This window comes from Serinus canaria, chromosome 1 (genome assembly GCF_022539315.1).
Source record: "Serinus canaria isolate serCan28SL12 chromosome 1, serCan2020, whole genome shotgun sequence".
NCBI lineage: Eukaryota > Metazoa > Chordata > Aves > Passeriformes > Fringillidae > Serinus > Serinus canaria.
Genome location: NC_066313.1, coordinates 82,284,051 through 82,860,766, shown reverse-complemented (window position 1 = coordinate 82,860,766; position 576,716 = coordinate 82,284,051). Strand labels below are relative to the sequence as shown.

Genomic DNA, 576,716 nt, shown 5'->3' with positions numbered 1-576,716 from the left:
CTGTTTAAACATCTGGTTGGTATTCTATAAATAAAGAAAGGTGAAGGGAGAGCATAATTTCCCAGGAAGCAGGCTGGGACATCATTGTTAGTTCCACATTATTATAGGCAAGCAACATGCACTTGTTGCATAATAAAGCAAGGGCAAATATTAACAGCTGCTACCAGAAGGGTGTTATGCTTGCAGTAATCAGAAACAAGCTGCTGATGGGCTGTGTAATAGAATTACAAACCAGTAAAGAAAAACTAACACTCTCTCTGACAGGTTGGTGTAGGTAGAGATGAGATAATTATGACCAAATAAAAACCACAACAATAAAAACTCATAGGGAGGACAGCATCAGGCAGATGCAGCCTGCAGTGCAGAACTAATGAGCAAGTTGTTGGTAAAATTCTACTCTGTTTAGCTGCAAAATGGAGATTAATTTGCTTTGTTATAAGACACAGCTACGAAAAACCTCACAGGCCTACAGATGCAGTGCAGAGATAGTGGAAGGAAATTTCTATGTCAGATTTGTCCTCTTCAGTTATGAGTGAGGCTTTTGCATATTATTTGGGAATTTGAGATAATTAATGATCAAGAATTATTTATATAGACTTCTACATTACTTTCTTTCACAAAACTGATAAAGATGGGCTTGCTGCCTTCTTTTCTCCCTCTGGTATCCTTTTTTTTTATCCAGACATATGTCAATTAATGGATAAATATTCTTTCCTCTACTCATGACCCAATTGTGCTTTTTGGGAAAGTGTAAAAAATTATGTCAAAGTGCCAATATTTTGAGGTCCACTTGTTCTCTGACCAGATAACCTATGTTTTGTTGTTATCAGGTGTACAAAAGCTTTTCAGAAACATCAAAAGTACATAATGGCAAGAGAGTCAACTCCATAGCATCTGACAAATGAAGAGGGATTGTACCTACACCATGTCACCTGCCCCAGGCTTTGCCTGTCACAGACCAGGCTGGCAGACCTTACCAGGCAGGTTTCCAAAATCACAGGTTCATTTAGGCTGGAAGAGGTTTGTCAAGGCCATCAGGTCCAGCCTCCATTTGGAGAAGTCCTCCTTTGCACTTCAGCACAGGTGCTGCAGGCAGCAGTTAGTTACAAGATCGAGGAACTTCAAGCCAGCTGCCTCTGCACCTGGATGCTCTCTCCCTGCTTTGTCCTTGTTTCTAGCTGTTCTTCTTGGATTCTTGGAGGTTTTGTGTCCTCTTTCCTCATCCCTTTATTTTGCTGCATACCAGGAATGAGATCCCTTTTTACTCTATTAATATGAAGTCTACCTCTATGCTACTTTCTTTTTTTAAGCTTTTCTAGGTATACTGGCCACAGCTATTTTAAATGCTATATCTACTCCATTCCTTTGCCTTTCTTTGGTGTATTTCCTTTAGACTCTGTTTAGATAGGAAATAATTCAGGGCAGTGTGTGTCACACCTTAAAATCTCTGTAAAACGTGATAGGATACCATGCTGTCACCCAGTAAACCAATAATTATGAGGAGAATGATTTCTTTCACAGCTGTCAAATTACTTTGACTAGAATTCAATTTTTAAAGGTACAGAAAATGAAGTGTTTGTCTAAACTTTCTGTCAAAACCATAAAGTTTTAAGTGAATATTAACTCTATTTTTATCATTATTTTAACTCATTTATGTAATCAATCTGCAAAATCATTAGATATGCAAAAATATATTGTGATGCTGTCAGTTTCTAACTAGCTTCACACTGTTAAAATAGTGGTTTATACTGAGTCTGCTGCAGCTCTCACATTGTGTCTTACTAGCACCTGCACTTAACTGCAATGCCTTAATAACATTGCCTGCTGATCCAGGACTTACCTTTTTTCTCTTTAAAGGGTTTTTGTTTATATCAGTTTTTTAATATATATGTTTTTCAACTTAGCAATGTGTTTCTACTTATGTACTTCTTTTTCCCATAATCCACTGGGGGAATAACTGAGGGTCATTAAGTTAAAGCAATTTTCAGGAGCATTTAATTGTAGGACTATACTTTCAGAAATATGTCTTTGGTTTCATGTGTGTACTTTCATTGAACTTCATGAGTTGGTTCCTATATAATTGAGAAAATTATAAGGTCTATAATATATATATAAAGAAAATTAGCTTGAATTTATAAGTAAGGCTGTTTATTACTTGAGTTATCCATCAGTTTTATGGAATCATTTGAAAAGCTTGAAGAAAAAATTAGCAAAAGCTGAAGCACAAACATTTTGTTTCCCTTAAGGAGGATCCTGTATAAAAGCTGAACACATCTGCCTAATAATTAAACACTCATCATTGTACAAAACACTGAGGAATCATTTCAAACATACAGGAGCACAGGCTTATTCTAGCAGATGAAAGCATATTTTTCTGTTTTCACAAATCAGATCAGCCATAAATCATCTTACATAACAGAGCATAGGTACATTTCATTCTTTCTTCTTCTGTGGTTAGACACAGGATCATCTCATTATACAGCTGAGTGAAACCAGAAGAGGCTCTTCACTTTATTATAAAACTCACATTTGAAACCTTATTTTTTTCTCCTCTTTTTTCCAAAAATATATGTAAGCACAATATAGGGAACCTGGAAGACCTCAGTGCAGTACTCACGCCAAAATATCTGTGTGTGCATTAGTTACTTGATGACTTTGCAACCTGTGAGCACTGTTAGAGCTGTACATGGTATTTGTTCAAAGCCTTCAGCAAAGAGCATAAAAAGCAAACCCATTTCAGGATGACCAACTCATGGTCTTGTCTGGCCTTAAAATATTTATTTTGATTTCTGCATTGCTCAGGAGTTCTGTCCATCACAAGCATCCTGCTTTGCTAGCTCTGTTGGGTGGCTTGTCAAATTACTGAACTTGGTTCTGTCCTTTAAAAACATGGAGGTGTCTATTTCTAGGCAGAAGTCAACCCACTGCAACTTCAGAAAAATAAGCTTTCTATATCCAGGGTGAGGGAAAGGCTTTCTGGTGCCTCATTTGGTGAGAGGCTGAAACTGGAGATCCTGACCATTGGTGATGGAGTGATAGAGATGGGAATGGAGAGAAGACCTTTCCAAACAGTACACTCCCTTCTTTACTATCTTGGTTCTAGTTCTAAAACATCAAATTAATGACTGCCAGAAAGCCTTTCCAGGCTCTGGAATGAGTTTCCTTTTCCAGTCTGGAATGAGTAGTGACACAGTGTGGGCCAAATTCCTGAGCACAGCCCAGACAACAGCATGGGCAAATCATTACTCTTGAAGGGCAGTGTGCATGCAGCCACCGTGTTCTGGGGAGTGAGAGCATTATTGGTGTAACTGGGCTCTTCTGTGCCATTTGACCTCAATGCCTGAGGGTGGTCGTTGGAATATTTATTTACCAGTACTTGCACAGTCCAAATGAGATGCAATAAATGAATTAAGTAGTACCAGTTCCTCATCCTTAGCCTGTCTCTTTAATCAGTTAATGAAAATTGAGTAAGAGCTCACAACTTGTTTTTACACTATTGATCTCTAGGCAACATACCTAATTATTTTATTTAAATTTTCCTTAGCATATCAGCAGATTAGGTGTCCAAATCATTAATTTCTTAGATCATAAACCAATCCAGAGATTCCTGATAATACATTATTTAAAAATGAGATCTGATCGAAACTGTATTGTGAACTCATCTCTCCTAATACTGAGAAATTACTCACTGGAAGATCCTCTTTGATTTCAGTGAGGCTGGAAAGGGAACAGTGACATGTTAAAATAAAGAAATTTTCACTTTTAATATTCTTAATAAAACTTTTTACAGCTTCTGCATATTAATATGACCCAGTATTAAATTGGTATTTTAGATGCAATTGGTACTTTAATTAATACTATTTTTTTAAATGCTTATAGATAGCACATCATATAATCTCTGGAAAATTAACACTCTCTTCAAGAATTAAATCCAACAATGTTAGATCTCTACAGAAACTAAATAAAACCAGCAAAAGCCAGAACATTATGTGCCTTTTAAAAAATGGGCATGATACTGGAGCATTGCTGGATTACATTTGAAGTATAGCACTCTATATATAAGCAACCAGGTAGGCAATTTAATTATTTCATTTCCTGTATGTCTAGAAAAGCTTCCACCACTTATTTGTTAAGTTGAACAACTTTTTCAGTATTCCACATCCTTTTGAAACTGATTATGTGGAGCCCCATCAGTCAATATTGAGTCCTTTACCATTTATTGTGTTTACAAAAGCTGCTCTGGAAGCTGTTTTATGCTGTAGTAGAAGAGAGGCTTCAGCCTGTAAATCTCTTGTTAGTTCACTTTTCAGACTTACATATTAATACAATATGAATTATGCCTCTGGATGGCATCATGTATTGCTCTCCAGTTCAAAAAATAATTTATCACCTAGATGTAGCCACCTCCATAATCTTAACCCAGATGAGATCTGCAGTGTATTTATTTGTCTTATAACTCACTTGTAAACAGACAATCAATCTTTGTCCAGCATAAAATCTCAAAGGTACTCTAAAGGCAAAATGAAGATTCTACACATAATAATATTATATCCCCTTTTTGTCCTAGATGAGAACATTACCAAACAAAATATTTTTTAATATTTATTGCAGAATGGTTTCTTTTGCTCTTAGTATGTTCCAAATATTTGGATGTAACAAATCTGCATCCTTCCCAAAAATTTCTGTACTAGGGTGTGTCTGTATCTGCAAGAGATCTTTTTTACAGGAGTTTTTAATTAACATGTGACACCCACCCCACCTCATGCTCTACATGTCAAGCTGTATGATTCACTAAAAATTTCTATGTGATTTCTAAAGCCCCTTGCCTTGTACTTCGCCATCCAAATCCATCAAGGCCTTCAGTCTGGATTTGGGTTGTATTTTGGCTTCATTTTTGCTGAAGTATTCCAGTGCACCATACACATGTATATAGAAATTTGCACATATAAACCTAGAAAATTTGAACTTGTACACCAGCCATGGTTCTCTCTCATAACTCCAGTGAAGGTAAATCCATAAAACAGCTTCTTCAGTCCATGGAAGCTGCTTCTCTCTTTCTTTCCACTGCTTCCTCTTCCTCCCTTTCCTTCAAGCTTCTTTGTGCATTTGGGATCGATAGTTATTCAAAAGCAAGGAATAAGCACCTTCAGGAAATGTATCACCTTTTTTGGGAATTTTTTTTCATACACACTCTAACGCAATGTTTTCTAAACAGAAGACATGGTGCAACACAAAGGCATACAAAGTTTAATAACAAAGTTTAATTGCATTAGGTAGTGCCCAGCTGGACTGGTCCTGCTGTTGGCACAACATAGGCTAATATCTTTCCATAATCCTAGAGAAGCAACCAGTCTGCCTGCATTAGGAAATGGATCTCAATATTGTATTATAGATTTGACTCAGCTTCTTTGCAAATCTGCATTTCCTCCTTCAGTCACATCAGTGTAAGTAAGAGAAATGATAGACTGAGTGAGCAGCAGCTTTCCAGCACCTACTGAACTTCAGATTTTTTCCTTACTCTTCCATGTACATTTCTGTAAGGCCTGCACAGTCTCCACTGGAAAAGGGAAATTTTATATCAAATCTTTCTTAATATCCCTATTCTTGTATTTGCAGGGTTCCCAGATGAAGTAAGGAATGATGAATCTGACTCCATGTTCTTAGAAGGCTAATTTATTATTTTATGATACTATATTGTATTAAAGAATACTAAACTAAACTATACTAAAGAATAGAGAAAGAATACTTACAGAAGGCTACAAGATAATAAAGAAAACTCGTGACTCTTTCCTGAGCCCTGACAGAGCTTGACCCTGATTGGCCAATAAGTCAAAACAATTCACATGAAACCAATGAACCAATGACCTGTCAGATAAACAATCTCCAAACACATTCCACTTGTGAGCAGAACACAGGAGAAGCAAATGAGATAAGAATTTGTTTTCCTTTTTCTCTGAGGCTTCTCAGCTTCCCTGGAGAAAATCCTGGGCCAAGGGATTTTTCAGAAAATATGACTGCCACACCCTGTCTTATACAATTTTTGACTGTATTTAATAAGAGATGTGTGAAAATTATGAAAAACCTTGTGCATGTTTGGGTCAGAACTCATTCCTATGCACAAGTGTACACTGTTCCAATGTGCTGCTCCAAAGTTTTATTATTGTGGTAGAAAATGCTCTTGGAAGTAAAAGAATCAGATAAATAGAAGGTCAATAATATACAGAATTATTAAAGCAGATTGGGTTTCAACCTAACATTTTATAGCTGAAATGTATCCTAGAGTTATACCAGTAATGTTCTGTTATTATGACAGAGTCCTCTTGGCAGTACAGCACAGTACTTACTTGGGCAAAAAGCTCTTTTTCATTTTGTTCAACCAGAGGAACTGCATTAGAACCTCGTTTAAGTACCAGGATCAGCCAGAAACCAAGTGTGCTTGATGTTCTTTCCATTCCTGTGAACAAAGGCACAAGCAGCAGTACTGAGATATCATCAGTGCCAGAAGACCTTCTTCACCTCCATTCAAAATAAAAGCTTGCATTTGGAATTTCATCACCTGGATCAGGTTTTTCCTTGAGTTTAGTAATAAGAGACCAAAAAGATGAGTGGATAGTTTATGCACTTTTGATTTTAAGCATTTAAATACACTCATCACACTTGACTGAATAGAATCACTTTCCTCCATCATTAATCATGATGGAGGAAAAAGACCATTAATCATTATGCAGGTACATACAATATGCTGTTCTTTTATTTTAAAAGTAACAGAGCTGAATTCTCACATACAATAAGACAGGGCTGCAAAGAGGCCTAATACACATTCTCTGTGTAAATTAAGTGTCCATTGATGATTACATTGTTTTCTAAAACTATATGAATGTTAAATTTCCAGTATGAAAATATATTTTTAATGTTGAAAACTAAATTTAAATTTCCATCTCTGCTTGAAAATAAGAGATTGTGCTCCAAGTAAAGGGACAATAATCCCTGTTTAGAATTACCAAAATAGGAAAAGGAATTAATAAATGGGATATTAGTATTTTGGTTTAAAGTTTTATTACTTTTTTTTATTACTGACTGTCTCTCTAGAAAGAAGTTCAACTTCTTTGTGCACAGAAGACACATGTTTACCTCCCTTTTTCTTGATACCATATGGCTCCCTTATGAACATCATGTCTGCTGAGGGACTCAAAAATGGAACAGATGACTACTGGAAAATTAGAAGGTATTTGTAACTAATTCCTGAGCTGCTGGTGGAGATGTGCCACTGTAACATTCTCCCCACCCTCCATTTCATAAAAAAGAAGATACATTAACAGGAGCTATAAGGTTTATGGGAGACACATTTATTCTGTTTACCACGGGGTTGCTGTCTTAAGAGAAAACCGGTAGAAATGCATAACCATTGAGAGTGGCTTAAGAAGTATAAAAGGCTAAAAACATTATTTCATGGAACTGTATTCTCACATTTCTAAAGTTCATTTATAACTGCTTTTCAGAAATCTCATGGGGGCCTGACAATATTTTTTTCTTAAATTCAGGAAAAAGTAAATGGTTAATTGATTCAGTTGGTAGTTTTAATGTCATATGAGGAAGGCAAGCAGGCACATGTAAGTGTAAAAACATGATCCAATAGCAGTAACCAAGTGTAAAAATAAAAGTCATCTCTCTTGGACAGTGAGAATTGTGTAAAGATATTAAAATCAGCTTTGTTTTTTTATCTGCAGGTCTTGGAAAGCAGAGGGAAGAGACAACAATGGAATACCACTCAGAATTGTCCTTGGGGGCTCCTAACTGCCCCTGCCCTACAGCAACAGGCTATTGCACAGGGCAAGTCATTGAGTAAACTAAGCAAGGATATAGGACACAGCATTTTCTGGGGCACAGCTTACATTACGATCAGGGAGTTTATTTACAGAAGTAAAAGATGGTTTTCTCTCATCAGTTTCTGGCTCCTTGTCTGCAATCATAATAAATGGCGTACAAAATGTTCCTTCAGAAATAATTTTCTAAAACCAGACTATTACTGAATGAGTAAGTTCATGTGGGCAGTTCCAAGGGGACGAGGATTTTATCACCCCCCTCAAAAATGCTTGCAATCCAAGGAGTTTCTTAAGTCAGATCACAGAACCCTCATGAGCCTTTCCCCTGCTGTTGGCAGATGCAAGTTCTTCCAGAGAGCTGCACTGGAAAACACAGCATTAGGTAGAAGTAGTAGAGCTTGAGGACAATGCAAAGACTAACTGGAGGAGAGAGGATAGGCAGAACTACACATTGAAATCAATAGCTCTACAAAGGGAAAACAGATATCCAGCAGAGCTTTTAATTCTCAAAAAATTACAACTACTCTTATCAAGACTAAAACATTGTAGAAGGAAGACTGCAGCTATAAAAACAAAAGGTTTACTTACAGTGGTTTTTTTTTTTGGTTTTTTGCTAATTAATAATGCTACAATAAAATCATCAGGGAGATAAGGAGACCAAAAAAACCCAGCTTTAAAAGGTTAATGAGTTCAGTTTCTCACAGAGTAACAAAGACCTAAATAACATTCACACTTGATACTGAGTCAACATTGTGGGACAGCTTTTGTTTATACTGTGGGGAATTAATGCTTGACTCTATTATATTCTATATCGGTGGTATGTATATGGTTTGGATCTTTCAATGAGTAGAACTCTGTTCTGACATGCTTCAAGACATGCAGGCCATCAGTTCAGTGCTTTATAATTATTTTCTTTCCCCTTGGTTGTTTAGGACAGCCAAGTTTTATGGCCTATTGGAAGACTTATAATTTGGCTTTGGTCTTGGAAAAACAAAAGATAGATCATTTGAACAGATATTACTGCTTTTATTTGTGTCATTTCTTTGCTCTGAATGATAAATAGAAATGTTTTGAAATAGATCTTCATGCAGATATAGAATAAATGTTTGGCACCTCATCTTCTTCTTGTGTTATCAAGGGTCCTGAGCCTCTTCCTGGTGGGCTGTCAGTCTCTCTTCCCATCACACCTTGTCATGGTCAGAGGTAGCACAGCTCCTCACCTGTGGGGCAGCAGTACTCCAGCTTTCTTACACTGCTGAGGGTAGAGGATTTCTGAGTAGGACTTCAGGTGCATCCCATTCTCCTTCTTGGCAAAACCTGGAGAGCAGCCACTAGATATGGGTTCTCACCTCAAAGATAAGCTTGAGAAGTTCCCATCATGAAAAACAATATATTTAAGCCAACAGCTATTTCACAGCTTCAGAATGAGCTCAAAGATGAAATTCAGGCTGAACCATGACAGGGGAGAGACAATGAAAGAGGTGCAATGACACAGAGATACCCATTGTGCAGGAGGATCAGAGTGCATGGAGGAGCAGGAAAGAATTCTGATGACATGAGAGACTAATTACTGGATCCAGCCTCTGAAACAAGCTGTGTGATTTTAATCAGAGCAAGACTGGAAAGAGAAGGACATCATGCAGTTAAAAAAAATATAGATCTCTTTTAAAAAAGGAAAATACTGAAAAAAAACCCCATACGGTGGAGCAGAATTACAATAGAACTGAGTCACAATAGACCAAAAATGAAAAGAGTTTCTTGAAAGGATGTCTTAGTTGGTCTTTCCAAGGGGTTGATCACAAAGAGGATAGAAATAAATTGTACTATAAAGAGCTCCTGTAGCTAAATGGAAAATTTTCCAAAATAATTTAGAGGTCTTTTGTGTGCTTGATCTCAGAATGTGAGCACTATAAGGTGTGCAGTTTCATAGTAGGATATTCTTACACAGTCCTTCTCTTGGATTACTTCTTGGCCTCTCCTGAAAAGGTAACATAACAATGAAGGCCCTTTTTCAGTGCAATGAATTCACTTGTTTACCTATTGCTCCACATGCACTTCTCACTTCTAGCAGCAGATTTAGAAACCATCTTCATCCCTGGTCCTGCTCCATGATGGAGGTACCTGAGCTGCTTCAGCAGGAGCTGGTGTGCCTGTATTGTTCATCTGCCACAACACCAGTCAGATACTGGCTGGAAGCAGTGTGTTTGTGCTTACAGACAGTGTTATCCTGCTTGGATAATTAATCCAGATTCCCAGCAGTGCTGTGCATTTGCATTCTGAAGCCCATGCTTTTGAGGAAGAACAAGGTTCTATTTCTATGCAGAACAGTGGGCGCAGATATCTCTGACTCCTCTGAACTCTGATGTCTCCTCAGCTTGTAAGCATTGGGGAAGAGTCTGAGGTCTCCTGACCCAAACAAAATTCATCACACCAAATCTGAGTTGTCTAAAGTCGAGAGGTCTATTTCATAATAAGTAGCTCTTACTTATAAGTTGAAAGTAAAAGACATCTGGAGAGAGTGGTTCACCATCCAATATTAAGGATGAGATGGACTGCAATATGGAGGAGGTCTGTTTGTCTAGTGACCATAAAAGGATAGAGATCAGCTGTAGATTAGGCTTCAGATGCTTGAATTCAATGATGACTCATCTCAACATCCTATTCCTACGGTCAATGAGAAAAAACAGGCACATCCAGAAGGTAATTCTCCCACATCAACTTAGGAAGGTGCTTTTTTTCCCCCTATATGCTAAAACTGTGACCCCAAAACAAGGTTTAAAATGGAAGCTTACATGTTGGATAGCTAAAAGATGTTACATGACTTCAAGGGAAGGTGGACACATTATTTTTTTCTCTATATAGGTTTATAACAGGAATCTAAGACTTTGTGTTTTTCTCAGGATTTCTACATTTAAAAAATTTGCATGTTCAAATTAATAGTTTTACACTATTGCAAAACTTTACTAAATATGAAGTGATTGTTATTTTCTTTTATAGCCTACATGATTAATCACATGATAATAACATTGGATCTCTTTTCTTCATTCATATCTTCTTATTTACCCACACTTTAAAATGTAATGCTGAAATACAGTGAGTAGCATAACAATAAATTCCATCATAAACATTCTCTGTGTGAGAAAAGATGCTGGACTGCCCCAATGCTGAAAGATGGAAGGCAATAGTGAGCAGAGATTTACACTCATGATGGAATAAAAATCCAGCATATTATTGTGGACGGGTACCCAGAAAACTTGTGAAACAGGAAAGAAGTGGCCTTTATCTACTGCACCTTGACTGCTTTCTTACCAAATATAAAAAATTTCCAGACAAGTGTTGTCAGACTGGAGGGGTTTCAAAGAAAAAAGGCTACAAAAGAGTGCTAAGGAATTGAGTGCAGTGTGGAAAACTAGGGAAGACAACAGCAGCAATCTAAGGAAGAAAGGTGTCACAAGCTGCATGAGAGATCCATCTGGTCTAGCATTAAGTGCCCTAATATGCACATATTTCCCTGGGGCATTCCACTCCTGAAAATGAGCATGAACAGGCAATAAAATGGAAGAAACACTTTTCTATAAGTTAGGAGGACCCAAATCCTTCTCTGGGCTACCAGCTGCTGCTTTGTTATCTGCTGCCTAATGTGATTTCCTCCTCTCAAGAGGTAGCAGTTCTTATGACTTTCTTGTTTACTCCACTGGAATGGACTTTGGCCTTTCTGCCCATTTTGTTCCTCCTGTTTCTCTACCTATATGAGACATGCATCAGCCGCTGGCTAACTTCTTTCTTGCTAGAAAATGAATAGTACATTATCACCTTTTAGCATCACTGTGGTTAAAATCATAATCTTGCCCAAAAGGCACAAACATAGTCTGAACTATAATGGGCAGGGTGAAGTTTTGTTGTGTTTCCTGGAGGCAGACTAAGACTTCACCCAGTGAAGACCAGAAACCTTGAATGACTTGAGGATAAACTGCCTAACTTAGCAAGCTGAAGTCAATACAGTAGTCTGATGGTTTAATTTGAAACCCATGCTTTTATTGATGAACTAATATTATGATAATATCAATATTATTTTGTATTTTTACATCTGGGTTTGGTGAGGCTTTGGGGGGGGTAGGGAATGTTGTTTTGGTTTTTTGTTTTGTTTTGGTTTTGGTTTTGGTTTTGTTTGTTTTGGTTTTTTAGAGTTGAAGAAGCTGGAGTGTTCTCCAGGCTGAAAACCTGAGATTGACAACTGGGTGGGGTTGATAAGTAGTGAAAGAAGAGAGGAATAAACAACTGCTCGGGAAGAAAACTGAAAATCAAGTTTCTGAGAACAGTTTCTTGCATATTGCTACAGAACATAAATATTTCCCAAACAGTACCCATACTGGAAAAATGCCAGAAACACCGCCTGCAAATATTTACAAAAATGGGTAGGCATCTTAGCAATCTGAAGTCATTGACCTTTTTCTCAATACAGCAAATGGAGTGTCTATATAAGCATTTAAGACTTAAGTGTCTTGGAAGATATGCCTAGACTTAAAAATGATTATTAGTGTAAAGAATTACCAAATCATTATAATGCATTCATTTGTATAAATGTCACATAGTATGGTTTATGGTAAACTGTGAAAGGAAGTCACATAAAACATATGACCAGACAATCACTTCAAAAGTATTGCTAACACAGAACTGATGAATTGCACTGGTAAGAACAAGAAAAACTTGTTATAGAAAGGGAAGTCACAGCAACATAAGCATATAAGTGCTGGTGAATGAAAAGGACCAAGAGAAGAGGTGTCTTGGACTGGATTAATCTGGCTTAATTTTGCTGTCTAATTTTGATCTCCCTTAGTTCCTGTTAGTGCTGACAGAGATCTAGTAAACAAGCAGGTCTATACAGGGTGGTTTATAGAGTGGCTGTTTCAGACCACTGAGTTGCTCTTGCCTTTGATAGTTTGCCATTGACTAGCGTGGAGTAAGGCCAATTGTTCACATGCAGGCATTCACCTTGTAGCTCACCAGGTTAGGAGGAGATGAAAATAAAGAAGAAAGTAAAAGGTAGGGGCTGATAAACTTATAGTACACATATAGTTATACTATAAAAGTAGTTATAATATAAAAAAATTTTGAAAGAATCAAAATGTAAAAAGCATACCTGAAAATAACTATGCTGGTGGAAAATAAATGTGCCTCTCCATTTGACAACTGTCTGGAATGCCAAATGCATTTTACCCACCAATTTCAATAGAGATGTGATTATATGGCTAGCTTAGCCATTAATTTTTTAATACAATTTTACATTTATATAACGTGAACAATTACATTTTATATAACTATAATTAGATCATTTTATATTTCTTTTTTGTCATTGGCTATATTTTATTAAAATTGAAGTAGTACCACAGCTTCATAAATCTCAGGAACTGTTCTTTTTTTGATTTGATATTTTAGTATCCCAACACATTAAGACTTTATGCATTTTTTGTAGCTATTCAAAAAGGAAATAGGCTTTTGAATGACTTAATAAAATTAAATAAATCATAATTGCACTATTAGGTTGCAGAGCAGATGAGTATTAGGAAGGCAACTTATCTTCTAAAGATAACGCTTGCTTGTTATAACTTGAGATTTCATAAACCAAATTCAGACATCCCCAGGTGTCTGATTGATGACAAATCATTTTCCTGGAAATTCTGTGAATCATTGAATCATACAGTGGGTTGGAAGGGCCCTTAGAGATCACCTAGTTCCATCCACTAGACCAGGTCGCTCAAAGCCCGTTCAACCTGGCATTAAACTCTTCCAGGGATGAGTTATTCACAACTTCTCTGCAGACACCACAATTTAATCTGGTTAAGCTTAAAAAGATCCCATATTTTTAAAAATCATGTTGTAGCACAGTTTTAAATTTTTCTACTGTCCTGCCTGTTGACAGAGTGAATTGTGTGTCCATGTATCAAATGCTGTACCATAGGATGAGGACTACAGATGAATCAGGTCTGCCAGGTAAAGACCTCAGTATTCATCACCATTCCAAACTCTGTATAAGCTAGAAAATAGTGTGGTTGAGAAGGATCCAATTTGTAGAATGAGATAGGTGGTGTGGAGTATCTGATATCCATGCTGTGCACTTTCCTCCACAGAGTGGCTCTAGTCTCAGCCCAGACTCAGTGACCATCACCAGATGAAAAGCATTTGGTACGTTTTGGGAGTTCATGTCCTGTTTAAGCCATCTGAAAGGAATCTGTCTTCAGGCTCGTGAGGTTTGTCCATGGCACACAGTGAAAAGGACAGCCAGGAGATCAGCTTCCAAAGCGCACCCCTGAATGAGCTTATATGCTAATATAGATATTCCCAAAAAAGACAAGTGTTACACCAAGAACAAACTAGGCCAGTGAGTGCCTCAGCCTCTACAGATGTCAGAGAGGTTTGATGGGACTTTACAGATCACGGGTTTGAGCTCAGACACCTACCTGTTGTCAGAGTCTGCTTTAAGGAGCCTCCATTCCTCAGGAGTAAGGTGAATTTGTTGGTACACCTCCCTGTTCAAGGGAAATTGTGAAGATGAGGAAAAAGACTGTGAAGTACTTAAGAGGCTATGATGATGAAAAATAAAGTTAGACTATCTTTTCTAACAGTACAGAAAATGCTTCATTAATAATTTTTTTAAGCCTTTTCACTGAAACATTCCCGGACTAATAAGTCAGGGGGAAAAAAAGATTCAAGGGTAAATTACCTGAGGGGAAAGCCATATGCAAGGATGCAGAGCAAGGTTTGCTGTGTTGCAGATCACAGGGAAGAGCTGCACAAGGGACCAGCTTTGAGCAGCACCAATGTGAGGCCATGCTACTGTTCTGCTGTGAGATCTGCTGAGACCTCTGGGCCTGGCAGGTCTGGAAGTCCCCCATAGACACACTGATTATTGCCCATGGCAACAGCCATGAGACCATAGCCCAGAAAACTGCTTATTTAGGCATTGCAAGAAGGATGTTTTCTAAGGAAAAGGCTGAAAATTGTCAGTAAGGTCTAATTTGTGGAAAACAAATTTCCAGTTCACTTTCTTCCAAATGGCTGATGTACTTTCTCCTACATGGAAATATAGCAGCCAGCCCTCGCTAACAATTGCAACAGTTTGAATAGCTCACAGAGGAGCAAGGGACCAGACTTTTACAGGTTCTGTGAAAAATAAGACATTTAAGACAGTTCCTTGCAGGTGATAAATCAATAACAAGCAGGATTGAATTCCTTGATTTATCAAAGTTACATTTACAGATCATACAAGCAAAAAACTTAATTCTACTGGAATTGTTTCTCTCACGGAGATATTTTGGAAAAGCAATGTGCCCTTCACTCAGAGATTAAAACAGACAACCTCTCTGTTAATTTAAATTTACCATACTCATTTGCTAGGCTATCAGTTGTTTTCATTCTTCTAGACAAGCAGCTATTGTTCACCAGCCTGTGCACTTGAACTGCAGATTTTGTCTGCATGAAACTCATAATTCAAACCACAACAGAATGCAAGAGCCCATTTGGAAAATGATGCCCATCAGGAAGACATTCATTTCTCTGCATGAATTTTTGGCAACACACTATTCTTCATAATTTGTACTGCAACCGTTCTCATTTACTGGCACTACAGGTGTACCTTGGTGTTTTCATTTTTAACTGTAGGTGATTAAGGAAAGAAAAAATTCCCTCAGTGATACGTCGTCTATCCCATATTTGTCAGATTTCCTAGTGTTTGACTTACAGCTTTTTCAGCCTGAGCCAGCTTGACTATTGGATTGATGAGAAAATTAAGCATCACCAACCCTACGTCTTGAAAAGATCATCAGACTGCTATTTGAATGAGTGATTACTGTGATCTGCAGCTGAATGTGACCAAACCAAGAATGATACCATCACAGTATATAACCTGTAGGACAATAAAGCAAAAGCACATATTTGCAAGAGTAAGACTTCATTACCAAAAAACCTTGTCTGTCCCCCTGGTCTCTTTAAAAAAGGTTATTTGAAGATTCTGTGCAGGTTGATTTGGTCACATTTCTTCAGTGTTTGTACTCAAAGGTTCCATATTGAAAATAATGGACACGTGTCAGCAAGAATTTTCCTTGTGTTTTGTACCAAGGGAAAAAAAAGATATGGAACTAAGTAAATACTATTTAAAACTGATTCCTAGTAACTTATTCAAATGGTGTCAACGGCAATCAAAAAGCCAAATTCAAATGGCATACCTGCATGGGGGGAATTATCAAGTTACAAGCACTGAAATGAGGGGGCTCCACTGTTGAACGTATTTCTACAGGCTCTAGCAAAGACAGAGTCTCAGGATGATGAGAAAAAATGCAGGCCACTTTTTTCTCTGGAGCTCTTCTAATCAAAATTTAAACAGTTTAAACTTCTTTTGATTCACTCATTATGGGTGCTTACTGTAAGCAGCAAGTATCTCTCCATATATTCTCTTTGCAAAAATATTGAGCTCTTGAGACATACCAGTAGGAAAAAAAATTACAAGTGGACATGTATCAGCAAATGTGAATTGGCATCTTTATTAAATGCTGACACAGCTGTGTTGACTAATTGCAATCACCTGGGGGGCAGGGGGAACTCCTATCTTGTGAATAGATCATGTTCCTACCCACCTCAGATACCTCCTGCTGAAAATCTATGTTCTCTTAAAACAATTATCTCATTAAAAGGACAGATGTTCCAGATCAGTGCAATTACACAAGAGAAGGAAAACCATAAAAAGGAACTCAGTCTTCAGAGAAATGCAGGCTAGATATTGAGTAGGAAGAAAGATAGCTCAGACCTACATCCCAACCAAACTTTCTCAAAACTTATTTGGATATTTCATTTAAAGCAGAAGGTTCATTGAATCAAGTACAATTTGCATGTTCTCTTTGCATCTTTTTTGTAATCATATTTGCAGCTAAGTCACAGGTTATGTGAAGGAAGATTTGAGGGAAGCACGGGAAAATCCATCTGGATATGTGGCTTGACAATGGCTGGCTTGGAAGCACAGAGACATGCAAGTGCAGCCACACTGGACTGGGGAGTTGGGCTGACTCTTCTGCACAGCACTGTGCTGCACATCCTCCTGTCCTTGGGAAGGCTCAGAAATTAGGAGGAGATGCAGCAACACAGCTTTGACAGCTTTCTGTGCAGCCACAGCTGCAATTCCTGCCAGAGCTTTGAGCAAGTTCAAACCTGGCAACAGGTCTGGCAACATTAGAGAGTGAGATTTAGTTTTCTACCTGCCTTGTTATGCCTGGCCTCCAGCTGGCCCCTTTAGACACCCTGCTGTGGCTGGGCAGGGTTGGGAAATCTAACACCAGAGATGCTTTGCCTTTAGAGTGGCAGCTGGAGGACAAAGGGCTTCTTCAATGGCACCTCAGTGGCATTAAAGATCTAGGACCGGATCCTGGAACTCTTCCCAAAGTGTCAGGGTGCTTCAGAGTACTGACTTGCTTCAAAATAGATCTCAGAACTAGCAGAAGAATTGGAGAAATAAAAGCACCATTAGGGTGCACTTTTTATCTTGCAATTTTGTACTTCTATCATTATCATAATTCTGGGAAATGACAACTTTTAAGAACATGCTTATTAATCTTATCTTCTTTACTGAAACACAGGTTTTATTTTAAAATGTTGAGGAACAGAAAAACAACATTAATAAAGGCTGTTTTATAACGATTTTTGTTCTCTTTTGCCAACCTTCTCTCATTAATTTTGTACTATTCCCTTCATATTTACAAGTAATTCATGGAATATTTGAGAAATCTCATTGTATATTTTAGCCTGGGGCCCAGGGGACAGAACATGCTTGAGCAAGGCATTGAACTTGGCTTCAATGAATTCATAATGAATTGCTATAACTACTAAACTGTGGTAAGAAAGGGGATATGTAGCCCCTGCCATTTGAAGCAGTGTGTCTTACTCATTAAAAAACTGACTGTAGCATCTGGCTTTTAGGGAGAAATTCAGGCTCTGGACTCTATATGAAGACAGTTTAATGCTCCTTTTCTAGGGTCCAAAATATGAAGCTTAGGCAAATACGTGTGGTCAGAGGTTCTCCAGATGTTTTGCAGTCTCAAATGCTGAGCCCATCCCACCCACTCAGGCAGGACTGTTTGCTGACAGCACAGTCCAATAACAGGAGCTCAGGCAGTGAAGGCAATGTGCAGTTGTACCTCCCTTTCATCAGCTTATGGTCTTTACTGGTCTGACTCCAAATCCTCAGCAAGGGTCAGTCTTGTACCCATTAAAATGAATGGAAGTTTTCCCACTGAAATCAATATAATGAGAATCAAAGTCATTCTCATTAAGTACAATTCCCAGAGATTTAAGAGCCCATCATTTTATACTGACTGCTTATCAGTCAGTATAAGAAATGGACCTCATTATGGAAAAAAGCTGCATTGAGTTTGCATTTTCAAAGCATGGCTTAAATATGAACCAATTAACTTCAAAGTTTTCACCTGATGCAGTGACAAATCATGCTGACAAACATGTTAGTTCTAGTTATGAATCTCCCTAAGCCAGTCTCCATACCTAGGAGTTAAGTCTATAAAAAAGTTTTGAAAGAACCAAACTTCTACAGTCATGTTTTATAAGGGAACATGAATCACTTATACAGAGAAAAATAATGAAAGGGTTTTACTCAGAAAGGTATTTGCCTTTATGTACCTTGATGTTAAAGCAGCAGTAAGTTTATATGCTGCTAAGAGAAGTGAAGAGAATGGGCTGGTCTCTGAGGACATAAAAGAAGCTTTTTCTTGCTCTCCCATGGCTGCCAGAAATTTTGTGACTGATATTTTTTTAGATAAAAAAAGAAGGAGAAGTAGACTACAGTTATCTTCAGGATATTTTTTTCCATTTGATTTTTAAAATATTTCATGTGTAAAACATCTTGTGCACTGCTTTTAATGTTGAATCTCCTGACTTCTTTTTGCTTTGCATATGTCCTCAAAATGTCACCTTCTTTAATGTGGAATGAATCTCCCTGACCATTCCTTGTTTTCCTCAAAGTTATGGAAGATGGATTTGCAAGAAGTAACTTCAGTGAATTCAGAAAACCAAACTCTAATAACAAAGAGCAAAAAGACACTTTAGAAATCGAAACAAAACAACACTCTAAAAAAAACACTGGTCCAACTCCTTGCAGGACCACCTAAAACTAAAATTATATGACTAAGGCCCATGTGGTCCTTGAACTCTGACAGTCTAGGTGCTGTGACAACTTCTCTTGAGAGCCAGTGACCAACCATGCTGTGTGAAGAACCTTCTCCTAATGTCCTGTTTGAACATCCCCCTGCAGCTTCACACCATTTCCATGTGTCCTGTCATCATCCACAGAGAGAGGAGATCAGCACCTGCTCTCCACTGACCACCTGGGGGAAGCCACAGACTGTGATGAAGTCACCTCTCAGTCTTCTCTTCAAAGTTTAACAAACCAAGTGACCTCAGCTACTCCTCCAAAGGCTTGCCTTCGAGGACTTTCACCATCTTTGTTGCAGCCTAGATACACTCTGAGCTTTTTATTCCTGTCATACTGGGGAGCCCCAAGCTGCACATCACACACGAGCCTGGTGTCCCAGGGGCGCAGTGCTCTGAGCATGACCCCCTGCCTTGGCCACGCTGGGCTGCTCTGCTGTGCCACACGAAGGCTAACCACACCTGGGCTGTGGTAGCCACACAGTCAGGGAGGCAAGGGGTCCTTCACCTCTCTTCAGTACCTGTGAGAGCACTTCTGGAGACCTTTGTGCAGTTTGGGGCTTCACTGTGCAAGAAAGGCTCTTTCATACTGAGACTAGTGAGGGGAGGCCACCAGGATAGTGAGAGGCTGAGGCACACCACAAATGAGAAGAGACTGAGGAACCTGCTCATTGTGGGAAAGAGATTGTTTTATGAAACTTCTACTGGTTTTGCTGATTGATTAGGAAGGTGAAGAGATAAAATTTCCGAAAGAGGTTGTTGAATTTTCATCCCTGGTGACATTTAAACTGCAGCTGGAAGCGACCTTAAGCAATACAAGCTGACTGGATCTTCTTTGGTATTGACTAAAGGGCCACCAAGGTTTATCTCCACTCTAAATTATTCTGTGATGCTATGAAAAAAGGGCCTAAAAATAAAGATCTGGAGCACATCCTTCCCCTGAGAATAATACTGGATGGAGTAAGCTCTTGTTTCATTTTGCCTACTTCTGTGACAATTCAGATTCTCTGGTGAACAAGCAGTTTGAAATGAAAACTAGTTTCAGTGCTTCCTTCTGTGCTTCTAGCATCAATTCCTTTTATTTTTTCACTTTGCTTTATCTTGTTTTCTTTGTTTGCAGTTATTTTTACATTTCCATAAAAACAAGACTGCTTACCCAGGTATGACTTTCAGTTTTAGGCCTCTCTCACCCAGCATCTTAAAGACCCAAATAAGCTGCAAAGTGGCAAATGGACCTAGCAAAGAAAGGCTTATGTATAGAGAGATAAGGCAAATGAGAAGGAACACAGGTATTATTACATTGATAAGTTCTGAATGGCGTCCGCAAAAGCAGACTGAAAAAAACAGACCATGTTCTCATTCCCAGAAAAGGAACAATAATTTTATATTGAAGAGCAGAATAATCTGAAAAAATGAGTGGTCCCTTAATTTTACATTTCAATATGGCTCAAAAAAGGATGCGACATAGAAAACCTGGAGCCTTTTTTTGTTCCTGATATTTTAGCTTGCAAAGCCTTTACCATGAATGTCTTAATCTTTCTAAATGATCATTGTCTTCTTTATATTCCTTTTGTATAATACACCACCAAAATTTAAATTCAAGAGCAAAAGTTTTAGCAATGAAGCATTTTCCTGTTGGATGTCATCATCTGCAGTCTGTATACACATCATTTTCCAGCTTCTTTCTCTCTTGCAGATGTGTAGGTGAACTGTAGTAATTTTTTTAAAAGAGTTGCGTTTTTCTACTCTAAAAATCTTATTTTCTCGCCTCAGCCATCCCAAGAGAAGATGAAAACTGCAGATTAATATAATTTGACTTTGTAGCTTCAGAGATTTTAGACTCTGAGGTGCCACTGGGTTCACTTTGTCTTGGAGACAAGGCTCTTATATCACATTCTTGTGTCCCCAAATTAAATACTACAGTCTGTATTTAACTGAACTATTTCTTCCAAAGAGAAAGAGCTTGATCTTCAAGTCAATTTCTTTTGGTAATTTTGTCTTTCTATTAAAATTTGCACACCACTTCTTAAATATGTCTGATATGCTTCTGGATACTAGTATTTTCTACTCCCTGTTAGATTAAGCAATATTTTAATATATAACATTTTTCTTCCTGGGACAGGTCTTAAATATTACAATCAAATAATCTTTTGATCTCCTTTATAGCAAATTCTTTTCTATGTCATTACTTTGTACTCTTTTCTTTCTAAAATCTCACCCTAACAGGCCTCTTTTTCAGCCTCTTGAGCATTTTGTGTTTCGTATTCTTCATTTCCTCATTTTATTTGACACCAGAAAAGGAGATTTTCTTTTGGTCTTACATTAAATGCCAAGAAGAATGTTTCCATATTCTTCTTCATTTCTTTTTATGTATCCGTATGAAGATCACATAAATTCTTCACTCATAACATTACACAGCCTTTACTTTCCCTGGAGTCTTCTGAGAACACTTACCTTCTACAGTATATAATATATATATATAATAAACATATGTAAAATTATACTCATTCCCTCAACAGTCTACAACATCCACAGAATGCATTGGCAGTGATAATATACTTGCTTCCTGATGAAGCATGAAAACTCCAACATGTGGTGTTTAGCAGCTGGAACTGTCCTCTATTCCTACCAAATGTCAGCAGTTCAAGTACACCCATATCGAGTAGATACCAATCTCTACTGAAGTAGTGAATTTACCTTTACCCTTCAAAAGAAGGTCTGGAAGAGCTTTTGTTGTCTCCAATATGTTTTGGACATGAAATGTAATCTTTGTCTTTTAGAAATTGATATGAACTCCTGACTATACACAATTTTTGTCTTCATCTCCAAACTGAAGCTTCTGAGGAAGCCCATACAATTTCTTGGCATGTCATAAAAAAAGGACATTGAATCTTATCTCTGATTTATATTTATATAAATATATTAATATATTTCCTGTGCTCCTGTACCCTCCTACTATAAAACTAGAGCCTAATAACTTACAAACTCCACATCCCTAGGTAGGCAACAAAAATAACTGACTCTGTTTTAACGTTGAAGACTCTTTTTATGTTTAACCTAGTGATTGGTGTAAAACACACATCCTCTAGAAGACAGAGATAAAGAAATCCACAGTGGTAAATTTAGTGCTAGGAGAACACACTGCATCTTTCCCATCAAAGTCACTGAGATATCTGTGACTTATCTATGTGCTATCAAAGGACAGCAGTGGGTGGATTAATCTGAACATTGCTTACATTCCTCTGGTGTTCAAATTGACCTTGCTCACCTCTGGAGCACCACTGAGACTTACACTTGCTATCTGTTAAATCCTCCCTTCCATCCTTTCTGCCCTGGTGCTAATTTATGGGAACTGAAGTGGGTGGGCACCGTGGGCTGGAGTCACCTCGCCTCACTGTGTCAGTGCCCACACGTGACAGTGTCTTCCCAGGCTCAGTTTGGAGTCACTGGAACTTGGTTGCTCTGACTCATTTTAAACATCCATGATTAAATGGCACACAGAAAAGCCTGCCTCTCTCTGTGGATGGTAAGGCCAGGAGGTGAAAATCTACAGTGAAAATCTGGACATCTGCTCAGGTGAGCCCCACACAGCAGGTCTGGCTCTAATTGGTGCTGGCTGCAGGGCTCCAGACAGTCCCCTGCCCTTGGTGATAATGCAGGTGGCAGGAAGAAAAACACAGAAGTGGCTGCTTTGCTTTGAAAGACTAACTAAATACAGCACTGGGTCAAAACAAGCCAGCACTAATGCATTCTCAGTGGGAAATGAAAACTGTTGTAAGTCATAGCAAAAGTCCTCTCAGCTACTGAAACCAAAGGATGTTCAGTTTTCAGTTTCAATTTAGAGGCAGCATTTTCAGCTGCATGTTTTGTTTCAGGTAAAAGTGTGTGCTGGTTTTCTGTTCAGAATAAAAACCCCCAACTTTTGACTGATTTGCTTAAATGTTAACATTTAAAACACAAATTCTCTATCTGTGCAAGAAGGCTTTTATATATTTCCAAAATGTCTCTGAAATAATTCAGAAGGCAGCAACATAGCTAGAACAGATTATTCAAGCGTGAATTATTCAGTTTAGTTCTAGGCAAACTGTAAAACAATAGATATCAGTGAAAAGAGCACTTTGCCAGCATTTATTATTGCATACTCCTTGAATCTTCAAGAATTTGTATTGCTCAGAAGGAAAAGGTAAGTTATGCCATCAGTCTTGATCCTGCTCACCTGGGCCCTGTTTCCTGTGTCAAATGGTCTGGACAACATCAGCAGGTAAGACAGAAATGGGACAGTAAATGATGCATGTGGGTCTAACATCCTCACTGTGCAGAGGGACTAGTGCTGAGGAGGAAAATGACTGCTGGATTCAATTACAGCAGGGAGCTGCACAGACACTTTTGAAATTTGCTTGAAAATTAGCAAAAAAGAAGTATAAACTATTTGTATCTTAAGAGAGAGGGCATGGAGTGGGAAGAGAACACCAGTGTGGCTCCGGGGCTCCACAGTGCCTGCCCAGGCAGAATCCCTGGACACAGGGGATGGGAATTCAGAGAGCACCCAGAGGAGGTGAGCGTGTGGGTGGAGTGTAGGGGCACCCATTGTCCTGGGGGGACACCCCCCAGGATGTCCTGGTGGACCTGGGGGATCTTCCCCACTCTGGAGTGTTGGGAGCAGTTGGGAGACACGGAGCCAGAGCAGCCGCATCCCTCGTGTGCAAGCACATCTGAGATCAGAACTTCTTGGGATCAGCTGTAGAAGGGCAAATTTAGAAACCTGTAGGTTACATTGATATTTTGTAATTGTCTAGTATTTTTGCTTTTCTCTTAACAAAAAACAAAATCTTTACCAATATTGATTCTGCATAAATGGTTCATGGATTTTGAGTCAATGATCTGTCATTAATAAATCAATAAATGGGTTCAATGCTGAACTACTTCAAATCATGGGAAATTATGTTCACAGGTTTTCATTGTGGCATCAGGAAAGTCTGCAAGTAAACATTTCAGTCTATACTGCTATCCTTACAGTGTTTTTGTGAGCTGTTTAAAAATAAAACTCTTCAATTCACAGTGTGTGTGGTCCTTTAACAAAATACCAAAAAATCATTAGATTTCCAAGCTCACTAACCCTGCATCTGACACTGCCCACAGAGAAGAAGAGTGGGCTGCAGATCCTGGTAGTGCAAGCATTCAAGGGCATATTTACAAATGGCTGGAGGAAGGTAATGCTAATCCATCTTTTCTGCCCTCTGCTTCTCTGTTGGTTTGCCAAGGAATGTTTAGTACAATCAAGTATTGCCCAGATTCCTAAGGACTCCAAGAAGTACTTCTCCTCAAACATGCTTGGAATGACCCATTCCAGCAAGCCTGGTCTGCTATCACTATGCTCTTGTCATCTACAAAAGCAGCTGAAAGTGGGTGACCACAGCTTTTTTGCTAAATTGGAAGAATCTGGTTTGGAAGACTCATGAGCATTTGGGATAGGGAGGACCCAGGCACAGAAGATTTCTCGTGTTTCTGTACAGTTGCCACATTCTCCTGGGCTGAATAATTTCTGAGCAGAATTTCTCTCTTCCAGTAAAGCACCATTAACTGCCAGTGCTTTAACACTGTAGTTATATTTTTTCACATTTTCCTTTTTTCCCATTTCTTTTGTGACAGTAATTGATTTTGAAAGAAAAATTAATGACAGTAGGGCTTGCCTGTCCTCCAGGTATCTCTATAATGGACATAAGTGCACTGCCAGCAGTTACTTCAGCACCTTACAGATACATTAACTGGTAACAGCCTTTTCTAGGAAAAAGGTATGCTATCACTAATGGAATAAATATATGCATATATATGTGTCTGTGTGGAAATACAGGAAAATTATAGCAGAGAAGAAGCTCAGTACTACATAATTGCAATTTTCAGAGGGAAAGACTTGTGTCTTGTCTGGCATTATTCTGGCATATCTAAGCTGCAAGACTGTGGAAGAGCTGTTAAAAGAGATTCCTTAGAGACAATAAAACAGCCTCTCATGGCATCCCTCTTCTTCTAGTGAAGCCCTGAACAAAAACTCCAATCTTTCACAGCAGAGTAACTGGTGCACAGTCCTGTATAGACAATACCCACCAAACAAGAACAGTAATTAGTTAATTAGAACTAACTGCACAAATACAGTACAAATACCCACCAAACAAGCACAGTAATTAGTAACTGATCCCTGCATTTAGTCAGTCAAATATGAGCAGCTGCTTGCTTCTCTGTTCTGAGCAGGTTTCTTCATTCTTCTCCTATGAGCATTTCCATTAAAGCAAGACCATGGCTGCCTGCCTCCTTTCATACATGTAGCTATGCTGTTGCCAAACTCCTTACTCCTGGAGATTCCCAGGTTCATTTCAATCCCTATAAGAGAATGTCACCTGTAAGTTTGATTGCCATCATCCAGAGTAAAAATTTATGGCTTTGATTCTACGTGTTCCCTATGGGAAGAGGAGGCTCCCAGGTCTGGACAGCATGGTCTGTACAAGCACACCAGCCTCTGCTCTGATGGTGGAAATCAGCAAATTCTCTTGGTATCACTGGTGCAAAATTTGGCAGAAACACACTGCACAATTTATAGCAGTATTTTCTTTTGTGTCTACCTGGGTTTTCTGTTACAGGTTAATTTTGAAGATTAGGAAATCCTGACTGTCAGATTAAAAAGAAGAGATTGACTCTGGGGAAGGTTTTTGCTGCTAATCTACACCATGGAGAGCATGAAAGGGGCTAAGACAAGCAAACTGGACACTGATGCAAACTGGGGCTCAGCTGCAGGAGGGTTGTGAACCAAGAGATGTTTAGTATTCAGATGCTGAGTTACTAAGATGCAAGTCTCCTCATAGTGAGAAATTAGGATGTCAAAACCTGACAATCCAGACAATTAAAAGCCTCGGTACTGGAGCCCATGAAGTTAGAGGAAGGAGCAAATGAGGAGACAAAAGGGAGGAGAAAGATTTAATTATTCCTTCAGGGAAATTAGTATCCATTATAATTTTTCGTATTTTTGCCAATTTCTGGTTGACAAATGCATGCCCAGAAATCAGGAATTTTAAAAAATCTGTATGACAACATTCTTTTCAATGAATATGAATTTAATACTAACTCCTTGTGGGCCCTAGTAAAGGTTCTAAATAAATACCCTTCTGTAAGTCTGTAAGGTAAGATAGCTGCATCTGGAGTGGGAAGTAGAGTGTAATTCCTGATATAGGAGAGGAGTCACAGCACTGCCTCAATTATCACAGTGGCTGTCCAACAAACACTTGCAAAAGGTTTCACCTTGAGGCACATTTGCAAGTTCCTTAGAATGAGGTTTGAGTGTCTCCTAAAAGCCTTGTGAAAGAGAAGTCTCAGCTAATTTTCCTCACTCCCATAAAGCCCCCTGTGGTCTGACAAGTATTCCACTCTGAGGAATAATACTTAATACTTAATTAAATGAAGGCAAGGTATTACTGAGGAACTTCCCCACAGATTTACGGTGAAATGATTTCTTTTTCTTAGCATGGTTGGGTTTTTTTGTTTGGGTCTTTTTTGTTTTGTTTTTTTTTTTTTTTTTTTTGAGGGTTTTTGTTGTTGTTGTTGTTGTTGTTTTTGGGGGATTTTTGGGCTTTTTTAAGTGGGGGTGGGTGGGGTTTTTTTGGGTTTTTTTTTTTTGGTTTTGTTTTTTTTTGTCAAAACATACATTATTTTGCTCATCTAATGTCTGGTTGGTGTTCCTTTTTCCAAACAATTTAATCTGGATTTTGCTGTTAGACTTGATGCTTTTCCAGCATCCTCAGATCCTCCCTGCTGGGTGAGCAGGCTCAACATCATGGGGCAGTTTTCCACTTCCTCTCACCCTCTGATTGCAGCTTTTCCTCTCTGTTCAAAGGATTGAATATACCCAGGACCATCTTGAATATACCCAGGACTTGTATTATGGCAGATCTTCAGCTGGCTGCTTTGGCCAGGGGACACTGGGGACAGAGACCAGCTGGGTCTCAGTCTCAGTGCCCCTGAAGAGTTATACATTTTCCACATAGCTGAAGGGTTTCAGGAGAAGTGAAGAGCATGCTCTATTCTATGGAGCAAGCTGTCTGAGGATAAGGCTCTTTTCCTGGAGTGTGAGCACAGGAGAAAGGAAGATTTGTACTGTGGGGGTGAAGTTTCATCTGAGCTGAAGTTGTTCTCCTGGTTCCCTTTCCTCCTAGTGAATTATTTAGCCTTGTGGCTAATGAAAAATTCATTGCTTTTTGTTGATGTAACTAACAGTGGGGCCTGACTACTTCTTATTACCAGATTCAAAAGTTTTTAGTTTATTGGTTTTGTATTCAATTTCAGCCCTGTTTTTCTCTATTTCTCATGATTAAAAAAAGAAGAAATAATAGAATAAGGGCAAAAGACTCATACAGCAATAATTACCTTTCTCTGACAAACTTTGTCATGTACTAGCTATACTCACAGCAGACATTATGTAGGGAAAAAATTCCCAAACCAAATACAAATCTGGGAGCTGGAAAAAGACTGTTTATATATTCTTTTTATTTACATACTTATTTCAACACCATTACCCCCCAAAATGCCGCAGTCCATTCTCTGTGATGGGATTCTCAAAACAGAAAAGAGGAATTAAAGAAGAGGGATTCTGCAATGGAAATTAAAATTTTTCATTTAAAAATGGCCTTTATGGGCCATTATGGATCCCACTGCTTGGACTACATCCATACTAGGATTGCTGGTCCAGGTTAGGGTCATCCAGCTGGGTGACAGGACAGAATCAGGCATATGTATGCCCACTCACCTCATGATGTTGGTTCATACAAGGAGGGAAGCCTAGTGTGAGGGCTGATGTAGGTGCAAAAGGATGCTTCAGGAGATCCCTGCATGGTAGAACATATAGAAACTGCACAAATAAACTTTCTTGAATGGAGCAGAATATAACTACATGCTGTCAACAGTTAAATTCTAGCCTTGGAAGAAGTAGGTCAGTCCATTTTTAACTACGGACTCCTTCCCCAAAGTAAAAGTGGATTAGCTGAGTTAAGAACAAGTTTTGCTCTTTCATTCAAGTCACACACCAGCAAGAGATCTGTGTGCACTTGATTGATGCAGTGTCACAGCAGTGCTAAGTGAGGTGTTTGACTGTCAGTGGTGCTGCTGAGGTACAGATGGAAAGTAAGAGCTTGCAATGTGCCAGACAGTGAGGCAAAGGACATGAGAATGGAAGACTGGAGTGGAAATGTCAGTGGGTGTCTTGCTTGTACAAAGGCCTCAGCCCCACAGGAACCTTCATAGTAGTTGTGAAGAAAACAATTGGAGGAAAATTACCAGTGGCATAAAAACGCTGGCAGTAACAAAAGGAAGAAAGGAAAAAAGTAGTAAAATGCACAGCAAATACCCAGTTTTCTAACTTTGGTGTATAGAATACTGCTTTGGCCATCTTAGACCAGATACCATGGGAAGAAGAAATGTCAATGGAAAATGGCACAGACATTTTAATTGCTACAAGTTTTGACTTTTTGGCATGGTCATCACTCACTGGACCTTTTCAGGCAAAATAAGATCACATATGCTGCTTTGTTAACATCTCCCCCTTCCTAAATTTTTTTTCCGTGTCTAAGACATCAGAAGTTGTTCCATACCCTTGTGTGGTCACTAAAGTGAGACAGTGAGCAGCTGAAGCGAGTGGGACTGAATCCTCTGCTGGTCTCCTCACTTCTGGCATCCCACAGCTCTAATGGAGAAAGGCTCAGCTTGGCCTGTCCTACCTGAGCTTATACTGAATTCCTGCTTTGTTTTGGCAGAACCTTAAAAAACAAACAGATAACCACAGTTGGATGTCAAAGCAGATCTTTCCTAAATGGACATTTTTCTCCAGCCTGGTAGCCTGGAGAAGGTGCCATATTGCCATGGCACTGCTGAGCTCTGTGTTCAGCACTGACTGTGCCTGCTGAAGGAGGTGCTTCTCTTAACAAGTAGTTATTTTACACTCTCAAGGGTGTTATACCTAAGTCACGTGTACATAATTGTATTTCAGCTTTTACTGTAGCATATAAATCCCTTTTTTAAACTCCCTTGGGAGTTTAGGTGTAATTGACTTAAAAGTCTTAAGACTTAGGATCCTAAGTTGTTTAGCTGGCCTTGAAAATGTTACCATCAAATGTGTCTGGTGAAGTCAATAGAATCTGCCAAAGCAACATGTCAAAAATCAAATCAGAAACAAAAGTGTACATAGATTGTCACTTTTTGCTGTTTCACTTGTACTGTTTTAGTTTTTGCTTCCCTAAAGGGAAAAATAGCAAAGAAAAGTTGCTTGCAGCAGTTGTTGTATTATTTTTAATATTTTTTAACATTAAAATAGCACTAATTCAATCTTTTTCTTTTTATCAGTTCCTCACAGCTGTCCTTAAATGCTCATGGTGGACTCAGGCAGCTAAGGCCTCCTCACTGACTTACAGATATTGCCAGGTCCAGACAAAATTAAAGTTTTTATGGCAAAGAAATGCCTTTAGTACATATCTTCCTTATATCTGCTTAGGTACAGCTTCATTTAAAGTGTCAGGGTTAATTTTAACAGGCATCAGAGGGAAGGGAAGGGAAGGGAAGGGAAGGGAAGGGAAGGGAAGGGAAGGGAAGGGAAGGGAAGGGAAGGGAAGGGAAGGGAAGGGAAGGGAAGGGAAGGGAAGGGAAGGGAAGGGAAGGGAAGGGAAGGGAAGGGAAGGGAAGGGAAGGAAGGGAAGGGAAGGGAAGGGAAGGGAAGGGAAGGGAAGGGAAGGGAAGGGAAGGGAAGGGAAGGGAAGGGAAGGGAAGGGAAGGGAAGGGAAAGGGAAGGGAAGGGAAGGGAAGGGAAGGGAAGGGAAGGGAAGGGAAGGGAAGGGAAGGGAAGGGAAGGGAAGGGAAGGGAAGGGAAGGGAAGGAAGGGAAGGGAAGGGAAGGGAAGGGAAGGGAAGGGAAGGGAAGGGAAGGGAAGGGAAGGGAAGGGAAGGGAAGGGAAGGGAAGGGAAGGGAAGGGAAGGGAAGGGAAGGGAAGGGAAGGGAAGGGAAGGGAAGGGAAGGGAAGGGAAGGGAAGGGAAGATTCATAGTTTGCAAGCAATGAAGGAAATGCAGAAACATGGGTTACTTTTCATATTGCATCTTGCTGGTCAACCACATTGACTGAATATTTTTGCTTCCTGATGGAGAAAGTCTTTTTCTCAGCTTCTCTTTGAATGCACAACCACTCACCAGATTGCAGCTGAGAGTGTGCAACTGTCTATACCTCCACAGCTCCCAAAATATTATCCAGGAAGCAGCAGCTGGGAGGAATGCAAAAACCTTTACAAGGAGCTGAATTTCCTTGCCCTCAAAGTTCCAAGCCTGGCATGTGGTAAAGGCTGTGTGGCCAGAACTGGCTCTGCTGTCAAGTTAAAGCTTGCAGAATTTGCTCAGTGTTTTGCATTAATGAACAGGGTTTAATTTTACTGAAGAAAGTAGCAGTGCTACTTAGAGATCTTATGGGAGCAGTCATGTACAGTTCTTGGCAGAATTCCTTCATCATCTAGTTAATAACTTTAGTTTCCTGCACTGTTGACCCAGAGATATCTTTGAGGAGAGATGGATGATGAAAATAATTGTTCTTTTAATCTTTGATTAAACATGACAATGACATACTTAGACTGATATACATATTGTAAGAGCTGTTTCAAGGGAAGAGGCCATGGGAAAGGATGGACTATCTTTCATTAGCAAAGCATTTCTGTATATGTCCTGGTGAAACAAATTTCTCATTGTAGTAAGTGGTTACCACAGGCTCTTGTTCTAAACTGAATGTTAGCTTTGGGACCAAGTTTAATTTATTTTGTCAAAGAAGAAGATCACAGTTAATCTTCCTAAGTAGACTTTAGTAGTTTTCTGGCGTTGATACAACATAAGGAACTTCATGAAGTTACGTGGCAACAGGACCATTATCCTGTGTTCAGTCTCTCTTTTGAGATTTCCAGGAGCTAAGTTTGAAGGTGATGTGAATTCTGCTCTGTATGAAGTGGAGACAAAAGCAATTGGTTCTGGAGACAAATTTTTGATCAGTTATCAAGCTGAAAAATGTCTTTTACATGGCAAAAAACATTCATAATTTGGGTCATTTTACTTCCCTATATATATGAAAACATCCCAACATATCTGATGTACTAAGCAGGGCACTGTGCAAAAACTCAGCAATAGCTGAGTGCCACAGCTATAATAGTGCCAGCTATTCCCCATAGCTTACCCTGAAAATTCATGGAAACTGAAAAGTACAGAGATCCAGGTTTTGGATCCTGATTTTGTGTCTGCTGTGTTAGAGGTTACTGAATGCAGAAATATCTGTTTTTGATAAATAGACCATGCTGGCCTGTCAAACACACTGATCCAATAAATTTTTCATAGGAAAGAGCTAGAAAGGCTCTTCTTCTTGAGAAACTCTTGAGCAATTATTTTTTTTAATTTGAAAATACTGATTTTACTTTATTTATACTGTTTTTCTTTGCACCATGGAGAGGAACTGAAAGAATGCTGCAAAACATGTTCTCTTTATTGTAAATTAACAGTTTTCTGGGATGGGCATTGAGTGACCTGGTCTAGTGGAAGGTGTCCCTGCCCATAGCAGGGGGCTGGAACTAGGTGGTTTTTAAGGTCTCTTTCAACTTCCAAAAACTCTGTGATTTTAGAAGTGACCAACAGGATTTTAATAACTCTCCAAAATCCTGTCTGCTTAGCATTAAGGTTTGATTGCTCTCCATTAAATGTTGATTTGGCTTCCATAAGTCAGCATTTAAGTCAGCCACCTAAGCATTCTGAATTAAATTTCCCAAATACCCAAATTTTTCTAAGACTAAATAGAAGCAAATCTAAAAAAATGCTATGATTTCTGAAAGAAGAATGATTAAAAGTCTTTTAATAAGATTAGATCAATTTATTTATTGATCTTTTGTAAACTTAAAGAAATGTCTAAGAAAATGAAATTATTTTCTAAAAAAATGTTGTAAGTTGCATGAACATGCTTCCTTTTTTTTTAATTCCAGAAATAAAAATTCTCTCTTATGCTCCTCAACAAAATATTTGCTCTTTGAAAAGATTCACATAAAATATTTTGTGTTATATTATCAGGCCTTTTTATTGCACCTTCCAGCATATAAGATTAAATTAAAATAAGCAATTTATATCAATTAAAAATAGGGATAAGGATATGAAGAAAGAAATAAAAAAAATCAAATTGCTAAATTCTTAAAATGTATTATTTTTGTTTACAAATCATTGGCTGACACCTCCTGAGACAGACATGCAGTATTCTGTCAGAAAAGTCTATGTGAGATAACATTGGTACATGTCTGTATGGGATTTATGTTTTGTTTCATTTAAATCCTATTCTCTTCTCTGTTTCTAATTTGTGTAACTGTTGCAGATTTTTGGAAGCCAAAGAAATGATTAGTGATTAAGAATGCAATTTGTTGGATGAACTTTGTATTAAGTAGCAATTTACAACCTAGACAAACCCAGGGCTTATTGAATACTCAGTAGATGAAAGGCCAAGAGAATGAGGTAGCTGCATACACAAAAATTTGAGAACTATATGTTTTAATATGTATGATTAGCTCTTAGAACAAAACTGGAATCTAGGAGGAAGCTTGTGAAAAGCAGAAGTATTTCAGGCATAGGGAAAACGCGTGCAAACGGGAATGCTTTACATGAGCTCATCCACATGGCTGAGAAACCCATCTGTTTCTGTTTTCTTGCTCGCTTCCTTTCAGTCACACAGAGTTCTGTGATACCACCCAAATAAAATAAGCACCATCAAAGCAAATAAAGGCATTTCCCTTATCTGATAATTGTGGCCTTTCTCATCACCTGCTGTGTGTGCTTCTTAAAAAACCAGTGTCATTGACATCAGCAGCTCCCAGTACATGATGTCTCATTTGTACACCACAAGAAACAGAGCTGGTAAGAAATGTTCCCAAGAACTAGAAGGCCATTCATTGTCAATTAACAACACACTTTAATGGGTTTCTTAGCAACAACGTTTGCTTTAAGCATCAGCCCCTAAGGGACATGCTCCGTGTTGTCAGACAAACAGCAAATGAAGACAGCTATTGATCCTTACTCTGTGGTGTGCTGAATTGCAGCATACAAGGATAACCACTTCAAAATTACATTTGGAGTCAAAATGCTTATAGTACAAGATGTTTCCATTAAGAATGAACTGTTCCTTCCATTCCCCCGGTGGGATTTGCATCTAAAAATATGATTTGCTGGAGGAATTTCCATCAGGAATTGCCAAAAAGGATGTCAAATCTCCAGTCTTGAAGTTTCAGAAATGTGGTAAACTCCAAAACCAGTGGAGACCAAATCCAGGTGAAAACATTTAGTCAGAATATTTTAGGGAAGATACAGAACCAAGGCATTGAAAATCTTTCAAGAGGCCATCCAGTTCTAGAAGAAATTTCCAATCTGAGGTATGCACAGTTCCAGGGCATAACTTTACCTGATGACAGAATTTCTCTTAATGCTTCACTTCATTTTTCATCTAGTATCTAATTATTCATCCTTCTGTTATTCAACCACCTGGGCATTCGGGACTGCTCATTTCCCTCTCTTTTTTTGGCAAGCATTGTTTATGTGCGTAAGAATACTATTTTTCAGAACTGAAAAAAGGCCATTCATGGATTCATTCTTCATACAACAGCTTTTCTACACATCTGTTTACTTTTGCTTCTTACTGAGCATTTTTTCTCCTTTAATTTTTTTTTTTTGAAGGTGCTAATAGAATCATAGAATGATTTGAGTTGGAGGGGACCTTAAAGATCATCTATTTCCAGCCCTGCTGACATGGCATGGGACACCTTTCACTATCCCAGGTTGCTCAGAGTCCCGTCCAACCTGACCTTGAACACTTCCAGGGATGGGGATGGGGGATGTTGACCAAAGTAAGTCTAATACTCCCACTGAGCCCCAACTCCCCCTAAGAGGGAAAGCTTTGACTTAGAACTGTACCTTAGAGGGAAAGCTTTGACTTAGAACTGTCCCTTAGAGGGAAAGCTTTGACTTAGAACTGTCCCTTAGAGGGAAAGCTTTGACTTAGAACTGTACCTTAGAGTCAAAAACTCCTGTTAGCATAGACAGCTGTGGCTGTGCATCCTACAGGCTCTGTAACCACTTCCCCTTCCTTGGGGCCTGGCTACACATGCTCAGGCCAGCTTTGCTATGGCTTGGTTGAATAACCTGTGATCACATTGTTGTGAAAGAGCTGGCACAGAAAGAGCTCCTCTTTCCCTGGAGCTGCATTTGAACTCATGGTCTCTCTGCCTGACCTTGCTTGTTGCCTGCCTGACTGTTGGTTTAGGCATGGCCACACCGGGACAGGTACCTCACTGACCATCACCTACAGACCTGACCTGACTGGAGCTCAGCCCCTGTCCTGCCCTGGGACCATGCTGAGCACCCACATGGCTCTGGGTTTACCTGGTCACCATCCCCAGGTTTGCTGAATCCTATCAGACCCTGGCTGGTGAGGACAGGATCCCATAGCCACCCCAAGCACCCTCTACCTCGTGTGGCAGCTGGTCAGTGCTGTGCTCTGGCAGCAATTCAGGATGACCCACAGGTCCTTTTAGACCCAATCAGTGTCTAGAGATGTGTATTCCTATCCTGTACGATGCAGTTTGCTGTTCCAGGTGGAATGCTTTCCCTGTGGTTTACCTGACTAAACTCAAGATGGACTAGCTGATGGTTCTTCATTCTTTTAGGCCACTGAAGAAAAAGACAATTGTACAGATTTTGAGAGAGTTGTTTTAAAGGACAGCTGTTGTTATCTACAACCAAGGCATGCAATAGTCTTCAGTTAAATAAAATTTTCATTTTAGCTAGTTGATATTATTATTATTATTTGCTAGATGCTTTATCAGAGGGTGTTACTCATCTATGACCAGTGATACTTGCTGGATCTGCCTTGTTTTCTGGGCTCATTCACAGCTATCAACAATGTTAAGCCTCATTTCAAATATTTCTTAAAATAGCAGTAGTTGTTTGAGCACTATTTTTGTTATGTTTTTATTATCAATGCTAAAAGGTGGCTACCAAACAGTGGTGAAAATAACCCATATGTTAACTTTATGCAACTTCTAAATCAAAAGCAGTAGATTAACAACTAGCAACTTGTCTGTGGATAGGCACCCAGGAGAAGTCCTGGGTGGACTCTTTTTTCAAGGGCTATTTCTTAAAAATAAAAAAAAAAGTGCAATACAATTTGTACAAAACCTGTACAACACCATGCAATTTCCTTGAAAATATGGGCAAGGCATGTTATTTTAAAGACCTATTCATGTTTCTGTTCTTGTCAAGTAGACATTTTACCAAGGTAGAAAACTGAGGTTAAAAAACAATAATCAACATCTACCTTGGTTTCTTTAATCATTGCACTGCCTGGGCCACTGCCAGATGCCTGAGAGCCACCACTGTCCCTGGTGGCCTCCCAGTACTTCCCCTGCCCTGCCCATGGCCCAGGAGGGCACATCAGCCCACTGAGGCTGTCAGCCCCTGCCTCTGCCACACCTCAGCAGTGCTGGTCCCCAGCTCCTCGTAGCCCTTCCTTGCTCAGCCATGGGGCAGGGCATGCACAGCTGGCCAGGGCCCACCCATGGGACCATGACCCATTCCTGTCTCCAGGGAGGTACCAAAGCCCAGGGCTGGAGATGAGCCAGTGGCTACCAGGGCCTTGCTCCTGGCTGGGAGTGGGATGAACTTTGACTGCCAAGCATTCAGGGACCAAAATATTGTTTCCTGTTAACAATGGCTATTGTGCAGATATTTCTGCTGCCCTCATTAGTTCTGTCCCAGCCCTTGAGGTCAGGGACAAGCCATTGTTTTGCCTTCTAGAGGGTCTTTTTCTACAAAGACCTCCCAGTAGTTTTGAAATATTGAGTTCATGGTAGAGTTATCATGGTGTTTTTCCTCTGCTGTGCAATGTACATGACTCCAAGAGCACAGGCAGTCCCATGCTGGATGCACAGATGAGATGAAGGAGGCTGGCAACTCACATCCTACTGCCATCTGACCCAGGTGTCAGGGATTTTTTTCCTTTAGGGTGCCCAAGGCTACAAGCAAGTGGTGGATTTAGCTGCCCTTATCATAGGTCTTCAGACCTTCTGCTTTCCTGCTATGTCTTGGTAGCAAAGGAATGGTTGTGCCTGACTACATCCAGGAAGGGACCTAGGTATTTCATATCTAAGCCTACCAACAGAAGTGCAGGATTTGAAGCAGGCAATTAACTTGTATAATTTTTATTGAATAGTCAAAATTTTTCTACTTTATTCTTCTTTCTAAACCCTAGAAAATTTCTGTAATGTTTCTTCCTTGCCTTAACCACATACAGAAAAACAACACTGTAGGTGTTCAAGGCCTTGCAAAAAGTTCAAGACATGGAACTGTTCAGGAAATTGATTTCACTGCCCATCCCAAATCTAGCCTCTGAAGAGGTTTGTGGATAGACCAGACTGCAAAGGCAAAGTCATATCAGTCAGAAAAACATCTTAGGAGGCACTTTCTTCATCAGATATTCTATTGTACCTCTGTGTGTCTTGATCCCACTGCTCTTTTAAATAAGTTAAGGCTAAAACAGGGACAAGGAAATGACATTTGGAAAAGGTTTGTTTATTGGACTGCTTGTCTGCATTTTAGTTAAGGAAAATTATTCCATCAAAGCAAATAATTGAAAAGAATCTTTTAAAAGTTAAACATTTCAACACCACATGTAAAAATTCCAGGTTGTTCCTAAACATGTCTTGTAGGGTTCTTGTGACCTAAAATACAAAATTTATTTTTGTGATTTGGCAAAGATTGCACAGTGGATTTGTCACTATTTCTGTGCAAGGATGTTGACTTTATTTCAAGTATCCTGGATCATATTAGCAAGCATCAATACCCAAAGTATTTCTCTCTTCAGCCTATTTGATAGTCATTGCTTATGTCCCTTACCAACAGACTTCTCTTTTTTAATTCAGTCCCTCTGCTGTTCTTTTCTGCTAGCTAAGAACAATTTTGGGACTTGCCAGGGAGTTATTTTTTCTTTCCATTTAATGTGTAAACTTACCCAATTCTGCTACTGAGCTATGAAAGATAAAACAGGGTTAAAAATTCACAAGATTCTTTTTTTTTTTTTTTTTACTCTCTTGTTACAGGTCAGAAAATTTCATTTTGACCAAAAAAAATACCCTCTGTAACAAAAAACTGTTTCTGAACAATGTCTTCTAAACCTTGCATTTCAAGAATCTTCCTCAAGTTATGAACAATATTTTCTTTTCTATGAAGAGATGGAATGATCCACCCCCCAAAAGTTTGGTTTACAAAATGGCTCTGTTTCCTAGGTAAAGAAAGAAAAAACTTTTCAACATTCTGAAGAAAACTGGTCATGTTCTTTGGGTTATGAATAATTTCTTAAAGTCAGGAGCTCTTATAATTCTGGTTTCTGGCTCTTGTTCTGGATTGTATTGTTTCCAAAGTGAATCTATATTTCCCATTAATTTATTAATCCAGAAGTCCCTCTATTCTATGCCATGAAGTTTCAGAGGTAGCACATATCCTCAAGAGAAAAAAGTCAGCATAGATACAGGAATGTAATTCCTGCTCTACTGATTTATATTGGCTGAGGATGTGCTGGTTAATGTGATACAAACAGGGAATGTACTCTTTGAAGAACAGGACAATCCTGTAAGGAGACCAGTTGAAGCTGCTACTTGCCAAGACAGTTCTTTTCTATTGCATTGATAGATAAAAAGTATTTCAAAGACAAAGGAAATACCACCTGGGAGTAATAGAGTAAATACTTGTGTTACCCTTGGCTTGCCATATATATTTTCAAATATTTTTTAAATGGTCCTTTGTGCCATGTGTCTGATTAGTATGCCTCATTAGAAACATCTCAAAGGGTTTCTTTTCAGACAGATAATCTTATAGCTCTTGCCCCATCAAATTTTTAAAAAGTCAGAAAGATATTTCAAGGGCAACTCTAGATTAAATATCTGTCTTCAGAAAATCTTGGTCATGGACATCACCATCAAAAAATAGAAGTCTGTTGGCTCTATCCTTTTTTCTGTCTTGTGCCCCTGAGTTTAAGAGTTACAAGGCCATGGAAAAAGAATTTGTCAGTCTCCCTCTTTGCCACCAAATCTGAAGGGATTTCCTAACTCCTTAAGGCCTTCAGCATCAGTGAATACTTCTCACCAACTAACTGAAATGTCTGTGTTTGGCACTGTCCTAATACCTTCCCACAAGTTTCTGTGCTCAAAAAATACATGAGAGAAATGTCATTAGCAGGAAAATAAAGGCTGAGCACAGTACTGAGCCTCCCTTTCAAAGACAAATCTGTTTCATAAGCTATCTTGAGACAGTGAATACAGACATGAAGAGAACACGACAGAGCCTCCTGGTCATGGGATAAAAAAGATCATCTCGGTGTAAATCAAATGGGGACAAAGCAGTTTAATTGATGGCATGCATTTAACTGATCATCAGTGCATTCAGGACTGATAGCAACACAAATGTAAGATGATCCTACAACCGCCTATGATCATCAATGCAGTTGTTGTGTTCTAGGACAGGTAGAAGAGCAGCACCTCTTTCCAACAGGGAAAACCTCAGGAGTCCCTGAAGAAAGATCTTCTCCACAGTATTCTGCTTTGCCTTCTTTTCACATGCTGTTCTCTGCTGGGTTGCTCCTGGCTGCCTTACATGTTTTTCTCAGAAACAAGGAAAAACATCTGAAACTGCTCAGCATGTGGAAACAGAAGAGAGGGGGATGATAGAGTATGGGGGTGGAGTGTGGTGCCCTAAAAATAGGTATCCATGGGCTATTTAAGTGTTCCAAGTTATAAGACTGTCGCTTCAGATTGTCATGATTGTCTTTCAGGATGGAGAACCTAGGAAGGGGTTGTGTCAGCTGATAGCCCACAAGGATTTATTTCCCAAATGTCTCTGAATTCCTCACGGTTACCTGACAGCACCAAGCCCAGTTCAACACATTTAGTGGAGTTTGGAGACTCAGTCAGCTTTTCATGAAGTCAGTGTTACACTTGGAAACAGAGAATCATGGAAAAGGTTGGAAAACACCTTTGACATCTATGAGTCCAGCTGTTAACACTGACTAGTCCACCACAAAACCATGTCCTTAGGTACCACATCTACACATCTTTTACATTCCTCCAGGGATGGTGACTCAACCACTTCCCTGAGAAGCCTATTTCAATGCTTGACAACCTTTTCAGAGAAGAAATTTTTCTTATGAGTTTGGGAAGCAACCTCCTAGTAATGCTAAAATGAGGAAAATGAGTTTATTTTGAAATACCATAAGACAAAAAGTCAAAATAATGTCATGCATAATATATAGTAAGTGCCTTATGGTGTTAGAAACATAGCACTATAGTTCCACTTGGGAATCAAATTACTTTGGGGAAGAGGGTGAGTTTGGTAGTGCCTATTCAGTGTTCCTGGAAGGACTGTAGCTTCAAAGGCCCTCTTATTCCCTCCCCCAGTGTAAGGTAAGGGTGTCACCGACATGTTTTATGAAAAATCCTTCCCTTAGGATTTTTCTCCTCCTGAGAAGTTGAGAGGCCTCAGGAACAAACTGTAAACAATTCTTATCTGCTGCTGTGGAATGCAACAGGGGGAATCTGTGATTGGCCTCATCAGGCTGTTTCCAATTACGGGCCAATCACAGTTCACCTGTCCTGCCGGTCTCGGTCTGAGAGAGCCTTTGTTATTCATTCCTTTTCTATTCTTAGCTTAGCCTTCTAGTGAAATCCTTTCCTCTATTCTTTTAGTATAGCTTTAATATATTATCTATCATATAATAATAAATCAAGCCTTCTGAAACATGGAGTCAACTTTCTCATCTCTTCCTTCATCCTGTGACCCTTGTGGAAAATACCACATAAGGATTTCCCTTTGCTGGTGTTCTCAGCATCTTGGCTTAACAGGCAATTACTCCTGCTTGTAACAAACCTACTTTATCCTGATTTAATATCCTTATTACATGCTAGGACATTTGATTTAAGTGGGCTGAATCTACAATGATGTACACTGCATGAGTTACTGAGTAAGTTACTCTGCCCCAACTTTGGCAGTTAAAGGTCTAGGCTGAGTACCTGTAGTTGGTTGGTTTAAAGTTGGTTCAGAGGAAAAAAGTGCCTCCATAAATGACTCATCTTACCCTAAAACAGTTGTCCAAGACAGATGGAGTGAACTATCTCTGGAGGTGGCCATTTTTCCCTAATAGCTGTAAAAGGAGACTGTTGTGGCTAGCCCAAACTTAACCATCTAAAGTTCATACCTTTAGGATCCATTAGATGCTGTCTGCTTTGTGGCCTCCAAGGGTGTCAAGGCAATGTTGGAAAAATCAGGTTGCCAAGAAAAAAGGAGTGCCAGGTCCCTCGTTCCATTTTGTCAGAATTGTGAACAATACTACAGTCGTTGTTTTGCTGGGAATATTTCTATTTTGAAATCTGACTTTCTGTGAAATGTTGTTCACTTTCACATTTCTTTTTTCTTCACCAAATCATCAGGTGTCTCACACAAAAGTTCCTGTCTGACACTCCAGATTCACAGCACTGTGAAAGGAGAGGTATTCACTGCCCAGGCTTGTGTCTTGTAGTCCCAGGCAGCATATGCACCTCATCCACAAGAAAGCATTTATTCTTGCTTTGCTAATCCCAAAGAAAAGCAGCTCCTACTCTACTTTAGCTTTGGGGATTATAGCATTTAAACAGTCCAGAGAGTAGATACTCATAACTTGAATAGTTTTAAAAAGCAGAAATTCTTAGCTTCCTCTTAGAACAAGGTGCAGATTTGCCATTTTAGTTTTTCAGCAGAAAGGCTATGAAAGCAGTGAGGGGAACTGACTCCACACCATAAGCTATAGACTAGGGAAGTACAACAATACAGGGACAACTATGCAGAAAGTACACAGAAGCTTTTTATTTCCTTTTCTCAGTAGCAATACAGATTTGGTTTTGTTGTACAAGGTATTCATGTTCCTAGAGTCTGTTTTGTTTACAAAAAAAAAAAAAAAGATTTATTGTAAATAAAAAGGTATCTGTAACTTTTGCAGTCAGATGTCTAACTAAATCAATGAATCACATTAGAAGAAAAATGTCATAGTGTTTGGGCACAAAAATTTTCTAGAGGTTGTTATTGCTTCCAAATTACATAAACACAGAGACCAATACTGAAAAAGTCCCATTCAGTAAGAATCCCATGCTAAATGACAGAGACTCAGCAGAGAGACTTCTGCCATGAAAACTGATTTAACAATAAATCCACATCATAGGAAGTAGACAAGAAGTGTTTTTCAGAGCAAGCCTTTGCAGAGTCACATTCCAGGTTTCATTCAGCCTTTACCCCAGCTGTGTGCCCACTGTAAGGATATCCATGGGAGACTAAGAGGCAGGGTAGATTTGAAGAGAACATCCCCATATTTCAATATCTCCAAATCCAGCTTCCCTTTGCAGAGGGTCCTGCTGCTCTGGGAACTCTCCACAACTGTGCAGAAGAGACCAGATCCTGCCCACAACATCTACTCCCTTCAGAGACCATGCAGAGGACCAAACACAAAGCAAAGGTGTACAGAAGCTGAGTGCCTGTCTCCTGAGGGGAAAGACAGATCATGTACTCCAGAGAAGAGAGTGCAGGGGAAACTAGGAAGAAGTGGTTACTGCATAATGACTTTCTGCAGCTTGGAGATGACAAAGTATTTAACAGATCTCTGATTTTTTTACAATTACACCCGCAAAAATACCTTAGACCCTCTTTTATGGGAGTCAAAATGTGGCTTATACTTGAAGCAGTTTATAGACACATTAGAATGAAATGCATAGAAGGTTGTCCCCAATAAGGGTATATATATTTTATAATCAACACTGAAACATGATTTAAGATATCCTCAAAAAACTTGGAATCAAAGGTAATTCTGTGAGTGACAATTTGAAAGCTAATTTTTACATTTCCACCTCTTGACTGTTAGGAATTTTATGCTAAATGTCTATGTTTACAGCTTGCACAACTGTAATTGTGTTAATGATGAGTTTATGTTTGTAAGTTCAGGCTTAGCATGATTGATATTTCAAATAAATTCGTTGCACTGAATTTTAGCACTCATTACTTGCTTAGCATTCACTAAATTACAGGTTTTACTTCACAAGTCTATCAAAAAAATAAAACTGAGATAAGTTATTTACCTAAACTACAGGCTACAATCTGATTAAATTAAAATTTGAGTGCTTTGATTCCTATCAGTGTTTAATAATACTTTTAGACTTTTCCTTTTGCTTTTTCTTTTGTTTGTTTATGGAAATACCTCAGAGCTAAATGGTAAGGAAAATCCTAGCCATTGAATTCAGCATCATCCCTTAGAAAAGATTTTCGAGGCTCAGTGCAATCTATTGAAAAGGCTGTTCCACCAAAATAAAGGTAAAATTGAATGAAAATAGCTATTTCCACTTCTTTGGAATGATAGCAGAGCAGAGAATCTCATCAATTCATACTCATCTGAGCATAGCAGTTCTTGTTCTCCTCTACAGATGTAATCTGTAAATGTGAATTTTTTGTCTCCACCTGCCGTTTACCTCCTTGGATGAATTAGGAAAGTGTCAAGCCTGAAGAGCTGCATGTCCTGAGGCCATTTTGGTGGCAGAGACTGTCCTGGTGACTCCATGATCTCTTTAGATATATCACTGCCATTTAATAGGAGATACTGCAGTGATTTCCATGAGCAAGCAAGGGCACTGTAATTGCATCTGTATGGTCTCTGATAGCCACAGTTCAGTATGGATTTGAGTCAACTGTGCCTGCAGGAATGTGATGTGATTTAAAGACCAACCCTATGCACAAGCCTCTGTCACATATGGTTGTTCATGTCTCAGTAAATTGAGTAATTTTATAGGTACTAAGGAAGATCAGGACATTTGGGCTCAACCCTAAGGAAAAAGATTACATACATTTGCAGATTTGTCTTCCACTAACATATTGATGAGCATGACATGTTGAGACTTACAACTCTGTGAGGAGGAAGAGGAGGCACAAAATGCAATTAGTAATCCTTCTACCCCTGTTTATCAATCTTAACTATTGAGACAGAGATTTGATCAAAAGGCCTTCAATTGTTGGCAACCCCTATTCTCCAAAAAGAGGGATTTTTTAACTGCTCAGCTTGCTGAGAGTGGTAATTGTACCCATAACCACCAATAACAATGTCAGAGAAAAGGACTTTGCCTCAGTTCTTGTCCAGAAGTCAGTAGTTTTCCCAGCTGTGTGTTTCAGGCTGCTCCTTAGATCATGTTCTGGATGGCACAGCTGCCTACTGTTCAGAGCAGGAAGGTTAGCCCAAGCTCCCCTTCTTCTCTCCCCCTTGATATCAGTTGCACCCATTTTGCTCTTCATCCATTCCTGCCTACTAACACATTTCTCAGTCCAGCACTAGCTGGGTAGTTTGCTCCCTGCAGTAAAATTTCTGTGGGTGAGCAATGTGTGTGCCTCAACTGAGGCCAATGCTTTGCAGTGACTCTCCCATATGCTGAATTCTTGCTCTACTAAATAGCCTTCTTCTGCCTCTCTCCATCCACACTACTGCTAGAGCAATAATATGAACTCCATCTGAGGCAATTACTCTGCTTTCAATTTCCCTTTAATTTCTGAAGTTTGCCTGTTTGCTGTATTTCTGCACAGGGAAGCACAAATCTACCCTTCACCAAACATTAGGATAATTTGATGTCTCAGCCTGCTTCATTGTGAATAAGGTCTAATAGACTGTGATGATATCCCAGGCACAAACACAGTAATAGGAATATGAATACATTTTATCAAAATTTGATCTTTCTTGTGCTGTTGTCTTTTACACAATCCCCAGCATAAATGCCTTTGCAGTTTATCTGGAAAACCCAGCCATTAGGCTGTTGATTAGACTGAAAACCAATTTGTGGACCCACTCCTTCTTTCCTCCACAACAATGTTCCTCTGACTTATTGTGGCCAACCCTATCCAGGTCATTGTTCAGTTGTAGTGCTTTCACTTTATTGTTTTTCACACTCTGGCCATGGCGCACTATTGTTGATTCCTTCTTCTAAAGTTCCTTTACACAGTATGACTCATCCAGGCTTTCACTATCTTACATCTTTAATAGTATAAAATTATTTTCTTCTGCTTTAAGAGATCCCTCTCTTTGCATATCCATTCAGACTGCTGCTGCAAAGTGCTGTTCTATGAGTCATTAATTTTGATCATAATTGTCTTGGTTTGGAAACTTTTGACTGGGCTTATTTCTGTTCTTTTTTGTCAGACACAGGCCACTTGTGATCTTATTCAAGGATCTTAACATCTTTGACTTTTCAGTTCTGTTTGGAATCAAAATTATTTCTTTCCAGTCTATGGCATCACCTGCATTTTTTCCACAAAGTCCTCTAAACCTTTGCAAAGTCATGTCCTTCAGTCCCTGCTCTTTCTCTGTGAAGATAGCAAAGGCCTTGGCAACATCTAGCCTGCTGGTGTGCTGGAGCCAATACACCCAGTGCCTCTGCTGTACAACCCTCTCATTTACCTGATATGTTTGTTGTTTGTCTGCTTATAGAGTGAAAACTCTCTGGGGAAAGGATTAGGGTTTTTTGTTTTGTGGGTTTTTTTCACCAGTCCTGATAGACATAATCTTCTTCCCTGACTGGACTTCCTAACCACTGCCAGACAGCTCTGGGACTCTTTTGAATCAACATATAGATATGCTGACATAAGTCCAAAGGAGAATACAATCTTACTGTATAAGCAGTGTTGGGATAAGTACTTGGGACAGCTGCAATTGAATCTTTTATTACAGTTGTGTAGTCACAGCTGCAAAACATCCTTATTTAGAAAACCTGTATGTCTTTCTGACTCAACAATGAGACACTATAAGGATGGAGATGGGAATATACTGCAATGAGGGGCATCAATATTATGACAACAAGGACTAGGAATACATAAGTAGACATTTTGTATACAAGATTATATAAAAAACAGAGATGTAAAATTATCTGGCAGGACCATGAATGTTTTTTCAGGGGGATGCCAAGATCTTTAGTGACCGCATCATTATTCATCTTTGTCAGTTGTCATGTCTATCAAATCCTTCTCCCCAGCTTCCCAGCACGTGCATGGATTGGTACTTGCAGAGCATTATCCCTATTGCAAAAAAAACCAAAAAAAAACTATATAATCTTGTCTTCTTTTATGTTTTAACTATTATTCAGGCTTCTAATTGTTCTTCACCATATCCCACTGGATTGTTTTCCAAAGAAGCAGTACCTACCTTCTTTTCCTGACACAAGTACCTTAAAGCAACATTACAGGTTCTCACAGCTTCTTTGCCCTGATGATGAAATGCTACAGCCTTTTTTCTTACAACTGCAGTAGGTTTAGCCTGCCATGAACTAACTAAGTTTGTTTGAGCATATGTCCACCCCTCAAGTTTTATAAAATGGAATAACCCAGTCAGTCAAATCTGTTTAAAAACCTGGATTAAGAGTTGCAACTAGCAAGTTAGAAGTAAGAGGTATAGTTTTGATTTCTTCTAAATGCCTTAATTGAAAAGAGTGAAGACTTGATGTCCCTGAAAATAAATCCTTTTACCAGATGTCATCCTGGGGAACTGAACTGGTACAGCAATAACATTTAGAAAGAGTTCAGGTGTTGCTGAACTTGTGTGTCTTTGTTTTCACAGGGAAAAGTCCCAGCACATAACTTCACCTAGAAATATAGTTGGGGCAATAGTCCCTCTAGTTTACATAAAGCAATCAAGAAGCAAAGGCCCTAATTGAGCAAATTCTCTGTTCTGCTCGATGTGTTCAAGTTATAGACCTCTGTCTTGCTAATGTCATGTCCTAATTAGTTACATGACAAGAAATGACATACAGCAGGGGTCAAGGAAGCTGAGAATTAGAGACTGTCATAGGAAATGATTGATAAAGCCTTTTGCAGGGGTTAGTGTAATGGGGAACAACAATTGGAATAAAATTCTATTCACAGCAGCAGCTCCAAGCCCTCTAATTACTTCAGGTCTAACAGTGACATATCTGTATAAAACTTGGTTAAGTCACAGGAGGAAGAATTAAGGCAACAAAGGCAGATGCAGAGGTTAGTTAGATACTGGAATGCCATTTTTTCTCCCAGACACTCATGGGCTGAGGCAGACTAGTCCTCAATCCCAAATCTTTACATCAAGATATGGTTTGGGGCATGGCTGGTTTTTTTTTTTTTTTTTCTTTCCTTTTTTCTTTTTTTTTCCAGCCTGAGTGAGCATTTGGACTTCTTTTCTGTAGAAGGTTGACAAGAAGATGTTGGCCTACACCAACCCCTACAAAAGGGTTGATGTAGGCCAAGTCACACCTGTGGTGAATCCAGGACCCTGCTAAAATGCAGTCTTTCAGCAAGAATTCATGTTTTCCCCTAGTTCATTTAGGTAGCCATCCCTCTAAATGGAAAAGTACAGGCAGTGTGTATTTTCTCGGTCTGTGGTCTGAGCCACAGGAGCCTTGGCAAACTGTTCTTGACTGTGGTCTATGAGACCAAGAGATCAAACACATCTGGGCTGGGTACAGTTCTGAATCCAGCTCAGATCAACATGATTCATTCCCTCTTCCTATCAGAAAATAAGAAAATTGTCTCTCTGAATCTCTTTGCGGGGAGTGATGTGTTAAACACATCACTTTCAACATCAGTTTCCGACAAGCACTTAATCAGACGGGGCTAAGTAGATCACAAAATCAAGCAAGATAAAAGCAGCAGATGTTTTGACTCTAAATAGAAGTATTTTGATAGTCATGATGTGAATGGCAACTGTCCATCCTTCTTTAATGCAGGAAAAAAAGTTATTTGACAGCACTACATCATTTGTTGCCTTTTCAAAATGCTGTTGTGTAAATGCCACTTGCATTATGGTCATTCACAAGAAATGTCACTTCAGCCAAGCAAGCTTGTGGCTGAGGCTCTGTCATTTTCCATCCAGTTTGCACAATGAATAAATTGTGTGATAAAGAGGTGCATGAGGCAGACAACTGAGGTAAGTGGGGAGGGGGCATGCTGAGAAAGCTTGGCATGAAAATTTTCTCTCAGCTTTATCCAAACTGATAAATGCTAAGAGAATGACATTTACATTAAAACCATGGTCAGATTACAAATAAAGTTTGGTGATTCACAAGCTGCTTCTTTCCGTCTGAGATAATATTTGTAGGGCTGCGAAATATTGCATTTTAAATATAGCAGCATTTAGGGTACCATAACGTGGGAAACTGCTTCTGTTAAAAAAAGCCTGCAACATACAGCAGCCCAAGGACACCCAGAAATTAATTTGCCACCACAGTTATATCCCTATTTGATGCCGACACACCCTTTTTTCTCCTCCAACTCTGTTCAAAGCCCTTCCAATGGAAGTGCAGCTCCCAGAAACTGCTGCACCATCTCCTGTGAGCCTGAGGTTCCACTGAATGGAAGAGGAATCTGCATATCAGCAAGATTACTTCAGCCCTGCCCTTGCAGCTAACAGCTAGAATAGAGTGTGGTTGTAGCCTTATTTGTGAGACCAATGCAGCTATCCAAAAGGAGTGAGAGCTGAAGGAAATAAAACGCTGGCTTAAGTGTTTTCCACCTCCCAACAGATTAACTGGTGTCTCTGTGGGAAATCAGAAAAGAGTATGTGGGCAAGCTCATCTTTCAAGACTCACCAAGCCAGCAGGTTGGTTGGTCACTTTAGGCTGCCTTCAGTGTCAGAATTTACTGCCATGTGAGTTAAGCAAGTTTTCTGAGGTCATGTCCATCACATGCTATCCAGTCAAGCTTACAGAGTTCCCCTGGTTATGTAGGACATTTCTACACTTGTCCCTGCAATGATGTATTTCTATAAATGAACTCTGACTACTGAGTGGACTTTGGGGGCAAATAAAGATCCTGCCATCAGTCTTAGCAGAAAGATAAGTTAAAATGTATGTGACACTAAATCCCTTTTCCCACCCCTGCCTTGTAACAGCATCACTCTTAATGGATTGTCTACGTGCAGGTGGCTGGATCATCCTGTAGGAATGTATTAAGGTGCACAGTGATGCTGGAGTAATGGCATCGAAAGCTGGGATAACAATGGTCTTGTCCCTATTTGAATCATCTCTGTAAGAATAATTTTGGGGCAGCATCTGACCCCCAAGTGACTGAAAAATGAAAGTTAAAATTGAACTAGAAAAAAACTTCTACAAACTGCAGTAAGAAGTTTAGAGTGGAGAATTAGATGCTGGCTTTGCCATGAGTGTTCTCTGGGGAATCAGTACAGTAGCAGCCTAATACATTTTATTCATGACCTGAGGAGAATTTATCCCAAGTGTGAGCATGATGGTATTTCACTGAATGTAGTTGGCTTCACTGATCAGAAGATGAGAGCACATCTTAAGAAATAGCCTATAAGAAGGAAATGTTAATGATGTAGAGGTAATAAGGACCATTTGGATTTTTTAAGGACTACATATTCTATTTATCACAGTGACTTTTAACTTGCTCTGTTAGATGCAAAAAAACCAAAACATTTTACAAGTGGCTTTAACTCAAAAAAGTTTGTGTTTTTATTTCTGTAGTAACTTTTCCTGATTTAAATTGGGAATCTATCTCTATCTACAAGCCTAATTCAGTGAACTGTCTGGATCGTGATATTGCCAGGGTGGATTCAGCCTGTTTGGAACACATGCAATACAGCCTGACCTTCAGGATATGTGCATTTTTACACAACATCTGAATAAACTAGTAACTATCCAAAAATATTTTTGCTAATATAATCATGCAAAAATATCATTTTAACAAACTTGATTAGCTTAAACCAGCCAACACTAAGTATGGGGTTTATTATCATGTGGTATAGTTGAAGTCTATGTGAAATATTTTAAGAGTAGGTAAAACACCTGTTTTTAATTTCCCAGAAGTAGAGGATGATGGCACCTGCTTTTGCATTCTCTTTCAATTATTTTAATTTATTTTAATTGATTTTTATCTTCAAAGGTGGTTAGTAAACACGCTTTGAAAATGTTTCTGGGTGCAGATCACAAAACTACTTCATTCATGGGCAAAATATTATCAGATACTTTATTTAGTTGTACTTCATTATTAACAGCAAAATTAATAAATTGGGATTGTAAAGAAGTTTACCACTTACTATCATTTATCCATAATATTGCATCTTCATTGGAACTGCAGGTGTAAGGTAACCTTGAGCTGTTTTCAAAACTTTTACCAAAAAAAAATTCCAAAAACTTCTACTAGTATTTTGCTTTTCTAAAGGAAAATATGACAGTTATAAACACAACCTTACATAAAGACCTTCACCAATGACCTGCAACAGCTCTCAGAAGTATAAACATCAGGTGTCTCCAGACCTTGCAGAATGAGATTTGAGTTGTATAGGAGTGTTATAGGAGGAATCAGGGGTTCTTCACTCTATAGCCTAGAAGGTCTAGTCACAAACTGGTCCCAGTCTGTGTGATTCCAGTTTTGGGCATTTGAATATTGCATGCTTTCTGGAAGTAAATCTGCATTAAAAATAACACAACAGAAAACAAATAAAAGTCAAAACCCAGAAGACTGGCATACAAAATAAGTTACTATTTCTAGTGGGCACTGAATTCCACAAGTAAGCCTTGCAGGACCAAATCCCTGTAGAGTCTAGGACAGCATAAGCTCTACCAGAATGCCAGTTACTGAACCTGTGTTCCTTCCCCACACAGGCAGGTCCTTTTACATATCTAATTCAAGCATATGACCTAAAAAATAATATAATATCACAGCATTTATTTCACTCTTGAATCCATGGCAATTAAAAATAAAATCGTCACAATGAGCCAGAAGGATCTCCTTTCCTATTCCCCATCAAACCAAAAGGGATGTATAAAAATCCCTCTACCACACAAGAAAAGTGCCAATGCTATTTGGTGTTTGTATTTCCCTTAACAAAGATAAACTGTCTCATGACTGCAGAAAGAAAAAGGAGTTCAAATGATTAGACACACCCAGGTGTGTTTTCCCAAGAGCACTGTGTGTAGTCTACTTACCACTGAAGATCTCAATTTTACCACAGTGTGAGTTGCTTGAAAAATTTCATGGAGATACAGAGAAAGATTCAGGACCATTGTATCAACATGGTCACCTAGTTGTCCTCCAGGATAACAGACATGGAGAAGATGAATGTCTGTAAGTAAATTAGTAAGCAAATTCCTGCCTTCTTGTAGTTGACTGAAATGTTGAGATATGAGGAAACCTGTGGCCCAAAACTGGTTAAAAGCACATTTCACAACCCAGTAACCTCTCCTTAGGGTGGGATGCATGAATGGGGGTCTTCATACCATGTGCAGGAAGGGTCTTTTTCTGGTCTTGAGTGGAAGAACATCAACCTAAGCTTTCAGGAAAATGGCTGCTCACTGTCAGCCTCAGTGTATTTTTCACAGCACCTGCTTCCACAACACCTCTTCAAAGCACAGTTATGTACTTGGCTCGCACACACACTCTCTTTTTCACCAGCTTGTCTCTTGACCACGTACCTCACATGGTATTGACATCCTTGCCATGCTGGGATCTGTTCTGTGATTGAAACTGGGGGTCCCTGAGCACCCTCAGTGATGTCAGGCATACCTGAAGTACTGGGTACTTCAGCCTCTCTTCCTGCATTTTCTCAGTTGTCTGTCCCTTTAAGCCTTCTGTCAGAAGAGCCACCTTCATCCTTATCATACTGTTAGCATTCCAAACCCCCAAGGAAACAGAGGATGATAATTTAATACATATATAGAAATTCTTTTGTCTTTCTTCGATATTTGGCAATAATTAATTTTATATAATTCTTCATACAAAATTTTAGCAAAAATATTCCCTTAATGCAAAATGCTTAACAAGTATTTTGATGCTAATTAATCACACTAATTCTGCATTTTTGAGGGAAGAATTTTTTATCACTGATCTTTTGGATAAGGGCAAAGTTTGCGAGGTTTGGGGTCCGCAAGTTTTTGTTTTCAGACAAATTATCTCTTTGGCTCTTGGAACAGCAATGGTGGAAACACCTCTAAATCTCTCCCATCTAAATGCCAGTTAATACTCTGACCTTTTCACTTACATTTATTTTACATTCACAGAGCCTCAGGCATAGACCAAATTGCAAATCCCTCCCTGTTCACATACTCTGACTAGAATGGCTTAAGGTTAATTAGTTCTTCAACAGACCCCACCAGAGGTAATTTCTTGAGTTACCTGCTCTTGAACCTGGGTCTCTTGGTCTCTCTTGATTTTTATTTTGTGTCTTCCTGTGGCTTTCCTACAGACAATTTAAAAGCAATGGCAGGAAGTCCCACCTGGATGTGTTCCTGTGTAACCTGCTGTATGTGATTCTGCTTTGGCAGGAGGATTGGACCAGAGGATCCAACCAACCAGGGAAGAACCAGGGGACCAGAAATTCCTTCCAATTCCAACGCTTCCGGGAAAGTGAATGGGTTGCTATGGAACCAAAGTGTCACCTGTCACCTCCTCATGTCCTGTGGTTCCCCACTCATCAGTGCTCTCCATCAGCCATGGCAGCAATGAATTCAACAGTAAGTGTTTTATATTTCAAAACAAAGTCAGTTCTTTATTCTCAATCTTACCTTTGGCTGCAGCCAAACCTCTCCCTGGAGCTCAGCTGAGACTTGAAGTTAGGTCATGGCATACAAGCTCTTCTGGTAGCAAAGAGACACATATGAAGATTTCAAATGTTCAAGGTGCTCCTGACTTGGGATTGCTGGTTAAACAATGTTCATCCTCAGTGGCCACAGAGTTGTAGGCAGGTATTTTGGCAGTTGTCCTGGTGCTGTCTAATTGCTGCCTGTCACATCAGAGTGTCAGGTACCATGTCCTGTGAGACAGGCTGATTCAGAAGGTTAGAAAAAACATGCCAAGGGACAAGTTTTCAGTTAATTCAAAAGAGGCTTTGTTATTCTGTCTTTAGGCATTTGGGGAGAGGGAGAAAGAGAGTTTTGCATTACCCAAGAGAGCTAGGTGTTTTGCCAGAGCTGGAAAACTTGATTCTTTTGGTCACAGGTGCTGGAACCAGGGAGCAGGGATCAATTTAAAATAATATTTTCTAAATATTTTTGCTTAACTATTGGTTCATTCCCTAACTCTGTTCTGATGTCCTCAGACTGTCTGTCTTTAATACAAGTTTCCTGTAAGGGTGCTATAAACCTCCTGTGTGGCTATGGTACCAGAAGTCAGTCTTTTTCCAGCTTTTCTCTAGCTCTGCACATATAGCCAGAGTGAGCTGGGGTTTGATACTATTTGCTGCACATTTCCACCAGTAATAGGCTTGGGTAGCTCTGACTTGTGGAGATATTGGAGAAGGGATGGAGGATATTTGAGAGCTATAATCACTGGGAAACCTTGCATTGCACTGATGAGACCAGCTGGCTCCTTATGCGCTACAACACAACTGGTGAATTGCAACAGGCCACGGACTGATCCTGTCAGCCACAATGAGAGATATTAGAAAAATGTGTTTCTGTCCAGTGCAGGGAATGGAGGGACCAGGTGTCCTGGGGTGAGCTTTGGCCTTCCCTATAAGTTGGCCAGAATGAAAGTGCTTTAGGTCTCTGCAAAATCTGAAAGAAATCAGTTTCCAGATTTCCAAGTGTTTCTAAAGTGCACAGAAACTGTAGTTGAGCCTGGAGCGTAACTGTGGGAAGAGAGGTTAGGCTCACAGTTCCCTGAAGAAAAAAGTACAGAACATGAAAACTTGGCTGAAACAAACTGCTGTGCTTAGCATGTCAGCAGTCCTGTGAGAGCCCAGAGAAATGCATGCACTGCTGCACCTCCAGCTGCAGGGTCACTCCTGCACCTCCAGCTGCCTGTGAAGCTTTGTGCCAACACTGATTATCCAAAGAGTCTGTCCCATGTGATCAACTTCTGCCAGACCTGCCACAGGAACTTCTGGGGTTCTCCACATGCTCCAGAAACCACATGGATTTGTGGAAGACTTTGTTCAGTCCTGACATGCTGTGAGGAAAACAGGAGCTAGTATAGATCTATAAACATGCTCAGAGGGAGCAATTAGTTCTGGCATGTGAATGATAGGATCAATAGGTACACATTCTATATAGTCTTTGCCTGTCTGCTAAGTGCATAGGGGAGATTATTTTTAGCAGTGCAAGTTGTTTGCCAAGGTAGATTTCTGTACCTTTACTAAAGTTGCTTCAGCCTGGGAAAGGCCAGGGGAGAGACATCTGGTGGAAGAGCCTGGATGAAGAGCAAGTCTGTTTTTAAAAGAGGGAAAAAGTTTGGACCAAGCTTGCAAAGCCAAAAGCTAGGTTAATTAAAATATTTCATCCTGTCACTCTGATGTTCATGGAAGCAAACCAAAATACTTAATATTGCCCTTCAGGGTCAGACCATGCTTTGCTTCGCTTCACTTCTAGCTGCCTCTCCCAGTCATTGTTAAGTGCAAGCCCCCAGCTCACAGGGACATCAAGCTTATTAATCAGATTTCAGATGAGACCACATGATATTGTCTGGGTCCCAGGACTGTCAGGTGTTTTATACTGAGGACTGAGTCTGAGACTTTAGATTGGTCATCCATTTCTGAGCATTCAGTGGAAACTCATCTACAGTTATGCTCATAAGGTTTCACTAAATGAGGTACACCACAAGCTGAAAAAAAAAGTAGCCATATTTCATATTAGCAGAAAGTAATTTGAACTAAAGTAGAAGCACACTGAAAGATGTAGCATGAAAGAGGAAAATATTTAAATATACTCTTCCAACAACCACAAGTTAGGAGCAGAGAGACTAATAGGGAGATGCATTAAGCTTCTGCTACATCTATAGGATTTAAGCATTAATTTCTTCAAAGTCCTTGAAAAATCTTAAATTGAATCTCCCTGAGAAACCATACATCAAAGTGACAGAAGTTGAACACTACTCTTGTTGTGACTCCAAGCTGAAGTCCATAACTACCATGGACTCAATCACATGAGAAAAGAAGCAAAAAAATCAAGATTGACAAAAAAACCCCAAAAATAAGAGAAAGAAAGAAAAAGAAAGAAAAAGAAAGAAAAAGAAAGAGCTCTATAATGTATGAGGAGAATACAAATATTTGAGAAAAAGACAAAACTAATTCCCAAAGCATTCCACAACACAGACAGAGTGACACACACACACAAGAGTCCAGGTTTCTCCTCTATGTCTTCCCCAGGAAGTCCTCCAAACTGTTCTGCCTTTACCACACTACTCCTTCTTGAGTCAGAGAGTGACAGACACCAGCATATTTGTTCAAATTTAATGTGACCTTCAAGCCATTCTTGTCCTGGTATTTTTGGTAATAAGAAGGGCAGTATGTCTGGATACTCTCAAATAAATGATGGCACTGGACAGTGGGACACAGCCACTTTGGAGAGCTGACATAAGCATGAAGTTCAGTGTTGCACCATTCACAAGAAACAACTTCGAGAAAAAATTACTAAATTTGGATATATATTCAATCAAGGTTTATTTCTCCAGTTTAAGTTTAAGGAGGGGATTGTACTTTTCTTGGAAAAACCTGAGAGAGTGTGCAAGAAAAAGAGCTGACCTCCAACTGTTACAGGTTAAAGAGGTTTAAAACCCAAGGATAGCTTCCATCTCAGCTATCAGTGGTGAGAGAAACCACCTGTCTTGCTGCATCTCTCTATTCAGTCTCAGGACTCATCTCATTCATGGACTCTGTAATTAGTATAGTCCTGAACACATACCCTGTCTGCCCTGAAATTTGAAATCTGTCTCCCCTAATGTCTGAAAGACATGATTTTTGTCATGCTTCCAAAATTTTGAAGCAAACAAAATAAGCTAGACCCACTTCTGGGCTTCCTGGCTTATCAGTTAGGACAAGAGTTGTGATCCCATGGCTCAGCTCTTCTCTGAGCCCCTTCTGGTGTCAGCCCCACTTAGACACTCTTTGCCTTCTCTTGTTTCAAATTCCTGTTCCCCTGCTCTCCTGTTTCAAATTCCTGCTCTCGATGCCATCAATGACAAAGCAGTAATTCAGTAATTCAACAGATGTAGATCATTAGGGCATCAGAACAGATTTTTTAAAGAAAGAAGAAAGGGAATTTCATTAAACATGTTCCATTTAGTCCACAGCTCCTTCTGAACTGAGGGGAAATTATTACCTATTATTCTCTCTATTTTTTTTGGTTTTTTTCACTGCCATAATAAATTAATCTGAAAACCCTTTTCTTCCTCAGAAAGTGATGAAGAAATAAGCAACAGATTAAGGAGCTATAGCTCTACTTTTTAAGACTTCATATGCTTCAAAATAATAAGAGCCCAGCTCTTCACCATTGGGATGAATAACTGCTGGTGATGTAACAGACTGCTTAGGCTTTACAAATGCCACTAGAAACAAGAAATCAAATGTGAGCCCTTCCTCACATCATACTGAGTTCTCTAGAGTTATTGTAGATCCTCTCTTGTTCTTCTTAAATCAATTTCTTTCTTCTTTGCCTCAGCTGGATGGTTAGGTGGTCTCTAGAATTCAGTCCAAGGGGCAAGTGAGCTACGGGGAAGATCCTTCTGTCGCTTCTGCAAGGTGAGTTATTTCCTCTGATGTAGAGTGAGTGTATTTGTTAGCTCCCAAAACTCTACAATTTGGTTTGTTTCACTGATTATCAGTAACTTTATTCCATGCTCTCATGGAACTCCTATGATTTTATCACATGATTTGTAAGCTTGTTTATGAAGAAAAATTTTACACTCTGCTTTTCTTAAACTTTCTCCAGAATGCACAATCATTAGAGCCCTCCAGGTGCATATATTAACTCAGGTAAAGTTCATCGGGGATGCTAAGGCTGATAAGAAAGCTGAGAGCCTAGGAGTTCCCAGAACTGGGAAGAAGGTCTGGCGCAGAGAAGGCTGACTGCCCAGAGCAGGAGACAGTGTTTCTTAGGGTAAGGAGGTGGGAAGGGGGATGTGGAGCTCACAAAAATGGAGACCAGGTCAGCAATTTGGTTGCTGAATGAACTGTGTTGTCTCTAAGAATGAGGAATATGAGAGAGGAATGAGGAGGAGGAGGTAAACTTGAGGAGGTCAGTGTGTAGAGAGCATACTTGAGGCAAAAACATACTTGATAGTTTTAGATTTTGGGTTGACACGTGGGAGGAAATGGAGAATTATATCCCCAAACTCTGAGCATTTGTCTTATTCAGTTTTAACATTTAGCTCTGAAATTAATGTTCAGCAGAGTGTGTGACTTACTGGGTCTGGTGGAGGCCACACCAGGTGGAGACATGGCACCTCTGTTGCTGAGGGGTCACAAATCTGTGTCAAAAAGGATAGTGAATAAAGGAGCCTTGAGTTTCTCTTCTGTTTGCGGTTTGGTTCTGTTTGTGTTTTTTCATTATAATTTTTTAGCTATGAAGTCTTCATGTGAAAACACTGTAAAAAAAATTGAAATAATGCATTTTGCAGATGTAATGATTTCAAATATAAGCAGTGTCAGAATCAGGTATGAATCAGTCTTTGATGACACATGTACTAAATTCTGCCAGTGTCACACTGAAAAGTAGTGTCAGAACACGAAAGGATGCTCTCATATGGCATACACAGTAGAAGAGAGGTGTTACATTTGATTAGGCAAGCAAAATTTGAGTTTTCCCAGCTCACGAGTGCTTTTTCTTTTGGCAATGATAGTAGTTTTATTTTAGCTTCACGAGTTCCATGTGAGCCAGTGCTGGAGTTAATGAGAGGCAGTATGTACTGAACTGCATAATGCCATCTATTTTTACTGTGTAACTTTGGAGCACTAATGCCCTTTAAACAGTTTATGGATTTTGCTTTGGCTGCGTGTTTATAGCTCAGTCTTTCACATGTTTGAATTCAACCTCTACAAAGTCTATCTCTATAGAGAGTTTTGCTAGTATGTAAGTAAGTTCATGTAGATAGGTGTAACAACACCTTGTTTAATCAACTTCCTCAAGTAAACTATAAATGGAACTCTGCTTACTTGTTTGTATAGAATATATGTAAATGGCATCTGTGTACGTATGCTAAAAACAGACATACGAAAAGAGAGGCTATAGAAGATTTCCTCAAAAAATATGGCTTTTGCATCCTGCTGTCTGTGTTTTTTTTTATATTGGGAGTGGATGAATGTGGTAATGGTTTTTTGGTTTTTTTTTTTTTTTTGGTTTGGGTTTTTTTATAGTTAGGTAACTCATTTATCTATTTCCACTGCATTTTGACTTCTAGGAACCATAATTGTTGTTCCATTAGGTGCAGTGCTAGCTTCACTTCAAATAAATATAGAACTCTTCCAGTATGCATCATTAATGACTGCATAGCACACACAAAATCATCCCTCATGAAAGGAAAACAGATGGCTTCTTTATATTTTTAATATTGCACAGAGTAAAATCTTGCAATTGCTTTTATTCAAGAAAAGCTTTTGTGTCCTGTGCAGTAAGATATATTTTAGTCTTTATGGCCTCACAACTTATGTGATAAATAATTACTGGATTTCCGTTTATGAATGCAGGCACAAATATTCTCTAGGTACAGGTGGGACTGGAGTGTGTTTATGAAACTTATAGATCATCTTTAATCAGTGACCTTCAGATACATAAATAGCTACCATCAGGTGTCCTAGTCTGAACCTAAATTTCCATGAAGAAAACAGAGTAGATAAGGAATGTCTAGAGGGTAAAAAGAAAGGAGGAAAGTCACTAAGTTAAATTGTTCTTTGAGAGGAGCTCTGCCTCTGAAGATTAGGTACACTGCCTAGAAAAAGATGGTGCAAACTTTCGAGTCTCAATACAAATATAGTCCCTGGTTGAACCCTCCCCTTGTTCTTCCAAGCAGAGTAGCACATATCAGAGGAGAGAGTACTTTGACAAGTGCTTTTGTTAGAAAATATTTTGAGTTCCAGGAGCAACCTGTGTATTTCCTCTAGCTAAGTTAGATGAGAGGTACACAAGCACACATTCAGCCCCACTTTTGATCTCAGAGAAAGTGTATTACCTGCTGATTCTATGGTTTAACCAGAAATCCATTTTTAGTAGAATCTACAAATTTCTGGAAATTTGTTTACAGTAAGATTCTTGTGGCTCTAGATGAGGCACAGCCAGGCTGTTTACCAGCCATTTTGAGGATGGATGTGAGGAAGGTGAGGTGGTCACCTTTCCAGCTATTAGTGATCTCCTCTAAGATGTTCACCTAAATCTCCTCTGCGAGTCAGTGAGGGCAGAAAAGTGATTCCTTCCCCCTGACTCAGACTCTGAGACACTTTGGTGAGAGAGCACACATGAACTGAGAAGAGGCACATTAGGTTTTACAAATTTTGGTTAACCTGTTGCAGTCAAGTATTTGTTCCTCAGACTGTTGAAGAGCATAAAAATAATAAATAAATAAATAAACAACTAAATAAATAACCTTCCTCCCTGACAATAAAAGCAATAGCATGAAAAGGAAAGGTGGAGATGGTTGGTATCCACAATTGCAAAGCCCTACTCCTCAGACAGCAGAAGATCCCTTGTTAGGAATGACTCTCATTTGGGCACAGATTTTGCTCAGAAATGAAATTATTTATTCCAGGGAGACAAATGACTGAAAGCACAAGTTCTCTGCATTGAGACTTGCATCATCAATGGCCCAGCTTCCACAGCACCCCAGCTTCAGTCCAGAGTTCCCTTTGATGTCATTGTGAATGAGGGCATCAAATGCTCAGTCTGACCACTCTGTTCCAAAAAAAGAATCATTGCTTTCTTTTGAACAGTGTAACAAAGGCATAACACAACTGGACAATTTATAAAATGTTGGAAAAGGGCACAAGGCTTTCACAGGTCCATATTTCCACTGGACAATTTTTTTTCCAGTAATTTTTCAAATTCAGATGAAGAGGAAGCTCAGACCATCTGTACTTTAGGGATAACCTGGACAACAGATGTTTCTCTTACATTATGAACATTTTGTTCTCCTCTGTGATTTGTCATGTCTTTTTTGGTATTTTTTTGTTTGTTGTTTTCATTTTTTACTACCAAATTCTTACCCCACTAAGTCTAAGTTTTCTTTGAGCTAAATCAGCAATGAGTGTAATGAAGTCAGTAGGGCTGTGTTGACATGGAGACAGTATTTTCTCAGTGAAAAATTCTTTGGACATTGCTTCCTAATGCTGTCACACACTGCTCTGCAACCGTGCAGGAACTGTGGAAGCTAGTGAATTTCTGAACCAGCAATTTTACTATCTAGTTACAAAATGTAGCCATATGGTCATTTTTGTCTTGTCCTAAGGGTCTGTATATATTTGCATGCTTCCTCCCGAGGGCCACCACAGATGAAGAGCACTTTGGGGACAGAAAACAACAATAGCAACAGCAATACTCACAGCTGGGGGGGGCGCAGATTCGTACCATTCCCATGGCATTGCTGGGATCTTCCATTTGTTGGGATGTTTATAATTGTCAGGTTATATAAGTGCATGTGTGCAAAAGGGAGAGACCTACACAGAGGGGAAATTCTGTTCAATGCCTTACTAAAAAAAAAAAAAAGTTCACTGGAAATCACAAAAAAATGCTAATTTGCCTCAATGGTATTGAAGGTTCTCTTTTCCCTTTGAGATAAAAGTAGGTATTTAGGAGTCCCAATATTTATCTGAAAGTGGAATGGTGGCAACAATATTAAGCAAGACCTTTCTTTTTCAGCAAAAAAACCTGGTTTTCATCATCCATTCAATCACCCTGCTGCTGGATCTGTTTCATTAGTATGACCTGTATCTGCATTGGAAGCCCACTCCAAAATCTTTCTTGAGGTCAGTATAGCCTAGCAATGCCTCCCAACACTGTGTGCATAGTCATCATGACTGCCTGTGACCAAAAGGACTACTTGTATCCAATTTTTCTTTTTATAGTCTGTCCCATTTTCTCTCTTTTAGATTTGTTTTCTCTCTGATTGCAAGTTGGAGTATTTCTGGTGAAGGTAGGAGCTTGGGAACCCTACCACTTAAAAACAGTTTGGGCTGGTAATGAAATTGAAAATGAACGTGCCTCCAGTTCTTAAAATTCAGAGAAGGTGATTAATGGTAGGTGGTCATCTCCCTCACGCTTCTCAAGCAGTGCTGTGTGCAGCTATGATCTTTATGTGCCTTTCAATCCCAAAAAAACCTGACCACTGTGTTATTCCTATTCCTTACATCTGCTTACAAAATGCCTTGGGTGATGCCTGATGGCTCTTCTCAGATACATAATTGAAGAAAGAGAAACCCTGAGGAAAAAAGCCCTTAACCATGCTTAAATTTTTGAATTAGATGCTTAGGAGTCTTTGACCCTAAGGATGATCTCAGATACATCCCAAACAAGATAATTATTCAGAAAGTGTTGGGTTTTTTTATTCTCCAGCCTTCTTGAATTTCTCTCCTAGCTTAGAGTATTTTGTGTCACATTCCATGCAAGTTGTAATCTCCAAGGGGAGAAAAGCACTTAAGCATGCTGTCAGGCTCTTACTTCAGGCTCTCAGCAATTCTGTCCTTCCTCTGAACACTTGTGTATATGAATGAGACTTATAGATATTGTCTGACTAAACAAATCAAATCATCAGCTATTTAATGGAAACTCCGGAGGTAGCTTTGCATCCCTGCTCTTCAAAATGTCAGGGTGTCTTTTAAATATTATTGAAAGTCTGTTAGAAATACCATCCAAGGTGTTGTAGCTTGAAAACAAATGCATGAATCTAGGGAAACAGTTTTGATAACTTTGTCCTAATTATCCACAGTTTAGTAATAAGAACTCAGAAGGGCACATATAAATTTGTGAAATAATAGATATACATTATATTTTTACTTTATGTGATTGGTATACAAGTAGATAAAGGTATACATATATATAGTATACAAATACTATAGCAATGTAAATAATAGCAAGTATATTGTTAGAATACTCAATTTCTGTAAGAAGGAACTTACAACAATAATTTATTCCAACTGCCTGACCACTTGAGGGCTGACCAAAAGCTAAAACACATTAGTTATGTCCAGAGAAATACTGTGAGGAGCAAAATCAAAAGCCTTACTAAAATTCAAAAAACTGCATTCATTGCCTTTCCTTCTTCCACAAGACAGGTGACCTTATCAAAGAAGGATATCAAATTGATTAAAGAGGACTTTCCCTTTGTGAACCCATTTTGACTGTGCCTGAGTTCCTAAAGCTCTGTAAATCTAGGAACCCTGAGAAATCTGGGAACTTTAAAGGAAAAATCTGTGTGTGAACAAGAATATATTAAATCCATCCTAAATCACATTTGGAAAAATAAAAAAAAGTTGCTAGGTTTTAAGATATATATATATAGTAAAATATCATTTGGTGGATAGTCCACAGAGAAGAAAATTATTGGGGAAAATTATTCATAGAAGAATAAATTTTCTGAAAAGCTATACATTGATGGATGGTATACAAAATGGGTGGCTTATCAAATTAATGAAAACAGGAAACATCTGTGGGAAAACCTGTTAACCTTGTATATGGGTCACATAAATTAATCACACAAGGAATCATCAAAGTTGACATAACTAATGTCTTAGGTTAGGTGTATCAGACTCCATCACACAGAGATGAATTGTGCCAAAACTGCTTTTTGTCCAAGCTGGGTGTGCAGAATTGTGCATTCTGATATCCCCTACTGTGAATTTTGGAATTTCTGTATCAGATTAGTCATTTAAAAGGGAAATAAATTTCTCTTCCTGGTGTTCTGTTTGAGATTCTTCAAATGACACATCTGTAATTTGCAGGTCACAGAGGGATTCCTTCTACATTACGTTCACAGTTCTTGAAGACCCTATGGAACAACATGAAGTTCTAAAGAAACATAAATGAAGAGTTTGGATCTAATTTTCTTCTTTTCTATTTTCACTTTCCTTTCTTCCATTTTCTTCACTTTCTTTTCTAGCCACCACTGAGACACAGCACATGGTTCTCAAACAGCCTAAGAAATGGTAAGAACAAGCTCTGGACAAGGTACTATTGTAGTTGACATCTCTGCACTGGCAAGTGCTTCCCATTCCCCTTGGGTGTCTCTAATTATAATGTATTGTTCATTAAAAATGGCAGCAAGAGTTCACTGAGCCTGCCTTCTTGTGATTAATTGCAATGTCCTCCTAATCTTTTATTGTTATTTATACTTCTGCCTTCATGCAACTGATTATGCTGTACACTAACACCATTCAGAGAGTGACAGGAGGGACAGAAAGGGTGAGTTTACATGATGCAATGGAGCCTTGTGGAGCTATGTCTGAACTAGTGCTGACAAAAGCTGTGTGCTGGCACAGCCCAGAGATGTACGTCACTAGAAATTCTCATCTCAGAGCTATAAGGGAGCCACATCGAGTGCATAAGCTCTGCCTCAGAAGGATTTGCTACACTCTATGAAGAGCTGTGGAATCACAGTTTTTCTGCTTCCAGTTAAGCTCATGCTGTTTCTAGTTGGTGAAAAAATTGCAGGCAGCTCAATGCAGGTGTCTCTCAGGAACACCCTTTGAGTGTTCCTCCCTCTATGTGATGCCTGTATAAATATCAGATACCAGATTTCTGCTAAATCCTTAAGGCTTCTAAACATAGCTTTAAAATTACCTATCTCCACTGACTAAGCACTGATGTACATTAAAGAATCTACTGAGCAAAACCCTCATAAAAGTCTCTGCAGCTTCCATCAGCAGGAGGAATAGAAATTTTGAGTTATCCATGATAACTTGCCTGTAGCAGGATTGTAGCTTGATCCACCTTGAGTTTCCATTTGTCATTAAATGATTTCTGATTTTCCTTTGATGATTGTAGCTAAGGTAGTAAGCAATTTTAGGTGCCTGTTGTTGGATATCCCAACCTGAGACAGATGTCAATAAATTGATTTTTGGAGAAATTTCAAAGCAGCTATCTCTGAAAATGAGTCAGTCCCTCAGGTACACTAGAGTGGATGGCTTGGAGAGGTGCACACTTCATAGAGTAAAAAACTGGCTGGGTGGCTGGGCTCAGAGAGTGTTGGTAAATGGAGTCACATCCAGCTGGTGGCAGGTCTCTAGTGGGGTGACCTGCCCTGATTAATATCTTTACCCATGATCCGGATGAGGAGATCAAGAGCACCCTCAGTTACATCACAGATAACTCCACTTTGGGTGGGAGTATTGATTTGCTGGAGGACAGGAAGGCTCTGCAGAGGCATCTGGACAGGCTGGACCCATGAGCCAAGGCCAATGGTGTGAGGTTCAACAAGGCAAAGTAACAGTCCTGGTCACAAAAATGCCATCCAGCAGTACAAGCCTGTGTAAGAGCGGCTGGAAAGATATCCAGCCAAAAGGACTGGTTGAGTGATATCAACCAGTGAGTGCTGGTTGACAGGACGTGAACATGAGCCAGCAGTGCCCAGGTGGCTGAGAAAGCCAATGGCATCCTGGCCTGTATCAGCAATAGTGTGGCCACCAGGAGCAGGGCAGGGATTGTCCCCTGTACTCAGCATTGATGAGGCTGCACCTCAAACCCTGTGTTCAGTTCTGGGCCCCTCAATCCAAGAAGGACATCAAGTTGCTTGAGCATGTCCAGGGAGGGCAACGGAGTTGGTGAAGGATTTGGAGCACAAGTCTTACAAGGAGCAGCTGTTTAGCCTGGAGAAAAGGAGGATGAGGTGATCACTCTCTACAACCACCTTAAAGAATCTGGTAGCAAGTCAAGGACTGGCCTCTTCTTGAAAATAGCAAGCAATAGGACAAAAAGGAAATGGCCTCAAGTTGTGTTAGGGGGAGGTTTAGATAAGATATTAGGAAAAGTTTCTTCCCTGAAAGGGTGGTCAGGCCTTGGAACAGGCTGCCCAGGGAAGTGTCACTGTCCCTGGAAGTATTAAAAAATTTGTAGACATGGTGCTTAGATAAGGTTTAGTAGTGGATTCAGCAGAATTATGCCAATGGTTGGACTTGATGACCTTGGAATCTTTTACAACCTTGATAAATTTATAACTTTATGATTTTATGCAGGTGCATAAAAAACTGTGGCACTGACATGCCAGCTTAATTTTTGGGGTATTTTTGCAGAGAAGCCTAGACTTTCTGTGTTGTTAGAGATCTTTCTTACGTCTTCCTCTTCTTTTAGTTTTCTGCTTGTTACACACCTGCTCTGAAACTCTTCTGTTCCTCAGTTTTAAGCTTTTAGTTGCAATTTAATGCTATTTGCACTGCATTGTTGCCTGGAGGCTTAAGTCAATACTGGCAAGGCTCCTACTGGCACGTTATGTTAATACCCACTTGGTTTTGTTCTCAGTGAAAGCAATTTGTTCCAACAACTGGGATTCATCCTGCTTTTCTTAGTGAGTACACAACTACACTCCAGTACAAATATTAAAGGCCTGGATCCTTAAAAATAGAAAGGTAGGAACCACCAGCACCACTGCATCCAAGCCAGCAGCTGCAGGATCCATGGAGCAGCTGCCTGGTCCAAACTGCACACCAGAACCTGACCCCACCATCACAGAGCACTGCTCCTGAGGGAAAATTTACATTTGCCTACTTCCGATTGAGGATTTTGAGCACCCAAGAATCCCCCTGCCAGCTTCAAATATTCAGACATTTTAGCAGACAATTGTGGAAATTTTGGCCCACCCTGGCATGTAAATACTGCAGGAAAAAATCGTGCAGATAAGGACTTGCAATATACTGCATTATTAATACACAGTAATGGGAATTAAGGCTGCAGGAAGCATGCTTCTCTGTAATGTACTTGCTCTTCAGTACAAGCAAAATATGTCCCTAATATTACGTGCATCTGTATTTGGCACTCTATAGTGCAAATATAGTACAAAGATGCATCTCTATAGTGTAAGCTTGGCATTCTGACTGCCTGGGAAATTTTAAAATAGGCACCCCCAGACAACAAAAAATGTTACTCTCAGGCAACAAAAAGTAGTATGTTAAAATCTATATTTTTAAAATAAGTCTGCAAAATTTTACAGTCATTTGCATTTCAAGTCTGCAATTAGATTTAAAAAAGCCCACAACTGCAGCTGTGACAAGTACTCTGTTATGTGAAAAAAAACACGTAAATAATCCTCTTGTCCTTCAGTGACAGCTCTGATGAGAACGAATTTTAGCATTGCACTCAACAATTGCCTCTTCAAGGTTGTTTTCATGCTTGATACTGTATGAATGGAAAACCAAAAACAACTGGCATCCAAACAAGATATGTGTTTAATTCTACAAATTGCTCTTGTTGCACATGACCCTTTACAAGGCATCTTCTCAGGCTTTTAGGATGAGCTGTAGAGCATGCCCAGAGCCACAGAGAGGCTTTTCCTGGCACACAGGGTGATATGGCATCCCATCAGCTCCATCATTATTCAGAAAAAGGGGAGAGGAAGGTTTCTAGGGATGGCAGTCCATCAGCTCCCCTGGAGCTGGGAGTACACATCCTCCCAGGAAGTGGAGCACGACACACACTGGGCAGCCAGGTGTGCAGTGCACTGCTCTGCACTTTGGCTGGTTGTTGCCATTGCCAATGGTTTCCCCTGGTGTTCATTAAGGGTGACATTTGTAAGCATTTTTTATTCTTAGCTGAGCTGGCAAAAGGAGGTGCTGAGGTTTGACACAAGCTTACCCTGAGCACCTGGCTTCACATATGCACAATGACTTCAGTTTTAAAGCCCCAAATAATCCAGCATTCAAAGTCTCTTCCTGCCAGCATTAATGCTGATGTTGTAACAGAGGCATGTTAGGTCTGAGCCCCAAGACCTCGTGGAGGAAACCTGGCATCTTGGAAAATATCCATTGCCTACATCAGAAAGCAAGGGGACACAGCAGGGAGAAATGAATTACAGACTCAAAAGATGAATAAAAGTAAAAGGCAAGCTAAGGACTGGGCAGGTGAAGGGACTGATGATTGTTATTGGGAGAGTGTGTTGAAATGACACAAGAGAGGACATGATAAGGAGGAATAAAAACAGTAGGAACAGTATATAAGAATTTTGTCATTTATGACCCATAAAGAGGGTTATTATGGTTTTTTTCTGCAAGAGATGAAAGACTAAGATGGTGGTCGGGGGAGAAAAGCACACAATGTGACTTAAAATAACTGAACTCATTTCAGCTTAGCAAAAGGAAGGTTTAGAAGGATGTGATTTCTCTCTAGAAATATATCAAGAGTAAATGCCAGATGGAGAAGGGCTATTTGAGCTAGAGGGCAATTTTGGCAAAAGAGCAAAAGAGGGAAAATCAGCCATACAGCTTTCATCCTAGAGAGCTTTCTACCCATCTGAACAGCAAGGGTGTGCACTGTCCTCTCAATTGGTGCCACTGAGGCAACATCTGGGATTTAAAACCAGAGCCTGATTGCTGCATGGAAAAGAATCAGTGACAGGACTGCCTGGCTTTGGCAAGACAGGATGCTCATAATGCTCAGGTCTTTGGGAAAAGCTACTGAAAATGGAAATAAAGGGAGAATTTGCTGCAGCCTTTTTGTTAGCTAGCAGTTATCAATAAGACTGAGTGTACCAAAAATTTCCACAGCTGGCTTCACCCTCACCCAGCCAGTGCCCTGAAGCTTTTACCTTCATGTTTTGCAACCACTTTACAATGGAAAAAAATGCATATCTGTGAAGACAGTGCTTCGGAAGTTACCAACACATTTTCTTATTACAACTGAAGCTACTAAATATGCTTTTCAAAATCCTTTGACATGTCAGCCAGTCCTGAACTCTAAATAAATGGCACCTAAATAAATATTAGACAGAAATTCTTCCAAAGTTGCTAAATTATTAGCAGTGTGAAGGTAGTCTCTCCTTGGAGGTTCTCCTTCATTTTGGTTGTTGTGATTTCTCTGTTCTTTAAACCTGTAGTAACTCACTCTGAGACTGCTGGACTGGTGACAGTGGGCAGGAAGCAGCATGAGAGCCAGGCAATGTTTTTAGTTTTGTATATAGGAAAGTTTCTGGCCAAATGTTCTTCATTTCCCAAATTAGAACTCTCCCATAAGTTCAACATGGTTCGACACTGCTAGGTCTGGATAAACATTTCCTTTCCAGCAAAGCATGAAATATGTCTGATTAAACATCAATAATACTTTAAATATTATACCAGCATTTTTATTAATTAAGAATAATTAAAATACCTATCTGTTGCACTAGGATGCTAGCCATCTGGAGATGGGGAGAGTTTTCTGACTTGCCAGATGTGGTCTGCTTCCATTTTTTGGTGGCAGTTTGGAGGGTTTTTCATTTAGTTTAGCATTTTGCTGCTAAGGGGTAAGCCTGGGTTTTGTGGACAACAGTGGACAAACAAAAACTCAACCTGGTTGTTTTTCACTTCAACATCAACAATGTAGTTGATTAAACTAAAATAACAAAAAATCCTATCCATTGAGCCTATTGCAATTCTTGGTTTCAGTCCACTACTGTATTTTGATGTTTCCTATAGTCATCTTATAGTCTGGAATTTTTTATTTTTATCTTGATCTTCATATAGTCAATTAAGATGTAAGTTTTCCATCAGTCTTGTTAATAATAATTTCAGGTGGTAAGAAAAGCCTGTTGAAACCTCTGAGAGCTTTTCTTTCAACTATAATGGGCTTTGGATCAGAACTCATAATAGCAGTAATTTCCTTGAATCTATTCTACCTAATGAGTGATTAGCAGATGCTTTTTCCCCTCTTTACCTAACACTTGATAAACCAGAATCCACGAGGAGCTGTGTACTAAATAATGGTGTGATTTTACAACCCTCAAATTGCTTTAGAAAATAGATTTATAAATCATGCACAGAAAGGAAAAGGATATTGACAAATTCTTTGCTATTAAAGAGGTGGCTTGCTGTGCTTTATTTGAGCCTCTCAACAATAAAGTGTTACCTGTCATGGGGCACTGGGAAAAACTATCAGGTCTTTATATACATTGGTGTCTCCTTTCTGTTCTCTTTTATTTGAGGTGATTTACATGTCTTTGGTATTTCAGCTCAAATTTTCTCTTTCTTGGGACCAAATCCTTGTTTAAACATTGTTAAACAATTGTTCCTTTGTGCAGGAAGAAAGTTATGCAAAGGAATTACTTGTTGTTATTCTCTAAGTCACCTTTCAATTCAAGCAACCTTTCCAAAACTGAAAGATACCGACGATCAGGATTTGTTCTACTCGACCTTTCTTGATATTTAGGCATCTGGCTTTCCAGCTCAAGTAATCAAGATGATAATTAAACCTACATCTTTGTGAATGTCAAAACTGTCATCTGCATTCAGGATGTTACAGGTCTGCAAGAAATCATGATCAAGAGAAATTTAACAGCAGTGAGGTTGTTAGCAAATTGTTCCAGCATTGGCTGCACCAAAAACTACCTCGTCGAAGCAAATCAGATACATGGAAGTGTGTTATATTAACTTCCCCTATAGAAAACCCAATCAGTGTTGTTATAAAATAAGCATATTTGTCATAAAGAACTATCAGCAGTATTTTAAATAATGACCAAGCAGCAGTTGCAGGTAATGGGTATCCTTTTGATGTTTCACTTCTAATATCTTGCACTATGTGCAGAGTTATATGCATTTATAACACCAATTTATTACTTTCCTCTTGCAAATGGGCATTGTACTTTTAGAGAAAGCAACAGAAATGCTCTCTGCTTCACATTAAAAAATGAAAAATGAAACAGTAATTCAAAAATTAATTAATGATGCAGTAGCCTCCAGCATAGAATAAGACAAAGTCAGGTCTGTTAAGTTCATAGGAAAACATGTATTGAACCTGTTCCCATTTGCAAATGAAGTCATGTCACAGTGTTCTTATCCCCCAGCAATCTGAAGTAATTTTCCAATAGCCAATGTGGTTCTGAGTTTTCAGCCAAAGCTGTGAACCCACACTCAGCTCTCACTGATACCAAAAGGAGGCGACCACTGTTGGTCATGATAGGGGGTCACTCACATCATGGGATGTCTTCTGCCATCTGCACTGAAACTGTTTTTTCCAAAACATTATAAATATAGGCAAGTGTAGGAATTATTTCCATTTCCCTGGTGTTATTTCTCTCTCATGCTCCCCATCAAGTGTAAAATCCAAGCACAGCAACTCCAGCTGCAGAGGAGCATGCAACAGCAGTTCTGTGCACAAGTTTCCTCTGCTCAGATCTTTCTCTGGAGATGGTTTTGCAGCTAGTCGAAGAAATGAAGCTAAAAATGTTGGCTCGGAACTCCAAATGTGTGCTTTAAATAGCCAGGATGATAGTATGTATTTTCATTTGTTAAAAATAGGGTCTACAAAGATGGAAGGACTAACTGGATGCCTCAGATAAATGTGTCATGTGGGATGGAGTGAATTCAGTTCACATGTCCTCTCCTGTGGCAGGAGAATAGTGCAGCTCTGCAGGGCAAAGCAGCACGTCCAGTGTGCAAGTGTCCAGGAGCAGTGGCAAGAAACAGAGAGTGTAGGGAGAATCCGTGCCTTGAAGGCACTCAGAGACATGCCTGGCACCCAAAGCCTTTTCATGACAGGAGACTCCCTTCTATGCAGTTAGATGTAGTGCTTTTGTCAGCTCTTCACATCAGAGGCAGATGCCTAAAGCACTTGCCCAAAGAGTGCTCTGGGTCATGTTCCAGGAGCATTCTCAGCTGAGCTGGAATTTCCATCAAAACTCTCCAGCTGCTCAGCCAAGAAGAAAGACCTTTGAAAGCAAGAGGAGCACACGTGCCTGACTCCAGCCCAGCTCTTGGCCAGCTTGCACAGGGAGATTTACTGTGCTGGTTCCTGCTCCTGCAGTTGTTCGTGCCTTTCACATTAAATATCTCAAATGGAAAAAAAGATATACAGATTGTTGCTAGAAATTTAAAATACTTCTGCATTTACCTACATTACTTGTGTTTTGGACTGCAAACTCTTAAGAGTAGCCCTGGGCAGGAAATTTTGTACCAAATTACTTCTGTTCCTGTAGATTAAATGTATAACTTGAAGTAAAATGTGAGCCTGGGTGAACGGAGAGAGGTTCTTAATTGTCTGACAGCCTGTAAATTCCTCTTTTTCTAGTATTTTTCAAAGGATGGGAAAACAGGGTCCCTAGTGGCAGTGCTGGCATATTAGGAGAAGGTGAGAAGCAGCAGCTCTTTGTTGGACTAATTATAGCATCTGATCTGTGAGAGACTTTCTAACAAGCAGAGGATTTAATGGTACAGCTGAGCAAGCCAGCACTTGGCAGCACACGCCCGCAGGTCTGGGCTCTCTGTAGGGGGGTGGTTAACCCAGGGCAGGGGCAAGGCAAACTCTGACCTGGGATGTGGATGAGGGGTGGAGGAAATGCCCAGGAGAGCACTGCTGGGCAGATGTAAAGTGTTCAGAAAAACTCCTCATGCTCTGTGCCAGGTACATTCATATAAAAAGCACCGGCATCTGGAGACAAGTGTGCTAAACCCTTGAAGGCTAGAACATAACTGAAATATATTTAAATACAATGTTAGAATGAATAACCTAAATATTATCATGGTGTATCTTAGCCCTGAGTTCACATGCTATTTGCCAGTCTACCTTCTGACAGCTGGGGTAACAGCTACTTTATCTCCAGGTTTTTGCAGCAGCAGCAATAACTGCTGAAACAACCCAACTGCTGGTGGTAAACTGGGGTATAACTCAGAGTTAGCCTAAGACTCCCTCTGGAGTTAAAGGAATGATCAGTGCCTCCAAGGAGGAATTCAGAGATGGGATCAGACTCTTTCTGGAGAACTCAGTGTAGGGAAAACCCAGAGAGGTGCTCTCCCTTTGCCCTGCTGGAGCTATGCCAGTGCAGGGCCGGTTTTCTCTTATTACTGGGGAGAAGCAAAGTTGCTAACCTAAATTAGGCTGCAGTGCTGGGACAAAGACATACCACAGTGAATGCTGCAAAGCTAAGGGATGTTGTCCAAACAAATATTGTGCTTGCTTAAGCATTACTTTAAGTTCAGTTAATTAGTGATTTAAACTTTGGCTGATTTTAGGGGCAGTTGTTTTTTATTTTTGTAGTATTACATGTTCTATCCACAGAGCTTTAGTTTTCAGGTACAAGTTATGCTGTACGTCGGGAAAACTGTCAAAAGGTTTGATTTTCTGAATGTGTATGACAGAGTCCACAAGTCAGCTCTCACAAGCTATAAGGACCACATAAATTAAACACCCACCATGTGAAATAATTTTTGTAAAGCTCTGACCCTGTATTTGGAGGAGTTTGGAGGCACTTATGAGAGATTTCTTTGTTCAAAATCAATTCAGAGAAGCCTTGATATTCCCACTGGTTTCAGTTCAGTTTTCAGCTACTGCTGTACCTCTCTTTGCAGGTGGCACTTGCTGTTGTGACAGTTGTGACTATAAAACCAACATCTGTGGAAACAGTCTTGATACTAACAGGACCATAATGATTTGGAGAAAAGAACCCATCATTTCTACTAGAACCTGAACTTCTTTGATATAATGAGTAGTACTTAAGCAATTACATAGTATTTATCCATTCATCTCCAAAATACACAAAGAAACACATCTCCTAGCAAATATTCCCAATCACAAAACTAAGCTTGCCACAAGGTTAATCTCTCCTACTCTACAATGCAGGCTGGACTAGAAAAAATAGAGCATAGATGTTACTTACAACCGGGGAAGAATTGCTAAAAGCGAGCAGAAACATGCTGAAATAAGAGGGAGACTTTCTGTTGATTTAACAGGTCATTACACTATGGTGCTAAATATTTTTTATCTGTTTTTAAAATTGTGACATGTATCATTAGCTACTATGAGATTTAAGCAACCATATGACAGCTTGTTCCCGCTTCCAATTTTTCAAGGTATTTTTTGGTTTTGGGGAAAGGGGTTGTAGCATTAATATCAAGATATCTTTAAAATCCCCTTTCGTAAAATTCTCTGTGTCCTGACTCCTCTAAAATAACTTATTTAGCAATAAAAAGTTTAATGAACACAGTACTTGACTACTGAAACATATAAATAAACATGGTCTTTTTTTGATATTAAAAACCTCTTTTGTGTCCTGGGTAGAAGCAGGCTTTTTCATACAAAGCACAAAAAAACCATTTTGCTCTTAACTGGCAATGCCACAGCTTGAAGACAGCCTGGTTTGCTATTAAGAATCTTGCTAAGTCAGTGGATGCAGTTTTTCCTTCTTCCTTTATCTGCCATATAAAGCACTAGGAAACATAGTTGTTCAATGCTCCAGAATCCCTTCTATTTGTGTGTTGTTTAGAAAATGCTTCCATATTTGGTCTTCTTCTGTAAAATGTGTAAGACTAATCATTACATGCTATTTAAGAATAAATTTGGCTAAACAGTCATTATGCTCCCTCCATTCCCAGAAAAAAAAACCCAATCAAATAATTTTTAAATCCTTTTTAATAAATATTCATTCATCAATATTTTCATAAAGCATCTCTTCATCATTCCATTTTGCTATTCTTTTTTTTCCACTGCAGAAGAATACCAAAAATACATAGCTGTGCCTTAAGCAAAAAGGACTGGGTTTTAGTTTATCTTTACAATGGGATGAAATCAACTTGGAGTTAAACCACCATAATATTTCTCCTCTTTATTGACCCTTTCGGCTACAACAGAAGATAGTTCCAGTTTTCCTTTTTTTTAAATGCCTTTTACAAACAAATTATGTGTAAATGTTATTTATAGTAGTGTTGAGTTACAAAGGAGTTAATTAGCTATGAAATACAATACTCTGGTGTGATTTAATTAAAATTACCGTTTTTAGTCTTAAAGCGATCTATGGTTAAAATAATATACTGCAGCTAGTGCACAGGGTCAAGAGCCAGAAAATGGGATGTCAAGGCAAACACTGTTCTTAACACGTGGTTGTACGTGTGTGTTTTTGTGTGTAAGAAGTCGTGCTGGGACTGTAGGAACAGAATTGGCAAAAAAAGGCACAAAAAATGTGTGTGTAAGATGATGAAGGGCTAACCTTAAGCAAACCTGAACTGCGAAATTTTCCTGGCTTTTTTCAAGTCAAACCAAGACTTGGATCTGTTCAAGGTTAAAACTCTTTGTGACTAAACCAATGAATGTGAAATCTTTTGAAAAAGCTGAAATTTGCAACTGCAAGGACAGGCAAGATGGGGAGCACAGTACCCTGAAGGGGGCTGCAGTAACGTGCTGCCCTCCAGTAGTGCAAAGGGTAAGAGGGGAAAGAGTCCTCAGAGACTCAGCTCTCTTGCAAAATCCACTCTGCCTCTTTGCTCTGTACAGAGTAATTTTCTGCCTTCTTGGAAATTCTGGGTGAAGCCACTGAAGAACTGATTTCAGTGGGATTTGAAATATACATTTCTATCACAACTAAAACGTCACTTCTTACTGAAGGTTTCTGCCTGGCCATGTGATTTCTAGGAGTGGGGCTTGAAAAAAAGGGAGTGCTGAGGTTAAATCATGAGGGCAGGACCATTCTCAAATCCGACTTCTTACAGTGGTTCTTTTAGGGCACTTACAAGAAGACTTGCTTGGAGATAATTTCAGTAGGGAAATTTTTCTAAAGCAAAGCCTACCATTTATAATTTTTATTAAAATCAGATAGTTTTATTTAAACATATTTTGCTATTACGATAAAAACTTAGGAGAGGTTTTCAACAATTCTTTCCAATCTGTATTTTGGGAGGATGTTAATTGCTAGTCACTTTGATTATAAAGGTGACAATGTGCTCTATAATCCCTTCACAGTCTGGAGAGATATTAGAGAGCTCACAATACACTGCGCTTTACCAATGGGTCTTTATACTGAGGAGCTTTTAAACACCAAGTTTTTCTGCTCCAGCTATAGGGGCTCCTTTGAGGCTCTCCATGCTGTGTGGTTCTCTGCAGATACAGTGCTTAAAAACTGCAGCTTCAGCCACTTTGCAGCATTGCCAAGGCTGCAGCGGGACTGCGGCGCTGATCCTGCCCACAGCAGCAGCCGGGGCTCCGGTGAACGTTCCCGGCTGGGGATGCACTGCAGCGACGCCGCAAGGCAGCAGTGCCCAGCCCATCCATGCTCAAGGAGCAGCCTTGGGGATGGAAATGAAACATCTTTGCACACCAGGCTCATCTAGGCTGGAATTTTGGTCCAGAGCAATTTCACTGCAGTTCAGCTGCAAATAGGGGTGGGAACCGTAATGGGCCGTGCACGGCAGCAACCCAAGAGTCGGTGCTCTGCTCACAGGTAAATCAAGTCCCAGCGAGAACAGGGGCAGTCATTACAGAGCCAGGGCGGCCTGTTCACTTTCATTCCTATTTGGTGGTTTTGCTAGATGCATATCCACACATATTTTTGCCCATAGAAGTCTCCAGCTAGCAATCAAAGCTCTCTGTCAAAAAATCCCATTGATGTCCGCAGGAATTTCGCATGCAGAGAACTGTCAGGGCTAAGCCTGAATTTTATTTTTTTTAGATCTATTTATGCTACTGTATTTGTTGTTATTTGAGAATGTACATGATAGAAACACAGTTTACAAAAAATATATCTTCTTTTCTTTAGAAAGATTTAGTTCTGCTAAATAACAAATTAGGTTTACAGATCTGAAATTGGCATACCTCGATGACTACAATTTACTAGACTGAAAAAAGTTGGAATCCCAGTGAGGGAGGGAACTGGGATCAAAACTAAAATGGTCACATTTGCATGAAGGGTATGTTAGAACACAGTTAATGCTGAAACGAAACATACTCTCGTGATCTGTGATGGCAGCACACTACCTTGGTAACTGTAGGCGTATACTTTCAGTATATAAATGAAATATGAAAATGCTCTGTTACTGAATCAAAGTATCAGAAGTGCTCTATTTGCTCAACTCTAGAGAATAAAAAGTTATAACATCACAGAAACAAAAAATATGACATAACATGCGGTCACGATAGCAAGCACAGGAAAGAAAAATATTGAGAAAATATACTTATATGCATATTATGCAAATATATTTTACATTAACATACAATGTTATAAGAATGTTAAATAATATGAATGCATGTTAAAAAAAGGCTACAGCTAGGTGATTTCATGTTGAAGTAACAAATAACCTGAGACATCTTCTATGCTTTCACTGGAATAACAATCTTTAAATCTACAGCAGATGTAGAGCACATTGACAGTAGTTGAATTCTCAGCTAAATTACACTAGAAATGTGCTGTTCTTTTTCAAAATGACATGGCAGCTGAAATCGGTCCAAGGGAAGGAAAATGTGCTGTACATTTACAGTACTTACAAAAGATTCATGTCACTGTTGATGGACACTTAAAATGCTTGTTTGAAATATTATAAACCTGTATATGTCTCCAAAGACCTACAACACTCCCATGATCAGCTCGCTTACTGCAGAAGAGAAAGCAAGAGATCATTAAAAACTATGTCCATCCTGGACTGGGAAAATATGTATTATGACATATATAAACCCAAAAAATTTTAGCAAAGAAAAATAAATTTGGCTTGATGAAATGGTAGTTAATGGATCTGCAATATAAATAACTTATTTTTAACTTACCAGTGTAACTTTACTGCTTTATGATTCGTGTGTATGGCAGCATTGACAAAGGATGTTACTAAATACTGACTTTATACATGATTACAGCTGTTCAAAAATTTCTATCACAATCAAATTTTTGTAGTGATAATATACAACACTTACTTTCTCAAGGCTTGCTTCTTTGATGACACCTGCCTTTCAATTTAAAAAGTTCCTGTGAAGTGCATTCTATGTTAAAGTGTCCATAACCTCAGAATGAATGTGTTCATGTGTGTGTGCATACATATATTTTTGCTTTGCAGTGTGTGCTTTAAAGTACACATAGTTCTTTGCTACATGTATTCACACATACATGAGTATGGTCTACATAGTAAAAGTTCATATATATATTTTTTATATATAAATATATATATAAACTCTGCAGGCAAGTAGTACTTCACTTGGTATAGTTGAAGTCCTTTAAAAAAACTAAGTCACTCAGTTAACATAATATAGCCAGTAAATTAAATTGAAAAGAGAAAATGTGAATGGAAACACCATTCTTGACCATCTGTCGATGGCATTCACATCTGTTAGATCGGGGATTTTTATTTTCAGTTGTGAAGACCTTCTTCGTAAATGGCCCCTCTTGCTATGGGAGCCTGTTCTTTCTGATGAGCGCCTTCCAAGGCTTTCACGATGTGAGCTTTGTTTTCTGTACTGGATTCCTGAGTTGTCAAAGGATATGGTTGAATTTCGGGCTTCTGTAACGCTGGTGGTGACCTCGTTGCTTGCCACCTCGTTGTGAATTTCAAGCGATGTTAGCAGAATGTTTCCATGGGTGTCCACCTAGGGGGAAAAAATAGAAACATAAATTCTTTCAAAAGACTTGACATCGATGAGCAGAATGTGGGTGTATGTAAATGTCCAAACCCATACATACCTAGAAAAATAATGTAATTATTTTTAAGCATGTGATAGACTTCAAAATGAAAAGGCACTATTCAGCTGCCTAAAATTAGGCAAGTACTTTTACAAACAGGGTTATCATCATACTACCAAACATCCAGTAAAAAACTGTTCTTTGCAAACTCCACCATTTTCTTCTCCCTCTGAACCAGCCACATTTTAAAGGATGGTGTAGTTCAGTGAAACCTCTGCATTGCTGGCAATGAAGCAAGAGAGTAAGGGTTGGATCCTCTCTCTGCTACAGTAGGAAATTAAATTAAACTGGCTAGATTTTTTTTTCCTAGCTGTGATCTAAAATAAGATTTTAAAAAGTGCCTGTGAAGTTTGCTGAAACCACAAGAACAGTGCTGATGTGCTGAACTCTGTATTTTACAATCACAGAGCTTATTTACAACTTATCTCCTGAAGTTTTCCTTCCAAAGTCATTTGCATAGTTTTCCAATCATGGCAATTTTTAACTGCAGGGGTTTTCTGTCTAAGTGATTGATCTTAAAAACCAATGAAGGAAAAAGGCATAGGAAAAAGTGGGTGAATTGAGGAAATAGGAGGGACTCTTCCCGTTCACCGCCCTATTCCAGAGGCAGAGACCAGTGTTTAGCCCCAAATATATTTATCATGCTATCAAAGTCAATGTCTTGTTCAGAGAAACTTGACAGTGATTTCTCTATAGAGATTTTGGTTTAGTATTAATAACACTTTGCTGAATTTAATAGCAACTACAACTACATCAAGGTCAATGTTTGTGTTAGCAGTTACCCATACCCAGTCAAGGATTAGGCATCACCCTGATAGACAAAAAAAACAGGTCCATGGTCAGCCATATCACAGAGAATTCCATACAAAAATCATAAAAACCCATATAAATTTCCAAGTACAGAGCAGTGTGATGCTATTTTCAGTAATAAAGGAAAAGGTCCTGATAATTTAGAGTCTTAAAATCTGAGCCAGACTCTCCAGTCCTCCTGAGTGGCAAAAGAGGAGCAGCACAGAGTTGTGTATGGCTCTGTCAGTCCAGAAACCTTAAGAGTACCCATGAGTGGCACTGAGAAGTTCCAAGGAATGGTGTCTGAATCAGCGTTTGTTTCCCTGGTGGGGCATCACAGTCCCCATGCCCCAGGCCCTACATGCTGAAGGATGTGCAGTCAATACAGGTAATGCAGGGATCAGCTCCAAATCTTCTGCCAGTTTTGGGGCCAGGAAAACGATGGCTGAAGGTAAAAACAAATGCCACGTGCTGGGTATTTTCAGACAGTTAACACACGTGTGACTCTGTTCAAGAGAATTTAGTTCTCTATGTCAGAAATAGATAGTGAATCATGGAATACAGGATAATTTCCAGTTTTACATATGCAATTTATTCATCCATAATTCATTGCACAATTAATACAATTTTCTAACGTGCCACATGATCTAGCTGTGTGAACTGTTGAACATCTCATTCTAGAAGCATCAGTTTAGAAGTGATTGTAAAAACAGACTATTGTCACAGCCTTCTGAAGTTTGCACAGTCACCTGATACCACGTCCTTTGCAAGCTGTGAGATGGATTAAAAGTATGCACAGCTATGTGTCTGTCCATATGCATTTAACTTTTTTCATTCTTTTTGAAATTTTGTGAAATGGATATTTCTTTCATCAATTATTGATGCTTCAGCTTATCTCTTCTCAGGGAAGACAATTATGATAGCATATCAGTAATGCTTTGCCAAGGTGTTTGCAAATGGAAAAAAAAGGAATGTAAAATGTTACAAATGATATACAGACAAGTAGGAAAAAAAATCTAAGGTATCTAACAAATCCTGCTGCTGTAGGCAATGGCACATTATGCTGATGAGTGACTATAAATAAAAATAAACAACATGAACAAAAATAATGGCATGGAGAAGCCTCAATGGTGATTAAGAAGAATTTATTTTCTCTAATGCAAAAACCCTTTGGGTACAAAAGTAAGATCTCAAGGTTTGTAGAAAGGAGTTCATGATGTTGAGCAGTCTCTGTAACCAGGGAATAAACACAAGTGTAAAATATAGTCATGGATATCATCACTGCTTATGGTGGTCTCTGAAAAAACTGATTCAGTTTCTTCTGTTCTTTTTTTTCACACTAAGAGTACAAATTATGATCAGAATATTTTTTGTGCAATTTGTAAAATACCTCAACAACCTGTTTTTTCCTTGTGGAGCTTAAAACTAAATCTCTCATCCAGACCCCCATGGCATCAAATGTCGTCTTTCCCATCTCCTCCCAGGCTTTGAGAAACATCCTTCAGCTTACTAAAAATGTCACTGCAGAGACCATTTTGGTGGGCTTCACCCCTAGAGCCCTGCCATCCCCTTGCAGGTCTCTATTCCTTTTCCTTCCACCACCACAAATGTCAGCTCTTTTTTCCCTCAGGACTTCCTGATCTCTCCTGATTCTGTCGGCCACCTACATAGACACAGACATCAGCCCATCCTGGGAACTTTGTCCTTCTGCACTGAACCTTGACTGTTGTGAGCTGTCAGTTGAAAGCCTGTATTGTGTAGGGTACAGCTATGCATTCCGGCTTCTCCTGATCAAGGAATTAATTTTATTCCTATTATTTCCTAGAAGGAAAATGACAGGAATAATATTAATTCCTTGATCAGGAGAAGCCTGAATGCACCTTCTTCACCTTCTTCCATAGCCTTCTTCATGTTATCTGCCAACTTCACATGCCACCTTAACACAGGTTCTGCCTTTGAGGTGCCAACTTTTCACTGTTTGTCACTGCATCTAGATGTGTCTGCATCAAACCAGAAAGGCAGTCAAGAAAGTTGCAACTTTTGTGTAAATTCTTTTTCTGAAGATACCAGTATGTCCTATGAAGCTGCATAACAGTATACATTTTTCTCAAAATGTCAAATGAAACATATTTGGAAACATACTTTAGAAATTCATCTCTTTGCTAATGGAGCAACAGGCTTGCATGTCAAATATGAGGAAGGAGCAGATGGAGAGAAGAAGGGGTCTGCAGAAGCTAAATCAGCCCCTGAGCCACAGATACTCTTGAGATTTATTCTCTCAAATTGATTCCTTCAGAGGTTTTGAATAAACCACCTAAGCTGTTGACAACATTAGAGCACTATATGCTAATACTTTGTGACAATGTTAAAGTGATGTCTTAAAGTATGAATACTTAATGCATGCAGCATGCTAAAAAGTATTTGCACATAAACAGGACTTTTGAATCATGTAGGCAATGACTGAAATTACTTTGACAAAGGCACACAAGCTCTCTCAATGAACAAAGAAGCAAACCAATAATGGCAGGGTAACCTGTGCAAGTCACCTCATGCTTGCCTGAATATACAGGGAAGGCAAAATCCTCCATGAGTGAACACGTGTGCTGCTCAGTGGCTCCAGGGAAAATGTTACCCCAGGTATAGATTAAGAAAAGTAGCTGACTGGATTACAGGCAGTCATGGCTATGTATGACAAACAAGGCCAATGTCTTTGATAAAATTTAGTTTTACTCTGTATGAGCCTTAGAATACAATTTTATCACCTGGCTCAAAAATATCACTCTGTGCACTGGAAATTCTCCCCAAAATACTAATAGAAGGCTTTACCCCGTCCAGAGAGGACACTGTGGATTTGGCCAATTTCCACTCAATCCTTACCATCCTTCTTTAACCAAAGTATTTCCCTTTTTTCACTTCTCTGTCAGCCCTGTGCTTCTGTTCTTTTTGCAGCCTTCTTTCTCCCTGCTCTGGCTCCACAGAAGCCATTCCTTCCCACTTCTCCACTATGGTCTCCATGTTTGGTTCTCACATCTCCTCCCCAACACAAGCAAGGGTTGGTTGTTTCCTTTTAGTATGTCCCAGTAAATTCATCAAAACACATGAAAACAGCTGAGTACCAAATCATTAATTAATTCTCTGCTGAATCAGCATGGATACAAAATATGCAAAACCAGTGCTCTTATTTCAGAATAAATTTTTATCAAACTCCATCCCTCCCACTCTGACTAACTACAGCTCCTGCACCAGGGTGAAGTGACTGAATCTCATAAGTGCATTTTGAGAAGCAGATTCACCTTTGAAGGTTCACCATTTCTGAACTGTACATATTACAGTACAAGTGAAAAATTCAAATACTCCAGCAGCCTAATGTCATTACCCAAAAATGACTGTGACTCACCTAACTGAAGACAGAAGGAGGAGAATTAAAACAACGTTCACAAAGAACCTGCTCCTTGCTCTTGGAGGAACACCATGCCACCAGTGGACTCAACTTGGATTATCTGTTTCAGGTCCAAAACATCAGTGCCCTGTTATATCCGGGAAGTCCTAAATCTACTTCTTAATTCTGCATAGGATCCAGGCTCATTTAGATGTTAGCTATTCTAGTTTAAAAAATAAAGTAAAATAGCTGCCAATAAATACCTTTCTCCATTTTTTTTTAACTTCAACTTTAAAGACAGTTTGAAAGCAGTTTACTAGGGCCAGAAAATTACCATAAGCCTTGATTTATTATTAGGTAGAGTCTGAATTGTTTCAAGTTCATTTAGTTCTCTGTTTAATATTCCATAAATTTTAAAGAGTATGTTACAATGAAATCTCTTTTTCCTCATAAGTCTTTCAGAGGAAGCATTTTGCTCAAAAATAGGAAGCATTTTGTTCAAACCCCATAGGTATGTTTACTTTGTTCATCAATCCCATATTTTCAAATACCATGTAAACACTTCCCATCATGTGAAGCAATATAAATGCAAATAGGGGGTTTAAATAACATAATGAAAAACTCTGTCTCTGTAGTTAGTCATGCATTATTTTACATCAAAATTAGTATTTAAGTACATACAGAATCACAGAATATTCTGATTTGGAAGGGACCCACAAGGATCATCTGGTCTGACTCCTGACCCTGCACAGTGCCATCCCCAAGAGTCACACCATGTGCCCGAGAGTGTTGTCCAAACATTCCTTGAACTCTGTCAGGCTGGTGCTGTGACCACTGCCCTGGGGAGCCTGTTCCAGTGCCCAACCACCTTTTTCTAATCTCCAACCTGAACCTCCTCTGGCACAACTTCAGGCCATTCCCTTCTGTGTCCTGTCCCTGGTCACAGAGAGATCAGTGTCTGCCTTTTCACCTTCTTTACTTATGCATAAATGGCTTTCCAAGATGTAGAAAAATATGCAATCAGGCCTTGAGTTTTATCTGTGCTTAAAGGTGAGTACATTGACCACATTATGCTTTGGATATTTAAAAATAATTTAAAACTGCAGGCAAAACAAAAATTAAAGTGTTGAGTGTTCTCCCTGAGTCTAAAATTTGATACTTCTCTCACTGCCATTTAAATATGTTTATATTAATTAATAAGCATCAAAAAATGGAAGAGGTAATTATGTTATATCAGTTTAGTAGATGAGCCCAGGATAACCAGCAGAACTGGGAAGATGGAAAGACCTTGCAAAAAAAGGGAAAGCATGAAGAAGCAAACTAATTAGGAACTTCCATATTATTTTCACTGTCTATAAAGTAATAATGAAGTTTTACAATTAGCCTTGATGTATTTCAATGGAAGAAGGAAACAAATGCATAGTCCTCCTTTGCCCTGTATTTCACATTTTCTGGATTATTACAGTCTCTGAGATGTCCTAGGCACAGCCAATCCTTCTTACTGTCTCAGGATTTGCACAATCCATACTTGTGCAAATTGGTTGCAAAACAAAACTAGCACATGTATGAGTCTCAGTGCACAGTGAATGTCCCCACCATGAGCTACAGGATGAGTGTTCTTCCCACAAGAACTGTGCTTATCACCCTTGACAGATATATTTCAAAATTTGGTACCTACTCATCACAGTGGTGATATAAAAATCTCCCACTGTTAAAAAAAGCACTGAAAAAAGTATCCAGGAAAGATGAAGATACACAGGAGAATACTGCCAATTTTGCTATTCTCGTACTTTCCAATTTAAACTGAGTGATAATTCTTCCACAGAAGTCAAGATATTAATCTTCTCAATAAAACCCCACTTATGAGAAGGGCTGCTACAATTAACAAAACTGCTAAGAAGATGTAAGTGGCCTGAGCCTCTATTCTCAGCAATGCCTGGTGGGAAGCTGCTGCCTTGGCCAACAGCGGGGGCTGGAGCCAGGAATCTCCAGAGCTAAAAATATTTGTAGACACTGCCTGATGAGAAGGGCCTTTTTATAAAGGGTTATTGCATTATTCTTGTCAGAGGAAGCTCTTCCCACATGTCTGACAGCCATTGAGGGTTTGAAGCTTGAATGAGCTTGTGTGATAGTTACCCTCCTGATTGATCTTCTGGGGCTGAACTTTTGGTCCCACCAAACTGAAAACATAAATTGCCACAGTTTGAACCAAAAAGCAGTGTTTCAGCAGGGGCCTTTAACACATATCACATAAGCTCAAAAGGCCCAGAAGGATTGAACCAGAAGGAGCAATGTCCAAAACACATGCTCACCATCTGATTATACAAGTAGCCTCTACCACAAGAGTGAACAACAAATGACAACAGGATTGCCTTAAAGCTCTCTCACGCTGATTTAGCCATAAATTAGGCTTTATCTGAGCCCTATTTAAAATTAACAACTTATGTAGCAAAACTGAAAAGCTTTGAGAGCTGCAAATGAAGCCTCAGTCTGGCAACACAAACAGGATAAATGGAATTGATCTGTAACAATGGCAATCAATTTTCAAAGGAAACATTTTTAGAGACCACCTATTCTTTTCTGACAGTTTTTCTCCAATCAGAGGACTTTAATTTAAGCATCAATACCATAACAGAAGAAATATTTTATGAAAAATAAAAATTAATTTCTTCCTTGATCCTAGAGCTTGCCCTCATGTACAAAGCAGAGCATTGAGGCTTTCAAAAGAGAATTTTCAATCCCAAACGAGTATGTGTATGAAAATTGGTTATACACAAAAAAAGCGTAGCATCCTCTGTGTCTCAGTAACTATGGGTTGCTTGATAGGCTGGAACAATTCAGTGAGGAATACTATTTACAGTGCATTATCTGAAATAAAATGTGATGCAAAAGCAGTCAAAAGAAGAGACAGCTAAGTGTGAAATTTCCTCTGTAGTCAGCTGCTGATCCACAGATGAGTCATTCAGAAAGGATCACTCAGGTTTCATCTCATCACCAGCTCTGAATCTTCTGAAACCTTTTCCAGAGATTCAGTTTAGTCAGACGTGCTTCAGCCATCATGCCACCTTCAGCTGTGCTGCACAGGAGAATACAGCACAGAGTTTTTCTCTCCCTACTGCTTTTCTTTGTCACCTCTGCAACATGAGGACACTGGCTGTGCCAATTCCATGCTGCAGGAGCTCTTCTTTCCCTTACACCTGGAGCTATTTGGCTCCCTGGTTTCAAAACATGGACAGAGCTGGACAGCAAGCCATAATGGGAGCATTGAAGCCAAGAGACAGCTCAGCAGCAGCAGCTGGTGGAGCTCTCCTCAACACAGCAAGCCTTAGTAGTAGCACATCAGGAATAACTCAGAGAGAAGTACCCAAAGGCCTGGCACTGAAGTGGCACATCCAGAGCAGCAGCACCAAAATTGGGTGGCTGGGCCAGTTTTGGATTTTCAAAGCCATAACCTCTGACAATGCAAATGCTTTCATTATGAAGAAGACTTACTGAGCATGAAGTTATCAAATATAACACCAACATACCCACAGCTGTGCATTTTGTAGCCTAGAACATTTTTTTACTAAAAACTTCCGTTGCTCTACAGTCCAATAGGAAAAGCAGGAAAAGTCCTTTTGCTACTATAAGAGGAGTGTATTTAACCAAGCCTGCACTCCAGATTTCAGTTCTCTAATGTGTAAAAAATAAACTACAATAGTAGTATCCGTGCTGGTTCCACTGGTTTTCATGGGCTAATACACTTCTGAGTGGAAATAACAGGCCATTTTCTCACTGCCTTCTCTTGTTTGCTTTGCCTGAGAGAAAGACGCTGTCTCAGCAGCACTGCCAGTCTTGGGAACCATAAAAGAAAAGCTTGAACTCAGTGTCTGAGCACCAGGCAATGTGTTGAGCTTCCCCTTCTCTGCTAGTGCTGCCTCCCAACACAAGGGATTTCCACCACTCCAGCAGTCCCTCCTAACTCTGGCTGGACTTGATACAGCACTAAGTTGTTCTGTCACCCACAAATTACAGCATCTGATGTGGATAATAAATTGAATAATGTTTATTTTTTTATTTGGCTCAGTTTGGTTTTTTTATTTGTTTTGTTTTGTTTTTCCTAGCGCCCTGAGCTAGTATTCTTAATCAGTGGCAGGGAGCTCATGCACATGGTTCATAAACAAGCAAATTCAATTACTAAAACAAAACAGCAACAGAGCAACCCAAAATAGTAGTCAGAAATAAACTAATAATAACGCCTTCTTCCAGTTTTATATTTGAACGTTTTTCAATCTCCTTTCCAGCACAGCTTACATTTGAAAGTCATGAAATTGTGGTGGTAAGTGCAAAGTGGGCTGCCTGCTTTTGGCATTCTCAATTTCTTTAAAAATGTCGCTCAGCCCCAAAACACATGAGATTGGAAATATTTTCCAGGATTGGAAACCTTCTCTTTTTGAATGGAATTACACTGCATGGAAGACTGAAGCTTCAGCAAAACCACAAAACCAATAATTTCATTTAACTTGCAAAAAGTAGTCTTCATGTATGTCTCGGAGCCTCCCTTACTGTGTAGTATTGAGGTACACTGTGTGAGCCTGTCCCAGAACATCCAGCACTGGAGTCCCAGCTCTAAAGCAAGAGGCAAGCAACTGTTATTTCCATCAGATTCAATGGTTTTCAAGAGCCACCAAAGGAGGGATTGGAAGTTAATCAGTCTTTACTCTCCCTGAAGTGGTCAGAACCAAGGCTGGAGAGCTTTCAGGTACTGTCGTCCATAGAAAGTACGCAAAAAACTCTTGCATGACTCCAGTCCCGCTGCATCCATGGAAATCCATATAGCATGGTAAATGAGGGACATGATCCAGAAGATAAGACATTTTTCTCCTTCAAGACTGTGGTATCTCGAAGCCATGGAAAACTCTGTCCAAAGTAGGTCTGTTAGATGTATTTTCCCTGAGATGCACATCTTGAAATCCATGGCATCTCTTGCTTATTCTGATCAGTTTCCTATGTTTCACATTTGCCAGTGTTTCTCAAATGAGAAATTTGACATCCTACATCCAGTAAATCTTCTATCCATGTTTTGTTTCAAAGGAAGACATCCGATTAGCTCTACCTAATGTTTCTGTGTTTCTGTTGCATGCTTGCACTACTACTCTGAAGGCACTGATCCAGAACAAAGCTCTGCTGGATTCCCCAGCTGAGGCCTGGGGACAAAGTGTTTTCTACACAGAAAGGGACCATATCATATTATTTATCCTCTGTTATTTGAACAGCAAATATTCATAATAAATATAAGTATATATGATTCCGCAATGAATACGGAGTTCCCTTTCACACTTGGGACTCCAAGGGACAAAGAAACACACTCTTCTTTAAACTCTGGTATGCTGAATTTGTGTCCTTATTTGACAGAAACATAGAATCTCTTAGGTTAAGAAGTCCCCTAAGGTCACTGAGTTAATCTGTTAACCCAGAACCATGTTCACCAAAGAAGCTTGTCCCCACATGCCACATCCACATGACTTTTGAACTCTTCCAGTGATGGTGATTCCAATGCCTGACTTCCTTTTCTGTGAATAAATGTTTCCTAATATAGAATCAAATCCTCCCCTAACGCAACTTGAGGCCTCTTCCTCTCATTCTGTGACTTGCTACGTGGGAGAAGAGACCAACCCCCACCGTGCTACAACCATGTCTCCAAGTGCCACATCTGAATATCTTTTAAATATCTCCAGGGATAGTGATTCAACCACTTCCCTGGGCAGCCTGTTCCAATGTTTGACAACCCTTGCTGTGAAGAAATTTTTCATTCATGCACGGTTGATATTAAACCAGCAGAAAAAGCAGAATAGTTCATTATATTTGCTTGAGATGCTTCATAAACAAAAGAAAAGGTTGTAAGTCAAAAAACAGGGGGGAAGAAAAAAAAAAAGATTGCTATATGGTATGAGCAGATTCAGGAAATAAAAATGGCGTGAACTGGGTATAAAAATATACATTTTCATAAGTTAAGGTACTTACGAATATTTTGAAAATGTAGATAAATTGATCTCAAGATAGAAGAACTGTCAGGCATGGGGCAGTATTGGACCCATTAACAAGTCCTGTACTGAATTATGCAAATCATTTAAATGGATGAGATACACCAGATGGTTTCCAGCAGGAGAATTAAACCTTAGTGCATACATCTGCATTACCTGCTTGCAGTAAAAATCTTCTCCATAGCCTTCAATTCGGTTATTCTTTTATTTCCCCATGTGTATTTTTTTATTATTATGACTATTTATTTTTCCAGTAAAGGGAATTCCTTTGTCCTGATATCTTAGTTCTAAGGACAGCTGCCAACTGTGATGAGAATCTGGTTTCATTATGCAGTGGAAAAAAAAATGTTTACTGGTTCAGAATTGTTTCACATATAGGAGCACTGATAGTTAGGTGCAATTCTTCATTACATTTACTATAGCAGACAAAATCATTAGGATAAACAAATATAGCTTGAAATTACTTTTATGATACTGGTTTTGATAAACAGGTAGTAGTTTTGTCATTGTGAATTCTTCTCATTTATAGCTGATAGAAAAAATACCCAGTCTTACTCAACAGAACTGAATGAAAAAGCCTCATTGGGAGCATTTTAGTAAAAAAAAAAAAAAAGATGTTCTAGTCAAGCTAATGTCAGATACTGCTGAATACCTTGAATTTCTCTCCCAAAGATTAAAAAAGGAGTTATTCGCTGTATAAAGCAATACTCCAGGCAAGGAATAGGCCAGAGGGTAATCAGCATAGACCTTGCCAATACCATGCTTCAGAAATCAATCTGAAAGTTTCTCTAGGACTTACACTTTCCTGCTGTTTTTAACAGCAGCAGATGACAATGTCACACACAGCACTGAACTATGCTGGCCACTTAATTAACATGGCACAATTAATCCTTCTTTATCTGCTCTCTTCCCTGGTAAATGCATCTCCTCTAAGTGAAGTAAGGAGAGGTGTGTTCAAATCTTGGATTCTCTTATAAAGGAAATGTACATAGGTACTTAAAATCACAGCTAGATTATATTTGATTTAGACAAATAAACACCTTTGTAGATCTTTGTAGCCTTTATTTTCAAGCTAGCTGCCCTCCCACTTTCTTCTTCTTATACTTACTTGTCATACAGATCATACTCCCTTCCACATCTGTATGCCTACATATAGTCTTCTGTGTCAGTTCCTGAAAATGAAAATGGCCAAGTTTGTCCACAAAAAGATGTGTTTGGTTGTCACCAAATGGTTTCTTTTTGGTTTCTTTCAATGACTGATAGTCTTTGCAATGTAAAAAAAGAATATATATAAATTCAAGAAACCTACCCGATTGCCTTCAAACCTTGAGCGATCGTTGTTTGCCTTTGATGTTTTTTCTGCAAGTTTCTTCTGCCTTTGAGGGCCTTTTCCAAAGAAAATGTAGTTGACAAAGGCGTATTCGAGTAAGGCCAAGAAGACAAACACAAAGCAGCCCATGAGATACATGTCAATGGCTTTAACATATGGAATTTTAGGCAAAGTCTCTCGCAGGTGAGTGTTGATTGTTGTCATTGTCAGCACAGTCGTAATTCCTACACAAAGAAAAAAGATCACATATCTTACAACTCCAAGCTTTCAGTTTTAATTTCCTTCTTGGCAAATATGCCTTGTCAGTGGGAAGAAGCTTAAAAATTTGTAAAAATGTCTTGCTGGTGACATCACTGCAAAAAAAAAAAAAGTAAAAATTAAAACTTGATGCATTATTATCCTGTTACAATTATTTCCTTCCTATGAGTGGGGGAACAGCTAACAAGGGGATCTGGCACCATTGCCATGAGTTAATGTAGCTTCATGGAAGCCAGGTGTAGCTGTACTGAAAATCTCTTCCATGGAGACCAAACTGATGTGCAACAAGAACAGTGTTCACACAGATGGTGAAAGCCTTCTCCTGCAGTTTTAAATTTATAAGAGTTAGGCACTTGGTTGATGTCAGTCCTGTAGGGTGTCCCTGTGATAGATGGGGAGACACAGGTACCTTTCTAGAGTAGTTCATCCCTTTTACATTAGATACCTATTTCAGGAAAAGACAATGTATAAGTGGAATTTGAGATGACTAATTTAGAGCAATAGGCTAATTACATGGAAACAAATGAGGTGAGCAATGACAGATAGACAGGTATGTGAATTTTTGGAAGGAAGAAAGAGGGAGAGCAATATTTTTATAGCAACAAACTGGACACTAATAAAATATCCACAAAATATCTATATCAACCTTATGTCAAGGCATTTATCTAAGGATAGACATAGCACCTGAAAATATATTACAGAGGACTGTTATGAAAATCTGGAAAGAAAAGCAAATTTATTGTCAGTCTGCCTGAATTCACAATAAACTGCAGGATCTGTATCTCCACTGGAAATTCTATGGGAATTGCAAATCACAGGTTGCTGAAAACACTGATTTGTGGAATAAGTCTCATTTCAAAGCAAGTCATTCTATTAGTTCTCCTCCATTACTATTTTCTTTGATTCCATAATTATACCATCAGTTTACATGCAGTCACTAAAATACAGGCAGAACAAAAATAAAGGACGAAATAAAATTGCTGCCATATAATAAAGTACAGCTTCTTTTACCTGAAGAGACAGAAATAAAGACAATATAACTCAAAACCAAGCCATCAGTGTAAGCAGTGCCACTCCAGGGAACTGTAGTAATACCCTATGAGATTGTGCAACAGATATTTTGAATATTTAGTGGGTTAGTGTCATGCAGTTTTCAGTGGTTTTCCTCTGAACTGTGAAACAAGTGTGCATTGATGCCAGATGTCTGGTGATCCGGAAGATTAGGCACACTGAATAAAAAGGTAGCTATCACTAACCAAAGGGAAATACATTCCCTGGGAGATCCTGAAATCCTGTGGCCAAATGTCCTTCTGAAGCTCAATAATTTATTTTAAAGCACAGCTGGAGGAGAAGAAGCTGACACTCCCTTAAGACAAAAAAATAAGATAATCTTGTGATTATAGTCCTTCCCACAAGGGAGGACTCCAGAGATTATTCTTCTCCTCACTCAAAGCACTGAATTTAGGAACTTCTAGGGCTAACTAGAAAAAGTTGAGAGCAGAATTGATAGGTTTGAATATCTCTCTTGAGATCAGCCCTATATCACTGTCTGTCTGCAGTGTCCATAGCACATGGTCTCTGAATGAGCTCGCCTTTGCTCTGCACCTTGGCTTCACTCTGGAGGCAACTATTTGGTTCAGTGCAGCAAGGGATCAGGCACAGGGGCAAAACATGGAAGTGAATGAATAGAATCAGGCTCTTGCAAAGAATACCGGCTTCCTGCAGGGGTTGAGTAAAAGTCTGTGCCCCAAGAATTGCACCTGGAATGCTTCCTTGAACAAAAACTTAGGAAATCAGGTACACCTTCTCTGTGCTGCGCTTTTCAGAGCCAATCATAGAGGTCCAAAGGTGCTATATTGCCTTTAAGCTTTTATACCAGTTCACACTAGGATGCCATGTAAGTTCACAGACACTACATAACAGGGAGCAGCTGTTGCCTGCCCTGGAGGCAGGAAGGCCCTGCAGAGAGACCTCAACAAATTAGAGGACTGGGTGGGCAATCACCAACCATGTGAAATTCAGTGAGGGGAAGTGCCAGATTCTGCACCTGGGATGGGGCAAACCTCAATGTACAGACAGACTGGGGAACAAAAGGCTTGGGAGCAGCGCTGCAGAAAGTGCTGTGGGTCCTGGTGGATGGCAGCATCAGACACAGCATCACCAACTAGGCAAGGGAGGGATTGTCCTGCTCTGCTCTGCACTGGAGCAGCCTCACCCAGGAGTGAGGTGCAGTTTTGGGCGCCACACTATAAAAAAGGTATTGAACTATCAGAAAGTGTCCAATGGAGGGCAATGAGGATGGTGAAGGTCGTGAGGGGAAGCTGTATGAGGAGCAAGTCACTCGGTCTGCTCAGCCTGGAGACCTCATTGCAGTCTACAGCTTCTTCATGAGGGGAAGAGGAGGGACAGGGACTGATCTTTTCTCTGTGGTGACCAGTGACAGGACGCAGAGGAATGGCCTGAAGTTGTGCCAGGGGAGGTTCAGGTTGGATACTAGAAAAAGGCTGTGCACCCAAAGGGTGGCTGGGCACTGGAACAGCTCCCCAGGGCAGTGGTCACAGCACCAGCCTGTCAGAGCTCAAGAAGCATTTGAACAATCCTCTTGAGCCCATGGTGTGACTCTTGGAGATGGTCCTGTGAAGGGACAGGAGCTGGACTCTTGTGGGTCCCCCGTGGGACCTTCCAACTCACCATTTTCTATTGTAAATCAAAGACAACCAATGAAGGGGAGAGAATGATGCATCTGACTCCATCATCCAAAGGCTAATGAATCACTTTATTATACTATACTATGCACATTTCATCTAAACTGAATCTGCCAGGCACTCACTCTTGCTCACAACTGCACAGAACTGCACTCATCTCTCCTTCTCTCGTGACTGTCCCATGACAGTCCCACACACACACACTTCTTGGCCCTGATAGGCCAAGGGAACAAAACATCCTCACTTTGGGCAAACAATCTCCATATTGCATTCTACTTTAGCACAACACAGGCACAGCAAGCGAGATAAGAATTGTGTTTTCCTTCTTCTCTGCTTGTCTCACAGTTTCTCTCTGTTCAGAGGGCATGTGAATACCACAATTTTTTGTGATTCTGTGATACCAGCTTAAGACTAAGAAGAGCGGGTATACAGAGGAACATAGGATTAGACCCGTGATACTGAACTTTATTAGACAAACACCACTGACACAAACACCAAGGCACTAATTGTTTTCTGAAAATAAACTATTAGATGGATTTTTGTCCTCTCAAAAGGACTTTCTGCCAATTGGAAATAGAACATCTGGTCTCCTGAGCTTGCCTTGTACTCTCTGATTTTCGTTCTAATATTTGTTTTACAGTACTTGATGAACTTGTGCTACATAGTAATGGGTCACAAGAGACAGTCTTGCTCCTTAAACAAGGAAAAATCTCATGAACCTTTAACAGAAGGGCATGGAATGTCACTGGGTATGGTAACTTCTGTCTAGCCATCTGTTCTCTGCAGTCCTGGCCAGTATGTATCTAGATGGTGATGGTCGTGTTTGAAGTGCTGCATCACTTGGTCCACCTGGGTGGACCTCTGCTATCCAGTAGTTCATTTATGAACACATCAGAGATATTTGGGCTCTATGCCCCACTTCTTATTAAGCTACTACTTAGCTTCAAGCTGCTAAACAAGCCCTGGCTGCTGAGTGGTAATGCCAGACTGTGTCATGGCCATACGTACCAGCTAACCCACAGTATATGCAGAATTACTGCACAGTAACTGCAGTTAATCTACAGTATCTCCAGCTACTCGAATTCAGAAGGAGGCTACTCTGCCTGCTTTGGTATGTGGGACCTTGGGAGATATGGGGTAAGGAAAAAGGGAATCACAGGGACATGGTTTGGAGTGGTACATTACAGAAAAATAAGGGAACTAAGGAATATGTTCCTGTTTTAAGAAAATAAGAAAATACAGCAGGTAGACAGCACAGACTTAGTGACAAGTTTTGGGTAATGGGGAAGTGACAAGGTACATGTAATTGAGAAGCACAGGGTTGAAGATAGAATTTGGGACAAGATGAGAGACAGAGGTATTTATAAGGATTTATAGATCCATTTAATAATCTTCCTTAGGTATAGCTATCCCTGAGTATGCTTCTGTAAAGGATGAAATATTTGCTATTGTCATAGAATAGCATTCTACTGTCATAGAATCTGTCCTGGTTCTGGCCAAGACAGGGTTAATTTTTGCAGTAGCTAGGAGGGGGCACGGTTAGGACCCAAAGGTTATTCTGTATCACCTCACATCATTGCCAGAGGTTGCGGGAAGGGAGTCTTTTTCTGGGAGGAAGGTTTCTCTTCAGACTGGGGCAAAGGTGGCCACCATTGAGTCACGAGTTGCACAATGAGCATTTTTGCTTGGGAATCACTCTCCCTTTTGTACAGTTTTGTTATTAGTATGTTGCTGATCCTGTTATTTTTCGTGTCTCATTGCTGTTTCCAGTAAATTGTTCTTACCTTAGCCTAGGATCTTTGCCTTTTGTGCCTCCAATTCTCTCCACAGGGGGAAAGGGGACAGGGGAAGCAAGTGGCAGTGTGGCTTTAATAGGACCACTAAAATGAAAAATATCCTAACCCTAATCCTAACCCTAAACTATGACAGAGAATTGTTTGGCTTGGAAGGGACCTTAAACACCATCTAAGCTCGCTGCCATGTGCAGTTCAAGTTGCTTGAAGACACATCTAACTTGGCCTTCAACACTTCAAGGGATGGGGAATCCACAACTCCTAGGGGCAGCCTGCTCCAGTGCCTCACCATCTTTACAATCAAGAATCTCTTCTTAATCTAAATCAATTCTCTGTCGTTTTGAAGCCATTCCTCCTTGTCCTGTCACTACATGTCGTTCTATGAAGTCCCTTTCCAGTGCTCCTGTAGGCCCCCTTTGGGTACTGGAAGGTGCTGTAAGGGTACCCTTTGTTGAGCCTTCTCTTTAGGCTCAACAAAATCAAGTCCCTTGGCCTGCCTTGACAGGAGAGGTGCTCCAGTCCCTGGTCACCTTCGTGGCTCATCGCTCAACTCACTCCAACAGGTCCTTGACCTTCTTATGTTGGGGACCCCAACCCTGGATCCTGTATTCCAGCTGGGGTGTCATGAGAGCACTCAAGGAAAAGAATCACCTCCCTTACCCTGCTGGCCACACTGGTTTTGGTGCAGAACAGATACAGTTGGCTTTCTGGACTGCAAGTGCACATTGCTGGGTTGTGTTGAGCTCTTTGGCAACTAACACTCCAAGTCCTTCTCCTCAGGGCTGTTTCTCAATCCATTCTCTACCCAGCCTGCCCTTGTGCTTGGGATTGACTGACTCACATGCAAGATCTTGCACTTGGCCTTGTTGAACTTCATGGGGTTTGTGCAGGTTCACCTCTCAAGCTTGTCAAGGTTTTTCTGGATGGCATCCCTTCCCTCCAATGTGTCAACTGCACAATTTTCTAGTGAACTTCCCTTATTTATAAGATACCTTCATCTGAAAAGTTCTTGGGGAGGAATCATACCTGTGCCAAATCCATGTTTCTCTGTCAGGAGGTAAATGATGCTTTCAGCTGTCATAAACATGCACTTAACATGCCATGTACTCTGAGGGTTAGGTGGCATGGTATGGGCCACAGCTGATGTGCCCCTGCATGCTGAACTGTTTCTGCCAGTATCAGTTAAAGCACCCAGGACCTCAGGAGGAGGCTTGGAGCCACATTTGTCCTCCCACACTAGCTGGACTAAGGCCCACGCTCAAGTATGATTGTGGAGCTGGTCTCCTAGATGAAACTACAACTGCATTAACTTGATGAGAACAAGCCTGAGACCTGTATGAGCGGCTCATGTCAGAGATTTAGTGGTAGCTACACTCTTGCATGAAGGGGAAAACATCACTTTTGAGGCAATGCTGGGTGACATGATTTTGACGCAAATTATTTTGGAATTTCAAAACACTGACATCATGTCGTAGTTTTTAACAACCTCTGAAGGCTACATTAAATCTGACATTTTAATGTCCCACTCATTTTTAGCACATACCAAGGGCAACTCTGGCTGCTGATGCATCATAATTGATCCAGAATGACACCCATGATAAAATGGTAATCAGTATGGAGGGCATATAGGTTTGAAGAATAAAGTAGCCAATATTTCTCTTCAACCTGAAGCTCAGTGAAAGTCTTGGATAGGCACCTGAGAAAAGAGAGAGGAAAACAGTGTTATTTATACGGAAAGAAAGACACTTGTAGATAGCTGCCTTCAGCTTCTACACATTTTGTGGGGTAGTATGACATCTGCAGAACAGTAGGGATTACACCTGCACTGTATTACTCATCTGTATTAAAAGAAACCTTGCATTGAATACAGTGATAACCAAGTAATTTTTTTTTTTGGTAGAAAAAGAGAGAGAGTGAATTACTTTAGACTATTGAACAGATAGGTGAGCACCAGTTATTTTTTAAAAACAATTGCTTAGGTGTCCAAGTAAAATGCTTATCCAAGTACACAGTTTTCTGTATAGAATTTATATTGGGAAAATAAGTAATGTGCATAGTTTTTTCCTTTACAACGAGGAGTTGTTCAAGAGATGAAACTTCTTAATAACATCTGAACTATAAGAAACATGCGGCCTGTGGTGTCAAAAATAAATTGTTATGACTTTCACTAAAGAAAAAGCCTTCAGACTAGATCCTCTAAGGTCAATCATAGCCAGCCCAAATTTTTCTTCCAAACATATTTTAAACAAAAAAAAAAACTTGATTTTTGTGTGCATATATATAGTTCATGAACAGTTACAAACAGAAAAAATTAACAATGGAAAGAATTAATAACCTCAGTAGCAACTTAATTTCAAACTGGTGCACATCTTACTGAATTGGTGTTAATGTTACTGAATACATTTTATATATATATATATATATATATATATATTTTCAGATTAATATATTTAGAAATCTCAAATTGTTAAAAATAATTGTGACTTTTTTCACCATCCGGAAAGATGATTAAATCTGAGTACAGTCGTTTAAGAAAAAGGTAGTCATTCACACATTAGCTCCATGATTTCAGTATTTGCACTACCAGCCCTAGATACACTTCTAACAGCTCGTCTAAAAGATTTAGTTAGTCCACATCCTAAAAAAAATTTCAGCACATACCAAGAACCCAACCAGATATTAGAACACTTCCAGCCCATTCTAGTGTAAATATGTAAAAACTATGAAAAATTACATCTAGAGAAAAAATGAAAAATTAAAAACTTCCCATTAAATTATATTCATGTGTTTGCAGATGAGCTTAAGAAACTACATTTGCCCATACAGACAGACATGAATGATGGATTTCCTAAGAAAGAAAGGGAAAGAAGGAATGGAAAACTTCAGATTTCTCTCCATCACATTCCTGATAGTTTGTTACACTTTGAGTCATGCAACAGAAAAATGGCACACCATTTCCAGGCAGCAGGAGCATCAAGGTAATATCAAACTTGTGCAAATATCCTTAGCTGTTGTATCAAACAATCTCAGAGCAACTATCACAGGGAAAAGAAATATCTGGTACGTGTATCTGGTTGCTGTGATTACTTCAATCAGTAGCATTTTTTCCAGAATGAAATACCTTTTAGTTTCACCAACAGAAGTAGATTGGTGGAATCAGAAGGATGTATTTCATCCTGATTAGAGCAAGGTTTTCTGCTGTCTGGAGCAGTCAACACCATTTTCAGCAAGCTAAAATCTATACCGCAGCTTGCTTAACATCTTCATTTTCAGATAAACAATGTTTCATTTCAAAAGACAGGTTTTCTCATTGAAACCAGCCCTGCTTCTTTTTTGCAATCTTAACATTTTCCTTTGGATTCTTAGGAAAATGTTTCTGTGGCCTTGTGTCTGCAGACTATATAAATAAAACAGGAGACCATAATGAAATATATAAACTCTGCTATCATGAAATACATTAAAAATGCAGCAGACCTGATCACCTTTCTGCAATAAGAGTAGAGCATCAGACAGAAATCTTCATAAAGCTCTGTTGAGAAAATTTATTTCATATAATACAATACCCAATCAAAGGGATTCTCTATAAATGTGTATAAAACTTTTCAGAAGTCCTGTCCAGGTCTGGATATCTGTGGAATATTATTGATAGTGGTGAAAACTGAAATACTGATACTTTGATTAAATAATATGAAGGATTAATTCAAGAAAGTTCTGTACAACTGAATCCCTGAATCAAAGTCAATTCTTGCTTTGCTCCAGAGCCAAGGACTCTGAATGCACAAGGGAAATTCAGAGAAAGAAAAGAGAACTTAGGTGTAGATAAAGCACAGAAAATGGTGTGGGTGAAAGAGGTGTGCATCAACGGGGAGGGAATAATCTGTCACATATGTTACTAATGTTCAGTAATGAAATCCTAAATCAACAACAACCCCTATGAGAAACCATATAACAGAGTGAGCTTTAGACATTGATCTTGAATGCTTCACCTGTGACTATGAACCATTACCTCAGCACCATTTCTGTCTAATTAGGTAAGGCAATTACTGAAACTAGTGAGATCTGACCTTAAAGGGGGACTCCCCAGAGAGCTGACCTCAAGGCCAGAGACACCAACCTAAATACGCTTGAAGCACCAGGTTTTTGTTCTGCAATTAGAACTCCAAGAACCATGTTTAGGGCCAGGGCTGTCAGTGCCTTCTGTCTTCCTGCTCTAGAGTTTGAGTTGACTGTAACAGAGATTCAGTTGCTAATCTGAGGGTGCCCTGATCCTTTTGAGATGCCCTGTGACATCTCTCAGACACCAGCACCCAGCTGATGGGGATGATTTACCCCCTATATCTTTTTGATCAGCACGTGGGTACCATGAAGGCTGCCTTGTGCCCACTCAAATAGTTGATAAAGCAACTAATTTAAACTGCTTACACATGAGCTTGGTTGTGCCTACACATAAACTCCAGTTTATCCAGTCAATCTAGCAAATGAAGCCTAGAGAATTATCCACCACCTCCTAAAATGGACTCCTATAGGTGTACTGAATTTGTTTCCATACTCCACCAACTGCATGGACTCTATTCTGACCAACTCAGACACTTAGCTCAAATATAGACACTGAAATTATATTCACCATAAATCAGAACAAGATGAATCCAGACTCTGCAAGTCTCAGAGTAGATTTTGATGGTGTGAGGCTCCTGGGCAAAATAACCAAAAGTCTTGCTGGCATTACAGCTGCTTGCTGCAGTTGACACGTTTAGTATAGACTTTGTTAAGGTCTGGTTGAAATTGAAACGTGAACTGGTAGCCTCATTTTTTATCATACTACATAGCCAGGGTTCTCCTTCAGGTACCTCTTCCTGAGACTGGGAGAGTTTATATTACTTTACACTGAATTGCTTTTATGTCTTCAAAAATTATCTATTGACCCTGCATGCAGCCTGCCATCTCTGCTGCAGTACCTCACCTCCAGCAAACAGGCCACAGGTGTCTGTGGAAAAAAACAATTAAAAGAAGGACCCCCTCCTTATTTCCTGCAGTTAATTCCCCCTCTTTGTCTGAATGGCTGAAGCTCTGTGAAAATGGTGGGTCCTAACCTTTATGGAGCAAGGTCTGTAAGCCCAGATCTTTATTTATCTGGAAAGATCCATTCTGTGGATTACTTATTTAATATAAGTTGACTTCTAGGTAAGCTCAACAATTACACTGCTACTTGTCTGATTATGATTGCATAATGATTTGTCAGTTAAGGCTCAGTACATTTAGAGATTAATTGCCAGGAAATTCTAGTTAAGTTTCCATAAAAAAACTTCTGTTTTTTTTCCTTTTAGCCTTGTTTTGCCTTGTTATCCTTCCTCCCATCTCATATAACAGGTTGATGCATATGGACCGATTTAAATACTACAGGAATAACATAGTTTTGCCAGGAGTATTTCAATCTAACAGTATTGGAAATGAAAGTATGAAAATGAATACCTAATCAATACTTGAGTCCCAAATGTTCCTTTTTCACAGTTTTGGGCACTTGATAAAAAGAGATTACTTGTTTCTGTTCCAGTTTCATTAAAAGCTAGCAAGCTGGAATATCTGGCTTCAAGGCTAAATTAGTCTCTTGCTGTTTTATCCAAGTATGAAGCAAGATAACAGAGTTGGTCAGTTACAGAATTTTTATTTTAATATGTTCTTCTGGGAAGGTTCTTTGGCTAATTGGAAATGTACTTTACATACTGATCTTTCAGACTACAGCAAATATTTCATTTCCAAATCTTTTAAGACTACCCTCCTATTACCAACATGTTGCTAATATGGCTTTGACTGCTATGTGACTGGAAGATTTTAGGTGGTGTTTTACATTCCTGCTCACTATCCAAGCATTTTGGGATAACAAACATTTAGGAGGCAGATTCAGGTAACAGACTTAGCACTACATTTCAGGTGTTTGAATGCAGGTATTTGCTCATGCATGGAGCATGAGCTGTTAGTGGAAACTGTGGAGATCTAGACTTAGAGCCAGCTGATTCTAAGGGTGTGATTTAACTCTCTATACTGAGGTGTCTAAAGCCATTTGAGATGTGATAGGCTAAAGAAGAGCAGAACAGAACACTTCTGAAGTAATCAATACTGAAGCAGTAGATGGTGAACATAGAACACAAGGCTGTAAGATGCCAGAACAGCAGCCTGACTGCTAACCAGGATCTTCCACAGCAGCTCAATAAGCAGCAGATTGTTATGTTTAGGCAACTGAAGAGTGTCTTAAAATATTCATTTGAGAAAACAGAGATGTTCAAGAGCTGAATAGCTCTTTAGGCTTCACTGACAGCACTGACTGGATGGCATTTGACTGTGGGCTTAATTCAGTTACTGACACGTGGGCATCCAGTGCCATTTAAATATCTTCTGGTATCCTGTATGGCCTTCAGTTGGTGTGAGAAGGGTAGTCAAACCAGGTATTTCTTCTTCATAGCAATTCAAAAATCATGAATAAAGGGAACAGACTATTCTACATGGCTTTGCAGGTACTTTCTAGACACCTGAAGGTTTTATTCAATTCCCAATCAAGTGTTCTCTTTTTTTTTTTAACTACATGACCATACTTGTTTCTCCATTAATCTCAGGTATGCCATTTTCTAGATTTTTCACTCACACTTACTTATTTTCCATAAACCCTTTTCTATTGCTCCATTACTGTCTTCAAGACTGCTACCCTTGACCAAAAATACACAGCTTAAGCATTATCAATGTAAATCAGACTTCTTTTGATGATGAGATTTGTGGGTTTTTTTGTTTCTTTTATTTTTCTTCCCAAAAGATCTTATTGGCTTATGTTCAGTTTGAGATCAACAACAACCCCTATATTCCTACACACAGAACGCTGGCATACTCTGGCATTCTCTATTCTTAATACAAATGCTGTATTTTGAACTTGTCCATCCTGAATTTTATACTTTTTTCAGACACATTTTTGCTACATTGGCAAGATAAATTTTACCTTTCATTCTACACTTCAACAGCCATGCAGTTCCTCCAGCATTCTTGCAGCTTCACCCAGATTTCTGTCATTGTGGATGGGGGTTCTCTCATGCTTATCATTGCTTCTCAGTAGTAACTATGGGAACAGATTTTTCCCTTTGCCTAAGTTACACAAGATTATAAAGCACAATTTCTCTTCAAGGATAGGAGAAAAAACTAATCCAAAAGCTGTTTATGGCTTGACTCTGAAGTCTTCTTTTAGTTTTATTCAATCAAAGCATACTAGGACTGAAATCTCTGAAATGTTCCCTGAGATATTGAGCTCAAAGAACTAATATCTCCCCCTGAGACTTCAATAACCTCAAAGCCAAAAACATGCCTAACTTATTTTCCAAAAAAAAAGTAGAATCTGGCCCTAATTACTAGGACTGTAAAAAACTCTTGAGAAGAAACTTGAAAAGTGTCTGCTGACTTTATGTATCTGATCTGCTGGCACGATTTAGATTTAGATTTAATGTGGTTTTGAGAAACAAATGTGATGTTTCCCTGCATGGAAATACTTGTCATAAAATGTCATAATAAATCAAGCATTTTTATAATGTCCTGTATCAAAGCAATAGTAAATTCAGTATTTGTCTTCATCAGTGAAAAAAATTAAATGTTTCAGAAAATGGCACAAGAAACATACTGTTCTCTGTGACTTCCTAATGCCAAGCTGTCTAAAACCCTAAAGCATGAGACTTTTTCAATCCTTTCACTAGTTTTTTTAAGAAAGAACCATTAATATTCTGAACATTTGGTCAGTCACAGAAATATGTGGTCCTAGTTTTTTAGTCTCTCTTGTATTTGTCACACATCTCTTTGGATTTCTTGTTTTCTTGATTTTTACAGATCTCTCATCTCTACATTACCAAGTCATGCATCTAGGGAAATATTTCATACTGAACTAAAAGGTGGCCTTGGACTGTCATAAAAAGCACGCTGCAAATAAGTTCTCTGTATTCTCATTGTTTTCTAAAACAGCCTTCCTACAAAAGCATATCCAGTCCTTTGGAGGAGCAGGTAAGCCCTGGCTGCCAAAGGCGACACTAGCTGCAGGACAGAAGGATATAGGATTAGAGCAACTGATTCTCTGTATTAAAAAATCTTCCATTCACAATGGCAACTGAGAACAGCAGCAGCTGGCAAACCCCCTCATACTCATTTCAATCCCAGCAATATTTACATTTTGTTCTGAAATACAGCTTGTGTTTCTGTGTACTTTGAAACAGATGCTGTGTCCAAAGAGTGGGTGAAGTGATGCTTACAAACATGATTCAGCTGCGCTTCATTTGTTCTGGTGTGCTGAGACAGATGGAACAGCACACTCCTGTGGTCTGAACAGCACTGGAAATCTGAAGGCCCCAATAATGAACCAAGTGACGGCCCCACATGTGCTGATGGCTTTCTGTGCTGCTTTGGTTTTGCCACACATATTCCTATTTTGGTGTCTAGCACCAAAAATGTAAATCAACCTTGCACTTTGTAATCTAAAGACATCCAGTGCTGTGAGTTACTACTAACTTTTATTCCATCTTCAAGGAAACGAGCAGGGATTTAATTTTAAAGCTTTAACAATGACTACAAATGCACTGGATGGCTATGTATAAAGTACAGTATATCTATCCATGCAAATCAAGAGACAAAAGACGTTACATTCACTATACAACAACAAAACAAACATCCACTGAAATTGCAGGGAGGTCTTTATAAAACTGGTGGCTTTTTGACCTAGCATGCCAAAACTAATTTATGTATGATCATTTTTACCCTGTAGGTTACATTTAAACTCATGATTCAGAGGTGAATGACTTAACACTTATTTAGATCATAGATATTTAGGTTTCTAGTTAAGTATCACACACATACACAAAAAATAAAAATAAACAATGAGCCAAAGAATTTCAAAATGGTTTGGATTGGAAGGGGTCTTAAAGACTACATAGTTACAACCCCACTGCCATAGGCAGGGACACTTTTGACTAGACCAGGCTGCTCAAAGCCCCATCCAACCTGACCTTCAACACTTCCAGGGATGGACCATCTACAATTTCTCTAGGCAGCCTACTGCCTCACCGCTGTTCCAGTAAAGAATTTCTTCCTATATCTAATCTAAATATACCTTCTTTCAGTATGAAGCCATTTGCCCTTGTGCTATCGCTACACATTTTTGTTAAAAGTCCCTCCCTACCTCTCTTGTTGGCCCTATTAAATGCTGGAAGGCTGCTAGAAGGTTCTCTTCTCCAGGCTTAACCCCAGCTCTCTCAGCCTCTTTTCATTGGAGAGGTGCTCCAGCCCTGATCATCTTTGTGGCCTTCCTTGGGACTTGTTCCAACAGGTCCATGTCCTTCTCGTGTTGGAGGCCCCAGAGCTGAATCCAGTACTGAATGCCAGTCTGGAATTTTCATGGGCTCCTACCTCCAGGCTATGTTAATTAATTTCTTTATCCAAACATGCAACACAGACTACATATTGTGACTGGTAATAATAATTAATTATTATTAGCAAAACAGTAATTTTCATGCACAAGAAAACTGAACACTCAATGTGCAAATGGCAATACTTGCCTGTGGCAAAGACGACATTCTTTGACACCAGTCTGTATTCCACGATGGAGAACTGAGGAAGTTCAATCCTCTCCACGCCAGTGACTGCATTATCTCCACCTCTCCAGTAGAACTCTATGTCATCAGTTGTGTAGCCATCTGCAGGCAAAGCAAGAGAGTCAGAAATAACAGCAGACTCAAACGTAGCTTCAAACATGCAGCTTGTCATTTGTGACAACAAAAAGAATTGGTGCAGCTGGAGAGCTGTATAGTATTTTGCCTGTGGGAAGGTCTCCCAAATTGCTACACCATTACAGTCTGCCTGGGAATTTTAGGCAAAATACTCAGCTTTCTTTTTCTTTTACCTTTTTTTAATGACTCATGTAATATTCACTAATGGTCACAGTGAGAAGAAAACACTATCCAAGATTTAGGATATCAAATGCATTTAGCACTAAAACCAAATGTATATTTACACTGATAATCACCAGAAGAAGGTTAATTATTCAATGAACACAGAGAAACATAACTGGGGCAGACCTTTTCCACTCACAGTAAAATGTGAGTTGCACATCATTTCCACAAGCTTCCACTAGTGGAGGACTACAGCTGAATATAGAATATATACTGGTATTTTTTTGTATATGACCCACAATTTCCAGCCAGTAGCAGAAATGGACCAGGTACTTCTGAAATGCAAATATTGCAATCCTAGGACATGACTAGGTGAAAAAGAGAATGCTGTCCTTTTTGTAATACAATTTCAAATCATAAATGGGCTCAGTCTGAAATCCCATGGGAGGTCCTGCACCAAGATGATCCATACACAATAAAGCATACTGAAAGAAAAGTGTATCACAGTGTTTGCTCTCTTAAAAAAAAATCTGATAAAAATACAAATATTCATCTCATGTGTTGAAGATAAGCATCCAGTCACTACCTCTGCCAAGTCAGGCAGGAATACCAAATGACTTCATTCTGTCCTCACCTCATTTTTCTAGGATATACTCATCTATCTAGAAACAGATGACTCCTTATACCTTTTAATAATTCAAATAAACAGACAAACAAAAAATCCAAATGGTGATAATTACATGATTCAAATAGTGTTATAGACACATGTGTAAATATTATACAGTTTTATAAAACAAAAAAAAAAAACATAACTAGATCCCAACTAGATTTCACATGCATTTGCTTAAGTACATACAGCTTTCTATTTCCAGAGTACAGTTTTGTTCATCTAATGGGTATCTTCTCAAGTCCATCATACATGCTGCAGTGGTTGTGATTCTGAAATACAAGCATCAAACAGTTTTACCATACAGCCAGTAATCTGGGTTTTGGGGGATAGGGTTGTTTATTTTCCAAACTGAAGACCCTCTGAAGAATAGCTTACAATAACTGAGAAGCTGGTCCATACTTTTACATTGAGCAGCAGCCTAATAGAGCAATAATTACACTGACTTCCAGCGAAACAACTGGCTGTCAATTACCCTTATGCAACCAGCCCCTTTGGGGTTCAATGGACCTATCCTCATATGCAAATATTACATGAACATTCGCTGAGATTAAAAGATACGACTATATAACAGAAACCATGAAGTGAAAATAGTCTGCTACAAATGTCAAAATGATTGCAGCTGCATGAATAACTGATTTCTTGGTTTTGTGGCAGGTCTAGAATAAACCCCTTGAAATGTTGAAAAATAGTTTTAAGTCCAGCAAAATGCTTTGTTTTAAATCTTACTTCCCTGGTTTTCAAATTGAAAGAGGATTTTGTTGTGAAGCTCCATATTGAATTTTAGGCTTTCTCCTCAAATAACAAAACACTTTCACTTCTCTGTCTATTTAACCATTTAGCACCCTAAGGACCGTTTTGCAAAACATTTCACTATTGATGAATCAGCATTATTCATCAACCTCTTGTAGATCAGGAGAGTCAACAACAAACATGTGCAACCAGAACAACTGTCTTAACAGCTTCACACAGCACTGACACTTCATTTTGTAATTAATGGATTTATATATTTGTTCTAACTTTAGACAGATATAACCATATGCTCATAATTAATCTGCAGCATATTTTGATGTTTTTCTGAATCACAGCCTTCACCAAGGGTATGTACATTATTATGCATCATTGTTTTTATAATGGCTTTGTATAAATTATCTTCTGAATCTGACTAGCTCCATTCCTTACTGGCCCTTTTTTGATACAAATAAGACATGGATGTTGCACAGTTTGTTCCTAAAGAAATAATATTCTAGTGATAATTTATGCTGATAAAGACAAGATGGGAAAATGCCTCAAATGTACCTCTAAAAGCTAGAACCCTCAATGTTAATGTTTTTTTTCATGTGTTTTCTCTGAAGTTCTTTCTTCTACCCATTAACCTTCTCAAATTACAGTCTTCTAATCTGGTAAACTACTTTAATATTCCAGGGCAATGTTTCAAGAGAAAAACATATTTAGGTGCCTTTTTTCACATCTTTCACAGTAAAAAAACCCCTACATTGTTATTACAAATGTTCTATCCAATCTCAAAGAAAAGGAAGGAAAAAATGCTTATTCTTAGTATATAGGATCATTTTAGATTAATAACTACATAATATCTGAAGAAAGGGTTGAAGACTATTATTGCTATCTCATAGGACAACAGAGGCCACCCTTCACTGACTGAGAAAGCTCTTTTTCAAGAAAATATTGTCGTTTCTTTGCCCAGGGAGAGACAATTGTATGAGCACAAAGGCAATGAAAGAGGAAGGAGAGGAAAGGATCTGTTACTCAGGTTATCTTTGAACTTGTGTTCCTACCAGTAGCCAGTGAGAAAGGCACACACCTGATCTTTGTGCTTTCCAGCCTTACCTACAACATGATCATGTCTTTGTCACCACTGGCTCTTCTGACTGTCCTCTGAACAGTCTTATGTTAGCCCCACAGGATATCAGGGCCAAAGTATTGTATCACAAGAGGATACTTAGGTCAGCCTTCCTCCAAGCTGCATCTGGGAATTGCTCTGGTTCCTCTGTTAACACAAATTCCAGTGGGCCGGAGCTGTGTACAAACAGCAGTTCCTCAGTTGCACTGCAGTTTAGGGAAATGTCTCCTTTGCAACCAACATCTGCAAATGCCCTTCTGGAACCTCAGGCAGGGTGGAAAGACACAGAGCTATTAACTATGGAGATCATTAATCATCTGGGTTGTTTAGCCTGGAGAAGTGAAGGTTCCAGGGGGATCTTATAGCAGCTTTCCAGTACCAAGGATAGGCTAAGAGAGAGCTGGAGTAGGACTTTTTAGAAGGATGTGTAGTGATAGGACAAGGAGTAATGTACGCTGAAAGGTGGTAGATTAAGATCAGATTTTAGGATGAAATTTTGACTTTGAGGGTGGTGAGGCATTGGAACAAGTTGCCCAGAGAAGTTCTGGATTCTCCATCCCTGTAAGTGTTGAAGTCTGCACGGAGCTTCGAGCAACCTGATCTAATCAAAGATGTCCCTGCCATGGCAGGATGATTTTAAGGTCCTTCCCAACCCAAAGTTTTCTGTGATTCTTTGAATGTCTCCTCAATATGATTACTAAGAGCAGTTCTAGCTAAGCATATAAAACAAGGATTAACATACAGTCTTAGAAGAGAAAACTTATTCTTAAATCTGTGATTATTGATAAGCAAGCAATCATGCCCTTAACAAATCTATACTGATTGTGCAATGAAAGGGTCTTGCTCCTGAGTCAAATAATAACTGTGTTCAAAGTAAAACAAGCAGGCATGCTTGGAAATTGTTGATATGAAGGTTCTCTCCCATGCTTTAGAAGATTCGCCTACACTAACCTAGGTCTCATGTGGGATCCTGCAGCAGAATCCACATGAGCTAAGTTGATACAAAAGGGAATGTGCTAGCAGACTCTTAACTATTATGTTGCATAACTAGCTATAAATGCCAGCCTTACAGAACAAAAATTATTAATTTTGCAATATTGTAAAAAATTATACAGCTGGCAAATTTATATTCAACTTAATAATTGTGTTATGACTTTTAAGGAATGTATTTTTATTTTGGTCTGTTCACATACTCTAGTGGGTTTGCATCACAAGTTCCAGTACCAGAAATGGCACATTCTTGCTCAAGAAATTTTTTTTACACTATAGAAAAATTAACTAGAAAAGAAGATACAGCCAGAAATAGACAGAAACAAATGTACCTCATTTTTTCAAAGTAAGTTTAGTACTCAGAGGTCTCTCCTGAATGAACATTCAAGCAATCAAATTTAACTTGCACAAATGCACACCAAAAGCAAATATGAATGGCTCAGGCTTGTGCATGCTCCCAGGAAGAGCAGGTTTACTTTTTATGGGATAAGATGGTGCCTGACAAGAGACAACAAGGTTTCAAGAACTCATCATCATGGCAGTGACAGAGGAATGATTATGAGCCAGACAAAGATGAAGCGGAACACAGACACAGACACACATACAATTTGGATCAAAGCAACACACAAAGGAAATTTAAGTTTTTAATTTTTTATCATTTCCTACTCTGGTTTTCTTTCCTCTAGATATAGATTCCCTTATCCTTTTCTGCTTCTATATTCCTGGGCTCATTGCCTTTGGTTATACTGCTATATTGTATAGGAACCTCATCTGTGATGGGCTGCTAGGTGCTGCATACATAACTGAGAGAAGGATATTTTATGTCCCCAAAATTTTTACAGTATGAATTACTAAGCAATATGGATACTTCATATGGGACTAGGTCACAGTCCTAACTGTTTACTTTCTTGATACAGAAATACATTCATCCAAAAAGAATAGAGGTAAGCGTGGCTGCCTTGTCTGACTGATCACAACTAATCTTTTCACCCTGCAAACATCTATCACGTTTCAAATATGGGTAATAATTATGTGAGTCCTTTCAGCTAAATACATATATTCCTCAGCTCCAGTTACTTTTAATATTTAACATTTTACTGCCTAAAAACAAGAGGTTTATGGATGAAAAACATACAAGCAGTCAGACTCTATTTTTGATCCCCAGACTATAAAATAGTTATTTCCTCCATAGTCTCTTATGTAAAAAAAAAGCTGTTTTATCATCATTTTCCTTGTAGATTGTTCTGAAGGTGGTAGAACAAATTCAGTGTATCAGCCAAAGAAAAAAATTCCCCAGAAGTGGGCTGAACTTCAAAAAGCTACTGTTCCATTCCCCCACCCATCACAGATTTCTGCTGCAGTAGCTAAGTGCTTCCTCTAAAGCAGAGAGGAACCTTGGATGACTGAAGGTCAAGTCCTTCAAAACTGTGATAAATCCTACATTGTTCAGAAGAAAACACACATCCAGTGTGGCCTTGGGATCACTTTCAATTGTATATGTGCTGAGGAACTGCTTTGTTCTCTGGATGTCCTGTAATTGGTTGCAACCCTCCAAAATTTCACCTATTATTCTGAGTGACCCTGTGCTTTGTGGAACATAAAACTCCAAGTTCTGGCCTCAACCACACCGGCCCTGGACTGCAGCTTGAGCTCAATGCCACTGGGATGCTCTGAAGCCATAAAAGAGGAAGTAAGGTAGTGATGGAACAACACAAAGCACAGGTCTTTAAATCACCCAAAGATAAGGCTCAGATATTTTCTTGATCACAATGTCTATATTTTTTCCACTATTTAATTTAAGACAGTCATTCTTCACTATGTAACTTAGCTTCTTCATATCATGGATATCTCACCCTGGATATTACATGCTTTCAGAGAAAAGGAAAGGAAAGAAGTGTGCTACACATGAGCCACTGGTAAAAATCCTGCTGAGCAAATCCTATTATGTAAATTGCATCCGCTGTGGACACTTGTACTTTGCAGAAGAGGAAGCCAACTTATTCAAATACAGTACTCTATGACAGATAATCCTCACCTGAATGGGTCCAAATGTTTTTAGAGAGTGACAGAAAGACTTCCACATATTACTAGGATCACAAGAATTCTAATCTCCTTTACTTTTTTTATTATATTGCTGTGGGGATATTTTTTGACATGAAGAAAAACAAATATATCTCAGAAAAATTTTCTTACATGTAACCACTTGAGAAAAGCATCCTAAACCTTTAATGTTCCATACTGGGTCAATACCTTGCAAAACAAAAGCCTCCTTTTGCAAAAACTGGTTAATTACAGAGAAAACATTCCAAACTTCTTTGAAGTTTCATATTAGGCTGAATCTATTTTGTCTAGAAAGATTCATTCAATTCTCCATAATGTAATAGGAGTTAAAAAGGTGAGGGCCAAGACCCAAGTCAAGTTAAAGGATCTACTGTTGATAAAAAAGAGAAGCAGGTAAAATACTGATACTGGACATATAAGCCATCTGCACCATTTTTCTGACCTCATTCATTTTTATATTAGGGACTTTTTATCCTTCACTACCTATTTGCACCAATTATCTCTGCTTAAATATACAAGAAACTTCCAACTATGGAAAAGGAGCTTTCACTGTCAAAGACTTGTTTTGCTGGTTTAAACCACTGGAGTAAATGAAGTAGCCTGTTCAAAGAAAGCAATATTTTGATACAACTGGGTTTTCCATAAGGATTTTTGCCAGTGTAGTTAAGTTTATTAAGGGAAGGATACTTCAGCATTTCTAACCATAAAAGTTACGGCAGAAAAGAAAGAAAACACAAGTCAAACCTAAAATAGGTAGAAAGTAAGAGACTGTAAGGTCACTTTGTACCGCTGGTTTGAAATGTAGCAATTACAGTGCTGATTCCTGCTTGAAGAAATCACTGAAAGTACTGGGTCATGATCTTAGCTCTGGCTGATTCTCCCAACCAGGGCTACTTCTGGCTTTTTTTTTTTAATAGACTATGAACAAATCAAGAGACAACATAAGCACCCACATTCCATCTTACTGTCTGTTTTTTGGATAGGATTTTCAGGTTTACAATTACTATGTGCCTTTCTGCTTCCTATAGCCAGTGGGCTTCCCAGATATGGTGACTGTAGAGAAACAGATAAAACCTGACTGAAGGCGCTTCTGGCAAAATTAAGAAACATCGAGTGTGTCATTTGTTTTTTACAGGCATCTCTTAGAGTTACAGGGAATGTTACATAACAAGCTAACCAATGTTGGTAATAACCTTGTACCAGGAAGCAAACATCAGCAGCACAAAACAGCAGTGATGAAACCTCCATGGTGGGAGCACAGACCTGAGGCCGTACAGCACCGTTCCGTCCGGGTGAAGGCGAATCATCCGATTCTTCACAGTAACGCCGTGCACAAATGATTTCTTGTCGTTTAAGAAGTAAGTGTCAGGCACCCAAAGCTGATCTGCCACTCGGTTATCAAGCGTGAGGTTGAGAGGGATGCCAGCATAAGCCAGCCTCTTATCTCTCCAGTACTGTTGAAAGTACATAGTCAAAGTGTAATCCTGGTGAGGTAAAAAAAAAGAGAAGTACAAGAGTCAAGCATAATTTGTGTAACTAGGAGAATAATTTCCCTCTTGATAGCTTATTCTGCTGTTGATTAAATTTAAATTTAATATTTTTAAATGTTTAATAAAAATTAAATATTTGTACCACTTAACAAATAGTGGATATCATTCATATCTATTGCTCTAGACTAAGGGGGGCATTTCAACTCCTATGAAATTCAGCGGGTATCAGAATCATTTGTCCTGCTCCTGCTTTTCTTTCGTGTAGTTCCACTGACAACTGCCCAAAATTATCATATTTGTGGAATGATAAATGACACGATGGGTAAATACTGCCATCTTCCCCATTTTTAAAATTGACAGATAAATGGAAAAACATTTAAAGTATTTTGAAGCAGTATGCAAATTTCTGCCTGAAAAATAAGCTGAAGGTATGTTGATTATACATGTACCTTTGTGTGAGACTGCATTTTGCAGTAACACAAATATTTTCTCATCAACAGACTACACTGATACTTTGAATAATAGTAAATTGTATTAAAGTCCCACTAATATCAATGTTTGGTTTTCATAACTGTCAGTTTTGAGGTTTATGGTACCTTCTACAAGCTGTGCTCACTAATGTAAAAGCCTAAACATGGATACAGCAGCTTAAATCATCCATTTAAAAATTCTTTATTTAATTTCGAAATTTGCTAACCTGACTTCTTCATATTGTAATAATGCTATATTGAAATGCTTTGAAAGGCTTAGATGGTAGGCCTCATTCATTAGCTTCATGGTATTATGAAACACTAAAAAGTGTTTGTGAACATTTTAAAGTTATGTACCAGCAAAACTGAAAAAATAAATCACATGAAATAAATGAGACCATAAGTACAGGCCATTAAAACTCTGATTTTCAAATTACAGAAGTGCTCTAAACAATAAAACTCTTCATGAGATTCTTCACAAACTACTGAGAAATTTATGTGATCTCCAAACACATTTAAATATTTAGCAGCAGGTGTGCAAGCCACAGGATACCTGCATTTGCATCTGGTTCTACAAGCTGGTGATGCAAAACCCCTCAGGCTTGCTGCTTCTTTGGGAAAAGGATGCTCAAGTTTTCCAAGCATGGCTGGTGGGAATGGTCCATTCTTGTAATGGGTTTCATGTGGACACAATCCAATTCCAGGTACTGCTCCTGCCCTGTTTCCCTCAAGACCTATGGTCTTTCCTTGAAATCATATGAAACTTGAGCCTGCCTTTCACACTCAGAGACTTTTATATTTTTGATTCAGTAATTCATTCTCTTTAATGAGGGAGCTGCTATGGTTTAAAGAAATCAAATTTAATTGCTTAGAAAAATAAATCATTATAGATATCAAGGAAAAGCTGTTCCCATTTAAAGAAACTAATAGGAGACCATTGAAAACAAAAGGGCCCAGTGATGGGAGAAAGGAGCCCACGTGGAGCTGCCTGGAAGGAATCTCATTCCTCAAACCTCAAATCTGACATGACTGCTCAAGAGAATGAGCTCTAAACCTTTTTGTCAGCAGCTTTCTTCAGTGGGACTGATGGTCCCTGCTCAGCAGTGAATGAGGTGCACGAGACACCGGGCACACACCTGCCTCGCTCCCAATACCACGTCACAAAGGCCACCTCTCTCCTCATGTTCTCTGCAATCAGTTTTCTAACACTGATGCTTTACAACAAATATCCTCTACCAGCTCTGTTTTGCTCTGTTTAATTAAAGCTTGTTTTGATTAACATTCAAAACTTTCTGGCTTCTATAATGGTTTGCACAGCAATGTCAAGAAATTTGGGATTTTAATGTTTTGGACAAAAGAACAGCACACCAAAAGCTCCCTCCGTGTAATTGCACAGCATATGCACAAAATAATACTAAGAAATGAAATACAGAAAAGGAGTGGCACTGCACAGCACTGAAAGAACTGAACTGGACAGTACCAAAATATAAGAGAAGCAGTACATCTTTTAAAAAAAAAATTTTTTAGGCTAGCTTTCTTTTTCCTTTGGTTTAAGATAAAATATATGCTAACATCTAATGAATGAGCAATTAATTACTAAAGAAAACATATATAACAATACAAGCACTAATAATCTGGCATTTTATTTTAAAATAACATTTACTATGTCAGGGAACAACTTTTCAAATTATGCACAGAAACAAAACAATCAAACATCCAAAACTTACTGTGTCTTGAACAAAAAAGGACTTCCAAAACACATTCTCTCAGGTAAAAATTTCACTAATGCTTTCTCTATTAACTGTTTACTTTTTATATCATGTTAATTTTAAATTTTAAAAAACCCTCAAAACTCTATGTCTATTAATGTATATGATTGTATTTGCATTTTGTACATTTGGGCTCTTCCAGCCTCTCCTGCTCTGAAGATGATGACAGAAAGAATTAATATGAACCATGCTTGGCCCCCATCACACTTTTTTCAATTCCCTCAAAATAAAGGGAGTAACATCTTATATAAGAACTGCACTGAAACTGCTTGGCTGTACAAGGAGTGATAAATGAGCAGGAAAGGCCAGTTCCTCAGGGTGGCTCCACCAAGACACTCACTACCTGCAGAAAATATACTTCTTAAAGCCCATATGGATCAGTTCTCATTCTTTGATTAACACAAAAAGGGTTTGAGTGTAGACTGGAAAATATGAATTAGATATTTCAGGTAAATGTGAAAATGAACTTTTAACACTCAGTAAATAGTCTACAAAGTTTACTAAGGGCCACCTCCCTCCAGAGAGCTTCTGATGACTATTTCTGATATGGAGGTCAAGTGGGGAGGTGTCTAAAGCCAGAAGAGATTTATACCACTACAGCTTCTGCATTAGGGTGCTATTGTATGTCAAAGATGACACAGAGCTGCCAGGTTTAGGAAATTCTAGCTACTGCAGAGAGCAGTGGAGAATTTTCTCAGCAGCAAAGACCTCCATAAAACATCTTTTATTCCCCCAAACAAAACAATGCAGCATTCAACATTTACCTCTCCAGATCCTCAGAGTAATAACACACTTCGGGTCAAGCATGGTAACAAAATCACTCAAAGCTCTGACAGCCAACAAACAGAGTGCTTCTCAAGTACAGGTGAAATGTCCTCAGAATGGGAACTGCACAGGCAACACAATCTTTCTTTTGTGAATTTAAAGACCCTGAAACATCCTACAAGGATAAAAGATAATTCTGGACATCCTTGAATTTCTAGCACTGCAACAAAGCCACTGATGTAAGGAAAGGCACACAAAAAGTTGTGATGGCTGTTCTTTCAATACAATTTTACCTGGTCAAGGGGCTTGGAAAACAGAATTAAAAAACCTCAAATAGTAGATAATACTTTGGATATTATCAAGATAAGACATTTAGATACAAAAATATCTATATCACAACTTAAGGCAGATATCACAACTTAAATAGTGTTTAATATCTGTGGTCTTCAAATGTGCTGCTCATGATTTTAATATATCTTAAGCAACAATTACAGACTAATAAATATTGTATATGCTAACCATGTACAAAGACATTTAAAGCATTTTCTGTATTATATTTGTCCCTCTTGGACCGAGCATACCATGCAGGAAACACAACTAACCCACTCCTAAAAAGCCACTTCAGACAGACAATGCACAGTACCTAATGCACTGACTATAAGACCAATTAATGAAAAATACTAACATGCTGTAATAGCAAAGGAAACAATTACCTGTTTTCTATTACAGGGCTTGTTATCTCTAGTTTTCCTCCCCTTCACTCAATAACAGTGAAAGAAAAATTCAAAAATCTAGTTTGCTCATTAACATAATTATAGCAGCAATAATGCTCTAAATTTGACTGTCACTGTTTGCTGTCTTACTATAACATGAATCACTGATGTTATAAGTTTTCTATTAGCTGTAAAAAGGCTCCTTCAAAATAATTGCTAGATAAGCACTGCAATTAATAATTAAGATGGAATACTGTTAATATGGCAAATTAGCAAAAGAAATTCTTAATGCAAAATGAAAAAATATATTGAGAATTACTGGAAATATTGGAAAAAATTATGCAAAAAAACCCTATTTCACTGCTTGGGAAGATAGCCTTGTGTCTACGTGAAATGCAGTTTCCTGATTTAAATTTGTATTCAGATGTAAATTCACATCCTTGTTTTCTTGACCAAAAGACAAATGTGATTATTACCATCAGTTTCTGGATTATTTCATTTGGATGAGTTAATAAAGTAAGTACTCACTCATTGGATAAAAAGATTTATTGAAAATCCATGCCTTAGTCTCTTCCCTCACCTTCTACATGATTTCAAAAATTAGATATGGCTCCTGTAGTATAAACAGTTATACCATTGATGATTGAATTATATTCTTCCCACTAAGCCCAAAGTGAGTTGCAAAGCCAAACTCATAAAAAACCTATGCTTTGACAACATATCTGTAAATCTGTTACTCTACCATAGCAGAAGAGACCTGACAAATAGATAAATACACACATTAATTCACATAACTAAAAATGAGTTTAATAAAGACTTTTTCAGAAAGGCTAACCATAAGAAATCACAATTTACCAGCAATGCTATCAGTTGTATGAGATGATCACATAAACATTTTTCTCAGATTTCAAAATTTTCTAGTGGCTTCAGTAACATTCATATTAAGGAAAAAATTTATTAAAGAATGAATTTCCAATCACAGAATCATAAATGCTGGAAAAGACCTCTAAGATGATTAGGTCCAACTACTAACCACCATATTCAGCACCAAACCTTATCCCCACATTCCATGCTTACAGGCCTTTTGAACACTTCCAGGAATAGTGAGTGGTTCCACCACTTCCCTGGCCAGCCTGTTCTAATGCCTGAAACCTGTATTTTTTGCATTATATTTTACTTGTTGACATTTTGGGATGTCCAATGTCTAAACAATACAGTTTCTTACTTGATCACCAGAAAATGGAGAAGGCCACCAACGTCTGCTTTTCTGTAGAGTCTCTTACAAGAGAACTGCCTGATGAGAATGCCTCTGGCAATAGATGGAGTTCCTGGGCAGCCTGAAGGAAGGAGACCTGAGCATGCACACAGACACACACACTCATCCACTCTAGTCCACCAAAGCTTCTTCTTCTAATGTTTCTTGGCCTACCTGCTGTTACAGTAAAGCTTCACCTCACCTATAAGATCCTGACTCAGGCTTTTCATTGACATTATGCAAAACCTCTATAATACTGACAGGTTGAAAACATAGCATATATTTTCCTGAATATGTGGCTACACTGCTCTTCCATTAAGAAAATGCTAAAGCAGCTCAATCATGCTGATTTCAGTGTGACCCTCCATACATCAATGTTGTCTTGGTATCTTTTGTACAAAATTACTATTACTGTTTTCCTCTTCTACTTAAACACAAAAGGAGGGTGTTATAAACAAGAATTATTTACCCTCCAAGAACCTATTTGATTCTACAAAACACTTTTCCAAATAAATGTGTGATCCCATGGGTCTTTCTTGCCCCTCACACCCTTTGGCACAAGAGCTTCCACCTCCACTGATACCCCAGTGCCTTCTCCAATAAGCCTGTTCCCCATTGAGCATCCTTGGGTGCTCCGAGGAGAGTTGCCATACCAACCAGCTCTTGGCTTTCTGCAGGCAAAGAGAGCACAGTTGACATAGCAACCAGCCAAAGCAGCTCCTCCGCTGCTTTTCGGGCACAGGTGGTGGTCACTGCCGTGGAATTGAAGCTTCTGAGCAGGAATGAAGGGAGCAACCAGGCACCCTGAAGGGTACATGGCACCTTCCTGCCATGGCCAGCAGAGCTCACTCTTCAAAATCTGGGTATTGGCCCTTTTCTCTCTGCTCCTCTACCCACCCCAAACTGATGGGGATGCTTTCCCGCTCTTGGGGTGTTCTTCCATCCCAACATCAGAGGACACCAGCTGACAAGAAAGCAATTGCTTGGGGTGAGCTTTGGAAGGTGACTATAGAGAAAACAAGTTCCTGCAAATATTTAAGTTGAGGGACATGAGACAACAGGAAGACAGCCTGGGCTATTTAATCCCTGACAGATGAGAGTGGGGGGAGAATACTTCAATATAACTTTTCTGATTCAGAGCGTCACAGTTATTACAACACCCCAGGCTTCTCAGTGATCAAGAATTTCTATTCCCAAAGGACTGATCAAAGGAAAACTAACACACACCTTTACACCTCATGGGTATAATACTCTCTGACCCAGAGCAGAAAGCTAGCAAAAAAAAAAAGTATAGTCTTACACTACATCCCTGAAGAGCTGTCCAAAGAATTTGTGATTAATTACTATAAAAATCCACTTACTGATGGACAGATAGAACAAAAATTTCAGTATCTGACAGGTCACTCCTGAGAAAAACGAACAGAAATGCCAGATGTATAGATGCTGTTCTTGAAAACTCTCAAAGAGATCAAGTCACAAAAAACACCATCAAATACCCTTATAAAAAAGGAGACATACAAAAGAAAAATAATGCTAGGCTAAGTGATTCACTAAACTTGTTTCAAGAAGCACATTTTAATGCCAGCAAGACCTCATGAAAACAAGTACATTTAATTGCACTAATTGAAATCCTGCTAACAACATACAGGGAAGAAAAAATCAACTTCTATCAGCTGTCAGCTGGTTCCCACGACTGAGGCAGCTGACCTTAGAGAGATGGGAACTGACAACTAATGGATTGTGCCTCCTACACAGTAACAGGATGTGCCATCAGTGAGCTGGAGAAATGAGCTACTGCCCTATCATCTTAAAGCTGTAGGTTTACTTTGGTTTTAGTTTGGAGGTATGAAAAGAGGTTAAAAATTTGGGATATACCAGGTACCCTTTTAGAGAATGAAGGACTTCTCACACTTCTACTTTATTCTTTCCATAAATACATAATCTTTTATCTTTCCTTTGCATTTTTTAAACTATCAATATAAATCTGTGAGGGAAAAAAACCTCCCTGAGAAAGCCCATTATTTGTCATATTTATTCAGGTCTTCCAACTTCTTAGACAATTGAATGCATGCACTCCTTTAGTGTCTGCAAGGTGTTTCAGCACAGACCCTAAAGTTGGGCATACACAGATGTGTTTTAAATACTGTGACCATAAATACATAGCTCCATGCCCCTCTTGTTTGCTGGGATTAAACATGAAAAACATATTTAAAAAAAATCAGTAAATAGTATTTCACACTGTAAAGTCTACAGGTTTTTTTGTCATCACAAAATTGTAAAAAGATCATCATAAAGGCACTTGTAGATTTTTTGTTTAATCACTCCAGAGTCCACAAAAGAATCAAAAACTATATTTGGGAACAGAGAGCTGATGGATACATGCACTTGAATGAAAATACATTTCTGTTTACATCCACACATTTTGGTTAAAAAAAAGAAGAAAAAAAAAAGGAGTATTTACTCCACTGTGGGTAGAATTTCTTAAATTTTCTCATCTCTCAGACTATCCATTTGCTGACTCTGGGAGCAAGCCAATCTCACTGGCACTGGAGCACCAAGGCTAACACCCAAAGTTCAGCTTGCAGTCTGTAATTATGTGAAACAGCAGATATTCTCACAGGAAAACCCATTCAAGACAGACACAGTGAGCAAAACACCCTTTGAGAAAGAGAGCAAGAACACATTAGCCATCAAATGCTTTAGCTATGCTAAACTGGAAACATAATCTGTGTATTTTCAGTTCCAGGCCTGGAGGGCATCCTCACACTCTGGCAGAGCCAAGAGCCCAGGACTCCAGGTCAGCCCCCTGGGTCCATCAGCTCCTGCCCCAGCAGTGCCACAGCAGGGCTGGTCTCCACTTTCCACAGCTGCCCTAGGGCCAGCCAGCCCAGCCCAGCCCAGCCATGGGCCCATGACTCGTCCCCAGCCCCAGGGAGGTGCCACACCAGGGCTGGGGCCGTCCTGCTGCCCCCTCTGCCCTACTCTGGGCTGGGCACGGGACGGCCCTGGCTGCTTCTCTGCCTTTCACAAGGATCCCCTGCCACCACAGTGGCCACCACCTTGGCCACTGTGGCTCTCTGTATGTAAGAGGGTGCCTCATTTGCAGCAGGCAATGAAATCTTGTTCATTTCAGAGCAAGGGAATGAAGTGCAAGAGATTTATCCGTGGTGGCTGAGGCTTGCCAAGGTGATGCCTGAACCATCTTCTGCTGCCTCCTCCCTTCCCTCCAGATGTGTCACTCACACTGCCAGCTTCTCTCACATCTTCCTTTCACTCCATCAGTAATGCTAATTCCAACTCTGCATCTTACAGTAGGAAAATCAGGATGCATGCTAAGTCAAAAGGAAAACATGCATTTACTCACAACTCATTACAGTGGGAAGGACAAACACCCTGTGACATGGCAATGCTCATGAAACTCAGCAAAGAACAAAATAAATAACTGGAAAAACCCCCCTCAAATGCTGCACCCAAGAGGATATTGATATTTAACATCCATACAAACTTCTTGCTGTACAGAGACCTGTGGAAGAAGAGGAAAAGAGCAGGTCCTTCTGACAATGTCCTTTAAAATTGGGCTGTGAATGATTTTATAGAGATATATCCTGCTGGAGGAGGGTCTCCCCTCCTGCATGGGATCTGAACATCCTGCAAAGATCTGCTAAAAACCTTTGGAAGGGAATCAAAATGTGCAATTGCAAAAAGAAAAGGGAGGAGAGTTTCATACTACAATGCTGCCTAACTCCTTAAGCCACAAACAGTATGGTCTCTAAAGGCAGATATGTTCAGGGATCCGAGTCTACTTAGGATATTCAGAGCAAAACTGATCCTGTAGGAGATAATTACTTTCCCCTTTGTGTGAATCTGAGGCAGTTCAATAAGGCCAAGTGCAAAGTCCAGTACCTGCATCAGGGCAAACCCAAGCACAAATACAGGCTGGATGGAGAAGGGATTGAGAGCAGCTCGGAGAGGACTGGGGGATGTTAGTGGCTGGGAAGTGGGACATGATCCAGCAATGAGCACTCACAGAAAAATTCCTCATATACATCTGTGCTAGGTGAGCACACTGATTTCAAAGACACTCCTCAAATTCAGAAGCACAGGCAGGGACAAGTTATTTACAGAAACTGAGTTGTCTTTCCCACAGGTAGAGCCTACAACCACTGCTCGATTACTTACTCCATTCATCTACTGTTGTCAAATATCTCAGAGGCAGAAAGTGCATTTATGAGGCAAGAAATCACTTTCCCCATGAGGCCTTTGGGTGGGAAAAAAAGTGTCTGTGTAAATCAGCATGAGCAAGGTACATTATATACCATTGCTTTCAGATAGAGATTAGTATTCTGCAGAGTCGCTCAGCTAGGATGACCAGGTGACCTCCCAAATATGAAAATTATATCCTTGACCATCTATCTACCTCTGCTCTTGCTCCAGCAGTGTCTTTCATGCTGGCTTCAGACAGTTGTGTAGGAATGGAGGGTTTAGACTCACCAGGAACTGGACAAACTTTGCACAAAGTCTTTACAACAAAAATGGGATTCAGATAAAGCTGCTCTAAGTAAAGACCAGGAAGGTCACCAAAGAAGGAGATTGAATTAAAGAACAGAGGAAACTAAAACAGGTGCAGAAGAAAATCTGGCTTGGGGATATATCATAGAGGGGTGAAAATATAAAAAGGTTTATATCCTTGAGAAGAAACATAGGACAGATGTTCATAAAACTCAGGACAGAAGCTCATTCGGTGCCCAAAAATGCCGTTTAAAGATAGCATAGAAAAAATAGCAACCAAATCAAATACATACATCCTACTATGGAAATGCTACAAGTTTTAAATTAGACACAGGAATGAGGACACTTAGTTTTAAGAGACAATATTGACCAAACAGGAGCATGAAAAACCTGATGGGAGGAAAGGCAGTCAATGGGAACTACAAACTACACAGGCAAGAAAAATAGGATGCAGTGTGTGTTCAACATAATGTGTCACATTATGGATTAAGACACCAGGACTACAGAAATATTAGAAAAAGCTGTCACTCCCTAATCAGGATGTCAGTGGTGTGAGTGAGGAACCAAGAGAGATTTAAAAGACAATAAGAAAACAAATTAGTAATCAGAAACTTCAATCCCCCCCCACAAAGACTAGGAAAATGCCAGGTTGGGGAATGATGAAGAGACTAAATGACAGCACAAATGACTGATTCATGGAGAAGCTTTTGCTAAAAGCTGAAACAAGCCAAGATACCCCTGAGTGGGTTCTGAGAAATGCTCAAGTCATGGGGCAAAACGCTGTGACAGAAACACTGCTCATTAACCTGATGGAATTGGGGAATTCTCTTTTAAAACAGAAAATACTAAATTAATATAAAAATAGGTTTTGATTTCAAAAAATAAGAAATAACAAAACTTTCTTCAAAGTTGGAGAAGATTGTTTATAGTGATCATAATATGATTTTTTAAATATCAAAAGCAACTGTTGAATAACAAACAAACAAACCCCAGAATGTTTACTTTATTACAACTACAAATATGTACTTTAAAAATAAGAAGGCACATCCAAAGGAGAAGAAAATAGCTAAGAAGATAGACAAGAAAAGCAAAATAAAAAAGCAAGACAAAATTGCCTAAGCATTAGTGTTTTAAAGGCATAAACACATACTATAAATCACCAAATGATATCAAAAGAAAGCCTTGTAAAGCAAGAATCTTTTTCATTTACATTGATAATGACCACATATAAGACAAGAAACAGAGCCCAGCAGTTTTTGCAACAGTGGGAGGTCACCTACAGACCTGAAGGAGGATGTTGGCAGGCCTCCATCATCCTGATAAACGTGACAGACAGGAGATGAACACTGAGGTACCTACATTTGCTACAGCATTTCTTTGAATAGTAAAAATGAGAGGTGTGAGTGTGAGGAGGTGCAGAAGGACAGCAGCATTCTGTATACCTGAGTGATACAACAAAAAAAAAAACCCAAAACAATGCTGATGCAAAGTAATGCACGTGGGGAAAAAACAAAAAACAGTTCTATGGACTACTTTGTAGGTTCTGAGCTAACTATGGCCTCTAAGGAAAAAAAAATCGTGGTATTAACCAGCATTTTTGTGAATAAATCAGTTCAGTATTCTGTAAAATCAAAAGAAGCAAACATTATGACTATTTGAAAAAAAGATAAAAAGGCCAGTTTGAATCCAGCTCTGAGCAACCTGATCTAGTGAGTGGCATCCCTGCACATGGTGGCTGGATTGGAAACAGATAATCTCTATGGTCCAGCCCAAACCATTCCGTGGTTTCTGAAAGTGTTGAAGAAAAAAGGAAAATTCACTGCACTGCATCATTTTAGTCTGCTTACACATTGAATACTGAGAACAGTTCAGGCCCCTGTTCCCACCAGGGCAGAGCATAACAAGGTACAAGGAACTGCAGCAAGGGGAATGAAGTGCACAAAACTCCATATAAAACCAGATGAAACATGCCAGGACTTTTCTGCCTACAAAAGAAGCAAGTAAGTGATAAATTAAAGATATCTGTAATAACGTTGTGGAGGAGGGTAACAGCTATTTACTCCTCCTCACTTGTAAGAATCAGAGACCAGCAAATTAAATTACCAGATGTTGGGCTCTGAACAACTGAAAGGATACTCTATTTCATGTATATGTATATGTATATGTATGTATATATATATGTATATGTATATGTATATGTATATGTATATGTATATGTATATGTATATGTGTGTATATATATATATATATATGTATATGTATATGTATATGTATATGTATATGTATGTTTAAACTAGGTACTCCTTACCCACTGCTTGACATCAAAAATAAGCAGATGTCCCAGGAAGCCCCTAAGCAGTTTCAGAGTTTGATGCTGGAAGAATATCAGAACACTAACATAACTTAGTCTAAACCTACTTTTATACTATGCTAGAGCATTCATCATTGCCCACAGCAGGAAACTGAATACCAAGAAAGGCAGATTTCAGGTTTAACTTCATTTCTCGTGTCTTTATCTTCTTGGAGCATGCTATGAAGTCATTTAGGACTCTGCAGTGTTGTTCAGGAGCTGATGTGACTGTCCTGTGGTGTTAATAAGCATTGCTGTCAGGGCTGACAACTTATCTTTCCCAGGGGAAAGGAAGCAGAAGTTGTAACCTGAAACACTTATACAACTCATTTTTGATGAAACTGCATATGATGATTTTGAACATGAGATTTTTACAAATAGCACAAATATGTCAATGTAGAATATTTTACTGCCTGTCAAAGTTCAGAAATTATTTTAGAGTCACTTCTTTAATGATTTTGAGTGATACTCATGTTCACTTTAATTTGTCTAGCATCTGCTCCTGGCAAATGTAAGCAGATGTGTCTAATTATTACCTTTTGATACTTGTGTATGCATAGCATGAGTAAGATCATGAAGAAAACAGACTTTTGCAAAGAGGAGGCAAAATACCTTTGAAGCCAATGACATGGCAATGAATCAGATAGCTAAAATATCTATTTTATAGTTGTGAGGTTGGCAAATAATCACAAGCCATATATTATTCCAAGAGAAAACATAGTTTGAAGATGATAGATACATATGTAAATTTAAATTAGGTTGGAGCTCAACATCAGAACCGTGTTCTTTCCAATTTAAGCTCATGAAATCATCGAATCAGATCCTGAGTCAGAAGGGACCTAGAATCACTGAAGTCCAACTCCTGATGAGTTGATCAACAGGGGTAGTACCCTTGACCTTTTTTTTTGACGGTAACACTATTCACATTTTATTTGAGTGGGTTTTGCCTATTGAAAGATTTTAAATTGGTTAAAACACCAGTCAAAATGATGCTTTTTAGCAATTAAAGGCAGAAGTTTAACCATAACCCCCCTGTAGACCCTCTATCCCCACAACTGTTTGTGCAGCTTCTCCACCTCCTTCAGGTACATCTACAGTCTTAGACTTTGGGCCACTTGTCGACAGCTCAGCTCCTGGACTTGCTGCTTTGTCCAGGGACAAATTGCTAGAGAGTCTCTGGAACCTTTGGGGTTATAAAAAGTATGTCAGAAAGGGAGTGTGGTGGGTTACTAGGGTGATTTGATAAGGAAAAGCTGAAATCTGACAACTGCTGTGAGAGCAATGCAGTCTCAAATCAAGAGGTTGTACTGTTCACACCAAATGCAAAGTTGGTTACATTATCTCATGCACACAGGTCATGCCAGTAAAGGAGGAAATATTTTATTTTAAAGTATCTACTAAAACCACAGAATTTTTTTTTAGCAGTTTAAATTTTAAGAATGTTTATTTCGCTATTATGTCACCTGGTTTTGTCCACAGTATGCAGACAAAATGATTCTGCTTACAACCAAGTATCAAAATTTGTACATGGTACAAAACTTATAAATAGTTCAAATTCTACTAGATGAGAAAGATGTACCTAAAACCATACTGCATGCCAATATAAATCATCAGAGAAGCTAAACATAATTGTTCTTCCACCTTATTGTACTATATTCAAATTTTATTCTGTTTCTATTTATACAAACAAATACTTTTTCTCCACTATTGGCTACTTTTTGTGTTTATCTATAGTGTTCATCTTTTTCAAATTAGATTGCCATTTTCAGCTATAAGCAGAAACAGAATTACCAAATTATTAATTGCATAAAACAAGAACGTAAAGTAGCCCGTATCTCTAACTCAGAAACTAAATGTAAATCTATGTGTGATATAACCTAATATTACATTATCTCTTTCATGTTTGTCCAGGTTCATCTCACAAATAATTCATTCCTATATGACCAGCTGTACTACACAGTCCCAAATCCAGCAGCTCACCTTCAGAGTAGAAGCTGCTGGATGCTGAACACATTAAAACATCTGATGCTATTGTGGGAAAAGAGATCTCAGAAATTTGGCTGTAATGACAGAAATGGATGCATTAGAAAAACATGGTTCATTGACTATCTTTTACAACTAACTGTAACAAATGTGTTTACACTAAAAAAAGAACTGACTTTCTTTGAACTCAGACTCTGTTCCCCAGCTAAGTGATTCATTCTATGCTCAGAAAAAGGCCTTTGCTTGAGTTATTGATCTATGCATTATTACTACAATAGCATGACATGGTAGACATATTGCAAATGGATTCATAAAGTGGGTCCCTGATTATATAATGACTAAATACAAATATAAATAATTTATCTTTCCTATCAGGAGCACAGATTATACATGCATTTGTACGTGCAGACATGCAGTCTCTAAATCCTTGTTCCATGCTACTGTATATGAGGAGACACACCGTGCCTTTCAATCACACTAACTCATCTTTTCAGTAACATGGCTCACCTACCTAGGCTTTAAAAAGGCTCTGGGTTTTAGTCAACATTTCAAAAAAACTAATTTGTGATCATTCACAAGCCACCTGAAATACATGAAGGATTGAAGTTATTGTTTCAAAACCTTTACCTGCAGCTATGGATTCTAGAAGGCTAATTTAATTAGAAGTGATTTTTAAAATATCACTAGTGATCACCTAATGATTTTTAAAATATCACTAGGCAATACTGCTTTTTTGGAGAAGAAGTATTTATTTCACATACTTCAAATTTTCAAAATCGATTGACATTTCTTTGCAGGAATAGTCTTCAAAAGTCTACAAAATGCAATGCCATTTGGGTGTTTCTATTAAAGACAATGACAAATTACATTGAAAACTGTGGAAAATTAGCTCCTGCCTGTCAGAAGACTAGACTTTCTTTGACTGTCATAGTTTGGGGTACACTTCAGTTACTCTACTAAGGTAAGCTCTCCTTTCAGTCAAAAGGAATGAAATTATTTGAAACTGGAGAACACAGAAGAGGAAAGTTGCATGCCCAGGGACCAAAACCAACAATAACTGATCAGTCAGTAGAAATCACAGATGATGAAGCTGGGTACTTTGTACAGTTACAAGAGAGCCAGGCATATGTGCCTAGTGATATTGATATTTCATATCAGTGAAATGCATGTGTGGAAGCTGCTACTATAATCCTAGCATGCAGCAGGCAATGGAGGTCAAAGTGCAGCTGCACAAGGCACCAGTTCAAATTTCCTCTAAAATACACTGAAAAGTTCTGGTCACCTTTCTTCAAAAACTTCAGCTGGGGAAAGTGCAGGGGAAGGGCTGATGAAAGCCCAAGGGAAGAGAGCACCTGTCTTCTAAATCAAACACTGGCTTGTTTAGCTCAGTGACATGAAAAATGGAGTGTGTGGTGAATCCCTCCATGCACTACATGCACTGTTTCCTTTCAGACTGAGTAACCAGAGACACACAGATCATGTGCATCCACATCTTAGCAAAACACACTGTCAGCATGTATCTGCTTTATTCACTTGGATCCTAAGGAAGGAAATACTCCATGCTCAGATATAATCAAAGACAGTGTACAGTTGATAGCCTCAAGAACACCCACACATAGTTCTTCATCATTTAGCATTAACCTTTCACAGAAAGTCCAAAAAAACTCCAACTTTTATAAAAAAATAACCAACAACCTTTTTTTAAAAAAAATGTGTTTAGGTGCAGTTAGGATGTAGGCTCCTGAGCTACCTATGATCTTGAACTCCTTACTGAAGCTCTATGGAAATAAATTGTTCAATTCAATTCCAATTCAATTGGAATTCATTAGAATAATGTAATCAGATCTTTTTCTTATTTATTAGGAAAAAACGTTAATTATATTTGGAGGCATCAGTTGGCTAATTAGTGTTTATCTGATTTGTTGGTTGCTGTCATTGCTTGCTATTAATGAAAGATTCAAGTAGTGCTAAAACCAGAAAATCTGAGCTAAACCAGAAGTTGTGGGACTTGTCCAAGCACTCTTAGAGCTAAAGCTACAAAGCTACTTATATTTGGCAATGGTGTTCAAATGTGTACTTCACAGTGCACACATGTGCATTTGGAAACCAAAACACAGAGCTCAAGAGCAGTGAAACCATGAGCACAAAGTCTGCTGATATTGGAGGGCTGATAGCAGCAAGCTGCACCTATGCAACCTGTGGAGACACCATGGGGTTGATGGGCTGCCTGACAAAAAAAGTGACATAAAGCCTCAGGAGTATGAGAAAGGGAGACAAGACCCTGCTTTGAGGGTGCAGTTTGAGCAGCCTGATGAGTCAGGGGACAGGAGCTGCAGCCCTTTGTGCTCTTGTGACTCTGCAGAGTTTCCTCGGAGTGGTCTAATGCCCCAGGACCAGGTCCAAGTGGGACTGGCTTACAGGGAAGAGCTCGTGAGAGGCTGATCAAGAAAGAGGACACAAAGCAGGGCTAACACTCTTTTTTGGCATCCCAACACCTTGCAAAAGCAGGGTGTAAGCTACAACTCAGGTATAAGCAGGCTGTTTTCTACATCATCATGTCAGGATGATATCTTATTTTAAGTATGCTTATTCTGGCATTCAAGGGTTATGCTCACTTTTGACTGAAAGGAAGCATCACATGGAGAGAATATTGACAAAAACCTGGAACAACAGTGATAGTGTGCAACTTGCACTCAAATACTGTTCATCTTGCACTTAGATAGGATGAAAGTACATTCACAGCTTTAATGGAGACCTCTGGCATGTCCATGCCCAGATAAGCATTCTCTAGAACACAGCCACAGCAGAAGAGCTGCCCATTTAAACTATTTCTATCATGTGATTCAGATTCTGGACTGAGCTCAAACAGACAATTTGCAGATAATGGGCCACATTCAGCTAATGTGATGCTATTAGAACTCTAGAGGTTCTGCTGGGGTTGTACCATCAACTCCTGTGCAAAGGAGATGTTAATTTCTCCCAGTAAACAATAAAATAATGATTCATGTAGAATGCTATGATGCAAGACTAAATACAACCCAAAATTAAACATGTGTTTTCCCCTTCTTTCAGAGAAATCATTTCATTGGCTTTTTCTGTTGTGTTCTGCCTGCTAGACATTTCTTCCGCCTTCCATAAACTGCATTTCTGCTCAAGCAAATTCTTCATTTATTGATTCTTTTCTTTTTACTACTATTCAACCTACAATCATCCATGATATGGTCTATGTGGCTGGAGCTTTATCCTATTTGCCATATTTTTGTTTCTGAGTATATCTAATTTGATCTCTGCTTTTAAATGTATTTCTCCTTCCATGGAAATCATATTTCATCTCCTAAATGTATTCCCCCATACTTGTTTCTGCCACTATGTGCTTTTTAGATTACTTTTGTTAGAGTATTATCAAGCCAGAGCAATAGATTCCTCCATATTTCTCTGCTTAGGATTTAGTCTGGATTCACATAGATATAAAGGTGCAGAAACTGAAATAGAACATTTTAAGGTGTTGGGATAAATCTTTTCCCAGAAGCCAGTACTTGTATTTAACTGAATGTGTTTTAATTATTATTTCTCTTCCTTCTGAAAGTGCTGTGAATAACAAGCAGTAATGGAATTCTGCAGTGGTGGTCCTAGAAATTTTGCTGTTTGCTAGCTTTTACCATTTTTCTGTCAATCAGCTGTGTTTGTTCACTGTTAGATGTAACCAGTTTAAATCTCACTAATCTAAACCTCTCTAAAACACATGGGTAGTAAACATAACTCTCTACCTTGGGAAAAAATACAAATCTTTGAAGCCACCTAAAAACTAACCATTTTATCAATATGCTCAAGTTTTTACACATTATCTGAGCTACCTAGACTCATGTTTATCAGGACCATAAATTCAACAGACAGAAGGAAGAGGAAAGACTAAAAGACTTTGAAGTTCAACCAGAAGCATTCTGCATTTTGTTCTAAGATTTCCATGCAGGTAAAAAAGGCAAATGGTTACTGAACCCTCTCTTTCTCGGAGCTTCCAAGGGCTATTCCTGCTGTGTGTTTTAATGCTGAATTACAGGAGGAGGAGTATTCACTGGCTCATTCAGGTCTCACCACCTGGGTATTTATGCATACAGTATTCAGGAAATGGCACTTAGTAGTTTGGAGACTTTCCTTTGAATTATATAGATTTCAAACCAGTCCCTCCAAAAGGCCTCAGGATAACTGTTGAGAATAATTAAAACATTCATTATCAAGAAATGAATCACAGTAGATTGCAACCAAACTAATCTGATGCAGGGACTGCATTTCCTTATTTGTTGCCCTCATAAACAACATATATCACAACTTTCCCAGGAAGCTGAAACTTCCTCCAGATGGATTAACCAAACTATTTCTAAGCAATTTTTAAAAATCCATTTTAAAAATAAGTAATGCTATTCCAAATATAGCACCCTTACTGAACATTTTGTTCTTTTAGTCTTCACATGTTGCATCTCTGCTGATCAATTCATTCTTTACTGAACATTTTATTCTTTTACTCTTCACATGCAAGGAAAAAGCTGACACCTTTTACTTAAAACATACTAAAATATTCTGGAGTGTACACACTTTCCCTTCACTGATCACTTTCACTGTGAAGTTGTTACCAGAAAGTTTTAATCAGAAATTCTTCAGCAATCTTGCTCCAGCAAGTTCTAAACCACAAAGTAACTTCCGACATTTTTTGCTGTTTTCTATCTCAGAAGAAAACTGGAACATTCATAAAACCATAAAAATTCAGCCTTAACTTGTTAAACCTGCAGTGCAGTTTTTACAAGGGCCTCCAACCATGATATGAAATCCCATTCATTTCGTGTAGCTGCCACTCCACAAGAAGAAACAGCTTTGCAGAAAACACCACAACTGATTTGGTGTACCCCTTTGCACGTGTACAGTTTAGTTACAGTCTAGAAATAATCCAAGCAGCAGAGATGGAAACTGCTTGGAAATACAAATGTTCTGTTGCAATGAAGGGGCTGTGCCCTCTCTCATTTGGCAATGCAAGACACAAATATTTTATCTATTGTTGTCACATGACACACTGTCACTAGTTGATGGATTTTAAACCAGTACAAATGAAAGGAGCACAGAATGACACCCATATGCAATAAATATTGACCCCAAAATATTTATGTCATCTATTTTCACTGAAGCTGGAGGGAAGAAACCCCAAGCTCTTGCAGACTTTCCTTAAGAGGCCTTGCAAGTATTTCAGTCAAATAGAGATACAGCATTTTTGCAGTTATGCTTTTCACCAGAGAACCCACACCTCTAATGAAAGACCAGAAATAGCTGAAACACTAGGAGGGCAGCACCTTTCACAGGATTCAGTTAGGCAAGAAATATTATGTGTCATACCAGTGCCTGAAACAATCTGAAAATGCAGATGTTGGAGATTTAATATCTTCATAAATATACATATGAAAAGCAGAAAGGAACAAAGTAAAAATCATAGAATCACTCAATGGTTTGGGTTGGAAGGAACCTTAAAGACCATCTAATTCCACCCCCCCCACCATGGGACACCTTCCACTACATCAGGCTGCTCAAAGCCCTATCCACCCTAGCCTTTCAATACTTCCAGGGATGTGGCATCCACAGCTTCTCTGGGCAACCTGTTCCAGTGCTTCACCACCCTGAGAGCAAAGAATTTCCTCCTTCTATCTGATATAAATCTACCCTCTTCCAGTCTGAAGCCACTCCCCCTGGTCCTATCGCTACACGTCCTTGCATGCAGTCCCTCTCCAGCACTCTAGTGGGCCCCTTTACACACTGGAAGGTGCCATAAGGTCTCCCTGAAACCTTCCCCAGGCTAAATCATCCCAACTCTCTCAGCTTTACTCCATAGGAGAGGTGCTCCATCCCTCTGACCATTCTGGTGACCTTCTTCTGGACTCTTTCCAAGAGAATCCCTTGTCTTTCTTGCAGTGGTGACCTCAGAGCTGGATGGAGCACTCCAGCTGGGGTCTCACAGGGGCAGAGAGGAGGTGGAAAATCACATCCCTTGACCTGCTGGCCACGCTGCTTTTGACGGAGCCCAGGATGATGTGCCGGTCCCAATAGTGACCCCTGAGGAATGTCACTGGGACACCGAGCAGTTGAGTGAGACCATCCAGCCAGTTCTTCAACCACTGAGTGCTCCACCTACCAAATCCATGTCTGACCAGTTCAGAGAAGAGGCGCTTGTGTAGGACAAAGTCAAATACATTTCTAGGCTTGCACTATCCCTTGCACTATCAGCCAGGAGACCTCTGCATGTGTAGTCCTGCAAGAAAGCCAAGACCCACAGAGGGGGTTTTGCATGGAGTGCTTGTGACCTTGTTATTTCTGAACACAAGAGAGATTTCTCTTGTATCCACACAATGGGACCAGGGAAACAAGACTTTTCAAATACTTTTGTGTGCTTCCCTTGTAAATAAACACCCTTGCTCGACCAAACAACACCAAACACCTTCATTTCCCTTTCTCACCAAAAAGGTAACAAGATCCAGTATGCTTCACTCCACATGACTCTCAACACAGTAATATCAAAACATGCTGCTACAGTTGTTATGATCAATTAACTAATATTCACAAACCAAATTTCACTATTTAGCATTTTAAAAATTGATTGTGTCTGGAATACACAATATGTAATATCAGTTGAATGTAGAGGATTAAAGGAAGCATGCTCAGAGGCTGTTCATATATTATTGTATTTTAATATGCTTGAAATATTTTTTTCAGAAAAACATTACTTTTCACTTTACATGTTGATACATACACCACTGTTGAAGTAGAGATAATTGACACCCTGTGGATGCAGAATAGAGACACACAGTTTTGCTTTATCCATACAATAAAAAAAAAGGTAAACAAAGGAATTCCTAATTACCTGTGTATTGAACTCAAGGGCTGGCTGAATCAGCTCATTCCTAGATCTATGCTACTATTTCAGTGCTTCCCATTCAGTAAGACATCAGTCTACAATAACTGGAATACGTGGTTAAAATACAAGATTTATTAATTTCCTGCTCATATAAATTTTATTTTCTTATTAGATGAAATTAATTTAAAAAACCAAGCTGCCTGCTTAAGAAATAGCAAACATCTTCAGCTTAATGCCTTTGCTGAGGGTAGCAGGTGAAAACACCTCTTTTTTTCAGAATCAGTGACTGCCATTTCAGGCTGCAAAAAATAGAAAGCAGTAAAATGTCAGCTGACACAATGAATATCTGTATAAAAGCAATGATACAACTTGGCTAAAGCTAGGGAGATGTATGTGATAGCTGAGGGCAGTAGAGCTGTCAGACTGCTATGCAGATTTTATTGTATTTCTTATTAAAAAAAGAAATATCATTTATATTGTGCACTAGAGATACAACATTTTTGCATTTGTTAGTGCTTACTTTTCTATCAGCACTTTTACTTTTTCACTGACATAAATTTGAAGTATTTGTAGCCACAGAATAAAGATATGCAACAGGATGTGGACTTCATTAACTGGCATCTGCTTGTACACTTGTTCAATTAAATCAGGTCAATACAAGTGTTAAAGCAAACTTGATCAAAAAGTAATCTTATTTACTTAGATAAACAAAATAATTGCATTAATCAAACCAGAGCATCTGCCAAATTTCCATTCTGTCAGTTTTAGTGAAGAAGCAATCCCAAACTCCATGGGCAGCCACTCCAATGCTTCTGAGGATATTTGACCTACACAAGTGCACATCATTTGCATCCCCATAAACATGAGAAAAACACATTTCTTTCTTACATCTGTTCTTTTTTGGTAGCTTTGGACTATTATGTGACCTCTCCTACCAATATAATCTGGCTGGCACTAATTCAAAGAGTTTATTCCTGCCAAATAGTCTTCTCTATGACAAAAAAGCTTTCTACTTCTCCTTCTGTACTCCCACACATATTTACATCCATCTTTGATAGCCTGTGGACTGCCAGGCCTTAGCAAACACTGAGAAAAGTGGTTTTTTGCAGAAAATAAACTGTTCTAGCTGAAGAAAAACTAATTCAGAATGTTTTTATGGTCTGAGAAAATATTTTAATATTCATACTGTCCACTGCAGTTGGTTTGATGTTGTTACTCTCAATGGTGGTACATAAAGCCCATGAGCTCATAAAAACAGGACAAGGATTAAAATAGTATCTAAATGTCAAATAACTTGGGTAAACTGGGGTCATCAGTAAACACCGGGAGGAAGCCAAATTTTTTTTTCCTGGTACACAATGCTGATGTGACAACAGATAAGAACAGTGAGAGTTGCAGCAAATGATGTAAACCACTTCCTACTGATACCAGTACAAGCCCTGACTTTGTTTTTTTTTTACCAAAAAAAATTACATCATATAAAAACAGGATGGAAAATCAGTGGCAAGGACTGGTAGGAGATTTTATTCCCTTTTTTACTCTTAATGAAAAAACAGCCCAAAAATTCTAAAAGAAAATAAAAAGAAAATTCTACCCAACAGACACCGTTAAGTTACGCTGTAAGAATTTGACATAAACTCAGCTAGATCTATAATCCTTCCAGTTTTGCTTCAGTGTTTGTGTGTACACATTGCTTGAAAGGATATATACATAAAAAACATAACATTTTTTCCTGAAATCTGTAAACTGGTCCTGGAATCACAATTGTTCTGAAAAACAACCATTACAAATATGAGAAAGACTATTCAAATCTAGGACTGTAAACACTCAATAAAAATTAACTTAGAAAAGTTTGGGCTTTTTTCCCAAACAGTACTTATTTTAAGGTCTCATAAGACTTTTTTCAGTGACTCTTTGCAAAATGATTCCAGTCCACAACATACTGTCTTAAGTGTATTATGTATAGCTCATTTAGTGCTCAAGGTTGTACTTTTTCAGAGTGCTCAGAATCTGGCATCTAAACACCACTTTGTGACCTTGTAATTCAGTAACCCATCTCACATCTTTTACAAAAAGATCAGATTCACTCTACTGGATACTTGACATCAGAACACGGAATGTTTGGCAACTTCAGGCAACCAGAAGAACATCCCATTTTTTGAACCATCTAGTAGCTTGCTCACTACTTCATAAAACAGCTCAAATTTTCCCGTTCCAAGCCATGACTTCTTTTTCCTTTACTCTTGTCTTTTTTCTCTCCCCTCCCCTTACATCTGCTTCTCTTACTCCAGCTGTTCCTTTCTCTTTCTTCTCTTTTTTTTTCTTTTTTTTTCCTTATAAAAAATAGCAACATCCCTCATTAGAACCACTCTGCAGCAAAGGCAGTGAAAAGAAACTCATGTGAATATTGTGTGTCAACAGGAATGGTACTCCTTGAGCTCACCCAGGATACTCTTGCTGTGTTTTAGTGCTAGTCTATCACATTCCTAATTCTTCAGCCCTGGCTTCCTCCTGAGCAGAGATGCACTCAACTATTCCTCAGCAGGAAGATGTGATTGCATATTTCAGTTACAGCTTCCATATTCTGAACACTTGTGATCACTGAAAAGCTCCTTCACTGCCAGTAATACCACATATTGCTGGACACTAAAGAGACAAAAGCTTCTAAGGAAAGAAATACACACTACAATGAACATCTGAAATGAGGCCAGTCTGGTATTTCGTCTTATGAACAGTAATTCTAGATACAGGCTACATGGCAACCACATTTTCTTTTTCATGAATGACAGAAGCAAGAAAAAGGAAAACCGCTATTAATTCTTCAGAGAGCATCAAGTCCTTAGGCCCAGGGTCACGCTGCTGTATTTGAAGCACTTACATGAATGAGATATGTAATTGCCCCAGGCCAGTGGAGACGACTATTTAGATCTTAGACAAGCTGAAGCCTCCGAGGGGCACTTCTCTTTCCATTGACTGTATATGCAACCTAGGACAAATGCACTCATAATTTAGATGTCTCATGTGAACCCCAACACAGATTTCATAGGCAAGTTACTCAACCTGGACTAATTAGGGTTGAAACAAAGCCATCTCTGAACCAAACACTGCAGAATCTGAATCAAATGTCTACTGCAAATGCAGTTTTAGATTTGCTGTTCCAATTTGCACCACATAATTGCAAGCAACTATTGCCCATTTCAGCTCCTACTTACATTTCTAGAGCTCAAGAGTTGATATTTGTTTGTAATGGGCTTAGAAAAAAGCTTTACATTTCGCTTTCCTGATGCCTCTAAATATTCTGTTACAGAAAGGATTGTCTACTTAGCCCTCAAGAAAGCAAACAGATAACTAACCTCTTCAAGTACAGCATATGTCTCTATAAATATTTCACCACACATTTTGTTGTAGAAATAAAGTAAGAAATAACACACCCACTTCCACTAGAATTGATTCTGGCACTTACACTTGCCAGGCACACTCAACGACTACTGGACGATCATTGGTGTGTGGCTGTCATCTTACAAATACACTTTAAATTCTAATCCCAAAGTTATCAATAAATAATTTGTATTTACAAGCCCTACCTTAATTTGGTTAGACTATCTAAAGCTGTAATTCAATATTTATTAGAAAAGCTTTTTTGTTTGGTTGTTTCTTTCATTTACTGAAAGGAAAAAGGGGGTAAATGAACAAAGAAGGATCACAGAATCATTAGGGAGGTAAAGAGTGCCAACATCATTGAGTTCAATCTTTGACCAAAAACCACCTTGTCAACTAGACCATGGCATTGTCCCACATTGTTTCTTGAAAACCTCCAGGAACAGTGACTGACCTCTTCCCTGGGCAGCCCATTCCAATGCCTGACCACTCTTTCCATAAAGAATTTTTTCCTGATGTCAAATCTAAATGTCCCCTGGTGCAGCTTGAGGTTTTACCATCTCATCCTGTCACTGGCTGCCGGGAATAAGAGCCTGACCCCCAACTGGCTACAACCTCCTTTCAGGGAGTTGTAGAAATGATAAAGGTCCCCCCAAGTTTTCTTTTGTCTAGGCTAAACCATCCCAGCTACCCCAGCCACTCCTCATGGGACTTACCCTCTAGAGCCCTAGACCCCTCACCAACTCCATTGCCCTTCTCTGGACACGCTTCCAGCACCTCAATGTCCTCCTTTAACTGAGGGCTCCAGAACTGAATATGGGATTCAAGGCGTGAGCTCACCAGTGCTGAGTACAGGAGGACAGTCACTGCTCTGATTCTGCTGGCCACACTATTGCTGATACAGGCCAGGATGTCATTGGTCTTCTTGGCCACATGGACACTTTGGCTCATGTTCAGTGCCTGTGGACCAGCATCCTCAAGACTTTTTCCATTGAATCATTTTCCAGGCATAAAACAATTAACATTACAAAACAAATTTTGACTCATAATCAGACTCTAAGTCCAACCTAGCCTTATTCTTATTATCACAGAGAAATTATTAATCATAAAGCCAAGTCAGTATTTCTATATTAGAAAAACAACATGGGGAAAAATCCTGTCTGCCAAGCAATTTATCACAATAGGTGTAATTGTAGAGAGGTGACTGGATCTCTGACACTGAAATTCATTTTCCTGGAGCCTACTGTATTTCTGCACTGTGCTCTGGCAGATCTTGGTGTTACCTGGTTCTGTGCTTCACAACACCCTGGAGTAATGCCTTTGGTGGGCCTGGAAGCTGATTCACATGTCCCTTTGGTACCTGAGCAGGGTTTGTTACCAAGATGTACAAACCTATACCTCTTGGATAGCTAAAATTTCTGCACAAGGCTGCAGATGGGACATATAACTGCCAGATGAGCCTGGAACTCTATTCCTGGAACTGTACCTGGATGCCAGGTGGAATAATTGCAACACCCAAAGGGCCATTGACAAAGGATGCTGGCTACCTGTGATTGAGCCAAGGAATATAAAACTCTCAATTACAAAATTAACACAGATTTAAAGAAAGGGAAAAAAAAGGAATTAAGAAAATAGAAAATAGATGACCAGAAGTTGCAAAGGTATTGGACTGAAATAGCTAACCACATCAGAAGTAGCAGGCAAAAATATCAACCACAAATTCTGATGATAAGCAAATTTCATGTCTCCTTTGTAAACTGTCCCACTTTCTGTTCTATTTTGCTAATTTAGTCATAGAAGAAGCCCCACACTGTTTCATTTTTTCTTTATAAATGAGTAAAAAAAAAAAGGTATGAATGACTACAAGAAATACTTAACTGATTCAACTCTTTTTCAGCCCCTGTCTGTGATGTTCATTTACAACTTTTCCACCCAGACACCCTCAGAGTACATTACCTGAATGGGAATGGTGCAAAAGCTGCAAAAATCTCCAGACAAACAATGTTTTACAATATATGCCCTGGTAGTGTAAATACTCACTTTCCTGAATAGCTCCTTGCCAAAGTCTTGAAAGACAGGAGGATTTTTACCTTGACTAAGCAATCAGTTCTTAATATCTCTATATGTACACGAAATAACCATATAGAAACAGTGTTTTCAAGGAATTAATCTTGCTGGTATAGAATTTGTCCTTTATAATTACATGAGTTGTACCTGTGCTTCTGGTTCAAGCACTCACGTTCCTTCCACGTAGAAAGGGGAATAAAAGCATCACTTAATTACACCAATATTACAGTTCCTACCTATTTTTTGACCTAAAATGATAAAAGGTGTATGTTTGCATATTCAAGTATATGTATGTCTGAAAACTAGAAGAGTGTCTACAATTTATTCATCTCCTGTGTTCAAAAGTAACTTTTGACAATTCCCAAAACAGAGTCAACAAGAAAAGCAGGGAAAGATTCAGTAGTTCTAATTAATTCTACATCGAATTAATTGAGCAACTTAATAGCAGAAGTGTATCTGTCAGACATCACTCATTTTACAGTCATTAAGACTCAAGGTAAGAAATATTGGATGGAGAGTAGAAGAGCTGCAAGATACAAGCCTTTAAACAGAAGGGTAAAATCATACTCCATGCAAATTGTTGTTCAACTAAGGCAATTTTACAAATTTTCAATTTTTTTACAATAATTATTTAAAAGCTGTTGAACAAACTTTTGGGATTTCAGAAAGGCAAGTTCTGGGACAAAGTAGGACCAATTCTAGATCATTGAGTGCATTCTCTTGAAGAAATGCAAAAAGTGAGGCAAAACAAAAATAAGCCCATCCAATGGGGGTGTCCATTAGAAACTGGGAGAAGACATTCATGCCATTCTTGAGTATATTTTCTGGGGAAATTTGATCAGGATAAATGTACTGGAAGGATACCTCTGTGTAGAGGTAGATAAACAGGAAAATGGCTCCAGGCAAAGCTGCAGTACAGACCTTCCAAGAGAGTGGCTTGAAACAGGCTCAGCAATGAGTTCACTTCTGCTGATGGCTGACAAAAGATTGAGAGACAGAAAAAGGAAAAGGAGCAAAGGAAGGCAGGAGCTTTCAGTATGATTCAAGCCACTGTAGCCAAAGAAATCAGAAATCCCTGTGGGAAATCTTAAAAGGCTACAAGTACTTCAAGTGGATGTTGGCTGATTTGAGGGACAAGCAGAAAATAATGCTGCCCAGTTTGGTGCAGCCACAGTGGAGCTGCTGCTACACAACACTACCCATGTCTGGCACAGATAAGGGGAGCTTTTACTGGCTGTCTGGAGAGACCAAGGACTTTGAGCAAGTTGTTCCATCTGAAAAGGAACTATGAATGATTAAGCATTGGATGTATGTGTCAGAGTACAGGGCAGTTCTAAAAGAGCCCTCAAAGGTAAGCCATACATCCTCCTGACTGCTCCCAGGATTCTGCCCCCTTGCACAAGGTTCCCAGGCTGTCTGCAGAAAACAGAACAGGCTGGCAGACAAACACAAACCTGGGACATTGCTCTAAAGCACACAGGTGCATAGGGTGCTTCAGAGAATCTTTGGATAGCGACAGAAACCACTGAGACTAAATCCAAATTATACCTTTGTTTTCAAACACACAAGGAAAAGCAGGACCAGCCTAAATACCAGCTGATAACATTAGAAGCAAGAATGCAATTTTACCTCCCTGGGAAAAGAGGTTAACATCAGTAGGCTTGCAGTATTGATGCCAGATGGACTTTTTCAAGCATCTGTAGATCAAACTGAAGTCTTCAGGCAAATCAGAGGCGAATACATGTCAGTGTCCATGACCCACTCACTGACAGTATCAGGGAAAACTAAACCAACCAAATAAGCAAATGCAAACAAACCTGGAGGCAGAACTTTCTATGTTTTAGGCATTAACTGAGAAGTGTAATGCTGTAATTCCTCTGTGGTCAGCTACTCCAGCAGAGACGTAAGGTAAAATTACTCCAGCTAAGCAGGACTTGGAATAATTTTGATAGAAGATTGCAAAGCATACGATCAGAAACCATATGCTTTTAAAGAAAAATTTTGTTTACACAGAAATGCATTATAGACATGATCAGAATATTGTGAAATTTTAAATGAACATTTTTCTGCTTGGATTAGCCATGCTGAATGGGCAATAGTTTTGCCCTTTCTTTCTATTTCCTTTTTCTTTACAACTCAGTGCCTAACACAGTGCCTCTTAGTTCAGATTGAAGTGAGAAGATGTAGGTCACTTGTGGGGGAAAAAAAAAGACAACAGCAAAATTAACGAATTTTACTAATAATTTAGCAACAGAACCAAGAAATACCAACATTTTGGAAATGCCAAGATGGTATTTTAGAGCCACGCTTTGCTTTTTTCCATGGTCTTTGAATAAAGCAATTGTTTCAATCTCAGGAACCATCCCTGCATATCACCTCCAAGTGATGAGAATGGGGAATCTCAGCAGCATGGGACCTGCTTCTTGCCTGTAGCCAGCTGCTTCTTGCTGTGCACTGTGAGCACGATGCCTGGGAAGGCTGGAACTGAACTTCCATTCACAACCCCTTCCCCACTCACACTTGTGTGGGAGAGCAAGAGCCACACAGGTCTTGCTGTCTCCTTCTCTGTCTCCATACCCAAATATATGAGAGATAGCCTATGGAAGCATCTGTACCAACAAGCTACACCTTTTCAATTTCCAACTAGGATCAATCAAATCAGCTGATTTATTAAACTGACCATTAAAAAGGAGGCAAATGAGACAATACTTAGTATCACAATCAATGTCAATCACTTCAAATACAACCACAGTAACAAAAGCAGAAAGACAGACTTTGAACTACTGAGTGCAAGAAAGAATGAAAGCAAATAGAGACTGCTGCATCATTTTCTGTAATTCTGAAAAGCTAAGTCCCCTTCATCTCCAAGCTACTGCAGTAAAATATAGTACTTATGGAATCTGAAATAGATTTTCCCTGGAAAAAGATGTGCCACTTTCATGCCAGCCATAGAAATGCTACTTTATTTGTTGTTTTCCAATGACAGTCACAGTAAATCTTAAGCATGAATCTTGCATAATCCTGCAGCTCATTCTCTCATGTTTGTGGATTTAATTAGAGATGGATAAGGTATGGCCCAGATAACTTTAAATATAGGAGAAAAATATTTACAACAAGTTACACAATAAAGTAATTATATTTACCAGTGCAAATGTATGCTGTTTATTTAATTTGTTTAAAAACATATGCCAAACACCTTGCTCTAATTACCTTCAACAAGCAACACAGAAAAGATGTGAAGGGTGTACAGTTACGCTGAATATTCTCTGGTGGAAACTTTAATTTGTGTGGAGGTCCCTGTGAGTGCATATTATGTAAAATAAGTGTTGAAAGAATAAACAGGGCATAGGGAAAAGGGATGGACTGAGGCTTTGTGATCTGAGTTAGTTGTTTGTGTTTGGTACTTTGATGATGCTACAGAGTTGTTATAGCAACAGGCCAGAACCCTCTTGGGGAGAAAAAAAGAAGGAAAAAAAAAACCCAGCAAAAAACCAAAACAGTTTATGTGACATGCAGGTCACTGTGCATGTTTTTATTGACCAGACATGGGGAATGGGAAATGGAAACTGTCTCATTCTGACAACCTCCATAAAAGCTTGAATTTCTCCATTTGTTTCACTTGGGACCTTATGATCCATTAGACTCCACAATCAAATGTGTACATCCTTTCTTTAATCAAAATAAAATTTTAGCCAGTCTGGTCAAGTAGAGGAAAACATATGAGGATATTCCAAAAAAAAGAGAACTTTTTCCTGACTGTATTGGGTCTGGCTGAGCTGGAGTTCATTTTCCTCTGGCAGCCCTCAGAGTGCTGTGCTTTGCATTGGTAGCTGCAAAGGTGCTGATAACACCCCAGCTTTTTGGATGCTGCTGAGAAATGCTGGCACAGCACCAGTGCTGTCTCAACATTCTGCACCCCACCAGCAGGATGGAGTCAGGCAAGATCCTGGGAGGAGACACAAGCAGGCCAGCTCACCCAAATTAACCTATTCCCCTATAGAGGGGCATCCTATACCAAGGGTTATGTAAGCTCAGCTCTAAAAGCTAAAGGAGAGAGGAGGAATGGGGGGCATTTGGTATTTCACAGTGTTTGTCTTCCAGAGCAGCCCCTACCTGTGCTGAAGCCATGATTCCCAGGAAGTGCCCAAACATCATTCGCCAATAGGAAGCAGAGATCAATTCCTTTTTTCCTTTTTTCTCTGCTTAAGTGTGTGCCAACTTTTGCTTTCTTTTTTTTTTTTTTCCTTTAGTAAACGGCCTTATCTCAATCTACAAGTCGTTTTCTATCTTTTCCTCTCTCCTGCCTGTCCCACTGGGAAGGGGAGTGATAGAGCTGCTTGGCAGGCACCAGGCACCCAGCCATGGTCACCCCAGTCACTGCTTCATAAAAGCTCTGAAAATCCCTAACTTTTCCTCTCCTGCCACTCATGCCTTCACCTCACCTCCTGCTTTTGTGATCAACAGCAGCAGCAACTTCTAATGAAGGTGTTTTGAAAGGATTAGTATGGTAGGGAGTTGACCTGCCTTAGACTGAATCTGGAAGCAAACAATGTCAGGCTCTTCATCGTTTACTGTTATGCTTGTCTGCCTCCTTCTCATTTACCTTTGCTGGATTTTGAAAGACTTACCAAAACTTGACCATTCCTAACAATCTTCTCAAGAATAATAGTTAGTGTCTGGAAATGTCAAGAAAACATTTTCCATTTTATCAATAAAAAACACCAATAAGGGATAATTCATCATTGTAGGCCAATTTGAAATATTAAAACTATCCAGATGTGTTATTCTTACTATTTTTTTTTTTTGGGCAGTAAAATTGTGAAAAAAATTTATTTAACAATGCATCACAAGAAAAAAAGCTCTGAAATATCTGAATTTTAGTATCTTCATCATCTTGAAAACAATAGAATCAAAAGGGTATTTCAGAAATGTATTAATTCTAAACATTCATGTCAGCATTGGTGTGGGGGAAGTCACACATCACCTGATGTATTAATGAAGACTGACTATAAAGAACCTATTCAAACTGGACAAATGTTCACATCTGGGTGCATGGCATGGAGCATATTGTAGTTTTTGGTTTAAATTGTCAAATGTAGATATGGGAAGGGTAACATCAAATTATGACAACTACATTATTTGGATACAGCAAATCTAAGTTTCTAAAGCCTTCAGGGCTCTACAGTATGTCAAACATTGTTACATTCTCATGTTTAGTGGCCCTTAAATGTGTATCCTAATTATGTAAATACCTACATTTTACATAAAATTCCTCAAGGACTACTGGCAGACAAGGGGACATACCTTTTGTATACAAAAACACACAGCAGAAAGTGGCATCCCCAATGTTTCAGCTCTTTTAAACCTAGGACTGGCACAGAGCTGGAGGAGGAGGTGAAGTGCAGAGCTGGAGGAGGAGGTGAACAGGCACGAGCAGAGAATGACTTTTCACTGATGCCTTTCACCCACTTACCAAATTCATGTAAGACATAAATGTGACTCCTTGCACTACGCAGGGAACAAAGATATTTTCGAAAACACATCCAGTTCAGCCCAGAAAGGAATTAGCCCCTGCACATTCAGCTCCACGGGTATGTGCTGAGGATGGCTAGCTGGCTGAGGATTACTCATGGCTGTGAAACCTGCTCTCAGCATTCACAGCTGAGAAGCATACAGTGCATGGCCTTTTGGCTGTCTATATTTGTACCACTCTGCTTAGAGGGCTTTGCATTTGCTTAGCATTGGTCAGGTCATTACATCAGGCATCAGTGCTTCCCCGTAGAGCAGAACGACTGCCTGAAGCAGTTTTAATCAGTTTGTAACTGGAAATGTTCCATACAGGTCAATGGCTATCAGTTGTTGGGGTGTGCATAATGTCATTAAAATGGGCTACAATTGCTATTTTGGACTTAAATAAGGACCTTTTTGCTAAAATCCACAGCTCTATATGGATAGGTACTGAACTCTCTGTTTTGGAGTAGTGTCACAGTCCATGGAGGCTTTACTCTCCAAATCAAGATAATTTGGACTGTTTGAAGAGAAACATTATGCATAAATACTTCTGGAGGGTCAGAAGGATGAAGGGCCTGTTTGGCTTTCTACAAGTCAATATTCTGCTGCCCTAGCTCTGCAGAATTTAGAAGCTGTGTTTCTTTTATTAGTCAAAAAAACCCATGTATTGATTAATACATGTTGGGGTGCATGAAAAACGTTACTACTGTTACCACATACCTTGTAAAGCCCTCCACACACTGGTCCCTGTTATGCCACACATTATTCACCAGATAGCAATTTTGACTTCTAAGTCTTTTGGACTCAGCTGTCTTATTTCAGCAGAACCTTGGAACAATAGCTCTCTGCTCCTAGATGTCCACATTCCTAAAAGCATTTGTGAACTTGAAGGTCAATACCTTTCCTTCAAGCTCCCTCTAAGCTTCAGAATTTCCTGCAGCTCCTCCTCAGCTAAACCAGTGGACAGCTTCTGAAGAACTTCCCTGTGTTTCTAAGTTATTTGGTAATTAAAACAGACCTGTCTTCGAGAGGAAGGTCATGCAATTATTCTGAGGAAAACAAGATAACTTTTCCAGTCTCCTGATAATATCTGCTGCCCTCTCATTGCATTTTACATATTTAAAGCCTAACTTTCATCACAAGGTAAAATTAGCACTGAAGCAGATAATTTTTAAAGCATCAATTCATAATGTTAAACAGAGCAAGGGACTTTCCCTTTGAATTCACATGTTAGCATCCATCCCTACAGTCTGTGTGCCCCTTGTTTTAAATGGCAACAGGAAAAAAAAACAAATGAAACAAAAACATGGAGGCAGAACAACTGCAAGGAGTAATTATGCACTAAAATTGTATTTAGTGGTAGAAAAAGTCTCCTTTTATTATTAGACAGCAGCGTTAACACAGTACTTGAATGTATTGGTTTAGGTTGGGCTGTATTTGGTAGCTACTGCAGAGAACGGACATGAACACAATCTTCATTCTGTTTATGTTCTCAAAGACACTGAGACAGAAAAGGATGTTTGGGCAGAAATACAACCAATACAACCAATTCTACTGATATACTGACCGCTTTTCATACTAAAATAATAATAATAATCTGTTTCTCATATTCCATCATCCTCTCAATGTACTGGAAAGCACTAAAATTTAGAGCTTCATCACTGGCATTCCAGCAGAAACGGGACATGAGCAGCCTGAAACCTTACCTGTGATGGAGAACTGCATAAAAAAAAAAGTGTGGGGAAGATGAGGATAGCTCCCTTTGCAGAGGAGTATGGAGCAATTTGATAAAATACAAAAATGAACCAGATGGGAAAGATATAGTGGCTTCCAGAAGATGAAAAGCACAGAGTGAATGTGATGGAAGAAGATGAGGCAGGGCAGGGATTCCCAGTGTGAGAGTTCTGAATCCAAAATTACCAGAAAAAAAACCTACAATTGCTTTGAGTATCTGTGCTTAAAAGAAGAAGGAAAAAGGAGAAATATGTGAGATAAAACAGAAAAGGAAAGGCAGTGTCACTAAAGGACATGGAAGTAAGCTTGGATTACACCAGGACATATTTTAGAAAATGACAGTAGATATGCACTGGCAATTACAAGCAGAAAGAGAAAAAATAAAATTAGTTGTAACCTTAAACAAACATAGAACATGAATGGAAAAGCAACCCTGGGGCTCCTTATTTATCTATGTATTGTTGAATCTTGATCAAGGAAACAAAAACCTTTGGATCTAAATGGCCACAATGATAAAATAAAAAATATATTGACAATAGTTCACATTCAGACATGGGCTAGAGAATTCACAAAACGGTTTAACTATCATATACGTACAAAGGGAATACTTTGGTAACAATTAGAAAAAAGAAAGAAATTCAAGCATGGTAGCTTGTCGTAATACAGCCAATGCTGAAGAAACCTTTCTAATCACATTCTGCACATTTAGAACTTTGTTTTTGTTTGTGGTTTTGTTTTTTTTAACTGTTGTGTCTGTAACATAATTATTAATTATTCAATGCATGGTCCTGTGGAGAGAAATGCCAGTCTGTTTCAGATGACCAGCTGCTGGAATTACAGCTGACTTAATTGTTTGCTCATCCTTCTTCTTTACAGCCTCAGTCTAGTCCCTCTCTATGATCTTTGCAGATTCCTTTTGTTGTTCCCCTCACCCCACTCTTGACAGAGAGGACATTTTGAAGACCAAGCATGAGAGGAAGGCAAGAGGAGACTACTTTGAAGTCCTTCCTTCTCCCCGTCCTCAGCAGACTTCTCTCCTTGCAACCTGGGGTATGCTCCCCTGCTTCTGAAAGGCAGAAAAGAGGGAGGGGGCCACCTGGCCTGGTAACTTGTGCCCAATCTCCTTGCCTGTTTGTAGAAATGGGTGTCAGTGCAACAAACTTCAGAAATATTTGCTGTTCACTGTCATTTATAGCCGAGCGAAGAAAAAAGGGGATGTGAAGAGCATTTCTACCCAAATATGTTTTGGCTTAAATCTGATTGCAAACTTTAAAAAAATCCAAACAAACAAAACTTCACTTCCTCTTCACAGCAGGGAGGCTTCACAGGAGTAATGAGTGCACTCCCAGATATCCTTGTTTATCCTTGTTTAATCAAGACCAAAATGCTAAGCTTCATAGGCAAGGTCTATTATGCAAATTAACCGGAATAGTTCAAAATGGCTTAATTTGTATTGAAAAGATCCCATTAGTACGTGCATTCTTCAAACAAAAGGAAATCTGTATAGTAGTGTAGGGTGTTTTTATCTGTATAATTAGTGTAATTGTGATAGCTCCAAAATGAAAATCCTAGAAAACATGAAGTAACCAGTAATAATTATCATTCCTATTGATAATAAGCTAACTGGCTGAAGAGCTCCCTTGTAGAGACTTTTAAATGTGTTTAGTTTAGAAAGAGCATGAAAAATCCCAGTATCACGGGATCACAGAATGGATAAGATTGAAAGGGAACAATGGTGGGGTCATCTGGTCCAACCTTCCTGCTCAACCAGGGTCATCCTAGAGCACATGGCACAGGACTGTGTCCAGACAGTTCCTGAGCATCTCTAGCAAGGCTAAATTCAGCACAGGTTAAAAAGCTAGATATTCAGTTCCATACCAAGTGTGGTTTACAGCTTATATGAATACTTCATTCCCCTTAATGAAGTCTTAAAAAGCACATAAAAAACATAGTTAAGGCACAAATGCTGAGAGATGATTAAGAAGCTGTTGGTTTTGGTTATTTTTTAAGCTTGACTTAATAAATTCACATTGTCCACAGCATTCCTAACTTTATGCCTGGGCAGAAGTCACACTGAACGAGGGGGCAAAACATTCATGCTCCAGGTTGAGGACACACCAAGGTGAGCTGCTAACTAAGACCTAAATTACACCTTTGTGAGGAAGCTCAGCTGGGAGGCCAAAGCCATAGAGGACAAATTACCACTTTGCTCTCAGATATTTCTTCCTCCAGACACAAACAGAACTCCATTCTCCCCAGGGGGCTGGGGAGTTTTCTGCCTTGAGAATAGATAGATATGAATTTCTATCCAGACTAGGGAGAGCCATAATACAGCAACCTCCTCCTTTACCCCTGCTAGCACTCCAGGGGACCTGGGCTTCTGAAGTGAGCTCCTGAGCAGATCTCAGCCTGGCTCTCCACTTCTTGTGCAACAATCAAGCTGCTTTTCAGGATGCTAGCTACATGATCTCAAATTAAAACCTGAAAATCCACAGATGAAATCCGGAATGTGAATTTTATTCCAGATTTGAAGGGTTGTTCACTGGCATTCGAGTAATGTAGGAAGATAAAATATCCTGCTCTCAGAAGAGCAGGATAACCTCTGTTAATAAGACCTTTGGAAAGCATGCACTATTAAGCTGAGTACATAAGAGCTGAGGATATAATTCTCAAGCAGCAGTGACTGAATTGTGTCTTGAGATAGGAGTGTCACTCTACTGAATACCGTTTCCAATCTGTTTGTTATGGTGTTCTTACTCAAATTATTTGTACTCAAATACATATCAATATATCCAAAGAAAAAAAGACTTTTTATGCTACTGATGAGTAGACCATAAGTTAGCCTGCATCTTCGATATCTAAAATGAAAATAATAATATTTCTATTATCTTGGAGAACCAGGCTACAGAGCTCCCCAAGGAGTTTTCACATTATTTTCTGCACTCTATACTCCTGGATTTATATTCCAGTAGAAAACAAAAGTCATTCATTTCCTAGCATACTCCAGTTTGCAAGAGGAGATCAAGCACATCATGTGAACAAGATGTCAGAGGAAAAAAAAAATAGTTTAGCTGTTTGAAATTATAATTAATTTACCATAACAAATAGAAAGAAAAAACATTTGGCAGGTGGTGATTGACTTAGCATTGCTGCTAGCAAATTTCAGTTTACTTTCAGTAACAGCATGTTCACTGCATAGTAACCCTGAGTTCACTTTGCCAAAATCAGTGGAGAAACAGCCTGTCAACTGCAATAGATGCAGCTGGCTCTAGGGAGCTGGTCTAGAGTACTCAAAGCAGTGAGTAGACCAGGCCTGTTTTCCATTTGGGGGCACACCGTTCACAGAATCCATTAGGTTGGAAAAGACCCCTGGGATCACTGAGTCCAACCTATAACCCAACACCAGCCTGCCAATTAGACCATGGCACTGAGTGCCATCTGCAGTCTTTCCTTAAACACCTCCAAGGACAGTGACTCCATCACCTCCTGGGGCAACCCATTCCAATAGTTAATTGCCCTTTCTGTGAAGAATTTTTCCTAATGTCCCACCTAAACCTCTCCTGGTACAGCTTAAGACTGTGTCCTCTAGTCCTGTCACTGGTTGCCTTGGAGACCAACCATCACCTGGCCGCAGCCCCTTTTCAGGTGGTTGTAGAGAGGGATAAGGTCATCCCCGAGCCTCCCTTTCTCCAGGCTGAACACCTGCCAGCTCCTCATAGGACTTGCTCCAGACCCTTCACCAGGTCCGTTTCCCTTCTCTGAAAGGCACAATCCAGCCCTCCAGTGCTTTTCCTGAACTGAGAGCCCCAGACCTGGACACAGCATTTGAGGTGCAGCCTCACCAGTCCCCTATACAAGGGGACAATCCCTGCCTGGTCCTGCTGGCCACACTATTGCTGATCCAGGCCAGGTCACCATTGGCCTCTGGGCCACCTGGGCACTGCTGGCTCATGTTCAGCAGCTGTGGACCAGCACTCCCAGGTCCTTTTCCACTGGGCAGCTTCCCAGCCACCCTGTCCCCAGCCTGTGGTGCTGCATGGTGGCCAAGGTGTACTTTGTTAGTCTTGTTGAACTTCGTGCAGTGGTCTCAGCTCATCTACCCAGCCCGCTGAGATCCCTCTGCAGAGTCCTCCTAGATCCCAGCACCCAACCTGGAGTCACCTGCAAATCTGCTAATGGTGGATTCAATCCCTTCATCCAGATTATCAATGGAGATATAAAACAGAACTAGGCCCAACACAGATCCCTGGGGGACATCCCTGGGGCCAGGACATCAACTGGACACAAAACCATTCACCAGGATTCTCTGGGCCCAGCCATCCAGACAGCTCTTATCCAGAAAAGGGTGCAGCTGTCCAAGCTTTTTCAGGAGTTCTGCTATGGGAGATGGTGTCAAAGGCTTTGCTGAAGTCCGGGTAGATAATATCCATGGCGTTCCCCACATCCACCAGGCAGGTCACCTGGTCATGAAAGGAGAGCAGATTGATCAGGAAGGGCCAGCCCTTCCTAAAATCATGCTGGCTGTTCATAGTTATCTTTGCCTCTACTCTATGGGCTGTTCTTTATATTGACAGAAGGCATACAAAGTACTGAACAGTAATCTTCTCATTTTACCTGACCATTCATGTTCAATGAGGCTCATATTGATCCATCCTGTACAGCAAAATGGGTAATTTGAGAAAAAAAAAATTCTTAAATGGAAAATGGAAACAGGAAACGAGGGCTGCAGAGGAGAAAGACTACAGATTAAATATTAAAGAACACAAATATGGCTTGACCATCTAAAACAATTCTTCAGCTGAAAAATGTTAGCTTTCTACAAACAGAGTTGCTCCCTTGTAAGTATTTTATAAATCACTATTCTGCTGGTGAATAGTACGCAACCCGTTAAGCCCCTAGAGATGTTATATCTACATCAGAAAAGAATGGCTCTATTTTTAGCTACAAACATGTTCTGGGTAAAGAAAAGCAAAGCAAAGCCATGGCAATTAAACCTAATGGCTGTGCACAGCAGTCCTGTCAGGCTGCCTCTCCATAGGTGAATGCAAAATGCAGTGGGACTAAAAGCTCTGTAGCTAAAGGAAATTGCACAATTAAGATGCTTTTCTGATTTGGTATTTGTAATCTGTTTTTTTAGGGGAGAGAAGCCATGCGTTTGAGATTTTCTTCTAATTACACAGAAAAAATTTCACTGGCATTTGGTCCCTTGATCCTATACCATATTCCTTCCAAAAATTAGAAATAAAGTAATTTTTCAATTCTTTAGCTCCTGTTTTTTTATAGATTAAAAAAATAAAAAAATGAGAGGAAGATCTAGTCATGCACCATTTGGCTCTCTGCTTTCCTTCCAGGATTCTCAACTCCATCTCTTTATATCCTTGGAAAAAACTCCACACCAACTACCAAGCAAACTTAAAAAAAAAAAAAAATCAAACAAAAAACCCCACAACCAATGAAAGGAAACAAAACAACAGAAACAAACAAAAAAACAAACCCCAAAAACCCCCCAGCCCTGAAACACAAACCCAAAAGAAACTCCTAACACAAAAAAATGCTCATTTATTTTTCAGATATTGCAGATATTTCTCATTAGCCATTGGCCCAAATCTGACAGTGCTTGGATACAGCCCTTGTAAGATACAATAGTCAAGATAAATAGGTGCTAATTATGTTTTGAAGAGTCTCTTAGCACTTTTTGACATGTTGCATCTCCAAAAATTGTCTGTTCTGAAAATTTCAAATAAAGCTCATCTGAAGTGAGATGTAGCTGAAAAGAGCCATCAAAAGAGGCATGAAGGCATTCTGGGACATTATTTGTTGGCAGTCATAAAAATAAGAAGAATCCTAGGAGCTTTGAAGATTTTTAAAGAATGCAAAATTACTAAATGCTATCTGGAGTCCTCATCATTATGCTTAACTGTGGGAAAACACAGTTTTGGACTAAACAAAGGAGTAACAAGACTGCTAAAATGGTGGAACTGAGCTGTCTACCACGTTGGTGAGTGAAGTCCACTTCTCACAGCAACAAGCAAGAAGTTTTACATTCAGCAGCACTCTAAGTCTTCAGCATGACATTAGTACCTGATTTAGAGAAGCTGCATTTAGGTTTGCATTGGAAAAACATAATACCACTACACTGCAAGATTTACCATGCCAAGGCTTACACATTATAGCCCCCAGTATCACACATCTGGACCTTTGCATCTTATATCCAAAGAAAAGGACCCAAGAGCTCTTCCACATGATGCTGTGAAGAGCAGAAAATGATCACAGTGTTTATCAGTCAGACCCCTGAACAGGGTGCTGAGGTCCAGCATTTAAGAGATGTCTTGGAGTCTTCTCTCTGGCGAGGAAATCTTGCAGTGCCTCTGCTCACAGGCTGTGATAAGGGTCAGCTGCAGGTGGAAAAAAGGGGCTGAAAACTGGCACATCTAACTGAGCTTCCAGCACCTGTGAGGGTTTTTCCTTCTTGGGAAAACATCATCAGTAGCAGACAGCTTTTTAATGTATGTTTATAGGAATGCTGGAACCAGACATTTACAGAGTGGGAAAAAGGATTTCAAACCACAGACAATGAAAATATACAATCTCAAAATTTGCACATTAGAATTCCCTCTCTTAAAACAAAGGGTTAGAACACATTTATGATCTCTGAACAAACCTAGGCTCTTTGACAGTCCCTGTGCAGTCATTTCTTTATACAACTGCCTTCTTCTTACCCTCCAGCCCAGAGCTTCACAGTTAGAAGCACCATTACATGTGACTCTGTCTTAGTCAAATGGTTTGCTTCCAAATGGCTATCCCAAAGATTTCATTTTTCCTTTCTTAAGAGGGCATATGCTCCTACCAACTCAAACCTTGAGTCTGAAGTACCTCCTCATCTATAACAAAGGCATATCAGAGCAGTTACAGATACAGATGCTGTGTCAGTGAACACCCAGGCCCACAGCCCTATTTGTTATAGCTTTGTATCTCCGAAGGTCTGCAAGGAGGGGAAGCAGGAATCAATATATGCAGACTGCAAGAATGCTGAGTAACTGCCAAGGAGGACAGACACAACTCTCCATAGGCTGGAGGAGAGGTAAGGGAAATGGAAAATCATAAAGTAGAATAAAGAACCCACAGACCCAGAAAAACTCCTCTCCAAATAGTTTGTCCCCATGTCTTGCAGAGAAAAAATACACAGAAAATATATTTCTAGAGGAAAAAAAGTCTGTATTAAGCTAAAATTATAGCTCAGAACATACTTTACTAATTAATGGGAAAACAAAAGTATTTTATCTGTAGTGAAATAAACATTAAAGGAAGAGGAAATTGAGTGTTAAATACAACTAAAATGGAAAGATTCAAAAGCACTGAAAAATGTGTTATCCAAGTACCCTTGGGTCTGTCCAAAAGCTATTCAATGCAAAACCCAACAACAACAACAACAAAACAGTTCAGTAACTCTGAGATATCCTTTTTTCACCAGAAAAAAAAAAGGGCTTAATTTTCATAAGCAATACAGAAAAACAAAAAATTATTTAAATTCAACTTTTAAATTTTTATACTAATACCATCCTCTGGGATCAACAGAGAGCTCAAGACAGAAAATGTAACTTAGTGCTGCAACTCCCATCAGCTTGACTAAGGGCAAAAGACTCAAGTCCACCTTCCACAAGGTTTTCCTGTGAACCCTCATGTTATGCTACAGGAGTTCACTGTGTCACAAAAAGACACAGAGGATATGTGAAATAAGCCTTGCACATATACATATAGCAGCTGAGAGAGAAAGAACCTGACCTTAAACTGTTAATTTAACAAAAATACAATTGTGCTTTTCAGCCTGAAGCCAGTGTTACATAAGAACAGTAATAGAGAAAAATGGTTTCCATGCAACACAGCCTGATAATCTATCTGAATAAGAAGCTATTTTTAGTTTTTGAGAAAAATGACATCTTCAGATGAAAGCATCACTTTCACTATACTCAAAAATTACTTCTTGTCAGTCATAAGTATAATGTGTACCATCTATTTACATATTTTGCACAAATTTGATATTTTACCTGATACATCTCCTACATGTTGAGTTCTATCAAAATGCATATAATTTAGTAGAATATTTTATTCCAGTAAATTCTGTTTATGGAATGAATAAATACAAGATTTTTCTTGAAGCCAACTGCATTATGTTCTGTAAACAGAAGCCAGTGATGTTTCAGTAGTTGTAATTTTTAAAGACACATGCAATTTCCTTGAAACCAATTTCTAATAAAAGTATGTACAATAGGATAACAAAGATTTTTTTCCCCCAGCTTACCCTTTGACCATTTAAAAATTCTTTCTCCTGGATGCATGGTATCTATACATAATGTTCATCAAAAGCAGAATTCAGAAGATGCTGTTAATTGTGTCACTGTTTTGTATTGAGACTGCACTACAGGATTAATTTAAAACAGGATCCTACACCAGAAGTCTCTGAGCTAGCACCTAAAACAAAGTAGTCTCTAAAAAGAGGAAAGTTAAAAAATAAAAAAGTAGAAAGGTGAGCATGACAGCAAAAGAAGTCATGTTAGTGTCAGAGAGAGAGAGAGAGAGCACCACGGTTTTTACTTATAAATATAGGCAGCATCACAAAAGAATTGGGAAGGCAAAAAATGTCAGCAGAGAGGGAGCTCAACAGAAGAGGGAATGGTAGAAAAAAAATTTGCATATTAAAAGTTTAGGCAGAGAGTTAGTGGATGGACAGATGACCACACAAATGATCACAGGTGACTGAAGGCCTGTGATTCCAGCTGTAACTCTGCAACTCGAGAGTGACTACCCTCAGCCCAACCCTTGGTGAAGCAAAACCACCTAGAACCCCAGGCAAGTGACTTTAACCAGCAAAGTGTGCTTCCTGAACAGGAATGCAGGATTGTGAGTGCAGTCACTTGATGCTGAGGTAGCATCCAGCTTCTCATTTAGTGAGAGCAGCTGTGTGTCCTCAGCAAGAGCAGCTCTTGTCTGAGCTGAGGGCACAGTCACCACAGCCTTGTTCATGCACAAGGTTTGGACAGCACAAATCTGAACATTCATGATGTCCATCATTATCTCTTGGTTTGCCTGTACCAAGAGATAATGATGGCCAGCATGAATGTTCAGATTTATGTCTTTCCATGATGATCAGTTCTGCATGTGTATGTTAGGAAAACTGTGCATTTAGTTCATATATATTTGAAGGGAATAATGCAATTCAGCACTACCAACTTCATCTCCTGGAAAAAGGAACAGTTATTTAGCATAAACACTTTGTTTACAGCCCAAACTCAAAAACAATGCTGGTAGCCAGCTGACATATGCCCAAAGCATGTTTATCTAACTAAGGAAAACTCCCTCAAACAAGGACAACACAGTAATGAACAAATCATATCTATTGCCCTCGTAACACTGTAATTAGGATGGGATTTAAAGATGGCAATACCTTTAAGGGAAAATCTGGGGGAAAACATAAACCAAAGCACTTACAATTTCTAGAAGGAAAGCTGAAAACATGTCCAAAATTATAACTGAAGTTGAACATCTACAAAAGCTTTTTAAAATTCCTGTATCATTGCATGCTGTTTTGCAATTGTGCCAGTGCCTCAGTTATAGAGCTCTTTTGTGAAGCACATGAGCTGAAAAAGTAATTGACACAGGTGGAGTGTGCAGTGCTGTGACCATCAACCTGGCACAGCGGTGGCAAAGGCCAAAGAAGCACCTGGGGCACAGGAAGGAGAAAGCAGCAAAGCCACCTTTGTCAGTGGAGAAAATATGGCATCCTCAGTTCCCTTAGAAGTGAGTCTCCTTTCCCCTGAAACAAGATGTCAATACTCCCTCCTTAATTTTTAAATCTTTTATGAATTCTGGTATTGCTTCACTAAGATTAAATTCAGAAGGGTTGTCTATGTAAAGCTATCAGGCTTTGGCTTCTGTTGAATGGATGACTAAGATAATATTATTTTCAATGTTGTTGGTATCAAACACACAATGGAAGGGGTTTTTATTATCATTATGCTGTCTCACGTGTGTTACATAATAAAAACTGCTACCAAAGAAAACATGGATGCACCAAAGTATCACAATGCAATATAACAAAATATCTAAGATATTTTAAGACTTTGAAGAGAAAGTAAGAATCAATGAATGAACAAAAATGTAAAGCTATTTATGAATAAGTAAACAAGAATAAATCCTAAGGTGTTGGGAGTTGCTTTTGGTGGATTTTCTTTCCATTTTACAAAGTACTGTTTAGAAAAAAATATATAAGACATAGATAAAATATGTAAAACACATACATTATCACATTTGAAGCTTATTGCTGCCAGAGCCTTATTTTTAGGCTTTGGTCTGGGATGAAGGATGAGCTTGACAACTTATTACTGTGTCAGCTCTGGAACACAGAAGAGTTTGACTATCACCTGAGACAGCAAGAGCTAGAAAACTCTGAATAACCATTTTGTGCACATATGGGAAATTCAGCTGTTATGAGCAAGGGGGCTCTCACACAAACCCTTTTAATGCCTGAATGTGTCGAAGGGGAACTTGTAGATGGATAATGTGCTGGTCACCAGGGAACCTGGGAAAAATAAGATGATCTGCAAAGACTTGCCAGAAAAGATCCACAAAAAAAATTTTTTTGTGGATCTTTACTGGCAAGTCTTTTGCAGAATTCAGAGCAAGACACTCCATCAAGAAGTGTGTGTCCTTGTGGCATATACAAACAAAACTTCAGTTAGTAGTTGTAAATTCTTTCTTTATTGCTAATATTATGCCCCAGGTCTTTATTTAAGGGGCTTCTGTTTCTTCTAATATTGGTTTGTTTGTTTTTTTTTTTAATTCAAACAGCATTATAGCTGTATTTCAGTTGGGGTCAGCCTGAACATCGTTACAGCAATTGCTGGCACAATTCTTGACCAAATGTGTTTGGACTGAGACAACTTGGTTATTCAATTTAATTAAGTTCTCTACTCTTCTCTTTTCCATCACATATAATATAAGCCATGTGTAGAATCTTAGATTAGTGCAGCACTGAGAAAGCAAATCTATCTACTACCAATTCTCCAAGCAAATCTTACAGTTGCTGTTAATAAAACAAGTCAGAGACTGAATGAGAGCAATCTTATGTTTAATAGTTTTTAAAACATTGTACTTTTAAGGAATAATAAAATTTCTTAATGGTACTATGTCAGTGGTGCTCTTTTATACTATATACTCTTTAGCTGGCACAGACCCAAGCATATTGCTGATAAAGCACCATATCTGAAATCATTATGCCACTTACACATTTAGACATTTAGGATGTTGGATTAAGCAAGCTGATTGCTATTATCAGCATTTGCCTTTTGATGCAAAATAATATCTCAGAATATAATTCAGTGGTAAAGGAGGAAAAAAAACAAACCACAAACCAATTTCACCTGTGGCGCAATTCCAGTGAATATACACGAGGAAGACTTTGGAGCAATTCATCAACTAAATCTCTTGTATTACATATGTTCACTTAAGGTACCATGATTTTATTCTGAAAAATGCTGAAGCAGCACAAAATAAGCAATGAATCTGTATACAGCAGAAATTTCAATTATCTGAAATGTTTCTTCAAGCTCCAAGTCAATCTTTAGCTGCCATAGAGAGATCATAATACAGGATTTTCTAATATTTTTTCTAAATAAACTACACCCTTGTGGGTCCCTTCCAACTCAGAATATTCTGTAATTCTATAAAGGCAGGCTGTGGGGCTTTGTGCTTGTTTTTCTCCCTGGATTTGAAAACGTGTATGTTCCTAAGCATTGCTAATCCTTTGTGATGTAAAAACTTTGTCAGCTGCTGTTTTCTCTGGTTTGGATTCCCTATTTCAGCCTTAAAGCAAATTAGTCTCCATGTAACTACCTGGCTGGACTACATATTCCTGCTCAATACTGAAAATATCAGAGCACATACACACTCCCACATCACAGTAATCATGACAGCAGTCATTTTTGCTGTCAAATCTTCTAGAGTCAGTATTGCCTCCTTGTCTCCCATTTTTAAAGGTGGGGATACTATGTCCTCACAACCCACTTCATTCCATTGTTCACACAGGTAGCCAATCCCCAATACACCCTAAGAAAACCCAAACAAACCAAAACAACCCAAAATAGGAAAATGATTAGTCAAATACACACACATGCTTCATTTTGGTGGTAAAACAAGAGGAAATGGCCTCACATTGCTCCAGGGGAGGAAAAAATTCTTCACTGAAAAAGGGCTGTCAAGTATTGGAATGGGTGGCTCAGGGAAGTAGTTGAGTCACTATCCCTAGAGGTACTTAAAAGACATTTAGAAGTGGCACTTGGGGATACAGTTAACGGTTGGACTCAATGATCTTGGAGGTCTTTTACAACATCCATGGTTCTACAACTCTAGGAATGGTACAACAAGTAGAAGAAAAATTCATGAGTTTTGCAGAATGCTTCTTAAGGTATGCAACATATACTATTTCATGTATTAAGCAACTGAAAGGATATTTAAAAGGAAAAGGAAAATTAGACACTGTGCATTTATAGCATTAAAGAGCATCATATACAATTAAGACATTTCAGTTCTGATAGCGGGGAAGAGCCAAAAACCAAAAAATATCTGATGACCCGTGTTCTGACAGGCCCAAAAAATTTCCCAGCATCATAGGAAACTCTGATGCTTTCAGCCCAGAGTTAGAAAAACTTTTGCCTACCAGAGTAAAAATAATTAAACTTATTACTGTGTCAGAAGTTTTGTACTTTTCATGCAATTTATTAACTGCTGGCAAAAATTAGTTTACATGTCTTGCATTTTTAATAGAGATCTATGTCTACTGCCCTCTGGACAGTCTGGATCTCTTAAATTACATCTACTTACTAAGAATTTTAATAACTGTTTCAGTGATTGGTACTTTCTGGATCATTAAGAGCTGAATACAAAGAAAGCAGCACTTCAGTGATAATTATCAAACTGTATTTTTAGGTAAATACCCAAAACAAAAGGAAGTCTTCTTCAGCAGGAATGAAAGTATCTTGGAAAAAAAATTATCTTGTTTTATATATAAAATGGAGTTTCCTAAGGGAATTTGGAAAAACTCTTCATAGAGAATGACACTTGGTGCACCCTTTATATATCCTGAACAGGAAAAGCAAGGAAAGGAATGTGTGTGAGTGGGAATGGGTGGGGGAAATCTTTCAATGCAAATTGTGTCACACAAGTGTCATATTATTTTGCACTTGCTAATATTACCTAAGAAAACTGCAGGGAAGGCTGGACTCCAGACTTCATTCTGCTGCAGTAAGCCTTTCAGAAGGTACTTGAACCCCAAATGTAAAAGAACTGACCATTAAGGTTAGGTCTATGAGCATCAGATCCTGTTCTCTCTCTCTTTTCAAAGAGAAATCTGATGGTTTTACTAAAACACAAATTTGATTCGAAAAAAAAAATAAAAAAAAAAAAAAGGAAGTCACAGAAAAATTGGTGTTTTGAAAAACATCCCCAAGGAATTCTCGTCAGGATTTTGGTTTTTTTGTTTTGTTTGGGTTTGTTTTTGTATGTGTGGTTTTTGTTGTTGCTGTGTTTTGGTTTGTTGTTGTTGTTGTTTTTTGGGTCTTTTTGGTTTCGTTGACTTTGGTTTTTCGAGGGTTTTTTGTGTGGTTTGCTTTGCTTTGGGTTTTTTGGGTGGGGTTTTTTGTTTGTTTGGGTTTTTTGTAGGGAGAGGGGAGGCTTGGCTAAGTAACAGAGAGAGGAGCCCAGGAGAAAGCCCTGTATTATAATTTACTCACTAGCAGTCTAATTCCTTGCTCACTAACAAGTGCAGGTGCAAAGAGAGCTACAGTAGATAGTGGACATCAGAACACAGATTGGACCATTTTAACAATGATCAGCAGAATCAGGGAAAGGGAGAAAGGAAAAGACAGAGAAGTTGTAATAGATACTCCAGCTGGTGCAGAGCAAAGGTGATGGCAAGGGTATGTCTAATCACACTCCTGATGCTTTAAACATGCATCAGATGACATAAGAGAACGGGGATTTCCACAGCATGATAAAGCTTGAAAGAAGCAAAATCTCTGAGAGAACAGTTTTGCTGATTGATGAATACATCAAAAGGTCCTCTAGAACTGGAGCCACCATAAATACCAAAAGTACAAACTGATAATGCTGAGGTAACACAAACAACAAAGAGATGGGTTAAAGCAATCCCTCAACATCACAAATACTAATCAGCAAAATACCTGACACAAATTCCAGCATCCTCAAAGAAAGGCAATCTTGTCAAAAGTTGTGTTCCTAAATTGAAAATCCATCTTCATTTGTCCAACTGCTGAGCTGGCATTAACCTCACCACTCCAGCTGGAATGGATGGGATGCCTGAACCACAGAAGAGTATGATTTATAGATTTTACCTATTTCCTGGGTACCCAGAGAAATTTCCCAACTAAAAGCATTCTTTTGAGCAGGAAGGTGTGCAAGGTGAAGGATGCTGCAGCTCATGTGCTACAAAACGTTCTGCAAAAACTGTTTATGACACAGAGACCTGTGCAGTTGTCTGCATCTCGTCAGCTTGACTCATTTACTGCCACATGGGCCCTCTTAACAGCCAGTAATCGTTACAAACACCGGTGCTTACAGTTCACCCAGGGCTCTCCATCTGTGGACTGGCCAAGAACAACTCATGAGATTTGTTTTCCAAGCTGTACAGATCATCCTGATAAGCCAAACAAGCTTAGAAGTGTTTCTGGAAAGGAAAATGATGATTTGTCAAAGAGAAGTGCCTTAAAAAACCTCGGGTTTCCCAATGTGGCACAACCTAATGTCTGAGGATAAACAATACACAGATAATCTCTAAAGAAAGCCTACACTGGTTATTGTATGATTACTTCAAGGCTTCATCTGCATTACTGTCTGTCTGCAGCCTGCTGACATTTTTATGAAGACATTTTCAGCATTTTGAAGTTCTGAGTCTAAAGGGTGAAAGGAACAGCTTTCAATCAATCAAGATTTGCAAATATTCAAATAATTTCCTCCTGCACACTGGTCTAGCCCTGAATGCTAAAATTATTATTTAACTCCTTACTGACCACCTCTTCCTAACTTTAATCATGTTGCATACGGGGCATGGTAGAGTCCTTGACTCTGGAAACACTGGCTGCATTTAAATGAATCCACCACAGATTTCTAAGAGAACAGGAAGTGCCATAAAAATTACTGAATGCCATCCCTTGCAATGGCAGGATTCGACGGAGTCAGAATTCCACCCCCTGCTAGAATCAGAAGTTACTAAACAGTAACCTTGGAAGGGCAGAGGCAGACTCTTAAATTAAGGCTGATGAGATGAAGACTGGTGGACATTGTTTTTTCTATTACTAATCATTATGTAACAGGTGAGACTTCCAGTTTGCAAGCTTAATGTTCCTATGCCCAGAACATTTCTATGGGCAAAACTTAAATTGCTCCAGTGCCTGCAGAAGTCACACACAGCAGTTTAAATAGAAGCCATGCCTGCTCAGGTAAACAGCACAATAAAGAATGTCTTCTCCAAAACCTTAGGAACCTCACCTCTGATTTTTTTTTGATTCCACCATGGGGTGGAATGACCAGCCTTTGAGAATGCCAATGGACAGAACTCCACTGTCACTTCAGAATCAAAGTTCTTGGACACAATGCAAACTCTTTCGGCATATTTTGAGTAGACACCTCCTGATCAGCTTCAGGACTAAAATGATGCCAGGTTCAGCTCCTGGTTGTCTGCCAGGGCTGTTACTTTAGCATCCAGGTGGCCAAACAGTGAAAGCTGACAGATAAAATCTGGCAAATCAGTATCTGCTTGACTAGATATTTCAGTGTTTATACACAAAGTACTGCCTTCCTATATATTGAAATTACCAGCAATGCTGGAGCAGGTCTGCTTCCCAAAGTAATCTGATGCACTGCAAGACAGAAATTGTTGAGACATGACAGGTTTTATTGTGTGGTAGATGACACAGAAGAGGACTGAGTAACACCATGATATGCTGTACAAATGGAAAGGGAGAGGTGAAACGTCCTGCTTGTGCTCTTGTTCCCATGGCACAGCAGTAGGATGGCACCATGGCTCTGCCAGGTCCTCCAAACACATGATCTGTAAGAGGACCACAACACCATTTCTCCAAGAGGCCTCTGTGTGTTTAGATCTGCCCTTGGAAGAACCAGTGCCACCAAGACACAGCCTTGAAGAGGGATGCAGCCTGCTCCAGCCACTTCTGGCTTGGATGACTCTATGGACTTCCCCATATTGAAGTGGATGACTGCAAATGTAGCACAAGCTACTTGCCTTTTGTTTCTGGATGTGGGGCATTTCCAGAAAAGGGACATTAACACTGCCCTGTCATGGTCTTGGTTCAGAGTAGTGAAGTCTGAAAACTTCTAGTAGAAAAACACTCCGGTATTTTACCAATAGGGAGGGAACTGAAGAAACAAACAGGAAAAAAAAAAAAAGCAGAAAATTTGCACTCCAGTAATGTCAGAGAAATATTCCAGTGAAAGAATGTGGATGATGAAAGGCAGAGGTGGCAAAGAAGATGAAGACAAAGATGAAGAAAATGGGCAAGAGGTCCTAGGATCATTTTTTAAATGCAGATTTTGTTCAGAAATAGAGGTGATTTCTTTTGAAATCCATCTTCCATATCTATACTATTACTGCGCTCTTCATTTGGGGTGTCGTCTAAGGCAAAAGCTATTGCAAGAGCAAAACAAGAAACAACACTCTGTGGAGCTAGGTAGCCATATTTCAGCTGAGGAGGAAATTACTGGACCTTTTTATAAATAAAGTTTAAAGTTGAGATTTCTCATTCTGGAGGATAGTGGTTTGCAGGAAGTATGGACAGCAAAGAACTTCCAAGTTTTATCACAGTATTTACTCCATTTCAGCAAGTGTATCACTTCAGCTAACATCTTCCCAAACTGAACAGAGCTAGGCACTTAAATGCATTTTTAAGCACATAGATAGGTGGTTTGATGCCTCCCAGCTGCAGTTTGCAGCAGAGTAAATAAGGCCTGTTAAATAAACATTAAAACATTACTAAACATTTCATGAAGAAAATATTGTGGGATGTGATGCATCAGGAGACCTAAGTATGCTCCACTTCATGGTCTATTGCCACACTGCTCAAAAAAAACAGCTCAGGCTGAACATTTTTGAAGGCAAACTTTCAATACCTAATTACATTTTAGAAGGACACAAAAGGCACCATATCCCAACATTACTAAAAGGAGTACAAATATTATCGAGTCATCTGTACATCTAAGAGCACCCAATTTTTATTTTACACAATCTATTATGAAGTAGGCAAAGAAGTTATTTTCATCTTAACTAATCAAAATTCCAGTCTGGAATGAGCAGTGTGAGTCAAAGTGTGATTGCTGTGCAGCCATTCATTAAGAGCCCAGTACACATCTCAGTAGGATAGTGGAGGGCAGAAGAAGCAGTTTTGTACTTAAAATCCAGGTGTAATATCTGCCACATTTAGTTCAACTACAAGTTTTTGAAGCATTAATTTGTGACAGGTATTATCATTAGAGGATTCATAGAAAAAAAGAGTATTTTTATCTGTATTATCAGTTCTTGAACTCTGTACCCATTGATATTATCTTTCTTTCTTTACCTAAAATATTCACTACCACCCAAGTAAACAATTTACTTCGTGTTTCCGGTGTATTTCTGGATTAAATGTTGACTTACATGTGTTTGTTTACCAGCAGCTTCTCCTCTAGATACTGGTGTTACAGAACATCAGTGTTCCACAGTGCTTAACACGAATAATCCAGGCTGATTTTTGCTGAAGTCATATTTTCATCTTTACATGGGAATATCTGAAGTGGGATTTGTGACCCAGCCCTTGCAAGCATGTAGCAGCACATGTGACCTTAGAAGTGGAGCACCTGTAGTTGAGGTCTATGTTCAAATTCCCTTCCCTAAAATGCAAAAGCAGCCTTAGTCCTGTACTGCAGTCATCAAGAGAAATTTTGGCAGTTTGATCAGCTTAATGTGTAAAACCTCACAAAGTTTAAAATAGGTTTTTCAATATCCTCCAAATTAAACAATTTGTCCCAAATACAACCAACTAATTTAATTAAGTACACTAGGATGTATCAGGCTATGAAGTGATTTGGCAGTAGCTTTCCATATAGACTGAAACCTCTGCAAACACAAAGCACAATCTTTTCCAAATATCCAGCAGCTTTTTTCATTCCCTCCCTTATTTTTCAAAGAAATGGGGATGGACATCAAATAAATGGTCTGAAATAGTCCTGGTAAAATTATATGCAAGCTCAAAGCTGTAAACAACACAGGCCAAATTAGTTCTTCCTCCTCTTAACATTTTCATTAGAGAGTAAAATTTTTCCTTTACATGCCTTGAAAACCTGATTCAATTTAATTATGCCTTAGCTTTCATCCAAATAACATAAACTGAGTGATTCTGGCGATAAACAAATATAGTGGGACTACAACCCACTTACACTGTATACTGCATCTTTTCAAATCTGTTCAATAAATACATATTTAGTTAATTAAATCACTAGCAATTCACTCAGTGGACAAACACTGAAGCTAAACACTGACTCTTAAACATGCATAACATAGGCAGTTATCAATTCTTAATCTGGTTTCATTGTCTGGAAAAAAATAGGAGCCTATTGCACATACCCTAATGAAATTCTCAATTATTAACAAAACCAAAGTACGCCATGTTGTGGACAGATTTCAAGTAATAATAATAATAAATTAGGCTATCTGTGCTCTTGGTCCATGTAAACATTACAAGTCCCTATAAACATACCAAAACAGTGGAAGAATTATTTATTGTGTTTTCTTAATAATTTATGGGTCAAGAGATTTCAATGAAACCTGTCTTTTTGATGTTCTCTGTGAAGTGTCTGAAAATTCAAATAAAATGGCTGAGGTTCAGAGCTGTCAAGCCAGAGAAATCTCACTTGGAGGAGGAATAATGAATCATGGTGCCTTTCAGATAATTTGGACTCTTTCCTTCTCCAACATTTTCAGGGACACTTATTGTAGACATACAGCTAGAAATACATCTGGGCACATAGCTGGCAAGTAAAACAGCTATCAAACTGAAGACTATCCACTTCTATATTCAAATTTTTCCACCCCTATCAGAAGTGAAAAAAGAACTTTCCATTACATACAGAACCTAATGGAAGACTGAAGAAACTTAGCTACTATTTATTTTACATTAGTCTGTAATGGAAAATGCTTCTTTCAATCACTTATTATTTACTCACAGTACTCCAACTTCACATCAAGAAATATTGTGTAGGGCCTTGCATAAAGACTTTTAGAAGAACCAGCCTCATGAGAGAAGAATCAAAAATTATGTCTGCTTCACTAAAACTTCAAGGAAGAACAAACCCTAGCAAATTCCTCTGCTTTTCTCTTTCATCCTGACTACCTCCCTCTGATTTTCTTTCTTCTGGAGGTTTTGTTCAGAGGAACATCCCATTAGCAAGGAGCTCTGCATAAAAAAATAAAGGTACAGGAAACCAGCTCTGGTTTTGGAGGCAGAAAACTCCATGGGTTTTAGAGGTTTCTAGCCCTTATAGTTGCATTAAAAAAAAACTTTAAAAGTGAGTTCTCATGGATCAAAACCCAGAACACAACAAGATGCCTTACAAATTGGTTTCATATCTGAGAAGCACTAATAGAACTTCATAATCAGTTTCAAGATGTGAGAGACATAATTGGACTTCACATCTGACACCTGGCCATAAAACAGAGCACTGCCACCTTCCCACTCAGCACTGTGACTTTCTTCTGGCAGATGATCCCAGCCCATCCCGCTGCTCCAGTGCTGGCTCTTTCTACTATCAGGGAATATAGATTTCACACTGCTCCAGTTCTACACTCTTTCCTGGAGGTTAAGATCATGTCATGAATATGACTCAGACCTCAATTCAAAAATTAACTGAAGATAAAAAGTGTTCAATGAGTTCTTCAAAGGCAAACATTAGAGGCTTAATCCTTCTCTATTCTCAATCATTTGTCTTTGCTAAGGATCACAATGGTATTGAAGAAATACGTTTTACAAATGAGGTATGTACACCCTAAACTGTATTATTCAAATTTTATGAGTGAGTCATCTTGTCACTTAATGATTTGAAATTGCTTCTTCCTGAGTATGTAGGTATGCAGTTTATAAATGGAGATTTCCACTAGTTCACTGTAAATCTCCTCCACAGCTCAGCAAATCCCACTGACCACCTCTTCCTCAGTTGTTCTGAACAACCACCACACAGATTATTCATGGGTATGCATATGTTATGGTTCCTCTAATGACTCTGGATTGCTCTTAATCTTTTCAATATCTGTGCACTATAAGCAGAGATTATCTCAGGATTAGGGTGTTAATTTAGAGTATATCATGTGGTTAGAGAAACTATTCTTGTGTTTGATGTGATGCCACTTAAACCTTAAGCCAATTTGCCATTCCTTCATTGAGATGTAAACAATTTCTAGCTAATTGTTACCAATTATTTGGACTTTTATTCCTGATCTTCCTACAGAATGTGCATTCTGGTTTTAAAATTTAAGATGTAAAGAAGATTATGTAGCATAGAACAAAGTGCCAGTTAATACTGCACATGATGTTGTACATGAACTAGCCAAGCATGTGAGAAATGTAAGGGAAAAATAAGGCTTTACTCATAAAATATTTTACTCTTGAAGTATCAGGTCATTTATCAAATTGTGTTTTTAAATGAAACTGTATTTTCTAAAATTTTCCAGAAAAAAAACATGTTAAAAGCATTTTTTCTCCAGTTACAACACCAAGTCAGGAAAGCACCTTTGTCCACTTTTATTTAGCAAACCCTTTCACATCAGGACTGCTTGTAACTCACACTCTGAGAAGAGCATACCTCACAGTAATGCTAAAGCCAGGACTTAAAACATCATTGCCAGTTTGAACAACCCTGGCAAGGCTTCCCCCTTGTTCTCCATCCCTTCTGCATTACTCTGCCACTGCGAACCAAGTCAAAAGGACTCTGGAAAAGCCTGACTGGAATGCCCAGAACTTTGGCAGTCCCAAGGGGGTTTAGAATGGATGAGCTGAAAGGAAATCCTGCAGCCAGATTACAAACTGTGGGCCTTGGGGCAGTGCTCCTGCAGAGGCTGAGCATGTTTCAGCAGAGCACAGAGCACTGACAAAGCTGACCCGGAGCTACACCATGTTTATTCTTTCCTTCCCCTTGCAGATGGCAATCTCTCTTTGAAGCAGGTACAGAGGTTTGTGCAGTCAGCAAGAGGGAAGAAGAATTAAAACACCACAGCTGCTGCAACATTCCATCACCTGGGGTGAGCAGCAGGGGTCTGGAAATGGCGATTCCTGGGGAAGGCTCCCAGAAGGGAGCAGCCACTCACTGCCTCACCCCACCCGTGTCACTCACACCACCGGAGCAACCTGCTCCTTCTGGGGCTTCTTAAATGCATGGGAGTTAAATATTCTCAATTTGACTAAATCTTGTGGCTCTGAGGGGACAGTAAGTATTTCAAGTCCTATCTGATTTCTGGCAGAGCAATAAATTTAGGAGCGTGGGAAGAATAATTTATTTTTGATCCCTGACTCTTCTTTTCTCCGTTTCTTTATGATAGAGAAAATAATAAAAACAGCAAGACATGTTTATCTTTTAAAACCACTTCTATTCCCAAAAGGTGAAGCTGCATTTGCTCATATTTCCACTCAAGAACACGATAAAAACATTTAAGCCAAAATGAACAATTCTTGTCAGAAATCATCCACGCTTCTAAGAGATGACAAAAAAGGGGTTAGAAATTTATGACTATAATCAAGGCAGGTTCTCTACATTAAAGAAATTTGTTTTAATTAACATAGCAGAAAACCTACCCAGAGCCTCCTGAGACTCTCTGGGATGCTCTGGGAGTTTGGAAGTCACTTACAGCTTATTCAGAGGGTTTTTCCTCTGGTGGCCACTCTGCTGCATTACGAAACACACTGTGTCACTGCAGTACAAGAACTTGTAACAAACTTCATTGGCACTAGCATTAGAAATTTATGATGAACTCTCCAAGTATAAAAGACTATTTAAAATAACTGCCAGAAGGGAGAATGTTAGAATTGCTACTGCTTTTATCAGTCCCTGCAGTAAAACTATTGAAAAAGTGTACTTCAGAGTTTTAACAGTAACATGTTAATAAGTGTGGGTCAACACCTGGTTTTGAAAACTCTTAGTATAATAATGCAATTGTAGAAAGAAAACAAGCCTTTTTTGGTACTGTTTCTCTACATTTTGCTTGCAGTCATCCAATTTATTATTAAGAAATACTCAGCAACTCCAGCAAAAGAAAATAAATTTCAAAATAAACAATTTTTTAATCCTCTAATTTTATCCAGGTACTAGGAAAAAAAAAATGCTCAAGGTGGTAATGGAAACAGGAGTTATTTTTGTTAGCATTATAGGTCTGAAAGAAGGATATTCTTTAAAGCACTGTTTTTTAATGCACAGGAACAAAAAGCAGAGTTTAGTGAAACGATACAACATTTAGCGTTGGTTCATCCTACTTCCTTCTCTTTGAGCATACAGAATTATCCATGATTTTACCTTTCTTAGACATTAACTGGAAGACTTGTAGAAGACTGAGTGCAACACAGGACTCTACCTTGGAGGCAAATGCCTACCTTAGGAGGAGAAGCAGTTCAGATACTACAAAAATGCAAATGAATTGTTCAAGCAGAAACATGATCTGCACACACAAAAAAAAAGTTATTTTGATAAATTAAATGACAACAGGCCAGGACATAGTTATGTAAAATGTCCAAAGTTTGCCTGTGTTAATTTCTAATATGATGAGATCTCTTAAAAGAAAATAAAATGACAATCCAGATGAGTAATGTCCTATTAAGCAATCAACAAGTTATAAATAATGACATGCTTGTCTATGCACTATTAAATGAATATTTTTTACATTTATTAGTACCCTCGTATGCACATACTACTAGGAGTCTAATGCATCAGTAAGATATACCCAAAATTATAAGAAATAATTTTTTATGTTCATATGTTCTTAGGACCCAGTACAGAGATATTTTTCAAGCTGGGATTTTTGCCTGCCTATTTTATTGTATTCCTCTGTGAAATGTTTCCAAAATCAGCACGTTTCTGAAATATTGTTCCTAAGATGTTTTTGCAATCGTCATTCCAATTAATTTAAATAGATTGTTTTATGCCTAGATATAGTTTAAAGTTAAACAATATCACCCTCACACTAAATTATTCTGCAGGGAAAGCAAGAAAATGCAACATTTTCCCAAAAAAATAACCTGAGCAAAACCTGGGCAGTTGATGGAGGGCGATCAATTACATCCATAATTTTATTCTAGTGCACTGAATCTAAACTAAACTATTGAAATGTAGCATATTCAAATACCATCCTATTTTCATACAAGCGATGATATAAAGCACCTTTAAATAAAATTCCCAATTGATACAAAATAGTCACAGTTTTCTGCACTAACTTCAGAAGTGAGATATTGCAGGTACTGGCACACGTCTTGAGTCATGGGATGATCTCATCAAAGAAACAAGTTTGTCATCTCTATTGGGTGCATGACAGGGCTCACAGGCCACCATCTGAGATGCATGTCATGTGTCAGCACCAAGAATGAGAAAAAAACTTTCTGCAGCAATTCAGAAGGTTCTGGCAAGATGGCAGCTTGTTGCTTGCTACCAGCAGCCTCACTGGAAGACACCACTGAAAATACTGCAACTTCAAAAAAACCTTTTCAGTTTCATCTGGAGTATTTCCTTTCCTCTTCACTATAATTCAATAATATATATGTAGCTGCACAAGTTATTGAGGATATAAAAGATGTACTTTCTGCAGTGGTTAAAGTGTAAAAAACATATTAAATAATTCTAATGTGAAAATAAATGGGCAAATTATGCATCAAGCATAAAATTCACAGAGACTCAGCCTCTATTTTAAAGCAATTTGTAAAGCAGTCTTGCTCCTCCAGTTGCAATCACTCTAATTCAATGGCTTTTAAAATGCCACATCACTGCACATACCTGGACCTACTTTCCTGAGCTTGGACTGTAAGCAGAACAGCAGGATCTTAAGGAGCACGTAATTATCCCAGCATGGCCCCAGCACTAAGTCTGTGCTGAGAGCTGAGGGCTTTCTGTGGATTTTGTGATACCTGTGGTCTTACCTAGGAATTAAAAATCTAATCAATGCATGCATCAGTTAATGACTTCTACAGTCCTGGTATAGAACAACTCTCTTACCCTGGCCCTGCTTCAGTTCAACCTGAACTTACAGAGTCTTTAAGGATATGCTGCAGTATCTGTGCACACACTGCTGGCTGGCACACCCAGTCCTAGCACCACACCTTTCATCCTAGGCTGCATCAGATGAAAGATGGCTCAACAACCCTACACATCTGCCCTGTCCACAGTGACAGCCATTGCATGTCACGCAGTCATTCAGCTAACTTCACAGAAGAAACAATACCCTAAGAGCAGCAGACCTTTTTTGAGTGGATGTAATTTCACAATGGCTCATAAAGATCTGCCTAATAGGCTGCATTCACATGCTATCTTTTGAGACTAGTCACTCAGAACTGATTGCAACTATAAACCCTCAGAGAAATATTTAATAGGTATGTGATGCTTACTTTTCTGAAAGTATCTGATGCATCTGGATCTCACTGGGAAGGACTAAATCGTTTTAGGCATGCTTTTTTTTTTAAAAAAAAAAAAAAGGCCAACATTTCTATGCAAGAAACTGATTTCAAACAGAGACTTCCTAGAACATGGCATGGAATAAATTACAAAACACAGGAGTGGTCATCATATGCTGAAATACTGGTTTTACCTGTGCTGTCTAAAGTAACAGCGACCAAAGAACTTTAGAGCTCAGGCTATAATCCACTTCTGCGTTCCTGGAGTTAGCTGTGCCATTGCTTCTACATAGTACTAAGTAAACAAAAGCCATTTTAAATCTTTATTTTCCCACTTGGGCCAAAGAGATTCAGCAGGCACAGAGACAGTGGCATTGTTACACACGCACTTTTTTTACTTTGCTATGAGTGCTTAACACCATAATGAGTAGATTCCAATAGCATTGTAGTTAATTCCACAATGATAAAAAGTAGCATCAAAATTTGTCTGCCAAAATATACTGATTTTGAGAAAATGTAATTTAGAAAAAAAAAGGGTCATTGAAGAAAAATCAATGGTTTGTTGCAACATCTCTGTAAATGTTTCAGTATTATATTATTCAGTTTCATATTAAATTAGAAGTACATAAGAAAAAAAATCAGCATTGTGATAATAATACCAAGTCTACTACTTGGTGTGCTCCTGCCCTAAACTCCAGAATTCTTTCAGAAGGCTTCTACAGAGCCTTTTCTTCATACCCTGCCAAACTAAGAGTTTTAATTCCTCAAAAGGCACCTGAGCCTGTCTCCCATCTGATCATAGCAGGAATCCACACTGGAGTCCAAAAACTCATAGCAGTCATTAAGGAGGGGTGCAGAATGTCTAGGCACTAGAGAATTCTCTTGCACCATCTGGTCATTTGGTGAAAAAAGTCTTTGAACTTAAAAAAACCCACTTGAAATAAACCACTGGAGGGATTTTTGAGCACTCTGCAGTAAGGATTAGCTTCTCCCTTTGTCTGCCCACTTTCTGTTCACCTCCTGCTGTTCAGCACACCTGAGACTACAGCAACTGACTTATCTAGAAAACTCTACACTGGTTCCAGGGTAGGTAACAGCAAAGAAGATGCTGAGGTGAAGAACCTGAGAAAGTACATACTGAAAAATTAAGACAGTGTCAGTGAAAGGTCTGTGTGTGTAGTAGGAAGCATGAATTATGTCTAATCTGAGACACTGGGGGACTCGTCACAGTCTCCTGATTAAGGGTGTTTGTTTTCAGGTGCCATACCTCAGGTAGGACCCTCCCTACAGGAAAATAATCCTGTTTTCCATTTTTTAAATGAAGCAAATACAAATTATTGTCCACTCCCTGAGATGCAATACTTAAACCTGAGCTCTATTGGATTTCCTGTCCCAGATTTCACAATGACTTAGTTCTGAAGCTTTATCTTTTTAGAAAGGACGAGTCACGAGTTCCAGAAAGAATATCTCATCTGCTCTCAATTCCTATTCTGCATTAAAAAGCCAAAGATTTTAAATTCCTTCAGAATGTATTACAGTTTCTTTTTTTAAAGTTCATTGAAGTCATCAAAAACTCTCATCTCAGGGATTACACACTACCTTATACCGTGGAACTCAGTATTGTAAGCAAAAGGAGCTTGAGGAATAGTCTCTGTTAATCCATGACTGAATATTCAAAGACATTTGGACTTTCTCTTCCTGAGTTCCCAGTAGCATAATTCAAACATTACTTCAGAAAGATTTTTGAGGACTAGCACAAATTAATGCAAAAGATCTGCTGCTTGCAAAATTCTGGACTAGAAAGTTCAGAAATTTAAGGGAGAGTTTACAGCATTTCCCTGTTACAGCCACAGAGAGACACAAACTGCTTTATACTGCTTGCACCTGGAAGTTTTCTGAAATTCAGAAGAAACAGCTGCTGAAAGTAAGCAACCTCCAAAATCTGCATGTGTGCACAGAGGCAAATTTCATGGCATTGTCAGTAGTTAACACTGGGCAGCTCTGGGGATTTAATGAGTGCAGCTAACAATGATGATGATGATGAGCATTACAACAGTATGGTGTAGAAAAGCATGATGTACAAGAAAAAACATGGCCAAAACTTATGTATAGATATTCCCTTTATGTAGGTGCACATAGGCTAAATAAGGAGAATAATTTATTTTAATATCCTGTAGATTAAGCATTAAGGTACCAATTGCAACCACATATATTCCTGAAGCAAAGTCATGGAGGCTGGGAGATTTTTACAGGGAAACACGGGGGTTTTTTTGTTATTCATTAAGCATCTGACACTAGTCCCAGTGAGAGATTTGATACTGGGCTAAGACACATTTGGTATGAACTGACACAGCAATTCTTATACCTGTTTACCACTGCCACTCACAAACAGCTGAAAAATGAGAGTAAAGAGGAAGGTGTCACTTCAAAGTAGTTGCTAATTAAATCATGAATAAGTAACACATCAGATGGTGATGTGCTTCAGTGTCCCAAAATGAAATGACAATTAATTCTAAAAACAGGAGTCAGTATGTCTTTGAGTTATCCATATTAGCATTGTGGTTCTAATTGGGAACATGCTTTTGAAGTGCATCTGCCAAATGGTCTCCATTTCCACCTTATGGAACATGCTGCAAACCTGCTCTGGAGCATGTCACAGAATCGTAGAGTAACAGGGTGTTCTGGGTGGGAAAGGACTTTAAAGACCACCTAGTTCCAACCCCACTGCAATGGGCAGAGATACCTTCCACTGTCCCAGGTTGCTCAAAGCCCCATCCAACACGACCTTCAGTGGGGGGGATCCACCACTTTTCTGTACAACTGGGATGGGCCCAAGCCAGAGGTGCTCTCTATAAGCATACCTAGAGCACCAACTATGAATTATGCCCACTATGAACCAAACCAGATCTACTTCTACAAAGCAAACTCTCAGCATTTAATGTCGACATTGGCCACCCAGCTGCATTCCACAGATCTTCACCTACTGGGCTGAACAGTACCAGCTTCTGTCACCAAAAACTGGACCAGACCTCAGGAAGACAGGTTTCACTGGTCAGCTGAAGAATCTAGGACATGCTTCCTCTCTTGTCTGTTGTCCCCCAGCACAAGAATTTTAAGCCCCTTTAGATGGAACTTTGAGACCTATTAATGGAAAGTGATTTCCAGTTATTTCAAAACCACATAGTAAACATGACATTCTGGTAATCCATCCCCTTACAGACTGTGCTGTACCTTGGATTTGTAACTGCCTATTCCTCACCCACATCTCACCTGTCACACTCTTCACTGGAGCCAAGACACGTTTGGGCAGAAACAGGTTCTCCAGACCCTGTGAGGTTCTCCTGCAGAGCACACAGGTAGCTCAGTGCCAAGAAGGCATTTTTAATGGAAATCTTACAGATTGCTGCTAGGAATGACAATGTCTCTTGCCTTCTTTTTCCACTGATTTGATTCCAAAACAGACAATTTCCCACTTTTGTTAACATAAAGCCTCCATGTAGTAATTCTACATGGTATTAAAAAAAAAAATCACCTAAGTTAATCAGTATACATCAAACAATTTTTTATCCATGTTAACTTTATTGACATTTTTTCCCTCATCTCTTATACATACTGAATATGAAATATTTCTTTGGGGTGCTATAAAGGAAAGTGGAAGCTAAATTTGCATCACAAAAGCGCTCTAATGGTGCCAAGGATGAAAAGAACAAGGTGATGGCATTACACCACTGGCCATGACACCCAACAGAGACAAGTTGCCACTGCAGCACCAGCTGTAGGTCTGAGACGTGAGTAAGGAGCCATGCACTTTGTCCAGAAAAAAATTATTTGGGAAGAGCTAAACTGCAAACATCACTAGAGCCTTTTGTCACAGAAAACTGCAGGGAATTTTTATCAAATCTGAATTCCTGCTGAGAATTCACCTCCATTTAAAAGTTCAACACGTATGGCTTAGTGAGGATGTTTAATAAGGTTAAATGCAGTACAGACAGTACTTCTGGTACCAAAAAAAAGCTGAATTTATTAGGCCTGCAGATCAGTAGATAAATTTCTCAAAGACACTCTATAGCTATCTCTCTACTCGTGGATTAAACATGACTAGAATATTAAGCACATACTCTGGCATGACCATCTCAAATCCTTACTGTTAGACTATCTCACCCTCCAAAACAGGGTGTCCATATGTTAGCTGGGTGTCAGAAGCAACTCTGGCACTTGCAGACTCCTGGGCAGTGTCTGGAAAGCCTGGAAAGAGAGTAACAGCTGGCTGGGGCCAAAACCACATGTGAGTGCTCCAAGAATTTACTGGTAGGGCTGGTTGGAGGTAGAGTATTCAGGAATGTTTTCCAATATCTGTTGTGAAGTAACCTAATGGCAGCAATGTCTGCACACATCCCCCCACTAGTTTTTTTTTTCCTGAAGTCAAAAGTCATGGTGGGAGAGCAGAAGAAACACAGACACACAGACATAAAAGCAGCTCAGGGAAATTCAGTTCTTGGGGATACTTCTTCATGGTCCAGCAGTAACTGTTGAACTGTACAGTCTTTAAAAATTTCTTTAGGATGTATACTGACTCTAAATGACATGAAGGCTCTGAAGATTACTGAATAATTTAAAAAAATTTGCCTCCCCTTTTATCATGTTTAATACTCTGGTTTGTTTATTCCTGTGAAGGGAAAACAAAAGGGAAAATAGTGTTGGACCTATTGGTTGATATAACAAAATTTTTTATTTAGTTTTTGTATTTTTCACTGGGAGTTTAGCTTGAAAAGAATCAAGAAAATATTTTGATCTCCATCAGATAGAATAGAACAGCTGAAGGGAAAAATGGGAGAAGTTGTCTCAAAACACCTTATTTTTCCTATGATCCCAAGCTAGCCAGCCTGAGCAAGCCCTCAGCATGAACTGCAGCACAGTAAGGACTACAGAAATAAGAAAGACAAGTACAAGTCCTCTAAGTATCAAACAGAGCCCGTTGCACACAAATTCTGTTTTCTGCTCAGCCTGACAAGCTCCTTTCTGTATCTCACCCAGACAGAAAGAGACTATTAGCTCCAGGGAGGTATTTTCAGCAGCATACCCAAAGAGAATCCTCAGTTTCTTATTTAGTCTCTTGTACTGAAACAACATCCAACACCTAGACCCCAGAAAAGGACCTGGCTATTTCCTGGACCTCTAGGTTAGAAAATCCCCTTTTCATACATAAAACTTACATAACAACACTAGAAAGGTATCAGCAGGAATCCCAACTGGCATTATTGTATTGGCCACTAAAGAGATCCCTCTATTAATTACAACAAAGATAAGCTGGAGAGTACTTAATGCAAAAGGGCAGGTTTTAGAAACACATCATTATTTGAGAGCTCCAGCCAATATTCTTGCAAACCTGAGGAGTTCACATCTGTATGAAGATGTTGAACTGAACACAGCCCCAGTTCTGTAACATATTTTGCTATTTTTGTGTTTTGTGTTGTTTTGTTTTTTTTTTTTTTTTTAAAGAGTGGGCAGGATGAGACAAAAAATTTGTACATATCAAGGGACAACCAACACAGATAATATCTGAAAAGAAAATACAAAGAAATGAAGATGTGAAGTGCTTTTGGAATTCAGTTTTGCAATTACATACAATTCTGCTGCTGCCTTTAGCATGCACTCCAATACTCACAATGATGGCATCCTAGTTTTTCAGGGATTATATACAGAATTGAAAACATGGCCATTCCTTGCCTTTCAAAGCACCTAAAAATTCAGGTGATGATACCTAAATACTTAAAAATTCCACTCTTGGTGTGAAGATCTGCAAGTCTGTAGCTTCAGTGTCATCCTATAATGACACATTGAGACAACTGATAGTCAGGATATCAGCATTAGCACTTGATGGATTTGCTTCTGCTATTCTGCACGACAGACAACACAAGATGGGCCAAAACTTCTTCTCTTTGACCACTGGAATTGCGCCACTGCATGTAACAGCCAAATTTGAAACAGTGTTTGCCCTGGAAAGGAAAAGACAATGTGTTCCTCAGAAGTCTGATGTGACATAATATGCTAAACTATTCTCCTCTGGAGTTTTTTCAGTCAACCAATAAAACAACTGACTTGGAGGATTATTGAATACATGATTTTGATGACATGGAGACTGCAGCTGTTTCTGAGTGCCTGCCTGTTTACCAATGGGTTTTGTGAAAAACAATCAACATAGCCTGTCCCTGCTGAGCGATGATAACCAAATAAAATTGAACTTTCACTCCACTGTGATCATATAGAGTAATCTAAACATTGATCAATTCCCTCCCACCTTCCTTCCTTGCATTCTCTAATGCCATTAGAAACAGTCACAGTTATGGTATGGCTCAATGCAGCAAAAGCACAGGTAGGAGTACACTGGGAGGATTTTTTTGCAAAGGTCTTGTACAGCAACCTTTTTAAAAATATAACTCTTCCTGTATTTCTTTATACAGCACAAATATCTGCTATTCAAGTCAAAAGTCAAAATAAATAAACAAATAAGACATTGTGTAATGGTATCATTAAAGATAAGCACTTTTTGTTTTCAAAGAAATTAGCATGCCATAATAAATAAATAAATAAATAATAGATAACTAAATGAAATTACTGACAGCTCTGCCACACCAGCAGAAAAGGCAACATGGCAAAGGATTTGAGGCTGAGCACTGAGGCCAGGGCGCTGGCTGTAGGCAAGGGCATCTTGAAGAATATGAAACAGCCTAACTGTCAGGGGGTTGGTTATCCTGCAAAAACTGATGAAAAAATATCACCCTACTGACAAAAAAAGATGACCAGAGAATAACAGCCATGAAGGCTTGGCAAGGGACAACAGGGAGAAGAAGATGCAAATATACTAGTGGCCACAGTAAGAGCTAGGACAAAATCTAGTTGCAGTGATAGATGACCACAATTCAATGACAGATTGAAAAGTAACCCTGACACTTTCATCCTTTGATTGCCTTCATCAACATTACATCTAGTCAATTCTTCATACCCATTATTTTCATGTATCTGAAGATTTATCACTCATTTTTGAAAGGTAGTGTGTAATTTTGTGTCCTCTAGAAGCAATTAACTAAATCCATCTTCTGAATCTTCAGCACTGTTGCCATGTTTTAATCGAATCCCTCCGAAGTGATCTGCCATTAAGTATAGATTCATCTTAACATTTTATTTCAGGTTTGCTCTTGTTTTATGATCATGAAGGGCACCACAATAACATGAATATAGAAAGAGACATAGGATTCAACAATGCCACACACATTAGGGTACAGACGACATTCAGTGTCATGTAAATGTTAAAAACAATTAGAGGTGCAAAGAATTTTAGAACTCATTTATTACCATATTTTTCAGCATCATGCTCAGGAGAGCTAGCTAATTGTGTGCCAGAGAGTAGCAAGCTATGTTTCTATTTAGCTTCATTCAGCAGTGTTTTCAGGGAGAGGGGTGGATCTGGTTTTCTCTATAAAAGGTTTGTTTGTTTGTTTTTAGGGTTTTTTGTTGGTTTTTTTTTTTTTTTTTGAAGACTACATATCCTAGGAAAAGGACTATAAAAATAATGATGAGAAAAACCCAGCACAAAAGATTTGAATCTCTCTTTTTTGAGAGTCAAGAGAGATGAGAAAGAAAAATTGCAAAAGATTAATACAGGAGTCTCATGAGATTTGGTCACTTGCTCAAGCTATTAACAAAAATCATTCAGGGACTTGCAGGGAAAAAGTAGCAGTAAATGACTGTGACTTCTGTCTTAAAGACAGCTGCTCAGTGAGCACCAGCAGTCAAATTAATGGATATACTTACATCTCAGTAGTGTGATTCTTTTTTCATTTAGGCCACCTTGCTCATATAGAAACCTTTGTGCCAGCAGATTACTAAATGATGTGTCTATACATGTGTGTCTCTAAGTAATTTACAGGAATATAATGCACGATTGTAAATGAGATCCTTATAGATGTGACTCATGAAAGAAAAGTATAACACCACAAGTGTTAGGGCTAGGTGACTCCTTGAGGTAGGCTGTGCAAAAGGGATCTTCTTTGGGGGCTAAAGCTTTTCTTTTTAATGTAAAGATCATGAAATCATAGAATACCAACTTGGAAGGTATCCCATCTTCCAGATCACTCATGAATGGTATTACACAGATATTTATAAAACCAATAAAGAATATGGATAGCAAGATTACATTATGCAAACTAACTAATGGATAACAAGATTACATTATGCAAACTTCCGGCTTCCCTTTCCAAATTACAGCCCCAGCATCCGATTCAAAAGGCACCCAATGCCACATAAATGGGTATGCTGGGAAAGACATACAGTATTAGCCTTGATGCAGTCAGGTTAATAATATATGAGCATGTGACTAAAGTGGGTCTACTGGAAAGATAAGCTGATCAACTACCTTAAATGCATTTGCTAATTCACTGCCCATCTTTTTATTTCTCTTTTTTTTTTCCTGTCCATTTAAGGGGGATGGTTTATAAAAAGAACTGCAGGCAGATAATCAGCATTTTTAAAATAGCTAAGTTATTCCCCAGCTAGCTCAACCATTTTTCTGGGGGAAAAAAAGGATGAAATGCCAAAGGAGACACCATTTTTGATTAAAAGGAAATGAGATATTTCCTCCTTAAAATTGATTTCTCTTAATCACCTCTCGTTCATCACACAAACACACACAGCTACTGCTAACTACTTCTTTACACATTCCACAAGCCCTTACTGCCCAAGGACAACTTGCTTTCTCTGTAACACAAGGTTAAAGTGAAATCCAGTCTATCTCATCTGTGCAATTAATTTGCACCTATGTTCTAGGTACCTAAAAAAGGCTGCTCATGGGACTCTGGTGCTTTCTTTAGTTTGTTTTCACAAAGTAAGTACACTGGAAGTCCTTCACCTGTAGACCCTTATCTATCTAAAATGAGGTGAACAACATCTCCTCTGAATTTAAGTGCATGTAAACTGCCCAGTGTTGCTGTCCTGTGTTCCACCTCAAGCTTCTTCTTCTCTTTAGTGGCTGTCTCACACCTACCACATCTTTCTGCTCAGTCAGGCAGGTCACCATGCAGCATTTGAACTGCATGGAGTTGCTGTCAAGGGTCATGAAGCCAAGCAAGACCAAGAGACAGAGCTCACCCCTCATAAACAGGTCTGCAACAGCAGTTTCCCAGCATGCAGGGAATATCTGTCCACCTATTTTCTCAAAGAGGAAAAAAAAAAGGAGCTGACAGCTCTGACAGCAGTGCAGGTGGGCATTCACGTCACTTGCTGCCAGAAGGGTAACAGAGGAGCATTTGGCTTAAGCCACATTCACTGTACAGAGAATGGAAAGAAACAAGGCACAATGAATTATCTACAAGCTCATGGAGCTCTACAATGAGCTGTCTTCTAATACAGACCTGCCAATCAGATCAGCTGCAGGGGCCTCTGGGGAGTCACAGCTCTCCCACTGGAAAGGATGGCTATGGAACCTCACATGGATGCAAGGAATTGCACTTTCTGGATAGATCTAACCTAACAAATGAAGTGAGCCAAGGAATTTTCTTCTCTGAAGGACAAGTGTTGTTGCACAGCACAATTTGTTTCTATCTACATTAACTTATTCCACAGCAGAACTAGCTGCATCCAAGCTGCCAACTACCAGTGGAGCTGGCATGTGCTGACCTCCAGAGAGTATCAAACCTGGGAAACTGCTGAGACAAATCCATGCTAGTGACTGACATACAAGTGCATGACTGAGCACAGGTGCTGTGCTCAAGCATGTAAGTACTGACATTCTACAGATTATAAGGAGCACCACAACTCTGAAATTTAGCAGTGCCATAGTTTGTGGCTCAAAACCAAAACTAAGGGTTATATATATGGTTCTGCAAATTCTAAAGACCTCTTCCTATGTAAAGTTCCAGTTGATTTAGGAGATATTTTTGTTATCCAAATAGAAACCTATCATACATGATTGGAAAATGCTTAGAAAGTCCAAACGAATAACATAGGATTTCCCATCTAAATAGCCTAGGAGGTCAGAAGCTAAAGCAAATCACTTCTGATGCAGAGAAAAAAAAACCATGTCAATGTTTCATAATATGAAAAAAGGCTTAAATAAATTCTTGGTATCTTTAACAACAAGACTTAATGCATTACCCACTAATATGGAGGATTTAAATGCAATTTTGTATCATCTAGTATTTTTAACTTCAAACTTTCAGTGCATTCTAAAAGGCACAGTAGCGTAAGAAACCACCAGGGAAAATGGTCATCGGAAAACACAAAGAAAAATGGTCATCTGTTTACAAAATAACATCTGATGAAGTAGGAAAATTAGTTTGCATTTTAGGCTTCAAAATCTGGAAGATCTGATTTCTTACTTTTCCTGAATTATTTCCCCACTGAAAAATGTGATAGGGGCTCTGATTCCCTGCATAGCCAAGTGCAGCTCCTGGAAGCCAAAGCCCTCAGCTTTTTGATTGTGCTTCAGCCCAGTCCAAAAGCATGAAGGACCCAGCCCAGCAGAGCTCAGGTGCACCTGCACTGGATTACAGCTCAGCCTTTGACATTGCAGCTGAGCAATGAGCTCACATGCTAAAACCATGATGGGTAAGTAACAACCAGAATGGGAAACCTTAAAATATCCCTCATGTGAACAAGACATAGGGGAATGAAGCTCTTCCTTTCAAGTAACTTTAGGGTTAACAGGCCAGCAGAGTGAGACAGCGGGGCTATCTTGTATCTTAATTCAAAGAACAAGGGATGACCTATTTTTAATCAAGGGATTTGAGCTTACTTTCAAAGCCTATCTTCTTTGTCCTACATGTATTTTGATTCAGAATTCACACAAAATCTACATGAAAAACTCTCTGTAGTTCACACTGTGCACAGAATTCACATGCAGTGCATTGACCAGCTGGCTAACACTACTTAGTTAACTAAAGGTCAGCTGTGTACCAGTTCAGGGCTGTCTTCTAATTATGTTCAAAAAGGCAGGTTAAGAAGGAGCAACAGGTAGAATTCATTCCAACATTTACTGGAAAAAAGCATCTATCCTAAATCAGTCAATTCCTCTGATTGTCTTCTCCATCCCATTACCCTATTAGTACCTCCAGCTAGGTACTTCAGGAGGGCCAGTCATCCTTGTCTTAAATACCTGTTTTAGAACAAAAAAATACTCTCTTATGGAAGTGCTCCTCTCTGTAAAAGTGCACTCTGATGATCAGCTCTGGCTGGATGCTGGTCACACACCAGACAACCTATTTAAAGCTTGTGAGACAAGTCTTATTCTGAGACCTAACTCCCCCTGGTACAACCATTCTGTACAGTGCTCCATGTTGACATAACTTCACAGCATCCAGAAATTCTACTAGCTGCACCAGAGGTACCTCTGACATCTCTGCAGAGTGCTGCATTGTGCCATGGAGACATACCCATGAACTAATGAAAATTCAACATTCATATTAGTATTAAGAAAAAAGTCATTAACTGCTATTGAACTGCCAATTATCCAGTGTAACTGCAGACCTCCCAGCACAGCTGTTTTATCTTCCCTCTCTGCTGCGTGCAATATTACATTCATATTGCAGATTACATTATCACAGCGACCTGTAACCAGCTCCTAACTGCTGAGAGAACAAATTATTTTGCCAAAGTTATCAGTTCAAATCTGTAATAGTGAATAATGAATTAGACATGCCCAGACTTGGGGATTTTTTTCCTTGCAATATCTGTAGTTATGAGGAACTGTGACATTCAATTACAAATATTAAATAAACCATCGCTTTGAAATTATTCTTCTTCCAGCTATTTTTTATGACTCCATGTCACAGGAGAGAAAAAAAGAAATTTTGTCCTGGATAAGCTAAAACCCCTAATGGTAGCTTAATATTATTCAACCTCTTCCACTGAAAGTTTTTTATTATCCTTCAGTATTGATGGATTGCACTTGATACTACCCAAGTTTAAATTCTTTATAGAATCATATCTTTATTAAAAGGAAAACTGTGGGGAAAAGTGGATTTTTACTAAATCATCCCAGTGCTCTGGTGACACCTAAACAAAAGGTTTTCTCTTCAAGTTACATATCACTGAACATGGTAAGAGTAACCTAGAGAAGCAGTAACATGTTTATTGGTCTCCTTCCCGAGTATCCACCACCAGCAAGTAGCAGTCAGGACATTTGGCACTGAGGACCATTGTGGCAGTTATGTCATGGAAGTTTCTATGTTTTTCTCTTGTCTTCTGCCAAGCATGACATTGCCTCCTGTGCCTTTATCAAATTGCTAAGCTTTCTGTATCACTAAAGACATTAAACTATGTAAATAAAAAATCAGTGCACTTATAAAGATCTTCATATAAATATCCCTCTTTCCTTTATCTCTTTCTCTTTCTGTCTTCAAAGGAGTGAAAGAAATTGCTAGGTATAGAGTAGGTAAAAAATCATAAAGTTTCTGTCAATTTTCCATTCCTGTTAACTTAAATTAGAGCACTTCTTCATTACCTGGGCATCATAAAAATCTTTCAGCAGAAGTAAAATATATAATGATTACATGCATAGAAGTCCTGACCTTGTAGCTTCATAACATTTTTCAATGACTACTAGGTATATTTGAAAGAACATACATGTGACACCTGGTGCAATGGATGCAAAGGTATTAAGAACACAATAAAGATTTATATACAATGTTGGTGACTAATGACATCTCAGCTGGCAAGGCATATACCTATGGCACTGGCATTTATTTACAAATGTCCTATGGGAAACTTCTCATCTTCTGAGGCATCAGCATGATACCAGCAGGAGCAGCTGAAACCCCACCAAGACACACTTGTGAACACTGCCAGAAATAATAATGAAATCAGAGCAGAGATTCACAGAAATAGAGTGCTGGAAAACAGCTCAAAGCATCAGCTAGCCCAGCCTCCCCAAAGGCAAGAGCAACACCACTGGGAGAGGTATTTATCAAATCCCTTCTTGAAAACCTGAAAAAAAGGAGATGCTACAAAAAATGTATTTAGATGAAAACCAATTGGAAATCAATTCTCTAATTTCTTCAGATCTTAATTCAGTTGGTTCCAAGGAGGAACTGATCATCATTCTCTCACTGCCAGCATCCTACTTATTGAGAACTTTTATTTCTTCTCCCCATTCTATCTTTCAGTGTTATACAAACCCATTTACTACAACGTCACTGCATATGCCCTTTTTGTAATTAATTTAATTAGAAACACTTTTTTTCTGTTCCTTACACTTCCTGCTTCTCTCCATCTCCCTGAAAGCCAATGAGGAAACACTGGACACAGCATTCTTGCCCAGGCTTAACTAATGACAAAGCAAACTCTGTGTCTTGTGAATGACACTTCTATTTATGTACCAAAAGGTAAGATGTGTCTTTTTTCTTTTTTCAATTATACTGCACCTGTGACTTTTTCACTTACTTTAGATTTTGGTCCAGTAAGACCTTTTTTTAGTGTCCTACTGCTTAGCCAAATCTGTATAATTTTAAATAATGGATTCATCATTCCTTACATAATGCAGCACTTCACACTTGCTCCCTCTTTATTTGGGCTATTTCTCTAGTTTGTAAACATAATTTTGAATCCCTTTTTGTCCATGGAATACTTGCAATTATTTCAGATTGATGTCATCATAGATCATATCTATTTCATCATCCAAGTCTGGATGATTCAACTTTGGCAGCTGGAGTTGGTTTTTAAATAGTCTATTGGCACCTCCCAGCAACATTTACTACCTCCCTGTCTCTACATGAGCAGGTATTTCTTCCCCTTCAGGGTAGCTGCTTTCCACTGCAGATAAGCAGAAGCCTGTCATCAATTCCCCTGGACAAATAGGAGTCATTTCCCTATCACACCGTCTGCTACAAGCACTTCTTTCTCTCTCTCTGTCAGTAAGAACTATGAAACATGACAGAGATGGAGGGAGAGAGAAAGTGAGGCAGGCTGGGGGAGTTCATGGGTACTGTATTGAGGAAGAAAAACAGATGCAGACAAGGCAGAGGACGGGTGATCTTGTGGCCAGCTGGTAACTAGAGAGCAGGTGACCTGTGAGATAGACTATCCTCCAGGATCAGTGCCTGTTGCTGCACCCCTCTGGTAGTGGATGGATGCTGGCTCATCACCAGCACAGTGACAGCACTCTTTGCAGGGCTATGCTGGCCTCAGGAGATCCTTCCCTGCTTGGGTACTACTTCTTTCTGCTTCCTTTTTTCCCCCCTATATTATCCATCAAATAGATGTATGTATGCATCAAACATATACACACATATATGCAAAATTATCTATGTGGTCTTTCTACCATAGTATGATCTGCTATTCTCGCTAAATACATTAAATTGTAAAATATAAAAAAGCAAAATCAGATTATAAAGTTACATATTCTATTTTATACTCCTGTGATTTGTGAACCAGTAATAGGCACTGCACACATGGATCTTTTTCTAGATAGAAAACTTGTGTTTGCAATATGATTATGTAACCATTGTATCCGAACAACTCCTTAAATTTCTCTATCTGAATATTCAAAGCAAAGTTTGTCAAGACTTGGCTATGATTTCCTGCAGGAGGTAATACCCAGATTCTGCCTGCAAAATATTTAGGAAATATCTGTTTATGGCAGGAAATATAAGCTACATTTCCAGCTGGAAACACAGGTTACATTTCACTGTGTGTTCTGAAAAATGAACCAAGTTGCCTTGGCTCTCTCCATAGCCATTCAGGAAACAAGGACACCTCCCAGAAATATTAATCCTTCAATTTTAAAAATAACAACCACACAGACATCTAAGATATCTGTTGCAAATTAGTGACTGTCTCCTTCTTCTGATTCCAGAGGGAGCCTGGAGGATAGGCTTTGGCTACATCTAAGGAACAATTCAGCTACCTAAGCAAAGGTGTCTAGTACCATTTTGGATGCCTGGATTATGCAGGACCCCTGTATAGGGCTGGCAGGTACTGCAAAGGATCTATGCAGGTTCACTTAAGTTCTAGAGAGGCAGCTGGAGTCCAAACAAAACACCTTGAAGCACCTAAAATATCTAAGAGGCACTATTACATTGCCTTTTTATTTTAAGCTCTCTTGCTTGCATCACCTTTATTGACAAGAACAAGACTCTGTTTAAATTTCAGGAGCTGGTGTTGTGTCTAAAACCTGGGCACAGAGACATGGCAGAGGATTTGCAGAAGATCTGCACCAACCTGGACAGGAAACAGGAGGACAAGTATGAGATTGTGAAACCAAAGCATCCACATTCTTTTCTAGATCTCCATTAACTGCACTTGTTGAGTTTAGCAATCCAGCTCTCACTTAGACATCTAATGCTAAAAATCTCAATTTACATAAATGAAATCCACCAAATTTTTTATCATAAAAAGTAAGATGTGACAGATTTCATTAAGAGAAGAGTTCTGTGCCCTCAGAACTTCAGGTGAAGTATGAATTAATTTACCTTAAAAAAATTATTTGTGTATTCCTGTCAAGGAAAATAGACACTATTTAGTCTCAATGAGTAGTAACTTCAGTCAACCTTAGGGCAGCAACTAAAACAGCTTGTCAGAAAGATGTCAAAATTGCTTTAAAAATCAGCAGGCACCCAGTGATGTCCATATGCATACTTGCAGTTTTATAAAGGCACATGCATAAAAATAAAAATTACAGTGTTAGCATAGAAGAGATTACATCTTTTTTAGAGTGACAGCACAGAATAGATGACATCTTTTTCAGAAACAACAACTCATCTGTTTTAAGGTCTGACTTTATGTCAAACTAATTTTCTGACTACAGCATTCTCAAAACAGCAGGACGACTACATAGCAAATGATGCCTCCTGGGTTTTGCTGGTTTAATTTTATAAAAATTAGAGCCTTTGAGAAACCCTAGATGGACAACTCTGAAATCCTCTCTATAAACAAAGACAATGCAGACAGCACTTCTGAGAGCAGTAGCCCGTTTCCTATTCTCTGCCTTATCTCTAAGAAGAAAGGTTCATTTTTGCACTAATCCCCTTGTTTTCTCCATCCACTTTATAGCATTATTTCCCATAAACTACGAAACACATTCTAAAATTATAGTCAAATGAAAGTACAGTACTTTACTCTTTCAGCTATAATAATGACTTTAAAGAGGGGGTTATTTGGAGATTCAAAGCATTGATTATTTAACTTCCTAAGATACAGAAGCATTTAGAAGCTTGAAAATTGAATGCCTGGAACTAATGCGTTTGATTCACAGACCAAACATTCAAGAAGAATCAGACTGTTAAAAAAAATTGAAAATTGTGGTCACTTGTCTGAATGGAAATAGGCTGACATACTAGTAAAAGCACAAGAACTATTTCTTTTTCAATTCATGTCATGTGAGCAAAACACCTGAAAAAACAGCAAAAATGAAATATAATCAACCTGAATAATGAAAAATGATAAAATTTATGGCTAAATTCTTGAAACCTGGCAACAGTAATCTTCCATACTCTTTATCTGTAAGATGACTTGCAGTATATTCTCACTATACATCTTTTTTTATTATTGATCAGTATTTTGTTTGGAGATTTATATTTCTGTACAATTTATAGTGGTTTGAAATGCAATTATTGGCAGTAGGCACAGAAATAGGTAGGTGCTTAAGTATCCAGTTACACATATCATTTGTGAAATAGGGAAATGATTATGGGAAAGAATGTACAGGTTAAGCAGGGGAGTAAAGCACACTGACATATAGATATAGACATATGTGCAGGTAATTAACAGGCTGCAGCCCTTCCCTGAGCAATGCACTTCTTATATGAAACTTCATTAATTCCCCCTTGCTACCATATACATGTAACTTAAAGTATAAATATATGATAATGTGGTTTTTATAAAATACAGGTTTGCAATTTCACTAATGCTACTCAATATTTTCAAGATGTTGTGAAATTAAATAGAAACTGCTTATTTACAACTTTTCAATAAAACAAGTTGATGGTCTGCAATCCTGATACTTGCACCTGTGCTCCTGATCCAGCTTAGCATTTCAGCATCAAAAATAAAGAAAAATGTTAATTGTTTCATGTAATCCAAGGAAGATGTACATGGCTATCAGTAAGTCTATTCTAAAAAATATCTACAGGTACCCTGGATGTATAGGCAAAGGACTCTTAGTGATTTTCAACAGAAAGACTAAAACCGCACAAATAAATTTTTAAAATGCTGGAAAGCTTAATAAACACCTAGTAAATAAAGATTCATAGAGGAATATATTATATATAAACCTACAGTTTGATTATGAATAGAAAAGAGCATGATACAAGCTGTAATTCCTGTTACAAAGAACTGTCATCATGTCACTGAAAGCATTATTACAGGCTGCCTAGAAAGTAGCATAATAAAACTTGCTGTAATAACATTTTATTTATGTCCATAAAATTGAAGAATGGTAAATCTCTGGTTATTTTATTTTTAATACAGAGATGAATTTTAACAAGCTAATTTATAAAAGGTTACCCCAGTGTCTAGATTTAAATCAAAGGAATTAATGTCCACACTACCACAGTTCACACAGAGAAATTCTTGTAACACATTTCAATAGTTGATGAGGCTAAAGGTCAACAGTCACAATATCTGTTTGGAATTAAATGAAAGAATATGCCAAAGTTTAAAAGTTTAGTTGGCAACCAGAATGAAGTTAAACAGCTGTGCCTCAGTTCTTCACACTAACTAGGCCTTTTTTTTCCTGCCCAAATTACTACTTGGAATAAATACTTGAGTAATCTTGAAAAGCTCCTTCTTATTCCCTGAATAAGCTCATTCTTATACTCTGCTCATTGATAGATACTCAAGAATTTTTGCAGACCAGTAAAAAGTTACTTAAAACAAGTGAAGTAACCAACTCAGGTAGTACATGAACATAGCTGTGCCTAGTCAAAGATGACTTCTTTTCCTGGCAGGTGAGACAAGCTTAGCTGAAATTCTGGTTGTAGTAAGGTGTTCATCAATCAGAAGCCCTTCCTGCTCATTTTTGCTGAAGTAAACTACTACAGTTTTTATAGTAAAGGTACTCTAGCAACTTGGTTCAGAAACACATAATTTCTTCCTGTTGCAAGATCTGTATTGATGTTTTTCAGATTTTGCATTGCTCCATGAGAGGGCACAGAAAAAAAGTTGCCACTTCTCTGCAGCTGCTCTGGCAACTAATGGGCAAGAGTGGGCACTGACTCCTGGGGCAGCTAAAAACTTAAGCACTTGGTACACTGACAGAGTTTGGGGACAAACTGACCATCTTCTTGAGGAGCTCCTGTATCACTGAGGATCTGATTACCCAGCCTAGCATAAGAAGCAGTGTTATTACTTACTTTTCCTTATACCCTTGCTACAGTGGGTTGGACAAGCTGTTATTTAAACCTAACAGGCTTTCCTGCAGCTAGGGAAAAAGAAGGAAAAAGCACAAAAAGCAGCATACATCCCCTCATTTTCTTTCCAATCTCAGTATGCCATTCTCTGTTATTTATTGCCTCTCTGGCACTTCACATACACAGTGTTATATATTAATTTAATGAGTCATATAATGCTTCCCTAAGACTGGAACATATCCAGAGGTGGGGAAGGTGGCAGCGGGGATAGTGAAGTCAGATTTTTCAATTACACTTCAGAGAGAAGCTTTCATTCAGCTCCCATTTTTTTCACTTGAGAAGAAATCCTACAGGTACAGAAAAGCCTGTCAAATGCATGAGGTGTCTCTGCAGATGCCTGAAACTGCATGAAGCCTAAGACAAACTCTTGTAAGTAAGATCTATCCCATTTTTTTCCCTCCTGAATGAGTAGAAAGGCTGCCATTGGAGACACTTAACGGCCAACAGGTAACTGTATCTCTGTCTAAAACATTTTTAGAAGACGAGAAGTAGAGCAAAAGTTTCTCTCTCCGAATTTCAATAGAGGGGGTGAAAGCAGCGGCAGTATTAATGAAAACAGAAGGAACATGTATCAAGCCAAGATATGCCAGCATGCAACACTGCAACAGAGCATTGAAGGAGAGGTAGTGCTGTGTTAGCATCATATGTACTACGAGAGAGCTCAGCTTCCAAATGTATACATATTATTTTTAATGCCATAAATGTAATTACAGCATTGCAGAGTGACTGGTCTTTCTACAAGAGATTTGCCAACGGAAGAATACAAGGAAAAGAAACTAAGACACAGAGAGAAGGAGTAACTTGCAGAGGGACATGAAAAATCCACCTCAGATTTAGAATTAGGACAAGAAACAAAAATTGTAGCTTCTAACATTGAATCATCAAGGTATACAGACGAGAGGATCAAAACGCAGAAGAGCACTAAACACCTCCCTGTCCACCGGTGATCACGACAGCCCCACACAGCATCACTTCCCGAGACAAGACTAGACTACTATTCCTCCCAAGTCCATTCACAACCGCGCTGCCACTGGGTGCTCAACAAGCCTTAAAGCACTGGCACATGTCAGAGTTTACCCACAGGCAATCTGGGTTGTTCGGTTTTTTCGCCCTGAACCGCGCAAGAAGCAGGGAGATGCCGACAGCCGCGGCCCTCCACCACCGGCCCCGTCCAGCCCGCCCCGCATCCCGCCGGCTGCGAGGCCGCGGCAGGTGCCGCCGGCCCGGCGGAGCCCAGCGAGCTCCGGCCGCCCGGGGGTACGGCAGGAGGAGAAGGCTGGTTAGTGCAAACCGGCGGCCCGGCACACTCGCGGAGACGCCGCCGGCAGTGAGAGTGGAAAAGGGGGTAAGGAGGAAAGCGCGTCTCCAGGGAAATAAAGTTTTCAAGCGAAGAGGGCAGCGCTCGGAGCGCCGCGCAGCCCCGCCGCCGCCCGCCGAGACAGCAGCGACTTCGTGAGAAACGAGGGACGGGAAACGGGCGGCAGTGACCCGGGCGACAGCCCCGCCGCCGGCCGGGCTCGCCTGCTACTCACCATGTTGACTTCGGAAACCATGTCGATGCTGGCGATGTCGATGTTCATCCCCACGCAGACGGGCGGACCTGCAAGCAGAGCAGTCCTTAAGCCGGCGGCGAGAGGTGCCGCGGCAGCGCGGGCGGGGTGGCCGGACCCGCCGTGCGGGAGCGGCGGCAGCACCGGGGACAGCTGCGGGGGAGGGGGAGATCGCCGGGCGGCAAGCCCGGGCAGGGCGACTCACCTCCGAAATCCGGCCGGAGGCGGATGTCGTAGCCCTTCAACAATTTATCCACAGTTTCTTTCACGAAGGACATGTTGCCGGGATCGTTCACACTGTGGGGAGAAAGAGACGGGGGTGTCGCGCGGGAGAGGCAGAAGCCGGGGTGCGGGGGGCCAGGGGCGACGGCGGGAGCGGGGCGGGAGGGGGAGGGCGGGGGGAGCGCATCAGCTTGTTCCCCTGGAGAAACGCATCCCGCGCCGCCGCCGGGGCACGCTTGTTCCTACCTCTGGGCGCAGCAGACCACGGCCACCAGGACGGGAGCAGAGAAGATCCCGAAGATCCTGCCTCCCCCAAAGCCCCACATCCCTCCGCTCCACGTTCCCTTCGCGCAGCAGCAGCAGCCGCCGCCGCGATCCGGCTGCCCCGGCTGCTGCTGAGGAAGAGGCGGAGGCGACAGTCCCCGTTCTCCCCCCCCCTCGCCCTCCCCCCCCCAAAATAAAAATCCCCCAACCCCTGCCCCAGCACCACCACCCGGCCCGCGGGAGCCGCCCGCGCACCCGGCTGCCCGAGCCCCGCGGCCGGACGCCGCCGAGCCCCGGAGGAAGCTGCCCTCCGCCGGAGCCCGGCCAGCCGCCTCCCCTCCGCCCGCCGCCGCCCGCCCTGCCGCCTTCCCGCCAGCAAGGAGGGGAGGGGACGGAGGGAGGGCGCCGCCGTCCCTCCGGGCGGAGAGCCCGAGGTGGGGCGGCGGGGTAGCGGGGCTGGCGGGGCCGGGACCGGCAGCGAGGGGCGGCGGCTCGCCGGGCACCGCCTCGGGGCACGCCCGACCTCTGCACGGCACCGGCCCCGCGGTACCCGCCCGGAGTCGGCGATGGTCACCGGCAGCCCCCGCGGGGTCTCCCCGCAGCCGGCTCCTTCTCCCCGGGGTAGGAGCGGGACAGCGGGACTAGGGCAGCCCGCAGGGTCCACCCTGGAGCCGGGTGAGCAGGGGCTGCCCGACGCCGTGCCTCTGTCCGCCCCTGCCCCTCGGCCTGCCGCTCTGTTCTGGGGGACTGTGCCCGCCTGCCCAGTGGGGCATCCTGGGAGGGATGCCCGGGGTGAGCCTCTCCTCTCTCCGCCTGGAGAAGGACCTGGCCTGGGAGCCCTGCCTTGACTTGCAAGGGCCTGAAGCTGTCTTTGCCACGGCCAGGGAGGTGGTGTGCATGTACCGGTGCCGGGCCTGAGGCTCCCTTTAGCCGTGCCTGCGGGGGTGCCAACTGCACTGGCCGAGATTGCTGGACTTGCTTTGCCAGGCAGAAGCTCTGCTGGGTTCAAAACGAGTGTAGCCAGGCTTGTCATACGGGACAGTAATGAAGGGAAGTGGCCCTGGTACCAGAAATGTAGGGTGGGAGTTGTCTCCTCTGAGCTTCTGGATGCTCTCAACTTTGTATAAAACATTGATTGGGGGAAGACAGCGCAGTTGCTATTATTTTTAATCTTCTTCCATGCTGATTAGTACTTTCATCAGGACTTATTGGCATGGAAACAGAACAATGTTGTCTTAGGGATATTGGCTTTGGTTTCAGAGGCAGCTCCTCACCACCCCACCAGCTCCTCACCATGCTCTCTGAAAATACAGACATGCCCTTGGCCAGTTTCTGATTCTGGTTACTTTGCAATCAATGGCCACTGGTCCATGACAAAGCACAACATTTCAGTAGCCAAGAGAGAAAAGCTTTTTCCTTCTTTTGCACTTTTTCTCTTAACACCTCTTTTTCCTTCCACACATTCTCTTCCCTCATAGAAATGGCTGTGAAAAGGATGGACATTGAGTAATGCAGGTACAGGTGAGAAAACATGGACGGCTTTTCCTCTCTCCTCAGCAAATTATTGAAAAGAAGACAAGTGCTATCCCTTGTCCTGACCTTGTTGCTGTTACAGCTAATAATAGAGATCCAAATAAAAGAAGGAGCAGGCTCAGTTTTAAAAACAATATCAAGCTCTAAAGCAATGAAGGAAAATATAAGAGAAACTGAGTGTTGCCAAATCTTGTGTTTTCATGGTAATATTTGGTTTTTTAATAGCGCCATAATTACTGTGATTATAAAGTAAGTGAAAATCTTAGCATTTATTTAAAAACCTTATTAGACTTAGGATGAAAGCTTGAAAATTGTGGCATGAAGCATACATGACTCAAGAGCTCAAAATGAAAAGTCAAATAATAAGTAACTATGTAAGTAATTTTAAGGCCCTGGGTCCTGAAAGCTTTTTTAATGCTATAGATGGGCAGTATTGAAGACCAGTTCTTTCAAAGACTTAGGAGAGAGCAAATGTAGGAAAGGGTACTAATTCAATTCCATCCCCCTAAATTCTGAAAGAAAATATTAACACCAAAGAAAATATTAAAGAGTTTAAGGTGGTTTAAAAGCACATTTAAACACTAATAACTTTTCTTAAATAGATTGTCAGTTTTATAACAGAAATAAAAAAAGTTACAGAGCACTATTTCTGATTAATGTGCTATCCCGGTACTTTGGAAACACATCTGAGGTAGGAATGAATCAACAGTGCTGTAGAGTCTGCCATATTTCATCACATTTCTTTTAAGTATTTGTCTTCTTGATCTTACAAAGCAACCATTTACTAGGGAACAGCATAAAGATAATCTAGGCTGGAGCTGGTGGATGTTGCTGATGGAACATGGAAGTATTTAGTGGGTTATGGAGCTTTTGTTCCTTGGGACTCTGGGTTCAATTAGGCTTAGCAGTAAATGAAAGATGTTAAAAGCTATAAACAATCAATGAATTTCATGAAAGGTAAAAATCATCTTGATTTCTCTGTGACACGGCACTTGCAGTTAAGTAGCACTGTGGGGTTTGTCTTCAGGAAAGGCTCATAAATAAGCCTCTGTGGCAATGGACTGGAGGTGAGACCCAGCAAAGACCTGCACCAGGCACAGTATTAAAAGAAATAGTGGAAGCCTAGGAAGCTATTTTATATGGCCAATAAGGAAAAAATGGGCACAGAAGTAGATTCCTTGTCCTGCCCCAGAATTCAACATCCTGACTTTGCTTCTGGAATTAGGCTCCCAAACATCTCCTTTCAAAAGGCAAGCAGGTTATTTCAAGGCATGGCTGGAAGGAGTCTGGGCACTTTTATTCACTAAAGCAAAACAAAGCATCCAGTCACAACCTGTAGATTGTCCATCCAACAAAATCCCAATGATGTATCTTCTGAGATAAGCCCAGACTCCAGGATCTCAGGGTAAACTTTTGTTTTTTGAAATGTTCCACTTTTCAGCAAATAGTTGATTAGGCGAGAGGGAAGGAGTTAGCATTACTTCGTGGCCTAGTGGTTTGGCTTTTGCCTGGGAAGTACTGTTATTTTATAAATAATCCAGTGATTCATGAATTAATTACTGGGTAAAATAAATCAATGTTCAGTGGTATAAGGAACAGAACCCAATTGTCTCCTGCCTTTAGGTGCCTTCATCATTGTTCATTCTCTCTCCTTGCTCTTGTTTCAATGTACAGTCTTACTGTCCCAGTAAAAGTATCCCTGTAAAATATGAGACTTTGAACATTGTAGTTCAGGGAGTAAAATTAATCATATTTTCTACAACTTCGGTGAATGTTCCAGCCTCTGAGCCACTGGACAGTTCAGATCTATGCTCCTGATCATATTGTTTTTTTTAATGAGGTAAGCACAGCGTGTGTTCTTTACTTCCTCAGCATTGCCAATATTGTAAAGGCCACTTCAACAATGGTTAAGTCTAAACTGCCAAGGTGAGCATTATGTGTGAAGGAGCAAAAGGACTGTCCTTGCTCCAAAGCAAATAAGTGTGGAAGAATACAACTGCCAAGCCTACACATGAAAGAAGTCCTTGGGGGAAGTTGGATTATAATGGATTCATCAACTAAGTCTGGGTTAGCAGAGGGTACAGAGGCTGGTCTCTAGAGCAAAACTCATTGCTGAGCATCTGATATCCATGCCATACACATTTTTTGTTTTGATTTTGATATTTTTTTTTTTTTTACCCCATTAGGAAAAGTGGGGAAGTCTGGACTACTAGACTAAATGCTCATTAGCAGTTAGAGCAATGTGCTGCTGGGGTGCATTTTTCCACTTACAAAAGGAGTTTGAAAGGAGTCATGTTCATGTACTCTGAGACTGCTCTGAGATGTGAAACAAAGCATAGTAAGTGGGAATGATCGAGTGATTCGCTTTGCAAGCACAGTCCTGGTCTGCAGTAAAATGCTGTGTAGTTGCATCCATCATCGCATTTCAGAGGGAGCTGGAACAGAGCACACTCAGCCCTTGTCAAAGGACAGAAATGGTTGAAGGCAGTGGGATTGGAATGAGAAGCGACTCAAAATTTTGGAACAAATTCCAGTTTCCTTCGTCATTGTCAGTACTAATGGAGATACAGCAGAGAAGGCAATGACTGGAAGGCTAGAGAAGAGGAGAGGTCTGCTCACAACTGATGGATTTGCAGTACTACCACTATCAGTCACCAGATGCAGCAGAAAGCCTGGCTTGGGAATCAGGGAAGAAAGATTTGATCACACCATGCAATACATCACTGAACTCATGCACTGGAAAGTGGTGCTAGGGGTTCACCTGACAAAATGAACTTAACTCCACTTAGAGACTGAGGTCAGAATCACTTATCAAACCTTTTCATTTTCCTTTCTGGCTTGTCTGTCATTTAACTGATTTTGACAAAGATCCAGTCTTATCCTGAAGCAAACTGCAATCACAAAGGGTTCAGAGATACAAAAGAGAGAGAGAGACCGAAACTAAAAGTAAGTGGGAAGAATGGCTCTTATGGCTGAAATGTTGTCTTCCGAGGAACAAAGGACATTAATCTTACTAGGCTGAGACCCATGCTGCTGCTTATCTACACTACCTTGCAGCAATTTTAATAGCCTGCTGGTTTAACCTGCTGAGAAGGTGTAATTAATAAAACTGGCTGGGAAAAAGTACACAAGAAAAATTTCAACTCTTTTTTTTTTTTTTTTTTTTTTTTTTTTTTTTTTTTTTTGCTAAACCTGACTTTTTTTTCACTTTATGAAATCAAAAGTTGAGGATCATTTTTGTCAAAATACTATAAAATACTATACATGGGAAAATTAGTATTTCCTTCAGAAAGCTCAACTTTCTTATTTTCTGCCCTACAGTATCTCAGTATCTCAGCAGAAGCAGAGCTTTAGAGTGACAGGCAGATGCTGGGAAGCATTAGAGCTTAGGAAATAGTCTGCACTTTGGCAGTTTTTACACTGTGTTTTGCCCATTCAGATAAAGAGCAGTGGTTGTTGGACATACTATGTGAAAAGAACAAGATTATACCTATTTACTCTATCTATTTATCAAAAATGGTGTGTAATATTTGCTGTTGGGTAATACTCAACAGTTCATTTAACTGACAGAGAGTTTATACTCATTGTCCCCATTTCTGTCAGACAGATTGAAAGCAGCATTGCATGAATGCATTTGCTTTGGTTGCATAATTTGCTGGTTTACATTTAATTATACAGAAATATTAATGGTGTTATGTCAACAGTTCTGATGTAGTGGAGATCTGAATGTTTCAGCGGGCCACATAAAGAATAAGTTATTAATTCACAGGAGTAATGGGGAAAATTTGCCTTTAATAAGAGGCTTGACCCAAATTGTCTTGAACAGCTGTTTAAATTTCAGATGGGAATTTCTTCATATTGAAAAACATGGAACAAAAATTTGAATTGTCTGAATGAATTTAAAAGAGTATTCCTGCAACATTCCATTCCTTATGCGGCAAAACCTCTGGATTATGCACATAGTGAGTCAGACATGTCAAAATAAAAATCCATTGACACTTTGGCAGAAGAAGAAATAATCATGGCTCTTTATAGCTCACATTTTTTCATCATAAAGATTAATGATTATGCACTGAAATAACACAAATATATTAGAGAAGCCTATGGTACATTAGAAATACTATTCTTTTAAGTCTCTGGATAAAAACAGAGTCTTTTGAGATAAGTAATTGAGTTATAATATTTTAAATTCTTTTTACTGTTACTGCAGTTGAGGAAGTGCTATTTTATATAGGACTTCTGTGTAAAGTTTCAACTCAAGTGGATTCATCTAAATCCCTTTGTCAGGAGCCCATTATTCTTAACAAAACAGTATACAGCAGTTACCTTATTTCCATAAGGCTATATCAGAAGGATATAGTCCATATATTTATGTTCTCATATTTATCAATGCCTCTGTGAACCTTATTTATGTTAATTATTGGTTATGCAATTTTTTACTAACAGCAGCCAGAATTCCAAGTTAAGATCCCAGTTGCCTTTTGCAGGAGATTATACAGAGTGAAGAAGACAAGCATGATTTGTTTGAATTTCTTCTATTTAATATTATGTATATTTAAAGGAAGATCAAGCCAGCATCCTAACTGATGCATCTGTATTAGGACTAGCTAAAACACCAAGATGTTGGTTCCTGGCATTTTCATCCAAATGTCCCTTTGAATTTTAACATAGGAAAATAGGAAAGACAAGGAAAAAAAAAAGACCAAGGGGAGGGAAGTGCAAACAGTTCCACATAAAACAGGATAAGCAATGAGAAAGAAGTGAAGTGATTTTTTTTCATTTTCAAGACACAACTGAGGAAGTGAAAATCCAGAGTAACAAAGAAAAAGATATGGGTAGAATAAAGGGAAAATCTGATGTATGTCTTGCTCTTATCCTTTGAGAAGGATACAAATCCTTTTTTCCTTACTCTGAGGAGTGCCCTTAACAGGAACCAGTCAATGAAGGATGATGGCAAAGGAAAGGCTTCAGAATGAGGAGGTGTGCTGATGCAGAGGCTGCATCCACAGCCTTCCACTGCCAGGGCACAGCTCTCTGCTGGTCTCTCTAAATGCATCCTCTTTTTCCCAGGCTGTGCCAGCTAGCCCCTCACTCTCATTCCCCAAGCACTGGCATCTGAAGCAGCCACAGTTAAGCTCATAATACACAGATCAGGATCGTGGGCCATATTCCATCTGGGAAATAACATGTAGATTAAGCTGGTTGTGTAATGGTATTTCTTTGTCATATGCAGTGTACACAGAGGGGGAAGTCACTATATTTTAGGGGAAGTCATTATTAGGTATATTTAGAATTGTGTGTGATGGGTTAAAATATTTTTCATTTTGCCTTAAAGATTACTTTGTGGCTCTGGAAAAAATGTTAATAATATTTTTTAACATTTTGAAGGATTTACATTCTATTACAGATAATAATCACATGCTTAAAGTACTTTTATTAACTCACCTTGTGTCATAAATTGCATACAATTTTTTGTTTTCTTCAACCGCATTCCTAAAAAGAGAGAAAAAGAGCATATTAGTTGCATGCCTTGTGTCCATTGCCAAAAACCCCCCTTGTTTATGGCTCTAAAAGTTTTCAGACCATAATTGTAGAATCTAGAAATGGGGGAAAAAATAACCTATAAATTGACTTGTTCAACCCCTCACATGACAAGATTGTAATAATCCTTTGGAAATTGCCTAAGTGGGTTTTTAATTATAGATCCATGACTCTGTTGCCAAGAAATGAAAAAAGAAAAAAATAGTAACTGCTTTTGTGAAAAACACAATGAAAAGATATGTTTTTGATAGAGCTACGTGAATAATTCTCAGCAATGCTTTCCAATTGAATCCAGATGAACATTATCCAATTCAGTTATTTCATTTTTTTTTAATAAATGAAACTAAACAAATACATTACATCTAAAGCACTGTACTCATTGTGAGTAAATAATTTAACACTGATATTTTGAATACTTTTAGGTATGATTAAACATTGAGGTTCATATAAAAAAGCATATTGAAAATTCAAACCTGGAGTCTATATTTTGGAGCTTTTTTTCAATTGAAATCCACATTACTTTGCAAAACACATTTTGCATTCTTTAACTATAAAAAAGAGGGTTTTTTTTCTTGAACTTTTTTTGTTGGACTGTTCCTGAACATGTGGGGAAAAAAAAATACTCTTCTGAAATAATGCTAGTGATTTGAGGGAGAGCAAGAAGTGTTGTCTGAAATGTGTCGGCTTTGCTGGAATCAGCAATAAAATATAAGTTTTAGCTAAGTAGTTTCTGAGAAGGCGTGATGAATCTAAGAGGCACTCCATAATAAGTATTGATTTGTATCTTACAATCTGATTTATGTCTCTGGGCATTACTTTACCTGTCTGCTAAGAAAAGTTAAAGAGAAGCAACTGAACGCATGGGGTAAATGATCCTGAGTTTGGGTGCATTAAGCTCCGCTTGCATGGGAAAGTTTGGGCCCTGTTCCTGGAGTGGTTATGCCTTTTACATTAAATATGCACTGGCTAAAGGATATTAACAGCTTAGTTGTGTGCATGCTCAACTCTCTTGTGCATTGGGTAAAGAGATGTGGGGCCTCTCTCATTTCTTGGATCTCCCTGAAATAGCCAGCTGTGTAAAACACACTGGGTGCTGCTGGGCTGGCCTCAAAGTGGCTGCCCACATTTGGTCCATTTAAGGTGCCCTGAGGTACCTGAGACACTGCAGAGAGTTGCCAGTTACCCTACAGGACCTACATGACACCCACACTCTACTGGAGAGTTAATTGGAGTTACAGGGGGACACCTTGAAGAATTCCAATGGCTCAGAACGCTTGTGTGTGGGAAGAACTGGGCTATAACTCTCAGGTCAGATTCCACCCAAGAGAAGGATCCCCAGCTTTCTATGCAAAGGCTACATTAACTGAGTTGACTAGATCTCTGTTGACATAATGGGAACACCCAGGTCTTGTGTAGACACCTACGCCTAATCTTCAGATTAATCCTACTCCAAATTGCAAAATATCTTCTGTTATTTTGATTGTTCTAGCATCAAGGTTCACAAACCACATTGCTCTGGATTTAAAGATCATAGTATTGGATGCCTGCAACCACACCTGGGCTGCTCTGTTGGGCTTTGATGGACATTCTCAAGTACAGTTTCATTTATTCTCCACACTTCCTAGCTCTCTGTTCCTCCGTGACCCCCACTGGGTAATTTCTTGAGCTCAGCAAAAGAGAGAGAAGGGGAGGGATAGAAGAGAAGCAGAATCTGAATCCTGAACTCTGACCCAAACATATCTCTTGATTATAGTTAGGGATCTCATGTTGGTAGATGGTCAGTGCTGAGACAAGGAGATGGCTGGGCTCTTTTCTGAAGTGCACATTGCAACTGGCTGCAAGGTACTGGAACACCCACTGCATTTGCAGAGGCTGGGTCCAGAGAGTCAGGGAGCAAACTTAGCCTTCATCATCCTTTAGGACAAGGTTCCCAAACACGGCCAGTGACACCTGGGAGACAGACACAGCTCAACTTGTAACCATTACTACTGGCATGGGACTTAACAGCAAATTAGCTATGGGTGGAAGAGGGCACCCCTTCTAAATTAAAACCTACAGTATAGATGGAATAAGCATCTGGTTTCCATGTCCTATTACCTAAATAGATCCATACTCATGAGATAAAAAGAAGTTTGAATACCATAGAGTTTTCTTTAATTGGTAGATTTGTGAAAATTTTCAGAACTGGGCAAACATCACGTGTGGCCACTCTGTGTTTATAACTTTTGACATCCATCATCAAAAATGCCAATGGCAGAATGGAATTAGCTTCCTTATTGGTAGAGAGATGACAATGGCAAAAGGATATCAGGAAAATAAACCATCAGGCAAACGTAACAGGAAAGAATCAAATTTAATCTTTTGAGTGTTGAGGTTTCACAATCAGCTTTTATTCAGACTGATAATGCACTCCATTTTTTTCTTCTCTTGCAAAAAAATGTAGACACATCTTAATGTTGAAATTCTCTTATTCAGCAGAGTGATCAAATCATGTGGCCCCTGCATTGAAAAATGCCTTCTTGTGAATGAGGACTAAATGGAGTTCAGGAGTTTGCTAGTGTGTCTCTGTCTGCCTGGCAACAAGACATAGATCTGAAAGTATTGCAAAAGTAATTCCCCCGTCACAAAAGCAACACATTAAAAGTACTTATATTAAAAGCACTTTGTTGTATATGAATATCATTATATAATTGATTATTCCCATTAAAATGCTTTGCCTCCTTATCACAACTTTAATAAAAGAACAAAACTGTTTTGAATATTATGCATGCACTTGCCTAGAGCCACTATTAAGCAGAGAGGCTCTGTGTGCAGCCAGGCAGTTGTTGATCAAATGGAGGGCATATGGTTTCAGTGTGGCTGCTGGTGGAGTTTTTGTTGTTAGAAAGAGCTAATGTTTTGCATTTAGGACTATTAAAGTAACAAAAATAGTAGTTTATCTTTTTTCCTTTCCAGCTCTCTTGAAGGCCTGCTCAATATAATACAGAAAAACATGCTAGGAACAACCCATGCTGGAATCTTAGGACTTCCCTGAACTTCAAACTTAAAATGTCGTGTGTTTTGTTAAAGACCACAGAATTTCTGGATGATACCATGAGTCAGAATGCCTCTGGTTGGGATTCCTCCTTGCTGATGTAAGCATCAGAGATTAAATATGTAAGTCTGAGCCAGTTACCATGGACTACTTTAATAATCAGTGAGGACAGCAAATGCAAGTCCAAAGACTGAAAGAAACTCCAGAGGCTGAAATAGACTAAAATAGTGTAAATGAATCACCCTCCAGAAGTACCTAATAACTAGGAACATATAGCTCGTAGCTAGCAAGACATCTAACTTTTGGGTAGGTAGTATTGCCTAAGATATATCCCATTCATCTGATTTAATGGGAATGAAGGGAAGATCTGTTTCAGTACATTGAGCATATTGCCCTACAAAAGTTTATTAGACCAAGATGTCTTTAGGTTGGAGTTCCATGAAGAATATCTCTGCTAATGTCAAGTGGGCAGCAAAGAAGCAGAAAAGCTGCTAAGTTAATGCTTTATTTCTGGACTTTCTGGAGTCTTTTATCCAAATGGAAGTAGAATTTAAAACAAGGATCATCCTTTCTGTATTAAGGGCGCAATACAAAGCAGTGCTGGATCAGAGGCTGGACATGACCCAGCAATGTGCACTTGGAGCCCAGAAAGCAAATTGTATCCTGGGCTGCATCAAAAGCAGCATGGCCAGCAGGGTGAGGTGAGACTCCATGTGGAGTGCTGCATCCACCCCTGGGATCCCTGGAACAGGAAGGAGATGGACCTGTTGGAGCAAGTCCAGAGGAGGGGCACCAAGATGGTTGGAGAGGTGGAGGACTTCTCCTATGAGGAAAGGCTGAAACAACTGGGGTTTGTTCAGTCTGGAAAAGAGAAGGCTTTGAGATGACCTAATCGCAACCTTCCAGTACCTAAAGAGAAAGATGGACAGGTACTTCTTGCAAGAAGATGTAGTTACCAGACAAAGAGAAAGGGATTCTGACTAAAAGAGGGTTCATCTAGACTAAATATTGGAAAAAATTCAAACTATGACATAGTTGAGATACTAGAACAGGTTGTTGAGGGTGCCCCATCCCTGGAAGTGTTCAAGGCCAGGCTGGATGGGCCTCTGAGAAACCTGGTCTAGTGGAAGGTGTCCCTGCCCATGGCAAGTGGATTGGAACGAAATGATCTTTAAGGTCCCTTCCAACCCAAACCATTCTATGATTTTATACCTCAATGCTAGTGAGTCACAGGATGCTTAACAAGGACTCTTGACATTATGTATCTAACAAAATGATTCAGCGTGAAAATATAGATACAAAGGCTAATTTTGTAGCTTGTTAGACAATGATAACAGTAAGGAAGTGAGATATTTTAGCTTCAGATTTGAAAGCATCTGAACATGGAAGGCCACCAAAGAGAGAAAAATACTTGCTTTTTCTTCTTTGGGAAAAATTCTCAGAATACATCTCACACAAGTTATTTTCAAACAGGAAGGAAAAAACTGTGATGCTAAACTCCCTCTCCACTGGCTCGGGGAATGTACACCTCATTATGTTTGAGCCTTATTCACTTTGAAATGAAGAAAACAGAGTTGCTGGTTAAGCCAGCATGCACAATAGAGGCCAAGTGAAGCCCATTCTACATGGCTCTGGTGCAATAACTATTGGTTACAAAGGCAGAGCCCAACTGTAAATTTTCCTCCCTAGAACAGCTGATTTTAGGCTTCTACCTCAGGACTGCTCGACCCACTTTGCAAACTCTCCCTCCAGAAACTTCAGAGGCAGTAAGGCACTTGCATCAATGAGTCAATAAAATTCACTTTTCCTAGGAGGTTCAGCCCTTGCTATCCATGTTAGGTATTCAAGGGCATCACTGTCACATAGCGTGATAGGCACTAACTAATTATTTTTAGGACCTAGAAGCCTATCAAGAAAAGTAAGAAAGTACAGACTAAAATGTCAAATGCAAAAATGGGAACTTGTGTTTAAAACTCCCAGGATATTGTAGACACAGTTATTGAATTACCATTGTAGATCTGCTGAAACCTCAGTAAGCAGCAGACGATGGAAGTTTTTGCTATAAATATGAGATTCACATAGCTATCTCTTATTTTTTAAAATATAAATTAAGTGGATGCAAGCCAAGTTTTCATAAATAATGCCAAAAATGTTTATGTATGAGCAGCTTAAACCATGTAGCTCTAGCTGAAATAAATGTTTCAGTGAACATGATTTTAAACATGATTTATTCAAATGTTATGTTAAGTAAGCATTCAATATGCTTTTATGTAATACTGATGCCCAAGTTACATGTAATTATGATGACATTATAGCATCCTTGATCTTTCATAACCTCTCTAGAAAATCATTTTTCCCAGCATCAAACTCCACAAATAGTATGGAAGTGACAATGTCACATAGTATAAACAGTTACCAGAACAATACTCTTCAGTTCCACTTCTATGAGGACAAGCCAGTCTTGACTCCTTTTGACATCAGCCAGAGATGGGAAGTTTAGTAATGCTCAGAAACATGCCAATGAATTAGCAAGTCTAGAAACCTGTTTGTTGTCATTTCAGAGCAAGATAAGAAGGATGAAGCGAGGCTGTGTCAAGTTGCAGACTCCTGTTCGCTCACATTTAATCACTGATATTTTTGAGTGTGCCTAGTTCTAGTTTAAATTCTATAGTTTCTATAGCATTATTTTAGTCCACAGAATTTATTTCCTCTTTTCTTTTTAATTCATTCTATTTCCAAATATCAAAATAATAGGCATAGAGAAAGCCATGAAAACACACACAAGACCAGTGCATACATTTTCCATTATCCTGACACCAAAGACCTCAGTGTCACTGCAAATAGTTCAGTGATGGTTCCGGCTCCATGCTTAGCAGAGGTCAAAAAGGTAAACAAGTGCTAAGAACAATGAGGGAATTAATAAAACAAAATAGGATCAGTACAGTATTGTAGGAATCTGAGTTCTACCCACACCCTTGAATCTTCATGCTCTTCTCTTCCATCTCAAAGAGCTTGAGAGCTCAGTAAATGTACAGGAAAGAGCTACAGGGAGGATTAGGACTATGGAATGGAATTGATAGGAAGAACAAGATTTTGGCTGAGACACTCAAGTCTGGAAGGCAGCTGGAGGGAGATGATGGATGTATATGAAGTCATAGGCTGCCTAAATGATTATTTGCTATCATGTGTATTAGAGAAAACAGAGAAGCACTCAGATGATCAGGTGGTCAATGCAAAGCAAACAATATGAAGTCCTTTATCACACAATGCATAATTAAATTGTACAGCTCATTGCCAGAGGAAGCTGTGGAGGTCAAAGATATAAATGGGCTCAAGAATCCATTAGACAAATGCATGAGAAGAAGCTTCATCAATAGATATTAAGATCAATGATGTGAATGCACCCTCTGCCTGAGGAAGCCCATAAACCTCAGACTGCTTGAAAATGAAAGTTTATACCTGGGAAAGAATTGGGTTTTATCTGTGCTGTTTTGTATGTCTTTCCCAAAGTACTACTACTGCCCATTGTCAGGTGACAGCAAACTGACACAACGCTGGCTTGTTTCACTCTGGGCATGGTTATCTTCAGTGCAATCAGAATACATGTTTCTGGTTACCAAGAGCCAGCAGTTAAATAACTTTCACTCCTTAAAATTTTTGTTGCTTTTGTTACTACACTCTCCACTCATTTTACTTCTCTTACATCAGAAATTCATTCAGTTGCATATTTTTGATTTCTATACTTTGATCCTCTGAAGAACTTGCATGCATCCCAGGGTGATAAAAACTTTGCTAGTGTCCTTCTAACTCTCCTGAAGTATTAGAGAGCTGTTGTAAAACATGCATTTACTCAGAAAGAAAAAATTTCAGATGCAGCTAGTGCTCATAAAAACCTTTAGAAATAAAATTTTTTACATTTCACAGACCAGAATATATGTTTAATAAGCATATCCATATTATAAAAGATGTACATTGAATTTTAAGGTATATTGGGGTTCATGTCAATCTTGGTGGCAGAAGCATATATGATTATTAAAAAAGCCTACTCTCTCAAGCTCTTAAATTCCTTTTAAGAGTTTTGTTTTGGTTTTGGTTTTTTTGGTTCTTTTTGGTTGTTTGTTTGTTTATTTGTTTGGGATTTTTTAGTTTTCAGAATGAATACTCTGGGAAAAATAAAAATTAATTCATTAAAGAATAGCTGATGCCACCCTTGAAAGCCTCATGACTGTGAAGGGCAGTTCCCCACAGAGGGATTGAGTTTTCCATGCAAAGTACATGGAGGCAGAAGAAAGCCCTGAGTTCTTAATCAGGCATCCTGATGGACATTGTGCATATTTTTCAATGACCCATATTACAAACTGAAGAGGTCACCTTGGCCCAGCATCATGACAGTTTTGACTGAAAGCAGGTGTTGCTAACATGCTCTGTGCTGAACTCAGAGCTGTTGTGCAATAGCCATGCCAATGAGCACATCAGTTTGACAGGGCCCATTAGATACTCCTCAGGTACTTCTACAGTAAAATAAATTAAGGTGCCCTTGGTCTCCAAAGAAATTTCTGTGGCTCATCCCTTGGATTTTTAGGCACCCACAGAAAACCAAAAGTACTTTCTTTTGTTGGTTTATCTTTTTGTTGTTATGTTGTTATTTTTTTTAAATAATACTATGGAAAAACCCCTGAACTAAGAGAAGGCATTTTCATTAAAGACTCGACTATTTCAGTCATTTGAAAAAAGATCATGAGGGAGAAAATTTCTTGATCCATTCTAAAACATGTTAAGTGTATGCAGTTGTACACAAATACTTAAAATGGATTATGAATCCCCTGACACACACTTTTACAGATAAAACTAGTCTCCAGCTATGCATGGAAGAGCAATTTTAGGATGATGAAACCACATACTATCAGATGAAATAATCGCCTGGATATGTACATGGTAATACTTTCTCAAGGGTTGCTACTGCTTTGCAAGTGCAGATCAAAATAATTATTCTAAGTGATCTTTAGCTCTTTTGGTTGTTTAGATAGGATGTCTTTATAAATTCAAACGCTGTCAGCCCACAGTGTGTCAGGAAACTTGAATTTAAGAGCCCAGCCCTAACATTTACATTCCTCTGTTATGTTTCAGGGTTGGTTGTAGATGTTAAGAATATTGCCTTTGGGACCTCTAAGTGCATTATATCATAGCCTCGAGCTGTACTTTCTTTTATCTGCTCTTCTTTAATCATCAGAAGTTTTGATTTAAAAGAGAAACAAGCTGGTAAAGGAGCCTATGCATCTTTGCATTTTCCCTACTGCACATCAAGTGTGAGGGTGAGAGAACTGTAAAGTGTAGTTAAACAGTCATGCCAGTCTATGAAAGATTGGAATGTTCTATGAATTGGAAAACATGGAAATGTTCTTTGCTTTAAAAATGTATCAGAAGAACTAACACTGTTTTTATTGTACAGGATTTTAAGATGTGAATCTGAACACTGAAACTGTCCTGAATATATTGGGACATCCTCCTATCTGTTGCAGTGGTGCTAAAACTTTTATTTTCTTTAAATGCAGAATAAACAGCCAGTGACATTAGAATGCTCTCAGATCTCCTCTTGATCTTGGTAAATATAAAAAAAACCAAAAAGCTTTTTGAGGATGAAATTTTAAAATATACTTTTTTGAAAATGATGTTTCAAAATTCCCTCAATCTCTATTGAAAAACATTGTGAAGTAATTAAGTCTGAAAAAACACTTATTAAATCCAGAGCACATATTTCAACACTTCAGTTTATCAAGAGTTTTATAAACAATTTTAGATATGCCTGAAGTACTTTTCTATTGCCTGAAAGGAAGAATAAAAAAATCATATTCATACCCCTTTATTCATATTCATTCTGTGTTTAGTCATCCACTAGAATCTCTAAATTACCTGGCTTTGTTATCATGAGCTTTATAAATTGCACCATGCATGCAAGCTGGCTAAAAGCAGCTCACATAATTTTTAACTATATTTGGTGTTTTTCTTTCAAAGTTCTCAAATGCTGCATGTACATATATATTAGACATTGTAAAACTGGGACATCTGAAACCTCAGAGAGGAGAGCAGTTATTAATCTCCATTTAAAAATCCCACTTGAGGAATATGGGGCAAACACTACAGTATTAAGTCATTTATCAATGTCAGGCTGTGAGTCCTGGTTATAAGGTTTTCCTGGCAGATAGGGAAGAGAATATTAGCCTCCTAATGCCTAATACTTTGTTGTAACTTCTAGGAAACATGAATTATATTTTCCCATATAGAAAGCAATTCTACATTTAACAGTGCTTTAGACAAAATAAATCAATTAGACGTCTATTTTACAGTATTTCAGACATCCTAATACTCTTAAGTTGGCATGCAGAACTCTTAAATATAGAAAGATGTATTATATATGATTAAATATCAATTAACATTTAACTCTAAGCTGCAGATTGCTAGAACCTGGGAGTTATGGAAGAGCTGACTTTCCCTGGAATGCTGGGTACCACAGAATGCAATTTTGGCACTTCAGCCAATGGGATATTAATTCCTTGATCACCAGAAAGTTTCAAAGTTTCTCATTGCTTCCAAACTACCACCCTGTTTTTTTTTTTTTTTTTTTTTTTAAGATTTCTAAACCTCTTGAACTTTTGGCATGTGGACCTCAGGCAGAGTGGGGACTCTGACTGACACCCAGAGCAGAATGGGACCACAGCAGGAGGGAATGAGAGGCTGGACCCTCTCACAGCCTTCCCAGGCCTTCTTTCTTGCTCAGCACAAGGGGACTGCTCCCTTCTTCAGTGGTTATGTAAGTACTTGTCCTCTTCTTACTAATTCTCTGTAAATTTAAGGGGAATCACTGAACAGGGTGTTTGGTCTGTTCCAGTGCTCCTATTCTTATGTGCTTATAAGTGTACAGAGATTTGCTATTTCACTGCATGCACCCAGCAGCAGTTTTAAATCTTAACAGAATCTCTCAGCAGAAGTATCTAAAATGAAAATATACTATAGTTCACTGAACTTCAGACCAAATTTCCTTTTTGCTATAGAAATCAATGTCATATTATGCTTTAAATTTTTTTGTGCTTTTTCTTCAATGCATATAATCTAATAACTTGCAGAAAGTTTAAGACCTCACTCTTTAAGACAGTAGCAAATTGATTAAAACATGTATTTTGTCAGCCTTTTTTCCCACCTTAAAATGATCCCTTCAGCATTAAGTGAAATTTCTACAAGTCCACTGTAATTAATACTAGACTGAAAAGGGAATGATAGAGCTGACAGCTTCCACGTTCCAATGTGGTACATTCTAGCACATTTTCCAGTTCCCCTTCTGGAAAGATGAATCTAGCTCTTGTAACAGAAAATAATTTTTTCCTCTTTTAGTAATTTCTTTCCGTTCTGTTTTCTTTGACACTTATGCATGCAATCCACTTTGCTATAAATACGTAAAAAGCAATAATACTTAGAAAAAGAAAATATTTTTCTAGGTAACAACTCACTATTTTTCTGCTAAACTAAGGGGATTTTATGAAATGATGGGCCAGATTGTGCCTCACACAGACAGGCATACTCTGGAGGTTATGGCAAGCTGCACAGCCCACTGGGAGCTCTGGAGCTCCATCGGACATGGCAGACGTGCCAGATGCTGCACCTTCCTCAGGCATGAACCATGTCCTTTTCCTAGGGCTTTGGCCAGTGTGGAAGGTGGCTAAGTTTTATTTTCCCATCTTGGAGAATGGTTGATAGGCCAGGAATGGGAGTGCAATGCTGACACAGTCCTGAATAACATGCACAACCGCTTTGGAAGTGTGGGAGCAGACACGCAGGTGTGCCTGTGCACCCCCACACACACCCCTCACACTGTCCCAAGGGCTGGCTAGCATTAGGCCAAACTTCCCTTAGGAAATGTCTCTTGTGGATACTTATGAATGAATAAAAATGCTTGAGATTCCCATCAGGAGGAAGGGAATTTCTTGAGCACTCTGGCCATTTCTGCATAGGAAGTCCAAATGAGCAAACATAGGGAGCCGGTGGTATCCCAAGTTAAAGAAAATTTGGTGCAAATCTCTGTTTCATATATGCAGCTCAGAGAGACAGAAAGAGCTAAAATACTTGCCTAAGTCCAAGGAAAGACAACCTGGAGCAGACTGCATGATGGCATAGCATGAGTTCAGGAGTCATTTGGCTAAAAAACTTCAATGGATTGACAAATTTACTTTATTTTTTTCTTTAGAAAGACCTCCACCATACTGTGGTACTGGAGAGCAGCCTCTAGCAACCACCATAAATAATTTGGTTGGCCTGAACTCTGGGGAACTCCAATAATCTTTGAAGATCTTGATGTATTATCTGATACAGGAATAATTTTCCTTAGAATATTCTGATAATTTTGGGTAATTTTCCTTAGAATTAGATACGAGGAAAGCTTTATAAAATGGGCAGCATGGGATATTTTAGGGGGGTTATTTCATATGTTTATTAGCAGAAGTCAGAATATTTTGCTAAAAGAAAGCTTTCATCTAACATCTAGGACAGACAATCTTACAAGAATGGGCTAATGCCCAGTGCCCCCTCAGCAATGTGGTCACATCTTTCTCAGTGACACTCCTAAAGGCCACAATGAGTTCTCCACTGAGCTCTCTCTTCTTCAAGCTGAACAGCCCCAACTCTTCCAGCCTGTCTTCACAGCAGAGGGGATCCAGCCTTCTGACTATCTTTGCAGTCTCCTCTCCATCTGGTCCAGCAGGTCCATGACTTCCCTGAGCTGGGGACCCCAGAGCTGATGCAGCCCTGCAGGTGGGGTCACACCAGAGCAGAGCAGAGGGGTAGAGTCCCCTCCCTTGCCCTGCTGGCCACGCTGCTTTGGATGCAGCCCAGGGTGTGATTGGCTTTCTGGACTGCAAGTGTACATCGCTGGGTCATGTCCAGCCTCTCATCCACCAGCATCCACAAGTCCTTTTTGGCAGGGCTGGACTATCAAGGCTGCTCTTGATCCTCTCATCCCACAGCCCTTATTGTTACCAGGGGTTATCCTGATTCAGGTGTATCACCTTACACTTGGCCTTGTTGAAGCTCATTATGATCCCATGGACCCACTCCTCAAACTGTCCAGGTCCCTATGGATGGTATTCCATCCTTTAGGAGTATCCCTGAAAAAGATGTGACCACATTGCTGAGGTTGCACTGAGTATTAACCCATCTGTTCTTGTATAGGTTCTTATCTATTTCCACATGTAGATGTGCACAGTTCTACATCCAAGTCTTATTTTTGTCCTCTTCTCCTATTCTGCTCTGCTAGGTAGCTATGTCCTGTTACTATTAAGAAACATATGTACTGCTGCTATTAAAGACCATGTAGTTCATGGTAAGTGACATTTTCACTAGAAGGGTCTTAAATAGGGAGTAGATAATTCAATTTCCAGTTAAGAAAAAGAATAATAAATAAATAATGCTGAAGCCGTCTTTTTGTTCCACCCTAATGGGAGGGTAATCATTAATCTTTTAGCCACTGGGGAAATACATTTAAGGAAAAATTGGGAGGATGATAACAATTAAAAACTGGTTTGAAATGAAATTACCCACATTAGTAAAGTTACTAATACCATGGAGCACTTACATGCACTAGAGGGAATGACAGAGAAAGCTGTCATTATCTGTGTAGGCATCTGAAGGCCTAGCAGCAATGTCTGCTTTCTTGTTTGTTTGTTTGCTTTTTTAAAGATAGGAAATCTGAATGACTCAGGCTATTTATATAATATGGTATATAATATAACCTGACCACTGCTCGGGTTTTCATGCTGTCACTCGGGTCTGGCCTTCCAAACACACTCAGTTCTCTCCATGCATCCCAATGGAAACAGTTACACAGCAAAACTTACAGCATCAATCTCCTTTCCACACCTAATTCCTGTCTTTAAAACATACACCTGTATGCAGTCATAACAGGGTTAAACAAGCCACGATTGCATAGTTGCTGCTGGCCACCACAGATTGTTTTAAGTTAAGGCATCTTATTATAACCTTGTTTGTGGTGCTGCTCGCAGCTCTACGTTACAGCTGGTGCTGAGGTACTGGTAGATGGTACCTTCTTTCTTCATTCAGGTTTTTCCCTGGTGTCACTCTGACCTTTTCAAAGTACACTCTGTGATATGAAAGATGACAGTGATCTCTCCCTGCCCTTAATCTCTTTCCCTGACACCAAGAAACAGACATTGGTGTTTCAATTTGGTTTTGATTACAAGCATCAGGGTGCTATTCCAAGAAAATGAGAGTTCTATGTTTAACTCCAAGTACAGCCAGGTTACAATCATTTTCTAGCACTGAGTTCTGTGTATTTAGCACAGTCTCTGCTGAAGTTCTGCTTACTGCAATTGTGCTCATCTCATACTTTTCAATAGTAGCATTATTTCAGTGGCCACAGATTTCAGGGGAGATCATGGCAGGAGACTTTTTCCAATGAACTCATCAGCAGCTGAAGAAAAAGGACATTTCTGGCTTCTCTTTCATGAGGGATCCTGCATGAAAATTCACATTCAAATAATCCCCATTCCATTTACTTCACCATGTTTTCTCTCATCTAGGTGCCTCTGAAGGTGTAGACATACTCAAGAGCAAACACTAAGCAAAAGATACTCAATGAAATTTAGGCCAACAGATTCTATCAGATAACAGTGCAGAGGGCGATGTACTTTTGGCAAAGTTTTCCTGAGCAGCAAAGCTGCCATGGTCACAACACACTGAGGATTTCTCCACTGAAATCTGTTTTACAGTCATCCTTTTTATATGCAAACTATTTTTAAAATGTTTTCAATGTGAGACATTAGATGTTTAATTCATAAGTGACTAGAGGTAAAAGCCATTGCCAACAATAATTCTGTGCCTATTGTTTGTATCCTGCTCATAGCTGGTAGCACCCTTTGTTAAGTGAAAAGTAAAAACCTAAAGTGTTGCAAATATGTTTCTACTGAGTTAATCACTGCTGTGACTTTGCATGTGGGCTCAGTTGCCAAAAATTCACATGCCTAGAGTGAATTATGTGTGTAGATCCTAAGGGCCTATAACATAACATCTATGGAAATAACTTGCTTCAAAATATTTGCTTGTGAAGGTTTTCAGTATAAGTTGCAAGAAAAAACTTTTTTTGGGATCTAAATATAAATATCCTTTGAGGACATAAAGTACATTGTTTTATGCAGTTTATTCTTTTTATTTCAAATAGATCTTATATATCACAAATAATAACAGCAAGTAAATGTCTAGAAATGTGTAGGGCTAGATTACAATAAAACATGCTTTATTAGATACACTGAGGGGCTGTAAGTATTATGCAGTGGATGATTTCCTGTTACATCAAGACTACTGCAAATACCATGATTCTAATTTGATATGTCCTAATTTTAAATATAGCAAAACCAAATGGGGTGCAGATCAGACTAACAAATCTATGCATACCCTGTCTTGGCAGAATATAGATTTTTCTTCTGTATAGAAAAGTAAGTGTGACTCAAAACTATACTCAAAAAGACCCATTGGGGGACTGCTGCACTAACACCTCATATACACAAGTACAAAATCAAGAATTCCAGAATTCAAAATGGTTGTGGTTGGAAAATATCTCTGGAAATTGTCTGCTCCAAGCCCTCTGCTAAAGCAGGTCCATCTAATGCATGTTGCACAATACAGGCAGGTTTTGAATATCTGCACAGAAGGAGACTCTACAACCTGGGCAATCTGTTTGAGTGCTCTGTCACCCTCAAAGTAAAGACTTCTTCTTATACTGAGAGTGAGAGTGTCTGGAACCATCCTCTTGGCACCCAGCCTTAAGATATTTGTATGCATCAACAAGATAGCCTCTCATTTTTCTGCAGGCTACCCAGTCCCAGAGCCTTTAGCCTTTCCTCCTGAGAGATGATCTATTCCCTAATCATCTTCATAGCCCTCCACTGGACTGTTTCAAGTAGTTCCTTATATTTCTTGAATGGAGAAGTCCAGAACTGGGCAGAGTAGTCCCAATGCTTCTTCACTAGGACTGAATAGAGGGGGAGGATCACCTCCCTTGAGCTGCAAGCCTCGCTATTCCGAATGCACTCCAGGACAGCACTGACCTTCTTGTCCCCAGGGACACACTGCTGGCTCATGGACAGCTTGTTGTCCACCTGGATCTCCAGGTTCTTTGCAGGGCTGCTTTCCAGCAGGTCAGCCCCCAAGCTTGTGCTGCAGATCAGGATTGTTCTTCCTGGTACAGGACCCTGCATTTGCCTTTCTTGGACTTCATTTGGTTCCTCTCTGACCAACTCTCCAGCCTGTCCAAGTCTCACTGACTGGCAGCAGAGCCTTCTGGTGTGCCAGCCATTCCTCCCCATCTTGCACCATCAGCAAACTTGCTGAGGGCATGCTCCATCAGCATCCAGGTCATTGATGAATAAGTAGAATGAGAATGGTCCCAGTGCTGACCCCTGGGGAACACTGCTTGCTGCAGGTCCCCAAACAGACTCTGTGCCGCTGGTCACAACCCTCTGAGCTCTGTCCCCCATGCAGCTCTCCATCTGTGTGCTCCTCTCAGTGTGCGCTCACTCTCACACTCTCACTGGGTGCTGGTCTTACCCACACTTCCTGAGCTGACCCATGAGGATCTTATGGGAGACGACTCCAAAAGCCTTTCTGAAGATAAGGGAGACAGCAGGCACTACTTTTCCCTCATCTACCCAGCCAGAATGATAATACAGATCTCTGAACAATGTAATTGTAAAGGGACGTTTGGCAGCTGGTTTTGAGGATTGCACATGCTTTTAACAGATGTGATAGCAATGGTCTAATAAGCAGTTAAACTGCAGGATAAACATGCTCAGACTACTCTAACAAAGTTTCAAGTGTTAGCATCCACTGTGTACAGTGGCCTTCATTGTTTTTCTTGCTACTTGCAACAGCAGAAATTTATTTGTTAAGAGAAGAGCCCTTTAGGGGAATTTTATTTGTGTACAAAGAGAAAGGCACTGTATTGTGCAGGTCACCTACCTTGAAACTAATCAGAGAACTCAGAAAAATGCAATATAGGAATGGGAATATAATGGTGTGATCAAAACAGCCATTAAAAAAATAACATGTTAGACTAGTTTTTCCTGGTTTTCAGACAGAAATAATTGCACATGGAGAATGATACATGTGCATAGCCACAATGTTATTTTTTGATTAAAGCATCCCTTCTGTCTTATGGCAGGGGGCAGGTTACTACACCTAAATATGTGCTTGTAGAGAAAACAATTCCCTCAGAAGAACATTATGATGTCTGCCAAAATCAAGAGCTTTAAAGCTGAAGAACACTAGAACCTAAATGGATGATAAAATCCTAACTGTACTTTCCTGTAAATCAGTATTAAGATTTTCTTGAAATCTGTCTTTACCTCCCTTTTTTCCCCCAAGGAACCCTTTATAATTCATTACACAGGATAAGTAGGTCCTGATTACACAGTACCTACTGAATAAACAGCTACTTAGAAAAGTAATCTTCACCAGCCAGTTAGCAGTGCCTTATTTACTGCACACCCAAAGCCTGCTGTAAATACAGAATTATTCACTTTTTCATGGTCTTTTCTGGGCCACTCATCACTGTAGTATTTGCATGCCTCAAGAACACAGATGAATTTATTGCTGCCGAAAGATAGGAAACCATTATTATTATTCCCATTTTACAGCTGAAGAGATAGGGACTCGCCTGGAGCTACACAGTGAATTAGTGGCAGAGTAAGGATTAAAATTCATGGCTTGCAACCCTGTGCACTTTACTGGAGATTGCACTGCCTTGCAGTCTGAAGCACTGAGAAACCATGGCTCTCACCAACTTTGTCTACCATTTCAACTGCTCCATAAGCCTTGGGCAGCCCAAGCTGGTCATCCATAAAATAAGACTTGCAGTTAAATGTCAGCTGCCAAAATTTTGGAGTTTTCTTCACATTGAGACTAATACTTCAGTCCAGTGCCTACAAAAGTGCTCACCCATGCCTAGGTGAATGCCTTAGCTAGCGGGCTGCTGGTGGTTCCAGGATGGGTAATTTTCTTTTCCATTATGTAGATGCTGGAACTCAAAAAGCTGCCATAAAAGCACCCTAATCTGATTTCAAAAAATGGCATTTCATGATGAAACACAGTAAAGAGTGGAAAACTACCTGGGCAGGGCCTCCTGATTTCAGCAAAAGTAGAATTAATTTCTTCTCAGTAGCTGCTTCTCAAGTGCTGTGTTTTGTATTTGGGATGAGAATGATATTGATCAGCACACTGATGTTATGTTTTTTTGTTAAGTTGTTTATATCCTCAGTCAGAGGCATTTTCCTTGTGTCATGGTCTGCCAGTGAGGAAGTACACAAAAGAAACTGGAAGGGAGCATAGCTGGGACAGATGGCCCAAACTGAGCAAAGGGATATTCTGTACCACAGAATGTCATGCCTGGCTTTTAATTGGGGCAGTTACCCTGAATGGGGGCTGACCTGGGTTTGGGAAGGGGACTTAAATCATGACAGGCCTTTTTGACACCCAGTGGGAGGCACAAAGGGCTGAGATAAGGACAGATCTGACCAGAGTGTGCTAAAAGAAGCATGCCACAGCTCTAATTTCCCTTTTCTTGGATTCTTCACCTGAAACTCGTTCCCTCCTGCTGTCTCGGACACACCCAGGATTCTCCACACAAAAAGCATCTGATTAACATTTGATGGCTCTTGTTTTGTTATTTTTAGTAAACTGGGAAAACACCAGTAGATCAAACTGCAACTACTCTAGTGGTCATGATTTATTTAAGTCACTATTTTCTCTTTGAAGATACTCTTTTGATCCTATTCTGTGCAACTGAGATGCTGTGCTCATTGACCATTCCCACTTTTTGGCTGCTAAAATTAACATGGGAGTTAGCTCCTTGCATCCACAAGTGATCTGTTGAGACAAGCAGGTAAAGTTTCTTGCAGACAATTGACCAGCAGTCTGTGATCCATTCAAAGTATGTAGCCCCAAACTAACCCACTAGATTTCAGTTGCTGAAGGTGGAAGGCATAATGATAAATCCAGTTTATCTTACTTAAGGAAGCAGTCTTCTTTCCCAAAAATATGCAGCCAGTAAAGTTATTGTGGACCTTTAAAGAAGGACAAGACACAATAGATATGAAGCCCTGTCCCTGTCTCTCCAGTTCAAATGCCTGGTTCCTTCCTTCAAAAACTACAGCACAAGCTGGCAAAAAAAAAACACTCTGCACCTAGGAATGAGACTGAATCTGCTACATCCCAAATATGTTGAACACTCAATCACCTCTGTAAAACTGGAACAGTCTTGGAGGAGAGAACAAGGAAAACCCAAAAAAATTCCCAATGCCCCAAAAGAAAATGTCTGCCCACAGCAAAGAATTAGACTTTCTCACAGCACAAGGGAATGTCTAAAGCATGGGTTACATGATGGCTCCTCCCAGCTGTTCTTAAGTTTCTCTGCAATTATAGTCTCCTCTTCCATCCCACTGATGTTTTCAGAAATATTAAAACCAAAATTCTTATTAACTCTGCTGTTTTAATCTACTTTTTTCCATTGACTAATACAATTTGGCAAATTTAAGGCTGCACTGCAGTGGTTTTGTGAGCAAGCCACTTGCATTTTTCATTGAATAACTTTGCAATAAAATGAAAAAAAAAATCCCCCTCTTTAATATTTGTGCCAAATCTCATCCTTCAGATTCAAACAAACTCTCATTGACTGAGTCATAATTACTGGGTCACACTCCAGGCATAACCTCAGCTGATGTATGGGTGTAGTTCTGCTGCCCTTTATTTAGCCAATTTATACTGCATGAAAACCTGGCTTATTGACTGATATATGCTACTATTTTTATCTTTCGGAATTCTACTGTGCTGGGACTGATAAAATATTTTCCTACAAAGCTGAAGACTGGCATCACCTGCATTGGTGTGATATATTTTAATGGTTGCTACAGTTCAATCATTAATATTTAACATCTTGTAAATATTTTGAAATAATCAATATATTTTCCGAAACAAGTCACTGTCAGGTCATTTCCTTTTTTTCTTTTTTTTTTTTAATCATCTCTGTTCAATTTCAGTAAAGGCTAATTATAGATAAAACAATTTAAAAACTCATTTTTCTTGAAATTTTATTAATTATAGTACTTGAATCTACACAACAGAAGTCACATTTAATGGGATTCGGAACTGCTGAGAACATTTATTCTCACCTAACCTTTGCCAATAAATTCAGTCTGAAAATCAGTATATTGCAAATCCTAAAATAAATGTAAGTAGTGTCTACAGCTTTCCAAATGGTATGCATTAATGTATTTTCCTGTAGCAGCAGCTAATTATTGTAATGAATCATGAACAGGGTGACTTGAAAGCTTATGTGAAATTTTACAAAAGTGGATACTAATATTTGTTGGCATCTTTGACAGTTACCTTTATTGATCAGAAACAGAAATAATGAGTTCTGTCAGTATGCCCAGCACACATATAAACAACACAGGGAAATGCAGTAAATACAGAAACTACAGCAGCCAAAAAAAGACCTGGGTTCATCACAACAACTTACAACATGCTAATCCAGTCTTATCTTAGTACTTACACAGCCAAAACCCAGCTGACAGTTGATATGTACATACATGTATCAATAGACATAAATATGTAGATTTTATAACCTTAATATGAGAGAGAGATACATGAATATGTATGTTTAATAGAACTCAGAGATGTACTCTGAATGTCAAATATATTTTGATTCCTCTTGGCTGTATTTAACCAATTTCTAAACTTCAAATACTCTGTTCTTAACATCAGTAAGTACATTATTTTACTGTAGTCCTACATTGTCCATTAATACACTCTCTTTCCATCCATTATGAATATTTGAATATATGCTTAATAAAGAATTTATCAACATTGATCTGTTCCTCTTAGTTCAATGAATTTCTGTGTTGTTCCTTCTAAGATTTGTTCTCTCCTTCCTCTTATGAAGGAATTACATGTACAGTAGCATATGCATAAAGCCTTGAATATTGATGCAGAGCTCACATGCTCCAGTTTAAGCCTGATTAAGATTTCTTTAGGAATCATATGTATGAAGCTGAATTGTGTGCTTATTCTCTACAAAGTACTTTCTCAATTAGATGGTTTTTTGCTTCACTGTATCATTAAAGGCATGCTCCATCCTCACAAGGACTGCACCATGCAGCACCTTACAGTAAATTTGCACCCAAAACCTGAGGCTGAGGCTATAAAGATTATGTGCAATGCTACCCTAATGACCCATTATTTTTCAGATATAGATATAACTGCTACTCTACAGAGCTGAAATACTAACCAGTAAATTTAACCATTTTGAAAAAACTAACTAAAGGCATTTTACATATGATAGGGTCATAAAGTTCCAGTTCACAGGCTTTCTGAGTTGATGCTCATTTGTGTGGAAAAATCTTGTGTCCACAAACCTATCTCTGCTAAAAGCACAGTGCCAACAAGAGAAGAAAACAGGAGAAGATTCAAGGTGAGATAACAGCAGGCCCTTGTTTATGGGATATAACATTCGTGGAAGAGGTGACTTGCTGCAGTTTATGGATACCCAGAAAAAAGAGCCTGTATTCTTACAACACAAGAGGAAAGCAAAACAGAAAGTCCCAGTTGATAGTACTGCAGAAATTTGTGGACTGTGTGATGCAGGAGGGATTTTTGTTAGGTAGCTCCTCTGTCTCCCAAATCGAAGACCATGAACCAAGATGTGTTGTAAAACCCTTTGGCTTTCATTATTTGTGTTTCAGGGGCAGACTTTGGTAGGCTGCTGGAACAGGGAGCAGATTTCACATCTGAACCTAGTAAGGATATAAATAAAAGCACAATTCTTCCACAGGAAAAATATTTGTAGGAGGTTTGACCCTTCACTCTGAGTTTTCATTACTATCCACTGGTGTGGAGGAAATTCTCTCTTTTCCAAGGCAGAGGCAAAAAGGGCTATCTCAGTGGCAAGCTGAACTGATATAAACAAATGGTCAGAACCTGCCTTTGAGCAACACTTCCCTGCAAATTCACTGCAAGGGCAGAGTCAGGGCTGAAGAAACCCACCATCAGCCCCTCAGCTGGGTTAACCTGTAGGGAGGAGAGACTGGGTAAGGAACAAGGGAGCTTTAAGGAGTCAAATGGCTGCTGAAAGACAGGGATGTCACTTTAAGTAACAATCCTTGCTTTAATGCGCTAATCTAAGGGTTAGAGCATTAAAACCTTAAAATGGGCTGAAAAATGTTGGAAATGTTCTCCATTCCTTTGGATGTGGGAGGTATCTCTAGGAAACATTTTGCTTGTCTAATGGGGCAAAATCTCTAATACAAAGTCATTAAATTTCTTGACAGACATTTTTGAGAAATAAGGCTGCTCATCTGGGGTTCTAGTCTTGGAGTAAGGACCTCTGAAAGGTGCCTGAGTGGTTTTCAGAAAGAGTGAATCTTAGGACATTGCATAAATCCACAACAACAGTATTCAGACACACCCTGAAAATTTGCTCAGCTGTTAGTCTAATATGTGGAAATGGTCTGAAGGTTGCCCATAGCAGACAGGATGAAGTGCCAAAGAGAAAATGCAGCCTTTTATTCATTTCTAAACTGAATCCATGCAGAAGGCGCCCCGCTCAGGATTAGATTCAGATGAACCTTTGAACCTGCAGATTTGAGAATCACAACAAATAGCACACAGATGTATCAGTGTTGCTTGTTGAAGGTGTTACTTCTCACAACCAGCTGGAATTTTGCTGGAACACTGCAGGTGGGCATCTGCCTCTCTCTCCCAATGGCACCACTGATGTCTTCTGTGCTACACAAAAAGGAACCAACTTTATCTCTGAGTAATCCTTCCCTGTGTTACCCTGCCCCCAGCCACATTTCACAAAACTTGGGTAAGTAGTCCCCTATTACACCCCTATTGTACTGGGGTGTACAGAACAAGCCACCTAAACACCAGGTCCTAAGAGCAGCTCTCTCTGCAGCATGGCCCAGCAGACAAGTGAAACACAGAAAATTGGTCATGTTTTATGGTATCATGGCATTACAGGAGAGAAAAAAGGCTATCAATATCCCTCCATTTCATTCAGAAATACATCAAATGCTTCAGAGTCTATCAGACTTTAATATCTCTCACATCAGCAAGGTTGTTTTCATAATTTCATTATCAGACACAGCTGTGAAATGGTTTGGAGAAAGCAGGAGAGACTTTTGCAGGATGGCACAGTTTTCATACTTCACAGGATCACAGAATGGCTGAGGCTGGAAGGCGCCTCTGGAGATTACTGAGGCCCACCTCCTGCTCAAACAGGGTCAGTTACAGTAGGTTTCCTAGGATCATTTACCTTTAAATTTTGTCTTCACTGACAGAGACTTCTCAACTTCTTTAGGCTACATGTTCCTATGTTTGACCACCCTTAAAGTAAAAAAATGGGTTTTCTTGTATCCAGATGGAATTTCATGTCTTTTAATTTGTGACTGTTGTACCTTTTCCTGTCACAGAATCATTTAGGTTGGAAAAGACCTCCAAGATCATTAAGTCCAACCTTTGACTGATCATTATCTTGTCAATTAGACCATGGCCCTAAATGCCACATCCAATCCAAGGTGTTTCTTGAACACCTCCCGGGATAGTGACTCCACCACTTCCCTGAGCAGCTCATTCCAATACTTAACAACTCTTTCTGTGAAGAAGTTCTTCCTGATGTCCAGCCTGAACTTTTGCTGGTGCAGCTTGAGGCCATTTCCTCTCATCCTTTCATTGGCTGCTTGGGAGAAGAGGCTGACGCCCGCTTGGCTTACAGCCTCCTTTCAGGTGGTTGTAGAGAGCAAGAAGGTTTCCCTTGAGCCTCCTTTTATCCAGGATAAACAACCCCAGCTCCCTCCTCATAGGACTTACTGTCAGTCAGTAGCACTAAGCAAAATCTGCCTCCCTCTTCTTCAGCCCCCTGCCCTCAGGTATTTATAGCCATGGATAAGTATTCCCCTTAGCCTTTTCTTCTCCTGTCTGGACAACCCCAGCTCTCTCTGCCTCACCTTCATAGGAGAGACACTCCAGGCCTTTAATAATCCTCTTGGTCCTTTGCTCGACTTTCTCCACCACGTGCATGTCTCTTTCATAGTGGGGAACTCTGGGTGTGTCTCACCTGGGCTCTGTAGAGTCTTAACTCCATTCTTTAGAGATACCAGTAAAGAAGGGAGTGAAAACCAGACTTTCTCCTTTTGCTCAGATCCAGTCTCTGCACTGAGAGTCGCTGAGTGTGTATTAGCTGATGATTAGGGGATCCTTCAATGACTGATGAATTCAGACTGCTCTCTATTGGAAAAGGATTTGTATCACAAAAGTCACTGTTCCAAGTGCTGCCTTTTATGGAATCTTAGCTAAGAGGCCAAAGGTAAAAGATTTCAAGAGAACAGGCAGTCCTCCCTACACAGATGATGGAATTGAATTGTTTTGGTAGAGGGAATGCCTCTGAAGAGCCTACTCACACCAATTCCCACAGCATGTCACTACTCCACACAACTTCATGAGCTCTCTGTAACTCTCCTGGAAGAAGGCATGACTTGATCAATTACAGAGGCACCTTTGCCTACTGGCAAAACAGGCCATTTTCTCACACAGTGAGAGGCTGGTGTGTGTTTCCCAGTGAGCTCCCAAGCACGTGCCATGGTAAAAATCACAGCCCAATTTGTCTGCACTATTGGATCAGTCCCATGTAGAGGATGATCGACCTCAAATGCATTCATCATTGCAAATAAGTGACATTACTTAGTGAAACAGGAAGGAGAACTGTCAGAGAGGGGCCATGCAAACTTCTCCCAAATTTGAAAGGAAATCACTGTATGGAATGGCCATGTTTGTATTTTGCTACACACCTGCACAGAGAACAATCAACCAAACAAAACATTTCCCTGACCTTAATAGAATGCATTTGATTCACATACTAAATTAAACGTGTGCTTTAAAACGTGACAAGGAGGCTGAGGATCCAAACAGGGTGTGAATCACAAGAGAGTGCCTGAAGAAACACACAGCGGAGGACGCGCAATACCGTTGCCTCCATAGCAGCGACCTCCCTATTGCTGGCAGTAACTTCGATCACAGGCCAAAGCCACTGTCCTGCCGGGATCCAGCCCGTCAAACTGCGCGATCGGCCTTTGCCCAGCCCGGTTCGTGCCCCACCGAGCGAGCGGGGCCCGGCCGCCGCCGCTCCCCGGCCCCGGTGCCGCCGCTTGCGTGGAGCTGTGCTGCCCTCTGGCGGCGCGCAGCCGGGAGCGGCAGCAGCCGCAGCCGCTGGCCGAGGTCGCCCGCCCGGGCACAGGGACAGGCAGGAGGGGCGGTGGGCTCGGCGCTGCTCGGGGGGCGCCGCGACGCGGGGCGCCGGCATTGCTCAGCTCGCTGTTTAGCCGAGAAAGGCGCCTTCGCGCTGTCCTTGCCCGTGGCAGCGGGTGGAACTGGGCGATGGCTAAAATCTCTTTCTAACCCAAACCGTTCTGTGCCGTTCATCTTTTCTTTTTCTTAAACATTTCCTTAAACATTCTCTTGCTGTTCTGCTCCCCCAGTTCCGAAACGCTCTCTCCCTTTGGTGTTGAAAAGCGGATCTGCAGCATATGGCTTCGCAGAGAAGATGTAGGGAGTCAGAGGAACCGAGACTCGGTTGTGCTCGCCAGGGAGCTGGAGCGAGAGGCCGAAGCACACATCTCTCCCCTGCTTGCACTCAAGTTTAGGCCAATATTTCTCTTTTATAAAATTATTTAAAGATCACATATTTTTACGACATCACCTATATAGAGATATAAATAGCTTGTACTATAAATCAAAGCTCTGTAAAAAATGTGATTTAAACACTCCTAGGCATGAACATTATAATGAGAAACTACTGGCGCTTCATACTACTTAACTCAGATATTTTTAAGCACTGGGAAAGCTGTTCTGATAGCAACATTCATTCACAACTTCATATTTATTGAAGTCACTAAGGAACAACGTATGTCATTGGCTCTGCAGTCAAGATCATAAATCATTGCTGTAAAATGAACACAGCTAAGCACCAGATATAGAGCCATTGAACCATAGACTGGTTTGGGTTGAAAGGGACCTTTCAAAATCATCTAATCCAATCCCTGATGAGTCTCAAGGGATTGTCGAAGAGAGGAATTACAAAGAACTGTCCAAGAAAAATCCTACTGGATTGATCCTAGGAAAATGATTCAATGTTTACATAGAAAATTCTCCCTGGTGCATCATTTCTGTTTTCGTTAGGTAGGAAAAAAAGTAAACTGAAATTTCTAAGGACCACTTTTCAACTCAGACAGTGCAGACTGTGAACTAGGCAGACATCGTCAGCACCCTCTACGGCAATGAACTACAGAACCAATATTGATTTCAGTGGAGGGATTAATTCCATAGAGCTTTTATACAGATATAGGAGAAAAACAAGTGCTTCATTGATCCCTAACGTTGCCTGAAAGACATGCACTACCTCATTAGATCTGATAATTTAATAACTGAGTTTGGAGTGTTCCTTTGAAATACAGTCACAGCAGAATATACTGAAATCATATATTATCATGTGTAAGATGTGCATGCTGCAAAACATTGCATTCATCTCAAGGAATCCCCAGGAACTAGGACTATACAGCTCATTTCATCTTTCATGTAGTTCAAAATGAACCTGGAAGCTGTGCATTATATATGTGACTTGAACATGTAGTGAGCATGATGCTCCTATCATTGAAGCTGTGAAACAATGTATCCATTTATCTGGACTAGCACCACACACAATCACAAGGAAACCTTGAAGTTATTGCAGGTCTTGTGGAATATACAATACTGATATATAAAATAAGGATGTCTAACACTGAGAATGTAAAAAGAGACTTTATGTCGTGGATATAAACCTACCACTTCAGCATTTAAGAGCTATGATGGTTTAGGTCAGGTCCACTGGAAGAGGCGCATAGGTAAGATCTGGGTATGTAGGGGTGTGTTTTTATATATATATATATATATATATATATATATATATATACGCTAATACACGTGTGGTGCACCGAGCCTATACACCGGCAAGCCTCGGCCGTGCTGGGTGCCCCTGCCCCACGGTCACAGGACACCTGCACGCCCGGACTGTGGCAGGGGCTCCCTGTCCCCGAGGACAGTCGGCGCCTGCCGGGCTCTCCCGGGATACTGCCCCGGGAGCGCTCGGTGGGGGCTGCTCGAGGGAGACAAGTGCGGGGAGCTCAGGGAGCTGCTGAAGCCTCCGGGGACTGCGACGGGTGCGGGAGCGGCCCCTGGCCGGGAGGTGCCCCCGGTGCCCGAGGGTCGGGCGCGTCCCGCACACCGCCCCTCGCTCCCGGCCGCGGGCTCCGCGCGGGGGCGGCGCGGGCGCGGCGCTGCGGCGGGGCCGCGCCTGCCAGCGGCCGGGAGGCAGCGCCGCCGCTCCCGCTCCGCTCCTGCTGCCGCTCCGCAACTTTCGGGCAAACACTGCCCCCTCGTCCTCGTCCCCTCGCCAGCGGCTGGTAAGCACCGGGCTCCCGCGCCCGGCCGGGCAGACGGAGGGCGGTGGGGAACCCCGGCTGCAGCCCCCCGGGCGGGCACCGCTGCGCCCCGCGCCGCGCACATGGCCGCGGGAAACTTCGGCCGGCGGACGGGGCGGGGGCAGTCCCGGGGTGCCGCGGGGACCAGGGAGGGGAGACGGGAAGGAGCGGCGGAGCGGGCACGGGCGGGCAGGTGCCACCCTCCGCGGAGCGGAGCGCGTCGCCCCGGGCGCAGTGCGCGGGCGGTGGCGGCGAGTGAGCGACGGTCGCCGGACAGGTGCGGGCGGGCCGGGGCTGCGGGAAAGGAGCGGCGGCCCCGCAGTGCCCGGTGCGGAGCGAGCGGGACCCGCTACGGGGCAGCGCGGGCCGGGCAGGGGAGCCCTGGGGGGCGGCTTTTGGTTCGGGCGTTTTGCCTTGCGGCTCCGGCGGGGTGGGAGAACAAGTTGCTGAGCGATGTAGCACGGGGGCACAGGGTCCAAGTGGAAAATCCAGGCAATTCCCCTCTGGGTGTGTTCTTGAGGGCTGTTTTGGGGTTTTTGTTGGGTTCGGGGTGGTTTGTTTGTTTTTTGTTTCGTTGGCTTTTGGGGGGTTTTGTTGTGGTTTTGGTTTTTTGTTTGTTTTTAATAGGGCACAGAGGAAAACGTTAGTGCACAATGCTGAAATTGGTGATCTGGTCGCTGAGGCAGGTATCCAAAAAGCAGCAGTCGCTGGAGCAGCTACATTACTGTCGTTCTTCGTGCTAGCGTGAGGTTTATGTGCCTTTGCGAGGAAGGTCACTTTTTACCCTCTTCCTCCCCCCCCCCCCCAACAACCCACCCTCCTTTTGCTAAGCCGTGCATCAGCAGCATGAATTCCAAGAAGCAGTAGGTGTTTCTTGGCATTTCAACTGGGATTTTGGAAAGGGAAGCCGGGTATTTAATGGGAAAAAATTGCGATGGAAGGAAAGGATGCGGAGGCTGCACACAGCCCTGGGTTTGCAGGCATGTGGAAGTTGTTGAAATAGGTAAAGGGTTGAAATTGGCATTTGGAAAATGGTGGCTATTTTTTTAGTTACTTGTACCAGAGACGAATATTGGGAAAAGCTGGGCCACAAAGAATTTTTCCTGTTTTGCAGTTTGCTGACAGCAGAAGGTAAAACATGTCCTTGAAGATACACAATTTTACATAAACAGCTGATGTTTACATAAGCCTAGATAAGTTTGTGAAAAACGCAGATAGCAAAAGATGCGGTGTTAGCTGAACTCCGCTATCCTGCTCTCTGTCCATGCAATAATTTATCAATTTTTTGTATTGTTGCAGTGTAAGAACAAAGTGAACAGCTGCACCTTCACCAAAGCAACCACCTGCGTTCCTCTTCTCCTCTGGAATGGACAATGGGATGGTCTCTGACTTTATCATGATCAAAAACTTCTTCCTCTTCTGCGTATCCATGAGTTTAGCCAGCCACTTCGGGTGAGTTGCCAGTTGCATTTGAATTTCTGCTGTGGCTTTTTTAAGGAGATGAGAAACCTTGGCTCTGTGTGGTACAGAGCAGCTAAGCAAAACAAGCGGGATTTGCGTTTTGTCTTAAGGTGCTGGTGTCGGGGGAAAGGGAGTGGTTTGCTCTCCTGTTGAAATTTGCTCTCTTGTATCGGTTCTTTATGCCTGCTATGGTGGCACAGGGAAAGGCTTGTGGGGCACAAGGGGCTCAGAGCAGGCCTACAGCTACCAAGTGCTCTGACCTGGGTTTAGAACAGCCGGGGTTGTGGTGCCCTCTGCCCCTGGGTCTGTGATGTCGGGATCTTGCACCTTCCCTCTCACCTGATGGGTGCTGGTTATAGGCAGTAGTGCAAAAAAACCCCCCCAAAACTGCGATAGTGAGACTTGATGCATGTTATTAGCTGGTACAGGCTTCCCTCCTGAGTGACCTAAGATAGTGACTGCTTAGAAAGATGTCTGAGTTGGAAACTTGTTAGAATAATTAGAAATTGTGTTTCCCTGAAGCATATAGCAAGGAATCCTCTTTCCTTATTTTTGCTTTGGATGCTTTCCTGACAGTGATATTCTGAAAACTGTATCAAAGAGATGCTCCAACTGTAGGTCTCAGAAAATGAAAAATAAAGTCAGAAATGCTCTATTTATATGTTTTCCCTATACCCAGAACTTTCCGAAAATGAGCTATACAATAGAATCTGGAAAAAGCATTTTCCAAGTGCTTGGGAAACGTAGGTTGATTCTTCTTTGTGGAGGAGAACAATTATTTATGATTTCACCAGAAAAAAAATGAATCCTCCCAGTATGCTGATTCACAAGCACACCCATCAATTCCTTGCTATAAGAAGATACAAAATGGAGATGCAAATCAGTTTCTGATTTCAAGCAAACGGATTTGTTCCAGATTGGAACTAGGAGAAAGACCAAACTTTGAGTGGTGACTGTCTATGCTGTAAGCAAAGCTTAGCCTGGTATCCAGCACGTGTCCCGTGCAGGTAGGTGGAAGCCCATGACCTCAGAGGTTTATATGAGCAGTTGTAGGACTGCACTCTACAGAGGATGCAAAGAGCTGCTCACTCATCTATTCACCTTGGAAAAACCTGGTCCTTCTTTCACCATGGTCTAAGGCAAAAGTGTCCCAAGATTTTGTGACAGAATTTAGGAGGGAAGAGTGGGACTTGCTTTAAACTTGTCTTTACATTATTGTAGTTTGACAAAGTATTTCCACATTGAGAAAAACTTAGTGACTATAACCTTAAGCCCTTCTTGGTTGTTTGTCATCCCTGTAGAAGGCAGCACATTGCAGTAGCTGAGTGTGACCTGCTTGGTGTGTGGATCTTTTAAGTGTGTATCTCCTCTAACACAAGAATAGATAGACGAGGATGCAAAAAACCCCAAAACCAAACAACCCAAAACCCAGACGGTTTAACTCCCTTTCGACTCCAAAGCAATTACTGAATCAAAGTCCCAGGTAGAAATCAGTGTGACCTGTAACCTGGCAGATAACCGGAATAGGACAGTTAGAGGAAACTAGGACACTTGTTTTCTGCAAGTTAGTCAAAAAGCTTCTGTGCACTGAAATGAGATCATCACGTAAATTCCCCCCACCCCACCCCACCCCCCTCGCCCCCCATTTCTGATCCAGTAATTTTAGTCCAGGCCTGCAGAGATGAGCAGCTTCAATTCACTGCACCATTCACACACTGCCTTAGGGCTGAATTTTGACCCTGCTCGAAAGACAGAGGATGCTCCAGCTCTTCTGCTTCAGAGGCAGAAGCAGTTTCAGAGTGTAATTTGCTAAGTGCTTTGGGACTGACTCTTCAGGACGGAGGAGTACAATTAACATGTAGGCTGCTGTATTAACTGCAGGAATCTAATACTGATAACACTTGCTGTTGCTACCAGATTCTTCTTTATTAGCTTCATCCATGTTTCCACTGCTCTGCTATATTGCAGTTAGTTTTGCAATGTCTAGATAAAAGTGATTGGTCAAAGGAGCACAAATTAAAAATCTGTAGGACAGATGAAGGCAGATATTTTTATACAGTTCTCTATAGTCATTCCATATTTATATTAAATCATAAATACGGTTTTTGCTGACATAGCCAAAGCCACCTTGGGGGATTTTGATGCACAATGCCTGGTAACATAAACAGAAATTATGTATCTCAATCTACTAGGCTACTTGAGAAATCTCAGCAAAAGACTGTGATTAATGTTAAACATAAATGCATAATGACTATCGAGAATTATCCACATTAGCAGGCAGTAGAGGAGGACTGTAGACATAATTGGTAGCAGCTATCTAAAGAAAAATCACTGAACTAAAATGCAAAGATATAGATGAACTGAGAAGAGGTTTTGGAGTCCCCCCACTCCTGTTTTTGGTGTAACAGTTTTATGAATCTACTTCTGAAGAAACGGTCCAGCACAGGTCAAAGCCTTTTCAAGCCTGCTTGAATTCAGACTTGAGTTGTATAAAGCTCTAACAAATTAAGGTGTTTTACCTAAGCATTTCAAGGTAGCTCACAATTGCCTCAAAAGTAAACAATAAAGCTAGAGAATGATTAAAAGTAAAAGAAAACTATGGAGAGTATTTTCAGGTGAGATAAAACACTGCTTTTGGGCTCTCGGGGCACCCAGGTAGTGGCAGCCCCATGAGGGTTGGTGCCATGTGTGGCTGCTTACGCACAGATCTCCCTGAGATGAGGTAGCCCATGGTTGGCTCCAAGCTGGCCAGCTCTTACTTTGAAAGTCCTATGCTGTCCATGGGGTCACACTGGTGATGCACACTCCCTGCTGTGTTTGTGTTTTGGATGTGGAATTTCAGAAATCTGTCTAAGAGCCAGAACCAACAGGGATGGACGTTGTTCATGTACCCACAGTATAGTTGCCATCTGCTAATAATATTTATAATAGCAGAAGCACGGAGAACAGAAGATCCCAATTATGTGTAGCCAACGCAGCATTTCTCTGTACACTCTGAAGAATTCAGTCCATGGTGTGTCTGTATTTTCACATACTTCTTCTCCAGCTCACAGCCATTATTACTAAGACCATAATCCTGCTATTTAGGCAAAACATACCTCTCCTTCAGGCTGTTATTTCAAGTTAGTCTCTGCAGCCCTAAGCAGTTAGTTCTGCTGGGATACCTCATTTCAAGTACTTGTGATGCTAGGGAGTTCTTCCTCATATTTTTAAAGACTAATTTTGTAAGAATTATTATATCCTTATGCAGTCATGCTTGTCTGTTTATTCTTTTATTCTACCTTCCTTTCATTCTTCATATCTCCAGGTAGCTTTTTGGACCCATTAGACAGTTTTAATAACTGGATAACTAAATTGCTACCTAGAGCTGCGTGCAGGAGGCAGGCAGGTATCAGTCAGTCCCACTGCCAAACAGCTGAACAGCTTCAGCATCTCTGGCCTGTCAGCTGGCCAGAGAGCAGGAGTGTCCCTCAGCCCTTCCAGCTCTGCCTGGTGCAGGAGAAGCCCTGGCATGCAGTGCCTCCCGGTGAAGCTGCAGGTCAGTGACCTGGAGAGCTGAGGGTGCTGGGAGGTGTTCACTGACCCTGGAAGCAGTTCAGGACATCAAAAGTGGCATGAGGATGTCGGGGATTGGGGAGGACTGTAAGATGTCACCCTGTGAAAAACAGGCTTTCACTTCACTGCTCACAAATTGCTCCTTCCCAGAAGGTAGTAAAACACTGCTCTTGCTAAACAAAAGAATTAAATTATTTTTTAAGAATCTGAAAATAGTTTTAAAATGTCATAATTTTAGTCAGTTCTCTGTTCTAATCCAATGTGAAAGAATTGAGTCTTCAGTGCACAAATTCACAAAATCAACATTTTTAGATCTCAAGAATCCATACAGAAGGGGTGGCAAGAAACTAACTTAGAAAAGCAAATCTATTTCTTTTGCTGTCTGGCCAGCTGGCTTTATCCAAAAGTTTGTGTTCTCCACTGTCTTCTGCAAACTGTTAATTTGTCTGAAGTTCAGATATAATTGCAATCCTATTAAAGCAAGTTATTGGAAACACTGCTCTTAAAAGAGAGAGAGTAAAATATATCTTTCAGTAGTAAAATACTCTTCAGTTATTTTTTCAGAAATTCTTGCCTTTTCTTTTGAAAGAAGTTTTGGGAAAATCATTAAATATCTACCATACTTTTTCCTCTTATTACAACTAAGCTGTGAGTAGTACCTACCACGATTCTGACTAGATGCCAAAAAAGACAATTATGTTTAAAGTGGTAAATTATGGAGTTATCAGAAGAGGTAGCTGAGCATCTTTAGAGAGTTATTACATTTTATACTGATGGGCCCCTTCTGTGGCTTCTGATTTTTTCAGTTACCCTAAAATTGCAATATTAAATAAATGTGATGAGAAGTATTCCTGGTTGGTTTAGTTTATGTTCAATAATGAGCTTTAAATGCAATTATCTCTGAATTTTCTTAGCATATCCTTAATATTCTTTTCTAGGTTTATTTTTATCCCTTACTGAAAATTTCTGCTATAAAAACATTTTTTGCTGCAGAGAGGCAATAATGTGCTTACCTACTAATATGTTGATAAAGCCTAATCCTTAGCGGTGTGCAAATAATTAGTTTAGGGAAGGTAACACCTATTCCTCTCTATTCATTGAACTATGTAGTATCTAATATATGCATGTAAATTTGCAAGTAGAGTTTACATGTCTTTTTACATGTCACTACAATCTCAGCCCTAACTCCGAAACATGAATTTCACCAGCAATTTCAATAAAAGAGATTACATGCTAACTTTCTGTTAAGGCAGAGAAAGTCACACTTACATAAGAGCAAACAGCAATCCATCTACAAATGCAACTTCACATAATACTGGCATTTCACTGAAATTCAGAATCAGATCCTTTCTTTTCTGGGGGTAGTGATCTGCCAAATCTGAATTGGATTGCAGATTTGCAGAAGTGCAGACATTTTACTGGTCTTCACCATGGTTGTTTCTCCATCTTTTTCCTTTATTAATTAGCTTTTGTTGTGAATAAATAAAAGTATTTCAGTGTGTGGGGTGTGTGTACTATTCCTGTGAAAGATGTACATAGCTAAGCTAGAAGGAAGCAGCATCAATTACTCTTGTTAGATTGAGAGAAGCAGTTCTGAGAATTAACTATATTTTGTCCCATCCTCACAAAAATAGTTCAATGGAAATCCTCCCTCAGAGTTCAGTTGGCTTTGAATTCAGCTATAAGCACTAAAAATAACAAGCTTTTTCAAGAGCAGAGAAACTAGTGAAGCTTTGTGTCCTGTGCCCGCAGCATTGCATCTTTGCAATAATCCCAGCTCTGCATTTCATATCCCTTGTTCCCATCTCCCATTGCAACACCTACATTTTACCTGTACTGTCCTTTTCTCCCAAGATCTTTCATAATGACCCTGTAAGTCTCCTCCATATCTCTTAATTGTCAGAGAGGAGGGGTGCTGGTCTTGCTGAGGCTGTTTCAGAGCTACATGCATACTGAGTGGCCCAGACAGCGAGCCAGAGGGAATAGATGACTGCTAACCTCACATTTTTACTTAATGAGGCACTAATTTAGATTGCTCTCCCCTTGTCTAGTCACAGCTTCTCATGAAACTTGTAGGAATGAAATGAAGTTTGATCTCTCTGCTTCTTTGTCAGATGCAGTGGAAAATGAAAATGGGTTCCTACGTTGATGCGGTGTAGCAGGCAGACAGCATGATGCATATCTCTTTCTTATGAAAAAGAAAAGATAAAATAGATGAGAAAAGTCAAAAATAGTATTCTAGGTGTGCTGGATTTTCATGCTTTATACTAGGATTTTTTCAAAGCATTCGTTGTGGTTGCTGCATTTAAAGAAAGTCTCTAAGTTCTGTCTCCTCTTTGCATTCACTTTTAAATAGTGAATCCCTTCAATTACAATTGACAAAAAAGTGTACAGTCTTTTTTCTGGAATGGTCCAGCCTGAAAATGTGTCTAATGTTTCTGTAATCAGTTTGCATCTCCTGGATTAACTTTCTTGTCTGCCTCAGTTGCTCACAAGAGGTTGTGGTCGCAGCAAAGAAAACAGAATTAATTTGGTCTTTTGACCATGGAGATGAAAAATCGGCAAGATTTGTGGCTATGCCTCCACCTGCAGGGAGGAGAGATCCTTGGTGGCCTTGGGCTCTGCAGTGTGGAGCTTGCTGAGGATTGCAGCAGTGCCAGCTGCACTTAGGTCATAAGGAACCTCCTCAAGCTGGCGTTTTCATGGGCTTCGATGTTTCAGGGAATCACATCTGTGCTCCCTCCACCTGACCTTACTCCTGTGTCCTGAGGAGCTTTGCAATTCTTCTATGCCAGCAGAAGCATACCAACTGTAAAGGGAAGGAGCTCAGGACTGGGGGTCACTGGGTCTGTGAGGGGTACATGGCTGAGGGCTGAGCTGGGTCTGTGAGGAAATACATGGCTGAGGGCAGCTTGTTCTGAGCTGGTGTTGTTAAAGCTTCCAGATGCACCACAGGGGTGTCAGTGAAGTCTCATTAGTGGAAACCTTACACAGGTTAAACCAGGTTGAGGTCCCTTTGTCTTTCTTTGTATGAATTCTGTTCTGTAAGGTAAGGCAACCACGTATGTGACAAGTATTCTGCAAGGAAAGCTGTTCAGAGAGATGCTCAGAGCTTCTCTATTTATTTACAGATTTATATTCCTGGGGACTGGTAGTAAATAAGCATGGATTCTTTTTATTTATTTATTTATTTTATCTCTGGATGACTGGATGAGTTCAGGTTGCTGAGTGTAAGCTATTCCTGCCTGCTGGCGGGGTGCATGAGGCAGGGAACAGTTCCTGGTGGGGCGGTGTGCCCTGTCACAGCTGGAGGATTTGCTGGTGATCTCAGCAGAGACTGAATCATGAATAAGTGCCTGGTGTGAGCTGTCTTAAGAGATGCTCATTGCTTGCTGCAGGTGAAGCATGCTTGTGGATAATCTCCCTTGTCTATTCTTTAGGTAAGCAAAGGCATTAATTAGCAGGGGATTCTCCTAAGCATCTTTAAATGAAAATCAAACAGATTTAAAAATGTGAGTTGTTAGTTGTGCTGTGAGCAGCTTCCTAGGTCTGAACCATGGGTAAAATGATGAAATAAAAAAGAGTTCGAAATAAAAACAAATCTGGCCCAAAAGATATGGAAGGAGGCCCACTACACATTGCTGTTATTTGCATACTACAAGGGAGAACTAATTTATGCAAAAAGAGAGGAGGAGTGAAGAACTGTGGTTTCTGTACAGCAGTATGTTTTTCAGATACCCCAGTGATACCCCAGTGGGATTTTTCAGTGTAGTGGGAGTTTGTTATCCTCAAATAAGGTCACAGTTCATCCTTTGTTCTGGCAATAAATTATAGAAAGTTTGAAAATTAGAAGCTGTTTGGCATGTGAAGATTGAACAGCACCTTCAGGCATACTCAAAGGTGCCTCTCCAGGCAAACCTGTGCTTCTCATGTAGCTCTGCAGCCAACTGTAGTTCCCAAGGAATGGAGTGCTAACCTTAGGAAAACCAGTAACAGTTCTTGCCAGTGCTGTGAGCTGACCTTGCTCCCTGCAATGGATGAAGCAATGCCAGCACCGGGTATGTGGTGGGGCTGATGTGGGAAGGGGTAGTGCAGGGGACAGGGATCTGCCTGTGCATTATGGGCAAAGATCAAAGGGCTCAGGTGTCCCCCCATCCTGCATCCCATGGTTTTACCTCCATGGCCTGGGTCATTCTTTGGGCCCTCCTCCAGGGAGAGCTATTTACAAGTTTATAGTAATGAGGAAATAAAAATGTCTGCAGCTCCCTGTGCTGTTCAGGAGCAGCAGGAGAGCCTTGGAAGCTCCATCACAAAGTACGCTGGAGACTGAAGCCCCTTGAAGCCAGCATGGCTTTTGACATGTTTCCTATATTTTGTGTAAAACAGCTTTTCACAAACGCCGACACCATCAGTAAAAGAGGAGGCCAATGATAACATCACCATATTCACCAGGATCTTGGATGGTCTGCTGGACGGCTACGACAACAGACTGCGCCCAGGACTGGGAGGTACGATCACGTGTTGTCCCCTGCTGGACAGGGGCATTGTCTACATGGTGCCCTCTCAAGTGGCTACCTGCTCTTGGCTACTTGTGTTTGATTAACTAAACTAAGTCCAGAAAGCAGATTTGTCTCCTAGCAAATGGGGCACAAGGAAAAGATTACTGGAAGTCGTGTTCTTCAGTCACTCAGGTCATCTGAGGTTGGCTTAAGAGAGCATCTGTGATACATTTTTTTCTGTAATTGAATATGGTTTGGGTTTTTCTTTCTGGTATTTCCTAAGGTGAGCAAGACATTATGCCAGCAGGTTGCTTCACGATTGCCTCACTGGTCAGCCTGTATAAAATTATGTTGGTAATGCATGTCTCTTTTAAAAACAGATCCCCAAACCATCCATATTTAGACAAGTTCAGCAAATCTGTATTGATATGTCTTTTTGATAACCTCTACAGCAGCTATTTTAAAAGCGTAGCATGTGAATAGTGGTTGCCATCCTAACCTTGTTGAGCCCTTCTTCAGCTCTCTTTCCCCCAGATTTCTCTCATTTTCTACCCATGTGTAAACCATCTGTTATGTTTCTTCCTGGCCCTTTTTTAATCTGGCTACCCCCACCCCTTCCTCTTGTGAGACCAACACATTGCTTTCATCCCTTTCTCTCCTTCTCCTCTCACTTTACACAGAGATACTTGAAAATAGGGCTCGATGCTTTTTATCTTATATAACAAACTTCTGAAATTTCTGCCCTCAAATTAAATTAGACCTGCATTTGAAAAGATGCCAGAAGGACTTAGAGACTTGAGGGTAGAAATAACTTGACCTAACTGTGGACATCTCTGGTGTTTGGAATCAGGCAGATCACCCAAGCCAGCAGGGGGGAGTAGGTACAAGATACACTGCATCTGATCCTGTGGTAGGTATTGTGTAAGTGCTGGCAGTGCTAACTGACAGCCCAGAAAGCCAATCCCATCCTGGGATGCATCAAAAGAAGAGTGGCCAGCAAGCTGAGGGAGGAGGTGCTTCCCCTCTGCTTTTTTAAGTCCTGTGTCCAGCTCTGGAATCTTAGCATAAGAAGGACATGAACCTGTTGGTGTGAGTCCAGAGGAGGCTACTAAGATGATGAGAGGGCTGGAGTACCTCTCGTGTGAAGACATGTGAAGACATGTTGAGAGAGCTGGGGTTCTTCACCCTGGAGAAGAGAAGGCTCTGAGGGGACCTTCTATAAACCTTCCACTGCCTAAAGGTGCTTAGAGGAATGATGGGGAAGGACCCTTTATTGGAGAGTGGTAGGATGAGGGGTAATGGTTTTAAAGTAGAAGAGGATAGATTTAGATTAGGTAATAGGAAGAAATTCTTTACCTTGAGGGTGTATGAGGCAGTGGAACAGGTTTCTCAGAGAAGCTATGGATACCCCATCCGTAGAAATGGTCAAGGCCAGGTTGGATGGGGCTCTGAGAAACCTGATCTAGTCAAGGGTGTCCCTGCCCATGGCAAGGGGTTGAAACTAGATGATCTTTAAAGTCCCTTCCAACCCAAACCAGTCTGTGTCTCTAAGATCAAAACCTGACAGTCAGAGGAAATGCACCCTTGAAAGGCTGGTTTCTTTCTGTTAGTAAGGACAAAGCCTGGACTCCCAAAGGTCAACAACTGCATTTGATCCAGGATGAAATGCCTACTCAAGCATGCTCTTAATTTCAGTCTTTTGGGGATTTTTTGAGTGATTCAGAAATTAATAGAAATAATCATTGCCAGTAGGTATTTGCATTTTAAACCAATTACTGATGTGGAGCCTCTGTTTATTACAGAGAGAATAACTCAGGTGAAAACAGACATCTATGTTACCAGTTTTGGTCCTGTGTCAGACACAGAAATGGTAAGTTAGCATGTGGCTGTCAACTTGGTTGTATTTATTTCGCTAAAGTCATTTTTGGAACCATCATTACTATTCAGATCCTGCAATACCTTGAGTGTTTCTTTGTGCCAGGAATACACCATTGATGTTTTTTTCCGACAAAGCTGGAAAGATGAAAGGCTGCGGTTCAAAGGACCTATGCAACGCCTCCCTCTTAACAACTTGCTCGCCAGCAAGATCTGGACCCCAGACACTTTTTTCCACAATGGCAAGAAGTCTATTGCTCACAACATGACAACCCCAAACAAACTTCTGCGCCTGGAGGATGATGGCACTCTGCTGTATACTATGAGGTAATAGCCAGGGTTGATGTCTTCTGATGCTGATTTCCAGATAACTACTACTACTTGTGGGGAGCATCACTTTTCTCCACTCCTAGTAGAGCCAGGGAACCAATCTCTCACACATATTTGTATGAATATCAAGAAAAATGAAAAATATAATTGTAGCCTTCAAGTACAGATTAATTAGTAGCTTCTGAATAGTGCCAGTGCTTAACTATTTCTTTTGATTAAATGGAAAGCATATTCTCAACAGATTTGATGATTCAGTTCAGCTTTTTTAAGATGATCTGTTCTCTCTTACTGTTTGTGTTTGCAGCTGTAGTGCAGACTGCAGGAAAACAGTATCCAAGACCAGAAACTGAGACTTTGTTCTGGGGCAGTACATCTTGAACTCTTGGAGCTTTTGTTAAATATTTTTTTAATTAATTGGACTAATAGTGCTAAAAGGCAAATGATCATAGGGATAAATGACATAAGCTAGCAGCACTGTGAATCTGCTTTAGCAAGTACAATCCTGCAAACAAAGCTGGGACGTTATATTACTGAGGAGCAAATAAGTGTCTCAGATCTTCAGAGAGGTACTCCTCTTCTGATTTGAGAATACTGCCAAGAATCATCATTGCAAAATGCAGATAGAAGATATAACATCAATGATTTTAGGTGTCTGAATTCTTTTCAGGGCAAATCCCACATCAGTGTATGGAAATTTGCTCATTACAGGTAATTAGCCGCTGGTAATTAAGACTGCTGTCTGTCTTCAACAGGGTTTTCTCCAAGACTGTAGTCATATGGACAACTTGAAAAAGAGATAAAAGAAAAAACCTACTGAGCAACAAAGGGTTATTCTGAACTTTCCAGAAACGAGCCCAAAGTGCCTGAGACCCAGCAAAGTGCTCAGGAGCCTGAATTTGGGCACTGAGATGACTGGGTTTCAGCAGGCACCCCCAGCCATGTGTGGGAAGCTGAGCTCCAGCTGGTGCTGTGTCCTGCTGTGGGACCACACAGTCCTGCTCGCTGGCAGGGAGAGCCCCAGGCTCGCTCATGGGCCTAGTGGTTAAGACTTGTTGAGGCTCAAGAGGGTTATGCTTCTGTACACAGGGGCCTGGAGCTTCCCAGGTTTCATTTCAGGTATTTCAGACACGTTTGAGTTTTTTGAGCATACTTAAATCCGTTATTCTGGAAGGAGAAGGAGACACAGGATATGTTTACATGTGGCCTTACAGCTTTAGACCATCCCAGTTCTAACTACATTAGCACTAAAAAGACTGTCATGATGGAAGTCAGGTTTAAAAGAAGGAAAAACCATCCTAATTTTCTCTTCTCCTATGTGTGTTGCTGTACTTACTAGCCCCAAATTAGCGATTACCACAATAATAAACCAAAAAATGTGAGGATTCATGGACAGACTTAAAAGTCCAAATAGCTATCAGAGAAACTTCACAAAGAAAGGTAGTAATGCCAGCCTTAAAACCAGTCTCACTGCTGCGTGGACTATGTAATTACCAGTCCAGAGATTGCAGAAGTGGCAATTCCCAATTATCTTTTTAAATTACTTGTGTAAGTGAAGTCCAGATCAGACTCACATTCATCCTGGAGCAAAACCTTATATTGTGGGACGTGTTGCACAATTTCTGTGCAAGCACTGGTTCTTGCAGTGTTAAACAAATGCAGTGAAGCCCTGATTCATGAGGTGAGGAGCGAAGGCACCACAGCTAGCAGAGTGAGACCTGGGTGAACTAGACCTAGGCGAGCTCATCACTGAATCTGAGTTACTCTGTCAAGGTCTCTCTCTGGTGAAAATGGCACAATATTTTCAGGTCCCACAGGTACCCTACTGAGGAAAAGCTCAGCATATGCAGCTGGAGAAAAATATGGATGTGACACAGACTTTCTCATCATCCCACTCAGCTTATTTTCTCCCGATTTTTTGGGATTGGTGATTTTGTAGACTACAGAAAGAACAGAATGCTTTTGTAACCTAAAAAACCATGCAACATAACTTTTTTTTTGTTAGAATATTGTCTGTGGAAATAAAATTTCTACTAACCACAGGATATGTGATAAGAAGAAGAGTGCAAAGCTTTTAAATCAGCTCGCTTTCCACTATTACAGGGAATAACTTTCAAGTGTCTATCCCTTCTGCTTAAACATGAGTCAGGAGCCTGCTTTTGTAACATGCACAGAGCTGTGCTCCTTTAGAAGCAGAGCCATTCTGTGCCACAGGGTGGCTTGAGGCTCCCATCCCAACCTGTTCAGAGGTGACTGTGAGAAGCAGCCAGCCCCTTCAGCTTCCTTGAGTGTCCTAAAAAAAGTAACAGCTAGCAGAGTTACCTAGGATGGCATTCCTTGAGAAGATAGATACCACTTTTTTGGGGGGGAGCTGCTTGTCTCAGTGGTAGTGCATTGTGAAGTACTGAGCTTCAGCTGAGGCTTGAGCCCCAGTTCCTGTAGCTCCCATCAGGCTTACTCAGTTCTCAGGATCTGGGGATGTGTAGACAACCCTCTGTTAGCTCTGCATTCTCCTCGTTTCCAAGGAGGAATTGCGAGCTTCCCAGACTGTACGTAGGAGTATTCCGTGTGGGGAGGATTGGACCCTCTGTCATTGACAGAGATGCCTGAATTGCTTTTGCAACCTTGCATCTGGCTGCCTGAATGTAGGGGAGGAAAGCAGCCGAGCCAATGCTGACCTTCCATCCTATTTCACTTCCAAATATACCAAGTATGAGCAGCTGAGCACAACTCCAGCTTTAGTACTTGTCAGGACATAGGTTTCCATGACACACGTGTTTACTTATAAAGAAAAACGCACACCTCGCATCTTGCATTTGAGGATACGTTGTCTGGGTCGGAGGTTGATGGGATGTGTGTTGCTAGGGAAATCTGATAAATGGGCTTCTGTGTATGTGTGGCATTAAAGCCCTTCTGTGTGAATAGAGGAACACAACATGTCCTCTAGACAGATTTCAGAGACAGCAGTGTTCTCTGTGGGGAATGATTTAATAATTCTGCTTGTCTTTCACTTGGAAGGAACTATTAGTTTTATTTCACTAATGGGATTTACAATTGAAGCGCTCCTGAATGGAGCCCTGCAAATTCTGTTTCGGCCCCTAGAGGGGAGTATTGTCTGTAGCTCCACTTTCAATTTTTTTCACTTTTTTTTTTTTTTGTCAGTAAAAGCAGTGTTATAAAAAGCCCTACAAAACATACTTCATATTTCACTATATAAATAGCTTTGTGAATGAAGCTAAAAATTAGATTCTTTCCTTTTAAAAAATTAAAATGCATTTAGTTTATCTTATCTGAGAAATAAATATTGTGAAAAGTATAAAATTTGTTTATTTTGAAAAATTGGAACAGTGATTTAAGTAACATTTTCAGGCTAAGAAGAGAACCATCATCTTTCAGTGAGCTGCTTTTTTCCTTTTTTTTTTTTTTTCTCAGTGGGAATTGGCTGTAAAGACAGAAGCTTTGATAAACTTTGCTGTAGAATGCCAGAAAAAAATGCTGTGAAGAAAAGAAGCCAAAAATTATACGAAGTAGAGCATGCTCACTAGAGCTAAACTTTTGGACCCTAAATTAACTTTTGGGCCAGCAGCTTTTACACATTTTTTAATGGTTTTCTATTAGCTTGTAGATAGTGAATAATCTTTCTTGTGCCTTCACAAAAGAACTCCTTAGAGCCCCATTCTTACTGGCAATTTGAAAAGATCCCGAATCCCTTTTTTTACCACCAGGGCTTCTATGCATCCGATATAATCTGGGAATTTAGTAGGACATAGTCATATATCTGAGGAGTGCCCAAACAGATTTTTCCCATGTTATTATGGTGACTGAAGGTTGTCAGAGAACCTGGGAGATTTTACAGTAAAATCTGTCCCAGTAATTTGCATATGAATAATTTAACAGCTGGAGAATGCAGACATTCTTGGAGTTAAAAAAACTCCAAAATTTTTAGTACAGCCCTGAAATTCTTTTATCTTTACTGTTCCAGAAAGATATTTGCAATTCAGAAATGTGTGTCCACTTGATGGCAGCAGAACCCTTCTGCTTGCTGTGCTGTGGTGCACATGCAGGCTTACCTAGGCTGAAAATATTGATTCTTACATTAGCACTTAGTGTTAAAATTGTATGTGAAAGTGAACACATGTCCTGGGTGCATGTTAGCACTAATTCTGCTCTGCCATGAAGGACTTGGATTAGCAACCTAACCATTTTATGCTCTAGAGCTATTGATCATAAAACCAGTTGACCAGAAGATGTGGGGCTGCTTTCAAGACTTTTAATGGGAAATCCAGGGTTTGTTTGTTTGTTGTTTGTTTGAACAGGAAAATTATTCTATGAGAAATGTGTGCGTTCTCAAGCTCTGACTTTGCCAGACATAGGTTTGCTAGGGTGCCCACGAGTGACAAGTGACCAGCAAATCTATGATTTAAAACTAATTCTCAGTTTTCCATCAGCCAGATGTCTAGATGGATTTCTGTTCAATCTGAATGTGATTTTTCTTATTTTTTATATATAGCTACAGAAAGGGATCTGTCAGTGCTTTTTAGGTATTGTATAAATATTGCAAAACTAATTACAAGCTGTGAAGACATACAAATACGCATTTCCTTTCCCTGTGTTAGACTTGCTGCATTTTCTTTTGTATTCAAGCTTCAACCTGCCTGAAGCTGGAAGGAAAAAAAGTGATTTCTTTACATTGGGCTGAATCTTGCAGAGTGATGAAAAATTGCCATGGTGGCTAGGACTCTCAGCTGCTTTTCGTCAATTCAGATTTTGACAGAGCGAGAGAAAATAGCGATATGTGAAGTGAAGGGCCCTTCCCTGAGGATAGCAGCAGGATTCTTGTTTAAAAACCAAGTCTCTTGGTTCCCCTCGCTCTGTTTTGGTTGCACATTGTCCCATTTCTCAAAAGTTGTCCTTCAAGGAACCATGATTTGTTGTTTTGAAAAATCCAGGGCTGGAGTTACTCATAGGGAGAGGAAGGCATCAGAGGAGACCGTGGTGTAATTCATTCAAAGGGGCAGTTATGACCAAATATAATCCCAATGTAGATTGTGTGACAATGGCCTATTCTGCTGGTAATGAAAGTGTGCAGAGCCCCACAGAGATCTCCATCACAGAGATGGGAACTCACACAGCAAGGGCAGAATTGATTAAAAGACAAAACCCAGACCAGAACCGGCATGTCCTTGGAGGAGGGGGATGCTTGCTTGGACTTTGAGGAGCTACAAAAGGTACAACTTTAGTTCCAGGTCTGTGCTGAGCTCAAACCTTCCCTTTGGGGTTAGCTAGTACAGTTCCTGCCAAATTCCTTTGTGTTACACATGCTTTATAGGCATGAGCCAGCAGGGCTGGCAGGCATGGATGGGGTGACTGAACAGAGCATGGAAGGAAACAGTGCCCTGACAGGTCCCTCCAAGCACCCAGGGAAAGCACAGGTGCTTTGGTGACTCTGGATCAGCCCAATCTGCTTCTAAATCTGGGGGCTTTCAAAGTACCTGATAGAGGCTGAAGAATTGTTATGGCTCTGCTGTCTTTTTTTAATTGTTAGGGGAGGATAACATTACAGTGGACCCCCTGGTCATTTCACTTAGACTGAAATTAGTATCTTCATCTGCCTAATCAGAAATACCATGCTCTGAAATACATTATATTTGTGCTGAAACATCCAATGAATAATCTAAAATACACTGTGCTGTAATGCACCAGGCAGGGTGGTGGGATTCACCTAATTCCGTTCATCTAACCAAGTAATGTTGATGACTGCAGCCAAGCCTCTTGGCTCAGATTTTCTCCCAGTGCAGAAGAGAGAATTTCTTATGGAGTTAGAAGTCTACACTATTTCAGATGTCTACTTTAGTAGTGAAGTTAAAAGAGGCTTATTTCTCTCCACTCACACTTCAGGGGTTCTTGTTGTTTTTTTCAGTGGCAGACAAAGGAGTACAGTGTAACTAATACCTTTGTTTAGTCACATGAGTCCCATCTTAGTTATTTCCTTTGGTGTTTCCCACCTCCATACTCACGTAGCCTGGAAATGGGTATTGTGCCAACAACCTAAAGCTATGGGATGTTCTGGCCAGCAGCTGGTCCTGTAGCTGTTTTGTAGAGGACTCATACACTTTCTTCTCCGTGCAACCTAAAGCCCAAGGTTGTGCAAGCATAGCGTGTCTGAACACACATAAATTTGGTTCAGTTCTCTGCTTTTGTCTAGGTGGGTGTAGGAGAGAATATGGTGCACCTTGTGAGGAGCTCTAGAAACAAATGTCACTGGGAGATTCGACCCTTCCTTCTCTGAGGTTGAACTGTAGCAAACAGGTGATTATGCTGTAGCAGATGCTAGCACTGGTGGTGGTATAAATAGCCAACAGATGGTAAATTGAGGCCTGCTTAATGGGTATTTATGATGTTAAACAGCTGAGGAATCATAGGGTTCTTTTCCTGGAGCAGTGAAAACCCACATTCTGACCCTTTACCTGGCCCTTCATGGCTGTATTGATCAGGAGCATGTAGCATTTCAGAAGCAAGGCAAAAATTCCCCAGATAGTAACATCCTGCTTGGATGGCCAAACAATTTTCTTCATGTACAATAAGCTACATACACATAGGGGTGTGCAGGTTTCCCTCTCATCCACATCACTGCTTCCCTCTCTTGCAGAAGTGTGGGAGCATGAATGTTACACAAAAGGCAGGAGATTATGATGAGGTGTGAGCTTGGAGGTAAACCTGAGATGGATAAGAGGAAGCTGGAGTTAAATGCAAGTGGCTGAAAGGAAGCTGTGATGGTTTTGAGCTCTAGGTCTGAACTGTGGATAGTAACCAAAGATTTTAGTTCTGTATTTCGGGTTGCCAGGTCATAATCCTTCCTACCTACCCTGCCATGTCTGTGCATCCCAATCTAAATGTGAGAGAGCCCAAATGGGCTGGTACTGCCCATCTGGTGTCTGCTCCTCCTCCTCATCCCTCCCCCCACTCTTACTTTCTAAATCCAGATAATTTTTCTCAGTAGAAAATACTTCATGTAGTTTATGCCTGTCCATAGAAATATAAAGGGTCTGTGAACTGGGAGGTAGCAAGAAGATGTCAGTGCAGTGAGGTAGCCTTCATCCATGGAGGAACACCTGCCATACTGACAGGCAGAAATGGAAAAACAAAACGCCTTTTGGACAGTCAGAAGACCTGCACTGATCAAATTGTCTAGCAGGTGATATCAGAATTGAAGGATGACTGCACTCTGTCCATCACAGTCCTTAGCCTTAATAATTTAGTGTGATTTCTGTGCTCTCCACTTTCTCCTGTGTGTGGGCAGTCTTCCACTGAAAGCAAAGATCGGATGTGCAGTTGACAGGCACCAGGTATTGCTGGCTGGTTCTGCCAGTAACTGGGACTGGCCTCTCTTGAGAAAAAGAAGCTCATAGGTCAGTGTTACTCAGCACTTCAAGAACAACTGTGCTTACTGCAGTTATCTCCTTCTTGAACATGCTATCAAAAAGCCATGCAGACAAGGAGATTATAGTCAAAACGTGTAGCATGGGCAGACTTGGGGAATGTGTGGCCTGGCAAAATGAGGTGTGGGCTGGCTGAGATGTTGTTTCCCATTTCACCTCCATCAACAGCTGCATCAGCTTCTCAGCATTGCTAAAGCTAGTTAGATTTTTGGGTTTTAATTCAAGAATTCACTAAAAAAAGAAGCTGCTGCAGGGGAGAAGTTTGGAAGCTTTCTTCATGGGGTGCCAAAAGAGAATTCATCATGGATAAGGAACCATAAAGAAGAGAAAGCTTGGAGAGGTTTTTAAGTTAAATTGTCCAATAGATGGGTGTGATGCTGTGCAGAGCATTCAGAGCTGCATAGCCATTTTGATCTAAAGTTTCTTTAGGAAAGTAAAGTTTTTAGGAAGAGAACATGAAGAAGGAATTGTCTGTCAAAAAGGTTGGGGATTTTACTGCACTAGTTGGTCTGATAAAAAAAAAGAGCTTTTTCCAGCAAGTTCTACCTTGCTTAAGGACTTCATTAGACAACTTGCATGGCAAGGTTGGATAAGCATATACTCACTGCTTCCTCCATTGGTTTTATGCACTTAAAAGAAATACTGGAGAATTAAAGGTATTACCTTTACTATAAATGTCTGCTTTGCAATTCTTACTGTAACCTCTCAAATCCAAATAATGTAATTTGTGTGTCCTATTGGTTATTCCATTGCCTTTTTCTGTTTTTCCTGTGTCTAAGGTTCTGAGGTTGAACACATCCCCTGCTCCTGTCTAAGAGTATGTTCTGGGTATGTCAAGGTATTCCACATGCAGGGAGGTCATTCTTATAGTGGCACAGCTTTTGAGATCAATTCTGCCACCTCAGATCACATCACAATAACTTAGTCTTCAGCACAGTTCATCTAGGTAAATGAAGTCTTGTTTCACTTTAGCAGAGGCTGTACTGAGGATTTTGTTTGCTTAACGTGAGAGTTTTGCTGTCAAGTACATCATACATCTGAATTATGTATTCACAGCTCCCAAAAGCATCAATGACTGGAGCTCTTAGTCTTCCCTAGTCTCTTCCCTATAGCATTTTAAAGGACATTTTGTTGTCACATAATAATAGCACATCTCAGCATCATAGCAAAGTTGGGACATGGTAGTATTCTTGGCAGAGTGGTAATGAAGGTAAAATGGGCTAAGACAGAAATTTCTGCAGAGCACCCCACTCTAGTCTTAGCTTTACTTTCTGTTCTCTGTTCACTTTATTTGGTGTATTTTAAAGAAATCAGTGTTAATAGGTAGGAAACAGCAGTGAACTGCTTCAATATCCCACATGGACATGCAGATCAAGGCTCTGAATCTGCATTTTGGCTTTTTTTCCAACAAAGTGATGGAAATCCATGAGCAAAGCAGTGTTTGAGTTACTTAGAATAATCACTTCTTTCCCCATGAGCCAGGCTGCAGACAGTCACCCACCCAGGGGCAGTTTCAGGGTGACTCCCACAGCCTCTGTGTTTCCATGGGTTAACATCTGTCCACATTGTAAAACTTCTGTGTGGTGTTCTGTAACCCACTACCACCAACAGGGTTTGTTAGGACTGTATGGCAAGTGCTTCAGAACCAAGGAAGCTCCTCATATATATATTTATGTGTGTCTATGTGTATACATTTGCTTGTATATTCATGCATATATATATATATGCAATATATAGGCTTATACTGGCACGTTACATTTACTTCAGGAACACGGGGAGAGATCAATTCCCTGGACTATTGTGCTGGGGTCTGAAACAAGTCTTGCTTTAAAACCTTTTGAAAGAAATAGAAGTTTGGTTATTGAAGTGTTCCCAAGACATCACAGTAGGAGAACAGGTGAATGGTTGTGTCATCAGTCAAGGTCAAATGAATAATTTCACAAACCTAAAGTTTGAAACAACACAGTTTGAAAAAAACAACCCAAACCAATGACTCTATTATTCTCCTGGCCCCATGTGTGTCAGAGGGCATACTGGAGGTACCAGAAGGACTCACGTTGTTCTGCTAAAGTCATGCTGGAGCAGGTACCCTAGGAAGCTTCTCCTGGAGTTGATGCCTGAAAAGGGTCTGACCCAACTGGAGCAACTCCAGCAAGCCCCCTGGAGTGAGGTATAGCCTGGCTAAAGGCTGAATCTACTTGACTCTTTTCTGGTATATTGGGGAGATAGATTCTGGTAGGTTTAAGGTGAGTTTCAAGCAAGTATTTTCCCTTTTATTAAGGAAAATGGTTGGTATCATTGGGAAGGGCACTTGGGCTCACCTGAGCCCCATAGCAGGTACTGGTTGTCAGCACAGGTGGGGTCAAAGCACAGCATTTAAATGCTCCCTTTAAACAGGGGTGAGGGTAGTGCACAGAAATAAATAACTAAGAAGATGGAGCTGGTTTGCGGAATGAGTGCAAATAGGCAGAAAAACTCCATATCTCTCTGGCCATAGTACCTTAGTGCCAACAAAAGTATTTCTGTGTCCCCTTCGTCTGTAACTCTTATTATTCAACATTTATCTTAAGTTTTCCCAAAAGCCACCAGTGAGTACCTTTCTGCTCCTCTCTCATTCTAGAGCTCTCTGTTTTAATTTTTTTTCATATTAAAGTTAGTAGCAAAAACCTTATTATAAGCAAAAACAAGTTTTGCAGCTGTCTGTGGCTCCCTGGTCAGTTGACTGCCCTCAACTCCTGCCTGGCTGCTGGAGTTGGAAAATGTTTCCTGCACTCACAGGGTAGGAGAAGGATGCTCAGTCCTGCCTCTCTTGACCCACAAGTAGGAACAGATGCTCCTTGCATTGAGGAGATCATGGGAACAGCTGGGGGGTCCCTGCAGTGACCTAAAACAGGGTCTTGCAGGACAGGGTGCCTCCTGTCTCGGGGACTGCTACTGAGGGTTTCTCACCTCACCTTGAAGCACACTAACTCCAAATGTCTGCCTCCATAATATCTGAATTTATTTCCTTGCCACATCCTTGATTTTAACACCTCCTTCTTTTCCCTCTTGCTAAAAAGTAGCAATCTCTTGAAAGCATTGTCATGCTTTATTCCCCAGTGGAAAGGTGACTTTTCTGAAGTGAGTAAGTCTTGCTGCTTGAATTGTGTTTTTCTTAGATATTTGTTTATGTGTCTTGAAACAGAATGTCACTAATCACTTTATTTTCTTAAAGGCTATACATTTTGAAGCATTGATAAAGATTTCATGTACAATTATAGGTGATAAATTAAATAATTTGTAGACCTAACTTTTCTTTTCCCAGACAGTGAAGGTACACAATAGCATTTTGCTGGTTGGTTAACACTTGGTTAGCAGTGTGAGTATTTGGAGCATTATGAAAACAAAATTTTGTCATTAAGAAATCGGCAGCTGTAATGTAAATTTTTACATTTTTTGGATGAGTAGTGGTCCCATTCAAGTCAGAGAGAATTTTACCATTATCTTCCATAAAATCAGAGTTTTATTCTCCTATTGCAAAGGACCTTTTAACAGCTGCTTATAATCTTGTCATAGACCGTGTTTGAGTTGAACTAATCCCATAGAGGTTTTATTAAGACAAAATGATGGTGGAGGAGGGAAGCTTTTAATGCTTCTGTTGGAAAGAACTGCCTTTTGAGCAGTGTCTGTGCTGTAACAGAAAATTCCTGGTTTGGTGATGGTCTCTAGCTCAGATAACTGTGCTACACTGGGCACAGCAATCATCATCATTCTGGAGAATCACAGATCATTCTGGAGTCACCATAATAAAAGGATTAGGCAAAGACTGTTTCATGTATGCATGCCCAGGCCTCCTCTCTCTTTCTTAAGTAAATGCAAGCTGAGAGTAATTTTTTTGTAGTCACAAAATATGCTGTGTTGAAACGGACCCACAAGGAGCATCAAGTGCAATTCCCCCTGCATGGGACCATTCCCCAGAATCACACCATGTGTCCAAACACTTCTTGAACTCTGGTGCTGTGACAGGCTGGTGTTGTGACCACTTCCCTGGGGAGCCTGTTCTAGTGCCCATCCACCCCCTGTGTGAAGAACCTTTTTCTAATATCCAACCTGAACCTCCTCTGATACCACTTCAGGCCATCCCTTGGGTCCTGTGTCACTGGTCCTCACAGAGAACAGATCAATGCCTCTTCTTCCCCTCACACAGAAGTTGTAGGCTCCCCTCAGCCACTTCTCAGACAGTTTCCCCTCAAGGTCCATCACCATCTCCATAGCACTACTTTGAATGCTCTCTAATAATTTCCTAAAGTGTGGTACCCAGAACTGCACACAATATTCAAGGTGAGGCTGCCCCAGTGCAGAGCAGAGCAGGACAATCCCCTCCCTTGCACAGCTGGTGATGCTGTGCCTGATGCACCCCAGGACACGGTTGGCCCTTTGGGCTACCAGGGCACAGCCATGACTCTTGTTCAACTTGCCACTGACCAGGACCCCTAAGTCCCTTTCCATGGTGCTGATTTCCAACATCTCATTCCTCAGTCAGTTCATCCATTCTGCCCTATTCTGGCACTTTCCTTTGTTGAACTTCACAGTGTTGGTGATTGCCCAGCCCTCTGATTTGTTGGAAGTCTCTCTGCAGGGCAGCCCTGCCTTTAAGGGAGGCAACAACTGCTCCCAGTTTTGTATCATCTGTGAGCTTGCTTAGTATCCCTTCCAGTTCTGCATCTAAGTCATTCACAAAGATGTTGAAGAGCACAGGGCCTAAGATGGAGCTCTGCAGAGCCCCACTGGTGACAGGTCATCAGTCTCATGTCATCCATTCACTGCAACCCTTTGTGTCCAACCCCTGAGCCAGTTGCTCACACATCACATGACGTATTTGTCCAGCTGTGTGCTGGATATTTTGTCCAGAAGGATACTGTGGGAGACAGTAGCATAGGCTGTATGGAAATCCAAAAAGATGACATCAGCTTCCTTGATGACTTCCTTTGATCAGCTAGATGGGTTTTGTTGTCATTAAAGAAAATCAGGTTTGAAAAGCATTATGCCATGCTGCTGTGACCGAGGATTGTGTAATAATCAGCTATGTAAACTAGAATATACAAAGGGTCCCTAAGCTTTATCACAATGTTAAAAGCCAAAGTGTGTAAATATCACTGCAGGTGATATTTGAAGGAGTAGACCCAGATATCAATTTTTTGAGCCTCCTGGGGCTATGATCTGAATATATAGTTTGTACTCTGCATCTCAGAGCAAATCTGTATGCAACAACCTGTGCTTCCAGCCCCCAGAGTGTAGATGTCTGCTGTGCTGCTTTTATTTCTGTATGCAGTAGAAAATCCAGCCTCTTTGAACCAGGAGTCAGTTGAGTGACTTTGTTTTTCGGGTCTTCACACAGTTATGAAAACCAGTTCGTGTTGGGCACAGAGCAACTACAGAAATTCAGGGTGGTGACATTTGTGCTGTGAATCAGAACCCACAGTCAAGTTTTCTTACAAGTTTTCTGTCAAAATTTTTGTCACATTGGCCATTACAAGACACTTCAAAAGCTCTGGGTAATGCACACTTTTGTAAGAGGTTTCTAGGAGAGTGTTCACTGAGCACTTAAAAATCACCTACATAGTTCTTAACAGCATGTAACAAATAGGTAGAGCTAGTTAATTTTGTTCAAGATTGCCAGACTACGAGTGGTCCTAGGATAGGGGCATGGGAAAAGGAAAGAAGCATGCAGATATCATTGATAGAGAGCAAAATGAACATTTTCAACCAAAGAATTCATGTTAATGAAAGGAAAGGCTGTCCCCAAGCACATTAACAGCCCCTAAACTTGGTTCTACCTTTCCCCAGGCTAGACCCAGAAGACTGCAGCAGGCAGCACCCTTTTAAAGGATATTCTGCCCTTTGCTGGATGAGAAATCCAGAGGGGACAGAGGAGTAGCCCTGGCACCTCAAGAGTCTTTGTGGCTTCTGGTAGTGGCAGCCAGATACCCTCCAGCCTTATCTGCTACCCTTTTATTTAAGACAGGCAAAAATAATTTCTGGAGGGACTTAATTAAATTCCACTAGGTCACAGTCTCTGTGCAACTCATCTTCACTTCTCTTCCACATTTATAGTTGATGAATGTCCACAACCTTCCTCATTACACACAAGGGTTATTTCCAGAGATGCAGGCAGCAGGATACAATTCATAGGACAGCGAGATGAAGCAGAAGGTCTTATGCATAATTCTGCACTGAATATTCCTTCACTTCCTGATTCTACACCTGTTGTCTTTGTACCATGGATATAGGCATTCCCTCCTTCGATGTTTGCAGATGACAAGTTGTATATTAAAATGTTGTCAAGCTGTGGCTCCGAAATGACATGCCTAAACTGTTGGTAGACAAAGAGACAGGAGATGGACTGCAGCAAAACACACCAGCTTTTTCTTGGGCTCTTGCAGCAAGGTTTCTGAATTTATCAGGAAAGTTAAATTTGCAGTGCTTAACACGGAAAATAAAATGATGCATTGGAGGAATGGCAGCCTTGCTTTCAAGTGCCCTTTAGAGTGGTTTTGTGAAAAGGATGTGAGTTCTTGGCAGAATACTACTAGAACCAGCTTATTAAATTCATCCACACACTACTCTTGGTAACTCTGGCTTTGCTGGCTTTGATGCCCAAAGGCAGTCTCCACTGTAGACAACTACATATCTGAGTGATCTTAAGATATCTTTTACAAAAATAAAGTTCAAGAACAGTTTTGCTTAAGTGCAGGTATCTCAGGCCTCAGTAATTTCTTTTCTATATTGTACCTTCCTGTCCTTACCAAATGGCAAATTATCTCTATTCTGACCTATATTTCTTTTTCTTTGGCTTTCTATGGCATATTATCTTTACATTTTCTATTACCGTGTGCGTTTTGTCTTTTTCTCTCCCTGTTTCCCAGCTCAGAATATGATCCCTAGCCGATGATACTGTTGCATTTTCTGTGCTTATTTTGCCATTTCCAGCCACTGGTACAGCTCCAGAATTTCTCTGTGTTAGCTCCAGCAGAGTGGAGCTGTTTCCCCCAGTTGATGGTCTGTAGTGCCCTGGCAAGACATCACTGCGTTGTACTGAACTGCACTGGCTGAGCACTGTGCCATCTGTACACAGATTATTAACCTTTATAGCCCCTTTTGATAGCAGCTCTTATGGCACCATAGGAAGTGATGACTATATAGCCAGTATATATGGCTCCATGTTGCTGTAGTGACAGGAGAGTGTACATTTGCATGCTGGTAGTAGGGTGTTGTGGATTTCTTTGGAGGTTTTCACTCCCCAAGCAATTGTTTGGTCAGGAACCAGGCTGCCCTCCAGTAGAGCCCTGTGTCAGCCCAGCACCAGGCAGTCTGTAGAGCCTTGGTAGTCTCTGGGCTGTTGCCTCTGAGGTGGAATACCAGCATAAAATGAGAAAGCCATAAAGATACTCATAAAATAAAATGAGATTTTCATCTTCACATCCTGAGCAAACTGTCTGTATTATGCAAATATCAAAATGGCATAAACAAAACAGATTCTCCTTGTGCTAGAAGCACATTTTGGCTCTCTTGAGATACTTGATTTATTTGATGCATTTGACATCAATATAACTGATATTGCACTGCCCAGAAATTTACCTCAGACTATTCTTAGTCTTCAGCTTGATCTGTCAATGACACAGAACACCTATGGGAAACATCTATATTTGCCTAAGGTTTTCTTCTTCCCTACCCCTGTGTCCAGTCTAGATGAAATATTTCCACATAGTGGCTGGAGAGCCCAGGATAGAATTGCTTCCCTAGGCAGTATGCTGGGGAATGTGACCCTCTTGTTTTTGCCTGACAAGATGCTCAGGTAATTCTCAGTGTGTTGAACTGAAATGAACTCCAATACCATGTGATTTCCACAGAAGTTAACCATAGTGCTTTATAAAGTGATGCATATATGTCCTTGATTATATATATGACTTTATATATAGCTATATTAGTTATATTATATATTTCTATCTATAAATATCTACTTAATGCATTTAAATAGTCACATCTACATATAAAGTCAATGATTCTTTATATCTGCAACAGTGCTGTTTGGCCCAGGAATCAAATTCCTAGTCCATTTGTAGTACGTACAGAGAGCAGATAAGTATAAAGTACATGGCAGAAACTCCATCACAGGAGTTTCTTCATGTACTAATAAGAAAGAATGATCTTATTGGAACAGCTTACATAAATAAAGTCATTCCACACATCTCAGGGTTACTAGATAATGCCTAGGGCAGGCACACAGAGTGGTCTACCTGGCTTATCTCACATTCAGTTTAACAGGGGGTTATCTGTGATTTCAGCAGGAGCAAGGAGCCTTCAGGAGAAGTGTGCTTGTGTCAGCACTCAGGTAGCACAGTGAGGGGCCTAAAAGAAAAGTGCAGGGGAAAAAAAATGATGTGTTTTCTTCTTACTCCCCCACAGATTGACCATCTCTGCTGAATGTCCCATGCAGCTTGAAGATTTCCCCATGGATGCACATGCTTGCCCATTAAAATTTGGAAGCTGTAAGTTCTCTTCTGGAATAAGAACTCGAGAAATACCATTTTCTGGCTTCTCATGTTCAGACATGTCTTGTACAGATCTTTCACCCTCCCCCCCCAGCCTTCCCCTTTTAACATGGTTCTTAAGCATCCCCGTTCTGCTCCCCTTGCTGCTACCCTGCTGCTTCTTTCCCATGACTATGCTTTATCAGGGCCTCCTGCTTTTCAACTCATGCCTGCATGCTCCATGATAAGTGATGATTTGATGGCTGATATGTCTTATATATCCACATCAAGCGTAACAGCCACTGTTAGATGGAGTTCTAGATGCAGACATCTAAATTGATCACTTGCTTTTACATCTGGAATAACACAGAGCTTTCACTGGACTGATCAGATTGGTGTGCAATTGTTATGGTATTTACATGAACCAGACTGCAATACAGTATCTGCATTGCATATATTAAAAGAGATCTGGAATATTAAAAGAGGAAATATCTTTCCATTTGGCTTTAATAAATCCAGTCCTGTATCCTGTTATATGATGTTTAATACACGTGTATTTGTATATATGCACACATTATTCTAAACTGTGTGCTGAACGATGATTTTTCCTCAGTTCAAAGCCTCTAATCCACCACACTGCTGCCTTGCCAGAAGCTTACTTTAAAAATAACCCCAGGGAATCAGATGGTTATATTTAAAAACAAAGCTCTTAATTAAAGTACAAATGAGGCTACTGCAGTAGACTATTTTTTTTTTATTTTGGTAATCAAATTAGTGCTTCCAGGTGCAATCATTGTCTCTGAAGACTTTTGATAATTACCATGCAAGGCATTTTGCTAGCCCCTGAAGCCACCTAACTTCAGCATTTTGTGATGTTTTTCAGCCGTATCAATTTAGAATCACTAATCCTAGCAAGATTAAGCTTTGCCTTTATCGTCTCTATCTGCCCTGATTTAATACTGACTATACATTGTATTCGAATACAGTGATCATACTAAGAAGTAAAAACACTGTTTACAGTAACTATACCACATTACCAAACTTAAGATGAACTGATTTCCTTTCCATCTCCCAATCCAGATAAATTCTGTTTCATCCAGATAGTCACCAGGATTTTACAAAGTCACTGCAGGTTCAAGTGTGTTTATTGACTTCAGCAGCATTAATTTACAGCAAAGCCAATATAAATCTGAAGGTCCAGACACCTTTACATTCCACTTAAAAAAAAGTGTATGCAAAGCACCCATTTAATTCTGAACTTGAAAATGGGAAAACATCTCACAGGAGACTGTAATTGTTTATATACAGGGTTAAACAAAAGCCACTGGAAAAAATTGTTAAGAGAAAGAAAAAGAAATTATCCTTCCTGGTATTACATATTGTTTATCAATAGATGAAGTTACATTAGTTAATTTCTAGTCTAGACTACAGAACTGATATGTTGGATAGTTTTATGAAATCTTACAAAATATGCAATATTAAAACATGCATATTTAAATCAAGGGTGTGATGCAGCAGAGATCTGAAGCTCAACCTTAAAGTTAAATGGATTTTTCTATGTATTAGTAGATTAGGTGCAGTAAGGTACAGGTTCTAACTCTCCACATTGTAAGACCAAAAAAAAAAGCATCCCAATCAAACATGTAAGTGTATGACATAACATTACAAGATAAGCTACAAATGCTTAGAAGGAGTGCCCAGTAATCTGTCTGAATGTAATTATATGTCCTGCTAGTGCCAATTGTGTTACATGTTAATCACCTCTTAGCACACAGGTAATTTTAATCTGTGTCAAACCCAGCATTAAGGATTTATATTTTAGGCCTGTGAGGGGTTAATAGAATTCCATTTTATGCCCCCCTTGCCATGCTCAGAATAAAATCCTAGAATACTTTTATAAGGAACCTTTAAGTTCTTTCACAATGTATTGACATGGAACCATTTGGTCTGTGTTAGCCACACCACTGGCCTCTGCAAAAAGTAAATATACAGGGACAAGCTATAGACAGTCTCCCAGCCTTGAGAATATCTGTATTACTGATCTGACAGCTCCCTTGTAATTTATTGGGATTTAATATGTTTGTACAAGAAGCAGCCAGTATGTCTGAGTTTATTGAACTAGTCCAGGTATATTTTAGGAGAGGACAGTATTTATTCCCTATTTACAGCAGTCTGGGTTTGCATTGAGTCACCTGCAGGCTTGCAGCAAGACAAAGCCTACAGGGGAATATGATAGATAAGCACATACCCTTTCTGCTTTAGCTTTCCTCACTGTCTTTCCCTATAGGCTTTCTTTTTTAATGGTCTTCTTTCAAAAAAAGGTTTTTGAAAAGCCTCAAGGAATAGCATCAAAGTAAATGTTAAACACATTATCAATGGAGCTGGGAGGGTGGAGAAGAAAGTGGTGGTAACCAGTCTGAGGATGAAGAGAGCAGGGCAGTGGAATGAGAGAGCTGGTGTACGGCAGATCAGCAGCAGAAAGGATGCTGAGAAGTGATCAGTGTTGCAGCAGAGGCAGCAGCAGCTTATTCATTTCCTGGCTGCATGAGCATTCACTGTGTTTGCTATAATTCAGCAGGCAAAAGGCAAAAAGTGCCTAATGTTTTCTTCATTATGAAAGAGAAGGAAAATTAAGCTTTCTCACATAAATAAAGGCAAATGTTTAATTCTCATGTCCTATTTGACTGATTTCTTGCTAAATTAGAATTGTGGGAGATTTGATGGGCCTAGGAAACATGGGCCATAGCAACAGAATATTTTGTAGGAATAATTAAAAGCCCAGTCAAATGCACAAAATATGATATAAAGTTACCTGTGCATGCCACCAGCCTAGGTACCTGCTGGGCAGTTCAAGTGGAAGTGGCCACTACAAAAGTGGTATTTTTAGCATTCTGTGGCCTGTTGTGAAAAGGACAGAAGTTCAGGGACAGTTCCTAATGAAATGAACAGAGCAGGTTTTAGTTGTCCTTTAGTTGCCCTTCTCTTAAGTACAGCTCGCCACTGCTCCAAGATCAGGTGGCTCTGCTCCAGGAGTACCTGTATACAGGTACTTTTCCTGTGGGATTGCATCTCTGATAGGGGTCAGAAGACCTGCAGAAATTATCCTGCAGAAGTCTCATTTAGAGGGAACTGGGGATGATGCATGAGCACAGGCTCAGAGATCTCTGCAGCAGGCTCTGCTCTCGTTGAATCCAGGGTGCTTGATGGGGATTGCTGTGACAGTCTGTTCATTATCTCATGGTAGCATGGGAAGGGTGCTGGTTTCTTCCATGGCCAAATTAAAAATAACTTTCCATTTCGATTCTTGTGCTGACCTGTACTCTAAATAACTTTGCTGGTCAAACAGGATGTAATGAAAATTCCTGATGCCAGAAGCAGTTTCACTAGGAGCACCTTAACCCAAGAAATTTGATCTCAACCCCAGGCTATTTCTGGTGTGAGGAGAAAGAATTAGATAAAATAGCAAGGACATTAAAGCTTCCTAGCTTTAATGTTTCACCTCTTCCACTGACAGTCCCTAAGAATACATTAAGAGTATAATTTAGTACAGTTTCCAAACGCCCATGTGTCACCAGGTAGGTAAGCATCATTATCTCTAGTGCAGCTGAAACAGAGAAGTTAATTGACTTTCTGTAAGGTCATGCAGCAAATCAATGTCAGAAAAAGGATTAGACTCAACGTCTTTGGTTGGAGAGGCAGATGTCTAATCCACTAGACCATGAAGGCCTCTGCCCAGGCAACTGACTTAACTCCTAAATCTCATTTTACTCCTGTGTTAATTATATCGGTGTTACCTAGCTCACAGGGTTGCCCTGAAGATGAATTAGTTAATTGCTGTTAATTGGTGCTTTGACAATATTGAATACTGTAAGGAGGAGTCTATTTATGACAAGTGTCTCTTGAAGAGACAGTGCCTGAGTACATGATGTTACCAGATCTTGTATTGTGGAATGGACAAATACACTAAGCAGCTACCAGTCACTCAGCAGCCACTAGTCACTCAGCAGCAAACCCTCCCCACCATGCTATTTTTAGAGTAAATAAAGAATTTAATGAATATTCTGAAAATAATGAGATCCCCAAGCTCATGAGCATAGGATAAAGAGGACCTGTGTTGATTCCTGATGAATTTTAAGTTGGCCGTGAAGATGGCCAAGGTTGATCACTGTTGATCAGCGAGCAAGCTTTCTACCTTCTGGTAAGGGAACAATTTGTAGTGTCTGGAAAAAGTACCTAACATAATTTATATACATCTTCCTTTTTAACACCTCAAACTAAGTCACAGTTTGACTTTTGATAAAGGAAAGTGCACAGGCTAGTTCTGTAGCAGGAGATATGCTCAAATTGTTTTCCTCTAATAAGCGTGGTGAAGTCAGAGTAATGAGGAGACAGTAACTTCACCAGTATCTCAGATTTTATTGCAACACTGAACATTAAGGCACTGACTGTTCACAAACTATCAATTTCTTGTAGCCACTTAGAATTTTTTTTTTTAAGGTATTTCAAGAGAATTTCCCTGATATTTTCTTATAGTGCAGAGAAGGCACTGAGGTGAAGGCACCTACAGAGTTTTTTCTTGATTTTGTACTTTTCCCAATTAGCATCTGCAAGAGCTGCAGGAAAACTGCAAGTATGGTGGGAGAACTTGAAAACAGTGTCCTTCTAAACAGGGTTTAATTCTGGTTTAGTAAAATATGATAAATAATGTATTTGGCCTCTCAAAACCTGTGTGTAAAAGTCTTGTATAAGAATATAATTAAATGAATAATAAATAAAGACAAAGGTTAATTTTAAGAGACTTTGAAAAGTGGAAATGGCTCTTAGGAAGCTTTTCATATGTTGCTCTCAGGGACAAATACACAGGAACTGCAGTCTCATCTGTAGAGGCAGAGCTTTTCTGCTACTTTTCCCTTCATCTGGACAGAAGAGGCTACTTGAATTTATTCCTAAGAGCAGAGACAGTCAGCCCAGCTTGTTGACTCTGTTGGAATGTATTAGTGCCTTCTTTGTGAAAGGACACGTGGAGAGAGCCAGGGTAGACCTCTGTGAAATGCTGAGCAGCCAAGTTCAAGACTAAGTTGTGATTTTGCAATTTGAGGCAGAAGGCAGCTAATAGGGAATTGATAGGTTTGGTGGCGTTCTGCTCACTAAGGTAATATCTTCTGTTACATTTTCCTAAGGTTTATCACTTCTTCCTTAGACATCTCCATTGCAATGGATATTGAATTACTAAAATAAGGTGAAGTTAGGTGAATACTAAAACTAAATATTTCTAAGACATTTGATGTATTTTTCTTCTCTCTCTTTCAATCCTTCATTACTCTCAGCTACCAACCACCTCTTTAGTTAGCATACTTTTCCCCTTATTTTTAGCTGTTTAGAAGGTAGAACTCCAGACACAATGAAAGGCTTGCTTGTGGCAGCATCAAACAGGCAGTCTAGACAACTGTGTTGGACCATTGTTGTTGTTCTACTTAAGTATAGCTGGCTAGTAAAGTACAGGCATCTAGCCTGAACTAATTTTCTGTGGAAGATTTAGAATAAATGGATGGGGTGGACACCACCTAATGATATTGCTGTTGTTTGCCTTTATTTTCCTTGGAATCATGGACAGATGACTTGTCATGGGGCTGTGTTGTTTGAAAAAATTAAATCTTTTAATGCAGAATGAGCACAGGCCCCTATCAGAAGCCTTGTATTGAGAGCAGAACTCTAAGGAATGGATGGGACATATCTCTGACAATTTCAGATAGAAAAATATGCTCCAGTTAGTTATCTAGAGTCCCTCTATGGCCTTTGAAAGGAAACAAGTACTTCTGCAGTGAGGTCCATTAGAATTACTTTGATATATGCCTAAGGATGAGATGAATCATATTTTAGAAGTTCCTATTTTTCTGCAGTGCTATCTCATGTAGGTACGTGTATTATACCCTAGTCAGAGCAACTTAGAAGTCCATTTTTCTCTGCATTACTAGCTCAGAGATACAAAACCATACTTTGTTCAGAAGAAACAGTCACTGCTGTAGATTAGTTAGGTGTTACATTGTATTGGTGGTGAGCTTTTGTATCTCTCCTAATGACAATTTTAGCTATTTCTGCTGGAAGTCCCATTTTTCAAAGGATCTCAATGAGACAGTCAGTAGGGCTTTTCAGTATAGAGGAAACTTAACCACTTCTTCAAGCATCTTGTATGAGCTGTGCTGTTTCTTCTGCATTGAGTGCAGTGGGTTAGAACAGCAGACATTTAAGCCTTCTCACAGGTTTTGCATCATAGCCTATAGCCATATACATGTATGTATAACAATATAGCTTCTTTAATCCAGCATTTTGGGCAGTTAGGTCCCACAGTCAAGGTAGAGCAATGTAGCCCAGAACATCCAAAGGGCAGGAAATCCATCAAGAATGGTGTGTAAAAGAAAATACTGTAATATTCAAGTATTCTAGAGATGTAGGAAGATTTCTTAACAGGAATCTACTTGGAAATTAAAACACAGGGTTCTGAGCCTGGACCATGTGGCTTCTGCAGCAGCTGTTGTTATAGGACCCCAGTCTGCATAACTTGCAAATAAGTATGACCATAACTTACCACTTGTCTGGTAGGTTTGCCATAGAAGTATACCTTTTAGTTTGAGGTCTCCCTAAAATGATCCGATCAGTCACTTTTACTTCACCCATTATAGGGACAACATTCAGGACTTCCTTGAAAAGGCTGATGAAACTGTAGTATATCCTTCAAGCACTTGCAGTAACTGTCACTATCTAATTTTTCAAAGGTTTTGTCATATAGACAAAATGTTACTGTATCTCTGCACTGAGATAATTCTTAAAATACATTAAAATGGCAGCCCAGCCCCCTGGCTCTTTGATGGCTTTCCTGCAGAACAGTGCCCAGCTCTGGGTCAGTCAGCTCCTGATTCTGGTCACCTGCTGCATAGAAGCCAGTGAGTTTTTCTCTCTTAGCTTCATAACAAAGTGAGAAAGGGAGGCCAGAGAGAACAAAAGCTATTGCCTTCCCATGTCTTGCAGCAAGCACTGAGCCCAGGCTGCAAACTCTGCTGACGTGCAGTGGCCGAGGGCTTGGCTCCCTACCAGCTGAGAGCAGTGTCCATGCAGGCAGGATGATCCTTAACAAAGCCCCTTTCTTTGGATTGGCTTCCTGGGGGGTGCCTGCAGCAGCTTTTGTAGCTTTTGTAGCTGCAAAGAGCCCCTTGAGCAGCCGGCACTGAGAGGCTGCGCTCTGCCTGCCTGGGGAGCAGCCTCCTCATCGCGAGGTGGCTCACATACTCGGGCTCCTTGGGGAAGACAAGCTCCACTGGTGGCAGTTTTGAGCTCAAGAAAAAAAAGTTCAGGCAGGAATAGGGGTTGGTGTGGAAGTACTCAGCAGTGGTGGTTTTGTCTCACGTGGAAGAGGTCTAGACAGGATTGTGGTGGAGCCGCGTGGAAATCCAGGGTGCTTTGCTAATGGTACAAACATCAGCTCCTGTTTCCCACTTTGGAGATTACAGCCTAAACTTAAAGGCTGTACAACTGCCTCATTACAGGGAATCAATGTGAGTTGTCAGCAATAGAAAACAACACGCAAAAACTGTGCTTAATATGCTTAAGCTTTCAAATGGCCTTTGGGTGCAAACTTGCAAAGACATTGCTGGTCTCATAATGCCCCAGAAGGCAGCACCAGGCTTGCAGCTGCCAGCCATGGATCATGGGTCTATACCACTGGCAAATGGGATATTATTTGTAAATGTGACAAATGGGTAGATACTGCTCCACTGCTTTACAAGCCAGGTTTTTAATGTCTCTTATTTTCAAAGGTGGCTGTTTCCATGGCTTGTAAGCATTTCATAAACATTTCTGGAATCATTCTCATGATCCCCGTGTGAGGTTGGTAGGTCTCTCCTGCCTGCATTTTGCAGGTGGGCATAAAGGAAGCAAAGAGCAATTACAGTCTCTTCTGTGCAAAGATAGAGTGGTTCATTACTTGCTTTTATTGCCTCTGTCGTTATGGGTCCCTAGGTTCAATTAGAGCTTCCCAGTGCTACTGCAGTACATTAATGACAAAATTACTTGCCTAGGGTTTTTGGGGAAGGAAAAAAGCTCTAAGACACTGCTCAAACTTGGATTTAAGTTTCTAGTCTGACAGCTCCTTTATGACACCTCAGTCTCTGGTGGGCCAGGACGTCCTCCACCTAAATTTCTGGAACCTCATTAGCCTCCTCTCTTGCACAGAGAGCCAAGCCAGTCCAAGCTGTCATCCAGTGCTGCCGCAGTCCCAGCCCAGCAAGCTTCTTCAAAGGAAACAGTTGTTTCATGTTGTCCCCCACAAAGAAATGAGAAGGAAAGAGAACTGCGAAGAAGGAAAGCCTGATAAGCCTTCTGGTTTTCCCCCCTTCGCCAGCATTGCCACTGAAAGTCTCGTCACAGCCAGCTTGCGCTAAGAGCCAGCCATTTTGCTAAAAACATCCCAGAGCTAACTATGCCAGTGAAGCTGGGATTCCTCTCTCCTAAATTTATATTTTTGTAGGGTAAATATATACAGCTGAGCTGATTGCTCTCACCATCTAAGGGGAGAGAAGTAGATATTTTTAGGCTCAGGTTAATCTCCTCCTAAAATAGGTCAGCTGATGGCTGTAAATAAGGAAATGTTTTATTTATGCACAGAGAAAATGAGATTGTGAGCCTCTTTGGATCTGGGTCTTCAGAGGGACTGGGAGGGGACAGCTCCCAAAGAGAGGATGTGTGCCTGAGTACTCTAGCAGGGAGCAGGTGGAATGGCAGTGCCCCTGGTCAGCAACAGCTCGCCTCAGAGAGGCTCCTTGTATCCATCACTGAGGCTGGGCACTTTGAACTGACAGCCTCAGGAGATTTTAGCCCCTTCTCTGAAATACAGGGCTGCACTGTGCCCCAGAGCAGAGGTCTGTAATCCATCTTCAGAGGTTTAGATGACTGCAGCTTTGGTGTAGGGAATAAGTTTTTGTCATTGCAATTTCAAGGCAGTATTAAAGTGTTTGAATAATAATATTTCAGCCTGCTCTCTCTGCATACCTATTGATTACACATTCACACAGTGTTATTAATGTAGCAGTCCTTCTGAGATTTGTAAATGTCTTCATTAAGGGATAGGATTCAGAAACAGAGGTATATATTTAGCCGTGCAAGTTGTTCCAATCACTCTCAGCTGGTTTCAGGCCATACAGATTTATAACTGAGGGTGTTTTGAATGGTAAACTCAGCAGATACGCTATGATGGTTGAGTCCCTTATGCCACTTAAGTGGGTGAGAAGAATATCTGTAGATTACAGTGAGGTTACAGTTTCATTCTGTGATGTTACGTGTGACCAAAAATACCATGTTTGTGAAGGCACCCTCCTCAACAAGATCAATTGGAGTATTTTCTAAAATCCACTCTGCATTTTTCAGAAGAAACTCCACTGACAGTCCTGCAGAGCAGGTCATGTTAGCTTTGCTGATATTAAGTGGCACCTTGCAAAAGGAGGGGACCACTGCAATTGAGATTAAGCAAAAGTGCTTAATCTTTTTAAAGGTACTATGCAAAGTGTAATGGTATCTGCCACACTTTGGAGGACAGTTTTGTTTGCCATGCAAAAAGTAAATTAAATGTCTTAACACCATCCTCATAGCCATGCTGCTTTTCCTAATGAAGCAGCTAATATAAGTGCCTAATATTGTAAATTCAAAGTTCATTAAGTGTTAGTACAGCATTCAAATTGGCTGTCTGGTACGGAATTACCACATGCATGGCCTAGAAAGACCAATGTAAAGTCAGAAATGTTCCTAGGACATATAGCATTTAAAATATCATCCTAGCACATCCTACTGTTCTGTTTCTCTGGTTCTCTTACAGTGGATATTTATGCCAGCCATAAAAGGAAAAAAGAAAAGGATCAGAGGCTGGCACACCAGATTTTGACAAGTTCCATATGAAAAGCAGTTGTGTAGCCACCATTAAATGTGATGTAAAATAATTTCTCAGGTTAGTTCTAGATTGAGACAGCTGCCACCAAACCTGAAAATAAAGAAAGAGGTTGTGTTAAAACTACAGACTGCAGTGAGAGGAGGAAACAGGAAGAGGCAAAAGAAGGAAGGCATGACGCTCCCTAACATCAGCTCTCAGATGGAAGTAGGAATGCCGGGGGGATGACCTGGTGCTGCTGGGGCCTTGGAGCACTGGATGTGTAACATCCCCACAGCACACCCTGTTTAGACACCTCTTTCAGTCAATATGTGGCAGGTGCCCCACACCATGAGTGGCAGAGATAAGTTGTCTACACCTACACATCTGCTTGCTGTTTGGCATGCTCCAGGCTGCACCACAGAAAAATGTTTTCTTTTATTTTTTTTTTTCCTCCTTTTCTGAGTAGAGCCTTGAGAACCTGCAATCCCGAGAGACACAGCTCAGTTCAGTGCACCATGTCTGGTTTTTGCTTCCTATGTGTCAGATTTCCTGGCAAGTAGTCACTCCCAGTTGCAATCCCAGTGCTTGGGAAATAGATGCATCCCTCTTATTGCTCCCCCATGGAATGGGTGAGCATGATGGGGCAAGAGCAAGCTGCTGTCTCTGGTGATCGTGATCATTCTTGGGAGACATTCTGTGTTACTCTGCACAGCTCTGAGCTCTGGGCTCTTCTTAAAGGCTACCATACCATTCACCTCCTGTGAAGGTGCTATGCCTGACTGAATTCTTAGGACAACACTATTTATTAGTATTTGTGTTACATCCATCATCAGTATGACTGTGATTTATTGTACCAGCTTGAAAACAGTCAAGTTATTGTATTAAAGAAGTCAGCAGATTTTCCTATACTAATTGTGAATACAACCTCCAAAATCACTGTTGCTTTCAGTTTGGGTTTTTTCCTTTGCTTTATATTTTTGACCTCAAAATCCGGTTGTTTTTATTCTTTTTTCCCATTAACTGGAACTTCTAAAGTTACACAGGACCTTCCACCTGATTCTCTCTTTGAAAAGCCAAAGAAAATGGCTTTTGCAAAACTGTGTCTCAAAATGAATTTGACAGACATCTTCAGTTCTGTATGTTTCACCACCTTTTGGGTATAGTCTGTGCTTCCATTTCTTTTCCAAGCCAAATTTCTATTCCCACCTTTTCCTGAGGTGACTTGTAAATCATATTCTGAAAGAGAATAATTTTGATCTAACTTAGAGCTTTATTTTTTTAGCAATGATCAGTAGAGTATATTAGTGTTGCTTAGTAATGAAGTCTCTTGAGACCTTTCTGGCACATTTTTCAGAACATCCTATACTATTCCCTGCAGAATGTGACAAGAAGATCAAATATATGTATCAGGAAAACATATAGACTACTACTTATATTACCGAATTTTATTTTTTTTTTAATTTCAGGACGGACAGAAATGAACATTTCAGTATGACTGGACTTCCTACTGCCTGTTTTACAGCCAGTGGTGCCCTATAATTTTTCATGAATATGCTCATGAGTTTCATCAGTTTTCATGTCTAATTTCCTCCTTGGTTGTCCTCTATTGTCACAGACAATGATACTATGTAATTCCAAAAATGTTTCCTTCTGGGCATTTAATTTTTACTCACATCTGAAATCATTCTGAGTGCATGGCCAATATGAGTTTCCCAGTGCAAGAAGAATAGAGACTTTGTGGAGAGAATCCTGTGCAGGGCCACAACAATCATTGAAGGGCTGGGGCATCTTTGCTGTGAGGGGAGACTGAGATCTTGGACTGTTCAGTACAGAGAAGGGAAGTCTCAGAGGGTCCTAATGCATCTCTATAAATTGCAGGGATTGGGGAATGAGTGATGAAGAAGAGGGAACTGGGTGCTGCTCAGTAGTGCCCACTGGCAGAATAAGAATAAGGACCAGTGGTCATTAAAAAACCTTACATTTCATCTAAACAGAAGAAAACATGCTTTTACTGTGGGAGGGGCTGAACTCTGGAACAGGTTGTCAAGAGGGATTGACAGCTGGCCACAGAGATTTGAAAATCGTGGAGATATTAAAAACCTGACTGGACATGTTGCTGGAAAAAATGCTTTTGGTGTCCCTGCTTGAGCAGAGTGTGGGACCATATGATCACCAGAGATATCCACCAGTCCCTGCTGACCTGTGACTCTGTGTTACATGAATTTGTACTCCCGTGTATTTGTACACATTACACTACTTCTCTGTGATGTATTCAAACTCATGCATGCTGTTTATCTGTAGGCTGTAAACTCATGCCAGCTTAAATGATCAGTCTCAATTTTAATGATTTCAGGTCCCTAAAGTAATTGCCATAACCCTGAAATTCTCTCAAGAACATCAGAATTCATCACACTATGGCAAAGTCTTTATTTTAGGCTCTTAATCATTTAATATGTGAATACATTTCTCTTAGTATTTGTATTCCTATTTTCCATTAAAAATTTATTTTTATAAAAAGCTATTTCCCCCAAGACCTAGACCATGCATATTAGTACCATGTCTTGTTATTGTTATTTTTAAAAGTACGTTTTTACTAGATTTGTTTTCCATTTGTTCTTCCTATGGAATGATCTCATTTGTACATCGAGTCATTCTTATAAAGTAATTTTAATGGGAAATTCCAATTACGGAGCTCAAATCTGGCCTTAGTCACATAGACACAACTGTTGACAGACGCTTTGTAATGGGTTACAAAGTATTTGTGCACAAACCCCAAGAAATCCAGCCTGACTCTTAGAATTCAAGCTGGTACATGAAGGCTTAGAAGCAGCGCTTTTTTGTAGCCTGCAGGAGTCTGAGAGCTGTAAATCTGGATCACTAGTGAGTTATATAACAGCCTCTAAGTGAGTCAAATACATTAATGGTTAGATAAGATAGATATTTGTATGTGTATTCAGATTGTAATTAGAGTTTCTAAAAAAGCTGAAAATTTATGCACATCTTCCCCAATCAACATGCTTTGGTAGGGATTAGCAATACTCCCAAGATTAGGCAGTCTGACAATCCTTGTGGCATGATAATATAGGCTTAGAATGTAACTGCACAATTGGAATGAATAAAATAGAAAACAAGCCAGAAGTCATCTTTCTACAATATCTCTTTAAGTTAATTCATCCAACTAGCACAATTCTGAAAGCTCCAGCCATGCCTTGTGGATAAATGGTCTGTTTAACTGTGGAACGTACCTCAGGCATGCTGGGTGGGCACCCAAACATGCTGCACAGGCTGCTTTAACTTAACTATGCAGGCACTGCTTTATGCTTCCTGTGAGGTCTGTCAAAGGGTTTAGGGGGTGTTTTGGAGAGGGATTCTTTGTTTCTCAATTATTTTATGCCCTTTAATGCAGGAATGAAAACTTATTGGCAGATATTAGTGGTGATTTTTTTTTTTCTCAGGGATTGCAGCTTAAAAAAGTCAGTCCTAGAAATGTGTCTGGGTCCCATAGACTTGAGGTTTGGGTTCATCCATCCACATTTAGGTTTATTTGACTGAAAGTGCCAAGAAATACTCTTTCCCCCCATCACTTCCCCCCCCACCCCGGAGTTTCTTTCAAATATGGAGGAGAGAGAAAAGCAAGAAGGAGAGTGTCTGTCAGAAGCCATCACTGCCCTGTGGTGGGGGCAGTGGCAGGAAAAAACTCCCTGCTTGTGAGCTGCTTTTTGAATGGAAGGGAGGATTCTGCACTGCTCACAGTGTGTCATTTGCAAGTGAAAACACGGCTATCCTCTATGCCAAGGCAAATGTCTGGGATCCTCCAGGTGTTACCCACTTACTGCTGTGCTTTGCTAGACTTTTTCTTAATGTAATTCCTCTCTGGTTGTGGTCTCTCCCCTGCCCACTGTTCACTGGCATAAGAAATACCATGTCTGGCTTTCCTTGCCGGCCATACAGGAGCAGGGAGTGTGGGAGAAGAGCAAGGGACACCTTTACTGTTTTTGTATTGTGTGGTGTATGTTGGATGCTAGAATGTAGAAAAACAGATCTGCTTGTCAATAAATATAGAAGAGAAGATATTATTTCTTTCATCATTCTGGTAGGTGATAAGCCTGCAGCCATTAATCAACTGTCCAGTAGAAATAAATGTCTGTTGTCATTTTCTCACATTTAATAACATTATACTTCTTTGTAATTTTAGCTGTTCATCTGAACTTCAACCAGTATTTTTTTCCTTTTTCAAAGAAGTGAGCATAGAAGAGAAAGGATACTTTAATGAGACTTCCTCCTTTCTCTAACAAGATAACAAAATGATTGCAAAGAACACAAGATTAATTATTTGGATTCAGAAATCCAGAAGATACGCACTTGCCTAAAGTGGAATAAACACCAAGCAGACTCACTTGCATTTGCAGTGGCTTTGAAGTTGAGTTTGCTTTTGCAAAACTACCAGCATAATTTTCTCAGCTAGCTATTCCAGAACTGCAACTACATTTTCCTGTCACCCTCCTGGAGACATCCCCACCCTGTGTGTAATGTAAAGGAGATGATATATTTCCATATGTCCTTTTGTTGGTACACCTTTCTCATATCTCTAAACAGCAAGACCTGAAGTTTGTCAGTGCTCCAGCAAGCAAGGCTAGTAGGCAACCTCTTTGAAGCTTTGCTTAAGTGGAAGAGTGTTTTTACAAAATTTGGTATGACAGTGAATAATACCGTGTCTCCATTAATACTTCTACCCTGATAGCAAAGTAACATCATTCTCTACTGTACCCACAGTTTCAGCTTTCAATATGACCCTGCCTGATTATGACCATGCCTGATAACCATGCAGGGGTTATCAGCTGCAGAGCTGGAGCTTCTGGTGGTCAGGTGTGGGATACCTGGAGTTTGAGGCTTCTCTGAAGATATGGCTTAAGGTTTGCAGTAGGAAGACAGCTACCTGCTAAAAGTACACAGGCTTACCCCTCTGGAGGTTTATCTAGATGACCAGAAAAGAGATGGTCAGCTGCCACACCAAGGAGCCTGGGGTGGCTTTTTCCTGTCAGAACGTGGTATGTAGTAAGGAAAGGAGGCACAAAGTCAGAAATCTTGTATTAGAGCTTCATAAAACACAAAGCATGTTTTATTATATTTGCATAGAAGACAGCTGAGGATCATGGAATATATGTGATCCATCACAGTAGAATATATCTAGATTGGGGTATATTCACGCTATTCCTAATGTGACAGACTTCTCCTGAGGAGGTAAAATCACTGCAGGTTGCATTGATTTGGGTTGGGCTCCACAGGCACACATTTGTTATCTTCTTGTGTCTTAAAGGCCTGGCTATAACCGTCCTGCCCTCGCACAAGGGTCTTTTCTAGGTGAGCGATTCTCCCTTCTCCCATGGACACTCTATTCCTGGCCTAGCAGTGACACAGGTCTCTGTCTTGTAGCCTCACAATAGGTCCTGTGAGGAAGGACATACAGACAAGTCTTCCTCCCAGGAAGGGATTGGCCTCATGCTGTGCTCTTGTCTGCCTGAATGCTCTCTCTTCTCACCAACTGGCCTGGGATTGGCACCCCCCTTCCCTGTCATGGTTTCAAAAGGAAACAGCCTCATGAAGTAATGCCTAGGCATACCTGTGGGATCTTGAGTTTTGGCACCTTGTGGCCTCTCTCTGAGTTGCTGGTACTTTGCAAGAGGAGCTGCTGGACTCCTGCAGTGTAGGAGCCCCCAGCTCTGTTCCACTGCATGTGTTTTAGCACCCAGTAAAGGCTGCAATTCACAGCAGGGGTGTTGAATTATTTTTGGACTCCCCTGCCCTGCAGGCCAGGCAGAGGAGAGAACCAAAGCATCAGAATTCTTGTTAAACCTTACAGGCTTAAATTCCTGTGTGATTGTAATTTCACTGAATTTGGTTACAGCACTCGCATTGGGAAGCATCTAGTCAGGATGAATTAATGTATATCATTATCAGAAAACAAGGAAAAACCCAATTATCCTGGTTGTTGGGATCATTGCAGAGACAGGGAAGTGCCGAGTTGGAATACATCTAGATCATCCCAGAAAAAGAAAAAAAAAAAAAAAAAGAAGTCCAGTGTTGTTGTTAGGAATTTTTTTTGCATAGGAAGTAACATAGGTAAAAATCGAATTTTCTGACAATCCCAAATCTACCTAACCATACCCCACATTCCCTGGGGGTAATCAGCCCATGAACAACATATACCATATACCATTTAAAAAAAGGAGAGCTTTCTGAATTATTTTTTTTAAATGGACCCATCTCCTCCCACTTGTCTTGTCCAGATTCGGCTTTGAAATTACTTAATTGTGAAATTGTATCATCTCAGAGATAGTAAAGTATCTCAGCTCTAAAGGGAAGGTGAAAATTTTTGTGATGCAAATATTTTGAAATAGGGAAGACATTCCTTCTTAGCCTTTCAAAGCAGATCATGACATATAATTACAGTAATTTTACTGCAGAGCTACAAATACAAGCATAAGGAAGGCATGTGGGCAGTCCTGCATGGCTAACAAAGGATGAAAAATTTGTAGATTCTCAACTTCCAAACCCAGGATCAGCTCCAGCCCCGGATACAGCAGCAACTGTCAGATAAGTGACAAAAAATTATTTCAAATTATCAGTGTCTTCCTAGTGGCAGTAGTTCGTAATTATTTTTTTTTTTCTCAGGAGGTTATCCACTGTATAATTACCCATCTCCCGCCCAGTTAGGAAATTCTGCCCTGCTCTTCATCTGAATCTGCCTGGAACCATCTTTCAGGCACCTTTTGTGAGTAGTTCAAGAGATTCACCCTGGTTTCAGATTTCTGTATGCAAGTATCTACACTCAGAGCTTGAGCTACATCTCAGCTTTTTGTCAGTGAGCCAAATAAGCTGAGCTGCTTAAGTTTCAAATCATGACTTATTTTCCAGTCCCTGGAGGTACTTATAACCTTCTTTTGACCTCTCTCCCCTTCTCTGTCTTCATTATTTCTATGAAAAGCCATAAACAGTCGGAGCAAAGGTGTATTGAGCCTAGTGCCCTGCCTCCCACATCCGACACAGTAACATTAATAACAGTGCAAAGAAGGTGCTGCTTTCTGCCCTGCTTCCTGGTCGAGCATTCAAGTGAAGTTCATTGTGCTACACACGTGCTCTTAGCCTGAACTGGGATTGCTTCCCATTTTCTGCTGGACATTCCTTGTTTTATGGATCCAGGGATCACCTTACCATCTTTCTTGCAGTGCCTCAGAAGCTCATGTTGACCCCCTGCCTATGACCCAATGCCCATGAATTTTTTCTAAGTCCTCCATGGAGCTGCACCTTTGCAATACAGCTCACTTGCAAACAAAACATGCAGTCTGATGGAGTGAGTCCTTCAACCTAGCCTCTTGTCCTTGACTCTTAAGTCCTGATCTGGAAAGCCACCATGTGTTGTCTCCTTGGATGTCAAGTTTTTTTTTCCAGAAAGAAATATTCTGCACTCCCATCTTCCAAGTTCAAAAGTGCAGTAGATGAGATATTAATAATAATAATTATCGGACCACTTCCAAGTCTACCTGCTTTTCACCTTCCATTTGGAGAGTAAGCCTTGCCTGATTTCCAGAGATTAAAGTACAGTGTACTCTAGCCTACTGTAACATGCTTGCAGGAATGTGACCTGAAAACTTCCAATGCTAGAGGAGTTCTAAAAAGTGTGAGCGCTACTTATATTAAATGAAATATAATTAAATAAAGAGTTGTCTCCTGGGGTTTTTGAGGCCATCTGCAGAGAAGGCTTAAAATCTAAACCTAGCATTGACAGTCTGTAAAAGAAAAACTGAGATTCCCTTATAATACTATGATCACGCTGGGTGTTGGAGCATTAAAAGTTACAGCAGCATTATAGAGGAAGGAACGAGCTGGCAGCACTGCGACTACATTTAATTCCTACGACTTCTAAATGAACACGAGAGAAACCACATACACACCTGCAGCTATGCAGGTGTTTTCACATCACCACCCATTCTGCTATGCACAAACACCTACCCTCTCCTCACAGCTCCCTGCCCCATTCTTGCTCTCCATGCATTCTCTCCCCTGCATTCTGTGTCTGCTCCTCAGCATCGCAGGCACAGGCAGGCACATTCCAGCTTCCTTTACCCACATGCAAGACCTATGCCCTCACCCACACGTACGTACTCCAGTCAGTGCATACACACCAGACCCTGCACTTGCACAGGGCATCACTTAGAATTCTGTCCTGGAGACAGGACAAGACACGGAGGGTCCCTGTTGTCCGGGCATTCAAGGTGTCTGAATGGGTGAACTTCAGCAAAATACCTTTTGCAGCTTGCTGGGGTTTAGGAGCCAGTAGTGAGGTGAGTATAGGTCTGAGCTGCTCTTTCCCAAATTGAGTGGTTGTGATGGATTATATTTATACCTCTACTGTTCAAGCCTTTCACAAACCATCCCACACGTCTCTTATATTAGAAGGCTCCAACCTAATATTTTTTGAGCTGGGCATATGGAACCATGATTATATCATCTTTATTTGTTTTTCTCCATTCACTCTCACTCCTCCATTCTTCTCTTTCCCTGTCATTATCATTTAAGGATCCACTGAAATATTACACAGTGGTTTTTACTCCTTACTGTCTTTTTTCCCTCCCTTGCTGGCAGATGCTTACCCCAATTCTGAAGTGATCTATGTGTGGACTAACAGCACCACAACGTCTGTGGTGGTGGCCGAAGATGGATCACGACTTAACCAGTACCACCTGATGGGACAAACCGTGGGCACGGAAAACATCAGTACCAGTACAGGTAGGGGGAATATTTCCATCCCCCGGTTGCTAATGGCTGGAGCAGGAGGGGAGATTCAGAGTAACCAGAGGCTCTGGTTACTTTGCAGTAAGGCTAGGGAAGCACCTGTGGGATGTGGAGTGCTAGTGAGAACCTGTGCAGGTTCATGGCCACTTTGCAGAGGCATTTAAACACTGGGAGGGTTAAATGCTGGCTCCTAGGTACATTGCTGAAGATACAGCCAGGCTCCTGGTACTTACAGGAGTGCCTGAGAACCCTCACGCAGTTTCTTGGCGATCGCCCTCGCTGTGGCTGCCAGCGCTGTTGCTGGCTTATTTCCCCGTGGGAGGAACCACCCTGGGAGGCAAACACCACCCACGCATTTGATCCGTTTCAATCATCGCTTTAAAACGATTGCTTGATGGAACCGCGTGGGGGGGAGGGAATGGGGGGGCGGGGGGACTGTGCCATGGCACGGCTCTGCGGCGTGTCCGGGGGACCACGTGGCAGGAGAGGAGGTGCAAACCCCGAGGATCCCCATTCCCTCTCGGGCTGGAAGCGGAGGCGCCAGATGTGGCAGCATTAGGGAGGCAAAGAAGCTTTAATCCCCGGCCGGGCATCCACGTGAGCCGTGCCCCCCTGCTTCTTAAGGCTCCCACGCAAGGGCAGCCCTGGGTGTGCTTTGGTGGGGGGGGACTCCCGGGGGGGTCGAGGCCGGGACAAGGGATCACGTGCCTTCAGTGGGACCGGGGCTTCACCAGGTTACACAATGCAGTCGGCTGGAGAGCATTAGTGGCATCCAGCGAAGGGAGGGGGAAGAAGTGGAAATTAAATAGCCTGCCATGAAGAAAAGGGGGATTTCCACTGCTGGTGGTTGCTGGGGGCTTGGGTTGGGGAAAGGGGCAGCCTGTGGCAACATGCCTGGGAGCAATTCCTGCAGGCAAAGCCCAACAGATATACCGTGTCCCTGGTGAAAAATGATGAGTGGTAGAGGACAAAGTATAGATTAAATTAGGAACCTTTTACTACCTCCAGGAAATTTAGGTGACATGAAAACAGGTACATACACATACACTTGCACACAGAGTTAGTTGGACCGAAATATAAAGATGCATAAAAATTTGTGCTCCAACTGGCAAATAAAGAAGAGACATCTGACCTTGCCACTTGTGCTCTAGGAAGGACACAAAGTGAGGGAAGACTTGCCTTGGGCAGCCACTAAATTTGACTGCCCAAATCCATCCTATAGACATTCACCCCCTCCCCTGCCCATTTCAGTAGACACAAAGCTGATGCTAAAGCGAAGATTGATAAAGTCAAGAGAAACATATAAACAGAGTGGTCACTTTTGCAGAAAAAGAATGAGTACACTATATCCCATTAAAGAGAAAAGACACTCTCTTCCTTACCAGTTCACCATCATAGCCGCGTTGTTTTCTGCAATGAATGGCAGCTCCCCTCTCGCCTTCATTGATGCCAAGAAAAAGATCCAAAGGATGTACTGGAGCATCTCCTACAGCCTCGTCCTGCTCCTCAGAGCAAGAAAACCATCCAGCCCAGGCAGTGAGTGCTCCAGCTTGTCAGCTCCAGGCCACTTCCAGTTTGCCTCTTTGCCTGTGAAAGCTCCTTGTACTCCTCAGCCCAAGGAAACACTCCAGACAAATCCCAAAGTTTCCGCACAGTAAATACCTCCCTCACGTATTTAAGATTTATAATAAATGCTGTGTTTCCAACGTCAAGATTTTATATTAATGTCCTGGGTTACATCTGGGCTGGCTGGATTCTGATTGCAGGCTGGATCACAAAGAGCAGGACACAGATTGTAACCGGGGATTAGCAAAATACAAAAATCCGATTTTGCACAGGGAAAGCATCAGTCAACGATGGATTTTCTGGAGTTCATCAAGCCCGTAGGAGGCCAGTAATCAGCATTACTTACGAATGGCTATCGAAGGCATTTCTTCCTTCTACTGAATTGTTGAACGTGAAAAAGAAAAACCAAATAGCTATTGCATAATCCAAGTGCTTGGATTTTTGTGGCTTTTATGACACGAGTCAAACTACACAGCCCTTACAGTTGCACAAACAAAATGTTTGTGTATGTCATAGGTCATTTATGCCCTTCTTTCCAGCAGACTTTTCTTTTTTAAATGGAAATTCTAGACCTGTACCGGTTCCTTGGGATTCTGCTTATCTGTAGGCAAGCTGCCGTTTGGCTGGCTTCTCAGAAAACAATACCCTGGCATTCCTAATTTTCCAACCAATCTTGAAACTTGGAACATTTTAGCCATGGCACAGAAGACAGCTGTGTCATGTGCCACCTGTTTGTTTTGGGATTTTTTTTGGCTGTTTGTTTTTTTGGTTTTTGAGGGTGTCTTTGTGCTAACATCCCCAAATGTTATTCACCTGAAAGAAAGACATTTTCCTACTCACTCTGCTTCTAACAGAACCAACATCTGTTCTGTCCTGGTGGTAAAAGTGCTGAAAACAATCAGATACGAGATTTGAGTCCAAGTGGATCTTGCTGCTTTCCACTAATGGTTGCCCAGTTATGTTCCCCATACCCAGAATCTCTCATAGCTAACTTAGGATCAGCAGTGGCACAAAACAAAACATAAACCTACTCTTTTGTATACTGCCAGCTGGAGCCTGAGCTCTGTAATATCCAAAGCCGAAATAATAAAAGAATCATTCAGCTCTTCATTTTGAACCAAATAATTCTGATTTTTTTCTTGAGATGAATATTTCTCTAGTATCACTGTAAAAGGGAACATGCATTTTTTATGGGCTGAAATATTCTGGATGTCAGCATAGTCAGGGAGGTGTCTAATGTACCAAATGTCTGGATCTTGCCAGAACAGCCATTGATGGAGCTGAGTCCAGGTATATCCAGTAAACAAACAAGCCTGGGGGCTGGTCTAGCCTCCTTAAAGTACTCAGTTGAATCTCAGCATGATGGCAATGGAATAATGTGTGTAAGATCCTGGAAAATCTGTAAGCGTGATCTCCAGAACTCCATCAACCATATACCAAAAAAAAAAAAAAACCCCCCCAAAAAAACCCCCCCCCAAAAAAAAAAAACCACTGTAGCAGCTTTTAAAGCATGAAAAACCCCTTAAGAGCAGCAGCACAGTTGCACAGCTACATGAAGTGCAGCCATTTCTGCTCTAGGGCTTTTCATTAGTACTAGATTTGTTTTTGTTTACTGACAATAATTTGTTTTCTGCAGTGATGAGTGGACCCCATCAGGAACAGGATTCTCTTTTAAGTGCTACATAAACCTATAACAAAAATTAGCTCTTGCTCAAGAAAGCTTATGGTCTGAGGATAAACAGTGGCCTCACAGAAGTAAAAGGGAGCTTTGCTGCTCCAACAGAGCCAGTATCTTGTTCTATAAACAAAAGGCCAACTCAGGCAGCTTTTAGCTTTACTTTAAGCAGTGGTCCCAGGGCATTAAAAATCAAGCTGTGGGGTTTTCTTAAGCCCTAAGTCAACTGGAGGATGTATGCCTGGTATAGACATCTCTGAAAGGGACAGCATGAGAAATCAAAGAATGTATCAGCTGGGAGAAAAGCAAGTACAAAATCAAGGTGCTGTGATTATTTCAGTGGAGACAAGAGTTTTGATAGGTTAAAGAAAAGGGTAAGGTAAAAATCAGCTGTGGAGGGCCATCAGACGAAGGCACTCATTTCCTGTGTTTTAAAAATGAAGAAAAGAGGGTCCTGTTGCTCTTCTGAAGCTGTATGGATTATTTTTTTATTCCAGCTCTGAGAGCATACTGTCAAAATCAATAATGTACATTGTCACTCTGTAGTGAGTGAGCGGGGAAACTGTGACTCAAACACATCCCAGTGCAGTAGCAACTGAGAAACAGTCTCTCTGCCTAAGATTACTGAGGCAGGAAGACCCTGCTGCAAATACTCCTTAATAAAGAGCAAGTGGGCTTCCTCCTGAGACCATTGCATGTTCAGCCTCCCTGGTTCAAAATTACACTAAATGGAAGGGAATTAGGCTTTTCTTTGCGGGATTTCCTCCCCAGTTTCACAGCATTCCATGTCCATTTCCACATCACTCTTCAGGGAACCGTTTCACCAGAAAATCAGACTCCAGAGAAAGACATAAAGATTGAGGCAAGATGTCAGCTCGGTATTTCTTTGTTATTTCACTTTCTGTCTAAAATCCTCATTGTGAACAAGGTCTGTAAACTTGATGCAGAATAGCAGAGCTCTTGTAGCACAGTGTATGAGTGCAGCTATACCTGCAAAAACCCTTTCACTGTAAACCTGTTCTCTGCTAATTAGCCATATTGTCAGTAGAAGTAATCTGCCAAATCTAATAGCTTAGTAATGCTGGCAACAGCTCAACTCAGGCTATTCACTCAAGGCAGAATCAGTCTGTTGGATATTTTCCTTTTGTGGATGTTCTGTAGAGACTAACAGTCAAATCTTGCAACAGAGATTACAGCTATAGTTGTTCTTGAAGGACAATATATATTTCAAAACAGGCATTTCTGTAATTCATCAGTACCCAACTTAATGATGCATGCTTTTAAGTTTCTTTTTATATCAGTGAAGAACTGTAAGGGCTTGAAGGGATGAATTGTTTTTTATTCTTACATTTTGTTTTTACTGTTATTATTCCTAGGTAAATAGTAGCATGCTTTTAGCTAACAAGAGTGTGAATCTGGGGAGCAGTTACTATCATGAATAACCTTCAGTAACAACTACATGGTTTTCCAGAAATACTCTGAAAGAACCAGGGAGCAGTTACCACCAGGAATAGCCCTCAGTGGCAACTATATGGTTTTCCAGGAACAATCTGAAAGAACTGGTTAAGGTTTGCATTTTTCGGAAACATTAGGGAAGGTGACAGCTGGTCTGTTGATTTTTGAGTGCATTTATTTAGGCTTTTATTGAAACTCAGAGGAGCCGATAAAAGGCCTATTAAGGCAATGCTGTGAATTTGGCATATGAAAAAGAAATGGAATTTAGCACTGCTGTGGCAGCTTTTAGGGAACTCTGTATGCAGGCAGTACAATATTCATCGCACAGATGAACAAGACAGGACACAATATCTATCCAGAAACAGACAATCTTTTGTAGGGCTAAAGTGTAAAATTCTAGGAACACTGCATGCATTAGAGGGACTTTTTATGTCTGGACCAGCAATCTGAAGGGTTTGGGTACTAAGATTGATAAGACATCCCAGGATCCATATGCAAAGTGGCAGTTCTCACAGAAGATGCTGGGACTGGCAATCCCTAAAATGTGGTGTAGAAGGAGTCTCTGGACCCATTTTCATATTTGGAAACTGATGGCTTGGCCATAACACTTTTGCTAATGAGATTGCTGAACCTGCTGCTAAATCAGGTTTCGGAGAGTCAAGGGCCTTAATTGTTACTATGCTACAAGAGTTTGTAGGACTGAGTCAAAACCAGACAGTGTTGAGGTAGTGCCAGCAAACCAGATTTTTAAGCCTGTGAACATCACAACATTCCAGTGCATAGGAGGACTGCAGCTTTTCAGTGTGGTAGGAACAGCAGTCATTGTCTTTTGCTTTGGAGACTGAATGTGAAGACTGTGAGGATTCAGTAGCACTTCTGTCTCAAGTCTTGGTTTTCCACAACGCAGAAATCCAGACATTTTTAATGAAATTAAGAATAGCTGAGTGATATCCTCAAATGGAGGGTTGGAACTGGCCTCGTTCAGTCCCTAAATCAGCAAGCCTTCCTTATTTTACTCAAATGCACACTTTTCTTCTTCTAGGTGAATATACTATTATGACAGCGCATTTTCATCTGAAAAGAAAAATTGGTTATTTTGTCATCCAAACGTACCTTCCTTGCATAATGACTGTGATCTTATCGCAAGTGTCGTTTTGGCTAAACAGAGAATCTGTCCCTGCTAGAACTGTCTTTGGTGAGTATCCCACTTTCTCCTAGGACACAGATAGGATCTTTGTGGCTTGTGAAAGTGATTTGCTGTAATAAAACCACAGTTCACTACTGTTTATTTCTGCTTGAGATGTTGTAAATGTTTTCTCATTCTCTTCCAGTTTAAACTCAAAATCAATTTAAAAGCCTTGTCTATGCTATTTTTTGTAAAGTTAAGACAGAAACTAGTCAATCAATTATGTGAAAATTAAGAACAGAAGATATAAGACTCAGATTAGTGTGATTTGTGTTGGGTTTTTTCCATTTCAGTGGATGCTGGATGGTTTAGAAAAAAAGACATACGGATTATCATACTTAATGTATACCCTAGCTAAGCATTTGAAGCAGATATCACTTCAAGATATTTTGTTTATCTTTGTTGTAGATGCTTATCTGGGAAAACCATGTAGAGGTTAATTAGTGACAATTGTCTCTATTACCAGTCAACAAATTAATATGACTTTGCATTTAGAAAATGTATATTTAATGAAGAAATTGTTATGGAAAAAACCTTTGGGCTGTCATTAAATTACTTGGTTTATCCCTAGAAGGCTGCAGAAAATAAGCACTTTCTCAAGTGAAGGCTGATGAAATACAAGATTTTTGCTAGATGAAACACAAGGGCAGTGGGAACAGTTTATTAAGTAAAACTTTGCTCAGATATTTGAAAGGAGTCACTCTTCTGTACCAGCCTCCTGAAGTCAGTTGGCAGCTTTGTTCAAAAATCAGCTCAGCAAGTTATAGGGAGAGAATACGTAGTAGCATCACTTTACTGACTTACTCTAGGTTTACAAAGCTGTAACTGAGAGTTGATTTTTTTGATCTTGGGGAAATCTTCCCACAGATGAAAGCATTGGCTGTTTGTCATTTACTTTCATATGGGAAAGGAGGAGCTACAGTCAAGGAAACCAGTAACAGTCACAATTTTAAACCTGCAACCTCTGTATAAGAAAACAAAATAAGTAATCCCACTTCATTCTGACAGTTATAAACTCTGGGCTTGTGTTACCCTAAAAGTCCTTATTTAAACACACTACAGCTCAAACTAAGCAGAACTCCATAGAATAAAATATCTGAGGGTGAAGGATTTCATTTTTTCTTATTCCTTCAAACCATATTATGCAAACACTTCATGTGGCCTTCTTAGATTTCCTGCTGAACTGGGACCTGCTCATAACTCATTTAGGATCCCATAAGTGTTAGCAAACTGATCTCTGACTATTTTTTTTCTTTGCAGGAGTAACAACAGTCCTCACCATGACCACCTTAAGTATCAGTGCCCGTAACTCTTTGCCAAAAGTGGCCTACGCTACTGCAATGGACTGGTTTATAGCTGTTTGCTATGCCTTTGTATTTTCGGCATTGATTGAATTTGCAACAGTCAACTATTTCACCAAGAGGAGTTGGGCATGGGATGGCAAAAAAGCCCAGGAAGCTGCAAAAATCAAGGTGCTTAACTTACATTTTTTAAATACCTAAAATTAAAAGCAGGTATTCAGTATAGTTTAAATAACTGAACGGACCATTTTCAGCTTCTTTGTGAAAAAGGTATTTAATTACCTCATTACATACTTTCACCCTCCTGTAGAGAAAAATTTGCAAGGAACTATGGTGCCTTCCCTTCACAGAGATAGACTACCTGTCTCTCTCAGCTGTATGAAGAGGACTGCTTACAGAAGCACATTGGGCATTGAGTACACATGGGATTTCAGTGATCAGACTTCTGATAATAGCGGACATATACCATGAAACATGTCTCTGCAGAGCGGTCCCTGTATGCTCTCCTAAATAAATAACAATGTACACATTGAGTCAGGGTCCCACCACAGTAAAAAAAGGAACCAAAGACTGGTTCTGTGAAAACGCAAACTTTTGAGTTTCATGCTGAAATGAAACTTTTGGGATAGGACTGACTCTTGGTAAATCATCTCCTAGAGAGCTCATACCTACAAGCATCCCAAAAGAGCCTACAAAGAGGCCAAGCTGGCAGGGGCAATGAGCCCTTCCCCACACCCTTTGCAGCAGCTGGGGAAATGAGGTTCACATCTTGTCAGCTGTCCATGGGGCAGCACCCTCTTCAGATGCCAGGCTACATCTCACTGACGAAAGAAGCTGCTAATTCACAGGCCAGGTGGGATGTGGGTGCAGCCAGTGAGTCTCAGCATTCTCCCATCAGGGAAAGTCACACTTGAGTAAGGGTTACAAAATCAAGGCAAAAACATCTGTTTGGTAGATGAAGTCAGAATAGCCATCAGGCATTAATGGGCATGCTTGATTATGGTGCTCAGCTTTTTGGGTCAGTCCCTTGAGAACGTTTCCACTTTCTGATCTTGTGGTATAACATTTTGTTCTTTACGCTGCAGAAAAAAGAGCGCAACTTGCTGGGAAATAAACCAACTAATACCTACAGCACCGGGAAGATGACTCCTGCACCAAACATGCCAAAGGACTCAGCCCCAGCTGTCATCTCAAACACTACATCTGCTCCAGTGAAGCCTGCAGAAGAAAAGCCTGCTGAAAGCAAAAAGACTTACAACAGCATCAGTAAGATTGACAAAATGTCCCGGATAATTTTTCCAGTGCTGTTTGGAACTTTTAACTTAGTTTACTGGGCCACATATTTGAATAGGGAGCCTGTTATTAAAGGTGCCAATTCTCCAAAATAAACTGAAGTACTCTGGAGCCACATGTGAGCCATACTTACAAAGCAGATGCTACCAAGGAAAATTTGAGATCCAGATGACTTTCTACGTTTGGGCAATATTCTTCAGGAAGTTTTTTGCATGTTTAATAATATGTACAAATAATATTGCCTTGATTGTTTCTACATGTAACCTCAGATGTTTTGGAGACGATTATATTACTTACAGCAATGGATCTTTATAAAAGATCAGAAGACATTGAACATGGCTTCTTTGCTGCTGAGTATCTTGCATTGATAGTTTACAAATAAAATAAGTTATATTTTTTAACTGTTCAAGTGTACTACATATCGTGGTTTTTATACTTCAGATGTACAGTCATACAAATATGGGCTTAACCTATATTTTACAGAAGAGCTCCACTATTGTCATCTGATAAGTTACTGAGTAACGCCAGTTGTAAATGTGCCAAATTATTAAGTGTAGGGCTATGTTTGAGCACCTTTACTAGTTACAGGTAGTGCATTACTCCATAGACAAAACTGCTCAGCCCAGTTTTCACTGGAAGTTTAATACAAAGCAGTAAATCCTAATGGGACTATGATGATTTTCACTGCTTGAGACTCTAGTTTGCAGTGAAATAACACAGGGAGCAGGATGCTACTTATGTAAATAAAGATGATGGAATCTTGCCCTTAAATGAAAATACAAAGTTTGTTTGGATTTTTCTTTCCAAAGAATTCTCTCTAATGATTCTCAGTATTTATTCCAAAAATTAAGAATTATATTGCATGAAATTAACATAGATTAGGAACATATTTGTGCAAATAAAACTTCTAACAACAACAGCAGACATTTTTATCAGGGTAAAGTAAATTATGTTTGGACACTTTTCCAAGAAGACTGTGTTATATTAGCAGAGATTAACAGAAAAGAATTACAGTATTTCTGCAATAATTATTACTTGTTTCCCACTGCAAAAATCAATCAGCCAACACTAGAAAGTGTGATCAGAAAAAAAAGATGTGCTTCATGACAGCAAGGTGTTTCAGTGACAATATTGACAGAAAGGTCTTTGTACTGTCCATCTGAAACTTTTCTATAAAACGCCTTGCTGCTGACAATGTGTTTTGCTTTCACAATGAATGAGAAAATGCAGTCTGAGTTTTCAGCTCTTTCCTCCTTGGCATCCTTTAGTTGTTCCAGAAGCTTTTGTAATTAAATCTTAATGTTTAAATAAAAAATGCATTCAACATTTGATTGCAAAATGTCATTCTTATGCTGGTTGTCCTTTTAGAAAGACCAAAGAGCACACCAGAGAAGCTGAATGATTAACTGGAAAGCACACATACACACACTCGATCTCGTGTGCACACATGATATGTCCTCCCTGTTGCCCAGAAAGGGACATGCCTTGAGTGAACACAGTGAATCGAGTTGTTGCAGAATTAGGTGCTATCCTGCTATGGAGCAACAATCCCATGATCTTTTGGGGACAGAGTGGAGAGTTCATGCTTCACTTTGAGGTGAGGGTGGAGTCTGGGACTGCGGAATTGTTTGGCTTCTTTTGTGTCTTTCTCTTCAACCCTTTCATTCCTAAAAATTGCCAAGAAAAAAATCTCATGTGTCTATTGTTCTTTGAAGCTTTTTGTTTGATGCCGTGGAATGAAAAATTCATAAATTTTTGAGGGCAATAGAGAAGCCATGGGACTGAGCAAGTGACTGGATGCTGATAAACAGGAGCAAGGGAAGGGGCACACCCATCTATTCAGTGCTAGCCTGAGCTGAGGCGAGGATGTGGATCTCTGTTTTCATGTAGCCTGCCTCTGTGTCTTTGAGCAGCTACACACTTCCTTGTTCATCATCCCCCTGGGGGATCCCTTTGGCTTTTCTGCTTATTGGAATGCAAAACTTTATACAAGTCTCTTGGCTATTTCTTCAGGTGAGAAACTCAAAGAATTACATGGCTGAGTTTTGAGAATGAGAAACTTAGAGCCATCTTTGAGTAGAATCTTTTCCAGACCAGTTTTGGAGTCTGCCCAGAGAGTTTCTGTACTTTGTTTTATCTGCTTACACCCAAGTCTGACTCTTATTCTGTATTACCACATTATTTCCTGGTCTCCATTGCAGGACTCAGTGAAAGGATCTCTAAATCTGATCTATTTTACTTACATGGAAAGTAGTCTTCATCAAATATGGGTGTACCTGCAGCATGTGCTTGTGCATGAACACTAGGTGTCCCAGAGTTTGGAAGATGCTTCAATAAGCTGATACACTCCAGGCTGGAATACTTAAATGCTATTGCCTCGCATTACATCCTACCTCACAATTCAGATCTCTCCACAGTCAGTGGAACTCTGTGTGGGAGATCACTACTCACTGAGATGGTACCTGAACTGTGGGAGACAGGAGCATTTTTCCAGGTGCTGGCTCAACCAAAACACCTTGGCTTTGTCCTGCCCCAGGCTGGGGTGGTATCTGGATGCGCACCAACTTTCCCTGGTATCCCAAGGAAGTAGCTTGGGCTTTTGGGAATGGAGTGAGCTGTGTCACTGTCCCCAGCATGGGTGAATTAGGACCCTGCAGGACAGAGCTACTTCACAGCTTAGTCATGACCAAAGGGAGTAATAAATAGGAATTGCTTCTCATTGATTTTTTTCATGTATGCTTTCATGAAAAAAGAGTTGAAAAGTGAATTACAACAATTCAGCACTGTAGGGGGAGTGTGTGCAGGCTGCTGCCAAATTTCCTTCCTTGCACCTGGTAAGAATGAAAGAACAAGTCAAATACAATGGAAGAGATTTTTAATTTCTGATATTTGAGCTATGCCAGCTTACTTCAAGGATGAATTTAAGCAACAATGTATTTTCTAAAGCTAAACCCTCTTCTGTTATCTTGAGTTGTGTTCTGCTTTTTTCTAAATGGAATGTGCTCTCTGTGGAATAAGTGAACATATTTATACAAAACTGAGGAAGTAATGATTTTATGAATCATTATAATAATAATAATCTCATCTTTCAAAAATTCATGCTCAACAACTAAGTTAAACTTTGAAGAAAAATGAATTAAACTGTTCTGCTCTTCATTTTATGCAGAGAAGATTAATGTATCAGTTGCAGATTTTTTCAATCTGGAGAAAAAGTTCTTTGTAATAAGGATGTATTTCCCCTAATACCCTTGCTTCTCAGATTGGAACTGAAACTGAAATTATAAAATTACTTAATTCCTTTCTATTCCTTTATATGTTTTTATGTCACTGCAAACACTTAAGTATGGTCATTGCATAGTGACTCTCAGATGAAATCCTTACTTAACCAATTTTGCATTTTCCACTATGTTGTTATAGAGATTTGTTAAATTTTGAGAAGATAGAAAGATTGGAAGTTAGATTTTATGAAGCCTGAAGGACTTCTGAAAGATCTTCCAAGGATTACCCCTAATTTAGACTGAAGTGTAAGTGTCCAAATCTGTAATGCATTATTTCCTTTTCAGTGCCATCCTCAAAAGCAATTACCACTTCTCACAGTCATAATGTCTTCAAAGTTGCTGCTTAAATTAGTCCCTGGCTAAAAGCAAAGTAAAAGGTAAGAATATCGATTGAAGAGACCAACTAATTTCATTTAGATGAATTTGGAGAGTTTTTGAGAAATCCTGATAGGTTGCAATGGACTTGACCAACAGTGACAAGCTGGATTTGTAGGTAGGAAAATTATTACACAGAGAGCAACCACCCACTATAACTTAACACATAAATGATAATAAATGTTGGAGCCAGCCACCCAAGGCGGTTTCGGCCTCAGTAGATCTGGGCTCAGTTCTTCATTCACTGGGGGCTGGTGTTTTTGATGTTCTCAGGACAACTGCTCAAGGATGGCTTGGCCCCAGAGGAGCAGCCCTGCCTGCCCTGGATGTCCGTGCTTCTGCCCAAAGTCTACACAAAGCTGCTGAAAAACTGCAGCATGGCAGCATCAGGAGAGATTCTCCCTATCCTGCCCATGAGCCATAGAGCAGAGAGCTCTGTGCTGAAGGACAAGAATTGAGAGCACACAGAAATTGTTGGGACCTTTGGGGTTCAACTTCCTACCTAAAGGCTCCAGCAGGAGCAACAGAGACCTTTAGTCAGAATAAACTGGCTCAAGCCTCTTAGAAATATCTAAGAAGCCTTCAGCTGGAGGACTCCAGGAACTGTAGGATATGGATTTCAGGTCCTTCCTTCTTTGTCTCAGAGGAGACCCAGTTCCCTTCTGTGCTTCTCATGCTATATAAGTAGCACTGGAGTGCCAATAGAACCACCAGTAGGGCTCTCTTTCAACACTGAATCTCGGAAAATGCAGGTGCCCAAACTGTTCAGCACTTGAGATGGGGCTCTCAGTTCTAGCATGTGAGGAATTTGATCCATGAGTCCCATTTCCTTCTTTGGCATTTCCCCCATTATTTATGCCAGCTAGCTCCCTGCAGAGCTACTTTCAGAGACTCATTCTTCCCCACTGCACAGGACATACCACAGAGGTGTCCCCCAGGCTGAAAAGATACTCACCTTCTGTGAAAGTGCAATGAAAGGTAAGTTAAAGTGTGGATGACTTTTGTTGTGCTGGAGAGTATTACTGAGAACATAAACATTTTACTATCATTACATGGCATGATAAAAAGTTCTTTTGTTGAAACCTGTGGTGGATAATCATGACCCTTACCTGAACATACAACTTGAAAGGCTCAGCAAAGGCAGAGAGTGCGTTTAAAAGTAAGACAGAAGGATGTGAGTATAAAGAGGAGGAGCAGAAATTAATGAGGCATGAGGTGTAATGAAGAGTACTGCTAAAGTATCCCTTTGGCATTAACGCACCGAGGACAGCAGAAAGAAAACCTTAAACATCACCTTTTTTCTTACAGCCTGAAGAGAAGGAGTCAATAATCAATGAACCATATTGCTCCGATCGAGCCTTGGGGATTCCTGACACTCTGCAAGGAAAGAGGGGACACTGTGAATGAGGGGACACTTTCTCGAGGTATGAATGACTCGATGGTCACACAAAGTTCCGCTCACGGCGCAATGATAACCGAGCGCTCTGCCGCCGGCTGGAGGCAGCGCGGGGCGGGCACCGGCCCAGTCCCTCGCGCTTCCCGCCGCCGCCGCCAGAGGATCCCACCACTGCGCCAGGATGCGCTCCGGGAGGGATGGGGCTGGCGGGCGACGAAGAGGAGGAGCGGCGCCCGACGGAGCCGCCGCGGCGGGGAAACCACCCCCGGCTACCTCCCATCGCGCCCGGGGGTCCCGCGGAGCAGGGCCGCCGAGAGCGGGGATGCGTAGCTGGACCTGCACTCGCCATTTCTCATCGTAAATCACCACTGGCGTGTTTCTCCTCCGGGTCTCTGCCACCTGCTAGCTGGCTCACTCGTGCCGCCCACAAGGGAGGTGGCAGAGGCACGGCGGTCCCCAGCGGCCTCTCCCGCTGGCGGCGAAGCGAGCTCCCCCGGCCCGGCCGCCGCAGCCTTCTCCCACGCTGCAGCTCCGCCCCAGCTGTTCGCGCTGCTGGGCTCCTCGGTACGGTTGCCGAGGCTGGGCTAAGCTTTTATTTATTATAATTTAGCGTGCATGTGAATACACACATTTTTCTATATGGCCAGCACAGGGGAAACCCCTCCTTGCATGTCGGGAGCTTCCCGTCCTTGCTTTCGAACGCGCGGGCGCTGCGAGCCGGGACGTGGGCACGGCGACCTGGGAGCCCTAAATGATGTTTGCATGAGCAGCAGCCTTCAGGAGACCTTCAAGTGTCTGCGGCCCCTCGCCGTGCGGCGGTGCCAACCCCCGTGCCGCCGGGACCTTCTCGGGTCGCTGGGAGGCGGCGGCTCCCCTGTTCGCCCCGTCCCGCCTCCCGCCCGCTCCGCAGCGCCGGCGCTCCCGCAAACTTCACAGCAGCCGATCGGCGTGCTGCTTGAGCGTCAGCATAGCTGTTCCTGGTGAAATCCAGGCAACCCCCGAGCATTCGCCGTCCGTTCCCTTCCTCATTTTCTCAGGGCAGCAGGCGGCCTGGCTTCCAGCCGCATTTCTCTGCTGGTGACCGAAAACAGCACAAGCTTTGTAACAAATTATTATTAGAAATTCACGGTAACTGCAATTAGACAAAGTAAACACGAAAGAACTGCTGTATAATCTAGTAAAGAGTCGTTTAGGTTGGAAATAAAAAAAACCCAACAAAACCCGAAAGGTTGAAAGAAAACCCGTAAAATGAATTACTGAGAGTTAACTGCCTGACTCACTACAGATTTTCCTTAAGCTGTGTTGTTCCTTCAAAAATTACCTTCGGGAACAGAACTCCCTATAGCCAGCTCTTCTAGGCATCATGTAGGAGTTATTCTAAAAGCAAGATTCCGTCTTCCAGCAGATTTTTTTTTTTTAATTAAACAATTAAAAACGACTCCCCCAGGACATGGAAGTTATGTCTAAGGGAGAAGGAAACAGAGATTTACACTCCCGAGATTTCTGATCACAGGAAAGCGGTAACTCGCTGTACCTCTGGCAGTTTTTTGTTTTCAAATTAGCATTACGTAAGTGAAATTTTGTGACTTACAATTCTGAAAACAAAGGGGAATATTCCAATTACCCCGATGCCTTGTGCAAAGCTCCATACACCTGAAGAGAACTGAAGTCGCTAAAAGTCACTGTGCTGTTCCTAGTGGAGTCGAAAGACCAAACACAAACTATTTTTGCCCTGAATACACTTGACTGTTGTCTCATGTCCGAGTTCTCACAGCAGAAAAACCTAATTTACTTCAAATTTCACAGTGTACACATAAGTCTGGTCTTACACATAAGTAACCTGGTGTACAGGATCGTGTAGACCTCTTCTTTTCTCCGTGTATACATTTTTCTGGCATACCTTGTGCATATACATGTGTAACCATGCATTCGTACAGTGCATGCAAACTTCTGCATACATCCACCTAGACACAGAGAGATAACGAAACACACTGCCTTGCGTTTGTCCATCTGTCCGTGCAAGCAGCCGCACCGGTTACATGGATCTGCACCTGTGTGTACATCGGAATGCCGGTCGCTCCGATCACCCCGACACCAGCGCCCGACCCCTCTCCCTCCTTGTGAAGAGAGCACCTCCAGCCCCGGGCGGTGGTGGGGCTTTCGGCAAGTAATTGTGGGGTTTGGGCATGAGGACATCCCGCAAAACATCACGGGGATCCTTCCGCCGGCCACCCCGTCTGGGGCATCGGGCTGCTGATGTCGGGGAGAACTCCCGGCTGCCGACTGCCTGCGGCTGCCGGGTTTGCTGCTCCCCCTCTCTCGTGTGCGTGTGTGCGCGCCCGCTGGGGCGGGGGCAGGGTTCACTTCCCGGCTCCTCCAGTTGCCGGCGAGGCGGGAACCTGTTGGGCAGGGTGCGGGGAAGAGGTGCTCTCCGATGCGGGGCGGTCCCCGGCAGCGCTCCGGTGCCGCGCTGCGGGGCTGGCTGCGGGCAGGCGCTCCGCGGGGGGGGGCAAGGTGCGCCCCTTCCCCCCGCCCCTGCCCGCCCCTCTCCCGGCCCGGCCCGGCCCGGCCTGCCCCGCGGCTCCCGCGGCCCGGCCCGGCCCGGGCTGCTCGGCGCTGTGCACCGCCCGGGGGGCACGGCCAGCGCCAGCCCGGGCAGCGGGAGAGGCCGCGCCGCTGCACCCGGCAACTGGCTGCCGGCAAAAGGGACGCGCCGCAGCTCCGTGCCCGCTGAACACCTGTCAGCCCGCGGAGCCTGATTTATACCTGGCCTCTCCGCTGGGGATTTCCCCCTCGTTCCACTTCTGCATTTTTTTTTTTTTTTTTTTTTCTTTTTTCCCCTCTCGCCTCCTCCCTCCCTTCTCGGAGCGTTGTGGAAGAGAGTGTTTTCTTCAGGGTATTAAGCTGAGAATACAGAGGAGGAGAGGCTCAGACCTTTACCTCACTGCCTCATTCTCCCTTCCATGTGAACATTCTGCAACGTTTCCTTCATCCTGCCGCACCTCTCACCTGGCCAGCGCTGTCCGGACCATGTCCGCTAAGCTCCTGCCGGTTTTCTTCCTCCTCTCAGTGTTCCACGCTTGGTAAGTCTGCGCTCCCCTCGCCTCCCGTCCAGCCCCTCTCCTCTCTGCACTGGGGCTGGAGGGTTGAAGTCCCATTTGCCGGAGTTTGCACAATATTCGGCACCCAGGAAAAACAGTGGGCTCTCCCCACCTTCTTCCGCGCCGTGCCGGGGCTCTGTTCCCGAACACGGCTTACCCCGCTCCCTTCCCGGGACCCGCCCGGCTCCGCAGTGCTTCCCTGCCCCGCCTGAAGCCGGAGGTCGCTTGCGAGAGCCCTGTCCTGAGCCGGCCTGGCAGAAAGTTTCCCCCTCGGGCGGCTGCCGGCACCCGGTGGGACGGCGGCTGGAGCTGCTCGGGCTCCCCTCCCGGCCCCGGCTTCCCTCCACGCCACCCCCGGGGATCCGCGGGCGGGGTCGGCGTGAGGGACGAGCCGCGGGATGCTTGATCCCCTGGTCGCCGCCTCAGGGCCGGGAAGGGTCTGCCCGGAGGGGGTCCGGTATCCACTCTTAGATGCCAGAGGGGCACAGCCGGCAGCGTCAGCCCTGACCTTTTGCACTTAGATCTTTTTGGTTGTCCCGGGCAGTCGTACACCTTCACAGAATAACCCAGGCAGAGGGGTCAGCTCAGCTTCTCCCAGTAGGAACCACCACGAGCCAGGCTACAGGCTTGCTCAGAGGCCTTCCCCTGTCCTCCTTGGCAGCCTGCCCCACACCTGAGTGGTGTCTATCTCCTAAATCCCCACAGGAACTAGAGGATGCTTCATGCAAGCCTCCACAGCAAGTGTGGGACACACCTATTGCAGGAAATAAACCCTTTCCTGACAATGTCTCCGAGTTTTCTAGGCTTCCTCCTCTGCAGACTATGCAGTCTCTTCTCTGTCACCTTACAGAATCAAAACTGACGAAGAGTTGGGGAAAGGCATGTAGCCTTTCTTCCTTCCTAGTTTGAGACTGGCTTGTCATCACCCTGCAGTTATTTCTCTGGATGACAGGAATATGAGAGGAATTGGCAGTCACCTGTAGGGTTACAAAAGAAAAATGCAACCTCAAGTGCCTTGAAGGAGCACTATTGCCTTAACTATGACGAGACAAGCAATGGAAGGGAAATAATAACTTCTTAAGGAAGAAAGCAAAAAAGCTTGAAAAAATTGTGTCTAGTGTATTAGTCTGATCCACTCTGAAACCTCTTCCACCTCCAGTCTTAATGTAGAAGATAGGTAGGGATTTAAATGGTTTGGAGGTACTTTCTAGGAAAGAAGCTGCTAGAGTGGGGGAATCTAAAAGGCCTGACAGTGCTTTCTTAGACTCTTGTTAGTGACTTGTTTTAAAGTAGCATCTCCCTGAAATAGGAATCATGAGACTGCTTGAACTCAGTTCTCATTTCCAGGTGCAGTCTGAATGCCTGTGGTAAAGTTGTGGTGACTGCAGCAGAAAAAGACATATGATTTGTCCTTCTCTGCTTTCAGCAATTCAGCACCACTGCAGAGCTTCAGCTCGGAAATATCAACCATGTATGTTTGAAGATGATGGCTCCTTTGAGAATGGTTCTGTAACAGCAGTATTAAAACACAGGGCTTATAATGAATGTGATGGAAAAAAATTTCTCCCAAAATCCTCTTGTTTTTTTAAATGCTGATTAGGTGAATTTGAAAAAGAAAAAAAAAAAAAGTCAAGTTTTTAAAAAATACAGCCCAATAGCAGAAGAGTAGTGGTTGTCTATTCAAAATTTTGTCCTAAGTTTTCTCTACTTTTACGTCTCAGTTATATGAGCTCTCTTCAGAAAATCCCCAGGGTCTAGGTTTAAAAATTATTTTTATATAGAAATTGTGCCTACAGCAATTGCAAATTGTGAGGTCATGTTAAGTGATTTGTGGTTAATCTTTAGGGGCATATTGGCTGTAAAGCAGTTTCAGTTTAAAGTTTCATTATGTTCTCAAATAGTGGTCTTCAAGCAATGTGAGGGTTGATGATGCTCTGTGATTAAATTTTTATATTTGTATCAAGTTTTTTTGATGTTCACATAGAGTATTTATCAAGTCTTCTGGAGATCTGAGGTATTTTAAAATACACTGGTGTCATGGAGAAAAGGAGAGGGAGAGAAAAAAGTTGGACAGATGTGTGTAGCACATCCCATGAACAAACAAGGCTTGTTCCTCTCATTCTCCACTGCTTTGCACCTCACATAGTTATTGACATTTGTTTAAAAAAGTTGCAAAATTGGGCAATTGCAGGTTGAAATAACACAATTCCTTCCATCGGTTTCATCACTGAGGTTATCTTTCCTCCTAATAACTTCATCTCAGTCTGACATAGATTTTCTCCAGTGAGAGGCATCAAACAGATTTGGTTTCTAAGATACCAAAAGATACATCTGATGAAGATATCATCTTCAAATCAACGTTTTAAAGTCCGTGCACAAAAAGCTGCACAAATGAAATTACTCTTGTGTGAAAATAGCTCTTTCTGTGATTTCCGGCCAAACTGTAGTTTCACCACATTTGCATTAATATACCCTTAAAATAAACATAATCCACCTATAAAGGAATAAAGTTGCAACTCTTGGTGTAGTACTGTTTTTAAAAAAGTTACTAAAGCTTCAGGGAAATTAAGATTAATTTATTCAATGTGTTTGTGTGCTTGTGATAATCCATCTCAAATTCAAGGAATGAGCTCTTAATTCTAAGCCTTGTAATACATTAAACTCTGAAATTCATGCACTGAGAATATAATAATTTATTAATAGGATAAAATGATCAGGAAGCATTAACAGATCTGAATTTTTAATACTCTTATTAGGCTTTGTGCAAGAGATGAATCAGTTGTCTTGATGTATTAATAAAGTAATACTGCAGATGTTCGCTCTTTGTAAAAGTATATTGTAAACTAGTCAGAATAGGTTCATTAAAATATAGGATATAAAATACTACCGTGATAGCTGTATTATCTTCTAGAGTGTAACTTTTTGAAGACACTTCCAGAAGACAATTTCTAAACAATTGTCAGTCATGACCCATCCACAGATACTCAACAATTATTAATGGGAAAATCCTGTTGCACCTGTTGCATCCTGCTGCATCCTGTTGCATCCTGTTTTAGTAATGTAAAATAATAACTGTTTGTTTAATTTGCAGTTCTAGAAAGGTTGAAGACGATGAATATGAAGATGGAGCTACTAACCAAAAATGGGTTTTAGCTCCAAAAACACAAGATACAGATGTGACTCTTATACTAAACAAGCTGTTGAGAGAGTATGACAAAAAGCTGCGGCCAGATATTGGAAGTAAGTACTTCTTTCTGCACAAGTGAGGATAAGCTTCTCTGGGTGCAGAGTAGATATGTTAACTATATTCTGGAAGTGTGCACAAATATCTGGGGGAGTGTATATTATGTTTTTTTGGCTGAAGTTGATTTCCAAGTAAGTAGTTTAAAAATGCCAATTCTCACAAGAATATCTGGTGGTAGCTTGGGGTCCTGAAATTTTGTTGGTCTGTACAGAGTTTGCATAAGGATATGGAAGGGCTAGTCCTTAAGTATTCAGCAGGTCTTTGTCAGAGGAACACACCTCTTGTCATCCAGTCCATGCTGAAAATCTCACACCTTGAGAAGCAAACAAAACCTCAGCATATTAAAACAAAAAGTAGGACACAGCAAGAGAAGAATGTGCACTTATTATCTTCAAAATATGATCTGGAAAGTTATGTTCCTTAATGCAGAGAATAAGGCACTGGGATTTGCCTTTGTATAGGGCAGCTCCAGAGATTAGGTAGGTAGGTAGGTACCTGCATATAACCATCTTGGGCTATTACATTGTTTTAACTTGTATAATGAGTTTTCAAACCTGTTGTGGGTTTGTTTGGATTTTTTTGGGTTTTTTTTTTTTTTGGTTGGTTTATGTTTTGGGTTTTTTTGCTTTGTTTGGTTTTAGTGTTCCACCTTTTGCAATTATTCCTTTTTTCCCAGTTTGCACCCCTAGAGCATACTGGCTGTAGCACAACTGCTGCTTAGTTTGTTCATAGCAAGTTTTAATGACAGAAATCAGAGAGAATTTGTCATTTATATTTACTGTACCTTGCATATGCTTCAGGACAAACTGAGAATGGGGAATACTCAAAACAATCACCCAATATAATTTGCTCTCCCTAAGTATTTGCAGGAATTAGAGGAGAATTCCTGTCAGTAATTATAAGTGAAATTATTGTTTGCTAATGGCACATGTATTGATATGCTTTCTAGGTGACCCCTTTGGATTGGTTTAGAGGGAAGTAAGAGCCATCTATATGTATTCATCATTACAATTATGAGTGTCTCATAGCTACACAACAATGCAACAGTTGCAGAAAAACAAAGACTATCCTATGGTATTAAAAAGAGGGTCTGTTTAGTTCTTTTTTATAGCTATTACTTTGATTTTCTATAGTATTTACGAAGATCATATTTGATAGGTGTGTCTGTTTTTATCACAAAGTGACATTTAAATCTCTCTACTTACTTTGTCATGCTATCTTAATATCTGATGGAGAGATGCTTTAACACACTTTCCCACCCATATCAACATCTGGAAGACAGTCTCAGACAAAGTTTTTTATTTATTTTGTACACTGTGTCCTCAGATCACTGACTTAAGGCAGAGTGAACTACATTATGCTTATGTGGGGCAAAGTAATTGCTCAAAGTCCCCATATCAGTTGCCAAAAAATCAGAGGTCAGACATATCTTACAGCACTGGGAAGTCATTGTTACCAAAATAATTCCTTTTGTGTCTCCACAACATTTTGTAAATCCTGTTTTAGAGAAAGGAGTCGAATTACACAGCTCTTCATATATCAAACAGATTTTATAGCTCTCAACTACATCTATTTCTATCAAGCATCTTGGTCCTAGGCCATTTTTTGTCTTTGATAGCAATCTGGCTATTTCAGAACCTGTGCTGAGTGTTGTTCAAATGCTACAGAAGTCAGTTCATCTCTGCTTCCTTCCCTGGTCCCTCTTTGCACCTCTCCTACCTTTGATGCAGATAAATAACATTGCCCTTTTGAAGTTGTGGAGCTGTTGCATTTGGCAAGGAGAACACAAGGGGAATGATAGAGAATCAGGCATTACAGATAACTTCCCTGAATTGCTGGCTGGTGCCTCACACACAAGCACATCTTCCTTTCCATCTGGGAGCTGGTTATCCTCCTAACAGGGTGGTTGACATGTCCTGGCAACAGAACTGTCTTGCTGCCCTGAAGGTCTCAGTATTAATACAAATGCTTTAAAGCATTATACGTACCAGCTAGAGCACCAGGAAGAAAAGGTAGTATGCCAGGTAACATAGACCATAAAATAAAAAAGCACATGTTTTGGAAATTAGAGGAAGCACGGAGTGAACCAGTAGAAGAAGTGAAAAGTGATTCTCAGATTCAAGCACAAGTTCAGCCAATACTGAGGCTTAAATCCAGGACTCATATACAGTCACCTACTCACTAGGGCCTTTACATTAGCATGGTACTGCTGGGAAGGAAGTTGTCTGACCCACAGGACTCACCATTTCACATCTCACTGCTCTTCACTCAGTTTTTCAATCCTTTATTGCAAATCCACTATTTCTAACAGTGTGTAGCTTTAGCTATCATCCTGAGGAAATGGTCTTTGCTCTGAATGCAGTCAGAAAGGCTTAGGAAATAGTTTCACTTTCTAAGGTTAGGATTGCCAGTTTCAGATCACTTGGGAAGACACTTCTGCAGCCAAAAACCATGGAGAGAAGGAGAAGACTGTGGCAAATAAAATAGATCCAAGTGCATGCTGGCACAGGCAGTGACTTCTTTGGGGTTTTCATTCTTCTCTGGGCAACTGATATTTTGGCTAGGTCAAAACAGAGTCCTACCTGGTAAAGGCATATTCTGAGTGCCCTTTTGCCATACTGTGGGCACTGACATCATCAGCAATCTCATCTCCTCCAGGCCAGCAGTACAGCTGTCAGTGAGGGCACTGTGAACACTCAGCTACCCTCTTTCCTCCTGTCACCCAAGCACATCTGAACCACTGTAAAGAGTGTGTAGGTCACTGCTTGCATACAAGGCTAGGACTTTTTTTCCCCCCCTCATCCTGGCCTATACTTGGCCTCAGATTCTACGTAAGTAACTGTTGCTCAGATCATAGGCACAATCTACACTCAGCACTTCAGGCATCACCTGCAAGGTTCCAAGCAAGGATTTTTAAAGAGTGGATTGAACAAACTAAATATTAGGCAAAACAGCTAACCTGTGAAAGCTATTAGCAAAGCATACCTTAGCGGGACCTGTCTCACTAATAGGGGATTTCCTTTGATCTTTGGAAACAAAGTAGTGTTCTATCATCAGGGGAATGCCTGACTGCATCCCCTGTGGTCACACTTGGCAGATTTCTTGTCTCCATGAATATCATGGCTTTTGAGGGTTTTTATTTTATTGGTGGTATCTGGAAAGTTTCTATTATACCACAAAAAAATACATGCCTTTTTGAATTGGAAAAAAAAAGAAAGAAGCCACTTTATACTGAAGAGCTAATAACAGTGTACTGATTAGATCAAAAAGAAAAGTGTTTTATGATGTAAAGCATCTTTTCACCTATTTTTTTACCAGCTATAATTATAGATCTGAGATACTCAGGTCTTTTGCGTAGTATCAAAGGCACCAATCCTAGTAAAAGACTAAACCAATTCACAGCTATGAAGGTCTTAACATCTCTTCCATAGGCAGGTATTCTGTGTTTTGTTTCAAAGTGCTTTGAAGTGAAGACCTGTTTAATGGATATGCGTCATTTTCTACCTGCAGGTGCAGTAAGACTTGCTACCCTGCAAGTGTGTTATTTTCCTCCCATGTCACATTGATACAAATCCTGAAATTTAGTAGGGCCAGGTTCTGGCCCTGAAATTTTGCTTTCTCTTTATTAATAAAATGAAACATAAATATTAGGCAAACCAACAGGGCACAGAACAGAATGATGGTAATTACAGCTAAAAATATCTCAGTTTCATTTCGATTCTAGTAATAAACCAGATTTTTGTAATTGATCTACTTTTTTCTGTGATTGACAGGTCTAAAATTTAAATTACAATAAAAATCCACACAAACAAACAAGCAAAAACAAACAAAGGAAGACCCAACAATGAGGCGAAACACAGTCTCTTTCAAAGTCAGTTTACTTTAATGAAATCTTTCCTCTCACCTTCCTTAGTGGATGGCCTAAGCCCCAACAAAGTTAAGGAAAAGAGAAGCTACTTTTAGAACCCTACATGGTTTCAAGCTTACCTTCATATGGAATATAATTTGTCTTAAACAGAAAATTTTTAACTAAGTGGAAAGTTTTCCAGTCACATTTCCTGACTGAGCTTCTGTGTGGAAACTAATATATAATAGTTTTCTTTAATTGTGAAATTTACCCATCAAAAATTTAGCACGTGAGAGGTTTCTGGAATGTGCCATTAAGAGTGGGAGGGAAAAAGTCTCACTCTAGGTTAGGGTTTGAATGGCAGAGTAGTAAGGCAATTTGTATTTCATGTTACATCTTCTGTTTCTCAGATGTATCCTTACATTAAGGAAACCTCTGATTTGCATATGTTGGAGAAAGCTTCACCAGTCTGTGTTCTGAGACATTACCAACAAACACCAATTTTGCCTTTAATGTGTCCCTCCCTCCCTCCCTCCCTCCCTTCCATCCATCCATCCATCCATCCATCCATCCATCCATCCATCCATCCATCCATCCATCCATCCATCCATCCATCCCAGTAACTCGTGGTTTCCTCTTGGATCCTCTAAAATTACTTAATCCTTGCAGCCTCTGGCAGTCATCTGTATTTATTTTTTATTTATAAGCCCAAATAAATTCACCTTGGAATATGAAGTGAGTATGACTCCACCAGTTCTAGCTGCTTTGAAAGTCATGCTGGTTTTCTTTACTCCTCCAGTATCTTTATAACCATTAGCCATATTTCTGAAGATGAGAGCAGTCTCAGACACTGCTGTGCAGCTCTCACTACCCTCAGTAGGTTTGTACAAGCGGAGCTGGTACAAATAGATGGGCTCATTTGAATCAGCAAACACAGAAGACTAAGCTCAGTCTCATGTGCTTTACTGTGCTGTTTGGGAGCATTAACATCAGTCCTCTTTTAAAGCAGTTAAAAGTTTTCTTTGCAACTAATTTAACCAGTTTCTCAGTGTGTGCATGGAGCAAATCTGTTGATTGAGAGGAAACAACTCTCTTGGTTTTTAAAGAATATGTCCTTTTCCAGGCACAATGCTATTGAAAATCTTGAGTTCTGAAGCAGAATCACAATCTTTCTGCTGTCTGACCTGCTTTCCTACCATGTTGCACAGAAATGAGCCCTGAAGTGCACCACAGGCGATTGCCACAGAGGCTGTCAGGTTATTTTTTGCTAGCTGCTGATTGCCACACCTTACGCTCTTTAAATTAGCTCCAGCTAAGTTTCCCCATATGTGGTGACAGAGGGCTGCATATTGCCTGACAGATCAAAATATTTTCCAGATCATAGTGCAGAGAAAGCTGTGAAGTGTCATGCAAGGTCAAATTACTACTTTTTGCTCTAAGTTCTTTTTGGTGCTGGCCTAGATGACAGTGTCAGGCATCTTATAACATGAAGTAGTGAGAGAGATATTAATTGCTTCAGGATTGATCATAGAGAGTTGTACCTGGAAAGGCAAGTTGTGTGTAAAGGTAGAGCACATGGGAAGGAGAGATGGGGTAAATTCTGTTTGTATTATGGCAGCACTCAGGAGGGGAAAGCCACAGTCCTGGATCCAAATTCTGTAGTGCTGGGCAGTGCAGAAGATTGTAGAGTTTAGTCTATTTTAGATTTATATGGAAGAATAAACTTGAATAACCTGTTGTTGAGGACAAAGAGTGCTGTGGTTAAGACCTAGTAGGAAACAGGGCTGAATATAGTGAGAGCTCAATGAAAAAAATCGTAACCAAAAAAAAAAATCAGAAATGTGTTAATTGTGCTCTCTGGTACTTCCCTTTTTGTTTTTTTTTTTTTTTTGGTAGGGCAGAAGTGGATTGTCTTCCTTTCAGAGACTTTTGTTCTGATTTAGCCGTCTAACTAGAAATCCTAAAGAAGAGGAATGTTCTTAAAGAAAGGATTGCTGTTCAATGAAAATGAGAATGATCTCTGTTCTATGGGATGATAGAAGGGATTTCTTCTGATTCTGCAGGAGTTCTAATTCTCTACCATTTTCAGGAACTGATACTTTCTTTTGCAGTGTTGGCCATGAACATTTCTAGAATATTAACAGCAAGGTTAGCAAATTAGGGGTAAGCTAGTCTAAAAGCACTCCAAAATACCCATTTCAGGTTTTTGTAGTACATGTTTGAGTTTTGAAAGATTACATAAACAGACTTGGTTTGATGCTGGTCCAGTGCATTAAACATAGGCTCTTTCAAAATCCTGCATGGGAGCAACTCTGATTAGAACTGGATCTTGACAGTGGGCTTTCTTCATGCCTGAACTCTGCTTTTCTAATTGCTTTACCATGGACTGAGTACCGGGGAATTTTTACTTTGGCTTTCTGACCTGCTTTGGTTCGCAGCTTTTCAACCCTCAGGGGAAACATCCTACTTTTTATTCATCCTTTTCTCAGGTAAAATTTTAATGTGCCATATTGAAAGTATAAGTAAATTTTAGTCCAATGCACTGAGCCTTAAGCCCTACAACTCATTGTTTCTGCTTAAAACTCTCCAAAGAACCCCAGTTTAATTTTTTTTTTTTGATCACTTTTTTTTTTAATTTAAATCAAATGCTGGAGAACAACACTTTAATTTGAAGCCTACTGTACTTCAATATATAGAAATATTTTAGTATTCAAACACTGTTTTTCTGAATTTATTCCATAATTTACCCTGGTAATGCAGTTCTAAGCCTATATTGAATGCTCCTTTCTCTCAATTCTAAGAAACCACTTATATCTTTGCAATACTTATGTGTAATCTGTGAGATTGAAAAAAAGTACTGCTTTTGTTTTTTACCCAATTACTAAACAGCAAGCTCCCTTAAAATACAACCTTATTTTTGTGACTGTAGATAATTAATTTATCCAGATAACTTTTATTCTGTGTTTCATTTCCTGACAATGACTATTTGCTGAACTGTCTTGATGCATACACAGACAGAATATTTTTCTTGAACAGCATTGAAGGCAGGAAAGTTTGGTTAACAGTTAATGTTTGCCTAACTCTTAGTTTTAACTGTCACACACAAAACTAAATATAGAAGATGCTATTAAACTTTATCATAAACTAAATATAGAAGGTGTTGTTATTCTCTCTTCTTTTCCGTAAAGAAACTATCATGTGTTTTAATCTGAGGGGATCATGGGAATATAGCATACAAACTTTCTGGATGCCATGAGCTGAAAGTTAGGTAAGAGTCAGGGAAAGTTTTTACATGAGAAAATTCTTTTCTTCTTATCCCTTCCCTCTCTGATTGCCCAGACTATGCTGTCATTAAAGAGGTTTCTTAGAAAGTATTTATAAACTGCAAGGATGTTCAGTGTTAGTTGCCATTTTGAGGTCATGGCACAAACTAATTGTTCTGTCATCTTTAAACAGGGACATATTATGTTCTTTACATATTACTTTAAATATTGTTGCTCATTTTTACATCTGTATAGTTTTCTCATGGCTGTTATTGTTCATCCAGACCCTGGTTGTTGGCTTGCTAGACTTTGCAGGAGCAAATTCTGTTATTTTTCAGTCTTATGATATCACACAAGAATTCTCCTCTCTGATGAATATAAGTAAAACAAGAATTAAAACTGTAGGGATTGATTGAAAAACAAGCCTAACTATTAAGATCTACAGTTTTCATTCCACAACATAATACTTGAAAAATTACGGCTTGTGCATTAGGGAATGGTAAATGAAGGATGAAAGTGCTGAAGGTTGATTGATAGTTAAGGTGGGAAATGAAGAATAAAAGTGATTTGTAGTTAATTGAGGGAGTCCATTTCTGTGCACACTGTCATTCACACTTCTGGACAAAATGACAACCAAACCTAGCATGTAAAAAAAATACTGTTTTCAGAGGACTGTGTTCTCATCCTTGTATTGGTATAATCCAAACTTTCTTTCTTCTTTTGGTTCTCATTTGCAGTTCCATTTTGGTAGTTTGAACCTATAACATATGGATTTCATTTCTGTCAGTTTCTGTGTCTGTAGCAAGTGGAGGATTTGACATCTGTTTTCAAGCCCATTCTCTTCCATGCAGGAAGAATAAGGGTTTTTAATTTTCCTCACTGATAGATTCGTAGCATTGTAGAAAAGAGTCATTGAATAATTTAGGTTGGAAAGATTTTTATTTGAGTCCACCCCTTTACCTAACACTGTCAAATCCAATGCTAGACCGTGTCCTTAAGTGCCACATCCACTCATCTTTTAGATACCTCCAGTGAGGGTGGCTTAACACTTCCAGTTACCAGGTTTTTCTTCAAATGTGGTGATCTGTTGTAAAATGGAGATGTGTTAGCTGACAGTATTCAGTCTTGAGAAGTCACTTGTTAGCCTAGCAATTTATTTTATAGGAACAGCTAGGCAAATAGATGTTGCCTATAAGGTAATGTAGGAAAATTGGAATAGTCTTCATCACTAATGCAAAGTAAAAATTAACACTATAATCACTACTATTACAGTTACCAATAACTGTGTAATGATTTATTGCAGCTTTGTCCTAATTTAAAAATAGCAATTTATGTGGTAATGAGAGAATGTAAAATATCATTATAGAGCAATATAAAAAATATCTCATTACTGCAGAGCCAATCTTGTAAGTCATTTGCGTTCAGAAGTCTTGTGAAATTTGGGCAGAACTCAAGTGGCCCTGTAGTTCTTGAACAAAGATCATACTGTGATTTTTATGTAGTTATGTGCCTTCTAAAAATCTGGTTCTAGTTGCTTTGCTTCTATAAATGCGTATTGGTCTACAACATTTTTTATCACTGATGTGTTGGGTAAAACCAGAATAAACCTGGTTTATTCTGGTTTTACAATGAAGAATGTACAAAAGGTTAACTCTCAACAAAAAATAATTTTATTTTAAAATTTATGTCAACTCAGTAAGACATACTCCATTTAATTGAGTTTGTAAAAATATTTCTCAATTTTAAAATTTTAAAAATGTTTTTAAATATTTATGAATTATGCAGGAACATTTGGACAGACTTCAAATGTGGAGGAAGCTTTCTGTAGGAAGAAAAGTAATTTCATTCATGAAATAAGCATCAGTTCTGAATAGTTGAGGTTTATCAAAAATAAAGAGATATTTTAAAAGGACAGTATAATTCAGAGTAGTAAATAAGCATAATAAAATGATAGGAACTTTTTTAGCTTTTTTCCCCTACATGACCTGAAATTGTATAACATTCCCTCTTTTGATTTACTCAAGAGTCTTTTAATATTCTCCTGATTTATCTGTTGAGTTTTTTTAATACACATGATCAACTCACATATGTCCAACAGTAGTGTCTTCATGGATTTTAATGAGATTCAGGCTCAGGTACTGGTTTTTATCACCAGTGTAAATCCACAATGCAGAACCAGAAGAATCCTATGGTTGTCCTAGATGTGTTTTGAGCTGTCAGGTTATTTTAAGTTTGTAGACACTACTTGTTGGTAGTGTCTTTGAAATGCGATAGTTACAAAGCTGACTGGAATATAAACACTGTCTCAAAGCCAGGGCATTTGGATCAGATGACCTTAGTTTTGTTTAAAAGCATTTTGATTGGTTTTATAAATACCCACCTCAATTAAAACCAGCATGTTTGACGATTAAATGACTGTGATAAGCAGCTCGGTTACCTTAGGTAGCACTGAGTAGCAGTGTAACACTGCAATTACTCAGATGTGCTCACCGTGTCTTTTAGGGAAAGTTACTGCCATATATTAAATAGTTTTTCAAAGAACTTAGAGAATGGTGGTGCATTTGTTGACAACCTTTAATTGATGTCTTGCATGTTGTATACACATGGTTCTGCCAGTGTTTTTTCTAAGTTTCTGACAGCTCTTTAGAACTGTCTTGGGTTTGGGCCAAAACCAAAACAGTAGCTGAGTATCCCTATTTAATCTTATTGTCAGCTTTTAGTGAGGTATTGACACTTTAATTGTTCTGTCAACAACACTCTGAGCACTCTTCTAGTGCAAGAAAAAAAGCTCCAACTGCAGCTCAACAACTCCATGTGTGGCTTGAATTCCTTCATGAACAGGAATGCAATACACAGGAAAACTGAGCAGGCATTGAAATTACAGAATAACAGAGTGGTTGGAAGGGAACACAGTGGATCATCTGGTCCAACCTTCCTGATAGTAAAGCTATTTCATATTTCCAAGAAACTCAGTTTAAGTGCAGTGTAGGGTGAGTTCTTTCTAATGAAACATGATAACAATCAGACTCAGTTATTTCCTTTTTCATAATACATTTTGGAGGAAATAATCTTAAAACCTTGCTACATTTTGGTTGGTATTTGAATCAAAAACTTATGATAATGAATCTAAAATTTATACCTGATAATCCTTGGTTTGTTTGTTTGTATGTGTTTATATCCATGAAAGACCACATGCAACAAGAACTATGCTCTTTTGTCTTTTCTTTTAAAGCCTGAACACACATTTATCCTACAATCAAATTACAATTGTATTTTTTACCTCTGCCCTGGAAAATAAAATTATTCAAAGAAAATTTCAATTTTTTAAAAAAATTGAACAAGTACAATAGCTTACCTGTGTTTTTTATTTATTTATTTTCAATTTGAATTTCACTGGAAGTATCTGATAGAAGAAGTGACCATTGTTTAGTGTTCTGTTTCAAGGTTAGACCTTTACTGTGAGTAAGCTCAAATTCTCTTTACAGTGCTTAAGGTTTTTTTTTGCACTGTAAGAGAATTAGATCCAGCATATTCAGGAAAAATTATCACCTCATATTCTGTTTATATACTTAACTGCAGTGATTAAACATATTAAAAAAACAGATTTCAAGCACTGTATTCTGATCCTGAATTTTGTTTCTGATCCTGCCAAGATTCAGTTGCATGCCAATTTGTATCCTTAAGTCTAGTGCCATTAGTGTTCACCGGAACTCCTTAGCCTTGAACTTCCAGGAACCGTGTGCATAAACCCTGTAAAGCTTAGAGCTTTTTATTCCATGAATGCTGTTCTGGTGGAAGAGCTAGCTGTAGTTTCTTGCCATTACCAATTCCAGTGTAATAACATTTATTACTGCATTTTGAGGCAACTCATTACCAGAAGCTGCTAGACTCCTATTTAGGTATTAGCTGGGTACAATTAGAATTGCTTTAATCAGCTGAGCTTGTTCAGCTGAATTCACATTTTCTTTTGCTGAAGGGGAGATCTGAGTTCATCAGCCAGTACTTCAGACAGTTTGAAACCATGACCTTAAATAATCCTGGATGTTCTGACCGTATGCAGTCAAGAAGTATGTGTTACTTAATGAATTAGAGAGGATGGTTATCATCTTTAACCACTATTTGTGCCCAGTTTGATGTCTGTTTTTTGCAACAGGGGATATAGCCTTCCTAATGATATGTACATACCAAAGTCTTACAGGACAAGCCAGCATGCAAATTCTTTTTTTCATAACCATCTAAATTTTCAAGTACTTTAAAACTACTTGACATCTCTTTGATAGTCTGAAATTTGAGGGATGCAGGCAAAAAATATTCATCTTTACCTGTGAAGATTTCTGTCTATCTGTCAGATGGCTCTAGACCAACTGACTGTTACCAGAGATAAGCTTCCATCAGAACCTTGGTATTTAGCTGTTCCTCACTTCTCTGCTCAGTAGTTACCCTGAGGAAAGCTTTCTGAGTTTTGCATGGCTGATACACCTGCATTTCCTCATTGTAGGAGGCTTGGGGTTAGTGAAAAAGTCCAAGTCCAACGTAGTTCCCAAACTTCAGTGGTTTGAATACTCTCTGGAGATTTTTGAAAACAATGTAGAGGAGAGGGTGTTTCTATGGGAAAGAAAGATGTCCAGCAGAAGGTGTTGGCTTACTAGGGGCAAGTTTGTCAGTTCTCACTGTGCAGGTTAAAACAGCATTTATTCTTTAGACTTTGTTTTGAGTCAGCTAATTCTGGGGAAAGTAAACCACTAATTTAGATTTCAATTTAGAGCTGGAAGAATGGCAGTATAAGTAAAAAAAAAATAATGTGTATTTCAGTGTAAGAGTGGCATTATTTTAGAGTTAGATTATGTCACCAGTAAGAGCTCAGTAATGTCCAGCAGCTACACTGACACCAAAGATGCTTAAAGAAAGAGAAATCCTAGTGGCCTCAGCAAAAGAAAGGAATACAGAGCTTGTCTTGGCTTATAAAGTCCTTGAAGTCTGAAAACAGGGAAGATCTGATGGGAAATGTGCACTGGCTAAACCAAATCAAATTCAGAAGCCTCTGAATGAAAGAGTGCAAAGGCAATGTGGTCTGAAGGGAATGAATCTGAACTGAAAGAGGAGTTGCTTAGCTTTAGCAAATCAGATTTCACAGAGATTTTACTCTAAATTAGGATGATTTCAGGGCTGATGAGATGCAGTAATCTGGAAAGATTTTTTTAATCTGGAACGAACAGGCTAAAGGACCTGAATGTTGAGGCGAAGGGAAAAAGTAATACGCTGCATTATTTCTACTTTCATGTCAGACATCTTAGGTTTGACTTTTACTTTGAGCTACAATGGCTAGCACTGAAAGTTTCTTTAACAAATGGCTGCTGACAAGTTGGGATCATGATGATGAAGTGGTACAAGTTTTAATTTATGGCAATTGTTTTTGTTGGGTAGGAGGAATAGAACCATGTTTTGCTAAAAATATATTATCCATATTTCTCACTAGTTGTACCTGAAAAAAAGAACTTGTGGTTATTGGGGGAAAAAGTATTTAAAGTAATTATTTATATTGTCTGTAAGATAATATTAATTTTTTTTTCTCCACAGTAAAACCGACAGTTATTGATGTTGACATTTATGTTAACAGCATTGGTCCTGTTTCATCAATAAATATGGTAAGTTACTTACTTACAAAGATTTTTATCTGGATTGCTGATCTTGGCAGCAATACTAACTTGAAAAAGACCCTAAATACCACAGTGATAAGTTGTTTTGGTTCTGATTTACTCCTGTTTTCAGCTATAATTCGGGTCTTTATGTCTTATCAAGAGAACAAACATATAAGCAATATTATGTTCTGTGTTGTCTATTGAAAAATGCTGGTAGATCTTCAGTAGTAAAATAACCATCTTAGGAAAAAAAAAAACGAAGTGATTTTCAAGAAAACTCTTGAGATGTTGTTTCAAGATGGAATCAAATATACAGAGTTTAATAATGTGGAGTTATTGAAAGTCATAATAACAGCATATTTATTTGGAACTCATAATCTCTTCAGTGGTTGCTTTTCTTTCACTGAGATACCAACAATCTTGAATGTAAAAGTATAATTTTGAAGAAGTTATGCATAGATGTACTGCATGTGTAAAGGAAGGAGAAACTGAAAGAGTCTGATTGTGTGGCAATAGTAAACCTGTAGTTGGTCCCTTATTACAGTCTGAACTCAAGGTCTTTCCTCAGTGCTGCAGCAACATATTCAGATTTAGAAAGCAGGCTGAATGTTTATGTAGCTGTGGGGTTATGGGTAGCTGTGGCTGCTTGTGCAACTTTTGAGTTTGGAATCATCATATTATTCCCCTTCTTAAATTAGGTTGATTTTTTTTTTTAATACAACTTGGAAATGGAGGACCTGCTAATATCTTACTGTACTTAAAGATTTTAAAATAACCTCTTCAAAGCAATGTCTTTTTTCCACAATGGCATTCAGAGGCTGCTGTGTACGATGTTCCTATAAGAATCTAATGAATGCATTGCAAGTATCTTTTGTATTTTTGGAAGAAAGGCTCCTGAATTTAAAAGGTGTCTGTTGAGCCTTATTCTTTGGGTTTTGCCTATAAATATGAAAGTAGGCAAATCATTGGAGCATATCAAATACAACGTGGTCAGAGATTCCTATGCACCCTGGCAGTTGAAAATCTGACAAGTAAACACAGAAACAAATTATGTGCTGTGGACAACTTGGTGTCATAGTCACCAGCTGTGAAATGTGTTGATTGATATTTCATGTGAGGTACTGAATGTCAAGCAATGGGAGTAGCTGCTCCATTCTTGAACTAATAAATAGCTAATTATCTTGCCCTTCCCTGATGGCCTACTGTGGATGCCAGTCTAGTCAGGGAGAGAGAAACAGCCATTGTTTCTCACAGGGGCTTCTGAGAATTTTAGGGAGTTGTAGGAATGTGATAACATGTTAGTATAAACAGTCTGCAGGTGGTGTTTTTCCAGTTTTTTTTCCTGTTCTTCTCAAGGATGGTGTGTGAGAAGGATGTTTTTTATTAACTAGCCAATCAAGTGGAATGTATCATATCGGTCTATATAAACCAAAGAATCCTTTGTAATAAAGCTGCTTTTTCTGCCCTTGCAATTGGGTCTCTCATCTGTTCTTGTGTCATTCTTGGCTCAAGGGTGACTGCATACCATAATGACTTTTCTGGAGAACAATTTATTGGAAGGACCTCTGGCTTGCATTTACTCTAGGAATGGGCACTCTTGTACAAAGGCAATGGGGACAATGCGTTTTTGCTCTTTGCCTCTCTGAATTAGTTTGTAAGTAGAATTTTGGGGTGGTGGAAGTGTATGTGGAATAATAAGAAAGCATTTCATCAAAACTACTTCAAGTAAAGAAAAATTAGTAATAGAAGAAATCAGTGGGTTTTGGAAGATTATTGTAACACAGTCCTACTTACGCACTGCATTCAAGATATCCTTTGAATTCAAGATTCCCAAAATAGATAAATGCACCAAAATATCAGTTTTAAAAATGCATATTGTATCTCTTTTATAGTAAATGGACTCATTAAGATAGTTAGTGAGTGTATGACATTGAGATATTTCTTGCTTTGAGCTGAAGAAAAAATTTATGTAATGTGTAAGGGCAGAATGATAAGTAAAAATAATGAAATACAAAATTTAGGTATGTGAGGTTTAAGGACACAAGACTGCATAAAGTTACATTTACACTTTTGAATTGAAATGGATATAATTTCAGATGTGCTTGTGGACAGTACATCCCACTGAAACTGAATTTGAGCTACCTTAGTATTTTTGAACTTCATTTCTATTCTCAAACCTAATTACCGATATAGGAAATTAACATTAGGCACTCAAATGTAGCCAACTTTTGTCCAAAAACTCCATTTCTGCTCTGTTACTTTGGAGTTTGTCCAAACATACATAAGATAGCAGTAATGGTCTTGCAGTCTCAAATTTACAGTGAAGATGGCAAGTCCTCACAAAATTGCAAGCTACTGTGCTGGATGATGGCTTGTCTCTGCAGTGGTAGAACTCAATGAGAAGCTTCTTTTCCCCCAGTTTGTGTTATTTCAACTGTTTGGCTGCAGTATTCAGTAGCCATTATTTGGTCTACTGGAAGAAAAAAACCAAACACTTTTTGGAATTAAAAATAATAATTTATTTACTTTTAAGTAAGCAGTTTTTCATGTAGACTGTGAACCACTGAAGCCTGGGTACACAAAGAGCTGAAAAGAAACAGAAGCTAGAAATTACCTATGTCAGAGGAAGAGGAAGGAAGGGACCCTCTTCAGTCTTATATCTGTTATATAACTGAAATTTCAAAGGGAAAGGAATGTGCATTAAAATCCCACTTCAGGAGAGAAAAAAAAAAAAAGGGGATTCTTAGTAGAACCCACCTGTGCTCTTTTTCTCACCAGGAAAAGAACTTTTAACTTTTCTCCCCTAAATTATTATTAAAAGTTGAGCTGTTCTGTCCAGGCAACTCAGTAAGGTGGTGGTTGATTTAGCAAAAAGAGCGATGATTACTTTGATTTCCATCTCTTCTATTTCAAGAGTGAGATCATCAACACGTACAAGGCGGACTTTCCTGCTGTGTACTTCCAAACTTAGACCTTAGCTCAATTACTTTTTTCTCAGTCTACAGCACTTCTGAGGGAAAATCATGTGGAACTTCTCTAGAAATCAAACTCTGCATGTATATTTTCTGATCAGTTTTCATCAGTGATTTTCATCTAGTGGGTGAAACCAAGGAAATAATTTTCTTTAAGATATTTTTTCAATGGGTATTCAGCTGAATGTTCAAGCCAATTTTGTAGGGCAGAGCTTTTCAGATGTCACTAACTGTTGCAATTATGCTTAGACTTGAGTATGAATATTAATATCTGTTTCTTTAACAGTCAGGAAAAAGACAGTTGCTATCAGACACCTACTTGTAGCAAAGTTAATCTCAGATGAACTGCATGTGAATACAAGGAAGAATGAATCTTTTTAGACTGAGGCTGTAACTGTGCAAGGGGAAGAAATGTTAGGGACCCCATCAAAAAGGCTTCAAGTCGTGTTCTGTGGCAAAGACACCATAATCCCCAGGAATATATGTCTAACCCTGCATTCCAGACTTTCTGTAGAGAGTTTCTGCCACTTCCCCTAAAAGACTTCTTATCAGTGTCTGATTTTCTAGGTACTTTCAATATGTCTATTTTAAACCTCAAGAAAGCGTAAAGCAGTAATGTGGTTTGTCTTCTATTAGAGACTCATCATTATAATATCATTATGAAGACAATAGAAACTTGTTTTCTTAATAGATAGGGGTGACTCTTCTTTTGTCTGTGACATGGAAGATTTCTTTGGGTCATGGTTTAAAAAACCTAATATGAAAAAAATAGGTATTGTGTAATAACAGACAAAGAAAAAAACAGACTGAATAAGGAAGTGAGTGATACTAGGAAGTGGTTGTGAGTGGCAATAGCTTTAAAGAAGTAATTTCAGCATTTTGAGTTATGACGTGATGTTATGAAATGGTAGATACTATTGATATTATGAGTATTTTGACTTTGAAATTCCAAGATACATGAATGCCCATTCAAAAATTTTAGGCTATCTTTTTAATAAATGAAAGCCATCTCATATGTAAATATCTTGATGCCTGTCCTTTAGCAAGAACATAATAGGATGTGAGCTTAGACTCATTTAAAGGATACAAAACCTGGTTTATTTAAAAGTAAATGACAAATGCATTCTATATGAGCCAAATTGTATGTTCTTGTGTGCACATTATATCTCTTTGTCTTGGTTTTCATCGTCTAAGAAATAAGTTAAAGAAATCTGCAATTTGCCATTTCAAGGTGCAATGTCATTAGAAACTTTAGGTTTTAGGATGCAAGATTTTAATTCAATCTCTTCTTATTGAAAATATTTGTTATATCTCTAATTATAATGAATGCTTTACCATATTAGAAAATCTTAAGGGTCTTCTAAATGAGTTCTTTTAATAATTTTTTTAGTTTTAGAATTCATTTGCAATTTTTTTCTCTGTGCTTTTTATTGTAAACCAGATGTATGAATTCCATACCACTCAGTTTTTTATATATCTGCCTTTTAAATTTTCTTTCTTTACTATTTTCCGTTGAAAATGGTGTCCAGGAGGCATATGATTTTGCATTAAAACCCATAATCCATTTTTCGTCAACCCTCGGCTTCTTGTCAATAGCTGTAAAGGTTTATAGATTGCCTTGTAAACCATAGTCTTAATGTGGCTTACTGTAGCCTGGTTTTCTACAGATAAGCAATACTGGCTTGTCTATAAAAGAACAGAAAAGGGAAAGGAGAATAGTAACCAAATTGGGAACTAGATGTAAGTAGTAGGGGAAAAAATCCCCTAGAAGTAGTTTTGTGAGACAGAAAGGTAAACACGCTGAAATTAAATAGACCAATAAACTTCAGTGGCATCAAAGCCTGTGTATTTATGCATTCACACATACAGGGTTAACTGAGTAGCTACAAGAATCTGAGATTGCAGCACAAATTGCTAGTGAAAGAAAGAATTTTACACCTGTGTGGCTTTTGCAACTGGGGTCTCATTTTAACACAGCTGTACAGAAAGAATGTTGAAGAGAGTGTGAGAAACGACTTTATAAACTGTACTTACCTGTCCATAAAAATAATAATTGGTTGCCTGCTGGTCATCTCTTTATTCTCAAGTATTCTTAAATGGCAATTCAGTGTGTTTCTTTTATGTACTTCATCACTTCATTCTATTGTGTCCACTCTCTAGGCTATGCCATATATCTTTATGGATGTTGTATTTCCCATTTGCTCAGTTAAGTGTTCTAAAATAAAAGCAATTTTTACTTTCTTTTAGCCTTTAATGTATTGGTAGACTTCTTTGAACTTCAGTTTCAAAGTCCCCACATGCTCGTTTTGCTTCTCCACTGGACACTATAGGTATCTTAAAGAATAGTCTTGAACTGGAGACTTGTCTCAAGTACTACTCAAACCTTGTAATTAAGCCTTAATTTCTGGAATGCTTTCAGTCTTTGTATCTATTTATTTGATATATCTATTTGTCTTTATGTCTGTTTGTTAAAATGATTGTTAGAACAGCTGCAATTATAGAAACATAGCCTGCTGAATCTTTCCATCATATGGCAGGGTTACTTTATTGCCAGATTTTATCCCATTTTCAGCCCCCTGTAAAATACCCCCAAATGTTTCCTTTACCGACATCTTCCCAAAGATAATGCAAGTCAGTGTTTGAGCTCAGGGCTGATGCCCTGTTCACTGTTAACTTGAAGTGTGCTTTTCTGACTCTATCTCACTATCTCACCTAATCTATTTATAAAGCAAGTGTGTAGGGAGAAGATTTCAGTTGTTTTTGAGGAGCGAGTTTTCCAGTTGATGAATTCAGAGAATCACTATAATAATGGAGTGCCTTGGGCTATTTGTATTTTCCTCTGAAAATCTTACCATCTCCTTTGTTTCTCTGTGACCTAAGACAACACTCATGTACTGGACTAAATTTTAATCTGAGTGGGTCTGTTTGTTTACGAGGACTAATATACTAATCATACAGTTAAACATTTTTCTAGATTATAATCAGATGGCTCTTGTTTCTAGAGCCATCTTTATTATATATTTATTAGATGTTTATATACTGTCATTAAGTTTGGATCTCTCATAATAAAAAAATGTATGCATTATAGAAAACTTTTAAGATGAATGGGCTTTTTTCTGATAAAACAATATCACCTCTCGTACAGGCTTGTTCTTGTTGCCTTAAGCTCTGGTAGTCAGTGCCTCACCATGAAAATATTTCTGGGAGGTAATAGTAATAAAATGAAATGTGAATCTGTCTATGGCTTCTGTTCCACCATTGACCTTGTGAGAGGCATGTATAATCTCAAAAGTGAAACTGACTGGAAAAGAGGAAGCTGGGGTTGGGGAAATGAACATAGATTGATTTTTTCACATATTACCTCAGCAGCCTCTACTTTTGGTCTTCTCTAGAGCTCCACTTTGTGTAACTAAAACAGGGCCTGGGAGACAGAGACTTGGATAAAGAAGGGCCTTAGGCTGCTCTTGTTTGAGGTGCAATGGGATGAACCAGAATAATGTTAATTTTTCTGCAGTGTAGCTTGTGTGCTGTGATGTGCAGCAGTAAAATGCATACTGCCATAATTTACTGCATTGGCAGGTAATCCAGTTTAGTTCTTGGAGGAGTGATAGATTCTGTCACAAGTCTTTGGTAATGGATTGATCTTAGGTCTGCTGCTCTGTCTTATCAGAATTCAAGCAGATTGTCAAGTATGGATGAACTTAGCCTTAGAGTTATCTCAAAAGGTGTATGACAAATGAGCAATTTAATTTCAGTAAGATAGTAAAATTAAATGTCTCATCTGGTCAGTAGTGAAAAAAGATTTGAAGAGCAGCTAGGCTGAATGTTTTTCCATAGATAAATAGGGTGACAATATGTAACAGATACCTCTCTTTGAGGTAATGTATTAGCCCTCACACAAAAAGTGGTAAGAAACTCCTTTCCAGCTTTTAAAGCTAGAAAGTTTTTAAAACTTTAGTTCCAGTTTTTAAAACGTGATTTCTCCCCCTTCAGTAACCTGTTTCTTGGGCCTGCAGGCCTTAAGCTTTAGAAGTAGTACACTCAGTGTTAAAGTTCCTTTAGAGAGCAGTAGTTGCCCTTTTTGTCTGTTCAGCTTCACATTCTTTATTGCCAACACTTGGGAAAGTTAGTTTAGAAAAACCATGGCTAAATTGCTGTAAAGGGTATTGAATTACTTTAGGGTAGATTGGAAATCTCTTGGCGTAAATCAGTTTCATTTTTGAGTGGTCAAGTGTTTATCAACTTTAGTTTAGATTTTGATTTTTCCATGATTGCTCCATGAAAGAGTAATTACTTTTGTGTTGACCTGTTTATTGGATTCCTGAATGATATTGATGTAATTTAACCTATGGTTTTGAGAGTTTGGTCTTCCTTAGGGCTTTCAGTTATGGATTTATTCAGGAAGCAAATGGATGTTGCTGATTTGTTCTGTAAGTACTAGAGATGTACTAATGAAAAGTTGTCATAAGACTTCATGGTATAACTTTCTGGGAATGTAGTTCTAGGTGTCACAGCATCCATAGAGCAATTCTAGCAGCGTTATAAATGTGCGTGGTAGTTAGGAAGAAATAACTGAATACAGGGTGACCCCCTATAAACCATTCTTGGGCCACAGAATCATCTTCAGTTTTCTGTAAGGTTTTTTGGTTGGTAAGGAATGAATACTATTCATCAGAGTCATCTGACTATCAGAACAATGATCGGCATTTCCCACACCATTGTTGCAATGAGCAAAACCCAGAAGAACCTCCCTGGCTTAGTTTTTTTTCCCCACAAGAGAGCTTGTCTTCAGTCTCATTGGTCATAATTTCCTTTTTTTGTCGGATTTCTGAAAAATAAGGTTTAGAGAATTGTATTACATTTCCTTTCAAGATTTTTTAGTGAACATGGTGTCCCTTGACTCTTAGGAACTCTCAGGTATGCTTTTTCTGGTATAGACAAGGTATTTTTGCTGAATGACTACACAGAACTGAAGAATAATACAAATGCTTGGTTTCTGCAATTAAAAAGTTCTACAGCCTGCAGGGTTGTATTGTATCCCAGCACTTCCATGCTTTTGCTAACACTGTACATTTTCCTCCTTTTAAATCAAACTAGTCCTAATTTATTGCTTTCATGGTCTGGAAAAGGGGCTTTTATGTGGTGAAAAATAGTGATATTCTAGGTTCTCTATATGTTCTCATAGCTTTATTCCTCAAAGGTTTTCCTACCACAGTCTTCTTTTTTATCTGCTTTTCATTAGACTTTTAAGATACAGGTGGTTCTGTTACATTCTGTGTTGCATTGGGCAAGTTGCTCTCTGCACTTAAAAGTTCTATCTTCTCATAACACTTTGTGGATCTTTTCCTGCTTCTGCAGATTTTATTTGCAATCCTTGAAAGCTGAAGAAATGTTGTGAAAGGAAGCTGTTATTATAACTATTATTAACTTTTTCTACACTGCACAGAAGCAGATAGTTTTGACCACAGAGTTTTGGATATGTTTTAGTTAAACATATGAAACATTAAAGTGTAGTCAGTGCTTTGAAACTTACGGCATTTTAATGGTGATATAATATTTTTACTTACTGTTGAGGGTTTCTTTAAGTTATAAATGGTAAAGATATAGAAACTGTTCAGAGGTGGAGGAAAAGAAATTCTCAAGGTTGTTGTGAGATTCTTAAATGAAAGAAATAGCTGTTGTCCTTTCTGATTGTTACCTGTGCTTAGCCCATAATTTATCTAGCAAATGGCATTTCTTGGGAGACTTGGGAGCAGGAGTAACTGATTCTTGTTTTCTTGTAATTGCCTTTGTGTATTTTTCAAGGAGAACAGAATTTTTAAAAGTATTTAAGGAACTTAGTAATGGGAGGTATTAAATACCTAGTCTTCCTACCTTTGTGAATGTGGCTCTCTATTTGTCAGGTCAGATTTATGAAAATTGCAACAGGTTCATAAAAGTATGAGCTTGTCAAGCTCTTTCTTACAGTGTCTAGCTTAACATAAATGCCAATGGTTACATCTGCTCCACTGATATTTTCCTTGCATATTTAATGAATATTTGAATAAGGTGAGATTAGAAATTTAGATGAAATCTTTATGATTCTTGGTATACCAGAAGAAATTTGGTATGATTTTTGTAAGTATTCTTCCTTAGAAAGGAGGTATTCTTCCTTAGGCCTTAACAAAAAATATGTCATAGGATTGTTGTACCTGTTTTGATCAGAGATTTCAAATAACAATATTTGGAGGATGGAATTTAGGCCAGCTGTTAGAAAGAAAAATGGAAAAAATACTTGGTCTTGCAGACTCTTCATCATGTTGACATAGACACAGTGATGATTGCTCTATCATAAAATTTGCTTCTGTATTCTTCTATGAGGCCAAAAGTTCCTGTGGAGACTATGCAAGAAACCAAGCAAATGTGATACAGCACAGGGAATTGCAAGAGAGGAAGAAGGCCAAAAATGGTTGGATACTATTTTGAGAATGTTCCATAAGACAGCCATGCTATTTCAGAACTCCTGGTCCTTCTCCTTAACAGAGATTACTAAATCCTTCAAAAGAAAAATCCTGGAAATGAAATTTCATAATGCTGTTGAATACAGAAAAGTACCAGCTCAAAAGTGACATGGGTATTGTGGCTCTGTACTTGTGCTCCTGGTGATCTCTGCAAGTGGGAACTGCTTGTCACCTTTCCTGTGTGCTGCATCTTTTTTCTGCTTCAGTTGTACTAATGTTTCTCTCTGTTGGCTGTTGATTAATGGATCTTGTTTTTACCCAGAATATTTTTATCTAAATAGGCTAGAAGTTTGTAATGGTTCTCTCAGATAAGGAAAAGGACACATATGCCCAAGATTTTATGATTTTTTCCCTATGTATTGTCTAACCAGTAAGTTACCTCTGTTTTCAGACCTTGCCTTTCAGAATCCTTCTTGGAAACATTAGCTAGTGAACTCCAGGGATGGTGAGCTTTGGCTGATAGTTCATGTTTGGTAAAGTGTGTTGGCTAACTGAGACAAAGAAGTAACTGTCATCTGCTTACACACACTCCATATATCAAACTATGACAGCTCTATGCTTTCAGATGGCTTTCCAGGTAGGTATTTCCCTGAGGTATGTTTGCTGCAGTGTGCACAGCATGTGTTTCTCATTACCTAGAAGGCCTGTAGATTGAGGTAAAATTACAAAGCAGTCAAAGTTGTGAATTATAGAAAGGTACAATCCTATTATTTCAATTTATAGAGATTATTATATTGGATTTAAAAAAGCTTTTTTTGTTTGTCTAAGAGTGTCGGTTTCTGAATTTTACTGCTCCTGGTAACTGAAGAATTGTGATCACCAAAATACTTGCTGGTCTTTCCCACTGCAAATGGAAATAAAAAAAATTCTTCCTGTATTACTTATCTGTCTTGGTCTTCATTACTCTGGGTGAAATTGTCCCTTAAGCACCTGCTCACTAAACATCTGGCCATCTTTAAGGCAAAGCAGTTTCAATTTTCCTAAGCTGCATTCATGCATTATGCAAATGTTACTTCATTAGACACTGAGATGAGCTATCAAGCTATATTGTTTGGTCAGAATAATGTAGGCTCAATGCTGATTTGAAATCAGACTATCAATTCTGGATAAATTCAGTTCATGCAATCATTTTTGCTTGTGATTCAATTAGGGCACACATAGTGATTGAGGTAAATGCAGTGAATGATTTTGTCTCTGTTTCTGACTTATTCTGATACCTATATGCAGTGTGTGAAAAAGCATAAACAATAAAAGAGCTAAATTAATCTCTCAGAAAGTGAATAGAACTATGCCAGGCATAATTTTGAGCCATGTTCTCCTAAAATACTCCACACTGAGAGTCTAATTATAGGACCTAAAATTACCCAAAGTTGATTTTGGCACTAGAACATATTGGATTCTCACTGCCTTCTGTCTTTTCTTTGAATTTGCACTGTGTGGAGAGTGCAAAGTGAAACACCTGTAAATTGAGGAATTTCTTCTGTGCTGGATGGGGCCAAATAAATAGGAGATGTATACAGTATGAAAGGATCTGCCTGATGCCTGATATTGCAGTCTGAATTCCACAGGGAACCCAGTTTCTCACCTGACATAGCTAGTAGAATTCATCAATGTACATGGAAATGTGATCTGTGCTAGCCTGCTGCTTTCATACTTCTTTTTACCTAAGGTACCTTTTATTGTTTCCAGATTAAAAGGTTAGATACTAGGAGTTCTTATTTTAAATGATATTATAATTTAGCATTTCATTCTTTTCTAGAGTATATTAGAAAAAAAAAAAAAAAAGACTGCAAGATTGTTTGATGGCACTCTCCTGAAATCTCTTTATCTTCATTGTTTTCCCTGCAATGTGTTCTCTAACTCTCTGGTGTCTGAAACTGTATTTATGTAAATAGGTCTGAGCATTACTTTGCCATCTGGATAGTACTGTAAAAATGGCATAAAGTAAAGGAAAGTGAAAACAAATACAGGAAGCCTGGGAGAATATCTTAAAAAGAGAAAATGGGACCTGTATTTTGAGAGGTGCCTAGCTGGACCAGCTAACAGAGTTTTTGGCGGATTGTGGCACAGTTAGGTTAGCTAACTGAAAAGAGGCAGATTAAAATAATTACTTGAGAGTTTCTTCTGGATTTTTAAAAAGTCTGGCTAGACTGGCATTGTGTGATTGTTCTAGATAATAGTAGCTGATACACTGAATGGTCAACTTGTGTAAATACTTTGGTTTAGCTCAGATTTATACATTGGGTTTTTGTTGACATAGTAGTGTTTAGGACTGTGGCTTCTTTCTAGCTATCTCACCATGTCTTACGTGTGGAATTGTTTTTTTGTGTTCTGTTACTAATATATTTCAGCCTGTAAAAATACAGGCAGTGATAACATACTGGAATCTCTGAAATTTCAAACTCTTTATAGGTCTAGAGTTGAGAGGATCTTTGTAAAATGCTTTAAATAAAATGACAAACAAACTAGCAGTCAAAATCATAATTAAATTAAATTGAGGAACATGCCAAATATCTGTCAGGTTCTAAATAAATGATCTGATTTATGCCAAGTATCACATGGAAGCCAAAGTCAGGAGTTAGAATTGAAAATGCTTTTTGAATACTTTTTTTCTAATGGAGTCTTACAAGGTTCAGTTTCTATTTTCATTCAGAATTTGAATCTTGTCCATAGACTAAATCTTTGTTTGAACTGAGCATTTTCCAGAATGAGATGGAGGGCAGGGTCAGTTTTACACAGAAAAATCTGCAGGCAGTTTTAGCTTTATCTAGTAATTTGTTCCTGTGGTACTGTCTTGGACTATAAAACTAAAACAAATATTGTGAAATAAGGGTATAAGTACTTGGGGTTGATGCTATAATCTGATTAAATAGCTATGTAATATTTTTCTTTAAAGAGAGTGGATTTCAGAATAATATTGTAAAGAACAGCACATATATATTATAAAACTTTGCCAAAGGCAGTTCAGACAGGGGTTTGACTCTGAAGTAAATATAGGAACATGTGTTTTTTTCACTTTCAAAAGCAAGTGACCTTCCACCTTTCACCAAGCTTTGCTACATCATGCTAGTTAAAAATGTCATTAAATTTTAAGGGTTTGGAGGGGGGAAAAATGGTGCATTTCCTGTATGTCAGAAATGCCTTCTGTTGTCTCTGAGAAAATCTGCCTGCAAATCTGTTTGCACATTCTCTGCAGAAAAAATGGTTTTAGCAGCTTAAGTCTTTGATTCCACCTGTGTTGTCCATGTTTTAGTGTGAGTGTGGGCCAGATTTTCTGGAGAGCTTACATTTGAGCTACTGAAGCTGGTGTAAAAGAGCAATGTTCTGTGCTCCTAGTGATCTTGCTGTAATGCAGCAGCAAGGAGGAGGGAGGTGAAAAGTCAAAGTTATGGTTGATTTTTTTTTTCCCACTTGTACTCCGGCATGATAAAACAGTCCTGAATTTCTTGCTAGTCTACCATGGTTTTGCAAAAGTAGTTCCTCCTTCAATAAACTCATAGATTATATGTGTGTATTACATATACAAACAGAGCCTCAGATTTGTCTGATCTGAGGCTCTGTTTGGTACAGGAGTTTCTTCTTCTTGCTATTGTAGTGCAAGCAGCTGCTTGTAGGGACCCAACAGGAGGGCCTTGAGGTTGGAGCTGCAGAATGCAGCTCCAGTGGAACATAATCCGGAATTCTGTCAGGGTTGTTGCCATCGCCACTGCCTTGGGGACCCTGCTCTAGTGCCCAACCACACTCTGGGTGAAGAAACTTTTCCTAATATTCAACCTAAACCTCCCCTGACACATTTTCATGCCATTCCCTGGGTCCTGTCACTGGTTACCAGAGAGAAGAGATCAGTGCCTGCCCCTCCACTCCCCATCATGAGGAAGCTGTGGACTGCAATGAGGTCTCCTCTCAGTTTCCTCCAGGCTGAACAGACCAAGTGACCTCAGATGCTCCTCACATGGCTTCCCCTCAAGGCCATTCAACATCCTTGTGTTCCTACTTTGGATACTCTTTAACAGTTTATATTTTCCTTATATTGTGATGCTCCAAACTGCACACAATATTCAAGGTGAGGCTGCCCCGGTGCAGAGCAGAGTGGGACGATCCCTCATCTTGCTGGTGATGCGGTGCCTGATGGACCCCGGGACCAGATAAGACAGGTAAGTGGCTGGTAGCACATTCAACATATATTTTTAAGCACATACTAAAGCTAAATGGAAAGGCCTTCCATGCTGTCTGGACTCTCCTTACTGTATCCTTAAGTGCCTGTTTTCTCATTGTAAATTTGCATCAGCTACAAATATTATGGGCTCTCCTAGAAGAGCTGGGAGACAGGGGCTTCCAGGTGGTGTTGCTTCTGTACACAAAACTGAACACCACTATGACTTGCTGCCATTTAATGATCATCTTCTGCTTACAGCAGAAAGGTGTAATTTCTGCAATGAGGCATGATTTAGGTAGGGTTTAAGATCCTGTTGCTGTTTAAAGAAAGTATTTTATTTCTTAATCATCTTGTCCTAAATTTCTGGGATTGCCAGTGAAAGTAGCTTTGAGACTTAAAAGGCATCTCGTATTGTGTCAAGCCAGGTATAATCTTAGTATTAATCCTAGTTTAACTACATAACTTTTGGATATCTCTATAGATGAGGTATTGAAATGGCTAGGGATCTCACTTTCTGGTGGGAATTCAGAGGGTTTTAGCACAGAATCCATATGTATATTACCTGACAAATAGTTTTTGAAGGGTGGATTGCCTGCATCTTTTTCAGGACTAGTTTGAAAGAAACAAATAAACTGGACAAAAAGAAAGTTACATGAAACTCACTCAGAGTCGAGTCAACATGAGATGAGCCTGCAGAAAGTGTGGCAGCCTCTTGAGCAGAAGGGTTGTTGGCTGATGGGGCTGGTTGAGGAGAATGGACAATTTGGTTTTGTGTTTTCTTTCCTTTTGATAAGCTGTAAAGTGATGTCATATTTGAAACCTGTGAGTTTCTAATAGCCTCTTAAGGAGCAGTTTTATTCTCATGAGCCAGGAGAATTTCTTGAATTTGAAACAGAGATAAAGTAAATGAATAAATAATTAGATGCCTTTCTCATGCAATGTAGGAGAATGTACATCATGATTTTTCCCTGGCCTAGAAAAGAGCAAGGACTTGAGCTCAGGAGTTCACTACTGAATCCTACCCAAACTAGGTATTTAATTGTTGTAGCTAGGCTGATCTTGGTTTTTTCTCACTCTTCAGTCATTTCCATGAATATTTTGCATCTCTCTTGTTGCATATACTCAGAATACAAAAGGAACATAACCTATATTTTCTAAATGTAGGATGAGTAATTCATATTAGAGTGATTAGAAAACTGGATGAGGAAAGTAACCCAGCTCATATTTTGAAGGGAGTCACTATGATACACTCCAGATAATGCCCCATATTCTATTTCCATATAATTTATGAAATGTTTTTACTGGGGGGAATGCAAAGGTTAACAAAAATCTTTATTTTCCCCTAACTATTCTGATATAGTTAAGCAAGAAACACTCCTTGAATAAAGAAGATAAAGGCTTAAGTGGAGGTTCTGCATGATTTGCTTGAAGGCATATGACATATGGTAAATTCTGCATCATGTTAGGAGAATTCAGTTGTTGGAAGTAAGGCTCTACAGCTTTTTGACATGTAAATCAAATTCCTGCTCACTCATTGATTTAAAATTAGGGCATGACAAAATCAGCCTGCAATTTTTAATGTCATTCATGTGAATGGTCAAAATCTGTTAGTCTACAAACACATTCCTCTATTTTCTACAGTATACATTTTGCAGAAATTAATTTTAATCAATGAATTATTGATTATAATACTTGCCAGTAATGCTGTGTAGAAATGGGTCTATTCAAGATACCATTGTTTGGTTCTGTGTTTTCTTTCAGATAACCAAAATTGATACATCTATCCAGTCCATAGCTTAAAGGTAGAGCCTGAAAGTAGGAAATACGGTGTGAAATACTGCTTCTTTTCTTTTTATTCTTCCAACATACTCTCTGGAGATCAGTTTTATTTTTCTTACCACCTCTAGTTTCCTCAACTCATTTTCTCCTCTTAAAAATTGTGTATACTTTTAGAAAGCCTTTGAAGAAAGTATGATATTGTTGTGGGGTTTTTGTTTTCTCTAGGGGACAATGTGTGGCAAAGTTGCTGTCCCCTTGTCTAGTTGTTCACCTGCCTTGCCTTGCCTTTTCTCACCTGTGCTCACGCCAACTCACTTCGTCTCTTCTCCCCTCCCTTTCCTTCTGTTCTTTTAAGCTCTGGCACAAAGTTAGTACCGTGTAGCTACTCTCTCACTCCCTCTGACCCTGTTAGGTGAGATGGGGAGGAGAATCAGAAACTTGTGGGTTGAGATAAGAACAGTTTAATAATTGAAAATATGATAGTAAAACTAATAATCAAAAATAACATTAATATTAATGAAAAGGAAAGAGAGTTTTGCTCTCTATATGGAGAATTGAAATATTTTTTGGAGTTCTCAGCTGGCTTTGAATCTTGAATGAGTGCTTTCTGATATCAGTCAACTATGCAAGCCCATGGCTCAGTTTCAGTTTTTAATGGATCAGGTGCATGACAACATGGTCTTTTCTACCCCTGTTATTCTACAATTCTGTTAACCTAACAGATTCCAAGAGCCCTGCTAAGAGGATTTGTTGATTTTCCTGTGGATGTTGGAAGGAAAAGACAGAATCACTTTGTACCTGCATCTCCCATCTTTCGTGCTATTGTAAAAAATTGGTGCTGCCCATTATTCTCTCTATAGACTGTGTCCATAAAATTTTGCTAGACCTTTTCCTTAGAAAGGAAAAACTAGTGGGAGTACTGCAGCTGTTCTTATGTTGGGTATGCAGGACACAGTATAATCTTTTTGTGCCAATCAAGTATGGAGGTGTCCCTGCTGACTGAGAGAAGCCATGAATGGAAAAATTGGTGATTGTTGTCCTAGACACATAATACAAGTGGGAATAAAGGTGATGGAGGGAATAAAAGGTGTGCTACGAAGAAAAAAAAGTGTTGCCATTATTGTGGGATTTCTAGATGTGTCTACAAGCTAAAGGATATTTGGGCTCTTAAACTCTCAGTTGGCTTTGTGACCAAAAGGACCTTTCTAAATCATGCTCTTACAAAGGTTATAAAGGTGCAGCTACTTTGTGGATCCCAGTAGCTGTTCTGACCTGCTTTACAGAGCACAGAGTCCTATGTTAGTAACAGCTGTATATATTGATTGGCTGGGTCTTTGCTAATGTTGAACACTGACTTGGAAACGCCTGTGCTTTTCACAGTGCTTTCCTACACTGGGAGTGCAAGCCCTGTCTGAGATTTCTTTGTCTGGAGATAATTGTGTGCCTGAGAGGGAGTATTAAGTATATAATGGCAGCAAACAAAGCTAAATTGGTTAAAGGAGGAGAAATATTTCACCAATTAGTAACTGAAAGTTTTATGGGAATGAGAGACTATTGACCAGACTAATGTACAGGTTTGGATATAGCCTTGGAACATGCTTGAAGACACAGTTTCTTTATGCAGGGCAATAAAAGCAGAAGTTATCCTCTAATTCACTGAGCTGATTCCACGGTGCTGTAGGAAACCATGTAAGCTAGTCCTTTTCATACATTCTTCTTTAGTCTTACACCTAAAATATAGTTTTCTACTTCTGAGGATTGAATGATCAGAATTTTCAATTTTGGTCATTCAGATGAATGCAGAGATTAGCGCCTCCTTCTTTTCCTGTGCTGGTGAAGAAGCACATCATAGGGTAGAAGTGGAATTGCTTTCCTTTATGTTTCTTTTCTTATATGAGAGTGTTGAAATCCAGACTTCCAGATGCAATGTGCTGGATAAAGTAAATGAACAGAGGAAGCGATGATCTTTACATGCTGAAAAAAGGGAAACGGGAATCTGAAGGGAGAGTTAGTTACTTTCTGGAGTTTAATTCATACAGTCTGCCATTGGCAGAGTGTGGAAGTAAAGCCCAGGAACTCTCTCTATCTCCCTTGTTTTTTTTAAGAGTTTCTGCTTCAAGCTGCTGACATTACATGGCTAAATGGAAATTATTTAACATAAGAGCAGCGTATAGTCAGAATACTATGTGGAAAGAGTGAAGGAAGATACTGAGATTCATTGCTGATACATATTACAAAGTAAGCATCTGCTCCATGTTCCTCTGCTTTCTTTCCCCATCTCCATAAAACAATTAATCTTTACTTCCATTCTTTCTAATTTCTTACTCTCATTTCTCTTGTGAAGTCCTATTTCTGCCTTTACTTTTCTTTAGCTGTAGCTTATCCTAACTTATACTATTTCCCTTCTCTATTACATTTATTTCTCCCTGCCAGTAGAACTGTTGCACAGTTGACTATTCCTCCATAACTCATTCTCTGTGTGGTTTTGTTCCTTCTTTTTGCTGTTTTTCTGTCATGCTTACCAGTTCTTCAGCAAATGGGACATTTATAAAAGTGTGTACAATAGAACTGTATTGAATTTTACCCTTCATATAATTTATTCCTAATAATATGATTAATATTAAAGACCTACTACTACCCTAATATATAAACTGTACTGAAATTAAGAATTTGAGGGCTCCTTGTATAAATGTCAACTCTTACAGTTGTAACATTTTAACACTGCAAATGTCAATGTATTCTAAGTAATGGTGTTTTCCTCTGTGTGAAGTACATTATAATCACTGATGGATGAATCTTAAAATTTTCCAAAGTTCACAGGAGTTAATCAATCTAAAGTTTTTAGCTCTCATAAACTACTGGGGTTTTTTTTGTTTTCTTGGGTTTTTTTTTTGTTTTGTTTGGTTTTGTTTGGGTTTTGTTTTGTTTTGTTTCTGTGAGCGAGTGAAATTCAAGGTAGCTCAGAATTAACTAAGAAAATGCCAAAGCTGTCAAAATTAAAATCCGTATTCCAAGTAATTCAGATGGTAAAGCATTGCTTAAGGTGTATGATAGAAGATTCTCATGAGTTTAGACATAGTTAGTTATATGGTCATGGAAAAAATATTAGCAGCTGAAGCCTCTTATTCATTATACATGTAATTGCCAAAAATCACATGTGAAGGAGAACATAGGGGGGATGATTTTGGCTCATCAGTAAGCTGGTTGAGAAAGACTGATGAAATTCAGGTTTGCCATATTTATCTGCTCAGTTTCCTTTTTCTTAAATGAATGTCTTTAAAGTGTGATTGCAAGAGCAGGACCAGTCTTTTCCACAGGCAGTCTTTCTCAGTGTTCAGTACTGAGTTTCTCAAGTGGTAGACTAAATATGGGCAATATTTAAAATTCATGCCTAGAGCAGAGTGTGTATCTAGTAATTCCTTTAGATTTGAACAATTTCTTTGTAGTCTGACTTGAGTCAGAAGAGGTGGACACTTATGTGATATTCCAGTCTAGCATGAAGGTGTTTAGGTTGCAGAGTCAGAATCATAATCTGATTTGCTGTCATTTGCCACTCTGTCCATTTTGTTGAACATCTGATTCAATCAATGCATGAATGTGGTTTTATGTTCATCCTTAATATGAATGAAATTCATATTTTCAATCCTTAATTGACTAGGAATGTGTGAAGCCTAAACATAGGCTTATCTTGGATTTGAAAAAGTGGTAATTAAGTCCAAATATTTGTTATTAAAAAAAGTTGTTGGTATTGTTCTGCTTTTTAATTAAAAAAAAAAAAGTAGCGACTGGTAGAAAAAAAGTAGGGAAAAATAATTCTGATAATTATAATTTCATGCTTAAAACTATACAGTAATTTAGGTTGCAAGGGACTTCTGGAAATCCAGTTATCTGATCATCTGGAAATCCAGTCATCTAGTCCAGACCTCTGCTGAGACCAGCTTCAGTTAGATCAGACTGCTCAGGACCTCAGCCAGGGCAGTTCTGAGCATCTGCAAGAATGGAGATTCCAGAGCCTCCCTGGGCAGCCTGTTTCAGTTTGTTTGGCCACTGCCATGGTTTAAAAAAATCTAATATATATCTATCTGAAAATTTCTGTCTTCCATCTTGTATCCATTGCCTCTTGTCCTGCCACTGAGGAGAGTGTGGCTCCATATACTTGATATAGTCTCCCATTAAGGTAGCTGAGGAGCTCCCCTAAGGCTTCACTTTAGGCTGAACAAATCAAGTTTTCTGAATTTTTTTAAAATAGATTTCATGTTTTTCAGTCTCCTGATGGTGTTGATGATCCCCTGATAGACTTGCTCCAGTATCTTTTACTGAGAACCCTCAAATTGGCACAACACTCTAGAGGAGGCCTCTCAAGGGCTAAACAGAGGAGAACAATCATGTCCTTCAACCCCCTGGAAATGCTTTAGTTGATGCATGCCATTGTGTGGTTGTCCCTTGCCCCCACAGCAGCATACTGCTGGTTCATGGTCAACTTGCCCATTAGTCCTCCCGTCCTTTCCTGCAAAGCAATTGTGTGGATGTTTTCCTTCCAGCTGCAGAACTTTACATTTGTTTATGCTGAGTTTTGTGAGTTTTCTGTCAGTTCACTTCTCCAGCTTTTCAAGGTGTTTCTGAATAGCAACCCAGGCCTTCAGCAAGTTGATAATTCCCTGCAGTATTACACACACTTTCCCAGAATGCCACCTCAAGCACTGAGGTCATTAATGAAGATGTGAAAGAACACCAGATTGAGTGATTGATCCCTGAGGAATGGTAATAGTGACTGGCTTCCAGCTGTACTTTGTACCACTGATGACACCCATGTGAGCCCAGTTAATTTTCCATACACTTTATAATCTGTTTATTGAGTCTCCACTCCATCAATTGCCTGTAAGCGTAATATGGGAAAACAACTCACATATTGTTTTTATCTATTGGTAACTCTTAGAATTCCATTTCCCCACACTGCATTTATTCACAATGCTGTGAATCAGGTTATAACTCTTCTTTTAATCTAAGCAATACTGACATACTTCAGGAAGTGCATAATAGATCAAGGGCACATATGTAATATGGACATTGACTATGTTCAGGTATTGGAGGTCAGACAACTGTCTCATTAATTCTGTGGCAAAATTTTACCCTGCCTATGTGGGTTTATTTATTACAGGGTGAAACTGACCAAAACATGACAAACAGGGGCCTCATGACTGGTTTATTTTTTTTGACTCTATACAGAGGGAAGAAAAAGATGGATACATAACTTTTCTTTTTTTTTATATCGACAACAGTAGCTAATTACTGCCATAGAAGGATACATATTTTACCTGATAGTTCTTAAAAGTTAATTTGATGTTTGGGAAGAAGAGTGGAAAAGATCTGCATGAAAAACTGTTGAAATCTCTCAAGAGATTATTCAAAATTTTCTCTTCAATGGCCTCATGCAATAACTGATCTTGATAAGCTGATGAAACAAAAATGAAATGTTAGCTGTGGAATACCTTTATTGGCTGAACTAATATAAAGATGAAAGAATATTTTGCCATTAGAAAAATACTGTTGCAGCTATCTGTGATTGCAATATTCTCTCAACCCAACTGATTTAATTTAGCAATCAGATGAAACAGCAAGAAAGCTTCTTCCCAGCCTTTCTTAGCTATGATTTATCTTCATTTGTCTGGCCCAAGGAATGCTGACTGTCTAATCCACATGTAGAAACTGCTCTATTTTTAAGTCTGTGTCTCTCTGTGTCCAAGGCAACCGTTTGAAGCCAAGGAAATCCTAATATCTGCAGAATTTATTTAATGTATGTATGAGTCCAGCTACAGCAGGCTCTCGGGCTGTCAGATTATCAGCAGAAACATACAGAAATGCAGAAATCATGAATATGTCTCCATGGGATTAAAGCTAGCAACAGCTGTTGGGCCTTCAATAATACTGCAGATGTTTGAATATAGAAATCTGCTCTTTCCTTTAGCACTAATTTTTACTTCCTTACAGAAAAAGTTGTTTTTTATTTCCTGGGGTTTAGATTTTATTAATAGATTGGCCATATTAATTACAGAGGTATTTCAGCTTTCACACAGCATTATTGCAGTTGAGCAAAGTGCAAATGTTACATGCATGCATTTGGTTTAATTAAGTAATTCAGTGCTTCATTCCTGATGTTAACCAGAGCTTTGTGACTGTCAAAATAATATCAGCAGTCTCCTAAAAGCATATTGAGGACCAGCAGTCCACAAACTGGTTGACAAACTCACTATTGTGAAATACTTGCTTTAGCAACCTACAAGTGATCCACAGGCAGAGCAGTGTGGCTGTGTACTCTCAATTTTTTTCCACTCTTCATTAAAAAAGGGGAAGTGCAGGTTTAAGCATATGTTAATTAAGGTTCACAGCAATTCTCCATTTAAAAGATTATAATCCTCTTCCTCATATATATTAGAGCTCTGAAAAGAGTTTCATGTTAGCGGGCTGTTTCATGGTAGTAGTTTCTCAACAGCAGTAGATCTCTTTTGAGGAAACTGAGTTGTCCTAGGAAATGAATTCAGTAAACAGCTAGAGGAAGGCAAGAGAGAGAAGGGTGAGATCATTACTCAGCCTGTTCTGAATTCTTGTTGTTTGGCTGGCAATTTATTGGAATTTATTCTTACTTGACTTTTTCTATTGGATAATGTTTTATTTGTACAAAATGAAAGCATTCTGATTTGGAAGTGACTCCTGCATTAATTTAGGTTTTACTTTTTTTCATCATTATGAATTGCGTAGTCAAGAGAGTGGGAAATTACTCAAGAGATTGGAATTAATAGGATTTAAAGTCAAGAGGAAAACAGCAGTGTGTGATATTACTATCTTTATACTTCCTCTAGTTTCTTGAAGCAGTTTATCCACAGGTAGTTTTGGTTTAGTTTTAAAAGTAAGTACTAAAAAGAATGTTTAATAAATGGCTGACTTATGCTCTTTCTTACCAACTCATTTTTGTTTATATACATTTGTCAGAGTTAGTTGGCTTTTGTCTGAAATTTTGCCACTACATTCTGTTAAACTTTGAAGGTCATTATTTTGTTGAAAATAATCAGAGGTAGGACCCAATATAAGCTTGAAACTGCATTATGCTTCTTGAAAGCTTTTTATGATCCTTATTCTTTCTGCTTCTCTATTAGCTGAGTCTTCAGCTGAATATACCTATTTTTTTAATAGTTCCTCAGTCTCAGAAAAGTTGTGGCGAGAGGGAGATAACAGAGGAAGTCCTTGGAGTTGTAACTGCCAAATATTAATAGCTGTATATGTTGTGTAGAGTATTTTTCAAGTAAAAATGGTTTAATTTGGCACATAGTTCTCCTATTTCTTTGTCCTACACATGACCATCCTAATTTACGCTTGATAATTCTTGGAGATATGACTCTTATTACTGTGCAATAACAGAAGAAATTTTAAATGACAGCATATTAATTTAAGCGTAGGACATAATGTTGGGGGTTTGAGTGTAGAAGAGTAGCATGAAAGGCTGATAAAGTCTTTCAGACTTTATCTAAAATTCTTGCAACAAGATGAAAAAGAAGGTTTTAAAACTCACTAGAAATCTGCTGGTATTATTTTAAAGGTATATTCAGATAACTTATGTAGATTTTTATCAGCTGTATTTCATTTTCGTAGATTCCATTTCTTGAGTCTGTTCTTGCCTAATATTAATTTTCTTAAAGCAAATAATTTTATGTTTTCTTTATCCATCTTTATATGGAAATATTGAATTTGCTTCTTGCTTGGTTTTAGAAAAATGTTCAATTCTAATGAATATTGCTATGAACTATCAAGAGCAATTTCATTATATTACCAGAATAGAAACAAGTTGGGTAGATAAAAGGCTGCAAGATACTGAAAGCTAAAATACTTTTTTTCTTTTTAAAAATAGATTTCTGAGACTTCTAAATAGATTCTAAAGTTTTCAGGTTAACTTGTAAGTATAGCTATAATGTTTTGGCAACTTAATTAGGCATCCTTTAATGCAGTAATATTGACTCATGTTCATCAGAGTTTTGAAAACCAGGAGCTATTTAATAAACATGAAACTGTCATGAAATAGCAAACACAGTTTGCTAAATTGGCTAAAGCTGTGGTATTTTACTTTGATTGATGATACATTTAATTTATGAAAAATTTTCACTGTAATTTTGACCTGATGTCCAGTTTAGTTTGTAATATATCACGCCAGATGTTTTGTGATGTGGAGTTGGGGAGAAGGCATTGGGAAGGGACTTGGATCATTTTGATTGCATTTCAGACTCATCACTGAATTTTGATCAATGCATTGCTCTTCTCTCCCCTTTTTTTACCTCTCCTTACAGATGAGTACAGGCAACAGAATGCTGTTGTGAAAAAAAAGTATTTGGTGGGTGCCTGGATCGGGCAGGGTCAACCTACTATACCTGTAAATAGTTAAGGAATCCGTAAACCCTAGGGACTGGTACTGTGCTGGCAACAGGGCTGTCCCAAGGACCTTATAATCTACAGGTTTATTGCTTTTCCCCATGTTTCTGTATAGAAAATCCAGAGCTAGTGCTACAGAAATTATTTTCTGTAGAAAAGTAGAATACTTATGTGTATTTTAATACTCTGCATTGTAACAGATTAGGATACCATGTGCTTGGGCAGTTAAACAGATTGATCCATTGTCTGCCAAACCTTTATTCTACCTAAATTAGTATGAGCAATATTAGCAGTATGACTTCTAAATATCTAATCCTGAGAAATACGAACTTAATGGGATCCTGTATATCCTGATCTGGAATAAAAGGAGTATTTACATACTCAGCATGCCGACAGGAATTTGTGTAAGATTCCTTGGAATATTGTGGTGCTAAGTTACATTTTAAAGCAGGAAAAAAATTAGCTTAAACTGAGATGCCAAAATGGGAGAAGGCAGCAGATGAAGGAATGTGTTTTGGATGCTTTGTTTGAAGAAGGTTCTCTTAAAGTTTTGGATGCCAAAACTGTGGGACATACTTGTTCTTATATCTGATGAAAGCTTTTTCGTTTTGAACAAATTTTCCATACCCCCACCGTAAAAAGAGAGGATTAAGGCCTAAAATGCTGCTGATGGTTTAAAGATGAAAATGAGGTTTCGACAACCTCTCAAATATTTGTATCTGTCTACAGTAGAGGAGATCATAAGATACAGATTTTTGGACTGGGAGTGTAGTATGTAGAAATACGTGGCCATGATGACAAAGTTGGAGACAAAACTGAGAATAGAGGAAGAGACAGATGTACTGGAAACAGAGGAGGAGGAGCTGTCAAAACAGAAACTGGGGGAAGCAATAAAGGCAAAAGAAAATATGTCATGATTTTCCCTTCTGCAACAACAGTTAGCACTGCCACAGACCTGGGACAGTTTACTGAGAAAAACGTTTTTTGAAATGGAGACCTGGGTGGTTTATTGGACCTTCTGGTCCCAACACTGTGAATAGGCTGCCTGACTCAAAGATGCTCATTCCACTAGGTATGCTAGTATTTTTATGATGAAATCTCCCCACCTTTTAGCGGGTGTCATACTTGACTGGTATCATCAGTGTCTTCCAAACGGCATCTGACAGTTCCAGAGTTTGTGAAAACAAGACATTTTTTAGGAGTAAGAGATAATAATTGTCCAGAACACAAGTGCTGATTGTTTTGTTTTATTAAGGGAAAAGAGATCATGTTGCAATATCATTGTTGGATGGGATAGTTCCATTAAAAAAATCACGTTATAAGTGGAACAGACTTGGTATGAACTCCCTTGGATTTTTGTGCAGAGTTGGATCTTAAGGTTTTGATTTTTTTTTTCTTTTCTTTTAAAGGAAATCCATATATAGGATGTACAGGACACCCTATATATTCCAAGGACTAGTTTTTGTTATGAATAGGGGCTTTCGGAAAGGTGCTGGGAGAAATTGTTCTGCTAATGGTATCAATGTATGAAGTTAAGGTTTCTCATAACTAGAATGAAGACCTTTTTGAAATCTGTCGTATTTGGTACAAAATACAATAGACAATTGATTGAAGAAACAGCTTCAGTAATGGATTATTGTTTAATATTGTTTTATGTGCAGAGAACATGGTACAATCGTATGATTGCTTTCTTGAAACTCAGTTGCCAATTTATCTCAGTTGAGATAAATTAGGTAAGGTTTCTTCCTGTAGAAGTAATTTTACTATCAGTGTACTTTGACATAATCATTACTTTAAGTTTTAAAGATTTACTTTATTTTTTAGACTCTTAGTTCCATTTTATCTTTATCAAACAATCTTTTGCAATACCTTCTTATAAGTGTAGCATGTCATAGCTGATATGATTTGTTACTCTTGATGTCTCTCTACTGCATAATTAAGTTGATAGCTTAAAAGAATTTTACTTTTTGCTGAAAAAGTCTGGTCACTTTGGGCTTTTAATTTTCTCAGCTAATGTGTGAAGGTCAGCATAAAGCTCAGTTATTACTGGATGTGATAGCAGTCTGACTTTTTTACTAAGTAATTACTGTGCCAAAAAACTGTAATGTTTGCTTTTGTAAGTACTGAAAAAATAACTGAAAGAAAATCCAAGGCTGTTAAATTAAGAGGTTGCACATTGGTTCAACTTAGCCTTCACTTCAGTTGATTTATTTTAAAAAGCAAACTTTTAGAAATTTAAGAGAATTATTTAATGAGGTCATGTTGATTGAACATCTTAAGAAATTTGATGTTTAAGAGGCATGCACTTACTTCAAAGTTCTAAAACTGACTTTCATCCCAAGCAGAAGAAGGAGTGGGATGGAGGTGCAAGGGATAATGAAGAAGAGGGCTGCAGATCTAGGGAAAATGGAATTAAGACCTTGTTAAGAACAGAAAGTGGGTTACTTACTGAAAACTCAGCCCATTTATCCAAGTCAGAGAATAAGGTAATTCAGAAGGTAGAACACTTCCCAAAGAACATTAAAATTTGTAGTACTTTATCTGCCAAATACAAAGAGAATATGTACAAGTGGGCAGTGTTGTTCAGTGGCAATGTGATGTGATCTCAATACTTAATGAATACCTGCTAAATTGAATTAGAAGGTTGGTGTGTAGAAAAATAGCTAAGAGAAATGGAAAAAAGCCCCCAAAGACAATGACTGAGAAGAACAAACATACAGATAGATCAAGGGACTACCCACTCTTTACCTGGTGCATATAATTGCAAGGTTACCACCAGCAGGGAGGGCTAGTGATACTGTACAAGGTGGGATGGGAATTCAGCTGAAATTCCTTTTGAAAGGTGACTTGAAGATGGATGGAAGAGATGTAAAGAAGAGCTAACAAAAAATATGAGGAGGGTGGGTTCCAGGGGAAAAAAAACCAATCCAAAAGCTGTTATACAAGCCATTTTGGCTGCAGTTGAGATGGATTCAGATCTGTGCATATGATGCTTATGTATTATCTAACCACTTTTGTCAAAAACCCTCCAACAGGAGAAGATTTTAATATAATTTTGACAGAACCAGCAGAGGAAATGCACTGATATATGGTTATGCCAGCTCATTTGAAGAGGCAGGGAAGGTGATTTGTAGATTTATATTCTGAAGGTGCAGCTTCACCAGGACAATACAGGTGAACAATTTAAACAAGCTTGACTTGTTCAGTAACAAGATTTTTGTTTGCTGATTATGTATCCTCCTTTGAGACTAAACAGCAGGAATGAAGAAGTTCAAAGGACAAGGTTAATACAAACCTCACACACAATTACAGATACAAGTTGTTTCATTGCTGGTTAGAATTAATATTTCTAACTCTCAGAACAGTGAAAACAAAATGGTCTTCTCCAAGGAAAGGCAAATGTGTTTCAAGAGGGAGCCTGTTAAAGGATTATACATTGTTGTCACAAGGCGAACATAGTGTTAAATTTGATTACCCAATTCCATCATTCCAGATGACAAAAGCAATCACAGAATCACCAAATTACTTACAATAATGGATTCAATCAATTTTCTGTTCCACACTCTTTACTTGTACAGCCCCATTATTTATTTGTAGATTTACAATGTAATAATATCAAGTATGACGTAAACAGTCTCTTTTAAGTTCAGGTTGTATCTAGTTGAAAAATACAGCATTAGTTTTTAATCCCTCAGCCTATCTGGTTTATTAATGCAGATCTACAGTCATCTGCTCATAGGAGTACTTTGAACAGAATCTTAAATCTTCTTCCTACATTTTATTAGAGAATTGACAAATTCTTAGGAATGTTCATATGCCTTCAGTAAGGTTATAGATAATGTGAATTTCTTTAGTACTTTTTTAGGAACTCTCTCTTTCTCTCTGTAAATCACAATATAATAGATAATGAATGAACTTTTCTACTTAATGCTAATTTGTAAGGATTTTTAATATTAAAAGTTTCAATGCAGTGTGAAAATGCCAGTTTCTTCCCTCATATTTGAGGCCATTAGTTGTCCTTTTACACAAATAAATAAGACTTTAAAAATCTATACATTATATCTTACTATTAAGTGTGAGTAATGGGGTTTAATTGAGAGATTATAGGCAGAACTTTGAATTTTCTGGTGCTGTTTTAGGTTGAAATTGCGGAGAATTTACACCAAAGTGTGTCGCTACCGGACACGAAAGAACCAGACGCACACCTTTGCTCTGAGGTGAAGAGTAAAAGAGGAAGTTTATTTTCTGACTCCAATATTTATAGTTTTCCAAAAGTGACAGTGGATTGGAGGGTGACAGTGCCACCTCTCCAAGGCCACTGGACAAACTACCAGTCTATCAAGTTTCTCCTTTTCCATAAAGGAATGCAAAACAACGTGTTATCTACAGAAAGTGTGTGAGAAAGTTCTCCACAAGGAGGTAAACATCAGAAGGCTTAGAAAATATTAGAAAATCAGGGCGACAAAAGTGTAAGGTTTTTTTTGATGAGTGGAGGTAGATACTAATGAAACAGAGCAGCCTGAAATTTTGCTGCAGGAACAAACTTTTGGGGTAACACTGCATGCTTTTGGTGTCCTGTACCTGGATAACAGGACAGAAACTAATTTCTGCTTCTTTCACAGTTCTTATCTAAACTAACTGTATTAGCCAAAGTACTGGATAGTGAATATAGGAATAGTGTATATGGATAGGCAGAGTGACTAGATGGAAATGCTGCTACATTTATGCAAGTCCATGTTGCTCCAATGTTCAAGTATAAATCAAAATATGTACCTTTTTCTTCACGCATTTATTGCAGAGAGAGTAGCAGACAGTGTGTTTTAGGAAGACAAACTTATTTACTGGGTTCTTAATGTAGGGTAATGCTCTCAAGGGTAGTCAGATCTATTGAGCAGCTGGTCACTGGCCAGATGGTGATAGGGGGCTCCCCTGCAGGTCCTTGAGGTAGCGGCTTCGCCTGGATGTGATGGGACTCCTAAACCACTGCTCTGTTCAGCTCTGGCTTTGGCCCTTGGTGACCACCCAGCACAGGTATAATTTGTTGCTATTGATTATCTTAACTACATTCAAACCCACTTTCTAATAACTATTTACGAATGTCTCGCCAATTTACAATGTAATCCATCTTGCAGCGCAAACTCTTTAGAGGAACATTGGAGAAAAAGGCCAAACACTCCACCTAGGATGTTAATCAACAAAACCAAATTGCTGAGGCTAGGCACAGCAGGAGCTGCCTGAGGGAAATCTGTATGAAGGTCTCACCTGGAGAGGACCTGCAGTGATCTGTCAAATTATCCCTCTAAGCATCAGCCTGGGTCCTCTGCATGGCCAAGATAGTTCAACTGGTCTGAGGTAACAGATAAACTTGAAGCTAAAAAATTGCCTGAAATTTCAGTGGAGATAGGGCTGCACCCGGCCAGGTCAGGATGCCCAGATCTTGTGCTGCAGTTAATGATGGTATTTGTTATACTTGTGGTTTATGGTCCCATTTCATATACTGCTGCCTTTGTCATTGATCTATTTTTCACCTGCTCGCAATGAAGGTAATAATATAATGTATAAGAGTTTAGTTCAGGTCTCAGAATGACAAGAATGGCTTCTTTTGTTTGTTACATGCTACTCAGTTGTGCTTAAGCCCTCACCATTTTTTAGCAGAGCTGGTAATTGTTGCTCTGATTATGCAACTGTCTTCGTGCTGCATTGTGGGTTTCATAATGTCCTATTAGTGCTCTGGTTAGCTAGCAGATCTGTCTTGCCACCAGCTGTAGGAAAATACTTTCAGAAAAGTGCCCTCCCAGTGGAAATGATTCAGATTTTAATGAGCAGGATGTTTTATGAACTTTGCTAATATAAATGAAACTGGAAGCGACCACTTTCTTGCCAGAATATGTTCTCCGTAATGCCAGAAGTTGCAGGCTATGCACAAACTGCTGTATTGTTAAGCATGTTCTGTTAGAACATGGATATGTATTATTCAGTGAAGTGTTACAGTATGACCATAGAAACACTAACAACACTGTGTGTTGAGATGGGAAATCCTATGGTGTATAATGATAGCACCAAGAGAGCAGAATACTAATGTGTCCTCTCAGACACTCGGTGAAAAGTAGTTAGTGACATCCCAGCTCAGGAACTGTCTTCTGGCAAAAGACCTAAGCTATTTCAGGTTCTCTACTTTTCCTCCTGAGCCTCTGAATTCCCAGGGGAATAGGATATATTAAGAACTAGCTGCCTACAACTTGTGGGCTTACAAAATACCACTTTGTGGCTTTTTTTCTTCATGACAAAAGCTATTTGAAAGCCCTCTTTCATTTAGAAATAACCTGAACAGTTAATGTTTCTTTTAAAATGTGTTCCTGAATTGACAGCCTACAAATGCTAATGCAAAAATTAGCCTGACTGTTAAATACTGTATCCAGCTATTAACTTAGAAGAGCAATATTCGAGACAATGTTTCCTTTCTGCCTTGCCTTTCCCAACATGAAGAAAACACATTTGAAGCAATTCTAATGTATGTGCTGAGGTCATACTCCCAGATTCTTTCTGAACAGACTTTAATTGATCTTCCTGTTGGAGCTGAGCCATGATTCTGTCTTGCTGTTTTGTCACAGTGTCTTGGAAAACAGCAAATTGGGATATGCAAGAATAGAGGTCTCTAATAAGCTCTGCAGTTAGCCTAGTAAATGACTTGCTGTTTTCTTAAATCTTTATTTACTCTCATTCTCTAAAACATTGTATGTTATCTCTCATGGACAGAAGATTGGGGTTGCCATCAGTATTTTTCAGTAACGTCTGTTTATCTTGGATCAAGGATGACCTGTTAGTATCTGGAAGAATTTTTGGAGGTTTACCTGTGCCAAGATTTTCAGCATAAAATATCTTGCATATTGTATATTATATGAGTACATATTTTACATCTTGTATATTATATATTCAGGTTAAAACAGTTATCTGTTTTAGTTCTCTACATTTTTTTCTGGTAGGTACCATGTGTTTTCTAATAAGCAAGAAGGTGTTGGATACAGAAGATATGGGATGGGTTCAATTATGGTGAGGTTATTCAGACCAAATCAGGTTATGGTGGAAGTCTTTATAATCTATGACTAGTGGAAGAACAAGAGCAACAGTATTTGTAGGTAATGAGGCATAAATGTTTTCACAGAGGAACTCTGTGTGTTCCATATCCATATGTAACCTATTGTTAGCCTAATACCTATTTTTTTTTCCCTCCATCTGTTAGCTCAACAGCAATAAAGAGAAACAGTTTATATATAAACCATAACATTTGGCCGTAAGTAATAGATCAGTGTTTAGAGTACAGAAATACACAAAGATTGGGGGAGTAGCTGAAGGACTGTAGTGGCAATACTTGGATGTATTTGTTAGAGTTTGATTTGGATTTATTTTTCAGCATTTCCTTTTCTTAGTGATAGATTTTATTTTGATAATTTGTATAGTTTGTTGTAGTACAGTAATCTGTATTGTGTTTTCTCTTTGTTTATGAGGGCTGGCTGATTTTATGTCATAGTATGACCTAGGAGGAGCTGCATGTTGTTCAGCAGGACATAGTGCCTTCATCCTGAGGACACCAATGATGTGGACTAAAAGGCTAAATGTATTTCCTTATTATTATGCCTGAACATGAGAGTGATACCTAAAGGATTCTAACTATTTAGAGAACCATCATGGTGCTTGGGTTTATCTCGAACAGCAGAACAAGCCTAAAACTAGAATTTATTTCTGGTTTTACAATAGATGCTCAGCTGCAGAAATCCCCAGTATTTTTTTGTATGGGTATTTTTTTTTTTTTTAGATGTATATTGTGTTGTTTCAGAATTATGCGAAAAAAACCTTGTATTCCTTCCACAATTTGCTTCCAAGAGACCAGACCTAAGAAAATAGATTGGAGAATCTAGTGCTGGAATAAGATGACATGCACTGTCAAACATTTGTAAGACTCACATCTAATTTAATATACTTCAGCATGTTGGCTCTGGGAACTTCATTTCTTTCAGATGATTTATTGCATCTTTTTTGTAGCATTCAGTGTTGAATAAAACTTGGAACCAAAATGGGACTAGCAGTTTGCTCCACATAACTTTTTCCTAGGGATTCCTCTGAGCTGAAAAGAGTGGAACAGAACTGTGACATGGGTGATTTATGGTTTCAGGTCCTGCTTTGATCCTGTGCAGCAGAACACTGCTCTGTGGGGGGAAGTTTAGTCAGGAACTTGCTTCTTTTGTTTAGAAGTCTTCTTCAGGTGATATAAAGTGAATTCCAGTTGATCACAAGTCTGTTGCTGTCTGTGCTTCTAAAGGGGTATTGATCAAATTACCCCTTTCCAGGGAACACATTAGTCCAGCTTTTTCACTCAAAATGTTCGGTGAGTAGGAATGTGTATGTTTGAAGGCCACTTTCTTTTACCATCATGATCATGTATAAGAACAGTTCTAAACAGAAGGTGGTCAGATGTTTGTAGAATTGAATCCTTTGATGGCAGTCTTCATGCTGATCATCTGTTAAGAGTTTTGGAGAAAAATGTGCAATATATTCCACAGTGGTCCCTGGATACCACGAGTGTCACATCTGTGTGATGTACTTGATGGCATCTGCCCAGACTCACCTGCCTGCCGCACTGAACAACTAAAGGTAGAGGTGTATTGATCACTGGCTTGAAACTGAAACTCTGTTCCTAATGGAAGCCTTTTAACAGAGGGAGCTCCTGGTCACATGAAAACAGAGCAGACATGGGAAGGAGTACTGATCTTTTTCTTCTCTACATAATTTTGGAGCTGACAATAATGGAATATCCCAGAAACTGAAAAGGGAAGACTGTGTTCTAGATAAAAAAGTTGAGAAATCATGAAGAAACTGCTGCTCATGGGATTAGGACAGGAGAGTGGAGCATGTTATGTAGAAGAAAAATCCAATTCATCAGGCTGACTGAGGAGGAAGGAAATTAACTAAGCAAGAAATGGCCTAATTTATAGAAATAACAGCTAGATGCTTCTCTGGAGAGGAAAAAAAATATGAACAACAGATGTCTTGGAGGATCTCTGAAGACCCAATGCTCAAGAATTTTTTTGGAAATTATGTATGTGGTTTTAACTTTGCCTAGAGTTCCTTTTTAGCTATGGAAATAAAACAAAGGAGCAAATTGTATGGAAAATTTCAGTTATATCTTAAGTTTTGACAGTTACCTCTGAATTAATAATGATAGTGAACAGAAGAGAAATAAGTATTTGTGGGGTTAGGCATCCTCTGATCAGACAGAGATAATTTATGGTAAGACCAGGTGCACCCTTCAAGGACATATTTTTCTCTGCTAAAAGGGAGCCTTTTAGTTCTGGGAGTCTGTCTCCTGCTAGCAATTGTAAATCCCCAAATAGTCAATTTTAATCCTACAGTGAGGATGGAGGGGAAAACTGAACTACTGACCAATATGGAAGAAGAGAGAGTGCTGAGGAGGGTGGGGAACTAGATGTTGTCCTGGGGGTCTAAAGGTCTTATGTGTAAGCAGACCCATTCCCATCAAGGGAAAACAGGAGGCATATGTGTCCTGAAAATGTGAGAGGAAAATCCCATGAAAGTGGGTGTGCTTTGACTTAGCTGGGTCTCACTGAAGGAGATGTAAGACTAGTTGCATTTCTGTTTTCAGGTTCATATATGAAGGCTGTGTATGTGTGTAAATGTGAATTCATGTGCTCCTAGTAAAGCAGGAATTTGCCAGGCATGTGATTTTTTAGAATGGTTTATTTTGCATCCTTTTAAGACCTAGTGCCATATCATTTTGTGGCTTCTCTCCAGAACTTGGCCCGCTGCTGAAGAAGCCAAGACTGAGGGGCTGAGAATTGGTTTGCACTTGAGACCTGGCTAAATACAGAGTCAGAAGAAAAGAACCTGTATGTGTACCTGTACAGGAGCCTGCTTTAGGGAACCAGTGTCAGGTTAACCATAGCAACTTGAATGATTAACTGGCTTGACTAGGAAAGCCATAAGAGACATGAGCTTAGGGTGAAGTCTGAATATCCTTTATTGATTTTATTTTTCAGACCTGGGTACCAAATCCATTGTGAAAAATAAGCAAAACTGTACACTTACTGAAATTTAAGAAGGATAAAAGGGTTGATCGAGTGTTTTTTTTTTTCTCTTACCACTCTCAACTCCTTAACACTCCTGTAAAATATTGCGGGTTTTGCAGACACAGTATGGTATAAATGTTTTCCCTAAAGGATTAAAATATGTTCTTCATCCTGCTCAAGCAGGCTGATATTCTACAGGAACTGCACCAAGGTCAGGGCCATTACTTAAGAACTCCTACTGAGCAAGATGAGAGTCTCATCAAGGCAAAAACTGAATTAGGGATTCAGGATCTTGCTCAAAAGGAGAAGGTCTGAGTCTTAAGCTGAAGAAAGAAACATAAATGCAACAAAAGGATGTTGAAGTGAAGCAACTTCAGTTCTTGCAATTTAAACACTTATCATTAGTCTAGTGTTCTGCAATTGTTCCCAGACCATAAACAGGTTATATAAATACTCCAGAGGCTTAAAATTAGCTTTAAGAAACTTTTACAAATAAGTAACAGAGATTGTTCTCTGGCATATCAGGTTTATCCTCGGTACATCAATATTTTTTAATGATCCTGGTCAAATAATTTTGTTCATATAAATTAAGCAGTGGTGAGTGTACTTTTTCTTTGCAGAACACTTTTTAGGTTTTGGGGGGTCTCTAAGTGATCAAAGGACATTTTGAGGAGTGTGAATTAGGACAATTTATTGACCTTTTAGGTTCTTCATGGTAATTTACTTACCAGAGAGCAGCAAAATCCAATAATATCACAGCTACAGTTAACAGCTCACAAAAAAATGGGAACCTGGATGGTGGAGGAAAGATGTTGTCTGAACAAGTTCCTAACCAGCAATAATTGCTTATGGTTTAATGGTGAAACCTGCATTTTAAAAAAAATACAGATGAAGTTGTACAGCTGTTTCTCTGGTAAAAATAAGAAAGGAAAAGATACAATTGTATCCTTCCCCAAAAGCTTCAATTCCTTATCTTTCCCCCTAACACAATGTTCTGAATATTTTTTTCCACTTTGTTCCCTCTTCTGCTTTTCTCTTTTGTCTCTTTGCCACATTTACATTTGAACATGTTCTTGTCAGCTCTTAAATAATCTGAAGCCCACCTTGCCAGATCCTGAAGTTAGAGTCTGACATCAGTCTGGCACTACAGTTAATGTTGGTGCCTTTTCTGTGAAGATTCCTGAAGCAGAGTTTATTTGGCTGTGTGTACTCTTCCATCTATAGATTTCTTGCCCTCATTGTTGTCAGAATCCTCTCACAGATACTGCTGGAATTCTTCAGGATGCCAACTTCATAATGCTTTTTGACTAGGAGGTGTTATAATAGGGCATCAGAAGCAGTCAGAAAACCTTACACAGTGTTGGAAGCTCTTGTTGCCTGTAGAAGACGGTCCAATGGTGCTGGATTTTCATCCCACAGTAGGAAGCCTGTATTTTAATAGAAGGCAAATCAGATCAAATAAAAATTGGATAGACCTTAAACCTGTGACTGGGCTTCCATCATATATGGTTACATTAATTTAAAAAACTGCTCTTCTGCTGTTTATTCTACTGAGCATCTTAGGTAGTGAACTTTCACTGCCTGGGACATAAGGTCAGTGGCTTTACAAGGTGACAGTGATGACTTTGTTAAACTAGTAAGTATAGGACTGTTTATGAGCTGGTCAGGTTATGGGTACAGCCCTAGCAAGATCTCAATATTATAGTGAGGTAAAGTCCCAATGTGCAGTGCTCCCACAAGACTCCTTTCCTTTCTCTTTCATCTCATTGGAAAGATAATAACGGAGTAGTAGTCTGCTCTGGTAAGGTGTGAGGTCTGGATGAAAAGTTATCCACAGCACAGAGAGTTTTTCTTTAGATGTTACCTGGTCTAGCAGAGAAACCCTATAATGGTCAGCTAGTTTCCAGAGGGAAGGGTGGAAAAGCATTTAGCATTCATTACACACACTCTGTACTTAGCTAATTCTTATTGCATTGTGGGAGATGACAGGGCAGCTTTATTTAGAAATAGAAGGAGACATTTTGTACACTGCTGTGCTTAATTCCTCAAGTTCTGAACTACAGATGAACAAAAAAAATTATTTATTTCTAATTGCCTTATGTTCTTAGTTTTATAGATTGCAAGGTACTTTTCAGACTAAGGAAACTAAAATTTGGGGAGAGTGGTTGGGGCTGATTTTCTTCCTCCCCCCGCCTCTTCCCACTCAGGGAATTGTTGGTTGTATTAATCCTGCCAAAGAAATAGACCTTCCTCACTGGAGACAAAGAAACTAGGAAAAGTAGGTATGTGTGTAATTCTGGCTTTTTCATTAGAAAAGCCTTGGGGAAAGAGCTAATCTGTTTTCTACATGTTCAGAGTATTTGTGGTTTATCACTTGAGTTGGTGCTTAAAATAAAGATGACAAAAAGGTTTCTCTAGAGGTTATCTAAGGTTTTGAGTTCAGTGCAGTTAGAAAAATTATCAATATTAGGCTCCTTTAAATCAATTTCTTGACTGTCCTCCTTAAGTTGAGAGTCCTGGTAGAATAAATCCTTCAAGGCAAAATTGAGTAGCTATCAGTGCAGGTATGTACATAAATATTTAAAGATATAATGATTCAAATAAATAACAGAGTTCCTAGAATCAGAGTCATGATGAAAATACACAGATCTGACATTGCTCTACTGACTGGCATTTTAACCTAAGGACACAAAAAGACCAAAGGGGCCATGGGAGAACAAGTATTCCAGCACTACAAATCTGGGGTGAACAGGTGAGTTTGCAAATCCTGTTTAGTCAGTTTATCAGAAATTCAAATTTTATGGTTCACATGGGAGTACAGTGTCCAACATCCAAAGGGCATTGGGCAGCTAACTGCCCATAATTATCCTGTAGGTCCTGGATATTTCTTGTTATACGTTGAGAGCCTCTGGATAGCTGTTAGTGGTATGAATTTACCTTATCATCTCTCCATGGTTTAATTACCTTGCAGACCCATGGGCATTACTGTTATCGCAGAAGAGGAAGCCCTTGGGTGCCAGGCCTGTCATCAGATCCAAGCCATTTATAAACCCTCTAAATGTTTGATCTGTGCTAATAATCTAGATTCTTTGTAGAGCTAACTGAGAGAAAAAATGCGTTTTTCTCAATGTATTCGCTTTAGACACCAGTTTAAAATATTTACAAGGAAATGTTTATGCAAACCTATCTCTTTTTTGGATTGACTAAGAGGCATATAGGTGCTAAGATTCTCAGGCAGCTGAAAGAAAATAATTCTTGGCTACTATGGTTGTGCAGAATGCCGTGGAAATCAGGGATAATTATTTTTATAAGTAGAATTTGCAACTACAAGCAGTCACTCAGTATTCTCAGTAATCTCTTTGAAAAGAGATTAGTTAATTTTAAAAATACAGCCTAAATGTTCTCGGGCATAAAACATGTATGTATTTGTATACTTTTCAATGTTAAAAGGTACTTCAGATGGACATGATACTAGAAGTGTTGCCATCTCTCAGTCTTGGCTAATAAGCATTTTAACTCATGCAGACTTGTTCATGTAAGCCAGAAGAAATGATGCTATGGTTTGAGGTGAACAGTAATAGCTTCATGTTTGAATTAATGTTTGCTTGTAAAATAATTGACTGGAATTTGTTTAACCTTAAACATTTAGATGTACTATAAGAGACCAAGAATGAAAGCATCAGTAAATAATTGAAAACAAGAGTATGCTCAGAGGCCATATAGGTAATGGGGGAACTGTAAGTCTAGAAGAGCTGGATTGAAAACATGATGAGAAATTCAAGCCAAATTCCTGAAACTCCAAGGGAGACCATGTAAATTTTTAGTACTGTTTCATCCTTAAAATAGATCTTTCTATAAATAGAAGCCTGAAGAGATGCATCCACACTGAAATGCTTTGGCTTGACATCAAATGTAGTTTGCTCTCTGACGTTTGGAAATACCTCTCAAAATTATGGAAATGTTTAGACTTAGAATGCATTAGAAATTCTTTTCACTGGGATGCTTCTGATATTTTTTGCTCTTTTTACTGAGGAATTCTGAGAAGATACTGTTATGAATAATAAGTAAGGTTTTAAACCAGTGTATGCATTGTTTTCTTCCTACAAACGATAAAAAAAATGTATCATGAGATAGCAGACTTCCACAAAACACATTTCATTAATTAATTTGTAAAATTACCTACTCCTTTATATCCAGATAAATGCAAGTGTGCATCTGAAAGTGTAAACACAGCTGTGTCTGGCTCTACCTAAGAATTTTGCACTGCAAATGATGGATCATTTCCTCCACAAACAGAAGTTTGTTTTCCACTTTTTTATTTTTCATTGATCTATCCTAGAGGACTCTTGAAAGTATTAGTTTCAGTTCTGACTGCTCTGTTTTTGCTATAGTGCTTCCAAATACAGGAGCATTTTATCACATGACTTTGAACTCCTGAGCTTTGAGTGACATACACTGCTTCTGCATTACTTCCCTTTGCTCTCTGTAATCAGGGTATTTGTGCAGCTGTAATGTTTTCCTTTTTTATTCTTCAACCAAGAGAAATACTCACTTTTTTTTAAGGCATGTTGCAAACAAGTGTTCCAGCTGTGTGGTTTTCACCTTAATTTTTGACACATGAACCAAAGCTTTTGCATTCACCAGATTGTACTGCTGTCTCTTGAAGGCATGGGTTGGTGATGTGAGTATTCAGGATGTTATCTTAGGACTGTAAATGGTGTATTTAGATTTATTTATTTAGATAATGCAACTTTTTCACCATGAGGGTCATGATTAAATGGAATAAATAGTTATGTGGGGTTTTTTTCCATGGCCTTACCAATCAGCCAGGAGATGAAATATGCGGAACACTCCACCAAATACTGTGTTGAGAATGAAGATTAAATGAAGAATATAAATTCTGTGGCTTGTTTAATCTTTCTGCTTATTATGACAGTCATCATCTGGGACTACCAAACAAGAGAGGTAGCATTCTGCTTCTCCTTCTCTCTTGTGCATGTGATACTGCCATGGAGGGAGAATTTTCAGACTGACAGTACTCACTGTATGTTTTTATTTAATTCTCAATAAAATTAATTCAAAATGCCGGTAGCAGGCATTTGTAACATGAAAACTAACATGCTAGAGAAGACTGCTCTTGTTGAAGTTTGATACAAATTTAGAGCTATTTTAGGACACACTGAGAACTCCAGGCTATGCCATTCTTTGGTCCTGCCAGGAAAATAACATGGATGCAAGTCTGAGTTAGGTGACAGGTTCTTTGCCATGATGCCCATCATCTCCTGTGTTGTCACATTTGTCTGTAAGGCTAGATACACTCCCTTCATTTTCTTCATTTGCTTCATCTTGGGACATAGAGCAGTGGAAAATTAGAATGCTGAAAGGAAATGTTCTCAAACGAGGGCCTTGCAAAGACTTATTGCTACAGCTTGGGGGATACCAGGAGTCATTCAGACACCTGCTTCTTTCAGGAAGAAAGAACTGTTGTTCATGTTTCCAAGGAACATTCCTTCCTTAGGTGATAGGTGCTTCTCTGCATGTGTACTAGGCAATCCAGATCACTCTACCTTGATGCTATATGAAATAAAAGATTTACTGCTAACATAAAGAAAAGAAAAAAAACATTAATAAAAACTTCTAGACATTCTGCTACAAAATAAGTACTAAATAATTAAGAGCAAAGAGAAGGTAATCCAGGATCATGCTTCACACTTCCTTGTTTGTGCCTTGTCCAGAAATCTTCACAAATCCTTGCCTTGCCAAAAATCTCTAAGAGGCAAAATTAGGATTAAAGTTAGGCTATTTTCCTTTGGTATCAGTAGACTTTGAATGTGACTACATTTAATGCTGGGTGTTTATACACACAGTTTGTACAATGCACTTACTTATACAGGCTGTAAAAGGCAGTGCTGTGTGCCATTCTCCAAGCACTGTAGTGGATGATACATATTAGTTAAGTTCAGTTTAAGTTTGATGGAGTTTTATTTTCTGTGTTAGTAAGAGTCTGTTTTTCTGATCAGTTTTTTGTTATTATTTTTTTTCCCAGAGAATATCAATCTTGTTAAACCTGGGACTATTATAATATGTATTGACTCCCTTTATTTTCTCTGCTTCCTGGCTGATGTGCCAACTGTGAAAAAGGCTATCCAAAAATACAGCCTCTAGACTTTTCTATTGATTGCAAGGCTAAAACTGGATTATCTCACTCTTGTTTTGTCAGCTCCATTTTTTTGCTTTTGTCTTTCATCTTTAATCTTCACATTCTGTTTTCTCTGTTTGGAATTTTCTCAATTTCATTGAGGAAATAATCTCATTAGGAGTCAGATCACAGACTAATAAAGCATTCTCTCATGCTTATTTCTATCTATTAATCATTCATTTGAAGTTAAATGGCAAAGTATAGATCTCTTGAAAAATGCCCATACGTGCAGTCAGTTGTCAGTCACTCATCATCCCATGTAACTCTCCTTATAGACCCCTGTGGTAATCACAAAACCTTAAGAGAAATTGACTGTAGGAAAGTGATCGACACATCTCATTTTGATAAGCTCCTTATGCTGAATAACAACACCTGTTTGCTATTTTCAGGATTTATATTCACTTTATCTGTAGGCTTGCTAGCAAACATCCTCAGTGTTCAGGAAAGTCAAAGTGGTTCTGAGAGATTCAATTCCTGAAAAGACTGGAGAAAGATGTATTAATTTTTTTGTAATTGTGTTTCCTTTCCTTTTGCTATTAGAGGTAGATAAATATAAATGATATCTGTTAAAAATAGAAGTCTGTGCCATAGGTTAGTAGTCTACCAGCAGATGAATTACTCATATTTGATTTTGAGGGTTGAGTACTGATAATTATTGGACTGTAATAGCCATAGTGTTCTCTTCTAGAAATGACCAATAGCCATAATTTCCCTCTGAAATGTCTAGCTTATGTCTGTGACATCAAAATATATGAAAACTTCATTGATTAAAACCAGTGGTGCACTAAAATCTTAGACAAATAGCTCTGGTGTATTTCCATTTTAAAAAAAGCAAGCACATGAGATTTTAATTAAATCTTGATGTACAATTTAATTTTTTTATCTTTTTTGAATTTGAAGTCATCATTGAAAAAGTTGCACCTCCAAAACAAAATTCTATGTACTAGAACCTGAAAGTATGTTGGAAATGTAAGTATATAATATGAAAAATTGAGCTGTTCTCAGAGTATTGCCTTCCTAGACACTGTACTTTTCTTTATCTCATAACATTTCTTGGAAATCCATTTATTAGATTAGGATTGGACTCATATTTTTAATTCCTAGATTACGATCCTTTTATTGTCGGTGTTGCAAATGAAATGTGAAGGAGCAGTTCTTGATTTGGGCTACAATACACATGTGAAAGTGAAAATTTGAGTCTGGTCATATACTCTTCTAGTCTGGAAGGACTGAAGGCCATCACTTTTGTGATACTATTAAGCCCCCACAGGACTTAAGAGCAATTTACTGACGTAATATTATTGGTGAGTCAATACCTTCCCAGGGGCAAAAGAGGGAAAGGATAAGGAAGAATAATACACACAAGCAAAACTACCATACGATTATATTTCTTGCTGGTGCATGAATCAATCAATCAATTTCAGAATTTAAACTGTCTGGGACAGCTTAAATCTCAGCCAGCATTATACATCTACATGAAACAATATTCTTAGGGACAATTCCTAGGAAGAACTCACAATTTTATCAAACACTTGTGATTTTCTTCTTTTTTATTCAAATGGAAATAAAATTTGATAGAAGCATCATCTAAAAAATATTGGCACTAGCAAAGATTGCTTGAGCATTTCAAAGAAAGAAAAGCATCAGACTTATATATATGTTATGTTTTTGCCTTCACTGAATGAAAATCAGTTTTTATACTTGACAGAGTCATACTGCAGTTTCAGTTTAACTCTTCAAAAACAAATTCTTAGTCACTGTGTATTAGACATCTACTGAACAAGTTCCTGCTTTAACCACCAATTTCAGAATAGTGCTTTTTTAAAAAAATTCTCTTTCAATAATGAGAAATAAGAAGTATGACTAGTTCCCAGCCAAGCATTTGAGCAAGTATTTAGTCACATATGTCAATATTTTTTGTGTAATGAGTAGTGCAGTTCTTTTTTCTCCCCATATTTGAACAATGCTTCTAGCAATCCATGACTCATGACTTTGTAGGACTTTGGTGATACATACCATTAAAGTCTAAGAAATAAGAGAATCTGTTTGATCAGCCTAGTCATTATCAGCAGACGAAGTAATCCTGTCAGAATAGAGCAATGCACTTGAAAATGGCAAAAAGATAAACTGAGGACAATATATTATTGAAAAGAAAAAAGAAACAAAACAGGAGCTTTAAGGATGGAAATTCAGGAAAGCTCCAAGGTGACCTCATCACAGAGAAACCACTGGCGAATTAGTAATTCACCCCAAGTTAATGGTTTGTCTGCTATAAATAGCATTTTATAGATGGTTAGTCCTCATTTTTTCATGGTCTAGCAGCTATTTCTGATGAGTACAGATTTGGGAGATGAAAATTTCCCAGCTCAACAGCATGTTTTCATTGTAGTAGCTGGGGATTTTGGTTAAAAGAGATCATACAGTTCTGTAATGACTTGGGGGAGGGTGTTCTGCTCAATTCATCCAGTGCAGTTAAGGATGTGAAACTGTTGAATTTTTTAAATGTTCTGTTATTCACCCACCAGCCAACACAGAATTCATCACATACAATTTTCCCTGTCAGAAAGAAGATAGAGAACTTGTCAGAGAAGTTAATTCTTAGCTACTTCAGTCTCTAAACGCAGTGAGAGTGTCTGAACTGGGACACCATCTGTTCAGCTGAGGTGGTTTCTCAGCTGAGCTGTGACTCTGGTCAATGCGAGTTATGACTCTTACTCATCTTGTGGGGATGGGTTATCTTTGAAAGACAGCAGGTTTTAGGCAAAAAACTCATTATTTGTCTAAGTCCTGCCCTATCGTGGATACAGGTAGGATATATACTCAGACTTTAGAAACCTGGAAACATTCCTAAGCTCCCAGATTTATATGCTGCTTAATTAAGTATTGGGCAACCAAGTTTTCCTTTACCAAGACCCAAGATAAAGAAGAACTGAGTGGTGAAGAGGTTGCAGAGCCCATTTGGGGAGTTTTGACTGTGGTAGCAATAAACTGTTAAAGAAAATTGTGTGACAGTTTGTCTGAAATGGAGAATAAAGAAGAATACTGAAAAATTCCAGAAAAAACCTTGAACAATGGAAACGTGTCACCTTTATCTTAGCGTCTTCCAAAAGAATGTGAGAGAAACTGAGGCAACGCATGAAACACATTCTGCACCTTTGACTAAATTGAAGTAATTCTTGTGCTGCTAGTAGTATGGAGGGATTGCTTTCACACTTTTGGCAAAGATTTTTAATTGTGTGTGCACCAGGTATGTGAAAGACTGTGTTTCATTGTGTCTGCATTGCAAATTTAGAGGGAAATATGGTAGCATTCAAACTTTTCATATTAATTTTTAAGGAATTCCCATTTATTTTACAGAAAATTTGGTGTAGTCCATAAAAATGCCTCTCACTTACTGCATTTCCTCTTCCCATTTCAGTCTTTATTCTAAACCTCTTGGCAGATTTGGAAGTCTGCCTGGGCAAGACAGTCACTGAAAACTCTAGTACTGTGGTGAAAAATCGAATCTTCAGATGTCAGTAATGGCCCAGTATGCTCATCAACACAAGTCTACATGTGACATTTGGTGGAGTTTTGTGCAGGCAGTGTTTTGTTTTTAAAGGCTAGTTGCTACGTGTTTGCCATATTCTGTGCACATTTGGTATAGGCTAGGTATTAGCTCAAAATTTTGTGTGAAGGAGATGGTGCTGTTATCTTTAGTTTCAACTGGTATTTTCTCTTTCATTTCTTCTAAGGTATATATTAAGATTTACTGTGTTTTAAAATAGCATTAATGGACTAATATTCAAACCATAAATTTTCAGAAACTCTGATGTAGGAATTTGACAGTACAATCCTCTGTTTACAGTGAGAAATGTAATCAGTGTCTTGGGATTTTTCAGTGGTGTGCCCAAGAGGATTGACTTCAAGTTAACTTGAACTGGAGATTGAAAGCCTACCTTGCACAAAGATACTGCCAGCTACTCCTTGTCACTGAGCAAAGCATCCTCAACTTAGTTTGAAGATACAGACTTATTTAAATACTTCTGCACCTTTTAACAGTAGTGAAGTTTCTAATGTGGTCAACAGAAAAATGTTTAGAAACCTCCCTATTTCCCATATTTTTTTTCTATGTGTAAATCATAGGCTCTTCATCTTCCTCTGTGAAAGCTCTTCTTCCTGTAGATTGCAGAAATGAAGATGACAGCATATAGTAACTAAGCTAATAAAATAATTTCTGAAATATAATTTTCAGTTAAAAGAGCTTTTCCATTAAGTTATAGATATTAGTTACCTTTGGCTTTCCAGTACTGACTGACAAAATTCTGCAAAACAAAATCCAAGGTAATTGCTATGATTTGTAGCAATGAAGTATTTACTTTTTTTGTCATAAACCATGTAATAAAGTGTTTGCTTCTTGGGATACTATCTTCAAAATTTTTATAACTTTCAGATTATAAATAGCTGAAAAGGAAAAATTAAAAATAATTTTTCAAAACATCTATTAAGTTGTACAAGTGGTTTATCTAACCTCTCACATAAATAAAGAATATATCTTTTCCACAGAGAGAAAATGCTGACCACCTAGTTCATCAAGTTAAAAAACCCAAATAACAAACCCTGCCACTCCTACCCCAGCCCATTTATGATTGTGTATGTGAGTAATAGTTTAAATAAGAACTTTGTCCTTTCATTTCAGTTTCAGAACATGCTCCTTTTTTTCTGTTTACATCTCTGTATAAAGGAAAAAATTCTTTGGATTTCATTTCTTGCCATAGGTTCACATGAAATAAAAAGAAACAGTGTGTTTCAGATAGGCTCTTCTTCTTTCCCTGTATGAGACATACTAGTGTCACTCAGACGTGTTTAGTGCAGATCAGCTTTCCAACAGTTTTTGCCAACTGCCATTGTTCATTACTTTAATTTTAAGTCCTGTTTGGTCCATCAGGTGTCTAAACTGAGTATTTGAGGCAAATGTCAGAAACAAGAACAGTTGTTTTCTCAGATAGAAAGCTGTAATAAGCAAGAAGAAATCAGGTCTGAAGTAGAGATGATTTAGAAGCTCAGAATGCAGTTCTAGGATTGAAAACTACAGAGGCTTTAAAAACTGTTCAGTCTATTTATTGAGATAACTAAGAAAGTCATTCTTCATTTTGGAAATGTTTCTGCATAACACATTTAATTGTATTTTGATCAATGCTGACTTTTCTCACTCTCTAGTAAAAAAGATTTTTTTGGAACTTCTTGCTAGGTGTAAATGTAGCTTTGAACATTCACATTTAATATTTGTAGGCAATTTATCCATCAGCATTGATGATCAATAAAACCCACAGAAAATGGTTTATGACAAAGATGTGGCTTTAGGAGTTTTAGTAGTCAAAGCTCTTGAAATGGGATGGTCTGGTATTCTTCAAGCTCCATGTAAAAGAGACTTTGATTTGTTTATTTGTTTTTTTCTTTGTCCCCAAATGGATGCTTGCAAGAAGAAATGTTCCAGAGCTACAGCTTTGGCCATTAAACAAGAAATTCAATGTCTGTGCCCCTATGATCCAGAATAAAACTTTTACATGCTCTCCTTTGTCACTGAGAGTCAGTACTGCATGTATCAATTGCAACAGGACTGAACTGTGCTTTCAGTGTTTTGGGGTTTTTTTGTCTTCTGGCAGACAGGAATATAATATGAGAGAGGTTGTTTCTTTCATAATCTTTATCTACATGTCTCACCTTCATTATAGCCTTATATAGTTCATCTTTTTTCTGCATATATTAGGCTTACATTCTTGGACATATGCTTCAATGTAGTCATTCCTTGGCAAAAGTATGTTTATTTCTCAGTAGTTCATCATTGCAGGTTTACTGGTCCTATGATACTATGAAATTCAAAGAATCTTCTGAATTTTGTCATTTTTGTAGGAGAAAAAATGCAGGAATCTAGCAACTGAACAATGATTAGAGAGGAACACACAACTTCTAAGACATCATTAATCTGAAGTCACAGACTCTGCTCTGATGGTAGAAAAGGGAGTTTGTTCCTGAGGAATCTAGGTTTTGCTCTTGAGGTCATGAACATTACTTGTTACTACTGGGCAGCTGACGTGACCCAGCAGTAGTTCCTTTACTACCTGAAAAAAAAGCTTGTGAAGCCCTGTATGATGCTTGACCAGTGGGTCCTGTGCACATCTGTGGAGAGATTCTATTTCTGACACACTGGAAATGTTGTAGGGGTATTTCTCCCTTTCTTCCCATGAAATGTGCAACGAGCTCACAATGCCTGTAGCAATTTAATATCTCTGTCCATTCCTACAATAATCAAAAAGATGCTCAAGCTGCACTTGAGTGCACAAAGAAATTTGTGATGGAGGGAAGTTGGGTTCTTTCTGAATCTCCTGCTCTGCCAACTTGTCTGCAGCTGAATAGGATGACTTGCAGAGTAGTGCTAGTGTTTTTCATCATGGAGAGGCAAGAAGGATTTGTTCCTACCTCAAAAGGCCCTTTTTGAGAGATACTGCTACTGGTAGTCAGCTCCAAGAATGCTGTTCTTGGTTGTTCATTGACTTTTGTCCCAGTCATCTGCATAGAACAGTATGATTAGTTCAGTCAGAAAAGGGACACACAAAGAAAATACTAAAACATGACAAAAAAATTAGGAAAAGTATTGAGATTATTTAAGATTAAAAAGGGACTTAAATTGTGTTCTGAAAATAAAAGTACATCCTATAAAACCAATTAGTTAAAAACTGGCCATAGAAATTATTTAGTAATATTTTTGTGCTTTTTCTATTTAGTTTGGATTATTTTAAAACTAGTTTTTAAGGTTTTTTGGGGGAGGGAATCAAAATAATCTTAGGATCAGAGTTTATGATCTTCCTCTTTAAAAAAAAATATGTGTAGTTTTATACTAGGAGATATTGTGTTAGATTTAAAAAAGTGTAGACCTACAATTCTTTAATTTTAAAACTTCAAGAGCTTCTAATCCTCCCAGAATTGTAATCAGGAGCTGTTGAAATCAATTTCTCTTGTTATTGTAATGATACATGGGGTTTTAATTTTAATTGGTAACTCATTCCTCCAATCCCTTGAATGGAAAGCTGGCAGCATGATCAATTAAATTCAGACTTCTGTAAATTATTTTTATTGGTCATCATTCATGCAATAGCACCTTGATGTCCATAAGCAATATCCTAGAAGGCTTTGGGGATGTGGATTTTAATCACTGCAAGTAGCCAAGGAATTTACCAACTTAATGATAAGTCCCCCTGTTTTAGTGGGAGCTGTGTGCTAATTAATTAGTACAGGTAGTTTGTCAGCTTTTAAAGAGACACTGATAACTAGGCTGCATTTGCCCTTTGGGAATGTGAATAATTGATTAAGTTTGGCTTCCAAATCAGCTGAATTGAGGGAAGTGGAAAGATTGCTGCAGATTCAGAAAATTCTGTGGTTGTCTTTCAATAAAACAAATCCTTAGAGTTTTGTATTCAGCTGAACAACAGCAAAATTCTCCATTTGGTCAAATCTAAAATAGTTAATTTCAGGTACTAATTTTAAAACAGCAGTGCACTAATGGGAAACAAAAGTCTAAGTTTACTGTACTTCAAGAGCAGGACACTGCATTCTTTTTTGCTTTGTGCAGTAACTAATTGAAGAGGTTGGAAAGGTGAGGTTAGAGGTAAATCTAGTGACAAGACCCTTCCAGGGTTTTATGGCTTTTGCAGGAGAGATGTGGGAAGTTTAATTAACTCAGAAGATACAAGGAAACTCTGGTCTCTGAATTCCTCTACCAGGATATAGAGCAGTAATTTGCAGTAGGCAGAAAACAACGTCAAGTTGTTCTTTTTCCATGGAAATAAAACTGATTCACATTTTCAGCTTTCCCTGCTACATACGGACAGGTTCATGTCTGTAGTTTTATTATCGGAATACAGTAGATACTGGAAAATTTCCCGTTACTCTGCTTAGCTTTTCAGTAATTGAATGATCTTTTGTCATGTGCTTGATTCCAACATATCCCAGAGCACCACTCTCCATCTGGGCTAAGATGTTTCTTTTTCATCTCCAAAGTCTGTCTTTCTCTCATGGAATCACATCATGGTTTGGGTTGGAAGGAACCTTCAAAGATCATCTGGTCCAGCCCTGCTGCCACAGGTGTTCAAAGGCCTATCCAAATGTGCTGCAAGTCTCTTCATCTTTGAGACTTGAATTAGGCTTCAAATGTCCTCACCTCACCTTTTTTTACTTTCTTTCATGAATTTATAAAAACTACTTCCCATAAGAATTTAGTGTCATTTGTCTACTGAATACTGACTTCACACCGACTGGAATCAGGTGAAAAGCCCTTACAGAAATCTAGAAACTCATTACAGGAACAATAATTGATTTTAGAGTAGTTTGGCAAATTTGGAAAGCTTTAACCCAAAGTCATTTTGCTGCTAGCTGATCTTCAGATTATTCTCATTGTATCTTATCTCACTGCTAAGAAGTTTGTTTACATTACTTCTGAGTTTTTTCTTCATGCAAATCACAGGCAAGCATAAATATTCAGTGCTTTAGGCTTGCTTTTACTGTAGTTTGTCATTCAGTGCTTCAACCAATGAAGATATCCATTATGTAGGAAAATATAATCTGAAGTAATTATTCTTGGAATCTTCTACAGTATTTATTAAATATTTACGAGTGGCAGTTAGCTTGTGGGTTTTTTCCTTGTTTTTTCCTTGAACAGAATAGGAAAGCAGAGGGGGAAAAATCTGAAGGCTTTTCCAGCACTGAGTGTGCATAGCATTTTTGAGGGGCAGATAAAGCCTATGTAGTTCAGAGAAATCTTCCTAACAATTAAAACAATGAAAAAGGAAGTTATAAGGATGTATATATGGAACAAACTGAAAAAGAGTTTAGTGTCTTTTATCCAAGCATCCAAGACAGAGAGATTTTGACACCTGGACAAGAGCAGGAAACAGACTCTGTTGATCCTGAAGTACTCCTGCTTGCTGACCTTAGATATGTAAAGATTCTCCAAGTGTGGAATAAATTAGGAAAAAAAAAGTAAAAAAAAAAGCCCTCAGTAAGAGGGCTCAAGGTTCAGGTGATTCTGGTGGAATCATCTTGAAGACCTGTAGAATATAATGACTTCTACTTTGCTGATAATTTATTGAATGCTCTTTTACATTTGTTGTGTCACTTTTTCACGTTATAGAAATACTTCTGCCATTTAACCTAACTGATTCTTAGAGACTGCTGCTGTCATCATTTTTTTTTCTAATATCTCATCCCTTAAATGTACTACAAAAGTAAGTAAATTCTTACAGCACCACAATATAAAAAAGCAGGATATTTTTTTAGATGATGAATAAAGCAGTAGACAAATGTAGTCCTGTGCAAGCCATCAGCAGCTTTTTGTGGAGTCTTTAAAAAAAAAAAAATAGTCCTAGTCATTCTTTTCAAAAAATGTGCTTGGAAATATAATCTATAAAGCAACAATAATAAAAAGCAAATCCGGAAAGCATCCAACAGCTGCTATGAGATAGTTCTTATTTCTCCCTTTTAGATTTCTGCCTCTGTTTGCAGTATTGGAGCAGTGCATCTACTACTCCAGACCAAGAGGGATACAGAACCTTGTTTGACAAGTAATGAATGTTAAATTATTTAAGCAAAATCTGCATTCTTTGAATCCCTTAGCATGCAAGAAAAATCATACCTGAGTACAGACAGAAATGGAAAATTTCAGTACAAAACCTGGATTTATGTGGACCTTTGTAAAACCTTTGTCATGGTCCCAACAGCATCCTTCCCTCTAAACTGGAGAATGATGGGTGGACTCTTAGGTGGAATAGGAATAGCTTGGATGGTCCCATCCCGAGGGAAGTGGTCAATGGCTTAGAGTCCCAGTAGTCATCAGTAATGAGTGGTGTCCCTCAAGGATCTGTACTGGGACAATGTTATTTAGTATCCTCACTAATGACATAGAGGAACTGAGTGCACCCTCAGCAAGTTTGCAACTGACACACCTGAAGGGTGGGCTGCCATCCAGAGAGACATAAACACAAGATGTGTTTGTGCTCAAGAAGTGGGCACGTGGGAATCTCATGTGGTTTTAACAAGATCATGTACCAGGAGCTGCACCTCTATCACTGCACCCTGTTGTCAGTGCAGGCTGGGGGATGAGCAGATGGAGAGCAGATCCTGCCCAGAAGGATCTGCGGGTGCTGGAGGGTGAGAGGCCAAACATGACCCAGCAGTGTGCACCCACAGCCCAGAGAGCCAAACATGTCCTGGGCTGCATCCAAAGCAGCGTGGCCAGCAGGGCAAGGAAGGGGATTCTGCTGCTCTACTCCGTTCTGGTGAGACCCCACCTACAGTGCTGCATCCAGCCCTGGGGTCCTGAGCACAGGAAGGGCACTGAGCTGTTGGATTGAGTGCAGAGAAGGATCACCAAGTTGATCAGAGGGATGCAGCACCTCTGCTATGAGGAAATGCTGAGAGTTCCTGATTGTTCAGCTTGGAAAAGATAAGGCTTAGGGATGACCTAATTGCAGTCTTCCAGTACTGAAGGGAACTTAGTGAAGAAAAATGGGGCAAGACTATTTACAGGAGTATGTAGTGATAGGATAAGGAGGAATGGATTCAGATTGAAAGGGAGTAAGTTTAGGAAAAAAATATAGGAAAAAATATATTAGGAAAAAAATTATTTTCTATGTAAATGGTGAGGCGCTGGAACATGTTGCCTAGAGAAGCGGATGCCCCATACCTGGTACTGTTCAAGGCCAGCTTGGTAAAAAACCTGATCTAGTGGAAGGTGTAGCTCCCATTCCCCTGCCTACTGCAGGGGAATGGGAACTAGATGATCTTCAAGGTACCATTCAATCCAAACCATTCTGTGATGATTCCATGATTTAAAGGGAGATAATAGTCAATAATTTTGAAGTTAGGCTGCTTTGTGTTTTTCCCATCTTTCAAACTGTCTCCCCCTATGAGGAAAAGCTGCTTTTCTCTGTTTTTCTAGTTTGTTGAAATTGTTGAAGTCTCAGAATGATTTCTTATCCATCTCATAGGGCTGCACGGAGGTATTAATGATACCCGGAATCATTATAACAAGGATTAGTTGAGAAAATTAAGGCTACCAACACTAGAACGCCTGTCCAAAAATTCTATTCAGTCTGCTGTATTTCAAATCTGGTTTTGTACCAGATTTCGTTACTTTCCTGTTCATTTTGCAGAATGAACAGGAAAGTAATTGTAGGTTCAGAAAAAACAAGATGGGAAGAGTTGCCTCCATGTGGGAGTATTTGGACGCAAAAACACCTGGGGTGTAGATCTTGCCTTTCACCTCAAAAAATCAAATGCATTTAGAAAATATGATGCATTTATGTGTAGTCTTGAGTAGAGAATGCTGTCCATGAGACTTTTGGGAGGTGTTGTTTCATGGTTGTGAATGTGGAACTGTGTGCAGGAGTATGTTGTCACTTTGAAGGATACAAATGCAGGAGTGTAGAGTAGGAGCCTCTTGTGTGAGACCCGTACATTTCCTTATGGATTTCCTTTGTCCTTATCCTTGTTTCCCAAGCTCATTAGACTGGTAAACCTCTGCTTCACTGCTCACTCATGCAGCAGCAAATCAGAAGTCCAGTAAGGCACAAAATCAGAAATCTATTGCATCTTTGTGCTCATCAAATGAATACGTGTATTATCATTTACTGAACATATAAAGATAGAGATTCTCAAGCCTTTCCACTTTACAGTTCTTCATATTCCATACTCTTAGGAGCTTGAATATCCCTTGCTGCCTCAAGAATTTAAAATATGAAGAACAGACGGCCACCAGCCTTTTACATATTTGAATACTATAAGGTCTTATTTGAACTGTTATTCTTCAAATTAACATCTCTCCATTCCACAGCTTATTCAGTCTGTACTGGTAAATTTTAGATCTCCAGTTTCTCTGATCCTACTCTATGTTTTTATGCTGCCTTTGAACTTTCTGACAGACTCTGCCTATCTTGGTATCATACTTGAAAATAGGTCTCAAAATAAATTTCTAGGGGAGTCCTTACCACTGTCTCATAGAAGAGAAGGATTTTTTCATGTACCCTTCTTGTTTGTGTAGCTGATGACAGTGACCTAGATCTGGAAATTTACATATGTTCTAAGAAATTTGATTTTGTTTTCCTTCACTACATTCTCTAATTTTCAAAATCATTATCCATTCTTATTATGTCTTTTAACTGCTTAAAGCCACTTCCAGGTTGATATCACATGGTTATTACTATATTTTATCCATGTGTATGTGTACCTGTCTTTTTTATGGTTAATAAAACTATTAGATAGTTCTGAATCAAAGTTAGATCTCATGGGAACCTTGCCTGATTCAGCCTTTCATCTCCTGTTTCTTGGTCATAATCTACTAAGAGACAAATATAATGAAATAGTTTTCCATTACTGCTTCTTGTTATCGTGTTCACATGCACCATAATCCACTTTAGTAAAAAAAAAGTAGGTATTTGATGGAAGAGGGAATGAGGTTCCCTGATAAACACTCTGTTGCCTTCTCAATTAAAATCTTCTAATCTCTATTTCCTCCAGCATCCTCCTCGACTTAACAGAGAATGTTTTACATCAAAGCACACTTGTGCAGTCTTTTAAAAGACTGAAAATGTAAACTAAGGGAAAATATGTTTTCATATTTCAACATGCTAAATCTAGATGAGGGCTTTTTTTTCTGTCATAATTTTTTACAGAGTTTAAAAAAATAAATATGTATTTGTTTTGAGACTTACTGAAAGGAAGCTATTTAGCTAAAACACTTCAGTATGAAAGGATTTTCATTTGGCTAACACTTCCACTTAAGTGGGAAAGTGAATACAGTTCAGCAAAGATATTTCAACACCTACTCAGCCCATTAACTGTTGTCAACAGACGTATCTGAAAGAATTCTTTCTCTGGGTAAATGCATAACAGCTACTTGCATAACTCCCTAGGCTGTGCATGGTTAAGTTCTATTCATATCATTGTAGTGTGCCTGTTGCCAAAAAATCTGAGATGCTTCCAGGAAAGTGACAGCAATATGAACTACCATCTGACACTTTTTTTCTTTCTTTCTTTTTCTTTTTTCCTTCACAATGAGAAAAACTTGCATGTGACATTTTGTAAGGGGGAAAAAGGTATAATATGCTGAGTAAAAGCACTTTTGTATGCCCAGCTAGGACTCCTTATGCAGTCTTAGGCTGCAAGTGCCCAACTCCACTTGTGCAAGTCTGTGTAAGGTGTGAAGGACAGTGTGGACCCTTCATTTGTCAGAAGTACAGTGTTTGGTTTGGACCACTGGACATGCAACCTTACCAAATAATAAAATGTTTCCTTTTTTACTTTTCTTTTATTTCTTATGTGCTGCTCTGTTCAAATAACCAAAATCAGCCTTGTGGAAAATTCTCAGCGCGGACACTTTTTTCTAAGCTAGCCCCTAGGCATTTTCAACACTCAGATTCTTTTGCTTGTATTTCATCTGTCTCCTACAGCCATACAGTCTGTTTAGTGACTCTGTCAACATGCTGCTTCAGTTGATCTAACTACTTATTTTTATGCAAATCATTCAAATCTAGCAGTTTTCTAGAGATAGATGTATACATGAAATTTGCCTTCTATTAGCAGTTTACAAAAGACAATCAGCCTTCAAACAGCCCCATGTGATAAACCAATTAAGGTAAACCTGGCAAACATAGATGAAACAAATGTTTTTTTCCTGACGCTTCTGTGGACAGATTTTTACCCACCCTCATTCTTTCTGGTAATTTTCTAGGAAACAGACTGAAATTGAAAATTAGTTTTTGAAAAATCCTCATTTAGTGCCTCAATCAAAGCAGCTTTGATCCTGTATATAAACCACTGGTCTGGGCATTTGGTTGTATCCAGATTTATGTGTCAGAGTGAGGTTTTAAAACCCCCAAAACCCTAACAAACTGTGACTCTGTCTTTAAAAGGGGAAATAAAATCATGACATCTCTTTTGACTTTGCATCTATTAGAAAGAAAAACTGAGTTCTTTACCAAACTCTTTCAGTGCCACTGATGCTGAGGAAGTTCTCCATGACATCTCAGCTTGTGGGCTGATCCTCAAAACTGGAGAGAATTTTTACTATTTTTCATTTTGGTTTGGGGTAATGAGATTATTAAGGACAATGCTACTAATGCTCCATTTACGGGCTTTGCATGGAACTACTGCAAACACAACTCAAATCTGGATGTATTTACGTCAAAATGTTTTGGCTAAAACATAATCTCTCCTAGTATGAATGCATTTCAGTTTAAGACAGCAATGAACTGGTATGAGAAAGTAAAAGTCATCTTAAACCTGCTACTTTATTTTGTCAATGTAAATGGTTCTTGAACTGAAGCAGGCCTGCTCTTTTTTATCACTTATCTGTCATTTCCAGATGGCTCACTTGAACTGCATGTGGGGTTGCTATGTTCTACAATGCAGGAAAAAATTCTTTGCTGGAGATTTTTACACATCTTAGTGACAGTGGGAAGACAACATAAGACAGGGCAGGCTATTCCTGTGCCACTTTAGTAACAAGGAAATTCTGCCTGGAGGAGGCTTGCTATTAGATAAAACAGTCGTGTTCAGTGAATGGGGTCAGAATCTGTAGAAGGGTTTTGTATCTGCAGGAAACTGAGGGTGGCTTGGAGAATAACTTGTACTACACTTATGAAATAAGGTGAAGTAAGGCCTCCACAGTGAGCCTGATACAGTGAAGTTTTCATATAGCAGGCTGCTGTTCCTTGATGATCTTGTTGCCTTCCTGCGAGTAGACAGTCCACAAACTGTGACAGGAGCAGCCATCTTCTTCTTTGCTTTCTTAGACTTCTGACCTCTCAGACAAGTGTCCCCATCAACACAGATGTTGATGATGATTTAATATTACTTCTCAGCAGCTTGGGCTAGAATCTGGTCTGAAGTATAAAGTTCCTTTCTTAAAATTCAGAAGCCACTTATTCCCCATTGTCTTATTTCCCATTGGAAATGGGTCATGGCTGTGTGTGGCTGTTGCATTCCTAGGCAAAGCATGAAAAATACTTTCAAAACCCTCCTTGCAACTGATTATAATTGGTCTCCTCATTACCGTTCTCATCATAATGTGCTGCCTTTCCCCTTTCTTCCAACTCATAATCGATGCTTACTGATGGACGTAAAATGTGATTGTTGAAAGAAATAGGTTAAAAAGAGCAGCCGCCAGTTGAGTCCATACTGAAATAATAAGGAAGAAATTACATGTAAGAGATTAGAATCATTGAAATAGCAACTAGAGCAGCTCCAGACTCTGGGGTTCAGTTTGAAACCCCTGTTTTGGTTTTAGTTTTGGACAGATTGTTTCAGCAGAGTGGATTATAAATGCTTTCTACTGGAAGAGCAATTAACTGGTCAAAGTAGTTGTAAAAGTAAAAAGATGACAAAATTTGTCACAGAATGGTCAGTCAGGAGATAAAGAGTGATTTACCATAGTTAAGGTAAAATTAAAAGCTGAATTGTTGTGACAGATTTTAGTTAGTGTGTGGATTCAAATGACAGTGCTTCATGACTAAATTTAATCAGTGGCTAAGTGCAAAAGATTTTAAACTTCAAACATATTGTTTCATAGTAAATAATGTGTGATTAGGGTTCAAATTTTTGAGGTCCATCAGTTCAGAAAGTAAAGAAGCATCAAGCTAAATGAAAATGTAAATAGATTTCCAGTTCCTGGTGTTTCATTGACAGTTTGGAATTACATAGCCTCTGAAAGTATTATTGGGAAGCTGAATCCCTTTTTAAAAATCCAGGTGATAGAAATAGATAGACATCATATCAGGACCGCTTTTTTGATCACCCTTAGGACAGTGTGTGCAGCATCAAAGTTATCCTGCCGTCACATAATGGAAAATATTACTGCTTCAGAAAAGGCTATACATAATGATAATGGCACTGAAGAAGAGTACCAGTGTTTGAATTTCCCTATTGGTTGAAATCTGGACATTGTTACGAGTTCCTAGAACAGAGGAGTGGAGGAGCTATGTGTAGGGGGGATACAGTATGGGTAAATGAAGGTGGTATAGAAGGTAATCTTATCCCCCAATGAGTTGCAGCTGGACCAATTACTAAAGATTAGAAGCAGGCCTGATCATAACAGGCCAACCCTGTAGCCAATAAGAACAAGTGGTATAAAAGGGAGGGATCTGAATTCAGAGGAGTGCTGTAAGCACTAGGAACAGTTAGTGTTTAGAGGAGCTCCCTGCGAGAAACATTGAGGCGGTGTGAAGCTCTGGTGATATGAAATCCTTGCACTATAATGACATTAGAACTCATGCTATCTGGGAAAACAGTTAGGAGACAGCAGGTCTTGACTCAGCTGCTTATCCAAGTGCTACTTGTAAGCAAACCTATGTAGCTCTGTTGTGCTGAAGACAATTCCCAACTCAGTTTTCTGCCATTGCCCCAACAAGAATTCCTTTCATTCATACGCTTCTGATCTTGCTGAGGTGTTCCATGCTGAAACTATAAAATGGTGAAGAAAATTATTATACAGTGAATGCAGTTAATAACCAAACCTAGAATCTTGGCGTGCCCTGTACAGCTGCATTTGGCAAACTGCCTTCCCAGTGTTTTACAGTTCTGTTTGTGATATGCTCATTTCCAGCCACTGCAGAGTTCTGTTGGAACATCAGTTGTTCATATGCAATGGGGAAGAGAGTGCTGTCAGAATTTGCTTCTTGTACTTCCTACCTGAATGCTAACAATGGGAACTTTAATTGCTCTACTCTTTCTCTGATAAGCTTTATTGTCCCATCTTATCACTGTCATTATTTAATTTTTTTTCATGTGTCCCCCTAATCCTGGTCCAGGTTTAAATGGAATTGTTTTCGCTTGTTTCTTTTACTAGCATTTGTATTCCCTATAGGGATTTCTAGCCAATTAGTCACTCAGAATACAGCTGTTAGGTAGAACAAGAGAGGATTCTCCAATTTGCCTCCCTGTATCAAGAAAGCAGAGGCAACCTTGCAGGGGTAATTTTTCAACAAGAGCAGCACTGCTGTCACAGAAGATAAGTAAAAGTAGCTTCATACTTACTCCTCAAGGATCACTCCTAGATGCAATTTACTGTGAAAATACCAGATATAACCCAAATGATCTTTGTAAAACTCAATTTTGCTTCACTCCCAGTGGAAATATTTATGTGTAATCTTTTGGAAAGTAGCTATTTTGCTGCTTAGTATGAGGATGAACAATTAGTTGATTGTATGTGTATTTTCTTTTTCACAATCAGAAAATGGTCTCTTCTCTCAAAGAAGAGAGAACATTTTTGTCAATTTGATCTGTCGGTCAAGATCTACAGCAGGGCAAGAACAGAGGTTACTAGCAGAGATTATTTTTATTTTTGAGGTTGGGATTGGTTTATTGGTTTTCTTTATGATAAGCACTGCACAAACATTCCACAGATAAGGTTTAACTTATCTGCAGGAAAAACTAAAGCATTAAAAGCTAAGCAGTGATATTCATTCTTGGTGAAATATGTGATGTCTAAATCACAAGAGATGCAGTAGTGTTACAAAAACCAAGGTTTTGATGAAAAGGCATTAAAGTTTTTAGGGGCCTGGAGCCTTTTTTTTTTTTTTTTTCCCTACTGATATGTGGATTAAATATCTTTTAAGACTGCTAAGAATGTTTTTGGTAAGTATATTTATTTACCCCAGACGATTTTTCCACATGTACACCTCACCTCGCAAGTGAAAGCTTAGATTAATCCTATGGAACAGTGCAAAGACATGTAAATCTGTGTCAGTGTGTGTTTGTTCTTTGATCCAGTTCTTTACAGAAGAGTTCCAGTGCATGTTTGTTCTTTGATCCAGTTCTTTACCTGTGAGTCCATGACTTCAAGAGGAGCAGCCACATTGAACTAAAATTATACCTATACTTAAACATGTGCTTAATTGAAACTTAAACCTATACAAGTAACAGTATCCCAGTGAAATAATGGCTTTTTCTTTACAAATGCATTTGCTCAGTTCAGTAGAAATATCTACACCTTTATCTTAGGCAATCCATTTTTAGAATTACTTTCTCTAGCAGTACATTTTCATAACATGCTCATTGCTGGAGAATATGAACTGATTAGAAACCTTGACACTGCTTCTGGACTCTGTCCTAACACAGTGGGTGTGCTTTGCTACTGTGCAAACTGGCCGTGGTGGAAGAAGAACTGGTTGGTGTCTTGAGGTCCTCTTTTAAAATTGTGCATTTCCCACTCCTCACCTGTCCCATGTATGTTTCAGTGCCATCCGTATCTTACAATGATTAAACACAACAAAGTTTATCCTGTAAAACACTGGTATCTATATTCCAAGTCTGTGACAGAATCTGATTGGTATTAAGCTCCTGCTCCTCCTGTTCAAGTTCCAGGTTAGGGTGTGTAGCTGGAGGCTCTTGATCTGGATTGACACAGAAACAGAAACAGAAGGAAGCAGGGAAGGATTTTGTCTTTGCTGCTGCAGAGCAGAATTTTCCATTCTTTGGTAAAGCTGACCAGATTGAGAAAACCCTCTGAAAACTCTGTGGTGAAAGCATTCTGGACCCAGTTTAAGGAGACATTACTAGACTGGGAGATCTATAAAAACCAGAGAATAACATGGTTTGTGACACGGTAGTATTTTTATTCTGCCTTTGTGTCTGATTTTATTTTTGGCAGGGGAGATGTTGGTAGGAGTAAGGGAAGCAAAGAGCCTGTAAAACAGCCAAAAATTTCTTCAATTTCTAGTGAAACACCTCCCAACTTGCTCTCCTTTCTGCACCCATATTGTAAGCACATGTGTGCTACTAGAAGGTTATAATGATCTTACTTGGCTATCCAGTCCTTTAGAAACAGGAAAGGATGTCAACAGAAAAAGTTTGAAGTATGAACTCTACAAGGAAGAAATGTTAGAGTATTTTCCTTTTTGTGCTCTCTTTCTATTTATTAGTTGTGTCCTTTGTAGATAAAGCCTCTGGAGGTACTAAAAATATATCAAATCCCTGAACTATTAGTATAAAAGATTACCTTCAAAGATGGATGTTTGAAAATTCTTGGTGCTTATTATTTTGAAAATGTATTATATCATTTAGATAGATATTTTATCACCTTATTTCTGGTGAACTACAAGTATGCTCTATGAAAGGGTCGTGATGGAACTTTTGCCAGGCTCAGAACCATGAAAGTGAGAGGAGAGGATGATTTCTGTTATTAAAAGCAGTGCCATACTTTCCAAAATGCCTTCCAAATTCCTTGTTTAATTACACAGTTCTCATATTGATTTCAGTTTTGGAAAAAAGAAAAGTAAAAATTGCAAAGGTAGTGTACTTCTTTGTCATTCTCAGGTAAAAAATTGAAGCTCTTTTTGGATATTTTTCCCCCCCCTGAAACTTGTAAATGTTGTTTGGGACTGTTTTAAAACTCTTTTGGTCTCTGAATGGTAAATTCACTGTAATGTAGTGCATTCAACCCAGGAGAGATTATTCAATTGTTATGGGAGGCTGGAAAAGCAAACAAAAGTCAAGGAAATAGTGTGCATTATGAGAGAAGCATTTGAAAATTAGTTTCAAGAGAGGATATGTTTTTATGTGTATCTTCTACAGCAAGCAGTAGAAAAATGTCTCATCCTCTTGTAGACAATATGAAATCCATTGATGTGGAAAGTAGTGAAGGCAGAAAATTGAATATGTTGCAGATTGTAACAGAGTGAAGTTCAAACAGCCTGTTTGGATAATAGACTGCCATAAATACATCAATGGAGAGCATGCCAGCTGAAATTACAGAGGATTTTCTTAGTCTGAGAAATCTGTATTCCAAAGACTGTTTTAGGTCTAATGTTTTTTTATTCCAGGAAGACTTAGGTGGTGAAATCAAACTTTATTTGCAGTTCTATCACAACTTTAGAAGAATTAGAAAATTTAGCATGGGATATTCAGAAAGATGCTTTTTTTTTTTTACTTGTTACTCCTTTCTATCTTCTTGTCCTTTTTTTTCTGTCCCTATTTTAAACATTTTCTATTCTTTATTTTTAATGTCCCCTTTTCAGATTTTTTTAATGCTTTGAAAAGATCAATTGGAAGGGTCTGGAATGTGTGATAAAATAATGATAAGAAAAACTGATCTTGTGTCGCTAAATACTACTAGAAGACATAAATATATTGACTGGTTTTTGAGGAGTGATTGCTGGATTACTGTTTTTGTAGTGAGGTAGATTCACTTACCAGCACCCCCCAAAAATGCACAAACACACAGATGTATGCCCACATATGAGTTGAGTTCCCTTGTATGGATGAAGATGCTTTTAATCCTTGTAGAGGAAATCTTCAGGCAAGCTAGTGAAAATCATCAGAAACTCTGGGAATGAAAGTCAACAACTTAAAAATAAGTTGTGACAAAACTTGTGATGTTGAATATGAATTTAATGGAGACTGTGCATTTGGTTTGTTTGGGTATTGATCTACTTCCATGGATAAAATACTGGGCAGAAGGTCTGGGGAGGGTCTGGCTGAGGTAGCTCGAGGTTTTTTCCCACTATGAGAAAGTGCTGCCTCTTGGATCAAGCAGGGCTCTGTGGAGGACGTCCATCCTTTGGAAGGATTCTGCACTTGCAGTGCTGCCCTTTAGCAGTGCTGCATTGCAAGGGTCTGCATGCCTGCCCTGAGTCACAAGGAGGCACCAAGTTACAGCTGTGGCTAACATGACATTTTCATGTAGTGTAGCAGAACAGGCTCTTTGGTTTAGGCTGTGACAAATGAAAGGCATTACTGAAGTGGATGGCAATTCATTTCACTTTGACTTCCAGCCTGGCATCAGCTAATAATGGCTTTGTCCCTAATGATTTGGTGGGAATGATTTCTTTTTTTATAATACCTGTCATTCAGAAGCATCCTAAAGTGATCTATAGCCTAATTTACTTAATACTCAGAAATTGCTTCTTTCTCTAGTAAAATGCAGCTTTGGATAAAAGGTGGCAACTGTGTGCTACAGCTCAGAATCTACCTGCTGGAGATAGATGGGAAATAGAAGTGGTTCTTAGTAAGATCATAGTATCATAGAATATTTTGGCTACACAATGTAAATAATTGAACTTACAGATTTTCTTTTAACTAAAAAAGAGCAGGAATTGGAATTTCTGTTGATCAGATTATGAGATCTTGATATCAGTAGACAGTGATGAAACAAGAAAGCCATCTACACAATTGTGAAAAAATTTATAGCTCCTTTATGGCCTGGGTTCAAAAGAGGGAGGGATTGCAGGTTTCTTGTCCAGTTTCTTGTGAGGGTCTTCTGCAAAGAGGGAAGTGTGATCTCGTGCAGAATATAGGTAGCTCTGTATATGTTTGTTTGTCTTGATTCAAATGTCCATTTTTATTTCACTGGGGTTTTTTGGACACAAATATTCTGAGATTTTTACACGATGTTCTGTTGAAAGAAGAACCTTGATGTTGCTTCTTCACATATAATTACAGAATTGTGGGATGAGTGAGTCTGTAGGGATCCTCTTAAGATCATTTTAGTGCCACACCCCTTGCATAGGGCATGGTAAACCAGAGCATGTTATCTGGACCCATGTCCAGCTGGGCTTTTTAATATATCCAGATATATACTCCACAAGCTTTTTGGGCAGCTGGTTCTGATAGCTGACAACTACTGCAGTAAAAATGTGTTTTATTGTATTCAGATGGAATTTCAACAGTAATCTCCATCACAGGGCTAAAAGTCATGTTAAGTGCAATATTGCTTTAAAAAGTTGGAGTGATTAATCATATTCTAAGAAAGGTCAACTGAATGTGAAGAATTTTTTTTCCTTTTTAGTCAAACCTGTAAGACTTTTTTATATTAATTCAGAAAGTTTTTTGAAGAAATAAGAATAAAAACTTCATGGGAAGTATTTTAGACAGGATTTCAGTTTTTCAAGAGTTGAACTCAAATAAGAGTAGCTTAAAATGCTATAAGATAAGAATGAATTCTGGTATTGGGAAGTTATTCACTCTGCAGGAGGATAACAAAAGAGACTTCAGCACAACAGTGTGTGTATGTGGAGTCTTCTCTGAGAAATGAACCGCAACACTGATAAAATCATAATTGTTTGGATGCTGGCTAAGCTTATCAAGTTAGAAGTGTGTTTAAAAGCCTTCTGAACTACTTTGAAAAGTACTAGGAACCTAATAGAATGTTTTCTTCTATGACGTGATCTCCCAGGAATGCAGAGCTTTGGTAAAGGAATCCACTTATTTAGTTGCCTAAAAATCCATTCTGGATGTTCAGTGCAGCTATCAAGTTTTTAAATTCTGGTTTGTGTGAATTTTATTTTTCAACTGCCCTTCATACAGGAGGGGAGTATCTGTTTGCAGTATCGTGTCTCCTTGAAACATCTGTTTTTGGCACCTGTGAAGATAATACTGAAAGTAATCTTCAATGAGTCCTTGATTTCAAATTGGGGCCAAGTGAAAGATTGCATGAAAAGGTATGTGGTAGGAAATTGTGTTACTTTGGGTGATGGAGAAGGAGAAACAATTTCATCAGAGAATATTCAATATCCATATCAAGGGAAAAGCCACATCGGACAATCTTACATCTGGATGAATCCAGAGTTTTGGATTAGTACTACTTCATTTCTGTGTCTTTCGACAGCACTCTTTCAAGTTTAATTACCTGCATTTAGGCAATGGTGGTTTAACCCCAGCAGGTAATTAACCCCACAGAGCTACTCACTCCCCTTAGTGGGATGAGGAGAGAATGCGTATGCTAAAAGTGAGAAAGCTCATGGGTTGAAATCAAGGCAGTTTAATAGGTAAAGCAAATACTATGCATGCCAGCAAAGCAAAACAAAAGAAGAAATTCATTCACCAGTTCTCAGGGGCAGGCAGGTGTTCAGCCATCCCAGGAAAGCAGGGCTCCATCACGCCTACTGGACTCGCTGACAGATGCACAGGTGGTCCCTGAGCAGCAGTCTGCACCTGTTGTTATTTGAAATCTATTTATTTCATAAATCTGTTATTTAGTAAATATATTTATTTCATCAATATATTATTTATGTTATTTCACATAACCTGTTGGTATTTGAAATCTACTTAGCTACAGAAAATAAGTAGCCTGATTGTCTGGAAGCTTGAGCCCTCCAGCTATTATCACTCATCACTCAACACCTGTTTATTATATTTTTCCTGTTGACCTTCATCAGGTCCATAAACAGTTGCTAAAACTTAAAAAAAAGATATTAACAAATGGTTTCCAAATAGTATATGTATTTATTTATTTAGTGTTTACCCAGGTTTTGAAATTATGAAGTGGAAGATAGATTTGCTTAAAGAAAAATTCAAACCTCCACACCATCTGGAGTGAATCTGGAATTTGTTGGTTTTACCCTTCTAGAGCATTGTTTTTTATTTTGCTCTTAAAACTTGTTCAAAGAGAAACTGACCTTTTTAGAGAAACCAATTATGTTTAGAAATCTCAGTCAGTATTCAGATGCTCTAATAGTTCCCATTGTTAAAAACATTTTGGAAATACTGACCCTTCTGTAATGCACTGTCAACTGTAGGAGCCGCAAGGCTTCAAACTGACTTACAACAGCTGAAGCTGCACAAAATTATTCATTGTGCTGACTTTCATTATCATATTTTATGTGGGTGTTTTTTCCCCCATCGAGAATTCCAAGTAAATAGCCAAAATAAGACAGTTTTGAAAACAATGTATGAAGGGCTTTGGAGTGGACGTTTTATATTTATAAGTAACTAAAAACTCCTTCTGAACTGTTATGTAATATGAAAATCTCCTGAATAAGGAAGCAAACCAGATTACACTTTTCTAATGTATTTTTCGGTAACATTTAAAAATGGGTTCCTGTTCCAAATGTTGCAATAAAGAGTATCAAGCTACATTTTCTAGAACATGAATTTTAATATCTCTGCAAAGTTTTGATGTTGCAGATTCAGATCATTATTTGCTTTGAACACCGATTGTTTTTACCTAGTCCTGAAGGATGCTATTATGTTGCTCTTATGGGGACTTCTACCAGCAGTAACAGAGGGAAACAATATAAGTTTGTGAGGACAAAAATAAGTTTTCAAAACAATTGTTTAGAAATCCTTTGTGATCTCAGCAGTGATGGTGTTTAAAGTCTTGTATTATTTATTCTCCTTGTTCAAATGTATTTCCTGAGACTCCAGGCCAGTGTAGTATACGTGAGTAAACTCTGGGAAAAAAAAGGAGAGTTCCCAACTAAAGCTTCAGCTCTAAACCAAGAAGTGCAACACCCCCTCACACTCAGTCTTTCAGTCTTCACCAAGGCTCTGGAATCTGTGTAAGACAGTTCTAGAGTGAAATATTTTCTGTATTCATCACTAGGGTGTTTTTTACACAAAAATTTCCTAAGTCAGTGGGAGGAGAGACAGGTGGGGCTGCTGTTGGAAGCTCATAGAGAAGGTACCCTGCTAGTTTTGTCTTCAAATGAGTAATTTACTTCCAGTACCTCCTCTGCTTTCCACCTTTAGCACAAGAGATGTGACTGAAATGAAAAAAAACAGCTTTGAAAATAAAACTTGTTTAAAATTATCTAGGAATGGCATTGAAAGCATATGCTGCACACCTACTCTATAGAAGTTGCAGTGTTGATAGGTTCCCAGACTGCTCCCTTTGCCATGCCATTTCCATGCCTTCAGGAATGACTAACATCTGTCGCGTGTTTATTCTCCCTGTACCCAAAGGGAACAACTGTGTGCAGTGAAATAGATATTTTTTGGTTTACTTTATTAAATTTATCCTGTCCACATTTACTGTTAGTTTGTTATATGAAGAAGGGTCAAAGAAATATTCTGTGAAACTGAAAACTCAAATTGTTTCTGCCTTTAGTCCTTTGAAAGATCTCCCCATGACCTTCAATGTCCCTGGAGGAAGCTAATTTTTATCAAGGATAAACCTTTACCTCTAGGGTAGACAGTTGAATTGAATGTTTAAGCTAAAAAATACCTATTTGTATCAAATATTGTAATATTCAGTGACATGATGGATAACAGCTCAAATACTCTAGCCAAGAGAATTGAAAAGATGGCATCCCATAGTAACTCAAGTAAGGTTTATATAAATACAACACCTAATACAACTAAACTCCATAGTACTCTAAAAAGAAGCAGGGGAAAAAGGAAAAAAAAACCCTTGGAAAAGCAGTCCTAAAAGCATATCCAAAATATTCCATTCACTTCTATATAAGTGTAGGTGGTTTTTTGCTAAAATTATGTTTTTGAACAGTATTTGGTGTTTAAAAAAAATTAATGAATTCCATTGGAAAATTTTCAGAACATAAATAACAAATTTATAAAAATCACTTTAAAATACTTGTTTTCAAAGGGAAAGTAGATAAAAACAAATAAATCATTGTAATGAGATTAAAAGGCAAAGCCCTCAGGAAGGCTGTTTAAAATGCATCTTGCAAAGAGCTGGGCTTTCTTTAAAGTAATTCTGGTGAAACTGAAAAATATTGCGGCTGAAAACCAATGGGTAAAATTCTGTAAGAGGTATTATAAATTCTAACAAAGCTGCTAAATGGACAGAAGCAGAGTAACACCTTTATTTCCCCAGGCTTCATTAAACAAGCATTACAACCCTCTTAACACAGATTGGAAGAAATAAAAAAAATGGTTCCAATAAGTGAAATCACATCCTCAAAAACCAGTAAGGTGATACAAGGTATGATACAAAATGAAGGTTTCCTTTTTCTTCTCAGGACAACTCATTTGTACAGCACCAGTGGGTGTTTGGCAGCTATAGAGTAGAGAGAAATTTCCCTTTTAAATGAATATGAATTAAGACCAATGCCTGGGGGAAGGAAGAAAGGTGGCCGGTGAACCACAGTCGTTGTGTTGCCGAGTCTGTCACTGAAGTTTCTACTGAGACTTGATCAACAAGATACTAAAAATCAGTGTAATTCTAAGAGTGGCATTTACCTACTTTCAGTCTTGGTTTCTGGAAATTTCTTGATGTGTATAGTCCAGCCTTCATTAACTCGTAAATAAAAGACATTAGCTGAGGTGAGGAAAAAAAAAATTGAAGAAGCTCCAAAGTCCCCTCCAAGCATTTCCATTTACTATTCACACTGATAACCTTCACTGTTACTATGCTGGTGCAGAAAAGAAAAAAAAAAGGGAACAAGATGAGTGATGTTTCTGAACCCAAGTAAGTTGCCCAGCCCCAGGAACACCTTCTGCTGTAGTAAATATTTACCTCAGAGTCAACAGAAGCTTTTCCACTGACTCTAGTGCTCTGTGCATGGGGCATAGAAAGCACAGGGGCCAGGCTACTAGATTTCCTTGGTTTTTAAAAGGAAACAACAGTTTTCAGGCTTTAATGATGCCCGAAGACTACAGTATCATCTGTCAGCTTTTTTTTTTTTTTACTACTGTTTTGATTATACTTTGTGACCCCAAGCTTTCAGTAATCCTCAAGAAATGAGCCTGAAGATGTGTTTGGAACATCGGACAACATTAACTGGGTGCTCCCATGCCATTGGGATCTGAGTGCTGAGCAAAGTAGGTCCTGCTGGCATTGTTAATTGACCAGCGTTAGCTAGGAGGAAACATGACATGGACGGAAATGGGCCAGAGCACAAGATGTTACCTAAGTAAATACTTGATGAGCATGAGCTCCATGAGGTTACTGTCTGCTTGATCTTTTATCTGTGTCGTAACATCACTGAAATATTAGTTCTGCTGGGGATGCAGTGTCAACTTCAGGCCTTGCATTATCAGAGCCTTCCCCTTCAGCTGCATGCAATCCACCCTGCATGTGAGGCAAGCCCTCTGCAACTAAAGGAGTAAAAAAGGCTTCTAGAACATAAAGCTCTTTGTAGTCTCTGGTTTTTCTATCAGTTCAGAGACTTAGTCATGGTCTAATTTCTTTAAAGTACATGTATTCTTTCCTTGTTGCTAACATCAGTATTCTACTACAGTAATATTTGAAGCTTGTCACCTATCTGGTGACATTAGTTAGTCCTTCTCCTGCCAGTATCAAATATGTTGAATTTCTTACTTCTAATTTGCCAGCTGCATTAAGAAGTACTTCAAAGAAGCCCTTGGTGGTTTTTTTTGTAAAGGATTCTTTTGAGCCTGTATAAATGGGAAGCTGTTAAATTGTAGACTTTGCACATAAAAATACATTTACGGAGTGCCTAATCTCTATCTTTGCACCCTTCAGCATACTTAGCTATCATTGTTGTGGCATGCACAAATAGGCTGTCTTAGATGTGTTATTTTCTTGTGTTATTAACCTCTGCCATTGAATCTCTCTCTGTTGTTTCTCAGTAGATTGTAGCTTAGCATAGGAAATAGAAAACTGTATAAAATATATTGATTGCCATAGAAAAACAGACACACTTATCCTTCAAAACTTGGTTCGCTTATGTTTGGAAAGGAAAAGCCTAAAGATTATTTTTGTCTGAAAGTTTCATCAGAGATCTTATTCTTCTACTAGAAACATAAAAAAATTGTAATAATACATTATAACATCAGTTATTATGGTGTTCCCATCCCATTAGATTTTCATGAAGATGGACCCATATTAATGTGGGGGTTTTATATAATATTTTTAATATGGGGCATAATTTTAAAATGCAGTGGTCAAAGCAATGACAGAACTTAAATAGTGAAAAATTGGTTATTTTCTTCTGTCTCACTTCAACCCTTTTTCACCTATGAAAGGGCTTAAGAAGTTACCTCAAAACTTAATTTTCCATTTTTAAGATTGAAAGACATATAAGGAAAAATGATGGTCTTGACTGGTCATACTATATTTCACTTTAATGGTACATTCAGTTCTAGATTAAACCAAATCCAAGAATACCAGATTCTTGGTACAGTAGTGGTCTCCCCTACTTCCATTGCATTCAATAGAAAAAGTGTCCAGTTTTTAGAAGAGTGGTTATCTTCTCTTTTCTTCTCTTGTCACGCTGTTAAGGGGAACACAAACTTCTGCTGAGTGATTGTACCACCTAAAGAGCTCTTCATTCTACATCCCTCCTGACACAAGGGGTTCTTAACTGAACTCTCCCATAATACTTAGAATAATGATGATAATCCTTTAAAATTATTCTCAGATTGCAAATAATACCGACTTTGTAGCTCTGGTGGCTATTTCAGTATCTACTTTGCTAATCTTTTGCTTCTCCCTGATATGAATCTTCCTGGGGTTGGGCTGCCTACCTGTCTCTGCTTTCCATCAGGAAGAAACAGAAAGTTAAACAGATTTCTCCTCTCTCCTCTCCCCGTCTCAGGGATGCTCCTCTATCAGCACTCCACAAAGAGCAAATATTCCTGAAAAGAAATTTAGTGGGAATGAGAGCTCACAGCTTCACCCAGAACTGCCCTTTTCAGATTAGTAATTTACTAATTTTGTGGTTTTGGGTGTAGTGTTCTGCTTTCAATGTCAAAAAAGACTATCAAGACTGTCCTACTCAGGAGGGGCCTAAGCTCACTTCAAGGTTCTGTCCTATGTGACACTGAGTGATGCTGCTTTGTGATGTTTCAGATTAATGTGAAGATATGGCCCACCAAGAGAAAGTAGGAATCTTTCTTTTCAAAGTGATTCATTTGGCAATGCCTGTCCAGCAAATATTACTCTCAGCAGCATTTGTAGGTGGGATAGCCAGATCACCAAATTCTTCCCTCTGATTCCTTTCCAGGTGAATGTAGGGAGCTGGTGAACTTGGCACAGACAGAGGTACATATTTAACTTAGATGTACTATTCAGCCAGAAGCACTGCTGAGCTTCTTTATGATCTGAGTTAGATTTGGCTTGTAGATATTTATAACAGTAAAAAAAACCCAACAAACTTAATGAAGAATAGTATGTGCCTACATCATGGTAGAATTCACATTGATTTAAATAATTATTAAACCATTATCATTTTTCACTAAGTGAAAATTCAGTCTGTGTATTTTTCATTTTTTTCTCTGTATTTATAACTTAGTTACAAGAATTGTAAAGGGGGTGTGTGTAGGGGCAGGTAGAACTGAGAGAGATAGCTTAAAAGTCATGGAAACCCATTATTTTAAAAACAGTGTCTACCAAACCTAGAAGATATTAAAGAGAAATGAAGGTAATTGGTTATCCTTCAAAACTACTGTTTTGGAATAAAAAATTAATGATAGATGAATACTGTTTGCACATAAAGGCCTATATAAATAGATCAGAGATGCAGGAGGGAAAGGAAGGAAACCATAATAGCTCAAGGAAAAAAAAAACACAATTATTTTTGCTATTTTGCTTAGCAAGTGAAAGCATAGCCTTGGTAAATTTGTCTATGAATCTTTACACACTTTGAAAGATATTTTAGCTTCCAAATTAGGCATTCAGTTCTTTTGAGTGATGAAACATGATTTAGACAAAGCAAAGTGAAGCAATGAAACACAGGGAAGACGTGCCATGAATAAGGCTTGTAGCAAATAGAACTGGTGTTAATTCTACTGTGAACTCTATGTAGTGATGTGTAACCCATCTGGCACCCAAGAGAGTGGTTACCTCTATGCTTGGATATCCACAGCAGCGGAGACTCCAAGTAGGAGGATTTCTGACAGAAGAGGTGTCTGAAATCCTCCTGCACAAAGCTCAGTATGGTTCTGGAGCCTTCTTCTTTGTATTATTAGTATTAGTATATTAGGAATTTTTAAATTGTCCCAAGTACAGTTTCTTTTAAAAGAATTAGAGGGAAAAAAACCTCAACTTTTTAGGATGACATGAAATAAAAGACTAAACACTTGTTATGTTCATACTCATGTACATGTTGCTTAGGAATCAGGAGAGGATGCATATACAAGTAAGACAAATTGTACCCCACACTGTGCAACACAATTTTTCAAAGTGTGTTTTGCTTTCTTGTTTTTCTCATATAAGTGCTGCCTTGTTGCACAATGCCAGAAGCCATTTGAGAGGAACAGGCAGAACTTAGCAGGATTTGACCCAGGGGAAGAGAGATTTCAGAACTGCTTTCAGTGCAAAGTTTTGTATCACAGTGAGAAGAAAACTCAGTGGTGTTAAAGGTTCCCAACCAGAGAAATTGAAACTATTTCATGATGGTTAAGACACTGGCTTTACAAACAGTGCATAAAAGGCAGGTGGTCTCACAGTAGTTATGGTAAGAAATTCAATGATCCAATTTTGAAAGAGCTTTTTTATGTTATTTTTTTTTATAAACTGTATCCACCCATGAGAGTAATAATGAGATCTCCTGTGCTAGATCTTTTGAAATTGGTTTTAGAAGCAGGTGGTAATTTAAAGAGAATAAAGCTGTCAAAATGTTCTGATTCTTTGGCTGCAGATTATTATCTGATCCAGAGTCCCCTGAAGTCTCTGGGCAGTCATAAGGACTTCTGCTGTTCCTCTGTGCTTTTCTAGAAGTAATGCTGTTGTCAAGACATGAAATGCACAGAAATATTCATGTCCCACAAAGCTGCTGATGGGACTGTACATGAGTGAGTGACTTGTAGTCTGAGCCTGTAAGGATTTGTGTGTGCTTTTAAACTTTGAACCATAGTGATGAGAGAGCTGCCAGTGACTGAGCTGTGTTTTATTTGAACATTATGTCATACTGGATCTTATCTAGATAAGAGATGAACCCATTCTTGTTTTGCAGTGTTGAATTGCCCTTGAGGTCAAAAAAGATGTGAGGAAGTGGGCTGAATTTTTCCATTCCTTTTGCTGAAAATAGGTGGTCCAGCAGATTGAGCTTGTATCCCACTTTTAAGATCCACAATCAGTACTCCCAGTTAGTTTCAACCTGGGACTTTTGAATAACCTTGTGCTTATTGAAAGTAGAATGTTGGGTTTACTTTTTGTGACTTTTTTTGGTTATTTATTATTTTCTGGAGGCTGTTTAGTACATCTCATTTCTGCCCATTTGCAAGGAAAACGCTAATGAATTGAGGAAATTGTAAAAAGCAAAAGAAAGGGATGCAGTTGCACTGTCACATTAGCAAACAGCATGGCTTTCAGCAGGCACTGAGGGAGGGAGCATTTGCTAATGTTAGGATAATTTTTAAGACAGCATGTAATTTTACAATTGACAATTCGAGGTGAAACAGTGAACACAAATAAGTCTGGTTCAGAAAACAAAACTACAATGACCTAGTGGGGTTTCAGGGCCTCTTGACAAAAACAACTGTGACAGGACTTGTCAGCTCTGGGAAGAAACCAATTTAAAAATGACTTCTTGAGCATTTTAGCAAAGAGGAGAAACTGTTGGAAACACATCTGTATTCCAAAAATGTTAAAAGGCTTTCCAGTTTCCAGGAATGACAATTAAATTAAGCTGTGAAGGAGTATCTTCTGCCTTTAATGACCCCATTCAGAATTAATTGTGACTGGACTGCCTTGTTCTGTGGTATGATTCTGACTACAGCATTGAGTAAAGACAGCAAGAAGAAATTCTGCTTTTCATCTTGACATCAGTTTTTCTGCTGTTTTCCTTCCCTCTTTTTTATAGAAATGGGGCATGTGTTTCAATTTGGCTATCTATTTTGCTAGCAGCAGTTTTTTATGAATGTGATACAATGTCAGGCGTTTCACACTGAATGTGCTTTGCATATGCTATGCCCTTGAATTGAGGCTCCGATCCTTCCCCTAAGAAACAGGGGAGCCTCATGTTCTGAAATGCTCTTTTCAGGAAACTTGAAAGGCTTTTAATTTTGCATGGACTCTTTCCTCCCCCCTTTCTCTTATTTCTTTTTTCATAGCCGTCAATGCCACAATGCTCCAATGAATATTTCTAAAAATAAAAACTGCAAATTACAGGCCTTGGTTTACCACAGTGTTGCAAACTGTTATTAACAAACAATCTCTATAAGCCACTGGTTTTGCAAGCCATGGCTTAAGTACCTTAAGTCCACAGAACTGTATTGTTCTTTTTCAGTGCTCCTAGTCACCATCTATTTTCACTACCTTTTTTTTTTTTTTAATACTTACTTGCTGCTTGAAAACACTGAGACTTGTTTCCAGCATTTAATTAATGTCCTGTCTATCTTTCCAATGATTTTCCAAAGAATATATGAGTTAGAGGATAAATAATACCCAGGACATGCTCTTGTTAGAACCTGAGCAAAATTTCAGCAACATGTGCCTGTTGAGGTTTAGTGCTCAGCTTCTCACAGAGTGACATAGCAGGAGTGCATTCCTCCCCTTGCCTCACCCTGTAAATCCAATCCTCTTTTTTAGGGAAGGTGGTGAACTAGCCAAGAGCTGGGACTGTGCTTGGAGGGGTGTCAGAGTTATAGGAGCCATCCATAGGATTTGAGTTTCAGTTCAAGTATCCCAAGATTTCAACACCTGTGTCCATAACCCTGTTTTATATACATCTCACACACACCTAGAGGCCTTGTTGCTTTCACATCTCCTCTGCCATCAGCTGTGGAGGACTACCAGAGCATTTTTAGGAGGGCAGATAGTTAAATACTGCTGACATACTGCTGGGACTGACCAGCAAAAGTCAGCATGACATTGAAACTCCTGCCTTGAAAATTGTTCTGCTGTAGTTACTCTAAGTCCCATGGCCTACATGCCTAAGCCCATTTTCAGATTTGTGTGTTGTCTTTTTAATCTAAAACTTGACTTTCTTTTCAAAATTTCACTTCTGCAGCTATGGTCATTGCCCTAATGCCATGACCCTTATAGGTGCCTCACTACATCTTTTTGTTTTTCAAATAAATGGCTTCTTAAATGCTGGGGTTTTTTTCAGGAAAAACTTTGGATCTGTGAGTCCTCAACACATATACTTGTGTATTTATAATGAGATGAATTACTTTTTGTTTTGGTAAGATCCAGGTCCTTAGAGGCTGGTCCTTCTAAGCTCTTCCATAGACATGCTCAATTTGCTGATGAGACTCATCCTGCATTTCGGTAAATGTGGGTGTCTGACACAAGGCAGTTCAATCCACTATCTGGCCAGGTTGCTGCAAGTATTCTGGTGTCAAAGTCCCTTTGTAGACCTAGAACTAATTCTTAATTAGACAGAGACTCTAGAAAAAGAAAAAGTAATCTGGGATTGATTTGGAAAAACAAACTGGAATGTACTCTTTTTTTTTTAATATGAGCTTTTATTGGTTCACAAATTTATTATGTAATTAGTAGCTTTTTTTTTTTCTTATTCTTATGAGTCCTTTTTAGTAAGAAAAATGAGAAGTGTTTGATAAAATGTTGCAATATAGCAAACATTAGACAATCTATTTCCCTTAAGAGTTTTCCAAGTAGCCTTATTCCAAGAGGGCGCTGTAAAATATGCTTTCTATCGATGTGCTATTCTACAATTCCTAGAATATATTTCTTTAGAAATAGAACCTAATGATGAAAATTGGAGAGCAGAAGCTTCCACTCTCACTGCTTCTTGAATTGTGCCAGTATTTTTCTTGCAATGCAGAAAAAAATGGCTTTTCTTTGGAGTGTCCACATTAGTAGTCACTGGTGGTATTAGCTGTGTAACACTTAAATCAAATTTCCAAATTTGACTAAAGAACATGTTGATTTTTAAATGAGACATATTATGATACTATATTCTGATTGTAATTTTTTTGCTGGTTTGTGTAGCAGTGGATTCACATCTATCACCACATATACACATACTTCTTAATAGATACTAAGTAGTGACATAGGGTTGTACTAAAATAATAAAATTGATACAAGTAGAAAAATTTTCTATTGTCATTAATTAAATTAATTATTAAATAAAATACATAATTTTCATTATTATGTATATATTACATATTATTATTCTATATTAATCTATTAATTAATCAATGAAAGTAATGCTTATATGATTCACTCAGCTATGTATCAGTTGGTGAACATCTAAAGCAAACAGATAATTCCTAAGTCTGTGATTTGAATACCCAAATGTTTAAGTTATAATGGATATTAGAGTAGAGGGTGCAATTTAGTTTGAATGAGTATCTCTTACCATGATATTTTCATTCCATTGAATCAACAAGCTGACTCCTGACTTCCCTTTACCATGAATGAGTCTTGGCAGATCATAGTAAAACTACCAGTATGAAACAATTAGCAAAACTGAAAGGCTACACAATAATAGCAAAGATGACTTGATCACAATTCTGATTAGACTAAAAAAAGACATCTGAATGTTGATGACTGCCTTTACATTAATTTGAGAATGCAAGAAGAGTAATTGTATCTATCTAATGTGTTAAAAATCACTTAGCCTTAAAACCTAAAATTTAAAATTAGATAACTCAAATAATCTCAGTATGGTAGTTGAAAAAGTAGAAATGATGAAGTTTGACATACTTATTTGAGTGGTTTAGAGTAGAAAATGTGATTTACTAAACCTCAAAAAGTGTGCTCAAGATATTTTGAAATTAGGAAGGCATCACCAAAATCACAAGAAGTATTCTTTAAATTCTCTCTATATTACGTGTAAATATTATCTTTGCAACTTTAAGTATTATTCATATCTATAAAAAAAACCAAGGCAGTGTTGTGTAAAACTCAGGTGAGGAGACATTGTAGCCCAATATCTGAAATTGCCAGAAAAACAGTGCAGGGTATTTGACTTTAACATTTTTATTTACAGAATGTTTCCCTTTATGATTTTGCATTAAATTCTTGAACAATTGGACTCCTCTGCAGAAGGAGTCCTTTCAGCAGGGCATCTTGAAGCATGTTGAAATCAGTTTCTGGCTGCTTAGCACAGTATCCAAAGGAGAATGGACTTCAGCAGACATTCCTGATGAGGTGAGACACTACTAGCAGAAACTAAAAGCAGGCTCCTGAAAGCTGGGCACTTGGTGCTGAAATTAAGGATGAGATTTCTCTTCCTTCTCATAGTGGGGAGTCCATCTATGTGTGAGAATTCTTTGCCACCCTTCACAGAATTGACATCCAGAATAGACACATGATCTGTGTGGGATTTTTCCTTTCTTCTTTTCATTTTTGCTTTTATTTGTACACTCCAACTGTCACAACTACACCTGTAAATGCTTGGGTTTCCATATTTGAAGCATCAGTTTACAGTTATCATGATGCATGCTTGAATTACAGAGAATAATTCATAGATTTTTTCACTGAAAAGATTGAAAACAAAGTAGCATTTTCATAGTGGGGAGAGGAGACCTGGGAAAGTCCTATGTTATGGCACGTTACTGACTAATCATATTTAGTATTTGAAATACCACCAAAGAAGAAATAATATTTCTCTTCATTTGATTTTGTTAGATTATTATGATATGTGATTTCTGTTGTACTCCATCCGTTCTGATTTCCCTTGTGTTCTCCTTCATTCTGTTGCCTGTTTTTACCATTGATAAAGAAATTATTAGTAATTTTCAAGTTGTGTGAGTTCCTCTCTCTTATATACCTGGTCTTGTAAAAGCATTATAGCAGCTCTGGGTATAAGAGCAAAGATTTGACATTTCCTCACAAAATGCATTGGATGTCAGACATGATGTGCTAGACCTGGTTATGATTTCAAAACCTTTTTTGTCTTTCCCATAGAAGAAAAGAGTGCAGTATCTATTCACCATGAGTATGCACTTACATCAATGGAAGTAAAAATCACATAAAAATTTCAGTGTTTACACATAGAATTTTGTGATTACTACTGGATCAAAATTGTTAATGAAGATTTTCCAGCAAATGTGTGTTCTTCAGTTTATCTGAAGTGTTGTGCAGCCATGGTAATGGAAATAGAGTAGAACTTAATTTTCATTATCATTAGCCTTTTCTAGCACGGTAGCTTGTCTCAATAATTTGAGAAGGTGTAAATGTCTTATAGGTCCATGTATTCATTTGTAGCTTCCTCATGGGCCTGTGGAGGAGCAATTCACTCTGTGCCACACTGAAGTGAACTCAGTTCTGATCCTACCTTTCTCCATCCTGCTGTAATTCATCTCTGCTTAGACAGCAAGGGAGCCAGGCACTTCTGTAGGCAAGAACCTAAAAAAGCCATCTGAATACCTTTGAATACAATGGGATTCTTTTTCCCAATGGCTTGGGGTAATTTCTAGAAGTGCAACTGGATCTACTCCTACAAATGAATACATGCTTTATTTTATTTTAATTCAATGCAAATTTTCCCCAAGGATTTATGTATTGCTGTGCAAAAATGTTTGGGGTGGGAATTTCTGAAAATATAGACAGATAACTTTGTTATTCAGTGCTGTCCATTTTCTGAACAGCCATTTTTTTGCTGGAAAGCTCTTAACTGCAAAGTACCTAGGGAAAAAAATAATTTATGTTAGGCTAAAATGAAAGCTTGTGATAGTCTTTGCACAGTATCTCCTACTGCTGATGTACTGGAGAATGTAAAATTATAGGCAGTTTTCAAAGCTCATGGACTTAATTTTCTAGAACTGATAGCTTTAGAGGCTTAGTTTATATCAGTCCGCTTTTAACCAAGGCTGCTTACCTGGTTATGGAAATAAATTTATCAGTGACTCCTCTCAAGGAGAACAATGTTGCAGTGGCAATGCTTTCCTTTTTTTTTTCCTCCAGTGAATCTATGTTTGACCTTTAAAATTTCTGGTTATGAGAGGGGAATCTATTCAATAATATTTACACTGCAATGCATCCTTATGCATTTTATTGCTTACGTGGCAAGAGAGAAATGTCTAGCATTCTTATTTTAGTTTTATGCTTCATTTTAAACCAATCTTACCTAGATACCATTGGTAATATCATCAGATGTTCTACCCCCTCTACTGACTTTCAATTGTTGCTTTTTCTGAAGAGTGGCAAAAAAATCCAGGTTTTGAGTGAAAATTGGAGCAAGGCAAGGGGTTGGGTCATTTCCCTTTAGTTTTCTTTGCAGTTGCCTCAAGCTTTGAGATCTCAGTTGACAGGATCACACCACAGGACCAATGCATCTTCACAGTCCTGGTCCCCAGGTCATCTTTAAGAAGAGACCTGTGCCCACAGATACATTCCTACTTGCTTTTACAGACTTTCTGGAGTTGTCTTTTTTCATCTTTTCTGATTTATACTCCGCACATAGGTGCAGGTTACATTTGGAGGCCAGCTGCGTATAGTGGTTCTTTAATGATTTTTAAGCTATACAAGGATGACAAAGGTCATATCCTCCTTCTCAATATCCCATATCTGTGCACATGGGTACAGGTTCTGGAATCTTGAAAAGTATTTATGTTTTTTAGAACTTTTCCCACATTCATTTTACTTTCGTATTGAGACTGGTCAGCCAGCTGGTGTTGTAGAAGTGTTGCTGCTGGAGAGGAATGCTTAAGGTAGAAACAGGTGGTGGAAGTCTGTCAGGAAGTAAATTGTTAAGTGTTTCTTACTACAGTCTTTCAGAACCAAGATAGGTTTAGAGAAAGTTCAAGACAAGCCATGTTCTGTAGTAGTATATTCCTATGGAAGCATTTTTACTTAGGTTTATCTGGATAAAAGAAGAAAATGAGAAATAGAGTAACAAGGCACTTAAATGAGAAGGCTCTTCATGTTATGTGTCATGACAGCTCTCAGAGTAGCTGCACTTGATTCATGGCTTTTCAGATCTGTATATAGATATTTTCTTTTTTTAAATCAGAAATCCAAAAGTATTGTTAGTACAATGACCCCAATCCCACAGATGTTGTCTGTGTGCTTCTGAAATTGAAAATTCGAATATCTCCATTTACGTCCACTGAATTTCTCATGACAAATTAACCACAGGTATGTACAAGCAGAAGCAGGCTAAAGTCTGAGTTGCCCAGAAAAAAGCTGTTAGGATAATACTTTGACTGAGTAGAGACCAAAGTTCATTTGAGAAGCAGAGGCTGTCATTAACATGTCAGTGTGGGAAGAACTTCATCCATGGTGATCCCTTACACAGCTTTTGTGAGCCAGAGCAGATGCTGCACACTTGTGAATAAAGGAGACACACCGTGGCTACTGCTCCTAGCAGTAGTTTTATTTTTGAGATGAATGGTTGAGACAAAATGCTTCTCCACAAATGAACACTGAGATCACTGGGGATCCCTTTTGGAGGTCAGGACCTTGTGCAGAGTGGGAAGGATAGGGTATTCTTCCTGAGCAAATTAATGGACATTGCAGATACTTCCTGTGACTGCAGTCCATAATTTAATGCTCCAACTTGGTTTCAAAGGAAGTTATAAATAAATTTACAGGTCTGCATATGCTCACACTCTGCATGTATAAACATCATAGATACTCTTTCTCTTTCCTTTGCCCTTTCACTTTCTTTTTGCTTTTATGTTTTTCCCCTTGTTTTATAGAAGTGGTGCTTTCAAGATCTCTACAAAGGGCTTTGGAAATAGTAATGGCAATCATGTTTCTGCCATGTTTCTTAATTTAGTCATTTTGTCCACTACATCTGCTGAGGGATTTATGCTGGGGTTTTGTTTCCAGAATCCAAATACTTCATAGTCTTTAATAAACATTTTTCTATTCAATGTTCTGTGTTGAATATTTTTTTATCTCTTGAAAATAATTACAAAAGCTGGTAAACTTGAGCTATGTTAGTCTATCTTTATTACAAACAAAAGAAAACAGGTATCTTCCTCTTCGTTTATAATTAAGCATCCCCTTTTTAAAAGCATTTGCACATTTAAAAAAAAATACATTATTTAAGAAATGTGTGCTTAGGTTTCAACCAGTTCAGCTAATCAGTTCAGAAGAGTAAAGATAACCACATCAGTTATACCTACAGCAATTAGGGCGTTATTTGTCCAGGTAGTGGCAGCCTTGAAAGTTGAAGGGTTCTTTTTGATGCAGTTGAGTCTTGTGTTTGTGCTAGAAAAAGTTTTCTGAAAGTCCTGCAATATTTAGATACTCAAGGGGTCTGGCTTTTCTGATGTTTGCTTTTCATCTTTCTTTTCTTCCCAGCTGCAAAGTTGCTTCTTTAATATTTTGGGAATTAACACAAATGAGAGTGGTGCAAGTACCTCAAGGAGGTCTTTTCAGTCGTGGCTTTTTTTTTTAGACTGAAGCATCTTTAATAATTCAAATCTGTGGAGTTTTTATATAGCTTGGAATGAATCTGGCAATTCTGTTGAGACTGAAGTGTTTAGAAACTTTGTCAATTACTTTTTAAAAATTCTCGATTACAGGAGGGGGGCTCCTCTTTTTCCCCTCTGTAAACACAAATTATGTCCATAGCCTAAAGAACAGCTGCATGCATGACTCCCAGTTCCCTTTTGTGTCAGCCGCTGGGCATGTCATAAGCCTTTATCTCATGGTTGGATTTCCTTTTAATTTTTTTTTGTTAGCTATAAAGTTTTAGATCATGAGACTCTTTTGCCAGATCTTCAATACCTGCTGTGCTGTGCAGCCTGGAAAAGGTAAATCTGAGGCTGTGGAAGGAGTATGTCCACATATTCCTTGATTTCTCTCACATACTGTTACTGAGGGAAACGAGGTAAATTAGCTTTTTTTTAACAGATTCAAAGCAAGTATTTCCCAGGCTGCCCAGGGCTGGGAGTAACCCTGCACATTTCCTTGTAGGTTGTGTGGTATGAGTAGATTGGTGTCTACAAGCCTTCTGCCAAGGGACTGCTAACCTTATGTTTCCTAACCATGGGAATGTTTTTAGTGCTGCAATCTGATAACAGTTTCCAAAGACAAAACAGCATTGATTTATATTGCCTTTATATGCTCTTTTGCCTAAGAGCATGTGTTCATTCTTACACAACCGGATTGACACACCTTAAGTCAGCATTAAATTAATTTCTCACTTGCAATATTGACCAAACTATTAGTTTCTGTTTAACATGTATGTCTGCTACCTGTTCCTAATAATGAAAAACTCCCAAACCCAAAATATTTGCCTGTTGCTAATTTCTTGTCTAATTTCTTACCCGTTATGGTATAGATATTGAACCTATTCTGCCTAAAACTTTTTTTGTTCTACATAGGTAAGCAGTTCTATAGCAATTTAAAATTGTTTATACCAGAACAACTATCCTTGCTATCAAAATGCTCGTTTTTTTTTTTTTCTTTTGCTGTTGCTTTAGCTTCTGACCAAGAATAAAACATTTAAAAAAACCCCAAACTGTGCTGTGTTATAGCACTTTATATTATGTTACAGGTGACAGAGGATTTGTCTCAAATGCTGCATTAATATAAAAAGCTTCTCTGGTTTGCCTTTTACACAATTTCATTATATTTTCTATAGTAGTCATTTCATTTAAGTTTTGTTCCAACAAGTGTCAGCTGCAGGCAGATTTTTAGGATCAGTCTGTTCAAATCAACTCAAGAAAAGTAAGAGCAACAAAGTATTTCTATCTTACTGGTTAGTCAGCAAAGTAAAGCTGCTTAGCTTTCACACCTTAGCTACACAAATTCTGTGTCAGAAATAAGTAGATTGAGCATCTCTGAGGTTAGTTTACTCTTTGGTTGAGGATGGAACATCATACACTACTTCAGTCCCCTAGCATGCCTTGTATAAACCCTTCCTACCTACTCTTATAAATGTAAATTTTATGCCATTATTCTCTGCTTCTGCCATAGTTCCTCTATTTGGAATACGAAATAATGACCTACAGACTGTACTCCTAACTAAATCTAGGAAGAAATTATCTGGGAACAAATCCCAGGAAATATACAAATAAATATGAAGAAACAGAAGATCACTTTTCCTTTTCTGACTTTATTTTTTAATAATATTCAAGTACTACAAATAGAATTATAATCAGCATACAGTTTCATTGTAGCTGTGATTGTTATTTTTGTGGTGCTCTTTTAATCGTTGCAGTCTTCAAAGTTTTCAAAGAATAGTGAAAAAAATCTCAGAATGATTCAAATCTAGCAGCATTTGGAGGGAGCAGAGAAGATAAACATTCTTTCTCAAAGATACAAACTGATAGTAAGAGAATGCTAAGCTATCCTTAAAATGTAAATATATAGCTTCTCTCAGAAATGCTGCAACGCAAAAATTACATTATTTAAAAAGCATGAATAGTCAAAACCAAATAGAGCTTTTCTTTAGGGGAAATACAGTGGATCTGCTCTATAAACTACAACAGAGCCGAGAGATTTATCAGCACTGTGGGCACTTTCTGTCCAACTTAAAGAGGTTGATGAATTTGCAGAGCACACCAGAGTTGTAGTACAGAAATATTTGGTGAAACAGTGCATGTGCATAGTCTAAGAGAGAGATAACATTGGGAACTATTACTTACAGTGATAAAATTAGAAGAAACAAACATTTGTATTTCAGTACTTATTGTATTACTAATGTGTAACAGCTGTATCTTACAGAAACAGAGGAACCCGATTCAAACACTCTGTGAACCAGGGGAATGGTTCAGTCTAACTTTCAACCATGTTTTTGGATCTTCTGCTACCTTAAAGATCTAGAAATAAAACAACACACTTTCAAGATAGCATTAGTATAGGAAGTAATATAAAAGCTGGTCTTTAACCAGAGGCCTCCAGAGGCAGATATGGAAAAATGCCCACCCTACAAAGAGCTAATACAGCTTTATAAATTTAGCAAATTAACCTAATTGACAGGAATTCCCAATCAGCAGCACAGGTGATGAGGTAATTCTGCTCTTTTCCAGAGGCTCCTCTCTTGATATTAGCTGTACTTTGCTTGTGGGAAAGTGTCTTCGGAGAGTAGCTCGTTCTTGCTTCCCAGAGAATTTAGCCTTGGACCCCCAGGGCTTGGAGCCTCTGGTGAATATATTTGGTCTTTCTGCCTATCAGGGTAAGAGAAGTACTGGAGTTAGCTAGGGACTGTGTAACTGTACAACAATAGTCTACAGAATTATGAATTTATGAAGGAAATATAAAAGCAAAAAATAATTTTGGCATCACTTTCATACTTTAAAAACTTTGCTACCTTTTTTTTTTTCTAGAAGCAGTATTGGCAACAAAGTAGATTGTGCATATTTTCCTCTCTCTTTTCCTTACTGCTAAATTTTACTTTCTCAGTGATTCCTTTCTCCATTTCCCCCCACAGATTTTTTTTTGAAGAAAGGGGGGAAGATGTCTTGTGACATACATAAAATCTTGAAGTTTTCCAGCTGATATTTGTCCATTTCACATACCAGATGGCAAGATAACCTCCTTTTTAAATTTATTTAAGGACAAAACATTTTCTGCTGAAATAAAGTTCTGATCTCAACATATTGATAAAAATATGACCCTAGAGGGTAATATTTACCACTGTTAAATGCTGCAAGGGTAGACCATCTTATTAGACAAAGGTTGTTCCACTTTCCTCTTGTTAAATTGGCAGAAGGTTAAATCTCTGTAAGTAAAGAATGACCTTAAAAAAATCCCATGTCTTTATATCAAATGCTTGACAATCAATTGGCTACTGATATGATATAGGTTACCTTGAATAAAGCAGAAAATGCTACCCTGAAGTTTGCTGCTCTATTCCCTAAAGGATAAAAAGTAAATAGCTGAAAAGGTTAAAAAATAAAGCAAAGGGAAATGGCTTATTTGGAATGTGGAATTGACCAAACCACTTACCACAGTCTGGAATCCAGAGAAAGGAAAACTTACAGGTTATTCTAGTTGTTTATTAAAAAAAAACCAAAAAAACCACCAAACAAAACAAAACAAAAAAAAAAAATACACAAAAAGAACCCACCAAAAAAAAAAAAAAAAAAAAAAAAAAAAAACCAACCAAAAAAAAAAAAAAAAACCCAGTCTGGATGCCTGATTAGCTTCAGTATCCAGAACCTTCAGGACATATTTTGATGCTGAGACATGTCTCAAAATATGCAGCATAATTTTACCTCTCCAAGAAAGTACTTACAGGGAAAATGAAATGTCCTTCTCCTCAAAAAAAAAAAAGAAAAACCACTCAGAAACCAACCAACCAAAAAACGACAGCAACTTCCCACAATAATTTTAAGAGTATAAAAACATTTGGATAAATCTATGCCCAGATTCAAAGTGGTTTCTTGTCTAATCCTGTATTTTTCCTCTCTTTAATGACACTGTGTGCATTCTAGCCAGTTGTGAGTCTGATTCCTTCCCAAAGGTCACAAGTGTAGATGTCAGGTTCTGAAAAAGGAATCTATACTCCCTGAATGTTCAAATGAGGAAAAAAACCCAGATGCTTCTAGAGTGTAAATGGTTTTAAGGACCTGTTTTTCCCAAGAGTAGCCTAGGGTGAGTAGTTGACATGTGGACTTTGGAAATACCCGAGTTGAATAAGACAAATCATACCTGAAAAATTTACCCTCAGAGAGCCTTCTCTGTTCTTAGTCTTGCCTCTGCTTTAAATCTTCCGCTCACTGATGGCATTTCAGCGTGTTCTTTCTTTTGTAACTTTCACCAGCTTTGGTTTCTTTGTCCTTTCCAACTCACCCTCCTGCAGTTTTCTCTAGTCACTTGGCTGTTCTCAGGAACTAGAAGTGGCCTTTTCTGCATGTTCTCCTCCTTTAGCGGGAAGGTACCCACTGACCTAAATTATTATTTCTGCAAGCATCTGGCCCACTGTCAGCCATAGGAGGAGAGGAACAGCAAGCTAGTTGGTGAAGTAAAGTGGCATCACAGGTCTGACAATGGTAAATTGTGGTGTAATCTATGCAGCATCTACCTTTGCATACTCTATTTTGAATTCTCTTTACCAACAAACCGTGTGCTATTTTGATATTTACCTGTCCTGCGTAGGAAAGTATATGGCTAAACCAGAGGCCAGTTCAGACATTCTAGTGCAGTATTTTCCAGGGGTGTTACCCCACAGTAGGATCTGATGCATGGAAATGTCTTTCAAAGGACTGGATGTATGTGGCAATGGATGGACATGGATGCCTGGTAATGTGTCTTCTTGAGACATTAATTTGTCTGGGATAATATTTTATTCTGCTTGTGCTACAGTTTATCTGAAGGGAATTTTAAACTGTTCTCAGTGTGATTTCTTACTGATCATGGCTTTTTGCTGTCATCTGTGATTAACTTTGACTGCAAATGTGCTCTAAACTGCAATCACAAATATCTGTCTTCATCACTGAGAGCAGGAAGAAGGAAGTTGTTTAAAGAGATTTCCAGAGGGCAGCTAATAGCTTATGCGCCACTGGTGAGTAAGCAAATGTATTGTCCCAGGATAAAATTCTTTGCTAAGGAGAATTTCTAGATTGCCTTTTAAATGTGCATCTCTCCCTTTAAGGTTTTCAAGAGCACAAGCTTTTTCCACTCTGAACCTAAATCAGCCAACTGCTTAGCATTATCATAGACAAGACCTCCTGAGTTCTGTCTCAGCATATCCCTGCACTGCAAAGGAATTCAGGGCCTCTCCTGTTTAGCTTACCTTGATGCCAAACAGTCTTATGGACTATATATTTTGTCACTGTTACATGGAAATTATGAAGTTGCTTTTTCTGTATCACAGTGTCATAAATTGCATCTTACTTTCATAAAAGTTGTTGAGAGTGAAGGGAATGCCTGCTTTGGAGATTATTAGTCATTCTTCTGGAAGTGGATGATTGTATTCTAAGAGACATTTTTTTCTTCCCCCCAAAAATTGGCTAGTTATGATTTGGGTGGCTTCAGCAATTCAAGGTGATTGCTGGACAGATACGGTAACATGGTGGAGCCTGCTATTCAGCATAGTTGTATGCCAGCTCTTCAATGAAAATTTTTTTCTTCCCTTTTGTTAGCAAATCTTTGATATGGCAACATCTATGCCAGCAAACACTTTTGCTGTCTTGCTTCACAAAGTTTTTTTCAATTTCTTTTATTAAATATCTAGTTACAAATTGTATGTACTTTTGGAACATTATAAAATTATCAACTCTTCATTTCTTACTTTGAATTAATTATGAATTGCAATGGAGCCTATTTATGTATACAGGATGTTTTGCAAATTAACAAAATGGATTGTATCTTGTTGTCAACATTTCTGCAGTGACTTTTAAGCCATGCAAAAATACTGTTGCTTTAGATATACTTTTTATATTTGTTTCTTTTTCTAAGATTCTTAGCACTATTACCTCTGGGACTACTCTTCAATTTGCCTTAGTGCTCCATTTGAAATGTTCAAATTGATATTCACTCTCTAAGTATTGACACCAAGGAACTAATTTCCACATGAAAATTAGTGCTTCAGCATCTTCTGCTTCAGCACCACCTGACATCCTGTAGCAGGGTAAACACTGAGTATATATTTGCACTTCATTATGTATTCTTCATTTTCCTTTCCAGTTTTAGAAGTGTGGACTTTTATCTGATTGTGTCATGAAGATGTTTGCTTAATTGGTGACCTGTTGGTAATTTAGGCTTTGGTTGGTAAATTAGGCTTGGCTGCTCATCTGCTGTTCATTGAAGTACACAAACAAAATGCTGCTGATAAGCATAGTTTAAGAGGAAATACCTCAGAATGTTTATAATTTTTAAATTTTAAATATTTGTACATGGCTTTATATTGCCATAGACATATGTAGTATCTCAGAGGAAAATTTGTTACAAGCACTAGACACGGTATTAAAATGAGTAGTGCAGACTTTATTCTCAGATAGCCTTGTGATCATTGCATGCTTGGATGCGAGATTATGTAAAAGACTGAGATGTTAGATTAGGCTCCTCATGGACATGGTTTTTATCTTTTAAGTTCCTAGAAAAGAGGTAAGAAATCAGCAGACATTACATGCATTTTTTAAAGAAGGTCTGCATTTCTTTAATAAATAAAATAATATCTTAGTAGGAGTCTAAGCTTTCTTAGTATATTAAAGTGATGCTAATAGAGATTATTAGGCTTTTCAGCTAATTGGGTTATGATAAATCACCACGTCTTTAATATAATAGTAGCAATTTGTACAACAAATTTTAAGTGTAAATCACCTACTGCTAATGTTTTGAAACTGTTCCATCAGAAGCTTTGCTGAATTACAGCTATCAACCAATTCATAGTTGCTAATGAAGTTTAAATTAATGTTTGGGTAAGCATGTTCAAAATCATTCTGCCCATGCTCTGCATTTTGTAGATATGTCACTCAATGGCTTAGAAAATATCCTGTGAAAGTGAAGGAGATGGTTGGGTACTGGTAAAGATCTGGAATCTGGCTAGCACAGCTTCACACTACTCTTCTGTCTTCCAATTTATGAGATACCAGCAAACCATTGCTGTAAGTTTGTACATTGCAAATGTGGTGTAAATAGCATCTTGATCAGAGTTTGGAAAGGCTCTGTCAATAAGGAAACTCTTAATGGCAAATACAGAACTTACATAAGAAGAATACTTACAGGCGGTGTTTTGCTATGCTAAAAGCCTTTCTTCAGCCTGTTCTCATTTTCTAAACTAATATTTGGAAGCTGCTGTTGGCTCCCTGATCTACTTTTGTATTCTGGTTACTGCCTGTGTTGTACTTGTCTTGATTGGACACTCAATCAAACAGCCATGTGCACATTTATAGATTAAAAGGAGAGAAGGATCTTTAGATCATCCAGCTGGCCTCAGGTATCACAGTGATCAAAACAATGCTTCTTCCAGCACTTAATTTAAGGAATTAATGCAGAACCTACGAATTCCAGTTTACATTATATACCCCACCACTGGGAATCGGAAAACAGATTTCTTCCCTTCATTGCTAGGTTCTCAAACCAACTCACCTGAAATACTTGTGGTGTATAAAGCCACACTTCAACCTCCAGGAATGGAGATGGAGTTGGTTTGCAGAGTAGATCCTCATAAAATTTTTAAATGTAACGTTAAAAAGTGCATAAAATATTAGTGCCTGGGGTACTGTAACTTTGCATCATTTTGCTGTACTTCCATCTGTATATACTTATTTTTACAGCAACTGGCTGTGAGGAAACGTTCAGAGACATCTGCAGTGCTAAAAGCACAGTGATAGCCCAGGAGACTATCCCTCAAAATACAAAATATTTTCCCATAACTATTAATCCCTTGATAGTAAAGATTGCAAAACTATTTCCAGTTCAATAGCAGCTATTTTGGAAATTTATTTTGTCTTGTAGCAGAAAATGATAAAAAAAAAAACGGGAAAATCTTGTTTGTCTGCCTGTCATAGAATGGCTTGGGTTGGAAAGGAATTTCAAGATATTTTAGCTCCACCTCCCATGCCATTGGCAGGGACATATTCAACTATACCATAGTTGAGTCAGAGCTGATCCAAGATCCATCCAATCTAGCCTTGTACCATTCTAGTGATGGGTCATTGACAAACCTGTTCCGCCATCCTCACAGTAAAGAATTTCTTCCTAATATTGATATTCCTTATTTGATCTAAACTTACTCTCTTTCAGTTTGAAGCCAATCCCCTTTGTACTGTCAGTAGGTGCTGTTGTAAATTGTCTGTCTCCATCTTTCTTGTGGGCTTTTTTCAGGTACTGAAGGCACAATTAGGTCACCCTGGAGCCTTCTCTTTTCCAAGCTGAACAATTCTAATTCTCTCAGCCTTTCCTCTTAGCAGAGGTGCTCCATCCCTCTGATCCCTTTGGTGCCTCTCATCTGGAGTTGCTCCAACAGGCCAGTGCCCTTCCTGTGCTGGGACCCCAGAGGTGGGTGCAGCACTGCAGGTGGGCTCTCACCAGAGCAGAGCAGAGGGGCAGAATCCCCTCCCTGGCCCTGCTGCCCACGTTGCTCTGGATGCAGCCCAGGACGCGTTTGGCTCTCTGAGCTATGAGTCCCCGTGGCTGGCTCATGCCCAGCCTCTCATCCACCAGCACCCCCAAGTCCTTCTCAGCACAGCTGCTCTTAATATGTTCATCCCCCAGCCTGTGTTGATATTGGTAGTTGCCCTGACACAAGTGTAGGACCCTGCACTTGGAATTCTTAAATCTCATTACTTTCCCAGAGGCCCACTCCTTCAGCTTGTTCAGGTCCCTCTGGATGACATCCTGTCCTTCAGGATGGAGTATGGGATAGAATATGACAGCTGCACTTTGCCCAGACAAAGCAAGAGAGAAGAGAAGTAAAGAGGAAAAAAAAAAAAAAAAGAAAAAAGAGAGAGAACAAATAATATCATCAGTCTATAGATCCTGTGATGCATCTGACAAAGGAAGAGAAAGAGAGAAAAAATAGAAGACAGGGGAAGGGCACTGATCCACTTCCTTCTATAGTGAACCTGGTTCACACTTCTTTTGCAAAGTATACGTTTTGGCACATGCACAGCCAGCCCCTTTTGAAACCTCCAGGAGGTGAATGGGAGGGTGGGATTCAGCCTGGACATGCTGAGCACAGGTCTCCAGGTGGAACCAGAAGCTGGCTCAGAACAGCACTGCCTCACCTCTGCAGGACCCTCTCCTCCAGCCACAACTTTTCTGTCACAACAGTCAGAATGCTTGAGACAAAAACGTGCTTGTGCCTGGTCCTCCACAGTCCCATAGTATTATGTTCCCTGCACATTCAGGTTTTTCCAGTGGTCATAAATATGGTTTTTACTTACAGTGAGAGACACTTTGCTCCCCCAGCCCCTGCCTGGGTGTCCATCCACTCAAGAGGTGCGAAGAGAGTTTTAATTGAAGACCAAGGCAAAACCTTTTTTGAGCATCTCAGCCTTCTTCTCATCCGTTGTTACCAGTTCACCAGTATTGTTTTCAGGGATGGGGGGCATACACCTTCTTTGACCTTCCTTTTCTGGTCTTACATTGATTTTAATTTTGCTTTAATTCTATGACATTTGGAATAACCTTTAAAAATATTTTTTTTACTTTTCTGAACATCAGGTAATAGCTTTATTGTTACTAATAACAAAACTATAATTTAGTAATTTCCTTTCCTTACTATGTTATTTAAGTATTTTCATTTCTTTCACATTACGAAAGATGAAATAAAATATTATTTTACTGGATGAATGAATGGGGATTTATTCTTTATTTTCACTCACTAAGACAGTCAATATTAAACTTAGTTTTCAAATTGATAATTATAGCTGTCTAATTTTTGCATATTCATGCAATCAGTTCACTGTCCCAGAAAGTTTTTGGAATAAAATGATGTACATATTGGGAACTTGAGAGTTTTCTCTTACTCATTTCATTTTGTGACTAAAGACTAAATTGCTACCCCTATAAATTTCTGTCTAGCTGACATAAGTGAGAACAAAATATTAACAACTCTCAAACTTTTTTGTGATTTGAAGTGGCTTTGTTGTCATCTCTGTGGGTCCAATATATAGAATGAGCTGAGATTATCTACTTGTTTATAGTGTAGATTTCTCAAATACCATCAAACCCCTTTTTGATTGTCTTTGTGGGAGAATGTAGGCCCAAAAGTGACAAGTCATTTAAAATGCAGTACTTGGAAAGCCTGTGCTCTTCTTTGAAAGGTCTTGCTAATACCGACGCGTTTTCATGGTTTCTAGTGCGTGTCCTAAAGTCTTGAATGTCACTTGTCTTTACATGCTTGGCACACTGAATAACTTCAAATAGTAATGTCCAATCTTCTGCTCCCCAACAACAGATTCATTATTTTATCTTTTGAGTAAGTAACTTCTCTTTGTTAGTGTTTAGCTTTCTATTCTATATATGTGTGTATTTAAGGTCACAGAACCATGGAATAATTTAGGTTGGAAGGGAACTCCAGGAATCATTTAGTCCAACCCTATGCTCAAAGGTCAGTCAGATCAAGTTGCTCAGGGCCATGTCCATCAGGTCTTCAACACCTCCACAGACTGTGAATCCACAGCCTTTCTGGCCTCTTTCCCAGAATTTGACCACATTCAAAGTTTTTTATTCCTTTTTTTTTAAATTTCCTTTTTGTCTAATCATGATTCATAATTTTACATGTTCCAGTTTCAGTCTTTTGCCTCTTATCCTCTTGCTGTGCAGCATCAGGATCAATCTGGTTCTGCCTTCTTATCAGGCAATAGTAAAAATCTTGTCTTGAGCCTTGTCTTTAGGGTGAAGAGACCCAGCAGTCTCAGCCTCTCCCTTTATCTCATGTGCTACTGCGTCTGAACATCTTGGGGTCTTCTGCTGTATTTTCTCCAGTGTTCCAATACCTTTCCTTCAGTGGGGAGCCCCAGAGTGAACACAGTTATTCAAATGTGACCCCAAAAGAGTTCAATAGAGGGGAAGAAACGCATCCTTAACTCCTACTAGCTGTAGTGATAATGTTTCAAATGTTTTTTCTGTCTGCTCACGTAGCCAATTAGCTGTAGCAGCTTTGGGTAATGCTGCAGTTTTACCTCACACTAGCAGAAAAGCGAAAGACCAGCTATTTACTAGAAACAAAGTACTGAATGCAATTTTATTTTCTGTGTGTGAGTAGCCTACAGTTAGGCAAGATTTTCTTAATGAAGTTGTTGATTGTGTTGAATTTTTCAGTACAGGCTTTTACATGAGCCTTTTCACCCTACAGACTACTCACAAACTTTGAGACTGTTCTTGATTTATTATTTGCACTGGGATTGCTCAGCTAAGCCATACAGTTTTAGTTTGTTTTGTAACTGGATGACTCCTAAGCGTAATAAGGACTTCTAAGTTAACAATATGAATATTTTTTCTTGAATACTGATGTGAATTTTTGCATAAACATTCACAGATACTTTATGCTTTCCCTGATCTTTTGTACGCATCTGAGCCCTCCTGGGAAACTGACTGCTGGTTGTAAATGGTTGAGCAGCGTTTCTGTGCTTTCTCAAGGGCTGGATGCAGCCAGGGTGGGAATGGAGTGATGACTGTTTGGTGAATGAGCAGCTGGTTTGTCATCCCACCTGAAAGATATGGCCCACAGGCAGTGTGGATGGTGAGGATACTGCCATGGCTTCTTGTAAAAGCTCTTCTGTGTCATCATGAAGAGTGCTGAGGATGATCTTTTTAGTATTCCATTACTGCCTTACTTCTAAGTGGGAATCTTTCTTCCCATTCAGCCTTCAGATCCCTAAGGCTCTCCTCCGTCTAGATAATGTGTAATTTGGGTTATAGTGTACCTAATTATTATGCAGTTCTTTTCATCATTCTATGAATTTTCCTATACAGCTTCAGTGAACTTCACTATTTAAAACAGAGGATTATTTTTTATTATTTGAAAACTGAAGTATCCCATCTGTGAAGAGTATGATTGATAATTCATATGCATCATGTGAATATTCTCTCATATACTTGCACTGTGTACTTCCAAATATTTCTTGTAAATTACAACACCATATAAAATAGAATATATCTATTATGATGGGCTCTTGGTTGCTCTTCAGCTATAGCTGTGGGAAAAAAGGAGAAAGCTGCATGAAAATGTCTTTCATGCACACAGAAATGAAGAGTGAAAGTGTCTGCTTTTGAACAGCATAAATAAATTCACAAATATGGGTGGGTGTATCCTGAAAATGAAAAAAACATTAAAATCATTCTTCTCAGCTGCAGATTATTTAACCATAGGAGATGAAATCTTTATACCAAGTTACAATCTATACTGACTTAAAAGATGACTTGTTAAAGCTCTCTCCAAGGTGTTTTTTAAATTAATTTCTATAAGTTGAATTTCTGGCATATTTTAGAATCGGGGCTGATTCTGACTGAAAAAATAAAACTTATGCAAAATTAGCATTACTAGCAGTGTTGGTGAACTCTGCTTATTTAAAGTGTAGATATTTTTTCTTTCTTACTTATATATGTGGTGTCTTGGTTAAATTAAAAGTAGAAGCGTCTCCTGGTATTCAGCCATGTGGCCTAATCAACTTCATGAACTGGAAAAGCTCAATCTTAAAATCTGTGAAATGTTTTTCTCCTGTTAGTCCTGCTGGTACTGTGGTCCAGAATGTTCTCTGGTGGGCAAGATTGTGGACACAGAAGCATTTTCAGTTGAACAATAAAAGAATTTATTAAACATGCATTCCAGTCTGATGATTGTGGTCCCACAATTCTTAAATCGGAGAATTACAGAATAGTTTGGGCTGGAAGGGACCTTTAAAGGTCATCTAGTCCAACCCATTTGCAGTGATCAGGGGCATTTTTAACAAGACCACATGGCTCAGAGACCCTTCCAATCTGATCTTAAATGTTTCCAGGGGTGGGGCATCCATGATCTCTCTGGGAAACCTGTTCCAGTATTTCAGTACCGTTGTGATAAAAATCTTCTTCTTTATTCATATCTAAATCAACCCTTGTCCTATTGCAACCAGGCCCTCCTTGAATGCAGCCATATGGCTGCCTGGGGCTGCAGCTATACAATGAGTTATCCAAGACATCTCATAACTGCTGGAATATTTGCAAGGAGATAACACTGCTTTTATGTATATAATAGATAGTCCTTTTGTTAATGGAATAATACCCCAAATAGTGGATTCATTCATTCACTTGCTATTTAACTTATCTCATGCATTTAGAGATTAAACTATATGCTCAAAAATTGGACTAGATCTTGTAACCTCTATGCTTTTGAAAGCATGATATTTAACTTTTTTATCTGTTCTTCAGCAGTGTCCACTGTCTGACTGTCTGAACATATAATTTGGCTTTTCAAGAATTGGAAGTTTTTTTGAAATTATTGCTTTTGCCTGACCTCTTTTTATGTTACTGTCCCCACTTAAGAACAATGCTGCTTTAAGTCTTTTTGGACTGAATTTACAGGACAGACAGGTGTCTTTTATTTCTGCCAACTTTCCCTCTGCCATAACATGAGGCAGGATAGCTGAAGCCTCCTCTCTCTGTTTCAGAGATGCTGCAACCTAGAACACCTGATGAGACTGGATAAAAAGCTGTCTTTTCTAAGATTTTTGATTAATTTAAGACTAAAAATTAATGTCTAATTTAAGACTTAAAGACTTGTTACAGCAGGAACAACTTCTGTTTTTAGACATAAAATGTTGCTGATCAACCTCCCCACATATTTTTTTAGTATAAGTTGCTTGATTACCATCTAACCTCAATCTCAGTCAAGAACCAACAATGTGCTCTTTGTCTACCAGAAGTTCAGAGCGGCCTCTGCCTCAAAGTCCTTAAACTGTCCAGTCCAACTAAGTCACTCTTTTCAAGATCTTGAAGCTCAGTTATGTCTTTCCACTAATGTTAAATTGCATTGCCAGCATGTATTCAATCCACAGCTGCTTGGTAGAATGAACTTCAGTGACTGCAGAGGTAAACAGTGTTTAACTTAGGCTAGCAGTAGTTTTACATTCAAACTGTACTGTGTTTCAGTCTACTGGTATGATCAGTGTCTCTGTAACTAGTACACACAGCCACCCTTATGCAAAGTCCAGCAGTCTACCCACTGAAAATATTTAATGCATTGCTGTGTCTACATTTATGTTATTTTCCATTACCTTGTGTATTAGAAGCAGGGAGTGAATGTCATGTCTTCTTTCCAGCCTCCTTCCCCAACACATGAAATAAAAATATAAACACATGAAATAACACATGAAATCCAACAGAAGGCTCTCAGAAGATGACACAGACATCAAATTAAATTTCAACTTTGCATATTGTTTCCTTTGATGTAGATACTATGCATCTTACAATCGTTTCCACTAAAAAAAAACCCACTCTATTGTGTTAAATTGAGCAGAGCCAGGGTTCAGCCATTGTGTTGCAGTTTGCATTACTGCACCCACAGATGTGTAATGTCCTGGGCACCTGTGTGGGATCAGGAATCTGTTCACTGCTGGTGTCTTCTAATCTATGAAGGAAAGGATTAGAAAACATTTCGTCATAATTATCACAACAGGGATCTCAGTTCTAAAAAATGCCATTCCAGATGAAGGTAAGGCAGTCTGTATTGCCTTATAAAAAAGCTAGAGATGTCACTTAGCTTTTTCCTTTTTAATTACAGAGAATAGGGTAAGACCTTGCTCAGAAGTAATTTGCATTTTATTTGGCATAGAATCTCAGAATCATAGAACACGTTTGATGGGACCTTTAAGATTATCTAGTTCCACCCCCTTGCCGTGGCTGGAACCAGGTTGCTCAAAGCCCCATCCAACCTGGCCTTGAACACTTCCACATATGGGGCATCAGTAACTTCCCTGGGCAGTGTGTCCTGGTGCTTCACCACCCTCACAGTAAAGACTTTATTCCATACATCCAACCTAAATTTCTCCTCTTTTAGTTTGAACCCATTTTACTCCTGATTCTATCACTACAGTTCCTGACAAAAATTCACTCACGGGTTTCTCTGTTTCCCCCCTTCAGGTACTGGAAGGTTTCTGTGAGGTTTCCATGCAACCTTCTCTTTTTCTGGATGAACAGCTCCCAATTTCTCAGCCTTTCCCCTCAGAGGAGGTGCTTTAGTGCATAACACCCATGAATGAAGCCGCTAAGACTTCAGTAATAGCCAGGGCATCTGTGAGGAACAACACTCTTTTCAACAAAGTGAAACAAATACATCTCAAAAGAAAATATTTACATCTAATCCAAAGCCTTTAGATACCATAAATTGGTATTTGAATTAAATTTTATCTGAAAAAAATGAACTCATAAAAATATTTTTTAAAGTGACTCCTAAATTCCTCCATAATGTTTAAGCATTTGGCTTTTTTTCTGTTGCATCCATAAGCAAGTGCCTTGATAAGAGGAATTTTCCCTCTTTCCCACCTGACATCTGTCCAGTTCCCTTTCATGTTCCACATGCTTTTAATAATGATGCTTTTCTGCTATTCTTGAAATACTCATACATTTCTCCCCTTCTTTTAAGTTCCAGATATTGTTCCTTTCAATTCCCTTCTGCAGGAAATTTCTTTGTCCCTTGCACTACCCATCATCTCTCTTTTGACATGTCAGATTTAAAAAATAAAACCCCATATTAAATCCTATGAGCAAGTAGAGCTTAAAACTAATTTTCCTAATGTACTGCTAGGAGATCGAGCTTCCACATTATCAGATGCAGTTTATAATAGAGTCTGAAATCTGTGTGGAAGGATTTTCATCATTCCCAATGAAGAGAGAACTTTTTACAGTGTTCTACTTAGATTTTTTTTTTCTGGCATCAAAAATAGCATTCAAACAGTAAATGAACTGATTAGGGTACACATGAAAATGCATTTGGGTTGTAAGGCAGCAGTAATGTGAATGAGAGGATGCTCTGAACCCCTAAGGCTCCAAATAGTTATTATAAAACTCCATTTCTTTCACAGCAGACTTTCTGCAGGAGACACAAAATAGATTTTAAGGTTTAGTGAGTGCTGTCTTTTGGATCAATGGGACTGAACAAAGCTGCTTTGTTATTTTGTTTAAGTTTGTCCTTGAATCTTCAGCAGCTCTTTGGGGGGGCCAGTCTTCCTGGTGAATAACATGAACTTATCTACTGTTGAGGTTTCCTTTGGTTTTCTAAGCGGATACTTCGTCTGTGTTTTGGGCACAGGGTCAGTGACACACCATCCAAAGGAAAAGCAGCCATTAAATCATTAAAGTCTGAGCAGACTCAACATTTACCTAGAAAACCCTCTCTTCTGAAAAGACACAGCTCCTGAGTAGTTCCTGTGTTTCATCTGCCAAGAAGTGCACAACAAAAGAGCAGCACTCATACCAAGAAGTCTTAACCATACCTTTTCTCCCCCACTGATTTGTATGTTAAAATAGGATATTTTATTAGTGGTGCATAACATTTAGAAGACAACTTCTGCCTGTGCTGTGGGGGAGGTATACTCTGCAGTAGACTCCTTCTCTCATCAAGTCAAGTGGGAGAGTTACAGAAGTTTACCTTAGCTGTCAACCTGGCATGCAGCTGGATTTCCTTCCATGGAAATTGGGGGCTGTGGAGGTATGATGTGCAACCAGATCTCATCTTGTTGTGCAACAGCACTATGGCCAGTGTGAACTGCTGGGGACCAGATGGTAGAGGGCACTGTAACAACCTCTCTCATGCATTCACCTCAGGTGGGGTTTGCTCACTTATTTTGATTTCATGTTGTGCTTTAGTGAAGCATCCATCATAAAGTAAGGAAGAGATTGCTCAGGAGCCTCATGAATGCATGTTCTGCCATGATATTTAGGAATTTCTCTATGGTCCAGTTGGCGAGCAAATAGTCTCATTGGCCAGCAGAGAAGAGCTCTGTAGAGTTGAGGAACATAAGAACCATTAGTATTTGACATTCTCCTGGAATTAACTCACCCCAGATATTATTTCATCTGGTATGTAATAATTCACTAGTTAATTTGTATGATCAGCCCAGGCTCAATTTAAAAAATAAGTGCCCTCTTCCATTTTTGGTATCTCAGATTGGCACAGGGAATAGGGATCCATAAATAGTCTGAGTCAGATCAGGAACTGCTTTTAGCCTGTACCAACTATACCTTTTCATGTCTTCATCAGGAACGTTGCAGTAATCTCTCTGCCAAAACCAAACACGTTATCATTTTTGCCAGCAGCAAATCAGATGTAGCCATTGCCAACTAAAAGCCATTTTCTCAGATGGCTAAGGAAACTCTCACACAAAATACTGATAACATAGCATGTGGGAGGTATCCATGGATAATTCCAGACTTAGACCTGTTGTCATCCAGAAATGTAGCTACCTCTCATGTTTAGTCAAGACTGCATAACTGCACTCAAAGGGTTTTTTTAGGTACCTAGAAATGATGTTATATCAAGAGCAGCTGAAATTCCTCTTCAGGTAGCTGATCCTTTTCTCTTTCATTTCATTGTTACCCTCCTTCTGCTGCAATGGAAAAACGCCAGAAAATCTTGTCCTGTTGTTCTGCTGCTGGACTTCTGTGCTGAAGAGGTGTTACATACTTTTCCCAAAACAATCTCTCAAAATAATCAGGAATACAGTACATTGCATTTCCATTAGTTAAGAAAAAAATTTTCAAAGTACAAATCACTGTGGGCTAAAAAAGATGTTTCAAATAGGACTGCATACAAAGCACTGACAGAATTTGAATATTAGACTCCTGAGCATATATTTTTCGTTCATTGTGAGGGGCTTCTGGCATTTATGTTGCAAAATGCTGTGGGGTAAAAATGCATATCCTGAAAAATGCAGTTCCCAAGAGAATAGGACTGGGATATTCATTCACTGCTATGAAAGCAGTGATTCGAACTGAAGTCTTATCTCTGGGGCAAGTTTATTTCAGAACATCTGATCTGTTAGTCTTCTAACCACAGATTGTTTTGGGGCCACCCGAGCCTTAGGCTTGATGCTCACTGGTTTGGGTATGACTTTTGGATTTTTTTCACATCATGTTTCTCTTTCTCTAACCTCTCAAAGTTGATACAAAGCAGGCAGAAGAAAAGGAGTGTGTATGTTTGTGCATGTGTGAGTGGACAAATAGATTTAAAAAATTTCTTTCTCTGTAAAGAACTCATAAAAATAAACACAAAGATTTACATATTAGAATATTGAAATCTTTCTCCTAATAACCTGACTGATTTAGGACTAATAATGTTGGTTCAGATAACTGTATGCAGAATAAACTTGACTCATCTGTTTCAACAGCACATACAGTGTACCACTGTCACATAAAAGAGATTTTCTCAAATCCTTTGTGATTGATTTGTTTTTGTGATCTTTAAATACAATGAGTAGCCAACATCTGCTTCTCATCCATGAGCCATAAATTAATGTTAGTAGCAGATAACACTTGCTCTGTTTACTCCAGTGATTTTAACCTTTTGCCATCCCAGTCTTGTCATCTCACTATGTTAGTATCGAAGGTTGAGCTCCCCCATCTATTAGAAATGTTATTAACTGTTGACAAGAACCCACTGGAATCCAAATGCATGGGATATTATGTATAAACTGCTGGTTTTCAGTCTTGCCTGGCTTATGGCCATAATGCCTTTGGGAATCTGCCACTTGAATTGGATTAAATTGAGTCTTTTTTTGGGTAGGCTCCCCCTATCCATCTGAGTTTTTATAGGACACCTGGCTTCATGCACATAGGAACTTGAAGGAGATAAAAAATCATTTTCCCCTGGTTTGTAATCACAGGGATCACCCTCTATATTTCCATTATTGCCAAGGGAGTCAGGAGTCTGTATAAACATAACTTCAGAGTTTTCTGGTTTCCTTGAATAAATTTTCCTGCAATTTTGCCAACTCTGTCAGAGGCTAGGGAATAGAATGCACAGTAGTACAAATCTTATTGTTACCCTCATCAGATTTAGAGTCAGGGTTCTCTGAGGTCTCATCATCATCGCTATCATACCAAATATCCCCGTCCCAAGCCTCAGGGTCTGTGTAAAGTACTGAGTTGCAGAGCCACCTATCTGAAATAGGAGGTTGTTTCTTCAGCAACAGTTTTCTCTGTGCTCAGCTGCAGCGAGCAGAGTTTTAAGGTGGTCAGCCTCAGTTTTAAGATGCTTTTTCCCAATTTTATGATGATAATTTTCAGTCATAAGTTTATCAACTCATATTCCAAATTTTCTCCTCTATACCTCTCAAAGGCTATTAATGATTTGAACACCTGATTTTCTGATTTCAAAGGAGTACACTCAGAATCAGAAATCATTCAGAATCAGCTAAAAGGTGTCTCCAGGCTCCCTCCTCTGCAAGGATTTTAACAGATCCTGGCTGAGGTGTCTCCACTCTCCTCCACCCTCCACTGAGTCCCCTTAGATTGTACTGTGTGTGGAAAGTCAGACATTCATTCAACTCTGTCATCCAGGGAGTAGTGACCACATTTCCCCCTATAATTTCCATACTGTTATACACTATTCTTTAATTTTACCTCCAGACTTTTTCCCTGCTCTCCCTGACAGCTGCTGTCACTGATTTCCTTTGGTAGAACATGTTAACTGGTATTCCACAGTAAGCAAAATATCCCTGGTCCCACAAAGCTTTTTTCCAAATTCACTGTGAAGTACTGAAATTCAGCTGCTTAGGAAATGTGTTAAAAATTTTTACCAATTTTCAAAGTTCTTGTGGTATGGTGAACTTTGGCATATTCCTTTTTCATTCCCTTCATCATTTTCTCTGTAGTAAAGGAATCACATCTCTTTGTGGTTCATTGTTGTTCATCTTTGTCCCTAGACAAAACACATAGTTGCACTTAAGCCCCCCCAAACCTAAAGCTCTACAAGTGTGTTCATGTGCACAAGAAAAAAAAACCAAAACAAATGGTCCAAAAAATTTCAAACTGCAGCAACCTTAAATGGAACCAATATCTCAGCAGAGTTTAGAAAGCTGATCTCAGTTCTAGACAGCCTGGACAACCTGGTGGCTCCAGCAAGCTGTTCTGAGTTAGTGCAAGGTTTTGGTATTGACATTACTAAAAATAAAGAATGAGAAATATGATTGTGAATCACTGTTTTGAGTGAAGCAATCTAGATTTAGCAAATCTGGCTGGTATGCCTGTAAACCCAGCTGATTTGATAACAGCTGGGATAACTCTGTATTGTATTGTGGTTTGAAAAATTAAATTCATATAAAGTATACCAATTTTTGCATTTCTGGGTTTGTTTTTTTTTTTTTTTTTTGGTGGGTTTTTTTTCCTCTGCTGGGTTAACATTTATTATTTTGTTTAATTTTTCAAGTAGCATGTTCCATCATCCTTTACTTTGGAACGGTTATCTGATTTTTCATCCTAGCTGTTGGACTTTTTTCTGTGTCTGAAACTGATTAAAACCAAGTGGGGAAAACAAAGTGCCTGTGGCCTTAGTGAAGAGCGTGCTGGAAGAGTAATTTTCTTTTCACCTTAACTAGTCTTTACTCAAACTAAGAAAACCCAACAAAACAAAAATCCCAAACTATAAATCTGCCATTACTATTAATTATGCTAATATTCATCACTCGAGGCATTCAAGGCATTCATTTGTCGAGAGAAACCTTGAACTGCAAAATGTGAAAAGCTCTGGAAAGAAAATCCAATAAAATAAAGACAAAGAGCTCATTGTTGTGACAGAATAGGAAAGGTCAGGTTTAAATTGAAAGATAAGGAAAAGAACAGCAGGTAAATGAGAGAGAGAGAAAAAAAGACAGATTTAAAATAAGGGGTAAAAAATCTTACTGAACCCATTCCTAGAAAGCTCAGCAAACACTGGACAGAATAAAAATAATTCCCTGGTAGGCTCAAGATATGGATATTTACTGCTTTAATCTAAATGATGGGCTCGTTAGTTGGTGTATGATGTGACAAAAGTTGCCAGCCACCATAAGAAATGAATAATTGGAACGAAAAATTCTTTCTGAAACTCTAATGCTTATTTAAATATTAAGGTAGTGAGGAAGATGTGTCTGTGTGTCTGAAGGGGTGTCTCTGAGTATGGAACAAATGGGATCTTGTGCTTTCCAAGAGGAGTAACAATAGCTGCTGGACTGAGCCCTCCTCTGGGGCCACATTCCTGTGTGTTTGCAGAATGGCTACCTCTGCTTAAAATCAATAGGAGTGAACACAGAGTTGTATGTAAATTGCTGTGATTGCCTTCTACTGTGGCATCTGATGCTGTATTCACTGTTGTGTCAGTGGCACCATAGTACTGGTGACAGTAAATTTACAGTAATCCAAATCCCTGATGAAAAAATTGGTATGGCTATTTGGAAGTTGTGGGAAAAAGACATCAGAATGTAAAGTCTTAGTGAGCAGCAAATATCCAGATTTCTATTTTTTTTCCTCAAAAGTAGCAAAAATCCCAAGTAAATCCTGTATGCTGCAGTGGGCTTCATTTTGCTGTTCATTCTTTTTGCAGCGCAGCGTCAATATTTCTGTCAATCCCAATGGTAATAATGGAGTAAAGGTTACTGATGCTATGCTGAAGAAAGATATGTCTGTTTGTCAGGACAAGTGGCAGAGGCAACACACTTCCAGTTTTGTGTGTGTTGATGGAAAGCCATGACATCTGCTTTTCAGTGTGCGTTGGAGGAAATTAAATAGAGCCAGGATTTAGAAGCAAAGCTTATTGAACAGTTATCTATCCTCATGCTTAATTCCAGCTTTTGCAGTTGAACTTGTTTTATTCTTCATCTGTACTAGCAAATACCCAAATCACTTGTTGTATGTTTTCATCTTTTTCTCTAGTAATTTTCTTCTCAGTAGAAATAGTTGATTCAGGCCTGACATGTCTAAATCAGAGTTGCCTGCTGACAGAGCGGAAGAAAATGACCTGAGAAATTTTAAAATCCGTTTCAGAGATATCTCCTCTGACTAGAGAATAGCATTTCAGTGTTTCTCTGACCTACTAAATGACAGCTCAGTCTGCTAACAGGAGGGACTGATTAGCTTGCACAAGCTAAAATGTCTTCCCACACACTACAGGTGTATATTGAAGAATGTTCCTCCAGTAATTTGCCTGAACACAAAACTGTGTAACTTTTAAACTCTTGCTCAGATAAGAGAGTAGTCTGGCAGCTGACTAGATGTTTTAATTTTCATGTTCTTTGGTATATTTAATGAAATCATGTCTATTTGCTGAGCATTTGCTAAATGTTTGCTTTTCTAGTTAATCTAGGTTTCTTTTCTTACCATATCTCACTGGAGGGGCAGCAAAGCTGAGCGAGAATTTTGTGTTTTGTTTTCGGGTTTTTTTTTTTTTTTTTTTTTTTTTTTTGTTCATTTTTGAGGGTTCTGTTGTTTGGGGTTTTTTTTAGAGGACTTTTTTGCCTCATTAGTATAAAACTGAAAGCATCAAATTGCCCTGTGTTACACCAAAATCTTTGGCAGCTGCAGTCCAGTAGCAGAGCTCCTGTGCTGAGTGGCAATGAAGGCCCTCACACCTTGCCACCTGCCATAATCCCAAACTCTGAGCTGTGTAGAGGAGCACCTCAGATGATGAAGAGGGAGCTCAAGTTGAGGGGGACCCACATAAAATGATGAAGGAAGAAATACAAAGGACGAAGGTTAAAAGAACCAAGAACTGATCTTTACACAGTGATCAGTCCATTACTGGGGTGATAGATAAGAAATATTTCGATTAGACATTCATAGTTAAGTCCGTGCTGTGCTGCTCCACTTCAGTTTGGAGAGCATGAGTGCCCAAGGCCAATCCTAGAGCAGCCAACAGCATGGCCTTTGGGCATTCCCTTGGAGCAGGATGAGACTTGGGCTCCCTTCATCCAGTCTTCCTAATCTTTTTAGTTCCCTGAAAATTTTTGACATTCTGTTGCTGTTTGCTCATCCTAAGCAGCCAGGTCTCAAAATTCCAGCCAAACTGTCTTGTAATCATAAAATGCAGCCACATTTCTGTCATTGAACTATTCCACCCAGAGTCTTCTCTTCACCTTTTCTATCCTTATAAGGGATGCAGATTCCTAGTTTTGCTTCCCAGTATTTTTCTAAGCTCTGCTGAAGTTGTGCCCTGCCTGTCACTAGCTTTAGATGATAAGAAAACACTTTTTCATAGATTAAGTGACGCAAAGTAGGTTTCCAAAAGGCAAAGATAGTTTTTTGCCTAACTTGTTTCTATTGATGAACACATGTAAACTTTGAGAGCTAACAGCAGGCTGTTCTTTATTAGCATTACCCTCACATATAAGTCCATGGAAGATTAATTGGGTGCTTGGGACCTTGCTACTTGGAAAACTTCCCATATTGGACTTTGAAGGTAGCCTATGCACTTTCACATGTCCTACAGAAGGGAGACTAATGACACTGAGGATATTTCCCAGAAGCCTGATTGATGGTGGTATCTGGTTTTGTTGCTTTGTAGATCTGATTTGTGTTCACACATTCACCAGTTCTGAAATTAGATGGTCAAACAACATTGATGTAATTTTTCTATAGATTATATCTGGTTTCTAGGAATTAACTGAACTTCCAGAGCGGATTTGTCTAATGTAGATGAACTGCGTTCCCAAGAAAAGTTTAGTCTGTTTGTCTTAACAAACTTCTAGGTTCTTCATCCAAAGTAGTGCTCAGTTGGGTCCTGCTATTTAGCAGGATGGTGATGCTGGTGTTTTCAGCTAACCTGAGACTGCCTTTCCTCTGAAACGGGCTAGAAATGTTATTGCAGTTGGCTATAATGGAGAGGAGGTGTGAGGAGCTGCTCTTTACCAAACTTGAAGTGTCTCACTTCAGGTTCCTTGTGTTGCATGTTAACCTTCTTGCTTGCCACTTGGTATCTACTGTTTGTACTTTCCTACCACAACTGTGATCTTTTCCCAGTGCTGTGTCACAGGAGATCCAGCCTGGCTTGGGGCACTGTCAGTAGATGACTTTGATGACATGAGAATGGTACCCATGAGGCTTCTACACCTAAACCCACTCAACTGTAGATGGTCTTCCCCAAGCCAAGTTTTATTTGCATGATAAATATGGGTTTTGAGGCTATGTGAACAGTGACACTTAGTGGCAACTGCCAGAACTATACCTTCAGGAGAGGAGGCTGTTGGATAGAAGTAAAGAAGTAAATTGTAAAGTTGTTACATCTAATTGGCTGAAAAATCTAATTAATCAGAAAGGTCAACGGTAGCCATTCAGTTTGTTTTCCATTAGATTAATTTACATGCCAGTTAAACACTATCACAAATGGGAAAAAATGAAGGAAAAGAGAACACTGATTTCTGACTAATATTAATTAGTATATAGGTGATCATGTTTGCCTGTGTAAATTCCTTTCTCTCTATACTGTACCTTCAAATTATTTGGTCTTGGTATGTGAAAAAATCCTGAAACCCTGGTACAGAGACCATGTTCAATTACTTCTAAATCTTTTTCAGTTCTGTCTGTCCTTTCCAGGGGGGCAGACAGAAAAGGTAACAGTTGGACTAACCTGCTTTTAGGAAATGGAAGGATGAACATCCCATGTGCCATCTTCCCTTATTCATTCTTCTTAATGTGTTGCCTCTTGTATTTCCCCCCTTCTTCTTTATTTTTTCCCATTGACTCTTGCTTAGTATTGTTGTTTTTCCTCATGTCTTAAACAGTGCCACAGGTGATCAGTTGCTCTCCTTTTGTAAGAAAACTGCTCACTAAAATTGATGCCAGTGACTTATCTCAGAAAAGAGGTGCAGCCTTTTTTCTGTGGTTGTGGTTTCTACTTGCATAATGGAAACATCATCATTGTTGAGTGCAGATCAGCTAGAGAAAGTGGGGAATTGCCTCAGACATTGCATTGGATGCAATGTGATCTCTGCTGTCATGTGCATTACAGAGTATTGTGTCTTCCTTCATGGCTTCATAGACACTTGATAGCCTGAAGGGCATTATGAAGTGACAAACAAGATGACTGAGGACAAGACAGAGACCTTCCATTTTGCCTATATTCTTTATTAATTTTGGGCTCTGCCATGGGTGAGGCAGAGGGCAAAACATCCCAGAAAGGATCTGGATACTGGGAATTGTTTAAAAAACAGCAAGATTATATTTGTTTATCTCATGCAACCTCTTGCACTTGCCTCAGTACTGTATTCCACAAATCTCAGCTTCTCTTCCCAGCAGAGAGATGGTTGCTGCTCTGGGAAGGTGGGACAGAAAGTTGTGTCAGTTCCTGCTCTGCAGCTGCCCAGCTGTTGGTGACCTGACTCAGCTGTTAGAGACCAGGTCCCTGGGGATCTCTGCCATTTGTTTCCATGCACCTTGCTGATCTCCAGGATCCCCCTACCTCAGGATCTTTCCTCCACTGAGAGTGTTCCCTTTTAGCCCTTTTAGCAGCTGGCCTCCAGTTTTTCCAGAATCAGAAGGAATAGTCGGCTTTGTAATTGGCAGTACTGTCTCATCAATCAGAGCATTCAGGATACATCACTTCTGTTCACACCTGATGATCTGCATCCCAAAATCATGGGGACTCATTCACATTCCATTATCCTGAGTTGACAGACATGGTTGGAGAAAAGGCTTAGGTAGGACCTGACGAAGGCCAGTCAAATCTTATATAGGGTGCCTGAATTTTATGACTTGTAAGGATCCTAATGAGAAATAGTGAATTTATACAAATCATTCATTTCCCAAGTAGATATTTCTACAATTACAACTCCAAACACATTTAAGAGCACAGGCAAGGAATGCTGCACTGTGGGAGGCAGGATATTCATGTTGTTTCATAGTCAGCTTTATTAAAAAAAAAAAACAAACCTCTGAATTCAAAGCAGAAACATTAGAAACATTATGCATGGAGCTATTTTTTAAAAAAAATCTTCTAGTATCTCTCATGAATACCACAACATGGGTATGTTTCTGACTCCTTTAAAATTCACTGGGTAGTTTGAAAAAACTGTAGCTTATAAATAAAATTAATTCTTATTTCAAAGGAATAACAATCAAAACAGCAGAGCTAATTAAATGAATTTTGAAGGAACAGCATTTTGTGGAGTTGAATGTTTTTGTTGTAGTCACAAATGGTAAATTTATTCAGAATTTGATATCAAAGAAAACTAGAAAACAATTTGTGAGCTATGTAGAAATGTTGCTGCTGTTTCCTTTAGAGAAAACACATTTAATTTCTTTCTTCAGAAGCCAGCTTCAGTTATAGTTATGTCTAGCTTGTATCCAATAACCTCATATTGTAGTATTACTATATGGACTGGAAAGGGCCTCTGGAGGTTATCAGGTTCAACCTACCATTGAAAGCAAGGACACCTTTCATCAGGTTGTTCAAACTATTGTTCAATAAAATTTTTAATAGTTCAGTAACCTCTCTTTTCAGCTTTTCCAGTGCTTGAAAGTCAAGTTTTCTCCAAAATCTAACTAGAAACTTCCTTTCTATAACTTGTACCTGTTTCTTCTTGTCCTCCCACTGTAGTCCCCTGAGAAGGATCTGTCTTCATTTTCTCTAGACCCTGCCAATCGTTGAAGACATTAAAACAATTCACTTTGCCTTAAGAAAATTTTTCTGTCAATAAAAACAGAAATGAAAATATTTCTGCTAGATTTCTATGAGACCGTTTTCTTTTGCCTCTGGACAAAAAGAAGCATTCCTCATTTTATATGTCTTGGGTAATCCAAATGACTGGAGGGAGACCTCATAGCAATTGACAATTTCCTCATGTGAGGAAGTGCAGGAGCAGACAGACATTGATCTCTTCTCGGTGGTGACCAGTGACAGGGCCTGAGGCAATGGCCTGGAGCTGTGTTGGTCAGGTTAGGCTGGATATTAGGAAGAGGTTCTTTGCCCAGAGTGTGGCTGGGCCCTGGAGCAGCTCCCCAGGGAAGTGGTCATAGCGCCAAGCCTGTCTTAATTCATGGAGTGTTTGGACAACCCTTGTGACGGTGCTCGCAGGGGTCTCAGGATAAGGGAAGAGACGAGAATCCGGACTCCATGTTTAAGAAGGCTGATTTATTATTTTATGATGTATATTATATTAAAGACTATACTAAAAGAATAGAAGAAAGGATTTCATCAGAATGCTAGCTAAGAATAGAAAAAGAATGAATAACAAAGGCTCGGACTGACCAGGACAATCCGAGACAGCTGGACTGGGATTGGCCATTGATTAGAAACGACCACATGAGACCAAACACAGATCCACCTGTTGCATTCTACAGCAGCAGATAATCATTGTTTACATTTTGTACCTGAGGCCTCTCAGCTTCTCAGGAGGAAAAATCCTAAGGAAAGGATTTTTCATGAAACATGTCAGTGACAACACTCTCAGGCACATGGTGTGATTCTTGGGGTGTCCTGGGTGGGGTCAGGCATTGGACTTGATTATCCTGATGGGTCCCTTCCAACTCGGTATATTCTGTGATTCTGTGAGTGAGAAAGGAAGAAAATAAACACAAATCCTGAAACAAAAGTAAGCTGAACCTGTGGGCTGTGTTAAAGAGTACAAAATTGGAAATAAAAATCCATATTTGAAAGAAGAGGCTAAATGCAAACATTTTCATCCTGAGCCATAAGTTTCAATTTCATAATATTTCTAAAAAGACATGGAAAGGTTAGAATTGTAATAATATGAAAATCTTCCTTATTTTTTTTCTCTTGTTCCCTTATATGTTTTACCAGAAGACTGAGTACAGTTAAGTGATTCATCACCTCCTGTTCTTTTGATGCTGAGGTCTTTCACAAGTGCAGACTTTTGGTACCTTTTATAAGGCAAAATCAGTATATGTTTTGAGTTTCTGACTGTAGAAGGACCAGCATTAGAGTCCTGATGTTCAACAAAACAGCACTTTTCAGCTTTGAAACCAGTATGTGTGTTTTCTCTGTTCAGGCTTTTGCTGAATACCACACTGTTTTCACTTCCAGGTATTCCAGTAATTGTACTTTCCAAGTGATGCAGCCTAGCTTGATGTGATTGCCTTTTATGATCCCTGATTTTGATGGAGATTTATTTCCACCTCTTGCTGTTGCCCTGTGGTCAAATACAGTTTCAGTTGGAGGGAGCTGTGCAATGCTTTGCCCATCATTTGCTACTGTCCTCTTTCATTGAGTTCAACCTGTTGATGCCCTGATTGCCAAAGGCGTATCATTTGATTTTGAAAAGCCTCCTCCTTGGTAAACGCCTAGGGGTATTTTCAGCTCTATTTAGATTTGTGCATTGCAGTTTTAAATTGCTACTTTGGGCTCTATTAAAACAAATTTCAGAAAGAAAATGTCAGTGTGCACAAACAGGTAATTGAAAATAGCACAGCTTAGGAACAAACACAGTTTTCCTGCAGATTTCCTTAGCCTTTGTTTAAAAGCACAGCATTACTATTATGCTAGTGGGGATTTTTTTATTTGGTACAAGTGCTAATCAGGATAAAATGTCATTGGTTTGGGTAACATATTTATTTGTTAACATATTCATTTTTGCAAGAACAAATGGTCTGTAAGAGCTGTGGTGCACACAAATAGGAAATCCCAGGTTGTAGTCCTTTAACTACCGGAGTCCAGTTGCCATTAATTTATGCATGTTTGTTATCATTTTACAGCATAAAATACTTCATTCATGGCATGCAAATTTAGCTTTTAGTAGTCTGTTGTTGTCTAGAGGGGTAAAAGACTCCATATTCAGCAGTCTATAATCATAAAATATTTTTGTTCTAGAGTCACAGGAATAAGTCTTTCAATTCTGGCCAGCTGTATAGACTGCACAGGTAGTATCTTGATGTCTCGTGCCTTCTAAAATAATTTATACCACTGGAAATAATTATGTTTACTTTTACTAAGTCTCACTTTTCTTTTTTCCCCACTTGTGTAAATTTTATACAAGTTATAAATTTAGACTCAGTGGGAGCAGTAGAAGGTCATAGAGGGAGCTTGGAAAATTGCCTGTGAAATTGTAGATGAAATTTTCTTTAGAAATTTCTTTTCTAGTGAAGCATTGCTACTTTCAGAGTCAAATATTATTTACAAAAATATTCCAAAATATTTTTAAAGGATCCATTAGGACCAGATTGGTGTGTTTCATCACGAGTTTTCTCCTGAAGCTAAGAAAGCTCTATTATTCTCAAGATAGTGGTTTTGTTTTCTGCATGTGTTATTGACATGATATTGGCAGTAAATAAATAAGAGATTTCAAAAGAATTTCAGTAGGCCATTTAATTTCTTGTATGGATGGATTCAGGTCTACCATAAAGCACTGCAGCAGCTTTTGCTTTTTTCACTCTTCTATATATCAACCAGTGCAATGCAGTTTTCTGTATTATATGAAATATTATTACTGCATGATTTCACAACCTAATCTCTTCTTTTCTCCTCATCAAGTCAACTCTGACTTTTTCACTAAGTTCATATTTACATGGTAGCAGCAGCTTTGGCAGTGAGTGGTCTGCACTATTTCCTTGTGCTATATTAGCATTCTATGACGTGAAAATTCTATGTAAAGGAAACCTGTAAAATAATTAAAAAAAAAATCAAACACCAAAAACCCCAAACCACATAATTAAGTTGTAAGTGTTGTAGATGCTCTCAGGAATACTTAAAGAAGATTGAGGGACTTTTATTGACCTAAGCATTTTAGAAACTGAAGTCAAACTGAGTATGTCAGCTTGCAGCATTAAATGGATCAGCTCTGAATTCTCTTGATAGTATTACCCAGGACTGTCTGTTGGAAAGAGGCAAGACTATTCTCTCCTGTTCATAATCTCCTTCTTACTGCCTTAGACATTTTTTTTTTAATGTTAGTATAGTGCTAGAGTGGCTCTACATTTGTTGAACTCCTTGCTCTGGAAAGACAAACTGTTGGTATAAAAAATGGGGAGGCTGGTCTTTGGAAGTCTGCGTTATTGAAATTCTGTTCGCTTCCAATCAGTCTTCATTCATTCACAGACATTTCCCAAAGAAGGCAAATAGCCTTTTCAGTGAATGTCTCCTTGACAAATGTTTTTGGAGTAAAATCCTTGCAGCACAGAGCTGCCCTCATATCCATGTGGGATCTGTATGCTCTGTTATGCAATGGGCTGGGAGGGGATCTGCTCACAGAAGAGCTACATGCAGTGTGGGTTCAACGTGGGGATTTGCCCCTCAGTTGTTCCCAGCCAAAGTTAATGCCTTAGGTTAGAACTTGGACTCCCTCAGCAGGGCTGAGATTGTGTGGTTTGTGTCTCTGGGATGCAGAGTGCAGAGCACCTGTGAGTTACACTCTGCTGGCCTTTGCTGCAGAGTGAGTCGGTAGCACTTGCTTGAGCAGGCAGAGTTAAAGAAGTGGTGGGGTGTTGCCTTTGGGCTGTGACAGTCACCTTCCCAGGGGACTGGCTCCCCTGGTGGCACACCGGAGCCTGTATTGCAGTCAGTCACCTGGCACCCCTGCCTGCTGTCACACCATCCACACCATCCTCCTGACCATTCACTGAGCTACATCTGAGAGAGCTGCAGCTTCAGGAGTGGCCAACAGGGTGCTCAGATCTGTCTGTAAATGGTTCATAAATGCCGTCTTCACAAAACACACCAGCTTTCCTGCAAGGAGAAATGATGTCTGTGTTTACATTATAGGTAGTACGGGATGCCCAAACTGTGGGATTGTTCCAAAGTCCTTGTATACTGAAAAAAAATTTTTTTAGAAGCCAGAAATGTATTTATGATGTATACATCATTTTGGGGCACAAAATAGTGGGAGGCCAAGTGGCTTGGAACATCTGGATTTTACTATACTATGCATAGTAATATCATATTTTAAGATGTGATTTCCTCCGTTTTATTCTTCTCCTAAGCTATTACTCATCTTGATTGCATTTGTATATTATGCATGAGGACAAACTTGAGCTTTGTGGAAGGAAGATTATCTTGGGAATTTCCATGTCCAAAAGTGCATGTTGTTTAACAAGGGGTTTGGACAACATCAGCTTCAATCTAAAAGGATTTTGTGTTGCTTTTATTTGTGGTGTCTGTTACTTGGATCAGCACAGTCACAAGCACAGTCACACATAAGCATACTGGGACAACAACCTGCAGGGGAAAAAAGGGAAAATCCCTTTTACTGAAGACTGAAAGGTGATGGAAGCTGAAGGTATTATTGTCAAATGCAAAAGTAGTTAACAAGGACCAGGAGGAAAATATTTAAATGTAACTACATCCATTTCTACCAGCTGATAAAGAGCATTTCCTTTCCTTTCCCTAGTGGGAAAATAAAGGACAACTTCCTTTAGCACTAGTTTCTATAGTGACAGTTTCTCAAAATCATTTTTATGCACTCAAAAATAGCTCGATATTACAGTGTAGAAATGGAGCTTAATCAGAGTTTTCTGTCCTCTAGAAAACAGTTAATGATCTGAAAAAACAGGAATTTAAATTGCATTGCATCAAATTCCTCTAATTTAGTAACTGAACTCTTGTTTGCCCTTGCTGATGAGGAGAGAGATGGCAAATACCACCCTTCCCAGCCTCATATCCCTTCTGAGGTCCATGATGTTTGCTGTGCTTTTGTGTTTGAGTCCACAAACACAAAGGTGCTGCATTTACCTATTCCTTAGTTTTTTTCTTGGTCTAGGTGTTACAGAACTCTTTGTTTTTTCTGGTCTGTGGCAGCTCAGCTCAGCTCAGACCCTTATGAGCTGGACGTGGCTCTGGTTGTGGCACAGCTCCCTTCTGAGCTCACAACTCTGCCTTCATAGTCAGATACAAACCCACAGCCCTCTGTCCTCTTCCACCCTCCTGACATCCTATCCTTCAAATGGCATCTCCTGCTGCACATCACCCATTTCTTCCTCCTCTCTGCAGTCATTTTCTCTTTCTCAGCTGTTCCCACAGCCAAACCACCAGTTAAAGCGTGTCCCTTTTCTTTCTCTCTTGCCCTGAAATTCCTTTTGTTTCTTCCAGCCCCTGCTCTGCATACTTTGCTTTCCTCTTTGGGAATTTTTCATTCCTATCTCCAGATAAGGACCAAAATGCCTTTTTTTTTTTTTTTTTTTTTTAAATCTGACTGGAGAGTTCATCCAAATCCTAAATATTTCAGTTAACTTCTCTCTTCCATTATCTATGGCCTCATCTTTCAGACAGATTGGGCAGTAAATTACAAAGGACTTAGGTAGTTCATGGCTGATTCATTACACACTGAGGCATTAAATATTGAGTGATTTACATAATTAACAGAATTCCTAAATTCATGCAAGCAGGTTCCTCAGCCAGTCACAGTAATTATCCATCAGTTACTGATGAACAGTAGCACTAAAAAAAAAAGATCAGCATCTTCCCAGGATTGCACTTACCAGGTGAACCTGTCTGTCATGATGCAGCCATTCAAGAATGTGCATATTTAGCTAGTCAGCTGGTTCTGCCCTCTGAGCTGCCACAAATTGGTAGAGAAAGGCAGCTTCTTTTGCATGAGTTTAATTAAAGTGAATGATACATTGCATTTTTGTGTATCTATTATGTGTAGCTATTTTAATGTCCTCTTGCACATCAGGATTCATTACTCTTCATGGTTTCTGTTACTTGTTTTGCAAACATGCAAATAAAGAAATAATTATGACTAATAGAGCTCACCCATGAGAGATGAGGGGGAGAAATGATCATCAAGTTGTGTTCCTGGAAAATCAGAGAGAAATGTTGTGCAAGCATCTAAGTTAAAATATGCCTCTGCTCAAAATTTCTGACATGCCACCAGCTGTTTAGGGCTAAGGGATCTTTAAACTATTCCTGACAGGTCTTACATCCAGGTTGTCCTCTGTGGCTGGAGCCTGCAAGTGCTTGTGCAGCCCTGCTGAGGGGCCAGGAGTGTTGCTTCCTCCCATGTTGAGAGCTGCTCCTGGAGGCCATGGACCCTCTCAAGGAGCAGCTACAGGCAGCTGTGCCTGAGCCTTACTAAAGATGTTCCTCCCTCCTCTCTGACAGTGCTGCAGATGGTCTTGCAAGACTGTATTGAGGAATATAATTCCTGAGTGAAAGCTTTAAAAAAAATCCAAATCAATCACTCTGATAAATGCCTCGCTTGTGCTGTTTTGGAAGTGTTGTTTTACTTCCAGTGAAGCTGCTGCAGGAGGCTTCCCTACAGAATGAGGCTTCCCTGTGTTGGGCCAAGTGCCAGCTTCCTGCTGTCAGTCAGTGCCAGCCTGGTGCTGTTCACAAGGACTGCGTGTGCTACTCTGTCATTTGACTCATGGCATTTGCTGAGGGAGCCACTTCAGTGTATGGAAAGCAACCTAGGAAATTCTGATTTTGAAAAAAATATGCATAAAATCAATCCTCTTGATCCTACAAATGAGTGTGATGTGTAACCACTTGCATTCAGACATAAATATTGGATAAATACTTACTAATTCACAAAATAATTTTTAGTCAGAAGACAGGTAAGACCATTTCAGGTGGTCTACTCAGGTAATTTCTATCGAGCTTTGTCAACTTACATAAGCTTTTTAGAAGTGTTGAGCTTTAAAATCTGCTCTGGTGTTTAGTATTGTATCAGTGTATCTTCAAATAAGAGATAAGTCAGTAGGGTAAAAGTGAACCAGACTGTTTTCTTGCTTGGATATTATAGTCAATGTTATAATGTTATTCGCTTTTCTCTGTTAGAGTTCTGAATTATCAATGGCCCAAAGGCTTTTTTTATTCATTAAAATAATTTGTTTTACCTTTCTATTCTACTAAGGCCAGTGGTTTTAAAACTCTTATAATTTTGCCTAAATGAAAATATATATTATGCAGTAGGGAAAAATATGCATTTGTGATTAGTCTGTGATCATCTTGCTGTTAAAGTAAATCTAAACAAATGGGATTTTTATTGTTCCAGTGCAGACTATCTGAACAGTAAATTATTCTAAATTGGTCATAAGCCACAACCCATTCAAGTTTATTCAGAGAGTATAGGCAAAAGTGTAGCTTTTATTATTTTTAAATATAGTTAGTTTTTTATTCTTGATGGCTTTTCTGGTTATAGGCAATAAATGCAGCTGAATATTACTGCTTTGTGTAACTGATATGTCTCCATGATATTCTTTAAAGCACCAATGATACGAGTTTATTTGAATTTTTAATAACTGAGAGCCTTGCAGAAGCCAATATAAGTAAATGATGGCTAAAATTAGATAGACACATTTAGTGAACTTACTGTCAATTTGTCTTTGAACTCCAAATGCTCACTCTGAGAGGCTCCATAGGATGAATAAACAGCGTGTGCTACTCTAATCAAGGAGAAAGAGCAGGCTACATGTATAGGTGCAGAGAGATTCATTGCTCTCATGACAAGATGTGAGTACAGACTCTCCTTGGAGCACCTTCTTTGAAGAAGGTGAAGCCAGGAAGCTGCAGAGGCATCCACGTCAGCCAGCTGGGCTGGATCTGACACTGCTGCTGAGCTTTCCCACTGGCTGCTCTATCCTGGCCTAGCATAATCCTGCATCCTGTCTTGAGACAGGAAACCTGTGGTGGCCTCGAGTGGATGAGATCTGCCCTCCTCCTTTTTCAGGCACATCACCTTGCAGAAACATCAACTGCCTCTTTCTTAAACAGTATGAGCTGACTGGATCCCCTGTTTTAGTTGCCAGTATAGCAGAAAATAGTGTTCTGCCTTGTTTAAAAGGTATTTTAGCATGCTCTGCAGTTAAAAAAGTCTAAGACCTAGAAGGAGGAGGACTCAGTCTAAGGAGATAAGATGAGAGAGGGTGACTAAAGGGGACCATGCCCAGATCTTTTCAATAGTTTATTTACTTAAGATATTGTTTAATCTAGCAAAAATTTCTAAAAACTGCTGATTTCTAATTGGTTACTAATGCTTACCTTCTGTAGCATGTTATTATGCTTTTATAGCCTAAAGACCAGTGTTATGTGTTTGGTTATCTTCCTATGTAAATTAAACTGGTTTTCTCAGGAGGAAATTAAAACATTGCACGTAGCACTATCGTAGTGTTCAACTGCAGGGTTCAGTCTGGTGCATACTTAGAAGCTGGTCAGTTTAGTGCCCCAAAATGCCCCTTTGCTCTTAGAGTGGTTAGAATGAAGGAAAATAATTTCCCCAGTGTGGACCAGTTTACAAAATGTAATGATTCACATTTTGCTGTAGAGTACAAAGCTGGTTATTCAACACTAACATACCAAGCTTTTGAATAATTGCTTTCTCTGCCAGGCTGTGGCTGGATGGCAGGGAGGTGTTGTCTGCTGAAAAGTCCTGGTGCCACCTGTACAGCCTGTGTGCAGTTTGACAGTGATTGCAGTAGGTTGGATGGATAAATGGGTGATATTTCTGGCTTATGGAAGATGTCAATCTCACCCAGTTTCTACTTTTACCGCAAGAGAAATTGCAAGTTTTCATTTCACAAACAAATAAGTTAATAATAATATGTTGATAAGTTCCTTCCTAAGGCCAGGGCTAAATTTTTCTCATAGAAATGTTCTACTGGAAAATGCTGAGTCAACTAAATCAAGGCCTTATGATGGAATATAACTTTTTTTAAAAATGGAATTTAGGCAAAATATCACCAAGGCTTTCAATGTACCCGACAGATTTTTGAATGTATCGAAATAAGATTTTTATGGACGGACTACATCTTGAAAGTCAAAAAATATTTTGGGATATTTTGCTTTGTGAACAATTCTGCTATTTTGATTTTTATTTTCTTACTGATTCATGATGAATACAGTATTTAATACCTTAGAGGTTTGAAATGAATGGATAATATAATTTTTGGCCAAGTCTGGCTAACTGTACAATGACATTTGACAGCAGAGACACTGACATACACACATGTGAAATATAGTTCTGAATTAGACCACTGAGGCTTCTCCTGATCTAATTTCCTAATTCAACCTGCTTCCTTCACAGAGATAAACAGTTCCAAGATGTAATCTTAATGAAACTGTTCCATGGAGATGAGTCCTGCTCTGATAGCAAGCTCCATGAAGTCATGGCTTGTACTTAAAATATACTCTTTCTATCATAATTCAGAATCAGATAAATCCTTAAGCTAATCATACATCAAAAATGAGAAAGAAATGTAGCATAGGGATTTGAGAGGGAGCAGGATACTGCTCTGAGGAGATGTCAGTGTTCATAGTGGGGGATAAAGCCTGAGTAACTCAGACCTGTATTGATGCCTATTGCTGCAGCTTTTTCAAATACAGTGAAAACTTGGCACTACACTCCAGTGAATTATTTAATGGAAGATGTTTTTTCCTTAGTAACCACTGTGTGCCTGGCAAATGGTTGTATTATACATTAATATACAGCTGACCTCACTGGCTGATGTTTTCTGTTTAGAAGGACTTAGAGTGGGATATTGTGGTTTGCAGTCACAGATTTTTCATGAGGACCTCTCTCTTCTTCTGTAACTGCAAGTTCGTGTAACACAAGTACAATCTCCTTCAAGCCCTTTTCTCCCTGCAGCTGGAGAAGCTTGCATGGGCTTTCTCCTGCGCGAAATACTCCTGCTGTCAACTCAGCTGTTCCCAGTCGTGAGTGAGGATCATGGACTTTTATCACACCTAGCAGGACTTCATCAGGCCTCAGGGCTGTCAGAGGGCTTCACTGATTGCCCCACTTTTCCCACAGTGCTGCTATTCCTTGGTGAGCAGGGCAGCTGCTGGTTTGTGATTTGCTTTTCTTTTCCTTCATGGGGCTCTCCCTAGCAGTGTTCAGTGTTTTACTGTCTGGTCACTTAATGCAGTACACTTGCCACCTTTAGAATGTGTAGAGTTCTGTGTTATTTGTTATTACAGCTGAGAACCATAACCCAACCAGTAAAATTCCTGGATACTTTCTAGACTTCTCTTCATATTTGTGTTCCAAATGGAGTAAAGATTCCGAAGAAACATCATGAAAGACCTGCTTCCTGTAGAAAGTTGAGTTATTCCATATGTTATTTCAGTGTTAAATAAACCAAAAATATAAACTTAGGTGCAAAAATTTTGGCAAATGTCATCATATTTATGCAGCCAGCTGCATATTCTAGTCTTCAAAAGTATGTTTAAATTTTCTGTGAGTTATCAGTGATTGCTTTTCAAGGGGTGTGTTTGATGCCTCAAGACTCTTAAATGGTGTTGAACTATTGCTATAGGACCTACAGGCAAGCAGCAAAGCCTGGAAACACTGATCACAGATTTACAATTAAACATTTTCCAGGAAGCTCATAGGGAAAATGATGCTTGCATCAAACAGCAGTGTCTTATTTTAGAAATATATTAAGAGAATATAAACAGGGACTTGGTTAAGCACTTGTGTAGCTAAATGGCAGCATTCAAATTGCAACTGCAGTAATCATAACTCTATTATAGTTTTAATGTCATAGTATGTAGTTCAACATCTCTTCCTGCAACTTTCATGCTATTTCCAGCCAAAACAAAATATCAATTAGCTCTATGGTATGAGTAGTTTCAGTAAATTTTCTATTCCTATCATATCAGCAAAATCTGTCCGTCTTCATGAATAGAGCTATATATAAATATTCTGTGAGAATTTGAACACTCTGGGCAGAAGATTTGGATTAAGAGGTTTTATTCAAGCAGTCCTTCCCTGTTAAGGAGAATTTAAGGGGTTGGGGGTTTTTTTGGTGGATTTTTTTGGGTTGGGATAAGGATTTTTGGCTTTCTAGATTTTTTTAACTGAAAAATAGTCTTCTGGTAGAATTTTGGAGAAAAGGCAAGAGTGCAACTAAGAGTGTAACTGGGCAGCTGGTACACAGTTTAACTGATGTTGCTCTGACATTATTAATCTGTGTCATATTTGAATCAGAATAATTTATGTCTTCCCGGTACAATGGGGGAAACAAGAACTAGGAGACCTTTTTTCTTGAACATATGAGAAGAGCTTGTGATGCTGTAAGCAAAGATATTATTTTATGTGAAAAAAAGGTCAGATATTGGGGTTTTGGTCACAAAAATATTTGTACAGTGCTGTTTCTGAATGGTATTTTTGTTCATTTCTTATACAGAAAAAAGTAATTATATAATGCTGTCACCTTTTAATTATTTCTGTTCTCAACTTTCATCTGCCATGCACAGTTGGCAACAGATGCTCAGGCACTCTGCAGTGAGATGCTCTTCAGCCACAGACTTTACAAGTATAGCAGTGCTGTTGAAAAAGTAGTCATGTGCAGAGCAGTATTTCAAAGCTCCTAATTGAAAAGGAGAAGTAATTTCCACTGGGTAACTCACATCCATTGTGCCAAATGTGGTTTGAAGTGAGTTATAATGTTTTCCTAAATCTTTCTTGAGAGGTCCATTTAAAAACCTCGGCCCTTCTTTTAAAGGGACCTCTGCAGAGGTCCCATAACTGATCATTTGGAGTGGTCTTCTGGAAACTGCCTTTTGCAGGATAAGCAGACCTTTTGTATAATTGATTAATCAACCTGATAAGAAAATTTTTGTCCCAGCTGGCACTTCTGCAACAGAGCAGTTCTAATTTGTGACACTGAAGTGAATTCTTCACTTCTTCTTGGAGTAACGTATCAAACATTAACCATTTCAGAGGTAACACTGCTTTTGCAACTGCAGGTGTAGGCACTGCCTAAAGAATGTGGCAGTGTTTCATGAGGAAAAAAAAATTCATGTTTAATTCTGAGATATGTATTTTGTACTTTAAACAGGATTTTAATGCCTACCATAGCGATTTATTTTTTCAAAGTGTACTGATTGATATGAAGATCCTAATGTCAGAAATCATTATGTAATTCTTTGAAATTATTGTACTTGCTACATCAAAAATACATATGGTACATGTAGGAAACCAAAACACTTAGGCTTTCTTTCTCATTTCATACCAAGCTGCCATCTCAGTATAACTGACATTTTAAATCCTTTTTGGCAACAGATAGAGGAAAATAATTTTGACACATGAAACGTTTCACTAAGTTGACATGCCTGTTTCACCTGCCTGTCCCAAAGCAAAGAGCTGCACTGAGCATATGCAGGATGATGTTACATCTGAGATGGTTTTGGTTATTTCATGTTTTCTGGTTTTTTTGCAAAGCTGTACTGAAAAAAAAACACCAAAAAAACAAAGCTTAAAAAAAAAGGTGTTTCAAATATATATTATTTTTTATACTTACTGCATCTGATTTTAATGCAACTAAATATTTTCAGGTGGACAAACCCATTTTCTGTGAGAGAAGGGGAAACAATTAGCACGACACTGGCAATGTTTTTCAGGATGTGGTCACTCTTTAATCAGGTGAAATGTGACCCTTCCTTTGCTTTCCACAGACATAGAGAAATGCAACATCTGGTATGCTCTTTAACCTTTAGGAATCTAAGACAATAAGAAATTAAACAGCAGCTCTATAGTGGGAGATGCACTGTTCCTGAAAATTCATAAATCCACAAATCTTAGTTGATAATCATAAAATGACAGAAAATCCAAAACCCATGTCATTCCTATGCCTAGAAGTAGTTTCCAGGACTAGCTGCTACATCACCTTTGCAGGAACTGAGGTGAGGCTGTAGTCCCCTTCTTTCTTCTTCCTGCTCATCTTGGTGGTAGGAATGACATTCTGCTTTTCTCCAGCTGTGGGACACTTTTCCCAGTCACCCTGACTCATCAAGGATTACCCAAAGGGGCTCTGCAGTCACACCTGGCAGTCCTTTGGCACTGGTGGGTTCTGCTCTTCTGCCATCATCATCTTCTTTTCCTGGCCAATCTCTGCATCATTTCATTACCAATTAAAGGTATGAGTTTTTGCAAACTTTGGAGCCATTTAAGGGCACTGCACTTCTGCAAATTTCAGTGGGATTTGAAGGTGTGCACGTGTTCTTTTCCAGACAGAGCTCTGAAACAGCATTTTAGCTTTTGCTTGAGCCAGAGCTTGATTTTAGCATAGAGGTGCCACCATCAAATACACGAATTCAGATGATGTGATACTGTGAAATGTCATACTAACTGTTTTATCTTCAACTGATAAAATGAAAAGGAAGATCTCTAGTGAGAGACAAGCCTGGACAGCAGTCTTGAGATAAAATTTGCAATTTTTCTAGCTCCTATTTAGGTTACAGTGATCTGCACAATGTTTGAAATCAGGTAGAATTAAAAACTGCAAAAGCATAAAGAAAGAATAACACCACTTTGAGAATTTACTTGTACATTTTCTGATAGAAATTCTTGTCTGTCTAAATCAAAACTGGTACAATTTTTCTCAGACACTTCTTTATACCCTATCTTTGTTCTTCTTTTCCTAACATTTGTCAAAACCATGAACTCATTAATCAGTATTTTGATCAGTTTAATTTATCAGGTTTGTTGCTTTCCTGCTATTTACCTTCGACAACACATGTATTGTGCAGCACTTGCATGCACAGTCACAGTGATTTCATCATGCCATATTCCACCGCAAACAGCAAAGAGTGAATATCCTCTGACATACATATTGTGATGCAATGATCTCAGTGAAATTGTTTAACTCAGAAGTTAATAGAAATTTCTGGTCAAGTTATTTTTCTCATTTTCTCATTCACCTCCTTGGGAAGATTGCAGTGAAGTTGTGCTGGGTTCTCCTAAGGTGTAATCTGAAAGAACTGTCCTCCACCCGCTGTACAGGGAAATAAAAGAATGTGGAGGTAGGAAGAGATAGGATATTTCCTTTTTGCTCTGTCATTAGGGCCTCAGCAATGCAGAGCAGTGATTACAAAGAAAGTCCTGCATGCTGTCAGCAGAGAAAAATGTCTATTTTGATAGATTCTTTGAGAAATTTAGCTGCAAATATCTAGAAATTGATTACTAAGAATATATAGACTGTGATATGTGTTAACTGTTTGTTTTCTTTTGGTCACAGTTTGGGTAAATTTTCAACATACATAAAGGTATGATTTCTTAGGCAAAGCTGCCCTTTTTGTGACTTTTGTGTTCTTGATGCAATAATTTCTTTCAGGAATTTTGCAAAACTTTTTTTTTTTGTAACATTCAATAAGGTTATGTTGTCATTATTACTTCATACTTAGAAATGGCTGTACTTTTTTGACTGGAATGAAAACAATAATTACAAAGTTGGTCTGAGTCATTTACTTGACATTGATATTGCTTTTGGTATATGTACTGAAAATAGATTTCTATAATGAGACATGTCAGATCCCATAATTTCTGTTGGCATTAGGAACTTCACCTACAATATACCAAAATTAGTTTTGTATAGAAACTCTTAGTCACATAATAGAACTGCATTTTCTAATAAATTTATCTAAAGAGAACCTTTTTTAACTCATAAATTCGAAGCTTTTAGCATTATCCTTCTGGGTGTATAATTTAGAGCAGCCTTATGCTGAGTTGTCCATGAAGTACCTAATGTTCATTATGAACCTTATTAATACAACAGTGTGTGGAGTACATGTCCCTTGGGTGCATACATCAAAATATTTTTGGCAGGAGTTGTGATTAATAGATTAAATATTTGGGTCTCTGATAGGAATGGAGATAATGTTCAGATTATTATTACACTTACATAGATGCTGGCTCTGGCAGCAGGTGTTACACTTTGGTCATTGACTTCTGTTTGCTTGCTATTCATCTGGATCAGTTTGGGCTTTTGCCATTTGATTATGTTATCTTTTGTCTACTTCAGAATTCTCATCCACACAAATATATTTTAATGACACATCAGCTTTGTGCCTTTATTTCTAATTTCTTTGGTTTTCCCAATAAAAATGTGATTGAACAGTATCAAATATAGTTATTCAACTGGCTTGAATGGCTTTTTTTTAAAATTTTTTTGTTATGAGAAACTTTTGACTGCTAAAATAGTATGGAAATTTTCAAGGTGTGATGCAAATGTGCTCTTTTCCTGCTACATTTCCTGATGTAGTGCAGTGACTGCCAAATTTAAATAAGAGGTCTGAAGAGCTGTGGCATTCACCCCAGGGTTGGGCATAAATCAAACTGCTCTGGGAACATAATTCGTACACTTGACTGACACACAAACAGCAGGAAAATTCTGGGGTTTTTTTTCAGATTTCAGTATTTCTAATGAGCACAATTCTGATTTCTGGGGTACCTAAATTAACAGAAATTACATTTGATGGAAAAGGACATGCTTTGGAGTGCTGACTTTTGGATAGCCCTAAATATCTCTGGGAGAATGAAAGTCAGAGCTTGACTTAGACAGGACTGGAGAACTGAGAAGGACAAAGCTTTAGCATGATATTTTTCCTTTTCATCCAGTAATTGTTTAATGTAAGGCACATGAACTCTTGCTTTTGTTCCACTATTTGGCTAACTTTGCAAGAAGCTGTATATTGCAGTCAAGGAATATTATTATCTTGATCTTCTGGATCTGTGAAACCCATCCTTCTGGTGACACAATGATATGCCTTCAACAGAAGGTGTGCAATGTGCTGCCATCCAGCAGCAAAATCTGCTGAATTTGCTGCATAACATACCTTTAGGCATTTGAGTTTTGTAAAGCACCTCAGCATTTTTGGTCAGAGCTTTGCTGAGTTTTTCTCCTGAACTTATGGTTCATATGATTTGGGTAAATAAATGTTTTGAGGAATGTCTGCGTGCCTTTGTTGACCCTCATCTAGGTAAAGATTTTCATGCTTGGAAAGAAGCATCAATTATACATGTAGTCTTCATTCTTTAAAACATAATCACATTCAGTTTTCTTTAATTTTAGATGCATTGACCAGTGGCAACTGCCCAAAGTTGTCCCCTGGATGCTTTTATTTTTTAATTCTGTAGGATTAGAAGTTTTTTTTTTTTCTCACTTGCAGAGTAATTAGTGTCAGCTTATTATCAAAGAACAATAATGTCAGGTAGAACAGTTCCTATGGTTGCTGTTATGCACTCCTACATCTGTGTATTGTAAAAAGAACAAGATGAAAAGAAACTCAAATAAAGGATCAGCTGAGAAAATGCTTTGGTTTAATATTTGATCACTTATTTCTCCCAGGCTGGTAATGCCACTCAATTATGAAGGTTGCTGAACCAAATGAGCAAAGTTGCAGCAGGTGGCCAGTTTTCAGCTCTGATGAGTGTTCATCTTTATGAATTTGGAAAAAAATATAAACTGTGTTAGGCTTGCTCCTGAAGCTTTGTTCGCTGTAATGGCAGCTAACACATGTATGTATTTATCAACTGGGCCTGACGTTCACTTTTTAAAAAATGCATAATTAAAAATTCAGTTGTTCAATAGCTGCTTTCAAGAATTCTCACATTCCTTAGTTAATTTTTCACTCAGTTCCTTTCCTCCAGAAAAATTTCAACCATCTTTCTCATGTCTTTCATTCCACATTTTGAGAATGAGAAAAATCTGCTTCCAATAGTTTGTACTTTGAGTCTTCAGTTTTCCTTTTTACTCTTATGCTAGGAAATGAAAAAGTAAGGATTTACAGAGGATTTCCTAACCAAAAAAGCATGTCCACTTCTCTTGTGTTGTTCACAATGGACTAGTGTTTTGGTATCAAAACTACAATAATAACTTTTCCCTTTCATAGGCAGTGGAAATGTATATTATAAATTTTTACATTAAACACTTCACAGCTGTGCATTATGAAATCTATTTTGGAGAACAATAGTAAAATAGAAAATTGCCCTGGAAAAGACATCTCTTTCTTCCTGTGCTGGTGTAGTTGTTGTTGAATTAGATCTTAGTTTTTCTCTCTTGCTACAAGTTTAGAGATGTTCAAGTGAAGAAGTTGATATCAGGTGAAAATGGAAATTACTGTTAGCCCTTGGACTTTCATGTCTTCTTGCTGTACTTCCAGTTGTCTGCTACAATTCAACAATAGGATAGACCATGAAAGACTTATCCTATTCTTCTGGTGAAAGAAGCTTTACTAATCTGGGACACTTTGAAGTGGTTAAGAAAGGTTCAGAAAACTTATGCTGGAAAGCTTACTTGGTCTATATCTTTGCAGTCGAAAGTGTTCAAGGCTGGAGAAGTTTTAGCAGGATTCAGAAAGAAATACTGCAAGATTCTAAGCAAAACATTTCTTTCCATCTTGCTTAAACTGAAATTGGGAAAAAGAAGAACTAAATAGAAGTAGTAATAAAAGCTTTCCCAGTTTAAAAACAGTGTTCAGAAAGGAAAAAAATGCCAGCTGAATAAGCCAAAAGACTAGAGAAATGTGACTGGGTCAATATTATTGTTTCTGTCATTAAATAATGAAAGGAAAAAATACCAGGGAAAGGACTGCTCTAGAATTAATTGCCAGTGACATACACTTCTGATCAAAGAGTCAGCCTGGGTCCACGGGGCACAGAAAATGGCACGCAAACATTATATTGACCCCACGACTTTCCCCTATAGCACATCCCTGTGTAAGTCCATCCAAACACAACGAGCAGAATCTCCACAACCTCTTGTGACTCTGGATGGGTGCTTTCCCTGTGTCTCCCTGGTTCAGTTCCCAGCTGCCTGGTGCCGATGTCAGTGTGTCCCCTAAGCTGATGGCTGAAGGAGGGGTGGGTGCCCAGTCGGGTTGCAGCCGCAGGGGGATGCAGGGCTGGGAGGAGCGGGACTGATGTCAAGTGGTTACCGCGGCAACAGGGAGGGGACCGGCAGAGGGAGGGGGAGCAAAAGGGGGAGGGAGGAGTGGTGGTGTTGCCACGGCAACAGATGAAATGCCTTCTTCCCCTGGGTTGGACATGCAGCTGCCCTTATGTAAAATTACCTGTCTGGTGCTGGGGGGTTTGGGCACAGCATATCAAGAGTGCTCGTGTTATCATCTACTATTTATATTAACTGTTTCATTTCTAGTTGGAAAGTGAATCTGCATGGGATATGAAGTATATTTTCCCACACAAACTACACCCATAATTATCTCTTTTCATGGTTCACAAGTTGTAGCAGAATTCCTTCTTATTCCATATAGTGTAAAAAACTATGTGCCAATGTTCTAATATAGTGTAAAAAACTATGTGCCAATATCAGGAATTAATCATGAAGTACTAGAAGACATGCTGATTTAAGGTGTGAGTTTGTTTTACACATCTTTACAGGACTATATTTCATTTTCCCCAATGAGCTTTGCAAGACAGGTCTTAAAATTTCTTGTTTGGGTTCTTTAATTTTTTCTTCTTTTTTCCCCTTAATCATATCAGGTACTGAAATTCTCTGGTAGTTTCCTTTAGAATTTCCCCAACTGGTGAGTGATGGAGTGTGTGAATATGAGAGGAATGTGCTCATGTAAAACTGATAGGAAAAGCCTGAACTCCTTAAATTTCAGTCATTGCAGGGCCCAGTGAATGGCAATCAGCCATCTGTTGTTTTGTTTGGTGTCCCTTGTGCCCTGACTAGGGACAGTGAAGAATTACTGATGTCAACAGGTGTTTTAATTAAAAGTCTCACATCAAAAAAGAATGGACTGAAATCAAGGAGGAACTGGAATTTGATGGAATTGGCTTGAAAAGATGTGTGGTATTTAATGCTGTGGTAAAGCTAATTCTGGGAGTCAAACCACACAATACAAGAGGATTTGGGAGGAGTTATGGCTTGGATCAGTGGTGCTTATGGCCTTGGAGTTGGCCAGAAAACCAGACAAACAAAAAAAAAAAAAAAGAAAAAAAAGCCAAAACCAAAAAAGTCCAACCAAAAAAAAAAAAAATTCAAGGGAAGAAGAAACTGAGGTAATACTAATCCTATGAAAAAGCCTCTTTGCTTCTGTTGTGAAGCCTAGGTGAAGCATGAACACATTTACCTGCTGTGTTTTCCTTTGAAGAGGCGAGCTGTGATCTGGAGTGCTCTCAGGCTTGGATCTGTGGAAAGGCTGGGCTCAGCCTACTAGGGCAGCCAGCCCAGTGTTATGGGCTCTATATTTTGAACATGAAGTCTCAGCCTCCCCTCAAAGCATGGTCCCCGTAGTGCAGAATCAGAGAAGGCTCTGGTTTCACCTGAGCCAGCAGTTCAGAGAGAGCAGGGCTGCCCTAGCTCCTGTGGAGGCCAAGAGCAAGAAAGGTTTGTACACAGACTCATTACAGACCATCCTCTTGTGCCTACGTGGCAAAACACTCGTCTTATTTTTAGAGTGGTTAAACATTTGCATTTCCCTCGTATGCAAATTAGGGCTTTTACAGATGTGGTTTTTTCTGCTGCTTTGTGCACAGTTGGCTTTTCTGTGTATCATTTTGTTTAATTAGAGTAACACCTTTTAACATCCTATGGATGTAGGATATAACTCCCCTGCTCGCTGCACCTTCATTTATTTCCCTGATTTCTGTCATCCAGAATTTTACACTCTCCTTTTGGATCCTATTTATGTTGTAATAAATTCAGACTTTGTGACCTGAGTATGTCTATTCTGCTAAATCAAAGATATCCAGGGACCAATACTTGTCCCCAAGACTGAGTGGCACAAACTGGTGTATGTCTACATTTTCTAGTTTTAGCTGCCTCTGTGGCACATTTGCCTTGGGAGCAACAGGGCAAGGAATTCAGCTGGCAGTAAAATGAGGTGAATGACTGGGTGTGTGGTACTTGAGCTATGTGTGTAGTCTGTCTTTATTCAGCTGTGGGGATGCAATCAGTGAGTTAGTGTTTGTTTTGAGAAAATGCAGGATCGTATGTATTTATTTATTTTGACCCTTGAAAGTATTCAGTGATGCGTGGCAGGATGGAAGCAGTGAAATATCCCAGGTGAGCTGTAGCTTTCCTGCATCTTGGAGAAGACATGAATGCCCTCAATATCTCAGCTTCTGAGAAGAAGAGGTTGTAATTTTTTTTGTTTCCCAGCCATGGTGTTGCAAGAGTGCAACTTTCTGGGACATTTGGGTTCTGTAGTAGAGTGGCATGTGGGTTCTTAAGATATAACATGGCCTCAGGAGTTACCCTAAAAGTGCCTCTGGAAGGGAGCAGCTAGAACATGACTTTTACCTACCTGATCTTCCCAATCTGCCTCCTTAAGTGTTCTTTACCATCTTTTCTCTCACTCAGAATTCTGTGTGAGACCATCACTGTACCTGACCCTCTACTCTGAGTGTCTATTTTTTCATGACTGCCCTGTTTCCCATTCCCTTACAACTCTTCTTGTGCTAAGAGTGACAGTATGTGTAAAAACATCATGGTAACCTCTCTTTCCTAGGTTGCTGATGGCATAAAAGATGTTTCAGAATATTCTTGCACTTCTTTGGTTAAAAGGCACTCTTTCCAGTTAAAAAATCTGTTTACTACAGAGACTATGAGCATAAAATCTTATTGTGTGCAGTCTGTGAGAATGCATTTATTTTTGTAAAAAGTATACTTTAGCTTCTGTTTTGAATAAGGTAATGCCTCAAAACCTATGTTTATAAAGTCAGTAAATCTTCTATTCTAATATGAAAATACTATTGAGTACTTTTATAATTGTATAAATTTTTCAGATATTGAGTATTCTTACGAGATCTTGATAATATACTTTATTATATTAAGTACAGCCATTATTCTCAGTCTTTGTTTTTTTCTGATCAGGGATTATTAATTTTTATTTCTTTACTATTTCCACAGGAGTTAAACTTGTCCTTGTACATTTATGTTACTAAATTCTTAAGTTAACAACCTTGGTTCCTTCAATTATGCATTTGGAATCTCTCTTTCTCTCTCCATCCTGACTGCTGTCTTAGTGGTAAAGCCTTAAATTACAGGTCAGAGTGAGTGCTGTACTTTCTCTGCCAAGCCCAAAAAACATTGTTCCTTCCAGCAGCAATCTTCTAAGGAAGGATTACTCTGATTAGCATTTTGAGTAACAGTGCTCACCAGTTAACAGAGATGAAAAGTCTGCACACTACCATCTGCATCCCCTGCACTTCTTTGCATGCTTTGGATACCTTTTTTCAAAAGCAGACCAATTTAAAGCATATACACTTATGTCTCATCAAAGGCAAAGCTTCTCATCAGGCACAGTCTGCAACAGGACATGAACCTTGGCACACCAAGAGAACAGGCTGTGGAAATGCAATTGTGGGATGATCATAGCAATCAGGATGGCTTTGGGAACGCTTTAATAGCAGCAGAAGGCAACAAAAAGCTCCAAAAAGAAATGGGAAGCAGCAATATTTAAAAAGTCTTCCATCAAAAGGGGAGAGAACAGAGCTACAGCTGATTTTCTGGAAATGCATTATTTCTAATTTCATGCTGTATTTCTGACTGTGAAATTATTGATTGAAGCAGAATAGATAATCCATCAATGTGGAGTGAAGAGAAGTCTCAAAGAGATGTCAGGGTTTGGGCCAAGACAAAAATCTCCATCTCTTTCTGTAAGTGAATGGAAAAATTTATCTGGAATACAGAAGGGCTAAAGCTAGCCTCCAAAGAGCAAAAATAGGCAGAGGGAGAAAGAAAAATGTTTTCTCAGGGAAAGGAAGCGCTACATGATACTTGCATGCTTTGTTTGTTGTTGGAAGTTAGATGTCTTTCCCTCTTTATAAAAGCAGGAAATTAGTAACGTTCTGAAGCAGGCAGGAGGCAGTACTGCAGTGAAGAAGGTGAGCTTCCTTCCTCCTTGCTCCAATATTCCTACTGAGTCAGTGATGAGAATAGCTTTTTTTATACTCAAAGCATTCAGCTATGGAGATGATTGGTGCTGCTTGCTGAAATATTTTGCTGTTGCTAACTAGAATAGTCCTTATATCTGTGGTGACAATCTCAATTTTGAATTTGCTTCTTTCACTGTATTTTGTCCATGGGACCATGATGCTTGAAACAGTATGAAAGTACCAAAGCAAATTCTCAAAAAAAATAGCAGGTTATTGAAAGCCTTTCTATACATAAAACAGTTTGAAAGTTTTCAAACCTACATGTATTACTACTACACTAAAACTAGTCTTTAATCTCGTTCTTTTGGCTATCTTTTGGAGGTACAGCCTTAACACTGATGGGAAAGATAAATTCAGATTAAGAAGAGAAAAAAATTTAAAAGTGGGAATGTGTTGCCCACTCTTCCACTCTCAATAGAGGCTATTAGGAATTAGGATCTGCACAAGGGAGCAGGAGCACAGAGAGTGGAAAAAAGCAAACTGATGGAGAATGGGAAGGTGATCCCTGCTGTGCTGTCTCTTAGGCAGCAAACCCAGTGTTGTATGCAGTGTGAAGTAAATACACCCCCATTAACTCCTGAGCAGCCTCTGGGAACACAAAGCTCTAGCCTGGCAGAGATACTTCAAGAGAAGTTACAGGCAGCTCTAACAGTGCTACTCCACTCATGCCAAGCTCTGATGAAAGCAAGGCAAACTTCCAGGACATGTGTGAGAATTACTGTTCTCACAGAAGGCTTGTGTTGGTCTTGATACCACAAGAGTTTTGAATGTACACTGCGTATGAAATACACTATTTTAATGTGTTTTCTGCAGCAAATATAATTTGTTTCTTTCTGCAATATTTCCACAAAATGAGAATGTGGGTTTCCATTGGTAGATCATTCCATTAATTTCAGTTCCTTTCCACAGGATATCTGAGAGGTTTTAACCAGTTCTTGAAATTAGACTGCAAGTTGCACACAGGGTGCAAACCCAAGCAGAAGCTGTCGAGCAGTAGTATTAAGGTTTACATTAAAGCTCAACATTTTAGCCTTCTAGAGGTCTCCTGAGGTCACCATAGTTCCTGACTTTTCACAATCTGTACAGCATGCAATCTGATCAATAATCAGCACACCTCATGTGGCAGCTGCTGTGGAGCTGCTCATTTCCATCAATACCAAAAACAGGTATGATCAAGGTACCTCTTCAAATTATCAAAAGTCTGTTTGTAAGATGCACAGAAGACAATTCTCTCCTCACTCTAGCCCAGGGAAAGATGCAGTAAATCAGGGAGGCTGACTGTGGGCTGTGCTCAAGACAATTACTCTCCGTGTTTTAATTTCAGACATGTGAATGCACTGGTTCAGGAAGAGGGAACTACTCATTCCATATTTCAGGGAGCATTTCCTCTTTCACTCATTTGTCACACAACTAAATAAGCAGGTGACTCAATCATTGAACTTTCCTTTTAGTGGTGAGCTGGGCTGGAAAAAATGTGCTTTTATTGAAAATCACCTTCAAACTCTGAACAGATTACTCACTTTTAATGTTCTCAAGTGCCTCAGATTGCAGAATAAATAAACAGACATTATGAGCATTGCTTTAATATTTGGTACATTTTCTACTAAAATATAATATCTCAAACCCTTCTCTTTGTAATTCTAAGCCAAGCATGACAGGGGCATAAAGAAAGAACTTTCCTGGGTGTGTTTACCTGTGGTCTATGGCTGAGTGCAATAAAGGGGAGACTCTCAGTCTTTAGAGATTTGCTCCCGGAGTCTCTCCTGTTTCCCTGAACAGTCCCTTCCCATATTCCCTTTTAAAACATAATACTTAACATTTCTATGACATTTGCACATAACAGGCTCAACCATTATTCATTTATAAGCATACTTCTTACTGAATGGTTTTGGCTGAAATATAACAGCAAAGTTTAATGCTTATTTCCAGAACAGTTTTAGACTAACAAATGGGATTTCCCACTTCAGTGGAGTCCAGCCTTTTGGTAGCTAGAGGAGATTTTATCCCTTACACAGTTTATTAGACCAGTTCCAAGCTTCTACAGACAATGTTTGTGGTGTGTTGTGGTGTGCTGGCATGTTATACAAGGGGTGTGGGAGGGCACAGAATTATTGTAATATAAACTGGACCCTAATTATGTAGCTATTTTCAGCTGATTCAGTCTCACACAAATGCAGTAGCAGCTTTAATGATTTACAGTCTCACTCTATCACCAATCAAGATACAGGTTCTAAAATGAAAAAAGAAACCAAAAAGAGTCTAGTAGGCAACAGTAAAAACCTGAAAAGTATCATGCAAGAAATTCTTGCATTTTTTCCAAGGACAGGATTCTTGACATTGTTGTTGCTGTTGTTGTGAAGAATTTTGAAAATGCAGAAAAAATGAGCAGGCTGCAGCAGAAGCAACAAAGGAATACCACACTATTTATCCATAGTCATTCCCATCCATTACCTGACTGTGACAGCCTATTGCATCATAGTTTTCAGAATTAAAATGAGGCATTGTGATAGGAGAAAAGCTCCATGTATTACCAACAACAGGTTAGCTACTCTTTTGACTGAGAAAACAATTGAAGACTTGGTTGAAAAGAATGCATTTTTCTCTGTGACTACAGATGACTTAGACAATGGCATTTTCAAGGTGTTCACAATCATTAATCATTCCTATGCAGTTGATGGGCAAATAGTTCAGTGCTGACTCCTGATTATTTTCAAAGTACTCATGAAACCACATTAGGAATATTTGACAATGTGAAAAGGAAAAAAAGCTGAAATCAAGTAGTTGGATCTTTGACTATTTGCAGCTATTTACAGGTAATACAGTTGCTAAATCTGGGTTATAGCTTCTGTCCACAAATCACTGAAAATTAAGAAGGTAAAATAGTCCTTAGTTTCTCGTTCTCTATATAACCATACAACAGGAAAATACCATTTAATTTTCCTCATCTCATTCAGTCATTTCTCTCAGACAATGTTTCAGATTGAGAGAACTTACAAAATTTGAATGGGAAGAAATGTTCTACATGAGACAATTACTTCCATACTCTGCAGGTAAAAGGACCATAATATGCTTTCTTGGTTTTAGGAGTTACTTCTAGAAGCATGTGAGCATTGTCAGGTGTCAATCTACAATCCCGTTTTCAAAGGTAACCTCAGAGGAGGTGATACAGAGGTTTTCAATAGCACAATGTCACTTACAATTTTAAGATGATACTGAGTGTTTCTTGCAAACAGAAGTCTTGCAAGTAGAACAATCTGTCTCTTTGCATGATGAAATGTATAAGATAATGCATTCATTTAAGGTTAAATTGCAAAAAAAGTACCGATGAGAAATTCTTTGGTCATAGGTAGCTATGCAACATTAGAGAGTAATAAAAAAAGAAAAGACATTTCACACAAAGATACACTGTAGCTGCCTGAAATGAGGCTTTATATTTTCATACACTCAAACAAAATGCAAATAAACTGATTAAGTTTTACTAGGAAATGAATCTCTCTTTCTAAGTTTGGCTGCTCTGGAGTGAATGCATCCAGGCACTGGGTGAATATGTGGTAAAAGTAGGAAAATCTTGGGTCTGTTTAGATAGCATGGCAAACCAGGTGCCCTTAAGACAAGCAAACTTAGTGGCAGAACACTTTTCTATACATGACCTCAGTATTTCATGTAGAACATGTTTTACCTTTTTTTGCTGCTGGGAAGAAATCTTGTTTAAAATGTTGCTTTTTTCACTTCTTCCTGTGCTCATTGTAGTAGCCAATAGTTGCTATTAGTTGTTATTATTAACAAAATTACTGGTGCAGTGGTAGAACAGAACATGTTAGAGTCCTAGGATGTTGTTTCATGTGAGGCATCACATCACTGAAACCTGATGTCCTGCCCAAACTCTCTAAGTGCAATTGCCACATTTTGTAAAGATCTAAAATGGCAGGTATTAGCTAGAAAATCAAGAGTATTACTTTCTTTTATCATATGATATTGACCTGTATGTAAAACCAACATAGAGACCTTTTTTCTGGCAGTCTCTTTGTGTGCTGTGTGCTGGAGATCAGTGTACCAGCTCTGTGCAAAACAGCATATGGGAGCTGTTGACTTCCCTGGGAATGGCGTATCTGTTGTCAGTGAAGACAGAGGTAATTTTTGGAAATGTGCACAGGCTTAGAACCACTAGAAGGGGAGAACTGAGTCCCAGTTTCAAAAGTGACTTATTTGCTTGGTTAAAGACTGAAGAAATTCCAGAGATTAATGTAAGGGATGTACTGATATAACATCCACTTCTAAAAGGGATTAATGGTGAGAATCTCAATGAAGATATTAAATGGAAATGTGTGTTTATTTTTCCTGGAAAAATTTTGGTTTTGTAATTTGTATATTCTGACTGAGGACTGTAAATACTTTAACTTTTTAATAGGGTTAAAGTGTTTAAAAAATCAATGCAACTAACTTCAACCAAATTTACTGACTTTTCTTTTAAAAATGCTGCTTTGTTTTTTATCATCTCTGTTTGCCAAAAGAAAAATGCAAGTTTTTTTCAGAACTAATTAACTCTAGAAGATCTATTAACCATTTAATTTGAGTTGAATTTTTTTTTTATTAAGGCAAATGGAGTGGCCCATTCTACAGGTATTTTGATCATTGGTGGCACGTTCTAGTTGCAGCAATAAATAACAAAGATCCAAAACAGGAGTTGGGCAGTGGTGTTAGCATGGCCCTGTTTCTAGGCTGATGTAATCCACTTAGCCAGAGTAGTTTACTGGAATAGAAACCACAAGGTTACATTTACACTGCTCCTGGGGCCCACTTTGCTCAGATGTGGCTGCAGTACCTTCTCATGGTAATGTATTAAGGAGCTCAGGGTCTTTCCTTTCTTTTGGCAGGGTAGACATCCTGAATACCTTAAATCCTACAAATCATTAAATATGCATGATGTACTAGAAAAGAATTATGGTTACTCCTAAATTTAGTCAAAATTAAGCATTCATATAAAATAAGCTCAAATGTGAATATCATGCAAAAACTTATCCTGTGAAAAGACAGCACTGTCATTAGCCAGCTGTATACAAATGGTCTTTGGTTCTATAAATACAGATTCTCACATGTGGGCTAGGAAAAGCAACTCTACTCTCTCAGCATTTGGAGAAACCCGTAGACATGTCTGGCATATTCCTTTCTACAGAAGCTGAATGTGCCAACACTTGTCACTAGACTTTCAAAGGCTAAAATGCAGTTGACTTAAAGAAAGAACATCAGTGCTCTGACATCTAAAACCTGGTGCATTAAGGATGTTCTTTCTGAATAACAGAGGTACACTGTGTACGTTACATTACATGCTTCAGATCTGTAGAGATGTCATCCATATGAAAGAAAAGTCTCTTCAGATTCATATCTGTCATCTTCCCTGCAAAAATAAGGCTAATAATACAATGAGAAATAGTAGTGAGATAAGCTATGAAGAAAAATGGTCCTCATTGCCTTTGGTGGCTAGCTTTTAATTCCTGAGGTGATGTACTACCTGGTACATCTACTACTATTTGGATACTTGCTAGCACCACTTATGCACCTTTTGATCATTTATCATCTAGGGATGTGAGGCCCAGAGTATGTTTTGGACTTGGATTTCAGTGCCAGTGAATTGGGTTTCCTGGTGTTATAACATCAGCTTTGAAGGGTGGCCTGCTAAAAATGTGACAGCACAGGAGAAACAGGTGGCTCTCAGCAAAAACACTGTCCTCAATTCAAACTGCAAGCTCTACTAACTGTCTGTGAAGAAAAAAAAACAATACTACTGCACTGAGACAGTAGACAGAAAGAAGTGAAATAAAAGCAAATTCAGACTTTACATATAGCCCTAATTACCCTTTGTTCAGATATACCAGGAGTGCATCTACCAGGGGTCCTAATGAGATGTTTTCCTTTGGATTATTCCCAAGCCCTGCATTAGCCTCTGCTGTAGAGCCCACACTTTGTGCCACATCAGCAAACGTCACCCCTGTCACAGCCAGCCCTGTGGTCTTGGGAGGGTATTGCATGACAGACTCAGATGGCTGTTTCCATGAGGCTCAAAAATAGAGCAGTCTATTATTCATTTTTCAGTCTTTGAAAAGAGGAAGAGGAACACAAGCAAATGTAGCATGACCTTTTTCAGCCTCTGGTGGCTTGCATTGACAATTCAAATACAAAATTAAAATACAGTTTCTTCCAAGGGGTCTTAAATGCATAAACCATTGTGTTTATATGTTCACCTGTATAATTTTGTCTGTCCATGTGTACTTTAATTTCTGCATTTTTATGTACTATGATGGCTTACCTACAGAAGCAGAATGGTAAAACCTGGAATAAATGGAAGGACAAATTTCATGTAAATGGAGGTATTAGCATATTCAGGGTTGAGTATTCAGCTCTTAAAATCACGGTCTGTAAAGGAGCACATGCCTGCCTTTTCATTCTACTGCAGGGTGGCCTGAGAAAGAGTGGCTGAATAATTGGTAGCAAATGGGAAGATTATTTTATTGCATTTACACAACCTCTTCCCTAAAAAGCATCACTATAATCAGGGGAATTTACCATTCTCTAGCTTATGTGTGTTGGTCCTGTTCATCTTTCATGTCTCTTATTGGTCCTATGACAAAATCTCTGTAAATTACACCTTCTGTGACTTTTCAGAGACAATGAAAAAGAATGTGCTAATGAAATTGTTATGGCACAGGACTAATGGAAGTGAGATGTTTATCATGTTTCATTAAGCAGCTCGATATAAAAATAAAAGGGTGAAAAATATGGAAAAAAAATATTCCTAAGGCAGTAGAAAAAGAAAACATAGCTCCATTGGCCAGAACGCACCCTGTTGATCTAGACCAGAACAGACCTAATCAAACACCAAATAGTGTGAAATGTGGAACTGCTTTCAACTGATATCTCATGCTTTCTTTGCAGGAATATCAAATTGATATATTTTTTGCCCAGACGTGGACCGACAGCCGTCTTCGTTTCAACAGCACCATGAAGATACTGACTCTGAACAGCAACATGGTTGGCTTGATCTGGATCCCAGACACGATATTTCGTAACTCAAAGACAGCAGAGGCCCACTGGATCACCACCCCCAACCAGCTCCTCCGCATATGGAATGATGGCAAGATCTTGTACACCCTCAGGTGAGCACTTGGCAAGGTGCAGGGCTGAAAGTTCCTCCCACCTTTGGTGTAGTAACAGTATTTTTCAGCAATATCTTTGCTCTCCTCTGCTGTTTTCTTCCTGATGCATATGTGGCCACACTTTGCAAATATTTAATTATTCAGGCGTAAGTACTGCCAAGTTTAAAAAAGAAAGTCTTGTCTTTCTATGAAAGCAACCTTGAGAAATAGGAAATAAGTCTGTCTAAATTGTACCAGCTGGGCTTTTTAGTGCTTGTAATAAAATCGGGAATATGTAGTCTCATAAAACCTGTCAAAAGCCTTTTTGATCGGAGTTAGATGCAGGGCTGGATAAAGCATTTTTAGATTCATGCTAATGCCAATACTTGATTCTTCAAATAAGTCATGCTGAAAGATAGTCTGTCACATCTCATCACAAGGGTGAATTGCCAGAGGAAAGGCTTTTACAGTTTTCTAATCTTTGTGATAAAATCAACTATATGGTATTAGAAATACTGTATATATTTGCATTTTAAAAAGCCTGTGGAAATCAAAATATGTGTTTGCTTGTGGAAGAGATGAGCTATTCAGAAGGGAGTTTTGCCATAAGCCATGTTCCACAAGGGAAACTGTTTTAGAGATGTGCCTTTCACGCTACATTTTCTTCTGTGATTGTGTTCAGCCCTCTTGGTGCACCTGAGAGGGCTGATCACACTTGCAACTGCTGTTGGGCTCCAATGCAAAGTCTTTGGAAAACAATAAGAAAGGAAATAAACATCTGGAAAAGCTGTTGATATTTTTAGTGCCCTTTCCTTCTTAGGCTTGCTCTACTGTGAAGAGCTCTTGCTTATTGCAGGGGCCTTTAGCTAAAGAGTTTGATATTCTCTTGGTTGGGTTATTGGTTTGTGTTTTTTTTTTCCCTAGGAGATTTTCATTATGTATTTGGTTGGGGTTTTTTCTATTAAGTTCTGTTTCAGTATTTCAGGCTAAGTGTCTACATAGGAGTAGTTAGACTTACATACCTCTCACTGAAGAAGCTATTTGTCAAATGGATTACAAAATTTGTCTAAACCAGCTAAAAGTAAGTTAATACTTTACCCATTGGAATGAGCATTTCTAGTTTGTGAAAGATGTTTTGAGTCCTTTTTGGTCATCAGGTTAACCTCCTTTTTACACAGGAAAAGCTGTTGGAATGATCGTTGTTAACACTGTATAATTCAAACCAAATTTACTGACCTATGTGTCAGGATAGGTATGACATGGAAGAGGTAGCTAGTGTATGCCCTGGTGCTGTCAGGTGTTGATGGGTGTTATGGGTGTTACAGGAGGAAGTGTACAAGGTGCAGTCATGCTCCATACCTCTCCATCTTCTTCCCTGGGTGTGAATTTTAGAGTGTGAATGTCCGCCTCGTGCAACACTGCAAATCCTCTTCTAGTGGCAGTGCAATAATTTAATAATAAGGGCAATTTAATTCAATAATTAAATTCCTTTTCCTCAGAAAAGGTCACATTTTCTGAGACAGAGTTTTTCTCTGTGCCATCCTGTATCTCAGACATAAACCTTTCGCCATAGAGTTTTTAATATTTTTATTTAGTTCCCAAAAAAAACCAACACATAGCCCACATGCATTAATTCTGTCATTAAACTATGTAGCATTTTATTTAAAGACTGTACAATAAACTAGCACTTAATTCAATTTCCCTGAGTAAGTACATTCACTTTGTAGGCCATTAGACTGAAGATTATTGATTTTTATTAGTAATTTTAAAATTGGCTGTGTTTGTAGCATACTTTGTTTTAGGGATGTCATGTAAAACCAGCTTTCAAGTAGGGATGAAGATGTTTCTGCTGATCTGTTTGTTGCATCTGTATGATAAGAAGGGCACGTAGATATTTATTACGTTTGGAGGAGGCAGCCTGAAGAAATTGAAAGAACTTTTAAGTTCACACTATAAGTACATATGGAGAGTATTTTTATAAGTTTCCCTCTGAAGTTCAAATTTTGTGGAATTGAGTACAACATGAGCTGTATTTCCTGTTATTTTTGTAAAGAACAGTTGTTTTCCTCCCAGACCCTTTAATGATGAAATGCCTAGATAAACTCATATGCACAGATTTTGTTGGGATCCAGAAAGTCTTGATGAGGTGTCTGAAATTATTTAAGATAATTATTGTTGTTTTGTATCAGGCCTAAATAACCAATGAATAATCTGCAAATGTGGTTCTTTCCTTTCAGGCCTTACTTATGGATATCAAAGCATTCTTGTATTATGCTTAAGATTACCCTGCCTCCTGCTCTGGCTGTTGCCTGTACTGGCACACAGTGAGAGACCCTTGGTTTCTTCACAGGCTCACCATCAATGCTGAGTGCCAGCTGCAGCTGCACAACTTCCCCATGGATGAACACTCCTGTCCTCTGATATTCTCCAGCTGTAAGTGCTTCTTTGATGCTTTATTCCTGTGTTTGCAGGGGCATGAGTTTAATTCTGATTTCTGTCAGGTTGGTCAGTTGTTCCATAACCAGTATAAGAAGTTTAGGTTTGCTCAAATATTTAGGGAATTTTTGTTATCCTCTCTTGCACTTCTGATCAATGGACTTATGACATGAATTCTCCTCCAGGTTTACTCTGGTATTTTTATTAGAATCAGACTTTTTAGCTGATACCATAGTCACAAACTCAGCAGATATTTGTACCAGTCTGTGCAATGTTAATTTATACAATCACTTGACATTGCAAATGAGAATTGAAACTACAGTTTTCTGGTGGAGGTGCATAGCAGGGGGACATGCCCAGCAATCTCTGATCATCTGAGTTTACAGCATGCAGCCTGGTAATGCCTCTCTGTTTCATAGTAAAAGTAAATGGTGCAGCTACGGTAAATCTCATTTTCCTTTCATTGCTTAGCTTTGCCAGCAGTCCCAGTGTTGTGTTGTATGTAGTGTTGTTTGCATATTTAAAATCTTCCTAACAGACAAAACAAATACATGGGAAAATGTATGGAAAACAAAAGTCAGGTAAGTTAATTCTGGGGTCCAGTATTACTCTAAGAAGTTATCTTCATACTGATTCATTTAAAAAACTTCGAGAGTTGTCTGCTTGTAGGAATACCTGCACAGTTTTGTAATCCAAAACCACACAATGCAAAGGTTTTAAAAACATTTTTAAAAGGATCTCCACAATAGATTTTAATCTTGACCATCTATAAGACTCAGGATACATATTCTTCAGAAAGTGAAAGGAAAATGTATCATTTTGTCTGTCTATCTAGAAACAAGATTATCTCCCTAATCCCTTTTAAAGTGATAGAAGAATAACACTATTGAATATTTTAATAATAAATATGCTATTGTGATGGTGTATATTTCTTTTTATAAATATTATACAAACAGTGATCCACAATCACAAAACAGATTTGAATTTCTGACCCAGAATGTATTTTTCTTTTTTACCTAGGAATTTTTTTTTAAACATATGTCATATAAATATCTCCCTTTCCTCTAAAATTCTACCACTATGTTGCCAGTTTTTTGGGTTTTGTAAAAGTGAATCTGGGCAGAAATACACAGTTGTGTGCCTAATTCAGGTGTGTGTAATGGATACATATTCAACTGAACAAGAGGCAGATAGCTCCTGAAGGAGCTTTCCTGCTCATGAACACTTGTCACTGAACTCTGTGCACTTCAGCTATCCTTAGTTACTACATAAAAATGCTCTTGTGGCAATCTGTTGTTGTTTTGTTGAAGAGCTGGGAAAGGTTTGTGAAATTAAAAATCAATTTTCAGAGATTTAAGGAAACCTACCAAAATTTTTGTTGAAGTCCAGAGATACTAATTAAACCACATAAATTTGAGTGGTCCTGTGATAGCAATATCCAAAGAAAGTGAACTCTAATAAGCAGGAAGTCACTTCAAACCTTTCATTCTCTAATAGCTAGACAGTTGCTAAATGGAAGGAAGTTATGCTCTATGGCTTTTATTGAGAGAGAGAGGATATCAGTGGGTACTTCAGTGGGCTCTGCTCCATGGCAAAGTTCCAAATACATTTTGTATTGCAAATGTTCCTCCTAATTTTGATGACCTTGGAATGTACATGTGTTTCCATCAGACATGTGCTACTGTCTGTGGAGATGGAGATTACATTGCATGGAGCACAATGTGAATGTGTTGCAATTTCTCTATGTGTTCTTTGTAGTTTCTTTCCAGATGGAGGATCCTGTAAAGGAATGTTCAAATAATATTTTATAGTTTTGTCAGCCTTTTTGGTCATGTTGACTACAAGGGTTTATTTCTTTAGATTCGTACTGAATTGCATTTTTTTTTCCTTGAACAGTTTTAATGCTGCTATTGCCATCATACAGGACATCTCCTGTATGATTAGTTTGTTACATAACTCACTTGTATTTTCAGTCTTGTGTACATTCACAGCAGTCTCTAGCTAGACAGCACTCAGTGGGACTCAGGAAGTGAATGACTGAGTGAATGCATGAATGATTTATTACTGCCTTCTATGACAAGTTTCTGAAGGGACAAGCTGATTAGGGATTCCAAGATGTATGTCTTTAAATAAAATAATAACCTTTGTAGAATTCACAGCTCAGCTCTGCTTTCCCCTTCTTCCCTTCTGTTTGTTCCTCAGCACACAGACAAATCTTTGTAGTTTCCACTGTAGGCAGGCACAAAGAAGCACAAGTTTCGGGAAATATTCCATGCACCTCTACACACAGATGAAGTTTAATATTTGAAATTTCTGACTTTTTATATAAATTTCCCTTGATACTTCAGAAATATGAAATGCATCTTAAATTTTTTCTAGAATATCTATCTCTAGTGACAGCTAATTTGCACCCTAACCCTGTTGTTACTCTGGGACAGTTGATGTTCCCCCAGTGGGAATACTGAGCTCTACTTCATCTGGTTGCCAGGATGAATAAGGAGAAAACAATGGCTTTTAAAAAGGACCCATCTCAGTGTGCTAACAGTAGTTAACACCTACCCCTTCCTGTGGAGAATCTTGTTCAAGAAAAAGTTCTAGAGCTCTCTAGTTTCTTTTACAGGATTTAAACAGTATTAATATAATCTGAAGCTCTTCAGGTTTTGTATGTGGGGTGACGTGAAGAGGTGACTCATCTGGCATATCAGGCCTTGTGGTCAGTGTGTGTCTGTGGTTGCTGTTCTTGTGTGGATGTGCACTCAGCACACTGCTTGTGTGAGATCCCAGTAACAACATGCAGGGCTGCTGTGCCATGTTTGTGTCAGTTCCATGCACCAGATTGGTTTGATCAGCCACATGTGCCAAGCAGGATTTCTCCCTAACAAGCTACAGCAAGGCATGGTATGAATGTGCATTTTCCTTTAAATGTGAAGAAAGAAGGCTGTGACTTCATTGCACTGGAGCAGTCTTGGATTGATTTTGCTCTATAGGATCACCCTTCCTTCATGTGGTTTTAAGGTACTATATGCAACTACATATAAATTTTCTGTCACTGTCATTCTTCATTTGGGTTAATTTATCCTCCTGAGCCAAGGGAGGCTGCTGAGCTTCTTTTGGCACTCAAATAGCACATTAAACTGTCTCGCTTATCTCTATTCAGCATTGATTTGAGCATTTTGGAAATACTCAAAGGATGCTGCCATAAAATTTCGTTTATTGAGGTAGTTAGGATTCACATAAACTTCAGGAAGGAAGAGGAGGTGTTCTGTCTGAAGGCTGATACCAACACAAGAAGAAGTAAATAGGACACAAGCAAAAAAAGGCAGACTGGGAGTGAAAAGTTAAGCACATTAATTGTGAAACTTCTTCTGTAGGGGACTGTGGGTGCTCAAATATTATAATGACTCACAAGTGTTTTAACAAAGCACTAGAACAACAGTACATTGGGAGCCACCAAGCATAACAAGATCACTCTGTAGTAACACTCACTACTTTTTTTTTATTCTGGGGGATAAGAGCATTACAGATTGAATAGCAGGAAAAAGGGGCTGTATAGCTAAGCTACTTGAAAGAACTCTTCAGCATGAGAGTTATCATGTGACTGTTTTCTAGCTAGCTTATGTGGTTTTAGTTTTCCTTTTTCAGTCACTGGTGAGACTGTTGAATATTCTGGATTTTCCTAATTGGGAGGACTAAGCATGCTGTAAAATAATGTAAAAATGTTTGCACACAAAGCTGTGTAACACTGAATTGTTTGAGGTCTTCATTTTTCCCAGACCAGCAGAAACCTCCTCTCCCCACACATGTGCTCAAGATTAACTTGACACTCCTTCAGGTGACAGCATATGAAAGCCATGACAAAATGAAGCTGACAAACCCCTTACACCTTGTTTTGAGCATCTGGCCAACTAACTTTTTAATTATGTCCAAGGAGGTTTGTGGTGGGAATGTGTGCTAGCTGCATACTTGAGGTCTGAAACAATCTGTAAGGCCATGCCTGGGGCTTTACCAGATGCAGTAATGCTGAGCTGCAGTGCAAGATGCCAGAAAATATAAAAAGGTGACCAAATTGATTAATGGGTTTTGCACTGGTTTATTTTTCTTGCTGCTGTTCTGATCAAACTGCAGATACAGTTGTTCATTTTTCAAAGCACCTTTGCCTTGGATGACAGGAATTATGGCACCCTTTGCAGGCAATTACTGATCTTCTCCCTAGTGAGAAGGTCTGGTGTCCTGAGCTGCCCATTATTGGAGGATTGCTGCAAGACAGGAAAAGGTGGCCATGCCCAGATTGCCATTCTCACTGCAAACACCAAAATACTTATACAAAGGTTCACAAAGAATTCAGTTACCTTTAGTTAGTTTAAAATAGGAGACAGAAAGATTTCCAGCTATTGATGGTCCAGTTTGTTCAGTCTGAACTTAAATGAAATATTTTTTGCCTTTTAAATGTTAGGGTTGTTTTGGGGTTTTTTAAAGTGACATACAAAAGCATAGCAAGTATTGCAGGGAAAAAAAATGGAAGGGAATGTGCAATGCTTTTAAAAGAAATTTATCCAAATCTAACATAGTGCTTGAAAGGAACAGATCCCATTTTTCTAAATATAAACTCAGTTCAATCAAATGCTCCCCCTTTGAACATGTAACCTCTTATGGATATGCAATCAGTACTTTGTGCCTTGTATCATTAATTTCTAACACAACTAGCTGTCATCACCCATTTTAATATGTTTCTCCTAGCCTTGAAAAGTAATTGCTGGTTTTGTGGAATGAGCTGTGCTTTGTTTCATCTCCTTTGTCATCAGCAGAGTCATTAATACAGTCTGAGGGCAGAAATTTACTTCTGATGAAGAACAGGCCAGAAGGAGCACAACTTAATGTTCATATCTCAAGAGGAGTTTCATTAAAGATGCTGGGAAGGAATTGTAATGTGCAGAAAAAGCTTTATTCCAGATCTGAATTTCCATCTGTGCTTTCTGCAACAGGCTGAGGCAGATCATGGGTCATCAATGGAATGCTTGGACCAGTTCTTGTGATGAACATATTTTAGCTATTGTCACTTTTTCTTTTTCTAGGAAGGTAAAAATATTCATATGAATCCATCCTTCTCTTCAGAAGACTTTTTCAGAGAATAGTCAATATAGAGAGGTCTTTTAAAGAAGAAAAAATAAATATATATATGGAAAATTTGTCCTTTGAAGTTTCCTCCCAAGCTCTGTATTTAGCATATGACTTTTGTCATATATGCCAATTAATGAACATAATATGTGAAGCATATCTGTGACACATCCCTCCTCCTATTCATCTGCTAATTCTTCTCTTACACAGGCATTCCCATATTGTTTTATTTAATTTCCCCTCTTTTAAAATGCTTAAATTACGCATTTTTTTCAAATAGCTTGACTAGTGTGCAAGACAATCTTCAAGGAAAATTTGATCATCCCAAAGATTTATGAGGTGTACATAACTCGGTAGGGTCTTCTTTGGCTTTGTTAACCTGTGAGCATTAATGTTTCTAACCGTTTTTTTCCTGAGGTATGTGTACCTACAATGACACCAGGATACAGTGAGTTTAAAATATGTGATAATCTTATGCAATTTCATTTTGTCATTCCAATAGCTTTCCTGAATGTATTCTGCTACTGCTCAGTTTTAACTCTCCTCAGGTTTCCTTAAAATTCCATGAGGATGTTTATTTTTTACCTAACATAAGTTAGATTCCTAGGGAGTATTGTACTGTTTCCTGGGGAATCAATATTGGAATATTTATCCAGTTCCTTGACTACTCACTACTGACTAATTCACTACCACTTTTTTCTGTGTGACTCAATAAATTTCTCAATACATAAGAGACACTGCATTACGTATCTTTAGATTTTTATGACTGTATTTTATAGCCAAGCCAAGACTCATAGTAATTATTACAAGTTAATTTTTATTGCAAGTTCTGCTAACTTTTATCTAATTTCTCAAATATGATGTATTTTTATGAAACTGCTCAAATTCATCCATGCTGTTAGTACACTCAGTACTAAAATTATACTTTCTACATCAAATTTATGGTAGATTTGTGCCAAATTGTAAGTATTATTTTGGCACTACTTTTTCTGTTAGCATTCTGTCTCATTGTTGAAGTTATATTAGTGACACCTTTTTAAACTTTTATGGCTATATGGTTCAATGCTGGCTCCAAATGTATGCAAGATGTTGTAGTGAAAGAGTGCTATTTATACTGCATTTAATAACCACTAGTACATAAATTATATTTTCTTGGTAAAAAAAGCAGTGAAACTCCCCCAGGGTCCGGGGTTGACCACTGCCTCCTTAGTGATCAGGCAGAACTGAGGGCCATAGTTAATTCATGTTAATTCATTTCCATGCTCCAGTTCCTCACAAAGAGCTAAGATTTTGTACTGGTAGCAGACCAAATGTCTCTCTCCTTTTATAGTGAAATTTTTCTCCACAAGATTGAAGGCTCCTCTGGAGAGGGAGCAGCTGCCATCACTTCCAGTGAAAATGAGACCCTAGAGTAAAATTACAGTAAGTGCTAATTAGTGAAGCCTAAAATGCTTAACTCATGATATCTTGGGGCCAGCACAGTCTTCCAGAGACTCTCTGGATTGATGGCAGACTATTCCAGGAACCTGGCATCTGCCCCAGTTTTCCAGCGGTCTTCCAAGGATCCTTGGTATCTCCATTTCCCCTGCACAATTGTCTGAGGAAGATGGGATGCCCATGTTATGAAACAAACTCTCTAGGCAACCTGCTTCAGAGCAAAAAAAGTGCTGTTATTCCTGGATAGGAAATTTAATATAGGTGATTGTATTTTGTGGATAGGACCCCCCAGCTCTTACTTATGTTTATACAAGGAGACTGGAAGTCTTAAAACTCCCAGGTGCAGTCTAGCCTTTCAAAGCAGCCAGTCTTATTTTTCTATATTTTCTATTAGAAAAATTTTAAAAAAATTAGGAAAAAAACCTGTTTGGGAGTCAGTTATTTTTTGGCAAGAATATATGTAGCTAAGTTGTGCTTATGGTGTCAGTAGAAAATAAGGGAAAGTGCTGAAGCAAGACGTGGCTGATTGCATATCTGAAAGCTGAATGTATCAGCAACAGGCGCTGGAGTCTCTGCCATGTGATAGGCATTGTTAGTTCCCATGATTTCATCACAGATCTTAAGATATTCAGTGTGTATTTGGAGCTAAAACCCCTTTAAGCATCTCATCCTGTGCCGGTGTGAGTCTGTTCTTTTTATCTTTCTTTTAACCAGACATTTGACAGCCTGACAAATGCACCATTGGCAGAAAGAAAATAGTTTTAACCCTCAAATGTAACACAACACCTATTATGAACTTCGTGTTTCTGTTATTGTTAGTTGCTTATTTAGGTCTTTGATAATTGGTTTTCAGATTAATCTGATCATTAGGGAGAGGCTGGTCCATAAGCTGTGAAGTCCTGGCAGCCCTGCAATTGTAAAATATTACATACAGAGCTCGTGTTTGTCCTATTTAGAGCACCAGGAGGAGACAGTCACAGTCTTTTGCAAAATGTTTTTTGACATAAGGAACGATGATTTTGACACACTGTAACAATTATATGACTGGAAAATGTAGCCAAGTTGTACCAACCTGCAGCCATTGATGACTTTTGGTGGCTACAGGCTCCCCAGCAGGGACAGGGCAGGAAGGTGATGCAAGGGTCCCCAGCCACCCCAAGGAATGGACAGAATGTCTCTGAAGAATGGCCTTGACTTGGTCAGCAGCTTATGGGTGAGATTTAGAGATCAAGGCAATAAGGGGAACCTTGTGAGCCAGCAGAAATCCCTGTCCCTCAGGGACAGATCTGACAGATCTGATGTCAAAGGGAGATTTCCATAGATTTGCAAGAATTCTTGATCTCCAGATATAAAAAATCAGGCAAGGGTCTTTCATAATTGTCTTAATTCTTGAAGAAATTTCCAAAGACACCTTCCACAATTCATGCTTCGCAGTGTGTGCACAGATGTTACAACATAGCTTATTTGTAGTCCTTTCTTTGGAGTGTTGCAAATGCTGGTATAATTAACTGCTTTTATTCCTTGTAGCCTCCCTTAATGTAATTGAAATGTACCTTATAAAATATTACATAAAATATGAAATTACAAGTCCAGGTAGCCCCTGCTGAGCAACATAAAAGTTGCAGCATATCCTTTCTCCTACTCTAATTTGCACATTTCCAAAGGCAGAAGAAAAGTTTGATTGAATCCAGAAGATTCTAGCTATTTTAGATCTCTAGTACAATACATTTTATATTTTTAAAGGAACAAAGAGCATGTAGTTTTCTAATTGCTTTAATGGTTTTAAAGAATGGATCAGAAAAAAAAAAAAGACTGTTTTATTATCTTCCATAGTTGCTTCAGTGGCCACATTAAAATTACAGTAATGCATCTCCAAACCATGAGAACTGTATGTTTGAACTTACTGGTCTTCTTGTAAGAAATGAAGAATTGCTGTAGAATTTCTTTGAAGTATAAAGAAACCTTTTGGGATATTGAGAACCAAAAGGTAACAAACTAGTGTCAGATCCAGAACAAATACCAAGTAATTGAGAAGAAGAGAAAAGGAGAATGAAGAGGGACCAGAGCTGCCAAGGTCAGCCAGAACACCTGCAGTACTCCACAGACGTGGAAAAAAAACAGTGAATATTGACTCTCAAATTAAACTCATCTTGGCTAGAGCCCAGCCAATGCTTGTTACTTTTTCCAGGCTTGGCTGAGAGATGATAATGGAGTTAGTAGAAGCCATTAAAGGTTTACTTGTAACAGACTCAAAATATAAGATGAAAACATCAAGTCCTTGACTCATTAGCCTTGTCTTGTCAATTCTATTTACTTTTAACACCATCTGGAAAAAACAAGGCAGCCTGGAAACATAAAATAAAAAGCCCCATCCTTTTCTTGCTTCTAGTACTGAAAAATTCATGGAAAAACAAAAGCATGTCCTAAGTGCTGACGGAGCTAGGAAAGGAGAGTGAGGCAGTCATGCAGCTTTGAATGTTGTTTTCCTCAATGAGCTAGAGCACCATCAGGGAAATGCCCTGCTCATCTGTTCCTCTAAGAGGAACGTTGCTGAAGCTTGGCTGGCTGCATCCCTTGCTATGAAGTGTAGGTCAGCCTCCTTAAAAGGGATTAACTCTGTGTAAAGGACATGCTGTATGACAGATAATACCATTTTAATCCTTTTTCATATTTGGGTAGCATATTTTTCTGTCAAAACAATGTATGATGGGATTATGCCTTTTCCTATCACACAGCCCCTCAGACAGACAAACAAACAAGTGATAAGTTTTAAGGGGGGAAAGTGGGAACACACATCAAGACATGAAATTTAAGTCAATTTTTAAATAAGTATTTTTATGTTCTCTCATAGGATGTAGATTTTTAGTTGGTACTTTAAGAAACCCTGCAATTTTGTGTATCTAAATAGATTATTTTTGTGGAATGGAAATTATGTTATGATTTAATATTTGGGTTAGCCATGCATATTAAAAAGTAATTTATTTTTTCCCTAATTTTTTGTAATGTGACTTCTGGCAATTTTGCTGCTAATCTATTAAAAGTCAGGAAGAGCTGCTTTTTCCATAAATCTTTCCATCAGTTTTAAGAAAGTAAATATAGAGAGGCATGTAAATTGAAGAAAAAGTTCACGCTGTTCTGAGGTGATTTGCCAAATCAACAGCTTGTGCAGGGAACACTGAGTTTCCTTTCTAGCTCTTTCTACCTGAGCTTTTTTCACAGGAAAGCCAAAGGACTTGCTTTGCTGTGTGACTTTAGTGGTAGGAGAATGGGGAAGGAGAACCTAGGAGCTCAGAAGTTCTCCCAGCTCCATCAGGTGCTGTGTCACCTTAATCAGGTTATTTGTTTCGTGCAGTCTGTAGCTTTTGCTCCACTTGCATTGATGTCTCTTGATAAGCACTGGGAAGCCAGTTGTACCTGTCTCTTCTGCTTGGCCAGCCCTGAATGCAGCAGGACATGGAAGGTCCCAGTAATGCCTTTTTTTTTAACTCTGGGAGCCTCATTTGACTTCAGTGTTTCTTCTCTAGAAAACAGCCATCAGTGAAAAAATAAGACTTTTATTAGAACAAATCTGATTATCAGGAAGTGTAATGAATTGCAGGTTCACAGTATTTGGGTCCTTCATCAATATCTTTCTTTTTTCATCCTCAGCAACACAGTTTACCAGAAAAACACATCAGAGCTGTTCCATGCTTGGTGTGGGCCTCTTTTGCAACAAAACAATGAATGAGGTTCCTAGACTTGGTCCCTAGATCAAGGTATTCTATACCATTCCCAGGATATATTAAAGCTATCCAAATTCCTAATTGAAACTGTTCTTTGACTAGAGGAGAATCAAATAATGTGTGTGAAAGGCTAATATGAAATTTTTCAGGTGGACATATTGGACAAAAAGATACATGCTGATCTCACCATCTTCTGCTCTACTTTTGTCATTGATAAGAGAACAATTAACATGAGTATAACAAGAACCCTACAAAAAAGAATCTGTGTTCCTCTCTTTCTCTCACAAACATCCATCCTTCTACACATACTCACAGATACAACTAGTAGAATGAGAAAAGATGAGAAAAAATATATTTAAAAATTTTTAATCTTTTCATTACTTGCATGTTCTCAGCTAATAAAGTGACAAGCAATATCCTTGAAGCCATGTAGAATTAAACAGGATGAAGAGAAGAAAAAAAGTCCTACTGTGAATCCTCTAAAATGGACAAACAGTCTGGCCTTTAACTTTTCTCAGTGGAATATCTGTCAATATTTAGTTAGGGCCTTGAGGTACTCCAGTGCTCCTATGCTTATAAGTCTTCCCTTTATCTACGTTCACTGATTTGACATTTGAGTGTACATTTCCTGTAACTGTGCTTTAAAAATACTGTCTTCAGAGTTGCAGTAGAATAATCTGCATTCTCATGGCATTTGAACTGAAGAAGGTTGAATGTCAGAGCTCATGAAGAAATTTCAAGGAATTTTTTTTATTTTATTTTAGAGGAGATTATTCCTGTGAATTTTTTGAGGAACATACATTTTAACTTTGCCATGTTTTGGTCATCAACAGAAGGACATATCTACCATATCACAACCTGAAGCACCTGAATCCTAAATATGTGATGCTAGTTTCAAATATCACCTTAAAAGGACAATGGAAAGATTCTCAATATATTTTTTTTTCATTTTGTTTGTAGGTGGCCTGGTCACACAGCAGCTGTTCTACAGTTTTTAAATTTTTTTCTGTCTGTCTGATTTCTTCACTGCAGAAGATGCAATCAATATGCTTATTTTAATTCAAAATATATACCTAAAGGAATAGTAGCTGGTTTGCAATTACAGTAGTATCTATGTGTTATGAAAGGGGACAAAAATATCACCTTAGGAAAAAAAATCGTAACCCTTTAGGGTACTCACTATTATTGATGTTTTGTAAAGTTGGTCTTTCTAAGTTAAAAGGAAGAAAAAGCAGCAGGAAATGCATGTTTCTACCTTACAGGTATTTTATTCCTGTATTGATTGACTTCAAATGAAGCTGCTAGACCAAATGAGCATGGAAAAGTTTGTCCTCAAGTGATGACTTTCAGCACAAGGGAACTTTGAGGTCTGAATGATGTGTTTGTTCACAGCAGTTTTCTTGGAATCAGTATTTCAGTAAGACAACACTGCTTGCCTCTGGCAGTCAGAGAAGACAACCACAAACTCTTGGATAAATATCTCTTATGATTAAAAGAGAACTGAGATATCCAAGTGGTTTATAACATTGTATTTCCTTTCTTTCTTTTTGATCTTTTTGTCCCCAACACCTTCCTCCAAAGTCCATACTTGAAATCTTTAAAGCTTTTCTTTTCTAACCAACAGGAGACTCCAGAAAGAAAGATAAAAGGCTATTCCCAGCAGCTTGCAGATCTCAAAGTTGTCTGGGAGATTTGTACTGCCTGTTTCTATTGATTTATGTGCAAAATATAGCAACATTTCTTATGTAAAGGCTTAGCAGAACTGACATTCAAAAATCTTGGTCTGTGGTACTACCAGATTTCAAAATCAGCCTGCTGGGACTGGTCACTATTTCGAAGGGAGTTTCAGCAGGAAAACTGAGGTGTTATTGTGATTCTAGAATAACAGTCTCCTTTATATCTACAGTTATGTTCACTATGATTTGTCACAGCCACCAAAGGGTGTCTTCCCTCCAGTATCTTACATAACTGCATTTGCCAAAGCAAAGCACATTAATGGCCAGTGCATGTTTGTAGTCTTCAATGTGCAGGTACTGTACTGAAGTGCATCATGAATTAATGTGGCAATGGTCATTACCTGAACTGGGGGAGGTTCTGACCTGATAGATAGAAACAAAAAATCACCGAGGACAATAAAGTATTGGAAAAAGTTTTCTAGAGACATTGTGAAATCTTTGTCCTTGAAGGTTTTTGAGATGCAGCTGGAGAAAGCCCTGAGACACCTGGTGTGGATTAATTTCAACCTAATTTTATCAGGAGGTTGAACTAGAGAGATCCTCGAATCCCTTCCAACCTGACGGATTCTATCATAACATCTTTTTCTCATTGAAAACCATTTTTATATTAAAATATACATTATTCTTTATAGAACAATTCATTCACATTTGGAAGTATAAATATCTACTTGGGAAAACCATCTTTCACTTAAAACATTTTAAGACAATCAATTCAATATTGTCTTTCTAAAGAAACTCCCAGAAAGCAGGGAAGAGTTGGGAAAGAGTTGAAAATTGTTGCCACTTCCTATTTATATAGATATATATATATTTAATGGCTGAATATCTATCCTGTTAGAAATGGTAACATTTTTTCTGTATTTTTTTATTGTACAATGGTGGTTGCCACCAGTAATCATTGGTATGTGGTATGCAAATTAGGTAAACTTATGTCGATCAATATTTTGGGATTCTTTCAAAAACTAAAACAGGCAAGATGTTCAAAAGCCAACTAGGATACAGAATTTATCTTTTTATTCCCCTAGAGGTCTCCCCACTGTGCAGGAACTGATTTTCAGGTCCTTGGCATGCAGGGTCCCTGTATCACATGTTCCTGTGATAGCTAATTCTTCCACCTGTTGGCCGCTGGTGTTCGCCACAACAATACACAAGGGCTCTGACACTGTGGCAGCTCATTCTGCTCTGCTGAAGTTAGACACTACTTCTCTTTTTTGTCACAGGTCAGACACAAGATCTGTTACACCTTTACTCTGTCCCCTCAGAATCCTCTCCTATTTTTGCAGATTTCTCCAGAAACATCCTATGTCTATCTTGCCTTCTATAACCTTTTCCTTTTTTCCTTTCTACCTTTTTTCTTCTACTTTTTCCTCCCCTCCCTCACCCCCATTATTTTTTTTCCCATTTTATCTTTTTCTCTCCATCCATACTTTTTTCACTTCATCCTAGGGTATTCCTGAAGCCATGAATATTTTCGTTCTCCACCGACACAATTTTTCTTTGCAGTCCCATATTGTCTGGCTGTGGCCCTTCTCCATCTGGCAAGACCAAATGTTCTTTCCAGCTTCTTCATTCTTTGTCAAAGAGCAGAAAGGATTTGAGAGGCTGAGGTTCACCTGTAAAACCATAAGTATAACACCTAGAGAATATATCTTGCTTGGAAGATCAGGGTGTCCTCTACATATGTGAGCGATAAGTGTCAAGTGACATTCAGCTAGACAATTATATGCTATTAAGGAGGCAGAATCAAAATGCTGAGAGAAGAAGCCTGGGAAAAAATAATAAAAATATTTAAGGAGTAGAAAATCTTTTTGTGATGCAGATGTTGACAGAGGAGAAAAATAGACAGTAATTTCTATGTTTGAAAAGACAGATCCAAAAAAACAGTGATACAAGGTAGAACACCCAGAGAGAAAAATCAAGAACTATTACTTAATTTCAGGGTATCCACAGGAAACTTGCATTTAGGAAGTACTGAGAACATAGAGAGCTGGAATAGAAGCCAGACCAAAACCAAAAAATAAACAGAGAAGGAAAGTATGTAGTTACTTTACTGTTCACGATTCAAGCATAAAAAGACATTAAACGGTGCCATATACATACCTATCACACAATTTAAAAAGTTTCTGTGAATTTTTTTTCTAAATTCTTTTCACAAACGTCAGTTTCAATAATTCAGTAATGATCTGATATGTCTGTGCTTTGCTGAAATCTGACCAGTTTTCCCTAAAAAACTCTCAGGATTTTTTCTTTCCAGTGGTTTTCTTATCATATACTTTGGTTTAGTTTTTGGGTTTTTTTTTTTCACTTTAATCAGAAATTGGAGCAGAAGAGCTGAAATATTGTAAAATGTATTTTCATGGTGTTCCTTCAATAAAGAGAGGCAGGGCATGGCAGAAATTTCTCTCTGGGGGTTTTGCCTCTGTAGAATTTCTGGACAACTGTAATAACTGAATGTGAGACTGAAATATTGCTCCGAGAGATGTACACTCTTCTCAGTGATGGTCAGAATGAAACCTTTTGACATTCTGGAAAGTAATCATCACACAAATACTTGAATGACAGACTGCAATTGCAAATTTGCATCATCATTCTAATAGAAACTGCAGTTTAACAGCATTAACTGTTAAACTGAAGTTTAGGCACAAACCAGTTTTGAAACCATAGGAAAAGCTATTACCTATAATAGTCAGAACATAATAGAAAATTCATATAATGACAGGTAAATCTCTCAAGGAGACTTAATGCATGTTCTTTAAAAACATATTTAATTTATTTTTATTTATTTATTCTATTTCTTCTCACCTCTAAACTCAGGTTGAGATTACTTTTCCAACTAGATAAGGTCTTGGGATACTGAAGAGACCTTTGTTAAGTAACCTAAAATACTTTTGTACTTCATTGAAAGTGTCAGTAATTTCAAGGCCTTTTTGTTAAGCCATTCTGTCTATAGGATATTACTTTTCTGCACAGCCCTGGAGGTTTTTAAGATATTCAGTATCAAACTTACAGAAATTTTGCAACTAGGAAGATGATTAAAATTGGAAGAACTACTTTATATGACTGTTAGTGTGATATGTATATATCACAATCAGATTTCTAGAATAGTGACATATGAAATGAATATTGCTGAACTGTCTTGATCAAGAGGGTTTTTTTTCACAATTACTTGACTTTAAGTTTTACTGAAAAATCCATTTAAAGTGAGTTTGGGATAGCATTTTTTAAAATACAAAGCTAGAAATTTACCTTGAAATTTAAAGTTGAAATTACTTTCCTCATATAATATATAAACTTTGGATATGGGGATAGTCATAGAGTAGATTTTGACCTAGATCAGAGTTTGATGTCATTTTTAGGGGCTTTTTTCCCTCTCTTTAAAATATTGCCTGTTCTTCATTCACTGTTGTGAATTATGTGATCTTATATACTGCAAATAAATCAAACCCACTAAAACATAGACGTTTAGCCTTGCACCAGGTTTAGTATGGCCAGGGTAAATGTAAAAGTAAATAAATCTCTAATGTCTTTTCTGTGTTTATGTGTCAGTTTGGACATCTGTTACACTTCAGTACTGTAAGAAATCCACAAGGTCTGTACAATAACACTTCAATGCCAGAAAGACCTCAGGTTATTGGGTTGGAGGAGGTGTCCTGTTGTGTTGAAAGCAACCCCAAAATCAGGGGTTGTAGGTGTATAAAATTCACATGCTGTGATGGCATAGAGGAGAATCTTAATAAGTTTAGTGCTATGGATATCTTCTTAGGTGTATGGCATGGGACATCTGCTAAAATTCTTTGAATGCCCAACTAGCTGATATATGTATCCATATAGGATTGTCACCAAAGCCCTAGCACCTTTCCTCTTGATGGCTTAAGCATTGACTGATTTGTTTAAATGTGAGCTGCCAACCCCAAATGTAATTGAGCCAGGTACCTATCAGATGAGAAGGGATATTCCATAGAATTTCTGAAATCATGTTGTTATTTTCAGTTCTCTTCCTGCAACTGTGAGACTTGCAAATTTAATTTTAAAATGGCAACCTGGGAACATCCATATTCTTGATTCCAGGAGCTGGGTTTTTAAGTGAAATAGCAGCTCCACCAGGAGAGGTTTTACACAGCATATGATTGGAGTTTCCAGATAGTAACAGAAAAGCATGGTATTCCTTCAGTCACTGGCTTTGGTATTTCTAGTCCCCTAATGTATTGGGTTTTCTAATTGTTAGGAAAGGTAATTTTCTTTTTCACTGGTAGAAAAACATCTTACCCAATTACTACTTTTCTTCTATGTTGCCCAAGAGTCGATTACTCCCAGTTTTGCCTTTGTGTGTGTGATGTCGAATATCAAACAATTCCTAATGTTAAGAAATTACATTTTTAAGTTCATCATTTAATATTTAAATCTCTGAAATAAATCTGGGGGTCTGGCTTTGAGTCAAAATATTTGTGTAGTGTCAGGGTAGAATATCGTATAAATGGGTGCCAAAGTCAGTACAAAGCACGTGTTCCTCCAAAGCACTGAGGCTGTATCTCTGCCAGGAAACTAAAAACAAATGGGTTTCATACAATGGTGGAAATGGGGTAACAGGAACCTTAAAATAAGTTTAATACAGTAAAAAGCAAAATTCTCTACCTGGGTTGGAATAAACACTTTTAACAGGGGGCTACTTGCTGGGGGTTGACTGCCTAGAAAGCAGCTTTGCAAACAAAAAGGACCTGGACATCTTGGATAACTTTCTATAGCTGAGGAATTGTCAGTAAAAGATTCCATGTGTTAATGGGAACACAGAGATGAAATAATTTGAAAAAAAATATCTCAGCATGGGAAAGAAGTCATAAATTTCTGAATTTGGTAAAGAAGGCATTTATTAGCAAACTAAAATCAAGCAAAGTTATTTTAAAATGTCAGCATATGAATGAAATATTTGACAAGTACTAATAGTGAAACACAAAGTGGGCAATGCAAGAAGTGGGATTTTTTATGAAAGTGGCAAGAGTAAATGTAATCTTGCTATCTAGATTTACATTCATTTGCAAATCAAATAGTTCCCATGAAAGAACACAGTATTCAAAGGAGGATTTGAAAACTAGAAATTGCTTTTTTATTTCTTCTTGGCTAGCATGAATAATATATATCAAAAGGTTACGTCAACTATTATTTTTATTCTTTGTATTGAAATTAGATTCCCTATCTCTATTCAACAAATTCATTCAGCTATTCAGTCCTTATCAGTTGTGTTATCTTCCACCTCATTAACCAAACGAGAGTAAAGGAGGGAATCAGGAAGGACAATCTTCAAAATTTATTCTGTTATTGCTATTAAAAAGAAATCAGTTCACAAGTTCAATAATGATAGCTTTGAAAGAGAAATTGAGAGAAATACCTGGTGTTTTGTAAGTACAGTATGTCAAGATTCACCAAAGTTTTTGCTTGTAGTTTAGAGAAGATTCTGCTTAACACATTTTTTCCTCTTTGCTGAGAAAAAAAATCTAAAAGGTTGTACAAGCCGTAGAATTGCTGACAAAACAAAAAGGACAGGAGATTTTGGGAGAAAAACAAAGAAGACAAACTCAGAAAAATTGGTGCCCATCAAAAAGACTGGGGGAAAATTTTTCCCTGTTCTTTTCCTGGGGAATGTAGGCTCTCCCTCAAGATCTCATTATTGTGTTCTCATTAGGATCACAACAACACCAGTTTTTCCTTTGTTCTCACTTTCCATGGGTCTTCTTTCATACATTTACTGTCATCTCTTGCTCTTGGTTTTTTTCTTCTTTGCATCTGCTTACTCTTTGTTTTCTCAGTTATCCTGTGGTCAGTTTGGTATTACCATGTATTACTTTCAGGCTGCTTCCTGGATGCTTCTGGCTATGCTCTCCCTTCTCTGTTTCCCTATGGACTTGATCCTTGCCACAGGTGAAATGTTCTGCCCACAAAAATCAAAATCAGTGTAACAAACAAATCTGGGAAGCATAGAAGCATCATCAATCTCCATAATAATTACCACCTGCTACCATGGAGGAAGAACTGACTGTCTTTCCATTATGAATATGGTTCTTTTCTGTGATGAGGTGGGCATCAGAGAGTTGGTGCTGCCTGTGTGTGTGTTAAATATAGGCTTAAAGTGCTCTACAGCTATTACTCGTCTTCCCTATAATGAAATTCTTGGATTTATTTCCTAAGTTTTTCTCTAGGGTGTAGTTATCTTTAATTTTTTTTTTTTTTCTCTTTTTGGTAGGTTTTTGGATTGGTTTTTGTGGGGTTTTAAATGTTTTTGGGGTGTTTATGGGGAATTTTCCTCATCAGTTTGTGTGTCTGAATTGATTTTAGAGAGTGCTCAGACGTCTAACATAGTGTTCATAGAATCATAGAATCATTCAGGTTGGAAAAGACATCTGGATAAGATCAAGTCCAACCTTTTACCCAGCAGTGCCAAGTCCATCACTAAGCCATGTCCCCAAGTGCCACATCTGCATGTCTTTTACATACCTCCAGGGATGGTGACTCAACAACTTCCCTGAGCAGCCTGATCCAGTGCTTAACAACCCTTTCAGTGAAGAAATTTTCTTAATATCCAGTTAGGATATTAGACAACCTTCCTAGTTGCAGCCATCACTGGTACAACTTTAGATCATTTCCTCTCGTCCTGTAGTTTGTTACTCAGGAAAAGAGACCACCCCCTCCCTGGCTACAGCCTCCTTTCAGGCAGCTGTAGAGAGCAGTAAGCCTACTTATTTCCAGGCTAAACAGCCCTCAGCTGCTCCTCATGAGAGCTGGCCTCCAAACTCCTGCACAGCTCCATTGCCCTTCTCTGGACAGCACCTCAGTGTCTTTGCTGCAGGGAGGGGCACAGAAGAATTGGAGACAGGATGTGAGGGGTGGCCTCACCAGTGCTGAGTACAGGGGGACAGTCACTCCCCTGGTCCTGCTGGCCACAGTGTCAACCAGTGGCCGCCTTGGCCACCTGGACACACGCTGGCTCATGTTCAGCCACTGTCAGCTCCCAGATCCTGTTCTGTCAGACAGCTTTCCAGACACTCTTCCACAAGCCTGTAGCACTGCATGGAGTTGTTGTGACCCAAGTGCCTGTGCTTTTATTTTTCCAGATGCCAGATAACACTGAAGGTTATTTCATTTTCTCTAAGCCAAAACTCGACAAGAAGCAGCTGGCCAGGTAATACTAATCACTCAAACATCAAATAGCCATATTTAATCCTTGTACTTATGGTGTATATCAGTGTTCAATATCACTTACTTTCTCTCATCTCCTGTGTGAGTGGCAGAAAAGATATTTTTATCCCATCAATAAGTTTTCTGTCTCAAATTCAATCAGGAGCAATGAATAAGAACTGATAAGCAATATATCACCTTGGCAGGTATGCACTTGCATGTAGATATTTTTCTTCTGAGTAGCAAATAGAGGCAAATCTCACTTCAAAATACAGTCCAGATGATGGAAAACAGAACAGAAGTTGTCTCTGCATGTATGTTCAGGGCAAAAAGCCCCTCCCCTGTCCCCAAGTCTGAGGAAGTACTGTCTGGCATCTATTACTTCGCCTAACTTTTAGACAAAGTTTTTCCTCATTGTATTCCATCTTGAGGAGACATTCAGCTGTGGGATCCATGAAGTAGGACATTCTTCAGTCATCGTCCTCCTTCAAATCACTGCTTCCTGCCTAGTAGCATTTCTCTTTCTGCTTTAAAGAAACCTTAAGGATTTAAGTCAAAATTTGTATAGGGCCCAGGTATTTAACTTACCAGACACCTGGAATTTCATTTATGTTCTTTTTAGCCTAAAATAATTGTTCACTTCTTTTCCATTTTTTTTTCAATGAGAGTCTTCTATGCATTCCATTATTTAAACAAAATAACAAATGAATGTATAACAAGATATAAATAAATCTATGTCTGTTCCTTTGACTGGTATAAGAAGGCATGATCTGGACAAATGCCATTTACCTAATGTGAAACACCAATATTTCAACTATTCTTCAAACTTTAGAGTCAACACAGCCCATGATAAAGCGGACTCTCTGAAAGGTGTTCACTATGATTCCTTGGGATCTGTTGATGAACTCATCATGTTGGCCTGACCTTTACAAGGATTCATTGTGGCCACGCTGTCTTAACAAAGAAACCATTTTTTGCAGTGTTCTCAGCTTGGATTCTGCACTAGTAATACTCAAGGTCATTCACAATCCCTGCATTGGTGGAGTTGTAGAAGAAAAAGCCTACCTTGATCACAGAGTCCCATATTCACAGGAGGCGTTTTAATTGTGCCAAATCTCGCCTTACTGAAATCACCTCTTTGATTTAATTTCATTATTATCTTTTTCTCTTTAGCTGCCTCATAGCTGGCATTTTATTTAGTTTAATGGGATGCAGTCATTAAAACACTTGAAGAGTAGTGCTTTGTTCACATTGTTTTATGTCAGCTGTATGCTGGGGCCTTATCTAGCCCTGGAGAACACTATGTCCTGGTCTGATGTTGAGGTGTTGCTTTTAGAAGAGCACCTTCCCACACACATGCATGCACCAGTGAGCATAAAAGAGGTAATGTGGTTCTTCAGGGATGTGTGAGAGGAGTGAAAAGCAATGCCTTTTTGTCTACATGTAGAAGTGATGGGGTGATAACCATCTGTGACTCACAGGGACAGCTAAGACCAGCTAAGACTGGTGGTTTGTGGATGAAGAAACTAATGTAAGGCAGTCTTTTACCAGGCTGTGTGCATGTGCATTGAGTCACAGAATAAGAATCAAAGGATATGCTTGGTTGGAAGGGACCCATCAGGATTATCATGCCCGACTCCTGCCCCAAAAGTCACACCACAGGCCTGAGAGCGTTGTCCAAATGCTTTTTGAACCCTGTCAGGCTGTACTGTGACCACTTCCCTGGGGATCCTGTTCCTGTGCCCAAAAACCCTCTGGGTAAAAAAAGTTTTTCTGGTATCCAACCTAGTTTTCCCCTGACTCAACTTCAGTCCATTCCTTCGGGTCCTGTCACTGTCACCACAGAGAGAGATTGGAACCTGACCCCCCTCTTCCCCTCGTGAAGGTGTTGGAGACTGCAATGAGATCTTCCCTCAGTCTTCTCTTCTCCAGCCTGAAAAAAACAGCAGCTCATCATAAGGTTTCCCCTCCAGAGCCTTCACCATCCTCATGGCCCTTTTTGGATACTCTCTAATAGCTTAATGTTTCTTTTATAGAAAATACTTTCCCTGTAAATGGGTATTTTTTATTGAAAAAGCTTCATGCGGATTACATTAGAGTTGTTTGAACAGTATTCAATTGTGTATTAATTATACTGTCTCAAATGACTTCTGACTTTTCTCTGTTAAAATTACATGAGGATTTCATTAGCTAGCTAGTCACAGCTCTAAATTGCACTATCCAGAATGACAGTGAGAATGGGCTAGTTGTTTAAAACTAGGTGTTTAGATTAGTTTAGTCAGTTTAGACTAGCTGTTTCCAGCTCATCCAGAAAGTGAAATATTTTGTATCAATTTTAGAAAATCTGTATGTGAAAAATGTACTTTTTAAATATTCTGGTGGGCAGAGGATATTCTCAAATGGTGTAATGTCATTTTAATCAGCACTGATCTATTCAGATTTCTAGGTGGGGACAATTGGCAAGCACTTTGTCTTGCTGTGTTCTAATTCAGGGAGAATTCATTAGACAGTGAATGTCTACTTAATGCCAAGAAAATGTTATACTGGTCTGAAAAATATTTCACAAAGTCATCAAGGTTCTTTCTCATTCTTTGAACTCTACCTTTTACAGATTTAGTAACTTAGATAATGGAGGAAGTGTTTAGATTATTTTTAACCTTCTGTATGTCTCTTACTGCAATACCCTGCTCTCCCTTGCCACCAGCAAGATGTCAGGTGTTCTCTATTCTGCATCCACAGAAGGGCTGGAGAAATCCTGACCTTCATCAGCTACAGGAAGAAATCTCAGGACTGAGCATGGCAGATAAACCTTTGTTTTTCTTAGTTTGACTGTTGAATTTTCTGGAGTGAATTGGGATTTTTGTTCCCTATTCCATACCTGGCCTGCACCTACATGTCTCAGACTGGGAAATTCACTTTTTGCCTGAGTGAGCCAAAAGCTTTCTCATGTGTGACTGTTTGCTGAATGACCCTGGCTGTGCTCAGTAGAGGCCAGGCAGATTTGCAGAATGGAAAAGAATGGGAAAGGATTTGAAGCACTGTTCTGTCCTCACTTCTGTGTCACTGATGTTTTGTGCACTCTGCTGAAACAGTGTGAGTAGTTCAATTTTTTCCAGGCATAAGGTCACCTTCTTTAAAAGGCTGTTTCAATACATCGGCATGTGGATTTTAATAACCCTATAGATAAGGGAAAGGCAGTCCTGCTACAAGTTGAAACACTGTCAGGCAGTTTCCATTCAGTTACTTATCAAGGGGCTTTTATGCCCGTGGCTCTCTGTGTAATATAATCTCTGGATAGCACAGTGTTAAGTGGCTTTTTTGTTACCAAGGCACATAGGTTGAAGTATTTAGGATTTAGGACTTTACAGTAAAAGAACAGCATCAGAGGAAAATTAAAATCATATTGCCTACATCTAGAACAAATTTTAATCAATAGAATCTTGGGATTATTTTTTCCATTCATTGGTATTTTTTCTTCAGGTTATATACAAAGAGATGATTTATAATTTCAGGTTAGTAGAAGAAAAGTGTAATTCAGGAATTTATGACTGAATTTTACAATTGGCAGGAAAAACAAAAAGGCAAGTGTGTGAAAGAAACCTTTTGTGAGCTTTCTTTAGGACATCTATTTCCCAGACATTTTTCCCAATATATATCTGCCCATATTTCCAAAAAACTTCTATTCTAGGGTTGCTTCCTACTTTCAGTTTCATTTAAATAAACCTTCAAGATTGTTGCTACTGATGTTATAGTTATTTGAAAAGCATGTATTTTCTATGGACATTAAGCCTTTAAGTTCATTTTGCTCAATTTAAACCTTGTGTATGAGAAAAACAATTGATTTGTGTTCTCAAATCAAGTGTAACCCATGACAGATACTAAAATGACAGTGATTTCTCAAATTACCTACAGAGAATAAAAAATTTTCCCAACAACATATGAAGAAAAAAATATATTAATTCCTCCTTTGTATTCTGAACATGGATATCCATGGTGTCATGATGTTTCTCACCCATAAATAAATACATGTATTTCTTTGGATGATTTTACTGTTAATTGGAATATCTCTGTGTTTTGAATTGAGAGATATTTTTTCCAAACCCATCTCACATTTAGAATTTCAAGAAGAAAAACAAGTGATTAGTTAAAATGGGTTATCAGGATATTCCAAGAGTAGTCTATGGAATGATTTTTTTTTTTTTTTTGGTGCAGATTCTTCACAACGATCACTCTCATTTTACAATATCCTCTATACTTATTAAAGTAGTTACAGTAATATAAGTATGCCTAACAATTTATCTTTTTTAAGCCCAGACACAGAGATATAAATGATCAATAGACTGCCTTTTTTCAAATCACAAGTGTGAGGGAGCAGTAATATGTCAGTTAAAATGCTGAATCAATCCTTTAATTAAATGATAGCTTTCCTTCTTGTCCTCCAGTGCTGTATATTGAATGCAATATTTTATTTAATCATTGCATGATATCTGGAAAGAAAGGAGAGATTGAAAATAGATATGTTCATTGGCTTCCTAGAGGATGTAATCTGGGGTAAAATGAGGAAAATCCTACTGCAAAGTAGATCAGAGTGTGTGGTACAATGAAAACACAGAGCTCATCATAAGTATTACTACTAGTAATAGGAAGTAATCTATTCTGAATTTAAACAGACAATTTCTCTTCTCATATCTCTAATAAAATACATTTCTCGTTTATTTATTTTCATTCCAGCATCCACATAGTAGTTTTTGGTAGGGCATTTTATGCCTCTTCTTAGGCTGTGTAGTGGCAATAGGTGAGAGCAATCACGGCAGGGTTGACTCTGGAAAGAACCTCAGAGGATCATCTGGTCCTATCCCCCCTCAGCACAGGGTCAGGTACAGCAGGCTGCCAGCACTGTGTCAGTTGTGCCTTAAATATCTCTGCAGATGGAGACTCCCCAGCATCTCTGGGCAACATGTTCCACTAGCAGTGAACATGGCCATGGTGGAGATTTTTATTTTTTTTTAAAGTGAAATTTCCTGTGTTTCAGTTTGTGCCTGTGTCTTGTGATAACATCACAGAGCAGAAGATTGGCTACAATGCTGTGCAGCAGGCAGAGTCCACTGACACAGCTTGTATTTTTCCTTTGAAGGAAATTCATGGTTGACTTTTCAGCTTGTGTTGCTGTGGCAGTCGGTGTGTTCCTGCAGGAGAGTTTGGTTAACTGATACTGTCTTTTCTGACAGAAAAAATATTCAGGTAGGAAATTCTCAGTTTGGGTATTACCACATGCAGAAAGTATCTTCATGAGCAAGTCCCAAGTCTTATTTTAGCCTGAACCACAATCTTAGGCAAGTCAGATTTCAGGGTAGGTGCTTTCAGTAATTTGGCCCAATGACATCCCACCTGAGGGTTCTGATGGCTCTCACTTGCTGTGTCCCTTAGCACATTGCTTCCTTCTGATGGATGCAGGCAGAGGCAGGTGTCATTGCTGTGGCTAGGCTGTGCAGCAGGCTGAGGAAAGAGAGAAATGTAAGTGGCTCCCAGTTTACTTTTTATGCATATATTTGAATTTTTTACTGCATTTCAGCCTCTCCAAGAATAACCATGTGGTTTGACAGGTAGTGCCTCTCTTCCCTTATTTACTAAGGGAAGAAACTGGAATTGGAAGCATCATGTTACAATGTGTATTTTTTTCTACATTTGAAATCATTAAAAGTATAACACAGGTATAACAAAGATTTTCCAACTGAATATTTCCAATCTCTTTCACTGATGTGCTGGAAGTACGGGTTTCCTCTGGAAACTGGTATTTAAGGAATATGTGAGGACATCAATGACTTGAATTCTTGGGGAAGTCAGTAATAAAGTTGGGATAATGCAGGTTTGTATGTGAATTATTTACAAAGATAGGCTGCAAAGAGGAAAATTATAAAATTATATTATAATTTATAATTATAAATATAAATAATATATATTTTTATAATTATAAAAGTATATTATATTTGGCAATCACACATATTGTCATATTTTGCAGTGTTTTAAAGGCTAGATTTTGGTTTATAGGACTTTGAAGAAAAGAGCTTTTTCAACTGTTGGGCATTGAAATGGGGATTGCCCCATTTCAAATGGGGCAAAAAAATATGGAAATGCCACTCAAATTAATTTGAGATTAGTGCTCTCTTTTGTATAAGTATTTTGAAGAGGTAATTTTCTAATTCTGTAAAATTGTTTGCCTAATTTATGTATACCTCTTTCTCTCAGAAAGTCTTTTAAAGACTTTCAACAGTAGACTTTCAACTACAACAGTAGTTACCAAACTACCCCAGTATGGTAACTCTTACTAAGGTGTTGTGAGGTCCCCAGGACGAGGTGAGAGATGAGAATTTGATTCCATGTTCTCAGAGGGCTGATTTATTATTTTATGATATTATATGAAAAGAAATGATATGTTAAAACTATACTAAAAAAGGAAAAAGGATACATCAGAAGGCTAAACAAGAGTGATCATGAAAGCTCATGACTGACTCCTCAGAGTCTGATACAGCTGATGGTGATTGGTCATTAATTAAAAACAATTCACATGGAACCAATCAAAGATGCACCTGTTGGTAAAAGATCTCCAGACCACATTCCCAAGCAAGCAGATAATCATTGTTTTCATTCTTTTCTGAGGCTTCTCAGCTTCCCAGGAGAAGAAATCCTGGCAAAGGGATTTTTCAGAAAATACCATGGTGACACTCTCACCCTTACAGTATTCAGCTCTGTGTCCTAGAGTTTCATGCCCAGGATGAAAAGGCAGAAGTGAAGGACACCTTAAGTATTCTGCTCCAAACACTGTCTTTATTCATTTCATATTTCTGAGTGAGCTTGCCTTCCTTTCAGTTATTAAACTGTTTTGTGTCTTCTAGCAGCAATGACAGGTTGATGAAGCAGTGAGCACTGAGGTGTCCTGTGGGCTCTAGGCAGCATTAGTCTGCTGTTCCCCCATTACTGCATCCTCTCTAAAAGCTCTTAGGGCTGAGCTGTATGTGTAGATGTGTGTGGGGGACAGATGGAGGAGGAGAATGGGGAGATTTGCATAATCTGATTGCACTACCAAATATCTGAGACAAGACTCTCAAGGCTGTCAATGGAGAGAATTTGGCTCTTCCAGAGGGTGATTCAGAGCACCTGAGCTATGTAGGCTGCTTAGAGAGACAACAAATCAGACATTTTTAGCTGGATGGTATAAATAATCATTCCTCCACCCTTCATGTGTTAAATTTACCATATGGCCAAATGTAGATTCATGTCTGGATAGTTGTAAGCTAAACTTCTATCATAATCTTAATGTATTTCAACTGATTAGGCATTGTGGAGATAGCAACTCCAGTAGTTATCAGCCATCTGTTAACCTCCACCCATATTTATTTATCCCTTTGTCTTGCAGAATGAAAGAAAGGCAGCGTTATTGCTAAAAAAAGTAAATTTTAATAGAATTTGCATAAATTTACCTATAAAGTGGCATATTCCCTTAGGATAATTTGGGACTGAACTGATCCCTGTGGAATGCTGTGGAAAGCACTGTACCAAATATTCAGTCACATTATGCACTATTTTCAGCATTTTTCATGTGCAATTCTCAATAGAACTTAATCTTGATAATTTAGTGGTATCCATCTCCACTTTACCACTTTACTGAAGAAAGAAATTTGCTGAAACTGAAGAAACTACATTTCTCTGCTAAGTTCCTTTTCCTAGATGTTATGGGGTTTGTGATGTTTGAAGGAACCTGCATTCATCAGGACTTTGACTTTATTTTTAAAAGAGAGTGTGTGGGCCATTAGAACACTCTGAGTCAAATAAATGACTTTTGTTGCCTAATAACAATACTTCAAGCTAAGCATTTTTTTTTGGTTGGCTCAAGCTTCATGTTGCTCATATTACCACAATATGCTCATGAATTTGGACAGCAGTCTCAAACAACTGAAGACTAATAAACAAGCACACATTGTTGAAGAGTTAGATGGCTGTGCCATGAAATTGTCCTTATTTCAATAACTTGTCTAGCAACAAGCATTGGACAGCTTCTTAAATGATTTTTCAGCAGAAGACCATATTAAATGAATTCAGAAGCTATCACTGTTTAAGAAAATTTCATATAGACTAATGCAGTGGAGCATGATAAATAAAATAATGTTGCACTTGGGGCACCTAGGTCTGCTGCAGGTGCATGGAAAGCTTTAGCAAAGAACAGATCATTCTTTGAGTAACATAATTAAAAGGTTCAGATACTGTAAAGATACCCTAGAAGCTTGGATGTATTGAACATTTAATAGCAGTGAGAGGAGACAAAATTGCTGTTAATTTTCAGTGTATATCAATAATCTGAATTTTTCTAGTGTGTTTGATTGAATATCATAGTATGTGATTTTTTAAGTTGTTTGTACAACAGTATTCTGTCTTATCAAGTAAGCAAGTGAGATGTTTCATGACATTGTTTCAAAAAGGCAGCAAAATAATTGTGTTTCACTTTTGGAAACTCTGCAGTTTTTCCATTTAAAAAACTGTCACTAAGTTATATTGGATGTGATGTAAGGAAAATACACTTTTTTTAACATTAAGTTGAAAGTTTCTTTCAAGCTGTTGTATAAATACAGACCTGTATAGCGTCCGAGATTTGAATATTTACTCTACATAACCTATAATATTTTGAAAAATAAGTCCAAATTGGAGGAAGCCCCCTGATCACTTCAATCCCAAGGTATTGCTTTCAAAAGGACAAACTAAAGTATTCCTTACAGCTCAGTATGACACAGTAATTGAGCTTTAGACTGTTGTTATACATAAAAAACATCCAAGGGACCTCAGCTTATGCCCTGAAATGTTTATGAGGAAATTTCAGGTGTAGCACATGGCATTCCTGACGTTGGCTGAAAAAAAGAGAGAACAAGAACAAGAAGTTGCATGGTAATTTAGAGAGGGATTTTTCACTGTATGTCTAAAGAAGAATCAGTATGTGTGTAAATGTCATACACAAAGCAGTTTCAAAGGAAAAAAGTAATTATTTTGGAAAGCTAAATATTTAAAGAATGTTTTATTTTATTCAGTGTTGGATTACATTTTTATAACCTTCCATGAAAATAAGCTCCTGTATTTGCAAGCAAGGCAGATAAAATATAGAAATTTGTTAATAGTGATGTGTTAGATAAATTTACCCCAATGGTGTATTTAGTGATAAAAATACCTCATTTTTAGATTAACTGTGCTGCACTGAGTGATGATTGTTACAGGGGGGAGTACTTGGAAAGAATGCCTGGATGAGTGAAAATGAATCAGGCACAGATTTCTTGTCTTGATTTCTGCCTGGAGACTTGGATCATGACTATTTTAGCTGTAACACTGCCCCATCATATATGTGCCATCAACTCTTATTGGCAGTAAGGCAGAAGTAAAACTAGATTACTTGTAGTAAAAAAATAATTTGTAATTCCCTATTTAAAAAGTGTGTGTATTTACCAATGTTACAGAACAAAACAGCATTGCTGGTTTTCATCTGCAAGCATTATGTTTTGCCAGGAGTTAGAGATAATCTATTTAGATTTAGCAAATTTTCAATGTCTTTGAAGCAGAATATTTTTTTACAGTGAAGCTGCTGTTAAATGCTGTGGAAATTGGATTTTAAGTGGTGATTTTGTAAACAAAGAATATATTATAAGAAAAAAATTCTGAACATCATCCATCCATTTGGCCACAGATTATAAACTATTAAGAAAATTTTGTGACAATTTAAGCCTGTATATTTACAGAAAGTAAAATAAAGACTTGTCTTGAATTGTTGTAAAAATTTCATTTAAACTGTGCCAACTCATAAATTAATACTTTAAATATTAAGAGAGTTATAATAAGCATAAGTACATAAAATAAACAAGGATAAAACTAACTGATTTTCTACATAACTGAGCAATTTGTAGGATCAGGTGTTATAATTTGGACCATGTTTGTTATGGCAAATACAATTATATGTTGGGTTTATGTAAAGCACTTTGTATTTAATTCCTGTGTGATCTTAAAAAAATATACAAATGTAGAAGATTACTCCAAGCATGATTCTACACTGGCTATGAAGTGCAGTCAAAATGGTTGGATTAGGGTTTGTGCAACATTTAAACCAATCTAAACTGGAAACCTAATTTCTTCATGAGACTTAAAATTTAAAGGAAGGTAAGCAGCATATTGTTTGTTCGACTTTGCATATGGAGGTTTAAAAAACATGTTTAGTCAAATTATTTGTAGATAGTCCTCAAACTTTTATCTTTTTGTGAATGCAGTAGCTTTATCATGTCCATGGAATTGCGTATAGCAGCTAGTATTGTCACTAGGTTCCTGAAGCTACAGAATTACAGAATTACCTCATGATTCTGTCTTACTCTGTGACTATTCTGAGCATATCTAGCCTTGGGACAAAAAAAACCCAGTTTGTGATCTTTGTGCATAGCATAGAAACTTAAATTTTGCCATCTGATTCCTGGGCTAACTTTCTTCACAGCTCACATCAAGCCCTTCCATCCTCAATGAGCTAAGCAAGTGGCAGAGCAGTAAAACCAGATCACAACTGATCACAACTTTAATTTTTCCATAGCATTTCATCTGTACAGCTGAGATATATTTGGTTATTGTGGCTGAGTTAGTGTTTACTTGAATTAAAATAATTCTGATTTAAAGAATAAATCTTTTTAGTTCTCCATCATGTGGTATGTATCCGTGGATTTATCTTTTCTTTTTTCCTTTTTTTTTTTCTTTTTTCATATTTCCAATGTTGTCTAATAGGAATATAACTAATATAGTGGATTTTCCTACTAAACATAATACTTGTGCAATCCAAGCCTTCTTTGGTATTTCATCAGCTACCTCATAAAAAGATCTTTCAAACAACTAGAAGTCAGTTCTACTGTGTTTTTTAAAGGAAGATTTTTGAGTTTTACATGTATTGCTAGAAAAATTGCAAATTTCCCAAGCATACAGAGTGCTACAGAAAAATGGAATAATGACAGTTTTTGAGTGTTCTAATCATCAGTCCATGCTTAATATACAAATTTGCAGAAATACAATTAGGTAACGAATTTCAGTTCCTGTGCCAAAGGATGAACTATAATAAGCTTTAGGCATGGTCTAAGTGGAAAAGATTAACATTTCATTAAGCTGAGCCTTGAGCAATTAAAACTCAGTGAAAGATGGTTGAATTTTTACAAGTAGTCTAATCACACAAAAACATGTCTTTTCTGTAGAACAAGGATGTTCAGTTTTTTTCCTGCTGCCTTGGTTTCTCTCGTGTTGTGAAGTGACAGAGTGTCTCCTGTTGGACGTGGGCTGGAGGTTCATTAATGCAAGTGATGGTGTCAGGGAGCTGAGATAGTAGTACATCACTCTAGATTATTTTAGTAGATTATTTTGAGCTCAAAACAAAGCTTTTTGGTATACAAATGTTACAAAAAGAACAGCATAACCTTTTATCCCAGTGTCAGAATGGTAAGTGAATTTACTAAATTAATTTTGCAATAATCAGGAACAATAAAGATAAAACTATTTTCATAACTCTAACTAATGCCTCACTTGCTTTTTTCTGTTTCATGACTTAAATGTTTGCTATTGGGATGGGTGTATATTCCTTAATTTATATAGAGATGTCCTGTAATTGAAAAAACCACCTTCTTTGGACTACTGAAAAAGTTAAGCTGCAGAGGGTGGGGAGCAAACTAAAGAAAAAACTGAAAATCCCAAAAACTTTTATACATAGGTAAAGAAATGGCAATCAGAAAAGTGAGTGTTTCTGGATAGCTGAAAACTGTGTGTCAAGTTTTCATGAACTATAATTCAAGCATAACTTATGACAAAAGACTAAAGAATTTTAGATCTTAGCAGAGAATTGCTTGTATTGAATTTTGGTGATTATATAAAAGAAAAAGTTCTGGATTCTGTTGTCACAGTGCTGTCAGAATGGCTACCTGCTGGTTAAGGAAGAATGACAAGTGGCATCTCATCAAAAGGGCCTTTATTCACTTCAAATAATGAAAAACATCGCACCACTTCACCAGAACCTTCCAGCTGACAAAGGTGACTTGTGCTTTATTCAGGCATTTATAAGAGAAGGTGTTCTAAACAGGCAGTGTCCTTTCTTCCCCCCTTCTCAGAGACCTTCTCTTTTGGAGAGCTTTGACAAAGGAAAAGCCTCAGAAAGACTGAAGGAGTCAAATATAAAGCAAAGGTATTGAAAAAGTACAGTACCCTCATAGAACTGTTTCTTCTACCATGATTGCATGCCAGTTGTTGCTGTCTCCCAGGAAAATTAGGAACTGGGTGGGTTAAATTCTGCACTCTTATGTTCATATGGCTCCTCTTAACTTCAGTAAGAGGCATGTTATCACACAAATACTTCGTCTTAGGCTAATAACTTGGTGAATGATTCTCTGCCTTACCCCCTTCAGAGGGCTTTCCACCTCAGCCAGTGAGAATGAGGTATGGACAAAGAATGTGAGCATGCACTTGTGTGCCAGAGGTAGTTCTGATGATGGAGTAAAGAATCTGATTGCTTCATGTAATGGTGTGGTAAGATACTTTGTGAAACATTTTTAATAAAATATTACGCCTTTTACCAGTGTACACAGTATGGTGATGGAAGTTCAATGTTAAGGTTCCCAAGAGGGAATGCCTCCAGCCAGATATAAGTCTAATAAAGCCTCTCTGACTTCATCTGAGGAATGCCTTTTGGCGGTACCTGAGGGCCTGCTGCTTTCAGTTTGTTTTCTCCCACATTTCTAGTTAGAGCTGAGATTAAAAAAATATATATATATATAAATGCACAAATGAAGGTAGTCACTTCGCCAAGGTATCTTAGCAGCTTAGAGAGAAAATGGAAGATGCTTTGGAGCAGACTCATCATGGGTGAACTTTATGATGTGCAGTGCTGGGTGTGTGAACAGCCAGTCCTTTAAAAAGGGATGTAATGATTAACTCTGAGAGTCAGGTTTGTTTTCTGTCATGCCACAGTGCCTGCACCACACATGTCAATGCCAGCTGGCTCATGTGCCTGCATGTATGCTCTGCACTGAGATGGATGATACTTTCGTCTGGTGAGACCTTGAGCAGACCAAATCATGGCAAGAATTTCCACCCTCTCAAATTCCTAAGCTGGCTGTCACTTCTCCCTGTCTCTGCCACATCTCACAGCCCCTGCTGCTGGCACACAGATACAGGTTCACCTCACTGATCAGGTCAGAGTGCTGATGCAGATGAAGAAAAAATTGGAGCATGCCCACAGTCAGACATTTTCTACAACTGTCTCTCTGATACTCCCTTGCAGATAAATCTATGTAAACAAACTAAATAACTAGCATATGCTTGATTTACCTGCTTTATTTGTTTATTTATTTATTTATCTATTTATTTATTATTTCAGGTAACATTCTATTTATTTCTGTGTTCGAAGCTATTTAAGTAATGGTTATGCCAGCCAGTTCTTGTTATGTGTACTGGAAGGCAGAAAAATGCTTTGGCAGTTGAGCAGTGAGGATGAGTTTGGAAGATTGAATCATTCTGGCATTAGTTCCACTAATAGGGAACATTTAGTTTTGTTGAAGTTTTGCAGATGGTTAAAACTTAACCCTTGTCAGGTATAACTGCTCCCATAACTTCAGAGAAAAGCTTCTCATCTCTCTTCCTATCTTTTTCAATTAATTTCTAGTCAAAGCTGAATAGAACCTGGAAAAAGAGGAGTTTTTAACCAAGTGATGCAGTATTTTAATTTGTGATACAAGGAGATCTGAATTAGTTGACTTAAAGTCTTGGCTAGGGTGGTCTGATATAAATTGGTAGATTAGATAAGTACAAATAATGCTTAATTTCTTTAACAATTATGTTTAAATTTCTTTAATAATTATGTTTCAGTTTAGAACACATATTAGTACAAGTTTTTCCTATGTACAATGTGTTTGAGGCATTTTTATTTAAACAACTATAAATGCTGGCTTATTTAATGAAAAATTAATTTCCCATAAATACAGATCAATGCAAATTATAATTTAAATATGAAATGTTCCCAGTAAATTGTTTACAAAAGCTGTTTGCATGGCATTACAGCACACATCCACAGTCCCTGCCAATAAGTCAGCAGCCTGGAGTCAGATTTGTTCTGAACTGTTGTCCAGGTTTCAGCTAGGATAATTCCTCCTCAGTAGCTGTTACTGTGCTGTGTTTTGGATTTAGAATAAGAATGGTGTTAATAACACACTTATGTTTTGATTTTTTGCTAATTCATGTTCATCTTTAGTCTTTTCCTGTCTCATGCTCTGCCAGTGAGAAGGTACAAAATAAAAACAAGGTGGGAGGGAGCATAACTGGGACACGTGACCCAAACTGACCAAAGGGATATTCCACACCCTGTGGAATACAGAATGTCATGCCTGGTCTATAAACTGGGAGGAGTTACCCAAAAGCAGAGCTGATCTGTTTCGGGAAGGGGGATCTGGCATCAGTCAGTGTGTGGTGAGCAATTGCATTGAGCATCACTTGTTTTTTTTTCTATGATTGTTATTATTATTATTAGCCACTCTTATTTACCATTATTATTGTATTTTAATTCATTTTCAGTTGTTAAACTAATGCAAAAATACTGCATTACTAGGTAAAGATAAATGAACAGTGAAAGGAAGGATCTTTTCCTCCTTTGTCCAATGTCTGCTGAAGAAAAGGCCCCACAGATCTGGACTTCATGCATGCTGTAGGGTGGTTGCTACCTGACCTCTGCTGGTCTGAAGTGCTCTTGTGTTGCAGCTTCTCCAGGTGTGGATACAAGAACAGCAAAGAAATAATTATAATGAGATTGTTTGAATTTTTATTTAATAACATCTGGAAATTCCAGAAGAGTTCTCATCTCTGAACCATGGCCTCTTGGTATGACTTAATTCAAAGCGTTTTGGGGCACTTCACAAATTAAATTTCCATGGCAACAATGTTCGTAATTATCTTTATCTTAAATATGGTCACCAAACATTAAATATGCAAAAATGAAATACTGACTATTGAGGTTTCCTACTTTTAAGTTACTAGCTTTCATATTTGTTTGACAAGCTATACTCAGTCTCTCAAGTGTTGATCTAAAACTGATCAACACTTGAGAGACTGAGTGTTGATCAGTGTAGTCAGCACTACATCAGAGTGGTGTGTGAGCTCTGATGTCAGCATGTGGCAAGTGCCAAGTGTTCACTTCAAGTGTGCTTCTCGTGACCTGAGAAGGGTTTTGGTCTCCCTGGTATGCAGGGAAGATGTGGCTCACAGCAGGATGAGTGTTTGTACTTTGAATGCTGGTGTGTTCCTCCATTCCAAGTCCAGGTTTACAAGTACATTGGTGGCAGTGGAGAGCCTGGCTCTGTTGTGGTCACCTCACCTTCTGCATGCAGAAAGGAAGAACAAATGAAATTCTGTTTAGTCATGGTTTTGAGCGAGGGAAAGTCACGTGCTGGTGCTGGAGAGAGGAGCCATGCCCTGCCTCAGTAGGTCTGCACATCCAGAGGATGGGCACCCCTGATGCTCTCACACAGCTGTCTCATCAGGGCTTTCTCCAGGACTCAGCACCCAGGTACACCTCGGAAAGGGAATGTTTGTCTCCAGTGTGTATGGTCCTAGGGCAATATCAGAAGAATAAAAATAGCACTCATGAGGCTTCACAGTATATTGGAGTGTGAAGTGCCAATTCATTTTCTGTTCCTGTAGTTGTCTTAAACTTATGCCTTTCCACAAAGAGCTGACAAGAGCAATCCATCAACTTGTTCCCCCCTCTATATTATAATGGGCTTGTCTGTTTTTTCCTGGTTGGTTTATTTTGTTCAAAGTTAGTTTGTTTTTTGAGTACTTACTTCTTAAACTCAGAACAGGCAAAGAAGAAGCTCCCTTCCTGTAAATGAGGCACCCCATCACAGAGTGGGGAACCACCATAAAAGTTAAAGGCATTGCTCAAGAGGAGGTTTTATTTCTTCTTGACAAAAACCAAAATAAGTACAAACTTACGGCAGCTGCTGGTTACTGATGAAAAGAGGGAGGTCAAATACCAAGCCCAGCCAGGGCTCTTATGATCCCAGGAACACACCCCAAGCTTGTTCTTTAGTTTTCATCAGTGGAGACTGGAACCTGCCTGCCCAGGAGGGCTATACTCACGACTTGGTCATTACTCAAACCTCACCATCATGTTTTCTTTTCACCTTTCATGATATCTGACAGAATTCTTCTAGTACAATTTAAAGTTGTTCTGTGGGAGTTTTGCCCATACAAGAGATGGATTTATTATCCCTATACCTGTTTTTTACTAAGTTGAAATTACCCAGCTTTCTTAAGCCCTCCATGTGCTTCTCTAAACAGCCAGTTCCAGCTCATACACTGACTGTTCTTTTTATTCCTTACTCCAATTATTTTATAAATTTTAATTTCAAGTAAAGAATGCAGTTTTTCCATCCAGCTCAGAGCTGAATATCACAAGTTCAGCATCTGTGTTGCTTCCAATTGAATTATGTTTTCCTCAAACCATTTCCCCAGTTTGTTCAATTTTCTTTGAATTTAATTTCATGTGAAAGTCTAATTTAGGCTTATTTCTTTTCTCCTAGTAAAAATACTGAATAACACTGAAGCCAGCATGATATATTTGTGTAGAACACCACCTCCTGTTTTGGCAGCAAAACACTGATAAGTGTTTGAAAGATACAGCCTTTACTGCCCTTGCATTTTTTCTCTTCTGTTGGAGAACCAGCACATTGGCACATTGCTTTTCCTAAAACTGTTTTAATTCCTGAGCTTTGCAAAGGTGGGCATCTTGCCATATTGCAGTGTCTGCTATGTGATTAAACCAGCTGAAACTTCTGATCCTTTGTGGTGCTGGAGCATAGGATTTTTTTAAAGGGAAGTAGATTAGAAAGAAATAGGAAAAATACTTTAAAAAACTCTTCTAGCAAAAATTCTATACTGGGACTCTTAATATTTTTTCATGACTGTTACAATAAATGAGTATATGCATGAGCCTAGAATTAATGTAGTTATAATTAAGCTGCTCTCAAAGTCATTAGATATTTTAAGCTGTTGAGCCATTTTCCAGCCCATTAACCTTATTTAGACATAATTATATTTTTTAACATGTTGGTCCAGAGAATGCTGTGATCTTGATTATACATATGCCACAGTGCAGTAGACATACTGCACAATGATGTATCTTTATTTTGGGTTATTTGTATGACCCCAGATATCTCATGATGAGTTGTGGGGGATTTTTTTTTTTGCGGGGGGAGGAGGACAGAGGAAGGGAGATGCTTTGAGCTGGTGGTAGGGTTTTGATTTGCTTACTATTTGCATTTTTCTCTGGAGTTTTCACACTCTTTGTCATAGCTGTTATTGCTTCTTCAGTTGTTGCTTCCTTTCCTGTCATGACTATTGTAATTACACCCCAGCTCTCATTTCACAGTTGGCATCCTGCTAGCAAAAAATGATGGTATTACATGGAATCATTCCAGAATCAAGAGAATTCCCTGTTTTGCTAAGTTTGTGAATCTGTTTAGTAATTTAAAGCTTTATTTCTCCCTTGAGTTCTGGTGGTCTGACAAACATAAAACAAGAAGTAAGAAATTCTTTCTTCCTGCACAGAGGTAACCCACAAACTTTCAGCCAGGAGTACCCTTGTTAGTTGGATGGAGGTTGAATTGTGACTTTAAAATTCACATGTCATGGCTTAGGGAAGAGCTTCACATTTTGCCTATTTGGAAGATGGTGGGAAATCTCTGCTTATGAACAAGAGCCTCTAAGAAAGGTTTAAGTGCTTTGCTTGGAGAATTTCAAGATTTTGGAGATAAAAATTCAGGGTCAGTTTCATTAATTTCCCTTTTCTTCGAGAATAATTTTAGGAGAGAGGAATGTTCCCAGTTCTTATTGACACCATGCTCTCTTACATAGGTACCTCCATATTCATTAACAGGGCATCTCAAATCTGTGTTATATCCAATAATGTGCTTTTAAGTTTAAAGTGAGACAACTTATCCAGAGCACATCCTGGCAGTCTGATTCCCTAAAGGGGTAGTTTGCTACAGATTGACAGGATCCCCACAGGCTGATACTCAGAGCTGGAAACTGCTGGACAAAATAAAGATAGGGATGTTTAAAGAGTGCTTTTCTTTTGAGTCCTTAGGCATCTTATTCAGGACTTCAGAAAACTGATATCATTGCCCTGGAGTCTCTCTTGAATTAGGTCTGAAAAACTTAACACAGGGTTTGTGCAAGTGGTACAGGCCAAAAATATTTTCATCTGTAGAATGTAACAACTTTTGCCCTAGAGATGAGAGCACTGGGTTTGATTCCTCCTTCAGCTTCAAGGGCTTTAAATCCTCCCACACAATACAATGCTGACAGTGGAAAAATACTATAGAAGATGTAGGAACAAAGATCAAGACAATCCTTACCAAAAGCCCTGATAGCAGCTCTTGATTGATCTAGTGAATCCTGTATTATATTTGACCTGTCCTTACCAGAGGGCATTGCAGTTGTGATCTATCCAACTTTGCAACACAGGGCAATCCTGCAGTTAATGAATCTTGGGAATTTGGATCCCTAGAGACTAAGAGAAGAATTTTCTCCCCATTTTTTTATCTTATAATTGAGTATTATTGAATATCACTTCCCTCTACTCTTCACTGAGATGCCATGTGAATGTGGTAGTTGGAGCTCGTATTGTTTTGGTGTGATCTGAATAAGCCCACCAAAATAAGGAGAAGGAAGGTGTTTTCTTGTAGAGGTTTTGGGCTCTTATCTGGGTGTTCTTACTCCAAGCCAACTTTTGGGCACAGTCAGCCTCCTAATGGGGATTAAAGTCAAACAAAGAAGCACCCTATGAATTCAGGGATTTCTTGCACTACAGGAGGGTAAGAAAAAGCTTTGGGAAATTAGGAATGGAACTGATGCACTTCCATTCTTAGGTCTTTGGTGAATTTCATTGTTTAAGACTAATTTGAAACAAATAATTTCAATTATAATGATATTTTGAAGGAATGAAACTCAATAATGGAAAGTGGGTAAGCAACAATATTTAATTAATGGATTTAATTACTGCATCTAATCATTGTGTGTAATTAATCATTGTGTCTAACTAAGATAACATTAGCTATGAATAAACTATGTTGGTTTGGATGGGAAACCATCTTTCCACTACCAGTCTCAAAGGGAGAATTTGCCATTATACACTGAATTTCCCTGTTCTCTGGATATTGAACTCTTCCTCCCATGTGAAGCAAGGAGGCATGCTTGGAGGGCCGAGATAAAGTTTCAGCTGCAGTTACAGAGTCCTTGTGCTGCTTTAAATCTTTGTAGCGCTCTTGTTTGTGGATTATAACTTTACTTTGTTGTGCCAATTTCAGTGCTAGGCAGCATTAGTAGGCACATAACTCTCCCAGGAGTAGGGAGTCTGGATTAAGTACCTGAGAGCAAGGTATTGTACACAGGAAAAGTACCTACAAATTTCAGTAATGCACTGTATTTTGCATTTCTTTCTGATCTTTCTAATTTACTGTATTGTACCATTGCTCCTGTAAATACAAGTAATATTTTCTGAAGGTTTTTTTTTAATATCAGTGTAGGAAATAGGTGTCCATGCTGCAGACCACCAACATGATATAGAATACATAGGGTGATTGTGTTGTGTGATTGTCACAGGTGGAATCATACACTTCACTCTCAGGAGATTAGCAACAACCTGTTCCATTGATACAAGCCAGTGACATAACAGTGGAAAGGGTGACTGTGGTTTAACAGGCTTTGCTGGTGAGGTAGACTGGAGTAATTACTGCATAGAGGACAGGGTCAGATTGACAGAGAAACCTCCCTGTTGAATCTTGAGGTTCGGAAAGCACTTTATTAAAGCACCTCTTAGAAATGCATTCTGAATTCCTTAGAAGGGTATTTAGGTGCTGCTGGATTCAGACTCAGTTCCAGACTTGGTCAATGGTTTATGTCTAAAGGATTCTGTATGTGCAATCAATGTTTTATATCACTTAGCTAAAATAGCAAAGTTTGTCCTTATTCCAAATTCACTTACTGAATAAGGATTCTCCTACCTCAAGGACTAACCTTGAGAGCTGTCCCTACTCAAGGGGAGATCCTGGTGTGCAAGCCTGCTGCCATGCATTAAAGCTCAATTGTCTCAGGGCTCCCTGCTGCTTATGGAGTAATATGGTTTTACTCAAATGTTCCCAGGTAAATAGCATGCTTTGAAACCAGTAGGTATGAAGAATGCTGAAAAGGCTGTGGTTCATTACTCCTGACCTATCTTTGAACAAACTAAAGAAAAGGAAAAAAAATTTCAATGATTCAGCATAATAATTGTAGCTAATAAAATTGGTCTGTCACTTATTTCTATATCAACTTATAGTTTTCACTTACAGACCTGCAAGTATAATATCAATATTTGGTGCATTAGATTGTTTATAGTAATTTATTGATTTTTAAAAAATCTAAAGGATTTCTTATGTTGAATTCTTAGGGAAATAAATGAACAGTTCTCATTATATTGTACATCTCAGCTTTTCTTCTTGATTTGTTGCCCAAAGAAATGCAAAACTTCTTTTTGAAAGCAATTTGCAGGAACACAATGCACAAAACATTCTTTAAGAGTCACAGTAGTGACCTGAACCAAATTGGAACAAGACCATTGCTGTTACTATGCATGTGCAAACCTGAAGTGTGATGAGAATAAACACAAACACGCAATTTCAATGAGTGACTTTATTTGCAGAGAAATAGTCAAAGCACTAAAATCACATTTCATTCCCTTGTACTTGCAGTTTGGAGAGAACAAACATTATCTCTCAGCCTTTATAGTTGACTGGACTTTAAGAACCACTACCAGTATTGATTTGAACATAAGGTTGGAGATATAACCAAGCCTGTTTTCCTTTTAAGTACACAGGGAGGATTAAAAGCACAGGTATTTGCTGGCTTTTGGTGGTGAGGGAGGCAGAGGGCAGGCAGAGAACACGACCATCCAGTCAGTACTAGCACAGAGAAATTGAATACTGAAAAATGTATTTTTGGGTTATGTGCTTCTGTGCTGCTTCTCAAATTAACTTTAAACTTCCACCTCAAGCCTTAGTTCTCTACTGCTGCCCTGAAGATGCATAGACATCAAAGGCTCTGGTCAATCAACTTTCAGGAGGTTGAGGAAGCAATTTTGTTGACACCGATGATGTATGAACTCATCAAAAATTTCCTTTTCTGTTATTTGTATACTTTTATCTCTAGGCACTTGCACCAAGTCCTCCTCAGTGGGGAAAGCTACATGTCTCCAGGATTTTGGTTCCTTGTTAATCCAGAGCTCAGCAGTGTGTTGTAGCCCTCTCTATAGCCATGGTTTTTCTCTCTCTCTTGAAAAATGAGGGTAAGGAGAGCTGGTGAGCAATCCGATGCTTGGCCTAGTACAAAGTTCACCCAGCAGGAGCACAAATATAGACCTGGAAACCTGAAAGCATCCCATGATCAAGCACATAAATAATGTCATGGGGCTGAGGAACTCAGCTGTTAGCCCATGAGATGCTCACAGGCAAGGCAGCAAGAAGCCTTCAGGGATTAGGCCCTTTTGCCACGGTCCCTTGTGAGAGAACAATTGTTCCTCACTCTCAGAAGACACTGACATCATCTTTCTCCTTCCAGTCCTGTGCCTTCCCACTGGCAGAGTGTAACTCCTATTGGACAGGCAGCAACTGCAGGAAATCACCTCCAGCCTGGTTTGAGAATCCCCCACCAGCATCTTCATGGGATCTGTCTCCTAGGTTAACAATTATATATTTCAATTGAAAGACAGAATAAGTGAGTGCAGTTATAATTTCTCTTATATACTGTTAGTAAGCAAGGCTGATAGATTTTTGTTGTTTGGACTTCTCACTCCCCCAGATTCAGCCACACAGACTCAGCTAAAAATTACAATTTATTTTAAATAGAGAAGTTCTGTTTTCAGTTCTTTTCTGTCACCTCCCAAAGGACTCCTATCTTGGTATTTATTTTTCAGTTGGAGATTACTGTTACTATCCTTGGATCATTTATTAGGTGGTGATGGTTCTTGCTGACTTGGTGGAAAGATTGCTGAGGAAAACTAATATACTAACCTTCCTACTATATTAATTATTTCATGTTAGTTTTAATGGAAGTAAGGGAAAGAGGTTTTTCCTTTCACATTGCATCAGAGATCAAAACTGAATCATTTGTTTCATCCTGAAATTGAAAGCAACATCTCTTAAAGAAAATTTACATGGAAAAAAAAACCAAAAAAACTCAAGTGTGTTTCATGTTCTTACTCTAAAATCCAGCACACTAACTCAAGTCTTCATTTTCATATCTGTTACCTAAGGAATGTTACCTGAATATATCTGACATTTTTTCTGTTGTATTTCATTATTGGAGATACTGTTTAGATTTTTCTAAGCCAGTCAAATGCCCCAGTGATCGTTTAATTATTGTGTCAGCCTGGTGAATGAATGCATGTTGCCTCTTTGTTGCGGAATATACTGAAGAAAATGTAATAAAACACCTGAGCCACTCTGATCTCACAATAAATTGAGAATATAATTCCAATTGTTTTAGCAAGTTTACATTTTATTTTTTGTGGCCTTAAGTACTTTATAGCACTGTAACACATATGGAAAACAGCTCCTTCCAGAATCAGTAGCTGTTGCTCTCCTTATCAGTATGTCATGTATGTACACTGGGATGTTACCTTATAGTTTGATGGACCTATCTGTATTTCAGCTAAAAGCTGAAAGTTCTGCCTCAAAGGAACAGATCCTTCAGTTTTTCTTCAGTGCCACCTTCTTTCACTTTTCCCATTTTTCCTATTTATATTAGAGTGTGAACAGGGAAAAAAAAAAAAAAAAGCAACAGCCAAACAAGAAACTACAAAGGAAGAGAGTTTTAAGAACTTCATTCCATGTTTTTTGCTAATACATTCTCTGTATTTCCTCTGATAACTTTTATGTAGATAGACCTATGGATACTGGTGGAGTCTTGTGTTCTGTCCTTTTTGTGGCTGGGATTTGTGCTGGGAGGAGTCTCACTACTGTCTAGTACAGATTTTCAATAGAGCCCTGACAGCCTGACTTGTCTCAAATTCAGAGTCACAAGTGGAGCTGCTTGACAAATATTGAGTGTTTTAAATGGGCTGTAAAAGGAATTACTCATTTTCTCCCTCCCTCAGTGATGTGCAAGCATAATTAATATCTGTAAAGCTTTCTCAGTAGGGTTTTCCTTGGTTAGAAGTCCTCAGCAATCACACATTGATGTTCACAGAATGCAGGAATAGAATTTCTGGATTAGAGTGGTTTTAATATTAAAGTATTTTGTGAATACAAATATTAAAGCATATGTGCATACATATGTCTTCTTAGGGGTTACCATCTCCCCATGGCACATACATGATAGCTGGCATTTTTTAGGAAAAGCGGAATAATCCTGTTTTTGAAATAAAATAACATATATCATAAAGTAGATATTCTGGCATCCTCTGACTGGTTATGAAGATGGTGAATGTGTGTAGTTTGTCTCCTTCCTTCTACATTAATCTTTTAGGTGTAATTTAATGATAGTCAATTGTTTGAATGCTGTTTGTCTCTATAAAATCCCTCAAGGATGTTTATCTGATGTGTGATAATGAACAAATATTTTTTAATGTCTTGTATTAATGTTCCACAGGGTCATATCACAGGAGGTTATTTCCAAGTATGATATTCTTGTTGAATAACCACTGAAGACAGAACAGTAGAATTTGCTAGAAAGCTACATTACACAGGCTCTTTTTTTGTTGGATTTACTGTTTGGTTTTTTTTTTTCCCTGAGCTATGAGTTGTTGCACTTGCTTTCAGAGAAAATATTTACAGCTGTTATGCATATCTGTCATGTAGAATAGCTGCAAGTGACTGTATTGGAAACAGAGAGCACTTACTACTAGACTAGATAAAACATTAGAAAGCACTGAGAGGTGATCAAAATATACTAGACAAATAATGTCATTGCTCCATCTTCCTCCACAAAGAATCACAGCAACCCAGGAAAGTTACAGGATACTTTTCCTTAGATATGGCTGAGGGAGAGTTACTTTTCTTTGAAGCAAATCTTGCAGTGTTGTGCCTTGTACTGTCAGATAGAAGGGTGTGGGTAACACCTGTGTTTTGGCTACTGCTGAGTGGTGCTTACACAGCATCAGTGGTCTCTCCCAACCTTTCCTCCTTTGCAGGAGGCTGAGGGTGGGCAAGATCTTTGGAGAGAACATAGCCAGGAGAGCAGACCAAAACTGACCTAAGGGATATTCCATGCCATGTGATGTCTTCTCAGCAGAAAAAGCTAACAGAAAGGAGGAGGAAGATGGGGGCCATTCAGTATTATGACATTTTTCTTCTGAAACCCTGCTTCCTGGGAAGTGGCTGGATGTCACCCACTGATGGGAAGTAGAAAGTTAATATTTTGTTTACATTTCCTTCTGCATCTGGCCTTTGATTTTGCTTTATTAAACTGTCTTTTTCTCAACCCATCAGCTTTTTGCATTTTATTTTTCTCTTCCCCTGTCCTGCTGAGAAGAGTGATAAAACAGGTTGGTGGGAGCCTGGCATCCTGCTTAAGTCAAACAACCAGAGTCCTTAAACAAGGCATCTTTAAGTAGCTCTTCTAGCATGACTAACTGCCAAAAGGGACTGAATGCCAGGTTTCTTTCAGCTGGAATAGAAAAATTTGTGTCTGAAACCCTGAAGCAGCTTCTGCTCAGAGAAATCATATTGCTGTCTCCTAAAGCCCTGTGATGAATTAGGGAAAATATTAATGAAAAAGCAAGGGATTTAGTGTTCCATCACTCACTGTAGCAAATGTTACTAGCAAGCCAAGTCCTGTACATGCCCATGCTGTTTTAGTGCAGCCTATTCTGACACCTGTGGTAACAAACTGTTCCAATGGGACAAGAACCTTATAAAACCCCATTGTCAACACAGTTTTTCATTTGTCTGCAACACCTGCAAGAGCTTCAGGTTGTGCCCCAAGACCTAGGAATGCTCACAGTGGGAGACATAATCTTACTTTGTCTGAGTGTGCAGGACTCAGCCAGCCATGGACCTGTAGTTTCTACTGGCTCATGAAACTTGTGAAAATTTCGTATATTTCGGCTTTTTTCTTGCTTTTTTACATTTGATTGAAACTGATCTGTGAGTTCATAAATCAGTGGGAAAGGTGATCACAGAACATTGGAAAATATAACACTAGTCCCATAAAGTCCTCACCTATTCTGTCTCCATAATGCTGTATTCCTCATTAGTAGTCTCAAAGAAAACATCTGGGTTCTCCCATGTTTTCTCCTGCATTTGTATGTCTTTATAACACAGATGTGAACTGCTTAATCTGTTCTCAGCTTAGTCAGAGATCTGACCTTATATAGAGTGTTTATCCACAAATTCAGAGAGTTCATCAAGGTGCTTAAGTATGTGCTTGTATTGAGAAGCTAAGTAGCCCTGCTGACTCCAATTGTGCATACTTTAGGACCTTGATGAGGAAGTTGCAGAATATGTGAATAAAGATCTGGTGCTTTCCCAAAGTAAATTAAGGGATGAGCTGAGACATATAGAGAAATAAAACTAAGAAGTAGGGGAAAAAATCTGGGTGTACTGAAAAGAGGAATTTTGCAGTGAAGGTAGCTGGGAATAATTAACTGTTTTTTCTAAGTTCATTAGCACAACTTAGATGAATGCTGAGGGCCATGGCAAAAGTGTTGGTGGCAAGTTAAAATCAGATGGCTGAAACTGTTAGTGCCCCTCATCAGCTGCCCTGCACCTTTAATGCCCAGAGTTAAGGCAATCTGATCCACTTCTGAATCAGCTCTGCACCAATTAACTTCTGATCCCAGTATTGAAAGCTGAATCTAAATCAGGGAAAGAAGTGGCAATAGGAGCATCAAAATGATTCAAAACTGGTAGTGAGCTTTATTTTCTATTTTATAAAAAATTATTGCCATTCACAGTCTAGGATTGATTGTACTTTGACAGTGAAACATAGAATCCCATTGCCTTTTGATTAAGTGCCTTGCAAACCTCCCTGTCTTCAGTGGGGCTTCATTTTTGAAACTAATGGCAGCATTAATCTTGGAGAGATGATTCGCAGAGCAAGATACTGCTCAGCACGAACAAGGTTGTGCATTAAGGGAAAGCTGGTTCTACAGGGGGGTTAGGCTTAGCTCCCTCTGTGATTAATCATCTTCCTCCCAGCTGCTGCTCTGATTTTTTTTCTTTAATACACTCCAAATGCAAACAAGGGCACAAACGTACCTGTGGCTAAAACTAGCTCACAGCTGTCAAAGTTGTTTTTTAAACACAAAAACAGACATGAATCAGACATCATTTTTAATCAGAGATATTCCTACTTTTATTTATCTCAGTACTGTTCAATCCTTGTCCTGTTAGTTAGGTAAGCAACTCTTTAACAGGCCAAATCCATTCCTTATTCACATAGGCAGTAGGCTGTTTTCCTTACCTCATTGAACATTGTCAGCATAGCACTTATACATCTACAATTAGCAAAAAAAAGATTTAGGCAAATAAAACATAAAACTACTCCACTGCAAGTTCCCACTCTCATTTTCTCCTACAGTCAGTCACAAGGCCAAATAGCAGAAAACAAGATGGATGTTTTCAGTTAAAATATTCCAGAGGGGTTTACTGGAAATCATTCTGAAAATAAACTGAAGTATGGAGTGCAAGGAGACATAGCCAGAAATGTGGCTGTTGTTGACCAAGAAGTAGGAAACAAAAGAAAACATAATTGTAAAGTCTTACAAGAGGATAGGTTAGCAGTGGGGTCTCAGAGGGAGATCTGTTTAACAGAGATCCATAAATTACCTGGAAAGGGAGATGGATAATGAGGTTAGACAATTTTTGGATGCTACAAAATTATTCAGGCTTATTAAAAAAGAAATCACATAAAGTTATGGAAAGTTGTCATGATGGTTTTTGATGGATAATGTATAGCTATTAAATGATCAGTGGCCCAGAGAAAAGAAATGATTACTCTGTGTTTCTTTTAATGTAGGAACTCAGAAGCATCAAGTGAAACAATTGGGAGACGGGGTTTCAACAGATAGGTTGACTTTCCATTACAAAATTTGATTTTTAAACTCTGTCCCAGGTGTTCTGGAGACTAAAAATATGAATGGTTCAAAGAGTGCTTAGCCATGCATCTAGACATGGAGAAAAAAACATCAAGAGGTATTAAACATCAAAACAATGATACAAAAATAGCTAACTCTAGGGAATCACTCCCCCAGCCGATGACACTCTCTCAAAATACAGAAGATTTGCAGTCTACTGGAAAGAAGAAACCATTTGTTAGGAAAAAGAAGGAGCTTGCTGCCCTTTTTCACAAATTACTCTTCTCTCATTTTTTTACATTTCCTGTTTTACATTTCCTTTCCTTATGGTTATTCCAGTGGTCTTCCAAACAGGGAGAGGCTACAGCCATCAGGAGCTGACTGTATTCTCTTTATTGCCTGTTGTAAACCAAATATCTTGGTATCATCAGAATTGAAACAGGAGAGCAAATGTCATTCAATGGTGAGAAGAGAATCTAGTTGCCAGTAATTTTAATATGATGATCATCCCAGTAACAGCCAGTGTAGTATCTGAACTCCATGTTTGAGGAGTAATATTAATTAATATCAATGTGTCCAAAGGGCAAAACCTTTTTTTTAATCTGCAAAACACTAAAATTTCCTGGCAAAACACCCAGCCAGTGTTTTGTATCAGAGGTAACCTGTGGTGAAAGTATTTTCAAAAAAAAGGCAAATGTGGTATAACACCAAAACTGGTCACTGGGTTTGGTGTTATAGGAAGGAATCCAGATGAATAATACATAAAGTTTGAAGTGTGCAACCAAGAAAATCTACACTGTTTATGTTGCAATGACATCTCTCAGACTCACGGAGTTAGGTGTTCCTGATGACTTATTGCAGGTGCCTGGAGACAGGCTGTACCTCCTTTCCTTCTCAGGAAGCATTTTTATTGTGTTTGTGGTTATCCAGTCTATCATAAGGCTTTTGGAACCTCTGCTGATGCCTGGAATTGTTTCTTTTGATGGGCTGCTGCTCTTAACATACTGCATGTTCTTTGTTTAATCACTGTGGTAAGCAGTTTTATCATTCAGCTGAATTGCTCTCTTAGCTTTAAAAAACATTGATTACAGGGTATGCAGTGACAGCACTCTTTTTTTAGACTTTAAAGCTGCAGACGAGCCCACTCAAGTATCTGGCTTCTTCTTTAACCTTTTCCTGCTAAAATAAGCAGTGAACAAATGCATCGCGTCCTGTGGCCTACTCTATTTAATATAAAACTTTCAGAAATACCCTGTGAGTTCTTAGCCCTTTTCCATGATTAGTTCTCATCCTTCAGGTGTGTTTGATGAGCTGTGACACTCTGCCATGGGTGCAGTGTGTGTGATGCTGCTGACTTGTATTCCCAGTGCAAGGAGAGATGAAGGAACGTGGCAGTCCCCAAGTGCTGTGGGGTCTGTCAGTGCAGTGCCAAGAGGGGGGCCAGCCCAAACACTGCATGAGAAGGAAGCATTAGAAAACAAGCAAGGCAATGATTTCAAATCATACTTGAGATTATGGTGGCTAGCTGAAAGAGCTTGTAACTACAATGGAAAGGTGAAATTCAGTCAATCATTTGCTATTAATTATTCACTGAGCTCTCATCTCCATTTAGTGGGAAATTGAACCAAACCTAGTGACCTTTGAAACAATTTCATTAATGCCTAACTGCTTTGCAAAACAGTTTGAAACCTGATTTACTGGAGTAATATTCTCTGTTCTTGTTCAAAAAGTGTCTCTGAGGTCTGTTTTTAATAAAGTGTTACAGAGCTCTTGGAGCTAAAACCGGAACGCACAGTATGTGAAGAACTTTCACAGGGAACATTTAGAGTAATTGTGTCATGTAGTTGTGTTTATAGAAAGATGTCATTTGATTGCAGTGGTTGTCACTAAACTTTTGCTTATAATCTTCCTAGGGAAAGATGAGAATGTAGCTGTTAAGTAGGGTTATTCCACACAATTTGCAGCACAGGTACCTCTGCAAGGGGTGTACGTGGCCATAGAGGGTGGGTTCCCCAGGTTTGCTTCCAAGATACTATGTGCCAGATACCTTTTGAAATAAAAGTGCCCCACAAATTCAAACACAGGAAATCATGAACTACTCTGGTGCCTAATAGAACAACAAAAAGTAAAGGTGTACTCTAACATTTACATCACCAAACTCTAAAGCTAAGTAGATGGTGCAAATTAAGACTGTTAGCAGGAACCACCGAAATCACAGATTAAGAAATTTTGCCTTGTTTAGGCCTGCTCTATACTATTTCAGTTTTATGCTCCAGTGATTAAAATTGGCAGGGTTAAACTAGTTCCAAAATCAAATTATCACAATAAATGCACACATGAGGCTCAAAACTGAGTACAATTTCTGTACTGATACATAATTTTTTAGTTAAATCTGCTTAAGGACACTAAAGCTCATCAAGAGACCTTGCAGGCTGACTAATATCAACAGTAGTTTATGAGACACAAAATAGTTAAAAATGAGCCTGCACTACTCCTGAATACTGGAGATAAAAAGTTAAATAATTCCTAAAGTATTATTAGAGCTTTGTTTATGTTTTGCCACCATTTGTCCAGTTACCATGGCAACTTTGCCTGATTGCCAGAGCCCTATAAGGCATTTTTTACTTTGGCAAACACAAAACCTGGTAAGCTGGCTGCAGGGATGCTGGCAGACTGGGACATGCTGTTTAATAGCCTGAATGTCCCTTCAGAGATTAGCAACTAGAGTGGCACCAAACAATCAGTCATCCTTGCCTTGGCTGTGATTACTTCACATCTCTTATGAAATGGGAGTTATCCCTAAAATATTTTGTTCAGGAAAGACAGGCTTCACTGCAGGGATAGAGAGGGGAAAAGTATTTTCTTTAACAAAGCCAAAAGTTTCCTGACATTTTTCTCCATTGCAATTTCCTATCATTTTAATTCTCAAACAGCAAATGCTAGGTAAGTATAAAAAGATTCCAAGAAAAAAATAGGAGTAAAAATTTTTCTCTGGCTACTTACAAGAAAATACTTCAGAAATTAGGTTGCTTCAAATGACAAAGATCTGCTAGTGGAAAGCCTCTGTTAGCCACTCTCCAAACAAATAGTCTCCTCTGACTCAGCATCTTACGAACTGTGTGGTAAATTATGAACCTTTTGTTCTTCCTGGAACCACCTAACAGTAACAAAATGTGCATCTAAAAGGAATTTTTTTTTTTACCATTTCTTTGAGTGAACTTCTGAGGAGGAGAAAAAACTGGTGTGTTTAATGGCTACTTCTATAGACACTTTAACAGCTCCAGGTTTTTATGTACTGGGAGTATCATCTTTTAATAGCTGAACAAGAGTGCTTCTGATGGTGTGGAGACTTTGAAATTCCCCAAGTCACCATTCTTTATAAAGGCAGTGGTGCTTCATAATATTAAAGAATAGAAATGTAAAGATGCAAAAATTTCAAGAGGCAATCCAGTACCTTTTGCATTGAAATGGATTCAAGGACACTTACGTAAACCTTAACAGAAGCTTATGTGATCAGCTGTAAAAGAACCTTCAAGAGGTAGTTTTACAATCTGTGCAACTTTTAGTAGAACTTTACTGTTTTGAGTTTTTTTCCAAACTAAAGAATCAAACTTATCCATAATTTACTCATACCTCTTGAACCTGTTTTCTCTCTGTTTTTCTGAAGGATTCTCTTCAGCTTGTTGGTATTTCTCAGAAAGGGTGGCACTGTGAATAAGTGAATAAGTAAACATTGGCCTTGACTCCTGTTCAGGTCTTTTCCCTCACAGTTCATGCCTGTATTTTTAACAAGTTTCATATTGATTTTTGATTTTGCTGACCCTATCTCAAATTTAACCACATAATTTGAGCTGTGATTTAATCCAGAGTGTTTCCAGTTCTTTTGAAATCATTTACAGAATTTAAAAGTATTTTTTTATGCCATGATTCAAGTAATTGCTGAAAAGATTGGAAACAGAACTGTAACACAGTTGTACCAGCTCCTGTTTGAGATTTCTCCCAGTGATGCCAATAGGCATGCAGCAGAACAAATCCTCTTTTTACTAAAACATTTTAATAGGCTCTGTTGGGACAGATAGTCACAGGAAGCCGCTGGCAAACCAGGGCATTCCAAGGTCCCAAGGATGTGTGCAGGTATAGGTCTCACTCCTTGAAATTCCTGCTAAAAGTATGTTCAAAGTGGACAACCAGAACAGAGAAAAATCTCTGCTGCCCACAGAACACATCTAGGTACAGGGAGCAGAAAGAGCCAAGCTGCCTTTGCCAGTTTTCCAAGGTGCACACCCCTCCAATGCAAACTGCACTCCTGAGCAAGGCAACACACATCCTCCAGCATCTCCTGCTTTGGTACATCTGTGGCTGTATTACATCAGCCTTTTGGTTCAGGCCAGCAGAGATTTCCCTTTTGCCTCCCCTTTCTGTGCTTTGGACACACCATGGAGCGGGCTCAGGGCTCACAAATGAGATTCCTTTTAGATTAACTGGGAGCTGTGTTCCAGCAGTCCACCAGAGACACATGCCAACTTTGAAAGGGCACTTAGACTGTAGGCCAGACTAAAAACAACCTAAAGGAAAAAATTGTGAAAATATTCAGATAACATCAACAGCTGTTGCTCCTAGTCCTGTTTGATTTCTGTTGGGTTTTTTTGTTGTTTGGTTTTGGTTTTGGTTTGGTTTTGGTTTTTTTTTTTTTGTAGTAGAGGACAAATCTAACTTTATTTCAAGGCTTTCTGCAGCAAACTGCATTGTCAGAGAGAACACTGTCAGAGCAATATAGACTTGAGGATTCTAGTTGGTTATGAAAAAGTCTTTTTTTTTCTGAACTGTCTGTTGTAAAAAGGATCAGCTTGTACAAGAAATTCCTAAATTGGGTTTAGTCAAGTCATCCTCTTGTCACAAAGCAGCTAAACCCCAGAGTGCATGTGAAGCTCAGAAATACTTCAGCAGGCTGCAGCTGAATCCACACGATTCAGATTCCTGATCCTGCATAATATAGGCACTCAAATCACTGAACTATGGGGTGTTTTTAGCAAGTAGACTTTTACTTTCCGTGAAATAGAAAATTACAGAAGAAATGCCAATGCCTTATGAAGCACTTACACCCACAAAGGTAGAATGTTGAAGCTAGCATGTAATAAGAATGTAAATAATAAATAATGCATTAGTGTCTAGTCCATCAGCAGATAGGTATTACATAGGGATTTCTGAAGCTAGGAGAGCTTTTTAAAAGCAAAGTTTTGAAAGAAATGGAGGGAAAAGCAAAATAAAATTGACCTGAAACAAGTCTACCTCTACAGATTTCAAAGACATAATCCCCAGGAGCACAGCAAAAGCTTTCTTGCTCTTGTAAAATAAGATAGACTTGATGTGGATATTGACCCAGACTCAGGGAATTTTTGATTCCTTACACATGTAAGAAAGGATTGCTACTTGCAAGCACATAACTTAGGGATTTTTAAGGTAAGCTTCGCTATTTCCAGCCCACGCTCCCCATAACCAAAGAAATTATTTAATTTTTCTAAATTGAGTATGTCTTTCTTTTATAGCTCTGTAATAGTGGATACTATTACTAATACTAATTCCCATCTCAGAGTCGTTCCTTAAGAATCTTCTATTTGTAGACCTTCATTATTAAAATAAGCACACAGTAATTGCACTGTGTGCTGACACACCCTGCTCAAAAGTGAGAGTTACTGCAGTGCTCTTAGGTTGTCCCCATGTCATCCAGCAGCACAAACAGGCCCTTGATGGGTGATTAATTCTGTAAGGATGGAAGCAGATTCAGAATAAAATATTCTTTGCAGAATCTTGAATTTCACTGATTTTCTGTTCATGACACACCGAAGATATGGATGAGATTGGTCATAAAATAGGCCACGCACAGGGAATTTAATATCTTTCCAGGTATTTTGAGCTCTGGACACACAGCTTTGTTATTCCTGGTTTTGCTTCTGTATTGTACTTAGCAGCTGGCATAAGAACATAGAAGGGCCATATATGACCAGTCCAAATTTCTAGCTCTGTATCCTGTTTCTAACTGTAGACCAAAGCTCAAAGAAATGGAAAAATAATGCAAAATAAAAATGGGAATGTTACGCTATTTTCTCTTCTGTACATTCTCCTATCCCTCACATATCTTTAGCCTGAGGACACCTTGAGGTAAAGATGATATCTTTGTGTTTAATAGCTTTTATGCATTTTTCTTTTGGACTTTTTCTTGTGGCTTTTTTAACTCTGTGATACCTTTTAATATCTACAACATCCTGTACCTAGTTTAACCATGTTTTGGTTAAGAAGAAATAACACCTTCAATTTGTTCTGGAACTGTCATCTGTGTAATTTTAAACCTCCCTGTATGTAAGTGTAAGATACCTATGTTGGATGGCAGTCAGATAAACAATCAGCAAACAGTTGCTCCAGCCGCTCTTAGAAAATAAATTGAAACCTTGCTGAATCTCATTGACAGCTGAGTAATTGAAGATGTTGTTGAAAAAGTGCATCTAGAGTCAGCATATACAGGAGGTATAAAAAGGAGGTTTTACCTACCACTTAAGAAAAATGAGTCTTGATGCAAAAGGAGCACAGCTCTGGTTATTCCTGAAAAAGAGCTAAAACATGGTTAAAGTAGCACGGGCAAATAGCCACTAAAGGCAGCAGGATTCAGACAGCCCAAAATTACAAGGGCTTAGAAAATGTCGTCTTGTGAATGTTGCTGAGGTTGCTTTTATCTCAATGTCTGCCTTTCTAATAGCAGTCTAAGTGAATACTCTTAATACTTAAATAGATGCAGAGAACTCCTACCTCCTTCTACTTCTGTTTCAAGTGTGGCAATACTCAGGATAGAGATGATATGGGGAGGTGTAGGGTGAAATGTCTTCAGCTCCCTTACATTGATTCTCCAGTAGATATATCGGAGTACCTTTGGAGTTTGGAGTTACAAGGTGGCAAGAAATCTTGCCCTGTCAGTCACCAAGAAATTTCAGGGAGAACCCAGTCTCCATTTCTGTGGTTTTGTTTATCCATGATTTTGCAGGCTTTAAACCCAACAACACTTGTGGTAGGGTTTGCTTCTATTAAACTCCAGAGCTTCCCTGTAGAGATCCGTGCAGCTGGCAGTTTCCCAAGACAGTGGCTTGGTTGGTCTTCCTCAGAACTCAAGGAATGGTAAAGAGTTCCTTTCTCTTCCCCCCTAGTGAGGTGAGCTCTCGATACTTCAAAACAAAGCAGATGTCAGCAAACTGGAAAAAGTCCATCTGAAGGGCACTAAGGTGGCTGGGGAGAAGCTGAGAAAGATGGGTTCATTCAGCCTGGAAAAAGGAGGGCTAAAGGGAAGGACAATCTCTTCTCAGAAACACAAAGCAAAAGAACCAAAGCAATGATTCTAAGTTTCAGCAAAGAAAAATCCAGCTAGGTATAAGGGAGAAAAATTCCTGTCAGAGTAGCTAAATACAGGAAAAGGTGCTATGGGAGAGGCTGTGGAGTCTCAGTTCTTGGACATTTTTCAAACTCAGCTGGGCCTGGTCTAGCCTGATCTGACTTTGAAGCTAGCAATGCTTTGAACAGGGAACTTGAACTGAAGGACCTCCTGAGATCCCTTCCAATATTAATGTTTCTGTGACTCTGTGAATATGACTTTGAAGTCACAATTTCTTCTCTGCACTTTATGGCCTGCGGTCAGGTTGCTCTATTAATATTTAAACAAATTAAATAACAAGGTAATTGTCTTCATTCTTAACACCAAAGAGTTCCACTGCAGTTAAAGTGAGAAAATTTCAGAATATTCTAAGTAAGGAATCCCAGCCACCAATATGAAAGATTTTCCATACAAGAATTAAACTCTTTTTCATTTAGAAAAATGGGGTTTTCATTTAGAAAAAAGGGGTTTTTTTTTGTACTTCAAAATAATATAATATACACCATATATATGTCATTATGTGTGACGAAGGAGAAAAGTATTTGCATGCATAATTCACAAACCAGAAAACAAATGGCATTTGATCTGAAGCTCCAATGAAGTTCCATAACCAGATAAGGCCCTGTTATTTCAAGATATTTTGGTGCGGCTTTTCTCCTTGGTGTGGTTTTTTTCCTTTTTAGTCATTTGGAAGTTTAGGGGTTTTTTGATGCAAGAAAAAGAGAAAATAAGGTTTCATCACAAACATTGCCTCTTCACTATTGCATTCTATTATGTAAAGCAACACAGCAGTTACTGTAGAAATTACTTCTGTGCTGTCAAAGAGATGTTAGGAATGTGACATAAAGCTGAAAGAAAACCCTTGTCTACTTGTTCCTAGTGCAACTTCAGTGTAGTATTAACTGTGCAGGGATGAATGTCTCCAAAAGTGTGGAGAGCAGACTGATAAACCTCCTCACTGGGAATGTACTGAGGCTCCTCAGGCCACTGAAATCACAGATATAGATAGAAATAAATATAAGGGATTATAATATATAAAGGATTTAAAACAGGATCTTTGTTGAAGAAATAGACAGAAAAAAAAACCGAAAAGGGCTGTGAAGTATATAATGAAGGTAATAATAGTACACAACTTTGAAATTAGGGTATATTGTCTTACCATTTCAAATCCTCCAATTTCATTTTGGCATTCTATCAAAAATATTTTTCATATGCCTGTCTTAATTTCTCCACAAATGGAATGTTCACAAAATCTGGTTTTCTGTATCATTGAGACACAGAGTTCAAAATTGCTAAATTATTCTGTTGCACATGATAAAAAAATCCATCTCTATCTTTTCTTTCTGTGTGAGCTTTACTGTGCTGTTGGGACCATGCATTATTAAAACATTATTTGTCAGTGAAACCAATGGAAATGAGTCAGGTTCTCAAGAGGACTGTACCTCTTAAGCAATAAAGGCCTTTTCTTATCTGGTCTTTTTGCACAGTAGCATCATGCTGAAACTAGTGAGAAGTGCTGCTCAGTGTTTCTTGATGGCCTAGTGGAGTGCTGTCTCTCAGAGCTAGCTGTCTACAAGAGAGAATCAGGTCTACTCTTAGACAAAGCAAGGCAGTCTGGAACTTGTTATACACTCAGTTCAGATGCCTCAAAGAGGAATACTTCTATAAAGCAGTGTACAGACCCACAGCCAAACCTCTGCAGTCTTTGGAGTGGCTGCTCAACTTTCTATTTTCACTTTGTGTTCTCATCTTCACTGAAGAAACTCAGTTCATGTGAAAGAGAAAACTTGTCTTGTCAAACTTGTCTCCTATTCCTTTCTCAGAATACAGCTGAAGGAGTATGTTTTCTATCAAAAATACTGCCATGACAACGTTTGTGCACTGTGCACCTTTCTCTATCCCACCAAGATCCACAGTTCAATGAATATCTCAAAGTAGTGTCATTTTCCTGAAACAATCCCTGTCTGGTATTTATGTTGTGAATGGAGGCAGCTCATTACCTTTAAAACAATTACCAAGAGATGGTAGACAATAACTGAAAAATACTGTAACTTCATTGGATGGACTGATCAAAAAAGTGGCCAGAAGAACAACATTTCAAGAGAAATTTCTGTATGAATTTTGTAAAGAAAACTTGACCTGTGATTAGTGTAGAAAGCTTTAACTGATACATTTTTTCCTCTTGGTATAAAAGCCTAAACCAGTTAATGAAGAAATAGTGCAGTCATAGGTCTTACAGGATATTTTGGGTAGAATACTTGTAGATTAAATTTCTTAATTTTTTTCACGCTATTTAAAAAATGTATATATAGAAACACTGCAAGTGACATTATTCTTCTTATCTTTTATATATTTGCAGTATTTCCTATATGAAAAGACAGTTCATTGCAGACACATTTAGGCATTTTCATCAAATGCAACTATTAAATCTGGAACAGATTTTTAAAGTCAAACTTCACAAAACTTGGGGTCAGGTTTAGTTTGGAGTTCAGCATCTTTAAGTGGATAATTTAGCATTATCACGTTTAACTTAGCATATCTTTTTTTAAAGTTTTGTAAGTGGTTTTGTGTTCTTCCATCCTTCTGGCTTATTAAAAAAAATTAGAAAATTATTTACATGACCTAGAAACCCTTTGCTTGATATTTCATTGACCTTGATCATGATCATGTTCAACAAAAAATGCCATACAGGAACAAAATTACTACTTTTAATCTTTCTTTGAAATCTTCTATATCAAAATGTGTACAGGATTGTGACTGATATTTTAAGAGTAGGCTCAGTTCATTCCATTTCTAGACTTGGCTGAATATTTATTCTTATCAAAGAGCAACAAATGTGATCAGTTGAACTTTCTTAGATACCAGTAATTCCCAACCAGATGGGACCTGTGTAACCATCTTCATCAGAAACATATCATAAATTGGCATATTTTTAATATCTGACAATTTTAAGCTCCAGCTGCTGGATAGTATTCAATAATTTGAATTGTTAAAACCCATATCTGATATGTATGTGGGTTAAGAGATTTTGTAGCATTCACAACAGGCAGGTTTATTGGTGCCTCTCCACAGTTACCTTCTTTGAAAACAGTATGTCTGCTGTGAGACTGAAACCCAGATTTCTTATTGATCAGATACAGAGCAGAAAAAAATTTCAGTTGTTGAACAAGAAGCCATCCCCTTCCACCAAGCACTGTTTCTTGGTACTGTACATGGTTTAACTTAATATCAAGTTGTTTTTCACCAGTGTGAACTTCTGCCAACATTCTTTCTTTTCCAGCCCTTCATCCTCTGTCTTCTCCTTTGCAGTCAGGAAATCTCACATCCCGCTTTCTGGCAGTAAAGGTACTGACTGTCATTCTCTAGCACAGCATTCCAGTTTCTGCACACTGTAGCAAATCATTTAATCATAACAGATTGGTACTATGCAAATGTCAGCTAATCAGCAGTGTAAGAAATTACACATATTTCTTGCAAAAAGGTAGACTGGTTGGCTTAAAGAAAGAAACACAAATCAGTGCTGATGCAGGTATCCGTAGCTATGCGACAGTGTCTCTCTGTAACAGTAGACAGGTGGATGGATGGTGGGGGTGTGGTGGAATGGATGCATGGATATGTCACCCAAATGAAGTAAAGCCAACCACACTGCAAATGCCATTTCTTCTACCCATTATACAGCAACACTGTTACTCCCATTACAATGGCCATAGTGCTTGAAGGCAAGTGATTTGAAATAGAGCATTAAATGATATATTGCAGAGCTGAGTATAAGATGGATTTATTCTACATATGGATCATTTTTCTTTGGCTTTTCTGCTATAATCTGACATAATACTAATTTAAATAAAAAAACCCTAGTTGTAGGCAGATTGTTTGTTAACAAAATAAATAGCCAAGGAGTAAGGACAGCAAGAACAAAGAGATAACAGAACACTCACTGCAAAAGGTGACACAGAACTTACACCTTCTGTCCCTTCTGTTCTCCCTTTACTTAAAAACAAAATCAGGAAACAAATTAGGCATACCAAACCTCTGCTCTGTAGAGTTCTCAGACCAGACATGTCATGCATACCCCTCGCAAAAAAATACATTTGATGGGTGACATCTGATGGGGCTTTATGTCCTTTTTTATCCCACGGGTGCAGGACTACAGGCCAATGTAATACTGAACCAGTAGGTGTGATTTTACCATCAGCTTGGTTTGCTCCTTGTTTTGCTATCAGCTCTGATTTTCCCCAGACTATTTACATACATCAGAGTCTGGAGTACACCAAATTGCTACAAAAATACACCTAAATTGCTTTGTATCCCACACTGCCTCAAGCTTTGAGAGTGTAAAGAACAGATAGAACTAGAATGAAAATAAAATAACTGATGTAATTTAAACATACAATTTTTTGCCATCTCTGAATTTTTTGGACTCTGAGGATGAAATCCATTTTCCCACTTGTAAACAGAGGAAAATACACACCTCCAGAATGTGATTCATATAACACATGTAAGAAAATTCTTAGAATATGCTGAATCCCATTATAAAAGCACACACAGAAATATTGTCTGGATAATCTCAGATGATTAGCTGAGATGATAACTTCTCTCAGTTTTGCATACCTAAATTGAGACAAATGAATCTGAATAATATTTCATCATGGAATCCTAGAATTTACAATATCATGTATTTTCTTTCATATTTTTAAAAGGTAAAGGTTGCTAATTCCTTTCTGAAGATCATATTCTGAAAGCAGACACATAGACTCATGTCAAAGTTATTTTCTATCCTTACTGTAATGTGTATGGGAACTGAAGATGTCCTAGGTGATTTACATTTGAATTTATTTTTGAAAAGATGAGCTTACAATGAAGGTATGCCACAACAAGGTTAAAATGCCTCCAGTATTGGTAAAATTTTGTGTACAGAAGTTATTAAAAGTTTATCTTTCATCATATAGATGAGCTCAGGATCCACTTTAATATCTTAGCTGCTCGCTTCTTGTTATATAATTCTTCCTTGGGTTTTCCAGTCAGAAGGCCTGAATCATCCATGCCCTTCACCAACACATTTTAACACACACACACAAAGTTATCTCCTGCTTTGTAGTGAGATCAAAAGGTGGATCCTTAATCCTAAAATATTAAATGTTCCTCAGTTGTTTTCACTGATTCTTAGCTCTAAAAGGTTAGCACGTTTGAAAGAGTTAAAGCTGAGATTTCTCTTAAGTTTTCAGCCAGACCAATTCCAACTAAGTTCCAGGGAAAAGGAACTTATGAAAAATGAAAAGCATAAAGCTTTGTAGGATTGTGAAGGCTAGATCAAGGTAAAGCTGTAGCTCTGGCTTTTCAAGACGAAGCGGAAATAGCTGCCTCTCTGCTTCCATAAGGTACAGGTATCAAACCTAATGAGGGGAGGAGGAAGAGCATGAAATCATTCATTATAATTTCCTCTGTAGAAGAAAGTATTGAAAGAGGGTTCTCATACAATTGAGGAAGTTACACCACACCTCTAAGTGATGTGCAGAAGCACAGTCACTCCTCTGCATGCTTGGAAAGCCCTCTCTGCAATTGCAGGAGTCCCTTACCGCAGGCCAGGCATTCACAGCAGAGTTGAATCATAGGCTAAAGACCTCAGTACAAAGCCTGGAATACCCACGGTATTTACAATAAAGTATGGAGCATGGTAATCCATACAGTATTTCTTCTCTGACTTTCCAGATGTTCTTCCAAATTGGAAATGCAAATGGTCATTCTCTGAATGTCTGTAGTTATGATAATCTTGTCATCTAGTGGAGTGGGTATTTTTCTCGGTCAGTTGAAGTCAAGAGTAAACAAACAATTCATGGGTTGGTGTTGTGGTCTAAGCTCAGCTGGAAGTTTGGCCTCATGCAGTCACTTCTCTCCCCCACTCTCTCTGGTGAAAAAGAGAGAAAAAATGCAGAGGTTACAGGTTGAGACAATAATTTTCTGGAAACAGCAATGAGATAAGAAAACAAAACCAGTAACAGCAACAATAGTAACAACAGGAATATATAAAAGAGGGTGATTACATGCAGAATCCCCACGGAGTCTGTGACATGACTGTGGCCAGCACCCACCCACTGCTCCCTTCACAATCTTTTCTCCTCAAGCCCAAGACAATGAAAAAAACAATGGCAGACAAACCCTCCAGCTTGGATCAACACCACCAAGCTGCTCCTCGGACCACCCTCTCCCCTAGGAAAGGACAAAACTGGCTTTGGACCCCTCTGCATGTGACCTTTTTCTCCACCTGAAGCCATGTCCTCTTCTCATAAGTGCGAATTCCTTATTTCTGTACCCCGTCAACAAAGGGGTTATAGAATAATGAGCTGGATACAAACCCCCTGCTCCAGGCCCCACCCCTTATATCCTTGGCTGAGACTAGTAAAGTTGGCCACTCTCATTATCACTGTGCCACTGATGCACTTTTTGCAGGTTTCAGCATTCTGGAGAGCAGAAGCCATTGCTCTGTAATGAAGGAAACAAAGGAACTTCATTCTTAGGAGGGTGCTAAATTCCAGGATGCGCACAGAAACTCTGGGGCTGATCCAATGAAATGGTGAAACTAAAAGTTGTAGACAACTCAGTGTACCTGACGTGCATATTGAGAAACTACCTCGGTCCTAGGTTAAATACTGAATAAAATATGAAGTTAGAAGAATTCCCAGTTTGGAAGAATACATTTCATAACCTTAAAATTTACTGTGCTGTTTCCAGCCTTCTCTTAGGGATGGTGTTGCCCATTAGAAAAGTATTAGAGTGTAAGTCTTCTGTTGTGACATGGGTTATATTCAGTCTTCAGAATATTAGGGCCCAGATAATTATTGGAAGTAGTCTAGATGTGCTCCTGCTGTCTGGGAGCACTCATTTTTAGGTAAGAAATTGAAAGATACAGACACTTTTAGCATATGCTGGAAGCTAATCCTCAATGAATTGTTTTCACAATAATAAGCAAAAATTTGCAGCTGCAAAAATGATCTTGTAGGAATATTTGGGGGTCAGGAGTGAAGGTTTATGGAATTCTTTAGTCCCTGTTCAAGTGCACTGTTCATTGTGCTGCATAAATGATTTGGTAAGACCAAAATATATATAAAAATGTGTTGAAATAAAAAGATGTCATATATTCTTTTGCATGGGACACAGGGTGCTCCTGTCACTGAATGGCTCCCTAGATGAGACATAAATCCCCAAGTCCAGAGAGTTTCTGAGCTCTCCCATTCAGACTGTATTTATGTCTGCCCCAAATATTGCCTTCTGGGTGGTTTTTTTGGAGTTCAGCTCCAGTTCAGATCCAGAACACTCTTTTCAGTGCTAAGCTGGAACTTTGAAAAGGACATTCAATAAAGTAGAAATAAATGGTTTTGTATTGCTGTTTTTCTCTTTGTATGAAGTCCTCTGTTTCTTGGTTTCTCAAGCCACCTAAAACCAGCCCAACACAGATTCTGGAATATCATTTTAGAAGTACACTTTCCTAATTTCTTCTTACGCACTAACAGTTGATTCTTGGAGTTATTTAATTTTTTTTTTCCTGCAGCAGGTGTCATCTTACAAAAGTCTCTGCAGCAGTTAATGAAAAAGTGGAATATTCTGGGAGTTGTAGTCTTTCAAACAGAGCTTCACAAGGACATACCTGTATTGGAACACTACAGCTCCCTGAACTTCCTCGCCTCACTGCCTATGAAACGTCCTGCAACATGAGTAGATTTAGTGGGGGTGGTACTCATGGACTTCCAGCACTGCAGATCACACTGCACCTTACATCTGTGTGTGGCAGCAATTGGGAGCCAGAACAGACACCTGTGAACCAGTGCATGTTTGGGCTGTGAAATGGCTAAAGTCTGATGTGAGCCAACATTGTTATTTGAAATATTTCACTTTAGAAAAATATTCAACCCAGTTTGTGCCTTTTCCACAGGAGTCCAGCCACTTGGACACTCTCCAGACATGGAGACATTTTGGTCAAATTGTGTTGCACTTGATTGATATTGAATTTTCTTGGAACTAAAGTGCTTCCAGCACTGGCCATTACCATCACCTCAGGCTCATGCCCTGGGAATGTTTTGTCTCTCTGTGATCCCTGAAGAAAGGCTCTGGGGCTACTGCTGCTCTTCCATGCCCAACTCCTCCATTATTTAAAACTTCCTAACATTCTCACAGCTTAACTCTCCATGCAGACAGTTCATTCAGACAGACATCAGCTTTGGAGGATTACAAAAGAAATCTCTCTAACTAGCAGGAGATTTGTAAAGATCTAAATAAAAATACTAAATCTTGGACATATATCTTACCTCTGTTTCTTTTGGAAATTCCTTGGCCTTACCTCAAACTTACCTAATGAGCCCAGGTTAAATTCAGACCAAATTATTCCTGATTTGAGAAGTTAGGTACAAGTTACATATTCCCTGACAGCATATGGCTGGCTCCTTATAGATGCAGACTGTATTAACTGAGAGAGAAACTGGAGAGCTTTACTATGATTTTTCAAGTTTTTACAAAGTGAGTGTCCCCAAAACCTCAGGCTCATCAATTTGTAAACCTGTGCTGAAACTCTTATAAGAGCAGCTGTGCTTGTGCTATGAGCAGTGTTGATTTCTGCTGCTGAGCAGGTGGTGTTAGAACAGCCTTTTTCTCTTCTTTTTGCATTCATGATCCTAGCTGAAGACCAGAAGTTTGGAAAAAACAAAAAGCCGTAAAAAAAAAAAATAAATAGACATAATGATACTTTCTTTATCCCCAGGGTTTAAATGTTAGCTTAAGTTCTGAATAATTGGAAAATTTTATTTTAGATAAAAAAACCTGATTCTCCGTTTAAGTCAGAGTTTTCCTTTATGTGAACTAACACAACCTGCCAGTGGCTCTGATGTACAAAATCTAATTTTCAAGTCACAATATTCATTCAGACTATAACATCATTGAAAGTAAATAGAATGCATATGCATGCATTTATATAAGCATCTAAATATTTTGAAGAAAAAGGGGATTTTAAAATGCAAAAGAAGTATACAAGCCCTGAAGATAAAGAGAAGAAAAATGGATGGTGAAGGAATCAGATTCCACAGAGATCATTCCCTTCATAAGAAGGAACTTCAATTAATTGAAAAATGTTATGAAATACATGAGAGAAGTACTATTCAAGTTAATGACTAGTTTTATGCTTTACAGTCTTTGCCCTACATGCACAAATAAATTTCATAAACATCCAATACTTAGATCTGGCAGAAGATGTATTTATAATTAATGTTTCGTTGGACTGAGTAATGCTTATTTGCAGATTCCACTCATAAATAGCAAATTAACGCATTCCTAAAGAAGGCCAAGAAATTTATGTGAGGTAAAAATTTCACTGGCTGCTTTGGGGAAACTACAGTGTTCTTGGATGCTTTTTTACACCAAATGAAAATATATTTTTTAAATTTTGAACATATTGAACCACCTGTTCCCTATTGCTGAAAAAAGACAAACTTGTCTTTTCTGAGGTGTAGTAATGTGAAGAAAAATAAACAAACAAAAAAAACCAGAGAAAAGATAGTGGCAGAAAGTTTTTTAGGTAGTATGTCCCCGCAGAGGACAAAGTTGTTTTATTATCTTTATTTAAATATCACTTCCTAATGTTATGTGGCTTTCTATTCTTCAGAAAGTAAGTCTTTGTTATTATAATACCTGCCAACAAATAAAAAATACTGATGCATTTTGTCTTCAATCAAAATGTAACTCTTTTAAAGTTTTCAGCAATGAGGAATATTTGCATGAGCCCAGATGCTTTTGAAGATGAAGATACATGTTAAATGAAAAATTATTAATTCAGTTAATTAGTTATATTTATTCAATTAATCTATTAATTTATTCACCGAATAATCATTTGTTCACTTTCAGAGGTTCAAGATGTCCTTGAGCAATTCATGGACCAGTACATCAGTGTAATTAACCACAGGCTGCACTGAAAATGCACTGAAAATCTTTCATTTGCTGCTTGCAGTGGATGGAGGTGCTGGTCCCTAATGGGCTGTAGCAGAGCAGGCAGTGCTGCCATCACTCTGGACTGCTCACAGTCTAAACCCTCAGAGAACAAGGGAAGGCAAAATCCTGGTAACAACTCCCTCCTTCCACTGCAGGGCAGGACTGAGCAATGGTAAATAAATGCTGAGATTCAAGCAGTCAAGACCCTACAGTCTGCTCAATCTGCCCTAATCAAGAGAAATACTTCCAAGGCCAGTTATTGCTCTCCAGGAACTTTGTGGGTGAATACTCAATGTTCCAGGAGCATCAGACTCCAAATTTGTTGTCCAGATCTATAACTATGTCTAATCTACATCTATATATCTATCATCTACATGGCACAGAATTAAGGGGTCAAGTGTACTGTTAGAGGGAAGGAAAATTCAGTGTTAAGCCACAGACATTGATTAGCCTCCATTAATATCACCACACATTACAAAACAGACATCAGTTTTATTCTTCTAGTCTGCTGCTGTCCTTTAAGGTACCCTGCACTTATGCAGCAAATTTGCCCCAGCCTTTGTATCAGCAGTGCAGAATTTATTTACGTTCATTATAATTTTGGATAGTACAGCAAGAAAAACATCAGAAAATTGAGCTGTTTGGGCAGCAGACCATGAAAATGGATGTTTGTCAACAAAATTAGATTAAAGCATTTGATAGGGAATCTCGAACCATGAACTAAGATATTAGCTGTTGAACTAAAGACTCACATTGGCATTTTTAAGTTTTAGAGTAGAGATTTTCTGCATATTTTTGAGTACCTCACTGAATAACTGGATACATGATGATTAATGTAAAAGAAGTTCCCTACATTTCGACATAGCCCTTGCTTTTAAAAAGAATTCTTTTGTTCATATATTTTAATCAGTATGCTACTTGTAATAATTGTTGAAAACTTTGTGCTAATTGTGCATAAAAGAGAACATTTACTTGGAGATAAATAACTGCACACCTTTTTTTGGTACATAGCCAGCTAAGCTTTTTCTTATGCTTTTTCTTTCTGACTGGATGCCTGAAAATCAAATAAGTGAGAAATCTGATGTCTCAGCTGCAACCCTGCCAGTTTGCATGTGCATTGACATTAAGATTTTATTGTTATATAAACTGTATTTGAATAGAAATATGTTATTCATGTTTGAATCACTGGGAAGCACACAGATTTTGTTAGAAAAATCATGGAAGGAAATCTTTAGAAGTATATTTCCAAAATGTTTTCTCCTTTGTTGTGAATGGCTGATTAAATGTACTGGTTCATGTCATTAGGATGACTGTTTTATGATAATCAAGAATAATTTATTAATCATAGCACATTAAATTATGTTAAAACGTTTCTCAAATATTTATATCTATTTGCATAATTCATATTTATTCTCATAAGTGAACTTGCAGCTGTTTATATGTAGGAAGTGTCATGAGTGTGATCAGTTGAGTAATAACTATGATCAGTGATTCTGCTGAGTTCTGTGTTTTGGGAAGGACCACCTCCTGCTGAAGTTGGTATTACCATTTCCAAGGGAAAGTTCTGGCTTTAATTATTCCACAGCTGAATCCTTGCAAAATCTCTTCCATCTAAATATTGCTTTGTGACCAAGAAAAATGTGTCACAAGGTCTTTTGGACAACTGATTAACCTACAGGTACTCCAGGGACCTCATCTACTGAAAATTAGGGATATACTGAATTTTGTCCTTCCTGGGAACTATACACATGCATATACTTCACCATGGAACCACTTAATTTTTATCTTTATTTTTATGTTTATTTTTGATTAATCTAGGACATGGACTAATTGAAACTATTGGATTGAAAAGCAATATGTTTACATTATTTTTTTCTTTTAAAAAAGCTTTGAATGAGGTACAAATTTTTTAAAAATTCTTAATATTTTAAGGAACATTCGGAATGTTTGCTTTGCATTAAAATTAACACCCTAAGCGTAAATGAAGTTGCTGTGGAAATTATTTTTAGTTAACATAGCCTGAAAAACAAGCATCACTTCTCTATAGACAGTAGTAAATATCTAAGTATTTCTTAATTACTACAGGTTTTTCCTCCAGGAAGTCTATAGAAAGTTTGATCTCTCTAAAACCTGTGACATCATTTCCAACTATTCTTGTTAAATGTTTTGGTATTTCTATGTAAATTTAAGTTTATCTGAAGAAACACCACATGCCCCTCAATTTTTCTTTGTTCTAGACAGAGTATGAGTTTTGTATCTGTAGACAGCAGGAGATACTGAGAATTACTGCATTGCTGTGTATCAGGCAGTTTCAGCTACCAGAACTACAGCTTTAATGTCGTTGTTGTAGCTGATGTATCATGCTGGTTAGATAACAGAAGCAGAATGAAATGCTGATATGGTCCAAAAGAAACCAAAGCCCAATCATTGATATAGCCACTGCTATTGACAACTGTAAATTTAAGGGCACAGAAATACGATTTTGTCTTCAAGTTGGTCTATGCAAAGTTGTGATACCACAAAGAGCTATAGTTTGGTTATCTCATAAATAGAACATGGAAAGCACCTAAGGTAGTAAGAACCTTCAACACCAAGGTGTTGTGCATAGACTTGGTGAGATGGGAACTGGGGGCAGCAGGCTCTGCAGGATGACAGGTTCAGCTCAAGGTGAGGCCTGATGAAGGTGAAGGGAGATGAGAGTGTACATGATCCTTTTCCTGTTTCTCCCTTTTAGAGTAAAATCTCATTTTGCCTCCTTAAGAAGACACATTCAAAGACATATTGCATTTTATTCTCCCCCTATGAATAGCAATTCCAGTACAGATTCTGCTATTCTCATGTCTTTAATATGATGCTGTGCCATGGCATAAAAATTTAAAACTGTAGAATTTATGAAGGTCTATTTTTTCCAGAATAATGGCAGCACAGTTGAGAAAAGCCTTTTCAACACTATCTCTTCCTTCCAATCCTCAAAGAACAGACTTTTTTTTTCCCTCTCCTATTGGTTCAGTGGGAAATAATCTATAATTCACTGAAATGATTGATAGTCTTTCAAAGATCGGCTTGTGTACAGAGGAAGTATCTTTAGCCATGGTTTGTTTTGGGGATTTTAGTATGCATGGAAATATACTGTGTATGGGGAAGAGTTTTAAATTTATTTTTAGTTTTACTGGAAGCTGTTCAGCTGACAGCCGTGGAGAGTTAAATTCTCTGCCAGCCATAGAAATAGTATAATATGAGCAGTGTAGTTTTGTTATGCTGCCAAGTGAATAACTCCACCTTGGTCAGATGGAAGACCAAAAATCCAGCAATGACAAAGAAGTCATTGACCTCCTGATTGCCACCGCTGTCCCCATAGCCCTGAAGTATCTGGCAAATAAAATAGCTGGGACTGTGCCAGCTGCAAGGATGCAGAAAGCAGCTGTGAAGGGCTGATCCATGTCACGGACCATATACCCAACCACCACCAGAGGAGCAAAGTTTGGTCACAGATTGACCTCTGTTTGAACCAGTGACTTACAAAGGCAAATGCCCCTATGTGCCATTTTCAGTTCCCAGAGTCATCCAGCTCTCTCATGGAAATTAAATTTTATCTTCTATATGGCATTCCTGAGCCCAAGTTAAAAGAATAGCAGAAATCGAGGCTACATGAAAGCCTGTCTTTAAATTTATCTATCTCCTGGAACCTGAAGGAAGCCATTTATCACCAGGGATGAAAGAAAGAATTTGAATTTATTTTTTTTTTCCAGCTGCTTTATGTGTTTCAGTGTATGAAATATTTGATTGAAAAATAATTTAATACTTTTGTGATAACCACATTTCTCCAAAAATGCAATGTTGTTGTGCCAGGCTCCTTGCTGTGTTCTGCAAACTTTTAATTCATTACTGAGGAGAAGCTATCAATACTTTTTCATTATTACAGAATCCTTTTGCTCTGAAGGTGTCACAGAGGGAGAAGCAGGCCAGATGCCAGTTGCTTTCCTAGGCATCCCACACATTCTAAAGTCTCTCATGCGATTCCAAGAGTGACTCTTACTTCTTTTCTGGTCTTCATTCCTTCTGAACCCAAGTGTAGATTTAGCTTTTTCTTCCCAGGAAACATTCAGGAAAAAGGAGCTCTGAGAGGAAATCTTACAGTTAACCCCACAAGAAGGTAGTAGCAGCAAGTGAGGCCTTTCCTTAATCTCTGGTAGGTGAAACCATGGTGTACACCACCAGCCCCTGGCTGGGGAACAGCACCAGTGCTAGCAGTGCTTACCAACCTCTCAGGCATGCCTCAAGGCCCTTTCCCATTGATGGGATTAGAAATTGGGCTCTTTACCAAAGTATTTAGGCACCCTGGAATGAATAAGGCAATTTTGGTATAAATAAGGCAATGTCTGGGATGATATCCTGGACGGATCTTGGAGGTTCCTGGGTCTGCTCAGGTGCTGTAGTCCTCAAGGGTGCTCCGAGCAGCAGCAGGGAGGAAGCTGTGGAACACTGGTTGTTTCAAGCGTGGCCCCACATCCAGGACTAGTGGAACATAACATCTGGGTTTGGCTCTCTTGTTTCTTAATAACTTGGGTGGAGTATTAAATAAACAGGTAGAAAAAAATCTGTCAGATTAATTAGAAAAAAATCAGTCAGCAAGAAATGCCAAATTGTAGAGAAATCTACTTTACTTCTTCAGTTTAGCCATATATGTTAATTTTCCTGTGTATTTGAGGAAAGATGGTTGATAATGTTTTTTAATTTTTATTTGAGTGAAGTTTAATCAACTATGTATTACCATTATGTAAATTCCTCATATTTAATGATTGAAAAGGCTAGAAAAAGTCTAAGTTTCTGTGACTCCGTTGCATTTGGAGATATCCTAAGCACAAAAAAATTGCTGTTCTGTCCATAAAGAAGGATAGCAGAATGAGGGTGGTGCTGTTTGCCTTTGCCTATTAAGCTGATTTTCAGGTCATTCATAGACAGAATTGTTTACAAATTTTACAATGACCAAAGAATCCAATATATTCAAGGCTATGAGCTTTAATGTCTAGAGACTGAGATAATGTATGGACCATAAAATAAGCTTACCCTAACAATATGAGCATTTTGAAGGATCATCTCGAGCATGCAGCAGTGCATTCAGAAATCCTTTAGGATAAGGAGTGCAATGTAGCACACGTGGCTCAAGGCACCAGAGCCCTCAGTACTTTTCCTGACTCTGGTTTTGGCCTTGTGGGATGATCTGCAGCTGATTATTTCTCTTCCATGCTGCTTTACCTGCTAGCCTGTGTCCAAAAGAGAGATTCAGTCCCTGGCTGGCTTCCCATGACCAGGGCTGAAAGGTAGTTTGTGGTGGACAGTCAAGAATTGCACTTACCTTGAGGAATTTCAAAGCATTATTGCTCTCTTTTGTGTAGTTTTCTATTTATAAAGCAGAAATTAGACTCCAGTCTTCCGTAGCAGATAGAGGATTCAGTTTTGCTTTCCTGCAAATATGAAAATGTGCAGTAAGGAGATTTTTATTTGAATTATATAAGAAGAAGTAAATGAATAAACCAGGATCAACATTGTGTCTGTGAAAGATTTAGTTCTAAAGATTTTTTTTATTACATTTTTTGTTTAATATTAATACCAGAGATAAAATCACAGGGCAGATATTCAGTTTTTCCTTGTCAGGGACCATACCAGTGAGCAGTGCACTGGTTAACTATAGTTTTGTCTGGCACAGAAAATGGGATGGTCGCCACCTCCTACAGTCAATGCTCAAGGGCACTGTGATTGTCACCCTCTTTATACATAGCAGCTGTAGAGTAATCATCATTTCAGCAGCAATTGACCTTGCAAATATAAGGTCGTGAGGCAATGAAATGGTTTACAACAAAGCTGCTGGAGTGGCATCCAGGGCAGAGAGATCAGCACTGGTGTAGCAGCATCTAAGACTGAAGACAGAAGGGACTACAAATTTGTTTCCCAGATACAGAAAAGAAATGCATTATCAGCAAAGAGTGAAGAACACTAAAAGAATGAACGCGTCTCCAAGCTATTTGAGAAAAAGGACTCACCTTTTAACTCTAATATTGGAAGGAAGGAAATTGTTCTGGCTCACACCTGATGAGTGTGCAAGGACTGAGTAAATGGAGCATTTTATTTACATAAGAGCTCTGTTGGTAAGAAAACAAACATTGGTGGATCAAACTGGGCACTAAATCTAGTCCAGCATCATGTTCTTGCAACAGATCATACCTGAAGTTATCATGAAAGTCTGCAAGTCAAAATTAAATTATTGTGATAATTTGGGGAGCTATCTGTGTGAGGTTTCTAGGCCTTGCACATGTGTGCATTGGACCAGAACTTCAGTCAGATCACAGGCTGAGCTGTGCTGGCTCTTGGTCTTGATGTTGCCTTAAATTACTGCTCCTTAGGAGTCCTGAAAGACAGCAAACATCTGTTGATTGTTGCTGCTACTGATACACAAAGGAAATTTACAGCACTCTCCTGCCCCTTGGAATGTCTGGGCTGCCAGGCAGGACTGCTGTGGCAGTGCAATCCCTTCAGCAGGGTTAAACACTGTGATTCCCCTGGGTCCCAGTGCTTCCAAGGGCTCCCTGTGCCCCTTTGCTCTGGGCTTCTATGCTGAGGTGCCCCTAAACCAAGCTGTCCTGTGAGCCAGGGCATTCCTGCTCCTTGGAAGGTGCCCACTGTCTGTATAATTTGCAGAGCTAGTGAGCACTGCTAGATCTAGCAACTCTATGTCCCCTGGATTAATGATCCTGCAACCAGAGACATATGAGAGGCTAACCAGGTGATAGAAGGACAAGACTATCGATTTTTGCTATTTTATTCAACCTCAAGCTGAAATGCACTGCCAAAACTGGCAATCTTGTGATGAGGAGAAGACCTTGCACCCATCAATGCTGGCAGATTTCCTGGAAGCAGCTGTGGTGGCTCTTCTGTCTTTCTCTCTCCATAGCTGACCCCATTACTCCTCCTAAGATTCTTAGACTTTTCTCTCCAACACTCTTATGCACAGTTTGAGATGTCCTGAAAGGAGATGAGGGTTTCTGTATTTCCCAAATATTATTTAATTTTTTAAACATTTAATGTGTACATCCCAGTCTCTTAATTGTAGGTTTGTTTAATGTTTTGGGAGGGCTTTTTAATGATAGTGTTGATAATAACCATCAATGGGTCATAAATTTTATTGTCCATTGAAAAATAATTCTACCTTTTTTAATTTTCTACCCTCTGAGTTTAATAGCAAGCTCTTTCCATTTTTTAGTCTGTGGAGACACATCTAGAAGCATTCATGCCACCTTCCTGATGTCATACATGATTTTGAAAGCCTTTCATTATTTTGAAAGCCTTTGTCAACACCTCTTTTTCTTTTTTCCTAAAATAAACTGTCCCAAACTTTTCAATGTCTCTTCACACAAATGTAGTTTCTGAAACCAGCTACACCCAAAATTTATCTCTCACCTCTTCCCATTCTCAGACTTTTTTAAAAAGGACAGCTGGAGATGAACACCTTTTTTCAGGTGCTTAGGCATTTCTTCATAGTTTTGTTACATTTTCAGGCTGGTTTTCCTATTCTTGTTTGTTCTAAAATTTCATTTGATTACAGTTTATTTTCTGAATGCTGCAGCTCCGTGGATGGCAGGGGTTTCAATGAATTTCTAGAGTTATTGCAGCTTTAATTTAGACCCTGAGAAGCTGTTTTAGTAACTCAGAGTCTTCCACCCAATGTGCACTACACTGGTCAGCAGCAAAGAGGTGACAAGGTTCTACCAGCCAATTATTAGTTATTGCAAGGAATCACAGATACCAAATAGGATCTTGGTGAAGTGAGATGTTTTAGATTAATATCACTGAGTTGTAAGGTAGGTGTGAGAGATAAAGGAATTGGGATACTTGTCTGCTGCACACCTGAGTCTCCTAAAGGAAAAGGCAGAAATAGTTGCATACCTCCCTGTGGCTGTACAGCAATGAGTCACTTCAGTGAGATCTGTTCTTTGGGGAAGGACAGAGAGAATGTGAAAACTTGGAGAGACACACTGGGGCTGAATGGGATTAATGTCATCTTGGAGAAAAGCCATTCTGTGCAACAGATAATCATCTTCAGCCCTGCCTTTACAGTCATTCTTAACAGGCATTCTGTCACTTGGCTCCCAGTCTTGAGTGTATCTCATCCGTAACCAGACATGAGACATCTTGTGAGACACCACATATCAGCAGATATGGGAAAACTCAAGCAAAATTAGTCCTTGAGCTATATATATTATATAGGCTCCAAAAATATCTATTTCTCCATTATAAACATGTGTTTTCTTCTTAAAAGTGGTTATTCCAGTTACAGATTGCAAGAGGGAAATAAGAATTCTCCTCAGATTACCTGGAAGCTTTAATGTCCTGAATCATGCCAAGCCACAATGCCAAGGTTATTTATTTCAAGCAATATCTGACATCTCATTGTAACCAGCTGTTCTGCAAGCAATAATCATCCATGAATTTAGCATCATGCATCTCCATTGCCACCTCATGTGGTTTAAAACAAGATTGAAAAATAATACAGAAAAGAGCACCATTTTAACTAAGAATACTAATCTAGGTGTCAATCTGTTTTAGCAAAGCACTACATTTGGAAGACTTACTGAGGTGGTATGCTATTTAAAACATATTATGCCACATTTGTATCCAGAGGAATCCAAATTAAGGTAAAAAAGTGAAGAATCACTTAGAGTTCAAGAACATAAATATATAGAAAAATGATTAGAGAAGTAATTGTCATTGTAGTTTATGGACTCTGTTGTGGCTGTACTGATTGGTAGGGTGTATATCTTCCATGCTGCTTGTCTTCTAAATCCCTTTTTTTGGGAACATTCATGTCATAAAGCTGTGGAAGGGAATTCAGAAGCCTGTGTTCCTGCTGTGCTTGCTATGAAAGTCAGCTACCACAGCATTTGACTTCAGCTGCGTTTTTTTATTTTTCAGCAATCATCATGATCATGATGGGAAGTTTTGATGGGCATGTGGATTTCCCCTGCATCAAGCATCTGTATCTACGTAGGAAACCTATTGCAGCTCCTGGGAATGGAGGCTGAGTGATTTCCATAGTAATTCAAATTGAGATTGATGTCAGGCTCCCTGGGCAAGTTGCCTGCACAAGTGGGGAAGAAGGAATAGAGAGAGCAGGAGCACACTTAGCATAGCCACGTTTCTGTGTTCCACCCCAGGGAGAGGGAGCACCCACCAACACACCTGGTGTGTCAAAAACCAGCAGATTTTAAACAGGAATGCATATGGCTGCCTTCTCAGCCAAAAGAATGGGGGAACTGGATCCCTTTTTACTGATTTAAATGGAGTTTTAATTTAAAAAACTAGCAGTATTTGGCAAACTGGAAGGAATTCAGCCCTTATTTCTTCACATTTTATACAAATTCTGCTGTAAGCAGTCACGATTAGGGTTAGACTTTGAAGTCCATTTTACAGTTAAAATGTACTTCATATTACACTTACATACAGTATCTAGGTGAGGAAACCTGCTAGTCAGCCTATATAGTAGTATCAACTTCTACCTTTCCATATGTCATAAACCAGTTTTATAATGTATCCAGTTTTGAAGGGTATTGTTTGGCTTCATTATAACAGAGATGCCAGCTCACTATAAGGTGCTGGGTCTGAAAAAGTTAATTTTCACTCTTAAAATTCTCTTGGATTCTGTGCAGTTTTAAAGGAAACATGCCATCTCTTCAGATCCTCTCTAGCCATTATAAACTCTTTTAAATTGCTATTACCATTATCTTAATCTCATCAAAAAGGAAAAAGACAGGCCCAAAGTAATTCTCTAGACACTGGACAGCATTTTCTAAAGAGAAGCAGATTAAAAGGGCCTCCAGCCACCTGAAGCATCTGCAGTACCAGAAAAAAAAAGAAAAATAAAAAGAAAAAAGACTGTCTTTTCGTGTAGAGGGAGAACATTTGCATCGTGTCCTCTCATATGTGCCATCATGTTCTGAAGTGAGGAGTACTGCAACTAATTTAGTGTCTCTGACATGCTAATTAGCATCTCTGGAAACATGAGGAATATATACTTTTCTTTTAATAATACGATGGCTTTGAGGCTCAAAATAGTTAAGTATCACAACAGGAAGCACTGCAGAGCAAATGGCACTGTATATAATCAGGAAGAGAGGAAGAGACTGAAATTTTATAAAGACAGCAGTCAACACTTAAAATACTGGGCACCACACTTATGCTCTCAAGAAGGCAAATGAAGCATAGAGAGCATCTCTTCTCTCTACCACTGCACCAGAGAACCCACAGGCAATTCTCTCTCTCACCCCCTTCCCCAGCATGTCACTTCTCTGACTCTCTGCACCCAGACATGGGGGTAGTGAACTGGAGGGTGGCTCACTGTAAGTTATAGATGTCTATTGATCAGAGAAAAAATGAGAAAGAGAAATTAAAGTGGAGGTGGTGCTTTCAGGAGACAAATACTTTTACATCCTAGTCTCCTGGAGAAAACTCCATGTTTTCTGAGATCGAGCAACTGGTTTCATGTGCCATTCAAATTTGCCTGTCTGTGCTGCTGGTAACAAGTGTGAACTTCAGCCCTCATTTCACTACCAGACAAGATGAGAGTTACTCCAGTGATGGAGGGCTGCCCCATTGTTGGCTTTGCTGTGTGACTGTTATTTTCTTCCTTAAAAAGTTTCTTTTGCCAAGCCAGCTGAAAATCCAGGATAGTTGTTATTCTGTTCATGGGTTTTTTTAGACTGCCAAGTTTGCTGTTATGGGAGAATTTTTGCAGAACTGAGCGGGATTTGTGACAGGTCCTGTAATTTCTGTGCAAGGTACAGGGATCTTTCTGTGAAAGGTGTGGGGAGCCTGTGCAGGCAGCCCTGTGCTTCACTAAACCCTTTCAAAGGAGACAAGAAACTGAACAATTTGGAAAGGGAGTTTAGTACAGCTAGATATGCTGCTGTAATGAGTGGGTGGTGAAACTGCTCCCCTTTTGTCAGAGAGAGGATATTTTAATTGTCACTAGAAGTGACTGAAGAACAGCTTCAGGCCTATCATTCAAGAAAAGGAATTCTTACTTTCCAAAAATTTAAAGGTTTTTTGATCCAGAAATTTTCTAATAGGTGCTCACAGGTTTTCATCATATTTAGATTCCACCTGAAATTTTATTCCGTTCCTTTCTTAGTGGTGTTCACTTTTAAAGAGAAAATTGCAGCCCCCTGTCTCCATACTCAGGCATTAGTATAAGTCAAAGAGCTTACTCTGGGATGTAGGGCTCTCCTTGTTTTCCTCTTTCACTTGAGCATTGATTCATTCCATCTTTATTTCCTTGCTTTAGAAGCCTGCTCCTGGAAAGCAAGGAGAGGCACCGCTAGGACAAACAAAATCAGCAGCAGTCTTCTGTTTGAGGCAGAAGAGTGCAGGTTTCTTCTGACACTTTTGCCTGTTCCAGAGCCTTGGTAAGCTCATGAAAGACTTAAAAGACTTGGACCAACCATGTGACACTTGCATTTGAATGGCTTTGCCCTGTGGTTCTGGGAGGGCTGTCTCCACAGGAGCACGGGCTGTGTCTTTTGGAGCTGGGTTTCCTGTCCTGGTGACATGCCAAACCACAGCTGCCTTTAGCATCTCTAGCAGCCTGTCCTCAGTGAGCAGGCAAACAGAAGGAAGACCACTTGCACTGGGGTTTTTACCATCAAGAAAAGGAGATAACTAAAACATCCACCTCTTCCAAAATGCTTTAAGGGAAAGGCAATGTTATAGGATATAAAAAAATCAGGACTAATGTATAAAATAAAGATAGAAGGCCTATCTAACCTAACAGGGTTAAGGTAATGTGATTGGAGAAGACCTGGTGTTAAAAGTGAACTGGGGCACATTATCAGTCATGTTCAAAGGAATGTAATTGGCATGAAACCACAGCATGCCATGCCCAAGCCAGCCATTCCAATTGAAAAATCTGTGCTGGCTGAGAAGCAGAAAGCTGTGTCCAGAAAGCCTCAGTGATGACAGATTTTTGCCTGCTGGTAGCCTAAAGATGAAATTCTCTACTTGTCAGTGTCCTTGGGCAAAGCCATTCCAGCAGTCTAAGCCCCATTAAATATGGCATCTGCTAAATCACTGGCTGGAAGTAAGGGAAAGATCCTTTGGGAGGGATGCTAAAATAAGTAGTGCTGCTGGAGAAATATGTGATGAAGGCAACACAAAGGAGATGGTGAATTACAAACAATGTCAGGAGACCTGTTGAGACTTAAAATAGAGACTTGGAGCTCCACAATGCCCATGTCATTAGGATGAGCCCTCATACCTTTTTAAGAGCAGGTTATCTTCCTTCCCCTTCTGGTTTTTTTTTTCGGGAAAAGTCCTCTCAACCCACTGCAGTAGTGCAGTGTCCAGAAGCATTTCTGCTTTCAGGACAAAAGCAGATTGATATCCCAGGGGCACATAACTTGAGGATGAGTGGCCTTTCTGTGATCCTTAATAAGACTGCAATCTTTTCCTTCTTGAGGGGGATTATAACAAAATGTTTCCCCTATTTGGAAGCTCCTTTTAAAAGAATATATAATACCTGAGGCTTGCTTTCTTTTGTCAAATTACAACAAAATTGGGGAATGGGTGCAAAATTTATTGCAGCAGGGACAGATAACATGCACATAAACATAGACAAAGAATGTAATTACATAAGCCTCATTTCCTGAGCAAACCAAGCTAAAAAAGATTTAATTACTGTTACTTGGCCAAGAGACACATGAAGCAAAAGCTGCTGATGTTTTGATTTTCTGTCTGGGGATTTTTTTAATAGTCGTCAGTATGATTTATATAGGGCCTAGAATAGCTGTGCACTTTTCAGAGCAGTATTCAGACTAGTGCTGGGGTACAAGAAGAGTACACAACAATGGGGTACTTGGAAAGAAAATGAAATTTGAGCTATCCCAAAAATTCCCCCCCCTCTCAAAAATTTTCAAATATAGGATTTTGCACAATATCTTATATCTATTTAAGATATAATATATCTATATCTATATATATTATATATCTATCTATATAACAAATATTTTGCACATATTTGTTTTATAATGGTGGTTTGGTAATGTTTTCTTTTTTTACTTGCTAAATATAAACATGCAAACGAAATTTTTTAAAAAAGGGTTTTCCAGGAGCTGGATTTACAGATAATATTTCCTTTCAGACACATGGGCGCACATTTTTCAGGAACAAATGATTCTGACAGACCCTGGCAACTGCTTTGTGAACCTGGCATTACTGTCATTTTCACTGCCACAGAACAGACTGTTTCACTGTCAATCACCCAAGGGCCAGAAAGCACCTTTGTCTGGGACAGAGCTGCTAGGCTTCCAGGCATACACCCTGCACCATCCTTGTAGCCATAATATTTTGTGTGATGACAGCAGCCTGATGCTCTGGAAGGACTTGGGAGAGCCATAGGCTCAGGAGGATTCAGAGCTATTGCAGGCAGATGTATTCTGTGCTGATACAAAATTCAAATGCCCTAAATCCTTATCAGAAAATGAAGCAGCACAGAACTATGTATGGCAGGTGTGTAGACTTATTTCAGATTTTATCTGTTTCTGAAAAAAGGTATTGAAGAACTTGATGCTTACTGGTTAACTACAGGCAAAGCTATCCATGAACCGAAGGGCTAAGAAATAGGGCACCCCAATGAAAATTGAGATGCATGAGGGAAGCACAGCTGATACCTTTTTTCTATCAGGAAAAAGGATGAGTGACCTGGCTTCTTTGGTTCTACCTCCACCAGAACTCTTCAACTTTAGAGAATTAATGGATCATCTGAGGGGATTTAGATCATGATTAGAGACTGGGACCAGAAATTGCGAAATAAACTCTCAGGAGACTCAGCATTTACCCTATTGTGTACTGTAACATACTGAGATTTACAGTCACTCTGGGAATCTGGAGAGAACTGTAATAGAGCATGACTGCTCAGAAGTTTTAGCTAAGCTAAAGTAACGAAAATTAATTTCATGTGCTGGAAATAACATCCCTGAGTAAGAGATTGAGGCACTGAGATACACAGACACATCAGAGAAAGACCAGTGTACCCAATAAATGGATCTCAAAAGGTGAGAAAAGGACATGAAGGATACTTGGACTGGTGTAGTACACAGCACTAGCAGTTCATTTCGAAACATCACCAGTTTCCAGGAGCAAATGAGATACAAATATTGAGGTGGGGGGGGAGGCAATAACCAGAGAAGCAACAGTCCAGATGCTTGGAAAGTAAATGACAAGCAAAGATGTTGATAAATGTTTCCAGAGAACTGGAAAGACAAATTCAGTGAATGCAGTATGAATGCATTTACCAATTCATCATAACACTGTTGCTGATGTTTAAATGGAAAAAAAAAAAAAAAAAAGCACAGTGCTTTCACAAATTTGAATGTGACTGTAAATATGCCAAAATCAACAATGTGTTCTGTTCATCTGAAATTTCACTCCATCAGATAATTTTTGATGAGCTAATGTTATGATCAGGGACATTACATCTTAGCCATGACTTTTTCAGGAACTAAAAAAGTTCATTTTTTATAAGCTTGAGACAGAAAAAGTGTTTTAACATTTGTCTTTGGTTGCCAAGTCTTGCATGCTTTGCCAATAAGGTGAAAACAAGTCCTACAGAGCTAAAACTGGAAAACTAGCAAAATATTACCAAAAAAGTAGAAATTTCTTTGAGTCTTTACAGAGCTATAAATCTTTTTTTGTGGTGTGTGTGCAAATGACTATAAAGGTGTGTAAATGACAATTAATCTGCATACAGAATTATAGTAATGACATTAATAACCTGAAAACACTAATTCCTTTGTAAATAAACTGAAACCCACCCTTATTAGAAGAAATTAGCCATAAATAATTGATTTTGATTTTTCATTGTCAGTTCACATGTTAAGCTACACTGTGATTCAAAGCAGAGACATTAGTCCTTCATAAAAATTAAGTTTGTATAGGCTTTTTCTTTTCAACAGCAACAATCCTATTACATGTATCATTTAAAAGCTCACCCTCCTTAATCTCAGTTTTAATGAAATTTTCTGTTTAGTTTTGAGTTTATGCTGCAAATTATTTATTCTATGAAATGGCAGTACTTGAGAAAACCATGTTTTCAATTTGGAGTGTTCTGTGGTTTTACCTTTTGCTATTCATTCCTGATTTGTTCTGAGAAGATCTTTATAAAAGTCATAATAAACTTGTAGGGAAGTCTAATTCATAACCTGCATCCATTAATGTTGTGATGACTGAGAATAGTATATTTCTGATGGCTTTTGAAAAGCCATGGGCTTTGCTAATGCAGCTTCTGTGAAGCCTGTAATGGGTTTCATGGCAATTCAGAAAAAACATTATCGATAGCTAAATTTTCATTTTCATGGGTCTGAAAATGTGCAGTTCAGGCCAGTCACAAAATACATGGACTATGTGAGCTAAATATCTAGCTACAACGATTTCTGTAATTGAAATTGGATGGAAAATTTCTGTATGGGGGCCAGTGTGGAGAGATTGTAGAGAGTTTCTAACCCAAGAAGTTGGACACTAAAAAATAGGTCGGTGCCAATACTCCCAAGGATGCTATAGTTGTTTCATTTTAAGAGCTACCTTCAAGTTGTGAAAACAATTTTTTCTATCTATACATTATAATTATTATTAATTATTATTTACAAATTCTTCCTATCCATCTTTAGAAATGCTGCTAATAGGTGTACCTCTTTTAAACTTCATTTTTACTTAACATGCACATACTGATTATTGAGTAACACTTGGAAGGTAAGGATTAAGCACATTTAGAATAATCCTTAAATACTCTCAGGCCCATGTGAGAAACACAAAATGAGTTCTCAGTGTTAAAAACCCCAATCATATCAAGGTTCAAATAAAAAGATTAGATAGATTACTTCTCAATCAGAGGAATAAGCCTGTAATTAAATTATGTTCTCTCTATTTGTCTCCACCTGTCTGGACTAAGAAACTTCACAGGAGTACTTTCTTACATTTCCTGAACTATATAAGGCTGTGTTTTTTACTCTACTTGAGCTCTGGGTCTTCACCTAAATCTGTGCTTGTTCATTATATATTTTCAGAGGAGCCAAAACCACATTTTCTCAGTACTTTGCTTAACAATGCAATGCATGAAGTAAACAATGTTATCTTTCTCATCAGGATAGTCTTAAACGAAATCTTAGCAGCCCTACATGGAGGATTCAGTTAATTACTGTAATTAAATGGGTAAAGACAGGATTATTTTATCTTGTAATATCCAGTATAGTTGAAGCTGATACTGAACATATATGGGCTATTTTTATTCCACAACACATCTATTTGTGATAAAGAACTTCAATGGCATTTACTTAATTTTTAACTTGCACAGCTATTTTGCCCCTAATTTTGAGGTGGCCTACATAATCAGTTGGAAAAAAATATATATACTTTAAAGACCTTTGGAGAATGTTAGTCAGCTCCTGCTGGGGTGTTTGAAAGCAGCTCACCAGAATCTTTTGGTGGCACTGCAGTCCATCCCAGTCACAAGAAATTTAAGTGCTTGCTTTAGAAGGTCATTGTCACTAAGCATCTTTAATAAGAGTGCACTTGAAATAAATGGAAAAGGAAGATTGTGTTCTGGCTATAGAAAATGTGAGCAGATCAAAGATTTGACAGATATTCCTTTAATAAACTGAGATTCATGTTCTACTTTGACTGTTTTATAGCTCTGATTTCTTAAATGTCCCAAGCAAGCCCTGATGGCTTTGGTTTTAAATTCTCTTGCTAGGAGCTTTTACTTTCTCTGGTTTATAAAAATATTTTTCATCTGCTTTTTTGAAATAATGCTGTCTTCCTCTTTTTCATAAGGCTGAATTAGGAGCCAACTGCTGTGCAGAAAATTGTGAGTGATTGACATCACCTATATCTGCCTTAGATGCTACTTCATTATACAGTCAGTCAGACTTTGCTCATCTTAGCAAAAATTCTGGGAAGCACCTCAAAATTTTCACATCCAGCACAAAATTCATGTTGAAATGGTCATGAGAAACTCTTGCACACAGCTGGAGGTTCTTCAGTGGTTAGTTCTAAATTAAAAAGAAATTATTTTTTCTCTTCTCACTTAAGCTCATGCAGTCAGCCAAGCACAATATTTTAGCTGCTAAAATATTCATTTTGAGCTGTTTGTTTTCCATTGGAGAACTCAATGTACATATTTAGCAGTACAATTATGAGTCTGATCTCTCAGCAGTAGTACATAGTTCTTGAATTCTCAGCATCCTTCAGACATTGTTGTGGGGCATGTGTAAAAGAAGGGAGACTGAGATGAGATGAGATGAGATGAGATGAGATGAGATGAGATGAGATGAGATGAGATGATGAGATAACACTACCATCCATCTCTTTGAATCTCACCCTGAGTCCTATGGAGCACAAGAAGTGCTTAGGTGAAGCCTCCCACCTCTGTGCAGAGCTGGCCATGGTGTATAAGATCCAGGGCAGGATAAAGCAGCAGCACAGGATTCCAGCAGATTCTCAAAGGCCACCTCTTTGCCTTACATTTCTGACAACATCCTTTTACTGAGAATCACCATCTGCAGTTTTGCAGCCAGTAAAAATGTGACACTTGGAATACATTATCAAAAGTTTTCTGAACTAAATTATGAATAAAGTCTGTTCTTTGTCTGTAAAGACAAATAAATTCACATTTCTGAAGCCACACCAGTTCATTATCAAATAGCTATGTTAGCTATGAAAAATAAGTATAGGGAGCTAGAAACTGAAATTCTGTCTCTTACTTGCATATTTGTTTATAAGAAGTTTTTTAAATACATAGAGAATAGAACAAGTACATATTCCAGAATCATTCAGATTGAAAGAAAACTTGAGCTAGGAAATCTGCTTTTTGGACTTCCATTCTTCCCTGCAAGAGGTTGGTATTGCAGAAAACTGAGGGCAAAATCTTCACATTGTTACATTCATTAAAGAGCAGGAAGCTGAGGTGAAGTATCCATTCCACAAAGAGCATGAAGAAGACTGCACATGACTAAGCAAACTTTATCTGCCCTCAGTACTCTGATCTGTGCCAGAGTTCTAGCCTTAGGATAGATATTAATTTACATCCAACTAGCTAGACATGAGATCAGCCCATTTACTGTTAGTGATGTCAGGCATGGGTATGAAATATGGCTAAACCAGAAGAATCTGAACATTTAGCAGGTGTTTTAGTTAGCAGTGAATTGATTTGTGAAAGAAACTGTTGGCCAGAACAATGCAAGCAATTGTTGCACATGAGGCTTCTGAAAACTGCCTTCCAAATGAAACTGTTTGCAAGCAGTAAAAATAAGTTTATAGATAAAAATGCATAGAAAAATATCAGTGCAGGCTATAAGATGAGACTGTTTCTTCAGTTTTAGTTTTGGTGGATTTTTTTCAGAAAAGATGAAGCCATTTTCAAAACAATAGGAAGGTGGAATTATAGGGACACTATATGATAAAACCAAACGTCTTCCAAAACCAAATCACTCATGGTACTACTTGTAAATAATGTCAAAATGGAAATTGTTTGGCAAGCATAAGGATGGAGGTATGATGATGCAACAGGATTGCCTTAGTTAAGATGATTTCAAACTACTCTACCTGTCCTTTAGGATCTGATACTTGGAACAGGGAGTTTTTGCTGCTAGGGCTGTGTGTGACAAAATCTTAGTGCCCCCATTTGAGATGCATCTGTTAGATTGTAGAAGATAGTGAGTTCATGGAAAAGCCACATCTCAAAATGACATCGGGAGAAAACTTCTCTCTTTTCAGTTCAATTATGTTAATTTTTCTCAGCTTTCTTTCCCTTCTCATTTTCACCTTTCCATTCTCTTCTCTTCTCTGTTTTCCCAGAGCCAAATTTTTAATTTGTCTGTGAGTAGCAAGAAAATTATTACTTCCTACAGAAGCTGGTTCACAGAAAATCCTTGTTTTGGGAACTATTTCTGTGACAGCACCATCTCTCTTTTCTTTCTTTCTGTTTTGAAGGCCCAAAAGAAGAATTGATGACACAAGTTTGTCCCAAAAGCTAAGCTACCATATAATTTATCAGTAAATCACATCATTATTTCTACACTTCCATCAAATAGAGAATTAGTCCCAGGTAAAGGATAAATAAGCATTACTGTTAATGATAGTGACTGGATCCTCTAGTTCTTCATCAGAATTGTATCACAGTTATATTAAAGCAAATTTTTAGGTAGAAAAACTATCTTCAATGGGACATGTATCCTTTAACTTCAGGGCAGTATTAGATCCATTAATCTGCAGTCATGATGATGTTGGTTGATTTTTTTCATGAGCTAATGTACTGTTAATAAGGTGTCAGTTACTGATGCAAGCAAACAGGGCAAAGAATAACATTTTTAATTGCTGTAGTTATCACCTAAGTGCAATTATCTACTACTGCTGAAATAAATCACTTCAGGATTAAAAGCTGTCTCTACGACATACACATTTATCTTTAATATTATTATTACCATAGCAGCTTTTCAAGTACCTCATCCTCCTTTTCCTTTCCTTTTCCTTTCCTTTCCTTCCTTTCCTTTCCTTTCCTTTCCTTTCCTTTTCCTTTCCTTTCCTTCCTTTCCTTTCCTTTCCTTTCCTTTCCTTCCTTTCCTTTCCTTTCCTTCCTTTCCTTTCTTTCTTCCTGTTCCTTTCCTTTCCTTTCCTTCTCCTTCCTTCCTTTCCCTTTCCTTCCTTCCCCCTTTCCTTCCTTTCCCTTCCCTTCCTCCCTTCCTTCCTTTCCTTCCCTTCCCTCCTTCCCTTCCCTTCCCTTCCCTTCCCTTCCCTTCCTTCCCCCCCTCTCCCTTCCCTCCCTTCCTTCCCTTCCCCCCTTCCCTTCCCTTCCTTCCTTCCCTTCCCCTCCTTCCCTTCCCCTTCTCCTTCCCTCCCTTCCCCTCCCTCCCTTCCCTCCCTTCTCCCCTTCCCTTCCCTTCCCTCCTCCCTTCCCTCTTCCCTTCCCTTCCCTTCCCTTCCTTCCCTTTCCCTTCCCCCCGTCCCTCCTCCCCTTCCCTTCCCCCTTCCCTTCCCTTCCCTGCCCTTCCCTTCCTCTTCCCTTCCCTTCCCTCCCTTCCCTTCCCCCCTCCCCCTCCCCTTCCCCTTCCCTTCCCTCCCCTCCCCTCCCCTCCCTCCTTCCCCCCCTCCCTCCCCCCTCCTCCCCTTCCCCGTCCCCCCCCCTTCCCCCCCTTCCTCCCTTCCCCTTCCCCTTCCCCTCCCCTTCCTTCCCCTTCCCCTCCCCTTCCCTTCCCCTTCCCCTTTTTCCCTTTTCCCCTCCCTTTCCCTTTTCCCTTTTCCCTTCCCCTTCCCCTTCCCCTTCCCCTTCCCCTCCCTTCCTTTTCCCCTTCCCCTTCATTAGGGGACAGAGATAATTCAATATACATTAAACTACGAGTGTTGTTTTCCATGGATGTTAAGTAAGCTATTAAGTCTCCATTCACTTTCCCTACTTTTGCTTCACTCTACCCTGAAGGGTTCCTCCTGGTGAAACATAATGAGTTGTCCATATATCCTTTTTTTTTTTTTTTTTTAACTAATTGAACTACAACTTTGCTTTTTCTGCCATCTAGTTGTGCTTATTAAGTTCATACTATCCTGAAATGTAAGGTAATAATACCAATTTTAATAGGAGAACTTTCAAGAGTCTCCTACTTTAAAAGCCTTCTGAGAACAAACACCATACAGATACAGGAACAGATCACTGAGAAACCTCTTCCTCCAAACACCGAGAAGTTTGGATTAAAATTCAGTTTGCTTTCCAATAAAGCAATCCTAAAGACTGCTAACAAGAAAGAAAAAGCCCAGGTAGATTCTGTGGAAGCACATGATTTGTCATTCACAACATGGAACCAGAGAAAGGTGCACTTGTGGTGTTCATTATCCTCTTCTGACGAGGCGGTGTTGACAGAGGTCTCCCAATTAGCCTGCAGCAAGGTAAGGTAGCATTCAAGGAGGCAAAGTGTTTCTGGCTGTATGGTGTAAAGGGCTGCTTATTCCTTGCCTCTAATTGGAATAGAGCATCCTCCCTCTCCTGACCACTCCACCAGCATCTACAACCCTTCCTCCATGCCCAGGATGTAAACTCCAACCACTCACTGATGGCAGCAGCTCATCATTGAGATCACATTTCCCACTGACTTTGAGTCTGTATCTAACACCCATGGAAAAGCAAAACCTTCCCAGAATCCATCTACATCTTTCAAAAACATACTCTTGTCACAAGCATCAGCTCCTGACAGATACTTAAGAACCAGTCCTTTCTTTCATGCTTCCCCCACATTTTCAGCTTTGCTGCTGCTTTCATTGAGCATATTCTGAGCACATATTTTTGCAAGGCTAAGGAGGAGCCTAATTCTTTTGTTCCTTCTGCTATAAGTTGGGTCTGCTTGTGTTACGTGTGAATGAACAGTGTGGGAAACCAGCAGTGAAATAAATGAATTTCACAGAGAAGGTAAAGTATGTCTTAAGAGATGAAAGATGTTATTTATTTTTTCTATGCCTCTTTATCTTTTCATGTTTTGGATATTTTTCTGTGGAAAAATATCCTTTGACATGGTGTCTTTTTGGCTATCTTTCCAGCTCTACTCACTTCCCAAAATAACCACATTGTCACACAAAAGAAAGTGAAACAAAGATACCAGGCACTGATCTAAGATGTCCAGATCAATAACAGCATTGGGGAAATCAAGGTTAGAGGCAGTATGCACAAACAGGTCATATTGCAAAAGTTGGAGATTTTTCCATCAGCGTTGGTTCCTGTAGCAGACATGCTTCAGGGCCACTTGATAAGAATTCTCAAGGCCAGCTTTTGGCTGCATATGCCTCTTATCCAGCCTGGTGATGTTCTTGGCCTTGACCATTCTTTCAGCACTTTGGTGGAGCCTTCTGCACAAATCAGTCTCTCTGAAAAGTGAAGCAGTATGAACATGAAGTTTTGATATTTTTAACCTTCCACTTCTAAATTACATGGTGGTGATGTGAGACGATGTGGTAACATGAGTCCAAGTATTTCAATAATGAAGGGCAAATACAGGAAAACCCAGAGAATCTCAGAGGTTTTCCTGACAATTTACCTTTCTGTTATAACAGTTTCACCTTCAAAATGGCATAAGTGGAAAAGCAAAGTCATTATGTATGTTTGGTGAAAGTAAACACAAGGCATTATACATATACTTTCTCTTGAGCTCTTAAAGAATCAAATTTGTTTCTGATTTGATTTTGCAAAAATATGTAGTACCATCTTAAAAAAAACAGATGATCAGGGTGGTCTCTAAAAGTTGCTGATATGGCATATAAAAGTTGTAACACTGCCTAAAAAACAACCCTTGGGACAGAAAGTAGGAGAATTTAATCAACTAAAATGATGGGAGGGAAAACTAAGTTGTTGACACAGACTTTGGCTGAGAAGATCCTGAGTTGCAGGTTGCCAGAGCTCAGATGGCTGTAACACAGAACACACTTGGTTGTTTTTCTCCAATGCCATCACCCTTGCCATCTTACTGGCACCTGCTGGAAAGCCTCCAGGACCTCCTGGAGGCTTGCCCTACTGCAATGTGAATACTTTTACATAACCTAAAGCAACTTGGAAGGGTAAATACACTTGACAGAAGTTTGTTCAGAGTGAATGACTTGAAGCCACAAGGCTAAAAATTGAAGATAATTTACTGTCGTTTGTCATGCTGAGAAAATGAAAGGAAGCTGAACAATAGAGAGTGCATCTTCTTGTAGAGGTACTGAAGCCTCCAGTTCTGATATTTGCTCAAATGAAATATTGAAAGGGCTAGAAACGATTAGGCTGTGTACAAGAACTATTGAATATCACCAAAAGAAGAACTGTCATGAACAGTCTGTTCTGTAAGTTAAATGAATTCTAGGAGTGATATACTGTCCAAAGAGAATTGTCACTCCTCCATAAAATTATTATTCTTTTAAATAATTGAAAAGTGAAGTAAATCACCTGGCACCAGAGCAGAACATAATAGCAGTTATTTAAGAGGGTGAAACAGCTCCCATTGAATCTCTGGTACTTCTCTCTTTTGATGTAAGCAACCAAATCATTGTAAGAGCAGATCTCAGCAACTGTGGATTAAGGAACTATTGAAATGTTACAATGGTCTCCTGAGGTCAGTTGCTTATGATTTAATGATGATGAATAACACTGAAAAGAGATACTTTGAAACTGAATCTGACCTTTCTTAGTCAAAAATACAGGAAAAATTTTGAAGGACAAGAGTCCATGAACTTGTTATTGACTGCATGTTGTTCTTGTCAGGATAAACAGCTGTGCCCTGGTTAATATGATAGCAAGTTTTCAGGCATACTGAAAGAGTAATGGATTTTTTTTTTTTTTTTTTTTGTGGGGTGGTCATGGGATGAAAAGAAAGGAAAAAATCAAGAAGAAATTGAATTCAAGACTGACTGGCAAAACCTTTTCAGTGAAATTTGGGGAAAAGATGTAAAAACATCATTTTGGATCACTTAAAAAAATGTATTTTTTTTTTTTACTTGCAAGATATTTGAAACATTTTTAATTACAATGATTGTAGTGAAATTTAGCTGAGAAAAGGGACTCCATCTTATGTTCTCTAATATTCAGTTTAACACCAACACCCCCCACCCCAGTGCAACTTGAGGCCATTTCCTGATCCTATTGTTTGTTACTTGGAAGAGGGGCAAATGTGATCAGAGGGTCCAGTCAAACAGGAGCCAGACTCAAGAAGATTTCAAATCATTCAGGCTATGGCTTGGAGGCTCTGCAAAGCTTGACTTCTTTCACTGTGTCGCTGCATCCTCTGACATAATCTGCCAGCCAAAAAAAATTAACCTTTAGGTCAATCTCACAGACTTGCACAGTGGAATTGGCAGCAGAATCTATTTGGCAGCAAGAGTTCTCACAGACAACAGTGCTTGTTACTCTGTTGGGTCCTTCACAGGTTATTTCTTTATTTTCATTGATGGAATTTACAAATATTATACTAATGTGACATCTTTAATTAACACATAGTGATTGTTTTAGTCATTTTTTTAGATAAGAACTAAGGGACTCTTGGGTACTTTTCTTGCTGTGTTAGTGAGAGGGATAAATGAGGCCGTGCACACCTTACAGCAGTACCCTGGCAGGGTGGAACCTAAAACAAGATTAATAAAGACACTCACAGGAGGAAGACATCAAGGAAATAGCACCATGACCAGAGAGGTTGTTTTGCAATGCAAATATAAAAATGTATCAATGGGGAAAAATAAATTACTGATGTGACAATTATATAAACCATCCATTGTTGTTGTTAGGCTTTTAATTTGCCTTGTAATCTACAGCTATTATATTAATGAGATGAATAACAATTGATTGTATTATGCATTAGAGAACAGTCTAATTTTAACTAGCATGGGTGGGCTTTTGTTTTCTAGATGGTTTATTCTTATGGTTTGGACTGGTTTAAGATTTGTTGGACATCGATTGGAAAATGCCATTCTCTAACAAAGAGGAAATTAAAAATTGGCATAATAATTAATATGACCACTGAGCGCTAAACTGATTAAGACTTTCAGAAGCTATTTTAGCAGTAGAGATCAGGTGATGCCTCATTAACTACCCCAGACTTCAGAAGAAATATGGTAGCATAATCACTTTAAAATTATCATGCTAATTAAACTTTTGCTTTCTTTTGCACTGTTATGCTTCTTTCAGGAGTACAGTAGCACACCCCCCCCTCCACTAGAACTACTGCAACATTTAAAACAATGTGTCCTTCTCAATTGTTCATATTTTCCACTGAGAGACTCCCCATTTTTTGCATTCTGTTGGTTTGCTCAGCTTCTTCAGAGCTTTATGCAAAGCAGCAGCATACTTCAGTGCCTGGACCTCCAATTACTACAGTCAACTGCACATCTGAAGAGATCTGTTTGTGATAGAACCAATCATATTTTTTCTATTGTTAAAAAGCAAGGATTGTGAAAAATCACAGGTCTGCCAGTATTATGACTATTTTTGTGTACCTTCTGTCTCTGGTTTTGTGTGCCATGCAGCTCTGGCTGAATGATGCCACTGAACTCACTGACAAAGCATCAGATCAGAAATTTAAGTGTTCCCAAATAGCACTGAAACAGTGAACAGGTAATATTTTGCAGAACATTTTTTTATGAAATACAAAATATTCATATGCATATGTATATATATTAATTTCTAGATGGCTATCCTAAAGAGGAAATGATTTACAGATGGAGGAAAAATTCAGTGGAAGCTGCTGACCAGAAATCTTGGAGACTCTATCAGTTTGACTTTATGGGTCTCAGAAATACTTCAGAAATTGTGAAAACCTCTGCAGGTAAGAATGATACAAATGTGCTTTTTCTGGAATTGAAATTATTTAAAAATATTTATTATCCTTGTTTTGCTTTCATTCAAGTGCTAATTGATTTTAATATGTTGCAGTGTTCATTTTAGAAGCTGTAAAGTTCAGACTTCAAAAATATTGAATTTATCTTGATTTTTGATAACCTCTACTCTTCTAGTGACTTCAAAAACTGAGGAATAAATGTTTGCTTGATGTGACTATTTGTTGTAGACTTGAAGTTACTGTCTGATTCTCACTCCTGATTTATTAGGCCTCTCCTGTGTTGAATCTGTCTTCACCATAAATTAATGATTTTGAGCACAATGGTAGGTTAGTGAAATTAGACACTTTCTGTACTTAATCATTCAGAAAATGGTTTAATATTTTTCTTAATATTTTAAAGACATTCTCTTTCTCAGTTGATAAATGCCTTTGCTAGTGACCTTACCAATTGATTGCAATTAAAATCTAATGATGCCTGTTCTATTACTTCAGAAATTTTTCTGTTTCTTATAATAGCACAGTAATATAGAGGAGAAAAAAGATTTTTAAATGGAATAAATTATTTGAACTGAATAAATTGTGGTCACACCATGTCTAAACTTTATACATGACTGCAGTAAGCTCCATGATTGCCATGATTTGATAAGTCTTCCCATGGCTGCTGAGGGAATCTGCTAGAAGCAACTTTCTGTTTAACAGGTGGTGAAGTTTTGAAAAAAATTTTTTTTTTTTTTCAAAACATAAATGATAAAAAATTATAAATCTGTGGAACTACTGCTGTTTAGTACTGGCCCACTCACTTACAACAGCAATGAATTCTTAGAACTGGATAGGAGTTTTTGTAATGAAAAGTCACTAAATTTTTAGTGAATATTTTGAGCTGGTGGTTTAGCAGAAAAAAATGTTGCAAAGAGCACACATGTGAAAGTTCTCTTTTGCTATGGATGCAAAGTCTTTTAATTTGCAAGTTACTCAGGAATGCAAATTTCCCATAAATTGAATCAGGTACAAAATACTAAATCATTAAAGTATCTGTGTGGTGGTGTAACCCCAGCTGGCAGCTCAACCATGCAGCTGCTCACTCACTTTCCCTGGTGGTATGAGGGAAAGAACTGGAAGAATAAAAGTGAGAAAACTCATGGGTTAAGATAAAGTTAGTTTAATAGGGAAAGAAAAAGCTGTGCCCCCAGGCAAAGCAAAACAAGAAATTAATTCACTGCTTCCCATGGGCATGCAGGTGTTCACCCTTCTCCAAGAAACAGGGATGTTGGAACTAAATGATCTTCAAGGTCCCTTCCAATCCATGCCATTCTATGTTTCCATGGAAAAGAATTACTCAGTTAATATTAATAACACCAGTGTCTTGATAAACAAATCTATTAACTCTGCCAAGAAAAAGCCATATTTATAGAGGTCTTATTGAAATAAGTGGATGGATAATGTGGAGCAAAGAGAAACCTATTTCCTATGTTCATTTTAGCATGTGCCCAGTTCTCATTAAGACGAGTGAGTTGGCACAATATATTTGTATAATTGCTCTTGCTGTTTCTACTCACTCCTGTTTGTGAGTGCAAAATCCAACAGCAGTGTTGAACTCAAATTACTGGAACCACATGATATTTCTATTCTCCCAGAGGCACCACAGTGACACAAAGTTGTTGCAAACTAAAGCTTATTCAAATACTGAACCCCCCCTCAAAAACAAAAAAACAACCGAAAAACAAAACAACAAAAACCCCTGTCAGGAGATTGTGGCAGCTAACATGGAAGAAACAATGTAAAATGTATGTGTCAGATTGTCATCTGGAGTTATTAGGTTAGAAAAATGAGTTGTGCATTTCATCAGATATCCAAGATAGGTGTCAACAAACATATGAGAGACGTGAAGAATAAATCCCTGAGTCTGTACGTGGACCTGAGTTTTCAGAAAATAGTCTGTATTTTGTTACTCTGTAGTTTGTTACTCTGTATTTTGTTACTCTGTAGGCCAGGTTTACTGAATGTTAACAATATTTGCTGTCAATAGCAAACCAGGGCCAGGACTTAAGAAAAAGCAAATGCATTGGAAAGCTTTGAGTATGCCCCATGTTGTAGTGTAAAGAGTCCCAAAATAGAGGGAAGGGGGCAGAACACATTGCAATATGTCTGTGACAAAATTCTGTAAGTACCTGTTGTGTCTAAATATTTGTGAACAAATAGGATAAAGGGGTATCTCTACTCTGGGGCATGCCTGTTTACTAAAGTAAAGCCCTTGCCCAGAAGTTTGAGAATTAGGAAACCCACAAAGCTGCTGTTTCCTACTGTTTGGACAATCTGTGATAAAGGGAGGTGGCAGCTGCTTCTTGCAGGTGTTACATCTCTTTTACAGCCAAGGCACGGGGAGCTGCAGGTGATCAAAAATAGATGCCAAGTTCTGACATGGAAGATCTGTGACTCAAGCTACCTGGAGAGGGAGACTGCCCTGAGGCTGCCCCTAGGACACTGTGGGTGTAGGACTCTCTCTGAATTTATGCTGCTCCTCAGGGAGAGCAGTTCCTGTCCTGTGCTGGGGTCCTTCTGGGGTCCCTCTGAGCCCTGTGGAAGCCCAGAATGGCCCCAGCAGCCACCACCCCTTTGCAGGCTCAGGACAGAAAGGAAGAGCAGCACTGTTCAGAATGCTGCACAGGGTGTCATTCCTGTTAATAAGGTGGAGTTGGAGAAGGGAAGCAGGCTGCATTCCACCAGCAGCTTTCTGAAAAAAATGTACTAAACATCATCTCTTCCTCCCAAGGGAAGTTGTGGAAACTATTGTTACAGAGGGAGTTTAAAAGCAGATTAGGCATAGCATGAGAAGATCTATTGCAGAGACCAGTCCTGCACTAACAAGAGATGGATTCAAAACCCCAACTTCTGTTTTGCTTACACCTTCCTGCTTGTTTATGACCCTATTGCTTCTCACTAAATTACATCTCTATAATGTGAGAGCTGCTGCAGTGCCACCTTCCTATGTCCAGCTTGGGGATCTCTTTCTAGCTCCTCTTCAGCCGTGTTCTGGGTGTAATGAAGAGAGCTCCCACTGACCACACAGCAACTTGCTGCTGTTCTTCATTTGCACTTAGTCCTTTCTTGGTAGTCATTTTCATGACAGAATTATTAGATTTAAGATGTGGAAGTGTTCTGCTTTTTGATTTTTTTCAGTCTTTCCAAACCTTTTTCAGACATTTAAATAACCTTTATGTTAATCTATGACCATTTCAGAGGTACATGATTAAGAAGCCAGCTGTCACAGAGTGCACTTCAGAAATCCAAGCAATATGAAAAATGTCATATTTTGCACTGAACCAGCAGTGGCTTAAATTATTGACGCAGTGTTGTACTTTGCCCTTTTTTTACAATAATCTGGCAGCCAAAAAAAAGTCTTAATTGCCACCTGGAAGAAGTGTACATCTTTCTCCTCAGGATTTTTTTTTTTAATTTTCACGCTAAGATATAAACACCAAAAAATGATGATTGCATGCAATAATCAGCAGAAGTCACTGTGCTGGTGGTATGGTCATGAACTTTTATCTGGAACCCTAAGAAAGTTCTCACTGTCAGGTGATATCAAATTAATTCACAAGTGCTGAAAAATTCCCCTGTTGCCATCTGGCAAGGTTCTCAGATTCTGTAATGAGAGCACTTCTCTTGCTACAATGTCAAATAAGGATGGCAAAGATAATTAAAGTGGAGGGAGTACTAAAGCCACCTGTGAAAAGAGAGGACAGACTGCATGTATAGAAAAAATGTGCAGATTTTAAAACTGCAAGTCAGCCAGTGGAAAGGTGACCAGGACAACAGGAGAGAGAAGAATGTCCTCTTTAAAAAAAGCACTCTGTGTGTTTACTCTGTATAGTAAACTTCAGGTTTCTGAGTCCTAGACATTCCAAATATACTTGAGGGAGGTGATGGGACATAGGAGGGGAATAAAAACAGAGACCAAGAAAAACCCACAACAAAATTATGGAGGATTCCACAATTAAAGCTCATGGAGTGAACTGTAGTGCTGCTTGCACTTTTCTGCACTTTTCTCTCTTCCTCAGAAAGTCTATTCTTTTGAAATCACTTACTTTTTCACACTGTTAGATCAACACAAAGATCCTTACACTCTTGAATCTTATTTTCATTTACTTAAAAGCTTCTTTGCACCATACAAGTTTTGTTTGTGTTCTTTCTCAGATGCCTTTAGCCTGAGAGATTTTTTGCATTACAGAGGGGCTTAGCACAAATAAGTTCAAGATATTCATCAGAAATATAAAATACCAATAAAAGCAGCCTATTAAAAATTATAGCTGATTATTGCAAATTATATATGTAGAACCAGATAGAAAGCTCCATTTCATAGATTCTGAATTATCCCAAGCATCAATACTCAAACTCACTAAATAGCCATAAAAACTGCCATAAGAAGGAAAACCTTGGTTCACATACCATGGATGGGTGATGATTAGTGGAGTCTGCCTGTCATACAACTTCTAAATCATGCTTTATGTTTTGAAATTGCTGTTTCATAAAGTACTTCAGATTAAATGATGCTCTCAGCCCTGTATCACAGGGCTGCAAATCAAGCTTGATATCTGTTGTCACAGATTTGGATAAAGCTCTTTTGGGCCATTCTAGTAGCAACACAGATTAAAGCACATTTAAAGTGCATTCTCTTGCAGAGTACTCAGTAAATGACAAGTGCAAAGCTACTACAGAACAAAATAAAGCAAACTTTTCTTTCGATAAAATGCAAATATCTACATACATATATACATCTATGTATACATACATACATATATGGCTACTTGCAGAGGAGGGAAAGGACACACATGTTTTTATAGGAATGCTAAATTTCTCTAGGAGAGTCCCCATCAAGTCAAATGTGTTCTTGCAGCACAGAGCACCATCTGTATCCTGGGATCCATCAAAGACCAGCATGTTGAATGAGGTGATTCTGCCCTTCTGTTCCACTCTAGTGAGACCCTGCACGGAATACTGGAGCCCTCAGCATAATAAGGACATGGACCTGTTGGAATGAGTCCAGAGGAGGGTCATGAAGATGATCAGAGGGCTGGAGCTTCTCTCCTGTAAGGACAGGCTAAGGGGGTTCAGCCTGGAGAAGAGAAGACTCCAGGGAGACCTTCTAGCAGCCATGCAGTGCCTAAAGGGAGAGGTGGAGAGGGACTTTTTACAAAGGCTTGAAGTGCTGTCACTTCAAGGCCTTTGTAACAACAACAAGGGGAGATGGCTTCAACCTGAAAGACAGTAAGTTTAGATCAGATATTAGGAAGAAATTCTTTACTGGACAGACACTGGAACAGATTTTCCAGAGAAACTGTGTGTGTCCCACCCCTGGAAGTTTTCAATGTCAGACGAATGAGCAATCTGACTGAATGGGCTTTGAGCAATCTGGTCTAGTGGAAGGTGTCCATGCCCATCATACAAGACATGACACTAGATGATCTTTAAGGTCCCTTGCACCCCAAACTATTTGTTGATTCTGATTCTGTGGGTGAACCTGAGACTGACATTAGTTGATGCTCCTTGGCTTTGTCAAAAGTCAGCACACTCCCAGAGATTCATCCCAGAGGAAATGGTGCTCACGACTTTCTCTTCTATTAGGTGTGCAAATACCAGCTGACTTGAGAAAGCATTTCAAAATGGTCACCTTTGCTTACTCTTTACTGTCACATGCTCCCAGATCACTTAGCTGTAGACACAGAGAGCCCACAAGAAATACCCAGACAAGGTGAGCCAGATCCACCAGTGCCAGTCCAGGGCAGCACCCCATAGCTCTGTGCTGATAGGGGAGGACCAGCACTCATCCCAACCTTCAGACCCAAAAGTGCCAGCAGCAGGCAGCTGAACCCCTTAGCTGGGGGAAGAGGTTGCAAGAGGGGTGGCAAAGAAGGGTGGTCAGAGGCTTATCAAAGCAACTGGAGCTTGTTGGTGCCCTTATGGTCTTTACAATGAGTGGAAAAAAAATGGACAAAATGCCACAGTGACTGAATGCAATTGCATCCGTACATACTTCTTTCTAATGATCTGATTCAGTCACATCCTCATGTGCCAGATAACTCATCTGAAGATATTTATTTAATACATATCTATAAAACCTATGGGTTTTAAATTCATCAACATTTTTAATGTGCCACTGAGTCCTGATGACACAGCAGAGGGCTCTTGTCATCTCTCTTCTCCCCAGGACAAATGTGAATTTGAGGATTTTTTTTTTCCTCAAATGCTCAATTCATTGGGATCAAGAAGACACTAAAATTACTATATTTCTCAGACTGTCTTTAACCAGATGCCATCCTGAAGCAGACAGGTGGAGACCCAGAAGAATACAATGCACCATTTTAAAATAGTGTCCCTTTTCACTTTGGTGGCATTGTAGGATCTTTGCCTCTTTCACCATGGGTATCACACTGTCCTGATTCCAGACAGGACAGGGTTAATTTTTTGCAGTGGCCCGGATGTGGATGTTATTCTATACCACTTCCATTGGGAGTGGAGGGAAAGGGACTCCAAAAACACTGTAAAATCCAGAATGTTCATACAGTTAAAGATTACTTTGTGTGTGGCATCAAATTTACACCTGGATTTGAGCTGACTCTCATTCTTTGGCTGCTCTCAGAGGAACAGAATACTGTAAGTCTTTTGCCTCCACAGAAATCCTGGAATGAGAGAATATTGCAGGACTTACTTTCTGACAGTAAATACCAACAGAAAATTAGCCTGGGTATAAGAAGATTTAGCAATAATCTTTTTGTTGACAGAGTTTTTATCTCTGATACAGTATTTAGAATAAACCAAATCCCTTTTTAGTGGAGAAATCAACAGTATTGACTTCTAAAATATATACATTCACATGTCAAACAGCAATTGATCAATGTGAATATTTTGAAGATTTTAAAGTTTTTCTAAGAGAAGTTTCCATTTTCATTTTTAACACTAATTCATATAATAGTCTCATAACTTTGCCATTGGCTACTCAGATTAGAAATGTAATAAATAAACAAACATACCATTACTTATAATACTTCTAGTCTATTAAAGCATTTTCATATGTTGCTTGCAAGTTTGATAGAAATTGATGGGAATAAAAACATTTATTTGCCCTGAAAATCCAGTACTTGCCCGCCTTGTTGCAAAACTCTCTCATAAAACTCATAGTAAGACATCTTCTGAAGAGAGTGATTTATAACTGCAGCAGTAGCCTACTGAAGTTAATGGAACTTTTCCCTGGTGCTGGCCTGGCATCAGATCCTGAAATGTAGATGGCTGAAACTGTATATTTAGTGTGAGTAATTCTTTAGTCACTAGAAACTAGAGAAAGCTCAGCTTAATAATGTGAGTGGGATAAGGATAAAATGCTCCAAAAATCCCTTCCCTCTTCACAAATAGTGCAGAAGATTACAAGAATGAGAGGAGTAGAGAGAATATTACTCCTCTCCATACTTTTAAATTGAGTTGAACTGTATATATTACTGGTTTCATTCTTATGCTTTGCCTTGCAGAGACAAATGCAGTGTCCTTTGTATCGGTCCTTACTGCAGCAAATGGTGAGAGATAAGAAGTAGAAGAAGTAATTTTACTTAGTAGTAAAGACAAAAGTAGAACAAAAAAATAGACAGTAGAAGTCTTGGGAGCAAGTCTTCACCTGCATTTTTTTGAAGGGGAAACTTCAGTAGGAAGCAATTTTTCCCTGAAAAGACATCCATTTGTCCTTGTTAAAGTACCTCAAGTTGTCCTTTTTAAAACACTTCAGACTGTATGGAAAAACACACAGTCTTTTTTCTATTATGTTTTCCTACAGCTGATGTTTTTATCTGATAGTTCCATATTTTGGAGTGTTTTGTATGTGTCTGACTTTAAGGTTCCTTAATTAGTGTTCCCATTCACTCATCGAGTGACAATGCTGTATTTATTTGTTGCTTCTCTCTGTACACGGAGTCCTGATCTCATGCTCCTTTTTGCTGGAGCTACATAAATTTCCATTTTAGGATAGCTCACCAGGACAGGTAGACAACAAGGTTGACTCTGTTCTCCAGTAACAATAAGCCAGACCTCGGGATTTTAGCCTGAGCTCCCCTCTGAGCTTGAAAGACGATTGGATATTTAATAGCAGTATGAAGCACTAAGTAAACCCCTCAGAGAATTTAGCACAAAAGCAAGCCAAGTCACTCACTGGACACATTGGGACTTTGGTCTCACTGTCCTGGTGCTTTTACCAGAGATCACAAGGTGAAAAACAAAATGCTGGAATTGCTTCCATGTTTTGCTAGGAAAGATTTTGGTTCCTTCCTTCTAAAGAGCAGAGTTGTGAATTCAACAGAGGCCTTCCTGATAGCATCCACTTCTCATCTGCATTTTTCCTGTCTAGCCTAGATAACCCTGAGGTAAGCTGATGGCTTTTAGGAATTCATTCTGAGATTTCCAGCTTCCTCACTTGCTGCTCTCTGCAGTCATAGCAAGGTTTGATTTGTGAGGACAATTGTGTCGCCAGACATTGCCAAATAAGAAGCCACACTGCCATTTGTAAGATACCTGGATCTTTAAAAGTTAAACCCTCATTCTGCTGAACTGTGTTTATGAAGGCAGTAATGGGCTGTAATGGTGGATAAAGCAACAGGGAGAGAGATTTCCAGGGAAAAGACACCACGACTGCAGTCAGGATGGCTTTACAAGTGTCTCTAATGTGCAAAATACGAAACAGGATTGGATCCATTGGTTGACTTTTAATTAGGTGCACAATGAAGACAGAATATTTTGACTCAAATTGTGATACATATCTTGACCTTCACTGCAGATTGATGAAACAATTTCTGTTATTAATATCACTGTGATGGGGGTGGAAATATTGCATAAGAACCTGATTGCATTTATTCAGCTGAGAGCAGCCTTCTATACTTGCTGTTCCAGCACCTCTGGCTTTGATTCCTACTTCTCTGTCATTACACTGCTGTATTGGTGATTTATGGTTGGCTAAATCAAAAGCTTTATATTAATGCAGACTGTGAAGGTTTGGCCTTTGGCCAGGGTTGCATAGTCACTAAAATGTTATCTAAAAGTCTTTCAGAAGCAGAAATTGTACTTAATTTAAAACTCACAGTATTGCAGAGGATATTTTATATTTTATTCACTTCTGAATCTAAAATCTTAATGAAAATTTTAAGACACAGAGAGTATAGAAGAGCTGCAGAAAGGTGCTAAGTGTCTTTTTAGATTTTAATTTCCCATAAAGTAACAAAAATTGCAATACAGACTAGTTCTTTGCTAGCAAGATCTCTCTATATTTAGCCTTTACTCCACATCAGGGTCATGTTTCCAGATTTCTTTCATGGGGTTGTGGAAGCTCTTTCCTCTAGGACCCTTTTCTGCAGCTAATACTCACAACATTCAGGTCTTGTTCATAATAACAGCTCCATTTCAGTCAACACCTTCTGCTTCGAAGTTACGCTGGCAAGAGCCAAAATCTCTTCTATGATTAGTTGCCTGATGCTGGATTTACCCACTCTCTACTGAAGCCAATATTCATCTTACCTTTATCTGCCAGAAAGTCTGGCACTTATGAGCTGTGCTGTCAGATAGCTGAGGAAATGGCACAGTACAAGAATAAGCCTTCAGAAAGTTTCCAAACCTTCCAGCAAATACAGCTAAAGTGGTGATACGAGACAACCTGAGAGCATTCCAGAGATGTAAGTAAGCCTGCCATGACAAGGGCTGCCACAGCATCCCATAGAAACCCAGAGGTTTGGCACCCCTTGGCACTTGCATAGGGTTATTTGGCAGTGACAAAACCCTCACCTGGCAGCAATTACGATGCATTGCAGTGTTTACAAAATAATTTTGGCAGAAGACACAAAAATTTGCTCATTCCATCAGAAAAAATTAATCATAGTTGGCTTGAGACAAACTGAAGGTGTGGACCAGAGGTCCATTGCAGGGAAATGTATAATCCCAAGAGTTAAGGAAGGTGGCATTAGGACAAGGATCTCAAAATACTCAAGTGATTAGTCCTAAGGTCTGCCAATGTCCTTGTGCTTCTGGAAAGAGAAATGCTCTTGAATATGCTGCCTTCTTGAATGAACCTTGTAAGTGAATCTGTTTAGTGTTTTAGATGTTGTTCTATAAAACAGGGATGAACTATAATCATAGGCAATATCCTTATAGAAGATAATTCTGCATGATAATGGGGTATTTCCTTACCAAGCTTTCCTTCATAACCTTTTGGTCTTCCTCAGAAATTACAATCTTGTCTTTCTCCTCAGTGGAGAGGAAAATTAAAATTTTTCATTCTGACATGACCCCTAAAGACTGACGTTTAAAAGCCTACATTTAGCTATTCTGAACATCTTTAGGTTGCTCCCCAATTTCAAGACATTTAGAACACATTACTTTTCTTTACTAGAACCAATCCACAGCTACTCCTCTTCTAGCTGTTTTAAATGTCTGCAACTGCAGTAGGTTCACTTTAGGTTGTACAAATCGTTCAAGTCTGTCTTGGACCTGGGGACACCCTGCTCCAGCTTCCCCTCCTCACCCCCAGACAAAACAGGGCATGGTATTGTATCAAAGGAGGACAGTTTATTTTTAGACAAGTGTAATGTACAGATTTTCATCTGAGAAGTACAGAACCACCACCCACATTCTAATTCAAGTCAGTATCACAGTTAATTGCAAGCCTCTTATAGGTAGGAGCAGTTAGATTAAAAAAAAATCTGAAGCTCTTTCTGCTCTTCATATCCATAGCTTCAGGCATGTCCTTTGCATGCTGTAAACAGAGTGCCAAATTACTCCTTCAGTAATATTGATTCAAAACAAAAATTGTCTCAGAGTAAAGAAGTACAAGTATCATAGAATTGCAAAGCAGTCTGAGGAGAAAAAAGAATGTGCACCTAATTCACTGTTCACTGCATGCAGATTGCTATAAAGCACATAGAGATCTCAAAGGTTAAAGAATTTAAATTCTCATTCACTTTTGTATAGTAGTTTGACACTTGTCAAAAAAACGCAAATCTTTAAGCAAAGATGAAGCAAAGCATGCAGATCATAGTTTAGCATGTGTCTTGGTCTACTTGGATTTGAATTTTTCTGTCTAGTTATTTTTTTTAATAAGGATACACTCCACAAAAAAAAAAACCCAAACTGTAAAATACATGTCTAGTAATATAGAACATTGATTAAAATATCTGGTTTAGTAATACAAATTTATACACTCCCATTCCAAACTATTTCATCCTTATACTTCTATTCCTTCACTGAAAGGGAACATGTCTGTTTGCTTTTCTAAATGCTTCATTCAAAAGGAAGAAAATGTGGCAAATGTTGTCTGTGTTAACACAATAGATAAAGAGAGAACCACATTAAAATGTGAAAAAATCATGTTGCAGCTTTCTGTTATTTAAATAGAGAGAGTTATTTCTAAGGACACATCTTAGCATTCTGTCTGAAAAAGAACAAGTCCTAGAATAGATTTCCACAGTGCCTGCAAGGATCCTGTCAGCAAACTCTGAATTTTAGGACACCACTGGCTAACACTCATGGAATTAATTAATGTTTTCTATAATTCAAGCTGTCTCCAGAATGTGCCTGCTCATGGGACAGGCATCATCAAAAACTTTTAAGGAACAAACTTGGACTGTTTTTACTGCTTGAAGTCACCAGAAACATTGAGGCAGGGAAACTGTTATCCTGTGGTGAGATCATTCCCTTTGCAATGAAGTGCATCCTTGAAGAGTGCTGGCAATACTGGGCTGATGAAAGCCCCCTCCATCACCCTCAGGCAGCACTAGTCAGGGGCAGAGCTGAGCTTTAGTGTCCCCTAACATCAAATAAAGCAGCTGGAAAGTGTTTTGGTCCTGACATTCTACACTGTCACTTACAGGTGTTGAAATTTTAGGTTTAGCCACGTCATCTGAAATAACAAAAGCCCTTTTAACTCAGCTGTAGCCTCAGCATTCATTTCAGGCCAAAGTCCATTGCAAATGTGCTTAATCCCATTCTCTAACATCATGTGGTTAAAAATCAGATCCATGGTGAGATGTGCAAGGACAGTATTGCAGGATGCTAATAAATACCCTATCATCTAGGAAGGGATGATCCTTAAAACATGATACCAAGTTTTCCCATTGCCACAATCTTAAAATAAAACTGCACTTTAATTGGATTCAATTTTTTTTTTTTTTCAAAATCCGACATTTTTATAGCAAATAAATGTTCTTAGGACAGGGGAACTCCAGAGAAGTCCAAGAATTATAGCAAACAATACATTTTTTATTGCTTCTGGTTTTGAAGCAATACTGCCTCTGATATTGAAGTGCCAATGTGCCCTTTTTTATCCTATACTCAAAATAATTTATAAAATATGAGAACTGCTGACATCTAATCTCAGTTGTTTGGAGGAAGAAATTTACTCTTGTAGCTTTATCTGAGACAGTGATAGCATCCTGAAACAGTTTCAATCTCACTGATATCATATTAGGCATTGCGTTGTAACTTGTGAAGGTAACTTGTGAACTTTTTTTGCAGTTCCTAAATTTATACATAATGCTATTTTTCTCCACTTCTTCCCAAAGGTATTAACAAATTGACAAGAAAAAAATTCTGATTTCAATTGTTACATATTGTGGAACTAATAGTTTTTTGAAGAATGCTGTAAACATATCTTTGAACCTTTAAGGATAAATTGCTGAAAACAAATAGAATTTTGAAGACCACAGCCCACAACTTTCTTGAGATAATCTCTCTTTGACTGCAAGATTCTTTTATAACCCTAAAATTGGTATTTGGAAGTGTTTTCTTAGTAATCATACTGGTTCAGGAAAAAAATATGCAGAAAATTTATTTATTGTCTGCTTATTGTAAGCTCCGAGCTGATCCCACAGAGTAGATGGGAGATGCTGTTATGATTTTCAACTTCTCTTCAGAAAGCTTCTGTGGAAGGCAGTGAAAATAAAGTCACTTTAGCATTATGTATTTCAAAAAGCACCTGCATCTTATATTATCTTATTTGAATTTCTGTACGTAAAGAAGGACATAAGTAATTTTGGAGTTGAATTGAGTAAGATAATGAAAAAAATATTGTTGAAGGTTTTTTCATTGAATTTATGCTTCATAAATCTTTCAGTACATTGAAATCTGCATTTGCCATTTTTGTTACTTTGGTCTTGCTTTGTTCTGAAATACATTTTTTATTCTCCTGTTTACGAAAGCTGACAGCCAGTAAAGGCACAGACTGTGCCATTGTGTTTGATGCACCACAAAAGATTGACAAACTATTTATTGAAAGTATTCAACAAATGCCAAATAAATAACAGCAAATTCATTTGACAACACTCAAGGACGTTCTTAGAATGTTATATTAATCAAATAGAGGATTAAGTGTTCTTTAGGCCATCACATTTCTTAATTACAATTTATAACTTTTAATCATGGGATGGGATTTAACAAAAAAATACAGTTTTCAAAACCACCTAAAACACACTATGAATAGAAGCAATCACTTCTAATCTCTCTATGCTGGTTTAGATGTCAAAAATCAAAAATCTATGCTTTGACCAGTTTCATGCCAATTTGACTCAAACATGTCAAATCCAGCTTGCCTTTCCACACCTTGCTGACAGGCGTCTTTGCTTGTTTCTATTTTTCCTTCCCACTTTTTTGTCCCAAAGACCATCTTCTCTTAGCACTACTGTCCTTCTTTCCATGCCAGTTTGCTTTTGCTATCCTTTGAACACATGCTTGAATAAGACCTTCCTTGACCTTTTGCCATGGCCCTCCTGCCTTGTTCTTGGCTATTGTGCTTTCTGTTTAGCACAGATATTGCCATTCTTTCCCTACCCAGAGGCATGACACCATCACCTCATAAGGGTCATGCTGCTTTAGAGCCATGCACATTCTCCTGACTCAAATCTCTCCTGCCACCCTTCAGAAGGGACCAGAACACAAGCTGTGGGTTTGACAGAGCTCTGGAGTATTCAATATCCCTCCCTGGCAGCACATCATTTCAGCTTTTCTACACAGTCACACATGTAGATCCAGGCAGCTGGAGCAATGCAGAACCAGGGCTCTAAGAAAGGTCTCAAATAAAGATCATTATTAAACTATGATTGAATGATTGCCAAGGTATATGAGGGTGCAAAGATAGTCTGTAATGCAATAGAAATAAATGAATAAAGATCTAAGATTTCTGTTTATAAAAATGTAATTCTACTATTCTAAGGAGAAAAATGGAATCACAGATAATTAGCAGATATTTGTGACAGCAAGGACAATGGGAGAGGTTGGGTACATTCCCAGGAGTCGAGTCAAAAATTAATCTTTGTTCAATCAAAAATTACCTTAGTTCAGCATTTCAGGAAAAACAGGTTCAAAAGACTGCCCTCCCCTTTATGTCCACCATCCACATGAAAATGCCAACCAAGAACCACAGGAATTACAGATGTCACTTTTTTAATTGTACAGGTGGCTGTTGTCTCTCCAGACATAGTCTGCTCCTGCTCTGCAGTCAGCAGAGTTATGGTAGTCCACCTTCAAACTCAGAAACGCAGATCTCTTTCCATGCGTGGTAATAGATTCCCCTTGTCCATCTGCTACAACAAATAAAGGTTTAAGATCAGCATGAATCTTTGCAACTGTTATGTTTTCCTGCCTGAATTTCCTCTTGCTCTGGTGACCCTTATATTGCAGCGTGGCATTTCACTTCCTTTCTGTCTAGACTGATTCCCACCTCCACGGAATTCCCTGCCCTGTGCGACATCCATGGTGCCTTGGACCATCGTGCTTTCTTGGGTCACACATGGGCCACCATGAAACTCGAAACACTTTTATCAACACTTCAGCTGCAAGCATGAATGATGTTGCTTATGGATTCATGACATGTTCCTGCAGTGCAGGAAATGAAGGGTGTCACTCTGGCCGTGGCAGCTTCACCTGTAGTGACTCTGCAGTCTATCAGACTGTTTCTGTTTTGAAGTCACAGTCTCCAGGCTGTCTCTCTTCTGCTTTTCTCCCTCTACCTTGGGTTGATTCTAGAGTGCAGAAAGCTGTCAATGTAATGATTTATCAAACCACAGCACATGGACCCATTTTAGATTCACAGAGGTTTTTTTATGTTAAGAAAAACAGCTCAGTGGCTTTTGCACTAAAGGAAATGCAAAATTACGGGATTGTATTAACTCTAAAGAATCTATGGGCATGGACAAAGAAATTGAATAAGCCTGATTCCCTCTACCTTAGAGAGAGTTTCTGCTGTAAAAGGAAAAGAGAGACAAAAGCAGAACAAAGTAAATTTTGAACAGGGTGATTCGATGTTCAACAAAGTGAGAAGCAAAGGTGAAATGACTTGCCCATAAATACAAGTATTCAGCAAAGCTGGAAACAGGCTTTAGCTTTCGTGGTCTTTTTTTGTACCAGGTTTTTCCTGAAAGCAATCAGAAGACATCCTAGTGGGCAGTTAAGGTTCAGAGTGTTATTATGCATCATGAAAGGCTTTCTCTTTGACTTATTTACCTTACTGGTCCCTAGGCCTCTTCTGTTGGGGGATTGTGGTCATGGGTTTACTGCCAAATCAGAACTGACTCCAATTACTTGCAGTTTGACAATAGATAAAAGTTACAATATTTGAACTTGATTTGCTTTCCTCGGTGCCCTTTATTTTTCCCTTTGCCTACCCTGTTCCCCACCACTTCATATTATGAAACCTCCAGTTAAATAACACTGAGTATTTAAATCACATTCTATCAAAAGATAAAAAAGAAAACCAACCAAAACCTGCACTTTTAAAGGTTTTCTCCTCTCCTCTTTATTTTTGGCTGGCTGGGTTTTTTTGGTTTTTTGTTTTTTGTTTTTTTTTGTGTTTTGTTTTTGTTTTTGTTTTGTCTTTTTTATTCTTCTGACACTACTAACTTTTCATGCTGTCAGATCAGTTTGGCAAACTACTCAGAAGGTAGATTGTCTTCTGTGTTCACAACACTCGTAGGGACCTCCTTGGAATGTGATCTATGGGTTAGATTTATGTTATAGTGGACTACCACAATCAGGAAACCAAAAAGAAACAGATTAGATGTTTGGACTTCCTTTGAATTTAGCGTGGTAACTTCCATCAGTTTAAGTGGGATGTAAAAATAACAGCTACTCCGTATGTAATATTTAAAATTATTTTACCAAAGTTTACATGACTTAATTAAAAGGCAAGAGAAGTTTCTAATTATATAGGGTTTAGGAGTACAAATTCCTACTACAGGTGTATTTATGCAATTTTTTTACTGCGAAAAGGAAACGTGAAATTATCTGCAACACTAGAGACTGAAGGAAGAAAATGGAGAGGAAAGGTTTACTTGTTCAGCTGCAATGTAAAAACTTTGAGATTTGTATTTAGTTCTAAATAAATATGCCTAAAGAAAAGAGGGGGGAAGAAGCCAGAAAAACCTCTTTATCATAGTGTCTGTGGAATTAGGCATGAACTGTTTTTCTTTATGATAAAACACAGTTTTCTCCCTCTGCAATTCCATGTAAATGCAGCCTCAATCATTAGTATTACAGCATCTCTGATGATTTCCAGCATTAATAATAAAAAGCAGCAACTTTATTAATCAAACATGTCCAGCCACCCAAACATCATCAATACTTGATATAATCTCGTAGTGCAAATGCTTAAGCACCTGGAAACATTTCCATGAAATACTGACTTCATGGTAAGTGTCAAGAAGATAGATAGTCCTGTATTTTCTTTTCTTTAACTATATAATCCAACAATATAAATCATTAACAGGCCTGCCCAACATTTGTAAAACTACAGTCCAGCCTCCTGCCCATCCATTTAAGTAGCTAAATTCTAAGCAGTTTTGGTCAGTTAAGAGCTCTGTTTAATGCTCCATTGCTTCCTTTCTGAGGCCAGGATCAATGGAAGAAATTATGTTTACAAAAGATTTTAGTCCATAAGTAAGCCAAGAAAGATTTGAAATAATACTGAATTCTGGAAATAGCTTTGCATTGAAATATATCATTTTGAGGAAGAGAGCTAGTTAAGTTTAAAGTTTTCTTGCTCCAGCTGTGTGAGGCCAACATGTGAGTCTAGGCAAGGAGGAGCTTGCTCCTCAGAGTTAGTAAGTCCAGACCAACAGCTTGCTGGGTGAAATCCCTTGTCTTATTCCATGTTTGAAGAGTTGTAGGGTCAGTCCAAGCTCCCTCTGGTCAGGAGATCATGCTGAAGGAGAAATGTAAAAGTGCCCTGTAAGTCCAGACAGAAAGAAATCCTCTCTTCCAGGTCATGTTCCTCTCCAGACTGAATTAACCTAAAAGCATGCCTTTTTGGTGATATTGGCTTATTATTGTTCATGGTTCATTAATAAAATCATTAAACAATCTTAAAAATCTGCAAGAGAAGACAGAGCTTGGAAGTGATGAGAAACTGGAAGCTCAGGTCAGGGGCCCAGGACTTGTTGGACCAGAACACTAATATCCAGGGAGAGGCAAGCAGGTCATGAAAGCAGAAAAATTAAAAAGAGAGGACTTTATGGAAGGCTGGGTAAGAAAACTTATGTCTTAGGAAATGAAGCTATGCAGGGTAGGAAAGACTGGACACAGGTAAGAAGGGAAACAACAGGAATGAGTGGCTGGGAATAGGATGAGAATCTGGTGAAGTAGTGCTGGAGCCATTTGCACAAACAGCAAGAAAGTTGGAGCTGTGAACAAGGAAAGGCTCTAGAAAGAGGCAGAATATATTAAGCTTGGTGAAAAGATTGCATTGCTGTTCAGAGCCTGGAAGGGAGTCCAAGGCTCTCAGACCCCACCAGTCCTCCACTGTCAACAATGCATTTATGAATACATGGTAAAAACATCTGTTTTTTTCACTTTCTGGAATTAGGTGCTAAATGATCTTAGTAACAGTCACTGAGCTCAGGTACCAGTAAGGCTGCAGGATGATCTGCAGATAAAGTAAGGAGAGAAAATATTCAGGGGAACCTTTTTTTCAGTCAGGAAGTAGAGAGATTCAATAGAGGCTATTGAATCTAGCAAAAACATTGGATGAAAATCAAGAAATTAAATGAACAAAAAACATCCTAAATGCAACAACCACAAAGCTTTGACCATTTTGTTTTTTGCCATTCACTGTTATCTGGAAGGAGCTGCTGAAAATGTAATATACCCTGCTGGCAGAGCATCAAGCTTTGTGCAACTTGCTAGGTTCCTGCAGGGAAAATCACAGCAATCTGCATTAAAAGCATACTGCTTTGCACTGAAAGACCCTTGCAGAATACAGGGAACAAAAAAGAAGGTTTCGGCTCTTAACGTTGTAGTCTGCTGGTTTTAACATGAACCCATGTAAAGAATTGCCCTTTCCAATCACAGCCAAAACCTGATAAGGGAATGATAGTTTTCTTCAAGAAAAGATTTCCAAGGGAAAAGGCTTAACAGCCAGCAACTGGAAAGACATCATGTCAGATTTAGTTTTCGATTTAGATTTATAGCTGGTTTTGCTCAAAATTACCCAAATTAGAAGCTCCAGATCCAGGACTGCCTTGTTGTCTGTAGTAAGGAATAATCCCAGCTCTCCTGGCCTCCAACTCACCATTTTTGTTTCCTAAAATCTGGATTGTTATGGGATTATGTAGAAATCCATTCAAGGATGGAATATATGTCTAATCATGAACTGAGATTATTAGTTATTGCTGAAGTTCATTGCTTTCAAGATTGAGAGAGTGGGAGGGCAAGGACCAGTATATATACCAATAATAATCAAATTATAATTTTACAATTTTTAGCTGCTTACTTAATAAGAAAAATAAGGATTTTTTAAATACTGCATGAAATCATCCAGGTCTTGATTAAAACCATTTAAAATGACTAATTCATGGATATCATAAAAGATACTACCAGAGTAGGAATATATTTCTGTGTGCTCATGGGAACTAATTAGGTCTGCCATTTCTGATGGAGACATGTATGTTATCTTGTTAGAGTATGGATTGTTCTGTCTGGTATTTAAATGACAACATTATTCATTGGTCCCATTGGCTTAATCAAAAAGCTGTGTTTAATGATTATTTTAAAGAACAAATTGCTTTTTCTAACATTAAAATTCAATGTAGAGAAAACTTTTGAAGTGATAATTTCCAAAGTAATTCATAAGCTAAGAGGGAGTGTGATAGAGGTGAAAAAAAAAGTGTTTGATGGGTTGAGTTGGAGCAAAATTGTATCTCTCTCATTGCTCAAAGTAGGAAAATAATCATAATAAAGAAATAATGAAACAGAATGATGACAGCCTGAGGGTAGGTAGCTCCAACTGAAATAAATGAGATAGAAGGTTGATTCAAGGAGAAAGTAAAGAATGAAGTGGTTAGAGGTTTCATAATTGAACTGTTTTGGGGATATTTTCAGAATAAGAAAGAATTTGGTTTGTTTTTTTTTTCTTTATTGTGTTTTTTTAAATGTTCCTTTTCCAAAATAGACAAGGGTCCAAATTTCTTCTGCTTTTTAAGGTAATATTTCTGAAATTTCTGCAAATAAAGAGTCCTCCAAGGCAACAGTATTTTTGAAAAAAAATCACTTCTCTCACAGATGACCCATGCATCCCTAAAATCTCTGGGAAATGCTACACATAAGAAATAATAAAAACTTCAGGCAGTGCTCATAGGTGAACTGCCATTTTCAGTTTTCTATGTATCAATATTGTGGTCCTTGTCCTAAAAAGACACTTAAATATTAATGGAAAAGCAACCTACTTGCATCACAAGTGCTCTTTCAGGCTCTTCCAGGCACTTCAGTTTTAGCAGTGTCTCCTACTCATTTCATGACAGTTTAAGGAGGTCACACCTGTCATTAGCAATCCACTAACATTTTACTTCTGTACGAAGACTCAAAGTTTTCCATGGCTGATTGGCAGTGCCAGAGAAACCTAATTTCAGGGGCTAAAGAAGCTAGGGGCTTAGCACAGTAGCCTTTTACCCAAGCAGAGTTAAAAATAAAGCAAGAAGGGAAGGATGAAAAAGGATAGGCCCAATGCTTTGGTCCTGCTCCAGTTTGTTTTTTTCCTCAAAATGCTGTTTATTGGAAAATGTGTACACAGGAACTTTACTCCTTGTACACATGTTCTGCTTGAGCATCTATCTGTGCAGTTCCAATGTCTACCCTGGGCTAATCTAATACCCTTCTTAAATATTTCATATGTTGCAAATCAGTGAAATGTCAAGAACTAGTGTTCAGTAAGCAGGTGCTGCCAACACAGATTCAGCCGTAGCACTTGGTTACTTGGTTTTGCCTTCCCAGGGTGAAATTTGAGACTCCTCTTCCTCCTTGAGCTGACTCTCCCCCTCAGGTTGATACATACCAACCATTATGAATGTTAATTGTCTTGCTGAGAATTGTGAGCAACTTGTACAAATAATGTGCTTCATTCTCCAGTCTGGTGGTTTCTAAAATAGAGCTGTTGTTGAGGAGTGTCATGGATCAGGAGAAGCGCTCCCTTTCCACCCCGCTCACTCCCCTCCCCTGCCTAGTGGGAGATAAAAAAGCTTGAGGTTATGGGTTAAAATAAAAACAATTTACTGGGAACAGCAATGAGATAAGAAAAAAAAAAAAAAAAAAGGAACAATATTAGCAACAGAAATGTGCAAAAGAGAGTGATTTATGTGCAAAATGCTCACCAAGTCTGACACGATGCAATTTAACCGCAGATGGTGCCACCCCTCTGCTCCTTCCAGCATGTTCTTCCCAACCAGAAAGGAATACCCATCTCCTCTGAAGGAAGGGAGAGTCCAGAGCTGTCCTGTCCTGTCTTTTCCTGTGCCATCCCTTCCTTGCCCTGTTCCCCCCCACCCTGGGAAATTACCTTAATGGGTAAGGAATAACCTCTTAGACACATCCACAGCTGCATCACCATAGCTACTGCAAACATTAACTTCTCCTGGTCAAAACCAGGGCAGGAAGAGATATGAAAAACTTATTTCTGCTTCTTTCTCAAAGTAGAGAGTTGCTCAGATAGCTCTTAGGGAAAGTAGGCAGTTAAATGTGATGGCTGTTGTGTGTGTGGTCAGGTTTCAAAGGCATATTAGTTATTTAAATGGGACACTAACCTTTAAATTCCTGAGTTTACTTCTCACAGGTCTGAATCATATCTTCCCCAGCTAGTTATTTCTATGCTGTTACCACTTTGTGCATGTGGTATTTTCTCCCCATGTTGCATTCAGATTCATCCATGGAAGCAAAGCTCAGGGCAGAGACTACTGGCTGTGAAAAAAATATAAATCAGAGGCTTAAATTAACACTGTAAATGAAATTTTTTGGCTGGCCCTCAGGTACTACATCAAACACTTCATTTTTGCAGTCCTAAATCCTCCAAAAATTGAAACATTCCTACACTTCTCTTCAGAAGACGTAATTTGAGTGAAATATGGTATCTAAGTCCTGTACTCTTTGCTTTAGATTTAAAACTCATGTTTACAGGAGAAAACTCTCAAAAGTGTCTGTTGGTCCACCAGTGGAGCAGATGGAGTCATGGGGAACCTGTGTGCTGCAGATGCAGAGTAGCAGTGGTCCCTAAGTGATCCCCCTGAGACTGGAAACCCATCAGTGTTAACAAGGCTTTCCTGTAGCAGCAGTGTGGGCTGGTGCCAGAACATGCTGAGCTTAAAGCCTCCCTCATGCTCATCCAATTCCCTGGTAAATACATGGCACCAGTGACTTGGAAATCTGATTCACAGTAGAGTGAAGAGCTTTTGAAACGGCTACCAAATATTTAGGCTCTCATCAGCACAAAATGTTCACCAGGCTGGAGTTCATATCCAGTTGTTTAATGAAGGCAGCGCAGGCAGGGCATGGTTACAGTCCCAGGCACTGCAAGGCACAGCAAGGAAGGCTGTTCATGCTGAAAACAAGCAGTACAACCAGAGGTAACACAGCTATTATGAACTGCCAGCCTCCAGCCTTTCCATAGCCATTCCACCGGTGTAGCTCTTCAAATTTTTAACTCAGTACGTTCACATGGATGAACCAGGCTTGGTGCTTTCAACCAAAAATGCATGAAAATGTTATCTTTCCCAGACTCCCTGAGCTGAGCAGCTCTGGTGCTGGCATGTTCTGCAGTGGAGCAGGGGATCCCTGCACAGGGAGGGATTTCCTGAGCCAAGGAAACCCCAGGAGATCCCTGAGACTGACCAGGAGCTGGCAACTCACAGAGAGTGGCTGATGAGCTGTGAGTGGGCCAGGAGATAGGGCAGGGGCCACCCCAGAGGGTCTGCCTCATCTACCCCAGTGTTGGCCAGTGCCTCCACCCACACAGAGTTGCTGAGGGGACAGGCAGCAGTGTGGAACTCACTCTGTGGGTAGAGCCTGGACCATTCTGGGGCAGGGACAGGCAGCAGACCTGTGTAACAGGACAGGGAGGCTGAGAAGGAGTTAGACAGCTGGTTCCAAGGATGGTCTGCAGTGGACACACAGCCCCACATGTAGAAGAATGGATGCTTGCTAGGGCAAGGACCAGCAGCAGGCACAGGTGAGGGTGCTCTTAGAGAACCACTTTTGACTCTGCAGAGTCAAGAGGGAAGATCCATTGCATTTAGGAGAGGTTCAACACAGTCGGAGGAGCTGATGAGAGGACTGGAGCATCTCTTCTATGAAGACAGGCTGAGAGAGCTGAGGTTGTTCAACACAAAGAAGAGAAACCACCAGAGAGATCTTAACAGCACCTTCCAGTGCCTAAAGGGGCTACAAGAAAGCTGGAGACCTTTTTACAAGGGCATGTAGAGATAGGACAAGGGGGAGTGGGTTTAAATTTAAAGAGGGCAGGTTTAGATTAGATATCAGGAAGAAAGTCTTTACTGTGAGGATGGTCAGCACTGGAACAGGTTGTCCGGAGAAGCTGTGGATGCCCTGTCCCTGGAAGTGTTAAAGGCCATGTTGAAAGGGGCTTTGTTCTCATGGAAGGTGTCCCTGCCCATGGCAAGAGGGCTGGAACTAGATGGTCTTTAAGGTCACTTCCAATCCAAGCCATTCTGTGATTACATGATTTGGAAAAAAAGTATCTTTAAATCATACACTCTGTTCTTGCTTCTGTTTGCTGACTGGAACTTCAGCCACCACAGCAGCGCAGGCATTAAATAGTTAAAAAAATAAATGGCATCTTTAGCTATTCTCAAATTGCTCTCATCTTACAAACAGTTGGTTCAAGTTTCTGAATTTTCCAGCTTTGTAGTGTCACAGTCAAAGTTTATCTTAGGGTCTCTTTAATTTGCACGTACCTGATGTACAGTCCTCTTCAACCAGGCCCGTGTGAATAAGCATCTAGTGGTGATTCATCTATTGAAGTACATAAGGCCACTCCACTCCCTGCCAAAACTCATACATTTTAAGGTAATTGCATTAATTGAGTTGAGGAAAACTAGAACCTGTGAAGTAAGGATTACCATATGTTCTTGAAAAAGTTAGCAGAGTTGAAAATGAAATCCAAAGTATGGTCCAGCTTTGCTACACAGAATACGTTTTGGTTTTACTTGGCAAAAACTAATTAACTTCTGGCATCAATGGATATTGAGATCATACTTCACTACAGTTGATCAGTTTTACAGCTGTGAATTGTGAATGAAACATCACCTTTGTGTCACTGAACCGTTTACCATGCTCATGCCTTTCTTTAGAAGTCCTTTTCAGGAGTCCTTTCTCCTCTCTGCAGTTCATTGTGGTCACTTGTCCTTTTTCAGGTCATGCAGAGATGATGTAAAAAGATGTGGGCTCTTGCCCAAGTGTGAAGAGACCTAATTAAAAGTGTTACTGAATGGTACTTAGGGAAAACAGCTCTATTTCTTCTTTTGCCACAGGGAAAGCATTGGTAGTTTTTCTGACAGTATTTAATTTGGCAGGACTCCCTTAAAAATTAGTGCATGTTATTGATCTGTAAGTTAAGTATTTCCCACTGCAGAACATCTGATAAAGAGAAACAATTAATATACACAGCAATTCCCTGGAGACAGCAAAGGGAGGAGATATCTAGACATTTGGGCTGATTTTGTGATTTTAACAATTTTAAGTTAACATTATTGGCAGGTTAAGGCCAAGCTTATTTCCAGTTGAACTAAAATAAAAGAGAACTTCTGATGAAAACAAGTGAAAGTTTGAGCACAGAGTTCAGAAATGAAAGATATTATTCATAAATAGAGATGAACAGATGAGAGGCAGATGGGTTTGGATGAGATTTAGGCTGGCTTTTTTATTCCTCACATAGGAGCTCAGAAGTACCAGGCAGAATGACTGGGCAATCCAGGAGGACAATACAAGAAAGAAAAATGACTAGTAGAAATCAGAAAGAAGAGAGCATTTTTTTAATCACAAAATTAATTTATTAATAGCACATGGGAACAAAGGCACTAGGGAATGTGAAGGAAAAAAACCAAAACATTACATTATACCAGAGGTGCAAGCTGAGGAAATTAATAAGGGCAATACTCATGGCCTGATTATGAATACATATTTGAAAAGGTGATATCAAGGAAACTTGAAGACAAAAGAGTTATTGCTTGGAATGCAAGAAAGACTGATAGTAATCCAGTTAGAAAGCCTTGAGTAGGCAAAGAATGAGCTAAAATAACATTTAGAAGTAGCATTATCTTTCTCCAGCTGTCAAATGGCTTGGAAGTGAATAAGTGGCTGCATACAGATCAATATTTTTCTTTATTCTACCAGATAAGACAGGACACAGAATACAAGCTTGCATCTGTTACAGATTGCCAAATATCTTTGTAGGAAAAAACCCATATCTGCCTATAATGTGAAATGAGAAATACCATTTCCAGGGGCTTTATTCTGAAAGACTATGGCAGAAAGCTCCTTCTGCAAATGCTAGCATTCCTTGGAAACTCTCAACCTTTGCCTTTAGTATTTCTTAACTAAAATGGCATTGTCTACAGCATGCAGGAATTTGATGTGAGTTCAAAAGTTAGAGTATAAAAGATAAACCAACTCTTGGTTTTCTTTTAATGCAAGTAATCAATACTTGTGAAAAACAAATATTGCAATGTAACAGGGATATGAAAGTCCTTGAATGCATCCAGAGAAGGGCATGAAAAAGCTGGTGAAAGGGCTGGAAGTCATGTCTTGTGAAGGAAGACATGGGTTTATCTAATTTGGATGGAAGGAGACAAACAGGTGATTTCATTGCTCTCAGCAGCTCCCTGAAGAGAGGAAGAGGGGAGGAACATATTGAGCTCTTCCTGGTGTTTAGTGATAGGACACATGGGAATGGTTTAAAGCTGCGCCAGGGGAAGTTCTGATCGGACATTAGCAAGCTTTGCTTTACTGAGAGCGTGATAAAACACTGGAACAGGCCTCCTAAAGAGGTGGTTGGTGCCCCAAGCCTGTCAGTGTTTAGCAGCTATTTGGAAAATAGCCTTAAAACCAGGCTTTAACCTCTGGACAGTCCTGAAGTAGTCAGGGAATCGGATTGTTGTAGGTCCCTTCCGACCAAAACTATTCTATTCTATTCTATTCTATTCTATTCTATTCTATTCTATTCTATTCTATTCTATTCAGATGTTACTAGTCACTTGCCCAGCACAATCTCTTTGTTAATTCATTCTTTGCTAACATATGCTTTGATAACTTGATAGTAATAAAGAGCTAAGAAGGGCTTGAGGGTTTGAGGGCAAATAATTTTTTTCCCCCTTCCAACAGTTTCTAAAAAAAACTACAGAAATCTAACAAAAAACAACAGAAATCTAAAAAAACCTAACAAAGTATTTACTGGTTTTTAATCTTGGCAATGGTCTTGAGCAAAGTTATGGAACAGCTGATCCTGGAATAAATTCATACAAACGTAGGGGGTAATGTAATTATAACCAATAAACATTCATTCATAGAAAATAACTCCTGTCAAACGAGCTCATTGTCATCTTCTGAGTTTGGACATTTCTGGTGATATAACATACATTTTTAAGATGTCTCCCATGATGCAGTATGACATTTTGATTAAGAAGCTACAATGATAAGAAAATCAGTGTCACATATAAATTACCAGATTTTGACTACTTGGAAATATTTGTGACATAATTAGAAAAAACACTATTTGCCAGGACTATCTGTTGAGATACTTCATCTTTTGGCTTGGTGCTACTTAACGCTTCTTTTAATGACACAGAAGCAATAATAGCATTGAGACTTGTTAAGCTTATAAGTGACACAAAGCTTGGGGTCAATAGTAGCTACAAGTCAGGTAGTTCTGCAGCCTGGATGAAAGTGACAATATATGTTTCTGTACTTCAGAACTTTTATTCAAGTTGGAAGGAGGTACTTAGGATTGAAGCCTAATGATTTTGCTTTTCCAGAATTGGACCTGCCATTCTGGGTGCTGCAGGCCTAAAGGCTATGTAATAGTTCTTGGGAATTAATAGTTCTTTCAAAATATACTCCTTGTTTGAAGTTATGGCCAAAGTACCAAGCACAGGTTTTGCATATGTGCTCAGAGAAGGATTTTTTCCTAGAAGAAGAATGTTAATATATTGTTATATGTAACATATATTGTATCTGTTATATTAATGCAGCTGCTGTTAAATTGAGATCTAATTCTGATGCCTGCACTTCAAGAATTATTTTGAAAATTTGTGGAGTCCATGAAACAGAGAGAAGGCTTATCAGAGACTGGAAATAATTCCTCTGGTCAAGAGGAGTAAGTGTTTATCTTGATGGATAAAGGGTAATGAATTGCTATTCCTAAATGCCTGAATGAGGAAAACAAAACTGGCTAAAAATGCTTCAGCAGTCTAGCAAAGATGTGCTAAGGCTCAAGGTCTGAGTTGATGCTAGATGACTGCAGACTAGGTCCCAGTTAAAAATTTCACTCAGTTAAAACATTCGCCTGTTTTTCCCAATGAGAATAACTAGGCATTGAAAGAACTTCAAGGCTTGCAGTGCAACTCTACTGCTGGAATTTCTTCAAATAAAGATAGGAAGCCTTTCTAAAAGATGTTCCACTTTATCAATAACTTTGGGGTTTGCAGCCGTGCTTTCTTCAGAAGAAGCTCATACCATTCAGAAAATGTAGCCAGGTAATCAGTGTGGTCTCCTTCAGAACACTGCATGGCCAGCAGGGAAGGGCTTCCAACAGTGAGAAACTGTTTAAAGCTATCCACAAGAGCATGTTAGGGACAGTTGAGGTGGAGTAGATGTCAGGACAGATAGAAAGAAACAGGCTACTCCATTCCATGATTATATAAAAGATGTCACAGTAATATAATTCAGTCACAATGACTGTGAATTAGGCCACTCTCATGGACATTTTTCTTAGGCAAAAAGAATATCAAGTGAAGCAAAACGGTTTTTTGTCCAGGGTTTTTTGTAATTTAATGTGTAAAAAGAAATTCTGAGGAAGGAAAAGATAACATTTTATCTGAAAATATTTACATGGGATTTTTTGATGGCTAATTAAAAATTATTTCAACTGGTTTGGGAATTACAAACCCACCAAATCCAGTCCTGTGGGACTGTGTAACAAACTGCAATACAAATGGGCCTCCTCCCACAGACAGCTCCTGGGAGTAAGAATTTCAATACTAGAAATGAATGAGAAGTGATTGGCATTGACAGATGTCATGAAGCTGGGGGTTCTCAGTGCTTTTTAAGAGCAAAGTGAAAGCAAGAGTCATTAATGTTGTGTATCCTCAGATGTGCTACAGTATTTGATGCTCTGTGGAATGTGAAAAAATATTCTGTTCAAAAAGCATTGCACAGCTCATCAATAAACCCTCTCAGGAAAAGATTCCTACATAAAAGACATTCATTTTCACTCTGATCCTTCATCTACTTTCACTGACATTGGCAGCTATGGTAATTTATTGTTGTTTTTACTTCATCTGCTATTGTTCACTTCTATTCTTCAAACACAAAAGAAAACCTATGTATGGAAAATAGCAAGACTTCTTAGGTATAGTGAGTAATGGATCATGCCATGCTGTGCTGTATTTGTATATTGATTTTCTCTCAGATTGATACAATAATTTAAATAGAGATTATGTGTGTAACTTTTCTACTGATAAGGCAAAAATTGAAGTAGACTAGTAATCATGGATCAAAGTCCACTTATGATATTATACATTTTTATTCTCATTATGTGGCTGGAATGAAACTGCATTTTTTGAAATATTTTACAGTATTACTTATACCTTAAAACAGCCAAATTAAAATTCCTTTGTTTTCAGTGGTTTCATGTTTCAAAGAATAGATGAAATGATACTTCATGTTGCAAAATGAAAATGTCATTATGTCTAAAGTTAATAGGCCTGAACATCCTGAGAGCAATTCTGGAGCTCGTAATACCTCATAGATGAATAACATGCTACAGCTTCACATGGCTTAGTGGGAGGAGAACTTTATATATAGTAGTTATGACTGCAAAGACAGAATAGCTGTATTTGGCAGGATAGCTTACATAAGATATAAACATGTAAATTTAATTTGTGCAAATAAAAGAGTCTTGATAATGCCACCAAATGCTAAAATAGTAGTATTTTTTCTTCAAATCTTCTGTTGTTTTAATTTATTCTGGAGGTCAATTGTATTCATGGAACTTGATTCATCTCCTGAGCACATTCAAAGTATCCCAGACACTTAACAGAAAATATGGGATGTGGAGAGTGAAATGATTGCAGTGGAATCAAAAGCAACTGTCTTTGAAACTGGCAGTTTCAACTGTCAATGGCACACAAAGAATTGTTTAGGGCACAAGAAATACTGAACAAGTGGTTTCAAATTACTCTGGTACACAATTAATGTTAGTCTTAAGAAATTGGGTCTTTTGCTTATTTAATTTCAGTTCTTCATGAAAAGTTCCGGTATACAACATATGTATCCCAATGATTCTGGGGGAAAAACAATCAATATAAAGAAGTTAGAACTTTGAACAAATCCAGTTATTTTCCAGATTCAATAATAAATGCCAAAATCAGAGGATGTAATTACTTTATGTGCTGAAAATTTAGTTACTAACTTTTAAAAAAAAGCTTTTAAATTTCATTTAACAAAACTGTCATTTTACGAAACTATTTTGAAAGTGCTGTTTGCATCAAAGAAAATGAAAGTTCAGGAAGAAAGAGCAAACAGAAAAAATTAAATTATTTTATGGTGATAAAAAAGTTGATAGCCTCAAGTAAAAACATGTTTCTTGTTATTATAGTCTTGATGTTACACAAGGCAATAAACCCAACATAATATCTTGTGGTCCTGCCAGGTTAGGAAGACATCTTGGTCTACGTTGACTTTAAAAATTCTTTTTCCTTGAGACAACTTGGAATCTGGTCTTAGTTTTTCACATTCTAATCTAACAATATTTGATTTTTATTATGCACGCTAATACATATATGTATACTTATAATTGAACATGATTTTACAGGCACAAACAGTGTTATTAGGGTTAGTTGGTGTCTTGAGGGTTTTTTTTTCCCACTGTGTATTGATATAGTAATTTGTCTATGATAATGGGAAACTTTAGCAATGATTTGGCATCATGGTATGAATATATTTCTGAAAAATTTGCTTTTCAAATGTAAGAGCTGAAAGCCAAATCTAGGCTACACTGCTCTAGTACATGTACACACACACACACACACACACACACACACACACATCATGATAATGCCAAAGGCAATTATGAACTCAAAGCCAGAGATCTCTGAGACAAAGAAAGCTTTTTTGATCTAGAGCCTAAGATCCTTGTCTATGACTAGACATCTAGTCACATTGCTGCTAGGGCAGTGGGTGTAAAAACGACACCTCTGAGGCCCAGTACACATTTTTTGTCAGATTAAATGTGCAGCTTAAGCAGAAATGCATTAGTGTAGCCTGTTCCCACTCCAAGAACACTTACTTGAGATAAGGTGTAAATGTCTTTCTCTGCTGTACACAAGCTCCCATCCAAGCACAATATCCAGGTGTCACTGTGGAATAACTAAATGCCAAAGCAGCATAGGGGAATCTAAGACTAACCCTTAAGTGACAGCATGGCCTTGATCATTTTACTCTTCCTTTTGTCTTGGAAGCATTTGTTTTAGCCGATTGTGGAGGAAAAGTTTTTCCCACCAATGAAAACTCTTTGCTGACTGACCCATTTTGGAGGAGTCAGTATAAGCCTGCAATAAGTCTTCAGCATTTGTTCATTATTTATAATGATGCTGAAGAAGATAGAGGTATTTTTAATGATACTTTCATGAGTCTCATTTGTCCTACAGTTTTCTTCAAAACAACTGCAATATCCTGTTTTCATCCATGTCTTTTTTGTTTTAATGATAGCTGATTTTGGAGTCATAACCACCTATGAGTACATTAAGCTCTTTGTTCTACCATTTTGTTGAGTTTTTGGATCTTCCAAAGTTGAAACTTGCTCCATACCTGGCTGGAGATAAAGTTATGTTAGGATGGGATAACAGTTCTGAAGACAGACTGGCTGATGCGGTATTAATTGTAGGCAGTGTAATTGAAGAAATCACAATCCATCTTTCTTTTCTTAGTAGTTCTAGTAAGAGGGTAGCTTGGTCCTCCACAAGGTGTGTGAGGTGGGATGAAGGCCTGGCATGTGAAAAGAACTAGCTCACATGACTCTTCTCTATGATTTTGAATCACAGAGTCAAAGAATAACAGAATGGCTTGTTGCAAGAGACATTAAAGGTCTTGTTCCAACCCCACTGCCATGGGCAGGGATGCCTTGCGCCAGACCAGGTTGATCAGAGCTCCATCCAACCTGGCCTTGAACTCTTCCAGGGACAGGGCACCCACAACTTCACTGGGCAACCTGCTCCAGTGCCTCCCCAACTTCACAGTAAAGAATTGTTCCTAATGTTGAATCTCATAGTGCTTTCTTTTCTTTTGAATCCATTCCCACTTGTTCTGTCACTGCATGCTCTTGAAAAGAGCCTCTGTTTTTCTTCAGATAGGCTCCCTTCAGATATTGGAAGGCTGCAGTTAGGTCTTCTGAAGCCTTCTCTTTTTCAGGCTGAACAATCCTCATTACCTAAATTAGGCAGGCTTGGGTTTTGTAAAACTGCCTGTATTTCTGCCTGACTTTGAACTGAGATATTCTTTTCAGCCAGCACAGAATCTGGAGCAATGTCTTGAACCTGAAAGTTGCACATTTCCAGTTGGCACCAGCACTGACACAATAGTTTTGCTTCCAATTCCACATGCATCTCTTCCAACAAACCTCTCTGGTGAACATTTTGCAGAAACTTCTGTACATACTGATTAGAAAACTTTAAACTTACTGAGAAAGAAGAGAAACCTAGCCCAGGAAATTTAAAATGGAGCTTTGGGAAGCAAAGATCAGAAAACAGGTTCAGGGTGACATGAATAGTTAATGACAAGATTAAATAAGATCTTCTCTTGGCTTCCAAATGAAAAAAATAAAATGTAAAAAACCACTGAAGATTTGAAAGTTAGTTTGCTTGCTATTAAGTAAATTTGATTTATTAAGATAACGTGGAAGATGATTCAGTCTCTGTGGTCTTGCTGATCAACAAAGTAATACTTATGGCACACAGTGTGACCCCTCATTTTAATGACTAGGCTTTTCTTCTGAAATCAAACTCTTGCAGTAACATGGATAAACTCTGCCACTCCTCATTATTCTGCAGTTCTAGTGATGGACAGTAGACCCATAACCTTCATTCACATGCTGAATCTGCTTTGTGTATTCATTGTACCTTCATATATCAGTCTTTGTAAAGCTAATAATTTTATCTCTTTTCTAAGTTAATTTTCAACCTCAGAGTATAATGGAAGGATGAATGAAAATGTGACATAAGATGGTATAGTATGGTTGAAAATAAACAAATTATTTACAGTATATAATTTTGTATACTTTTAAATTTATTTTTAATAAAATAACCAGTTGCATTCTGCTTAAACATTTTACCTCCAAGGGGGCCATTGTTGGTGCAACATAGGCAAAATTCTAGCAATTCAGGCCAACAGACCCTTAGTCTTCAAAAGTAAAAAAAAATTTGATATAGTTTAATACTGTTCATTAAAATCCACAGCAGCTATTACATGGGAAATCATTATTTTTCTAAACAGTGTCCTACTTTCAAACTAGAAACATAGGCTAATATAAGTCCTATAGGTAACAGCCAGCAGTCATCTTGGTTTCATGGGAAGCCTTGCTACACTATTTCAGTTACTCCAGATTTGTTGCCTAAAGGTGCACGTTTTGTTCCCTTTATAGAAAACTGATCACACTCTATTTTGCCTCGAGATAGCTCTCAATATTTCAGTGAATTGATAGCTGATCATTTTGTTCAAGTTTGTCTTCCTGGGAATATTATTTAAGTCGCTAAGAGATAGAATTCCTCTCTGGGTTAAAAAATTAAGTTTATTGGTATTAGATATTCCAGTGGTCCTTTGCTAGGCAACCACAGTGATTCCTTTCAAACCAAGTGCGCTGGTTCAATGACATGCAGTTTGGAAGGAGATTTTTCCCATCTTTCCTGCACTGCAGAATTGTCATACAATGACCCCCAGCTGCCCTTCTAGCAGTGGCAGTAACAGCAGGTGGAGCTCTGAAGGCTTCCAAAGGTACAAGGAGGCACTGAGCAGGGCTCTTGAAAGTTTTTCCCTCCTCTGGGTTGTGCATGACTGCAGGATGTACAGGATGAATTGCATCCCAGAAAAAAGGAGTCTCTAAGAAGAGAGTTTCTTTGCACAGGTTATTTTGTGTGTATACAGAAAAAAATATACGTGCCGTGGCTGCTTTTCTTTAATGTGCATGCAAGGCTTTCAGATACATAGAGAATATTTACTTCTGGAAGGAATAATGTGAAGAGTAATATAACCATCCCCATCATCGGCAGCAGCAGCAGCTGCATGCAGTTTGGAGTAGTGCAGTAGGGAAAGTAGCCACAGCACATAGTCTTGTATGTAATGTGGCTCTTGAATGTGATGAGAGAATCCAGTAATCTCAGTAGAAGTTTACTTGGCTGAGTATAGAAATGAAGTGGTAATTTAGCTGAACATTTTAATTTACCATAGCTATTAAAGAAATTCATTCAGTATATGTTGTACAGAAGCATGCTTGCCTCTGAGAGCAGCACTGGTGCTTTCAGCTGGGGGAGGAAGGAAGGAAGGAAGGAAGGAAGGAAGGAAGGAAGGAAGGAAGGAAGGAAGGAAGGAAGGAAGGAAGGAAGGAAGGAAGGAAGGAAGGAAGGAGGAAGGAAGGAAGGAAGGAAGGAAGGAAGGAAGGAAGGAAGGAAGGAAGGAAGGAAGGAAGGAAGGAAGGACGGAAGGAAGGAAGGAAGGAAGGAAGGCAGGAAAAGGGGAAACGGGGAAAAGGGGAAAAGGGGAAAAGGGGAAAAGGGGAAAAGGGGAAAAGGGGAAAAGGGGAAAAGGAGAACAAGCAGAATAGTTGTGTGTATCCTAAAGGGTGAAGACATCAATTTTGACTGGGAAAAGGAGGAAAATAACTAAAATACCCTTTAAAATGTCAAGAAGGATATTATATTCAAATAAAATAACTTTGGCATCCTCACAGGAGTAGCTTAATCAACAACTCCTTGTGTAATCTGCAAGTGTCTACAATGTTTTTGTCCACATCTCAGCCCTACACCCTTGTTTTTTAATCACAGGAGAGAAATGGCAATGTTTTGAATACATTCACCTTCTAAAATGTGCCTCTAATGCAGATAAGACAAACCATGTACTGAAAGTACCAATTTCTTTTCATTAAGTGTAGAAAGGAGGCCACAGTGTGCAGGTTATCTTCAGAATTTTCCTTCTAGATGTCTGAAATCACAGGAAATTAATCCTGCCTGAAAGACACTAAGTCAGTTAATGACTAATTGTGATGATGGACTCTCTACATCATTTAGTGTGCCATATTTTTCTCCCACTCTCATGTTTATCAGGGTTTCTTTTTCATCAAAGGCCTTGGCAGCAGAGACTCTTTATTACTTTCCCGGTATCTTACAGTGCAGTATCTACTCCTGCTCCTGATTGCTGGGCTGGCTATCTACTGAGAGGAGCAGTGACCTGTGTGGGTACTGGAATTGTGTGTATCATATACTGTTTTACACAATGGAGGTGTGCAGATTGTGCTTGACTTTATACCATTCTCAGGCAGCTTATCCATAAACACACAGTTCTAGATACAGGAACTAAGTAAAGGAAATGGAAAGGCTTGACACATTTCCCATAGAGTCTTTGATCTCATTTTTTGCTCATTCTTCTACCTTGGTAGACAATGTTTGACTCATTAACATTTCTTGTTAACGCTTTTCAGTTTGTTCATGTCAGTAGAAGCTCTGGTTTACACTCTACCTGACTCTTTATACCTGTTTCTATGAAATTATTTCATTTCTGTGGTGTAAGTCTTTCTTCAGTGAGGCAAACCAGCCAAACAGTAAACCAGCAGAACCTGTGGTTACTAACCCACATCAATTCCCTGGAGCCATTCCCTGCACAGAGAAGACTGCTGGGGATTAGTGGAATGACAATAACCCTTAGCCACAAGGCTCACAATGTCATGATGCATTGCAATACCTCCTAGTTGTAACCAGAGTGAGCCCTTTAAAGACAGCTTCTGAAATGACTTTCCAGTTTCTTGGGGTCACACAGTTTTCACTGGCAAAATTCTTGTGACATGTTTGCTTTCCTCTAACAGAGGCATTATGGAAACATTCACAGGTTTGTCAATCTCTTCCAAATATATCTGTCTCAAATGGATGTACTTTAAATATAGGATCTTTTCCTTTTCACACATTCCCAAATTCCCACCATAAGATTTTTATTTACCTTCAAGTTTCTAACCTATGGCAATTCATTGATTTTACAGTTACTTCAGAGATGCTTTGGATGAAAGTTAGTCTTACTGAGTTAATTTTTTTTTATATAATATTTAGCTGTAGTCAAATTGTCCACTGTAGAAAATGCATTTGTTTATATGCCCTCTGTTACTGGATGATTAAGCTTTAATTTGCCTCAACTAATAAACCCATTGTGCTTCTGCTTGGGCGAGTTGTATGTACAATCCTTGGGGGATTAATCTTTATATACTTCCAATTTCTTCATTCTTCTGATGCTTTGCTGTAAGAAGACAGAGTTACTTAACTATTTCAAATGATGCCTTCTGCAAATATCATACTCTAGAAAGTTAAGGTTTGTAACAAGAAGCATAAAATTTATTAGGCCAAATCTGATGCAGTCAGACAAAACCGCACAGAAATTCTCTGGCATATAAACTCTCCTTTACATCTGAAATGGAAGCAAGCTACTTCAGGTGAAGTACAGAAATCAATCCCAGTTCAGTTTTATTACTGTTATTCACCATGACTGTCTGAGAAAGTGAACATCTGTGAGGCTGAGACAGCTGCTAGTAGGGCAGAGGTGATAAGGTCAGTAGACTCTACTGAGGTGAGAGGAGAGACACATTATTATCCCCTGTGGAATCACAAGGATTAGCAGGATACAGTGAAAAAAAAATGTAATGTGAGATAAACTAACCTTCTTACTGATTTCTTGAATGCATGATTTTTGCTATACAACAAAATAATGAACCGTGTGTTCAGACTGACCCTGAAAATACCACAGATGGCCACAACTGTTTTGAAATGCCAGCATTGAGTTCTAGTGTCTATTAATGACTTCTTCTGTAAAGGAATACTCATGTTACATTTGCCAGAAAGACCCTATTTTAAGATTCATATCTCAAAAGAAGATAACAAAAGTCACTCAAACCTGAAATCAGAGCACAGAAGACACAGCCTGCAGAAGGGAGGATTCTGTGTGTAGTGATTGCAGAATATAGAGAATGACAGTACCTTCACATTCATGGCCATGAAGATATCCAGAAATACCATGTCTGGAAATTCAAACTGCCTTCAAAACTTTACTCATCCAGAATAATTGCTGAGAAGCTCTCCCTGTCAAATACATAATTTCCATAGAGACCTAAAACTTAAGGATATTAGAATGGCAAGGTTTACTTAAATTTCACATGAGAGTTACTGTGCAGATGCTGTTGAAACTCTAAAAGATATTTCATATGCAGTTTTTATGAAAGTTAAAATATTAGCAGGCCAGTGAACAACTATCTGTTTCCCATTAGAATGTGAATTTCCTTTTTGTGCTGTTGTTGCAGGTGATTATGTAGTCATGACTATATATTTCGACTTAAGTAGAAGAATGGGATACTTCACTATACAAACATACATTCCCTGTATATTAACAGTTGTTCTTTCCTGGGTATCCTTTTGGATCAAAAAAGATGCCACACCAGCAAGAACAGCATTAGGTGAGTTGTTAATAATTCCCTTTTCTGATGTTCCTACACTACTATTTGAAAATGTCAGCTTCCTTTCAAAGAGACCACTGGGTATACCCTTTGGATTATTACTACTATGTCTTTCAGAACCAGGTGTACTTATTACTGAGACCACTGGGTTTTTTTCCTGTAACAGGGTAATTAAAAGTAAACTAATCTGACCCTTTGGATGACACTGCCACCTATTTTGCATAAAACTCTTGAATTAATGTCTGTCTCCTTGTTCTCACCATGATGTTTTAGTGACATTTTTGAAGACTTAATTAATTGCACTGCTGGCTTCCTTCCCTTGTGTAACTCTCCCCCACTGGCAATTATGTCTTATGTATACAGAAAACTGTGGGATATAATAGTATTAACTCATGCAAAGTGTTTTAGCTTGCATGCTTGAAGTTAAGCTTCACACTGGGTGTATTGATATTTTTCATAGATTGTGAATTTTTATGCTTGGTTTAGGTTTTCCAGAAACTCATTTTTGTTGGGACCAGCATATGCATTTTGGCAATGTGCCTTAGTGTACACTTAGAAATGTTGACTTAGACTTAGAAATTTTTTCTATCATCTGTAAGAAGACCTGCAGGTTTTGACAGCATCAAGGGTATAGGGGTATGTAGCAGCCAATTATATGTAAATATCTGAACCAGAGGAGAAACGATTCCTTAGTTCAGATTGTGATTGCCAGGTCTGCCAATATGAGCTGATTCAGAAACCTACCAATCTAGGAAAAAAGAGGACCCCATGTCAGAGTTTGCATGTCTGTTTTCAGCCATTCCTAGCGATGCATTGCATCCTCCTACTGGAGTTTGTTATTATGTAGGTCCATTTTTCTGAGGTTATTTTACAGGAAAGGAATATTCAGTCCTCATTCCCTCCATGTGAGTGCCAAAGGGCCCATACACTGCAGCTCCAGCAGCAGCATGGACACAGACTCACAGTTATTCTGTTATCCAGTAACACCTCCAGAACAGCAAAAAGACCATACACAAGTGAGGACAGAGCAGCTTACAACTGCCTGTTCCTGGCTGGGTGCACTTGTCTCTGATAGCCAGAAAATTGAGCAATAGGTCTTAAGTATAACCCTCTGTTGAACTCTGAAAATGAACCCTTTTCTTCTTGAATTAGGTGACTCAAGGGAGATAAGGAAAGACTGACTGCTCTCGATCTTTTTTTAAAAGGGAATCTCCCATGCACGGGGAGAGTGACATAGCATCCAGCTGGTTTATCCTTCTTAATGCAGAAATAAAAAGAGACAAATGACATCCAACACTTTGCATTATTGATTTGCCATAAGCATTTTTCATATCCTGTACCTAAGGGTGGTTCCCCACACCACAATGCTCATTTTTCCAAATAACTAGACACAGAAGTATTTTGCATCACTGAGACTAATGTGTGACTCTCCACCTCACCCCTCAGCCAGTAGGCAGTTCAGAGAAAAAATGTATTCAGATACTGAAGTCATGAATTTGGAGTAAGAACATAAAAATGAGTTGTTCCAAACTTCTACTCTATGGATGTTGTGACTCACTCCTAAAACTCTGACTGAGAATTTAATTTCATGGGCTAAAAGATGCCTTTTTTTAAAGTAAAGCCAAGTATATATGGGTCACTTCATTTGTGCACAGAATCCTGTTGCTCCCAAATTGACAATGGCCTGTTGACTCCTGGGATGCAGTAAGCAGATGCTCCCATTGTGCTGTAGACCTGCACGTATAATGCAACTTATAAATCTGTCTGAGCAACAGCACACATCCACATCTAGACAGTGGCACATGGTAAAAGTGTGAGTAATGCAGCCAGAGGCAAACTGCTGAAATTGTCCTACTAATTAGTTGAAATTAGTTGTAGAGACTCTGTGTAACAAACCTTCTCCAAGTATAGCTGCATTAATGTAAAGGAATAGCACCAGGGAAATATTTATCTCTCTGAAATTAATGAATAATTTCCAAAGTTATTGGCAACTACTCACAGTTACACGAAGGACAGATTTTATTCCTTTCTGAATAATGCTAGCTAATACATTTCCATGCTGGGAGAACAAATATCTTGGGTTTGGGACTGTAAGTATTCTTTCAGCAGTAATGTCCAGAGACATTAAAGCATTCTTTAAAAACTTGTTTTTTAATCCCCTTTTTACATGCACTTTGAGGTACTAAGGCCCAGATAGGCAACAAGAATAACTCCAGGCCACTTAAAGAGTCAGTGAGAAAATGGAAGTAAAATTTTAGTGCTGGATGAGAACTGTGGTTTTTGATCCTGAGCTATTCTCCTCTTCATTCAAAGAGAAAAAAATGTCTCTGCAGCTTCTGCTTGTATCTAGTAATCAAAATTATCTCAAAATGTTCTAAGTCAAGAGGCAACTTTTCCCTGAAGAAAAGTTATGATCTGAGAAAGAGTAGGTTATTTTCTGTGAAGGTGAAGGGAATTAAGTTAAACTGATGCTTTCATTCAGTTTCCCTGTCACTTTTCAAAATGGGTATAATATGTAAGAGGACCAGGCAGTTACTACAGAGCAAGAACAAACTGCAGTTTAAAAAGATACTGTGGTATCATATTTAATAGGCATCATATAGGTATTGTATTTAATAAACATACCTATCATAATATGATAAGTATCATATTTAATAAAAAATGAACATTGCTTTCCTTGCCATTTCATCTTTACCTCATTCACTAGAAAACCAAGAAAGCACTCAAAACAGGGCCAAACCAGAAAGATGGAGGACTAACTGTCTGGACAAGTGATAGCATGCATGAAAGCAGAAGACATTTCCTTTAGTGTCCCACCAACATAACCTCAAGAAAATAAAAACATTAGCCTTGCTGACCAAAGAGTTTCTAACACTGAAACTCCTGCCACCTCACTTTGCATATGGCTGTCCAGTAAGCAGATTTCAAGCAGTAATAATTTTAAATAACTGTTTAGACCAGTGATCTAAAAGTTAGAGTGTTTTCATGCATTATGTAGATCTGCATAATTTGATCTTCCAGTCAGTCCTTTTTGTTATATCAAATAGCACCTTTGGTATGGGATTTACTGAGAGAATATAACATCCCAAAATGGTATTTACACAGAGACTTGTAAGCTTACACATAAAATTTCTACCTGAAAATTCTGAAGTCAGGTTACCTCAGGGCTGTCCTTATCTGATACTAAAATTCTGTTGAAATAGATAGTTCATGAGCCCTGTGAATTTCAATAACAGATGCAAAGCTCACTTTGCCATACGGGACTCCACAAAGTGAGAGACTTCACAATTTAATCTGGCAAGGCATATGCATTTAAAACCACTCAACAATCTGAATTCCCTTAGCATGAGAGATGGAATGAACTAAGAGTATAGAATCTAGATATTATATCTGGAAATAATGGTGCTGAATTTTACTCATACATACATTCATATATGTATATATATTCTGATTTGTAAATGTACAGAAATACAAAACTGTATCATCTGGTGCACCTTCTTTCTCTTTCCTCTCTGTATGTATCCCCATAAACTCATTTTAACATTTTAAAATTTGTGCCTGTTTGCTAGATGTAACATTGATACACTAGATAGAATTTTTATCATTTCAAAAACTCAGTGCTTGTTTAGAATGTGAGCAAGAATCCAGTTGCAAGCATGATTTGAGCTACTGTTTCACATTCAGGCTTAAGGCATGGAGTAGGATACAGGTGAGTTGAGGACTTGTATACTGAAGCTAATTAACTTTTTTTAGCATTTTAATAAAACCGGTCCTATCACATGATGAGTGGGAAACAAAAACTTACGTTTGAGTCCGGATAAACAGGACACTGTATATTGCACTGGAAGAACTCTATAGGTTTTGAGGAATTTTTTAAAGATAATAAAATGCCTGAAAGCATGTACATGTGGCTCTGAAAAGGACACTTTTGTGTCACAAATCTACATGTGGATTAGGAAGTGTTGAAGAACTTTATTTTATATTGTAGGGTATGTCATGGTCTGGATGTGGTTCTTTTGAAATTAGTGACTCCCAAGGCCTGGGTCAAACCCATACAGAAAGTGATTGACCTATAGTTAGTAAGGGTCAAATCAAAGCCAGCCAGTTCACACCTTCTGCACTTGGGCACCTCTGCAGTTGTCTACTATGATAAATGGCTAAACATGTCTTTGAAGCTTTTTTTAAAGCATCAGCTGGGTACAGAACTGATGTTGAGGGGTCTGGAGAGGTTGCTGGATCATGCCAACCCTATCTGCTTATACTGGGAGGTGGCATAGATTTCAGGAAATTATTTTTAGATGTCCAAGGCACACACATAGTACACACTTTACATTTCCTATCTGCACTGCTTTCATCTTGGTTATTGACTTGTGATTTTTTTCTGTTTGCTTGTTTCTGGGTAATAGATATATAAGGAATTCAGTTAATCATTATTATTCAAGGTTGAGACACAGGCAATAATTTGCCTTCTGGCTTTTCCAGGGACTTTCTGTTATCTTGAATGGAGAAGGTTGTTCTTGTGAATCACTGTAGCTTATATCAAATCTTACAAGTCAGAGATGGACAATCCTTCATAAAGAGAACATAGTCAAAAGTAATCCCCAGATACTTCTTTATCTCCAGAGTGCTTTTGTGAGAAGTTATTTAACTATAAGGAATAACTTCCATCATTCCTTGTCATTTCAAACACTATGCACCATTGTGAAACATCATTTTAACTATAACAAATGAAAGATTACCTTATGGCTATACTGTTTGTTGAGAAGGTTCTCTCTTGAGACTTACTTGTGGGAAAGCTTTATTTTTTTTCCCTTGCCAATAAGATGTTGGATTCTTTTTTCTATCAGAAGACGTGCAGTTTATAACAGGTTAGGAATGAAAAGACTGCTATTCCTCAGGAATGAAGAGAAATTGTATGAATTACTAGGAATCAAATAACTTACATGACATAGATTTCATTTTAGCACTGGTTTTATCATTTGGATATTTCACACTAATCCCATTTTGTTCACTACTACTAAATCAATCTCAGAAGTGATGCTTTGTATGAATTAAAAAGGCTATCTCCGTTACTGTTGCATCTGAAGTTTGTATGATAGTCTTAGTCTGAGTGAGCAAGTAACATTGACTTCCCTTACTCAGAAGGGAAATGGCACTGGAGGACTCCCAAGGAAGCAGTGGTGTTAAGACATACTTTGAGAATTTATGGTCAAATCTTAGTACAATTGTTTTTTTCTCTTCCAACCTCTTTTTTGATCATACAATTTTTCCTGAGAGCACTACTACCGTGGAATAGAACATGTTTCCTTCACTGCTTACTAACTTTCTTAATTTTATTTTTCTGGGTTTAGTATCTTTTCTGCTACATACTTCTCTTCAAAAATTTCTTCATTTTCTCCCTCACCCCCGTCTTCTACCTTACTGGGATCAGAAAAAGGAAGAGATGAAGAAAAGCATATTGAGAAACATAGGAATGTCACATTTGCAAAGATGGAAATAAAAAACAGAGCAAATCTGTGTTTACAAAATAACTTTGTCCCTACTGACACTATTTTCCATTATTTCTTAATACTACTAAATTAATTAATTACTTGGGTACACTCTGGATTTCTGGTTTGTATGTTTATTTCCAAAGATTCTTCTGTGATATGAAGGAGTGATGTAGCACACAATTAACTCAAGTTTCTCTCTGCAGGCATCACCACAGTATTGACCATGACAACTTTGAGTACCATTGCAAGAAAGTCATTGCCCCGTGTCTCCTATGTCACCGCCATGGATTTGTTTGTGACTGTCTGCTTTCTATTTGTATTTGCTGCTCTGATGGAGTATGCCACCCTCAACTACTACTCAAGTTGCAGGAAACCAAACTGTACTAAGAAGAAAAAGTCGGTAAGATGGAAGCATTTAAATTTCTTTTCATGTGCAGCTCAGAGAGCAGATAATCATTCAATGGTAGCCTGTAATCCCATGGCACTTCACTCCTCCAAGATTTTCCCAGTGGTGTGATCTGCCCCGAAAGCTGATGGAAAAGTCACCTGCAGGAGCAGTAGGAGCAGTTACGTGCCTGCTGAGTGAGGTCTGTTCCTCACAGAAGCAGCCTGCTCTCCATGGAGCAGCAACCCTGCCTGCACATCCTTAGTCCTCCAATTACTGTGCTGGTAGTTGGTAAAGTCTCCCACTGAAACAGATTGCATAGCTTGTTATACAAATAAATGCACATCAATGTATATTCAAATGCATTGCTATTTCATGGCTTAACAGGTCTAGAAATATTTATGAGCAGAATTTCATTGTCTCTGTTGGGAACCAGCATTTGGTTCTAGCCCTGTGCACAATGGAGGTCACCTTAAAAGGTTTCAGGCATGGCTAAAAACCATCTTCTAAGTGTAACACCCAGAAAAAACATAGAAGCTATCTATTTAGAATCAACTAAAACAATCATGAAGGAAGAATTGCCTTGTTTACTTCATAACTGACTATGGGAATGAGAGGGGGCAGTTTAATAGTGAAAAAAAATCTCAGTGTAAACATATGGAAGGGGGTTGACCACTCAAGATCAAGTGATAAATATTATTTGCTCATGATCAGTAGTTGGACATGTTGGATATCATTGTGTGTAAGGGAGGAAATAAGGACATTTGAAATCAGAAATCAAAGCCAAATAGGAAAAATGTGAAGAAGGAAATTGATGAGAGAGAAGCCTAAATTTAGGGAATAATAGGTCATGATGTAAAAAGGGATTGAATGAAGAACTATAGAAAATGATTGAATGAAGAACTAATGAAGGAAAAGCTGAAACAAATATGGGATTAGAGAAAGTCTAGAAAGCCACAGACTTAGTCAAAGACAACTCCATTAAACCTAAAATAGCTTCTTGCAAAATGCATTGCTCACAAAGCAAAAGATTGTTACCAAAAGAAAAGTTTGAGACCAAAATGAACTTGCTAGTGATCAAACTAAAATTGCCATCCTATAGAAAGACTGAATTAAAAAGTCATGAGTATCTTTGTTAGTAGGATGTAATTCCAGACATATGAATGAAGACCTGAGAAAGAATGCAAAATTGACGGGATTTAAATCAACACCAGAAAAATGCTCAATTACCTATTGTTCAATCAATCAATAAATTTAATGGGTTGAATAAAGTTTTTAAGTTTATGAAAACCAGACATGCATTCTGTTGACCACACATGACATTTTCAAGTGTACAGAATATTATGCTGAATAAATGGAACACACTGCATGGAGTGTTTTATGCATTTAAGGGCTTGGCCCAAGGAATACTATTGAATATAGATGCATGTGAGACACTAAGTATGTTTTCTTCTGAATAATTCTTTTGTTATCTTTATTTAAGCTACCTGATGTAAGTTTTGGTCATGTAATGGTAAGTAAGTTACTTTATTCAGTGAGAGAATTGGGGGCACAAATAGATGGTTGACATTTACTTGCACTAATTCCTGAGAGAGCTCTATTGCTGTGTTATGCTTTACCCTGACTTCACTAAAAATATTGGTTTGCTTTTTTGTTAAAAGGTCAGTTTGTTTTCAGATGTGGCAGAGGAACATAGCTGCCTCTTTCTATAAGGACTTATCAAGTGATATGAGAGGGAGAAGGGTCAAGTATAGAATATTATGTGTTATTTTTACCTCAGAAATTTTGTGTGTCTGCTTTATATAATGCAGAAGATTCTCACTACATTTTATCAGAAAGTCATATGCCCAAGTTATGTCATAAGCTTTTATGGAGTTTTAACTAAGCATTGCAGAAGAAAATAAAGTTCATTTATGCGTATGCCAAACATTTAGTAAGCTTTCAGGTGGATTTTCAAATAATTTAGGCACACAAGTTGAACACAGGTAGTTGTACTCTATCTACAAATGGAATATGTGCAGCAGCAATAAAGTTGGAACAGAGCACAAAATTGTGTCTCTAAGTTGCATGAATACCTGCTATAGTATATGCAAATGTAAAGCATTCTGAAAGCCTGAAGCCAGTTAACCAGCTGGTTGAATGCTCTGCCATCAGATAAGAATAGAGCCAGAACTAAAACACTGGGGATTGCATTTCTTAGGTTGGATATGATGAAGTTTCTCATTTACAACTGCCAGATCTATGTTATTAGCCTATTTTACAAATAATAATGTATACTTTTTTTTTTTTTAACATGAGCTCTCTCATGTATTTTAAGACCTCATATAACTTAGAACGTCTGCTCATTGGCAGTTAGTGGTTTACAGCAAGCATCACATCTATCCACTTTCTACTGCTGTCACTCCCTGGACAGACTTTTCTGGAAGATGAAGTTAACAGAGCATGTTGAATGGGTAGCTGCACTTTCCTTTTTCCAATTAAAAGCTATAGGGAAAGATAATTAAAATGAAATTAGGGTTTAAAAACCTTTATCTAGAACTAGTCATTCTGATCTGCTTGGAAAGCATCTGCAGCATTTTCAAGTTTTTTACTCACTATTTTCAAGTTTTTTACTTGCTGGTTTTTTTTTCACCTTAAGTTACTGAACACCTTTGTCTATACTGAGGACCTTTGTCTGTCCAAAGAAACCTTCACATTAGAGCTTAAATAAGCAATGTCTCTGGCTATCAAGATATCATTTTGTCTTTTTCAGCTTTGTAGTGATGACATTTAAAAAGTGAAGTTTATTAATCGTAGTAAATCCATGTTCAGGTAATCCCAAGCCTTTTCCTCCTAGAAAACACACATATACCTTGTCGGAAACAATATTATTAAGCCTGTTTAAAACTGCACCTAAACTGCTTTCTCCAAGGCCCTGGAGAAGTGCCTTGCCCTGGTAGACCTCTTGGGTGGGACTGGGACTGTGCCCATGGTGTGTGCACTTCTCTCCTCCCAACCCTAGTTCAGCGGGACACATCGAACATGGGGGGACCATCCACCTTCCCCTCATATCTTGTCACTTCAGGATACCTCCTACGTGACAGAGATTAAAACAACCAGATGGATCTGTCTGAATTATTAGGGCAATTATTTTATTTTCTGTCCTGAGCAGATAGTTGATATAACAAAACAACAACAAAACACCTCAGAGATGAGGAAGTTTTCCTTTGCAGAGCATTTTTGTCATCACTCACCAAAACCTCTCTGAGCCTTTATTTTTTTTTAACATAAATATTTTTAGACAGGCATGGAAAATTTCAGTCCCTGAGTTGGAAATGTTCATAAAGACCTGTAATAAATATACAATATATGACACAGTGGTATAGCAGAACTCCGTCTATACTCTAGTCACAGTCATTTCTTTCCATAGTACTAGAGTCAAAAAAGATTGTTTGTACAATAATCTTATACCTTATTCACATGGCAACACATTGTGAGGCTCTGAAACAAGCCACACAAAACTTTACAGAAGAGAGAGAAGACCAAAGGGTTTAATTTCTGTCATCTAATCACAGAATCACAGAATAATGAGGTTGGAAGAGACCTCTAAGATCATCAAGTTCAACCTATGCCCTTACACCTCAACTAGAACGTAGCACCAAGTGCCATATCCAGTCTTGTTTTAAACTCATCCAGAGATGGTGATTCTACCACCTCCCTGGGAAGAGCATTCGAGTACTTTATTATTCTTTTGGTGAAAAATTTCTTCCTGCTGTCCAACCTATACCTTCCTGAGACATAGCTTAAGACTGTGTCCTCTTGTTCTGTCAGTTGCTGCCCGGTGGAAGAGACTGACCCCCACCTGTCTACAACCTCCCTTCAGGAAGTTGTAGAGAGGTCACCTCTAAGCCTCCTCTTCTCCAGACTAAACAGCCCCAGCTCCTTCAAACATTCCTCACTGGGCTTGTATTTCAAGCCCCTCACCAGCCTCGTTGCCGTCCTCTGGATGCACTCAAGCATCTCAAAGTCCTTCCCAAACTGAGGGGCCCAGAACTGGACACAGCACTCAAAGTGTGGCCTCACCAGTGCCAAGCACAGGGAAAGAATGACCTCCCTGCTCCTGCTGGCCACACTGTTCCTAATGCCATTGGCCTACTTGGCCACCAAGGCACATTGCTGGATGATATTCAACCAGCTGCCGACCAGCACCCCCAGGTCCCTTTCCGTCTGAGCACTGTCCACAAACACTGTCCCCAGCCTGTAACATTGTAGGGGATTTTTGTGGCCAAAATGTAGAACTTGGCACTTGGACTTATTAAACTTCATGCTGTTGGACTCTGCCCATCCATCCAACCGATCTAAGTCTCTCTGCAGAGCCCTCCTTCCTTCCAATAGATCAACACAAGTTCCAGCTTAGCGTTGTCTGCAAATTTACTAATGAAGGACTTGATGCCCTCAGAGATAAAGTCATTCACAACAAATAGATTTGCAGTGATCTGCTTCTAAACTGCAATCTGCTTGCAGTTCACAGCAGAATGCCCCTGAGACATTTTAGCATTTACTTATGATAAAATGAATTGTGTCCAGAAGTAATTGACTGGATTCCATAGGGCAGCTGTTCAGGTGCAGTTGTCTGTGTTGGCAACTAAGTAGAGGGATGCCATATCAAGTTCTTAGCTCAGGGACCAGGATTTTTAATGAGATGGGTAATACTACAGCATGCCAAACTAAAAGATTTGTAGAAAGCAAATTAAGTCAATATAAGAAGGAAACATTTCCACTGAGGCACATCAGTCATATCACCAATATTTTTCACATCCAGGAGGAAAGTTTTCAGATAGCCCCTCAGACCTTCAGCAGGAAATGTTGAATACTTTGTATAGTATGGAAGCAAGAGCCCAGAGCATCCTCCTAAATGCAAGCAGCTGTGACCAGCTTGTTCCTGGCACAGCCAGCAAGTTCCTGCAGGCAAAGCCAAGGCTCAGCACAGTGCCAGGGAGAGGAGAGGCCTCAGGTAGATAAACCAGGCTGACAGGGCTGTGTCTGCTTTGTCAGGACGGTACAGACAGGCAGCAAAGCTGATGGGACCTTTTCTAGTGATGTCAGGGAGGAGGTGACACTTGTGAAGATGGAATGGGGGGTTTAATGAGAGGGGTGACTCTTGTGAGAAGAGTCCTTGCATGCCAAGGAAATGATGTGACAGAAAAGCTGACAAAGTGTAAACATTGAAGAAGGAAAGGTCTGTGAGCGTGAATGCTGCTGTGAGGATGCATGACATCAAAGTTCCTATTTCTGAGCATGGTTAGTGTGATAAGCACTGAGGGGACATGCCTCAGGATGGCATTTTGAAATCCTGTATTGAAATGATCACTATCTATTGCTGACCATATCTGTTCTTGTAAATCATAGTGAAGTTAAGAGGCAGCGAATGCACCTATGTGAAGTGGAGGACATTGTATAATTAAATGGAGAGGGGGGATAGCTTCCTTATTTTTGAGATTCCATATTAAGTGTAGTCGCTGCAAGTGTTTAAAACAACTTTCAAATTATATTCTGACAGGTAAGTGAATTCCTAGGTGTGAAAAAATGATTGCTTTCTGCTGTGAGTATTAATTTTGGTCTGCACCGTCCAGGGAAACCTGTCAAACTGTTGCAATTTTTTTCTCTCCTCAGAATTATTCTGTACTTGATATGAGACCACCAACTACAGTCATCACACTGAACAATGCCATGTATTGGCAAGATTTTGAAGATGCGTGTGTCTATGAATGTCTGGATGGGAAAGACTGTCAGAGCTTTTTCTGTTGTTATGAAGAGTGTAAATCAGGCTCGTGGAGGAGAGGGCGGATTCACATAGACATCTTAGAACTGGACTCTTACTCCAGGGTCTTTTTTCCTACATCCTTCCTGCTGTTTAACCTGGTCTACTGGGTTGGATACCTCTACCTTTAAATGTTGCCTGGAGCAGTGAAGACTGCTGCATTTTCTCACTGCGGATGGATGGTGAAAGTGCAGAAAAAGTGAAGGACACAGTCAGTTTCATCTCCAATTAAAAAGACCACATTAACTTTTACCATCACAGAGCCTGATGAAGAATTTTAACATGTAATTTCTTGAAAAAGAAGAACACAGAAGAATTCTCTCCTAACTGCTATTCATTTTAAGAAAAAGATTCTTACGAAGTTCAGCTGAATTTGTAGTGTAAGCGATGTTTATGAATAATTATTGTATATTAAAATCTCTACTATTGTCCCTTACCATAGGAGCTATTCACAATTCAGGCAAAGTTTAGATATGTAATTTTTCTTTTTCATTCTCATACTTTCTTCAAAATGCTGCCATATCCCTAAGGCTCAGAGAAATGTACACTGGCACTAGCAAATAAGCCAAAGCTGATGAAAATGTTCATTTGTATTTAAATTTGCTTGATACCACAGGTTTTGGGAAACTGATGATCTCCTTGATATGGAATAGCCGCCAACAGACACTAAGAAATGTCTGGTAGGATCCAAACATGGACATGACTTTCTGCAGAGGTCTGAGATTTATTGAATTAGCCACTTACCCACACATATTGGTTTTAACTTAGAGATGAAAAGGCAGACAGAGAAGAAAGCTATAATTTGGATAGAAATTAAACTTGCCTATCTGTGAGGCAGCTGTAGGTATAACTTCTACAGTTTTTCAAGCTTTTAACTGTGTTTTTTATGACTCATTAAACACAGGATGGTCATTGATTTCTGAAGTACTATACTTGAAGCAGGACAAGATTCCTCTTGTTTGTGTCATTGTAGCAGTTCACAGTGCATAGCCCATGAGTAAAAATTATAATGGCACCCGGATTAAGTGAATTTCCTTGGATTTCAGTCTGCTAAAAAAAGTGTGCCCGTGCATTCTTATTTTTTCTCTCAAAGTTGTATTACAAGATTGAAAATCATGTGTGCTAAAGGCCTTTTTTTGTTTCATAACATTAAACACTGCAATATTTACTGACAGTAGTGGTTCCCTGTGCCTGAGCTAAAGACTGAACACTTGCTTGAATAGTGCATTAGAGGAACTCAATTGTGACACTTGGATTAAACATGAAATAGCTGCCACATGTAGAAAAAAGGTCTTTTCATTATTTTCCAAAATTTCCAACTATATTTTACACTAAAAAACAATTTTTTATTTTTCAAGGTTTTGACCATTGAATTCTAAGCTACCCATTTTTTCAAAAACTAGTTTTACGGTATGGAACTAAGTGACGTCTTTTACAGACTGTCTACACAATTGTTATGAAGCAAACAAAACACATCCAGAATTAAATAGTTAGTTTTCCACTACCCTTTGCATGACAAATTGTTACAAAAGATTGAAGTTAAAAGATAATTAAAACAACAATTCTGTTTCTTTTCTCTTTTGGAGATATTTTTTTTATGAACTCAACAAATGTGTCTCTTCCAGGCAGTATTTGATGAAAAATGAATAGAGGATGTGACTTGAAAGGAGTTCCTTTTTCCTCAAAAGGAAAACCCTGCAAACAAGCAAAAACTAATGCAACAGTAATTCTAAAGGAACAGAAATGCTGTCATGTTCTTTGAAACATCACTGT

The 576,716-nt window shown here is 38.9% G+C and overlaps 3 protein-coding genes across 4 annotated transcripts; 2 read left to right on the top strand and 1 right to left on the bottom strand.

Moving 5' to 3' along the window:
* Positions 1 to 75,924: 75,924 nt before the first annotated feature.
* On the bottom strand, positions 75,925 to 188,274 carry GABRB3 (gamma-aminobutyric acid type A receptor subunit beta3). The gene is made up of 9 exons (XM_030235076.2): positions 188,178 to 188,274; positions 187,915 to 188,006; positions 187,692 to 187,759; positions 109,444 to 109,664; positions 103,458 to 103,540; positions 102,269 to 102,406; positions 94,243 to 94,395; positions 87,923 to 88,167; positions 75,925 to 76,328 (listed from the first exon to the last, which is right to left on the bottom strand). The coding sequence occupies exons 1-9, from the start codon at positions 188,255 to 188,257 to the stop codon at positions 75,978 to 75,980; spliced, it is 1,431 nt and encodes a 476-aa protein (XP_030090936.1). The 5' UTR covers positions 188,258 to 188,274; the 3' UTR covers positions 75,925 to 75,977.
* A 34,959-nt stretch (positions 188,275 to 223,233) lies between these two features.
* GABRA5 (gamma-aminobutyric acid type A receptor subunit alpha5) lies at positions 223,234 to 277,011 on the top strand. The gene is made up of 9 exons (XM_030235082.2): positions 223,234 to 223,319; positions 231,270 to 231,391; positions 233,185 to 233,252; positions 233,364 to 233,584; positions 249,469 to 249,551; positions 268,090 to 268,233; positions 273,978 to 274,130; positions 275,382 to 275,593; positions 276,508 to 277,011. Exons 1-9 carry the CDS (start codon positions 223,234 to 223,236, stop codon positions 276,808 to 276,810), a joined length of 1,392 nt encoding a protein of 463 aa, XP_030090942.1. The 3' UTR covers positions 276,811 to 277,011.
* A 7,677-nt stretch (positions 277,012 to 284,688) lies between these two features.
* Positions 284,689 to 575,113, top strand: GABRG3 (gamma-aminobutyric acid type A receptor subunit gamma3). 2 transcript variants are annotated; one of them, XM_050973793.1, is made up of 10 exons: positions 284,689 to 284,847; positions 287,957 to 288,105; positions 300,797 to 300,864; positions 435,288 to 435,508; positions 437,838 to 437,920; positions 526,858 to 526,995; positions 563,114 to 563,266; positions 568,962 to 569,158; positions 570,627 to 570,656; positions 574,796 to 575,113. In XM_050973793.1, exons 1-10 carry the CDS (start codon positions 284,795 to 284,797, stop codon positions 575,072 to 575,074), a joined length of 1,371 nt encoding a protein of 456 aa, XP_050829750.1. In that variant the 5' UTR covers positions 284,689 to 284,794; the 3' UTR covers positions 575,075 to 575,113. The 2 variants fall into 2 exon arrangements, with proteins under 2 accessions (XP_050829750.1, XP_030090474.1); XM_030234614.2 differs by lacking the exon at positions 570,627 to 570,656 and having other exon boundaries at positions 568,962 to 569,171; positions 574,749 to 575,113.
* The last annotated feature ends 1,603 nt before the right edge of the window (positions 575,114 to 576,716 follow it).

Bases quoted from the DNA above. Each gene is read 5' to 3' on its own strand.
- GABRG3 (XM_030234614.2), top strand. From the start codon at position 284,795: ATGTCCGCTAAGCTCCTGCCGGTTTTCTTCCTCCTCTCAGTGTTCCAC. The intron at 435,509-437,837 runs GTGAGCACTTGG...GTTTCTTCACAG, and splicing joins AAGATCTTGTACACCCTCAG to GCTCACCATCAATGCTGAGT. The intron at 526,996-563,113 runs GTAAGAATGATA...CTGTTGTTGCAG, and splicing joins AATTGTGAAAACCTCTGCAG to GTGATTATGTAGTCATGACT.
- GABRB3 (XM_030235076.2), bottom strand. From the start codon at position 188,257: ATGTGGGGCTTTGGGGGAGGCAGGATCTTCGGGATCTTCTCTGCTCCC. The intron at 188,007-188,177 runs GTAGGAACAAGC...TTCTCCCCACAG, and splicing joins GTGGTCTGCTGCGCCCAGAG to TGTGAACGATCCCGGCAACA. The intron at 103,541-109,443 runs GTCTGTGCTCCC...CTTGTATTTCAG, and splicing joins ACGGTGCTGTACGGCCTCAG to AATCACAACCACTGCAGCAT.
- GABRA5 (XM_030235082.2), top strand. From the start codon at position 223,234: ATGGACAATGGGATGGTCTCTGACTTTATCATGATCAAAAACTTCTTC. The intron at 233,585-249,468 runs GTAATAGCCAGG...ACTCCCCCACAG, and splicing joins ACTCTGCTGTATACTATGAG to ATTGACCATCTCTGCTGAAT. The intron at 268,234-273,977 runs GTAGGGGGAATA...TTCTTCTTCTAG, and splicing joins AAACATCAGTACCAGTACAG to GTGAATATACTATTATGACA.